This window comes from Marmota flaviventris, chromosome 12 (assembly GCF_047511675.1).
Source record: "Marmota flaviventris isolate mMarFla1 chromosome 12, mMarFla1.hap1, whole genome shotgun sequence".
Lineage (NCBI taxonomy): Eukaryota > Metazoa > Chordata > Mammalia > Rodentia > Sciuridae > Marmota > Marmota flaviventris.
This window is the reverse complement of record NC_092509.1, coordinates 34,020,622-34,508,208: the sequence shown is the minus strand read 5'-3', so window position 1 is coordinate 34,508,208 and position 487,587 is coordinate 34,020,622. Positions and strand designations below refer to the sequence as shown.

Sequence of the window (487,587 nt, the reverse complement as noted above, 5' to 3'; positions counted from 1 at the left end):
GTATCAGTCAGAACTATCATTTAAAACCTAAGGAGAAAATAAGACATTCCCAGATAAACAGAAACCGATGGAGTTTATCACTAGAAGTCCAACCCAGCAAGAAAAACTGAAGAGAGTTCTTCAGGCTGAAATGGAGGGATACTAGATAGTAACCCTGATCCACATGAATAAAAAAGTTGTTTAAGTAAGGACAACTACATATGTAATTATAAAAGACAGTGTATTTTTTGTTAGTAATGTTTTCTTCTGATTTCAAAGACAACTGCATTACCCATGCATGATGTGTAAACATGTAATTTTGATAATTAGAGTCTGGAGGAGTAAAAACTCCTATAATATACAGGACAGGAAAAAGGGGCAGAAGAAAAGATCTGTAGAAGTAGTGGCCAAAATTTTCCCAAATTCAATGAAAATAATAATTGTATTATAAGTAATAATAATAATAATAATAATAATCCTCCAAACTATAATATTTTGACAAAATTGAAACTACTTTGGTATAAACTAGTTTTGAAGCTAATTTGGTATCAATTCAAATTAGATCATCACAAACTAAGATATTAATTGTAAACCCCAAGAAAACCACTAAAAATAGTTTTAAAGATAAAGGAAAAGAAATAACATAAGAATTAAAATGTTACTATAGGAAACGTATGTATATAACACAAAGTCAGGTTTACAGGAATGAAAAGACATACAGAAAATAATCGCAAAATTACAGCTACAAATCCTACCTTCTCAGAAATTACACTAAATATAAGTTGTTTACGTTTTTTCCAATGAAAAGGAAGAAACTGGCAAAATAGATTTTTAAAGAGACTTATCTATATTCTGAAACTAAGACACAAAGATTTAAGACTCAGTGACACAAACTGAATGTTAAAGGATGGTAAAAGTTACACCTTCTAAACAGTAATCATGAGAACTAGAGAGACTGTATACTAGAGAGGCAAAAGAGACTTTAAAACAAAATTTGTTATCACAGATAAAAGGATATCTAATAATGGTAAAAGAATCAATCTACCAAGACAATATAAAAGTTACATATGTTTATGAACCTAACAGCAGAACACAAAATACATGAAGCAAAAACTGACAGCATTGAAGGGATAAAATACAACTGAATAATAATAATAATAATAATAGTTGAGAATTTCAGTACTTTACATTCAAGTGGATAGAACAAGTAATCAGAAAATCAAATATGATATAGATGTCTTGCACAAAACCATAAACCATCTATATCAGACATCTATAGAATATTCTGTGCACCTATAAACATCTATAGAACATTTGTAAAATGGCAGCCAAATACATTCTTTTCAAGTGCACTCTCTGGGGTTGACAAAGCAATAAAGCAAGTCTTGATAAGTGTGAAACAATTGACATCAAACACAATATGTTCTTTGGATATAATAAAATGAAGTTTGAAATCCATAGCAGAAGGAAATTTGGAAATCCACTAGTATATGAAATTAAATGATACATTCCTAAATAACCAATGGATCAAAGAGAAAATCATAAGAGAACTTTAAAAACATTTTGGATATTAATGGAGATGAAAAAATATCAAAAATTATGAAATGCAATAACAATAGTACTCAGAAGGAAAAGTGTATCTATATATGCCCACATTAAAAAACGATTAATATCAGTAATTTTCTACTATAAGAAGCTAGAAAAAAAGCAGCCTCCCCAAAAGTAAGCAAAATAACTCAAATAGTAAAGATTAGAATAGAAATAAATGAAATGGATAGTAGAGAACAGTTATGAAAATTAGAAAAATCAAGTTCTTTGAATGATCAACAAAATGAGGCCTTTACCTCAACTGACAAAGAACCAAAGAGAACACCCAAATTATTAATATCAGAAATGAAAAAAATGGTTATTACTACCAACTTTAAGAAAATAAAAATTATTACAAGGAAGTATTATGAACAATTAGATGCTAACAAGTTAGATATCAAATGTACAAGTACAAACAATGAATTAATAATTTAAAAAGTTCTGACAAAGAATAGATGGCTTCACTGGTGAATTCTACAAAAGATTAAAGAAAACACCAATTCTTCAAACTCTTCCAAAATATTAAAAAGAATCAAACACTTCCTAGCTCATTCCCAGAGGCCTGTATTACTGTGGTACCAATACCAGAGACATCTCAGGAGAAGAAAAACACAAACTAATATTCTTTATGGATAAAGGTGCAAAATCTTCCAAAAAGTATTAGAAATTGAACTCAGTTTTCTTAAAAGTACTTTTTTTCCAGGACCAGGTAGAATTTATCTGAAGTATGCAAGATTGTTTCAGTACACCTCAATCGATGTAATATACTATACAAAAAGAATAAAGGGAAGAAATGCAAATTCTTATCAGTAGATGCAGAAAGAGTATGTGACAAAATCTAACAATTAAAGAACAAAATATTGGACAACTAGGAATGGAGGGAATCTGGCCCAACCTAATCAAAGGTATCAATTAAAATCCACATCTAACATCTTGTGTAACTGTGAAAAACTTAAAATGTTCCCTCTAAGATCAAGAACAAGGCAAGCATGTCTACTCTCAATTCTTGTTTTGAACTTTGTACTGGAGTTCAAGCCAGGGTAATTAGGCAACAATATAAAACAAAAGCAATCCATAGTAAAAATGATGATCTGATTTATATCTAGAAACTTCCCACCCAAATCTCATGTTTTAAAAGCATGGTCCCAGTGCAGAAAGACTCAGAGGTAGTGTTTTTTGGAAAAGATTGGATGGTGACACTGTAACCTCATCAGTGGATTAATCCATTTCATGGATTAATAATATGAATGGACTGTTTGGTGGTAACTGTGCACAGGTGAAGCATCACTGATAGTAGGAGGTCTTTGAAGGGATGCCTTTGGGGACTATATCTTGTCCTGACTCCTCACTCTCCTTCTCTGCTTCCTGGTTAATATGTACTTACAGCTTTCCTCCACTGTGCCTTTATACCATGATGTTTCTGTCCTCAGTTCGGCCAACCATGGACTGAACCTCTGGTACCATGAACCAAAATAAATCTTTCCCCCTCTAAGTTGTTTTTATCAGATGTTTTGGTCACAGCATGCAAAACTGAATTAACACAGATGATAAGAGAAATTATGTAAGCAGATGACATTATCTTATAAATAAAACACCCTAAAGAATGATCACACCTGTCAAACACTATTATAGCTAATAAAACAATTTAGCAAAGTTGTAAGATTCAAGACCAATAAAAGACCAATAAAAATTATTTGATTATAGGTTAAATTTTCCCTCCTAATTCCCAAATTCATATTCTAAGGACCTAACACCTGTATCTCAGAATGTGATGATATTTGAAGATAGGGCTTTATAGAGGACATCAATTAAATTAGATCATTAGGGTGATCTATAAGCCAATCTTACTGGTATCCTTATAAGAAGAGAAAATTTAGACAAAAAGAAAGATTCCAGGAATGGTGGTACACAGAGAAAAGACCACCACATGAATTCACGGAAAGAAGTTGACCATCTGTAAACCAAGGAGACAGGACTCAGAAGGAATGGAACTCAGACATGTTCCTCTTTCACTTCCAGCCTCCAAAAGTGTGGAAAAAAAAATCTGTTGTTTAAGCCACCCAGTCTGTGACATTTTCTTGTGGCAGCCTTAGAAAATTAACTTACTAGTCATTAACACACCAGAAATAAAAATTGAGAAGATTTTATTTTTAATAGCATCAAAAAGAATAAAATATTCAGGAATACGTATAAGAAAAAAGTACAAGACTACTATATTAATACTAAAAACTAAGAGAAAATTTTGAAAGAAACTCAAAAAGACTTAAATAAATGGAAAGAGATATCAAATTCATGGATTAAGAGACTTAATTCTGTTAAGATGACAATAATCCCTACATTAATTTATACATTCAGTGCAATCCTTTCCAAAATTCCAATAACTTTTTGGCAGAAATGGACACGCTGACTCTAAAATTCATAGGAAAATGCAAGAGATTCAGAGTAGCCAAAATAATCTTGAAAAAGAGTAACAAAGTTGCAATATCCAAACTTATTTCAATGCTTACCAAAAAGCTGTGGAAACCAAAAACAGTGGGGAGACAGATAAACTGGTAGGGGAGGCCTGAGAATCTAGGAATAAACCCTAGATGTCGATGGGTAATTGATTTTCAGCCATGATACCAGGATCATTCAGTAGGAAAGCAATAAATTTTCCAACAATTGGCAGAAACAACTCAATATCTCCAGGCAAAAGAATAATTTTGTCACCTTCCTCATAACATATGCAAAATTTCACACAAAATTTACCTAACTGCAAAAGCTAAAACTGTAACATTCTCAGAAGAAAATGGCATAAATCCTTGTGACTTTGGATTAAGCATGGGTTGCTTATAAACATGACATCTAAAGCAAACGCAATCAAAGATAAATATGTGGACTTGGTTGATCAAAAAAAAGTTTATTAAAGAAAACTATCAAATGAAAAGTCAATTTACAGAATGAGAGAAAACATTTGCAATTCATGTATATGAAAAGGGCCTAGCATCTGCAACATATTAAAAAACCCTTACCACTCAACTGAGAAAAGATGAATCTGATTTAAAAGGATAGAGGCCTTGGTTAGACTGTTCTCCAAAGAAGTTATACACATGGACAATAAGCACATGAAAAAATAGATGCTCCACATCATTATTTGTTGGAAAGATGCAAATAAAAACCTTAGTAAGATACCACTTCATACCAATTAGGATGCTTATAATTAGTTTTCTTTAGAGGAAAACAGTAAATGTTGGCAAGGAAATGGAGAAATTGGAACCACCATATTATTGATGAGAGTGTCAAAAGTTGTAGCTACAATGGAAAATAGTTTCTAATTTCCTCATAAAGGGAGTGTAGAGTAGCTGTTTTTCCTGCATGTCCTCAGAGGTTATACAAGTAGTAGTTGGATGTTCATCAGAGCATAAGTCATCATAGCCAAAAAGTAAGAACAATCCAGATGTCCAACAACTAATGTTCACATTTTTCCCAGAGTATTTATATAGTATGTCCATTCAATGGAATATCTTTTGGAAATAATAAGAAGTAAAATACTGATAACATGCTACAGAATGGCTGTACCGTCAAAGCATTACACTAAACAGAAGTCATACAATACACAAAAGGCCACCTATTCTATGACCCTATTTATATGAAATGTCCAGAATAGGCAAATCCCTCAAACAGAAAAGTAGATTAGTGTTTGCTGTGGGCTGGGAGAAGAGGAGAATGGAGAATGGTCATTGGTGGGCATGGTATTTCCTTTTGGGGTGATGAAAAAGTTTCGGAATCAAATGAAAGTTTTGCTCCTATCATCTAGGGGAATAATAAAACCAATGGATGGTAAACATTTTAGAGTGTGACTCTTAAGCCATGTGCATTGTATCTCAGGAAAACATTCATAGAGATGGAAAAGAGAGGAAACTGAGGACAAAGAAAAAGAAGATTACAAGGTGAGAAAGGAGATGTAGCACAAGCGAGAGGGCTGCAGTGGTTGACCCTGGGTAACTCAGAGCACTCTTGCAGTCACTCAGAAAAACCTAGTGACCAATACCTGAGTAATAGCCTCCACCAGAGGCTCTGCAGAAGCTGACATGAGAAACGAATTTCCTGTGGTTTCTTAAAATTAATTCAGAAAAATCTGGATAACTAAGTCCACAATAAGCATTTGGGCAATTTCCTAAATGCTTCATTATTACGCATTGTACAGCATATTCTTCAACACATTTACTTCATTTTTTAATTCACTAAGTGCATGTCAAACAGTTGCCCATTTTCATTTCTTTTTTTTTCCCCTCCAAATGCAAGAGTTTAACTATCTTTGAGTCCAATAATTTTGGAACAAGACCTATGTTTCTACTATGCATGGGTGCTACTTAAAAAGAACTAAAAGGTAATACCCTTACCCTTTTTAAGAGTATACTGTTTCATTAATTTTCTTTTGTACTATGTTGAGTTGCTCATTTTTGGACTTTGCTATTTACTAGTCAAAAATCATGTTAGCTTCTTAGTTTCAGAAAGAAGATTATATACATATGTCATTTTATATTGTTGTTAATTTAGTCTAAAAATAAATGTAGCATTGTATGAGGCTAAAAGCCAATAAGTATTCTTGCATGTTAAATGTTCCTGTAATAAAGAGTGTGCTATTAGCTGGTAGGTAAATTTTTTAATGTTCATCTGATTAAAAAATTACCATGTTCTTAAAATTGTCTACCTAAATCTATAAAGGAAAATCTGAAATATCTATCTGGAACAGTACAATAAATTCCCAGTTGATTTTGAGAGCAGGTCAGCAAGATGAACAAATGAATGTTGTAACTGCATAGTGGAAGTAAAAAAATTAGCCCTATCAAATGAGGAAGGAGAGAAAATGTCACAGACCTAGAGCAAGGTCATAATATTAGAACTGAATCAAAGCAGTTCTCTAATAGTAATTTCCCTTCATCTGATCACAATTGTGTCAAGTTTTAAAAGTCCTGGAAAAATGGGTAAGAATTATTTCCTGAAATATTTTTTAAAAATTATTTATTTAATTATAATAAATGCAGAGTACTGCACAGGTTATATTTAAGTTGTATCTCAGTTGTTGTTGTTGTTTTTTTTTTTTTAAACCAACTGAGCATACTGTTTTCTTAAGCATCCTGTCAACCAAGTTTTAATTTAGGACAGTTCCTAGGAAATATAACATTGAGTTGGACGTAAGATGAGATGATTAATTGAGAGAGCCTTTAATACATATGTAATTGCATTTGAATGTGTGAAAATACCTCTGAGGGTTGTTAGAGATAAGGGATTGTAAACATGTTTGAAATATGCAGAGATAATAGTTCAAATCCAATGTCTGCTCAAAGTTCTATGTTGTTAAGAATGATCCTGATGTCTGATCTTAAAGGAGAGAATGTCCTGTGAATCCCAGATCTTTGCCTTGGACAAAGAACAAGTATGACACATTTGCAGTTCCTAAGGCATTTGTTCCTTGTGAGATTAGCTCAAATTAAGGCAGTGAGTACATAAACCAGCTATTCCTTTCCTGTCTCTACAGTAAATATAAACAAACTGCACTCCTTACAACACCTCTCTTATATCTGATGAAAGATGATGTAATTTCTTCCACAAAGACCTCTGAATTTGTCACTGTGCAAGCAAATAGACACTTCAACTGTGGTGAAATGTATATGGCAGGCTCTCAAACAATTTAGGCCACAAAGTATACTACTTTAAATTAGCCAGAATTATATGAGTAATTAACTCTTTCCAAAAGGATATATCTTCCTACCTATATTTTCTTTCTTGTGCCTTGATACATGTGAAGACAAAATGCATTTTTACAAATAATTGTTGGTTGACATTTAAAGTAAATTTTATAACCTAAATCTATTAAAATGATAATCTTAGTTCTGAGCACTATATCATCAAGCATGACTGACTTTTCCTCACTTTAATCTTCTCCCATACTTAAGTTTTTTTCTATGTGTGCAACTTTTCAGAATCAGATTAAGACAGAAGTAAAACAATGGAATTAAATAGTACCAGTGAGAAAAAAAAAAAAAAAAAAAAAAAAAAAACAAGACTGTTTAGATTATCTCTGAATTATCATTTGGCTCCATTTCAACTTTTGGCAACAGATTTACACTTACAAAATATATATGGCATCAACCAGGAGGGCAAGGCATCTCTGCCAAAAACATAATAAGGAAATAAACACTGCTAATTTGCACATATAAATAATGAAAGGAAAAAGAAAGAAAATAAGAGTAGGAAGAGGTGAGAATGGGTTTTGTCTCAAAAAGAACACACATTTTTCCTCCCCTTGCTGGGAAGGAAGGGGGAAATATCCCAGGTTAAAAATGGGGTCTTATTAGGTTCCCCATAGTGTTGCCTATCATGGAAACTCGAATTGTATGGAAGGGTTTAGGGGGAAGTTTTCCACATGGATTCAGGAAGTAATGACTGCAAGGAGAATGAAAGAAAAAAAAAATCAACATCAATTAAAATACAATCAAGCTGTGGTTGGATAACTTAATCTTAAACAGGTAACTTTACTAAGTACCCAAATTCCTATGTAACATTACCTAGAAGTAAATACACCTGGTGGAGCAGGAATAAAAGAACCAGGTTTCTTAAATATGATAGGGGTGGGGGGGGGGAATCAATTAGTCTGGAGAAAGCTCAGGAGAGAGCAAGTTCTTGGCATGATAAAGGGTTTAGGCATGGCACGTTTATGTGTTTAAATATATACACTAATTGCTCTGAAATAAAGAATAAATTGAGTATCATATTAGGGAAAACATATTATATGTCCACTTCCAATGAGAAAGGCATCCTTTTATGGCATCAAATTCAGAGTAGATTGATGATTTGGACTCAGCTCCAGGGAGTTATGTGACAAGTTAGGGTATCTATTGTTAGCATCCATAAACTCTTCAGAATATTGAATGTCATGGGCAAGAATACGGATCTTTTGAATATAGAACACTAGCAAATGTATAATTTAGTTCTTTCTCTTCAAGAAAAAGCTATTGCTAGGAAATCTTTGAAAAATCTGAAGCATACAGAATCAACTCATCTAATTCACTACTCTGACCCTGTAAGAGTATTACTACAAATTTCTCCACATTTGCCCCCTTGGGGGAACGGATGCTAAAAGATTGTTTATCATGGAGGAAGTGAAATTTCGTCCTGATAGTCTGGCTCTAGAACGCGTACTTTTAATCAGTAGTGTTTTACTTCTTTCCTTTGAACGTATCTCTTTCAAATGAGGGTAACCTTATGCCAAATAAAATGTAAACTGAATGGGGAGGCCTGAATGGGTTAACATTGAAGCAGATCCTGAAGCTGAAATAACAAAAACAAACTAGCGAAGGAAAGCCTGTTAAAGCCCCTGTAGGAAATTCAATGGGCCTCCTGTTCCTTTAAACTCTCGCTTTCGCTCCCGCTGACACTTTACAAAGCCTTGGTGGAAGCAGCAGGACCACGCTACCGCGGGCTATCTTCCACCACCCTCTGCGCGGGTCTGGGGTCCGAAGGGGCCTCTCTGGGTCAGTAACCCAACTGGCTCCGGTTTGCTTTCTTCACACCCCAACCACGGCCCAACAAACCCTCCCGGATGGGAGAGCTGAAATTAACCCTTTAGCGCCCAGGAAGACCCCCGCCAGAGGCGGGTGCCTAGTGGGGCCCTGGTCGGTCGATCCACCCTTCAACCCCCGCCCTTCTGTTCCAAGGAGGCCCGGGAGCCAGGTGGGTGCGGGCGCTGCTGGCCTGGCTGCCGAGGGCGCGAGCCGGGTGCCGGATGGCGCCTCGGCAGCGTGGAGATGTAGCCCGCTGCTCCCCTCCTGGCTCTCCCGGTTCAGCTCCTCTCCCGGTGCTCCCGGGAGCCGGCGGCCCGGGGCACGCGAGGCTGGAGTTGCCCTCTCACTCCCCCTGGCTTTGCTTCCCCAGCTTAATCTGTCGGGGACGACTCTGCCAGTCCCGAGGAAAGTGCAGCCATTGGACAGGTCGGTGCTGGCTGCTGGTTTGGGGAGGAAGGTGGGAGAAGCCTGGAGGAGCGAGGGGGAGGGCGGAGGGCGGAGGGAGGAGGGTGCAGCCGCAGATCTGGCAAATTGCGAGCTGCCTTCCCTCCCTGAAGTGTGGAGCAGGAGCGCGGTGGTGGCGGCGCCTCCTCCTCCTCCGCCACCAAACTCCCGGGCGGCGGGGATTTGGGGCCACCTCCTCCTCAGCCTGCAGGAAACCTCTCCTGAGGTTTCAGCCTGACTTCCCCCCCACCCCATTTTCTTTCTTCTTCCTCTTTTTAAAAAACACACATTTCCCCCCCTCCTGGCTTCAGATCTCAGGCTGCAGCAGCCCGAACCTTCCCAGGGCTCAGCTCTTTGGGGCTGCCCATCCCTCCTGCTGCCAGGAAGGACGCGCGCCCAGCTTTGGGCGAAGAAAAGAAGAAAAACTTGTCGGAGGGGTTTCGCCAACCCACAGTAACCCCCTTCCCACAAACCTAAACCTCCCACCGGGGCCATCCCAAGACGGGAAAGTTCCTTCGGAGCCGACAGTTCTCTTGGATTTGGAGGAGGCACCCGCGCTGGCTGTGGAATTAGATCTGTTTTGAATCCAGTGGAGCGCATCGCAGGGGCTAGGAAGTCACCGTCTGCCGGCACCCGGGTGGCGCTGCCTGTGTGGAACAGAGAGTTTGAGAGGTCTGGCTGCCCATAGCGTTTCCGACCCGCAGTTGTTCTGTGTCCGGTGAGAGCTGCGAGGGTGGCAAGTTGCAACAGAGACCCAGAGGTCCGGAGAGGGCTGCGCTCCCTTTTGCATTCCCTGGTTATTTTCGGTTCCTGACTGTGAAGTCCCATCGAAATTACAAAGGCCTCCAAATCCTACGGAGACCTATCCACAGCGCTCCACAGCGTCGCCCCATCCCCACGGGGAGCCCAGGAGCCCAGGGCACTGGGGAAGGACTGGCGGGGCGGGGGAGAGAGGTCTTGGCAACGGCATGGCGAGGTTCCGGCGGGCCGAGCTGGCCGCTGCAGGAGTTGTGTTACTTTGCCACTTTTTAACCGACCGATTCCAGTTCGCTGGAGGGGAAGCTGGCAACCAAATCAATGGTAAGATGCACTTTCGCTTGTTGATTTTGTGCAAGCTTAAGACCTTTCCGGCACCCCCCATTCTCAGCCCACTCCCACCTCATCTTTCCGCCCTTGGGAAAGTTATTGCAGTTGGTCTTCTGGTAAACTTGAGCTCCCCAAATGGGGAGAAGGTCGACGAGAGAAGAAGGATAGGGGCTGTGGGCTTTCTAGAGGCTTTCTGCTTACTTCACCTGGGCGATAGGGGGTGATACTCTCTCCCACAAGCAACCCAGAAAGAACCCCGGGATAACCTCTGATGGATTCCTCTACCAGGAACTGGCACCCGGGGCTGTCTACTCTCTTCTTCTTCCCTGTTGCTCAGTTATAGTAAGCGAGAGCGTGGTGGAGGTGGTTGGGGGATGTTGTGACAGCGAGAGATTGCAGGTCTCCCATTCGCAGGATAAAATTTTATGTAGCTCCTTGTTGCTCTTCCAGGCAGTACCCACTACCTACCTACCTACCTACCTCTGGCCATCTGGGGCTGCGCAGGCGCAGGAAGTGGGGTGGGGTTGGTGCTGCCAGTCTCAGAGGTGGGGAGAGCCGGGAAAGGTGGGGTGGGCAAGTTTCTGGAGATCAACTCCTGGCTCCATTGTCCTCTGCCTGTCCGCTTTGCAAACAGGCCTGAACATGTTGGAGGGTGACTGGGGAGCCAAGGGGTTACTCTGACTGCCCAGACATTGCCCCAGCCAGGAGCCCAGGCCTTAGCATCCTCCCAGTGCCAGTGTCTACTCCTCTGGTGATGGTTCCTGCCAGGTGCCTGACCGCGCCCCCAGGGCCAGGACACTGCTGGAAGCCAGGGCTGCTTCCCTGAACCCTGCCCACTGTGAACAGTAGCCTGCTCCCCACTTCTGCTCTTCAGAGAAGAAAGTGAAGAAACAAATAGGCACAGAGACCTTGACAGATATTTGTAAACTTGTGTAGACTTCCAGAAGAAATGAGGGGTGGGCGGAAACACTTGGAAGGAAAATAAAAAAAGAAATGGAACTTTCTGGTTAGGATAATCAGTTTCATTCTATTTTGCTTTGTGTGTGTATGTGCTTAATTTTGAGGTAGCGAGAATGGTAAATGATTCCTCAGAAAGTAAGTCTGTGTCTCCAGTCCTCAAACATGAGTCATAGATGGAAGGCTAGGGAGACTACCTGGGGATTCCAGGTGAGAATAAATCCTGAAGGAAATCCTCTAATGAAATTTTACCGTACTGAAACCTGGAAAAGAGTCCAAACACTAGGTCTGTCCCTGATATGGATTTTTCTAGAGAAAGCACAAATACTTTCTCTGTGCTCTTATTTTTGATTGGAGGGATGTGTATGACAGGGGACTTTCAGGGGTGCGGGAAATGTGTTGACCACACCTATAGATCTGAGAAAAAATGCAAAATTTCCTGGCTGTTGATTTGTTCTATACTAATGGGCATGAGTCCTTCTTGACTATGAATGATTTATATCAGTAGACCCTACCTTCTGTTTATTTCTCTGGTACATTTCATTGGTTGAAAAAAATAATAATACTTTTCCCTCTCCAGGAAAGGACATATTTGTAACAAAGGAGCAACAGTAATTTTCATTGGCATATTCATGGAATAAATAAGTGGCTCAAGAAAGAAATTTTACAAAGGAGGTTAAGAGAGGTGTGCGTGCCAAAATGCATCACAAATTGTTTATTTAAAAACTTTTTTGGCACCAAGAGTAAATTATGCATTTACAGTACAAGAATAAAAGAAAGTTCAGCAAATATTTATATTTTCCTGAACTTTCGGAAATTAATAATTTTGAGAATAGAACGAACACACACACACACACACACACACACACACACACACTAAATTTGCTATTCCAAGTTCTTAAATTGAGGATGAAATTCACTCTACTCTAAAACTGGGCAAGCATTTAAAAGCTTTAGCTCTTGTGTATATAAAATACCTAAGTTGGCAACATGATTGTACCAGTATTTTAAACTAAATCAATAATTCTGAAGGAAATCTGCTCTTAGAAACCCATAGGTTTTTGGGATTGAGTAAAAAAGTAGTTTTAAATTTCTTGGTAATGTTTTGAGACTTTATTATAATCTGAAATAGTTTCTTTCCTGGTCATCAGTCGACATGGAGTTTTATGAAATAATCTTGGAATTAAATGGTTAGCCTACCGAATATATAAAATATAGCAAGGTGGAACAGTAGGAAAATTATAGTTCCCATCATAAAATAACCTATCTAAAAGTTCAACCCCAGGGAAAAACTCCAACAGTCTTGAAATTTGGCATGTAGTGATCAGGATCTTTATTACAGACATTTTGGCACAGGAAAAACATCTGATTTCATAACAGGGACATTTTATTATGCATTACTTTTGGAAATGTTGCAGTAGATTTTATTGCCACCAGAGGGCAGAGAAACTGCTAATTTCTTCTATTCTTCCTCTAATGTTTCCTTGTTCTAGAGGCAAATAGTTTATGTTTAATACATCTTGAATACCTATTTTAGCTACTCTTTTTCAGGTTGAACATTTTCTATTATTTTTTTTTTTGCTTTCCTTAAAAATAAAACAATTTAGTTTGAAATATTATGAATTTGTAGAGTTTTCTATGAAAGTGTCCCTGTTAGACATATAACTAGTTTAAAGTTTCTGTTTGCAGATATACCTGGAGCAAATAATACAGGAAGGGTTAATTCAAGTGAATAATTCCTATGAAATTAACATGATTCAGACTATTGGACAAATGAAAGGTTAATTATTTTACCCATTGAAGGACTTGTTACTGCATACAAAAAATAATTAAAATATGAAATATAGGACTTTTTTCCTTTAGAAAATAATACAAATTGCAGCCTAAGTTTGGGTAACTTTGAATTGAAGCATAAATGTGACTAGAACATTTACATCAGAGATAAGGTTTTCATTCATGGACATCTTCATGGAGGTTTGGAATTATTAAAATCAGTAATTTGCCCATTTGTTAAGTTTGATCTTCAGAGTTAGACTTTTATCAGAGAGAATGTATTTGAATAACACTTAGCAATAGAAGATATTGATATGTTTCAAACACTTCCTGTTCCAAAACCAGTATGGTTTTTAAGAGGAGTGAATTGATTTAACAACTATACTCATGAGATCTAAAGTGTTAAACTGTTAAACCCCCCCCCCGCCCCGCCACTTCAAGGCCATGACCATATGGCCACAACCACTTCCCTACCCTATCCCCCTGCATATGCTTTAGCATTCTCACCAAATGTTGAAGTGTGTACCATGTGTTCCTTCCTACCTTCTTACCATTGCTTTTGTTCTTCCTTCTCTGATTCCATCTCTGTCCGTCCATCCCTCCATCCATCTTCTTTTTCTTACAGGCTTATCTCAAGTGACGCCCTCCACAAAAGGACTGTTGTCTAGTGCCCCTTCTTTGAGCCACTTTAAGGAACTCTGGTGATGCTTTTGATAGTGCAGGGTTTTCTTTTCTTTCCAATTCTGCATCTCTTTTATATATTCTATTAGACCAGACCTCACATTCTTGAGGTCAGGGTCTATTGTCATTCATTTCTGAAGCTGCTCAGGCATCTACCATGTAGGCTTAGGCATGCAATAAATAGTTGTGGAACTGAATGGAACTGAATAGACCTATAGTTCAAGCTGGATTATTGCTTTAAATGCCACTTTGGGGTACCTTTAAAAAAAATCTTCACCCTATAATTTTTCCATTCATAAAAATGAGTATAGAGACTAGCTTATTGAATAGTAGTTTACAAACTAGAGCACAGGATCCAGGGATGTACCAAACTGTCCTAATGCTTTTGGTGAGTAGATTTTTACCTTTTACCTATTATTATAGGTAGGACTTTCAAAAAGTTCATTTCACTCTTCTCCTATACTGTTGGTTTCTGGCTGAGTGTTCATTCATGTTCTTAATTTAATATCTTACGATATAGTATCTGTTTATTTAGATATAGATATGCACATATATATAGTGGTGTTACTCTTTTAGTTTTTAGTGGAGGTGAAAGTTATTTAATCAGTGTTCTTCATGAAATTGCTTTTGAATTGAACTGTGCTTAGGCCTTATGCCATTAATACCAAGCAAGGCTTTACAAACTTAGTCTAGGGCTGGGAATGTGGTTAAGTGATAGGGCTTTTGCTTAGCCCTGAATTCAATCCCACAAATCTCATTTTGGTAGCTGTAATATCTGCTCTCTAATCTGCCATAGAAAATAAGAGAATAGATGGGGAGAGAGGTCTTGCGTTTCAATAGCAGTCACAGTTCCTTCTTTGAACTGATTCATTTATATCTTCTGGACACTATGATTGGTTACCCTTGAAAATTTGGTTTCTTGAAAGCTCAGAGCCCAAGTCATGGCCCATTTTGGACAAATATTCGAACCTTACGGCTCACAGTTTGAGTCCTAGCTTGCTCGTGTCTTCCTCTTATCTTCTTGGCCTGTAGTTTGGGTATGGTTTTTCTGCTTCAAAACTCTAGTTGAAGTTTGTTCAGCACTGTTACAGTGTTGAGAACTGTGGAGTCTTTAAGGGGTGATTGGGTTATAAGAAGGATGTCGTTCTCCTGGGACTGGATTAGTTCTGTGAGAGTACCTGGTTCTCAAGCAAGGCCAGGCCTAGTATTTTCTCCTTCTGCTCACCCTTTGGCTTCTTCACTGTGTTATGATGCAGCATGAGGAAGAAGTGAGCAGATGCGGGCACCATGCTTTTGGACTTTTCTCCCCCAGAACTATGAGCTAAAAAAAACTTCTTTATTTCATCAGTTAGTCAGTCTCAGGTATGCTGTTATAGCAACAGAAAATGGATTAAGACACATCTCGCTTAAAACCCTATACTTGTTTTGTAGATGTAAATAAATAAAACCCAATCACCACAAAGCATACAGTTTTAGATTAATAAGTTGCTTTTAAGCCTCTTCAATCTTACGAATTCCAATCCTTGGTCTTCCTTCAGAGAACATTTTTTTTTTTTCCCCAAAAGTGTTTGTATCTATGGAGCATCCACTGGGGTTCACATGGATGTCTTCTCTCGCTGTCCTCCACACAATGATTCTGTTAACAAAGGAAGTTTCTACAGAGTGACAGACTGAGTAACGATGCTTTTATTAAACATCTCTCTCAGGGTTTATTGTGTCATATGTTGACTGGTCAAACCAACAGAGTCCTAGCTGAGAAAAAAACAAAAAGTTATAAGCAAGCTTTGTTTATAACTCATGAACTTGGTTCATATCTGTCCTTTGGTTTGTTTTTGTTTTCTCCTCTTTAACTAAAAAGGTGGTAATACATGGAATGATGGTAAGATGTGTATATTTAAACAGAATTAGAGGCCTTGTTAAAGGTCTGTTTGGAATTAGCACAGCCTGTTAAAGGCTGCAGGTCTGAACATGGGGTCAGACACAGTGTGACCTTACTTGAAATACAGATTTTAATGCCTCCCTCCAGAGGCCATACAACCAGACCTGAGCACTGGTAGCACTCCCTTACCCTCTAAATTAAGAAAGGCTGTTCTTACAGTTACTGCTCCTATAGCCAAGGAGAGTGGCCTGAGATTCTGTCAGGAGAGGATCACAAAGGACAAGAGTGGTGCAGACTGCCTCCAGTTTATTTTCCTGGAATCTTATCACTTAGCTCCTGGACACCCATTGCTGTTCATCATTAATTGAAAAGTTTCCCTAGAATCCACAATGCTTGAGGTCTCTTTCCATAGGTAAGGTGTGCATCACTGAGACCTTGAGCATATAAACACGAACCTTTAGCAGTCAACTTTCTATGAATTTGTTGAAGTACTGAGTGACAGGAAATTTCTAATGAAGCTGATATCCTTTTTTTAAAGAGTGATTCTTGATAAGTGTACCCTGGTTAACTTGGATTAGGATAATGCATTATCTGGTTCTGTTGGAATGCAGAGCTTTCAACGTGCACTGATGTTTCTTGGATAGGAGTGATGGGGTTCCTCTGTATGTTTTGTTTATTGAAGTTCCCAACACTCTTATCTGAGAAACCATTATATGGCTACCAAAAAAAAAATGTTTATTTCCATCAAAGGTAAGTAAGAGAGGAAGACTTTTTGTCATCTTTAAAACATGTATTTCACAAATAACCATGACTTTAAAGATGTGAGATAATCTCCTAGATGTGCTGCAGAATAGTTCTTATTGAATCTGTTCTCGTATTTGCTTCATTCTCTCCAAGATGGAAGCTGCCACCAACCCAGTGAACCTCGTTATTTGGTGTACTTTTGATCAGTGTTTGTCCCTGACCTTCCTGCAGCATAGTCTGGCACAGGTCCATTATTTTATCTGACTTCTTTAGGTTTTCCCTGCCTCTTCTCCTTTGCTGTTTCTTTCCTTCAATACACGGAGAAAGGTCTACATACCAATTACATGAAGGAAATTTACATTGCAAATGTTTATATTTCATGTGTATGAGAAGTGATTTTTGTTATATAGCGTTAGGGTCTTATTGCATACAGCTTCCTGCTATTTAATAGACTCCTTCCTTGAACTTTTTTTTTTTTTTGTACTGGGGATTGAACTCGGGGGCACTTGACTATGGAACCATATTTCATTTAGAGACAACTCATCTCACTGAGTTGCTTAGCGCCTCCCTGTTGCTGAGACTGACTTTGAACTCACGATCCTCCTGCTTCAGCCTCCAGAATGTCTTTGAACTTTTGATTAAAAATAAAAAGAACCTTAATTATTTTGCTAGTCCATAGTTTTATGTTTAAGATTAACTAAGGTGTACTACATGTATTTATTCTTTTAAGAATTATATCTTCTTGAAGCAGTAATGTAGTTATTTTAGTTTTGACCTTTTACTATCTTTGTACTTCTTGAGAACACACACCTTTGATTTTTTTTTTTAAATTAATTTGACCATTTAATTTGGTAATTCCAAGAATCAAAAATTTAACTGAAACATTTATTCATGTGTCTTTGTATTTTTTTTTTAAGAGAGAGTGAGAGAAAGAGAGAGAGAGAGAGAGAGAGAGAGAGAGAGAGAGAGAGAGAATTTTTTAATATTTATTTTTTAGTTTTCGGCGGGTGTAGAAATAGGGAATCATTTAGTCATATTTAGTCATAGTCATTTTTTTTTAATACAAGAAAGTCTTAAAGTGTACTTAAACACATTTCAGAAAACTCTGGATGCCCTGTGAAAATAAATAAAGTTGACTTGGCTTCTAAGATTAAAAAATTCCATTTCACATGGTAGCTTGAAAGCTTTCTTACTATATTCCAAAGATGTTGCTCAACTTTTTTCTTTCATATGCTAGTTTAGTATCACAGAATAGTGTATGTCTGGCATAATGTATATCAGAGCTCTTTTGGTTTTTAAGTTGTAAAATGTTAGTTTTAAAAATTATTTATTTCATTCAAATTAAGTGGATTTTATGAAAGTTTTTTTACTTTCCATGAATTATGAGTAGCATATTTCCTGTATCAAAATACTGTGGTCATATTTGTTAATATGGCAAGATTAAATGGGTGTGTTGTGAAACAATTTTGGTTGAGACTGAGCTGGATAATAATTTACACTCTGTTTTGTGTTTGGCAATTGCATATTCTTGTTAGTCCTACTCCTCCCACAGCAGATATGTGGTCTTTCATCAGTGGGTGCTTAGTGCTCCTGTGGAGGCTGGTCTCTCTGTCCTGTGCTTTCCTCTTCTGTTCATATGCAGAAGGTACTCAGTTTAGCATTTAGAGCTAGCATTCATGGATTACTGGGCTTGTGAAAGTTCTACTATAAAAGATAATTCCTGGGTTAAGCCCTGCTAAAATAACATACTTCAAAGATAAAGGGAGGAAACCCATAATTACCCCTGTACTGATATCACACATTCTTAATTACTATAGTTTTAGAACATGTCTTTGTGTCTGATGGGACAAACCTGTTCTTCCTGTTCTTGATCTTCAGAAGTCTTCAGTATTCTCATGGGCTCTTTGTTTTTCCATATCCATTTAGAATAAACTTTTCAGATTTTGCTAAATAACTCTTTTGGACTTTTGATTGAAATGATATGACATCTTTGGGTTATTTTGAAAAGAATCCAAGCTCTAAATAACTGGGTGATGATCCAGTTTCTTTTCTATAATATCTCATAGTCAGAATGAGTACCGCAGTGACAAATTGTTAGCTGTGACTATTTGACAGTGACCTTTTTCAGTTGAGAGGATGTGCCTGGCTTGAGGGCTAGTGCTGTTTCCTGATCATATCATCAGACTCACCATACTCCGAATTGTTTTTAGGAACACAGGGACAATGATGGGTTAATTGAAATGAACAACTCAACAAGGGACAGAATGTTCATTTCTTATTTCTTAGAACTAGGCAAAGGAGGGGTGAGCTCCAGGCAAACAACACGTCAAGATAATGACACTTTTAGTGTCCCTTGTACCAGCCCATCTCTTGACCAAAAGCAAAGCTCCAACCAAAAGTTTGCTGCATCTTAAGAAACAGCTCTGGTGAGAATATCCTGGACATAGGGTTCTCCTTCATGTTTTCTCATTAGCTAATTAATTTTGATTCCACGGGAGGTTTATATTGAGAATGTCCTTCCCAAATTGCTTCCTTTCTAAAGGTAATAGAATTTCTGATCTTGTTGAGAAAGCCGGCATCTACAATTAGAGGTTCAAACTTCACCTTCGTATTCGCAGCTTACGAGTGGCTATGGCTCTGAACTCCTGAGTACTGATCTGAGTGTTTTCCAATCAGGAGTAAATGGACAAGATGGGCAGCCTGTTTTATGTCTTGGTTGTTTAGCCTTCATTATCTTTTAAACATCTGTTGTTCATTTCAGATATTTTTAAAAACAAGCATGATTCAAAGTCATTCTGCAGCTGATAGTCTCATTGTCTGGCTATTGCAAAACAGCTCCACACAGGAAGCCAGATTTGTGCAATCTCGGTTGTGTCAAGTTGTTTTTAGCAGAGACGTTTGTCAAAGAGGCACAGCCAATAAGAAGCTGATTTTTTTTTCTTTTAACCCAGGCACTGGTATTTGATTTCTGTCGGATTTTCAGCTTTTCTTCAACCTCACAGCCATTTTTCTGGCTCCAACCACCTACCATCCTTTCTGGCCTGGTTTACTTCAATCCTTTCCCATTTTGCTTCTAAAAGTGTCCTGCTAGAATCCAGTCTTCATTCCAGAGCCCCAAAGACCTTTCAAAAATGCACATCTGGCTAAGTCCTTCTCTATTGGAAATACTTTCCTGTGTTCCTGCGGCCCTCATGCTAAAAGGTTAAGGCCTTTGATAATCTAATGCTGGTTGATTCTATCTAGGTTCAAATTTGTCACTTCCTCCTCTTCCCCAAGCTTCCCACACAGTCTCTTCTCTGCAATTCTGCACATTCAGTTACATCTTCTTGGAAGGACCCTTGCATACTCTTTTTGGCTACTTGTACTTCAGGTTTCTGCCTAGACTTAATTCGTGGGGTAGTGAAGTGCTTCTGTCCCAGCGCTAAATCCAAGATGGCTGCCTCACCACAGTGTATTCCAAACACCTTCCTTGTATCACAGGTCATCAGCTGTGCCATTACTTGTGCCTACACTTGATTGCAAACTACCAGAAATTAGAGACCATCTGGGACTAACTCCCACTGCATCACTGGCTTCAAGCACAGGAAGTCTTCTCTGAAAAATCTGTTGCATGAGAGACTCTGGTTGGAGTTCCTCTGGCATGATGGTGGCTCGTTTACCCAGATTTATCACTTGAGCAAAGAGCTTTATTTTTGTCTTCTTTTTGCATATTTCTTAAACAATTTTCTACATCATAATTTCTGTAACATGATGCCCTGGGTTAAAATATTAATGACAAAGATGGATTGAAAAGCCAGAGACGGAATGACTACAGGGTGAGGGGAGTTGTCCTGTATTTGTGAGGAACTGAGAATTCATTTATAAAAGATGGCTCAGGAGTGAAGCAGTCATGTAATAGACCAGGAAGAACAGAAAAAAAAAAAAAAAAGGACGCTTTAACCAGTCTTATCGAAAGTAGTTTTAAATTTCTGAGCTTTGTAAATTTGAATAACATTTCAAAGGCCATAAAAGGACAAGATTTTAATCTTCTGTAATGATTTATAACCCAGCAACTTGAACTATCTGATAAAACATTAAAATTAGTTAATTTTCTTCCATGGAGAGATTTCACAGTTAGAAAGGATAGGCAGATAAACAATGAATACAATAGAAATCAGAGATAGAGCCATGACATTTGTTTAACCGGCTTTCCAGGTATCTCAAAGTGAAAGACAAAAACTGGGAAATATTCCCTGGGATGAGCTATGTAAGAGATTTTCAGATATAGATTATTAAGCAGCCTTTTAAACATTTTTTTTTTCAATGAAGGAGTCTAAAAGATCTCTTCATACTGTGCTCAGTGATGTGAGCTAACTTTAAAGGCCTTAAATGTGACTCACTTGCTCACATTGGCATCACTTTGGGTCAGCAACCTTCACATGCTCAACCATTTGTTTTTGTTAGTCCCAGAGTGTATTTCTGTCACCCATGTCTTTAATAGTTCTCTTGGAATATTCTTCCTCTCTTCCACACTCATCATATGGTGTGAACATTGAAGATATATATATATATATATATATATATATATATATATATATATATATATATGTATAGTAATGGGGATTGAACTTGGGGCACTCAACCACTGAGCCCTATTTTGTACTTCATTTAGAGACAGGGTCTCACTGAGTTGCTTAGCACCTCACTGTTGCTGAGGCTGGCTTTGAACTCACGATCCTCCTGCCTCAGCCTCCCGAGCTGCTGGGGTTACAACATTGGATATTTTCATCTGCTGGGTCTCTTTTCCCTTTTCTTCTGCTTGTAGCACTTCCCATGACCCAGCAGTGCCTTCCCGCTGACTGTGCCATTCTTCTAGGGCTCTGATCCTAGTGTCATATGTCCCCAGGAAGTTCTGTGTCGCAAAGGTGGCCATTTATCACACGTCTTTGGCTTGGACCTTAGATCAACTAGTTCTCCCCTTCATGTTTCATATCTATTCTGGAAGAGAGAAGGTCTGTTTCCTTTCAACTCCAGGGGGTTACTGCATTGGGAAGACACAAGTCTATATCCATCTATGGGCCATCTTGAACTTCCCAATAGGAAAAAAATCAGAAAATTCCAGTTTTGAGTTGGGATTTGTTAGCACTGAAAGAATCTTGGAAAACACATCAATGTTTTCATATTGCTATTTATATAGTTAATTGATTGAGGACTTTCCCCTTCACTAAGGTATGAGTTCTTTGAACATAGAATCAAGTTTGTTTTACTTTCTTTTTTTTTTTTTTTTTGGTCTTTTCCTTGGCACGTTTTGTAGTGCTTCTTTATGGGAAGACACTCAATAAATATTTATTAAATGAATTTGCTACATACATTCATTTGGTAGAATATAATCACAATGACCATCAAAATAATTCAAGTCACAGACATCAGGTGACATTCATCAGATGAATCAGAAGCAGATTTTTCCCTGGTGGTTTTCTTGAGTAAAATGTCTCCCCCACTCCTCATTTTCACATATTACATTCTCTTTCCGGAGTCTTATCTGTCGAAATCTCTGTTTCTAATTTGGTGTCTTCCTTCATTTTATCAGAAGCTATGACTGTAGCAGATTTTTCTCTGTTGATTTTCTTGAGTAAAATCCTTCCCCACTTCTCATTTTTACTTATTACCTTCTCTTCCTGGAGTCTTATCTGTCAAAATTTTTGTTTCTAATTTGGTGTCTTCCTTCATTTTATCCTGCAGTTCCTATCATTTTATTTTACCTGCAGGTATAAACATTCCAGGCATTGGAACACAGCAGAAAAGAAAGTTTGAACTTTCTCATGAATGACCCATTGTAGCTTTTGTTAGTCCCTAATCTCTACCCAGAAGTAATAGGCAAAAAAAGCCATCAAGCAGATAATAGCTGTTCCAGAGCCGGTGCTTATGAATTTTATTTATTTAATACTGTTGTTTATTGGCATTTTCTAGATGAATATAACTTTTTTAGAAAAATTGAATAACTGAACTTCAAGTACAGTACCTAGCACATTATAGGTCTTGGTTTTAAGATTGCTCACATGCTTATTGCATATGGATGGGCCCATGAAGTTCTGTTTTACTTCTAATAAGTGTGGACTCCTCCCTCTATTCATTCATGCATTCAAAAGTATTCAAGAATTTTAAAACCTGGGTGGAGGAATAAGTTGATACACTTATTAGAAGTAAAACAGGTTGTTGAATGTTAATCAGAAAGTGCTGCAGTTTGGATTATAAGTGTCCCTCAAAGGATCATGTATAAAAGGGTTTGTTATAGTTTTGGATCTAGAATGTACTCCAAAGGCTTGTGTGTTGAAGGCTTGGTCACCAGTGCAGCTATGTTCCCAGGTGGGGCTTTTGAGAAGTATTTGGATCATAAGGACTGCAACCTTGTTGATAGATTAATGATTGATGTATTAATAATTTAAAGCATTATTGGAAGGTGGTGGAAATTGCAGGGTGTGGGGTTTAGTTGGAGGAAGCAGAACATGGGGTGTGTGTCCAACAAGGGTATATCTTGTCTCCAGCCACCTTTTTTGTATCTCTCTCTCTCTCTCCACCTCCCTCTCTCCCTCCCTCCTTCCCTCCCTCCCTCCTTCCCTCCCTCCCTCTCTCTCCTTTCTGGCTGCCATGAGCTGACAGCTTTGCTCTGTCATACATTTTACACCATGATGCTCTGCATCACTGGAGGCCTGAAACAATGGAGATTGCCAAGTGTGGAAAACACATCCAAGTGTGGATTAAAATTTCTGAAAATCATCAATCAATCTTTTCTCCTTTAAGTCGTTTTTCTCAGGTATTTTTTCACAGCAATGAAAAACTGACTAACATTAGCTTATTCACTAGGACGGTGCTATTGGGAGATGATGGGGATTAGTGGGAGGTCTCTAGTTCTCATGCCCCCAAAGGGGATAATGGAAATTTATCCCCTTCTTCTTCTTTTGCCATGAGGCTATGAGCTAAGCAATTTTGCTTTGTCATGTATCCCCTGCCATTTCCATCTAGCCTCCCTATCCCTGCCAGAAGCCTAAAAGCAATAGGTCTGCATAATCATGGACTACAACTCTCTAAAACCAAGAGACAAAATAAACCTTTTCTTTTTATAAGTTTAACATCTCAGGTGTTTGTCACAGTGACAGAAAGCTGACCACCATAGAAACCTAGCCATCTTTACAATTCTTGCCTTCTTTAATCATAGGTTGAAGACTGCATATGTTACACATCTACATGAGCTATATACTCAGGATATGATATATTCATGATATGATTGGGAATTACTTCATAAAGTTCAGTTTGCCTGAATTTCATATTTTTTAACCATCTCTTCCACCAGGGCAATTTCAGTTGGAAAGTTACAAGATATTTCTTTTTTCTTTCTTTCTTTTTTTGGGGTGGTGGGGTGGTGGTGTTAGGGATTGAACCCAGGGCCTTGTGCATGCTGGACAAACACTCTACCAACTGAGCTATATCCTCCAGTTAGAAGATATCTCTATTAGGTCAATTTAATTTTATAAGTTGGTGTGTGAGATTAAAAAAAAAAACATAGTTTTATATTTAAGGAATGTGGTCTTCAAACATCATGAGCATGTCCATAGAAAGAACCTAGTACAAGAAAGTACAGCAGGAGTCTTGTGCAAGGGACAAACCAGTACCATGGGAATGTGGGAGTGACAGGGCCAGGGGCGAAGTCCTGCAGGGATGCATGGTAGGAAAGGCTCTTAGTGAGAACAGCATTCTGTTGTCTTCTGATTGCTAGCAGGGTGCTTTTGAGGCCAGGTAGGCTTGGCCAGTATCTTGGCTCTGCCATATGCTTGCTTTGTGACCTTGGGCAAAAATATGAATGCCCTGAACCTCCATTTCTTCATCTGTAATATGGGAATAAAAGAACCTATCTGTGTATTAATAATAACTACTCTGGAATATTCTCGTTCTCTGAGGGGTTGGATAAGAAACATGAGGAAGGTGGAAATGGTATGTTGAGGAAGACTGTATCCCAGAGCCCAGGGCAGGTCAAGGCATGGAGTGTCCCTGAGAATGCTGAGCTTTAATTAATAGCTATAAAATATGAATAATTAATGTCTCCACTTTTCAGAGTGCCAGAGGTAAAACCATATCGCCTTAGAATTAGTGATGATCATGTGCAGTGGTCCCATTGGGAAGTCAGGACTACCTCAGGCCAGTGGATCAGAGCAGCTGATTGCCAAGTGCTCTCTGAGGGTGCTCAATGCACGGTCAGCAGGCTCCTACTTGTGTGACTGCCTGCTGGAATGCAAAGCATTTTTCCCATTCCTTCCCAGTCCTCCCCCTCACCCAGTAAGAGCCTAGGGCAAGATGTGGATTTGAAGAACATTATTCCAATAAACCAAGCATTGAAAGAACACTCAGGAACTTAATTTTTAACAACTTCATGTTGTGTAAAATGAGATGGGGCTCCCAGAAAGTGTCCTTTTCTTGGCAGGGACTGAGGACACAACACTAAATTCTGCTGTGTCATCTGTGAGGCAAGAAACCCATGTTTTGACCTCATTTATATACATGCTTCCGGGGATACATACAATGCTTTGGGATGACAGGACTCCCTCGGGCAGCAAGTGCAAGTGAATTTTTTTTTTTTTTTGAATGCTGCTGCTCTGTTGATAAAGAAATTCTAAATGCTACTTCCATCTTGGTGAGTTTATCTAAAAAAAAATAAGCAATATATGTAGAAGAATATGTCAGTGGTCCTAAGATTTCATTCAGGGATGGAAGATAAGAAATGTCAAAATAAAACTGAGTCTAAATCTTTAAAAATCCAGTTTCCTGAGCATTTCATATTTTTCATTTTTTTTTTCCAGAGAGCTTTCATGTTTAGGTCGAGGTAAGGAAGCAGAGATAGGTGCATTCATGGTGTCATTTGGAGTGATGGGACAATCTTCGTTCCTATACAAATATTGCCTACACTGATGTGTCAGCCAGTAGCCTTTAATTTTAAAGGGCCATTTATATAGATTTATGAAAGGACCAAGAAAAATCTAAATGTGACAGGAGTAGCAGTGGTCACCCATATCCTTTCTATTTGAAACCTATGGAGGAACAGGGGTGGTAAAGACAGATATGGTGTCCCGGTTTAGACAGACTGGGAAAGAAAATTCTTAACAGCATTCCTGGGTTTGATCAAGAATTGCAAGAAGTCAGGAAGAGAATATGTGGGTCTGTATGTGCCTGTAGTGTGTGTGTGTGTGTGTGTGTGTGTGTGTGTGCAGGAGCGAGGATTAACAGAGGCAGAGGAACAGGGATACCAAAAGGGGGGGCTGGGAGAAAATTGGTAAAGTGAAAGGTCGGTGGGCTCAAAAAAGAACCAAATTAAAACACTGTTTGGACTCCATCTGCGCCTACCACGTCTGATGCAATTTAAATACACATTGGCTGAGACATTATTTGTGAATATTATCAGACCTTTGAATTTTCAGGATATTTACATCTTCCAATAAGCGGGAAGAAATTGGCTCAATATGTAAGAGTATGAATTAAACGGAAATTAACATGCCATGGTGTGGGTAGGGATGGTGAAGTTCAGTTCTCAGAAGAGTTAGTCGCTCGACACACATTTGCCTGTTGTATCCCATGTGTCAAATATCATGTGTAAAAAGTTTAAAAATGTAGTCATTGTGAAGTAGGGGTTACAGTGAAGCACTGAAAACAGGACAGTAAAAGAGTCAATTCTAAGACGATGCTCTGTGTGTGTGTGTGTGTGTGTGTGTGTGTGTAGAGAGGGAGAACCACATGAACATGGGATCAGCACAATGGGAATATGGGGTTAGCAGAGAGGGTCAGGGAAGCCTTCCTAGGGGTGGTGCCTGAGTCTGGCTTTAAACTGTGTATGTGAGTTGGTGGGTAGAGATGGTGGAAAGGAACTCAAAACAGAATAGCCTGGGAGCAGGAAACTACCAGATCTTTGGGGGAACTGCCATTGCATTTGAGGAGAGTCAGGTGGAGGACTTGGAAGGGCACTGTATACCCAGCTGAAGGTTGAACTCTCTCCTGAAGGTGATAGGTGGCCAGTGGAGACTTGTGAGCTGTGTGACAAACTCAGATGGGTCTCTGGCCTTCGTATGGACAGCAGAAGGAAGGGGCAGGGCTGGAGGCAGACCGAATCACATTCTACTGGATTTATATGGAAGAACCAGGTGGAGGCTTCAAATAAGAGGAGAAATTCTGAGGGTTTCAGGAAACTCCAAAGTCCCTCTGCTCCAAAATGAGACTTGTTGAGTACCGAGGATCTTGTGGGACGTCCCAGCAGAGATACAAACTCTCCCACATCTGGATTTAGCAGGGAAGTCTCAAAACTAAGTTTGCAGATTATCAATACAAGTGGTGATGGAAACTAACCAGGGAGCAGGAATAGAGAGGAGCAGAGGGTCGAGATCCTATCCTAGAGAGATGATCTGAGAAGGATAAACTCAGGAACAGCCCAGGAGGAAAAAAGGAGGAGTGGTGACCTGGAGAAGGAGGCAGATTGGTAGGAGGAAAAACAGAATTACTGGGGCAAGGGGGAAAACAAAGTAGTTAGAATTTGGCAAGGATGAGGTCATCTGGGAATTTTAGTAAGAGTGGTTTTGGTGGAAGAATCGGGGCCACTGGTGCCAGATTGTGGTAGGGTTTGTGAGGCGGAAACAGTGACAAGGAGAACACTCTAATCTTTTTTTTTTTTTTAAACATTGCTAGAAAAGAAATGGTAGAGAGAAAGTGGGCAGAGTGGAATAGAGGGGAGGGAAGGGTTTTGCTAGAGGGGAAGATTTGAGCCTATCTGTAGGCATGGGGGAAGTAGCCAGTCCTTGTAGGGGCACCCTGGGAAAGCAGCCATACTGCAAATACAAGAGAGCACACTAGGGTGGCCGTCTCTACAAAAAGGGTCACAGTTTTTTGGTTTTTTTTTTTTTTTTTTTGTAATCACGTATAAGAAAATTGCTGTGACATCTAATAAAAATTTAATTAAGACTTAGATGATATCACATTTTATGTAACCTGAAGTCGTTAAATCCATGAAATCGCTCAGATAAAATAAAGTTTGTTGGAAAGAGAATCTCATCTTAAGAAGTAGCAGCAGGAAAAATGAATAAGTTCCATTTATTTTATTAGTTAAATGTGGACTACAAAATGGTTGTATCATGATCAAGAAGTCATAGCTGCATTCGATAAAGGGTGTTTCTAATCATTTGTTTAGCTTTGGACATTTTGTTTTAAAGCCATGCATTATACTTTTAAAGAAATGCAATAATGACTTTTGTTCTTTTAAGCAGTAGGAAGATCAGGAATTCAACTAATAAGCTGAGGAAAGAAGGTTGTTTTTTGATCATCATAATTAATTTTTTTAATTTTATTTTTTCGTACTTTATTTTATGGCTTTTGCAAAGATACATTTTTATAGTGAATGAAACAGTAGGTACCCAGAAAATATTGGTGAAATAAGAATTTTTATTTTTTTATTTAAGGAATCAAGGAAGTAAAGGCCTAAATATTCTTTTATAAAGACTCTGGAACTCTTTTCTCACTAAGAAGCTGTAAACTCTTACAAAAGAAGCATTATTTATTTTCTCTCAATAATTCCATCTAGGTGAGTTGGAGTTTTAATCAACAGTTGTTTTATAAAATTGTTTGAGGAATGAAAGGCCTGATTGTTATCATCTGTAAAATGCTACCAGGCAAGACATTCCAGGCTAGCTTGAAGTTCAAAAAAAAAAAAAATCAAGATTATTCAATTTTCAAATTAAAAATGAGAAAAGTTAAACCAGTAAGCCCTTCTTACCTGTAGGATATTTTTCAGAATAGATTAGAAGGTTGTTTCTCTTAGTAATCAGAGCATTGCTGTCATTGCTCCGAGTCCTCCAATTGGGGGTGCTGAGATGGGCCAGGACAAAGGACTAAGCTAGGGAGAAGGTAAATAATGACAACCAGTATGGCTAGGTCAGGTTCTGATAATTTCCCAATATTTATGGATATACCACAAGGTAGTTAGTTTGTGTTTTCATAAATTATCTGCTGTATTTCAGCTTTGTAAAGCTTTTCAAAGATCAAAGCAACAAAATATGATATTAATGAGTTTTGTTTTATGAAACATGCAGAAATGCTAATGCAGAATATAAATGTGCCTTGCTCTACAGTGATTGTTCAGCTTGTAACTGAACTTGTTGGGTCATTTATCATAGTTTGTCCATGTAAATTGCTCTGTCACCTGCTTTCACATAAATCAGAAACACCAGTCTGTATTTTTGTTTTGCTTATTTCTTATTCATTTTAGACTCTTAATATTTAACCTGACTAGGTATTAGTAAAAAGTCACTAGCATAAAATCATTAACTTTATCACTTGCATTTTGGCGAAACAGGAAAAATAAATAGTTTTTATTTCAATGAATTGATATAGCTTTTTTTTTCCTTTAACTAAAACTTCCAGGTTCTAAATACTTGTTTTTTTCTAGAATAGATTATATAATGCTTTCTTAATATATAAAATGAATAAGAGCAGCACAAGTTTTCAATATTTTCTGTATGATTTAATTGCAACTCTATACTTTTTCTGCCTACATAATGACAAATACAACATTTGATCACAATCATGTGTATTTAAGACCTCCCCCACCAAATCACCAAATCAGTTTGTTATAGTCTCCTTAAATTTATGGGAGTGTTGAAATAATTTTGAAAAGTGTGAACTCAGATAAACTTAAATTACTTATAGATTAACTGCCCCTTATGCCAGGACCAGAGAATTTGGAATTTAGAATATTTTAGTATTTAGGAATATTTGTATATGCATAATTAGACATCTTGGGACCTCAATCAAAACAAGAAATTTATGTATCTTTCATGTGAATCTTATACATATAGCCTGAAGGTAAATTTATATAATATTTTGAATAATTTTGTACCTGAACAAAGTTTCATGGTATAGAATTTTCTGCCTTTAAGAAGTTTCATATTTTGGAGTATTACAGATTGCAGATTTTTGGTTTGGGGATGCCCAATCTGTATTTCTTATTTAATCTTCACCTGGATCCATTGACTTTTACTAAAAAGGAAGTAGAAGTTATAGGGAATGAATCAGCTTGTGCAAGATTATATAGGTAATGGGAATAGCTAAGGAACCTATCACTCCAAAATTCAAATTTCATCTTTCTGTTGTATCATGGTCAATTGTGTGCTGAACTTTCTCTCTTAAACTTTTTCAATTATCTGCATGTTCTTACTCATAGTCAATTAAGTAATTCTAATTTTTGATCCCATATATACTTAGTTGAACTTTATCTAATTTGTACTGTATTAGTGTTATAACACCAGTAGCTTGAACCATGAATTTTTTTCTTCCTTATTGCTTTTATTTTTCTTTGAAAAAATTACACTGATAAATAAAAGAATAAAAATTGTTTTTGGGTGGTGTTTTAATATATATTATATAATGTTATCATTTACTTTTAAAATCTTCTATTCAGAAGAATGGTTACTTTCCCTCCCCAAAGGAACCTTTTCCAATAAAGAGGCTTAATTATTAAATATAAAATTATGACTCATCAAAGATACTATCTTTAGGCTAGTATTCCATAAAAATCAATGGTTAAAAAAGATGCTTATTTTTCATATGTACATTTTACTTTTTGAATTAGTAAGGTTTCCATATTGGTAAGAAATACCTGAGATAATCAACTTAGAGAAAAGGTTTATTTTGGCTCAATATTGTAGAGACTTCAGTTCAAGGTCCCTTGATTCTTTGCTTTGGATTTTTGGCAAGGTAGAACATCATGGTGGGGAGAGAATTGTAGGAAAAATCTGTACATCTCACAGTGGCTGGAAAAGTAGAAACAGAAAGGGGTCAGGGTCTCAATATCTCCTTCAAGGGCATGTCTCCAATGACTTAAATTCCCTCTTCTAGGCCTCACCTACTAAAGGTTCACCCCATAGCTGCTTGGTTGGACTGGGGGCTAAGTCCAAGTTCTTAACACATAGGCCTCTGGGAAACATTTCAGATCCAAACTATAGCACTTTGTAAATTTAACTGTTTTCTTATAATGTCACTTTGTATCCAGGATGAACAACAAAAAACCAGATGGCTACATAAAATCTAAAATCTTCAGTTATTCCAGGAGGTGCTTTAACTATTGAATACATAATTCACATTTGGTATTTGTCCCACTGAACATTAGTGAATTTTTTTTTTATAGCTGTTATTTTATTTTGGAAACTGAGTGGGAAGGTGTATACGATTGCATCTTGTTGAAACTATTTTATTTTAATTACGCTTAATTGGATTTATTTTCATGGTCATTTTATAACTGACATCTGAAGATAAGCGTGATAGATGGCTGACTTCAACAATCTGATGGTTGATTAGAAAGCTGATGACAAGTGCAGACTGGATTGTGGAGGTCACTAGTGGGTTTTGATGACTCTTGACATTGTGAGTTTAAGCCTTTCATAAGCAGTGCTGAGGATCACCACCTTGCCACCTTCAGCTTAGAAACAAAGGAACAGGGGCCCAGTTTGGCTCACAGAGTTCTTGAAGAATTGTCTGGTGTGGATTCCAGTATTATGAACCTCTAACTCTGTGATCTTGGGAAAGCTACCACCCCCAACTCCTCCTTAGTTTTGTTATCTGCTAAATTACAATAATTTTTGTGAGGTTTCAAATATGAAATATGGAAAACCCTTACTACTGGTTTGGGGCACAAAACACACCAATGATAGAGGCTGTTTGTTTGTTGAATGGCTATTATAGATATTCAACAAATTTTCACATGCAATGGTGTGCTCTTCAGAATGTAGGCTTTGGATGTAGATCCACTTATTTTCTTGCCTTAAGATTTGATTTCTATTAACATGATAATAAAGGTTGAACCTGCTTTCTTTTATTTTAAAATGGTCATTTAAATCTTTAAAAAAATTCCAATTTTCAGAGTTTGAATAGGTAGCATAGTATTGTTTTGGAAATCACTTTTTGAAAAACCTATATGGATAATAAAAAATAAGTGAATTTTAAGTACATTTCTGTGTAATGTTATTGGGAACCTAAGGAGTTTGCTTCTGCCTCTTGATTTCCTCTTCGGATGCATTGATTTCTGACAGATGTTTTTCCTTTGCAAAATTTATCTTGAAAATGCCAGGGAATGGCAGTGGGTTTGGGTTGATGGTTAATATCTGTATATAATTGCAGATGCAAAAATTTTTGCACCAAAGGAATCTATTAGGATTAAAATTAAAAGAAATCTGTTTATTTGACTGTAGAGAAGAAAGGAAATTACCAGTAACTGAGAATTCATGAGTTTGAACTCTAGGTAAATATGCAGTTCTCCAACAAAATTACAAATTTTTCAGATCTGGAGGATTGGAGGGAATATCTTGTTTAATCTCCTCATTTTACAAATTCAACCCAGAATGTTTATATAATTTTTTGGGGTCACACTGCTAGTTGTGGTGGCATGATCAGAGCTAGAATTCTCTTTTCATCACACTGTTATTAAATTAAATTTGGCAATATGACTAAGCAAGTTCACAGCTCCAAGACAGAGGACCTTGAATAGGTACATTTTATTGATAATAAAAATTTAATATAAACACAATTTATTAACAAATTATATATCATGTGGCTTGAGCAACAATATGTAAGTTTTATTTATAATTTCACAAAGGACATTCTGATTTACATGGCATCATAAAATTTTTGACAATTAATTACCATGAGAGGAGGGTAAGGGCCAGTCTATACGAGTTATTGTATTATATATTATATGTATATTACATGGTGAAGAGCATATATAATTGGTATATAATTTAATTTTTATTTTAGTGAAGGATTGCACCTTACTGGTTAGATATATACTATTCATGTCATTGCCATTATCAAAGAGATGATGATGACAGTGAACAGATGTCAGAAAGCAATTACACTAATAACAACATGATTACTGCTACAATTTAATTCTAGAAAAAACCTGTCTAGAATCCTCACAAAGCCAGTGATTTTCCTCAGCTGTCCAGAAGAGGCACTGATCTGCATCCTTTACCCCACACAATTTATAATAAAATGGTAATTAAATATTTTTGATTAGATGAACCATGTAGCCTCAGATTTGAGTCTTTTCTCTTTAAATCTAACTTATTTTTTAAAGTAATTCAGTTAATTTCAAAACTTACATTAAAGAGGCATTTTCTTACATTTGTTCATACTTAATTTGAACATGAACACTCATTGAAATATGTGAATTAAGATTTAAAAAGCCATGCTTGTTCCTAATTTTTTAGGCAACCTACATTTCTTCCTTGATAGCCCCTCTATTGTTGTCTTTATTATTATAATACTGGGAATTGAACCCAAGGGCTTGCCTATGCTAGGCAAGCTCTTTACCACAGAGATACATTCTGAGCCCTTTTTCTTTTTTCTTTTGAGACACAGTCTTGCTAAGTTGCCCAACCTGGCCTCAAACTAGCCACCCTCTGCCTCAGCCTCCCAAGTAACTAGCAATACAGGACCTACACCACTGCACATGGCTCAGTATGTTTACCAGAATATTTACTGCTTTTCCTTATTTCTTCCAACTTACAAAGTCAATCCTCTTAATTGTAGATATTTTAGAAAATATGAAGCAATATGCTGAAGAAAAATCTCATCTATCACTCATTGGTCAGAATGGTCCATTTATATTAGAATGTGGCAGGTTTATTTCTAGTTTTTATCTGGATTTTTAAATTTACTTCATATCTATTGTCTTTCTCCCATCTATTCTGGTTCTAACACTGACCAGCTGGGACCTCAGACAGCTAGTCCTCAATACCTTTCCTTTTTCATTTGTGAAGGCTGACATTAACAGCCCAAACCCCCTGAAGAGACTTTGAAGAGTAAATGGGATGATTCATGTTGAATAACTAGAAGAGGAATTACACATAGAGAAATTATCACTAAATGCTAATGATTTTTCTTCTATCTCATTGATTTGTGTTTTATTTGCATATGATATCATGGTACTGTGTACTACTATGGAAATGAAAACGAAAAAGTGACTCAATAGATGGACTGTCATTTAGCTACCTTTACTAGCAATACAGTAACTAGCAATACAGATCTACTCCATTGCACATGGCTCAGTATTTTTACAGGAATATTTACTGTTTTTCCTTATTTCTTTCAACTTATAAAGTCAATCCTCTTAATTGTAGGTATTTTAGAAAATATGAAGCAATATGCTGAAGAAAAATCTCTGGAACCCCCTTGTGATAGGACATTGAAATTTTGCAAGGAAAATTTATACTAACGTTTACAAATATCTTCAAATAACTAAATTTTCTTTGAGGTTTCAGTTTTGGGGTAGGATTCTGAAGTTTGAAAACTCAGGTACTCTCTAGGTGTTATCTGTGTTTAACTGAATGAAGGAATGATTAAAAGGTATCTTATGATGTTTTAGTGTGAAACATCTAAATAATCACAGGTGTAGAGTAATGGATTTAAATGCTGGAATTACTTCTTAAGATTCATCTAAACTTTCTCACTTCCCATTCCTGCCCTTTCATAAGAAATGTCCTGACAATTGTAGGCCTCCAGTATTCTTGCTCTCCTGATTTCTCCCTATTCTACCCACTTGGACTTTGAACATCTAACCATGTTTTCCATATGTGTGAGTCACAGTATAATGAATAGCAGTGATATCTAATACTCATGCTGACTTCAACTCAAATGAATTTACATCAGAGCCCAGAGATTATCTGCAAATCTAACCCAGCAAAAGCTCTTACCTAGCTTGAGCAAGTTAAATGTAAAGGTAGCTAAATATAATTATACATTTAAAAGAAGACTATGGATTGAAATTCGTGGATAGGCTTTTCTTAATATGTGGTTTAATGAATTTCTACCTCACATTCCTGCACTCTCATTAATACACAGTAGTTCCCCCTTATTCATGGTTTCACTTTCTGTGTTTTCAGTGATGGAAATATACAGAAATAGACAACTCATAAATTTTAAATTGTGTATCATTCTGAGTGGCATGCTGAAATTTCTGCCATCTTGTTCTGTTCTGCCTGAAATGTGAATTGTGCCTTTGTCCAGTGTATCCAAGCTGTATGTAGTGCCCTTCCAATAGTCACATAATAGTTCTCTCAGATATGAGATAGATAATGTCATAGTATCACAATGTTTGTTCAAGTAACCCTTAAGTGATAGCTTAATGCTACATCCCAATGTCTATGTCACTGAACTCACTTCATCTCATAGACATTATATGAACTCAAATAATCACAGGAATTAGGGTGAACACATATAATAAGAGTTTTTTTTTAAAGAGAGAGAGAGAATTTTTTAATATTTATTTTTCAGTTTTCGGTGGACACAACATCTTTATTTTATTTTTATGTGGTGCTGAATCGAACCCAGCGCCGCGTGCACGCCAGGCGAGCGCCTTATCGCTTGAGCCACATAATAAGATATTTTGAAAGGGGGGAAAGAGAGAATGAGAGAAGCCATATTTACATAACTTTTATTATATTATCTTTTATCATCATATGGCTTATGTAAAAAGATGATAAAAGATAATATAATCTTTAGTATTTAGTATTAGTATAGTATTCTTACTAATCTCTTACTATGCCTGACTTATTAGTTCAACTTTATCATACATATGTATATCAATAAAAAAATTAGGGTTTTGTATTATCCAAAATTTCAGGCATTTATGAGATCTTAGAACATGGGTCCTGTGAATGAGGGGGACCACTCTACACCATAAATGGTGCTCTTTCTTATTTGCTGCCTACATATTTTCTGACATCATGTTTATATTATCTGACATAATATAAATAAATTTAAGAAACATAATAAAAAAGAATAGCACTATGAGTGTATTCGGTGTTTATTAGCAAAGATAATTTCCCCAAATAGCTTAACTTTTAAAAATATTTTTATTCTGTTTTACATGTTTCTTCTTATCAATGTTTTTTACTTATGTCACTTTTTCCCTATAAAATTTACTGAGCTCCTAATGATTTTGCAATTATGTATTACATCTGTTACCCTTACAGGATTTTTGTTTCTCACCAAAGTTGTTTCAAATCACATTTAGCACAATTAACTTATTTATGAATATTGCTTGAAAACAAAGTGTTCATGTGGGAAACATAATTTACACTGCTGCATTTTATAGAATTACAAATGCATTTGAATGCTGAATTTTTATGTTTCACAATTTAAAGCTAAAGTATTAATTTGATAATTATTCAATCCTTTATTTTCATGTTGTATATTTATAAAATTTCTTCTGAATTTCAAAATGTCAACCACAGTTATGTTAGTATGTCCCCATGAGAACTCCATTCCTGGGTTCAAATGGGAACTGGCTGCAATAAGATACCTTCTAGTGAAGAAGAACATCAGGGGAAAAAAATATAAAAGTCAGAAAACAAAAGAAATGGGAACTTTGGGGGAGGGGAATAATTAAAGAATAAATAAAAAGAAAGATAGCAAACTTAAATATTTTGAAGACAATAGCTCAATATTTCTTAGTATTTCTCTTCTAGAATATTCTATGACTTGACTGTGAAAAACAAAAGCATGATTAGTTCAGGACAATTTAATTCTTAGTGGTGAAATTGGTATCTTGAACCAAATGTTTTCTATCCCATGGGTAGAGAATTCCAGTCAATATTAACTAACCAAAAATTGAATTAAAGCTATACATTTTTATGAGTACTAATTGATGTCTATGTGTGATTGGTTAGAATTGTTGTTGCTAACTGGATTTGACTAGCTTAGCCAATGCCTAACCACTAACTCCCACACCCTTATAGGAGAGGAGAAGTTTTCTTCCCTAAGGCTACCAGGATGTGGAAATTTCCAGTGCTGCTGATATGGAAGCATTTATTATGTCCAAGATTCACAGGATTTTGGCCATTGGAAGCAGGAGTAGAGCCTCAGGTTTGGTTTCCTTCCAACATTTGCAAAATCCAATTGCCTGAGAAAATATCTTGCTCTGGTTATTCTCTTTATTCTTATGTGTGGTAGGTACTTGTTCGGGCATAAGACAAGTTCTTTCTTAGCAGTAAGGCTGGTCCTAGTGTGGTTCTTCTAGTGAGTCTTTCACTGTCAACATGTAGGCAATGTCATGTAGCATCTCTGCTAATCCCTGTTTGTGTAAGAGGGCCCTTCCAACAGTTCTGAACTTCTCAACAGGTGTGCCAAACGAAAAGGTTTCACAGGTGTACAGACAAATGGTAATGCGTAGGATTTATTTTTGCTAAAACTTTAGGAAGGCAATTATGGCAACTTCTTGTCAGATGAAATGTTAAACCAAGCTGTGCAGAGGGGGGACGATTTATGGCAAGCAGGAGGCAAAAGTGCCGTGGTAAGCCTGTGCAGGAGAAGGCCAGGTGTTCACGGGGACCCAAGAGAACACTTCTTCTTCCAAGTGTCAATCTCAGAGCAAGATCTTGGCTGTCAACATTTTTCTCCAGTAAGTCACACTGTGTCAAAGATGACCAAAATAGTAGGGCTTTGTCTGTGAAAGCTAGTTATCTAATTCCTTCAAATCAGATCTCTTATTTTTTAAAATATCCTGGCTATGCCCAAAATTTACAAACTGTACTAGGTTTTATGAGTCAAATTTCTTATTTCTTGCTTGGTACCACAAGTGTGGTGATGGCAACCACCCTAAAGGGTAAACATAAACCTGATGTTGGTGCCAAAGGTAAGTAATTTGGATCTGTTAGTGGCAAGGAAGCTAATTTTAGGGATGGAGGAGAAGAAAAAGGAAGGAAAAGAACATTAACTATCTTTCTTCTTTATTTTCTTATGACTTAATTTTTTACCATAAGAGATCAGATTGAAAATTGGAAGTGCTTATATGTTAACATCTTTCTGCCAATATAACAAATAGTTAGTGAAAGAACGATCAAGGCTTGCCATTGGAGAAAAATGTCCCTTTATTGAGGAACAGCTCTGCATATTTATAGAGCCGGGGGTGGTCTGACAATTGGCATGGGGTGCTTTTTGATTGGTGGGTAAGGATCATGTGAGCCAGCAGGGCTAGTCTAATTGGTGGGTAAGGATCAGGTGAGCCAGCAGGGCTAGTCTGATTGGTGGGTAAGGATCATGTCAGCCAGCAGGGCTCAGCATTGGATGGCAGGATCATGTGAGCCAGCAGGGCTCACCATTGAATGGCAGGATCATGTGAGCCAGCAGGGCTCACCATTGGATGGCTCTTCTTGGGGGATGGGGAAGTTAGTCTTTGGAGCCGGGGTGACTCCCAACAGTTAGAATAACTTATAAAGATAAAAAGCAACTTATAAAGAGAAAAGCTTTATAGTTTTGATGGTAGCATCAGTTGGCCTTGAGGCTTTGGGCTTGTTGTAAGATGGTACATCATGGTAGGGAGCACATGGAAGAACAAAACATCACCTTATGGCCAGGAAACAAAAGAGAGTGAGGAAGCAACTGGGGTCCCACAGCCCCTTTTAGGGGCACAATGTTAAAGACTTAAAGACTTCCCACTAGGTCCCACCTCTTAGAGGTTCCATCATTAGTTCTATCCTGGGAACTAAACCTTTGATGCGTGGACATTTGGGGAACATTCCAGATTCAAACCATAGCAGAAGGTCTTTATAAAGTAATTAAATCTAGAGAGGGAGCAAAAAGAAAGTGAAACCTTACCAATGGTTTATGAATCGGCTCATACTAGAGTTTTTTGGCTTTTAATAGCACAGTGTTGGTGGCGTGACACATTCCATCCATCTTTTTCCTCATCTATAAAACCTCTCTTCCCTTTATGGGTTTAAGCATTATCATAAACTCTTTTTGTCCACAAAATATAATTGATTTTTGGATGGGTCTGTCATAAGCCCTGAATCACAGACTTCCTTTATCTTGCCAAATTTTTATGGAGTGTCTGAAATCTGTAACTTCCCTGGGAACCAATGAGAAGATACACAGTATAGATTATATTAGTGGGAAGAGTCTCGTGGGCTAGGACCCCATGGTACAGAGTTGACCTGACATCACGGGGCCATTTGAGAAGTGTGACAAGCCACCCCACAAGAAGAATTTGTTGGTCATTGGGTTCTACTTTATTTCAATTCCCTATCGAAAGTAATGAAGCATTTTATAGCTTATTGCACCAAATATTTGAATGTCATGCTTTCCTATATAGGCCTTGAGGGTAGAGAAGTCTGATGATCTCAAAGAGTGGATTTTAGAATTGGCAAAAATAACAACAACAACAACAAAACAACAACAACAACAAAACATTATAATAATCTGAGTGACTATTGGAAATGTATGGGGCACAAATTGCAGAAACTCTGAAATACCCACTTTGGTTTTGCAGGCCTGTAAAACACATTTTGAGGGTGGGGTATGTACCAGGAATTGAACTCAGGGGCACTTGGCCACTGAGGTACATCCTTAGCCCTATTTTGTATTTTATTTAGAGACAGGGTTTCACTGAGTTGCTTAGCACTTTGGTTTTGCTGAGGCTAGCTTGGAACTCTAGATCCTCTTGTCTCAGCCTCCGGAGCCCCTAGTATTACAGGCGTGTACCACTGTACTTGGCTGTCAAACACATTTTGAAACCACTGATATAGGTTATTATCTCTGGGGAAACATGCCTAACTGACAGGTAAACCTTAAGCCAATGGTTCTCAGAGTGTTGAGCATTTGTATTTCCTAGGAACTTATTAGAAGTGCAGATTCTCATTCCCACCTAAGATCTACCAGGTCAAAAACTCAGGTTTTGGGTCCCCAGCCATCTGGTATTAACACCCTTCCAGCAAATTCTAAAGCACACTGAATTTTAAGAATAACTACCTACTTCCTTTACTACCCCTACTTTCATTACCTAATAGTCCCAAACTCAATTTATTTCAGCCCAATACTATTCATAGCTAACATTGTACTCTGAGAGGTGTTACACACTATGCTAAGTGCTTCACGTATAGTATCAGCTTCTTAGGGCAACCCTTTAATATATATGCTTAACTGATGCTTACAATGATAAACTTTACCAGGATGATCCAAGTAGCAAGTAGTTGGGTCTGGGATCCACCTAGTTTCACTCCTAAATCTGTACATCTAACTACAGAACTGTGTTTTCTATGTATTTACTAAATGCAAGGCCATTGGCCACCTGTATTTGAATAAAATAGTCCCAGAAGTAGAGTTTCTTTATCATACACTGGAAATTGATTCCTCTTCACTTTTCTCGCTGTGTACATGCTGTTTTACCTAGGAAATAACGTTTTCTTCTCCTTCATTTCAGTTCTGTAGCTGTTATTAAACTTAGACTCAAGATGTCCCTTGTTCCTGGAAGCTCCCTCTGTTTTTTCTTGTGTAATGATTTGCTTTAGACATTTCTCATCTGCTCTGGTTGTCATCTTCTGTTCCTGCAGTTTGGTGGTTTTGCACTGGTTATATACCTGCTATATCTAATCCCCCAGATGAACTCAAAATTCTTGTGAGAGGGGAGGTCTATTGGTGATTTTTCTCAGTTCCCCAGCAGGACTCTTGTGCATGGGAGGCCTTCAGGGAGGCTCCTTGAGTGACAGGCATGCTTATAAAAGACTCCTTTATATAAATGCCATTCTGGGTTGGTGTGGGAGAGATCCACTTGAAATACTAGAAGAAAATGGTTGAAATAAATGGAAAATTAAAACAGCTGTTGTCATTATTGCCATTAACTTGAATTTCTAAACATCTTCAATGCAATGTAAGAAAAATTTCCAATGTTTCCATGAAGTATCCACTAGGATTTCTCCTTTTCTTCGGTTGCACCCACAAGCCATTCCTTTTGGTTGCACTTGAATTTCAGCAAGTGGTGCTGGCTTCTTCCAAAGGTTTTGCATGGGAGGATGACAGATATTTTAATGAACTCATTCTTCATCCCATGAAAAGAAGCCTTCAGATAAGACAATTTCATTTGCTACTGCAATCTTAGGCAGCGCTACAGAAAGTTTTCAACATTAAATGAAAATTAAGATTGTTGTCATTTGAAGAAGGAATCCTTGCTAATACTCTATTTATATCTCTTGTGTCACATATATTTATAAAGTTTTAATTCCATTATGATTGTCTGATGCTGTATATTTATTTAAACATAGGGATTTGTGGAATTTATAACAAATATTTTTGCAACCGACATGTGTGTATAGATTCTAAAATGAAGACTACATTGTTAGCATAAAGAAACATTTATTTTATTTAAGAGAGATGACACAATAAAATAAATCAAATTCATGTTTCTTTCCCATGTTGTGAGTTTATTGATATGTATTATTAACTAGGATACTTATCCATATAGACAAGTGCTCCTTATCTTCTTTCTCCCTTCCTCCCTCTTCCTTCCCCCACCCCCCAGAATTGTCAAGTTTTTTAATGAAAATCTAATCTACGCAGAGAAATCTAATCTTACATGTTATCTTGTCTCAATGGATGAAATGGGTTATTGTAAAGTAAAAGGAACATTAAGAGGAAATGCCACTTAACAGGAAGGAGGAAGTAGAGGGGAAAATAAATGGCAGTGGAGATTTTCCACATTCCCTCCTAAAGGGAGGTCTGCTTTGCCTGTGGTGTAGGCATTGGGAACCGTCCAGATACCTCAGTCTCTGGCAGTATTAAATGTAGTTCTCTGAGTTACGTTCCCTTACTCCCTAAATTGCTTTAGAGTAATTTGATAGACTTAAGGTAGTAGTCAGAAAGTGCCACCCCCACCTTGGCAACTTCCATCAGTATATTTTGCAGCCTCTAAATAGCACAGCGGGCAGGAGAATTATGCTGTTTAACGCTAACCTGTCTGCCTAACTTCACTAACATAATTGTTCCCCTTGTCACTTTTCTTCTACTGTATGCTTCAACTAGAAATATCCCTTATCTTACTCAGAAGAAAACTGCACTTGCTTAGCTGATAGTTTCTTAGACACACACACACACACACAATTTGAATAAGAAAAAAGTAAATATGTATTTTCCCTGGCAGTAATTTTCAGTACCTAATATTAATTCTTCTGTAGTGAAAGTCTTCGTACTTCAAAATATTGTAAGAAGTCAGCTAAGTTGTTTATAGATGATGTGCCCTAAAACTTTTGAGCCCCTACTCTTTTATGGGGCATTATAATTAAAAGGCCAAATAGAAAGCAAATTTGTGAAAAAGATTAATAGCTCATGGATGTTTAATCATGAAAGGCTCATCTAATCAGTTCCTACATGACCACTACTTACATACCTCATACTGAGAGACTCTAAAGCAAATAATTTGCATTTGAATTACTGTCTGTTAAATTCTTTATAAGAGCCACCAAAGTATGCATTTTAAATAAAATATCCTGTACACAGCACTTTGGGAAACACATGAATTTTAATGCATTTTCTAGTAGCTGATAAGAAAGCAAATCATGGTTTACTCCGAATTCTCAAATGACAATCCCAGAACTAGAGCTCAACTAAGATGGATTCTGCCTTGAAGCACATGATCCTTGGCTATTGGATATCAAAGAGGGATATCTTCTTCATGGATAATAGACCTTACATGTCATCCAATTTACTTTCAAAAACATCTGTTGAGTGCATGTGATATACCAAGCATTCAGGTATGTAATCCCAGAAGGTTCAAAGAATAAAAAGAACTACTTCTTGGTTTTGAGGTACTAAACAGTGAAAGATGATATAATAATTGGATAAACATATTAATATAAACATAATTTATATTTTTTATATATATACATACAAATATGTAAAGACATACATATACAAAGATGTATATATGTACATATATATGTATATGTACATATATATGTATACGTACAAAATTTTTTATGACAAGTGTTACAAATAATGGTCTTATGAATAATAGTATTCTTATAGTACTATGTTTTGGGATGTAGAAGGGGTACAATTAATCTTTCCAGAGACAGTTAAATCCAAAAGGTGCTTTGTTTCCCTTGCTCCAACATCATCATCCATAGGAATAAGATGATATAGCTTAGGGCCTTTCCCATACTCATCACTATTTATTCATTTGACTGGCATTAAAGAACTTCTAGGTCTTGAAATTTTTTTAAAGGAGTGGTCAGATTCACAATTGGTAATTGACAAAGTGTTCATTTCCGGAGGTGCCCATCACTTATCCCTCACTTCATAGCCAATTACGACCCTGAGAAGCAGTCCTTGATGGAGTGCCTGACCAAGACAGCGGGGTGGGGGGATAATCACATTTTCTCTCTGCTCACCTCCCTTAATCCTGAAGAAGCCAAGTTAGCCCCGAGTGAAAACTAGTAGATGGTGACTGTGGTAGCCACGCTTCAAGGAGACTTTCGTCAAGAAATAGCCTGATAGTTAAATTTAGAAATTAAAGTTTGAATCAGTCTATACAAAATTGTTCTGAAAGTCTGGTTACTCATAGTGTGGTTCATGAATCAACAGTTTCTAACTTCACTCGGGAGATTTTAAGAAATGCAAACATTTCCAGAAACCCAGTACAGCAGAGTCTCCATTGTAGAGAGGTTCTCAAGTGGTGCATTTACTCATTAACTTTGAGAAGGAGAGGTCTCCTTCAGTGGGAGAGAGGATAAATCATTAAAAAGTGAGAAACACAAATAGATTCTAGAAACAAATTGTTTTTTGGCTATGGTGATATATTATAATTCATGTGCCATGTAAAGTTGGTTGACTATACATAATATGCAAATAATGAATACACAAGGGATCAAAACACACATGCAGTTAAATGAATGACACTGTGGACTTTGTACCCTCTAGATAATGAAAATCTGTGTTTTTATGAGGTAGTTTGTTATTTTGACGAGTCTGCAAAATGATATGTATTTCAAGGCTCTCCTGAAGTAAAATTATCAAGAGACAATTATTAAGCAAAAGACTCTCCTTGTTAAAAATAGTTTTTGATCTCTTCATATTGCAACATCAATTTCTAACTCAATCATGTTCTTAGGTTTGTACAATAAAATAAGCAACATAACGATCACCATGCTGAGAGTAAAAGTGCTTTATACTAATTTTACAGACATGAACTAATCAAAGTAACTTGAATCTTGGACACGAATCAAGAAAGTCATTTATGCAACTACTCTGAAATGTGTTCTTTCAATTGCTTAATAAAAGCTACAGATACAGACCATACAACAAATAAAAGCTATAGGTTTAAAAGGCTCAAGCAATAGACAAGGTATCCAATTTAGAGGAGTTTGTTATCACAAATTGTAGAACTTAAAGAGAGTAATGTCTTGCATTTGTTCTTAGGTTATGTGTCACGGTCCATTAGAAGCACTGCTATTTATTCCCATATTGCTTATTTAATAGGAACTGCACAATATGTACATGTTATTTTCTCTTGATCAAAGAATGCATGTGTGATTACATTTTACTACTTTGCTGGCTTCTCTTTTTCCTTATTCCTCTTCTATTTTCTCTTCCTCTAGTTTATTTCAGGGTCCCTATAAAAGCTAGCAATTGCTGCTGCTGCTGCTTCTTCTTCTTCTTCTTTTTGCTGATGTCCAATCCCTGGAAAATAAGAGTGAGGGCAAAGGGAAAATGAGGAACAAAGGAGGGGAAGGCAAATAAAAGGTGTTACTGAACTGGGCCCTGGTTGCATAAGGAAACATAGCTAGATTCTTGGTCCCTAAGCTCTCTCAAGTGGTTCTATGAAACCACAACATCTTGGATCAGATTTTGTCTGGATCAGTTTATTTCCTGGATTCTCCCATCTTTTCTCTCCTTGGCCCAAACATATCCCAAAGGACATTGACCTCCTATAGTTACTCTGGCCCCCTGGGCAACCTAAAAGCAGCATCTCCATGGTTTGGTTGGGTCATACCTGGGTACTGGAGGTGTTGTGACTGCCACCATGGTGGGTGTACTGGAATTCACACAGAAGCCCAATGCTAGACCCTGGGAGGCTGAGTCCGTTACTAAAGACAGGAGCAAAGGCCCTGCAGTGGTGGTTGTATTATGCCATCCACTGGAAGAAGCACCAGGGGCTGTGCTGTCCTGGCATGGAGGCAAGTGCCCAAGGCCTGGGAGGTCAGTGGACTGAGCAGATCTGGCACATCACATAAACTGTGTTTAGTACAGTCTCTACATAATTGACTAAAATGATAGCATCTTAAAAGAAAATACCCATTTGTCTTTCCACAACATAAATACAACTAAAATACAGTAGACAAGAGGCCTGCATATGTTGTTTTTAATATAAATTAGTGGCTATCAACTCAGGATGATTTTTGCCTCCTAGAAGAGATATGGAGATGTCTAGAGACATTTTGGGAAGTTACAACTTGACAGGTACTTATGGCATCTAGTGCGCAGAGACCAGGGATGCTGCTCAAAATTCTACAAACAAAGGACAGAACTTCAATAGCAATTATTCAACCCAAAATGTCTCAGATGAGAAAAGTTGATATAGACAAAGGACCTAGATATTTTTATTATAAGGTTAGCTACTATTTTGTTGAGCAATTGAAGTGGAAATCTTAGTTCCTATCCCTTGGACTTTGCTGGGAGAATTCCAGCCTAAGCTAGGCTTCTAAAACCACCCATGCTTTTGGGTGTAATAAGTATCTCAAGGCAAGAGGGACCTCAGGAGCTCCAGGGACAGCTGCCAGAAAGAGGTGGAGAGAGTGAGGGGCAGAGTCCACATTTTAAAAATTTACCCTTAGCTAAGTCTGCACAGAGGAGAGAAATTGAACTCTGATCTTTATTTCTTCTTCTTCTGTTCTCCATCTTTGTAATCACTGTTTTTAAACCCAAGAATTCTGGCAATAATTTTGAAGTCTCTGTAGTTCAGTTGTTTATGGAGTAAACACATATTGGGGATCCCAACCACCACTTGTAAGTTCTCCACTGGGAGATTAAAAATATATATATTATATTGCAAACATATACATAATTTTCAGAATTAGTCTGCATTAATTTAAAAAATATATTACAAATATATAGCTCACAATTTGAAGAACTCTCCCACAGATTTTAAAATCACTTCTGTTATTGCTACAAATAGATTCAACTATAATACATCCACAGTGTAAATTACTGAAAGGCAGGGATCTTTGCAATGTTCATAGATGTATCCAACTAGCCTAGAATTGTGCCTGGTTCTTACAGTAAATATTTGTTGAGTATAAGTTCAGATTTGCAGTCGTAGAAATGATAATTTTTTATGAGAGGAACATAAAAAAGTACACACATAATTAAAACTCAAACAGCTTTTCCCCTCCTTTTTGGTCTGAGTTAATATAACAGACTTTTCTAGGCCCATTAATGTCTGGTCTCATTTCAAATTATTATCAACTATTGACCTTTGAAATTCTTGAAATGGATGTTGTCTCCTTATTCCCATTAAGATATTACATTTTTGGAATTAATCTGAGTCTTGGTTTTGCTTTTCACCATGGTATAATTTTATAGACAATTTAGTGGAACTTTCTAAGCCTTTCTTCTTTGTAAAACCCATGATACTAAATTAATTAATGCAATGGACTTATTTTTAGTGCCTATTACAAAGCACGTACTCAAAACAATTAGCTTCTAGTATTATCTGGTATTATTGGATGCTATTAATAATTATGTTAGATTTTATAATTTGAAGCTATTCTGTCAGTTTACTATATTGACAAGCAGAGCAGTCTTTTTCTTTGCAAACTGTTTAGTTTTCACATGTATTTTGCATGCATTTGTTGATTTCTTTCTTTTGAGATACATCTGTTTTCAGCTTTTTAAAGTTACACTCTTACTTTTGGACTTTTAGGCTTGATCATAATAATATAGTAACACATTTATTTTGTTGAAGATAACAATTGAAGTTTTACACATGCGTGCGCTCACACACACACACACACACACACACACCACATACAGGGGGTCAGTATCTTATAACTGAACACATCTTGCCAAATGTCATCTACCAGCTCAATGATCTGGGCTGCACTTGGGAGAGACATTGACGGGGAGTCTGGGACACACACATGCTGTGGCGCAGCAAGAGCTGTAGCTTTGTTCAGAATTTTAACACTGGTTTGTCTTTCCCTGTTATTTTCTCTCCTGGACCTGCCAGCTCCACTCTGTCACTTCAGATGCTCATCTGCTTTCCTCACACCCAAAATGAACTGTTTCCTGGCATGAAGGAAAAGAGGAAATCAAAACAACTTGTACTGAAATGTTGATGGTTCTAAATAGTCTTTATTTATTTTCCATGATTTCTTTTACAAGTATTCTTCACATCTTTGTTTAATCACATCCTTCAAGATACATTGCAGGATGGCGATGATGATAATATTATGTAAACAGAACAAGATTTATAGAAATAAAGAGGTAATGTTTACCCGATTTATAATGAAATATAGCCAATGGATTCATTATTGGAATATTTAAAAGACCCTTCCTTTTCTCCAGAATTTGTGTTTTGAGTATTTTATGTAGGGTTGGGGAGAGGTCAACAGAAGGGAGACATTTCTTCATTGGACTTGCTTATTCTTCGACTTACATAAACATGTCCTTTAAATTAGAAATTATTTTTCCTCCCTAGGTTTTCCTTTATTATTGTCACATTGGGAACATCATACAGACAAGCCCATCAACCACCCAGCTGGCCTCTTGGAGGAATAGATGCGGAAGTGGAGCAGGGACAGACCTTGTGAACAGCAAAACTGTTTAGAGCTGCTGATTTCTAGGGCGAAATTTCAAGCAGAAACCTCTCTTGTGGTGGCTCTAGTCCTCTGAATTGTCCTTCCTCTGGTACTTTCTCTGCCAGGAACCTGTACCATGCAACTAATTCAACTCTCCCCTTAACTGTATGTTCCTGAGAATAGATTGTGTAGTCCCCGGAGTGAAACCCACAGTGCTTGATGCAGTATCAAAAATAAAGTACATTCTCAACAAATACTTGTTGAATAAAGGAAAGAAGGAATTCTCTAAATCATTGCCATTGTTACTTTAAGACTGTAGTGACGTTACTTCAAGTTAGATATTCAATTGAGTTAGCAAACATTACCATATATGAATATAAATATTTTTGGTAGGGTTAGGGGCTCTCTATTTAATAGGAATAAAATTAATTTATATTTCCCTCTTCTTAATATCAAAATTCGAATTAATTGTACCAAAGAAATGTGAGTTTAAGGTAAAGGTGCCAAGTATAGGGGAGATCTTGGGAAAAGGGAAGTATACTTTACAGTGTACCATCATCCCCTGGGATTACAGGCAAAAGACCTCAAAATGGTACTAGAAGACATTAGTCAGGAAGGCTGAGGGAAGCCAAAGAGAAACTGCAAATAAGCCTAAGAAATGGCGTAAAATTCTCTACATCTTTCTTTTTCTTTCCTTGCTACAACTTTTCTATGTCCAAGACTCAGGTGTTAGACATTACCATTGGTAATGTATTTCAGACACATTTTGGGTCAAATTAAGTAGGGAATGGCCTGTGGATTTAATCACTATTTGTCAAAGTCTTTCTATGTGGAAAATGCAAAGGATAGCATTTTAGAATTTTAAAGATTCTTAGAAATCATCCAATTCAATGGATATTTTGTACTTATTTTACATTCAAAAAGCTTTACAAGTATTATTCAAAGAAACTCATAACTTTTAGGTGAAATGTGTCATGCAGAGAAAGGCAAAGCTGATCAGAAGGTGGCCGTGGTCCCCCTCACAACTGAGGCCTCCTCCTGTCTCCTCTCCCTTTCCCCTAAGGTGGTCTTAAAAGACTGTAATGAGAGCTTGAACTTTGGGTACCATTTGCAATCACTGATTTAAAGAATTGTTCTTGTTTAATGTGAAGCAAATCCAGTGACATTTGGAAACTTGACAAACTTAGTTAAGAGCAGAGAGTCTGTCTGGTTACTATTCCTGCACAATTGCCATGGTATCAAGATTCTGTAGTAGTAAAGCCACATGGCTCAGTGTTTCCTGTGTGCCTAGCAGGAAAGACACTTAGCAAAGACATATGAAATGAATGAATGAGCACTGATGTACAGATTAATAGTGAGTATTGCCTTTGCTTGAGAAATAAACCCATAGAGATTTGATTGACATTTGAGGGTGCCTTTCCTCTGGTCAACTGCTCTCTTTTCATTGTGAGAAACCTAAACTTCTGTAAGGGTAGCAGGCATGTCCCCTTTGTTCGTCATCAATACTACCCATGCCAGTAGCACAAGCCAGGATGCTCAATGGATATGTCTTAAATGTACTTTTTGAAGATCCTTTCAGATCCTTCTATCTGTATGACTCACTCAGTTCAGCAGTTAATATGCTTGAATTAAATTCATTCCCTTCTGTGTTACAAGTGTTGGGTTAAAGGCACTACTATATATTCTTTAATACCAGAAGAAATCTGGGAGACAGGGTTGTCTAATCTTCTCTCCACTTCTGTGTCTTTTTGACCTTTCCTGCAGCAATTTCGACCCCCAGTTAGAGACAGAACACATCTTTTATAACCTTTTGGATTCTAAGATAATTGGTTTCATGCTAATGTCTCCACTGGACTCTGAACTTGATGACAGGTACTTTCTCCCTCTTACCTGGAAGCTACATCAAGAACTGGGTCTTTCACAGAGAGAAGGTGTTATCTGTAGGCTATCTACAATGAGTAGGAAGAGGTATTTATTTCAGAATCCAGGGAAATGCTAGCTCATTTTGTTTTCATCACTATAGGTGATACTCAGCTCTGCTTATAAAGGATGATAGTAAAGATGATGTTCCAAATGTCTACTTTCCTGCAGAACTCACAGTAGCAAAATGTCAATAATGAGTATGGTAATTATTGCTATATATTGCTGGAATTAAGGCAATTTAATACTTTTTTTTTAGTTGTCAATGTACCTTTATTTTACTTATTTACATGCGGTGCTGAGAATCGAACCCAGTGCCTCACACATGCTAGGCAAGTGCTCTACCACTGAGCTATGATCCCAACCAGGCCTTAAGGCAATTTAAGTGAAAGTATTATAATTCAACTTGTAGCTTAAATTAGTTGTATTCTCTATTATGGGTAATTTTGGGAGTAGTTTTTATATAAATGATATTTCCCAATCCTTTAGATGATCACATCTTTTGTGTAAAGTGTGAAATTATGGAGAAATCCCATTCAGTCAACAAGTAGAGGTTTTATGCAGTGAATATTTATTTAGTCATTTAAAAATCATGTATCATATGCTTACCATTTCACAAGCACTCTTTAAGGCACTGGAAATTCAGTCATTATCTAAAGAATCACAATAAAAATAACAGCAGTGCCATAGTTTTGATCTTAAATGTCCTCCAAAGGCACAAGTGTTGGAAGTTTGGTCTCCATCTTGGTGCTGTTGGAAGATGGTGGAGACTTTGAAAAGTGAGGTCCAGTGGGAAGTCCACTGTGCACTAGGAACATTTCCTTGAAGGACACACTAGGATTCTAGCCCATGTCTCTTCCTTTTTTTTTTTTTTTTTGCTTCTTGGCCACAAGGGGAGCTCTTTTGCTACTCCACATTCTCCAGCCATGTGCTCCCACAGGGACATGTTGCCCTCTCATCAGAGACCTAAAAGCAATCTGTCCTCTAGATCATGGAGTAAAACATCTAAAACTGTGAGCCAAATAAACCTTTTATCTTTGTAAATGGATTATCTCAAGTATTTGTTACAGTAATGGAAAGCTGAATAATACAGTGGAATGGTGGGATGGGAGAATAAAGAAAGTGCTTGTCTCTAAATTTTTGTCTTTCTCCAGGCTTGAGAATTTGAATCAATCACAAATGAGAAAGTTTACTGGCTTTATGTATTGCTATTAAAACATTCATAATACCTACACTGTATTATATCTCCTGACCTCCTCTATGGCAAATCTTTTTTTTTTTTTTCTTTTTAATGTGGAACTTTCCAATTAGGGTAAAAGAGAAGCAAATGGTGTAAGATCTGTTTACATCCTGCCAAGAGCTAGCCAAGCTTCTTAGACTTATTTTAGGTTTGCATCCTGTGCTTTTTAATTGCCATTAGTCCCTGGGGTTCTAATCTCTTATTCTTTTTAGAATCTAAAAGTGAGGATGTGAACTGAATGGGTCTCCAACTCTATTTAAATTGGCCTTGAGGAATAGCAGAAATAGGTTGCAAAGGGCTTCCTGAGAGCCTCAGAAATGGTGTCTGATATAAATCAACCTTCTGATTTTCTTCTTCAGAGAAGTGAGCAAAGTAACAGGAGCTTTTTTTTTTTTTCCTACTTTTGTTTTTAAAGGGTAAGAGGAGGTGATGTTTATATTTAAGATCTAAAAAACAAACCTACTCTTCTTATATTTGTGTTTGCGTCACATTTCAAATTTTAAGAGCATCCGAGATGTTAAGGATGTGAATGTTGTCCTTTTATGTTTGGGGCCTTATTTGGGTCCAGCTTTTGTTTAGAGAAATCTTGGATTACAGGGAGATGTTTGTGCAGAAGTTGTGTTGACAAAGACATCTGTGCAGATCCCAGTTCAAAACAATATTTAGTTCTGGGAATTGTTCAGAGACAGCTGCCAGCCAACATTACATTACAGAAGCGCTTGCAGGGCTGGTACACTACATGGAACGTTTTGCATTTGCCACTTATGATCTGACAGCTGGGTTGCTAAGAAATTATATTTAATGTTGTGAGGAGCAGCATATCAGACAGAGCATCCTAGGTTACAGATGAGCATCACTGCCCCTAAAACAGGCCTGGGGGAGGCAAGTGTGTCATGCAGCAATTCTTTGTATATAAGTTGTTTTGTGATGATAGCTCGAAATTATGGGATTGTTGTGGCAATGAGTTAATGATTCTGAAAGAAGGAAGCCAGACCTACATGCCTTGGTTTAATTCAATATCATTTTTACGTGTTGTTGCTATTTCTTCCTGCAAAGAATTGCTGTTGCCATTTTTGTTTTTGAAAAGAGAAAAGTCCAATGATTTCTGTCACTTTTATAATAAATATTAGTAGGCATTTTTGTTTCAGTTCATGTTAATGAATAAACTATAAGTTGGGTAATAGAGAAAGCAAAAATTGATGTTTGCCTGTTTGGAAATAAAGAAAGAACATACTTATCAAGATTTTTTTTAATGTTGATGGGACAGAATATTGGGCTTACTAAATATGTGTTTTTAATAAAAAAATATAATGAAATATATGTAGGTCTCTGACCAATTAAAACCAATTATCCACAAATAATGCAACATATTACCTCATCTTAAGTAAAGGAGCAAAAAGGCAAGAATTGAAGCCAAATGCTATATATGTTAAGTTCAGAAAGATTCTTTTATATTAATATGAGAAAGAATGATTTCATGCTGATTAATCATTTCAGTTCCTTGGGCTAAAATAGACCCCCATTTAGCACACAATCTTAGATAAAATCTGAAAATAGCACTTGCAAAGTGCTATGAAGTCTCTTGATTTTGATTTAATTTCATCTACCAACTTAATAATCTTCTTCAAGAATATTCAAAGTAAATATTACCATGTATATTTTAGTTGCTGTAATTTATTGTAAAACTTTGTTGCTTGATATACAAGCAAGCAGTCCCCCCCTTATCTGTGGGAGGTACCTTTCAAGACCCCAGTTGGTTGCCTGAAACTGGATAATACTATACCATATATATTTATATAAATACTGGATTATTTCTCCTTAACTACATTCACATGATAAAATTTAATTTATAAACTAGGCATAAAAGATATTGATGACAATTACTAATGTTAAAAAAGAACACTTATAACAATGTACTATAATAAAAGTCATATGTATATGGTCTCCCTTACTCTGAACTGTCACAGTACAGAGAGAGTGGGAAACACAGGACATGGGACAAACTTGCTTGTGGGGCAGGATGAAACAGGACGAGTTTATCATGGTACTGAGAACAATGTGCAATTTCAAACTGATGTATTATTTATTTGTTTAAATTTACATTGAGTACTTTTGGACCTTGGTTGTGGACACCTACATCATAGAAAGTAAAGCTACGGATAAGAAGGGAAAATAGTAGTTTATCAATTATATTTCAGTATTGTGTTATGCATAGTTGCAATGAGGGTAAAAATAGGAAGGGGAAATAGATTCATTGGATCAGGACTATGGATACACTGAAAGTAGGATACCTGTGGAAATCCCAGTGGCCCTTCACCTGTGGTCAAAGTCAAACCACACAATCAAGTAACTTCTCTCTGGGCACACTCTTCACTGTAAGGAACTTGTTTCCACTTTGGGTTGAAATCTGTTGCTTTCTTTTGCAGCATAAGAATTCAGAAAGGTGAGGAAGAATTAGGTTCTTCTGTATGCATGAGAGATGTATTTGTTTATTTCATAGAGGTGAAACTGGATGTATTTTACTTTGTAAATTGCAAAAAAAAAAAAAAAAAAAAAAAGCTTTTGGGTTCAGAAGGTCCTGCCCTCTCATTATTGGATGAGTAGACTGAAAGATAATCTCTGGGTTTGTGTGTTTAAGCCTTTCTTACATCATGATCATTGACTTGCTACTTCCTGCCACTTAGCATTCCACAATGATCAGTAAGAACACCTCTAAAATACCTCCCACAACCTGAATATTCCTAGGAAAGTTCTAATGGAGAGTTATAACTTTCCATTTAAACTTGGTTAGATTAGGAAGCTCTATAAAAAATTGAAGCTTTAAAACAAATGAGACATTTAGAAAGAACAACCTATTATAGCAGTAGTAAACATAAAGCAGGTTTTCACAGTGGCTTTATAGTTTCTTTAAGCTATTTCTCAGGAAACACAGAGTTCTCACTTATTTTCCTTGTAGATTCACAGTTTCTATTCCAGCTCCGGAGTTCATTATTTTAGCTAACCCAAAGATGCTTACATTTTTTGGCCAGCTCTGAAAGCTCAAACCTCATTGCCAACAAAAGAGGGAATCATTGGAATGGGCACATTGCAGAAACCTATCTTCCAGATAATTTTAAGTTTTCTTGGCTTTTGGGGGATGGTTAAAATAAAAGGAAGCAAGGTGAAATTTCCCAGTTGGAGCTGGGTAGCAAGGCAATCATCTTTTGCAGCTGAGGTTTTCTAAACATAAAAATAACGAGACTGGATACAGATACACTTCATCTAGGGCAATTCCAGGAAAAAAACAAAAAAACAAAAAAAAAAAGAACCAGATTTAGAATATATAGACCCATCTTTGGAAAACAAAAAGGGGCAATCAGTTGAAATTTGGTGATTGTTGTCAAATTAGTAAGTAGGTCCTAATAAAATCTCTATAAAACATCAACATTACAAGTAAAGAAATGTCTCAACTAGGTTTAAACATGTTATTTGCAAAGTCCTATATTTAGAAATTAAAACTGTTATTGAGAGAATTTAGAGCATGTTCACTGATTTTACTGAAGGTTTCTATATAGATTTGAAAGTTATTTCTTAATCTTCCTTAAAACAATAGGGAGCTGGGTGCTAATCCTAGTGAACTTGAACTTGCAGGAGGATAGCAAGTTCAAAGCCAGCCTCAGCAATTTAGTGAGGCCCTGTCTCAAAACAAAAATTAAAACAAAACAAAACAAAACAAAACAAAAAAAACAGGCTGGGGATGTGTCTCAGTTGTTAAGTGCCCCTGAATTCAATCCCCAGTATCAAATAATAATAATAATAACACTAATAATATAAAATAAAACAATAGGGACATCAACACTGAGGAATTCCTTAAACTTTTGACATGGTCTAGAAAGTAAAAATGAATATTTTGCAATTATTGTACCTAATCTCAATTTAATATAGTCTATCTATTTTCTTTCTTTTTTCTTTTCCTTTGTACTGGCACTATGAAAGTTTTTCAATTAACTACATGTGTGCCTCAACCTGGTGGTTCCTATATAATTGCTATGTTTTGAAATGATATTTGAAGAATAAAGTGTCATGGTCAAAAAGCATGAGCTGATGCAATAAATAGAAATAGGACACAAGATTTTTTAAGGAGAACAGATATTTCATTGATTACATTCTTGATAATTTTTAAACAGTTAATATCTTCTGCTCTACCTACAGATTATTACAGACAGATTAGTATAGTTTTGGAGAGGCTTTTGAGTCAGAGAAATCAAGGTTCATGAGTGGCTGTGTCCCTTCTCCTTTAACAGTGAGCCAATTAGTTTAATTTCTCTTAAGTCTACATTTTTCTTATTTGTCTAATATATTAATATATAGTTATGTCATAGATTTTTGTGAGAATTAAATGAGAAAAGCTATATACTTTATTATTACATTATTTTTAACATTTAATATTAAGTTAAATATTTAATATTTAATGTTATATCAAATAATATTTTATTTAATTATTTTATTAATCTAATATATTAATATACAGTTATAGATTCTTGTGAGGGTTAAGTGAGAAAAGCAATATATTTTTTTATTATATAATTTTTAACATTTAAAATTAAGTTAAATGTTTAATTAATCTTTAATATTATATCAAATATTATTTATTTGTACTTAATTATCTGAAGTGTTTAGTTTTTATTTTACTTAATATAATAGCACTGCCTTATATTTCTGGACATTATAGAAACATATCTAATTATTCAGAAAATAAGTAAAAATATATTTAAAGATTCATAATGAAGGAAAATGCAATAAAGTAATGGTTATTTAAACCTTTAGTGAGCCACCATGAACATCTCATTTTTGGTTGAGTTTTGTACTAACATTAACAGGTTTGGGCATTTCTCAGGAATAAGAGACCAAAGAGAGATTGAACACATGTGACTTTATGGCAAAGGTAATTTCTAGCCAGACTTACGTACTAGTGGGGAGGAAACTGGGAAAGCTCCTAAGGAAGAGTAAGGATTACTTTTGCACAGATGAGATGAAGGAAACAAGAGTCTTATTCAAATAACTATTAAGAAATGATTAAAATTAATGAGATGTTGTGGCCTAAGGCTAAAATTAAGTAAAGATGGATAGAAAGAAATGCACTTCCTAAGAAAAAATGTTGAAACTACTAGACATTTTAGCAAAATTGAAAGTGCAAAGCAAGGCATCTATTATTTATCGTTAAATATGGTAAAAGATGATAAATTAGTTGAAATATCAGGTAAAGTGCTTAGGTCATTTCCTGGCAATACTAAATGAAGATTCACTACAATTATCACTATGACTTCTACTAATTAATATTGTGCTAGATTGATTTGCTTGTAAAACACATTTGGTGTTAGCTTCTAAAAGTACATATCTGTCCTATGTGATTTACTGACTACTTAATGTGCAATAGGTGTTGTGTTAAATGCTTGATGTACACTCTCTCATCTGATGAATACAGTAGCCCTAAAAGTTGTGCTTCATTATTATCTTCTTTATGCAGATAGGTAAACTGAGATTTAGGTTCAGGGAATTGCCCAAGATGAGAACTGGGAGTTAACCACTGGTAGGGCTGCTACTCACCATTACGATCTGATTTAATCCACTCTCAGTTCAAAGCCAGTCATAGCAACTGAAATGGGAGACAAGACAGGTGAAAATCCTCTTAGAAGTTGGAGCATCATTAGATTTACCTTCCCCACCCACCCCCCACCAGAGAAAAGGAAGGACAACAAAGCTAAGGATAATGACAGCTGCATATTCTTTCTGAAGAAATAGGACCTCATGAGGAGAAAAGTCCATTTATATAGCAAATGGACTCATGAGGACAATGTCATCCCTTTAACCACATTCTGTTGACATGGGGGCATGTCATAGCTTAAAACCTCCCATAATTACAGGGTAAATAAAAAGTAATTAAAAAGTAGAAGATGAAGCATAGCATTGTGACAGCCTCAAAATATATCAGAGACAAGAATTTTTCTTATAATTTGTTTTTTATGTTTTAGATTCTTTGAGCCAAGTCATTGTTCAAATATGGTTTTGCCCATGAGGACTGTCTGTACCTTTCCCATCTGTGTATGCAGCACTCCCAGTACCCATTTCCTGCCCTGTTTTTCCTCTGACAGCCTTTGCTTTCTGGAGGACCATATACTTAATGTATTGCTTATTGTTTGTTGCTTTCCTTGAGTGGAAACCCTATGAGGACAGGAATTCCTGTCTTTCTTACTCACTTCTGTATGACCAGAGCATAGATGAGTGTCACGCATAGATTGGTCATGGAATTAGGAGCTCAAGAATGAATAAAAGTGCCTTTTCAGCCGAGTGTGGTGGTGTATGCCTGTAATCCCAGCAGTTTGGGATGCTGAGATGGGGGATCTCCAGTTCAAAGCCAGCCATAGCAATTTAGCGAGTTCTTCAGCTACTTAGGGAGACCCTGTAACTAAATAAATATAGAAAAGGGATGGGGATGTTGCTCAGTGGTTGAACATCCCTGAATTCAATCCCTGGCACCAAAAAAAAAAAAAAAAAAAAAAAGCAGCATTACAGAATAACTCCTCTGAATACTGGAACAATGGCTGAGTTGTTATTCTTCAGAAAACTCAACTGGCTTGAGAAGAAATTTCTGAGACCATTAGCCTTAAAATTGTCTAGAACAAGAATGAAGCTTTTCTTCGAAGGTAGCTGTGATCAACTAGGGAAAAATTTGCCAAAGGTGTTCTAGGCAGCTCCATCCCTGAGATGAAGTTCAGTCTCATTATGGCCAGCGCGAGAACTCGCTCCCTGAGGTGGTGACACTACACAGGTCAATGTAACATCTCATCCTGGCAGGAATTTGTGGCCTCACAGAGAGAACCAGCCCAGCAGAGACAGTGTCAGTCATTAGTTCTTTTGTCCTGAGGACATCATGTACTGATTACTATGTTTTTGTATTTTTGACCTTAAATGTCTAAAAAAAGATCTGTGAATAATTTTGACATGGCTTTAGCTTAACTAAGGAGAAAAGCTTTTTAGCCACACCTAGACAAATGTGGTTTGGAGTGTCAGGATGCTCCAGAGGGAAAGGGGGTGGCAGATGTCAGCTGAGAAACTGGGTGGAGTGCAGGGGAGCTGGGCAGGGTGAGGAAGTGGGATTAGGTAAGCATCTATGCTGTCCCTCCAGGGTGCAATGTGGATCTTGGGTAATGGGGCATCAATCTTCCCTGGAATGAGTCAACCTAGATGCAGAAAACTTCATTTTGTTGCATCCAGAGACAGGCTTTTAATGTTTCTCTGGGTCCCCTGGAAAGTCAGCAGTGTTCAGGGAAAGGGTCTGGGATTGTTTTGTTAACTCCCCCTCCATATATCTAATCCTTATGCTGATTCAAATGATTGCACAAACTCCTAACAAAACTTTTTGGCTGTTTACAGGACACAAAAGAATTGTTTTGACAGAAAACTTCCTACTACAGCAAAAAGGCCAGTACTGGTTCATAAAATGAGTGTCATGCAGTCTGCCAAAGAGCACCATAGTTGAGACCCAGTGTTTGTCCATGGAATTCCCAGGGCTCTTGGCTACAGCGATTTCGGATGGCAGAGCCTAGAGACACACTGGAAACAATAAAGAATGGCTGTGTGTAGTGTTGGCTAATTCTTTGCTTATTGTACTGCACACTCATCAAAGTAGTTTGATTTATTTTGCAGACAATGGTTTTAGATGTTTGGGTAATGTGGATCTAACCCCGACTCCCACTGGTGGACGATCACTTCCTTTACTGAATTTTAACCAAAGTATGATCTTTTGCACACAATTCCAGCAGTATACTCTCAGTGGATCTGGAATCGACTGAAAGCATTTATCAAAAATCTTATAAAATGTTGTTTAAAATTTACCTTTTCCTTAAAATTCACATTATAAGACATTTCATTTCATTTCTTTGGTATTGCAAAGATCAATTTCCATTGAAAATAAGATTAGGTGGGTTTTTAAAGGTAATGCAGTAGTTGGTACTACCTAAAATGATCTGGAGTCCAAAAAATGGTTTGGGAGTAAGTTCTTAGAACCAATTTTTGTTCTTATGAGGACATATTATAAATGATCTGTAAGACTTTTTCTTAGTCTTGGAAGCAGTTTTCCATATTCTCAAAATTTTAGCCCTGTTTTTGGGTGGCCAAGAAAGAGACAAGAGTCAATTCAGCAAGTGATAGGAGAAATGCACAAATCTTTTCTTACTAAAATAAGATTAATCTAATGAGTAACTTCCTAGGAAAGTTCAGCAATACTTTTGATCACAGTTGACTATGTCCCCTTACTCCTGACAGTGAATTCAGTAACAACTACTAATAGGTTTGGTGAGAGGTAATATAGTGGCAAGAAAAGGGCATGAGGTGAAAACATGCAGAGCATTTAAGATAAAGCCTTTTCTTCTGTTTAGAAACAATTACTGTAAGGCAAATGTGGCACATGTTTAATCACTGAACCTCCTCTGTAGTATCTAGGGAGGCAACTCATTTTTTTTTTTCTGTAAATATAAGGAATCTTATTGAGTTCCACATGGGCACATCAATCGTTGTCTCTTTCCCACCCTCCATTTCCTTAATCTCAAACAGTCATGAATTCTTGGACCTGTTCTTTGTAAAGATTTTGTAACAGAGAGAAATTGCAGTACAATCCTTGCCTTCAGGGATTTGCGAGTCTAAAAGGCAATAACTAAAATATTCAAACACTTAGGATATAAAAGGTAATGTGCTCAAGAACAGGCCCGTGTTGCTAAAGGGCTAAGAGAGTCAGATGCTCAAAAGGGAATTTGCTTTTGGGGAGCTGAGGAAAAATTAGACAAAATTTCTTGAAAATACAAACATTTGAATCAATCTTTGAAGGACAGATGTGATGTTAGCAAGTAGAACCGGAAGGAAAAAGCATCTCAGGTAAAGGAATCATGAGGCCAGAAAAGGAGAGGGAAAAGTTTCTAAGTTTCTAAGGAAACTAAGGAAATCTGGCTAGAGTGTAATTGCAGTTGGAGTATTTCAGATACAAAGCTGGGAATGTCCATTGACATGTCTTCTGGAAGGTTCTTGTGCCAGCCAAGGAATTTCAAGTTCTTATAATCTAGCAAAAGCAGCTAATGGAAATGTGGAGGAATCTTATCATGAGACAGAAGATTAGTCCAAATGGCTTCTCAGATATCTTCTAAGGTATCACCCTTGGGGCCAATTATATTATTCTAAAACTGAAGGTCAAAAGAAAACAAAATGGCCAAAACAATCCACAGGTGCTCCATACGAGATCTTTCACCCTGGCATGCTTATTTGGGCTCCAGCCTAGAAAGTGGTGCAGGAGGCAGAATTATATGCCATTTACTACTTCAATAACTTTAAAAAATGTGGCAGTGATATAAGACAAATAGAAAAGATAGCTGGAAAGTTAATGGCCCTTTCTCATTTTCTTCATGGATTGTGTCACAAAAATAGATAATGAAAGGTTATAAAAACATCATGATAGTGAAAAGAATGATGTGTTTACTATACAGAAAGAATAATCTGCACTGCTAAACTGATAAAGAAGAATATTTTTAGTGCTTAGAAATATTTTTATGCAGTAAATTGGTAGGACCAAGTTAAGTTTAGGCCAGCTAATGACATTGGTAGTTAACATTCATAGAGGTAGTAAAATTTCCAGAATTCTGCAAAAATAAAAAAATAAATAAATAAATAAGTGAGGTAGAAATAAAGGTACTATATGATTTGAGTGTGTGCACACATGTAAGAAACAACTTTCAGTCCCTTTCAGTAATGTTCAACTGAACATAAATGAGATTCAGAGTTTTTACTGTGAATTTGTGTTTAAAGTAAAAGTGAAAATAGAAGCTAATATAGTTAAATTTTCTAAGTAATCAACAGAAAAATATCTGTTTCCTTCAATTGTATAAATTTCCTTCCTAAATAAAATAAAATTCAGAAATTTGAAAATCAAAGAGGTGAGAGATTTTTATCATCTCTATGTAGTTCAATGTCACTTAAAATATGGGAAATTTTAATTAAGAGAAAAATTCATTATGTTGATTTACTTGATATATGCAAAGGCACTCAATCCAAATTTATTCTTAAATTTTTTGGTAATCTTTGACTTGGGAAAAAACATCTTAGCACCATTTGTTTGGAGAACATTTTCTTTGGGCGATTCCACAACATTAGAGGATAATCAGTGCTGAGGATTAACAGTCCAAACACTGGTCTATAATTTATTCTTCCCCATTTTTTCAAGTCCTATTTACACTACGATTCTGGGAGAATAATAAAGAAATAGAAGGGAAATACATAGGTCATAATATAAAGGTTTGGCATGGTAGAGAAGAGATCTTTACCATTCATGGCAAAAAGAGAGTTTTGCTAACTTTGAAGATGACTTGAAACCAGGAAGAAAAGCTTATGTGAAAAGCTTTCAACATTTGAAAATCTTTGCAGAAATGTTTCCTCAGCTTGATGAAGCAAATGATACAAAGCTGTGGTTATATAGCTGTGGATTTTCCAGTTTTTCAGCCAACATTTTGCTGCAGGTATATATTTTTTTCCCATCAATGGAAAAGATTTTAGAAGCCAATTCTTTAAGAGGAAACAAAACAAACACATCACAGCATCTCCCTGGGTATGACAGAATCACTCCTGAGTGTGTCTGGTTTCAAGAACCACATTTCAGTGTTGCTGAATTTCACAGTGTTTTTCTGACATTGTTTCACTTAGATTCTTGAATATGACAAGGTTGCATAGCAGATTAAAGCATTTCTGCCCCTGAACAACTGTAACTGTTGTCAGGTTAAATATTATTATCTTTTAGCTCACTTAATGTTGTTAAAACTCAGATATTTCATCAGTGCTGTTACATTGCAGGTACTTAACTTATTCAAAAACCTATATGATCTTTGGATAATTACATCAATAATTGCTATAGAATGCCCAAATTGAAAATTCAATCAAGGATTCAAAGATAAGCTCAACAAGGTGTTTGAGTCCTGCTGAATATAGATTGATCATTGAATATTGTGCTCATCAAATGGCATTAGTGATATTTGGACTGAAATAGATGAGTAAGATAAGGGAGGATGGAGAGAGAGAGAGAGAGAGAGAGAGAGAGAGAGAGAGAGAGAGAGAAGAGGATTAAATGACTTCTCAAATGCATACATATCATATAATCAGTAGCAGAATTGGGACCAGACTAAACTTCTCTTGGTCATCATTATTTTGATTACATTGTATTCAAATCCAACTCCATAGATTGTTTTTTGCTTCTGAAATCCATATTCTCTTTCTTCCAGATTAATATAATTTTCATTTGTGGGTACAGTTATCTAGCTTATGAATTCTCCTCAATACATGCAGCTAGGTGTGGCCATGTGACCAGGCTTTTGCCAGTCACGTGTAGGAATGATGTGTGGAGAGTCTGTATCATTGCCCAAGTGAACACTGCTTTCTCTGCTGTGGGCCTTCAAAGATCCAGGCCTTGATGGACCAACAATAGGATGGGGCAGGGTCCCTGAATGAAGGAAAACCACTCATTCACCCTGGCCTGCTGCCTGTCTCTGGAGAGGAAAATGAACCCGTAACTTAGTTGAGACACTGTGTTAGTGTAAAGAAGCATCCTCAGTTCTTGTGTTTTCAAAGGAGAGATTTCAGTCAAGACACATAAGCAGTGCATTGTGTGAACAAGGAGAATTATTAAACAAGAAATGCAAGAACACTCTCAGAACAGGTGGTCCTGAGCTGGAGTGATCCTGTATTTCACTCAGAAGACAGAGCAGAGAGAGTAAACTAGGACAAAGGTTTATTTAACAAAAGAACATTCCAGAGAATGTGGATTGGGCCTTCCCAAGAGAGGCAGGCTGCCCTAGGATATGGGTTCAGTCTGTTTTTAAGTCCCTATTAAATCTGAGTTTAGTTTCTCCCCTGTCCCTAAGTCACATGATTGGCAGATGTGATTGACAGGGCATTTATGTAACTGGGGGTGGGGGTGGGGATGGGAGTGGTGGCAGGGGTGTGTGTTCTTGTGCTATCCCAGCATTCCCTGGGAAATCCCACAGGGAAGGCCAAAACCACAATGCTGATGATACTACAATGGCATGGTAATTTCCCAAAGCTTACCTTGGGACATTTTGCAGCTTAGTTCAGGGAGGCAGTGGGGCAAGGAGGATGATTGACTGAGCGGGGGTGGGGGGCAGCATCCAGACAGAACCTACAGCTCTAACTGCAAATGGACGTGGTCTTCCCCTCACCTAGCCTCAGGACCCTCCCCTTGGTCTGCCTCCAATTTTTCCCTTCTTCTTGACCTGGTTCACCTCCATAGAATTAACCAGGTTTTCTTCACATATCTACCGCATTTGTCTTCTTACTACCTATCCACTGGATTTTGACCCGTTTTATAACAGCTCAGCCTATTACTTAACCCATGCAGTGGGTGCAATATCATTTCTAAAGCTTTAATGTGGACCTTCCCTCTTACTTGGACTTCAGCATGCCATGGCGTCAATGGTGTAAAGTCTTCTGTTGAACATAAAACCAGCCAATACTTTGAGTGGGTCTTGAAGAAGCTTCCAGCAGCATGTCTGTAGCACACACCATTAGCATCATTGCTTCCTTTTGGAAGAGATGAATTGAAGAACACAGGTAGCCAAGACATTTAGAATGGGTTAAGCAAGAGAAGATTTGCCAAATGGTTAAAAATAAATTGAAGTCACTGCTTTATAAATTATAAATTTTATACTTTTTACAGACTGTGGACATAAGATATAGAGACATAAATATTTGGGAAATGTCACATGGGTATCATATACTTTTTTCATCAGCCTCATGATATTTTAAAAGATTGAAATTATGTCATTTAAAAATGGCCTTGAATTTTTTTTTTTACAATATTTTCTTATTTAAGTTAAAGAAATTTTTAAAACACTTGGAACATTTTACTTCATAATACTATTTCCCACTTATTAGGTTAAAAAAACCCACAAACCTATAAAGACAGAGAATTGCATATTGTCTCAGTATCATGAGTCATAACTAAGTAGAATCATTTTTGTTGCAATGATAGAATTCTCAGAGAAAACCTTTGGGGAAATGTAGTACCCAATTCTGGGCAAATTCCTTTATTATATGTTGTGGTCATTGGCATTTGTTTAATTTAATCTGTCAATGAGCTATTGTTTCTCCTGCCAGTTAATTGAAGCTAAAATGGTTGAAGTTATTCCTGATTTATTAATTCCACTGTATGGTTCTTATAGCTCAATTTGTTTTTATTGCCAAAGCAAATTATTTTATATATTTTTTTTTCAATAATATTTTGCAGCTTCAAATTACTCTGTGATCTCCTACACATTATGTAAAATGTACTCTGGCTTTTTCTGGTATCATACTATTTTGAAATTGCCATCATTAGGCATTTTGATTTTCTCTTAGAATTAATGGCAAACTTGAGTCATGGTATATGGAGGCAAACAGAGGATCTCCCTCACAAATGCAGGCTCTCTTCGACTTATGATGGGGTTACATCGAGTTAAACCCACCACATGTTGAAAATACTGTAAGTAGAAAATGTGTTTAACACCTAACCTCCCAAGAATCATGGCAACAGAGAGTACTGTAGGGTTTTGTTACATTCTTGGTAACTGGGAGCTGTGGTTCAGGGTACCCTCTAGCACTGAGTACATCATACTGCCCATCACTAGCCTGGAAAAAATATGAATTTAAAAATTATGATTATCATCATCAATTTATTTTTCTTTTGCAGTTCTGGGGAATTTGAAGAACAGTTTCTGTCGAATGCACATCATTTTCACACCACGGTGAAAAGGGAAAATCTTAAATCCAGCCATTATGATTCGCCCTTTCTAAAGGGTGTTTCCTTTTTATCTTAGTAATCCTGGACTTCCTTAGTTTTTATTGATACCAGTGACTTAGGCATGTTGTGTGGTCTTTCATGTAAGTGAGCTGTTCTTCTCTCTGCCTGTATTATCAGCTAGCAAATCGTTGCGGAATCTGGGGATTCAGCTCTCTGAAGCATCCATAATAAGGAAAAATAAGATCCCTTCTTTTAGGGGAAGAAAGCAATGAAAGGACTGCTAATTAATGCCCCGAGATTGCAACTCTCTTCCTTCCTGTGGTTTTTCTTAAGTCTGAAAAGAAAAAAGGAGGGGAAGAAGGAAGAGAGGAAAAGAAGGAGGAGAAGGAGAGAAAAAGAAGGAGAAGACTAGAGAAGGAGGAGGAGGAGGAGGAGAAGGAAGAGTAGGAGGAGGAGGAGAAGGAGGAGGAGAAAGAGGGAGAAGAAGGAGAAGGAGTAGGAGGAAAAAGAGGATGGGGAGGGAAAAGAGGAGGGGGAGGGAGAAGAAGAAGGAAAAGAGGAGGAGGAGGAACCAAAATATGGATGTTAGTGCTACTTTGTGCAATCATCTTAAGCCCTTAGACATCTGTTTGGACAAGATTTTGACTGCTTGTTCCAGCTCAAGTTCATGTGTTAACTTTGGCATGCTTCTATTAAAGTCCATAGAGAGTGCTTCACAAGTACCTAGTCAAGTGTATTTTGACCCATTGACTTTTCTCTGGGTGGATTCCTGGAATTATGTCACTCTGGCCCCCCTCTGAAGCAGTGTGAATGTTTATGGTCAGGTTTGAGATAACTAACACAAACCCAAGAGTTGCTTGTTTTTTCATGTAAGACCTTAACATTTTTTATTTATGTTGATTTCTGTCACAGCTTTACACAGTGAGATCTAATTACCATTCCACAGTAGGGGTATTAACCTGAATGTCATCATAAGCCAAAGGGTTTAGGGAATCTATATTCTTAAATTAAGGAAAACAAGAAGCCCAGAAGCGGGGTAACATTGGGAGGTCAAAGAAATGTTTAGGTTAATAACAATGGAAAGATGAAGGAGGTAGTTGGTCAGTATTTGGAGCAATTGGATAGGTAACTAGGAGACCGAGGATGTAAACCCAATTCTGTTTCAGGTTCAAAGTCAGGAGCTTCTATTTCAATTCTCCTGTCCTGCTTCCATAAATAGGTGCATGAAGCTGTGTGCTAGAGCTAAATCAATGAATTAAATATAAGAGTGTGAAAGGTTTATAAGGACCAGAATTAAGTTCTCCACTTAGATTTGAGGAAAGAATTAGTAAAGAATGGATGAGGTATTGATAAACAGTAGCATGTGTCAAAATATTTGTTTAATGTAATTTCAGTGTTGGTCAACACTGACCAGGCTGGCCGAGATCATGCCTTGGAGAGTGTTCAGAGCAGCCCAATATGAGGAACAAATAAGACAAGAATGCTATTTTATATTGGCTGCTTCTGCATGAGTTTCATGTTTATCTTACACTTCAAGGAAAGAATTGCAACTAAAATTTATTAAGAAAAAATAAAAAGTTGGGAATATATGGCTTGTAAGGAAAAAAATAATGGAAGATGTTTAGTCAGCAGGGAGAAAACCTGGGTGGATATAGTGTGTCTTATGAAAACCAGACCATCTTCTTTTCCACATATAGATGTATTTTATTCAGATTTAAAATCCATAGCATAAAATTCAAAATTACAAATTATCATATTCTTCCTATTACACATCCATCTGCTGTATTAGTGCATAATGGTTTGTCTCAAATGGCTTGTCACAGTGAGCGGGAAAAGAGACTGTTGAGAATTCACTGTGACACCATCCTCTTCTTCTACCTTCTCCCTTTTATTAAGAGAGTTTGATTAGTGTGGCCAAGGATCAGTCTTTTGGCTTCTTTTTTTTTCTTCTTTTTCTCCTTGTCTTTTCTTTTTTTTTTTATTGGTTGTTCAAAACATTACAAAACTCTTGACATATCATATTTCATACATTAGATTCAAGTGGGTTATGAACTCCCATTTTTACCCCAAATACAGATTGCAGAATCACATCGGTTACACATCCCGGGAAAGAAGAGAGAATCGTGAATGTAAAATTCAGTTCAGTCATTTTCCATCAAGTTCTGTGTCCCTCTCAGTCATGCCCCCTCCATCCTCAGTACCTGTCGGTGCTCTGGAAGTCAGCTTTCCTTAGGTTACTGGTGCTCAAGTCTCAGAATGTCTTTAGACTTGATAAAGAATACCAAGGTCCTAATAATGTATTGATTGCATTATCTCTCAGTATTTATTATGTTAGGAATTAAAAAGAATTTAAAAATATTTTCCCATGAATTCACTTTAAAATAACAATAATGAACCTACTCGATATTTATATAAATGACATTTTGTGAAAAAAAGTTATATTTCTGAAAACAAAAAACTTAGAAGAGTGGCAATATGTATTTTTGGTTTTGCAAGTCTCTTTAGTATTCAGCTTAACAGATAGTGACTAGATATGCTTATCTGCTCCTGTATTCTGTCTCTTCTGGTCTCATATATCATTTCACCTCTGGAAAACTCTACTGTATTCTGAGAGACCAAGAGTGAAAAAAAAAATCTTAGTATGATTGTGCAAATAATGATGACCTCTTGGTGCCACTGAAAGGATTCCAGGAACACCTTAAGGCCCTCAGAACATACTACTTTAAAATGCATTAGTTTGGACATTTGGTGTTGTTTGAAAGTGCTTTAATTGTGGTTGCTGGTAAGATGTTCTGGATAGTGTCGTCATTGTCATTCAGTGAAACTCTCCTCATCAGAGAAGCTAGTGATTGCGACTTGGAAAGTAATTTATGTGAATAAAAGACTCAAGAGTGCTGTAAAGTGCGTTGTGTGTGTGTGTGAGAGAGAGAGTGTGCATGCTCACAAGTGTATGCGATATGTGAAATACAAATGCTCTCCCCGTTAATCAACAGAGAATGAATAGAGACCATTCAGAGACATCAATGGAACCAGCAACAGTATTTTCCTCTGTCTTGGAAGTGAAAGTGCTAAAACTTATTGAGATCTCTTGGTCCCAAAGTGAGAGTAAAACAGATATTGTTGGCATGGGATGGACAGCTTTACACAGACAACGTCAGCAGGGTGTAAGTCATTTGCAGATGACATTAGTGCTGAGCCAGCCAAAAGAAAGAAGAAAACAAGATTCCCAATTACTTCTGCACAGCCCACATTCTGTCATGTGTAATTTTTTAATTGCATTTTGCTGTGTCGTCTCGTGAAGGAACATGCCTATCACTCTGCTTCTGGCAGTGTAGGATCTTTGGTGTCCACAAGTGAGAAATTATTAATGGATTTGTTATAATTAAAGCATTCAGCCTTTGAAGAACTTTCCTTTCATACCTTTATCTTTACTTTAAAAAAATACGCTGGTGACTGAGTTTTTAGCTCAGAGAGCTAAAAAAGTATTGTTTAACAAATATTTTTTTTTGAACTGTCTTCATATCAAAATTGATAGGAATTTCACTCCCTAGGAATGCTGGGAGTATTTAAATAACTGAGAAACCATTCCCATGTATCTAGCACTTGGTATAAATGATAGATTTTATTTTTTCAGGCCAAGTTCTTTTTCCTCTGGTGTTTGGTTTCTTACTGTTTGGCAACCCTCAGAGCGATGATTAAACAAAGAGCAAGAATGGGTTACCTATAGCAGGGTGCAGAGGATTAGAGCCCAAAGAGTGTGTACCTGAGGGTGGATTAAGGGAGAGGAGGCCCAAGGAGACTGGGAGAAGAGCAAGCAGGTGGACAACATTGTGACTTGAGTATCACACAGCAAAGAGTCACCATAGGGCAAGCTCACAACAGAGTGAGGAACTCATTGACAGGCAAGTGGAACAGACAGTGTTGGAGCAGACTATCCATTCACAGATCAAGGTGGCCCAGTAACTGACATCTGAGAAGTGGTCAGATGATGGGGTTTGGGGCAGTAGTGGCCATACCTGGGGAGGTCGAGAGAGGTAGGGTGACTAGTAAAGTCAAGGAAAGCTCAATTACTAAAAATTCCACTGAAGAGGGAGGGAACTTGCAAATCTGGCAGGATGCAGAATTCCACGATGAATTATTAGATGAGCATAAAGAACCAGGATGTCAGTGTTTTGACTGTGTCAACCAGCATTCTTTGGAGGCGTCTCCAAAGGAATTCCAACTCACATAAACATTAATTAAGAACTTTGAGAGAAATCTTTAAGGTTAGCTCATAGTTTAATCTTGCAGAAAGTAGTAGAAAAATTCTGTGTACTTCGGGGAAATCTTTTTATGATAATGGTGCTCAAATTTTGATTCACTGATTTATTGGAAAGATAGTTCAAGGCTAATGTTTGTCTCTCTCTTAGTTGATGATTTAAAGACCTTTATAAAATGTTCAAAATGTTTGCAAGTAGTACACCCCCTTTTTAATAAACGCATCCTTTAAATTTATATGGTGACTAGCTTTGTTGATTCTTTTCATTGTCAGTTGTTTTTATTTTTCTAAATGGCCATGCCCCTCTTGCTATTAATCATGCACTTGGGGACACACATTAACTTATTCAAGCCACTTGGGTCCCTCCAAATATACTGGTGTGCAATTCATTAAATGACTCATTAATTGTTTTCAAATCACAAGGGTCTCATTTAATAACCTGCTGGAGCCAGGCAATTAAATAGTGTCCTAGTGCCCTCGAAATGTATCCTCCTTTAATGACTCAGGCAGTCTTGAAAAGGAAATTTATTAAGTGACCACAACTATGCTAGGGTCATAAAGGGAAGCGAGTTACTTTTTTTGTTTGCTTTCTTCTTTTCCCATCTGTGACCTTCTCGATATGTCTTGCTGAGGCATCACCTATGAGTATTTATCAAAAATACAAAGATCTTTTTTTAAATGTTGCAATTTAAAGACATAATGCACTTCTCAGGCTAAAGTTTAGATAGCTCTAGACAGGAAAAACATAGACAAAGAAAAACCTTTGCACCTCGTATCTGAGACAGATTCCATATTTTGTCAGCAGGTAACCCATATAATTCAAATAAGTGCTATGTGTAGGCACTGGTCTAAATCTTTGTCTTTATTTTCTCATTGAATTTGGAGAAAAATCCCTATGGGATTTTAGGCTTTTAGATTACCTTGGATTTTACAGGTGAAGAAGTAGTTGAGGCTCAGAGTAGTTATAGGTGGAATAGATGGCAGAGCTGAAATCCTAACAGGTGCCATTAAATCCCTGAACTCATCAATCAAATTCAGAAATTATTGCATAGCTTCCTCCATCCCATTTTTTTCCTTCAAGACATTCTCTAAGCATTCCTTAGTTCTTGCTTTTATTCTGCCTTCAATTATTAATGCACACTTTGTGACTGATTTGATAGCTTACAGAGTAAAGGGCAGGGAGTCTATAGTTTCAAATCTTGGGGATAGTTCTGGGCTTCCTGAAATTCCTTGAAACTTTTTAATCATGATAGAGAACTGGGTTTTGTTTTTTAAGTTTTTTCCTCCATCAAGAATTGTTAAGTCCCACTCTTAAAACTCAACTGTGTATAAGCTTATAGCATTTAAATGTGTAACACAGTTCACTTGAAGTAGGACAAAGAGGCTGAACACCTGAGGAATTTTCAGGAAGCAGGTTTATTGTTTGCAGGGTTTATAGGTGGCTCTCACCTAAGAATTCTTCCTCCCGACAAAGATTTTGGAACGTTTTGAATATACACCCCATGTGTGGGGGGAAAGGGGCTTGGAGGTTCACATAATAAGTGCTGTCTGTTCACTAGATACAGGTTTCACAGGTTTTTTTTTTTAATTTTTTATTGCTGGCTGTTCAAAACATTACATAGTTCTTGATATATCATATTTCACACTTTGATTCAAGTGGGTTATGAACTCCCATTTTTACCCCGTATACAGATTGCAGAATCACATCTGTTACACATCCATTGATTTACATATTGCCATACTAGTGTCTGTTGTATTCTGCTGCCTTTCCTATCTTCTACTATCCCCCCTCCCCTCCCCTCCCCTCCCCTCTTCTCTCTCTACCCCCTCTACTGTCATTCATTTCTCCCCCTTGTATTATTTTCCCCTTTCCCCTCACTTCCTCTTGTTTGTTTTGTTTTTAAACCAAGTAAACAGATGATATCTTTTTGTACAACAAGCTTACAGATTGTACAGGTATTACACCTTTTGTGTACAAACCTGGCATTTACAGGAAAGAGAAATCTACCAACCATAACAATCTCTGCAGACATCCTGCTGATCTGACAAGAGGAGAAGCAATTAATTAGGGTAAGGGTCTTTTGGGTAGGGGTACCTGGTCTGTTTCACACTGTGTTCTGATATTTGTAAAACGTTGTTAGATATGTTTGTGTGTATATCACTAATGTATTTCTCATTTATGCTGATAATCCCCAACATACATATGACCCCTGCTTCTCCAAGTCTTCCATACATGTAGCCACCTGGAAATATTCTGTTTTAGGCAATTCAATTTTCCTTCCCCTTTACTACTTTAGTTGGGGATCCTTTCTTTCTGATTCTCCCACAAAGGGTACAACTTCTGTCCTTGATTTCTTTGGTTCTCTTTGTTGTTTATTTTTGCAGTGCTGAGGATCAAACCCAGGGCCTCATGGTAGGCAAACAATCCACCAACAAACATTCTTGGGCCCCACCTTGGGGCTTTCCATGTGCCATACTTCCTATAGGGTCCTCTACACAGCTCCAATGCTTCCATTTTAAATCTTTCTCTGTTTCCCAGTCACCAGAAAATAGAACTACCCAATTAAGGAATTAGAATAATACAAATTATGCTGTTTCCCTTTTTAAAAATAGTGGAAGCTTACTGTTTCTGTTTTCTTGATAGTAATTAAAAAAAAAAATGCACTATTCTGGTGGCCCGTGTGCCACGCTGTGTAGGTAAAAACCCATGACTTCACAGCTTCCATTTTCTGGGTGCTGATTTAAAGTACATTCAAACCTGGCTTTTATTATCTTCCCCCTGCACTTTCCGTTTCCTCTTTCCCCATTCTTCTGTTTCCTCTCCATAATCTCCTGTAATTACCATTCACATTAGCTGAATCACCCTATAGGCTTTTGAATGATATAGCCACAGAGTCTAACACAGGAAATATTATTTTCTGAGGCACACTGCCTACTTCAGTACCTACTTCAGGCATTGTAAGATGAAAGCCATGGTCAGTCTCCACCTCTGCTCTTGCTTCAAAGCCCCCTGACTGCCTCTTCCCTTCATAGAGAGTCACTCTATTTAGACTTGCTGCCTTTAGGGTGTAGGTGACCTCTGGGGTCATTATAAAACTAGACATGATTAAGGAAACTTCTCTTTTGCTTCTAGACTAATTCCATTTAGCTGTTATAACTCATGTTTGAAGTAAAACTTAGGTCTAATAACCAAAGAATTGGTTTTACCTTCAAGTTCTCAACAAAGCAAATGCCAAATGATATTACTCGTGAAATTGCTTCTTTGATTTAAAAAATTGGATTTTCATTTTCACAGAATATGTTAAGAGATCTTTCCTGAAATAAAAGGTAGCATAGCTTTATTCTCTTGTTAGGTTGTTCTCTTTTAATGAGTTTGCTTGTTTGTGGTGGGGAAAAAAAAGCAACTCTTACAAAAGACACTTCCTTTTGTTAGGAAGAAAAAAGATTTTAGAATAACAGAATATGAATGTTGACAATACAAAGACATTTTCAGGCTACATTAACATTTACTATGGAAGAGTCATATATCCTTGGTACTTAGATGGTATACTTATAAACATTTATAAACAACAACAATAATAATAGCTAGTACTTACAAGTTTTTTTTCACTATGTTCCAGCCACTGTCTAAGGGCTCCTAGTTAACCCTGCAACCACTTAGTAGTCTGTGCTATTATTGTTTCTATGTTGTAGATGCAGATCTGGGGCATGGTGAACTTGAATGTCTTAATTTATTCAAATCATTTTAATGTGGGAGAAGTTGAGCTGGGATTTAAGGTCAGGTAGCATGGTTCTTGAGTTTTGCTTTTGACCACGATGCCACACTGCAGATAAATAAAAGTGCAGATAAATAAAAAGGGCTTGCTCATGAAATCACATGCCCAAGGTGCTTGGTAAAATAATTCTACTGAGGAAGATTTCAGACATAAGTTACAACTATGACCTCAATCAAAATTCTTAGATGCTGTGGATATAGTTAGTCATTGTGTTATTCAGCATTCATTTATTGTGACAAAGTAACTGAGCTAATCAAGTCGAAAGGAGAAAAGGTTTAATTTGGCTCACTGTTGCAGTTTTCAGTCCATGGTGGTTTGGCTCTGCTTCTTTGGGCCTTCAGGAACACAGTATATCTTGGTACAAATGGATTGTGTTAGAGGCCTGTTCACCTCAAGGGGACTGGAGAGCAAATGGACACTAGAAGGTGTTAAAGTCTCAATACCCCCTTCAAGGGTGCATCCCAGTGACCTACCCTCCTTTTACTAGGTCCCCTGTGGCTAATATTCCACCACCTGCCAACTGCACCACAGACTGGTGATCAAGCTTTTCACCCACGGCCTTTAAGGGACACTTCCAAACCTCAGCAGTACTGTATAGGACTATTGATTGCTATGAATTCATAACTCACACAGTTACTACATCTTTGGCCACAAAAGGTCATTCCTACATTAAAAATGATTTAAAGGAAAGATAACTTTCTTTATCAACGTAGATTTCTCATGCTTTATGATTTCTTTTGCTTTTTCCCTTGAACTGCCCTACATTTAATTGTCACTTTGAAAAAAAAAAAGTGACAATTTTTAAGTAAACTCTGAAGAAGAAATCAGAATAATCATGCCTAGGATTTAGTGAAAGACTTTAATAGTGGGGAACCAACCTTGCTGAGTTCCTTGGAGCCCATTGAATGCCCAGGAATCTCCCTTCTCACAAATGTGGTGAGGTCATAGAAGCAGCCAGACAGACCCAGAGCTTGATTCTGTGACAATGCCATAGAAGATTTTGATGTTCTGCCATGTGCCAGCACAGCCATAAGGCTCAATAACGAATTCATTTATGTCTCAGTAAACCCCATAGTTTACAGAACAAATAAAACTCTGGACAGACAGCAAGAAGAGACTTCCTGCCAGGCGCAGTGGCTCATGCCTGTAATCCCAGCAGCTCAGGAGGCTGAGGCAGGAGGATCCTGAGTTCAAAGTCAGTCTCAGCAACTTAGTGAGGCACTTAGGAACTCATCAAGACCCTGTCTCTAATAATATAATCTATCTACCTCATGGGGGGGCTGAGGATATGGCTCAGTGGTTAAGCACCCCTCAATTCAACCCCCAGTACCAAATAAAACAAAACAAAAAGATGAGCTTTCTTCCTTACTCTAGGCCTAGTTGAAGTGGCCTTCACCATTTCAACAATTCACCATTATCATTTGGGCTGTGTCTATTGAGGTCAGATCAAATGTATAGTTATTTAGAGATCTATAGAATTTTATGTTACATCCTGAGATTGTGGCTCTGACCTTCATCAATGGAGAATAATCCTGTTCTAATAGATAACTTAGCTAACAATATTTTATTAATGAGCTTATGCAGCTATCAGGGGTTGCTAGGTACGGGGAACTCCTTTAATTCCAGACATACAATGATTATGTCTACAACAAGCACATTTTGCTAGAGTCCAGTAGGCTTATGATTTAGAGTGCATATGTGTTACTACAAAAACTTCCTTTCATACTAAATATTAAGTTCTACTTTAGATTTCCAGGGAGGAATATACATCATGAATGTCTAATATCCTTGGTGTGTTTTGTAAGATGCAATAAATAGAATTTAGGGAGAAAAAAGTACCACATCTAGTTATTTCATTTGCTGATATAGTTGATGACTTTAATAATAAAGTGATCTGTGGAGCATTTAGTTTTTCTGTAGTGAATTCCTGTACATACATTTTTATAATGCTTATTCCAAAAGTCCTAAATGTTTTCAGAAAACCATATAATATTAAGTGTTTTAGTCAGTTTTTCATTGTTGTTGTTGCTGTGACTAAGGGACCTGAGCAGAACAATTTTAGGGGAGGAAAATTTTATCTGAGGGCTCACGGTTTCAGAGGTCTTAGTCCATAGAAGGCTGGCTTCAGGTGAGGCAGAACATCATGGCGGAAGAATACAGCAGAGGGAAGCATCTCACATGGTGATGGTAAGCAGAGAGACCTCTACTTGCCAAATACAAATATATATCCCCAAAACATGCCCCAATTCCCACCACTTTCAGCCAAATCTTACCACTTCAGTTACCACTTGTTTAATCCCTACCAGGGATTAATTCACTGATTTGGTTAAGAGTCTCACAACCCAAACACTTCTCTGAACCTACTTGCATTGTCACACACATGAGCTTTTGGGGGAACACCTCATATCCAAATCATAACAATAAGTAAATAGAGGGAAATTTCCCTATACTTAAGAATGGCTATAAACTCCATCTGATGACTCCAAGACTTATTTTAAATCAGGTAGACATTGTATACAAAAAGATGAGTCTGTGACCAACATCATAAGATGTGCCTTTGTATAGAAGCCATCCTTCTGAAGTTAAGGGAAAGACTTTAAACCTTTAGGTGATAAACAATGGAGACAAAGCTTTCTAGAAGTGCAATTTTATAGTTATTGAAGTAATCTTTTAAGCATCAGCATGCCAGAAGAGGAAATGTCAGCTCATGTCTCGTCAACTAGTTACACAGCCCTTTCCATAAATGGTTTCTTTCGAGAAGTCTCAGGAGTCAACTTTGAAGAAGAAACCTGAATATTCATGGATAGGGTTTAGCAAATGTCTTGAGCAATTGGGAGCCAACCTTGCTAACAGCTCAACTCCTTTGAACCCACTTTAGTGCCCAGGAGTTTCCCTTTCCACAGTTGAGATGTCAGAGAAACAGCTACAGGAAACCAAAGTCTGACCTGAAGAAGAAACCTGCTTACACACAGCATTCTGGGCTTCACATGCAGAAGGAACCAGAATTCTAAGTGTTCTGAATCATCTAGGGGAAGGGAAAGATAAGCCATAAGAACAAAAGACATTTCTGATATGTACCCAAAGTCTCCCAAGATCCCAGAGATCCCTGGGAAACCAGAGGTCTGTTGCTTTCTGTTCTCATACAATCCTAAGAAGTTAGTTTGTTCTCTACACTTTTCTAGACCATAGTGTAATATTTTCCTATAAGTAACAGTTCCAGGAATCAGAAATTCACTTAAATGAACCACTCTCAGTTTCCACAGATGTTTATATATTTCTTAGGGGACAAAACAGAGTAAGAGTCATTCATTTGTTCATATCTCTTTGTAGACATTTTAAATGAATTATTCTTCTTATAAATGAGTGGAAATCTTGAACCAGGGGGTCTGGATGGTGATGATGAGTCTAGACATCTCACAAGTATATGGGGGCAATTCAGAGTACATTAGGATAGGACCTGAAATTTCAGAGACCTGAAATCTAGTGTGTATTTTCCACATAGAGCAAAACTCATTTTGAACTAGCCACGTCTCACCATCCAGTGGTCATAGGTGACTAATAGCTACCATATCAGTCAGCTCAATTCTGCAGCAATCTTTGGTCAGTCCTCTGAAAGAAGAACATTTTCAGTAGCCATGTGAAATGATGTTCAGTTCTTGGAAAACCGGACTTCGAATAAACCCCACTTCGTAATCATCCTAATCATGGTGCTTGGCAGGAAGCTCCTGGAACAGGTCACATGGTGGAGGCTCTAGCCGATCCTGCAGTGTTTCACCCTAGGATCCAGTTGAGAAGGGCCCCATCTCTCCACCATTCAACTTGATCTGAGCTTGGCAGAGAGATTCAGCTACTGAGAGCTGACTCAGTTGCCAGTCAGGCCTATTCTGGGGAATTAGCCCAAGAACTTACTGCACTACCTTAGCTTTGCACACATATGGAAAAGAAGGTGCACTGGCAAACTGTCTTGTTCTCTCTGCCACTAGAAAGAGCTAAAGAATTATAGACAGCCAGGGAATAGCAGTTCAGAGTTGGATATTGGTACAGTGCTAGTTTGTTTTTAGTTAGGTTTGCATTTTTCACTAACTTTGTGACCTTAAGCCAGTTATTTAACTAGATTTTCTCTGTCCTGGGTTTACTGTAGATAGAAGAAGATGTGAAGATGTAGAAGTTTCTGTATCAGTTTAGGTACATAACTGTCCCACAGTCAAATTATTGCAATTATGTAAATCTCAAGTATTTAGTGTTTGCTTTCAATCATCTATATCATAGAACAATCCTTGACATACAGAAGATATCCATTAAATATATGTTAAACTAAAACACAATGAATGGATTAATTTAATTTTCATTTAGCACCTACAATGAATGGAGGTACTAAATCAAAATTAAATTAATCCCCGGGCTAGGTTCTGTAGAAAATTCTTGGGAGTTTTACCCACGTTTTTAGTACTTTGTCTCTGCTATAAAACAGAAAGCAAAACAACAGAAAGAAGCAGAGAAGAAAAAACTTAGAAAACAAAAACATACAAAAAAAAAAGGAACTCCAAACCAGATGCATTAACCCTATGAATTCACTGAGGATTAAAGAACTTCTTTATGTTGTTTCTCCTGCTATTCCCCAAGCCTGGCTCATTTGCTTTTCCTTTTATCCCTGAGAAACACTTTCCTTTGAGGTCTCTTAGACCAGTTGTTTCTCTGAAGTTTGCTCTTAAAGTTGACTCTCATAATATTTTCAGGTTGCTTATTGAACATTTGTACACTTCACTGATACCCAAAACATTTAAGGGATAAGAATAATTTAGCATAATGTGCAATTTCTTTTCCAACCAGGTAGTTTATAAAGATCAAACAACCTGCTTGCCCTCCATCTGCTGCTAGAGCTGGTGATGTTCCAGTAACTAAACATTCTGGCCTTTAAAATACCAACTGCTGCCTAATTAAGACATTGTTTCTACAAAATGAATGCAGGGTTTTTTGATTGCATGTATTATATATGAGGGTGAATCCTCATGAACCTCATCAAGTAGCTTCAGAAATGACCTTCGAAGGCCAGAACAACACAAAGTGAGGAAAACAGCAATACTTAACTTGTAACTTGTTTAGATTTTCGATTTTTTTTTAAAGTATATTTGGTCTGAAAGCATCAGTTAACTGGGAGGAAAAAGAATTTTTAAGACCAGCAAAGTTTTAAGCTTTACATAGTTGCCAAGTGTGAAAAGGTAAAAGAATTCTGAATTAGCACTTTGTATGACTACATATTTGTATTTTAGATTTGTTTCAAATCTTTATTCATGTATAATATAAAATATTTTATAAATTACAGTATTTTTATTATCTCTGTTCTTATCTATTTTTTTATGTTGTTGTTTTTAGTACCATGGATTGAACCCAGGGGCGCTTAACCACTGAGCTATATCTCCAGTCCTTTTTTGTATTTTATTTAGAAACAGGATCTAAGTAAAATATAAAAATGTTGCTTAGGGCATTGCTAAGTTGTTGAAGCTGGCTTTGAACTTGTGGTCCTCCTGCTTCAGCCTCCCAAACCGCAGAGATTATGAGTGTGTGTCACCATGCCTGGCTTACCTGTTTTTATTTTATTTTATTTTTTTTCAAATCTCTACATTGCTTGGGCTAATGAGTATTGCCTCAGTCCGGCTGCAGCAAAAGAACCGGGGGGTGACGAGCAACTTGTGTAGATTGATACAGCAGGAGTGGGAGCCGTTTATTGTAGGACAACAGAAGTATTTATACATTTTACACAGCTTATCTTAATTAGCATAAACTAGATACATCAGTCAACCAATAAGGAATCTCCACACTTAATGGCTCGCTGGCGTTACTTCACAAACCACTCCCTCTGGCAAAATGCCAGGCGCCATCCTGACTTGTTTACAGACTCTAACATTCCCCTGGCAAAATGCCAGGCGCCATCCTGACTTGCTTACAGACTCTAACATTTCCCCCTTTTGTTTAATTTAAATAACGACCATAGTGGTTTTTACACAAACACCATAAATAATCTGCTACAAGCAGAAGGGGAGGATACAAAATGCCACAATACCAAGCCACTTGATGGCTCCATGCAAGAAACCCTTGGAAAAATTATACCAGTAATGATACCGTTAGCAAAGATACAAAGATACAATTTGTTGTAGATTACAGTTTGTTGTCTCAGTCCAGGTAAAGCAGTGTCTCAATAGATTAACTTACAGTCCAGGTAAATCATAGTCCAGGTAAGTTCTGCAGGCAGCTAGCTTAAATCACAGTCCAGGTAAGTTCTGCAGGCAGCTAGCTTGATCTGAAGTCTCGTCCGGTTCTCAGTAACACTGGAAATTCTTCCACCCTTGTCCTCACTAGCACTGGGATGAAGGCAGGAACTCCGGATGGCTAAAGAAAATCCTGTAGTATTCCACTAAGAAAACAACCTTCTGAACAATTTAGTACATTATCTCAAGGTTTTTTACATTTGAAATAAGCCTTAATAGTGCTCATTATTCATCAGCCTCCAGGTGTGGGAGAACCATTCTAGCTTAGTTATTGGCATTGAAAATGACCAAACATCAGGGACGCTGGTAGTGACCCGGACAGCCCCAGATGGCCCTGGGGAGTGTCCCGGACTCAAACTACTACTGGGCACAGGGAGCAAAAGCTTTCGATTCTGGGCCTCTGGGTCAGGTCTGGATTTGGGCTTTCGCAGTGGCATCCCACTCCCCGGGTGGGGGGGGGGGGCGGGGAAGAGCCCGCTGCCGCTGCTTGGAAAGCCCTTGCTGCACCATGACCAGCTCGTGCACATGGCAGCCGCTGAGCGGCTTCACGCACCCTCAGGTAAGGAAAAGTATTTAGTAGTAGCCTTTTGCAATTCCTTTTTTGATAATCCTTCCTCCTCTGAACTTTTTTCTTCTTTCTGACTAGAGTTCCTGGGCTCTTATCAACACATGCCCTAATTGTTCTTGGTTCCACTGGGGTGCCTCCTTCCCTTAGTAATTTACTTCTCACCCCTTCCATATTTTCATCATAAAGACAATACAACATTTCAAGACAAAACAAGACACAAACATACTGCATCAATCCTCTCCATTTTCTCGAAATGGCCATTTTTCCTCTCGCCCTATCTGCCTAGGGACGAGCAGATTTGCTCCCGTCCTATCTATGGACGGGCAGCTTTTTTTTTTGTCACTTACCCCCGAGTGTCCCGGGGCTCCCCGTACAGGCCACCATCTGCCGCAGCCAATAGCCGGGGAGTGACGAACAACTTGTGTACATTGATACAGCAGGAGTGGGAGCCGTTTATTGTAGGGCAGGAGGCGTATATATACATTCCACACAGCTTATCTTAATTAACATAAACTAGATACAGCAGTCAACCAATAAGGAATCTCCACACTTAATGGCTTGCTGGCGTTACTTCACAAACCACTCCCTCTGGCAAAATGCCAGGCGCCATCCAGACTTGTTTACAGACCTTAACAGAGTATTTGACTTTTTGACATTTTTTTCCTTGTATTATTAGGACATGGATTTACTTCAAGTCTTCCAGAGTTTCTTCTAGATATATCATGATAGAAAAACAGACAAAATATGTAATATATTATACTTGGGGATTTCTGCTTGGCCCCATTATTTTTCTGTGTTCTACAGAGAGGAACTTTATTGATTCTTTCCAAAGGCACATAGTAAATGTCCCTTCATTTACCTACTTACTTACTTATCTATATTATTTCACAAAGGTTTGAAAAGCATACAGTAAAACTGACATAAAAATAGATGCAAATGAGAATTAGAGAAAATGGGGAAAACACGAATTCAGGTGCGACTAAAACGTGCAGTGTTGGAGGTGGTGTTTGGAATAAAAACATATGAGCTAAGTGCTTCTAAATCATTCAGTTGAGTTGGATTTTGGTTTTGATCTTCCTGATGGTAGGACAAAAAGAGAAATAAACATGCAATTCACAATGTCTGTTGGGAAAATACAAGCCATCTCTTTAAAAAAAAAACAAAATTTTTTTACTAATCTTAATAAAAAACACAAAAACCCAACATTGCACATTCTGTCTTCAAGTACAAGTCTAGTGGACGAAGTCCTCAACAGCATCCACATAGTCTAGTAAATAATGGTTTGCATTATTATGATCTCTCATTGAAACCACCTATAATATGCCACTAAGGTAAAGTTTTTAATGAAGTGAGTAAGAATCCTAGATGTGAGATGACATCTTTGAAATCTATAGAGTGCTTCTTAAGAGCTGGACTCTCTGAATTCTCCACTCCAGCTGGTAGTGTCATGTGGAACAGGAACTTCCTCCTGCCACAATATGACTAGTCTTCTAAATCATCAAACATCTTCCCTGCATGCTACTCTTCTAGCCATCTCAGATGCCTACACCTATCCTGTGGTGCTTACTTTTGCAGGTTAGAGCTAAGAAACAGATACAGGTGGCACCATAAACCTCATTGGGAAACCAAACCTCATGCTGTATTTTTGGTCTTATTGGTAGAAGTGCATAATTTCCTTTCCTCTTTGTCTATTATAAATATTGTATGGATGAGTTCTTGGTTTATTTTCAGCATAGATATAACCATGAATCCAAGAGATCAGTCAGTAGGAATAATTCAACCAGAGGCCAAAACAAACATGATCCCAGCATCTAGCCATCTGATGTTTTGGGGGTTTATTGAGATATTAAACCTTGGGATAAACTGATATTTCTGAACCACTCTTTGTAAATATAATTTTTCTTTCCCTGGTTTTTGATAGACTTTGTTAAACAAGCAGTTAAAAATTATTTTCTTTTGTAAGAGATTTTTAAAAAGACATTTTGAGTAATCAGTTTAAGGAAGACTCACATACTTAAGGATCGACAGAGTACATGGTAAGGTGGTAAGACTGATGATATTTTATTAAAGATGAGTGTCCTAAGAATTAGTCTTTTTGAATCTCTTTTAAAAAGAGTTAATACTTTTTACAACTCTTTGTGTTAGTCAGTTTTTTTTTTTTCTGCTTGACTGAAGGACTCTACCAAAACAATTATAGAGGAGTTATAGAGGAGGAAAGGTTTATTTAGGGCTTACTGTTTCAGAGGGCTTAGTCCATAGAAGGTCTCCCTGAGGCTTGAAGTGAGGCAGAACATCATGGCTGAGGGAGGCAGCTCACATCATGGTGATCAGGAAGCAGAGAGCGACTCCACTCACCCAATACAAAATATATACCCCATAGCTCTGCTCCCAATGCACTACTTCCTCTAGCCACAACCCACCTACCTCCAGTTATCAGTTAATTCCATCAGGGATGGAATTACTGATTAGGTTAAGACTATAACCCAATCATTTCTCCTCCAAACCTTCTTGCATTGTCTCACATGTGAGCTTTTGGGATACACCTCACATCCAAGTCATAATAAAATTGCTACATAAAATTCTCAATTACACCTCCAGGTAAATAGTAACTTAGAGTAAATGATTTCTTTTGAATACTTCAGGATAAAGTCTTTAATTGCAAAATGTACCTGGGACAAAATATTAGATTTTTTATGATATCACTCTATACAAGCCAAATCAATGTGTGACATATCTTCCAAATATCATGATTTTAGTTTTTGAATAGATGCTTCTAAGGCAGTCTCTTATCCTTAAATAGTTGGAAATTGTACAAGAAATTGCTTACTGAGAGCATTCCTAGTTCATTCATGTAGTCAACAAATATTTATTGTGCACCTATTACATGCCCAGGTACTTTTCTAGGTAATAAAGGATACAACTGTGAAAGAAATATCCCCAACTCTCTACCTTCCAGAACTTACATTCTGTGGGAGACAGACAAAACCCAGAGTGAATGACAGGCCAAGTTAAAAAGTGCTTAAGCAAAATTAAGAAAGGAAAGTGACTAAGGTGTGTGTGTGTGTGTGTGTGTGTGTGTGTGAAAATGTAGGTTTATTATTATTCACAGGTATACATGTACATATAGGTGTTTGTGTGGGTGTGTTGTTAAAATGTAGGTTTTATTATGATTCAGGAATGGCAAGGCCAGCAGATTAGAGATTGCCACTGAAAAAGTAGTTGCTGTTATACTCAGAGATTCCCAGAGAAGAGGCCATGCCAGGCGAGATCACACAGGGATACACCAGGGTTGATGAGGAGGCAGAAGGAGCCAAGAGGAAATATGGGCATTTTATGGGCAAGAGCCTCTATTATGGTTTTGTAGGAAGAAATGAATGAATCAGAGGAAATAGGGTTTGGATGGATTAGTCCAAATAGTTCCAGTGGGCCCTGAGGTATAGGGCTTTTCCCTAGTTGTCTCGTGTGTGATTCTGGGATTTAGGGGAAGTGGATAGTGTTGTTGAGTGTCAGAGCCCTATGCAAAAACATGATTGAGGGTATAGCCTTAGAATTGATTGGTTTGCATGTGAAAGGTAGACAGATAGTCCTAAGGTTTATTATCTAATAGTTGACATTCCCTCCAAAGTTAGTGACACCCTGGATATCAAAGCATCAAAAATACAGAAAATGAAACGACATACCCAATGGAGTGTACGTGTGTGTGTTGCTGCTGTTTTAAATAAGGATGATTAAAGATTTCACATATAAAATGATGTTTGAACAAAGACCCAAAGAAGACTAGGTAGAGAATGAGGCTTCAGACACCTGGGCTCCAGACAGAGAAGTCAAGGTCAAAATCTGGAGATTGGAGCAGGCTTAGCATTTAGGGGAACATGGCAAGAGGGCATTTATAGCTGGGACAGTCAGCAAATGCAAGAATCAGAGATGAACTGAGAAGTGTAAGTTGAAGGGGGAGATCACACAGGCCAGAGGAACTGTCGGGGTTTTGGCTTTTGCTCTGGGTGGAATGGCAGCTACTGCAGTATTCAAACAGATGAGTGGCATGATCTGGCTTAGATTTTAACAGCATCATTCTGGCTCCTGCGCTGAGAATAAACCACAAGAGGGGGAAGATGGCATTTGGGGCTAAGTTAAGAGGCTATTGCAACAATTGAGGCATGAAATATAGTGGCTGGAGCCAAAGTGGTATCAGAGAAAGTCATGAAAACTCGTCCCCATGACTTTCTGAAGATCACATGTGGGTATGGGAGGTTATGGCAGTCGAGTCAGAGCCAGGGGGAAAAGCAGGCTGCTCTCAGTTTATGCATACATTTACACAAATAAGAGGAAAAGCCCCTCAGGGACATCTGTGTCCTAGAGATCATATTTTGATAGGATGCAAATGAATCAGATTTCAAGCCTTCACTTGAGCTTCTGGGCCAAGTATATTTGGCAGTGCCCCAAGTGCACAGTCATGTATAGTGGCCCATTTTCACATAAAAGAGCATTTTCATATTTGCCTTTTTTTTCTCTCTCTCATCCAGGATGCATGCATCCAACTGATCAATAATTAAAGGTGGTCAACTTGGAAGAGTTGACACCATCGCTGCTAGAAAAGGTCTATTGGAGCATGTTAACCAATTTCCAATGGAAATGTGATTGTTAAATTGTCCTTTGAGTTTTTAGGGGCTAAAGTTTTATTTTCATGAGAGCTGAGAACCTGAAACTCTGGGCTTAAATGATATTGGTCAGTCTACATTATCATTCATTCCCTTTAAGGATCTAATTATTTCTACTTCCAATGAATTCTTTATTAAAACTTGAAGTTTTACTCATGCCCCATTATCTGGAAGTTATCTTTGATTCTTCTGTTGTTTTTCCCAAAACATTTCCATCTTTGTTCATGGTGTCCTTACCCTCTCCCCACTTGGTATTTGGGACAATCAATAAGATGAGGCAGGAACATGGAGAGAGATGAAGTTCTACAAGTAAAATTGTAAAAAAGCAACCGGAGCTGGGAATAGTGGTGTAAATCTGTAAGCATGGTGGCTCGGGAGGCTGAGGCAGAAGATTCAAGATGAGTTTAGCAACTTAATAAGACCTTATCTCAAAATTAAAAATAAAAGAGATTGGGGTGTAGCTTCGTGTTTAAGCCTCCCTGGATTCCATCCCTAGTACCAAAAAGTAAATAAACAAATAAATAAAGGCAACTGGAAACATGTGTGGGATCAATAATTAGTAATCTTCCTAGCAAAACAAAAACAAAAAAAAAATAATTATCTTCACTTAGTGATAAAATATAAATATGATTAAAGAAGTGATGGAACATTAAGTCAATCACAAGAATATATATATCACACCTAATTATATTAGCTTTCCTAAGTTGGTGACTTAATCACAGACACTGACATTTTTCATAGGATATTTTTCAACACAAAAAGGTAGTCAATTTATGCCAGTGCTCTTCAAATTTTTTTCCCTTATATTTAGCTTAAAAGATTTTTGAGAGCCAATTTATTTCCTTTCTCATTTTAAAATTGGCATGGAAAATCTTTCATCACAAGATTCAATGCTGCATTGAAAAAGAAATTATAGTAATAAAAATAACAGTGAATTATAAACTGTTAAGGTTTTCTGCTTTTTTTTTTACATTGGTTCATTTTAAAGAGTAATGTCAAAATTTTACAGTAAAATATTGTCTATAGTTAATTATTATTCTACCACATACACACACACAGACACACACATATCGATATGTAAAAGACAAAAATTTTATATAGTTATTTTCCTCTGTAAAATCATATTTTCATGATAATTACCCCACAAAATTTATCCCCACAAATATTCTTTAAGTTTGAAACTCTTTTACTCATCCATTTATTTGTAATTCTTTGCATTAAAATATGTATATAAATTGAAATGGGACATTTTAAAAAGTTTAACATGACAGTATCCCCCCATATATTGAATTATTTCTGTAGATTGAGTTATCCTTACAATATTGTTAGAAGCACCCAACTGTTGGAAATGTCACTAGTATATTCTGTATTTTGATAAGCATATTAAACATAAAAGGATAAATACTATTGAAAATTCATCTGTAAATAGCAGGGATTAATGATGGCAGTTTGGGGTCCTGAGCGAGAAAGATCCAAGACAGTACCATATCTAAGATTCTGATGAATAAAAGGTGTAATCAGGAAGATCAGTTATAAGAAATAGTTAATGTGAGTATTTAGGATCAAGATGGCACATGCTCGTGTACATATATCTCAAAGTAAACATAGTGGCTGTTAATTCTCTGGCAATATTTTTTACACATCTCATCGCAAGGCTTGTGGAACCTTTGGAAGATGTGGCGTAGTCGAAGGAAACTTGTGCTTTGGGGGCATTTCCTTGAAGGGAACACAGGGACCCTGGCTCCTTCCTGTTTCTTTTCTCCCCTTCCCATCCCATGATGTGAACAGTCTACCTCTGCTCCGCTCTCTCCCATGATGGATCGTGGTGCCACAGGCCCACACCACAGGGCCGAATGACCGTGGATTGAAACTGAACCCAAATTACCTTTCATCTTTATAAGTTGATGATCTCAGGTATTTTTTCACATTGACAAAGCTGACTAACACAAGGGCATTAGGGTATTGGCTGTAAACCTTCTGACATTTCCAGGGAGGGTGTGTAATAGAAAGAAGACAGAAAGATTGCCTCTTTCCTGCAATGGGGCTGACAGCCTTGTGTTTCTTGGCTGAGCATTTTTATATTAAGAACTTCTGATTTGCCTTCATATTGACTTTAATTTTTTTTATCACCAAGCCATTTTCTGATTTTAATTTTTACCACCAATATAAAATCCCCTTCAAAGAAGGAGTACACTATAAAAGTAATTTTTCTGCCTATTTATATGATGCACATAAAACAAACAAAAAAACGTTTGGCATTCAGATTTTATGTTGATCTCTAGTGAATTTGGAGAGTGCAAGTCCCTGGTCAGAAACCTGTTTTCTATGCATAAGAAGCTCTGGACTCATAATTGAGATGACTAGTCTCAACAAGGCTGAGAGTTCCTGAATCAAAATCTCAGGGATGTTGGCCACTACAGTATAACAGCTTTATACACACACATGCACTCAGAGACATACACAGAAGATGAGATCATGAAGCTAATCTAGTTTCTTCAATTAGATTCCTACTTATCTAACCCCCAAATAGCCTTTACTTCTATGTAATAGACAAAACTAAGGTTTATCCAATAGCTTTCTCACCTCAACATTAAATTATCCAAACACAAGTTAGCAAGAAGAAAGAAATTAATAAGACTTGTGGAAACCAGCAAATAGTTTGCCAAAGTCACAAATCAAATTTGACAGCAGCTTGGTAAGAGGTTAGGGTAATGACCAGATGACCACAGCAGAATAGTCGATGATCAACAGAGTGATTTATTCTGACTTACTCTTATTTTATTTTTCATTCTTGCATCCATTTATACACTCAATTATTCATACTACTATAGTCAAGTAAGTCAAGTCCCACACTAAATGTATCAAGAATAAACCTCAATTCTTATTTTGGGGAACTTTGCTCTGTACTGGCTGGAGAGTATAGACAGGTAGATAAATCATTGCATGAGAGATGATGATATGATAATAATAACAATGAAGATGACAATCATCCTTCCAGAACACCATAAGCCAATCATTTTTCTAAAAGCCCCTAAGATCCAAATGCTCTAAGAGCTATAAAGTGTGCATATTTTCTGTACATTTAGAGGACTCATTACGCTGTCATATTGTGGTGCTATTTGTAGTTGGGACCCTAGAATTCTATTCTCACCTCTTTCAGGAGTATTTGGTGAAGATCATAAAATTAGCATTGTATCTCTGTTAATCAGCTACACACACTCATAGTACCTGAGAGGTGAAAACAAGGCGGTGTTATAATCTTGGAATCATTACTGTGATGCAGCAGTATCTTTGACAGCTAGGAATGTGGCAGGAGACAATGTAACTGTAAATGCATGTGTATATTTGCCTGCAGGTTTAATGGATTTTTACTGGTAAACTCACTTTGGAAATGAATATGTTGTCATCATTGCCACTACTCTGATGATAATAAAATAGGAATGGGAACAACTCTCATATGTTGACTACATGTAGTGTAGTCATCCTTGTGGAACTGGTGGCAAGGTCCCAACAGATAGATACCCAAATCCGAGGATGCCACCACTTTTCAAGCTGCTGTGTTCTCTCCTTGGAAACAGAGTTTGCTACTGGGAGAAGTATATAAAGACAACACACTCCATGTTCTACCTGTCCTGCTGGTCTGTTTTACCTAAGGACATCCTCTTCTTCATTCTGAATCCCTCCCTCCAAACATTGACCATAATCTAGGATTGGGGCTCCTCTCCAGGAAAAAGGCTGCAGATATGGCTCAGTGTTAATTTTCATCAGTCCAAGACCATAGTATTTGAAAGGGTGGGTACAAATATCAGTATGTAGACTTAAAAATAAAATTAAAACCAGCAAAGGAGTCAGTGAGGTTTTTGATCATTCAGAGATAATGGTGAAAATTGAAATGTGTCTGCTGAAGGAAATAAAAAAATTAAAGGTGACTCTCTGTCAATTATTTTGTCTACATACATTTTAAGATCTACATTTTCATAGACTGTTCTTATTTAACTTCAAGTGTTGATGCCTCCTTTAAACCTTTTTTAGTTTGCTCTGGCATAATTGTAAATAAAACCTTCTCAGCTTTCTCACTTACGTTCTCTATGGTTGTCTTTTTGCTCTATAAAACTTGCTGCATACCTTCCACCATATTTGCCAGTGACAGTAAAAAAGTAGAATGTGAGCTTCAATAATGCTTTTGTTAAACACCCCAGGCATTGGGAGATGTTAGACATAGTTTCAAAGGGAACTCAGAGGACCTATGAAGTCATCTCATTTCACCTTATAGTTATGAAAATTAGAGACCCAGAGAAGTAAAATGATACCCCCATTGAAGCCAAGGCTTTCAGTGGCTGAACCAGGTAGAACCAAATTCTCTTATCCCTAATGGAGAGCTTTGTCTATCATGCCAAGAAACAGAAAATCTTTTCTATTTTTAGTTCATTAAAGGACAAAAGTATTTAATCAATGAGGTATTTTTGCAATATAATTTTGGTTCCAGTAAGTATTTAAAATAATTTCGTACAGAGATAGATAGTGAATAGATACATAATACTTAAAGACTGTGTGTTCCATGTAAACAGATTCTGTTTCTCAGGCTTTAGGATTTCTGTCTGTTGCATCTCAAAATATTTCCCTGAAGCTATCTCCTTTTTTTTTTTTTTGTTTTAAATAGTCTCCAGTCTATCTTAGTTTATTACTTCTGTCATTTTGCTTGGACTTAGTTTATTTTTCTCAAACTGATTCCACATGTTACTTTCAATCACAGCGTCTCAAGACTTTGGATGCACAGCCCTGAAGCATTTCTCTTGTTTGGTATTCTGCAGAGATTTCAGTCTGAACATACACAGTCAGCACAGCCAAGATGCTAAAGGCTTTGTCTGAGTTTTGCCTGTTCCTCCACAAGCCAGTGCATGTTTAAAACAAGCAAACAACAATAGAAAACTTGTTTCATTCTTTGTACACAAATGTAGATGTTAACATGTTCATCTCATCAAATGAGCAGGAACTAATTATTTGAACCTTCTGTAAATGGTTTAACCTTATTGTGGACTGGAAAGTTGCTCTAATAAAGGGTTTTGGGAGGTAAATATAGAAATCAGTTACCAAATATCTGTTATATTTGCTAGTGAAGAATTAGCTAATTATTACCTTAATGCCTTGTGATACATTTGACTTTGATATCACATTTTCAGTGTCAAGTTTAGTGCCCACGGCCAATAGGAATAATGAGATTAGTAACATCTAGTTGCTAACAGATATTTGTAACATCTGTTTTCTTTACTCTTCTTTAAGGGTCTATTTAAAGATCTACTTTAAAGGTTGGCTTATTTTTAAATCAATCATTCAACATTATGATTGGCTTTGAAAGATGTCACAAATTCATTTAGAAGTTAGTGGTATAGTCTAAGCACAACAAAAGAAAAATTACAATAATTAAATATGGTCAAAGAAATTGATGATCTGGTTAGTCTTTCTCCACTGGACAGTGGGATTTCCTTCTATCAACAGACAATCATCTAATTACATTTTTAAAACCACTAGCTGTTCTAACTGTAGTGAAGAAAGCAAGCAGGGCTCTTTCCCAAGGCAGTTTAATAATCTAAAATGAAGTTTTCTAGACTGCATTTTCTTAAGCTTTGACCTGAGAGAGCAAGACCTTTAATAAGCTCCGCTGTCTGAGATCTCACGAGTTTTCAGAGTCTAAATGTTTGTGAATGAGGTGATGTAGAGTGAATTGAATTCCCATAAGAAGCATGTGAACACAAGTTTCATTGCTATTAATAAATTTGCAGGTTCAAAGTTAATATGAGGTTATTTGAAATTTCAACTCTTTTATTGCCAATTATTCATTCAGCAAATCATTTGGTAACTAAGGCATTTATTAAAATTAAGTTAAAATGTAGTGTAAATTTGTAAATCCCCCTGCTTCCCTCTATTTTTCTGATTGATTATGATGGAAGAAATTAACAATGTCACCAGCCTTGATGGTCTGCCATCACCTACCAACATCAGGTGGTTGTATGGTCACTTGTGGGTGGAGGGTACATTCATCATTTTTTCACTTTAAAAAAAAATTTCTTTTTTAAACAATACTGTTGCTCTGGTGACATATGCCTATAATTTCAGCTGCCAGATTGAGGATGGAGGATCACAAGTTCAAAGCCAGTCTGGGCGATTTAGTGAGACCCTATCTCAATATAAAATAAAAAGGACTAGGGATATAGCTCAGTGGTAGAGCCCTTACCAAGGATGAGTGAGGTCCTGGATTTAATCCCCAGAATTGCAAAAAATGAGGAAAACAAATTTTCTAGGGCATTTTCAAATATTAAATTTTGGCATAAACTGTTTAGTCTAAAAATAGAAAATTTAATTTCAACTATAGCTTTTTATTTTTCTTTTACTCAAATCACATGTTAGAATAGTTGAAATGCATATATATATATGCACAGTGATGAAAATTATGCCTGGAAAGAATAGATGAAATGTTCACTTTTTCACTGAAAAAACATGCAGTTTGGTATACAACCAAGCTGACATAAAAAAAATACATCAAACAAGATTACTTGAGAAATCAAGTTTTATTTTTTCTTATTTCAATTTTCTTGTTTGTGGAGTATTAAATAAGAATCACATGATCTTATTAATATCACTCCATTGCCATCTACAGTCACTGTCTTCTCTCAAGAGGTCTTCCATCCATTCACCTTGCTTTACACATCACAATCCATCCTATAGTTATTTGGAATATGTATTTATAAGATCTTTATTAATTTACCAATTGTTTTTCCTTAATAAGAAGGAGAAGAACCAGTTATATCAAAAGATCATAATTGCTGGGCGCCGTGGCTCACATCTGTAATTCCAGGGTCTCAGGAGCCTTATGCAGGAGGATTGTAAGTTCAAAGCCAGCCTCGGCAAAAGTGATGCACTAAGCAACTCAGTGACACCCAGTCTCTAAATAAAATACAAAATAGGGCTGAGGATGTGGCTCAGTGGTTAAGCACCCCTTGGTTCAATTCCTGGTACCAAAAAAAAAAAAAAAAAAAGATCATGACCACCATTAATGCTCATGACCATTTATTAGAAAGAAATAAGATGTAAATGATCAAAAAGTTGTGGTTACATTGAGGACTTCTCAAAGCAACTTTCAGGCCAACGTGTTTTATAGTGGAGAGGAAAACAAACAGAAAAACAAGAGCTTGGTGCTTCTTTGTAATGACCTCCTTTAAACCTTCAAGCAACCCTGCGATATAGGCATTGCCAATCCCAGTTTTTCAGGTTGAGTACAATATTCAAAGTCTAGCCACATACCTCTGTGACTTGAAACTTTGTCTTCTTAGAGGGTTGACACTTTTATGATTCTAAAATGGCCCTTTCTGTCACTGGTAATTTTCTTTGGTCTGATATTTGTTATGTGAGACTAGTTGAGCTACTCCAGATTTTGTGTGTGTTTGTGTTTTTGTGTTGGTAGTTGTGTGGGACATCTTTGTTTCCTTCTGGCTATATCATTAGATTTGAAATGAGTGTCTTGTAGAAACCAGGGAGTTAGGTTTTATTATCCACTCTCAGTTGCTGTCCTTTAATTGGTATATGTAGAATAATTAATACTTAATGAACTTAGTGATATTTTGTTAAAATTTAAGTCTGCCATTTTATTATTTGTTTTGTGAGATTTTTGTTCATCTGCTTTCCTTATTTACCTTCCTATGTGTTTCTTAAATATTTTTCAGTGTTCCATTTTGTCTTTAAGGTTTTTGACCATATATTTTTTTTAGTGATTCCTTTGGGAAAGGTACACATGAAGCTTATTAGTCTATTAATGTAGATGTTTTGCCACTTCAAGTGAAATGAAGTGCCCTTATGACCACACAGGTCCCTTTTCCAATGACACTTTGTAATTTAGTTGGCTTAAATGTCTTCTTTACATACACTGAGAAACACATTAGAAAATATAATTTTATTTTCAACCTTCTAAGATAATTTGAAGAATCTCAAGAGTAGAAAAGAAGTCTGTTTTATTTACCCATTTATTTACCTGCCTGTTTGTTCTGTATGCTGATGATCCAAGTTTCCTTCTGTTGTCTTTTCATCTGTTTAAAGAATTTCCTTAAGCATTTTTGTTTGTAGGTAGGGTACTGGGAATTAAACTCAGGGGTACTTAGACACTGAGCCACATCCCCAGCCCTATTTTGTATTTTATTTAGAGACAGGGTCTCACTGAGTTGCTTAGTGCTCCTCTTTTTGCCGAGGCTGGCTTTGAACTTGTTGTCCTCCAGCCTCAGTCTCCAGAGCCACTGGGATTACAGGTGTGCGCCACTCCACCTAGCCTCCTTCAGTTTTTTTTTAAGTGGGTCACTGAGTACATTCCTTGTGTTGCAAGGTAGCTAGAAAGTTTGCCTTCTTGTCTCTATATTCAGTCTTCTGCTGGTAGTTTCCTTTATTTTATCCAGGGGTTTAGCTGTAATGAGAGGAGAAATGGTGGTGAAATGTGTTTTCTCTGTTCTTCTGGATTGGACGTCCTTCCTTCATTTGTTTAAATATGTTCATTTCAATTCAGAAAATGACTGTGGTACATAGTCTCTGCAACTTGCAGGGGAATAGAGAGCTCCTTTCCCCCTTCCCTCCATCTCTGCTAGCATCCAATAGCCAGCTGGTCCTTTCATGTTGACCTCTCTTGCACCCAGTAAGGTGCAGAGTGCATCTGACTTAGAACAGCTCTGTACATAAGAACAAGATCTCTATCCAAGTACAGCATCCCTCCCCTCTCTCTGGGTTCACTTTCCCAATAATAATAAATGGAAATAAACAATTCACCATTTTTAAATTGTGGCTTTTTCGAGCAGTGTGACAAAGTTCACTCTACCTGGGATGAGTTTTCCTTTTGTCCAGAGTATCCACAGTATATAAGCTGCCTCTGTGTTGTCACTTGGCAGCTGCCTTTGTTATCAGAGTGACTCTCAGGTTATTACCATGCTTGGATATAGCATTTTGGTACTGTTCATAGTTTAAGATATCACTAGAGGTCTTGAATAGTCCCTCAAGAATAATTGGGAACTATTATAGATAAAATGTTAAGGGAGAAATTATGTGAAAGGAACTTTCTTTTTCATTTGTCTTCTTTTCAAAATATCTGTGGATGGATAAGAAATTAGAGTTGGGAAAATACTCAACTAGATTTTACAATAGTAATTGTAGCTAACAATTATTATAGGTACTATCTTAAGCTATTCACTATTTCAAAAGTTATAGAATTCTATGAAATGACTATTATTATTATCCTCATTGGACAGACATATAATTGAAGCTCAGAGACAAATGTCACCAAGCTACAGAGTGGTAGGGGTGACATGAACTCAAAGTTTTCCCCAAGGATCATTAGACTAGAAATAAATATGTTAGGTAAAGTCAGGTGGGGTGGCACATGCCTACAATCCTAGTGACTATGGAGCCTGAGGCAGGAGGATCTCAAGTTCAAAGCTAGCCATAGTAACTTAGGTAGGCCCTAAGCAACTCTGTGAGACCCTGTCTCAAAAGAAAAAATAGAAGAGGAATGGGGATGTGGCTCAGTGGTTAGCACTTCTGGGCTCAATCCCTGATACCAAACCAAACCAAACCAGAAAGAAATATGTGAAGTACCTGGCATCTATTTGGTACTCAAAAATAGGAGGTATAGCTGGGTGCAGTGGTGCATGGCTGTAATCCCAGCAGCTCTGGAGGCTGAGACAGGAGGATCCTGAGTTCAAAGCCAGCCTCAGCAGCAGTGAGGTTCTAAGCAACTCAGTGATACCCTGCCTCTAAATAAAACACAAAGTAGGACTGGGGATGTGGCTCAGTGGTTGAGTGCCCCTGAATTCAATCCCTGATACTGCCCCCCCTCCAAAAAATGGGAGTTATATTCATAACTGTTATTATTTTTTTCTTGTAAGTGAAATCATCATTTTGTTCAGGTATAATCCTGATTTTCTTACACTGAGCTTCAAGAGCACAATTCCATGTATGTGCAGAAGAGAATTTTCTAGCAACAGTGGTGAAATTTGACCTTGCAGTCACTCAAAAAGGGGATGGATGTTCAGGAAAAATAAAAGTATTGCCAAAGGAGTTTGAAGACTGTTCTTCTTTATAAAAGGCTTGTGTGTAGAAGTGGCTCTTGACTGATTTTCATCACGTAAGTTTGAATGTTGGTATTTCAAATGTCTCTACTCTTCTTGAAAATTATGGAATGTATTCAGTCAGCATTGGTCTTCATTCTGACTCCGGCTTTATGTTACTCAAAGAGGCACAGGCTTTGAATCCAGCAGTGCCATGTGAGAAAGAACATGTCCACAGAGCCTGGTCACAGAAGCAGCAGAGAACTGGGTTCCACAGTGTGCTGTCATGAAATTAAGCCTCTATTACATTCTCAGTGGGCTACAGCGTGTGTGTTGTAAGATCAGCCGGGCCTCCTTATCAACAAGAATGTATTTTCCTGGATACTTCAGATCCAGGCTGAAGCTGAGCATAAGAAATATTACAGAAACTCAAATCACGCTTCATATTCATCAAACTCTGTGAATCTCCTTTGAATTTTGAACGTATATCCTCCCAAATGATTTTGCGATTCTTTAAAATACCTAATTCAGTTTAGCCCTTGATGCTTTCAGCCACGAAAAGAGAAGGCGCTTCCTGCTTGTTCAATGTACAAGTTCAGTCAGAATTTCAATAACCATCCTTTTAAGTTTGGCTGTTTGTATTTTCTCACATAAGTAAGAAAGGAATTCCGACAAAATATGGGTCTCTTAGAGACCTTTAATTCTCCAAAGTCCCTGATCTGTGTCAACAGCTGAGTAAACTTTTTAAATGGGTATTTAAAACCTACTCATCTGAATGGGTTACAATAAAATAAATTAAATGCCTATATTCTGCCTCTGCTTCATCTGAATATCTCATAAACCAGAGAACTGGATAACAAAGGAAACACACAATCACCATCCATTTTCCCCTCACGTTAAAGCAGTGAACCTGAGTCGCAGAGTTCACAGCACGAAGCTCTTCTGGGGAATGACACATGGTGGGGGTGGGGGGAGACATCATATTTCTCTTTGAGTGTGAATGAGCTAGTGAAATCTCTTCTCCCCTTTCCATGCCGGTGTCCTGTGGCTGGAGTCTGACCTTTGGGATTGAGAGCTAAGTTCTCACACTCCATTTCGGCCATGGGTTAGTATGTGCATGGAAGTCAGATACTATCCTCTTGCCAGTAGGGTTAGGCAGGTTAAACCCTGAGTTTAGATGAGCTGCTGTAGGCAGTGCTGCTTTTAACTGGTTCTTGGATTTGTTTTATTTGGTACTGGGAATTAAACCCAGAGGTGCTTTACCACTGAGTCACATCCCCAGTTCTTTTTATTTATTTATTTTTTAAATTTTGGGACACGGTTTTGCTAAATTGCTTAGGGCCTTGAAAAGTTGTTGAGGTTTTCCATAAGTTGCTGAGGCTGACGTCAAACTTGCAATCCTCCTGCATCGGCCTCCCGAGTTGTTAGGATTAAAGGTGTACACCACTGTGCCCACTGTCATTCATTTTTCAAGAGAGGAGATTAGGCCAGGAGAGATCAAGAGACCTATGGTTTAAGACATGTAACTGACAGATCCAGGAAATCCCACCCTGGTTTCTTGAAAGGATGTTATTAGCTTGGGTTAAAGTAGTGAAGAATGCTTTGTGGAGCAGGTGGAACTTCTAATAAGCCTAAGAGATAAGAAGCACATGAGCAGGTAGAGTGTGAGGTCATTATGTTCTCTGTAGTTAGGAAAGCTAGGAAAGCAAGGTCAGGAAAATGATGAGAGACAGAGATGAGCGTGGAGGCTGGTGAGCAGACTGTTCTTCTCTAACATCAAGCTGAGTAAAACAGAATGCGTGTTTTTTAATTAAAGAAATTGTGGGGTGACAAAAACAGGGGTTTGGCCTGGGTTAGGACATTGCCATTATGTGCAAGAACATATTATGGAAAAGGAATAGATTAATACCAGAGGTGCTTTCCTAATCCTCTAGTACCTGTGCTCTCAGAGCACATTGGAAGTACAGAGTAACTTGTTTGTGATAAGCTTTTCTTAGACAACAAGCAAAACTTTCTTAAAAGAGAGTAAATAAGGATAGCTTCCCTTTGGCCAGGTATCACAGTACTAAGCATTTTTAAATGGTTAAGAAGCTGCTACTTCATATGTAGGGTGCAAGTGGAGTTGTATGACCCACAATCATCATTGTGTCACGTTCAAGTGTGCATTACTGTGATGTACCTCTCCCAGGAAACAATCCAGATAGCCATCAGAGAGACCTTTGACATGTTAGCATAGCTTATGAAAGTGTAATATCGATCAGTTAAACTTAAAATATTTAACTGTGTACATTTATAAATACAGAGTGTTGACTCCATTGGATTGTGGTTATAAACTCTGCAGAAACGAAAAAAAAGGGTCTAACTCTGTATAAATGGCTTCTCATTATTGCTAACAGTGTGCTGTTTGGAAACTGTTTTTCAATCAATGCAATATGTAGGACTCTTATCCAAAAATCCATCTTATGGACATTTTGTTTTTAGTTGGTATTACACATGCACTTACAGTGTTGTGCTCATTTCCATTTGCACAAAAATCTTATTAAAAAGGACATTATCTTGCATGTAGGCACTTGCTAAAAGGAATGTAGCTTGCTGGCAGAGAATATTCTGAACTGTCAATCTCACTGGGAGCCTTCTGTAAAAACATCTGCAGCTTGGAAGAATTGGAGACGGCTAATAACAGTGACTATAATTAATAGTTAATTGTTTTAAGGAAAGCAATTAACAAATTGAGCTGATAATCCACCCAATTGAAAAACAAGAAGGGAACAGAATTCAGAGAAAGGAGGCAATGTGTATTGTCTCCCTGGTTGTTTCTTATGGAGATTGGTTGATTTTACACATTTTCTTTTTGAAATATACCTGCAGAATGATAATGGTGATTTTATCCAATAAGACTTGATCTATTTTGCTTTTCTCTTCCATCTTTTGTCATTAAAACTTGCACTTTAGTTACTGTATGTTCAAAATCTCTGTGGTACTCCATTCTAGACTCTATGCTACAGGGGGAGATTGTAAAAAGAAGCTGTGTTTAGTCTGCAGAAGAAAACACTAGGCAAAGATGAGCTAACTACCTTCTAGTATTCGAAAGGCTGTGTTCTGAAAGCCAGGGATTTATTGTATTTCACAATTCAATCACATTGATTTAGGACTAATGGATAAAAATGAAAAAATAATGACCACATTACCCACGCCCAAATACACACCCAAGTAATTCGATAGCAATGACATTCCTTCAGCAGTCAGTGATTGGAGCTGACAGTTGCTATTTCTTTTGCCACTGTGATTTTTGTATTTTGCTTTCTTTTTAATATTTTAAAATTCATGAACCCAGGGTCTGTACATGCTGAGTACATGGTCTAATGCTGCACCATACCCCAGCCCTAACTTTTATTTATTTATTTATTTTTTGCACCAGGGATTGAACCCAGGGGCGCTTAACCACCCAGCCACGTCCCGGCCCTTTTTTCTGTATTTTATTAGAGATAGTCTCCCTGAGTTGCTCAGGGCCTTCCTAAGTTGCTAAGGCTGGCTTTGAACTCGAGATCCTCCTGCCTTAGCCTCTCCAATCTCTGGGATATGGGCATGTGCCACGGTGCCCAGCCAGCACTGACTTTTAGAGGGAATAATATGTCTTCTGCCTCTCCCCATTGCCAATCCCGATCACAGAGACCAAGCTTCTGTGGTCCTCCATCATTAGCCTGCATTTTGCTTTCTCTATACATGGCATTCTACACTCCTTAGTGGGACTTGCCAAGTCTCTGTAGGCATTTGAATTTTGTCCTGACCTCTAAGGTCTCTTCTGGAACCTAGTGTTATGATGCTCAATGGTTCAAAATGACTGGCTATATGAAATTTGTATTCTTATGTTTGAGTGAGCAATTTACTTCAGTAGCTTCAATTTTTATGACTTAAAAACAGAACTCTTTGGCATCATAATTTTAAAAGTATCATTTTGGTTGTGAGCTTTGACAAATTCATCTTGATTTGCATGTGTTAGATTTGAGAAAATATGTTCACCATGCATCAGTGAGATGACAGATCAAAAGTAAGAGTACATGTTGTTTTATGGCTGTTTCAGAGGGGCAGTTCCAGCTCTGCTGGCCGTCCTACTCATGGAAAACTAATGATAACCTCCCTATTTCCAGAAAGTTCTCAGACTGACTTGGGATTGGGAGATTATTCTAAGATATGGTTCTTGTTTTAGTAGATCCTATAATCTGACATGATTAATTGACTTTGACTATGCATCATTATGTAACCAGACAAAAACAAAGCATATCATGTTAATTTTACTGTTTGTTACAGTTTTTCCCATTGAAATCTCCACTCTGCTTCCAATTTTCTTTTTTAAGGTTACCGCTTAGTTTTAATTGGGCCAAAAGAGCTACCCAGGGCTGCAGATGTACCGATTCCGTGAACTGATTTCTGCATGGAGGTGAGGGGCTAAAATCTAGCCTGCTGCCACACACCAATCCCAGCACCCTGGGGCCAGTCAGGACAACTATACAGACATGTCCCACTCAGGGGACACTCTACAGGGTAGTGCAGGCCCCTGAGTTAGTCTTATGCCTCTGCCTACCTACAGTGAATCACTGGACAGTTTGAAAGTGTGCTTAAAAGCTTATCATCACTTATCCTTTATGAGTTTCTTTCTGGAGGGCAGAGCTGTATGCATGTTGGGGGAGAGAAGCAATTGGACACGCATCAGTGGCAGCTTTGTTTACTTGATGTTTTCTTTTTTTCAATTGCCAGTCCTGAGGCTCAGGAGGAAGGAGCTGTTTCTGGAAGTGAGAGCTCCTCTAGGAGTCATTGTTCAACTTGACTTGAGGCCCCAGGACTCTACCTGGGTGGAGCTTGTCTTGTGGGGGTGACCAGCACTGTGTGCATTTTCTGTTCCTAATAGTTTTGAGCAGTCCTGCTATGTCTTCTTTATGGCTGAATTGGATGAGCCAGATCCCAAAAGAGAATGAACAGTTGACACTGTTCATGTACCAGCCATAGCTCAGTGATTGGAGTGGCAAAATGCAGCTCAGTGATTCAAAAACTAAGACATGTTTTTAAAGCTCATAAAGTTGGTCTGAAGTGCCAGAAATTCCCATTTTGGACTCTCTTCAAGGCAATGAAAGCTCAGACACTGACTCATCGAACTATTTCCTTATTAACAGACATTGGACCGCACATTTTTTGAGGGTTGAAAAAATAACTGAACTGTTGTTCAAAACCTCTGTGTCTCTCCAGTACAAAGTTCTTTCCAACTTTTCAGTTTGAGACTTTGATGATTTCAAAGGAGATCTCATCTGTCTATCTATATTGTTTCTCCTTATCCAACTGCTATGTGGCCAAGGTTGGCTTATGTTTTAGAAATCTCTGGAGTCATTTTAGAAGTTGCTCAGATCTTTATTTCTTTAGACCAAGAAGTGACAGATTTCCAGCATTAAGCAGAAAACATGCTGTTGAGTACTAGCTTTATTTTGAAAGAATGAGGTTTCATGTGTTTGTGAAAAGATTTGTGTCATTGACAGTCCACCCCAAAGTATCACATAACACTTGACATTTCTTTTAAGTATGCTGTCAGAAAAGTCTTGCCTAATGAGAATAACGTCTATCCAAATTATTTTAACAAAACATGTTTATTTTCAACACAGGGTTGACTAAAGAGTTCTTAGAGTAAAAGTCCAAGAATTTGTATAATTGTTCTTTGTGTTAATATGATGCTTTTCTGAGGCCTTGGAATTATTATTCATACTAGTTTGACTGCATAATTTTCATTAAAAATAGGCAGAAAAATTGTTTTATCCAGTTGTTGCACTGGGGCAAGTTAAGATAACTTTAAAAATTCGTGACTTGTCAGTAGAAGATGGAAAAAGAACTGAACAAGCCTCGTCTTGGCTTCAACTTAAAGATGGATTTGATTGTTTTTCCCTAGCAAAAACTGAGATGTGAGCCCCGCTCTACTTTTTGTATAAAATGTTAATAATCTATAACTGATTTCCCTGGTCCCTAGTTCTTGATGTACAATTTACCCATTTCCTTCAAGTTGCACATGCAGGCTAGCAATTTAGTTGATCTTCTGATGATTGCCTATGCCAATCTCTTAGCAGGGTTATGCGATGTTGGCCAATAACATCCTTATCTATTTTAGAAGAAAACATCAGAATGGATAGAAAACAATCTTTCTGAGCAGCAATGCAATTGGTGTTATTTAGAGTTCTTAAGGAAACCTAAAATCCCCAGACCTACATCTAACCTGCAGGCAATCTGTGCTAATCATTTAGGAGATCTGAAAAGAAAACTTGCATCTGAATTTCTTCTTCTTTACTGAGTAACAGATTATGATAAGGGTTTTCAGTTGCTTGATGACTCAGTTTCTTCATATATATATATATATATATATATATATATATATATATATATGTAAATGTAAAATGAATACTGGTGTCTGTGTTTTCACCTGTGATACAGGAGAAGAGTTAGTGGTAGTAAAATGGATTTTACTCCCTAGGTGGCAAATGGAGTTTCCAGGGGCTGATTTTATTACCATCTATGGAGATAACCATAATGGCTTGTTCCATATGACAATGAAGCTGTATGTCTTATCTATTACCTCTTCAGGCTTCTTGGGAAGTTGACAGAAAATGGATTCAAAATCAGGGCAAAGTTAAAGGTCTGCAAACTGTGACTGTATAGAATATAAATGTGTGGCCCTGCTCATGACAGCACAGTTAACTCACTTAAGCTCTGGCAGTGACACCAGTGAGCCGTATTTAACATCAAAGCGCCAGAGAAGGTCACCCAGGTCCTGCAGGAAAGTCTGTCAAGCTTATTGCAGCTCAGCTGGAACCATGAGGCGGCTGAAGGCACGAAGAGCCTACAGCCTCTGCACACCAGTGAATTTATAACCTGGTGGTGTATTCTTGCAGGCCAACGACTCTGTTTTAAGGGGGTCTTGTGCGGAGAGTCTAAGAGATGTAGTGACAGGCCTGCAAACAGTAAGGAAGGAGCTAGCTCATTTCAACATGTTTAATGACACAAAGCTTTGGGTCTATTTTTTGTATTTTGGTTTGTGATGTTAGCAGCTGGCATTTGTATTCATATCATTGAAACTAAAAATAGCATTTGAGTAATTTTGTTTTTTGTATTGGAGATTGAACCCAGGGGCACTTAACTACTGAGTCACACTCCCCAGCCCTTTTATTTTTATTTATTTATTTTTTATTTTGAGACAGGGTCTTGCTAAGTTGCTTAGAGTCCACAAAGTTTCTGAGGCTGGCTATGAACTTCTGCCTCAGCCTCCTTGAGCCACTGGGATTACAGGCTTGTGCCACTGTGCCTGGCTGCATCTGTGTATTTTATCATGGGATTTTATGAAAAATTATATTTTACGAAACAAACTGGCACTTTGTATAGACCTTCCCCCTCTGACTGAGCAACTACAATAAGCAGGTGGTGGAGTGATTGAAGGCAGACGAATGAGCCCATTTTTTCTGTTCGGGATCTGTCCATTTCAAAACAGGCTTTTACCAGCCACTGTGGGATGGTACTTAGGTGAGGAAAAACAGTCATCAAGTTGGGGTTGCCTACTGCTTCTCACACAGTGAACTGAGAAAGCATTGCAGCCTGCACAGTTTTTCTAAGTGGCTATTTTGTGCCAGAGTTTCTTAGCTCAACAGTATGCTTATGATACCTATCCACTGGAATTATGAAGTTCCCATGTAGGAATGTTCACTGTATCCATATGGATTCATTAGGGAGTAAAGTAAAGTTGATATTTTTCTTTACTTTTTAATATGGGACAAATATAAATAAAAAAATTAATTTTACAGAGTAAAATTAGCAACACTAATTTCAATTACATATACCTGATCAATTTAACTACAAGTGTAAAGAAGCAAAAAAATAAAATAAAAATAAAAAAGCAGAAAAAAATGTCACACAACACTCTCCATATATTACAAATCTGTGATTCATACCATTTCTTAGTATAAAAGGAAAGTAAGAAAAATAGTGCTTTTTTTTTTTGTTCATGTTTAACCAGGCATCCAGGTGAGATTATGTCCCTATTTGAATGGATAGTGTCCCCATTCCTCTTAGTTTGATGGGAATTACAGTTTCTGCAGCAAGTGGGTGGAAGGTTTTTGTTGTTTGCAGTATTATATTGTCAGAAAAATCACCTAAAATAGTAGGAGAGAATGGACTGGCTTCCTGATAGAGGAATCAGCAGGCAGAAATCTATACGACCACCACACTGGGTCTGTCTTGGTTGAGAAAAGTAATGAGCAATTACCAGAAAGGGTGAATTCAATAACTTTCTCAGGATTCTAAGATGGGGAAAAAAAAACTGGCAAATAGCATAACTTTTTCCCATCTGTTCCTGTTTTCATATTGTGCGGTTGTGTAGGTAGTGAGAGTGGACTCAGTGTCAACTTTGCTTAAAGTAGGGACCCTCCCACACCACACAAGTCCCAATACCACCTTGAGACATATGGCATGTCTTTTTTCTTGGTGAGGGGGGTACTGGGGACTGAACTCAGGGGCACTCAACCACTGAGCCACATCCCCAGCCCTGTTTTGTGTTTTATTTAGAGACAGGGTCTCACTGAGTTTGCTTAGTACCCTGCTGTTGCTGAGGCTGGCTTTGAACTCATGATCCTCCTGCCTCAGCCTCCAGAGCCCCTCGGATTACAGGTCTGCGCCACTGCACCCAGCAGCATGGAAATTTTAATGGTGAAAAGATAAAGCATAGAGACTGTGGAGTTTTTCAGATTTACTAAAAAATAGTCATGTCATGGGAAGTATCAGTGAGACAGGGTAATAAATTATCTCTAAAGGCCAATGAGAGCCCTGGATATGCTGATCACTGCATTATTTATTAAGATAGACTTGAGACCTTTCCAGAGAGCTGCAGACCTAAAGAGTTTTTTTGCAATGTGTGTAAAGATTGTCAGCTGGTCTTTGCCTTCATCTTCATGTCTACTGCTGGGGCCCCCAAGGCCATCAGCCTTTCCTCTCCCTATCCTTATCCTGATTTCCTGTGCCACTATTGTTACAGACCAAATCGACTCATGGCATTCATTTATTGAGTAATCATTCAATTTATTTAGAGTGTCTCACACACTCCAGGTGCTCCACAAGAATTCTGAGAGTAAAAATATTAAAAAATAAATCTCACCTTAGTAAGCGAACACATAAGGCACTAATCTGCGGTGAAGCACAATAGTTCATGAAGCACAGTGGAAGGGGAAAGAGCCCCTAGGGGAGCCTGGAAGGTTCCCAGAGAGAGTTGATATTCAACTTAGCTTTTGAAGGATGAAATGACATTTTTCTGGTGAAGGAGGGAAGAAGAGAAATTCAAATAAAGAGATAAATTTAGAGTAGCAAGAGATCATGAAAAGGTATAATATCTTCCTGGAAAAATGAAATGTTCTGTGGCAGTAAGTCTTAAGCTTATGGTAGGTAGTGAAGGATGTAAATCTGGGGAAGGAAATTGAGGCCAATTTATGATGGGCATTGTGTACCATTTTATTAGATTTTTCTTTTGATATTGCAATATCATTGAGTGTTCTAATGTAACTAGGGTCTCACAAATATAGATTTTCATTTGTAAATAATTTTTTTATTGCACAATATGGAAAAACAAAAAAACAGGTAAGCAGCAGAAAAGAAGAACATTTATATCCTATTAAAAATATGGATCCTCCCCGTGTCACTACTGAAGGCCACGTTTAGGTGGGTCTTAATGCACATGACATGTGGGAGAGAGGAGGGTGGTTATTGCAGACAGGACCCTTATTCTCTCTTTTATCTTAGAGGGAGCAGTCTTTGGTGATGGGAGGAAAGATAAAGTGTTTTTATCATTCTAAGAAGGACCCACCTCGAGGGTAACAGGTTTTGCCAGAGAACTCAGTGTGACTAGAGTCCCCTTAATTTATAAACCAACCCTCAGATTTCTATCTTGAAGAGTCAGCCTAAATCTAAAGTAGTTTTAGCATTGCCTTTCTGTGCATGGTATCATGAAGCTCTGTTTTGGCCACGTGAAAGGTTAAAGTAGATTCTCCTAGAAATCGCTAATCCTTTGTAGAAATTGTTTTATAGCATTTAATGGCTATCTGACAAATAATTTTTTAAACAGTAAACATTAAAAAAAAGTCATGTTCCAAAGTGCTTCTATATCTGTTTTCTTTTAACTTTGAAGCTACTTTTACTGATTTATAAAATTGAGATCAGTATTTTTCCCTCTTGTACTGAATCAGAGTCTGTGTTAGTTTTCCATTACTATAACAAAATACTTGAGTTAACTTATAAAAAGGAAAGGTTTCTTTTGGCTCATAGTTTTAGAGTTTTCAGTCCTTAGTTTGTTGTTTTGGGCCCCTAGCAAGGCAGCACATCATGGCAGGGAATATGTAGCAGAGCCAAACCACTTACCTCAGGGCCATGATGCAAATGAGTGAGGAGGGAACAAGAGACCCATCATTCTCTTTGGGGGCACACTCCCAAGGACAAAAGGACCACCTCTTAAGTCTTTTAGGAAATATGAATCATCCAAACTACAGCAGAGTCTAAGCCATGGCTAGCATGCAGCATAAGTCTGGAATAAAACTAAAACAATGCTACTTTTTGGTCCCACTGATACCGAGAACCTTCCTGTTGGTCATCTGCTCTGATATAAAGGACAAGAGAATAGTTTCCGTTGCAATTTAATGTTAATGCCTCCTATGTTCATTTCACATTCTTTGGCCTTTTCATATGTAGTCACTGGAGATCGCTTTATAGTTAGAATTATATTAGCAACTGTCCTTCTGAAATCACTATGGCACGTTTCCTTGGAGAGTTGGTCCGCTTGGAGAGTCCAGAAGGAAAAGGTCTCCTCTACCCTGGGGGATGTATGGTTTGGACGTCTGTTCCTGTATGCAAAGGGCACATTCTCATTTCTTTCTCTCTTCCCCCAGAACTTCGTTTCTCACAACTTTTTTTTTTTTCTTGTTTTTTTGATAAATCTGAAGTGGCCAAACTTCCCTTAATGCTGTTGAAATGTGAGATAGTATACTCTCATTAAACCTAAATTTAAAAAATCCAGTTTGAAAGATTATTCTGAAGTTGATTTTAAAATGAGGATGACATATCAGTGGAAAACAGCAGGACTTTGGTACTGATTTATAGAAGTATAGAATCTTCCTTTAAAAAAAAAAAGCTGGATTTTTTTTTCCCTGTTGAGCTCTCTGCAAACCACTAATAAGGTCTTTAGTTTTGTGATCTTAACATAATTCATGGTTGTCAAGAGGAATATTTGCCGACTTAGAGGATGTGTTGACTCTTATCAATGAAATGCAAGGAAGCCAGTATTTACCCAGAATTTTTATTTCGGGCATCAGGGCCTGTTCTAGATGTATAGTAAGAATAGAAAGAAAAAAAAAAATAGTTGCACCATGATAAGCAGAGGTGTGTACCGATTCTGCAAATCCTGCCAGTTACATTTGAGAAGACTGCTAAAGAAGCTCAAATAGAGGTGTGTTAGGAAGGAGCAGCAGGCATGGCCCTTGTGTTGGCTGAATGGTGGATAGAGAACAGTCTTCTGCAAGTGGTGGAAACTCATGGGAAGGGAAGCTTGTCTGGTTAATTCAAATGACTTTGTGTTAACTTGGTATGTATAAATGCCATCCAGGAAAAGGGGCTTCAAAAGCAAGATCTGAGTCCCCTGTGAGCTGACCCTGGCTCCTCAGAAGTCCTGAGGATGAGCTAGCTTGCATGTCTCTCTCCTAGTCAGCATCCCCTGCCTTTCTTCCCTGCTTCTCCTCCCTCAACTTTGTGATTTGCCTAGTGTGCAGGCTGTCAGCCAAGCTGATTTTAATGACTGTCCCTAAGCTTCAGCCAAACAGCTGTTTTACAGGTGCACATTATTCAGCAATTCACTGTTAATATACTATTTAAAAGGTGCACATATGTCATCTAAAAAGGTATTTTGAATGCCCCAGTGGACTTTCTAGTTAAAGGAAGTCTATGGCAAATCTCTTTTGAAAAGAAAAGAATCTCTGTATAATATCTGGGACTATCTCTACCCCATAGTTTGGACCTTGTATATATTTGATAGTTTTAAAATATGGTAAGGTATGTTTTCAGGCCACTGCGCTCTATGGAGGTACAAGCTGAGCTTTATCAGCTCACTTATCAGTTTTGTCACTGCCCCTCCTTGGCAGCAGCATCAGTCTGTTTGGTAGGATAAAAGGGCAGGACCTGGGGACCTCTGTCTAATGCCCTTCTGCTGTTGGATGGGGCCCCTTCATACTGGTTTCAAATTCCTTATTTATGTGAATGATCTTTGATGAAGAATCACACAGTAACACAAATAATGTTACTTGCTTCAAGGATGAAAAATTAAGAAATAAATTTTAATTTCAAAACAGGAAGTACCTTCTAATTTTCAAAGTGTGTATGTGTGTGTGTGTGTGTGTGTGTGTGTGTGTGTGAGAGAGAGAGAGAGAGAGAGAGAGAGAGAGAGAGAGAGAGAGAGAGGAGATTTAAGCTAAATAATGAAATTTTATAAAAACTTCCTGCCTGAAGAACCTACATGGCTGAATAAATAGATTTTTGATACTGGGCATTGAAAACTATACAAATAACCTATCCATCTTGGTGGGTTCTAGGTCAACGTCCTGTCATTTTATTACATCATGGTGACACAACATTCATTTTTTTCTGTCAAAACTATTTTGAGCACTATTTTGTGAACAAAATTTTTTCAAAGGGTTCCAGATACCACTCAATTTTTGGTGATTTTTTTTTTGCTCCTGATATATTTATCTTCTGGGTTCCTCCAAAGGCCTATGTATTTTTCACTGTTCTATTTCTTTTCTTCTTATTCTCCCCACGCCCTTTATTTTCTTTTCTCTTGGCACATGTGTATATTTAAACTTCTCTTGCTTTCTAATCCTCCTTTACGTATACCAAGACCAATGTTTCGGTCAGCCAGCTATAGTCCTGAAAGTGACATTTCTGACAAGGTTCCAAATCTCTTTCAACAACTATGAAACGTGTACTCTCTTAGTCTTGTTTGCAACATCTTTCCTTTGCTTTTGTTTCACACACTATGTGACATTTTGTGACTTCCCCTTACTTTTGATTTTCTGCTTTAAGATTGTTTTCTTCTGAACAGTGAGACACCAACCATATATGCTGTCCATGGAGGGAGAGCAAGGCACATCTCCACATGAAATGATCTATGTAATTTGTGGTATTTTGATAGATTTCCCCAGTATCTCATAGTGGAGGTTTTGGTTACTAAGCCCAAAGTTAGATCGTTATGGGAATAAAATGCACATTCTTTCCGAGCATGTTTGAATATTAAACTTTCCAAACTACATATTCTTCTGAACTCATTGGTCTCCACTTAGGTAATACATCACATTTGAGATATGCAGAATCATGGCCATGATGTTGGGTCAAGTAGAAAGTGATTTGAAGAAGCATAAGAGGGATTTTGTCATGTTCAATTGCCTTTTTTTTTTAATAGAAGAAACCATTGTGGATATATAGATAGCATTTTGCTTTGCCAAAAAGGAATTAGATAATATTTTAACAGAAGTTTGAAAAAAGAAAGTCTGTGAAAAACAAACGAATGTTATCAAGTTTGTACTATAGTTGGTTAGGCCTGGGCTAGACTCCTGTCTGAGCTACTTGGTATTTGTGAGATCTTAGGCAAATTACATGCCAAGCCAAGGGTCTTTCTTCTTCAGCAACAGTATACACTTTCTGCATGGGGTTGAGAGTGTAGCTTCTAGATCACATTAAGTGTTCACAGTGTGAGCTTTCCTACTGTGAAAATGATGTTGGTCACTTCAACAGAAAGCAAAGATACACTTTGGTCACAGTCATGGCCTGACTCTACTTCAATCTCCAAGTCAAGTTCACCCACCATTTGCTAGGTGTTTCAGTGGCTAAAGGAGGATCTGAGTACAACTATTTCTCTTTCAATGTTGGGATACAGTTGGTTAAAAGCAAAGTGGTTTACTAATTCAGTAGTGTTTCCTATCCAAGAAGGTGCATAACTAGTTTGTTTTCTGGACTGTTAAAACTCACAAAGCTTGTATGAGAGCCACCTGACCATCCATAATTATGGGCACTTCATTCAGACCTAAGAAATACTTAACTCCTTTTGTATTTCTCTCATCAAAGTGAATTGGGTCTTTTGAATGAGTCTTTATTAAAAATATCCAAAGAAAACCACTCACATGGATTTCAGATTTGTTGACTCTTAGGGCCCCCAGTATTCCAGCATCAAAGCTAATCTTGATAATGTTTTAAGGCTTCCCCTTATCCTGAAAGAGCAAGTACAATCCCCTTAAGGATTTAGTAGAAAAGTAAAAAATTCATTGTTATGCTTAACAGTTCATTGACTGTAAGCTTGTGAGAGATTTTAGCCTCTTCTCAGCTTCTACACACACTGCATGGTCTGGCCCAGCCTTAGAGGCTCTTAGTGGCAACAAATACCCTTTGACAAGCTTGATGGCCTTCTCAGAAGCTTCAGCAGCATCCGTGTGCTCCTGTGCATTGCTGAGAGGTAAAGGCTGGCCAGCTGCTAGAGCCCGAGCCACACACTGTTCTGACAGCTGACAGGTGCTGTGGGCCTGGAGCTAGAGGAATATCAACTCCAGTCTGCAAAGTGGCCAGCCTGGGACCTGGCAATGGAAGAAACCAAGGAGGTGTGACCTACAACTCCTCTCATTTCATCTTAGAGAGAAATGTAGGCTGTGAGAGTTGGCTGGAAGGAATCATACCCGAGAGCTTGGCATATGGCTACCTCCTCTTTGGTCCCAGTGTACATATCTGCCTGTTGCCATTGATGGTTAGCAAGAGCCAAGCATCTCAGTCACCTAAGAGAATATTATTCTTGATATCATTCATCTTCCTCCTATTTTTAAAAGTCCTGCTCATAATATTCACAAGGAAGAGTCATGTCCCCGAGGAAACTCAATGAGTTAATGAACAAATTAAGTCATAAGTGACATTCAAAGGAATTAATATTTGAAAAGAACATTTCAAAACAGTTAAATAATGTAACCAGAATTCTACCAGGATAGTATAGATGTGAAAACAGTAGCACACCCAGCAGAAAAGTTTGGGCAAGAATCACATCCAGTAGATAGATTCTGTTACTCAAGCTATGACTGATGTGTATCTATAGAATTCATCAGCATCTGTGTAAATTAAGCAGACAAACATGTCTTAGACCTATGTTGAGGTTAAAAAAGAAAAAGTTTAAATTTTTTGTGAACAGATATTATAAATTTGCTCTTAGAGCATCTCAATATTATCTTTTTAAACAAAAATTTTATTAAGATATAATTTGTCTGTAGAAAACTTCACCAATCTTAATTGTAAGCTTGATATATTTTCAGTGAGTATCCAGCACCCTAATTAAGGAACAGAACATTACTGGTACCCCAGAAGTCATCCCATCTATCACGACTTCCACTACCTTGAATTCTAATAATATAGATTGGTTTTGGCCATTTTTATTTTGCATTGGGCATTTGCAAATATTATCTGTAATGAACAGGTGGTAAATATTTTAGGTTTGGGAGACCATAGAGTCTCTATTGCCACTATTCAACTTGGCCGTTTTTGTATAAAAGTAGCACCAAACAATACAAAAACAAATGGGTATGGTTATGTTCCAGTAAAGCATTGTTTACAAAAATAGAGTGATGGCAAGACTTGGCCCATACTCCTAGTTTTCCAGCCTCTGCTTTATAAAATACCTGATAATATGTAAAACTCATCTGCTGGTATACCTGGTTGGCTTAGACTGGCTATGAGATCCTATCTCATTGTGCACCTGTCGTCCCAACACTGCTGTCAGTGCTGTCTTGTTGTTAGCCCTGAAATCATATATGGATGAGTATTTACACCATGGAAATGGGCAATCACTACAAAATATGATCCACATCTCCCCTCCCCTGCTTTACCCATTCACTTTGGAAAATGACAATATTGTCAGTGGCAATTGACTTGATGTCTGTGAGGCTCTGTTCATCTGCAATGGGAATTTGGAAACACCCAGAGATAATGTATACAAAGTGTTCAGTGAAATGGCTGTTACATAAGTATTCCTTTCCAACTCCATGATGGTTTTTCTAAAGTATTTGCAACATTGGCAGTTACTAATAGCTCATCATAGCAAATTTTACCTGTTAATTTTAGATTTTTGATGTTCTTATTAACTTTGGAAGCATCTCCTATGTTTTCTCCCTGCTCTTTAATTACATTGAAATTTAGACCCCCAACTTTCTATATCAAGAATTATACCAACATCCTTTGGTTTTCACCTTCAGTCTCTTCTGTTACTAGAATTATCTTTTCCAAAGAGTGCCATTTATTTGCTTGTGGGGCAAGTTAATAGTCCTACAGCCCAGAAATTAAATAATATTCTCTCAATCAAGTCATGCATGGTCCTAATCCCACGTCCTTATTATCATCTTCAGACTTTTTCCAAGCCCTTCCATAAACTCAGAATATGCTAGGGCTTGGGTCACACTGATGCTTCTCCACAGCATCTTCTTACTACCCAGGCTTCAAGGGACAGTTTACAGGATATCTCATCAATTCTGCATCCCTTTTAATCCCTTCCTGTAACCTCACCCACAGCAGAATGAATTGTTCCCTTATTTATGTTCTCATCGTCCTTAGAGCTTAACATTACTACAACTTGTATCACATTATAATTATATATATATATATATATATATATATATATATATATATACATATATATATATATATATATATATATATATATATATATATCTCCCACTAAACCGTGAGTTCCATGAAGACAGACATTCATCCCACCATACTTTTTCTGGCATACTCATATGTTGTTGGAATGTATCAGAAAACAAGAAGACACAAAGACAGAAAAATGAATTTTTTTTCCCCACAATCCAAGGAAGGATCCATTTTATCCGAGGAAGCTCATTTAAGTAGAATTTCTCTCTAGGTTGAAGAAGACTTCCTGGTCAAACTCATATATGAGAAAATATGGTGAAGGACACAGTGGCCAATCCTTGGTAGCTGTCCCATCCCAAGAACACATTTGAAAGAGCTACTTACCTGGTGTTGGCTGTGTATGATGGCAATTGTAATTGTGACTTTATGAACAGAGTAACAATAGCTAACATATTTTTCTTCAACTCGGGATGCCTTTTGCATTTGATTTATTGGTTGTTATAGAAAATCAAAATCTTTGTTTTTTTTAAATCTTTGTTTTCATAATAGTGTTGTCACAGCCATATTAACAATATTTCGGTACATTACATATAGACAATATTGGCACAGGGAGGAGACTTAGGGCTCTAACTAAAGCAAAAACATTAAATGTTTCCTAGGGCAGAGGTCTGAACACTCAGAAGCAAGCATTATAGTTATAAGGTAGCATGGAAAGAGACATTTGGAAAGGAAGTGAGATCAAGTTGTGAATGGCCTTGAAGTAAATCTTCAGAGATGGGGCTCTGTTGGATAAGCAATCAGAAGTAAATGAAAGTTGATTATCAGGGGAGTGTTGTAATCAGAGTTAGGTTAGAGAAGATTAAACTAGCAGTCGTGTGCAGAATAAATTGGAGTAGGAAGAAATGGAAACCAGCTTTCCTATAAGTAGACTACTGCAATAGTCCTGAAAGGAGGTAATGATGTAGACCAGTGGTAGTGAGAATGGGCAACAAGAAGAGGACAGATATGGAAAATATAACAGATATAGACTTTTTTAAACATCACATCCATTTGTGTATAATAACTGAAGAAGAAATATTCCTGGAATCAAAGAGTGGGTGGAATCAAAGAAATTTTCATACACTAGTGGCTGAGACAGTTCACATAAAATAAAGATAAATACATGATAAACAGGTGCAAAATTGTGGAACAATATAAATTAATCAATTAACACATTTGAGTGTCCTCTGTGGGTACTTCATAAATGAATGAGATAAAACAACCATTTCTAGGCTGAGATACAGCAGGACTTTAACTGTGGGACGCAACATTGGCAAAGACTTTGATACATATTGGAGTTGGGGGATAGATTACTCTCCTTCCAGAAATATAGAAAAATATAGATAAAACATTATTTTAAAAGAAGTTCAACATCTCTAGCAATTAGAAAAATGCAAATCAAAACTACTCTAAGATTTCATCTCACTCCAGTCAGAATGACAGCTGTTAAGAATACAAACAACAATAAGTGTTGGTGAGGATGTGGGGGAAAAGGCACACTCACACATTGTTGGTTGGACTGCAAAAATGGTGCAGCCAATATTGAAAGCAGTATAGAGATTCCTTGGAAAACTGGTAGTGGAACCACCTTTTGACCTTACCCCAAAGACTTAAAAACAGCATACTACAGCGACATAGCCCCATCAATGATTGTTGCAGCACAATTCACAATAGCTAAACTGTGGAACCAACCTAGATGGCCTTCAGAAGATGAATGGATAAAGAAAATGTGGTACATATACACAATGGAAAATTATTCAGCATTAAATGAGAATAAAATCATGGTATTTGCAGGTAAATGGATCAAACTAGAGAATGTAATGCTAAGTGAAATTAGCCAATCCCAAAAGACCAAATGCTGAATGATTTCTCTGATTTAAGGATGTTGATCCATAATATGCTGGGATGGGTGGGAGGATTAAATGAACTCTAGATAGGGCAAAGGGGAAAGGGGAGGGAGAAGAAGGGAAGGGGCATAGGTGTGGGAAAGATGGTTGAATGCGATGGTCTTCATTACCCTAAGTACATGTAAGAAGACGCAAAGGATGTGACTGTATTTTGTGTACAACCAGAGACATGAAAAATTGTGCTCTATATGTGTAATATGAATTGTAATGCATTCTGTTATCATATATAACAAATCAAAATAAAAAAAGAAAGACTCTTAGGAAGTTAAATTTGCTGATAAAAAGCAACCCTGGTCAGAGTTTTCTCAATGATAATGTTTACCAAATTAGCATTTGGGTACATGGTTTTTAAAAATAGAAATATGTATTACGACCATAGGATTTATCTAGTAACCCTTCTAATTGATGTGTGAGATTCTTATGGCTGAAGTCTCATGAAAAGTAGCGTTTAAGAAGTTTGAAGTTTTTTTTCTTTTCCCTTTGGGAAAAGGTCACACACTGATGTGTGGGAAGGAGAAATCAATACAGCTGCTGAATGAGACCTAGTAGTTGTAGGGTTTTACTTCAGCCTTCTGTTGGGAAAAGTGTAACAAATGTGGCATAAATGACAGAAAATGTAGGTGTTTCTCAGCTATAAGCAGATGGAAGCTTTATTTTTTTCAACCATAACTTATAAAATCTGAAAGATGCTTATTGGAACTTTAAGAGTGTCAAGGCAGGGAGAGAATTGTTGGTGTGATGGCATTTTATATATGTATGTGTGTGTGTGTGTGTATATATATATATATATATATATATGTATATATATATATATATATATATATATATATATATATATATATGTATATATATATATTTATACATATTCAGGATATTTATTTATATTCAAGATGGCTGCTTTAATAAGTTCAAATTTTAATTATCTAATTATATATCAGTTATTATTTAATTATTATTAAATATTATTAAAAGGAGTTTAGGTTGTATAATATATTTATGTAAATTAATTTTGAGAAGAGAGGATAATATCATTGAACAAATTTGTATGCTAGAAATGGAAGATAGGAAAATAACATCATTTAATGCCATAGAGTCCTACACTCTAGGAGTATGTATTTCATTTAAAATATCATGAGTAACTTTGCACATTATAATGTAATTTGTATTAAAATGCACAGAACTTGAAAATATATTTTCTAGTAAAGTTTTAAAAAACTGCTAGGAGGTAATATATTTTAAATTCATATTAATATTCCAAATGATATACAGAATGAAATAAATTTCTTGCATTATCTGTTCCTTTAAACAAATCCATATTTTGGCTACAATTAATTGAATAATAATACAATAGATACATTTTTCTCTTATTTGAATTTTTGAAGACAGGTAATTCTCTTACCATATACTTTATTTGAATAAGCATTAAATAAAATCTCTTTATTTAAAAATAATTGTGGTAAAAGAACCCAAAATTGTCTCTTGGGTGTTCAACCATTTCTGAAATAGATTTCTGAAAATAATTATTTTTATAGGTTTGAATTTTCACCACCCTAAAGAGTTGCATTTTCTTTTAGGGTTTAATAGTTTTTAAACAGGTATGGGAGAAGGAAAGAGGGCCTATCTTGGCTGGGGTCTCCTCTGCCAGCCTCTGTGTCTCTCTACAGTAACTACCCTGTAACAGCTGAGAAATTAAATTGGTTCTCAAGCCTCCTCTGCTTCTATGGATTCTGTAATTCGCTTGCCTGTATCCTATCATCTGCAGAGATGGGATACTAGTATCGATAACCAAGATTTATAAAGTACTTTGGGTTCCTTATTTGAAGCATGAAAATAAATTATTAGTATCTTCTGAAAATCAGAAATAAAAAAATATATGCCCTAGTCTTATTGCTTAATAGAAGTATTTGATACATTTTGATACTTTTGAGATATGCTAAGAATTTGAGACAAGAGGCAGTACAATAAAATACCATATTGGAAGGAAATCTGTCAAGTGTAGTTGGGAATTGTTCTTCTAAATGTCATACCTACTAACATTGAATATTTATTATCTCAGCTATATTTGGGATGCAAGATATGTGTGATATTTAAAAATTATATTGTTGTGGAATCTGGGAGCTGATATCACACCTGAAGTAGAGTGCTATGATCATTTATTGGTAGGTCTAAAGATTTTTAGATGAGCTGAGGATATAGCCTAGTGATATAGATATAGCTTAGTGATAAGGCATTTGCCTAGCATGTGTGATGCCCTCGGTTCAATCCCTTGCACCACAAAAAAGAATTCAGAGCAAGAAGAGATAAATTATCCAATTCTATGAATCAATAGACCAATGAAAGCAGAACTCAAATACTGTTTGATTAAGTTTACATGGCTATACAGTCGTAGAACAAAACAGGGCTGTGGATCTCTGGTGGAATTCCCCATACCCATTGCTTATTTTATTTCAAGAATGAATTCTTCTGATTCCTAATACATAAACTTCCAAAGATATTTCTAAGAGAATATACCTTTTAAAGTAACTGGAATTACAAAGACAGCATTGCATGGGTCCACTCCATATTTTGCTTTGTAGAGGATAATGTGTTCTATCATGGTGGTAGTCAACGAAAATCTTCCTCAGAGCCCCCAGCGGTGGGCATCATGTGGTGATGCAGCCAGGGGACCCTTACCAGAACACCTGTGCAAAGCTGGCTAGACCCTGCATCCACCAAAAAATTGTAAGCCAAATGAACCTCTTTTTTCTTTTTAATGAAGTACTCAGCCTTGGATATTTTATTATAATAACACAGAATGGACAAATGTATACACATTGTTTATTCATTTAAATATCTTTATAGAAGAAATATTTCTTTTTTGAGATTCTTTTAGAAAAAGCTTTACATTTCTCTTATGCAAATGTACATGTCAATCCAAGGTTCATCCTTCTAAAAAAGTTATTATTTGGGTTTGGGTTGTGGCTCAGTGGTAGAGTGCTTGCCTAGTATGTTCAAGTCCCTGGGTTCGATCCTCAGCACCACATTAAAAATTAACAAATAAAACTATTGTGTCCAACTAAAATAATATTTTTTAAAAAATATTATTTTTTCCCCTTCACTTCATACCCTAGGAGTCCACTAACATTTATTGAGTTCCTATTATTAGTTCCACATAGGTCTTATCATTTTATTTTAAAAATACATTTTTTATAAGAAATGAAATACACCTATTCCCTTTGCACACCTTTATGTATTGTATTTGTTTCCAACCTTTGAAATTTAGAAAAAAAGAAAGCACTGGTTTTGAAGCAATGCTTCTAAAATGATTGAAGAGCTGGACACAAAGGCAGGGGCTCAAGTGTTGTTTATCTTGAACTAAAGGGAAGATTTAATAACTATTCACATTTGCTATTTTGTGAGGATGGTAGTAATTTTACAGTCACTCTCTGTTTTTTCAAAAGCACAAAGAATAAACGGATTTAAACTGAAATACTAGAGATGCTTTTAAAAAAGAAATGTGTTTGAAAAGATTGCCTGGGTTATAAATGCAGCTAAATATCATGGTGTGCAAAGTGGCACATATAACATGTTCTACTGTTTCTTAAAAACCAAGCGATCCACCTGTCTGTATTTTGTAGTTGTTTTCTCTAATAATTCTGAGTTCCATACTATGGGAATTGTATTACATGATTCCATCAATTTCCCTTGTGATAAGCATATTCTGTAATTTCTCTATATAGTTTGACATAACTTGAAACATTTCTAATAAAACCTAATGGGGTTCTTTGAAGATACTACAAAGAAATGTTGAATCTATTTTCTCCCTTGTCTAATTAAATGTATATAATATGATGTACATATTATATACATTTAATTAATAACTAAATGTTATTTTTTAAACATTTTCTATATACATTTTTATTATACATAATAGTGGGATTCCTTGAACTAAATGTTCATTTAAGTATTCACAGGGAAAAAGTCAAGGATCCCTTGTAATAACAAAGGATGTCTGTTATGTATAATTACATTTCCCATTAACTTAAAATAAGTATTTTAGCCACTAATTTTAATATCTCCCCCTTTAAAAGGCCTCTTTTCCATGCAATTACAATGATTTTGAATGTGACTTTCTGTTGCAGTAAAATTGACACAAAAGTGACTAAAAATCAGGGGCAGAGCTGGCGCATTAGGACAGAGAAGGGATGTGTAGCTGAAGTCTGTAGTCATGTCATAATGATATGTTTAGCCATTGAGTAAGGGTGGGATAACTGGGTCAAATGGTGGTTCCATTCCAAGTTTTCTGAGGAATCTCCATACTGCTTTCCATAATGGTTTAACCAATTTGCTGTCCCACCAACAATGTATAAGATATCTTTGTTCCCACATCCTCACCAACATTTATTGTTACTTGTATTCTTGGTAATTACCCTTCTGACTGGGGTGAGATGAAATCTCAATGTACTTTCAATATACATTTCTCTAATTTCTAGAAATGTTGAACTTTTTTTCACAAATTTGTTGACTGATCATATTTCTTCTTCTGTGAAGTGTGCTGTTTGCTTTCCTAATGGGACATTTTTCTTGCTTGCTCACAGGTGCTGTGTAACATTAGGTTTCTTTTCAGTCTAAGTATGTAACTTACCCTCATGGCTGTTGAATTTAAACTTTTCTTGGATGATCTATGCAATTGGCTTTAGGTTTTAGGCAAATATTCTGAACATCTCATGCTGAGTTTTGTATCTTCTCTCAGAAATGAGGATGAATGCCTCTGCCAGAATGAAAAATTCTTTAATGGAGCAGCTAATAGACAAGATTTGGCCAATGTTATGCTTTAGCACATCAGCTTTGCCATATGCTAGTAGCACAGCTTTAGTTTATTGGTGGAGACTTATTAAGCACAATTTAAGAGAAAAAAATCACAAAATTTCTGTGCTTTGCAAAATATTAGACTAGATAAAGCTCCCTGAGTCACTGCTTTTCTTCATAATCTGCTGCATATTTTCTGTGTTTCCCTTACATATATTGCCAGGCATTGAAAGAAATGATTAAAGTAGGATACTTACTATCTTTTCCTTTTAGATTTACCAAATTCAACTGACCTGTCCTAAAGAAATCCATTATTATAAGGACTTATTTACTTGGAAGAAAAGGTAATAAGGGAGGTGTTTTGTGTTTTTATGTGAAGGAGACAGAATTTCCTGTGACTTATACATTGGAATGATCATGTTATGGTTTGAATGTGAGATTTCCCCACAAAAGCTGATACGTCAGAAAATGAAAGAAGGTTTGGAGGAGAAATTATTGGGGTATAATCTAAACCTAATCAGTGAATGGTTTCCCTGATGGGATTAACTGAGTGGGAACTGGAGGCAGGTGGGATGTGGCTGGAGGAAGTGGTTCATTGGAGCATGACTATGGGATATATCTATATCTATATCTATATCTATATCTATATCTATATCTATATATATATATATATATATAAATTTTTAATTGATTTTTAGAAATAAATGACAGCAGAATGCATTGCAATTCTTATTACACATATACAGCACAATTTTCCATATCTCTGGTTGTATATAATGTAGGTTGACACCAATTTGTGTCTTCATACATGTACTTTGGATAATGATGTCCATCACATTCCACCATCCTTGCTAACCCCCTACCTCCTCCCTTCCCCCCCACCCCATATATATTTATCTGGAGTGTGGAGTCTCTCTCTCTTTTTTCTGATCACCATCTGAGCTGCTTCCCTTTGTTTCACTCTTCCGCCAAGTTGTTCATCCTCACCCTGAGCCCTGGAGGAATGGAGCCAGCCTTCTATGAATTAAGACTTCTGAAATTCTGAGATCTCAAATAAACTTTTCTTCCTCAACAATTGTTCTGGTAAGATCTTTTAGTCACAGCAGTGAAAAACCTGACTGAAACAGATCATTTGCCACTTTTGACGGAATTCAACCTTTTTTTTATCATTAAAATGGCTTGCGATTAACTCTTACCACTTTCCCCTAAATGTTATGGGTTTTTTCTTCTTTTGGATACTTCTTATGCAGAAGGAACCACATAGAGAATTTATAACAATTTGAAAAATTTTTAGGTTATAACTATCTAGAATGTTTTCCTAACCTGAATCAGTTTTATATGCTTCCTGGTAGCTGTACAATTTCTCCAGAGGATCTTTCCTGTAGCCTCATAGTAATACATATTCTCTAGAAGAATAGAGAAATTAAAGGTATAATCCCACTGAAAAGTCATCACATTCTATTAGCTTCTGTATTTTAAAGTGATGGAAATAGTCCAGGTTAAGAATCTTTTTTTTCCCTCAATTCTGACATGTAAACTTTGAGTATACATGTAAATTCACACCAATATGCCAGATATAATATGTTAGGACTGTGTAATTATTTACCTGTTAACTCCTGTAGTTGGTAGTGCCATTGATTATTGCATGTCACAGTGAAGTTTACACTAATATTACTGCCCAGATAACATGGACACTGGGCTTGTTGCCATTTTAGGTCTTTCTCTGCTGACCTAGTAACTGTAATCAGTTCTGTTATTGAGAAACTTCTGTCAAAGACCTGTGGGGTGAATAAGAACATTTGATGAAACCTCTTACAAACTCCTGATGTGTATGTAGCAGACAGGAGTCATGCAGCTGTTCTGGTAATGAGATATTCTCCTATCCCGTGAACCTTCAATTTGTTCAGAAGTGGATGTCATCTTGGCAGTACTCACCAATACTTGCCAGTACTTGCCAAGACCAGGCTGGCCTGAACTCAGTTCTCTTGGCCTTGGTCTTGTATTTTTCCCTGTGTAGCCCAGATGGAATGGAGGAGGCCTCTAGTGAAATCCTTGGTGGTGAGCAGTTCATTTTGTGACCTGCATTGTCTCCAGGTTCATCAAACCTGCCAAGGACATCTCAGTGTTTTCCTGTCATCTTGTCTGTGCTTCACGAGTGCACACATAGGCTTAAATGTGGATTAAATGAGGCTTGTGGAGTGAGAAGAGCCCAACAAACTATTTTTACTCAATGTGACAAAACCTCCAATACACTCCAATCAGATATGAAGGATTCATATTATATTGTTCTCTGTTGCGTTGAAAAATGTTTCCAGAGAACCAGAAATGTATTTTCACACCAGCTTCCAATCCTTTGTTATAATTTTGAGCAAGACCATGTAAGAGAATGAGAATTTAAATTGGACCCACTACTATGTATTGCTCCAATTCCTTCCACCCACTAAGGATAAGAATGGATCAGGCAGAATGCTTTCAATTCTGAAAAGACTGTCATCATCATCTGAATTGGTTGTGGCGTATTAGGAAATTTTCTCAAAGCATCTCAGCTGAATTTGCTGATGCCTAACTGACTGAATTCCCTGCTTCCAATCATCTCATCCTCCAATTAATTGCATATGCCATTGCCTGAGTGAGGAATCTTCTAAAATGTAGCTCTGATCATGGGGGTTGAAGGAAGTGTCTCATTGCTTAAATTAAAAAAAAAATCTAAATTTATTAGTATTGAATGCTGTGTAAACCTCCTTTTCAGCTTCCCTTTGATCCAGCCAAATTTAATGTCCTATTGGTAATGCTAATAAGTATAATGCACCGCCCCCCACCAAAAAATGTCTACATCCTATTCCCCAGAACTCGTGACTCTGCTATGTTACTGGGCTAAGCAGAAGTAAGTTTGCAAATTGAATCAAGTTTGTAATCAGCCGCCTTGAGATGGAAAGATTATTCTGTACTAATCCAACAGGCTCAGTATAATCTCAAGGTAGTTTACATGTAATAGTGGGAAGAAAAAGAGAATCAAGAAAAATATGAAGATGTTAGACTGCTGGCTTTAAAGATAAGAAGAGGGTCACAGGTAAGGATTTCAAGTGACATCTAGAAGCTGGAAAAGGCAAGGACATAGATTATCCCTTACATCCTCCAGAGGAAGACTGCAGTTCTACAGAAAGCTTGATTTTAGTCTTGTGAGACCCATTTTGAACTTCTGACCTCCTGTGTATATGCTAATAAATTAGTGTTGTTTTAGCCACTAAATTCATGATTATTTGTTATAGCAGCAATTGGAACTAATACACCATTATGTAGTACATAGTTAAATAAACAGGCTCTAAGACCACCAAGTTTGACTCTTGATCCTTACATTCACTCTGCTCCTGGACAAGAACTAAGAATTTTCTGTGACTTGGCTTCTTCCCTACTCACTGATTCTTCAGATAAGTGAATACTTTCATTCCCTCAAAACATCTGTGCCTTATTGCCGCCATGCTTTGTTAACATTGCAGTCATAATTCTTGAAAATATACATATTTTATGAATCCAGCACTAATATCCCCTTTTATACTAAAAACTTATTGGGATGTCCTGAGGATAATTTATGTCTGTCTGTCTGTCTCTGTCTGTCTGTCTCTCTCTCTCTGCAATTCCAGCACTTTTTTTTTATAAATTATAACTCCTGCTATAGTGAGTTGTTGTATTTACTTTAATATCTCTGCTAATATTAAAAATTCTTAAAGAGATGGATAGGATTTTGTATTTTAAGTCCCCACCCCTCACCATCAAAAGTGCACATTGCTTATTATAGAAGTCCCTCAATATTTGCAAAATCAAACTTAACTATTGATATGTTTTGTGAAATTAATAGCCCAATATCATATTTTTTGAAGACTATCTTATTACCCATTTTAATGACAAATGAGATCATTTACCTAGTAGGCACTTAGAAAGTATTAGAGGATGAAATAGTTAAATTATCTTAAATTTACTGGGAAATGAATTTTTAAGTTCACAGCTGACAACTTTTAATATAATTCTTTATTAAAAATACCCCAAAGCATTTGTCAAAATACATTCTACTGTCATGTATAACTGAAAAATAAAACAAATAAAAAAGAAGCTGTTCAACAGTATCCTTTATATACATACTGAAGAGTACATGGCAGAATGATTTTGTTTGTCTTAGGAGTAATAGGAAGATAGCAATGCCCTCAAGGAAGAGAGATTTTGATATTCTGTTCCACTTCAAATTCTATGAGTGACCAATAGTGCTACTTACTGTGTATTAATTAAATAATAATGGAATGCTCTGTTTAAGAAAACACAAATTATATAGGCAGCAGAACCACCTTCCCTGTTTATGGCTGGTAGTTTTCTTTATAAATAATGCTTGATAGTTTCTCTGGAAAATTATGGTTGCTGTCAGAAAAATGTTGTCATGCATGGTAGTTTAATGTTCTAAACTCTGAAGACAGGGTCACCTGCATAAGGATTCTAGCTTGGGTGTCTTAGGATTCTTGTGCCTTTGAGCCATGCTCCAAACCTTTCTTTTCTTACTTACATGATATCCATAAAAGTAGATGTTATTGTTTCAGCAATTCTGCTGCCTATATAGTTTGCATTTTAAGTTGACCATTGTATTATTATATAATAAATAAATTGTAATAAGCATACATTATGCATTTCTGTTATAAGGCTTTCTATACTGCTCCTATGTATTCTACTGTCTTCACTCTTGAAGAGCCTGAATTTGTATGGAACATTCTGCATGTGACTTGGGTTTTTCAAGCCTCAGGCTAGTTGAAAACTTGACCTTTCATGGGCTAGTGGTAGAAAAAAAATTTGATAGGCAGAAAGGAAAGAATTAGCAGCTGTTCTGACATGGTGGTTTTTCAGGGATGGTCAGAGCAGAGGGTTGAGGTATCTTGTGGAATTACATGAGGCTGGGTTCAGTGAAAAACTCAAACAATTATTAGGACCAGTAGGGGGTACATCAGAGATGCACCTTTCACCTCAATTGAAATGTGGTAAATGAATTTAACATTTCAGAGCATGGTTAGGGTGATAAAATAGCAGGAATTCTTCCATTAGGATGTAAAAAGAATATTTTTTATATGTACTGATTTGCTCTGTGAATATCTAAAAGAAAATGTTAATTTAACTTGAAAATGGAGATATTTTTGTAAGTGGGTCTTTATATACATCGAAACTACTAAATGGAAACATGATGTTTGCTTTCTCTAGTTATTTAGTGCTTTTTAAGTGAAGATATATAGTTAATGTATACATCCCCTTGACTATATCATAATAATAATATTTAAAGATCTTTAACTGCATTACATAGGATGCCTGATAATTTTAGGCATGTTCAGTTGGTAGAGACTTCATTACAGCCCAAGTTCTGGAGACCTACGTGAGTTATTGATGTACTGTGCCACCATGGGCCCAGGGCAAATGGACCAACTGAACATGGACAGAAACCTCTTAGCCTATAAGCTACAATGAACTTTTTCCCTTATTACGTTGATTCTCTCAGGTATTTTGTCACAGTGATAGAAAGTAGAATAACAGACACGGCTAGGGAACATGACTTTTTAAGACCTGAAGAAAGCTCAAATTCTCTGGGGATATGAATTCAAGAAGGAGGAAATAGAAAAAAAGACCCTGAATGTGGAGTGGTCTCAGCCTGTTCAAGGAACTACAGGAATCCAGGGTGCCTGGAGAGGAAGGAATGAGGGAGATAGCATCCTACCCAATACCTATGGGTATGATGGGATCCAATCATGTGAGGGTGTCTCAAAATAAGGACTTTATGGCAAGATTATTATTATTATTATTATTATTATTATTATTATTATTATTGTATTTGGTGGGAGGTTCTGGGGATTGAACCAAGGGGCACTCTTCTACATCCCAGCCCTTTTTATTTTTTTTTTTTGAGACAGGAGCTCACTAAGTTACTGAGGCTAGGCTCAAACTTGTGATCCTTCTGCCTCAGCCTCCCAAGTTGCTGTGATTCCAGGGTGTTCTGCCACACCCAGCTTATGATAATATTTTTACATGAGCCTTTAGTTAATTTTAAGCAGAGAAGTGATGTCATGACAGTTTTCACAAATCACTGAGGTGCTGTATTGAGAACAGAGTAGGAAGAGACAGAAGAGAAAGCACTGAAGCCTGGTAGGAGATTTAGTGTGTTAATTTCAATTTTAATCTTACAGAGAAACAAAAAACACTGAGTTGAACCAAGAAAATTGCTAGAAGGCAAGATTCCTAAAAGACGTCAGTCTGGATGTTAGAAATGTCCAGAAGTTAAACTCTTATCCCCATATACTGCTATAGCCCTGTGGTTCCCACCCCCTTTATCCAGGCTACTGTAATAAAATATCTCAAATTGAGTGGCTTAGGAAGGAACAGACATTTATTTCTCACTGTTCCAGAGGTTGGAAGTCTGCGTTCCAGGTGCTGCCGACTTGGGGGGGTTCTGGTGAGGACTGCCTTCCTCTCTAGACAGCTAACTTCTCTTATGTCCTCATATGATAGAAGCAGGGAATGAACTCTCTGGGGTCTTAAAGGGCAGTAATTTCATTGTAGGTGCTCTACCCTCCTGATCTAGTTATATGCCAAAGTTTTCACCTCCTGACACTATCACCTTGGGGAGTAAGATTTCAACATACGAATTTTGGTGGAGATATTAACATTCAGTCCATTGCACTCCCAGTTACCAGTCTCTGTCTGAACTTATGGAGCTCAATTCAGTGTATTCAGTCTTGTTTATTCTAAATGCCCCCCAAACTGGGAAATTGGGTTAAATGTCATTTTGATATTTTTAGTACAAATCTGGGAAACTGAATGCAGTCTCTCCTAATATATATATATTATATATGTTTAGATAATATATTTGTATATATTTTTATAATTTAAAACACCATGCAAACATAAGAAATTGCTGTGATGGCATAATTATGGTACTCTCTGACAGAATACATATCAGCCATCTTTAAAAGATTTTACTGTATCCAGACTATAAAATGAGGGATTTTTGTATTGAATTTATGGTCTGGAACCTCACTTTGATAGCTTTTAGCTAAATAATTTTTACCTGCTTTAGTACCTTGGCTTATAGATACTCATAATCACCTGCGTTCATTCTTCACAAAACATATAATTCTATAAACCTATCCTCTCTTTGAAAAATACCTTTTGAGCAATAGTGTTAGTGCTTAGCTTATATTAAATGCTCCATGAATATTTTGAATGAATGATTTTTAATATAATCTCCAACTTTTACTGCAAAATAGGAATTTTCTCTGTGTATTAGTGCCCTTTTAAAACAAGTTCTCATGATTTTGAAGATTCATATGCAATTTATGATAATCTCCTATCATAGTGTGGATTTAAGATGTTTATTTGCTTTCACGTGATATTACAGGTAAAGGTTCTACACAGAATTAATATAAGCACTTCAGAGACAATGCAATAATTATTTAATATTTGTCTTCTGTTAATTCAAAAATTATCAATTTTGGTTAAGATTATTCCATGTGAGAAAAGAGTGGCAATTTATTATCTACTACTGTTAAATTGAAGTTTAAAAGAAAAATTTTATTCATTAGTCGGCTTTGTTGGACTTTTGAGTGAGCACTAGAAATAATCCTATGGTTTGATTTCCTTGGGCTTGCATGCATCCAAATATTGCTCATGGCAAAAGAAAGTTAAACTAAAACTAATTTTTAAAAATACAGGTAGGCACACAAATCAGTGCTCACAAGTGCTCACAAGCTGGAGTGTGCTTTAAAAAGTCATTTTATTTTAAAATACATTTAAAATTGTGCCCATATCATATGACATTTGGGTATTTTGCCCCCTGTCCCCCACACCTCCCCCCAAAAACCTTTTCTGTTTCTGAAAAACTCTGTTTTCCAAGGAACCTCAACCTTAGTCTCATCTCTGCCCAGGAATGAAGCCCGTTGTGTGTGATATTCTCATTAACAAGAGACACTGATTTCAATAGAATAATGACCCTGTCACAAATGGATATGACTAAAAACTTGAGTATCCAAGAGATCTCTCTTGGCCTGCTTGTACTTAATAGTAACTGCTATTTAGGCCATAAAGGTGAGTTATTCATTAAGTCAGCCGACTGGTGGCTGATTTTCTGGGAAATGACACTGATTTCTTAAGATTCCCATGTAAGTTACCATAATCAACTGCCTAAATTCATTCAAACGTAATTGGATAAATACTACATAGATTCCCCCACAAGATTGCAAAACCAAACCAAAAGTTGTTCAGCTGAAATTAAATGATCTTTGGTTGTATAAAACTAATAGAAGTTGAAATAGAGGAAACTCTATTTAGCACTAAAAACCTCAGAGGATACCAATCTTATTCAGAGCATTGCCTCCATGTTTTGCTCACAGAATACACAGGGATAGGTTGAATATATTAATTTCTAATATGATTGCTTGGGTTAAAAGGACTTGCTTGGGTATGTACTTATTTAAAAAAAAAAACAGCTACCTTGGAAACACACTGATTTGTAAGTAAAATCTGTAGAATAATTGGCTAGTTGTCACTTGCTTCAAGTTTTCCAAGAGGGAAGCATTACTAAGATGGAGAACCAAATTTCAAACAGGTTGACTTGTTCTTTTGGAGCCTTACAAGGGTCATTCAAAGGAAATACAGGTTGTGTGTTTTTCAATTCTGTACCTTTCTACTTGATCTTATATATGTAACTCGGAATCCTGTGATTTCTCTAGATTTTCTTAGGAAAAAGAAATGATGGTATTATAGCCATCATTTTCATACCTTATTTATCCTGCTGGCTGATTTAGAGTGCTATATAGAAAATGCACTGAAGGGAGAGGACATTGAGAATGAAGCCATTAGCTTGTTGTCAAAGTTCAGGCCAAAGTTGGGGGTGATTTGGACCAAGGTTGTGGGATGGAGGAGAAGAGAAGGAGAACCATAGGGGATTTCTATTGAGGGTGGAGCCAATAGAACTTACTGAGACATTGGATGTCTATGCTGTGAGCTTGAGTGAATGCTCATGCTCGATTGTTAAGAAGGAAGAGTGCAGAGAAATGGAAAGTGAGGAAGGAGAAATCAAGGATATCTTCTATTTTTTTTCTTTTTTTTTTGGTTTGAACAATAAAACAGAAGATCAGATCTGTCACAAATACCAATCTCATTTGCAGTTTGCACAAAAGTTCCAATGTATAGTAGTTCTAAAAGCATTTACATTCAAATGGATTATTCTGGATTTGGCTTAACCTGGAAAGATTGGAAGGGGAAAGATATTTCAAATTTCAATTTCAGAGCTGTCAATCTTGTATCTTACTTGAACACTGAAATTATTTGTTATGAAGAAGGTTATGATCCTCATGCTCTAAATGATCTCTAGGAGTGATTTCATATTTTTTTGTTATAAATTATCCTTAATATAGAATGAGAAGAAAACAGACTCTTTTTTTTTCTTTTTATTTAAATATGACAGCAAATGTACTGTCTCAATGAAGTCATGTTCTTTCAGGCCTTGGTGATTTCTTTTAATTTCAGAGTCCAGAAAGGAAAGTGACAGCTGATAACTTTCCAAAGCGTGGGAGGGATGGTGGGATCCTGAATTTAAATCATGGTAAAAGCTTGACTTGAACCTTGGAAAGCTCATTGATAGCAACTGATATAAATCCAGCTGAATGTGTAAAAGATGGACAGGCAGGTTAGACATTGGAAAAGACAGAGATTATGAGAATAATGAATAAATAGAACAATTGATTCAGTTAAACTAAATGTATGGGCTTATCTTTTAGAGCAATTTCTTCAAAGGCAATTGATAAAAGTTATACCGTGCTTTGCATATTTACTGATTTTTCTCTATTAGCCCATTTAATATTATTTCCCAAGAACAAAATGTGGACATTTTTATTCTTTATTATGCTTACAAATGTTTTGAATATTGCCCTGTAAAGCCTGTCTTTCTGTTTCCTGCATGTCTTTTTGTACTTGTCTTTCTCCTTCAATTTCTGCTTCCATAGAGTTAGGGAGAAAACACATGGAATCTTAAGTTCAACAGACCCAGGTTGAAATATTAACTTTTTAAACTTTAGATCCCTCATCTGTAAGAGGTAATAAAGTACTTATAAGATTGTTTGGGGGAAAAATAAATAAAATATATAAAAACACGTACACATTGCCTAAAATACAGTGGGTGCTGCTAAATATAAATCATCTTTCTTCCTCCATATAAAAACTCATTCCCGGCTGTTTTCTTTTGTTACCACTGGAAATAAGCTGTCTTCTTTGGAGCTGTCATGGCAATTCATTTAAATTTCTTTGTCATATTCTTTCAGTTTTCTAACTATTGGAATAAATATCAGGCATGTAATCGCTACCAGGCTGTAAATTCCTTGAAACTCCAGAGGTCTTACTATTTTGTTGTTGTTATTTCCATAGCACCATTTTTTTTTCTTTTACATGAAAATGAGTGTGTATTGACTGAATACACAGGTAAGAGAATGAATGTGTACTCCTCTCAAGAGGGGCACTTAGCCCTTGAATGCAAATATCTCACTTATTTCTATATTGATTACATGTTAAAATGGTAACATTTTAGATGTACTGCATTTATTAAAATGTTATTAAAATTAATTTTCCATGTTTCTTTTTATCTTTAATTGTATCTTTTAGAAAGTTTACAGTTACTGCTGTGGCTCTTTTTTAAAATTTCTATTGAAAAGCATCATTCAAGAATCTTAGTGTTAATGCATAAGGACAACAGCTCTCAAACCTGTTGATCTGAGAATTTGCTAATTGTTGGTTAATAATAGACATTAAGAGGTAAATGAATGGTGAGCAAATGTACAGATGGAAGAACAAAAAGGAGGTGGAATAAGAGATCAGCAAACGTATAGATTGTGTCTGTCTCACACATTCTGTGTGTTTCCAATATCTAACACGTTCTCTGTCAATTAAAAGTACTTATATTCTTGTCATTCATACGAGTATTGTCTGAAAATTTTAATTGGCTTAGTCCTATAAATGAACTTCCTCAATTCTACAATGTCTGTGATTGACAGCTTGCCTTACACTCATATCCTATATCAATTTCTCTTTCTCACAGAAGATTTAAAAAAAATAAAACAACCACATTGAATAACACCAGAGATATTCTCTTTTATTGGTATGCATTAGGCATGCAATTGAAAAACTTTGCTAATGGAACATTTATTTGTATTTTAAATCTATTTTAAATGGCCTTGCCCTCATAAATCTTAGATTTTTTTTTATTTGAAAGAACATGTTCATGAGGATTTGTAATATACATTGATGGAAAAAGCATAAAATAGAACTCTCCTTTTTCATTTTAATAAATCTATTTGGTGACTAAAACACTCTATTAAATACCCACACTATTGCTCATTATGTTGTAATAGTTCTTCCTTTAATAGCTTAGCACTTATTGACAGTCTAAATCTTTGTCATTCAAATATACATAGAGCTCTATCACCATTTATCTGGTTTTTCTTTTTTTTAAAGAAGGCAAAAAGTCTGTGCCATTATTTCACAATTGGATATGCTTTTTTATTATAATTTTTCATTCAAACTTTACCTGTGGGAAGGTTAAGTTACCCATTGTAATATTACCTATTATAACAAAGTTTATATCTGCAAATTGGCAAGTTTTCAAATATGACTGTTGAAATCAGAAGCTTTTCCTAGGATGGAGTTCTTTTATTTCCCTTTCTTTCCTTTTGTTTTTGTTATACTTTTCTAGCTTCCTAAAGTGGAAGATTGTAGCATCTATTTTCAAAGTGACTTTCAGCAGTAAGTCCACATGGTCAAAAACATATGCTGTATAATTTAATTTCTGAAAAATTTAAGACAATTCATAGCCAGCATGTATCTTGTTGAATAGCCCATGATTACTTATGTTATCTATTTAGCAGTTGCTGATTATAAAATTATTTAAATATTAACTAAATTAAATCTGTTGATAGGATTGTTAAAATCTTCAATAATATTAATGTATGTTTAATTTTTGGTAACAAATACTGACAGAGCAGTGTTAAAATCTCCATGTCTGAGTCAGGATTATTTTTCTCCACCTAGTTCTGGAACTTTCCTTTATGTTTTTAAGAACTTGTCTATTTGAGGCATCTACATTTAGATTTATTGTGTCTTCTTGATGAAACAGTCATATTATCATGATGCCATGTTCTTATTTATTCTGAATGATATTTCAAGTTCTGAAGACTATTTTGTCCAATGTTGTTATAGTTTCTCCAAATTAGTGTTATATATTACAGCTTTTTTCATTCTTTTATTTTATAAAATAAATGTATATATTTATATGATTCTATGTGAGGCATGTCTTGTGTGGACATCAGATAATTTACTTGTTTTTTTTTTTGTTATTGTCATTTTTCTTGTTTATTCAATCTGACAATATGTCCTTTAATTTGGATATTTAATTCATTTAAATTTAATTATTGATATTGCTGGCTTAAATCTACCTTTTTGTCACTTTTCTATCTGTTCCATCTGCTCTGTTTGCATTTATCTCCTTCTTACTTTTCATATCATTTTATTTTATTTTAGTTGAGTTTAGTTTAGTTTTAGTTTTCTATTTCATATGACCTACTTGGACTATTCTACTTAATTATTTAGTGGTTGTTCCGTGGAACGCAGCATGCTCTCGGAACTTATCAAAGACTATGTAGAATTTTTTGAAAGAATATTAGATCACTATGTGTAAATACCTTATAATAGCCTTTATCTCTTCCCTTCCCTTCCATTCTTTGTATTATTGTAGTCTCATATTTATAATTATTTATTTATTTGTTTATATATTTCTTAGTACATTATGAAATTCATAATAAATTTTATCATTATTTTATTTTAAATATTGTCTTTGACAGATATCAGTGTCTTTTTTTTTTCCTTTCAGGCACACACATTGTTTTTTTTCCTATACATCTGTTATCTGGTATATTCTGGAGATCGACCTGCATCACATTCTCCTAGCTTTTCTCTTTGAGTATGTCTTTATTTGGCCTTCACCATTAGAGAAAACATTCCATTTTGGTTGATGGTCTATCTCCTCCTTTCATCAAAATTGTTGCTTCACTGTGTTCTGGCTTTCATTGTCTCTGTGGATAAGTCTGCCATCCTTCTTATCATTCTCCCTCATAACTAATAATCAGTCTTTTGTTTTCTCTGGCTGAAGTTTTTCTTTTTAGTATTCAGCTCCTTAACTTGGATGTTTCCAGATGTAGTTTACTTTGGATTCGAGGGAAGGCAATGATATACCTTTTTCATCTTTCTTTCTTCTAGCCTTGGAATGAGTGACTCTAGAAATATAGTCTATATATAGGAAAAGTCTGCCATCAACAAATGGGTGTAGTATATACTTTCATTAACAAATAGAAGGGAGATCAGTAGAGGAGAGGTAGAGGACTAAGCTGAAGGGAGGAAGGGAGAGAGGGAAAATCTGGGGAATAAAATTGACCAAATTATGCTACATGTGCATATAAATATAACACAACAGATCCCACTTTTATGTATAATTAGAATGTACTCATAAAAACAATTAAAAATATGAAGCAAGCATTTACCATCCATCGGGCCTTGGCTTAGGTGCTAGGATACAACAATGAAGAGACTGACAAGTTTTCCTGCTTCTTTGAGGTCATGTTCTTAGAGCACAGGTTACAGTTTTGAGGACACAGATGGAAAACAACAAACATGCCAAATCAGCCTATTTAAAAATCATAAGTAAAGGAGGAGATATGTGCTTTGAAAACCAGGCAAGGCTTAGCAGGATATGGGGCCATAGGAAGGCCAGAGTGGGAATGAGTCCAGTTTGCAATATTGTATTAAGTGTTCAGGAGCTGCCATATTGAAAGATTGCCTTTTAATCTTAATCTGAAGGGAAAAGTCCAAAAGTGAGCATTTTAAGTGGAAGGAACTTCGGTTTTTTGAACTACAACCCCCACAGTGTTTTTTTTTTTTTTTCTATTTGCTATTTCTTATTTATTTATAAAATTTATTAACTTCAGAACGTGAGTTAGTTACTATGCTAAACAGAAACAATACAAATGCAATTAAGATAGATATTTAAGATACAAATATATAATTAGTAATATAATTAATATAAAGTTGCTTTCAAGTTTATGGTTAGTTCTAGACATCCAGTTTCCAGAGCGGTAGTAGACTTGGTGTGTTGGCCTAGGGTAAAAAATAAAAAGTAAGTATCCCATACAAAGACATTCAAATTCATGTCATGAAATACTGTGCTGGACTCAGAAAAGACATCTGAAATTCTAATGCTTCCAGTGCTGCCAGTTTGTAATTCCTTTGAGAAAGGGGTATATCAAAAACTCAATGCAAAATACAGGTGTGTGAGCTAGAGGTATGCATGAAATAACAAAGCAGTGTGTTCCAATCCTGCAAACTAGAAAAGACTTAGGAGCGTGTGTTGCTCCAAATTAAAAAAGGTGACTTTCTTGCTATTCCTAATAGGATTCACTGCTCCCATTTGCACTTAAAAATGGGGGTATAGTTTATTAAACTGTGTTTTTAGGTGATTCAGTTAAATTAGCTTGTCAGCAGCTCCTGGGTCCTTTTTCTGCTAAAGGACTTGGTGTACCCTTCATAATTTCTCATAAACAAAACAAAATCTATTCTGCATTGCTTCTGCCTGTTTCCTACATCACATGCCATTAAGCCTGCCTAGTTTGATTTTAAGTATCTTGCAGTAGTTTTCCTCTTGCCTTTTCTGTCTTCTCTCATTACTGATGAACTCTCTTCTGCTGTGGAAAGGTCCCCTCAATTGAAGCCAAGTCACATAACTGAGAAAGGGAAAAAGATTACACCTTCCTTCTTTACCATTGCACTAGGTCAAAAGATCTCTTGGGTTGTCCTTCAAACCCAGAATTTTATTCTGAAAATGGTTTACTAACAGGATCATTAGTAAATGTGCACATTTGAAAAATGCTCCGTGTCCAGGGACTATACAGTCATGCATATGGTGAAAATAATTATTATAAGATATTGCATAGAAGCAGCTCTTGAAATGTGCATATACTACAGTTGGCAATGAATCGTAGTAATAGCAAGATTGTCCCTTGTAGCTGTTTGAAGATAACTAGAGACAGTGTTGTGCATTATTTATTAATACTTTATCTCAAACGTACACAATTAACCCTGTTTTTTAATGGAAATAGGAAAAACTTAAGCAAAGTTAGTAATTGAAGTGCTACTGGGAACGCTTTTCTTTAATTAAGGAGCAGTTTTAGGTATTGACTCCTTGGACACTTTCAAAGTTTTTGAAACTTCAGCACAGATGTCTGTGTCTTTGTGGAGGGCTGGTTACATTGTGAAATTCATCAATTTGAAAATATGACATTATGAGAAAGATTTATGTGTTTTATTTGAAAACTGAGGTCTCCAAATCTTTCAGAGAAAACTAGCACCAACTTACTTTTATTCCTCATTCTAGCAATTGAACTGGGACTGTGTGGAAATTAATTTTCAAGCACATAGAGTATGCTACTGATGTGTGTCATATTTTCAGAGGGATATTGATCTACTTATAGTTGTTTTGTTGACTCTAGAAATGATTTACCATAAATTCACATAGTAAGAATATGTGAAAATATATAAAGTTTTAATAACAAGTTGTATATCCCTATCCAAAGTCCTTGGACCAGAAGTGTTTTTGATTCTGCATTTTTCAAACTTCTTAATGTTTACATATTCAAAATGAGATATCATGGGGATGGGACCTTAGTCTCAACACAATTCATTTTTTGTTTCAGATACACCATACACACAGTCTGATGTTAATTTTATACAACGTTTCTAGTTCACCTGCATTTTGACTACAAATGGTGATGTGAGATCAGGTGTGGAATTTGCCAATTATGGCATCATTTTGGCACTCAGAAAGTTTGAAATTGTGGAGCATTTACAATTTCAGATTCTGCATTAGCAATGCTCAACCTGTACAATGAAAAAAAGTCTTGATTTTTTTTATACTCTAAGTTAATGCTTTAAATATTTTTATATGCAAAACTTCATTTCTATCATATCCACATTTAGATTATATGTGTGCAATTTTAGAAAAAAAGTGGATCAATTTTGTAAGTGTTTTTGACTCAATAATATGCTACAAATAACTTCTTTGCATGGCAACACATGAAGTTATTTTTCCACCAAAAAAGGATGATTAAATCAAAGGCCCCATTACTAGAAATAATTGGATGGAAGTCTCATCCAAATTTATCTTTGATAAAAAGCTACTAGAAAACAATTCATCACTGAAAAGAAAACAGCTAGCATTAGAGTGATTGTAGTAGTGAGTTTCTTTCTTTTCTCAGCAGAACCTCAGATTGTCCAGATTTTCATTAGATTTATGGTCACTATGGGTTGAGAGTTCATATCTTAATTTAAGAATCTCAAAATGGCTTGTCTTTTTGATACTTACTTAAATAAGTTTAGAAATACTAGTATCTGATATATATCTCAGTGTAGAGTGAAGAGCAAAGTAAAAAAGTTATTTAAATCAGTCATTCTAAACTTGAGGTTTATATATCACCCACACAATCCTCTTGAAGGACACCAGATTGCTTTAGAATGTATAATATCTAGAAACAGAATGGAATCTTCAAATCCTGTGTATCTTGAAGGGTTTGTTCAACACCTTAACCCCCTATCCTTATGAACTCTGGAAAAATATAGAGCCATTGCCAGGATTTCTGAAAATACCCAGGGCATATGTGTCTAGATTTTATGTGTCTAGATGTACTCTTTGTGGGCTGTGCTGGGTGGCACAGATGTAAAACCTCTGGGTCCCTCTCCAAACCATTTACTAAAGCAACAATTTCCCATATACTTAGGATGGGGAGTTCTGGAGAATAAGTTTAAAAGCAGCTGCAAACACTGGCAAAATAAAACAGATTATTCTATTCTTGCAGTGTTTTGGGGAGCATTATAATTTTATAATATTCATGAAGATGAAGCCTCAGAAGTGAAAAGGCCTCTCTCTCTCCCTCCCTCCCCACCCGCTCTTTTCTCCCTATTGTCTCCTCCACTGTTTTCTATTAGAGTTTTCTAATACTCTAAAGTTGAATGGTATCCAATTCTTATGAACTTGAGTCTACACAGACACTTTTTAAAAATATTTTTTTCCAAGCAAAGAAAGCTCCTTTCCACCCCTTGACTAAGTAATTTTGGGAGATTTTTCTACCTATTTTTTCCTACCACATTGCAATTAAATTTTCATATTAAGCCATAATAAACACCCATATTGTCAATCATTTATTACTTACCAGCTGACATTTTTACATTATCCATTGGAATAGGAACCATCAGTGTATATGGATTTATGTCTATGGAGACTAAAGAAATAAAATTGATAAAGGTTTAAATGTACCAGCTATTGTAGCACTTGAGAAACCGAAAGGCAATAAGTTACTTGCCTTGAGCTGTGATACCTCATCTTAAACTGTTCTTATATATGTTGTCATGCAGTTCTGAAAGCTGCTGACCATCAAGGAGCTGTTGGAATTCACTTAGCTGTAGTTAGCAGGGTGCTGTTTGTTTTTACAACAAAATTCTGCAGTGTTTTTGGATAGTACTTCTGTGTTTACTTTATACTGATGAACAACCTCAATTGGAATAATTATCATGGAATGGTGGAGATGGATATACCTAAATGGCAGCAATGCATTCCATACAGTCCCATTATTTTCAAGACCTGAATACAAACTATTGATTTTCCCTGCATGTATCAAGAAGTTTCATGATGGTCCAACCAAATAAGATAGTGATGATTTGATAATCAATGCTAGGTTGCAACTGAATTGTCTTGGAGCTCTCAGTACTTTGAATATGTGTGACTTAACACAATCTTGGGAAAGAGGGGCTTTTAAGTCTCTGATGCATGTGCCACTGTAAAGAAACCTTGTGAGAGGGAAATATATATATATATATATATATATATATATATATATATATATATATATATATATACACACACACACACACGTGCGTGTGTGTGTACACATACACATATGCACACACACATACACACACAAACATATATGTGTATCAAAATCTAATGTACTAAAAGTGACAAAAATAAATAAATAAAATGGAGACCAGAAGATTGAATATGAATTTTTGCCATAGGATATGATTGATTCTAGAACTCATGAAATGGACTAGATTTACCTCCAGCAAGTGATGGACAATATCAAAGCCAATTCTGTTAATGTGCATGTCATCTAAATGAGTCAAAATGGTGCTGACTCCCACAGTCTGCAGTTAATGATTGGGTGGTCCATTAAACAGACAGCTCATGGCAACTTTTGCTCTGGGAGCATTGCAATAATCTATGAAGGGAGTCAATTTGATCAACCTCATCAGAGTCTGCCGTGATTTCTGAGTGGAAGCTTGATTGCTTTGCATGGTTGATGTCTTTTACCATGATCATAAGTCCCTCAAATGCTGATACATCATCTATTGTGTCATGCAATTGCAGAGTAGTGGCCTAACAAATTTGAAGAATTTTTTCCTATTGTGGCAATTGCTGTGCAGTTGAACGGAGAATCTGCTTTAATTATCACCTTTCCTGTACCTTTTTCCAAAGCACTCCATACTAAAAGCATTGTTATTGTTATTGTTGCTTTTCATGTGGAAATGAGGTTCCCTTTTGGGGCCTAGATATGTATTTGTATGTTTAAAAGGTGGAAAGAAAAAATCAGTTTCTTTACTGCTGGTGAGCTGAAATTTTGTATTTTTTTTTTTTTTTTTGCAATAGAAATACTTGTTTGAAGAAATAAAAGAACAAACATTGCAAGTGAAATCGTGAATTTAGAGCCCTTGGGTATTTTCAAATCTGACCATTTTTCCTTGGAGAGTGTACATTGAAAAGGAATAGATTCTGAATTATTTGTTTGAATGAGCATTATGTGTATAATAATAATATAATAAAATGTGATCAAAATGAATTTTGAGGCAGGATCCCAAACTGAATTTAATTCAGAATAATGAAGCTTGAGCATTTTTTGATGTGGTTAGCACCATTTCTTCAACAGATAAGGACAACAAAGGAAGCCTTTTCATTCAGAAACTATTTATTGACCCTATGAGGAAGACATTGTAGAAGACACTTATGATACAGGAAAAACCTCAGGGGCATAATCTGTATCCTGCCATGTTCCATGTCAGTCCAGGTGATACATGTGCCACATTAAAGAAGCCTATGAGAGAGAAAGAATCAGTCCATCTTTATGTGAATTAGAACTTACCCAGTTTACCTTCCACATTAAAACTAGTACTTCTTTTGGGCTGGGGTTGTGGCTCAGTGGTAGAGCACTTGCTGCCATGTGTGAGGCACTGGGTTCAAATCTCAGCACCACATTAAGCAAATACAAATAAATAAAATGAAGTTTAAAAAAACAAAACAAAATTAGTACTTCTCAGAATAGCTTCAGAGCTTTGTTAAACCACATCTCACTGGACTCTTCCTGAGTGTCTGCTTCAGAAAGTCAGAGTTGAACCCCAAGAATTTGCATTTCTGTCAGGTGCCTGGGTGATGCTGATGCTGGTGACCCAGAGCCACACTTCAGCAACCACTGCTCCAAATAAAGATCAGAAAGTGCTTCAATATGAGCCATGATGGGTGTGAATAGTAACTGACAGGTCACTTGAATCACTGTATAAATGCTGCAGCAGAAGAATCACAGTTTCCGTGAGCTTCAAAAAAGTATATCTTTTTTATTTGTTTGCAGTGTCACTGTGAAACTAAAATAGTTGTAAAATTTTTAATTCAGTAGTTATAAAATATATTTTATTACATTTAAAGAACTCACCAGATTGGGCAATTGCTAAGACATTCAGAATCTTTGTGTATATTTGAACAAAGGAGTGCAAGCTACAGATGGAGAATCTCAGATTTTCAATATTTAGAAGTGTGGCATCTAATATATTCTTCATCCCCATGTACTATATGTTAATCGCCTTTCCATTAATATAGCAAAATACCTGAGATAATCAATTTAAAAAGGGGAAAAGTTTATTTGGGCTCATAGTGTTGAAGGTTTCAGTCGATGATGAGTTGGTCCTGTTGCTTTTCTACCAATGATGAGGCAGCACATCATGGTGGCAGTGTGTGGTGAGGAAATTTGCTCACCTCATGGTAATCAGAAAGTAAAAGAGAGAAAAAGGAGGGGCCAAGGACTCGATTTCCCTTTTGAAGGTTTGCCCCCTTGTGGCCAAAAGACATCCAACTGGTCCCACATCATAAAGTCCCACAGGAACACCATGGGAGGAGGACCAAGCCTTCAACACTTCCAAGTCTTTAGGGTCACTTATCCAAACCATAGCAAACTATTACTAAGACATTTAATAATACAATTAATTCAGGCTTTGGAAAATCTATTTTGACTTGTTGTTTCTCTGACATGTCTATTGCCACCTTTATTATGAATTGTTCTTAATTTCATTCTCTCTTGATTGTTTAATAGGCATGGCTCAGTTTTCCGCTCCACTTTATCTGGTGGACTCTTTGTCCTGATCCTTCTGTACTCTGTGTCAGTAATTCACTTTCTTCTTCAGGTTTGCAATATGCCAGAATTAGACATCAGAGCCAGGTAATCTGTAGAAGTACTTATTTTCCCACTGAAATTAGGAGTAACACACTCTGAGACCATAGAAAGGCACGCACAATTTTCATTATTGTTATTTCCATCTGACATTTTGATATACTCCACCCAAGGGTCCAGATTTATGGGGAGGTACATTTTGGAAAGTATCTGATTAGCCCTTTTGTTGATGTTGATTAGAGTCAAGCTTCAGTTTCGTTAGGAGTTATGTCATGTCTAAAGTCAGAAAAAAGAGTTTGAACTCTGGCCCTTTGGGAAGGTGATCATAGTTTATTTCTACCTATATGCAGGTTGTAAAGTATATGAATTAAAAAAAAGCAGTAGTTCATTTATTGGGTGAAATATAGAGAATGTGGCAAGTAGGAAAACTTTACTGCCAGAAAAACATCATCAGTTGTAAGCAATGGCGTGCCAGTAAACATTAATAACTGGCTTTCTTAGGGAAGGAAAAAGCCCAGATTTGTAATGTTTGCCAGTTTCCTTGGCCACTCCCAATATGACTGAAGTCAAGCTACCAACTAGACATCTCTGAAAATGGAATTGGCAAGAGATGCATGCAATGGATTCCTGGGAGCCAGGCCAGCGCTCTAGTCACAGCTTTATTGTTGATTGGTTGGTTGGTTTTCAGGTGGGTGAGAGCAGCCATCAGAAGGCAGAGAGGAAGCTCAGATTTTCAGTATCAGTCCTTTTATATGAGTAAAAAGGAGTTTCAGAGTTGGCTCTTTTCCAGACTACCAGCTTGCCACTCCCAGATAATATATTAAATAGCTCCCCATCTTTCATCACTGCAGAAACAACTCCAGAGACTCGAAAGGAGCAATACACAAAAAAGAGTTAAAAACTGATCACTGCAGGGACAATCATAAATGCACAGCATCGGAATTGTGTCTTTGTAGTAATGCCTCTGAGTTTTTGATGGCATATCTGATTCCCCTGGCACAGTGTCACACACCATTATTGAAGCACTTACCACCTTGCTGAGTCATTATTTGTTTGCATGTCTCTGTGCCCCACTAGACCCTGAATGTTTTAGGGCCGACTCCATCCCCCCTCACCCCTATTATCTCTAAACATTAGCAGAATGCTTGGTTAACAATGGGAACTTTTAATGAGTTCTGTGCCTCTGTAGGAATACCAAATCCCTAGCTCTCCTCGGGATTAACCCAGGGCTCTGCCAGCACTGCCTGGCAATTGACTTTCCCCTCTGCCTAATCCTGTTCCTCACTTCTTTATAGAAGTTGTTGCTGAAAGCAAAGTACTCCACAGCCAATCTCCTGCTTGCAAATCTCTACTTAAGAGACAATATTTCACTTGGGAGTTTTTGAATATTGCATATTGAAAAATCTGGAAAATTTGCCCATTTTTCTACTATAACACACTTCAAAGCAGCATTAAGTCATTTGCATTATTCAAACTGAGTATCACAGTTAGTCAGTGGCCCTTTGCTTGGGGGCACTATTAAACTAGATGATCCATCAGATGCTCAAACTTCCTAAAATTTCTTTACCACTCTTCATTAAAATTACCTGACTCTGCTGTAATTAATATAGCAAGAGTTTCTAGAGAGAGTGCAAGAGCTTTTGAGACAGAATTCTACCATCATCACTAAGTCTTCTCCCAGATTATTCTGAATTATTGTTGTGGACTATTGGCCATTTTTTATTTGTACTACCACTGAAAATGTGGATATGTATTTTTGGTCCCAAGCAGCCAGGCCAATGCTGTACTTTTGGAAAAAAAAAAAATCACCTTTTGGTATTGAATTTTCATGTCATCTGAACTCTTTAATATGTCATATGGGATTCCTTAGTACAAACAATTCCCACATGTTGCACATGTCACCTGGCCAACCTGCGTCTGCACCTGGAATAATATGCTGTAGCTGTGAAACCAGGAAATGCTTCTGCATAGATGAGGCAGGAAGCTTGGGGCTGCCCAGATCCAAAGCAATAGCAGACTTCTCAGGAAGACAGTCCCCCCCACCCCGCCCATTTTGTTATATGACTAAATAAAGGCATCCAAATGTATGAATCTAAGAATTCAGGATGATTAACGTCTGACTCTACAGCATGCCCAGGAACAGCCATCATTAACCCTGGGCTTGTGTGCCCTAGTTTTAGAATGAAGTTCCTAATTTAATTATATCCCAGTAGTCCTCAAATGGATTCATGCTGCCCTTCTCATTAACAAGATCCCATTCTCTATTTGAGGGGATGTTACTTTTAGGTATCAGTAAAATGGGACAAGGAAACCTTCAACAATTTCTTTGAATAAGGGAAAAGTAGAGTGGGCTATTATAATCACATTGTGATCTGACTTGATTGCAAATCAGAGGAATATATAGCTATAGAATTGCAGGTACTAAAAATCCACACAGAGCTAAATAATCTCACTGTGTATGCCTCTATCTGTATCTCTATCAATATGTATATGTATATGATATAGATACAGAAATATGTACACACACATATATCATGATTTCAGTTACATTTTAAATGGTGCTACTGTAAGTCAGCAAGTGAAATGTCATAACATAAGCTTATTTTATTAAATTCTTTTGTCTTGTGAATTTAGCACACAGATTCATATTTTAGCATTAAACTTTCTTTCCTCCCTTCTCCTCCCTTTTCCCTCCATTCATCTTTTTTGAATATGACTGAAGAAAAGTCGGCCAGCAATGCTGGGCCTGACTCCTAATCATGGTGAGGCTCAGAGTGAGTGAGCAGGCCTCCTTGAAAAGAAAGCAATTGATGTTAGCGGTTTTCCCCCAGCATCTGCTATGGGTCCCTCACATCCGCTGTTCAGGAATGTGGAGGCAAAGGGAAATACTGGGAGGTGACTCCGAGGACCTAGCAGTGTGACTATGGTGGCTGGTGCTGGGGCAGCTGCATTCACAGCCATATCCGGAGCTCTGAATGGCCCATCCAGACATAAATCCCAGCCTGTCCTCATCAGTGCTAACAGATGGCAACCTTATGGTGAGGCTAGTTTTATGGCACACATTTTTATAATCTGTAGAAGCAACCCCTCTGGGTAAAATGTGACTATCATGACACCATCACATAAACCTTACTTCTAAAAACAGAAAAAAAAATATGTACATGTTTTGCTATGATGTATTAACTACTTCATTCTAATTTTGTTGCAATAACAAAATCATAAAATGGGCTTGTTGAGAAAAATTAATCAGTAACTTAGGCAATTAACATGAGTTCATTAAGACTCTCACATCAAGGTAGATTTTTAAATGATATGCCCAGAAGATGGAAAGGTGGCAACAGTGTCAAAAACAAGTAAAAGGAAAGTATATTAACCAATTATGCCTGAATAAGCCCAGAAAAATAAGGGAGTTTGCAAAGATAAGTACATGAACAAAGTGGGCTCATTAAACATTAGTTAGCTACTTGAGCTTAGACCCAAGAAAACCACTTCATTCATTTATTTTTTTTCATTCCTTACTACTGTGAAAAAGAAAAAGTGAAATAAACATAGTAAGAGAAAACAATGCAAATGACAATGATAACAAACAAATGAAGAAGGAATAAAATACATGAGAAATATGATAAAATCATATCTACTTAATTGTTCAAAATTCCAGGCATATGTGACATTTTAGTGTACCAAAATATATAATACATGTATATATTATATGTGTGTGTGTGTGTATAAAACTTCACACCCACTTTGATGGTAACAACTGAAAGAGGAGAAAAACCTTGCTTTCTATTTTTAGAGGAAAATACACAAGTAAACAAGAGTCCAAAATGGACCATGCTGTATCAAAAGTGAATGTCGTATAAAATCACATCAATATAACTTTAGTTTCTAGAAAAATCAAAGACTGCATCCTGGTTATTATTATTTGGTATTGTATTCTCAGAGAACACATTTTACACTGACATTGAAGAAATGGTTCTGATTTATAGCACCTGAAATGATGGAGAAAAAGGAGCAAATAATGTGTACATGAGCTTAAAGAACTTGGAATATTTAGGTCTGACAAGACTCAGAGAAGAAAGACAGTTATTTTAAATATTTGAAAGTCTTTCATATAGATGATGGTCGAGGCTTCATTTATGTCACTCTACAGGGCCGAAGAACAATAGGCAAGTTGAAGTTTGGAGTAAACAGGTCTCCACTGGGTATGAGAAAGAGTTTCGTGAGAGTGCCAGCTATTTAAAGTAGAAATGAACTGCTTTGTGAGATAGCTCTGGTCAAATGGAAGGTGAAGTCAATCGTTCAGTTCATGATGGAAGGAATTTCTTATTATATGAGGCATTAAATGTGATGATCTCACAGATTTCCTTTGTTTCTAAAATTCTATGTATCATTTAGGGCAGAGTATTGTTAGGGACTTAGTCCACAAACCATATAGGACTATTAATATTTGAACAATTTTTTACATATTGCCAATAGTGGTAGCACATAGAGGAAAGGTTAAAATAAAATATCTCTCAGCAATGGAGATGGTATCCTGTAAAATCTATTGATTAAGTACCAACATCACTGCAACAGATGGCATAACCCAGTGTTAGACCCGTAAGCTTTGTCAGGGCAGGGCTGCCAATCCACAAATTGAAAACAGGTGGCACAAGTTCCCTGGAGGACTTGGCATCTGTAAGTAATCAGTTACTGTAAAAGTCCTGGTCAGACACAAATTAGCTTCATTGCTGATGACATTTTTAATAGCTGAAGGACCTCACAGCTTTATTTAATTAGAATCACAGTATACGCTATATATGTGGCTGATCACCTTGGACAATTGTTTGGTTCTCTTCAACTTTGTTAATCTACGTTGTGATATTTCAGACATATTATTTTTGTAACACCAAGGGATCATAAACCCATAATGGAAGGCGAGATGGACTTATATGTCTATATTGCTCTGCATTTTCTCCAGTTCTTCTATTCATCCACAACCAACCTTTAAGAAGAAATCAAATACATATGTACTTGGTTTCTCCTCAGTGGAATTTAAATCCCACAAAAACCAAACTGTGGTTTGAACTGAAAATGCTCATTTTAAAACTTTTGTTACCATTTTCTCTGACATTATATTCCAACACTATCCTCTCCCTCCCCAGTGGATTTGGAAATGAGTTTAAGTTTATTCATGGGGGAACTGATAAAGATGGATAAAGTCTCAAATTGCTAACATTGTCCAAAATTCTTGTTCTCCGAGCCTTGGGTCTTGTACTTCAAAGCTTCTCTGGAAATGTGGAAGACAGTGAGAATCCAGTAAGCTCTTCCAATTAGTTTGGAGAAAAGTGATTAGTTTAGCATCCTTAGGCATGTCCTGGGAACACTTCTGTAGATTCCAGTATGCTGTTGACCACTATTTCAGTTAATAGGGTAAGATATTTTTCCTTCTGATTATGCTCTCAGTAATTTGTCAAAAAAGAATTTGCTTTGTTGAAACAGTAAGTCACTGTACTTATGACAATTGAGACTACTTCACAAAACAAGATAAACATAAAATAGTGAAATGGTTTAAAATATCCTGTTTTAAAAAATAAATACCACATATGATGTCAAAGGACAATAGACTCCTCTATATAATACAGATTTTTATTTACCTGCACTTTTTCTATTTTCTCCATAATAAAAATATAGAGAAATCAAAGGCAGAATTATGCTACATAAAATGGCTAACATTTTATTCTATACAAAGAAGCAGTAGGTAGAACTGGCAGAATTGACATTTTTTTAAAGTTATTACTATTACTGGGGATTAAACCCAGGGGTGTGTAACCACAGAGCCACATCTCCAGCCATTTTTTTCTTTCTTTTTTTTTTTAAAAAAATTCATTAACCTGTAGACAGGTTCTTGCTAAGTTACTGAGTCTGGCTTTAAACTCATGATCCTCCTGCCTCAGCCTCCCAAGCCACTGGAATTACAGGCGTGGGCCACTGCATCTGGCTCAGAATTCATATCTTTTCCCTGTGGCTGTATATCAGGGTGCCTCTGCCTCCAGCCTTCTCCTCCACATAGCAACAGTTGTTACATTGTTCCTACTGGGTATCATCCTCTTACCTAAATTGCACAAAGCATTTTATGTTATTGCCTTTGGTGGAGCCTTTGGATTGTGTTTTATTGGTTTATTCAGGTAATAAATGGCCAATTTATTGTTAGAGAATAACCTTTTGGTCACAATGGTCCTCATACTTTTTAAGTAATTATTTTCAGTATTGGGAATTATACCCAGGGAATATTCCATGAAGTGCTCTGCCTCTGAGTTACTTCCCTAGCCCTTTATATTTTTATTTTATTTTAAAACAGGGTCTCAGAAAGTTGCCAAGGATGGCCTTGAACTAGCAGTCCTCCTGCCTCTGTCTCCTGAGTAGCTAAGATTACAGTACCCACCATCAAGCCCAGCTTCTCATACCATTTATACATCAACTATCTAATCATAATCAGTAGCCTCTTTTTTTTTTTTTTTTTTTTTTAAGTTTAGAGCAAGTCCCTTGGAGATTGCAATGATATTTCCAGGTCGGTTCAACCTTTGTGTTGTCTTTTTACTATAATGTGAATTTAACATAGTCCTTCCGATTTCATAGCCATTGCTAACTGTGAAGCACATATAGCAATCTCTACGTCAATAAAGATGTTACCCTGTCTTATTCTTCATTTAAGAAGACAGTTATGGCCTTTTCTTATCTATTATAGTATGCAAACATCAAAGCATATTTTAGACCCTTTGTATGATCAAACCATCTGGCATGACTTTATAGATCCCAGAGATTCCAACTTGGTTCAAGAAGGGATTTCTGGAGCATAAGATGCAAGATCCAGGCATCTGATGGTTCAAGAACTAGGGCAGGGAGAAAGTGATAGAGAACAAGCTGGTGTCCGATTGGTTCTTTTGTGAATTGTAAAGAAGTTGTTGAACTATTCAGATTCATTGTTTTTTGGGTTTTTTTGGTATTCTGCTGTTTACTTTTTAGTTATTTGCTTCTTCATGAAATTGTTAGGAAAAAAAAAGAGTGAATAAATTGGTCTTTTTATATGTTCAACATAACAAGATGAATGACTTACTTTAAGTGATGAAAGTTATTGGCTAAAAACAAGTTTTGAAATTAACTGCATATTTGGGTCCATCACTTTCAGTTCCTTGTTACCATGGGTAAGTGGGAAAGGACCATAAGTTAGTTAACATTTCATCTCTCCCCAACACAGATGCTATGCCCTAAATCACAAGTAAGAAGTTAGTTAAAAGGGCTGACATGAGGAGGCTGTAGTCTCCTAGGCAAAGGAGGCATGTTGTATGCCCTAGCGAGTGGGCAGCCTGGATAGGTGCTGCATTGTGAAAGAAGCATCTCCTGTGCCAGCAATGCTACAATAAAGAAAAATGAGCCACTTCTGGACATAGGATATCATTTGGGCTTTTTTACATTCAAAGATTGATTAGGGGGTCATGTGTTGTTCTGAACTTCTACTTGGCCTATGTTTTCCCATTTATTCTTTTTTGAACCAACATCTATTAATTCCTTTTTATGCACGAAGTGTCTTATGCTGGGATCCTAACAAGTTGACTCAGCCCATCCAAAAAAGGGAGGACAGATATGATTACAGGCGATATAAGTCAGCATATGTTAATTGCCATGGCAAGGGGAAAAAAGTTCTTGTGAATGTGTAATCAAGTGGGGCATCATGGTCTGGGGCTTACAGAACAGGGTGGCTTGTTGGGAGACATTCTAAGAACAGGGAATGGCATGAACCAGGCATTGAAGCAGGAAAGTCCAAAGATGAATTGGAGCATGGGAGAGCAGTTCATTTTAGCTAGTAGGTTTGAATTGGGGTTAGGGCATCATTCAAATGACCTTGAGTTTCAGACTAATAGACATAGCCTTTATCCCGTGGGTAACTCAGACTAGTAGAATTTTTTGAACAGGTCTCTTAATACTATCAAGATACATCTGGTAACCGTGAGAAAGGGGAACTGCATTCAGGGATACACTGAAGTTGTCAGGATAAAGAGCAGATAAAACATAACATTTGATTTAATATTGCAATAAAATGGAAGAGGCCCTTCATTGGTCAATCAGAGGAACTTGAGCAAATTAATGCCCTCTAGGTGCTTTTTCTACATAAGTAAAACAAAAGTATAGAAAACATTACAACTCCCTATCTACATGCAGTGAATAATCAAAATTGAGGAAAATGTCTAAAATGTTCTATAAACTAGTGTTTTTGCTAAAGGGAAAATTGATTAAGGAAGATTTTGCTCACTTTTTATAATGGAAACATGCAAAAACTCCTTCAATCCATGGGTAAAAATTTAGGCTTCTAATCTACAGTTCTTATTTATACTTAAACCTATAATTCTTCATTTTGAATTTTATTTTATTTTTTTTAACAAACTGTGTGTATAGTAAATTTCTATGTCTATGAAATTTCAACTATTTACAATTGATGGAGACATTTTGATTGTCTAACATCCTTCAAGACCTAAGAGCAAACAGTATCCTTTCTTTCCAGAGAGAATTCAGGTCATGAATCTCATGCTTATTGCTTATACAACAACTTATTGTCCTTATTATGGTTAAGGGATTTGACAGAAAAAAAAAATGATACTTTCCCAAGGATACTGTAGCCTCTCAATTTTTAAGTAGGGATTTCTAATTTCTATTATAACCTAAAATTAGTAAGTACAAATTCATGACAAAATTCCTTTGGTAGGTCTTATGGAGTCAGACTTGTAGGTTTCAAGTTTGTCTTTAGAGAAACAGCAGTTTTGCCAGTAGAGAAAAAAAGTTATAATAATGGAATTTTCCCTGTGATGATGAATTACCAGTCTGAGAGGAAGTGGTTAGGGAATGGTGGCCCATCAGCCAGAAAGGCCCAAGAACAACCATTAATAAGCACCCTTTGGTTGGATCCCTATCATTATGGTGCCTGAGCTCCCTGGGAGAGCGCCATTCTGCCTCCGTGAAGCATTCAGATTCGTTCATGAAAGAATGAATGAAAGAGTATACTAAACTGTCAAAACAGACCGCAGAAGTCTTTGAAATAAGAATAAATATTAAAATTAGAACATTTTGTTTTGTCAAGAGAGCTCTATTGGTGAAACTAGGATCATCATAATTACTTGCACTAATTTGTCAAAAAGTAAATTGTAGGACATTTTATGTATAACATTTTATATATAAAGTCCTACATTCCTAATACCTGATTTTTAAGAGCTTAAAAGAGAAAAAAGCATGATTGATCCAGAGCATCAGTAGATGATCTTTTGAAACTGTTTTTGAAAAGCCAGAGAAAGCTAAAGATACATAGATTATGGGACTGTTCCTTTAAGTAGGATTTCTTAAGTCAGATTTCCATCAGGAAATAGACTCAGTGGTCAGTTTCACATGTAGCTCCACAATCTTCAACAAAATCAACTCACTACTGGATCCTCATTGTACCACGAGATGTAAATCATTAGTTCTCCAACCAGTTGGTGGTTTCTGTGGCTGGGGAAGGGCTGTCAGCCAGTCTATGGCCTGAAATGTTGGCGATGAAGCAACATTAACATGGAAATTTGAAGTCACTGAAAGGCCATGTTTCATATGCTGGTTGCTGGACCCTTCTTTGCACTGAGGAAGAAAGGAAAAATAAATGGTCTCAGTGCTTTCTGCGTCAGGAGGGGAAGTCACAAGTTAGCCTGTCTGCGGTGAGATAGTCTTCCACAAGGAATGGTAGGACAGAAACAGAGGGATATACAATTAGGGGCTTACGTTCCCAGTATCATGGTCTCCTCACATTTGGCTATAAATGTCATATAATGTCTTTTAGCAACTTGTATACTTCATGGGGTCAGGGCTTGGGTCTGGTTTTGCATCTACTCTATCCCTGGAGAACACAGTTGACATTCAATAGATTTTTGTTAAGTGAATGAACAAACAAATATCTAAACGGTTATGACTGTGATCATGTTTAGTAACATCATTATGCCAATTTAAATAATGAATCAAGGAAATGATCTGGTCTTGATTCTTAAAGCAATTGGTTTAGTGACCTGGGAAAAGATCAAGATTTGTCCTTCATGATTAAAATGAATTTTTTAGATTTGTTCCTTGTATTCTTCCTTTTTTCATTGAAGTAGACACAATTAAAATAGTTTTTTTTTTAAACAGCATTGGCATTATGATTTGAATATAAGATGTCCCCCAGAAAAGTTCACATGGTAATATAGGAATGTTCCCAGGTGAAATATTATTAGGGCTGTAACCTAGTCGCTGCATATTCCATTCCTTGGACTCACTGGGTGGTATCTGTAGGCAGGTGGGGCTAGGCTGGAGAGGTAAGTCACTGGGAAGGGGTGTGCCTTTGGGGATTATATATGCTGTCCCTGGCTCCTTAGCTCTCTCTGCTTCTCATTTACAAGGAGCTGAGCAGCTTTCCTCCTCCATGCCCTTCTGCCATGATGCTAGTCTTCATCTTTGGCCCAGAGCAATGGAGTCAGGTCAATCATGAACTGACACCTCTAAAACCCAAAGCCTCAAATTAAACTTTTCCTCCTATAAGTTGCTCTTGGTGTGTGTTTTGGTCCCAGCAACCAAAAGCTGACCAACACAATTGGCCCTGTCATATTCCATGTTCCTGAGGCAGCTGTTTTCTTTTTAGATGTTCCTCTTGGTATTTAATAATGTATATTTAAGTGATATGCTTCTAGTGCTAGCTCTGAATTTTCAAATTTAATAATCACCTCTTAAATTGCAATGGAAGATAAGATTTTAGCTCTTTGAATCCAGCTTCTTATTACCTACTATTTCCCCAACTTCCCAATATTTTTTTAAGAGAGAGAGAGAGAGAGAAAGAGAGAGAGAGAGAGAAAGAGAACTTTTTTAATATTTATTTTTTAGTTTTCCGCGGACATAACATCTTTGTTTGTATGTGGTGCTGAGGATCGAACCCGGGCCACACGCATGCCAGGCGAGCGCGCTACCTCTTGAGCCACATCCCCAGCCTGCAACTTCCCAATATTAAACAAAGCTTTATTAATAATGGAAGAAATTTTCAGCACTGAGATGGGTCATACATTATCATTTCTTTCATTTGTCTTTTGAGTTGGTTTCCCTGTCTCATAAATTCCTTCTTTTTTCCTTCCTCCATTGTTTAATTTTTATGCAGTATATCTTCCAGTCATTTCCTGGAAAAGGATGGTTAAAAGATACATTTTTTTGAGAGATTGCATAGCTTCAATGGTCTATGCCATACAAAATGCCCTACACATCAACTCTTAAGTTGAAATGTAGTGGAAGGTATTGCTTGTATTACTCAATTTTATATTGTTTTAACTGAATACCACAAACTAGGTAATTTATATAGAAAGGTCACTTTTATCTTGCAATTGTTGAAGTTAGGAAGTCCAAAAGCATTGCTCCAGCATCTGGTGAGGGCCTTCTTGCCATACCATAGCACGGCAAGAGGTTAGGAACTCCAGACTCACATTTCTCTTCCACTTCTTGTAAACCTAATCCCACAATGGGGCCCCATTCTCAAAACAGCATTTAACCCTCACCTCCTAAATCCAGATAGTGTCAACAATATTTGAGTTTGGGGAATAAATTTTCAAAACATGAATTTAGGGGATCCATTCAAACCAAAGCATCACTGTTTTGTCTCCTAGTTTCTGACATTCTTGTTGAAAAGTTCTAAGTCACAGGACTGGGGATACAGCTCAGTTGGTAGAGTGCTTCCCTTGTATGCACAAGGCCCCAGGTTCAACTCACAGCACCTCCCTACCCCTCCCCCCACCCCCACCCCCCGCCAAAAAAATAAAAGTTCTAAGTCACCTTTACATTCTGGTCTGTGATATTATCCCCTCCTGCTTCTTGCTTCTGCTCTTGTTTTGTTTGGGTTTGGTTTGGTTTGTTTCACTGTCATCCCCACACTGGTCAAAAATTTCATGATGGAGCCAGATGTGGATATGTGTTTATTGCTTTCATGGCATGACAATGGCTTCTATCAGTTTGGAAACACATCCATTGTAGGCATTTTCTTAGCAAATTTCTTAAATGTTTTTCTTCTTTTCATCTCACTGTTCTTCCTTTTTGGAGTCCCTATTGCTGAGATTTGCCTTCGGGAATATTCTCTCTCTTTTCATTTGCCTCTCTTTAATTTTCCCTTCAATAGTCTCTTATAAACTCCTTTTTATTCCTGACATTAAAAATTTAATTTCTAAGAGCTCTTTCTTTTTTCCTATTGTTTTTCTTTGAAATAAAATCTATTCTTATTTCATGGGTGAAAAATATTCTCTAAACTTTCTGAAGATTTTCATGATAGTTGTTATTTCACTCCATAAAATCTGTTCTCTTCAAGTTGCCTCTGTTCAATGTCACTCTTATTAGAAAATGTTCCTCAGATGCCTTGACATCCTTTGCCATTTGTTCATATTGTTAAGTAGGATGCTGTAAAGTTGATTGGCATTCACTCTAGATTGATATGACTGGGCCTTTTGGTTGGAATTTCCCAATTATACTATTTATTAATCTTCGGTGTTGGTTAGATTCTAGAACCTGCTACCCAAAAGTGTGGACCATGACTAACAGCTAGTTAGATGCAGGACCTCTGGCTCCCACTCTAAAACCACTGATCTGAATCTCCTCTTTAACAACCTCCCTGGGAAAGATGAACTGCCCTGGAATACAACCTTGTGGTCACCTGCTTGGAGTGCCTAAACCTGGACATCCAGCACTCTAAGAGGCCATTGGGTGAGGGAGCATAGGGACAGTGTGTTCACATTCTTATTGTCCCTGCTTTCACCATTGCCTGTGTCTTTGTCATGTCATGCTGCAATAACAAAATACCAGATAACATTTTTGGTCTGAAAAAGTACAAATTAATTATTGCCAATCACAGTTATACCGCTGTGCTATAGGACATTAGTTGGGACTTCTCACCAACTGCACCCCTATACCTTGTTAACCATCCACTCTTCATCCTCTCTGACCCACACCCTTCCCAGGTTCTGATAAACCACTATTGTATTCTCTACTTATATGAGATCAGCTTTTTAGCTTCCATATATAAATGAGAACATATTTGCTTTTTTTTGTCTAATTAATTTCATGTAAGATAATGAGCTCAGTTTCATCCATGTTGCTGCCAGTGACAGAACTTTATTATTATTATTTTTTATGGCTGAGAGCATTCCATTGTGGATGTGTAACATATTTTCTTTATCCATTCATTCATAGTGGACAACTAGGTTGATGCCATATCTTAGCTACTGTGAATTGTGTTTCAATAAACATGGAAGAGCAGATATTTCTTTGACCTACTTATTTCATTTCCTTTGAATATATACCTAGTAGTGAGATTAACAGTTCTACTTCTTTTTTTTTTTTTGAGAACCTCCATATTGTTTTCCATAATGGCTATATAATATACATTCCACTATAAGTGGATGAGAGTTCTGTTTCTCCACATCTCACCAGACATTTTTTTTTTTTGTCTTTTTGGTAATAGCTGTTCTAATTGAGATGAAATGATACCTCATTGTGGATTTTATTTGTATTTCCCAGATGATTAGTGGTAGTTCTCAAATTTAATTTCAACTGAGTAATAACGTGAAATCATGTTGCTATCAGCAGAATTCAGTGTTATTTAAGGGTGTAAGGATTGCAGAAACAGCAACATAGGGCATGTTTTATTTCTATTTCACCCCTCAGTAATTGCTTGGCATTTGAACAGGATGCTAAATAAAATACTACCAATCAATCATAATTCCATAATAAACTCAATACTTTAAATATTTTATGACAATTGGATCTGGTATCTTTGAATAGTGAAGTAAATTGCAGGCTTGGTAGGCAAAGAACAATAAAAATGACAGGTTATTGACCACTCTGAAAAAACTTAGAGTATGGATGTCTGTGCCGCATGCCAGGTCACCAGGGTCGGGAGCAGAGGGGACCAAGGGGCCGAGAGTGGGGGCCGGCCCAGGCAGCCAGCACTCATGCCCTGCCCACCTCCCCCAGGGCTGCTGCAGCGTTCTCTCCAGGACCCTCAGGGGCACACGGGGAGCTGGAGCAGGTCCGGGCTGCCCCAGATGGCCAGGAGGTGATGTAGAAACTGCTCCATAGTGTTGGGGGAATGACCTTAATGTGCGGAAGAGTCCCAAAGCACTGCCCCCTCGGCCAGGCCTGCCGAGGGGAGAGCCAAAGGCGGCCACAGCCGCCCCCGTGGACGGCCCCTCTGTCCCACCGGCCTGCCTTGGTCCTCATCTTGCGTGGGAGCCTGTTTCTGAAAGGGGGCTGGAACAGATCAGAGGTGACACAGAGGCACATTATCTGGGGTGGACAGGGAAGGCCGCACCTCGGCCCACCTTGCAGCACGTTTCTGTTTCTGTAAATAGCCATGTACAGAAGATGGAAGGGCAGCCGGGTCCATCCAGAGACAGGGGTCATTTGGGTCGTTTTTATATTACCTCATTCGGCAACTCCATGTTTCACGATGGCTCAATGACGCTTTATTTATGTTGTTTGTACTGTAATTAAAACCATGGACAGACAGTTCACTCTGCTTGTTATTTCATATGACCTCGTTTGGATTAAATATGCCAGTTTGTATTTTCCTGCCTTGGGATTTTTTTTTTTGTGTCAGTTGTACAGTATTCTAAGGGGAAAAGAAAAAGAAAGCTGTGTAAAGTCGCAGAGAGAGGTGGCTATAGCGTAGAGGCCTCTTTCTAATAAAAAAAAAAAAAAAACTTAGAGTATGGGATAAGAATAAGTTCTCATAGTTATTGTTTTCCTCTTTCCTCTGTGTAAATGACAGAAAAAGAGTGTTTCGAGATCAGCTATCATTATGGAGATTTGCAGAAGTATTGTAGTCCTCCAGTGTTAAAAGAAATTTAACTTGATTTAAGCAGGTGTTCTTGAATTTTGATATGTGAACCCCATTCCCCTTATTACATTTTAAGAAGTATACCCATAGAAACAAGATGGGTGAGGACTAAATCCAATTTTGTGATATCTCCGTACAGTGTCAAATTTGTGTCTAAGAAACCTAGTTCAGTAATGGACACATACTCATTAAATAGTTTAGAATAATCTGAGCCAATTTGGATGTACTATACTTCTTCCTTTCATCACAAGTTTTAACCAACTTCCTCAAATTATCAACTGAGTTTCTAGAATTTTGTTATGATTTGAATGTAGTTCCTTCCCCTGCCCCCAAATTTGTATGTTGAAACCTAGCTCCTAAATCATAGTATTAAGAGGTAGGACCTTAGGGAAGTAATTAGATCATGAAGGAACTCTCATTAATGGGATCAATGACATTGCAAAAGAGATTGAAAGTAGTGCTGCTGCCCATTCTGTCATGTAAATACATAGCAAGGGGCACATTTCTGAAGAAGGAAGTGACCTATTTCCAGATGTATAACCTGTTGTCACTTTGATCCTGGATTTCCTGTCCTCCAAAACCATGAGAAATAAATTTCTGTTATTTATAAAGCACTTAGTCTAAGCCATTTTGTTATAGCAGCTTGAATGAAATTAAGACAGGGTTTTTTTTTTTCCTTCCTGTTTTAGGTTCTCTGAAGGTACCACTATAATTATGAGTTAGTTAAGTTCCTAAACTTGTGGCAATGTGAGTTCCCATTTACCACCTTTTAAAATAAACTTGCCTCTGGGTTAGATAAATAAATAAGCCTAGAAAATCCTTACTGATCTAGGAGTCTGGCATTTGGTTTATTTTCTAATTGAATATTTATCATTGAGTAATCTCTTTAAAAAAGTTTCCTTTTCCTAGAAAGTGTCATATATACTGGGTGTTATTTGAAGTAACATCAAAGTACCTTAAGTGCTATTCAAATTCTCTTTGATGCTTTTGATAAGTGCCTCAGGCTTCTTATTTCAATTATATTTTGCTAAACTGTTGACATACAAGACATACAAGAGATGAGAATAAATGTCAATTTGATGACATCTTTTCAAATTTTTAATAGCAAATGATTTTTTTTCTTTTATATCTCTTTTATGCTTAAATGAATGGATCTTTACAGTGGGTATATCTAGGTGATAGCTTCAGCATATTGGCAAATTTTATCAAGTTGTACTTGAAAGGAGCTTTTACACTCTTGCAAAAATTAATTAAATGCTGAACACACAGGAAAGGATCAGTTACATTTTTGCTAAGTCTGGTGCCTTAATGTGCCTATACTGCTGTAACACAATTTCATAGACTGGGTGGCTTAAACAACAGACATTCGATTTCTTGCAGATCCAAAGCCAAGGTATACATAGCTGACTTCTCAATAATATCTTACCTGGATGTGTGGGTGAGGAGGTTGGAAATAGAAAGAAAGAGAGAGAAAGCTCTGGTGTGTCTTATTAGAAGGACATTAATCCTCTTGGATCAGGGCTCCACCTTTATGGCCTCCTTCTTTTACCTTAATGACTTCCTTAGGTGCCCTGTCTCCAAATACAGCCAAATTCGGGGTTAAGGCTTTTACATATAAATTTTGGGGAAATGCAAATGCTAACTCCATAAATCCAGGTTTATAAATTTCTTATATTTCCCATTTTGAGTTAGTTTTTAAAGGTTCATTAACGTTTAATTCCGAAATGTATTAAGCTTGTTTTATTTCTTTCAAAGGGAGGATGGATAGCTAATGATTTTTTTGTGAGTCAGTGAGCATTATAGAAAGAACAAGAAAGTAAAGTGTGCCCTGTTTGATTCTCAGCTGTATTTGACTCAATTACTGAAATGTTTTTCAGTAGTGCTATATATTCATTTTTGTGTTTTAGATTTCATTTGAAATCCTTTTAGTTTATTGCAAAGGCAACACACTTTGAACAACTTAGCATTTGCCTCTTCCAGTTCTTAATTTGGGTACGAGACATGAAAGTTGACATAGTTGGCATAGGTGCAGAAAGTATTTTACAGGCAAAGGGATTGAGTCCCAGAAAAAAAGACAATACAGGACTTGTGGTATATTTTCTCTGCGGCACATGTTCTTCCTGATGTCCACTTGGGTGCAACTGAGACTTGAACCTCATTTAGTTTCATATGATCTTATTGGTCAATTTATTTTAAAATTGATGTAGCAGAGAGTTCCAGCAGGAAAATTCTGAAACCCACACTGACTTCTGATGTCTCTTCTCTTATCAAGCTTTCTCAGAACCTGTACACCTCTTTGCACAGCCTGATAGGTTGACGTGAGATTTCACAAGATGATTGACAAGTTGAGGGGATCAACTTTACTTCTCAGTGGTGGCTAACTCAGGAAGGATCTTTTGTTGTTGTTGTTAGCTTACAGACAACTTGTAGATGGTACCTGTGTATGAGAACACAAAAATGCAAAATTATTTGTCTGTAAAACAATGGGTTGTTTCATTTTAGCACGGAAATAAAATTAGACTGGTATTATTCTGGCTGTGTAGAATTCTATTGTAGGAGTGTAAATTAATCTGAGCAGTTTTACACAGGATTGGTAATATTGTTGTAGCATTTAAAAGTAGACACCATGTGTAACTAATTAGAAAAAATTTTAAAAATGTTAAAAAAGTAGACATCATGCTCACTGCATAAAATTATGATGAATAACTATATATTTTTTTCTTTTTCTCTTTTCTCTCTCTCTCTTTTTTAAATTGGCTAACTTAGCATCCAGTAGGCAGGTTTTATATTGAAAGAAAAATCTGACATGTTCTAAAAAAATCGGTGTCTTTATTGGTTTTGGTGGATGTAAGTCATAAAATTATAAGTAAATGAACAATGTGACCTTCATTCTAGACAGGTGATGGTCATTCATATTGCTGAGGGAACAGTGAATTGTTACAACACTGAATCCTATATAGTTGTCTATTGAACAAGAGCATCAGATCTGCGAAGCCAATTTATAAATGATAGAGATATGCTAACATTTAAATATGTTATTATCAAAAGTTCATTTCAGCACTTTGTGCAAGTCTTTTAAAGTCCTTCAATTTTCCAATAGGAACATAATTTTTATACCATTGTATGTTAAACATATATTAGAATGTTTTAAATCCAAAATCATTTATATCACATTGATGTTATAATTTTTCTCAAGAAATATATCTCTATTGAACCCCCATTTAATCAAAATGATAAAATTCTAAATCTTTACTTTTCATTGAGTGAATAACTTTGTACTAATAATTATCATAGTAGATTTGATAGCAACTGGGTCTACCGAAGGTGAGTTCTGAGTTCCATTTCTAAATTAATTCCTTTTCCTAATGCTTTAAATTGTACCTACATTATAAGGATTTCTGATAACTTTGTTGGTTGTTATTTTTTAAGAATGAACGATGACTTGACTTCTTTGAAGTCAAAGTCAGGTGGAGGAATTGACCACTACACTAGATCAATATTCACTAAGCAGGTGAAGACATGAAATCTTTGGTATAAGAGCTATCCTTATGCAATAATTTTAGGTAACCTTAAGGAAGCTAATGTCCCAGAGAGACTAGATTATTTATGTAGCTTTATTTCTTTCTGCCTTTCACCCCTATCTGGGTTTTTCTTTAGATCTTGTTTTTTTCTGGAGTCTCAGGTTTAATTTGTCTCTCTCTAGTCTTGGTGCTGAAAGTATGGTCTACGGACCAGGGAAACCTGCAGCATTACCTGGGAGTTGGTCAGTACTGCAGAATGCCAGGCCTGTGTTGGACATATAAGTCAGATCTTCATGTTAACAAGCCCCTTCCCTTCCCTCCAGGAAAATTCTGTACCCCCCATTGAGAAATCAAGTTCATTTTCTCAAGTAGCTTATCTACCAAGGCCATCACTCCATCAATTAATTCCAAGATTTACCCTATAGAAGGCAGGGCTCAATTCTAGGGCAGTAAAATTATTACTCTGATGGAGTCCAGCAATTTGCCATAATACTATGTATTCACATGGGTTGTCAAAGTGTCAAGCAAGAAAAAGCAGAAGACATCACTTTGAGATTCATATAGGCACCTCCTGTATGAGAATGATTCAAGTTCAAAGAGAATTCTGATCTCCATTATCCCTAATTTCCGTTATGTACCCCTATCTCAAGAGTCTTCTTTTCTGGTTGTTACATTGGACACCACAAAAGAAGGTATGGTGCTGGAGTGGGATACTAGGGAAGGGAATGAATATCACTGTAACAATGAGTTGGGTACTGACAATAAGCAGCCCACACCGTCTGGGGGTGGGAGCTGGAACACCGTGATGTCTGAGGAACTTGGTTCAGGTATCAACCATCCAAGGACTGGTGGTGGGACTGCAGAGAGGATATTTACCCACTTGTCGTGGAATTTCTTTATTTGTAAAATTGAAGCAATGATACTGCCTTATGTAACTCAAGAGTTAGTGTGAAAACTAAAAAAGGTATTTTTTTTATTGGTTGTTCAAAAGGTAATTTTTAAGAAAGTATTTTTTAAAGGGGACATGCAGATAAGGAATTAATATAAACTTCCAAATATTTGAACAAGGCTTTTCCATTTTGTATATAAAATCAGAACCAATATCCATAGACCATTTTATGTTTTCTCTCATATTTGACATTAAAAACATGGAAGGTGTCCTTAAGGTATAAATGCATGATCTTTAACCCCAGAGATGATGGAGAAATATAATTCAGTGTTTCATTAAAAATATTGTTTCTCCTAGTTCTCTGATCCACCTGCCTCACTATCTCCTGGGGTCTCTGAGAAAGGGTAGGTTTGCTAAAACTTCAGGAAAATTGTATGATTTGGGTGCATTTTAAAGTTTGAGAAACTAGTTTATTATTTTCTTTTTGTCAACTTTAGGAAAATGGAGACTTTTTATTAAACTCCAACTTCTAGGTGTTTTAGTTTTATAACTATCCCTGATTTCCCCTGTCATATGAAAAGTGAATTGTACATCTGCCAGGTTGCTCATGCATTCAGTCAAGATTTCTTGAGCACCTACTATAACTCTCAGGGCTTATTATTTAGCCAGGAAACCAACACCATTACTTTTTTTGCAATTCTGAATTATTAAGACAATAAATGCATTGACAACCAAGACTCTTTGGTGAGACTTCTGGTAGAACTGTGAACCTTGGGCATAGTTTCTGCCTTTGAATAATAAACCTCCATAAATTGTGGGATGTTTCCTCCGCTTCTTTTATCTTTGATTTTAATTTAAATTTAAATTGCTTTTGTACCTTTTGAAATATTCCTTTTGGAATAGCAAACAAAGAAAAATGAGGATAGAACAAATTAGATTATTTTGCTTATGTATGCCACACTTTGATGTGTGAGATTGAAATGTACATTCTGCTATATTCATGGGTAATAGTGGAGATGAGTTATTTTCATACAGAAAATTGCTGATGTTACATGTTGAAAATTCACGGTCAAGTGTTTTATATGCTTCATTTAATAAAAAATGGCCCCAGCTTAGAATAGTTCCAGTAAAATGTTTTAGACTTTAGGATAATGTGAACATGTACCAACACAACCATTCTGTTTCTCAATTTCTGTATGGTAATTCAAATTACACAAAATAAACAACATTAATTATATAATAGGCTTTATGTTAGATGATTTTCCAAATTTTAGTAGATATACGTGTTCCTACATGTATTTAAAGTAGCTAGGATGAGCTCTGATGTCAGGAGTGTAGAGGTATCACATATATTTCTGACTTAGGCTCTTTTCAGTTTATGATGGGTTATTCAGAAGTAATCCTGTTGAATGTTCAGGAGCACCTGTCCATGAAATGGGCGAATTTATAACCCTAGACATTTAAGTTGTCTGTCATCTATCTGTCAGTCTAATTAAGTACTTGCGTTAGTCAATTTTCCATCAGATTGACAAAGTACCTGAGATCAACCAACTTGAAGGAGAAAAGATTCATTTGGATTCACGGTTTCAGAGGTCTCAGTCTTTGGTCAATTCTGTTGCTATGATCCTGTCAGTGGAAACCCATTTATCTCATGATGACCAGAAAGCAAAAAAGAGTGAGGAAGGGAATGGGATCCCCAAATCCCCTTCAAGGAAGGATGACTCAACTTCCTTCTGCTAGGTCCCACCTTGCAAAGTCCCCAGTACCTTCCAGGAGTGCCACAGGCCGTTGACCAAGCCTCTAGCTTATAGGCCTTGAGAGATAGTCAAGTTCCAAACCATAGCAGTCCTGTGCTTCTTTTTGTTTCATAGTTCTCTTTATGGTGCCAAATAACCGTGAGAATTGGCCAACCCCTTACGGGGTGAGCATGTGGCTATTTCTCTATGACAACTGAGCATCTTCAGAGCATTTTTCCATTTTACTTTTATCAGTTGAGCTTAAGGTAACTGAAAACATATACGAATCATTCAGAGGTGGTCCTTATAAAACATGTACCAGACAGATCTGGCCTTTCCCTCCTAAACCTTTCCAGTGGTTTTCTGACTCCCTCAGAGTAAAACCCCAGGGGGTCTATTTCCTACTTACTTCCCCTCCTTCTCTCAAAGCCCCCAGCCCTTGACCCCCCAGCCTTCCCTCCCACACATGCTTTCCTCCTGCCTGTGCTGTGGATGAACTCACTCCTGTCTGAGCTGTTCTCTGTTGCTGCTTCTGCAGATCGCTGTAAGCCATAGGAAGGTTCAGAGCTGGCAAATGACATGATTTGATTCATGAATGAATGAATGATTTTACAATAAGTTGAAATCAAAGTAATTTTTTTTTTACTCAATGGGAACTTAGGCATTTTTCAGAGTACTTTTAAATGTATGATATTGGCACATGGGTCTTAGAGATTGGTGAGAGGATTTTTCTCAGACTATTCACCTTGGATTTAAATATGGTAGAATTAAGTTGAACATTCTCAGGGAAGACCTGAATCTAAGCTTCTAAGCTGAAATTTACATATAAATAGAAAATTAAGTCAGGTTTCTAAACAGCTATTTTTTCTTAAATCCAATAACAGGTTAACAAATTTAAGGTTTATACAAACAGAATATTTTTGACTTAATTTTAATTAAACTTCATGGAGTATTTGATTGATAAGTGAGAAAGGAACAAAGCATTCCCTCAGCATTCCAAATAGCATTGAATGATGTTGATGGCTTTAAAAAATGACTCCAGTCTGCCTGTCTGTTACCCAGCCAAATAATTCATAACGAAGGCAGGTTAAAACACTTCACTTCAGAGCGGTGTGTTGTGAGACGTTATGTAAAGTTAACATGAGACCATGACAATGTATTTTCTTCTTCTTATTCTGCTTTTTTTTTTCACATGTCATTCTCTATAAACAGTATGCTTGAAAGTTTGTCTCAGAGTATCTTGCTGTTCCTCTGGGGAAACGTGAAAGAAAATTATCTGTGTAGCATAAAAACATGTTATAAGAAATAAGAGTTAAACGTGTAATAAGGAAAAAGAGATAAATAAGAGATTAAATGTGTTGATTCTAGAATAGATTGAGTCTCTTTACTTTCAAGTAGGACTAGAGTTCAAGGCAATTAGTGGTTTCTGGGCATGAACATTGGAAGTACTCATGGCTAGCTCTCACCGGTTTTTGAAATGGGAAGTAGTCAGGTTATATATATTTATTTCATTAATATCTTACTTTCTCAATTTTCTCTACTAAAGCATGGCCATTCTGAAGCTCATATTAATTGAACTATAAATGCAATAAAACCCATTATCCAGGTTTCATGTAAGTGAAGAGACTAGTAAAGCCAATCCCCTTTCCATAGAGTATGGAACCATGGACCTAGGCCCAGGCCTGGAACAACACACTGCACATTCTAGAAAGACCATATCAGATCACCTGTTGTCTCCAAAGGGCTTCTTTCCACTTAAACCCACTCCCTAAATTATTTTTATACAATCTGACACCAGTCTAAATACCTGAAATCAAAACATCTTTGCCTTGCTTTTCACTTTCCAAGTTTGCTAAAGACTTTTCTGGCTTTTCCTTGTCATGGACCTCATTTCACATGAGGTATTTTACACTAACTTAATACTCTCCCTTTAGTCCAGAGTGTCATTCATGCACACCTGGATTTAAATACATGAAATTTAAATATTAATATCTTTGCTCTAGATTGTTTTTCTGAGTTTCATCATAATTTTTTGGTTTTTATTTTACAGAGTAGGAAAAGAATTTAGGATCCTATCATCCATTTTATCTCTCATTCCTTTCCCCTTATTCTATTTTGCTTAAAATTTAGACTCACTTATCAAATAATTGCACTTTGGCGTCTTAAAGCCTCTGATAAATAAAGTTAGTGCCATTGTCCTTGACTTGGCACCAAATTTATCGTTTATATAACTGCCATTTTGGGGGTAATCTATCATATGAGCCTACTGTCCCATTTGTTTGAATTTTGGAGACTCAGTGTTTTTTTTTTTTTTTTTTAAGCTGTTCCAGGTCTAACTAATAACTGAGAAATACAGAATTGGAAGATGCCTGATATGTATATCTTCTAGGAAAGATAAGGATATTCCAATAATTTGTAAAGAATTTTAATCCTTCCCTGGGCTAACAATTTCTTATTACCTTTGGTACTATTATCTATGCCATTTTCCCCCCTTGAACCATTTGTAAGTTATAGAAATCGTATCTAACCTTTTCTCTCAAAATCAAATAATCCCCATAATACTGCTATCTACAGTTTGTGAGAATTGCCTCAATGTAATATTCAGGCTTATGTCTGAAGTATCAAAATGCATTATTTACTGCATGGTGGAATAGGATCAGCATATTGAACCCATACCATAGAGATAAGGAAGAGGAAATACTTAATGTATGGCATCATCTACAACATTGTATACTTTGACAAGGATAACATTATAATCTCGCTGTTCAGTGATAAAATCAAATGCTGTATTGCTTTAAATATGGTTATTTTCTATTGGCAAGTTTTCAAATTAGGATTAAGTTGGTAATGCCATATTTAGATGGTTGGCATTATAAAACCGCTTTACTGTGATTTAATCAGTAGAATGACTAATTAAACAAATACTAGGTGATAATTAACTGAATGTAGAATTTTTACAAAAGCAGATGTTTGTAAAGTATGATTTGAAACAGACCATATAAAAGGTGGTATGCTATCTTTATTCCATAGGCCAATATAGATAAAAATATAGATCAAATGCTTATTTTTTTATTGATTTGTAATAAAGACTGCCTATTGAACAAAATTCCCTAGGTGAGAGAAAAATTAATGGGCACCTTTCTTTCCATAGGTATGACATTTTTTCTAGAAGATTCAAGAGTCTGGGGTGATATAGATCACATAGTCAAGACACAGGTGATCTTTCCTTCACAGTTTCAGGAGAGACCATCAATAAAATGTTTTAACTGGTGTATTCTGAGAGGCAGAAGCATTCTCCACACATTTATGGAATATTTTCCCCGTAGTATATGCTGAAAATAAAGATGTAGAAAATCATGCTTGTGGAATTTTATCTGAAAACGTAATCCTTCCATCTGTCCTTAAATCAAAACTCTGCAAAAACAACTGAACAATACAATATTCTCATATGTTAAGGAAAAGTATGTCAACATAAATAAAGTTGTTTCTGACAGACCTAGCAATAGAAAATGTAAATTCAAATAGTGAGCGGGACTAGGGTAGGGTTGCCTTGCATGCATAAGGCCCTGGGTTTGATCCCCAGCATCACTGAAAAGAATAAAAATTGTGCCAGTGATGGAACCCTCGGAGATTCCATTTTCACCTAATATATAAACTTTTTTGAAAGACACCATCCTGCTGATGAGTGATGCAGTGAGAGTACCATAGTTTTCAGAGTCTACTCTGGAATGGTTCCTGAGAGAAGACTTGAAGTGGTTTACAAAAGTTTAGCATCTCATATCAAATTGAAAGTATTGCCATTGAGAATTAGTTTTTCATAGATTCTGATTATTTATTGAATATTATATATAACCAATACTATGGAAAGATATTAGGTAGTGAAGTTACACACATATTTGTATGTACTCATGCATGCACTTATACACATACTTTTATGGACATGTCCATGTGCATACATGCAGATAAATATCCAGAAAGAAAATTATGTGTTGATAACTCCACCATCTGTACCTGAGATAGTTTAAATTATCTCTTTTTCTAAACATATCTATCTCAAATATTTATCATGGCTTTGTGGTGAAAACATTCAAAATTCCTTTTTTTTTTTTCTTTTTTGAGATAGAGAGTTTTAGTTGTTTCCTGTTGTCTCCCTACTGTGCAATAGCACAGCAGAACTTCTTCCCCTATCTAACTGAAATTTAGGACCCGCTGATCAACTTTTGCCATTCTGTCCTGCTAACCCTGATATCCCCAGCCTCTGGTAACCACCATTCCACTCTCAACTTCTATAAGATCAAACATTTTAGATTCCACATATAATTGAGATTGTGTGGTACTCATTCTTTCTGTGTCTCTCATTTCAGTTGATATAGTCATCTCCAGTTCCATCCATGTCATCACAAATGGCAGGATTTCATTCATTTTTCAAATGACTTCATGGTATTCTACTGTGTATATGTCCCAGAGTTTCTTTATCCATCCAACAAATGATGGACGCTTATGTTTCCATATCTTGGTGATTATGAATAGTTCCACAGAATACATGGGAGTGCAGATGGCTCTTTTATGGAAAGATTTCATTTCCTTTGTACACATACCCACTAATGGAATCGCTAGATCATATGTAATTCCTCTTTTGAATTTTTTGAAGGAGCGTCATATTGTTTTCCATGATTGTACTAACTTACATTACCACCAACAGTGTGCAAGGCTCTATACCTTCACCAGCACTTTCTTTGTCTCTGTGATAATAGCTATTTTTTACTAGAATATGGTATATCTCATTGTGGTTTGAATTTGCATTTCCCTGATAATGAGTGATGTTGAGCTTTTTTTTTTTTTTTTTTTTTCATGTACCCATTGGCTATTTGTGTGACTTCTTTTGACAAATGTCGATGTAGGTCTATTGCCCAATTTTTTTTTTTTTTAACTGAGTTTATATATCTATTTCTTTATTGCTACTAGAGTTCCTTATATATTCCAAATATTAACCCCTTGTCAGATGCACAGTTTGCAAATATTTTATTTCTGATGATTGTTTCCTTTGTTGTGCAGAAAGTTTTTAGTTTGATGTGATTTGTTGTCTATATTTTCTTTTGTTTACTGTACATTTGGAGGCTTGCTCACAAATTGCTTGATCATTACAATGTCCTGCAATGTTTCTCCCAATGTTTTCTTCTAGTAGTTTCTCTGATCTATGTCCTATGTTTAAGTTCTCATTCCATTTTGAGTTGAGTTTTGTAACTCCTGTGAGATAGGGGACGAGTTTTATTCTTCTGCATGTGGATACCCAACTTCCCCTGGCACCATGTTTAGAAAAGACTCTTTTTCCAACATGAGTTCTTAATAACTTTGTTGAAAATAGTTGTTGTAGATGTGTAGATACACCTGTAGGCTCTGTTTTCTGTTCCTTTGGTCTGTGTGGCTGTTTTCATGTCAATACTATATTGTTTTGATTACTACAGCTTTATGATATGTTTTGAAGTCAGGCAGTGAAATGCCTTCTGCTTTGTTGTTTCTTCTCAAGATTTTTTTTTTTTTAAATCTATATAATTGTTTTTTTTTCTCTTTGTCTACCTCCTCCTTGTTTTCCTCTTCTTCATCATCTTCCTCCTTTTCCTCCTTCTGATACCATGCAGTCTTTAGGATTGTTTGTTTAGGATCCTTTGGGTTTGGAACCCAAGGAGTTGTTCTCTACGACTCAGCTAGTTTTGCAGCCCTTTCGTACTGTCTTGCCTTTAGAGTTCTGAGAGGTACTTCACTGGCATTTTGACAGAGATTATATGAATCTGTATATCACTTTGGGTAGTAGGACATTTCAACAGTATTGATTCTTCCAGTCCATGAACACAAGATATTTTTCTATTTTTTTTTTTACTGTTCTCTTCAGTTCACTTATCAATGCTTAATAATTTTTGCTGCAGAGAGATTTCTTCCTATTTGGTTAAATTCATTTCTAAGTATTTTTAATTTTTGAAATTGTTATAAATGGAAGGCATTCCTAATTTTTATTTCTGGTAATTTGCTATTGGCATATAATTTTGCTGCTAGTTTTTAAAAATTTTTAAATTTCATTTATTCTAATTAGTTATATATGACAGAAAAATGCAATTCAATTCATATTACACAAATCAAGCACAATTTTTCAAGTCTCTGGTTAAACACAAAGTAGAGTCACACCATTCGTGTTTTCATACATGTATTTAGGGAAATGATGTTGCTCCTAGTTTTTGTATGTTGATTTTTATAGCTTGAAATTTGCTGAATTTGTTCTAAGAGCTTTTTGGTGGTCTCCTTAGGGTTTCATTTATATATAAGATCATGTCATCTTCAAACAGTAGCAGTCTGACTTGATCCTTTACAATTTGATTACCCTTTATTTATTTCTCTTGACCCATTGCCATAGCTTGGACTTCTTGTAATATGTTGAATAAAAGAGATGAAAGTGGGCATCCTTGCTTTGTTTCACATCTTAGAGAACTTAAAGTTTTCCCCATTTAGTACGATAGTAGCTGTTGGATTATTATATGTGGCCTTAATTGGATTGAGGTCAATTCCTTTCCTGCCTAATTTGTTAAGTGTTTTTAATCATGAAGTGATATCCAATTTTATTAAATGTTTATTTCTGCATCTATTGAGATTATCATATGATTTTGACTTCTGTTGTATTCTTTTTTAAAAAAATATTTTTAGTTGTAGATGGACACAATGCCTTTATTTTATTTTTATTTTTTTTATTTTTATGTGGTGCTGAGGATCAAACACAGTGCTTCGCACATGCTATGCAAGTGCTCTACTGCTGAGCCACAACCCCAGGGCTCTATTGTATTCTTAATAATTTAATTTTTATATTAGAAGAAAAGTAATATTTAGGTTAATGTTTTAAAACCATTTCAGGTACAATAGTGCTTCTGTCTTATTTTGTTCACAAATGGGGTGGTTGTTACCATACAGAATTGTGGAAATTCCATCTTTCAGCAATTTGTTGAATTGTAGCATCTTTTCTTAAACTCAGATTCCTTTATAGAACAAACCCAATAATTCTCACCATATTAATATACTGAATATAGTAGATATATAAAATATATTTTTTGGCAATATCCTGGCAAGGAGTGCTTGCCCAATAATGAAAGATGTTATGTTTTTAATTATTTTATGAAATTTGGATAATTTTCTTTGTCATGAACTAAAATCAGGCAATCATAGGGTGATTTTTTTTCAAATTTATATTGCAGTAAGAATGTAAAGAAGAGAGTTTTTTAATTTGTTTGGAATTTTCTTGTGACTAAAAAACAAAAAAAAAAATTTACAAAAATGTAATATGAAGGGAAAAAAAAAGAATGAAACCATTGCATTGTAAGAGTTAGAGCTTTGCTGATCTTTTAAGTTTCAGATGTGTCCCTGTTGAAATGTCAATTTCCATCTCACTTTGGTGGCTTCATCCTTAACTGGTTGTTTGTATATTTCAGGAATATATCACAAAAATTGAAATCTAATTTTAGTATAGTTTTCACTGTCTTGATTTCTTTTTTAATGTAATTCTGTTGATTGTGGTTTATTTACAATGTAAGTTAAATTGTGTAATCAGCATAAACATATGCAATCATGCAAATCAATTAAGAAATGTTATTTGGGAAAGTAGTGACAGAATTCAGACATTCCTGACATTTGAGAAATTCCTGAGAACTTTACCACTACTGCTCTTTGGATGAATCTTACTTGATATTCAAATTTAAATATCTCTCTTAAAAAAAACCTGAAAATATCTTGTAAAATTCAATGGATTAAAATATAGTATTAACATTATGATACACTTTTTGAATAACCAAACAAACTTTAACTAAATTTACACTGATCTTGAATTTTCTATTTCTCATCATTTCCCCATTTTTAGCTTGAAGTTTTCCACATTATTGGGAAAGAGAGTAATTGGAAGATGATTTGTTTTAACTCAAAATTGTAGGTTTACATAGAAAAACATTTTTTCCCCATATTAAGGTGCTTCATCTTGAATACTAGCTTTGAGTTAATTATAAAGTGTCCTGAGTAAGTTGAGTAAATTCTGTGCTATCTATCTGCTAGTAAATTTTAAAAACTACTTAATCAAGTAAGTAAGTGTTTGCATATAAAGCATTCCAAATTTAATATGAAGAACAATATATCCACTTGGTTTTAAGAATTATGGTGTGATTCTCTATCATGTACAACCAGAAGAATAAGAAATTATTCTTCAATTTTGTATGATGCATCAAGATGCATTCGACTGTCAGGTATAACTAAGTAGAACTTAAATAAAAGAAAAAGAATCACATGCTCTTTCCTGTAACTAAGTATTTGTGAATCCTTTACTTCACATTTTCCTTCCATCTTTAGAAGCAAAAATCTTTCCTGTGGGTTTTTTTTTTCCATAGAACTTTTTTGTAGTTATTTTGAGATATCAGAGCTAAGTGGTTTTTCCCATTGCTTTATGGATCTGAGATTGTGTGAAGATTTATTTCATTAACTCTATGAATCAAATGTGAGAAGTAGAACAACTTGGGGAAAATTACTCTTCTCTAGTTGTATCAATCTTTCTGAACCTTTTAAAGGATTTTGAAGTCATGGTGGTATAATTCTTATCTTTTATTTGTTGGAACTCATATATAGAAAAAATAAGAGGTGAGAATAGTATAGGAAATCACATAGAAATTTGCAGGACTAATTTTTTCTAGAAATGACCCGATGTATCCAGGTAGCCCAATATAAAAACCTGAAGCATAAAAAGAAGATCATCATAAGCATGAGCTGCCATCAAGGGGACCACAATGCCACCACCCCAACTATATTGTGAAATGAACCAGGGAAATAGTCCTGCTGGAGGCCTGGGTAGTTCTAGTGAACATTCACTGTAATAGCAAAAAAGAGCATGGACATAGAAAACAGCATGGCACTTCCCTTCCCCTGGCTTAGGTCACAGTGATCTGCAGAAGAATGTAATTTATTCAATGATTATAATGTAGTTAGAACAGAGTGATTTGTTTTAGTAAAGTTTGGAGATCTCATTAAAATAACTGTAGGAAAATGAAGTGGTGGTGGTGGTTCAGATAGTTGAATGTGGGTGGCCTTTAATAACCAAGACAGTGTTTATTTTCCTCTCTCCATATGTGCAATACATTGTAGAAAATGTATATGATGTATATACACCAAAAGAACAAACCAAAACCAGGAGCCATCTTGAATAACAGAGAAAAGGGCTGGCAGTGCTACAATGTGTTTCTGTGTGTGTGTGCGTGCGTGTGTGTGTGCGTGTGTGTGTGTGCGCGTGTGCGCGCCTGCATGCCCTCATGCAACCACACACCAAGTATAAATATTTTTTATTGTTCCAATTCAAATTTTAAGTAGTTTTCTATTCTTTTCACATTTTTTAAACACAACTTTGAATATTTCCACGCTATCACGCATTAAAGGCTTTTAGTAGAGGCTCCAAAGCTTCCGAGAAGTAATTTTGGTTAAAAGTAGAATCCCCGTAGTGTTAGTAAATTATACAACAGTAGAGTTCAATACATGTTTTTAAAAATGCCTTATCTAATACCAGAACAACAATTTTACATTAAATCTTTGTGAATGCAGAAAAGGATTTTATTTTGTTGCATTTTTTTTGTAGTTTCTAAGATGCTTAACATTTGGTATCTTTATTGGTATTCAGATTTTCATCTCTGAACTATTTAGGGTTTCGCCCACTTTTTCAAAAATTGAAAACGAACTTCTTTCTTTTCTGTTGGTAGGATGCATTTGCCTTTATTAAGATAAACTATATGTGATTTATCATTTTGCATAGATATACATTATATTAATGTTGACATGAGTTATTGGTGTTTTTCTTGCTGATTGATTAAAACATATAAAACTGAAAGAGGGATACTTCTCAATTTAAAGTTTTTTAATGCCTCTTTTTATGTTTGTGTGTTTTGTGTGATCACTGAGTTTGCAGCTATTATTTAAACTTTTTGAGATTATGTCTATTTTGTTTACCCTGTATACTAAAACTTAGCACACAACAGTCAGCCTATAAATGCTGTTTCCCTGATGTTATTTTAAAGCCTTATTCAGGAATGATATTTAACAATTAATGACTAGTATTATCTGATTATTCATAATGGACAAAGCCCAGGCCATGGGGCTGAGCAGGGACCTAACTGCATTGTCACATCAGGTATCATAATCATCCCATTTCTGTGGGTTTACTTTCCATGCTTTCATTTATTCACAGTCACCTATGTTCTGAAAATATTAGCTACAAAATTCCCAAAATAGACAATTGGTAAGTTTTAGATTGTGTGCTGTTCTGAGAGGCATGATGAAATCTCTCACTGAATCCCTCTATCTAGCTGGTATGTGAGTCATTCCTTTCCAGTGTATAGATGATGTATATAATACCTACCCATGAATCACTTAGTAGCCTTTTCATCTTGGTTATCAGATCAAGCAACTCGTATTTTAATTAACTATGGCCCAAAGCACAAAGTAATGATGTGGGCAATTTGGATGTGTCTTACTGAACCTGTAAAGTGCTTCCTTTAAGTGAAATGTTGAAAATTCTTGAATCAATAAGGAAAGAAAGAAGTCAATTGCTAAGAATGCTAATATCTATATTAAGAATGAATCTTCCATTTTTGAAACTATGAAGAAGGAAAAAAATTGTGCTGGTTTTTTATTACATCTCAACCTGCAAAAGTTAATGACCACAGTCCTTGATAAAAGTTTAGTAGAGATAGAAAAATCATTCTATCATAGGATTTGGTTTTCAGGCAGCCACTGGGGGTCTTAGAACATATCCCCTGTGAATAAAGGGGGCTTATTCCCTCCTGGCTGTTCAATTATATATTGAGTATTGCTTATCTTTTGGGGGCAGGTAGAAGTCCCAGTTCACCACTAAATTATTTGAGGTCAAACTTGAGAATCAACATAAGTCAAATTTCAGGAAAATAACATTGGGTTTGTTTCTGAGAATATGTGGTGTCTTCCATTTATGAATATCATCTTTTAATGGCCCTGAATAGTTAAGCGATTGGCCTATAGTTATATCCTTAGATTTCATTTTCAAAAAATTAGTGATAGAAATAACTTTGTTTTGAGAATGTTGTGTTGTTGGCCGACATCCAAGTCCAAACAAATCTCTAGAGGACATTTAACCTATGGAAATTTAGTGCTAATTTGCTAATGCTTGATTTATGTGATTTAAATCAGGCAGAATTTACAAAATACAATTTGATAGAAGTCAATGTTGATTGTCATCTGTAGTCATTGGCTAAGTCAGTCTATTCTCTACAGTGGGTCATCAGGGATTCTGACGCCACAAACAGAATATGATGTGATGACAATATGGAATGAGATTGAGTCCATCAGACATCTGGTCATCTTAATTTAATAGAAGGCCCTCAGCGATTTGGGCCCTAGGCATTTGGACGTCATCTCTGACACTGGGCACCATTGTAACAATTGATTCCATCTGGCTTGTTCTGACTCAGAATGTTCACATTTTCCCGAGAGAAAGGCTGTTGGCCATGACTGGTCCTTGTTTACAGAATTTTCTGTCTCCCATAGTTGGCAGAGTAATACTTTTTGATGCATCAGGTTGTTAGTTTTTAGTGAAAAGCCCTCATTTAAAAACAAGCCATTCCCAAGACAGGAAACAAGGGCAGTATAAGATGGCCAATGCATCAAAGTGTAAAGCTGTTTACCAAGTAGTTTTAGTTATTTATTGTGCTGTGGGACCACTGGACTATCATAAAACACAAATTTTGCCAAATAAAATAGGAAACATGAAAACGAATGTAGAATATTTAATATATGGCTGCAAATTGCCTAAAATGCATTAACAAGATATTCAGTCAAATAGTAGAATGGTAGCAAGGTATTTAGTTAAAAAGAACTAAACATTTAGCTAAACTGCAGAATAATAGACTTTTCTAGTTTGGAGGGATCATAAAGGTTATAAGACTGTACCTCCCCATTAGCAGATTGTATGAGGTGACATACTTAAATATTCTATGTGGTTTTTGGGTTGATAGTGCAATATTCTCTATGGACAATTACAAAGATTTTATTAAATGATAGGACCTCTGATTTAATTAGAGCTCTTTTTCTATTTCTAGATTACTTGTTGATTACAGCTCTTGTGGAAATGAGCCTGTTCCCTAAGTTTGACAGGTTTATCTGAAAAATCAGTTCTTGGTTGAAATCTGCTTGAATTGCTAATATCTACTTGAATTCCATTTAAAAAACATTACTAAGAAGTTAATAGAAAAATCCTCAGTGAATAAGAAGATTGTTCTTAACTACTTCCCAACCCCTCATGTTGTAATAAAGACATAATCAATAGTAGCAGCTGTTCCTTGCTGACCCTCCCTGAGTGCTCAGTCACTGGGCTGGTGTGCTGCTATCCTCATTTGCTCTCACCTGCTACATTGTTTACTTACCTTTGCTATTTCAATGCCATAATTTTTGCCTGTTTTTTTTTTTTTTTTCCTTTTAGATAGTTTTCTTGTGTTATATCACTAGGATTTGGGAGAGATTGCTAAATTCATACCTGGAAGAGTTGATCAGAAGTAGATTATATAACATTTTAGACCACATCAGTGACCTCATATGTAAAATGGGATGATGGGACATGCCAGACACATTAGTAATCCTGACTGATGGTAGTTATTATTAATATTATTTTTATTAACCAATTCTTATAAGTAATGTATAAAACACCTTTGTTCATAACCATTAGCACAGTGTTTTTGATTATCTTTAGTACTTTGTTATTGTAGTTCCCTAATGTTGTCTTCAGTTTCATTTATTACTCATAAGGCTGATTGAGTTTTCTATTTCCTACAGAAAAATTCACTATTTTTGCCTGCAAACTAAAATGTCTATTATTTTATTTAATAGTACAATTATAAAATATTAAATATTATGAGTGTCAATTGATTTGGTCTATATTTTGGATCAAGTGCTTGGTAATTAGTTTCCCATTCTATTTTGTTTTCTTTATATTTTTCTTAAACTTCCAAACGCTCTTCACCAGAAATGTACCATACAGTGAACAAGATTGCTGTCATGACGTGAAGTGACAGAAGGGAAAAGTTGCAGAACAGGGCACTTGCTTCTTGGCCGTGGCCTTTAAGGTCCTAATTCTGTGCTGCCTGAGACAGAGAACTCAAGCTTCTAGAGTAATTTTCTATTATCAATTAATAATCACTCTCTTTTCATCTACTTCATAGTTTTTCAATCTCTCTGGACCATGACCACGTTGTTCAAAGACATGCGTTATATTTCTCAGTGATCTCATTACCAAAGAGGACAGAGATAATAAGCTGCAACCACAGTGTTGCTGGACATGACACCACCAGCCAGTGACCTATTTTAAGTCAAATTTACCTCAGATCAATAGAAGCATCTACAGATTTGTTTCCTATTATTGTCTCCTTTTTCTGTTCTTTTCTCTGATTGTTCAGAAACATGGTTGAAATCTGAAGGAGCTAAATAAGAAAGCAATACCACATATACATTTTGAACACTGTCTCAGATGAACAGTGACCTAGTCAATCATGCATTCATTGATTTGTCATTTAAAAACCAGATATTTATTAGATACCAGTGCCTGTACTTATACCAATAGGACACCCCCAAAGATAAATAAGAATCAGTACTGTAAAACATCTCTTATTGGGGGCCCCCAAACCATCCCCCAACACTGGTGATTTACTAAGTAGATTCCAAGAGTCATCATGTGATCACATTCAGGATTTGGTTTATTACAGCCAAGGAATACAAGGGAAAATCAGCAAAGTGACAAGGCCCACGGGACAGTGTCTGTGGAATCCAGGTCACATATCTAAGTGTCCTTTTCAGACACATAGGAATGTGTTTCTATACACATTTCTCCAGCAATACATCTTGACAACACACATGATATATTGTCTATCAAGGAATCTCATTATAAAATCAGTCCCCATGGTTTTATTAGGACTTCTTCACACAGCTACCTTCTGTCTAGCATGTACCCTGATTCCAGACACCCAGAAGGAAGGCAGATGTTCAACATAAATGATATTATATACTCAAACGATTTAGGCACAGTGAGGCACTTTTATCAGGGAAGGCTTGGAAATCCTTCCTCAGACTAAATTCCCAGGTTTCAGTTCAGCACCAACCAAGCAAAAGGCCTTTCTAAAGAGAACAAATCTCAGGCCTGCTGTGTGAACTCTTTTTCTGCACAACCTCATGTTCAAGTAGGTAGGCCTGAAAGTATTTTCAAAGTCAGGTGAAAGGAGTTACTGGATTATAGGAGAAAATTCAGTTAGCGCTTCAAGGGAAGATTCATTTCAAAAGACAATATTTGAGCTGGGTCTTGAAGGAGTTGTTAGATTTAACAAAGGTTTGGGGGTGGGGGAGCAGTTTTCATTTATGCAAAGGTAACTACGTTTATTGCTGGTAATGAGATTATTGAGAAATTCTGTGTGCCAGGAGTGTAAGACATGATGGGGAAAAAGAAGAGTAGTTGGAGCAAATACCTGAAGTGTTCTATAGTTGGGTGCGAATCTCCTAGAGAGCTTTAATAACATATGGCAGCTAGGTCCTACTCAAATCCCCCAATCCCTCTAGATTAAGCATTCTCCAAGATTTATCCACAACAGTTACCTCCCTCTGTAATGCTGTCAAAACCTCAAAGTCCAACTGGGGTAGTCAGTTCATTATTGAACATAACCACAGATATCATTATTTGATAGAATTTTTTTCTTCAGTTCTGCAATACATTGAGATGCAAAGCCATATGGCAGTCTACCTTAGCCAAATATTTTCATCTATTCTCAGATGAATCTAGCAGTAAATCTGATTTCAGTGAAGAATATGAATATTTCTGCAGAGGATTCACAATGGTGATTTGGTTCACTTGTGAAGTACAGAACAAAGTGCCTCTCAAAAGGTATAGTAGCAGTGTGTTCTAATTAAATAAGATACATGTCAATTTATGCAGTTACTTCTTGGTTGTTTGGCATGTGTACATTATAAGTATAGTTCATAGAGATGGAGAGATGGGATCAAATATTTTCAATATATAACTATTTGTTAAATGCAAGGTATTTAAATAAAATTATTAGAGTATGACAAAATAAATATACTCAGCCCAGCACAGTTTTCTTCCCTTTTGCTTTATTTTATAGTACATAATGGCACAAAAGAGACCTCAAGATTTACAAAAAGTAGTGTAAGGATACACATGAGTTTCTTTTTCTCAGATAAATTTATGGTTCCGTAATGATGTTCTATTGGAAAACTAATGAAGCACCTTTTTCAATAACAGTTTGCTAATATAATGTCTCATTATTTGCAAATAGAATGTCTCAAGAATGTGTTAAGATCTATTTATATGTATAGAAATGTGTGTTTTTAATGCTTCCTTATATCCAAATGAAATCATTAAATATACTTAATGTTTCCATGAGCTATCTGATTAACAACTGTAGTCAAATATGTTGGAGAAAATTATCTTTGAAGGTTTTTCATCACTGGTTTAATTAACATACAGTAGACAGAAAGCAAACAATCTGTTCATCCAGACTCCTCAGCAAGCCCTCCTGTTGCCCGTGTTTTCACTACAGCTGGGAAGGGAAAAATTGCATCCCATCTATCTCTTTGTCTTGCTTCTGAATGATTCATTTTGGTGCTGATTTAAAGAGTAATTTGAAATATTTTTATGTGGTTGAAAAACAGGGAAAAGCAGAAAACTAATTTACAATATAGGTAACCAAGCTGTTTTTTTTTCCTGATTTTTCCTTTATTTCTGTCAAAAATCCATTTTGACTTGTTTTATCTTCTCAAAAAAAGCCATTCCCAAATGGGATCGAATCTACACCAATTTCATATTTCAGTCTTGATGAACCATGTACACTGAATTATGAACACAGAGTAACATTTCCTCTACCCATGATCCAGAAGCCTGGCCTATTCATAACATAACCAGGAACACAGAATTAGGTTTAAAATGGCAACCTAAAGGATGTTCACAGAGGCCAGGCCTTACATTCAGAAATTTTCTCATTAGCAAATCTCCCAGGCCCTTCCTGAGATCCTGTTTATTCTTTGTAAACACAATTAGAGGGAGCAAACAATTGGTTTCAGAGTTTGTCATTGCAGATTTTAGGAGGAGCAAACATGTGGATGATAGATGGAATCCAACAGACCCCTGGGACAGCTGTCAGTGGGAGAGCTATGCAAGCAAGGTTTGTCACTGTATGGTGCGGGCACCTGTGAAAATGTCACACTGAACCCCATTAGTATGTACAATTAATATATGTTAATGACAATAAAATAATTTAAAAATTAAATAGTGAGAATAAAAAAGAAATCAGAAACTATTGTTAAACAATGGGAGACAAAAGAAGCCTACAGGAGTCTGGACAACTTCACAAGTGCTAGTGTAAGCATGTCTGTCTCTCTTATACAAGAGTTCTGTCTGATAAATTCACCAGCCCCAGTAATCCTGCTAAAGATTGAGTATAGATATTTACTTGAAAAACAAGAGTTTAATACAGGAATTACACTTCTTGGATTTCAACCTACATGGGAAATAAGAATAACATCATTCCTAAGTTTTGAAGCATCTTTGTAGTTGTTGTTTCGAGAAAATGGACAGGGAGAAAAATGAAACGGAGGATTTGATAAACTTGAGAAATAGAATCCTATTTCTCCTCCACAGTTAGTTATTCTGTCTGCTCCTGCTCAGGCCAGGATCCCAGGACTGAGGTGAGGTCAATGGACCTAGCGAGCGTTGTGGAAAGAACGGAATGGATCTACATTACACATACACCAAAAGAAAATGGTAGAATTACTATCAGAAAAGAGAAAATAACATCTATTTAAAAGAAACTGAAAGGGTAAGAGTGGTGACACATGTCTGAGAGGTCCCAGCTAATCAGGAGGATGAGGTAAGAGGATCTCTTGAACCCAGGAATTCAAAACCAGCCTAGGCAACATAGTGAGGCCCCATCTGGAATGGAAGGAAAGAAGGAAGGAAGGAAGGAAGGAAGGAAGGAAGGAAGGAAGGAAGGAAGGAAGGAAAGAAATTATTTAAATGAAATAAAGAAACCAAGAGTTATATTGAAATTCTTTATTTGAAGATTTTTAATGAAGACAAATATTCTTGAGATTTAGGTATATTTTCATTTGATTTATATATTAGAGGTCTGACATGCTCCTTATTGAAGTGCTCCTGTATACCTGTGTGTATTTTTTTTTAATTCAGTTTTCTTTCTGGTGCATTTTAATTCAGTTAGTGTGTTATGTCCCTTACTATTTCTTTCTTTCTTTTTTTTGATACCAGGGATTGAACTCGGGGGTACTTAACCACTGAGCCACATTCCAGCCCTATTTTGTATTTTATTTAGAGACAGGGTCTCACTGAATTGTTTAGCGCCTCACCATTGTTTGGATAGACTAACATTCTATCAAAGATCCCATCTCAGTGTCCAGTTGTCCCTTTATGACTGTTAGTGTCCCCATAGGTGTTGCCTCCTCCTCAAGGTATAAATGCGAGTCACCACCCTGAGTGCAAGTTAAATGTGTCTCTGAAGTTGACCTGAGTTTTGTGCTGGGATGTCTCTTCAGGGTGTTTTAAAATTTTATTGCTTACCTTGGTTGTAAGTTGCCTCATATATTTTTGATAATGAGGCAGGATATATAAATAAAGCAAGTAAAATTGCTTTATGTAGCTGTGCCTAAGATCATAGGTCTTGAGCCTGACACATCCTCAGAAAAAGCTGCCTTTGCAGGTAAGGCATTTTCATTTGTATTTAAAATGTGGGGCAACTAAAGCACAGACAGATTTATAAATTATGCTGAAGGTTTGCTGGTTGTGGGCTAACAGAAAGCCAGTCCAGGACTCCTGAATCTTTAGAATTTTCCCATTACTTAATTCTGTCTGATACTGTGATTCTTGCTCCAAAAGAGTCTGTCAATAATATGCATTCATTCACTCATTCAGTCATTGATGAATATGTAGGTACTGTCCAATGGCCATTAGTGACAAGAATATTAAAAAAGAAGCATTTTCTAGAGTGACAATGACAATATTGATATCACATATACATTGAATTAAATTGTGGGAGGTTAGGGGACCATGGGATATCCTTCCTGTCCATGAGTTTTGCTTTTAAGGCCGTGTTGGGGATTGAACCCAGGACCTGGAGCATGACAGGCAAGTGCCAAACCCCTGCCCACATTAGTTTGCTTTAGTGTACAGTTCAGCGAATTGAGCACAGGGCTGTATTTCTCTGACTTTTAATTATTTTGTTCCTTGTGGTTCTATTGGAGACTCTCTGGTAGGTTTTCTATCTGGTTCTATCCACCAAAGTTTAAGGCTGTAAGAGCTCTTTTTAGGTTCAGTGCAAAATCTCTGGCTGTCCCCTATGTCTAGAAGAATTATTAGCACCTCTCTGAGTTGAAAGGGATTGTCAGCCATTGTGTCTGCGAGTGAGAGTGGTAACTTTAGTTAGTTACTGGGGTTCTACATTGCTGATTCAGTGGTATGGTGAAAAGCTACATTAAATACACCTTGGTTTCTTGGAATGTTCTTGTATAGAGGGGAATGTCCTGACCATGATTAAATCACTTCTCTCTTCACCCTTTTTGAACCTGTATCCGGCCAGTTATAAAGCCTGTCGATTCACATCTTTTGGTAATGGTTGGCTAGAGGAAGGCTGTTCTTCTTGCTCAGAAACTGAATTTTCAATCTTTGTGGTACACCTTCGCCTGCTGACCTACTGAAATGAAAGACTAGCAGTGATGATTAAATCTAATTTTCCCTCCTGTAGTGGCAGGCTGAGCTGGGTCAGCAGGCTGGTCCTTGCAGATGGCTTTAAAGTACCTCTGTGATTTGATCTCCTTGCCGTCCCATCCATTTCTATAAGTGCCTATCACTGTCATCCTTTACCACCCTGACAAGATCCCAAGGTGAGAACAGCACAAATGAACAAGCTCAGAAGCAATGACTCCTGAGGGTGTTGCTTATTAAATGAGTTAGGCAATGAACCAGGTCTGGCTTGTAAACTACAAGGCAGGTTAGCACATTTACAAGAAGATGATTCCATCTATTATTTAACCTATTCAAGGACATTGGTGTTTCTTTGTATTTTAGCATAACTCATGCAAAATAATGTGAACTTACAAAGGTCTGAATTTTATTTTCATATTAGCTGAAAACTGCTTGAGTTCATTCTTTTGTTTGGATTCTAGATTACTTTTCAGTAATGTGAACTTACAAAGGTCTGAATTTTATTTTCATATTAGCTGAAAACTGCTTGAGTTCATTCTTTTGTTTGGATTCTAGATTACTTTTCAGAACAGTTAAAGTGTGTTTATGAAATGCACTTGTGCAGGGGATGGGGGAGAATACAGATTGCTGCACTGTGCACCTATTTTAGGAACACTGTAAGATCTGTACATTAACCATGGTCCATTTCTGGTGCATCCTGAAATGCATTCTGCTCAGAGATGCTCATGCCAACTCAAAAAAATATTAGAAGTAAACTGATTTCACTGTATAAGTTGGTTTCATATTCTAATAACTAGCAAAGTTACTTTTCCTTCACTACTAAATAATATGTATATGATTCATACCAAGAGGTAACATAGTTTGTTTCTTTTTCAGATTGGAGATATGAAGTTGCTCAGGCCTTCCCTGGAACAGCAGAGGAGGTGGAAGTGGACTCCCAGGCATACAGCCACAGGTGGAAAAGGAACCTGGACTCTCTCAAGGCAGTAGACACAAACCGAGCAAGCATGGGCCAAGACTCTCCAGAACCCAGGGGCTTCTCAGATCTGCTACTGGATGACGGGCAGGACAACACCACACAGATTGAGGTAGACAAGTTATCTGGGTAGTTGAGATGGATTAATGAATCTATTTGTTGTAATGTGCCCAACTTCTACTATATGTATGTCTTCCCTTCATTTCAATTTCAATCTTTTGGTCTTAAAGAACAATTCATTTTATTAATATAGTAACTAATCCACTAATTAATTCACTCAAGAAATAGACAAATGTGGACTTGGGGTTGTGACAGCACTGAAGGGACAACATAGTACCTGTAGTTTGGAAATTGATTGTGTTTAAGGGTCTAAAGACCATAACCAAATCATCCATGTCTCATAAGACGTTTACAAAAATGTGTACCCTGGTGTGCCAGGCAGGAAGGCAGAGTGAACCCCTCTTGAGCTTGAGGGTTAGAGCGATAACAAAGTGGTTTTACCAGGAATGGGTATTTAGGCAGGAGCTTAGCTGATTGATCAGAGTTTACTCAGTCAATAATTTGTTAATAGAAAGAAAGAAGGTTCCTAGTAGTGTGAATCACCTCTGCAATGGCTGAGTGTTGAAACAGCATAGCATGTTGGAGTCTTATGGGTGACGCAGTGTCACAGTTTGCCCAAGGATGTAGGAGTTTCCAGGAATCTAGGACTTCGAGTGCTAACAATGGGCTAGTTCTGGACAAACAGGGATGCTTGGCCACTCTGTGACTATATGGTGTTCTATATGTTATTATGTTTGGAGCCATGAAGCAGCAAGAGGAAATTGGAGTGAGTTTTGGTAAGTATAAAATTTGCAGAGCACACATTTTTAGGCAGATTTTAGGGGCACTCAGAGGCCTCAAAGGTGGGGTTACATTTTGTGTTTCCAGAGTCATTAACATTTCGATCACAAACTATGATCTTGATTGTGAAATAGACACAACCAAAACAAATAAGTAAATCTCGTGGAAACAAAGACTACCCAAATGAGAACAGAGGCTCCTTATTTGGTACAAAATGTGTCAGCCACCGTCATTTTGCTTTTGCTGAAGACTCAAAGGATGGAAAGGAAGTGGAAAAATGGTGGGAAAAGGGAAGGCTTCAGGGATGCTCTGATTGGAGGGGTTTGGCATGGGAAGCTGCTGTGGTTGACTAATGCAGCATCTCTGGTGAACGGTTTGAGGGACATATTTGATTTCTACAGTTGATTCTAACTTAGAAACTGGAACGTGAATAAAGAGAAGCTCTCAGTTATTAATCAAGTGCTGACCATTCAAATCTGACTACTAAGAAGGCTGTGGTTTGGCTTCTTGGAATGGTTGCTATAGCACTTGGGGTCATAGTTCCATGGTGATGCACAGTCTGGCCATTTTCTTCTCATATATTCTCTCTCCATCTGAATTTTTAGTTCCTGCTTTCTCTCAGATGACAGGCTTGTGATTTTAAAGAACGAGGCAACACTCTTTCCTCTGGAGTGCTGTCTCTGAATTGCTCATTATTTAGGAAAAGAATTCAGTGTCATGGGACAGATACTATAGACCTGCAAATGGTACCAAGGTATCATTTTGTTCCATCACAGTGAGAGACTCTTCAGAAGATCTGAAGCACATACTGTTGGAATTCTCTACATGTGAGAAGCCCAGTGATTTCTGAAACCCTCTATGTGACCTCACCATGTGGCTATGGTGTTTCCTGTCTTCCCCAGCCACTTCCTTTAACCAGCAGCAGGCGATGCATAAGGAGCAGAAGTTGTGTAATTTTAGGGTCATAAGAGACTATGACTATGACTCCTACAGTGTGTCTGCTATTTTGGTAATAATGTTGTTTTAACAACTTGGAGTAGGCAACATCATCTACTCAGGCCACTCATTTGCTGGGGCTTAGCATAAAAAAAAAGGGAGAGTCTACCTGAAATAATCAGGCATGTACTCTGCCCAGGACGAGGACCTTACAAACTAAAGGGGGACAACACAGGTTCCTGGAACTCTGTGATCTCTCCTAATCACTAGTGTAATAGAAACTCCCTTTCCTCCCTTTTTTCTCACATCAAAATATAATCCCTTTATTATTATAACTGAAATTTGTTATTCCATCACTTTTGTTTTCTGTTTTCCACTTTAACAGAAGGAAATCACAAATGATCAGGAGTTTTGAATCAGTACAATGTAGGAGGAAGGATGGACAGGTAGCTCTTCTATGGATACTTAACTTGAAGCTGAAATCTGATGGATGTTCTATGGATGCTGTCTGTTTTGTTCATGATAACAACCTTGTGAGATGTGTGTCCCCAGGTTCCATGGGCAATAATAATGACTTTTTACACAGGGCATTTTCATATTTAGTTTTAGATGCTTTCTATTAATCATTAATGTGATTAGCATTCAAACCCAGGCTTGACAGGCTCCCACGATTTATCCTTCTAGGTACCTGAGCTTCCTCTACTAGGAGGAGAGACAATTGCAGTTGCATTCTGTAGTGGTTTTGGACAGGCAGCCCCTGCATAGCCACATGGGAGTAACCTTAGGGTTCCAATCTGCCTGGAAGGAATTGATCATGGAGCCACAGCTGCTCTTATAATAAGAGCACTGCCTACCCTTATATTGAAATTTATTTTGATGGGATTCTGGGTTTTGATGGAGATGATGGGGAATCTTCCTAAGTTGTTCCTAGGTACTGCTACTTGTTTTAGAAAAAAAAAATAATCTTTGTCTGAAACTTCTTTGGAAAGTTTTAGTTATCCTGATCCTTAAGTAGTATTTAGGATATATTAAAGATATGCTGATCCTGGAGTAGTCTGTTTGAACACTGATGTTACCCCTCTTGGGGAGAATTCTTTTGCCTAATCAACTTAAATATTAATAATAAAAGGAATCCATTGGCTAAAATTGACTACTCACAGGTAATTGTTGTGATAATATTTTTCTTATCTTTTAGAAATAAGTACTTTGGTTCATACTGCCAAATATAAGCAAGGTTCATGAAAGACTATGGGCATCTTTTGCTTTAGGTGCTTTCAAAGTCAATGTCAAGAATCTGAATCATTTTGTCCAGCAGCCCTGTCTGTAGCTATTAAAATCATTTGTATCCCAGTGAAACTGAAACCACTAAGAAGGGCATTATTGAAAATGTTCTTCTCTTTTCTTCCATTGTCTAGACTTTATTTCCCATTTAAAAAAAATGAAAACAAACAAAAAAAGACAATAGCATGTTTATCCTTTTGTTAAACATTCATTCTGAAATATACAAAGGCTGTTATTCTCTTTGATTTGGTGCTTGGTGATAGTATTTTTTCTGGCTCTGCATCAGAACAGATAATGGAAGGATTGTAAAACTGGCTATTCCGATTAAAGAATTCTTTCAATTTAAGTTTTATTATTGTTTCTATTGTTTTCTTTTTAAATTTTCTTCCCATAAAGTTATAGTAGATTTCAAAAACATTTTTGTATTTCCTCTTGACTTCAAGAACCCGTCAATGATAGCTGTCACTATTGATCTTAATGTTGATTTCTGGTGGATCTTTATTCTTTTTTTTTAAACCAGGGATTAACCCAGAGTCAATTAATCACTGAATCATATCCCTAGCCCATTCTAATTTTAGAGACAGAGTCTCACTAAGTTGCTTAGGGCCTCACTAAGTTGCTAAGGCTGGCCTTGAACTTGTGATTCTGCTGCCTTAACCTACTGATTGGCTGGGCTTATAGGCATGTACCACCTAACCCAGAGAGATCTTTATTCTTATGTATCCTCTACTCATGTAGCCAGGTAATCAATGAACCTTTGCTGATTTGTAGGAATTAAACTCAAGGTGTCAGAAAAAGCCAGTAAATGTGCAACTTTTTAGAATAATTTCAGAACTATAAAATTATTTCAGGTAAAGTTGAAATCCATTCATGATTTGGCCTTGTTTAAGCAGACTGCTGTGAATCCCATGATTCCAAGGATACAACCATAAACAAACAGTCTGGGGGACACCTGGTCACCTGGAAGCAGGCTGCTTTTCCTTTTCCCAGCAGGGAGCTCTTACAGCAATATCAGTGGTTCCTAGAATGGAGAGAGCCTTAGCAGTTGTTTGCTGAGAATTACAGGTGCTTCATAAAGTTCAGTTTCATCAGCCTATTCCTAAAGGATAATGTTGGTATCTTATAGTTCTTCCCTTTGTAGAAATCGATCACAAATTCCTTTCTGACACTCTGAAGCAAATACATAGTTTTTTCTAGTTAGTCACATGTAATATTGGAAACTGTCTTATGTCTTCCCTTGAGAATCTGGGTAAAACACAATGTCTCAGTTCTGCGCTAGAGGCTTCCTGACAGTCTGCATTTCTAACAAGTTCTCACTGATGACATCTCTGGCAGGGCCAAAGGCCACACTTTGAGTTGCAATGAGCTAGACCACAATGCAGAATTAGATATGAGTTTTGAAGATATAAATGGTATGAAAAATCTTTTTATTGTTTACCAACAGAATGCCTTATAGAATCCTCATGCTGGTATAAATAAATAAATAAATAATGGTAGGCATAGCCAGGCAAAAGGGGTGGACGGGGGGATAAAACATCACGGTGTCAAGCAATTGAAAAGGAGAAGAAATATGGCATAGGTTGATTCCTATGTGATGAAGAACCTGATCCTGTAGAGAGCCAGGATTAATGTAGGGAAAAGGTGTCATTTGTATGTGTCATCTTCCATGTGTGAATCCGAGTTCATATCTGAGGAAAATACAAAGGAGAATGATCAGCAAATACATGTAATAGATTTAGCTAAAACTAGAGATCAAGAATTTTTCTCTTACAGACAGATGTAAAACTCTTTGATCTTTTGCCATTGCACATGCTGCCAGTTGTGTGGGAATCTTATTGTTCCAAGTTGTACATTTCTTTTAAAATTACCAATTGTCAAGGGCTGCACACAGGTTATTGTATGAGCTCTAATTTTTTGTCTATGTCTAAAAGGTAATCTATTTAAGATGAAAAAAGTCATTGGAAAATGCTTAATCTAAATAATAATATGATTGCCCTTATGATTATTTTTAGGAAGAGGCAAATTTTATCATTTTGATAATAGGCAGAATCTTCATGGGTTGCTTGCAGTATAGAGACTATATGTGATTATCCATCAACAAAATCCTACTGTGCCCGTGTCTTTTAAGCCTAAATAAACTTTCTCAGTTTGAGGGATCTGACAGTAAGAATAATGAATATAAATATAAAATAGTAATAAGGTGCATCAATTCACAGAAATAGAATCATTAGTTCATGGAACTTTATGTTGATTCTGTCCTCTGGCTGCGTTCTACTCAGTGAACTCAGGATAAAACTTACGTACAAAAAAACAAAAACAAACAAAAGAATCAATGTGATAAGGCAGATTTGTGACATTCATTTTTAAAAGAAAGAAAAGTATTACCTGATCCTGAACAGTTCTATTGCTATATTTATTATGAATGTGAAAAGCTGGTGACTGTTTTTTTAAAATGTAACATTTCCATTTTAGGGAAACTAAAAGTCATAGAGATTTCAGCATGTGGTTGCAAAAATCAGAAAACTGTACAAATGGAATATACTAAGATTAATACTAAAGATGCACACATATTTGACTCCAAAATGAATTGTAGCTTCCCAAATGCATGTAGGTGTTAGATTGGTTTCCAAGAAATATGAGAAAGAAAACCTTGTGGGTGCATGCAACTGAAAATAAGAAGAAATATGGCATAAGTTAATTAACATGTTGAAAACTCTTATTATGTAGTAAGCCAGGATTAAGGGTAGGGATAAAGTGTCATTGGAATCAATTCATGAAGAGTCACAAGATAACTAGGTATAAAGGTATTTCTAGGCAGACTTTTGCACAGATAAGCAGGAATAAGATTTTCTTTTATTATGTGAGATTTTTAGAATGTATATTTGTGAGCCACTGAAAGATTCGATACAAAAAAAAGCAAGATTGTATTAATGCTCCTAAAATATCACTATGGGAGGCTGAATGAGAACTAGATCAGAAAGTCCAAGTCTAGAAGAAGAAAGATGAGTTCAATTTAGCTGAGAATAGTTCTGAGGTGAAAAGAGATATTAGCTGAGGGAAAGGCCATGGATAAACATGAATTCTAGAAATATTTATATTTTCAGTCATCAATTGAAATGAACCACTATGGATGAAATTTTGCCCATATTTCTGGTGCTTTCCTGAATTTTAATGGCAGATCTTTGTCATTACCTTCCCTGGGAGGGCGGCTTGATACTACCTTGACACTACCATCTTGTGTATGTTAAGATGGCCCTCATTTCTTCAACTATGTATTGCCAAAGATCCTACATTAACTGAGAACAAAATCTATTTCAATTTCTTCTATTTGGGTAATTGGTATATAGTTTCACACTTCTGATTGAATTCTGTTCATTTTGTAATATTGATGAGGACTTTTACTTTTCAAGGAAGAAAATGCACTGAAAATAGTAAATCAGGCAGAAGTGATATCTGCAATTATTGCTCATCCTCTAAAATGATAATGAGGATTAAAATAGGATATCATATATCTTGCTCAATTATAGATTATTCTTAGCTTGACATGTCAGCTCTTCATTGAAACAAAAATGGAAAAAGATCCATATCTGTCCCTCAAAGAGTTTTATAAAGAATAACTAGATTATCTCTGTGATGCTTCACTGTTAGCTAATTGAGTTTACTTGCAGTAATGGCATGGAAATAGTCTTTGGAATGATACATATAAGTTGTAAAGCTAGTAAGTGTATTAGTCATATAATTTATTTTCAGAACTAGAATTGTGAATATTTTTGCACTGTTCATTACAGAGAGAAATATCATTTGTAATCTCCCCATCCCTTGTAGGATTCTGAGATTAATTTTAAGACTATTACACTGTGTTTTTCCAACCTCAATTTTCTACCCACTTATGAAGATCCCATTATGTCTTTTCATTGCATTACATAGTGAAAGTGATAGGAAACTTTTGGTACAGGGAATATCAGATAACTGATAATCAGTTGAATTTCTCTCTCTCTCTCTTTCTTTTTTTGCCTTGCAATTTTATTTTCTTTTTTACCCAGACTAATTTCCAATAATATATTTAAAATAGGATTGTATGAAATTATATTCAATATGAAAAATATAGTTTAGCTTCAATATTTTATGTCTAGATATGTATCTACAGTGGTCCCCTGCCGCAGTCTGGCTGGGCACAATTCAGGAGCCACTTGTCAAAAGAAACGAACTTTATTTTTAGAACACACCAAACAAAACAGCTCCTCAGGAAAAACCCTCAGAGCCCAACTGCCACCACCGGCTTCCCACAAGCCTCTCCACCTCCCCCACTCCTCTTGCTCTTGAGGCCAATTGGCTGGGTCACGTGGGCGAAGCCAAAAAAGTCCCCCAATGAGCAGCTCCGTGGTCTGAAAGGGCAGGGAAACAGCCCAATGAGCATCACCTCAGAGGAGCCAATCAGTTGGCAGCTAGAAGTTGCTGGGGCCGCTGTGAGCCAATCATCAGCTGGCAGCTGGAAGTTTGCTGGGGCCCCTTCGGCTGTGGCTCTCAACAGTCCCCCATTATTTTCACTTTTGTAGTTTTAGTTACCTGTGATCAACCATGACCTGAAAATATTAAATAGAAAATCCCAAAACTAAACAATTCATAAATTTGAAAATTTACACCATTCTGAATAACCAAACAATTCAGTTTTAAGTTGTACCCCATTCTGAGCAACATGATGAAATCTTGTGCCATTCTGCTCTTTCTGGCCCATCATGTGAAACATCCCTTTGTCCAGTGTATCCATTCTGTATATGCTACCCTCCCAGTAGTCACTTAGAGTCACTTAGCGCTCTTGGTTATCAAATTGACTAGCATGGTATTTTAATACTAGTATTAAATCATCCCTTACTTTACTTCATCATGACTGCAAAGCACAAGAACAGTGATGCTGGTAATTCAGATATGGTAAAAACAATCCATAAAATACTTCCTTTAAGTGAAAAAGTAAACTACAACAAAATATTTTGAGAGAGACAACATCCACATAGCTTTTATTATGTTTTCATGATTATTTTATTATTCTTTTTGTTAAAGTTTAATTTATAAATTATGTATAGTAAAAGATTACATAGATATGTATGTTTGAATATGTAAAAATATAGTTTATATAGGGCTTCATACTGTTCACAGTTTCAGGCATAGTTTGAGGGTCTTGGGATCTGTCAATCATGGTAAGTTGAACAACTATAAGTAATTTTTAGAAATTGTGCTAAAAATTCATATTGACTGTTTTGATAGTTCAGAATGTATGCAATCTGCATATGTTGAGCAGAAGCTCAGAGCAAAGGAGTAAGTGGCCACTCAACATGGGCTGGAACTCAGGAACAGAAAGGCCAGTAGATGCCTCAGCTCCCTCTTCTCCTAACCATTCATATAGATTTATGCCTCAGCCAGAGTACAGCTGGATGCACCTATAGTGAACAGTGTTCCAGGGAGGGATGTGCCTCTTTTGCTTCCCCAAGCATGGATGGGGGGACTGCATAGTAGAAGTCAATATTTGTGGACAAGCATTAAGTGATCCAGGTTTATCTGTCAGCAGTGTTGATTGGGGATACCAGCTTCCAAGGAATGTGGAGTTAAATTCAATCAATTTCCCACTGTGGATCATAACCTATCTCCTCAGCTAACTAGTTTTCTGACAATAAAACCTCTGAGATCATTCACTGGACTGCCCCTTTCTATATCAGTGCATTATGTCTTAAGGACTTCTTGTTTTCCATGTCATTTTCAGAAATATAAAAAGTAATTAAAATATTGTAGCTCAAAGACTAAATAGGTGTAAGTGGGCATAGACATGCTAATAGTGTGATTTTTATTATTGCATCCAAGTAAGTATGGGGGTCTCTATTTAATCCATGAATACTTTAATATGATTAATCTCCAGCCCCTTTGGTATAACTTATTTGAATTTTAGAACTAATACAATGATATTATAGTGTAATGCCACTATAGTACACCAGTCACACCAAATCTTTGCCATTTATTTCATCTAACTAATTAATGTGCACTGCATAATTTGGCATCAATTCTTTGAAAAAATAAAGGATATGAATCTCTGATAAATAGTGAAATTCTGTAATTCTACGTGGCAACAAGAAGTTTCTATGGACCTTTGCCAAAGATGTCTCATGTGTGTTTGCCAAATATTGTGAATTTTATGAAAACAGTGTTAAGTTTACACATAAATGGTCCATTGTAAATACATGAGACATTTAAAATCTTCTGATTATTCAAACTTAAGGTAAGAACACTTAGCATTTCTATTTTTAAGCAAAGTTGTGTAATATATTCTCTAAGTGTTCAGAGTTTTACTTCACCTTGTATTTCTGAAGAAGATTTAGTATAGGTAAGGATCTCTTTATTAAAAGAAAGTATACATTTGTATATTCATATTCATCGATTTTGCATTTGTCATAAAGAAATGTGCGAATGTCACACTATATATGCTCTGGTATTGGGGAATCAGACATCCCAAGGTCCAAGAAGGGGTGGTACCATTTTGAATGAAGAGAGACTGCCTTAGTTTTCCTTTTGTGCTTCCCTGAAAGAAAACTTTTCTGTTTGTGCTGTAGCAATGCATAGATGTCTGAATCTGTCGAGAAACAAGAGAAGAATTGAACTTTACAGCCCTTGGGAACAGTTGTTTTGAGCTATTTCCATATGGTATTTCAAGCCTGAGCTATTAAATTGAAGTACTAGTTTGAAATCCATCTCACTGAATTGAATGAATGGATTAAACACAGCTGAAACTATTTCTCTTTTACAAGTAATTTCTAGCCCTTTTGTAAGCTTCATATATTTATGCAATCTCAAGTTTAAAGAGAAAAGCCATAGAAAATAGTTTTTCATCTTTTAGACAGTATCTCTATCTTTTAACCTACCTATCAGGTATCCATATTATTTTGAATTCACAAATGCAAATCCACTTGTGGCCGAAGGAATTTGAAAAAAAAATAGTGTATAACTTCTGTTTAAGTTTTAAAATTCCACTTAATTATAACCCCTCTTATTAAAAAGGAATGAAAATTTTCAGGTACTTCCAAAACTAAAGAGATTTTTTTTTTTTCGTGATAGTATTTTTTATCGAAAAAATAATGCTGCCTGACCTTTTGGGGTTTAATGACTATAGTCTGGAAAGTTTTTATAATTGATAAAGGCATTGATTTGATTTTCAGATATTTCTAAGAAAATCTAGGCTATAATATTTTCCCATAATTTTATAGTGTTTTCCACAGTGTTCATTATTTGAATGCAAATCTTTACTTGTTCTATCATTTAAAACTAGTATGGAGTAAAAGATAATATAAAATGTCACATTCTGAAAATATTTACAAGAAACATTAGCAAATCTTCCCAAAGAACTGAAAACAGTTAATTTTTCCATTGCAAATAGGATTACAAAATGATCTGTTATCTTCAAAGACAGATATAAAGTATCACTTTTCTCTTTCTTGGATACCATTTTAATAAAGAATGACTTGTCATCTTCCCGTGTACATCAAGTAATCAGATGTTGCTATGTTATTTTTAGAAATGAATGCTTTTTTTGTGAGACTAGAAGCATTTCACATTCAAATGGAATGAATGCAATTAAGAGTGTTTGTAACTTTATGAATAAATATAGAAATGTGACAGATCAAAGTAATAAATACTCACTAGAAAATTATTTCATATCACTAATCAGATCTAGTGATAATAAAATTATCTCCTAAAAATAAGCAAACGTTTTTAGACAAATCTTTTTTTATTCCCTGATAATAAATATATATATATATATATATATATATATATATATATATATATATACTGAAAGAAATATTTTTTCATTATAAGCATAAGGAAATAAAATAATTAATACATTCAAAAGCCCCTCCTACCCTTATGCAAATAGTTCATCCCAGATGAGCTTATGGCAGAAGACTTTGTAAAGCGCCTACATTCAGGTACTTACTGACTCACAACAGACTCAACTGGAAGCTAAGATGGTAAAAGAGTTGTTTCGTGGACTTGGGGGTAGCTCCTTGATAGAGAACTAGTTTAACATTTACAAAGTCCCAGGTTCAATCTGTAGCACAACAACAACAAAATATTATTTTGCCTCATTGAGTAGATTTACTGGGTTCAGAGCAGATTTAGAATGTTTTTAATATACTCTGTTCATTTTTGTGGCTGAAAAAAGATAAATGTCATTTCAAAGATTATTAGTGACTGAGTGTAGCTCAGTGGTAGAAAAAAGCTTAACATGTAGAGAGCCATGGATTTGATCCCCAGCAGGAAAAAAGAAAAGAAAAGAAAAGAAAAATAATATTGAAAATAACAGGACTTTTTAAAATGTTGCTTTCTAAATGTATATTTCCTGCCTTGTTATTAAAAAAAATGTGATATATTGTGTATACAATCTGTCATCTGCACAAAAGAGAAAAATCCACATTATCTCTAAGAACAATGTTGAAACATTTTCAAAGGGATCTTTTGTTTTCAGTTAGTGATCACTGGTGAATGCAAATGATAGTAAATGTTGTAAATGACTGTAGGGCTATTCTTCCTGATTTTTTAATTGACTTTTTAAATGTTGGTAATAAAGAATCTGGGAAGGGAGAAACAATTTCCAATTTTGAAATGGTCCCTGAGAAAAAGCAATGAGTGAGTTGATAGCCTAGAATCAGAATCTGGGACAAACATTAATTTTTTTTCACTTTGTTCCATTTTATTCCAGCACAGCTTACTACCAGTGATCTTCAGCCACAATATCAATGTGTCATTGTCCTCCCTGGGGTGGCGGTGGCAACATCATAAAAGGAAGAATTTGGCATCATAGGTAGCAATTTCAAAAACTATTATCTCTAGGCAATGTATGTATATATATATATATATATATATATATATATATATATATATATATATATATACTAGAAAGTTTTTTGAAATCTATAAGTAGAAACTTTGGTAATTTGTGTCTGCATATGTATGCTGGTATGTATGTGTGTTTGTGTATGTATGTATGTCCATGTAAAAGTGTGTCAGGTCCTACCCATGTATGTGTGTGCCATTCCTAATCATTTAATTGAAAAGTACTTCAATGGCAGTCAACAGAGGCTTGGATCACCTTCTGCCTTACACTTGGTGTACACATCAATTAGAAATCTTATGTCCCTATATAGTACAAACAGCTTGTTTCTTTGATAGGGACAATAAGGAACACTAGAGAGCTACATGGAGGAATGGTGAAAACTCCCTTTTGTTTCAGTGAATTCTTTAAGCTTTAAATATGCTCTTGACTGTGGCTTTAAATAGATGATGAAAGGGAAAACATAGAGTAGATTATTTTTGTTTAATAACAAGGTTCAGAAGTTATGACCAGCTGGAGATAGACTGGTGATCAAGGTGATGGGCAGCTTGTAGGAGCTTTGCCAACCCTCTCTTACCTAATTATTCCCCCTTTTCCAAACCCATAATGACCTTGCCCACCTGGTCTGTCCCAACCACCATGGTCCCTCTGCTCCTTTAGTGGCAGCTATACCCTCTGAATCAAGTATGTCTCTTGAAACTCATATATTTCTTTCATTTGGAAAAAATAAGAGGCCAAGAATAGCCCAAGCAATCCTCAGCAATAAACGTGAAGCAGGAGGCATCCCAACATCAGACCTTAAATTATACTACAGATCTATAGTAACAAAAACAGCATAGGATTGGCACCAAAACAGACTTGTAGACCACTGGTACAGAATAGAAGACCGAGACCAACCCACATATATAGTTATCTCATACTAGACAAAGGTGCCATAAATATACATTGGCGAAAAGATAGCTTGTTTTTTTAAACAAGTGGTACTGAGAAAACTGGAAATCCATGTGTAGCAAAATGAAATTAGACCCCCACCTCTCATCCTACACAAAAATCAACTCAAAATGAACAAGGACCTAGGACCTAGGTGTTAGGCCAGAAACCCTGTGCCTAGTAGAAGAAAAAGTAGGCCCAGCTCTCCATCATGTTGGCTTAGGAACTGACTTCCTCAACAGGACTCCTAAGTGCAAGAAGTAAAATTAAGAATCAATAATGGGATGGAATTAAATTTAAAAACTTCTTCACAGCAAAGGAAATAATCAAGAACATGAATAAAGAGACTATGGGAGAAAATCTTTGCCATCTCAGATGGAGCATTAATCTCCAGACTATATAAAGAATTCAAAAAATTTAACACCATAAATAAATAATAACCCAATCAGTAAATGGATAAAGGAATGGAACAGATACATCTCAGAAGAAATACAAGTAGTCAAAAATACATGAAAAAAAAATGTTTATTTCTAGCAACTAGAAAAATGCAAATAAAAAGTACTCTAAGATTTCACCTCACACCAGTCAGAATGACAGTTATCAAGAATACAGACAACAATAAATGTTGGTGAGGAAGAGGGGAAAAAGACATGCTCATACGTTGCTGGTGGGTCTGTAAATTGGTACAAGCACTCTGGAAAGCAGTCTAGAGATTCCTCAGAAAACTTGGAATGGAAGCATCATTTGATACAGCTATCCCACTCCTTGGTTTATACCTAAAGGACTTAAATTCAGCATAATACAGTGACACGTCCACATCAATGTTTATAGCAGCTCAATTCACAACAGGTAAGTTATAGAAAAAACCTAGCTGCCCTTCAACAAATGGATGGGTAAAGAAAATGAGGTACATATACACAATGAAATATTACTCAGCCATAAAGAATAATGAAATTATGGCATTTGCCAGTAAATGGATGGAAATGGAGACTATCAGGGTAAATGAAATATGCCAATTCCAAAAACCCAAAGGCAGAATGTCTCTCTGATATGCAGATGCTGTCTCACAATAAGCAGGGGTTCCGGAAGGAAGACTAGAAGTTCACTGGATGAGACAAAGGGGAAGGAAGGGAAGTGAGGGAATGGGAACAGGAAAGATGATAGAATGTATCAGATATAACTTTCTTCTGTTCATATATGAATGCACAACCAGTGTAACTGCACATCATGTACAACCACAGGAATTGGACATTATACTCCATATATATTGGATATGTCAAAATGCATTCTACTGTCATGAATAACTAAATAAAAACAAATATATTTTTTTTTTTTTTAAAAAGGAAACATATTTCTAATGACTTGTGAAGGTTGACCACATTCCTCCCATCCCTGTAACTTCAAGGCCATGGGAGCATAAATAAATCCTGTTCTAGAATAAGTGAAAGGACTTCTCTATTTAAAGCAGGGTTTGGCAAATATAACTACAGACATTGTTCCAAACTGGATAAGCCATAAAAAGACCAGACCATTTCAAAAGACCACGTCGAGGGAAAATCTAACTCAGATTGCAGTCTGCTCAAGGTAACAAGGTACTTTGTTGTTGTTCATAAAAAATCTGTTGATTTGAAGTAAAAATTATTGGGTGCAGGAAGACAAGTCACATAAAATTCAGAAAGAACAGTGAGAATTACTTCCTTTTATACAAAAAAACAAACAAACCAAAACAAAATTTAATTAATTAATTCAAAATTAATTCAAGGTACAGTACAGTAAGTACAGTAGAATGTGACAAGAACTAAACCAGATTATTAACAAAAACCTGGTATTTTTTTTTTTTTTGGGCAGTTCCACATTATAATAAGTGATGGAGTGAAGTATGTGATGATAGGTTATCCATTGGGATTCTTGATCCAGCCATAGGTTTGCTTTCACACTCAATTTATCCAAGTGCCATTTTCTTCTGCAAAAGAAGAGATAATGAATGAAGGACAGTGGGCAGTTGCAAAGCTCCAGAGAAAGTGTTTATTCCTTAGCCATGGTGTAGAGATCCTTCTTCCTTCAGGCATAGGAACATCCACTGTGCATTTGATGGCTGAAGGACCTACTTAGCTCTGCTGATGAAAGCTCATGCCACCTGCACCTTCTCTTCTTCACCCTGGAACTGTTTCTGAAGAATTGCAGATTTGAGGTTGTCCACATGCAAAATGAGAGTGGGAGACAGCAGTGCTGATGTCAGCAGCTTTGCCTATTGAAGCATTCTGCAACAGAGAAAGTGAAGCCACAGCAGTTTGCAAAGGCAACTGGGCCTTACAGGAAAAGCACCCTCTTGGCTTTAGCAAAGCACTGCAGCTTCGGTTTTGCTTGGCTATTTTGCTTCTGCTGTGTTTACCCTCTTTACTGCTTTCTTCTGCTTCCTCTTTCAGACCATGACAAATTGAGATATTGCAAAGGCTCACATGCCTAAAGGTATGGACCTAGAGATAGGAAGAGAGGGAGAGAACACAGAAGCACCTTACTGATTCCTGTTCATCCTGTTGGGGACAGGAAACCTTAAGTCGTCTATAAAATTGTAAAGCTAAACCTGAAGCCCCTACTGTAAAAATGGGAAACTACCCACCCAGAGTGATAATTGGGCTTTTGCAGTTGGAGCAAACATCACACTGCTTTGAGTAGCCAGCGGGTATTTGAGCATCAAGATAACAGACAAGGGATGAGCCTCATCAAAACCCTGGGCCCTGCCGGGGTTGTGAGCCTACTTCCTCCTGGGAAAATCAGCAGTGGTACTCAGAACCTTTAAAAGAGTAATGTCTCTTAACATCTTTTAGGGAATTAAGGGATACCTCTTTCCAAAGCTCCCTGTGATGTGATCAATCTGGAGTTTCTCTTCCCATCTTCTTGATGGATCACATATCTGCTTAGTTCTTGCATGAAATAAATTAAATATCATTTTTCTTTAAATAGCCGTTTTACCCACTGTTTTGGATTGATTATTCCCTTTCTTGTGACACGGGACTTCCTCGGAATGGAATTCCATATATGTATGATTCTTTTCCACTTGTGAAATGAGTAGCAAATTCCAAATTTGTTTTCCTGAGGTTTCCTTAAAGTTCACCTTGATGGGAGTTCTGAGTGTCCCCACACTCTTCAGTTCCAGATGTATTTTTTTTCTCAATTTCATATTGAAAGATAATCACTGCATTTACACTTTGTTGGCAAATTTAAATGTTCATGGACATTATGAAGGTTATAGTCCAGGGGTTTGAAGAAAAAGAAAGAAGCACATGCCACATGATTTATTTCAAGGAGCGTTTTTCCTGGACATAAGAAAACAGGGCACAGAGAATGAGACAGACCAGAAAGAGAGCTTTCAGCCTAATGGGGCAGCTGCTACTCAGTAGCAGCGGATTAGGGCCATGTGGGAATATGTGCCCAGGATTCCAGACTTTCTAGTTTCTCAAGAGATATCCAAATACTTAAATGTTGGCTACTCATTCATTTATTTTCTCTCTTCTTCACATATTGACCAGCATAGTGATGGCAAAACAGAGCATGTTTCAAACCCATCTGTCCAGTGGGCCACCAGTTGCTATTGCAGTGTACACCACAAAAATGACCAATCACCTTCCCCCTTGATGTTAGCTTTCTAGGTCATCTCCTAGAGGGCCTCATTTTCAGGTTTGGGGGGTACTTCACAGCTACCTTCATGTTTACCCCATAGACAGTTTATTATGTGTTGAGTTGAATTGAACCAGATACAATATTACTGTTGGGTGTACATTCCAGACTTCTCTGCTACTTTTCCTCTGTGTATATTTTAGGATAGTTTAAGTAAACTACTGCCTTTGACTTCCATTGAAAACAAGAAGTTGTGAATGGTTTTTAGAGCACTTGCCTTCACTGGTTATTTTCAGCATATGTCCAAGATTTCGTTCTTGTTTCTCTGCATTTGAAATTGCTGTCATGGAAAATCTATTGCTTGTCCATGATCAACACATTTCTCTAGTTTTTTGAAAGAATCTAAACATGGATCAAAAAAAGTACATGTATTATTATATACACATGTATTAATGACACACAAATGTTATAATTTAAGCAATTACATTTCTTAAAGTAACCAACTTTGGTTTTCTTTTTCTTTCTTTTTTAATGGAAACATTTTAGATGTGCCAGCAAGACTGCAGAAAAGTTAAAATGATTTGAAAAGTTGGCAAAAAAAAATCCATCTTTCAACAGTACAGCACGTGGTCAGTGGTTATCACTAAAAATAAACAAATGGGTTGAATGATCACCATGTATACAGGTATTGATAAAATATAAAATGGATGTAAGCATTTGTAAGTTGCACAAATTTGGAGCAAAATCAAAAAGAATGAAAGTCAGTCAAATAACTCACTGGGGGTAAACTTGTAGTTCAAAACTGGCTGCATTGCTTCTCATTTTCATAGAAGCTTAAGTACATAGAATTGGCAGCTTACTGAAAACACTTGTTTTTGATGAAATGATAAAGTAACTGCATCTAGTTTAGATTGACAAGTTACTAGCAGAGCTAGGATCAGGACCAATATCTTTGTTTCTGGCTCCTGATGCCAGACAGCTCTTTACTGTTGGTTCCTGGTAACTGATACCTGTTGCTGGATTGTTGAAGCCCTAACCCCCAATGTAACTGTATTTGGAAATAGAGTCTTTAGGAGCTAATTAAGATTGGCAAGGTCATAAGAGTGGCAGCCTAGGAAGTGATTTCTCTGACTCTCCCTCTCCTCTCTTCCTCCTACTCTCTCCTCTCCGCATGTACACACACCAGGGAAAGACCACATGAGAGCATACAAGAAGGTGGCCAACTAAAATCCAGGAAGAGGGGCCTCACTTACATTCACGTAGATGTTGGACTTTCATCTAATCATTGCGACTATGGGAAAATCTATTTTCTGTGGTTTGAGACTTCTAGCCCACAGTATTTTGTTATGTTAGCAAAAGCAGACTACTGTACCTATCACATCTGAAGAGATGCCATATTACAAGGTAATTTTCCAGAAAGAGTCCTTCTGATATTTTCCACCTTTGGACACCTATCCATCCTGCCAGTCTAAATTTATCCATGAGTGGAGAGTGTCCTTTTTATTAAAGATTGCACTACTCTCCAATCAGGAGACAGCTTGCATGATTAGCAGCATACCTGCTAAAATGTGAGACTCAACGTTTATCTTATTCATACCTGTTTTTTTTTTTTCTCATGGCCCATTTCCCAGTGAACTCATAGTAGTAATCAATTTTTTAAAATAGCCATTTCAATTTACCAGACTACAAATGGTCTTTCTCCTTTCATAGGGACTCCCTCTATTTGTGGTGTTTAAAAGATTCCTTAATTTCTTGTACTTATTTCTCTTTCTGTTCTAGCCTAAAATTTTATAAATAGTATTTCTTTAACCTTTTAATATTTATAGGCTACACTATTTTGGACACTAGTTGTATAGCTGAATCCTTCACATCTCTGCTCACACATTTTGCATGTGTGAGCAGAATCACACACAATTGCCTATATCCTTCAGTAACCATAACTATCTGGTGAGAATACTGAACATCAAACAGCTTTTCTTCTTTTACCCCAGATAAATCATACATAGACAAGGATAATGCAAAAAGTAAATAGTATCCCAAGAGGTCTAACCCAAATAAATAAGGACAGAGTTAAAACCTAGAAAAAGGTGGAAAAGAAGAAAAAGAAATAACCCAGAGCTTTTTTTTTTTTTTAAATTCAGACTGATTGATTATAGGTTATTCCTGTCTGAACAGTGAACTCTTTGTTTAGTCACCAATTACTTCAAAAAGTGTTTCGAAACACCATGAAACTGAGTGTGGCTTAAATTTATTAATTATAGTTACAATAATGTTGGATATTATAAAATCCATTGTTATCTTCATATAGAAAATATATTCATAACATACCTTTGTTCAAAAATCTTCCAGTGGGAATTTTACTGTCTTAAGAAAGAAAATTGTTTTCAATATCTTCACCATTTATTAAAACGTTTTCTCATTCTTATCCAAATTTCCAAACCTCAAAGTATTCACCCTAATTTTTATTTTGACTTTTGTATATGGTAAGATAAGTCCCTCATGTCCTCCAAAAATCTCTTCCCCATTCATTTCTCATGTAAGTTAACCTACTGACCTTGACCACATAGGGCTTTCTCCTAGAGCTACATTTTATTGTGAGTATCTGTTCACAATTCTACTCAGCAAGAATTTATCATGGGAGCCTTGGGTACCTACAGATGGAGTACCAATCATGTATGCCCCAATTTAATCTTGGGTTTCCCTCTATAAATCAATTTATTAACTGACAGGTATGAATATACAGTGCATATTTTTACAAGATAATAATGTTCTTAGATTTCACTCATCATTTTTCCCATTTATTCATTCAACAAATATTAAATCAGTGCTAGTTGCTAGAATTCTGAAATAAATAAAGAATATATGAATTCAGCCTCCTTGAGAATTATAGTCTAGTGCAAAAGATAAAAGTAAACAGATTAATCTATTATAAATATGAAGGAACAAAGTGGGTATGGAGACAGAGGTTATTATTTGGAGGTGAGAAGGGTGTTCTAAGACAGGACAGTTAATGCTGAGGCAAGAAGCCAGAGGTCCTTGAAAGCCATGTGAAAGGATTTTTCATTTCTTAGGATCCTAATGGACTCAGTGGCCATTGTTTGTACTATGGACCTCTAAATCTTCATAAGATTCTCAGAGATTTCTTTCTAGAATAAGGATCAGAATCTCATGTATAGACACCTGTATCTACTTCCTGCTTAAATATACTTTGACAAGTTCCTTGCATATTTCTTTGCACAGTAGCCTCTCAGCCACCTACAGATAATGAGAGTGATCTTAGGGGCTGTTTAGAGTCCAGTTCCAACAAGAAGCAATCTGAAGTTCATGTGTGTTAGTTTTCTGTCACTATAACAAAATATCCAAGGTAATTAACTTTAAAAAGAGAAAAGGTTTATTTTGTCTCACAGTTTTGGAGGTTCCAGTTCATGTTTGGGTCTCCCGATTTTAGGAGCCTATGATGAGACAGCAAATAATAAAGGGAGCACCTGGTAGAGCAGAACCTCTCACATGATGAGCCGCAGAACAAAACGAGAAGCATAAGGGGCCTCACAATCCCCATTATGGATATATTCTCTATGACCTAATATCCTTCCACAAAGGCAGGTATCCCAAACATTGCTCCACTCTCAATAACACCACTCTGGGAACCAAGTTTTTTTTTTTTTTTTTAACATGTTGGCCTTTGGGGGAACCTTCATAATGCGAATTATAACAACATAAAAATAATTTATTTTTATTATTAATTTTTTTATTATTATTGGGACTTTTGACTTTGAAAATGACAATCTTGCAAGTTTGTGATAGCACTTACAAATTAAACGTACTTGTCTGGAGAAACATTAAGAAATTCTCAAGGCTTTAGTTCAGCAATTTTATGATCAATATTTTGCTTATTTAAAGATGTTCTTTCTAGTCTACCTCCAAAGGAAGAGACAAACATTATGGCCGCAGTTTCAGGAGTCTGGATATAATCATAAAATAAAACTGGCCGCGGGGGAGGATGTTTAATGTTTTATTTTACAAAGCAATGGCATTTAAAAATACATAGTATGTACAATACCTATGATTTCAGAAAAAGAAAACATGATAAAAGAAATAGACTTGAAATAATTAATCATAGTTGAAATACTGCATGTATATTTTTTGAAAAACTTACCAAGTTTCTTTAGTTTTTCATATTTTACTATTTGGAATTCACTTTGTTATGATTTCTTCTGTATGGATCTAAACAACTTTTTTATATCACAAATGCCTTGATTACAATGTGCTGTGGTTGAATGGGTCCCCCACAAAGCATGTGGAGGAGACTTCATCCCCAGTGCAACAGTGTTGGAAGGTGGGGACTAAGGACTCTGCTCCATGATCCAGTTATCAGGTAGCTGGGTCCTAACAAAAGGATGGCTTTGGCCTCCTCTGTTGTTCTTTATAGTACTCTCTCACCCCCTCAGTACCTTTCAGCCATGAAATGGTACCACAAGATACCAAATGCAGCCCCTTGATCTTGAACTTTCCAGCTTCCAGAACCATGAGCCAAGTAATTTCTGTTCATCATAATTGACCCAGTCTGTGGTATTCTGTTATAGCACTGCAAAACAGAGTCATAGGAAAATAACCGAATTAATTATAGGCAGCCACTTTCCAAAAACCTTTTATTATTAAAAAAAACATTAACCTGCAAATGATTTTATTGCTTAATAAGATACTTCTGGGGGAAATTTCCACCTATAGTTTGGAAACATTCTGTTTCATTTGCTTTGTTGGCTTTAAAAATGATCCCTGTTATTCCTTCACATGTTTTGCTAACCATTGTTGGCAATATTTCTTGCAGTAAAATCCTTTAGGCCATCACCAGTTATATAAAGACTTAGCTACATAAGACAACCAAATAAATATGTATTGGATTTGAGAAACTATGTCCTACATATTGGACTGATTACGCATAAATCATCAAGTCAAAATAGCCTCGTACAAAGACCTGGATTGAACTTTTGATTTTGTGCTGGTTGTAACAGAACACTGATGTGCTATTCATGCTTGTTCCCATTCTTCTGATCCCAAGGAATATTTATTACATTCTTTGCCCTCTGATTAAACATATGAATTTTTCTGTTTATCCTATTCCCCATCGTTTCCTCCTTTGCTTTCTAGAATAATAAATATTCCTTTTAGAGGATATCACAAAGATAACTTTGACATTTTTCCTTATTGGTTGTTATTAATGTTTTTTACCCTCAAACAATAATCAAAATTTTCTCTATAAATTACCTACATCCCTTAATCTGTGACAATTCTAAGCAGATTTGTTTGTTTGGTTTTTGTGTGGGGGACTGAACCTGAGGGGACTTTGTCACTGAGCTGCATCCCCAGTCCTTTTTGCTTTAAATTATTATTACTATTATTTGAGACAAGGTCTGTCTCATTTCCTCAGGACCTTGGTAAGTTGCTGAGGCTGGTTTCAGACCTCTTGCAGACCTCTTGCCTCAGCCTCCTGAGTCACTGGGATTACAGGTGTGTACCACCCCAAATAGCAAAACAGATTTTTATTCCCATAGTAAATAAGTCAGCAAAACTTCTACTTCGCTATATCAGTTCCAGCAGAGAAAATCCACTAGAGAATGAAATTATCTGCCTTTACAATTATTTGAATATATATAAAATTCTAATATAAGATCATTCAATTAAGAGTCCCTGTTCTTATTTCTTTTGAACTTTTCATTTGATAAGTACAAGTAATTCAAGTGGCCCTAGGGTACTCTATGAATATAATCACTTAATGTGGTGCTTCCCATAAGACTGTGACATTAATGTAAGACTATGGCTTGTTTGTGTGCTTGTTTACTATATACTTCTTAAAATGAAAATCCCCTGAATAAATATTTTTAATATCCTAATAGCTTAAAAGAAGTTAGTTTATCAAAATGCAGCTGATTTACATTTGAACTACAAACGCCTGGAAACAGAGGACTCCTCTCTGTGAGTTTCCACTCAAAGATACCAAATGCCAATACCAAGACTGAACCAGTTGCTTTAGTCATGTGACTCATTTCTTTAAAGGAAAGAAAAAGATAATTAAGTGATATCATTTCAGAAAAATCCCCTCCTTTTTAATGGGCAAAGTATCATGAATAGAATTATCTGGAGATCTTCTAAATATTCCAGAGCCCAAGCTACAATATTGCACACCAAATCAATCAGACTCTAGGATAGGTGAGATCCCAACACACAGGCAAGTCTAAGAACCTCTGAACAAGAGCATATTCAATCAGTCAGCTGAAATTTTCAAACTTATGCATGAATAAGGATAAATGCATGAATTTAAACCTCCCAAAGCTAAATACACTTTCTTTCTGCTAAGTGTTCTTAACATTGCATTTGATAACATTACATCTGCCACTCTTCAATGCTTTGAACTACATAGGCATGCCCACCTTGATAATTATGTATAAATATGTGCTCCAAATTCACATGCTGCAAATTTAATCCTCAATGCAACTTTGTTGAATGGTAGGGCCTAAGGGAAATGCTTATTACATCATAGGCTTCTGTCCTCATGAATGAATTATTGTTGCTATATAAAGGACTTGTCCCTCTTGTCCTTCTGCCATGTTAGGACCCAGTACTCATCTTCTCTTGCCTTTCTGCCTGGTATAGTGTGAGGCTGCAACAAGAAGCCGTTACCAAGCACTGGCACTTTAATCTTGAACTTTCCAGTCTCCAGAACTGTGAGAAAATAAATTTTGTTTACTTATAAATTCTCAAGTTTGTGCTATTCTGCTATGTCAACACCAATGGGCTAAGCTAGTCACCAAGACTGGCTAGTGGTCTTTAAATTGTGCAAATATCTCAAAGTAGCAGAAGTTATCCACTGCACTTTTGAAGATATCTTAACATTTGTTTCAAAGCTGGTATGACCCCAGGTGGAAGAATCACATGAAATTCTGCATTAAATGAGTGCAGCAAAAAAAATTGAGGATTCTACATGTGTGGTGTTTGGGACAAATATAGGTGCAACCTGTGAAATACTCATTAAACATCTCAGAAACTGTCTAGATCCAATATCTACCACTGAAGAAAAAAATGGACACAGCTTACTTCATGAAGAGGGATTTCAAGCACAGGAAGAACTTCAAGGGTCACCATTTCAAAGAGAGACAAAGGACTATTTGTTATTCCTATAGCTCTCTGAACCATAAACCTTACCATATGTGGTTGGAAAGTAGCAAGTTCAATACAGACATGAGTGAAGTTCTTACATTTTGATTACTCTCTACGAATAAGTAGGATTCTTTTTTAAAAATGGATTTCTGGTTTGGGCATGATCATGTTGAACTTGGGACATGTTCAGTGGCATTTCAGCTGATTAGTGTTCTTTGCTCTTTTGCAGTGGTTCTCACACTTCCTGCATCTTGGATCACACTCTATCCCACCCAAGATCCTGATTTAATTGGTATGGTGTCTGACATGGTTTTGGTGATTCTAACCTGCAGACAAATTTGTGATCGTACACAGTAGTTCAAAGGTATTTGTTAGATTCTGGCACTGTTCCGCCTCAAGTATATATTCAAGTAGTTGGTGAGAGAAAAACAGAATGGCAGGTATTATGGGAATATCCTCACTTAAATCTGTTTATTTCTCCTTGGACCTTATTTCTGTATGTGCTGTATTTGGGAACCTATGATATTTATTTTGCTTTATCTGTTTTCCATCATTTAGAATGATGTATACAGATGTCAAGTTCTGCTTTCAAATGCTGAGTGGCACCAATTACTCTGAACTTTCCAGGCTGTCCCCGTTATGTTGACTGAATACTTCAGAGTCATTTTCGAAAGCCCTTCTCCTCTCAAATACTGCAAAATCTTTTGAATTCTTCACATCCTTTTCTACTATGACCTCTTTCCCTTTTATTCTTTTAAGCAACCAAATTTGAGCTATTATGATTTTATTCTTAGCCTATTGAAATAGCTTCCAAACCAATGTCTGTTTCTAATTTCTCCACTCTCCAGTCCATCCTCTTTTCTAGATTTTTCCTTCCAAATCCACCCTCCCTCTCCTTATTCCACAAGCCTAAGCTGCTTTCAGAACAAAGCTCAGTCTTTCTGGACTGACATTCACTGGTTTGTGAGTTGTAGATTCTGCCTTTCTGATTGTACTCCCTATAAGTGCCTGTTGTTCTGTTTCTGTAATATTCCTAGTTTTTTTTTTCTACTCTTTCCCCATACTTGGATCAATCTTTCTAACTGAAATGACTGTTTAAAGTTCCAATTCATTTTTCAAGGCCCAGAATAGATACGATTACTTCTATGAACCTTATTTTTCTTATCACTAAAACTGAATGAGATTTTCTCCTTCTTAGAAGGCTCACGTTACTGAGTCTGCCATTAGTACAATAGCTATCTTACACTGGTTGCAATAGAGATATTTGAGTATCTATGTTATCTTACTCTATTGCCAGCTGAAGCAGAGCAAGAACTGTATACATATATCATAAGCATCTTATTGCCCTTTACAGCCCCCAGGACTAGGCCTCTCACACACATAATCAGAACATCAGGAATGCTTGTTAACTTAAATGAGTGACACCTAAAAGAAATGGTTGTAAATAAATAGGCCACTTTGCACACCTTTCTCCTTCAACTACATTCTCTTGAATATTTTATCAGCATCAATTTTTCTTGGGGTCATTCTAGCTAGTTCTTAAGAGAGTGAGAAACTAATAACACTGATGTTTTCCCCTTGGTGATTTTGCAAGACAGAGATAAAAAAAAAAAAAGGCAAACACACTTCTCAGATGGCACTAAAATAAAAAGCTCTTCAAGCTATCTTGTGATTTTATTGCAAGATGTAAATGCCAGCTTTATAGATCTGAAAGTGGATCTTCCTGCAAAGTCAGCATAATCATATTGTGAAAATATTTGTGTGAATCTAGCACCGGTCATTTTCAAAAAAAATTGTTCAACAGTTTGTGATTTTGTTGTTGTTGTTCATTTTGCTTCTGTGTTTGAAATCTGTCTCCCTTCACTCTTGCCCTTGTTTGACCTCCACTTCAGTTACCTGAAGTTAAGTGAATTGCCAACAAGGTTTTCCTGTTTGGAAGATGTGATCCTAGAAGAGAAGACTTTACCATTTGAAACTAGCTTTTAATTTTTTGATTTAGAAACCAGTAATTGAGGACAGAGTGACTGTTATGGTTTGGATGTGGTGACCCTGAAAGCTCACATATGAAGGTTTGGAGGAGAAATGACTGGGTAATAGCCTTGGCCTAATCAGTGAATTAATTCCCGATGGGATTAAGTGAAGTGGTGGGGTGTGGCTAGAGGAGGTGGGAATTAAAGCGTGACTTTAGTGGATATATTTGTATCCTGAGAGTGGAGTATTTCTCTGCTTTCTGATCACCATGATGTGAGCTGCCCCCCTCTGCCACCTTCTCCTGTCATGACACATGGAACAGCAGCCTCACTTGGAGCCTTGAGAAATGGAGCTGGCCTTCTATGGACTTATAAATTCTCAAGTTTGTGCTATTCTGCTATGTCAACACCAATGGGCTAAGCTAGTCACCAAGACTGGCTAGTGGTCTTTAAATTGTGCAAATATCTCAAAGTAGCAGAAGTTATCCACTGCACTTTTGAAGATATCTTAACATTTGTTTCAAAGCTGGTATGACCCCAGGTGGAAGAATCACATGAAATTCTGCATTAAATGAGTGCAGCAAAAAAAATTGAGGATTCTACATGTGTGGTGTTTGGGACAAATATAGGTGCAACCTGTGAAATACTCATTAAACATCTCAGAAACTGTCTAGATCCAATATCTAGATGAAATAAAGACCTCTGAAATCATGAGCTCTCAAATAAACTCTTCCTCCTCTGTAATTGTGCTGGTCAGGTCCTTTAGTCACAGTAGCAAAAAAAAGCTGACTAAAATAGTGACTCTACATTTACACATAGACAAACTGCTCAACTATTCAGGGTCAATTTGGATAGCATGATGGGTTCAAAATGACCACAAATTTCCCCAGTTCCACACAGAGTTAGGATCTATCTTTCTACCCTTGGAATCTAGGCTATGCCTTGTGTCTTGTTCTGATCAAATAAATGTGATAAAGTAATGATGTGTAGTCTCTGGGCAATGGCTCAGGGGGTGCTATAGCTTATACTCCTACTCACTTTTTTCGGTTATCTTGTGAAGACACCTAATCTACCTTCTTAGAACGAGAGAGCAAATGGAGACGGAAAACCTAGACATGTGACTGTGGCCACCTGGTACTCGCCACTCCTCAGATACCATGCCAGCTGACTGTCAACCAGATGTGAGCTCACCAGTCACCTCATAGCACAGAACCACCATTCCACCAAGCCAGGCGCACCTCACCAGCCTGCAGAGTCCTGAACACATGGAGGATTGTTTACAGTCACCACGCATGGGGTGGTCACCACAGGCCCAGCAACATGTTGCTAAAACAGTAACTTGGAGTTTTTCTAAGAGAGCATGGAAATGGATTGAATCAGTTTATATATGATTTCTTCCTTGCTGTTAAGAAAAATCTACTACTCTGGCTTCTTTCCAAGGAAGGGGCAAAAGCAAAAATTAAAAAAATAGCCTTGTGAAATGTAAAAAGCTCTAAGATCAACAACTATGGGTTCAGTCACCATAATGTACCAGGTCGTGTTCCAATATAGCAATGGACAAAATGCAGAGAGGTTTTCCAAGGGTTAGAGGGATGTAATTAATAAAAAAATTTTTAAAAAGGAATTTCTCATTTTCCCTCTACATACACACACATACACACACACACACACAAACACACACATAGATATATAAATTTATACATATAATATATAGATTTAGACAGATATATTTATACAGATATCTAGATAGATAGATATCTGTAAAACAGTGTTTTAAAACAATTTATGCACACTCAGAAATAAAACATGACACAACAGGGACTGTCATCCTCAAATTCTCAACACATGGAACAGCGGGTACAATGTGTGATGCTGGAGAATTTTAACATAGTCATGGAACAAGAAGAAAGCCAGTGTGGTTTGTGTAGAGAAGATGAGGAAGAGGGTGAGTTGGAGAGATGGTTAAATCAAGCCCAGTGTTATCGTTTGACTATGAGGTTCCTCCAAAAGAGCTCATGTTGGCTGGGGATTGTATCTCAGTGGTATAGTGCTTGCCCTGAGTCCTGTCCTCAGCACTATTTAAAAACAACAAAACTCATGTAGAAGATGCAGAAATGTTCAGAGGCAAAAGCATTAGATTATACTAACTGTAGCCTCATCGCTGAATTAAGTTTCATGGATTCATAATTTGAGTGGACTTCTGGGTGGTGACTGGTAGGGCATGGATGGAGGAAGTGGGTCACTGGAGGCTTGCCCTCGGGGGTCAGATTTCATTCCGGGATCCTTGCTGTTTCTCTCTGGGCTTCCTGGCTGCCAGGAGCTGAGCACCTTTCCTCAGACTTGTCCTCTCACCATGATGCTCTGCCTCACTTTGGGTCTAGAACAACAGAATTGGACGGCCAGGGTGGGAACCTCTGAAACTGCGATCCTAAAATAAACTTTTCTTCCTGCAAGTCGTTCTTATCAGGTATTTTGGTCCAAGCAACAAAAAGCTGACTAACTCACCCAGGGTATGGGAAAGACTTTGGAGGTGTGGCCTTTGAAGAGTAGGGGAGAAATACGACTAGATCATAGCTTTAAAGGGATTACTCTGTAGAGAAGAGAGTGAAGGGAAACAATAGAAGTAGGAAGGCCAATGAGAGAGCTCTCACAGAAAACCTGATAAACAGCCCCTTGGGACCCATTGGAACAAGTTTTATGTTTATTTTAAATACTAAAACTAATAATTTCTAATGAATACTGTGGAAGTTGTTGGAGCATAGAGTTTGGAAGCATGCAGAACTGCTTTTAAAAAAATTAGTCGCAGATGGACATAATACCTTATTTTATATATTTATGTGGTATTGAGGATCGAACCCAGTGCCTCTTGCATGGGAGGCAAGCACTGTACCACTGAGCCGCAACCCCAGCCCCGGAACTGCTTTTATATCCCTGAAAATTACATGGTACTCAGGAAGCTACTCAGTGTATCTCAGCCTTTCTTTTAAAATTAGATTTGATTCATTGAGTTATTATAATGACTAAATATATAATGTATATTATGTGCTATGTTGAGGGCTTGGAATATTATAGGCTCATAAACATTAACTCCTTGCTAATTAGTTTTCATGTATAGATGATTACCTGTTTTTTTCAGTTTTAAAATAAAGGACCAAACATCAAAAGCCCATAGTGATAGATGGAAGGAACAGAGACTATACTTACTCTGATAAATACAAATCTTGGAGGAACATTCCTGCTTCAATAAAAGTTGGCAAAAAAAATAATATCTTGGAATACTTGAAGATTTTTCCCTGGAATATTTCTGTTAATAAAAGTAGTATCTAGGGGCTGGGGTTGTGGCTCAGTGGTAGAGCACTTGCCTAGCATGTGCGCAACATTGGGTTGGATTTTCAGCACCACATATAAATAAATGAATAAAATAAAGGTCCATCAACATCTAAAAAAATTTCAAAATGTAGTATCTAATAACCTTTTATTTATTATTACCTATTTCCCAGTGTTTATTGACATATTTATCTCAGTGTTGTGATTTGACTATTTTTATTCTAGTTTCCATTGAATATTGAATAGTGAAAATACAGGCTCAGAAAGTTTACTTTATTTGAAAAAATGATAAGTAGTATGGTAAAGTAGTATTCAACTCGTAGTACTAAATATGCCAAGTGATGATGAATTTTCTAGCAAATTTCCATTCATGGTTTCTCTATTCTTTGTTAATCACTGCCTGAATCTAGGATACAAAAATTTTGAAAATACAGATATGTTAGGAAAAAAAGAAGAAAAAAAAAGACTGCAGGAAATCATTTTTCTATGACATTGAATGAATAATAGTATGAAAAAACCTTAAGTAAAAGTGTATTAATATACCTGTCACCTGAAATACCCAGACTGCATAGATTTTCTATATTAACAGTTGCCTTAGAAATGAGAATATTGGCCAAGTGTTGACTATTTGGTAGAAAGAAACCAGCCATACAACTTTTCCAAAAATGTTTGTCATGTAAAATTCTTACCTGGATTATAATTTCTAAAAATTACTCTTGAGTAGTATTTTCCATAATCTTTTTAAAATTATTAATTATGGTTGGTTCATATTTTAATTTTTCTGTAAGAAATAGACCAAGACAGAACTATTTGGATTTTTCAAAAGCTGTCTTACATTAGAAATCTTAAATGATAATTTTATTAGTTCAATAAAATGAATAAGTTTTCCAAAGTAACACATCTGGATGGATGGATATATATATATATATATATATATATATATATATATATATATACACACATACTTCATAAAACAACCATATATATCCATATGGACTAAATTGTCTCCCTCCTCAAATTCATATATGGAAACCCTAGTAACCAATGTGATTGTATTCAGAGATGGGCCTTTAGAAACTAATTAATGTTAAATAAATTCGTAGGGGTGGAACCCCAATCCCATGTAACTGGTGTCCTTATGAGAGGAAGAGGAGGAGATCTAGAGAACTTTTGTCTTCACTTTGTGAGGACACACTAAAATAGTGGCCCTTTATAACCTAGAAAAGGAACTCTCACTGAAAATCATTTGGTTGGCCTCTCAGCCTCAAGAACTATGAGAAATAAATTTCTGTTTTTTAAGGCATCCAATTTATGACATTTATTATAGTATTGCAAGTTGATTAAGGCAGTATGTAGATAATATCCAACTTCTGGCCTGGCCATAGATAGCAAATCTAAAACAAAAATTTCCATATTTTTAAATAACAATGATCTTTTGGATTTCATAAACATTTAGGGCCAACTACATCATAATAGTTGTTTATTTTCAACTAATTGGAAAAACATGCTATGCCAAAAATTATACAGACATTCAGTGGCACTCTGAAATGGACGTGCCTTTTACCCATCACAATTTTATTGTGCTATTGAGAAATAGTAGTGCAATCAGATGTAAGACATATAATTTATTCAATTTGCAGAGTGATGCATAATGTTCCCAAGAGTTAGTTCTTAGACCCTGTGCAAACAGTCTATGAATTTGCCTGCAATCTTGATACAGATCTACAATTTATCAGTAAGAATGATTAAGTACCTATTGAAATGGTACCAGTGCTAACTATAACTAGCTAACTATATTGGCTATTCAAACTGCACTTACTTGTTTTGGTGAGAATCACTTAAATCAGGCAATCTGACATGCATCTATCAATCACTTCCTATTTGCCTTGTGGTCATATGATTTTATTTATTTATTTTTTAATTTTTTATTGTTGGTTGTTCAAAACATTACAAATTTCTTGATATATCATATTTCACACTTTGATTCAAGTGGGTTATGAACTCCCATTTTTACCCCATATACAGATTGCAGAATCACATCAGTTACACATCCATTGATTTACACATTGCCATACTAGTGTCTGTTGTGTTCTGCTGCCTTTCCTATCCTCTACTATCCCCCCTCCCCTCCCCTCCCCTCCCCTCCCCTCTTCTCTCTCTACCCCCTCTACTGTCATTCATTTCTCCCCCTTGTATTATTTTTCCCTTTCCCCTCACTTCCTCTTGTATGTAATTTTGTATAACCCTGAGGGTCTCCTTCCATTTCCATGCAATTTCCCTTCTCTCTCCCTTTCCCTCCCACCTCTCATCCCTGTTTAATGTTAATCTTCTTCTCATGCTCTTCTTCCCTACTCTGTTCTTAGTTACTCTCCTTATATCAAAGAAGACATCTGGCATTTGTTTTTTAGGGATTGGCTAGCTTCACTTAGCATAATCTGCTCTAATGCCATCCATTTCCCTGCAAATTCTATGATTTTGTCATTTTTTTTTTTTAGTTTTCAAGTTCTTATGTTATAAATTCCAGAATTTAGTTTTCTATGGAACAAAATTTATTTCAGTGAAAACAGTGGCTGCTGTGTGCATGTAGTATGGGGAGCTACTGTGCTGAAGAGAAACTGGAATCAGCAAAGCATGATGATGGTGGCAGTGGCAGAGGGGTATGTGTGTGGCTGGTGTGAGTAGGAAAGATAACCACATTGGGTTCTAGGCTGTAATTTGCATACCATTCTTTGGTCTTGGTATTTACCTACTTCTCGTCCAAAGAACAAGAGTGTTATTTCAAAACACAGATTCAGAAGTTAAAAAAAAAATTTAAAAAGCACCACTGTATTTTAATTTCTTGAGGTTCTACCTACCTATTTATGACTTCACTGGTAGAAAACCTGTAGTGTTAAAACATTACTCTTTAGTGTTTAAATCTGCATTCTAGTCTATTATGCATTTTATTTTATTTTTTTTTAATTTTTTATTGTTGGCTGTTCAAAACATTACATAATTCTTGATATATCATATTTCACACTTTGATTCAAGTGGGTTATGAGCTCCCATTTTTACCCCATATACAGATTGCAGAATCACATCAGTTACACATCCATTGATTTACATATTGCCATACTAGTGTCTGTTGTGTTCTGCTGCCTTTCCTATCCTCTACTATCCCCCCTCCCCTCCCCTCCCCTCGCCTCTTCTCTCTCTGCCCCCTCTACTGACATTCATTTGTCCCCCTTGTATTATTTTTCCCTTTCCCCTCACTTCCTCTTGTATGTACTTTTGTATAACTCTGAGGGTCTCCTTCCATTTCCATGCAATTTCTCTTCTCTCTCCCTTTCCCTCCCACCTCTCATCCCTGTTTAATGTTAATCTTCTTCTCATGCTCTTCGACCCTACTCTGTTCTTAGTTGCTCTCATTATATCAAAGAAGACATTTGGCATTTGTTTTTTAGGGATTGGCTAGCTTCACTTAGCATAATCTGCTCTAATGCCATCCATTTCCCTGTAAATTCTATGATTTTGTCATTTTTTAATGCAGAGTAATACTCCATTGTGTATAAATGCCACATTTTTTTTATCCATTCGTCTATTGAAGGGCATCTAGGTTGGTTCCACAGTCTTGCTATTGTGAATTGTGCTGCTATGAACATCGATGTAGCAGTGTCCCTGTAGCATGCTCTTTTTAGGTCTTTAGGGAATAGACCGAGAAGGGGAATAGCTGGGTCAAATGGTGGCTCCATTCCCAGCTTTCCAAGAAATCTCCATACTGCTTTCCAAATTGGCTGCACCAATTTGCAGTCCCACCAGCAATGTACAAGTGTACCCTTTTCCCCACATCCTCGCCAGCACTTGTTGTTGTTTGACTTCATAATGGCTGCCAATCTTACTGGAGTGAGATGGTATCTTAGGGTGGTTTTGATTTGCATTTCTCTGACAGCTAAAGATGGTGAGCATTTTTTCATGTACTTGTTGATTGACTATATGTCCTCCTCTGAGAAGTGTCCGTTCAGGTCCTTGGCCCATTTGTTGATTGGGTTGTTTGTTTTCTTATTGTCTAATTTTTTGAGTTCTTTGTATACTCTGGATATTAGGGCTCTATCTGAAGTGTGAGGAGTAAAGATTTGTTCCCAGGGTGTAGGCTCCCTATTTACCTCTCTTATTGTTTCTTTTGCTGAGAAAAAACTTTTTAGTTTGAGTAGGTCCCATTTGTTGATTCTATTTATTAACTTTTGTGCTATGGGTGTCCTATTGAGGAATTTGGAGCCTGACCCCACCGAATGTAGATCATAGCCAACTTTTTCTTCTATCAGACGGCGTGTCTCGGATTTGATATCAAGCTCCTTGATCCATTTGGAATTCACTTTTGTGCATGGCGAGAGAAAGGGATTCAGTTTCATTTTGTTGCATATGGATTTCCAGTTTTCGCAGCACAATTTGTTGAAGATGCTATCCTTCCTCCATTGCATGCTTTTAGCCCCTTTATCAAATATAAGATAGTTGTAGTTTTGTGGATTGGTTTCTGTGTCCTCTATTCTGTACCATTGGTCCACCCGCCTGTTTTGGTACCAGTACCATGCTGTTTTTGTTACTATTGCTCTGTAGTATAGTTTGAAGTCTGGTATCGCTATACCACCTGATTCACACTTCCTGCTTAGCATTGTTTTTGCTATTCTGGGTCTTTTATTTTTCCATATGAATTTCATGATTGCTTTCTCTATTTCTACAAGAAATGCCATTGGGATTTTGATTGGCATTGCATTAAACCTATAGAGAACTTTTGGTAATATCGCCATTTTGATGATGTTAGTTCTGCCTATCCATGAACAGGGTATATTTTTCCATCTTCTAAGATCTTCTTCTATTTCTCTCTTTAGGGTTCTGTAGTTTTCATTGTATAAGTCTTTCACCTCTTTTGTTAGGTTGATTCCCAAGTATTTTATTTTTTTTGAAGATATTGTGAATGGAGTGGTTGTCCTCATTTCCATTTCAGAGGATTTGTCGCTGATATACAGGAATGCCTTTGATTTATGCGTGTTGATTTTATATCCTGCCACTTTGCTGAATTCATTTATTAGCTCTAATAGTTTCTTTGTAGACCCTTTTGGGTCTGCTAGGTATAGAATCATGTCACTGCAAATAGTGATAATTTAAGTTCTTCTTTTCCTATTTTGATGCCTTTAATTTCTTTCGTCTGTCTAATTGCTCTGGCCAGTGTTTCGAGAACTATGTTGAACAGAAGTGGAGAGAGAGGGCATCCCTGTCTTGTTCCAGATTTTAGAGGGAATGCCTTCAATTTTTCTCCATTCAGAATGATGCTAGCCTGAGGCTTAGCATAAATTGCTTTTACAATATTGAGGTATGTTCCTGTTATCCCTAGTTTTTCTAGAGTTTTGAACATAAAGGGATGCTGTACTTTGTCGAATGTTTTTTCCGCATCTATCGAGATGATCATATGGTTCTTATTTTTAAGTCTATTGATGTGGTGAATAACATTTATTGATTTCCGTATATTGAACCAGCCTTGCATCCCAGGGATGAATCCTACTTGATCATGGTGCACAATTTTTTTGATATGTTTTTGTATCCGATTCGCCAGAATTTTATTGAGGATTTTTGCATCTAGGTTCATTGGAGATATTGGTCTGTAGTTTTCTTTCTTTGAAGTGTCTTTGTCTGGTTTAGGTATCAGGGTGATGTTGGCCTCATAGAATGAATTTGGAAGTTCTCCCTCCTTTTCTATTTCCTGAAGTATCTTGAAAAGTATTGGTATTAGTTCCTCTTTAAAGGTTTTGTAAAACTCTGCTGTATACCCATCCGGTCCTGGGCTATTCTTAGTTGGTAGTCTTTTGATGGTTTCTTCTATTTCCTCAATTGATATTGGTCTGTTTAGGTTGTCTATATCCTCCTGACTCAATCTGGGCAGATCATATGACTTAAGAAATTTATCTATGCCTTCACTATCTTCTAATGTATTGGAGTATAAGGATTCAAAATAATGTTTGATTATCTTCTGTATTTCTGAAGTGTCTGTTGTGATATTGCCTTTTTCTTTTTATTTATTTTTTTAAAGAGAGAGAGAGAGAGAGAATTTTTAATATTTATTTTTCAGTTTTCGGCGGGCACAACATCTTTGTTTGTATGTGGTGCTGAGGATTGAACCTGGGCTGCACACATGCCAGGCGAGCGCGCTACCGCTTGAGCCACATCCCCAGCCCCGATATTGCCTTTTTCATCCCGTATGCTAGTAATTTGAGTTCTCTCTATTCTTCTCTTTGCTAGCATAGCTAAGGGTCTGTCGATTTTGTTTATTTTTTCAAAGAACCAACTTTTCGTTTTGTCAATTTTTTCAATTGTTTCTTTTGTTTCGATTTCATTAATTTCAGCTCTGATTTTAATTATTCCTTGCCTTCTACTTCTTTGGCTGTTGTTTTGCTCTTCTTTTTCTAGGATTTTGAGATGAAGTATGAGATCATTTATTTGTTGGTTTTTTTCTTTTTTTAAGGAATGAACTCCAAGCAATGAATTTTCCTCTTAGAACTGCTTTCAATGTGTCCCATAGATTCCGATATGTTGTGTCTGTGTTTTCATTTATCTCTAAGAATTTTTTAATTTCCTCCTTGATGTCTTCTATAACCCATTGATCATTCAGTAACCTATTGTTCATTCTCCAAGTGATGTATGCTTTTTCCTTCCTTCTTTTATCATTGATTTTCAGTTTCATTCCATTATGATCAGATAAGATGCATGGTATTATCTCTACTCCTTTATATTGTCTAAGAGTTGCCCTGTGACATAATATATGATCTATTTTTGAGAAGGATCCATGTGCTGCTGAGAAAAAAGTGTAACTGCTTGATGTTGGGTGGTATATTCTATATATGTCAATTAAGTCTAGGTCATTAATTGTGTTATTGAGTTCTATAGTTTCCTTATTCAACTTTTGTTTGGAAGATCTGTCCAGTGGCGAGAGAGGTGTGTTGAAGTCTCCCATGATTATTGTATGGTGGTCTATTAGACTCTTGAACTTGAGAAGAGTTTGTTTGATGAACATAGCTGCACCATTGTTTGGGGCATATATATTTATGATTGTTATGTCTTGTTGGTATATGGTTCCCTTAAGCAGTATGTAGTGTCCCTCTTTATCCCTTTTGATTAACTTTGGCTTGAAATCTATTTTATTTGATATGAATATGGACACTCCTGCTTGTTTCCGAAGTCCATATGAGTGATATGATTTTTCCCAACCTTTCACCTTCAGCCTATGTATGTCTTTTCCTATCAAATGCGCCTCCTGTAGGCAGCATATTGTTGGGTCTTGTTTTGTGATCATTCTACTAGCCTGTGTCTCTTAATTGGTGAGTTTAAGCCATTAACATTTAGGGTTATTATTGAGATATGGGTTGTTCTTCCAGCCATATTTGTTTATTTCTGTTACTAAACATGGTTTGTTTTCCTCTTTGATTATTCACCCCCCCTTTACTGTCCTACCTCCCACTGTTGGTTTTCATTGTTATTTTCCATTTCCTCTTCCTGTAATGTTTTGCCAAGGATGTTTTGAAGAGATGGTTTTCTAGCTGCAAATTCTTTTAACTTTTGTTTATCGTGGAAGGTTTTAATTTCATCTTTCATCCTGAAGCTTAATTTCGCTGGATACACAATTCTTGGTTGGAACCCATTTTCTTTCAGTGTTTGAAATATGTTATTCCAGGATCTTCTAGCTTTCAGAGTCTGTGTTGAAAGATCAGCTGTTATCCTGATTGTCTTACCCCTAAATGTAATCTGCTTCCTTTCTCTTGTAGCTTTTAAAATTCTCTCCTTTTTCTGTATGTTGAGCATCTTCATTATAATGTGTCTAGGTGTGGATCTCTTATGATTTTGCACATTCGGCGTCCTGTAGGATTCTAGGATTTGGGATTCTGTCTCATTCTTCAAGTCTGGGAAGTTTTCTCGTATTATTTCATTGAATAGATTGCTCATTCCTTTGGTTTGGAGTTCTGTACCCCCCTGTATCCCAATGACTCTTAAGTTTGGTCTCTTAATGTTATCCCATATTTCTTGGATGTTCTGCTCATGGTTTCTTAACAGTCTTGCTGAGCTGTCTATGTTCTTTTCCAGTTGAAATACTTTGTCTTCATTGTCTGATGTTCTATCTTCTAAGTGTTCTACTCTGCTGGTAGTATTCTCCATTGAGTTTTTAAGTTGGTTTATTGCTTCCTGCATTTCTAGGATTTCTGTTTGTTTGTTTTTTATAACCTCTATCTCCCTGTATAGTTGATCCTTTGCTTCCTGGATTGGTTTGTGTAATTCATTGTCGAAGTGATCTTTCATTGTCTGATTTTGCTGTCTAATGTCTTCCTTGATACTCCAGATCATCTGAAGCATGTATATCCTGAATTCTTTATCTGACATTCCATCTGCTGCAGCTGTTACCTCTTCTAAAGTTGAGTTGACCTGCATTGCTTGTGGTCCTTTCTTTCCTTGTCTTTTCATACTGCTTACGTTTCTTTCTGCTTGGTGAAACTGTTGTGTTTTTGAAATGTTTTTTTTCCCCTATATATTTATATTGCTCTTGTATAGTTGAAAAGTCTCCCTTGCAGGGTCGGGTGGTGGTCTGCCTACCTTGCAGGCGCGGGCGGCGGCTGTGCTCTCTCCTTACTCCAGTTGGGGTGTCGTGACTACCACGCCGGCAGGTCACTGGGCCTGTTCCGGGCGCGGGCGGCGGCTCTGTTCTGCCCCTACTCCAATTGGGGTGACGTGTCTGTCGCACCGGCAGGCCACTGGGCCTGTCCCGCTGGTCGGTCACAGGTCTGCCCACCTTTCAGGCACGGGTGGCGGCTCTGCTCTGCCCCTACTCCAGTTGGGGTGACGTGTGTACCCCGCTGGCAGGCCGCTGGGCCTGACCCGCCAGTCTGTCACAGGTCTGCTTACCTTGTAAGCGCGGGCGGCGGCTCTGCCCTGCCCCTCCTACCACGCCCATGTACCACTGGGTCGTGGGTCTGCCCACCTTGCGGGCGCTGGTGGCGGCTCTGCTCCGCCCCCTCTCCAATTGGGGTCACACGATCACCACGCCGGCGAGCCACTGGGCCTGCTCCGGGCGCGGGTGGCGGCCCGGCTCCTCCCCTCTGGCTCGACGACAAATCGAGAGAGACTCGGGTGTCTGTGCCTCACCCTCCCTGCCAGGAGACCAACTGTTTCTGTCGCCGCTGGTATTGATGAAGTTCTCTCCTCCGCCGCTTTCTGATGACATCAGATCTCTGCCATGTTGGTATCCTATGCGAATGGCAGCATTTCGTTCCCTTTGCCGGGCAACCAAAGCAACGGGTGAGTCCTGACCGGCCCTCAGCAGGACCCGGACCGAGAAGCAGATTCCGCGGGCTCCTTAGCCCTGGGCCAGGGCAGTTCTGGGAGCCGGAACTCGGCCGCTCCGTGCTCAGTGTATGCTCTGATAAGAGCAGGCTCCAAGAAGCAGTTTCCGCGGGCTACTTAGACCTGGGCCAGGGCAGTTCCGGGAGCCGGAACTCGGCCGCTCCGTGCTTGGTGTATGCTCTGATAAGAGCAGGCTCCAAGAAGCAGTTTCCGCGGGCTCCTTAGCCCTGGGCCAGGGCAGTTCCAGGAGCCGGAACTCGGCCGCTCCATGCTCGGTGTATGCTCTGATAAGAGCAGGCTCCAAGAAGCACTCAGGCACTGAGCCTGAGTAATCTGTCTGCAAGCCGCAGGCGAATGGCAGCCTGAAATTACCTGATCTATGGCTGAATGAGCTGCGGTCAGTCGAAAACAGGGATGGTGACATCAGCTCTCCAAGATGGTGGCTGCTGGCCTCCTCTGTGGTCTGACCGGTGCGGAGAACCGAAATGGACCGCTTCCTTCCCCCGTCTCGAACCCAGAATTCAGCACTGAGTACGATGCTTGCACGGCTGGCAGAAACTGCAGCGCTGTATCCCTGTGTCGCTATCTCCTCGTTTCCCAGCGCGCTGCAGACTCTAGCCGGGGGGCGATTTGCTGAGTAAGCAGTGTTACCCTCCGTGCTACAAATCTCTCGCGTTTGAGTCCCCGTAGCCGATCCTCATGCGATGGAAATCCTTCCTCCAGGTTCCAGAGCACCCCACTATTGCTGGAAATTCCTAACAAGATAGCCTTTAGCCGTCCTGACTCGTCATAATCCCACACAGTGGGAGTGCAGCACACGGGGGCAATGCACTCCCCTCGCCGCCATCTTCCGCTTCTCAGGTCATATGATTTTAGAAGCTAAGTTAAAAGGCATTTGCAGAGAGGTCTGGTTCAAATCGCGCTTACACAGAACTTACAATGACTATTTAAAGTAAGAATCTGTTCTTCAAACCTAATCTCCTCTGAGCAGATTATTTTAATGCTAATTTTATGCATGATAATAGAAATCTCATATTTTAAATATTTTTTTTGATTAAACATTTTTTGAAAGGTTTTTGAAGCACTAAAGAATCCCTTTCAATGGACCTCTATAGTGGCCAATGTTTGATTGGGAATTACTTACTTGAACTTATGAAAGACAAACTGCGATTATTAATAATTCATTAAAACCACTGTCCCAGATTCTCTTTCTGGCCTCTTCTGTCTTACCACTCCACCCCAGAGAATGATACACTGCACTCTCCCAAAGTTTGAAGGTTATACTAGGGACAGATAAATAAAGGTATGATATATCTAGATGGAAAATACATTATTTCATTTAATAAATAACCCAATAAAAATATATGCCAGCACATCTCAAATGACTGTATATCCAGGCATTCACTTAATTAAATTAAGTTGTAGAGTCTTAATTTTGTTCTGATTTTGAATTATCACAGGTATGTGATTTTCTCCTTGGCCATATGGTTCATCCAGCTCTGAATAGGGTGGAGGACAATCTTGTCTATTATCAGGAAAATGTGAACTTTAATAATGGGAATATTTCTGGAATCCTACAAATTATATGTTGCACAATATTCTGACTTTATCATAAATTCTCTCACACACTCATTCCACTCTACTAATCTTACAGTCTTGGGGTGATTAAACTAAATTGGTAAAATAAACACTGCCTATAAATGTCATAGTCAAATTATTGCTACAGGGCATAGTCCATGCTGTAATTAAGCCAAGTGGGTAAGAATTTTTAGGTAAATGATGAAGATTTGTGTAAGAAACAGAATCAAATGTAAAAGATGTGCATAACAAGAACTATTGCAATAATCTGACAGAGCCAAGAGGAGATTTTAATTTTTCTAACACGATGACAGTAAATTGAATTATATGCCATATAAATGTTATTACTATCTGGAGTCGATATGAATGCAGTATTTGCTGATATATACTAAAGACTATTCAAAAGTAATATGTAATTTTTCCCATCATGCTGAAATTGCTTATTTAATTATGCCAAACACTTTATATTTTCTTCATATGTTTTAAAAGTGTGTTTAAATATGTTAGTGTAATTTCAGTCTTTCATAATCTATTGAAAGAAAGCTAAATACTATTATTCATTTATTGTTAATTAAAAAAATCTAATATGGCCAGGTGTAGTGGCACAGGCCTATAATCCTGTCACCTCTGGAGACTGATGCATGAGGATTGCAAATTCAGGTCCAGCCCCTGGAACTTAGTGAAATCCTGTCTCAAAATAAAAAAATAAAAAGAATAGGGATGTGACTCAGTGGTAAAGTGTCCATGAGTTCAATCCCCTGTACCAAAGGGGAAAAAAAAAACTAATATGACTTAAATATATTTCCAGACCTACTTCCTATATGTGACCTTCACCTAATGTAATTGAAAAAGTCCATGCACCCTCAATCCAGCTGAGATCACCAGTCATTCTGCTGAAGGGTCCTGAGGGTCCAAGATCTTTCTTTATGGTTTTCTCTCAGGGAGAAAAAAATTCAGTGTGTAGAAAAATTCATACTGAAATGAACCAAATGTATAATTGACTCCACTAAAAGTGACAGAACTTATTAGTGACCAAGCCTGTGAGAACAAGTGGTCAGTTACCTGCCTGCAAATGTAATGTCTTCAGTCACTATGGCCATGTCCTCCCAGCAAACCCTTCCCCACCGTCCCTTACCAACTCACAAATTTGTTAGAATGTAGCTGCCTATTGTTGAGATCCCTGAAATAGGCCCTAGAAATAAGCCAGCAGATTACACTGGGGTGATAACTGAAGGGAAAGAATAAGCAACTCATAAAGAGTCTCTTGGTGATAAGCATCACTGAGATCCAGCAGCACTATTGAGTAATTCAACAGAATTACCTCCCATGCACTCTATCACAATGCTTCTCACTAAAACTATGTGTCTCAGACACGTAAAATTAATGATTTCTACGTAAAGTAGGCAAACAAAGAAGAGAGATGTTATGACAATGCTTCCATAAATTGCTTGCAACATAGAATCATCTTAGATTCAGATTTCAGCTGGGTGCAATGATGCATGCCTGTAATCCCAGTGACTCGGGAAACTGAGGCAGGAGGATCACATTGTTCAAGGCAGCCTCAGCAACTTAGTGACACCCTAAGCAACTTAGCAAGACCTTGTCTCAAATCAAGAGAGGGAAAGAGTTAAGGGTGTAGTCAGTGGTAAAGCATCCCTGGGTTCAATTCCCAGTACCAAAAAAAAAAGAAAGAAAAAAAAAGAAAACAAAAGACTCAAATTTAAATTTCTCTCTCCAAAATTAGTATAAATGAACATTTCTCTATGTTTCTGTTAATACTGAATTTCATTGACAGTAAGTAGTACGAATGATTAGATTGTACACTACTTAATTTATTGAACCAAATAATTTAAGAAAAAGATTTAATGGAAATTTGTATATCTGCCATTATTCATAGTAATTTTAGTTTTAAATTCTGAAACCCTATGTTGAGTATCTAGTTTATTAAAGGATTCTTGTATAAGAACTCATCAAATCCCCTGTCAGAAAAATTTTAAAGTACTATTAGCTGTACACAGCATGTGCCCTGAGGCCTCTCGATACAATTGGTAGTTTGGTTTTGAGAACTGACAATTGATATCTTTGTTCATCTTCAAATATTTTTTAAAGCTTTATATGAAGAAAATGAAAAATAAAACAGTTGTATGTAATTGGTTTATTATAAAAATTCAAATAATATAGATTGGGGAATTTTCATCTAAATCCCATCTCTTAAAAATTACCAATCAGTATATAGTATATATCTGATATATATTTTTACAAAGAGAGGGTATGTATATGTGTATGTGTGTATATACAAACATATATACACACACAAATACACACACACATACACGTATATATATACACATATATACATACGTATATAGAGAGATGAATAAAATATGTATTCATATGTAGAAAGAAATAATTTTGTAAATTAGGATTATACCATGAGGACCATATTTAAGAAAATTAATGAATTTAATATTTTTCTCCTAGTCTTTGGTGGCATGTATGGAAACTCTAGGCCATTAGTTTCAGGCTTTTACCTTTTGATTTTATCTTCAAAATTAAACATTTGAATTTGTTACTTTAAAAATGATATTTCTGTAACTTCAAGTTTATCTATTGCCTGCTATGAAACATTAGATAATCATATTTCTATTATTTCTATATTTTTATGGTGAATAGAAACTATATTCTGATTCAGAATCAGAATAACTAAATTACCTATTTCTGTTAATTTAATTTTCATGGAATCAGTGCCCACCATTAGGTGTTTACCTTAGCTTCTCTGTTCCCATCTGTAGACACGCTGTCTACAGACAATGGTTCTGCAGAAATTCTATGATAGGTAATTTGATTAGTCCCTGAGTTTACTTGATTTTGTAAGCAGGTACTACATATTCAAGAAGTTCGAATTGGTGATATATTTTCTGTGAGTTTGGATGTATCAGAAATCTATTGCCTTTATACTTAAATTACAATTTCATTGAGCAAAAAATTCTTCAAGTCACAATTTCATTTTCTGAATTCTGTAGACATCATTTTCCCTAAATGTTATGTTATTTTCTCTCTATTCACAATTTGATTTGTCTTTCTAGATACCTGTAGGACTTCTCTTTGAAATCTATGAGAAACCTCACCAGGAAATTCTGTAGTATCCAAAATTTTACCTTGGATTTTCTCGGGACTTGCTGATTTCTTATGTTAAAGAAGGAGAGAGAGATCTCATGGTTTTTTTTTTTTTTTTTTTTTTTTCTTTCTTATCAGGGCCTTGGTTCCTATGGGATCAAGGCCCCAAAGTTATGACATCATTTAACCTTTAACTACCTCCATGAAGGTCCAGTCTCCAAACAGAGGCATATTGGGATTTGAGGCTTTCACATATGAATTTTGAGGTAGAAAAACAAATATTTATTCCTAATATCTGTCCTCGACATTTATCTCATTTTTTTTCCATTTCATGTGTTATGTTCCTCAAGACTGTTTTCTGTGTCCTCACCATTTAATTATATTTATTCTGCTCTTTATATACTCCTATTCTCTGTCATTTTTAACTGAGTACAGTTGTCTCTTTTTCTCATTTTGCTATTTTACCATGCCATTTGGTTTCTTAGTGCAATACAGTTAGTTTTTTAGGTCACAATTAACTACTTTTAGCTGTTTATTTCTAAAAAGTATAATAAACAGAATTTTTTTTTTAAAAAAGAAGTAGTCTTAATCTATCATAAAATATGTATTTCCAATTTTCTCAAAATAATAATATCCAAATGATTTCTCTTTATGTAACATATTTCCTACTTAGTATTTTTGAAGTGTTTTCCAAATTATAAGCTTCATAAAGATGGTATGAAAACATTTTCCTCTTAGTTTTTCTTCAAAAAAGATTTGATCATTAACATCCAAGACAAGACTGATGAGAAAAAAACCAGATTTTTCAGGTACTTGCATCAATCATACTAAAATGGAGATGACAACAATTTATTTTAAATAGTCGAATTGGCCTCTAATGTGTTTCCTTTTCCTTTTCTTTTCATCTCATTGGTTTGTATGTATGACCATGATAACATTACCAGCCGCTAAACAAATCAGGTTGCTGTTAATATATCTGTATTTCAGAAAGGTCACTGAATTATCATTGTACAATAAACCATTCTGGGAAACATGAAAAAAAAAAAAAAAAAGAAGAACTCAAAATGCTAAACACCAAAAAAAAAAATAGCCCAATCAATAAATGGGCCAAGGAACTGGACAGACACCTCTCAGAAAATGATACACAATCAATCAACAAATATATAAAAAAAAATGTTCAACATCTCTAGAAATTAGAGAAATGGAAATCAAAACTACACTAAGATTTCATTTCACTCTAGTCACAATGGCAGCTATTAAGAACACAACAATAAGTGTTGGTGAGGATGTGGGAAAAAAGGCACACACATACACTGCTGGTGGGACTGCAAATTGGTGCAGCTAATATGGAAAGTAATAGGGAGATTCCTTGGAAAGCTTGGAATGGAACCACCATTTGACCCAGCGATCCCTTTCCTTGGTCTATACCCAAAGGACTTAAAAACAGTATATTATAGGGACACAGCCATATCAATGTTTATAGTGGCACAATTCACAATAACTGAACTGTGGAACTAACCTAGATGCCTTTCAGAAGATGAATGGATAAAGAAAATGTGGTATATATACACAATGAAATATTACTCAGCAATAAAAGAGAATAAAATCATGGCATTTGCACATAAATGGGCAGAGCTGGAAAATATAATGCTAAGTGACATTATCTAATCCCAAACAACCAGATAACAAATGTTTTCTCTGATATAAGGAGGATGATTCATAGTGGGGTTAAGAGGGGGAGCATAGGAGTATTATAGTGGAGAGGTGTGGGAGGGGAAGGGATGGGGGCATGGGGATAAAAAGACGATGGAATGAGATGGATATCATTTCCCTAAGTACATGTATGAAGACACAAATTGTACGAATATACTTCATATACAACCAGAGATATGAAAAATTGTGCTCTCTGTGTGTAATATGAACAGTAATGCATTATGCTTTCATATATAACAGACTAGAATAAAGAATTTAAAAAAAAAATCAGTGCCCTATTAGAGCATTCCAAGTTAAAAAAAGGCTTTATTTTAAATTGAAATATATATTCTTTGTGAAATCATTCTTGTAAGAATGTAATGTGTTTACTAACACCTGAGAAGAACCATTCAAATTCACACTCTCCTTTATTGATTATGGAGCACTCTTGAAGAGGTAGCCAGTTAATTCAGTGTTAAATAATTTTACCTAAGAACCTTTATGTATCCATGCATATGAAATGACTAGTACAGTGATGGTCATACAGTATGGTCTTGATAGTTTTTAAGTCCTCAATGAAATGGATGTGGGGTTCCAATGTCTTTGCTGCATAAGCCAACAATGTGAGGCATCTGAAAAAATTAAGTTTCATAAAATCATCTCAGTACCCATGAGAGAAGAGATCGTTTGCAGCAGAAATCAAGTAGCCTGATTGACAGATGACTTGCCTTGTGTGTGTCTTTGGTTTATGTCTTCTGTTCCTCTACAGCTGCACATTTCCAGGCATTTTTGAGAAACATGAATTGATGGGATTTTCATCACCCACTGTGCCATCTACTTTCAGTAGCAGTTAGTTTCTTAAATGAATTGGCAACTGGGCCTATCACAGTAGTGTTTTGTTTTATATTCTTTGGTATTAGAAATAGTTTGCTTTCAAATAGAAAATAAAAACTTTTGTTCCCAAAATGGCTTTTAATGACTCTTTAAATACCATTACTCCTAAAAAAGAACAAGATGTGTTTTGAATAATTTAGCAGTGCTAAAATATCACAATTGGTTGGATGTCTGGTGTATGGCTTTTCTGAATATCTGAGCCAAACACTTCTTTGGAATTTCACAATTTGTATGTCTACATTCTTAGGTAAACAGTAAGTTGTCTTTGTCTTGGAAAAAAAGTTGCTATGACAACTTGGCAAGCTTGGGGTAGAAAAGTCAAATACCAAGTTCTAGTATTCAGTTTTTCTTTTTTTTTTTTTTTCCATTGGTTGTTCAAAACATTACAAAGCTCATGATATATCATCTTTCATACATTTGACTCAATTGGGTTATGAACTCCCATTTTTACCCCAAATACAAATTGCAGAATCACATCGGTTACATACTCACATTTTTACATAATGGCATATTAGTGACTGTTGTATTCTGCTACCTTTCCTATCCCCTACTATCCCCCCTCCCCTCCCCTCCCATCTTCCCTCTCTACCTCATCTGCTATTGTTCAATTCTCTCCCTTGTTTCCCCCCCGTCCCCTCACAACCTCTTATATGTAATTTTGTGTAACATTGAGGGTCTCCCACCATTTCCATATGCTTTCCCTTCTCTCTCCCTTTCTCTCCCCCCACTCGTCTTTGTTTAATGTTAATCTTTTCCTCATGCTCTTCCTCTCTATTCTGTTCTTAGTTGCTCTCTTTATATCAAAGAGGACATTTGGCATTTGTTTTTTAAGGATTGGCTAGCTTCGCTTAGCATAATCTGCTCTAATGCCATCCATTTCCCTGCAAATTCTATGATTTTGTCATTTTTTAGTGCTGTGTAATACTCCATTGTGTATAGATGCCACATTTTTTTTATCCATTCATCTATTGAAGGGCATCTAGGTTGGTTCCACAGTCTAGCTATTGTGAATTGTGCTGCTATGATCATTGATGTGGCAGTATCCCTATAGTATGCTCTTTTAAGATCCTCAGGGAATAGTCCGAGAAGGGCAATTGCTGGGTCAAATGGTGGATCCATTCCCAGCTTTCCCAGGAATCTCCATACTGCTTTCCAAATTGGCCTCACCAATTTGCAGTCCCACCAGCAGTGTACAAGTGTATCCTTTTCCCCACATCCTCGCCAACACTTATTGTTGTTTGACTTCATAATGGCTGCCAATCTTACTGGAGTGAGATGGTATCTAGGGTGGTTTTGATTTGCATTTCTCTGACTGCTAGAGATGGTGAGCATTTTTTCATGTACTTGTTGATTGATTGTATGTCCTCCTCTGAGAAGTGTCTGTTCAGGTCCTTGGCCCATTTGTTGATTGGGTTATTTGTTATCTTATTGTTTAATTTTTTGAGTTCTTTGTATATTCTGGATATTAGGGCTCTATCTAAAGTGTGAGGGGTAAAAATTTTTTCCCAGGATGTAGACTCTCTATTTACCTCTCTTATTGTTTCTCTTGCTGACAAAAAAATTTTTAGTTTAAGTAAGTCCCATTTGTTTATTCTTGTTATTAACTCTTGGGCTATGGGCGTCCTATTAAGGAATTTGGAGCCCGACCCCACAATATGTAGATCGGAGCCAACTTTTTCTTCTATTAGATGCAGTGTCTCTGATTTGATATCTAGCTCCTTGATCCATTTTGAGTTAACTTTTGTGCATGGCGAGAGAAAGGGATTCAGTTTCATTTTGTTGCATATGGATTTCCAATTTTCCCAGCACCATTTGTTGAAGATGCTATCCTTCCTCCATTGCATGCTGTTAGCCCCTTTATCAAATATAAGAAAGTTGTAATTTTGTGGATTGGTTTCTGTGTCCTCTATTCTGTACCATTGGTCCACCTGCCTGTTTTGGTACCAGTACCACGCTGTTTTTGTTACTATTGCTTTGTAGTACAGTTTGAAATCTGGTATCGCTATACCTCCAGATTCACACTTCCTGCTTAGAATTGCTTTTGCTATTCTGGGTCTTTTGTTTTTCCATATGAATTTCATGATTGCTTTATCTATTTCTACAAGAAATGCCGTTGGGATTTTGTTTGGCCTCGCATTAAACCTGTAGAGAACTTTGGGTAATATCGCCATTTTGATGATGTTAGTTCTGCCTATCCATGAACAGGGTACATTTTTCCATCTTCTAAGATCTTCTTCTATTTCTCTCTTTAGGGTTCTGTAGTTTTCATTATATAAATCTTTCATCTCTTTTGTTAGGTTGATTCCCAAGTATCTTATTTTCTTTGAGGATATTGTGAATGGAGTGGATTTCCTCATTTCCATTTCATAAGTTTTGTTGCTGATATACAGGAATGCTTTGATTTATGCATGTTGATTTTATATCCTGCCACTTTGCTGAATTCATTTATTAACTCTAGCAGTTTCTTTGTAGACCCTTTTGGGTCTGTTAAATATATTATCATGTCATCCGCAAATAGTGATAATTTAAGTTCTTCTTTTCCTATTTTTATGCCTTTAATTTCTTTTGTCTGTCTAATTGCTCTGGCTAGTATTTCAAGAACTAAATTGAATAGAAGTGGTGATAGAGGGCATCCCTGTCTTGTTCCAGATTTTAGAGGGAATGCCTTCAGTTTTTCTCCATTTAGGATGATGCTAGCTTGAGGTTTAGCATATATAGCTTTTACAATGTTGAGGTAAGTTCCTGTTATCCCTAGTTTTTCTAGTGTTTTGAACATAAAGGGATGCTGTACTTTGTCGAATGCTTTTTCCGCATCTATCGAGATGATCATATGGTTCTTGTCTTTAAGTCTATTGATGTGGTGAATAACATTTATTGATTTCCGTATATTGAACCAGCCTTGCATCCCAGGGATGAATCCTACTTGATCATGGTGCACAATTTTTTTTGATATGCTTTTGTATTTGATTCGCCAGGATTTTATTGAGAATTTTTGCATCCAAGTTCATTAGAGATATTGTTCTGTAGTTTTCTTTCTTTGAAGTGTCTTTGTCTGGTTTCGGGATCAGGGTGATGTTGGCCTCATAGAATGAATTTGGAAGAGCTCCCTCTTTTTCTATTTCTTGAAATAGCTTGAAAAGTATTGGTATTAATTCTTCTTTGAATGTTTTGTAAAACTCCACTGTATACCCATCCGGTCCAGGGCTTTTTTGGGTTGGTAGTCTTTTGATGGCTTCTTCTATTTCTTCCTTTATTATTGGTCTGTTTAAATTGTGTGTGTCTTCCTGACTCAATCTGGGTAGATCGTATGACTTAAGAAATTGATCGATATCTTCACTATCTTCCATTTTATTGGAATATAGGGTTTCAAAATACTTTCTAATCATCTTCTGTATTTCTCTAGTGTCTGTTGTGATATTGCCTTTTTCATCCCGTTTGTTAGTAATTTTAGTTCTCTCTCTTCTTCTCTTCATTAGCATGGCTAAGGGCCTGTCGATCTTATTTATTTTTTCAAAGAACCAACTTTTTAGTTTTATCAATTTTTTCAATGTTTTTTTTTGTTTCAATTTTGTTGATTTCTGCTCTAATTTTAATTATTTCTTATCTTCTACTACATTTGCTGTTGTTTTGCTCTTCCTTTTCTAGGTTTTTGAGGTGTAGTGTGAGTTCATTTATTTGTTGTTTTTTTCTTTTTTGAGGAAAGAACTCCAAGAAATGAATTTCCCTCTTAAAACTGCTTTCATTTTGTCCCATAGATTCAGGTATGTTGTGTCTGTATTGTCATTTGTCTCTAAGAATTTTTTTTATCCCCTTCTTTATGTCTTCTGTAACCCATTGATCATTCAGTAACACATTGTTCATTTTCCATGTGATGTAGGATTTTTCCTTCCTTCTTTTATCATTGATTTCCAGTTTCATTCTATTATGATCAGATATGGTGCATGGTATTATCTCCACGCCTTTATATTTACTAAGAGTTGCCCTATGGCATAATATATGGTCTGTCTTTGAGTAGGATCCATGTGCTGCTGAGAAGAACTTGTATTCACTTGATGATGGTTGATATATTCTATATATGTCGGTTAAGTCTAGATTATTGATTGTGCTGTTGAGTTCTATAGTTTCTTTATTCAGCTTTTGTCTAGAGGATCTGTCTAATGGTGAGAGCGGTGTGTTGAAGTCACCAATAATTATAGTGTTGTAGTCTATTTGATTCTTGAACTTGAGGAGAGTTTGTTTTATGATCGTTGCAGCTCCATTGTTTGGTGCATACAAATTGATAATTGTTTTGTCTTATTGGTGGATGGTTCCTTTTAACAGTATATAGTGTCCTTCTTTATCCCTTTTGATTAACTTAGGTTTGAAGTTGATTTTATTCGATATGAGTATGGCCACTCCTGCTTGCTTCCGAGGGCCATGTGAGTGGTACGATTTTTCCCAACCTTTTACCTTCAGCCTGTGTATGTATTTTCCTATCATATGAGTCTCTTGAAGGCAGCATATTGTTGGATTTGTTTTTTTGATCCAGGTTACTAGCCTATGTCTCTTGATTGGTGAGTTTAGGCCATTAACATTTAAGGTTACAATTGAAATATGATTTGTACTTCCAGTCATGTTTATTTATTTATTTATTTTAGTTTGGTTAGTTTTTACTTTTTGGTTATTTTCCTCCCCCTTTACTGAGATACCTCCCACTATTAGTTTTGGGCACTATTTTTCAATTACTCTCCTTGTAGTATTTTGCTCAAAATGCTTTGCATTGCTGGTTTTCTGGCTGCGAATTCTTTTAGCTTTTGTTTATCGTGAAAGATTTTAATTTCATTGTCAAATCTGAAGCTTAATTTTGCTGGATCCAGTATTCTTGGTTGGAATCCATTATTTTTCAGCGTTTGAAATACATTGTTCCAGGATCTTCTCGCTTTCAAAGTCTGTGATGGAAAATCAGTCGTTAACCTAATTGGTTTACCCCTGAATGTAATCTGCCCCCTTTCTCTCATAGCTTTTAATATTCTCTCCTTGTTCTGCATGTTAGCTATCTTCATAATTATATGTCTTGGAGTTGGTCTATTACGGTTTTGAATGTTTGGGGTCCTGTAGGCTTCCAGGATTTGGCAATCCATTCCATCTTTCATCTCTGGGAAGTTTTCTAGAATTATTTCATTTAATATGTTGTCCATTCCTTTGGTTTGAATCTCTATGCCTTCTTCTATCCCGATGACTCTCAAATTTGGTTTTTTTATGACATCCCATATCTCTTGAATAGATTGCTCGTGGGATTTAAGCATCTTTTCTGTGTTGACTATATTCTTTTCAAGTTGATAAACTTTGTCTTCATTATCTGATGTTCTGACTACTACTTGATCTAGTCTATTTGTAATATTCTTGTTTGAGTTTTTAATGTGGTTTATAGTTTCCTGCATTTCTAGGATTACTGTTTGATTTTTTTTTTAAGATCTCTATCTCCTGGTAAAGCTCATTCTTTGCCATTTGAATTTGTTTGTTTAATTCGTTTTCAAAATATACTTTTATTGCTTGGACTTGCTGTCTCCTGTCTTCTCTAATTTTCCTTTCCATCTGAGTTACCTATGCCTTGAGTTCTTTCCCTATCCATGTTTCTGATGCTTCTAGGTCCTCCTGTAGATTTAACTTGTCCTGCATTGTTTGTACTCCTTTTTTCCCTTGTTTTTTTCATGATGTTCACATTACTTTCCAGTTCTATTTGATTGCTGTGTTTCTGCTCTCTTCTATAGATTTGTTTTGGTTTTGTATATATCTGTTGTTTCTCCTTTGTGTTGGTAGAGTATGCCTGCTAAAGTGGATTCTGCTGGGAAGGAATTCCGACCGCCGAGCTCCAGTGACGTCACCTCTCTGCTATGGCGGGCCCCAGGCTCCTTGCTGGGGTGTCCGAATGGGGGGGTGGGACTGGACTGTCTCTGGTTGGTTTCAGCTCCCGGTCGCCGGTGGGCGGGCAGTCTCCAGCCGCCCGGGCAGCCGGCGGGCAATCGGTCGCCGGCGGGCGTGCAGTTTCCAGCTGCCCAGTCGCAGGGGCAGCGGGCCGGCTGTCGCCGGCGGGCGGGCGATCTCTAGCCGCCCAGTCGTGCGGTCGGTTGCCGGCGGGCGGTCAGTCTCCAGCCGCCCACTCACGCGGGCAGCGGGTGGACTGTTGCAGGAGGGAGTGCGGTCTCCAGCCACCCAGTCGCGAGGGCCTTGCCTCTAGTCATCTGGTTTCTTCTGCTAGTCCTGGTTTCACCTGCTAGACCAGATTTCCCCTGAGTGATGCCTCTCGGCAGTTCAAACTGTACTCTGGGCCTGCCGTTTGTTGGGTGTGGAGGGTGGCTATTGGGAACCCTGGCACTCTATTGTTTTGAATTTTTCCGCTTGCCCCTCCCCCATCGCTGGCAAGACAGGTTTCGTTTTCGCTACTGATGGGAGGGGGAGTTGAAGGTCAGGTGTCTCTAGTTTTCCCCGCGTCTCTATGCAGGCTCGCTCTGATAATCCCTCCCCCGGAAAGCCTAGGAGAGATTTTATGCCAATTCCCCACTGTATGGGAGATGAGCAGAGTAACACACACCTGTTTTATTGTTGCAATCTGTCGGAAATCCCAAACTCAGCCCGAGGCTCAGTGAGGGCTCAGCCAGCAGGATTCCACAGAATCCGCAGCAACGTTTCTCCCTGCTTGCTGGTCGCTTCTTGGCGGTGCCCCGCGGTCTGTAGCCGCGGGGCGGGCCGCGCAGATCAGTCAGCCCGGTTCTCCGGTTGCACAGTTGGCTCGTGTTTGAGACTCAATTACCGGACCTCGGTGCTGGAAATCCTTCCTCTAGGTTTCGGTGCACCCCCATTTGGCTGTAATTTCCTAACAAGATAGTTTTTTGTCGTTCTAACTCGTTATTCACCTGCGCAGTGGCGCGATACACGGGGTGTGATGCACTCTATTCGCGGCCATCTTGGAGTCCCCTCGTATTCAGTTTTTCAATATGTTCAAAGATGGGATATTGGTTTGGGCAGCTCTGATTTAAGTAAAACATGGAAGTGTATTTTCACATAGCCATGTCAGTGAAATTCATTGTAACTGGATAAAGTTTTATGTGCATATTTGCAGATAATTCATTATTTTAATACAATGGCATTCTTTATGATAATTTCAAGACTATTGACTCATTGCAAAGATTCAGGGATTAAGAAAAATGGCTACGTTTTTAATAATGTTGATTTTAAAATTTATACTGAATTCCATTCTGCAAGTTGGAAATTTTATGAGTTAGTAATTATATGAGAATTTGGCGGCATCATAAAATATATTTTTTAATTTGCCTAAATATTATATCCTTGACCTTAGTGCTGCTGAACTCTTTATAATAATAACAGCAATAGTGATACAAATTTTAATTTTTTTATTGCAACTCAATGTTGAAAGCCATTCTTCCATACCACTCATTTAAAATTAAATGAAACATCTTTTGTTATTCATCCCTGATGATTTCTGGCAAGTTTTATACAAGCTTCCATTTCTGCTGTGTGATTACCTAGAAATACTAGAATTAAATGAGAGATGTTTGCCATGCAGACTTATAAATCTGTCCAAGTTGCCTTAATCAACCTTGCTGAAGTTTGGTTTCAAGTAAGAGAAAGCTGGTTTTTAACAAGGATTCCTTTCGTTGACAATCACATAACTTCAGGTGATTTAAAAGTAAAAGATATTGAACAGGTTCAGCAGTAGGTCACACTTAAATACACTTGATCAGAGAGCTGGCTTTTTCTTGGCCATGTTTATTATTCTATGTATTTGTATGTGTTTGCTATATCTTCCGGTAGGGCCTCCACATGGCAGCAAAACAGGTAGCAGTTCCAAGTCTCACATATACATTTCTCAATAGTCAGGATAATGGAAGTTATTTCCTCTCTTGAGCATCTTGCCCATAGGTCTCTCTTAGCACATGTGCACTATGTGCCCCGCAATCTCTGTGGCTGGAAGAGTGACATGTGCAAAGTGGTGTGTTGCCGCAGTCCGGCTGCAGCAAAATAACCAGGGGGTGACGAACAACTTGTGTAGATTGATACAGCAGGAGTGGAAGCCCTTTATTGTAGGACAGGAGCGGTATTTATACATTCCACACAGCTTATCTAATTAACATAAACTTGATACAGCAGTCAACCAATAAGGAATCTCCACACTTAATGGCTCGCTGGCGTTACTTCACAAACCACTCCCTCTGGCAAAATGCCAGGCGCCATCCTGACTTGTTTACTGACTCTAACAGTGTGTGCTCTTATCAAGGAAGGTGCCCACCTTCCTTGTTATTCACCCCTGGGGTTCCAGTGGTGAAGCGCAGGTCAGCTAGGAGGGCTGAATATGGAGGCACAGACTGCCATGCTCTTTGTCTCACAGAATCCAAAGGATTAGAGTCAGTGCCATGATGTTCTAAAAGGCAGGGATTGAAAGCCCACGAGGATTTGGAAGCTCCCGTGGGCTTCCTGGCATCCTATTCTGCTGTCTTCTCATATTTTTTCTTCCTTCTCTGCTAACTTTCTTTTCCTTCCATGTGGGCATACACAACCTTTGAATGGATTCCCAAAGTCTGGTTGGAGGTTTACCTATAATGTTTATCAAGGAAGAAAAAAGTTCCCTCTCTGTTAACATCTAATCACTGTTCTCCACCTTTGCATTGGGGTCCTATGATTTATTTTAGTCATGAGGCAAAAATCCCCTTAGAATACTATGTAGAATATTCTTTTCCTTTCTGTAGTCAGTGATATCATTTATATATGTATATATATATAGTGCATGTATATATATAATGATGTACACATATATAAGATGACTTCTGATAAATTATATAGGATTTTTGTTTAGATCAAATTTCAAAAGTACTTGTAATTTATTTAATTAATACTTAATAAATGCATTGGGCAGAATTGATATCCCAATCTTTATTATTCAAATCATAGTCCTTCAATTCAATCAACATTTTTCTTACATTTACCCGAATGTCTTAAGGTATATTCTATGTAGGGACTTCTCAAATTGATAAGCACAATTTTATTTTTATGGTTTAAAAAATGCAATCATAATTAGCCAAGAATTGTATGATTTGTTCTGGATGTTCCTCATCAAAATTACTTTTTTAAACATTTCAATCTCTTCATTGAGTGGGAAACACAAAGAATAAAAGCTTTGTGAAAGACACCATGGTGATGCCAATAATGAGAATCCAAATAAGAGGAGAAATTAATAACCTAGACTAAAGGGGAATACATATTCTCTAAATTTTTAGGGCTATTAACTGAACAGAGGCCTTGCTCTAAACTTATTTTTAAATAAAAGAAATTTCAATTTGTTGTCATTCAATAGAATTATAGCTTAGACTTCTATTAAATATTTCAAAAAAGACATCTTTTGTTTGGGCAGCAATCAGATTCAATATTATTGTGGTAGAAAAGATAGCCATACACAGAAAATTTATTTGGCTGTAAATTTTATTACTTAACAGTGCCCCTTAAAGAGGATTGCTAATTTTGTGTATATTATTTTCATCATCTTAATTCACTTTCTTTATCGTTAAATAGTATTTTGCTCTTTTGAAGACTACTAAAACTACTAATGTCAATAGAATTTTTTAAAGAGAATTTTAGGAACAATATTTCAGTTCTTGATATAAATTCTTCTTTGTTCTGCAGGAGGACACAGATCACAATTACTATATATCTCGGATATATGGCCCATCTGACTCTGCCAGCCGGGATTTGTGGGTGAACATAGACCAAATGGAGAAAGACAAAGTGAAGATTCATGGAATACTCTCCAATACTCATCGGCAAGCTGCAGTAAGTGCTTTGGCATTAGGGTTTCTTTTGCTCCGCTACAAAGTTTGTTGGATTAATTGGCATATGAATTGGTATATGGCCTGGTCTGTGTGATAATTTTCCATGTGTTTTCAGTTCTGTAACTGCAATATACATCAATAACTGCATAAAAATATTAAAGACAATAAGAGGATTGTTTTGAATTGCCACCATTAGTTGAACCAACCTTTAATCGGGGATTCAAAGTTAAGGTTCACCTTCTATTATTTTTAATTTTATAATTCATGAGTCAATGGAACTGTTTTTAAAAATTACTTGACTTTGGGGGCTGGGGTGGTGGCTCAGTGGTAGAGCTCTCACCTAGCTTGTGCAAGGCCCGGGCCTCGATCCTCAGCACCACATAAAAATTATTAAATAAAATAAAGGTTAAAAATATGACTTGACTTTGGTTGGCTTCCTTTTTATGTGGGTTTACTGTTCTTGGTTTTGGAAAAGATTTCACCAAAATCATTAGTGATTTAAATAACATATAAACCAAATAATAGGTTTAAGTGAAAAAAGTCCAGTATAAAGAGAAAGACTAAAATCTAGGAGGCATCAATATGATCATTGTAAGCCTGGCCTTGTTTCCTTCAATAAATGATTTAGCTGTTGTGAGTAACTTCTTTGGCATCTGTTAAGCAGAGATAAAAGGAAATATTCATACCAGCCAAGATATCTACTGACCTTACACAGTAATAGATATCCTGTGTGCCAGCCTCTTTCAATCTCTGCAATAATCCTATGATTTGAATATTACTAACATTTAGTTACTGCGGATCTGAGAACTAAGTCTTGGAAATGTCAGAGAACCTACTCAAATGTCCAACTGGTAAGTGGTGAAGTTGGGATGTTCATGCAGATGGTCAAGCCCTTGCTCAAAATGTGTGTGTAAAATTGGTCACATTTTGATCATGGAATGCACCTTGGTCATCATTTTTTGTTAGATGCCTAATTTAGCATTTTCAAATTTCCTTTGTTTTACTGGCACATCGTCTTCAGTTTAGTATGGCTTCAAGTGAAAACAAAGAGAATTTAGCCTCCTGGATGCTATTATCATTATTGATATAAAAGTAGAGTTAATGGAGCCAGTGGTTGAATTCATTTAGAAAGGCATTGATTTCATAAATGTTCAATATAAAGAGATTTGGCAATGGACTTCATTGTTTATATACAGATATTCCTCTGCTAAGAGATCAGCTTGAAAGAGTTAAATGGAAATTAATTATAGTTCTCCCTGATGAGTCATAGAACTTTCAAAGTAGACCACATTTTTTTTTTTTTTTTTTTTTTTTTTGCCCAGGCAATCCCAGGCAAGATGATAGATTCAGAAATGAATCACTGTGTGATTTAGAGCAGATCTTTAAAAGAAGAATTTAAAAAAATGAGAAAGATAAGATTAAGACAATGTCAACCCAGAATTTGTTGTAATTGGCTGCCTTCCCATTATAAGACAGTGCCTACTAGTATAAAACACACCTCCTGGAGTTTGAATGTTTAGTTGTCCACGTGGGGATTCTATGATGCAGTCCAGTCTGGGTGTCAGTCACTGTGGGTGATACCTAAAGGCAGAGGAAAGTTCATCAGGTAAAATGTGAGCTGATCTCTTTTTACACACTGATAAGGCCATCAGTGTGTTCTCTGCTTTCCCAAAACTGAGGTAGATTGTGTGTCCTGTCTGTTCTTAAAAGATTTATTTTTTTCCTTTCTCTCTGGGATAGGTTTTACTTGGTTGTCTTGTGACCTCAGCTTTCTGGTTGTCTCAGGAAGAGTTATGATGATTTAGAGGATCCATTCTTTCTTTTTGTTCCTGTGGGACTGACATGGTTGCTTTCAAATCCCGAAGCAGGCCTAAACAGAAATAGAAGGATGTTCTTCTTGTAATGTTTCTGGTATTCCATGCATTAATTTTTAATATAATTGTTAGAAACCTTTCTTTGAGTTACCCTATCATTGTTGTTCCTTGATTTCTTGCTTTTTCGTGTGTATGTTTTTAAAATTTGCTGTAATTAGTTATCAATGACAGTAGAATGCATACAAATGGAATATAAATTCTCATTCTTCTGGTTGTACATGATACAGAATCACACCAGTTGTGTAATTATATGGACATAAGATAATAATGTCTGATTCATTCTACTATCCTTCCTACCCTCAGATTATCTCCCCTCCCTTCACTCCCCTCTGCCAAATCTAGAGTGCCTCTATTCTTCCCTAACTCCCACCCTTGTGGTGAATTAGCATCCACATATCAGAGAAAACATTTGGCCTTTGGTTCTTTGGGATTGGCTGATTTAGCTTAACGTAATATTCTCCAGCTCTATTCATTTACCATCAAATGCCATAATTTTATTCTTCTTTAGGGCTGACTAATATTTCATTGTGTGTATGTACAACATTTTTTTTTTATCCATTCATCTGTTGAAGGGCACCTAGGTTGATTCCATAGTTTAGCTATTGTGAATTAAGCTGCCATAAATGTTGATGTGGCTGGGTTTTCATGTGTATTGAAGCTAAATTTTTAGAGTTAGAAATCAGTTCTATACCCACTTTGTTATACCAATAGAAGTATCACAAACACATACTTACACATGCACACAAAGCACACTGACAAGCCCACCCAAGCACAAAAACCTACCCAGACACACACAGGCACACACTTTGATTTATAGCAGTAGGATTGATATAATTACTTAGTTTCCTTTCTTTCTTTTTTTTTTTTCAGAAAATCTTGGAAACCTACATTTAAATAAATTATGTATCTTAAAACTTTAATAAATTTACTTACTAGAATTTTAAAAATTTTTCCTAAACACATTCTCTCTTCAGTAAATATAATTTGTCTGAGCTTCCAGAGTTGTACACAGAAATTCATGTTTCAATACTTCCAGGGTTGGACACCCCACTGTTCTAGCCATCCCTGGCTCTCTGATCCTTTTCCATTGTTCCTTCCTCCAAATGAATCAGGTTGTTAGAGATGATGACAGAATTGTAATATTAGAGTAGTCACATGACCAGAGGGCTTAGCAAGGCCCTCACACATGCTCTCCCTTAAACACATCACACACACACACACACACACACACACACACACATACACACACACACACACACACACACACACACACACACATGGCATGTGCACAAAACCATAACTACTCTTCCCTTTGATGTTACTGAATGCCTTAAGCACAGGGGAAAAAAATGTTAAATGGGCAACATGGGTCCACTTTACTGATTAGGTTTGCTCATTTCTTAATAGACATAATTCTTGATGCAAAGCCCTCTCCTAATTTGGCTGGAAACAGGATTTAAATTTAAGCCCTCAGGAAAAGAAGGGGGTGTTTCTCAAATCTTATCACCAATTGATGTAATTTATATGCTCAAGGGCATGCATTCTGTCAACAGATTAGACTGCAAGAAAGGAAAGCAAGATTTGGTTAGAGAAAGACCCAGGGGTAGCTAGCCAATCCAGCTCTGTGTGAGCAAGAGGTGGCAGGAGAAAGCAGGAAAATTAACCTCCCCCAAGAGGTGACTCTCCAGCTCCCCACTGCCTCCCTAGGAATGGGTGAGAAGAGGGTGTACAAGAATGTCTCCTTGGGAGCAGGATATTTTAGAGAAAAACTCCCCCTCTATCTTTGTTTTCTATTAACTGTGGTCCAAACAGTGTTTTGGAACCTTAGATTAATATTGCAGAAAGAGAAAGGTGGAAATAAAGTCAGAGTCTCCCCATCCGCATTACTATCTTTCCAGAGCAGAGCAAATCATAGAAATCATTGTATTCACATGTCTGCCATGCCCTTTGTATAAAGTGAATTATAATCCTTAGTACTTAGGTTACACACATACATCCCAGAATTTGATTTTATGTTTCTTCAAATCTGTCCATTGTTCTTTTTGTTTAAATAGCATTTCTTAAATCACTATTGCAGAAAAGGCAGATGTTAAAATCTAGTTTGGCAATTGACAAATTGAAGCAAAGATCATGACTACATAAAGAAAGGGAAGTGAAAAATTTCTAAGAGTCCTTCCCATATGGCAAGCAATAAGGCAGGCATTTTATATGAAAATTCTTACAATTATTTGAGTGCTTTGTTCTTCATTCAAAGACAAGACAGTTATCAGGTTGCAGATCTAGAAGTTTCTGAGTATAAACCTGAAAAACAGCCTGGGCTTGTTTCTTTTCCTCTCTCTGGATCTTTTCTAGTCCATAGTTTGGTGATTTTTTTCCTCTGTCCTTCTATATCCATATTATTTAACTTATCGATGATCACAAAGTTGGACATATTAGAATTATTATGTCTTCTGAAACTGCAGGTGACATTCTGATTCACAGCTCCCAGAGAACTATCCCTGTCCTGATAGAAGGAGTCTGGGGTTAGAAGTGATAAGACTTTGGCTCCAACACTTATTATCTTGGATTCTGGCCTCTCTGCAACTCAGTTTTGTAACTTGTTAGTAATGGGTAAAAATGCCTGTCTTGACTCCCCCTACCCCAGTGCTATTCCGAGAATAAAAATGAAAGCACACTGAAAAACCTGGGAAGAATATGATATTGTAGAGCAATGTGATTTGAAAATCCTAATTCTTTACAATAAAAGTGATCAACCATGTCAAAGAAAAGCCAGAGCCTGACAGCAGTTAAAGCAGTCCAGACTAATTTTGTTCAGTGCTAATTTTGTTCACAGGGGGAAGAGGTATAGCTATAGAACTGTGCTCAGTTCTGAACATAGCATGGGCAAGTAGGGATTTATAGCCAAGGAGCAGAGAGTGGACAGAAAATTACCAAAAAGGAACATCCAGGAGTAAAGGGAACACCAGCTAAACTGACCTGTGGAATTCTTGCTGAAGCCAGGCTAGGGTGATCAAACTTCACCTGAGATATAGTGGAGGACAAGGAACCTGATAAATTATTGAGGGTGAGGATGGGAGCGGTTCTTGCAAACTGACACAGCTGAGTTTTTGTTAGTGGTATTTTTTTGCTAAAACTGGATTTTATGTGAAAGTACACAGATGGGGCTAGCAGAACTTTCAGAAACCTGACTAGAGTTTGGCCAACCAAAGAATGCTTGTCAGAAGATAATCAGATATGAAGGAGGGGAATTCTTGCTAAAATGACTTAGGGCTTTTGCTAAAATCGAGTGATGCCAAAATTGACACCAAAGAAGTCTGAAGGTTGAGGCCTGGTGGAGAAGGCAGCTAGAGGAATCTGACATAGTCAAGGGAGTCATTCAGAGAGATAGATAGAAATGGATGAATGGATGGGATATAAGTGTACAGTCATTCGTCAGATAGATGGATGGGCATAGTTGATATAGATGATATAGATTAATATCTATATGCACTATTTGTGGCCAAGCAATTGCTGGTGTGTTCTTTTCCAGACATAAACATCCTCTGGCTTATTTTTTTTCTATTATTATTCTTTCTCCATGTCAGTGGGTAGATTGATTCTTTAAATAAAGAACACCTGCAAAATGGAATCTTTGAAGCACTCCTCTTCGCCAATCTCACTCTCTTTATCATAATACAGGGAAAGTGTTTGATGAAACTGGTATCAATTTTGACGTGGTGATTGTTTCAAATTTTTAATTGGATGTGGTGGTTGTTTCAATTTTTTAAATTGTCCTTGATGGAGTTCTCTGACTCATAAATCTTCGTTACAAAAGTTAAGTTTTCTGGAGTTGTTTTCTTTCACACCTTCAGGAAAATATTGCTTCAATTAGCATTCCCACTGGTCTTACATTTGCATAATGCTTATGTTCAGGGAGCTAAACTTGACTACATCTGGTGACTTTAGTTGATTATTTTCTCATATTGCAGCATTTCAATTTTTTTTTCTGTGCCTCAAAAAAATCTGTTGATATGGCTTATTTTTCTAAACAATTAACTTGAAAGAAAATTTGATTTGTTATCTCTATTAAGCTATTGTCTAGACCACACATTTTTCTCTGAGTTTGCTTACAGCATCTAACATTGGTTGCTTTTATTTATTTTTATTTTTAATTGGTTGAATAATCTTGCTGTTGCTTCATTTCAAGTAAGACACCCACCTTTCATCAACCTGGCCTCATTTCCATTTGTTTGCAGGATTTTTCTCTAGTTGAATAACAGACTGGGATCACTTGTATATGCATGTGTCTCTATAGCTTAATCTTGGTTTAATTAGATTATTAAAGAAAGAAAGGAATTATGTTCGTCAGTTTTCCATCACTGTAACAAGGTACCTAAGACAAAATCCTTATAAAGAGGAATGGTTTGTTTTGCCTCATGATTTCAAAGCAATGAACATTATTGGTGGACTCAGTTGGTTTGGGGGTTGTGGTGAAGCAGGACATCATGGAGCTGCAGGGGAGGAAGCTGTTCATCTGCTGAGAGCTAGGGGAAAAAAAAAAAAAAAAACAAGAAAAAGGAAGGACCTGGAGTCCCATTGTAACAGAGTCAGGTGAGCACTGGGGAGTGCTTATCTCAGGCTCCCAAAGAATGAAGTATGCAGATGAGGGAGGGTAAGAATTCAGTAGCAGATTTATTAGAAGCAGGCAAGGAGAGTTCTCATAGCGTGGGAGAGGTTCCAAGGAGGGTATCATGGGTGGCTCTCTGGGGGGTTTTATACTATTTTGATGGGGAACTAATCTTTCATTGAAGAATCCCCCTAGATTGTTCTCTTTCTCTGACTCAATTGAAAGAATACAATTTAAATTTCTTGTTGTTAACTTGAGTTTTTTCTTTACTTGTTTCTTTTTTTTAATTTATTTTTTTTATTGGTTGTTCAAAACATTATAAAGCTCTTGACATATCATATTTCATACATTAGATTCAAGTTGGTTATGAACTCCCAATTTTACCCCAAATACAGATTGCAGAATCACATCGGTTACACATCCACATTTTTACATAATGCCCTATTAGTAACTGTTGTATTCTGCTACCTTTCCTATCCTCTACTATCCCCCCTCCCTCCCCTCCCATCTTCTCTCTCTACCCCATCCACTGTAATTCATTTCTCTCCTTGTTTATTTTCCCATTCCCCTCACAACCTCTTATATGTAACTTTGTATAACAATGAGGGTCTCCCTCCATTACCATGCAATTTCCCTTTTCTCTCCCTTTCCATCCCACCTCATGTATCTGTTTAATGTTAATCTTTTCTTCCTGCTCTTCCTCCCTGCTCTGTTCTTAGTTGCTCTCATTATATCAAAGAAGACATTTGGTATTTGTTTTTTAGGGATTGGCTAGCTTCACTAAGCATAATCTGTTCTAATGCCATCCATTTCTCTGCAAATTCTATGATTTTGTCATTTTTTCGTGCTGCGTAATACTCCATGGTGTATACATGCCACATTTTTTTTATCCATTCATCTATTGAAGGGCATCTGGGTTGGTTCCACAGTCTAGCAATTGTGAATTGTGCTGCTATGAACATTGATGTAGCAGTATCCCTGTAGTAAGCTCTTTTAAGGTCTTCAGGGAATAGTCCAAGAAGGGCAATAGCTGGGTCAAATGGTGGTTCAATTCCCAGCTTTCCCAGGAATCTCCATACTGCTTTCCAGATTCGCCGCACCAGTTTGCAGTGCCACCAGCAATGTACAAGAGTACCCTTTTCCCCACATCCTCTCCAGAACTTGTTGTTGTTTGACTTCATAATGGCTCCCAATCTTACTGGAGTGAGATGGTATCTTAGGGTGGTTTTGATTTGCATTTCTCTGACTGCTAGAGATGGTGAGCATTTTTTCATGTACTTGTTGATTGATTGTATGTCCTCCTCTGAGAAGTGTCTGTTCAGGTCTTTGGCCCATTTGTTGATTGGGTTATTTGTTTTCTTATTGTTTAATTTTTTGAGTTCTTTGTATACTCTGGATATTAGGGCTCTATCTGAAGTGTGAGGAGTAAAAATTTGTTCCCATGATGTAGGCTCCCTATTTACCTCTTTTATTGTTTCTCTTGCTGAGAGAAAACTTTTCAGTTTAAGTAAGTCCCATTTGTTGAAATCTGGAACAAGACAGAGATGCCCTCTATCACCACTTCTATTCAATATAGTTCTCGAAACACTGGCCAGAGCAATTAGACAGACGAAAGAAATTAAAGGCATAAAAATAGGAAAGGAAGAACTTAAATTATCACTATTTGCAGATGACATGATTCTATACCTAGAAGACCCAAAAGGGTCTACAAAAAAACTACTAGAACTAATAAATGAATTCAGCAAAGTGGCAGGATATAAAATCAACACTCATAAATCAAAGGCATTTCTGTATATCAGCGACAAAACTTCTGAAACGGAAATGAGGAAAAACACTCCATTCACAATATCCTCAAAAAAAATAAAATACTTGGGAATCAACCTAACAAAAGAGGTGAAAGATTTATACAATGAAAACTACAAAACCCTAAAAAGAGAAGTAGAAGAAGATCTTAGAAGATGGAAAAATATACCCTGTTCATGGATAGGCAGAACTAACATCATCAAAATGGCGATATTTCCAAAAGTTCTCTATAGGTTTAATGCAATGCCAATCAAAATCCCAATGGCATTTCTTGTAGAAATGGATAAAGCAATCATGAAATTCATATGGAAAAATAAAAGACCCAGAATAGCAAAAGCAATTCTAAGCAGGAAGTGCGAATCAGGCGGTATAGCGATACCAGACTTCAAACTATACTACAGAGCAATAGTAACAAAAACAGCATGGTACTGATACCAAAACAGGAGGGTGGACCAATGGTACAGAATAGAGGACACAGGGACTAATCCACAAAGCTACAACTATCTTATATTTGATAAAGGAGCTAAAAGCATGCAATGGAGGGAGGATAGCATCTTCAACAAATGGTGCTGGGAAAACTGGAAATCCATATGCAACAAAATGAAACTGAATCCCCTCCTCTCGCCATGCACAAAAGTTAACTCAAAGTGGATCAAGGAGCTAGATATCAAATCAGAGACCCTGCGTCTGATAGAAGAAAAAGTTGGCGCCGATCTACATATTGTAGGATCGGGCTCCAAATTCCTTAATAGGACACCCATAGCACAAAAGTTGATAACAAGAATCAACAAATGGGACTTATTTACTTGTTTCTTAAAACAAAATAATTGCTTGGGTTCAAAACAATGAGTTGAAGTTCTAATGTTACAGTAGTCAAAGAAACCTGGGGTAACAACAGAATGTATGGGCATCCAAGTTTGAGTGGAGCCTTCCCCTCAGACAGCCAAAAATAGCAAGCTTTAGCTAAAGATTGTAATCCGGGGTAGTGGTCTTGTCCCACCCATTATCCCCTTTGAGATCATGCCTCCAATGACTTTATTCCTCCCTACCAGTAAGGCCCAACCTCTTAACAATTTCCATAACCTCTCATAGGGCCCATCTGGCCCTTTGTCACTTTTTCACTTGAGGAGACATTCCACATCCAATCTATAGCAGAAATGTACTTGTTATGATATAATGCAATATTTTTTTCAATACTATTTATATTTTTATTCTGATCAAGTTATAAATACTCAGACAATCCTCATAGTTATAAAATGTCAATGGATTTTTTTCCTAATATTTAATAAGCTCAGTCTATTCTTCAACCTCCTAGGAAACAGCTGTGCATTTCAAAAATGATAACCAGTTAAGTTGTTTAAAAGTAACAAGGGATCAAAAGCAAGATACCATAAGATCCAAATTTAAGTTAATTATAACTTGTAAGACCTGGAGAAAGGCAGCAAATTTTCTCTTTTTTTCTTTACTAAATTATTACAGTATTTATATCTGTCCTGCCTACAACATAACAATAGATTTAAATGAGATGTTATGGCACTACTTTGTAATTAAATATTTACAAATCTTATTACTGATTCATTTTACTATTATTGCTAGACTTAGGTCATTTACCAATATTGAGATGCATTTGCTGTGTCCAGACTATTATTTGATCACCTATTATGGAAAAGGCTCTGTCTTTTTTTCTCTTCCACAAAACTAACATGATTATACTAAGTGGATTTTATTTCTCTGTGTGCCAGAGAAATGGGCTTTATACCTTAAGATGAAGGTTAGAATCTCCAACTCAGAAAATCAATGCCATAGATGGACTGTGTTTTGGAAAGAAGTAGCCATTTAGTACAAATACCTACTTAACATTAATACATAAGTAGATATATGTTACTATTCATGTAAGTTACCCTTGTAACTTTTCCTGAAGTCAGGAATCAAATTTTAGACCTGGGGGGGAATCTTTAGGGAGCCTTGAAGATTGATGCCTATGAAATCCACAGTGATTAATTTGTATGCATCTAGCAAATATCAACTTCCCAAAATAAGAATTTACTTTATTAAAAAAGAAAAAAATCATACTTATTTCATCATACTTCATGGCAGTTTAATCTCATTTCTCCATTTGAGGAGGATGGACACCTTTTTTTATATAAAAATGGAAAGTCGTACAAAGTGATCTAATATATTCTCTGTTATCCATGAGCGCTCTGGAGAAAATGTCAGTAGATAAATGTCACTCACCTTTTCTCAGTCGATGGGTGGCTAGCTGAATTCTTGATACACAGAGACCTAGAACCAGACTGCTTGGATTTGAGTCCCTACTTTGCCAACTACTAGCTGTGTGACCTTGAGCGTGTCATTTACTCTTTCCTCATCACTTTCCTCATAATGGAAAATATAACAGCATTTGCCTCCTAAGGTGATCATTAGGGGTCAATGATTTAACATTTGTACAACACTTGAAACAGCACATGGTACCATGTTAAAGATGTTCATAATAATTATTATCATGCAAATATTTAATTTTAAAACAGTCATTTGCCACTGACTAGAAATTAGAGAGTGTGTTCCCTGAAGGAAGGATTACTATCAGCTGAGGACAGGAAGGATTTTTTTCAAGCTGTAAATGATAAACTCATAGGAATATTTTGCTGCCCTGCCCTGTTCAAGGATCACTGGCCAAGGAAGTAACAAAACTGCCACATCCCCCATGTGTACTCAGGCTGAAAAAAAGGTTTTGCAAGTCATTGCTTTAAAGGTGCTTGGCTAGCAGGTACCTCTACACTTCAGTTCCTTTGATGGAAAATTCCGGGCCATGTAAGTGCCACCAAGTAAATAAAGTGAGATGATGTTATCCAGAAACTAATCTATTCAGCTTTTTAACCCATGTCACACTTGCCAGAGTTTTCTTACAGCAATGGGTTTAGAGCTTCAAAGTCCATTTATATTACACAGAGCCTTAGCATCCAGAGGGTCAGAGGGAGAGTAAGCAGCCCTGAGGGTTTGTTAGAAATGTAGGATTTCAACCCCCTCAATCTGAATCTGAATTAGAACCAGAGCCCTAAGTGATTCATTTGCACATTCAGATTTGAGAAGCCTGGGGAAGTCCACTTCCTGGCTACTAGAGCAGTGGGAAAAATCCAGAAGTAACTTTACAAAATTCTGATGCACTTTCTCTTGAACAGTGATTCTCTGAACTTTGCCTGATAGCAAATATTCCCCTTACTAATTTGAATGATTTGCAAGTATAGGAAAGAACTCTCACCAAGTCTCACCTTGCTGAGAACCATGCAAGGTGAGATATGGTAAGGGTTCACTTCATCTCAAGTCCAGAGGAGCCAGCATCAGGTAACATTAAAATGTTTACATTTTGTTGTCCAGTGTATGAATATTCCTCTGAAGAGGGTCATTCCGTAGGTGGGGCTGATTAAGTGTTCAGTTCTGCTCTGAAAAAAAGTGCTGAGCAGGTTAGAATCTCCAACTCAGAAAATCAATGCCATTGATGGATTGTGTTTTGGAAAGAAGTAGCCAGTTCCCTGTCTGTATATTTGCATATTGATTAGCTCTTTTCCATGAACATTTTGATCTTTTAATTAGGTTTCCAGTGTTTTCAGTCACTGGATTAACGACCCATGTCTTGTTGACTCTTCCCAGAGTATGAGAATTGGTTAGAATTCCATTTTTTTTTTCTTTTCAAAACCTACATGGTAAAAGCATTACTAATTATCCTGCCCACTGCACTATTTTATTATCGACTCCCGCGAGGCTCATTTATGACCTGGAAGCAGGTTCTTACTTCACACAAAATAATAGCAAAAGAAGTTTGCATTGCTCTAGTCTGCACTTACCTGCCTCCCCATGTTTTATCCTTTCTAATATTTGCTTGTTGTAGAAACCTACCAATTTACATTTTTTTTCCATCCATGGGTCTATTCAGTCATGCATCACTGAACAAAGGGAATTATTCTGTGAAATGTGTCCTCAGATAATTTTGTCATTGTGCCAACATTGTAGTGTATTTACAAGAAAGTTAAATGGCTTAATCTTAGGGGACCACTGTTGTGTTGATGGTCTGTGGTTGATGAAATATAAGGCTGCACATGATTGCACTTATATTTATACCATTCCACTACCTTGAAATTTACATTACTTTTAAGTGAAATTATTTCAGTTATTTTTCTTGATAGAAAAAAACAATTACCAATGAGAATTTTTGAAAAGAAAATAAATAGCTTTTGAAGTTTAGAAAATAAACCCCTGGCTCTGTCCTTGAAAGAAATGGAAGCCTCTGAGACCCCAATATCTGAAAAAATAGAGTAATGGAGGATGGGCAATCATTGGTGATTAAAGGGAGCACACTTTACCACCAGGCTCAGGTGGCTCCGCCTATGCTGTGCTCTGTCCTTTCCTGGGACTCTGTTTTTGTTGTTGTTTGTTTATTTTGTTTTGGTTTTGCTTTCTGGGTGGTGGATATTGGGGATTGACCCAGCAGTGCTTAACCACTGAGCCACATCCCCAGCCATTTCAATATTTTTCTTCAGAGACAGGGTCTCCCTAATTTGCTTAGGACCTCACTACATTGCTGAGACTGGCTTTGAATTCACCATCCTCCTGCCTCAGCCTCCAGAGCTGCTGAGATTATAAGAGTGGGCCATCATGCCCAGCTGACCCTATATTTTTGATTTGAGAAAATGGCTCTTTGCTTTTCTCAGATTTCCTGTTTTTGTGGTGTTGGCCTTGTGCATTTGTGTGCTTTCTAATTGTTTCATGATCACTTTGTTTTAAGAAAAATTAGAACAAAGCAGGGTAAGAAACAGGTGATGGGGCAATTGGGTAGATTTCCTGTCCCCAGGACTTTCATGCTCTTTCTTTCCTTCTTCTATTCAGCAAACTTGTGTGACTGTCTGTGGTGCCATCAGCTGACCTATAGGGAGGCACAAAGGGCCAACAATTAAATTGTTATGTCTACCAGGACCACAAACATGAAGGCCTGAAAATATTAATGGTTCTAGTAGAAAACACAGTTATTAAAGGCCTGATTGGGAGGGAGGGGAGATGAATCACCTAGTATAATAGAAGGGAGATACAAATATGTAGTTGTCAAGACTCGGTCTTGGAGTCAAATATATTTGGACTGAAATCTTGGTTTTGTTACCTACTATATAGCTCTTTTTTTGTTTGTTTGTTTATTTTGTTTTTGGTAAAGCTTTGCTTTGAAATGATTTCAAGATTATAAAAAGCTTGCAGAAGATTCCAAGAGATTCCCTTAGCTCCATAAATGTTAATACTCTATATATCCACAGTATAATGATTAATTCCAAGACATTAACACTGGTACCACATTCTTAACTATTCTGCAGGCTTTATTCTAATTTTGCTTGTTATTCCCAAATTATCCTTTTAAAAAAAAAATTCAGGCTCCAATTTAGGAACTACTTTGCATTTATTCATCATATCTCTTCTCCTCTAATCTATGGCAGTCCTTCAGTCTCTCTTTGTCTTTCATGAACTTAAAGCTTTTGAAGAGTATTGGCCAATTATTGTGTATAATGTCCCAGATTTGGGGTCTCTGTTGTTTCTTCATGATTAAATGCTTTTAGGAAGAAGGAAATGGGAATGGTCTTTTGTTCTTCTTTAATGCATTGTATCAGGAGGTATATTGGTAAGATTTGAATGTGTTTCCCAGCATCCATGTGATGGAAACTCACCCCTTAATGCTGCAGTATTTGGAGATGGGGCCCAATAAGAAGCGACCAGATCATGGGGACTCTGCTCTCCTGAAGGGACACCATTATGGCAGGAGTGGGTTAGTCATCATGTGTTTGCTCTAAATGTGGATCTGGTGTGTTCTCTCTCTCTCTCTCTCTCTCTCTCTCTCTCTCTCTCTCACACACACACACACACACACACACACACACTCCATTACCCTTCTGATGTTCATCATGGGATGATGCAGCAGGAATACCCTCACCAGATGCCAGCCCATTGATCTGGTATTTCCTAATCTCCAGAGCTATGAGAAAAAAGATTTTCTGTTCTTTATATATTATGCAATTTCAGGTTTTCTGTTATAGCAATAGAAAATAGATGAAGATATAAATGATGCCAGAATGTCTAATTAGTGATAGGGCTAACTTGCATCATGTGTTAAGGTGATTCCTGCCAGAGTTTGTTTCTTCACTGAAAATGCTGATCCCATTCTCCTAACACCAATAAGTACAGTAGTTATGATTATTTCAACGTAACAAAGATGCAGGAATCATGACATTGCTCAGTAATATATTGTCTAGTTACCAATGTGGTTAGAGATTTCCCTGCATTGGTTTGATCCTTTTTATTAAATGTTGTGATGATGTATATTTGTATCACAAAGAACACACATCAGATCACTTCTAGCTATGTATTAGGAATAAAATAAGGGCTATTTTTTTTTTTAGAAAATTAGATTTAAATAATTATTGCAGTGGTAGGCAGCTTCACATACATAACTAATGTTAACCATTATTTACACAGGGTTTATAAAGGTCCAGGTACAATTCAGTTATCTGATCCCTTTAACAAGCTTTTAAAGAAGTCTACTTACACATCACAGGTGAGTGAACTGTCATTTAAGACAGCTAAATCATTTATGAAATCATATAAGCTACTAAATCAGAATGTTGGAACATAATTTCAGTTCTCTCCAATTCCAAAATCATGCTAGATCACTCAAAAATTAGAAAATAATGATTGAAATTTTAAAAATAAAGTTCCACTTAGTTGATTTAAAAGAAGATTGGAACATCTGTGTCATGGTTAGCAAAGGAATAAGACTGTAATAATCTTAGCATTTGTAGGTGAATGAATTTTATGCAGACCTTATTCAGTTTCAAGAAAGTTAACTGTGAAGTGCATTTCGGAGGAAGATATCACACCAAATTAAATTAGATTTATTATGGTTTTATGTAATGTTTGTGAAATCATTTATATTTATTGGAGATATGAACCTTCATAAAAATAAGTGAGTACTTTTATATCCATGCAATATCCAGTATTTAATATCCATGTAAATAAAGCAAATGTATTTTCCTTAACTTTTGCAATTCATCTCAAATTTTACACTGGGAATAAAGAAATGAGCTAAAAATAGTATTTTATTTGATCTCCTTTTTGAAATTATTTTTTGAAAAAGTAGCATAAATCTCCCTTTACCAAAAATATTAATAATGTCACACCTATTTGACTCTTTCAAGAGTCAAGCATGTGTCCCTAAAACAAAATATTATTTAAATGAATATAAATAGACTATTGACATAAGTCTGCAAAAATTAATGATTAATGCATTTATTCATTTTTGAGTGTATTCATAACCCCTGTATTCTATAGATCTTATGCTGCCATGAACCCATGAAATCAGCAATTATGAAAACCTTTGTTATCTTAGATTTTCTGACCAGTAGTTGTTTTTAGCAGTATCATGCCTTATAAAGATGAAATAAAGAGACTTGGACCAACCAGTATATACAGCTTTATTATTCTACATAATATTATTATACTGAGCTTTTATTTTATCTTAAAACAAAAAATAGAAATGAATTTGAGGATCATAAATATGGCCACTCTAGATTCTTAACTCTTACTAAGAGGTTTCTATCTTCAAGGTTTTGCAAGCTTTGGTTAATTAATTTGTCTTTATAAGACTACTGAGAAATAAGCAAAGAAGTTAAATGACAAGAGGGTATGTTTGGGATTATAATTTTTATTGTATTAAAAAGATTAGGGGGGATTATAATAATTAATCTAAAACTGAATAGCAATGGGCATCAAAAATGTGTAAAAAGGTAAGAGGATGTGGGCATTCTTAGAAATCTAGTCATATGGTCCCCAACACAACAGCCTGTGGCCAACAGAAAGTTCAACGGGACATTTTCATGGAAGCACCATCTGGTTTTAAAGGCCACAATCACATATGGCTATAGCTGCCATGAATTTACACCAAACCACCTGGACTCTGTATATTCTACCAGATTGTCAAATCAATTTAGCCTGCACCATGTGAAAAACTAGTACTTCTTTTGCTTGTCTCAAAATTACCATCTCCATTTTTCCAATAGTTAACCCCTTTCTCTGAAGCATAAGAAACTAGGTAACAATTTTAGTCACTTTTATTGTGTCTCTCATGATGTTCAAGATATCACTTCAGAGCTTTAAAAAACACTTTTTTTTTTTTAACCATTGCTGGGGATAGAACGAGGGCCTTGCACATACTGCACTTTTGAGCTTTTATTCTATAATTTACTCAGACTATAAATCGGTTTATTGAGCCTTCACATGACCACTTTCCTGAACTTTCTATTCCCTTAACATTAAACATTTCCTAAGGGATTCAAGGTAGTATGATATGTACAGTAATTTATACCATAGTTTCTCTGTGATGTCTCTTTTTATTTGCTATGGCTTTTGGTGACAATGCCCAAGACTCTGTTAACCTCTTTAATTGTAGAAGAGTTTTTTGTTTCCTAGACAGTTTGGGGTCATTTTTAATTAATTTTTAGTATATAATCAGAGGATACATAACAAAAAAGTAATGCGGCAAATTTTCTCAAAACTAACCAAATAGCTGTTTTTCTGTAGTTACTTTCTCAGCTGATGGCACTGTGGTTCATATTCAACAAGTTAGAAGTCAGAAGTCTGCTTCATTCTAGATTTCCCCCACTCAATCCAAACCTTTATGTCCAATAATCAAGAAGTTCTTTCAGTTTTACTTGATATATGTTCGTGTACCCCTTTCATTCCACTTGTGACAGGTTCTTTTAAAGAATCCATTCCATTGCCTTGTGCTCTGGGTCGTTGTCTTCTGTCATTCTTACTCTCCCCTGCATGGTTGTATTGTTTACCCTTGAATGATGTTCTTTTCCATCACTGAGGGGGCCCAGTGGGACTTACTCCGGTTCTCCACAAAGTGCCTGACTCAGTGTCTGGTGTTTACAAGGTGATGAATAAATGGTTGTTCAATGGCTGTCTGGATGAATGAACAAGCAAATAAAACACCCCTTTACATTCCCCTTACATATGTTTTCCATGCCACACTGAGACAAAGTAATGATTGATTATTCAGAGGTAATTATGTTGAATATGTAAACATTTAGTTGCCAAGTGCTTCCTGAAGTTCTAGTGCTTAACTGTGTCATGTGTAGGTATGTGTATGTTTTTAGGTGAGATAAAAACTTTCCAAATTTTGCCTTTACATGTGACCCATCACTTTGTTTTATTATCTCAGTTATTAAGAAAAAGCATTGCTTTTGTCATCCACCATACCTAGGTGCACATTCTAATTACCCACTGGGGCCATTCTTTTTTTTTTTTTTGTGTGTGTGTGTGTGTGTGTGTGTGTGTGTGTGTGTGTGTTGGGGATTGAACCCAGGGCCTTCTGCATGTAAGGCAAGCACTCTATCAACTGAACTATATGGGACCATTCTTAACCAGTCATTCTGAGTGATTTTTCCCTTTGAAGTGGTTGTAATATGAGCTTTATGCAGTGCTTTATGCAGTGATTTATGCAGTGCTTTAGGTGTGTACGTGTATGTTGAGAATGTTAGGTGAGAGATATCTGGAACATGTGTCTTGAGCTAAAAAGTCAAGGTAGAACCCTGCGATCTCACATTTGCTGCTCCTATTGATACTTTTGCCCATCCTGAAACTGTGGGAGGCTGTTTGTCACATACTAGCAATTTCCAATCTCAAGTTGTTTTCTCTGCTGTTTCTTAATGCCTCCACAGGGCCTGATTCTCAAGGGGCTATAATGGTAACACATTCTGTTATTTATTTGACTGTTTTCTTTGTCTCATGTTTCCCACATCCTTTAGCAAATGCCTTCTAGGATTACATTCTAAAAAGAATATTTTCCCCAAATCCTTCTATCTGGGTCGATTTGGGAGGTAACCCAAACTAAACCAAGGCTTTAAGGCATGGAAGCCATGACTGACCAAGGTTGAGCGACTATTCCAGTAAGAAGAGATGTCATGAGGAAAGACAAGAGCTCAAGGTTAAGAATGGCAGATGCAAGAAACTAAGAGATGCCCTTTACACCTGGCTGGAGCAGGCAGCGTAAAAGAGAAAGCTTCAAAGTGGCAGGGGCCAGTTAGTGGTGGGTCTTAGAACTGATTTTCACTATGTTGATATCATTACCAGTGACAATGACACTCTAGACTGAATGATATGAAGAGGGGGAGTGATACACTAGACAGTGTGCTTCAGGGGAACTGGAACCAAGACACCTATGAGAAAAAAACTACACAATAGGACCTACACAGGGGGACAAGTGTCATAGTGACTGAAGAGAAATGCATGGATTTCACAGCTTCGTAGAAGATAGCGTCTTCCTAAATTGCCGTTGCTATTCTGTATCAGAGTGCAGCAGGTCATGGCAGTAACTAAGATCAACTGCTCATTTCAACAGGGAAGCATTTCAGTTATTCCTGTTGTATACAAGGGTGGTGTATTTGTAAATTTTCTATGAGAATCTATTTGTTTCTCAAGAAAAGGTCTTTAATTTATGTCAGTATTTATGTATCTTTATCTAATTTGAAACAAATTTAAATAGTTGCAATGGCTAAGAAAACTCAGGTCATATCTCTCTAGGTCATCCTTGGTAGTTGATAGAGGTTGTTAATGACAGATGTTTAAAGCAACCCATTTCCAGTGGTGAGATAAGAATGCTTGAGGGTGTAAATTTTACCAGTTTACTGATGAGCATGGAAGCAAATTGGAATGATGGAAAACCATATGGACAGCAAGTGCCTGTATGAGATTATTTCTGACTTCTTTGAGATGAATGAATTTGCTATTACAGCTTTCATCTTTGTGTTATTAGTGGCCACTTTTTACAGGTACTGCAGTGAAAATGGGTTTGGTTGTCCCCATTAGTCAGCACAAAAGAAACCTTTTTATGAAAATGTGGCTTTCATTGAAAAGGAAAGAAAACCTAATTGAAAGTCACTGTAAATTTTGAATGATTAATTTCACGCCAAGTCATTAGAAATCTCTGATGGATATAAAAAAAAGCAATCATTTGCAAAATGGAAAACAGCTAACTTCCAACAGATACATTTTTCTGTTTTTTTTTTTTTTAATTTGTATATTGGGAGAGATATAAAGTAGAAATTGTGGAATTTTAACATAAAAGCCTGTAGGTAGCTTGTAGTTGCGGTTCGGCTATAAACTAATTAGTTTTTCTTTGGATTATTTTATTTCAGGTGATCATGTTGTTGTAATTCAGTGTTTTTCTTATTTTTTCCCTAGCAATAATATAGCTACTTCATTATCATTTCAAGTACACAGCAAATGCTAGGATCTGTGTTTTGTTGTATTGTGGTTTTTAATTTTCACGAAAGTTATTTTTAAAAACTCACATGCATGAATGTGTGTGTGTATGTGTGTGTGTGTGTGTTTTCTTTTAGCAATTAAGATCCAAACTTTCAGGCCCCTTTTTAGAAAAAAAGAAGGGCATAATTTATGAATGAACTTTCTAAGATGCTCCAATATTCCTTTATATCAAATAAAAGTATCTCTCTAGTAACCAGGATTATTTATCATACAACTTTGTGCTTTTGCAAAATAGACATAATATGCTAAGTCTGGAGAACTCATTATTTAAAAAAAAAAATAAGTCTCCAGTTCTATATCTGTAGGTGCAAGATATTTTCTACTGTGAAGCTACCTTTCATTATGGGATATACAGAAAACAAATGGAATATGTAACAGTGTAAGATAAAAATCTTTTGATTTTCCTTCAATGAGTCTGACATATAACATACTCTACTATTTTGCAGGAATTAGACAAACTACCAAGAACCCCTGATCAGGGTGATAGAACTTAACTTTCAATGGACAACTAAAACCAATAGTGATGGTACAGAGAATAGCTTGATGTAGATAGTCTTTGTGAGTTAGGAGTAGGTCAACAGAACAGCAAAACTTTAATCTTTTCACATACTTCAAACAATTACCAGGGAAAGTATTCTTTAATACCATCCAGGATTCAGTTTTTAAAGGTCAACTACAGTAATAATGGGGGAAAGTAGAAGCATCAGTTTTTTTTTTTTTTTTTAAGTGAAAGGCTCTTCATTTTACTTTTACTATTCTGCACATTATTGATTTTTTTTTTTCTGGTGTTGTTCCTTGCAGAGAGTGAATCTGTCCTTCGATTTTCCATTTTATGGCCATTTCCTACGTGAAATCACTGTGGCAACTGGGGGTAAGTGGTTTTCTACCCATTCACCTTAAATAATCTATAGTTTCACTATAGTCATTACTTTGAATTTATCCCATATTTCAAGAGTGATATTTATTGGGAAAAACATTGTCTTGTGGCAAGAAGTTGTGAGGATATGCGTATAAGCTAAGAGAATATAGCTTTGGAAAAACCTTCTAGCACAAAATAAAAAATAGCATAATGTTCAGCTTAGATTCACCTCTGCTTTCCTTCTAAGTTTTTATTCACTTTTTTTATACGATAAGCCTATACAAGTGGCAGAAATTGGAATAGAGCTAGAGAAAAAGGTTCTTAAGGGAGCTTTTGGTGTGTTTTTATTTTCTTCTAATGTATGTAGTTGATAGATGTGAGTATCTTGACACACACACAACACCGTGCAAATTAGCTTGAGCTGGGTGTTTCTGAATAATGCCACCTTTGTTGACTGACAACTTGAGAGTCTTAAAAATCAACACTGAAAACCAGGTTGAATTGTTAAAATTTTGCTATTCTCCACAAACATGGAGGTTTGTTTGACAATTAGCAATATCTTACCAAAGCAATTGTCATTATGCACACTATATTCCAGAAGTTAAGAGGTATGTTAATCCTCAAGTGCTTCGAACGGAGACAAGCAAAACGCCAGAGTACATCACTGTAGGCCTTAGGCAGAGGGGAGAGAAAGTAAAAGAATGAGTTAAAATCGACAATAACTAAAAAGGAACAGTAGGGAAAGAAGCAAGCAAAAAAAGAAATTCAAAGGCATATTGGAAAGACTAAGAATGTCCACACCTAGAGCACCATAGAGCTGAGTCTCCTTCCTTCACTGGGTCTCCTTATTGGTCTTCTGGATGATATGCAAACCATGCCATATTTTAATATAAAATCCTAGACTTCAGGTAAATAGGTTTCAGGGGAAAAAATTTATAATTAGAAATACTAACAAACAAAAGTTTTTTTTTGAGCATCTTCTTTTAGCAAAGGCATGTTAAGCTCCTTATGCTTTAGAAAGAGGTAGCCAAATGTACAGTTAGATAAGGTGAAACTGAAAATACAAAGGATAAGATACAATTTTCCAGGAATGATGAAGTTCAAACATCTGTGAGACTCATTTATGACTTTATGGAGAAATAATTAGAGTGTCCCACAATTTCTATAGTTTTATAAAGAAGGAAGAGTAGGTCCTGGGGAGAGCGTCAGAGTGAGTATACAGAAGAGGAAATAGGGAGAATATGTTTGAGATAATATATAAATGAGTTTGAGTGAGTGAAGTTAGGGAAATGTTTACTCAAAAAAAAAAGTTGTATATTAGGATTAGAAAACAGGTTGGGACAATTTTAAATAAAGCTTTAAAGGTTAGTTTGAGTCATTAATTGTTAATTAGGTAGGTAATAAACATTAAGAAGATAAATCTAAGTGAGATGCCTATAATGCCAGCACTGGGAAGGCTGAGGCAGAAGAAACTCAAGTTCAAAGCCAACCTGAACAACTTTGTTACTTACAGAGACCCTGTCTCAAAATAAAAAGAGATGATAGCTAGATATGATGGTGCAGCAGTTCAGGAGCTCAGGAGCCTGAGACAGGAGGATCGTGAGTTCAAAGCCAGCCTCAACAACAGTGAGGCTCTGAACAGCTCAGTGAAACCCTATCTCTAAATAAATTACAAAATATAGAGCTGGGGATGTGACTCAGTGGTTAAGTGGCCCTGAATTCAATCTCCAGTACCAAAAATAAATAAATAAATAAGTAAAAATAGATGGGGGTGGCGCTGGGGATACAGCTCAGTGGTAGAGTGCTTGCCTTGCATGCACAAGGCCTTGGGTTTAATCTGCAGCACCACCAAATAAAATAATAATAATAAAGTAAATAAGGACAGGGGATGTACCTCAGTGACTCTTACCTAGCATGCATGATGGTCTGGATTCAATCACCTGTACTACATGAAAAAAAAAAATCTAGACATTTAAGACAATACCTTAAAGTGGAGAAAAATTGGAATCGGTACATCACTTTGAAGGATGTAGCAAAAGTTTGTATGAGATGCTTTGGTTATTCTGCTCTTAAAAAGCAAGATGAAACAAGTGTATATCTTCAGACACAAATTACAAAGTCCAGCAGAGGACTTTATGAAGCATTTTGTTTTTTTAAAAAGGACTATATGGAAATCATAGTACCCAAAGACTATGTCTTCTTGGTTCACTGTGTGCATGTTGATAAAGAATACAGATAATTATTGTTTTCTGATGTTTAAGTTACCAGTGTTCCATTGCATTTTAAAAAGTGAATTCTTAAATCATGTGTTTAAAATCTGTACACATGGTGGTTTAAAAAAAAAGATGCATTTTCAATTTCTAAAGTTGTTTTATTTTTGAATCATATCAGTGATTCAGCTGATGTGGATGATGAGTTGTCTTAGTGGAGTGGTTGGTGACAGACCCAGCAGATAAGTAGATGTCTGTGTCATCTTTACTGCTTCAAAGTGCCGTTTTCCTTCAACAAGATCCCCCAAGTAGTGATAAACCTGATGTCTTGAATGATCTCTGTCTTCTTTGGAGAAAATGCTGATACAAAGATAAAGGTTTTTTTTTTTTTTTTCTCTTTCTTTACTTAAAATATTCTAGCCTGGAACTTCTGTATATAAATCTCTATACCTCATTTAAAGAGGCATAGCAGAAATAACTGAGTTTCTTCAAAATAAAACCAGAATCTCATGTACAAGTTTTCGGATTAATAAATGGCTTGCTTGTTTTTCCATTGTTCATTCATATAATCAATTGAACCCCTTTAAGAAACACCATACAAGAAGCTTCACTGTACACTAGGAAGGATAAGCTCTAGTTCCTGCTCAAGAGCTTAGAGTCTAAGATGAGGAGTAAGACATAAATAAACATTAAGAGAAGGCTGACTGTAAGTGCTCATGGAGCAGGATCTCACTCAAAAAAAGAGATGATTCTTGTTGGACCAATTAGCAGGTTTGTGAAAGAGCTCACCTTTGGTCTTGGTCTAAAGGAAGATAAAATTTTAGTAAGCAAAGAAACAGTCTGCAAAAGGTGAAGTGGGGAGGGGCATTCCAGACAAGGGGACGCCGAGCTAAGTGACAGTGCTGAGCCACGTGGAGTATGCTTGGAGGGCTGTCAAGATAATCACTTTATCTTGAAAGGAAGGTTGGAACGAGAGTCCAATGAAGATGGCAGGAACTATATAATTTGAACATTAGGAATTTGGATGAGATCTTGCAAGCACTGGACTTCTTTATTCCTGGGTTACTGTGCCTGATGTAGGATAGATTTAGTGGAAAAAGAGAAGGAGCCAGTGCAAGAACCATAACTTGAATTGTTTAATCACTGTGGTCCATTAAGATGCAGTGAAAAAAAAAAAAAACTAAGAACAATTTAGATGCCTTCTGGACCACTGACTTGATGGATCTCTTCTGTGATTGACTAGCTGGTATAAACAGACTGGCCTGTGTGACAAATTCTCATCGGCCTTACAAATCTTAAATCAATGATTAACCATACAAGGCTTGGAAGAAAAAAAAAAAAAGAAACCACATATCAGGCTAAAGAATCAGGCTAAAGAAAGTTCATTGCAGGCCATTTCAAATAGGCCAGGGGCTGAGATTATTAAGAAGGAACATATTGGTTTCTATTCTAGGAGCTGTCAATTCTCCTTGTGTCTACAAATTCCTCTTGAACCTGTTTCTACATTGGATGTGGGAAAAAAACAAAGTGAAATGTTTTCATGGTGAATCCAAGCTGTGCAAATAAATAAAGTGGACACTCTAAACTATAGTCCCTTTCATCTTACCTCGCTGCTTGCCATTTCCCACATCTTCTTAAAATCTATTTCCCCATCCCCTCCACACAGACACAGACTCATTTAAAACTGAAATTAACTTCAAGATAATGCCTCATGTTTTCTAGGATCAATACAATTTCAAGTCAGAAAGTAGTTTAAAAATATAGACTTACATATAATTCACTGTGGCCGAGCTTTGTATTTCATAATATTTCACTATGAATAAACTTAAGTCCCTAGTTAAAAAATTCAAATTAAAACCAAACATTGGGTCATTTATTTATAAAATACAAAGATAAAATATTTACCTACTGAACATTTTAATATGCACAAGCCTCAATCAGCCATACAAATAATGCACAAAATGAATCGGAAATACAATCTTATTTTCTGGTTCACTGATAGCAAAACCTGAAAGCATTTATTTATATTGTATTTTTAAAATCTTTTAGAATACAAATATTTCAGGCCATACAAAGCTAATTCTCTATGCATTTCATAAAAATATTTCCATTAATGGTATCACTAAGGTGTGTCATTTGCATAACTCACCGCTTATTTTCTTTCTGTATGAATACCTTAATTAGCTCTTTTGTATTATTAGGGTGATCTTTTAGATGCTTCAAAAAGTAGAATTAAGTTTGAGAATTTAAACTTTAATGCCTGTGGCCATCATTGCTGATGGTATTTTTACCCAAATCCATAATGGGTGCACATGACTGGCATGAGTTAGGATTAGGGTGGTGGGTTAATTGCTGCTTTATGTAATAGGAAAGGGAAGAGGTATGTATAGTTATTCAGATAACTCTGCTCCCAAACTTAACTATGTGGACAGATGGTGATTCATAATTAAAACATTGTGTGGAATTGCAAGCATTTGGACATGAGATTAGAAAGCAAAGGTGAAATGAATTAAAAAACAAATATGAAAAGCATATTTCCTACCTTGATTATATGAAGGACATGCCCTGTCTTCCTGTCTATACAAATTTCCAGTTGTAAGTTTCATAAGGAACTTCTGAATTTTAGGTCTATTTTCTTTTCATTTGCCGTGTGGTAACTAAGAAAATATAAAAGTGTTCATTCAGTAATGAACTCTTATTATTAGAGAAACGAATACATGGATGTTTGAAGAGTCAACAGGCAAAAGCAAAATATAAATTACTTTTCTTCCCCTGGCTCCTAGTCTACTTAGTTCTCTTCTCAAGATAGAAACACCTGTTACTTTTTTGAACTCATGATATATTACATCTAAATTTACAATAATTTTATTGGGTCAATAATCATTTGCTTTTCTGCTTTAATTCCCCAGTAAGAAAGATTTTTAAAAAATGAATACATTTTATCTTCATTGAGTTTCAGGAAGTATATTACCAAATCTTATATCTTCTTTTGTTCTGGCTTTCACATAGTAATATTTTATTTATAGTTTCAAATAGTATTTATTGCTTTTTAAAGGGACTTAATAACAGGAATAAAATGGATTTTAGGGGAGAAACAGAGTTAGTTATTATAATGATTGATTTATAAATACCCATCCCCATCTTCTTTCAATTGTGTAACCTCATGAGACAGAACTTGATGTATCCATTAACTTTTAGAATCTAGTGAGAAAGCAAAGTTATTTTGTCTTTTAAAATTATCGTTAGCAGAGAGTAGAGATTGTGAATACCCAGGGATCTGTAAATGAAGGGAAGATATAGAAGTGATAGATGCTAGACAAAAACAAATCCATTCCAATTTGGTTTACCAATTTCATGTAACACGTTCAGTTCACAAAGGTTTCTGGACAGAAGATAAATTGCATGTTGTCTGTTACACTGTGTGTAACTGATTTTCTGAGATACCTCCAAACACCGGAGAACTCATCTTAGCAGTCTCTGGGATGGTTTATTCTTCCTCCAAACTGTCAAGTGTCAGCAGAAGATTCAGCAGATTTACCAACATTACTACATTTCTTTTCCCTGTGGCCTTAGGACTTGCATTATATGCGAGCATCTTGGTTTCCACTACTCTGGACACATGTTGTATTTAATTGGCACTGGCTCCCTGGGTTTGTGGGTGGGAAGTGTCAATAAATGACTTGGAGAAAAGCCATATAGAAGCTAGAGCTGAGTGATAAGAATAAGCAAGAAAAATATCAGAGGCAGAAATATGGATCCAATCAAGGACAGCAATTATACAAAAGTGAAAGAGAGAAGCATCTGTACTCATGACTAAGTCATGACTCGGAGATAGGATTGGTGGAAAGCTGATCAGCTGAGAGGAGGGTTTGGGTAAAAACCATTTTCCCCCAGCACCTCCCCTTTCATTGACATAACAGCCTCAGAAGAGCCCACTTGTCACCAGTGTTTGAATATATACTTAGGAATATTTATCTGTGAAAAGCAACATTCATCTTCTTTCTGTGGATTCAGGCTTTATTGGAAACATCACCAATAATACTCTGTGTATATCCTTTCTTAGTGACTGAAGCAATCATTCAGAAAAATAAAAATATTACACAAATGCTTCAGTATATCACCCAGCTGAAAATAAAAGGAGTCCAGGTGACTCTTTAATTAGTAAAGTAGCAACATGTGACAGATGGTCTATCTATCATCTGTGTTTTCCTATCTATCAAATAGCACAATAAAATTATCTTCACATAAAGATTTTTAGGATGATTAATTAATTCATATGTTATTGATATTTGTTTCATAGAAAATATTACATAAATAGTATATGATTACTATAATTTTTATGTTAATTTTATTTTATTTCTTTTTAAAATGGTTTCTCTGGAAAGCTGTGTTTACTCACTAAATCTGTTTGTTTGTAGTTTCTTAGATGACATAATTTTCTAGATTTCCATGCAAAAAAATGTAAGCTATAACTCAAGGAGTATTTAGAAAATTAACTTATAGCCCCTGTAACTGCTCCTTTTACAGGCTGAGTCATCCATTTGTGACCAGGAAATATAATGACTAGGATATCCACTTTATCAGGGTGATTATATCTGTCATTTCTATGTGCAGTATGCAATGTGCAGTTTCAAGTTCACTTCTAAAGACCTCCCAATGACAATATCTGGGACTCTGGGACACTTTCTAGAAATCCTTGTCTTTCAGCACAAGGCAATAGAATCTTGAAATCTCTTCCTAATAGTGATATCATAGGTCATCACTGAGTAGCTGGAATTGTTGTATGAAGCAAGTCACATATGCCAGTATGCTTCTTATTCTATCCTTTGTATAATAAGAACTTTAAGCTCATTCATGAAACATAGGGATACATTGATGGTGAGGGGAGGGGCACTGCCCTGTGGATGCCAACAATGGCCTTTCTTAGAACTGAGATTTATTTAAACACTAACAGTCTAACTCAAAAATGTACAGAAGACCCAACCCCAAGTGAAAACTTGAATGTTAATTAAAGGTACATGTAAGGCTTTGCCTTTTAATTAGATAAATTTCTTTATTTATATCTGTTTTTCAATGCTACATTTATTTGCAGTATGTTTTTCCTACATCACAGATAACTTGTAGGTATAATGTAGTTCAAACTTGTGTTCTCACTTTGAACTGAAAGCTTTGGACCTGCGGGTAGTGTTAAAAAAAAGTAATAGATCAAAATATTTTGTTAGTTAAGACTAATAGGATTGTGATGGGGTTGGATTACTTTGTTTATCTGGCTAGCTTGAGGGCTACTGAGAAATTTTTGTTCGAACTACTGGAATTGTTCAAATGAGAGTTTTCTGACTAAAAAAGCAAATAAAGTAGAAGAAAAATGCCTTTTAATTAGTGTATATGATAATTGTCACTTCCCTAGGATACTTTAAAAAAATCCTTACTTAAGTACAAAATTAATAAAATTTTGGGCAATTATATTTTGTAAAAAATAGGGAGAGCATGGGTGGAAATTTACCTCTAGATAGGGAATAGGGGTGGGAGCGAAAGGGAGGGAGAAGGTGAATAGCAAGGATAGTGGAAGGAGACGATCATCATTATACAAAATACATGTATGAAGATGTGAATTTGGTGTCAACATACCATACATACAAACAGATTTGATAAATTGTGATATAAAGATGTATTAAGAATTGTAATGAAAAAAAATATGAATGTAATGCACTCCACTATTGTCATGTAAGAAATAATAAAAAAAAATAATTGTATAAGTGATAAAGAGTAAAATACTTTAAATTTTACAAGTTGTGGTAAAATATATATAGCAGATGAAATTACTATTTCTGAAAGTATTACTATTTATGAAAATACTATTTCTGAGATCTTAGTCATTGAGCTATAAAAACAAAGTTTTTTTTTCTCTTGACTATCTTCTTCTTCATATGTAGTAATTTCTTTAATTAATTTATTATTTTCCTCCAAACTGCCTTAGAAACTTACAGCTTCCCAAATCTTTGTACTAGCGCATTTTGCAAGCCAAATTTCCTGTTGTTGTTGTTTAACTTATCTGTGGTTCAATAATTGAAGATTATTTAGGAGAAATTTTTGGAACTATTTTTTATATTAGATAAATCTAATTAAACTGTTGATATAATTCAGAAATCTTTGACTACTCCCAAGTTCTGTACAGTTTAAAAAGTAAAATTCATAAAATATAACTAAATACTATTATACAATCATGTGTTAATATAGAAAGAATGCTTATGATAGAAATCAAGATGTAAAATTGAATAATACTATGAAAACAATTATTTAGAAATGCACATCAAATAGAATAGGAGGTGAATTAAGTACTGATTATTTTAGAATCACTGCATTATGAGTGGTTGGTTTTCTGTTGCCTAGTTTCCAAATGTTCTTATAAAAAAAAATGTGTTTTTTTGTTTTGTTTTGGGAGGGGTTGATTGATTTGGTGTGATTTGGGTTGGATTAGTTTGTTTGTTTGCTTGTAGGGTAGGGAGTGAAGCCTCACACATGCTAGGCAACTCCCCTAGAAATGAGCCATATCCCCAGCCCTGAAAAATGATGTGTCAATTTCAACTCTTGTATAATAATTATTATAAGGAGTAGGAATCTGACTTCTTTTTGCTGAAGATGGCTACCCATTGACTTTAACAGTTTTTAATAAATTTTGTTTCTCATCAATGTACATTATGCTACAAAGTTCTCTTATTTTTCATAGAATTTAAAAAATATATATTATTAACATTTACCTGATTTTTATCATAAGTCTTACTATAAAAAAATACATTAGGAGTCTGTTTTATAATCATGAAATTGGGAATTTTTTTAGAGTGGTACAAAGCCCAGAAACTATAAAGGAAAATATTGATAAAATTGCATATAGTCATACCTCATTTTATTGCACTTACCTTTATTGTACTTTGTAGAAATTGCATTCTTTTTACAAATTGAAGGTTTGTGATAACTGTGTTGAGCAAATCTATCTGCTACCATTTTTCACCAGCTCAGATGATCATTAGCTTTTTGTTTTTTAGAAATAAAATATTTTTTAGACAGATTTGAAACTAAATGGTGAATGTTTTGGTTTGGATGTGATGTGTGACTGTGAGACTATGCAAGAAGGCTTAGAGGAGAGAAGATTTGGGTATGAGATCCCATGATGGGATTAACTGAATGGTGGCTGAAGGCCCATAGGGTGTGGCTGGGGGAGATGGGAATTGGGGACATGCCTTTGAGTTGTGTGTTTTGTATTTGGCAAGTGGAATCTTCTTCCACTTGCGGATCATCATGTGAGATGCTTCCCTCTGCTACACTCTTCTCCCATAATGTTCAGCCTCCCCTGGAGCCTAGAGGAATGGACCCAGCTGTCTAAGGACTGACACCTCTGAAATTTTAAGCCCTCAAATAAACTTTTCCTCCTCTCAAATTGCTCTTGTGGGGTCTTTTAGTCACAGCAGTGAAAAAGCTGACTGAAACAATGAGAAATGACAAAGATCCTTTTTAAACAGGAGTTAGAGGAATTTCTGATTTTAGGAATTTGTTGCTCCCACTTTAACACAAACCCAAAACTATGGAACCTGTTAGGGAGTTGAAATTGCAGAGCAAATCTCCATTCCTAAAATCTGAATGGATATGTGCCTTCAAGGACACTTAAAAATCTGTTTTGGGAGCAGAAAACACTGTAACCAAAAATTGATAATAACCCCTAAGATCTAACTTCAGCAAGGTTAAAGTTCAAGTGTAGATTGGTCTAACAGTAAGCAACTCCAGGGGATTCCAGTCTGAAGGGAACAATTAAACATTTATGGACTTGACCTTCCAGAAACAGATTCTCCCAATGAAAGTCTGAGAAAGGTCCCTCTTAGCTCTGGGAAGGAAGGAAGAAACAATCACTATGGAGGCCACCCAGCCTTCTGCAAAGGAAAGGCCTAATCTTTAGGGAAAGGTTTTCATCAGTAGAGGCAGAGGCATTCCTGCCACTAGAGCAACCCACTCCAACCTTCCCTGTTAGTACAGGGGAAGACAAAATATGTGGTAAACAGGAGTCAAGACTTCACGTAAATAGGTCAGGAATGCTATATCCAGGGAGGGAAGTGACAGGCAGGGGGGAAAATACCCCAGTACAGAAATATCTGGGAAGGTCACAGACCTATATTAAGAATACTTAAGACTGAGAAACTTATAAAAATCAAAAAGGAAAGAGGAAAAGAAAAGAACATGGAAGAGTTGCACAATCGCAATAAAAATGAAACAGGAGTATCCAAAGAGAAGAGGAGAGAACAGAAGAAATATTTGGAGTAATAATAGCCAAGACCTTTCCAAAATGGACAGATACCAAACCAAAGGGCTCAGAAAACACCTATCAGGAAAGGAGCAACCAAAAACCGTGCTTATGCATATCATTTTCAGACCAAAAAGGAGGAAAAAAAAGTCTTGAAAAAACAAGAGAAAATCATATCTGCTGAAAAATACTCAACTAGCATTCCTGAAAGCTGTCAAGATCATCAAAAGCAAGCAAGTATGAGAAGCAGACAGTGGGATGCTCAGCAGTCATGACAACTGAATGGAATGTGGCATCCTGGGGGGGGCACCCAGGCAGAAAAAGACCTGGAAACAAGGAAATATGAGTTTAGTTGATAATTTAGTTAATAATAATGTATCAATTAACTTTCCAATAATAATGTGCCAATTGATGTTTCCTTAATTTTAACAAAGACACCATACTAATGTTAAGATGTAACACTACAGTATAAAACATGTAGAGTAGATGGAAAGACTCTAAACTGTCTTTTTAATTTTCTGTACATCTAAACAAATTCTAAGATACGGCTTATTTTAAAACATTGGAAATACAAGTGGTAATTAAACATATGAAATGATATAATCTCACTCAAAGTAAGTAGAATGCAAATCAGAATTACAATGAGATACTATTTTCAAACGTGATTTAGAAAGAATTTTTTAAAAATGATTTTTTATTGGAACATCATAATTATACATAATAGTGGGATTGATTATGCTATATTCAAAGATGCACATAATTTGATCAGTCTCATTCCCCACTACCTTCCATTTCCTTTCTTTCCTTATCCTCTTGCTTTTATCTACTTATTGCCCTTTTACTTTTAATACTCTTATTTTATTTAGTGTATATATGTGTGGGGTGTGTGTGTGTGTGTGTGTATATATATATATACACACACACATACATATTTATTTATTTATGAATGATTCATTGTGAAATGTTGTACATAGACATAGTATAATTTGGTAGATTCCATTCCCCAGTAATACTCCCATGGCCCTTCCCTCTTCCCTCCCTCTAAATCCCCTTCGTCTACTCTGTAGATCTTTCTTCCTTTTATTCCCACCACCACTATACACACACACACACACACATAAATATATATAAAAATATATAAAACATATACATATATATAAAATAAATATATCTAAATGTGTATATATATGAATATATAATATGTATATACATATTATATATTCATATTCTCTCTCTCTCTCTCTACCTTCCTCATATGAGAGAAAACATCCAACACTTGACTTTCTTACTCTGGCTTATCTGAGCATGATGTTAATATTTTCTTTAGAGTGTGAGGAAGGTGCTCTCCAGCATTGCTAATGGCAATTCATTATTATCTACTAAATTATAAAATATATAATTGACACTGTGATTTCTACTTCTAAAAATGTATCCTGATGATATCCTGGCATACATCTGAAAGATCTATATAAGGATAACTAATACAAAAAATTGAAAACTACCTGAATGATCATTAATAAGGATGTTCAGGTTAAATAAGTTATTGTACACCCATAGAAAGGAATGTTGTGTGCTCTTTAATTAGAATGAAATAGCTTTATGTGTGCTTGGTTTAAAAAAAAAAAAACAAGATGCAGAACAATGTTACTTACATTTAAGTGTATGTATATGTATGCAGACAGATTTATACATGCATAAACTCTCTCTGAAATAATTTGGAAAAAACATGATGCTTCCAAGAAATAGAAAAATCTCTTCAAGGACATACAAGAAATTATTAACAGTGGTAATCCTCAAAGCAAATTAATTGGTGGAATGACTAGAGGTCAGGGATAGGAAAGAGATGTAATTTTCACAATCAGTTGAGCATATCAAGTTATTACTGTGTCACATATTACCTTTCAAACACCATTAATATTTAAAATCCTTATTGGTAATAATTGATAGGAATAAATTTGGGCAGTATGTGTACTTTTATGATATAATCTTATAATAGATGTATCCAACAAAATGAACAGTCTGTAAGAGCATAATGTGCAAAATTTGTTTCATAATTGTTTCTATTTCAAAACAACTTCTTTTTTTTTTTTTTCAATGTTGATCATAGAACCCAGGGCCTCATGCATGGTTGGCAAGGGCTGTACCACTGAGGTACAGCTTCAACTTTAAAAATGCATAATGTTTTGGAGTTTGAGGCAGTTGAAATTGTTCATGAAATAACCTGTTTTATTAAGAAAGGATCATTTATATTTATATTTATTTTTTGAGGGGCTATTGAGTACCATCCTAAAACATAGAACCCATGACTCTAGTTTAATACACTAAAGGTTCCTGAGGACAAAATTGAATTGATATCAAATTGCTAACATGGTAGAGAAAGAAGGGCAGAAAAAAAAGTTTTTTTTCTTGATTTAAATGCATCAGTCACAGTAGGGATAGAAGATATTCCCATTTTAATATTTTATATTATTAGCAGCTATTTAGTTAACAAGAAGATCATTTAAAACTAAAACAACTTCCCAAGTACTTTCTAAGGAGAGATGGGAAATGGAAGTGGTTTGTATGTGTCGTAAATCTTGCAAATTTTGGCAGCAAGAAGTACAAGTGTTTCCAGAGTAGACCCAGGAGGAAGAAGTGAATTAGAAATAGGAAGGGCCAAAACTGCAGGAGCTCTTCTTGCCATGGCTGGGACATTGTTTAATTAGGATGTCCAAAGGGCTTAGTGACTTTGGGCAGGATTGATACTCTGGAAGTAGAGATCTTTTGGAACAAAGAGATCCACAGGGATGTCTTCATTCTGGCCATCCTGTCTTTGAGCAGGGCTCCACAGAGCAAGAGCCAACTGACCTCTGAGTAGCAGAGGCCTGGCTGGGTTTCAGGGCTGGCCTTGGTGAGATGAGAAGATCCAGTGGTGCCTTCCGAAGCCTCTGTGGAGTCATTCTGAGTAACTCCCTGCAGGAGGTGGGAGGAGGACACTTCCCAGTGAAGAAGGCTTGGGCTGGAACCCTCTCTAGGCAAGATGGCATACACTTCCCACCAGGAGATTCTTCAAAGACAACAGACAGCTCCTGGCTGTCATCAAGTTGCAAAAATAGCTCTACGTATATTTGATCAAGAAGGTATAGAATGCAGGATTCAGTACCAACTTCTGAAGGTGCTCAGGATAGCAGCATTACAGGTAAGGGATTACATCCTAAGTCTGTAAAAGTATCCCTATTGAGAAATCTGCACCTCTTTAATGTTGTCCAGGTGGCATCTTTATATCTTTCTTTTTGATATGGCAGACTTTTAGGTCAAGGACAAAAAGCATGTATTTCTTTTTTTCCTCTGGAGGTGATGGGTTATTTTGTTCAGTGGTTGATCTCACAGCAGTTTCCCAAGCAGCTTGGCACTGTTAATAGCAGGCTCTCATGTCTTGATTTTTCGGTAAAGACTACTACTTAACTCAGAGTGTATTTTTTAATCTGATTTCCATAAACTAAACTGCAGCTATGGTTTTCAACATTTCATGCTTCGTAGGTGACTATCACGAAACAGATAAAATTCTAGAATGAATAACAGACTGTGTCTCAGAATTACCAGGGATGTTTCTTTAAGATACAGTTCTCTGGGGCCCTGCTTAAAGTGGTTGCTGTAGAATTTCCATGAAGGAGAGGCAGAGGGTCAACAGCCTGGTTAGCAGGTGGGGCCAGGAAGGGCTGAACACAGCAAGGGGTCTCTCAGTTCAGTCTGCATGGCACACATACTATGCTGGGAAAGATTCTGTTTCATTTTCATGAAAAAAAATCAAGATTCTTAATATTTCAAATTTCCAAATGTATATAAGATTTGTATTTGTTATTGATGGTTATGGTTTTGTTTGGGAAGACATGAGAAAGCTGGTGTGCGTCATGGAGACCAAAGCCCTCCTCTGAGCCACCTCCAGACATGGCCACTTCTACTCAATTAGACATTCTGGTAGCAGGACCAGCAATGTAGTTTTCAACAACTCCCCAGGTGATTCTCCTGTTTATATGTGCATGCCTATAGGGACAAGACACACTCTAAGGAACAGCTTTTATGTAACATCTGGTCACTGAAGACTCTGTAGTAAAAATGCACTCATAAAAATCTCTCTACTTATAATATAGAGGAAGCAATTAGAGGTTTTAGATATAAATTCAACTACAGCTGCATATAAGCTAGAAAAGACGGAGGAAAATGACACTCTCATCCTTAACGGAGGATCTAATTACTTTCTTGTAATAGTTTGCTTGACAGATCAAGATTTAGACCTCAGAGATAAAGATTGTTGCTCCGAGGCTCAATGTCACCTCTGTTTTGTGTCTTTCTTCCTAGAGGTTTCACTAGGGATAACTACTTGTTTTGTCTATTTTGTGGTATGACAGTATTTAAAGATAACTAGTGGACTGGGGTGGTGGCTCAGTGATAGAACACTTGCCTAGCAGGTTATTTTGTTCAGTGGTTGATCTCACAGCAGTTTCCCAAGCAGCTTGGCACTGTTAATAGCAGGCTCTCATGTCTTGATTTTTCGGTAAAGACTACTACTCAACTCAGAGTGTATTTTTTAATCTGATTTCCATAGACTAAACTGCAGCTATGGTTTTGCCTAGCAGGTGTGAGGCACTGGGTTCAATCTTCAGCACTACATAAAAATAAATAAATAAAGGTATTATGTCCATCTCCAACTAAAATAAATAAATAAATAAGTAAAAATTAAAATTTAAAAAAAAGATAGCTAGCACTTATTGTCTTTCATTAACTTTTTTCAGATTTTAGTCCTAAACAATAATGTTTATCCACATTCTCTCCTTCTTCTTTGTTCTGTTGTTTTTAGGAGATAAGGGCATTGCGCATATTCTTATTGGCATCTACCAAGACACCCTACCTCAGCAAAACCAGTTTTCAGGATTCTCTCAGTTTGGAACAAATGCAAAATTGGGGCAGTCAGTTCAAATTAACAATATAATCATGAGCCATCGCCATTTGGATACAATCTCAAAACTGGACACAGAAGTTACTTTTATTTATCATTCAAAAATAAGATTCAGTATGATGGTATATGTCACAACCATCTCATTATAATCACTGATGTGTTACGAGCCTGGGTAGGAGTTCCTCGAAACACCAGGCCTCCAGCATAGCAGAAGAGTCGCTTTCAGAGAAGTGACATGAACACCAGTTGGGATAACTACTGCACCACTTATATGTGCCTTGTACTAAAGACAGTGCCCTAAGATTAAAGATGTTCGCATAGAGCCTTGTGGACCTTAAACACATAGCAAACAGAACATACAAGAAATTACTTCTAAATTTTATGAGATAATTCCTAAATTCATTATTAGTAAGGATCTCCTCTTGAGCCCCTAACATTGGACAGGCAAAGATGAGAACACAAAGATTTTGAAAAGGCCATTAAAGTTCTTGATTTTAAAATCTATTTTAGTTATATATTGTTAAGTCTTACGTGCATAGCTCAATTTTCTTATGTCAGTCAAACCCATTTTCATTTACAGTAGAACTACCTAGTCCTCATGGGCCAGCAAAGACCTCAGAATTGTGATCTATCTACTATATATTAGATTTGCAGATTCTCCTCTAACCTCTGTGCTGGGGCTTGAAGAAGAGGTCTTCATGTGAACTGTTCAGCCCAAAGATAATACCTGTAACTCCAAAAATATTTCAGATAAATTATTTAGTAATTCTAAAAACGTTTGGCTGGCTAAGTAATTAAAAAAAAATCCATGGCCAACTTGCCCATTTCCATGTAGTAAAGTACAATTCATCATTTTCATTTCTTTTGCCTTACACAGAGAAAAGATTCAAGCCAATAAATATTGAAGCTGTCCAGTGAGAGATTTGTTGAGCTATGTGTAAGACCCCATGAGACTGTAGAACCTCTAGGAGCTTCTAACCTTCAGTGATTTTTCTTCCTTCAATAGATGCAGTTTAAGTATTTAAGCTTTGACACTTTGACAGTTGGATACACTATCCCTGATGAAGAGCCACTCGCTACCAATGAAAAAGTAATTCCTTCACCTAATGAAGTAGAAAATTTAAAACCAGGGGCAATATATGTGCAGTTTGTTCTAAAGGAAAAATAAGTGGACTACATTTGGAACCACATTTCTGTATTGAAGTGTAGATTCCATGTCCCAGGCTTATTTCATTAGAATATTTTTTTATTAATGGTTTCTCTACTACTTCTGACATAATCTTGAACCTTCCTGGTGTCTTAATTGATGGTACATTTGTTTTGGCACTTAGGCTCAACACCTACCTCTTGCCTCCACTTGAATGCTAATGAAGTGCATCTGAGACTGTATAGAATTAAAGAAATAGAAGATATAAGTTACTATAGAATTCAGTCTGTAAATCATGATTCATTTTTATCTCCAAAAATAAAAATTATCTAAACAGCCATGGGTCAAAGAGTAAAAATTCAAATGCTTCGTAGTACTGGGGATGGAAGAGGCCTGGAGGTATTTCAAATCTCCTTTAACTCTGTTTCTGACAAGTGGTCCCTAATGCATAGAGTGAGGATATCTCATAATGCTGCAATTTCTGTGCCAGTGCTTATTCTACATAGCAGTGTTGAAGAAGCTAAATGTTCCCTATATGTATTAAATTATCTTTAGTGACTATCCCCAAGGCAAATGAGCATTTGTAGCTTTGCATTTAGAGTAAAGCAGAATTATGAGTGAATAAGGTACTTTTCTGGGTCAAAATTTTTCATTAAGGTTCAACATTTTAGTAAAGATCTAGGACTTTGGAGTTACTACTATTTAATGGTAGTTGTAAAGTCTATTTTGGTACAAGAGTCTTGCTTACAAGGAGTAGTGCTGAGCACTACCAATGAATCAAACCAGAAGGCCTGATCACTGTCCTCAAGAAAGGTAGACTTCAATATTACACAGCATCTCTGGTAACTATTCCTGTTTACCACCAGGTAGGCAGCGAATATGTTGGTTCAAGGTATTCTCCAGGAATATGGCTTTGGCTCAAGTTTTGCCTCTGTAATTAATAGCTCTGTACCTACTTTTCCTTAGTTTTCTTATCTGTATATTGATTGTATCAGTAGCACCTACTTCAAAATCTTTGTGAGAATTAAATACTATAATATACGCAAATTGCATAGAACATACCTCAGCAAATGCTAAATTCTCAATAAAATTAACTATTTGGTCTATTTTTTGTATTTGTTAAGGAAGATATCTATTCCATAATTTAGAAAATTACTACAATTTATAATTTACCCCCCAAATAATATTATGAATCACATAGCTATTGGGATGTGGGGAGAAGCTCAGCTCACAATTAGTTGTGAAACTTATTCCAGCATATTCTCACCTTAGTAACTGATTCAATGCATGCTTTGGTAAAACCATAAATAATGCCTGTCATGGATCTTCAGAAACATCCACAGATAGTCAAAAGAGGAAATGTTAAATTGGCATAATTCCAAAGTCTGCTGTTAAACTAAAAATATGTGGATGTGTGCTGTGTGCATTGTATGAGCCATGGATGAGTTTGTAGAGAAAGTAGCATTTGACTTGGATCTTGAATGCTGAGAAACTTGTGAGGGGAATTTCAGGCAAAGGAAGCAGAAACACAGGCAAACTCTTCATGGCATTTTGCAAAATGGTGAGATGTCTAATGGCTCATCCATTAGATTCCTAGAGCAATTTACTGAGAGTTCACGAAGAGAGTTTAGTGATATATAAAAGTCCTCAGTATTAGGGGAAAGTTGACCTTCATGTAGTAACCAGTGAGTTGGGTCATTGAATGTATTGTATAGGAAACTATTATGGTTGTATTTTTTTGGTTTATATTGTGAAAGACAGGTGGAAAGCAAAGTCATTATTATTCTGTTGTTATTGTTATTGTTGTTGAAGTATTATTTCCTTAGGTTGGTTAAAAATAAGAGTGCCTAAATTACACAAGGTGAAGAACTCTGAACAATGGGATGAGAGAGGGAATAGAGGGAATAGTTCATTGACTATTATATAAGAACTTTTACTGCACATTAATAAATTGAAGATAGAATAGAGTTCAACTGAGAATAATAATTAACTGATATAAGAAACATAAGATAAATACCACTTTCATACATTTAGTGATAACCACACCTTTCTTTTAACATGGGATCCATCTTGACTTGGAAAGGATAAAAATGGGCATTGTGTACTATCACTATTTGTTGTTGTTGTTGTTTGTTTGTTTCCAAGTACTTTTGGTAGTTTAGGTAAATTAAAAGAAACAGCCTATAGTTGCCACAATTTGGACACCCAAGGGTAAACTGTAAGGCTCATTTCAAAGCATTGCCAGGGGCACAAGGAGTGTCAGGGAAGTTGGCTCACCACAAATGAAGCTGAACCTTCATAGCTTGGTAAACCAGTTGTCCTAAGTGCTGGGTACACAGCCCACAGAAGTTCATGGTGGTTCAATGATGGTTCACATTCCCATTCCGTGCCATTTTTTTTTTTTTAGAAGACAGCAGTAGAGTTAAATAGTAAACAGGAAAGCAGGCATGTGTGTTCTAGAACACCAGTTTATTTATTTTTTTAAGTTTAAACATAAATCCCACCAAAATCAAATCATAGCAACCATTTTTCACAGAAAATAAGCGGAAAGCAAACCTGACATCACTCTTAAGTTCACAAGCAAAATTGGAAATGACAGCCAAGAGTTAGGAAACCGTAAATTCCAAGTGCGAGGTGGTTGTGATGATGAGCAGCACACTGCATGAATTAGAAGGAAGGGAAAAGGTGGAGGGAAATGGCTCTGCAGTTCTACCTGCAGGCCCTGGAGACAGTAGCATGCATATATTTAATCTTGCTTTGCTATCTAAATGCATCCTTCCCACCAGTTCACCTTTCTTCATTTTGTGCCTTATAAATGTAATATTTACAGTACAATTAATGCCTTCAGTGGAATGATTCGTTAGCAAGGTAAAAACAAAAATAGAGAAAGGTCCTGAAGTTCCAGATTCTTCTTTAGCATAACAAGTGTGAGTACTCCGTAAACATTATACACAAGATGCACATTAAAAACTGGCTTTCAGGCTGGACATGGTGGCACACTCCTGTAATCCTAGTGGTTCAGGAAGCTGAGGCAGAAGGATCACAAGTTCAAAGCTAGCTTCAGCGAAAGTGGGGTGCTAAGCAACTCAGTTTATTTATCTCTAAATAAAATACAAAAATAGGGCTAGGGATGTGGGTCAGTGGCCAAATGCCCCTTTGATAAAAATCAAGGTCTCTTGATAATTGACAAGGAGGTTAGGAGTCCTAAAAGGTAAATGCCTACCATAGGCAAATATGAATTAAAAAAAAAAACAAACAACCAAGTAATATTAATTAATTAAACACTTTTAAAGAATATTAGTAGTATCATTAATATAGTGCCCCATTTTTCACAATTCTAATATTAAGGTATTTTTTGTAGAATATCCAACCACATGTTTAATGAATAAAAGGTAATTTGTACCAAATCATTTACATCCTGTATTGTACACAGGAAGAGTAGAAGAATACAGCTTTGTGAATTTGAGCATTGCTATCTTTTCCAAGGTTTTAAACATTAATTAATGTAGATGTATTCAACCTAAACTTTCTGGGAATTCATACACACACACACACACACACACACACACACACACACACTTCCATCTTTTAGAATCTCTCTGTTTATGACCCACAGGAGGACACCCACCACTTTATCCAAACCTGAAGTCTTCCTGTCAGTCTTGATGCTGCCGTCTCATCAACCCTTATTGCATCTAATAATGACCAAGTCTTGAACAATTGCATTTTTTTAGTCTCCCTCTACTACAACAACTTTGCTACCCACTTTCTGAGTTCACCTTCTCCCTCCTGAGAGCTCATACAGTTGCCTAATTCATTGTTATTCTTCTGATTTTGCCCTTGAAAACTTCTCTCCACATGACAGAATAAGAATCTTGTTAAGATGGACACATCCTTTCTGCTTCAGCAGGAATTTCATGAAATGGAAACTGTCCATTTCTTTAAATTTATCTTTTATCTGGACAGCCCTCCTATACTGACTTTCAGACATTCTTAAATACTTTGAGGTTCCAGTGACATTCTTCCACCTATTTCAGGTCTTTTTCAATGCTCAAAGTCTTCAGGTCTAAAATCTTTGATGAGAGTGCTCCTCCTCCTCCGATTCTTTATCCAGAACATCCCTTTTGATCCTTGGGGTCTCAGCTTTATGTACTTCTTCAGAGAGCCACCCCTGGGCCTCAAGGATGGGTCAGCTGTCCCTTCACTATGCTCTCTAGTGCCTGGCCCTGGCTCCTATTGCAGAGCATCTACCTATTCCTCTATATTGCAATCCTGGACCTTCATCTGCAAGCCTCTTAGTGCTTAGGATATCCTAGGGGATCAAACACATGGGCAATTTAACAGATGTTTTTCTATGAATTTGTGCTTTTCCAGTTAAAGTTATGCAACATTTCTGTGAAATTTAACATATGTAATTGAGGGGCAGTGCTTTTGGCTTTAAATTGAAGGCTTAAACTGATCATAGAAAGAAAATACATTTATTTTAAGCTCTATGAAAAAGTCACTTTTCATAGTGTGTAATATTGGCAGGCCGGTTAAAATTAGGAACGTAGTGATATTGATTTTGAAGCATAGATTCAAAAGTCAATTTATTGTTAAAAATCCTATAGTATCAGCAGTGCTTGACATATACTGGGTGCTCAGTAAATATTGGTTGAATGACCATGATTAGAAAGGCATTAGAAATTTTAAAAGATGATAAAAATGCTCACTAGGTGTTCAAATTCTGGAAATCAATTTTAGATAAAAATCAAAGTCTCTTGATAATTGACAAGGAGTTTAGGAAGTGAATGCCCCCAGAGTTTTAAAATAGGTGTTAAATGTCTGTAGTAGGATGAATAATGATGACATAAACATATTTGTCCTGCCTTCTTAGAATTTTCCAATGTTGCCTTATGATAAGGAACGAGGTCTTTGAAGATATGATGAAATTGAAGATTTTGATAAGGAGATTATACCAGATTATCAGGGTAGATCCCAAATGCAATCACATGTGTCTTATAGGAGGACAGGAGATTTCACACAGAGGGGAAGGAGACAGTGAGATCTCAGAGGCAGAGATTGGAGTGGCAAGGCCACAAGTCAGGAAATGCTCACAGGAACAGAAGCTGGAGAGGCCAAGAGGAGGCTATGCCCTGGGGCCTCCAGGAGAGAACAGCTTTGACCTTAACCTTAGCATCAGTCCAGTGAAACCGAGTCCAAATTTCCAGTCTAAAGGACTGGGAAAGAATGAGCATATGCGCTTTTAAATCAAAATATGGTGCCTATTTATTACAGCAACTACAGGAAAATAATTCACTGTTCATGTGATCACATCTTTCATCCTTGAAATATATAAACCTGTGGCTATAACTACATTGTTGAAACAAATGTAGGGATAAAAGGAGTAGTCTCTTGAATTCCATCTGCCCTTCATGGAGCAACTTCACATATAAAGAAATTACCAGTATTTTATTTCAATTTTCTCCCTTTTCCATTTTTTCATATTAGATTAATAATTTAGGAGAATATATGAGAATGTCAATCCTAAATGAAGCTGATAGTTTGTATTTTATGGACTTCTTTTTTTTTTGAGTGTGTATTTCCTTTCTATAATATGCCAGTTCTGATAGTAAAAGAAAAACACTAAGGAGTTCTTTTCTGTTCTCTTGTTCATCGACACAAAATTTCTGTGACTTCTGACCACAGAGCAGAGGTGGGAATTTCTTCCCACCAAGGATGAATCAGTTCTCCTGGATGCTACCTGGATGTCTTCGAATCCAATTCCATTATGAGGCTATTTACCTGCAGACGATCCGAGTACTGCCCACCCCAGCCACAAACCCCCAGCCCCAATGCAGATGCTGATTCAAGCCCCAGGTTGTGACCTGAGCTTCTAACCAACTGGCTCTATAAATCCCTATCCTTAGATGTAGTTATTTTTCTGGAGCAGCTCACAAAATTCAGGGAAGCATTTTACTTACATTTACCAGTTTATCATAAAGGATATCACAAAGGTACCAATGAAGACACAGGAATAAGGTAAGATATGGGGGAGGGAGCTCAAAACCTCCATGCCCCTCCCCAGACACACCCTCCAGGAACCTCCCTGTGTTCAGTTATCCAAAAGCTTTGTGAATACTGTCTTTTGTTTTTATTCATTACGTAGGCATGATTGATTAAGTCACTGACTATTGGCGATGAACTTAACCTTCAACCCCTCTTTCCTCCCCAGAAGTTGGGAGACTGTGCTGAAAGCCCCAACTCTCTAATTATGCCTTGGTCTTTCTGGTGATCCGCCCCCATTCTGAAGCTACCTAGGTAATGCCCACCATCAGTGAACTCATTTTGACACAAATAGACACTTAAAACTGGAGATTCCAAGGATTTTTAACAATTGTATGTCAGGAAATTGGATAAAGACCAAATATATATTTCATACTATTACACAAGTCATTGGCAAAGTTGATTTTCATTTAATATTCATCACCCTTGCTAATCTCCATATGAACTTTGGTTCCCCCAACTATTATACTGAGCAATCATTGGCTCTTCACATATGATCTCTCAATTTCTGGAAACTTCATTGTTCAGTTGACCACTATTAAGTTTTTTTTTTTTTTTTTTCAGAAAGACATCACATAAAAAGGTGATCACAGAGCATGTAAGAGACACATAGAGAAAATAGCTAAATGCAAATAAAATACAACTTCACTTTCAAATTCAGTGAAATCGCTGTGGGAATAGTGGCTCACTCTCCTTAATTCCCATCTTACCTGGTCACAACAAACCTGGCTTTACTTGAAATTTAATGTCTTTGGAGACAACCTAGGTACAGAGCAGGTAATTTACAAAACGTTTTTCCATCTATTAAATCTGAAGTAACCATTTGGAATTTGAGCTGAAGCAAAGGACCATTGTGACATGTACATTAATGGAAGCAATATTGATAATATGGTTCAAAATATGTGATGTTTGACACCATTTAAAGCCACCAAATATTGAGATTATTCATTTGGAAGATTTTTTTTTCCCTCTAGTACTCCTGTCATGCTCATAGATTGAAAGAATTTTCATGTTATCAAACATATAAAAGTAATAACACTGCCCTTAATTTCTTTAGTGTCAATTATAACTGACAACTAGGTGCTGTGATCAAAAGACAGGATGCCAGCTCTTGAGAATGGCATCATTCAATAGAAACATTGTCTACAAATGTGAGCACAGGTGTGATTTAAAATATTTTAATAGTTGCATAGAAAGCAAAAAGAAGCAGGCAAAATTAAGAATGTATTTTAACCAAATGCATCTAAAATATTACCATTTCAGTATATGATCAATATTTAAAATTATTAATGATATGTTTTATTCTATGCTTGAAGCATTTCTTAATTTTAACTAGCTGCATATCATGTACTCAAAAGTCACCTTGTAGGTAATTCTACAGTATTCGCATAGGCTAACAATTTATTAAGTACAATAGATCCAGCGGGATTCCTGTTTGTGGAGGTAATAACAAAGTGAAATAGAAGTACAACATAGTTTCTGATGAAAAGACAAGTAGTCAAGAAAGTTGTTTAATTAGAGCATATGTGGGAGCTATCAAAAGAATAGATGCAAGAGCATATTGCCCATAGGGAAGAAAAGATGAGATATATAGAGATACTCAGGTTTAGATGTTGAATATCTCTCAAAGATTGTCTGATAAAAGCTGGATTTCCATAGTGTGGAACTAGTGGGAGATGTGGCACCTTTATGAAGCAGGGTCCACTGGATAGATGTTAGGTCATCAAGGTCTGCCCTTGAAGGGGATTTAGGACTCCAGCCTCTTTCTCATTTTTTGCTTCCTGGCTGCCATGAGGGACTAACTTTCTCCCCTACATGGTCCCACCGTGATGTGCTGCCTCACCACAGGCTCCAACATAAGAAAGCCAACCAACTATGCACTGAAACCTCTGAAATCATTAGCCAAATTAATCTTTCTTCTTTTTAAGCTGATTATATCAGGTATTTTGTTATAGTAGTAGAAAGCTGACTACCAGAGTAGGTATTTTCAAGATTTCAACTAAGCTGGTGATACTGGAGAATTAGGAGCGCAGGAGAAGAGGGGGTAAAGAGGAGGCAGAGACAAAAGTTGTGAAGGGAAGGAAACTGAAGGAAGAATTACTAAAAACCTTTGTATTCTACTGAGGAGTGTAAACATTTTCTGGTGCACAGTCTAGTTCCCATGCATTATTTTAGGCAGAGAAGTTATAAAGTGTGATTGATGTTTTAGATTCTTTAGTCTAAATCAACCTGGATAGGAGCATAGTGTTGTTTAAAGTAGAGATTGTATAAGAGGCTATAGAAATGCCAAAGGAAGGTTCATGAAGATTAGACGACTTAAAAAAAGATTGCATAATTAAATATATTTGGACAGTGTCAAGGTAATTGCAAATAAATTTATCTCCAATATTTTTTTCATTTAAATTTATGGTGGGGGGTATTCCCCAAATCAATTTGACCATAGAAGTCTGTTTTTTTTCCAAGGACTGTCTTGTAGACCAGTGTCACCTGGAATACCTCCAGAATGCTGATTTAGGAATTGTTCTATAAAGAGGAAATATAAAGAGGGAACTCGGTGACTTTTCAAGAGTCTTTACACTCTTTTTTTTTTCTGTCCTGATTAAGTTCTTGTAGGTAACAAATCCCTTCATGCATGATTCAGTTTTGGTTCATGATTTTGGTATATTTCCTTAAGCTCTATTTTTTTTTTAAATCAGGGATATAGAAAACAACTGGGCAAGAAATAATATTTCAGGAAAAATTAGGACAAACAAACAGAAAACAAGGTGAGAACAGAGAAGTAAAGGAAGATAGGAGGAGGAAGAGGATGAAGGGATAATTGAAAAGAGGGGACAGAAAAGAGAGAAAGCAAGAATGAAGAATTGTTAGTGTTTAAATCGCTGACAAAAGGAAGGCAATTGAGAAATAAGAGGCAGGAGTCAGGGGAAGGAGAGGAAAGAGGAGCAGTGCTCAGATTGATTGGTTGATACTGAGGATGGAACCCAAGTATGCTTAGCCACTGAGCCACATGCCCAGCCTGGTTTCTATTTTTTTTTTTTTTTTTTGAGACAGTCTCACTAGGTTGCTCAGGGTATCACTTAGTTGCTGAGGCTGGCTTTGGACTTCTGATCTTCCCATCTCAGCCTCCCAAGCTGCTGGGATTACAGCATGTACCACCATGCCTGGCAATACCCAGACTTAAAGGAAGGATATAGTTTCTAGACGAAGGAATTGAGCAACAGTCCCAGACAGAGAAGAGAAACAAGTAGGAGAAATCTTCATGCCCCAAGGACTCCAAGCTTACATGCTAAGAATTACTCATCTATAAAGTAAGAAATGATTCTATAGGCCAAATTACTGAGATACCTTTTTAATAAATCCTGAGATCTAAAAGTCCAAGCAAATTCCTAGGTGCATGTTTTGGGGAAGGAAATCAGGGGGGAAAGCATGAATCAGTGAACATACCATCATCACAAGCATTGTGCAGAGTGCATGTCCTTCCAGGGTGGATCTGAATGTTTGTTTCACACATGAAAAAAGCAAAATTAATTGCCATCTCAGGCATATCTGAATGAGAATTTCAGAGGAACAATTTTGCAGCTTTCTGTTTGGCTGGTTTTCAGATCTGTGTAGTCATTTCTGTCTGGTAATCTGTGGACTGTTTTCTTGTTGTGCCTTGGGAATAGAGTTCCCATGGGCCCACTGAGAGAGACCAGCACTTTGAATTGGTCTAGAAGGGTTTGAGTCCTGTGAATAAGTGATTTAGAGTTGAGAATATACTCCCCACCGACCAAGTTAAAAGATGTCTTATTTTACCCAGAAATGGGTCATTTGAATCAAGAGAGACCGAGAGTGCGTAAGGTAATTACAGGGAGCAGGTGGTCTTCTCAGCCAGCGCTGGCTTTGATGAAACAGTGATCACAGCCTGCAATAGCCTGTGTCCTGTGGAGTTCTGCAGGGAAAAAAGGAAAATTTTAATCACTGACTTTGAAGTGAAAACCAATATTATGGCATCCCTCATTTATTTTCCATGGCACATTTGAGATACTCTTAATATTTTAGCCTCGTTTCTGTAGAAAAACCAAGAGTAGGATCTTTTTTTTTTTTTTTTACATTTCTTTAATTTATTCCTTAAACATTTGCCCCAAGTACATATCCTGGACTTAGCATGAATCTATTATGCTTTTACATACAAATTTCTTTTTCCAATTTTAAGGTTATAATTGTGTGGGAAAAGTTGCTGAATCAAAACCCAGCAGAATATCAGCAATGTTTCCTGAGTAGGTCAATCCACCTTTGAAAACACTCAGGCGATTTCCACAGAATCAATGGAAAGTTGTTATAGATGAATGTACATTCTATGAAAGTCTGTTTAAATTTGAGGCAGCACCTTGCTGGAAATATATTATTTGCTTGAAATGAATATATAAGAAGAGCTATTTCCCTGGGTGACAAATTATTTAATTTTAAAATAATATTCTGGGAGTAATATAGTACTTTGAAATTAATTTGATATATAATACATATTATATATACTTTAATATCTATATAGTATAATTACTTTTAAAGATTTATACATAAGTTTTGTTCACAGATATGACACTTTAAAAGTTAATATATGTAATAATATATATATATATATATATATAATATAAGTTTAAATTAAAAAGTTTAAAAGTGTATATATATATATATATATATATATATATATATATAATGTTGTTTTCCTACTAGTAAAAGTTTCCTTTGGCTGATATAAAAAATTACCACAAATTGATAAACTTAATGGCTTAAAACAACAGAAATTAATTCTCTCACAGTTTTGGAGGACACAAGTCAAAATGAGGATCACAAGGCCAAAACCATCATTTCAAGGCCGCACTCCCTAGGCAGAATGTGGAGTATGTGTTCCTTGCCTTGGTTTGTGACCATCTCACACCCACCTTCAAGGTCACTGTCTTCTACTCCCTCTCTACTCTGTCTTCACATTTCCCTAGTGTGTGTAAGATTTTCCTCGGCCTCCCTCTTATAAAGACATATGTGTTTGCAATTAGGGATCATCCCATCTCAAAACCCAAAACTTCATCACTTCTTCCAAGACCCCTTTTGCCCCCAAAAAGTTAACATTCACAGGTTCCAAAGAATAAGACCTGGATGTTTATTTTGGAGAGAGTGACAGGGAGTTGGTACGTTTTTCATCTGACCATATCATTCAATATCCATTGATGTTATTATTCCTACTAATAGAAACCCAATTTTTTTCAAGAAAGCATTGTTCCCCAAGATGTAGGAAATGGCTTCTGATGAGTCAAATCCAATTATGACAGTCTACTTCTACGTGCCGCATTGCTATACATGGCCCCATAATCCAGTTCTGGCAAATAAGATGTCAGAAAAAAATCAGTTTGAGAGTTACTTCTCAGAAAGTTTGACCAAGATGCTAAATGGGACTGGGATGTATCTTAGTGGAAAAATGCTTCCCTAGTATGCACAAGGCTCTTTGTTTGATCCCTGCCTCTACAAAAAGGGGAATATTAAAGATACTACATGGAATTAGCATAACTAACAATATCTCTACTGCCATTTTTCACTGTGACATTGAACATGATCCTTGTTACTGAGGCAAGGACTTTTGTCATCATGAGGTGAAATTTCTATTAGAGAAAAAAGGATAAAGCTAAGAATGGAAAGTCAGAAAGAAAGGGATCATTATAAGCAATTGAAATAATGCCAATAGCTGATGAATACCAATATTCATTCTTGATGTTAAAATAGAATAATAATGATAAAGTAATAAAATAAATGTTTATTTAAGCTACTATTATTTAGGTTTTCTCTCATTGTATGCAAAAGCACTTCTAATTGGTATATTCTAAAATATTTGGGAAATACTGAAGAGCATGAAGAAAGAAAAAATCCCGATTGATGTCAAGACACAGAAATCATCACTGTTAATATTCTGTATTATATTCTCCCACATGTCCAAAAAGAATATGGAAGCTCATACTATATTGGAAATTGTTCTTTGGATCTAATTAGGTTAGAACCACCTTTTTATACTATTAAATATTAATCTGAAAAACTAATATCTACATGATGGGCTATCATTTTGATAAATCATTATTAAACACACTTCCACTGGAAACTTATTTAAAAATTCAGTATTTTAAGGCCTTTTATTCCCTTCCCATAAATCTTCAGAAGTGTTTCAAGCTTTATTTTTTTTTAATATTGTCATTGTTTAGTGCTTATTTGACAAGAAAACATAAAATTATAGTGATGAATAGGAAAAAAAATACAAAGTGCTGCTCAGTGAGGGCTTCTGAACCCTAAGAAAAATTTCCTCTTTTCACATTACTTCATCTCTCATTTCAAGAGGCCTAAAAAAAGTTCTAAAAGGATAAAAGCTTATTAAGGTTATCTGAGGGAGTGAATAGCTGCTAGGGAGGTTCTCTTAATTCTGTTTGACTAGTATCTTATAATTTATTTTACTATTCTCTTTCAGTAATTCATTCTAAATCACCATATTTCTTTGAATCAAAATAGCTTTTATGCAAAAGGTCACACTAAATAGTGTTGATATAATGAAACTTCAAATGCATTCTAATACATAATATTGATGCAAAACAAAAATAAAACGTTTCACATACCACCTCTTCTGTAAATGAATTAATTGAAAGCATGAGTCTAACAATTAATTCTCTGTCACAGAATTCATAGGAGGTAATGTGGGCCAATAGCTTTAGAAAACCAAACAAAAATCCATTTTTTTTTTTTTTTTGTCCCTGGAAATAAGTGCACAGTAAAGATACAAGGTCTAAGAGAAGCTAATTCTTGGGGCTGGGGATGTAGCTCAGTTGGTAGAGTGCTTGCCTCGCATGCACAAGGCCCTAAGTTCAATCCCCACCACCACCAAAAAAAAAAAAAAAAAGAAAGAGAAGCTAATTCTAGCAAATGCTGACTATCTCTAGAAATATCCCCATCATGGAGAACCAAAATAGCAACAGCAAGAGAGCCCTGAATCACTTCTTGTTGAACCTGTGATTCACCTAGAGAGAATCTGATGCTTTTCTTTCTCACTGAACAAAGTTGCCAGATGTTTCTTTTGCATGTAGGAGTTTGGAATGAAATGTTTATGAATTTGTAATTCCACTTTTGTTTGATAAATGTGTGTGGGGGGGTGATGAAAGGAAATGGTAGGTTTCCATAGCAACACAACAGAAAATCCATAACATGGAAGTGATGTGATATAAATAATTTTTTTTCTCCAAAGTATATGCTGGAAATACAATAAACATTGTGTAGTTATCAGCCAAGTGCAGACATCTTGTGTAATTCAGAAGATACTTAATTTAATTCATAGTTGACTGCAGCTCTGTTGCTCAGGACATGTCAGGCCTGTTGCTCTTCTCCTCTTCCCCGACTATTTAATTTCAGGTGGAATTGCCTTGGCCTGCAGAGTCATTGATAACGGCTCAGCAAAGCAGGTGACAGAAAAGGAAGGGAGGGAAGTCCTTTAGATAATTAAATAATTTTGCCAATAATTTGGTGCATTTTACATTTTGATTCTCTGCTCTATCTGGTAATCTCACAAATATTCATCACTAGAACATGGTTTTTGCTGGGCACTCATCTAAACTGAAATAAAAATGGCCTGCAATGTATCAGCAGCCTTAATTATATCCACCCAAGCTAGAAGAAAAGAAAATTTAAACAACAAATTGTGAATTGTGTTGGCAATTAAAATGACCATCTCCATGTTATCTTGTGTGTTGTCCTCATTTGCCAGTTGGATAATTCAATTTGAAGTCATTATTGTTAAAATTTCAATGCACTCATTGACAATAACTATGATTCAACTTTTAAAAAATATGTTTTTCTTGGTAGAGTGATAAAAAGAAGTTTCAAGGAAAAATTGTGACACAAAATATGAATGACAACCTGTTTGGGGGGTACAGTGACTAGTATAAATGATGCAAGATAATAATATAACATGCTTAAAGTCTTGAGAGGATGGGGTGGTATTGGTCTATTTATCATATTCTTCCAAAGCATGTAAGTGTTTTTTCTTTAAATTCAGTAAGTGCATATCAGAAAGTTTATGTTAATTCTGGGTCAAGGAAGGAAAAATTGAATTATAAGGATAAATAAAGGAAGCTCCTGAAACTCTGGTTGGTCAATTTATTTTTTGGATTGAGACTACCAAATGTTCTACCTTCAACAAAAGTTCCTTCTTTCTGCCTCTTGATGCTTCCTGTTTCTTTCTCTTCCTATTTCATGCTCTTGGTATCTCATAAATCTTGAAAACTTATTTCTCTCAATTTCCTCTTTACTTATTATACTACTACTACTTTTCTTCTACTGTAAATGTCGTTGATTGGTGTCCCTCATGGCAAAGTCCTTAATGTTTTTATTATGCTTTCCAAGTTTATTATTACCGAAACACCAAAGACACTAGCGCACACTTTAACAAACATAGTGGCATTGACTGACTTTCATCCTCTGTGATCTCTTTGCAGCATTAGTTTTCTGCTCATCATCTACTTGTGAAATATTCTCTTCTCTCAAAGTGTATTAAATAACAATATCTTGAAGGTTTTGTTCTGGTCTTTATTGGTCTTATTTTATCAACTGCTTCTTCCATCATTCTGTGTACACAGCATGCCCTAAAATGTGACTCTGTTTTCTTCTTTTAGTTTTTATATTTCAGAAGTTTTCTGTCTGCTGTATTCCCAAACCTGCAATCTCCATTTCATAGTTATCCCCCTTGAACATCCTCTTACGTCTACTTATAAAATTATTTTGATTTGGACAACTCAATATTTCCTAAAATACAGTACATTTGGGTAATTATCATCATCTGTTTGAGAATGAATGAAGAATACTGCTCCCCAATACAGTAATTTTTTCCTCCTACTATCCTTTAACCCATAAAACATATCACTCTTTAATTTTATGAAATGAGCTATACATCTATTCTAATCTGTCCCCATCTGTACACAGATTCTGTGTATATTTTGAAGTGATTGCTGATAATATTTGCTAAAATTTAAGCAAGGAAGTATAAGAAAGAGAAAAAAAAGTTCTTTTAAAGATTTTGGTTTGAGCAACTGAGTGAATGGCAGTGACATTTATCTTGGTGCTGAACTCTGGGTAAGAACAGGATGAGGAGATTCTGCCTTAGGCTTGTTGAATTTAGGATTTCTTTAAAACATTCGAGTGGTGATGTCTAACAGGTAGTTATGATTTATGAGTCTAAAGTTCAGGGGGAAGTGGGAACTAGAGGTATCAATTTAAATCTGTTTTTAAAGCCATGGAATAAACTAAGAACACCTAAAGCTTGGGATTAAGTACCTAAACAAGGGGTCTTGGCTTCAGACCTGGAGCACACCAGTATTTACAAGGAGCATAGAGAAGTTCACAGTGTGAAGGAGACTAAGAAGCAACCAGGGAGGGGGGAAGGAAACCAAGAGTGTGGTGTGATTGAGGAGACCTGATAACAGATTCAAGGAGGAGAAAATCAGACCTGTGGAAGGAATGCTGCTGAGAGTCAGAGGAAGGGGAGGACTAAAACCTCGCCATCAGAGCCAACTCATCCATTAGGGTCACAAGGCACAGTGCCAAGGACTCATGATACTGTTGGGAACTTGTGGCATATTTTAATTTTCATTTATTTTAAAATCAGAAGGAAAATGTCATGGAGATCATATTAATGAATGTATAGTAATCAATCTATTCTGGATTATATCTGTCTTTATTATGATGTTGTTATATAATTTTACATATGTTTATGGAAGAAAGAGCCCACAGAGGTCTTAATGTGGTGTTGCTGAGCATCAGACCATAAGGACGTCACTGTTCCATGGGTAAGAACAACTTTAAAGGAGTCCTGGACACAAAAACTGATGAGCTGTGGATTCAAAAAAGAGCTACAGAGGGAATGGAATGCGGAGACAAAAGATAGCAGTCTTAAATTTTTTCCATATTTTTTACTGGTGCAAGATTTTTGTACATAACGGTTTTGTTACATATTCACACAGGCACACAATCTAACAATATAATTTGGCCCAAATTATTTCCCCTTACCCTTGCTCCATTCCCCTGGTAGAAGATATAGCATTTTTAATGATTCTTTAAAACAATTCTGTGAAGGGCTGGAAAGAAATTTGATCACAGCTGGAAGAGAAGTGAAGCCAAAGGAAATTTTTGCTTTGTTTTGTATGATGTGAAGCCAAAGGAGTTGTGAGTGAGTGAGTGAGTGAGTGTGTGTGTGTGTGAAGACTGGGAAGACATCATTTAGAAGCTTTAATTGAAGGATTAGAGACTTTCCGGGCAGAAGGGCATACAATCTACCCTGAGGAGACTTTGATAGGATAGGAGCAAGTTCTTCTTAATAGTTTCTGTTTTCACAATGATATAAACAGCTGAGAGCAAGGAAGTCTGTGGGTAGGTGAGGACAGAGGACAAAATACGAAATAGTCATTTTTATATTAAGAGAATGGATGAGCTAAGAAAATGCAATAGAATAGCTCAGGGAGAGAGAATATAAGAAAATTAAAAATGTTAACAATGGTAGTAATCTCTGGGAAATAGGATCAAATGTGATTTTTTGCTTTATTATAATTTTTTTATTTCAAAGATTTTATGTTGAAGTACTTTTTTCACTTTAAAAAGCTATTAATTTTTTTAAAAAAGTCTTTTATCTCTAATGTATTGCTGTGGTTCCTATTTTCTATCAGGATTTTCCTTGGACTAACTCTAGACCCTTGTAAAAATTTTCATAAGACCTAAATCTCCAATATATAATGGTACTATATCAGATACATTTTTCTGGGTTATTTTAACTGCCTTCTGTAAGGATATACTGGTTTTCTAATGAAAATAGCATTTTTTTTCCTCCTAGGAAGTAGGTCCCCTATTAGGTATTTTTTTGGAATTAATACATCAGTTTACACAAATACTTTACATATATCTTTTATTTGTTAGCAGGTAGGTTTCCTCTCACCTTCTCTTTTGATATGGCTGAGTGCACTGTCTCTTTGAAAGTCACAGGATCCCCACATCTCTTTGTTCCCCTTATTCCAAATGTCTCACTTTTTTTTTTTTTTAAGGGTGTGAGTTTTACACTTGAACAAAAATTGAAGACAGGAAGTTGGTGAATGAGGAGGAGGTGAAAGAAAACTGTGTACCAGCCTCATATTCTTCTATCATTCCTCTCCCTCTTCCCCCAGAGTACCTCTTAAAGTTCCCTGGTAATATGTGAATGATAGGAAAGAAATAGAACTTACTCTTTATAGTCAAGAGAAGAGAAAGTAAAAGTAGAAAATAATAGATCACAACCACTTTAGCCACAGGTCCCATCTAATTTTATTTGAGTAGAGATTAGGTTAAACTGCAAGGTAGAAATGTTCATTTCTTAAATATTTACCCTAATATTTAAAAAAAATGGCGTTACTCATTAGTATACAAATGATATGAGATCCTGAGATCTCATCAAGAAAAAATGATATGCAGAAAACAGTGTTTGGAGGCTGTGGTAGGAAACAAAACATCTGTACCCTCTAGGGTCAGCCTTTTTATTTTTTTGAACTAGATAATAGTAAACTGCAAGGTGACATTGGCAGTGATGGTAGGAATAGTAGCTGCTATTCCAGTGGGAACAGAATAGTGGTGATCACTGTTTGTGGAGTGTCCACTAGGTAGAAATTATTGTAATGAGGACTTTAGTTGTATTACCTCTAATACTCACTGTAAATTAACAGTGTAGTTATTCTATTTCTAACAAGAATAGCAGGAATTAAGGCTTAGGGATACAAATAGATCAGAGTCATATAGGCAGCCCCCCAAATGGAGTAAAGGAACATGATTAGGAACAGAAAAATATTTTTAGCAATCACCACTCTTTCTACAGTCTTTCCAACCTTCCACTGTCATAAGAACTACCAGGCCCTCTTGAACCTGGGTTCTGTGTGGCATCACCAGAGCACCAACTGCATGATCTTAGGGAATATTACAATCCTCAGATATCACTGTAGCTCCCTACCATCCTTTCATTGATATAAGGTGAGATAGTATTCATTTCAGTACTATTTCTACTTCATTCTATATTTGAATTGTCACATATGCAATAAATATTTGTGCCACCTAAATCAATATCCCATTTTGGGGACTGACTTGCAGACATAAACACAATGTATCATGTGATTTTCATAGAAAGTAAATTCCTAAGCTCAGGTAAAATGGATCACTAATAATCGTCAACCTCTAATGCCTATGTTGTAAACACAATTTTTTATCCACATTATTGGCAGGAAGCGATAAAATACACAATAAAAATAAAATATCTGTTCATATTTGGTTCTTAATAACCAAATTATCAAGTGGAGGGGAAGTCCACCTGTTGATAATTCATAAAGTAGATTATCAAGAATGAAGGCATGACTGCAGCCTCTCCCCAACCCTCCCTTTCTCCTTCTGGGTTTCTGTCTTTCACGTGTTTCTCTCTGAGAAGTTAGGGAAACATGTGATCACCAATAAAGTTGAAAAACCAAGTTTCCTAATGGCCTATCCTTTATCTATCCAGTTGGCTCAGCCATCACCATGTTTGGGTTCTCACTGTTGACATTAAAGAGAACTTCACAAAAGCCCTGATGCCCTGTGAAATTATGGCATTCAGAATTAGAGTCGATGCAAATCCTTGACATCACTGAATCTCCATAGATCAACATGTTCATTTCAAAACTAAGAGATTAAGTTACACAAAAGATATGGTAAATCCTTGAAAAGAATATGATTATTTAAGATACATGTTGCCTTGAGTGGTTTAAAATGTTTATAAATTCAACAAACATTTACTGAGTGCCTAGTTTGTATCTGACCCTAAACTGAACATCTGAGATATACAGAGAAATAAAAGCACAATCCTGCCTTGATGGAGTCATAAAGCTATATAGAGAAACTGGATGGCAAAGCCATGATTTTGTTGACCAGAGTCCCTTCCATGGTGGCTGCATCTTCCTTCCGTTTTATTTATTTATTTATTTATTGCAAAATTCATTTGTCATTGAAGACTCCACTTAACACACTAGCTTGAAATCTAGCTACACAACCATCTGACTTACAGGTTGAATTAGAGTAAAATAGAAGGTCTTCTAGGGGCCATGGTCATGGCTGCCATAAAGTGTGTGGATTCTCTTCTTTGAATGACACAGAGATCAAAAGATCTTGCGAAATGACAAAGTGTAAGGCCCCTGTGAGAACCTGGACCACACAGTTTGGTCTGGGCCATGTTGAGGGTTTTGTTTCCCATAAGAATGACAGGAGTCTTAGAAGGAGCCCAAACAATGGTGTCCCTCATTATTGGGTTGATCTTTGAAAGATAACTCTGGCTGATACATCCGTGTCACAAGGGCCTCACCACCTATGGTCACAGGGTTAGAATTTTCACTGTGATCTCCCTCAGGACAGCCCTTGGAGACCAATCACTCCTTTCTGTCCCCCTTCTCCAAGCCACTCCCTGAAAGTATAAAGATTAGATTTTGTGTGTCAAAGGGGTTTGCAGGGTGTGGAAGGAAGAAAGTAGGGAGTAAAGCTGGACAACTTATTAAGTCTTTCTCTTCCTTTTATATTTTGGTCTTCCAGTTTCTCAGAGAAACTATGTTCTTTATCATCTGACAGCTGTTTATAATCTTTCTCCTATGTTCCTATCTTTTTTCAGTGAATTTTTAAGCCTCCTTTAACTCCAGACCTTTTAAATGCTCACTGAGCTGCCTATTTAAATATTTTGTATATTATATATTATGTATATATTATATATTATATATTATGTATATACAGCATGCATTATATGTTTTACTAAGCACAGCATGCATTATATGTTTTACTACGTACTATAATACGTCATAGACTCTATGCTATACAGCATGCAGTATATAATGTGTACACTACCTATTACATACTCTATATACCACATTCTATAACTACATACATAATTAAATATACTACATACAGTATATTTTCTTCAAAGTATAACATGTCTTGGTATATATCTTTGCATCTGTTTATTCCATTAAGTATCTTCACCAATAAAAAGTTTCACAAGTTTTATAACAATATCTGTAGTTTCTCATTGATTGCCTGGCAATATAATATCCATACATATTTCTCAAAAGTTTGATATGGAATGATGATTTGGAAGTGATTTTGAAATTTCTGAAGGCAAGCTACATGGATTGGAGAGAAATCAAAGAATTAATAAAGCTTGAATAAAAATGCAAAGGCAGAAATATGCACCTATCAAGCAACATGTAAACTTCTGTTTTGTTCTTAATTGTAATCAATTATAAGGCTAAATCTACCTTTATGGACACCATCATAAGATTAGTGATTTTCCCTTGCCTTCCTTGAGTGTCAGAGGCAAGAGCCTAAAGTTGCTCTGGGAGACTCATGATGTGAAGGTGACCTTCAGTAGTCTTTCTGAGGAACAAACAGCAAAGTAGAAAAGAGGGAATTCAGTTTAGAACATTTTGAATGTTAAGAGCTTATTCAGTTTAGAATATTTTAGCTTTTGCTCTTGGGATGTGTATATTGTCAGAGTGAAAACCATTTCAAGATTTTTACCTCTTAGGGGAAAGAATGTATTTATTTATCTGAAGTAAAGCAATTTCATAAGGCAATATGAACAGAAGAAGAAACATTCATGAAATTAATGTAGAAGATTATGCTTATGGAGATTAGTAATTCTTCTAGATTCATCTTTGCACTGTTTCACTAATAGTCCCAGATACACATTAAATGCTTTGCAATTCTCCCTACCAGACTTCTTGGATTTTTGTTCTCTGCCTGTGTATATCATCCTCAGACTTTGAAGTAATATTTTTGAAATAAATCTTCAATATATTCTTAGAAATTCGCTGAAGGAAACCTTCATTTAAAGAAAATCTTCCATTTGCTTCCTTTATTTGCTCCAAGAATCGAATTCAGCATCTTGTTTCATCATCAAGGAAAGAACATAATTCAGAGAGTAGAGAAATCTCCTTAGAACAAAAGCTGATCGCTGCACAAAGTCCTCTAGTCAATCATGCTCTAAATAGACAAATTGCATATCATTACCAATAACCATTGGGTGAAAAATCAGTACAATGGGTTAATATTAGTGATAACTATTTCTTGATCCTTCTGCCCTACTCTTTCCACTGTAACATATTGTGTTTCAAACTCTGTTCTTTAGAACTTCAAGATAGCCAGAAATTTTTTTAAATCACACACACACACACAAACAATCTCTGCTCAAATAAGCTTAGGGATTACCACATGCCAAATTTCTCTCTTGGGAATTTACATTATATGAAGAACTCTAAGGCATCCTACAATTTTTAGAAAATGTACCAAGGTGAACTAGAAAATCCTTAGGGGAAAGAAGGCACAGAGAACAGATATAGTTGCAATTTTATGTTTCTCTCATCCTCTTCACAGTGCCCTTTGCAGGTAGACTGTGAATACAAATTGTATGAGGTAGAAGATAAAGACATGGCTGGCAATTAAGAAAATGTGTGTATAACATGTCAGGCATAATCCAACAGTGGCAGAAAAAGACACTTAATAGTTCATCAGTATTTGAAAATGGTTGGATATAGGCCGTTATCAATATTAATTTGGGATGAATCTCACTCTTTTTTACTAGAGACATGTAGTTTGATATCTTTACAAATTACCATTCATCTACACTTTTATTATCTCTTGTCTTTAAAACCTTCCACAGACAAACCTTATTCTGTTTTTTTAAGAAATACCCCATAAATGTCCAGTTTGTGGACATTACAAAGTTCAGATTGTAGGTGGATTTAAAAAAAAAAAAGAGGTATTTTAAAATATTTTGTAATGGAATCAAATAAAAGTTATATAGATTTAGGATTTTTGTTTATATATACAGTAAAGGCTGAAAAGATAAGATCAGAACTGATATCAACAAATGTCTTGATCATTTTTCTAAGAAGAAAAATTTTTTAAAAAACTTTGCCTGGTGTAAAAGGTAAAATAGAATCTCACCGATTGTTCCCTGAAATGTTAAGCCATATTTCAAGGAGCTTATAATATTTATGACTCTGTCTTTGTGAAAAGAACATCACATATTTACCAATTTCTGATTACACCAGTTAATCTTTATTAACGTATATTTTCATCCTCTGTTCCTGAGATACATTTAGCAATAACTCTTGACTGTTGAGCATTATCTCAATGACATAATATGTCATCATTTTTTTTATAATGCATTATGACCACATTAATGCCTCCAGTGGGAATTGCTGTCATGTAGAGATTTTAAATGTTTACATACACAATGGTAAGTTGAGCACATTAGATAGTGTTGTTACTCCTGGCATGAAAAAGCAGCTTCCCTCTTAGGCTGATATATTAAATTACATTTCCAGTGATACACTGAAAACATTAAAAACTCATTATACTAGAGTCTTTCTTCTTCTAGGACATTCTGCCCTCATGTTTGGAAGCTTACATCCAAAGAATTAGATCAGCTTGATTATTTTGTTGGAGAAAATATCACATTGCCTATAAGTTTCTCTTCTTGATGATTCTAATAAGGAATTTTCTCTTTGAAAGTTGTCTTTCTCATCTCTTCTTCCAGACAGAAAATAATTATAAGGACATCTCAATGGAGAATTCTTAAATGTGTTCTTTTTTAAAACTACTATAATTAGAAAATGATTCCTATGCTAATAAATCTTTACGATTGCCTTTTAGTCAGCTTTTTCATCACTGTGACCAAAAATCCTGACAAGAACAATTCTGTGGAGGAAAGGCTTATTTTTGCTCACAGTTTCAGGAGTCTCAGTTCATAGATGGTCGGCTACATAGCCCTGGGCCTTAGGTGAGACAAAAACATCATGGCAGAAGGGCATAGCATAGGAAAGCATCTCAGGACATGGCAAACAGAAAGCAGAGAGAGCTCTAGTCCCCAAGGCCAAAATATATATCCCAGTGTACTCCCCCAGTGACCTACCTTTCCCAGCCATATTCTACGTGCCTATAGTTACCATTCAGATAGTCTGTATTGTGGATTAAGCCACTGATGAGGATATAACTCTCATAATCTAATTCTCTCACCTCTGTCACTTCTTGAACATTTTTGAAATGTCTCACACATGAGTTTTTGGGGTAACACCACATAGCCAAACCATAACAGTTGGAAAGACCCTAACCTAGTCAATGCAGTTCCAAAACAGGAAAAGCAACTGACTCAAAAGCAAGACCCTCTTTCTGTCTTTCCATTGCTCAAATCAGCTCCCAAAACAACATCTGGCAGAGCCAGCCCTCAAATTGCTCAATGAGGGAAAAATGAATTGTGGAAAGCATAATGCCCTTTTCTAAGCATTCACAAAGATGTTATAAAAGATGAGCCAGACCCCTTTTCTCTTAGAAGGAATATGTCTAACAAAAGAAGAAAAGAACACACAAACACAGTATAATTCATATGAGCTCCAAAAATATTCTAAGTGTCAGTAGGAAGTTGAAAACTGACGTGAAAGTTCAAAGGCATGAAGATGTCTGCCTGGCAGAGAAATAAATAGCTCAGGAAGAGGAAGGGAAAGCTGGAGATCAGGTGCAGTTTTTGACAGGAGCAGTTAGGCAGGACATGGGATCTCCAGCAAGGGGAACTTGAGAGCTTGCAAGAAAGAACTAGAAAACTATGAAGGCTGGGAGGCCTGACCTTGCCTATCCTGGAGATGAGACAGGATAGATTCATTAGTGCTTTTCAAGGACAGCAGTAAATGACAGACAGTGCCACTTAGAGCCTTTTACCATAAATGAGTTCTCTCCTGGTGGCACTTCTCACAAGCAGTTTCATGAAACGGGCTGATGAGAATTTTTTTTTCTTACTCATTTATATCATTGGTATCATTGGTACTGTAGAACACTCTTGTTTTGAAAATCATATGTTTTGATTTCTGTGATGTCATTGTAATGGATCTGTCCTTGTTCCTCTGCCTTGTGGCTCCTTCCTGGGTTCCCTCTCATCCATCACCAAGGCTGGGCTCAGCACCCTGTCCCCTGGCTTGTCTGAGCGTGGTGACCTACACACTAACCAGCCTCATGTTCTTATGCCTCCATCCTGCTCCTGGAGGCAATTCACCTGAAGGCTTTCAGAACTGGGAATCATCTCCTCGAATAACCCCTACACCCATTTTATCAGTCTTTTCATTTTTCTCCAAGTTTTGCAGTCTCCCATTTTGAAATTATTTTTGGTTTTGACCCATATGATCTACTTTGATCAGCCTTGTCCCTTTATTTATTCATTGGACCCATCCTGTCCTTTCCATTTTCTCTGCAGACAGTCAGCTTCCATGTTCCTTCTAGATGATTCCAATCATCTCTGATTCCCAGATAGGCCCCACGGTCTGGGGTCGGTCCCTCACCAATATACCCATGTAATTCTACCAAACTACACTATAGTAGGGCCATTACTTTCCCCCTGCTTAATTACACAATAGTTATCAGCAAACATTTATGGAGAACCTGTATGAGCTACACAGAAAACTAGGCAGTTGGGTCTTCAATGACAAAAGCATTCCCAGCTCTAGGGGAATTTTCAGTTTAACATGAGTGACATACTTGTAAACCTAAGTTACTCGCAAAGGAACAAGCTCTAACATGCCTTAAAGTGCCTTGTATCATTCTCAAATGAACATCACATAAGCTTATTTATTTTAACCTTGATGGTAAATTATGTCATTTTTAAAAATAAATTTATGTCTGTCTTTTCCTAAAAGATAAATAATTTCTTTTACCTACACTGGCAACTAATAGTATGATATTTTAGAATTTGAAAGACAATATGCCTTTTAATTCTGTTCTGGATTTCTAACAATAATTATTCTGGGATTCAGAGAAAAATCTATTTCCCTTGGACCATAGGTGTTCTCTAAGTAAAATATACACATTTATAAACTAACATTTGGTTTAGTTTAGTTCAAAAGCTAGAACAAAAATGTCAAAGTGAAATGTTTGTTTTGTGAATAAACATTGTAAAAAGCATCCCTCTCTAATCTTTGTAGGAAAAACACACTTACTTCATTTTAAAGCCAGTTAAGAATGACCAAATATTTTTTTGTAAACTTTGCATGAGATCCCAGGGTATCAATCTCATGGTTACTCTTTCTTATTAGAAAGTTAATTCTCTCAGAGGACAATTATTCTGAAAAGCATTTGAGATCCAGGAAGTTCATGGATCCTAACCAACACTTTGGAATATTTTTTACACTCTTTTGCAAATACTCATTATGAACTGAATGTTTGTGTCCTCCTCCAGTTAATAAGTCGAAGCCCTAAACTCCAATGTGACTGTATTTGAGATGGGGTGTGTGGGAAGTTATTATGGTTAGGAGAATATAAGTGGGGACCTTCATAATGGGATGAATGTCCTCATAAGCAGAGGCACCAGAGAGCTGGTCTCTCTACTCTCAAACACCAGAAAGAGGCCATGTGAGGATAAAGTGAGAAGGCCACCCGCTGCAAAACAGGAAGAGAATCCTCACTGGGACCCTGGAACCTCACCATGGTGGCATGCTGACCTCAGACTTCAGCCTCCAGGACTGTGAGAAAATAAATTTCTGATATTTTAAACCACCCAGTTATAGCAGCCCAAGCACACTAAGACACCACTGGGTGACTTTTATACAACAAAGTGTTTCAGTTCCTGAAATGATATGAAAACATATTGAATATATGGACATAGGAATTTAAATGATTCACCGCTACTATGGGATTCTTTATATTGTAATACCTAAGGTTGTGAATGACATACAAAAGTTGGATTAGCCTTGCCCATGTGCCTTTACTCTGAAATTATCCTTCAGGCCTAGATATAGCCTTTTTTTTTGTTTTTTTTCCGAGCACTTTCCTTTTAGAAGTGAGATCATCATCTTTCATTGGATTCCTACCTCAGCACTCTTACCCTGTATCCAATAAACCATCAGGACATTGATTCTACTTCTGAAAATCCCTCCAATGTGTCTTCTTCTGTTCCCTACTCAAGTTCAAGTTCATTCCACTTTCCACCAGTTCCTAAGATAGCTGATGTTTGGTCTCTTTCTTTCATCTGTGATGTCTCCTCACTCATTTTCCATACTCTGCCTAGATGAACTTACTGACATTTTACAATTTTTATGGTAAAAAAAAAGTATAGATAATATGAAAAACATTTATGTGCCCATCACTGGGCTCTAAAGGTAAAATTTAAAAAAATAGTTGAATCTTTGCTGTGTAGCCTTCTTAGTGTGTTTTTCATTCCATTTTTTTTTTTTTTTTTGGATTTGTAGACAATCTCCTGAACATACTGTTTACCAGAATGTACTTCTAATAAAGAAAAACTGATCATGTTATTATCTCTGCTTAAATTGTCAGTGTTTTCCCATTGCTTCTGAATAATAATCAACAAATCTTTACCATATCTGGCATGGCCCTCCACCCCCTGACCCCTGACTTTTGCTCTCAGGCCTCATCACACACCATTCTCTGTAAAATCTAAAGAACAAAGAATATCATCCCACACACTCTAACCCTAATGTCTAGACCAGTACAACAAACATACTTCTTACTCAATAATTATTTGCAAATTGAATAAGTGTATAGCAAACACTGCTCTGAGACAAACTTGAAACACGTATGGAGCCTGTTCTTTAGGGTTTTTAAACACTGATAAGAAATAGGAACAGGTCAGTAGATGGATGTGACAATAAACAATTTTAACCCTGTGTGATAGGACTTATAATAGAAGCCTGAATATGCCGCAGTCTGGCTGCAGCAAAATAACCAGGGGGTGACGAGCAACTTGTGTACATTGATACAGCAGGAGTGGGAGCCCTTTATTGTAGGACAGGAGGGGTATATATACATTCCACACAGCTTATCTTAATTAACATAAACTAGATACAGCAGTCAACCAATAAGGAATCTCCGCACTTAATGGCTCCTTGGCGTTACTTCACAAACCACGCCATCTTGACTTGTTTACAGACCCTAACATGAATAAGCACAGGGAGGGAACGTGGAAGGGGCACATCAGATCTTCTGAATTTGAGGGGGATCAAAAAAGGCTTCACAGAAGAGGAGACATCTAAATTGAAGGTTGAAAGGTGAATAAGATTTTTCAGGGCACAGAAGCAGGAGAATATATTTTAGGTAGCAAAAGCAACCTGTGAAGAATTCATAAAACTCATGGTACCTGCAGAGAACTGTGAGTTGTCAGAGCACAAAGTATGTGTGAAGAAGAGCTGGGAAGTCAAGCTGAAGAGCCAGCAAGGATCATACCAGGGAGGTCATTGCATGTCAACAACTCTCATTCTCAAAACTCAATCTTTTTTTTTTTTTATTGTTGTTGTTGTTTATCACTTTCTCCTTAAATAGAGGTGTCTACTGAACGGCTAGATCCTGATGAAATTGGAGTTTTGTAACTTATAAAGTCACTGGGTAGGAGTCATGTTGCCATAAATCCGAGAGACCAGCATCCCACTCCAGTATCTGCAAACCATTCTTATGTTTTAGTCAGTTGTTTTTTTTTCACTGCTGTGACTAAAAGACCCAACCAGAACAATTGTAGAGGCAGAAAAATTTATTTGAGGGCTCATGGCTTCAGACATCCCAGTTCATTAGCGACTAGCTCCATTTCTTAGGGCTCTAGGTGAGGCTGAACATTATGGCAGAAGAGTGTGGCAGAGGGAAGCAGCTCACATGATGATCAGAGGGCAGAGGGAGAGATTCCATTCACCAGATAGAAAATATATACCTGCTCCATCCCACTACTTCCAGCCACACCCACCCACCTTCAGTCACTACTCAGTTAATCCCATCAGGTGATTAATTCACTGATTGGGTTGAGACTCTCATAACCCAATCATTTCTCCTCTAAACCTTCTTGCATTGTCTCACACATAAGCTGTTGGGGGACATCTCACATCCAAACCATAACATTCTTCCTGGCCCCCAAAAGCTCATGCCCATCTCACAATGCAAAATACATTTTATCCATTTCCAAGAGTGCTCATAGTCTTCACAGTTCTAAGACTGCCCAAAAGTTCAAGTCCAATGTCTCCTCTGAGACTCAGGGCAAGCTTGCCTCAGGAGCTCCTGTAAAAATCAGCAGTGGTTTAGAAGTATACAATATATCAAGGTACAGAGTAAGCATTTCCATTGAGAAAAAGGGGGCATAAAAAGAAGAAATTGGACCAAAGCAAGACTGAAATCTAGCTGGGTAAACAAGTCCTATAGTTCTGTGTCCAGCATCTGGAGCACATGGCATGATGTCCTCTACAAAGGGCTTGAGTAGCTCCACCCCTATGGCCTTGTTGCTTGCAGCCCAAGTGGCCTTTCTGTTAGCTTGTGTCTGCTCAATTCCTGCAGCTTGCCTGGGACTATGTTCCACGTTTCTGGCATTTCTTAATCTTCAGGGTCTCCATAGCAGCTTCAGCTTCCTCTCTGCATCCAAACCATAACACAGTGTACCTGCATTAGTGTCAAGTCTTGAAATACCTTCAACATTACAAAGCTCACAAAGGATGCTAATGTTCCCCTGAGAGTCCATAGTGACCTTGGCTCACCTGCTTTCATCCTCTTTTGTTAGAATGTATGGACTTAGGGGGACCCAAGTTCACCTTCTATCCAAGGCCACGTATAAGAAGTTGACTCACTGCAGTGATTTCAACACCTAGCTGGTAATAGTAGACAACCTTTTCTTTAGCATAAGAGGTATCATCTTCCTCAATGGCATAAATACCCCTGAGAGGGGATAGCATGGTAAATGTCATTTACCACACATACCTTATGAGATTCAATAAGGTATAAATATAATACCCCATCAAATGTTTCCCTAGAAAAGATTTAACTAAAAAGGAGAGAGTGAATGGTTATACATACCCAGGTAAGATTTCTGATAATGGCAACATAAGAAACACTAAATGTAAAATATTGCAGACTGGACAATGAGTAATGATACATTCTGTTGGTATCTTCCTCATACTTCCTGAATCCAAAATAAATGGAAAGGTTAAAACATGACTCATTTTTTGTTAAGAAATTTTAAAGGGGTATTATTTTATCAGGAGTGTTCCATTTAATAGGCTTGCCCTGCTTTTTTTTTTTTTTTTTTTATGTTGAGCACATATACAAGGTGCACCATTGTGGCTAAGTTGGGTTTTCCAGGTCAAATCCTGCCTGTGGCCACTTTGACTCCTTCATTCACACATTCAATAGAAGTCACAGAAGAATATCCTTGGAAAGAATTCCTCCCAGCATGATGAATTTTCTAATTCTCTGCTTTAGCAGACTTAAAGGGAAATTTTTAAAAAAATGCCTTCAGTTCTGATGAGTCTGAACCAGTTATAGAAAAGTGGGTTTGGGTTGTGGGTCCATGCTGCTCCTTTAGAAAAGCACCTTATTAGGAAACTGGGTTATCAACTACAAAGGAACTTCTAAGCTTTCTTGCAGTTCCCTTTGAGAAGTATCTTCTTTCAGCTGAAGAAAATGATAGCTACTTTTTGGTAGATGTTAATGTAAAGATGTTAAAAAAAAAATGAACATCTAAGAATTTCTTTTTCCCCTGGGAGTCACTAAAATATTGTAGCTCCACTTGGAAGGTCTCTTTCTGCTGGTGTTACTGGTTAATGCGAAGGAGGTATAGTTCTAGTATCCATCTGCTTTCTTGGTTGTGATTCTATTGCCTTTCTGTATTTGCCACATACCAAACTCTACCTGGTATCATTGTGTGTCATTCTGGTCTTACACAGATGAATTGAAAAGTAAATGAGTCACTTTTGTGAAGAACTTTTCCTTTGACTTTGCTTTGGTTTGATTATCAGATATGAAAGTTTAATTGCAACAAAAATGTTGAGAAAAAAGGTAAAGAAAATTAGTAAATAAAAAATAGCATCTCTACTGGAATAGCAAGGGAAGTAAGGTGTTCAGAGACCTGCAGATTGTTGGCTTGAGGGAAATGTACTTATTTCTTTCTGATTTGTACACAAATTTTCAAGAAGAAATATCACAGAAAAATAAGTAGAATTTTATTCATAAACAATGAGATATCTTCTAAATATTTTACAAATTATTTTATTTGGCTTTATAAAATATTTTTGTGATAGTTGTTTTAGTTAAATACCTAAGTTGTATTTTTCTTCATGTTCTACAAATTTCAGTTTATCATTTTGATATCAATTTTAAAAGAAGATTTTATTGTTTCTGCATTTAAACAATGTATATCAATAAAAACAAATAAGAGTTGTAAAGATTGAAAAGAAAAAAAATTATATTCTCAATTTCAGGGAATGTAATTATCAACATAATGAAGCACCGAAAATTGAAGAAATTATTGGAATTAGTTCATCAAATAGTCAACACCATAGAATATAAAATTAATATATGAAGTCAATTGTGTTTCTGATTGCCATGACAGATTAGAAAATATACTTAAATGCAGTGATTTCAATAATAGAACTTTTAACAGAAATGAAGAAGTCAGAATGATTTTTGATGAAAAAGACATTTGGGATAAAATTCATGAAAAATTATTGAAATATTTCTCTGAGTACCTGTACAAATCAAGATTAATACTGTGCTCATGAGTTGAAAGACTTAAAATCTAAAGAAAAAAATTCTCCCAAAGTGACCTCATTTCAATAAAACTTTAGAAAAAAAGACATGTTTGTTTTATTTTTGTATATATGTGTGTATGTGTACATATGTATCTTGAATAACCCAGACATTTATGAGAAAAGCCAAGAGCTAGTGACTGTCACACGTCCTTAAACAGATACACAGTTGATTCCTCAGGTATAAAGAAATAGTAATAAAACATTGTGGTATCCACAGAGAGAGAAACAAAATGCTCAGTGGATCAGAATTGAGATTTCTGAATCTCATATGCAAGTTAGTGAGAGTAGGATGGCATTCTCCAAAATGAGTCTGTGCTAGTTTCTGTCCAATATATTAAACAAAGCATTAGGTTGGTACACACCAAATAACCTACAAAAATACTACAGGTGTAAGAGAAACTTAAATAAGTTAGGTAATTTATAAACCTTTTAGAGGAAAATTTAGAAGCATACATTTATAACCCCAGAATAGAGGAAAATATCTCCATGATTTCAGAGTGAAGAATCACTTTAAAAATGAACAAAAAGCACAAACCATATAAGTGAAAAAGAAATAGTATCTGGAACATTAAAAAAAGAAAGCTAATAAGCAAGACCTACAAATCAATTTAAAAAGGCAACCTTTTCTAGTTACATCACAGAAATGGAAACTTCAATGCAAATTTAATGTTATTGTTATTAAACCTCAGAGAAATATAAATAAATGCCACATGAGCTAATTTCAAAAACACTTTATTGGCAACAAATATTCAATGACAGCAAATTTTGGTGGGGATATGAAGCAAAAAGAATAGGCACTTAATGATGGTGATGTATCCATTGCTATAATTGTTTAGTCTAGGTTTATACTTTAGAATAAAGTCTTATACTTGTACACCAGGGCATGTGCAAAAAAAAAGTTATATTAAACAATAGCAATAGAAGGTAAACATGAGACAATATAAACGTCGCTAAGAATCTACTGGATAAATTGTGGTATGTATGTATAATGGGATATCATGAAGCTGTAAAAATGAGTGAAACACAGCTACATGCAAAACAGATGATTCTCCAAGGAATCTGTATTTGAACAAAAATTAAAACTTCCAGAAGAATGCTTATGATATGAGTCAATTATTTTAAAGTCTAAACATAGGCAAAGCTAATCTTCCTTAGAGATGCAAGCATATGGTGTAAAACTATAAAGAAAATGAAGTAAATGATAAAGAAAAATTCATTACAGTGGTTAGTCAGAAGGAGGGAAACAGCATTTTAAAGGTCATATTATTATTCTGAGTTATATATGTATTTATTTTAGTCTGGATGGTTGATAAAAATACACAGATGTTCATTGCCTACTTAGTCTTATATGCATAAGCACAAACCCTATACGTATATTATTTTTAATTATTATTTTTAATTATTAAAAGACACAGTCATATATCAACAACTAGAAATTGGATGAATAGCACAAAATAATTTGAAGAGTATGAATACATATTTTAAAGTTTTAGAATCTAAATAGTCCTTGCAATTACTCTCAAGGTCAAGAGAGAATGCTTTATTAGTATTTTGATCAAGATCAATATATTCAGAGAATTTTTTTCTCATGATAGGATTATGGGAAGTAGAATGCTAACATTTAAAATGGGATGTAATTTGTGAGATAAATGAAAATGCTACCCAAATTCTACTCCCTGGGGCTTCAATGACCCTATTCAAATGCATACAAGTAAATTCTATATAGTTATCACACTTGAAGTATGGGTATTCTAATAAATCTTCCCTTGAGTAACACTAGGAAGAAAAGACTAAATAAGCTTGGTCTTGTTTGTTTCATTCAGAGTGGGGGAGAGCATAGGGAGAGATATATGAAGTGAGCATGTAGAAAGAACAGCTAATGGCTCCATTCAGCCTCTCCATGCCCTCTGTAATTATAGTGCTTCCTAAAATAGAGTGGAAAATTTTTATGAAGAATTCATTGTATCTGAAAAGAAATGCTGTTTTGAAAAACCCAGCCTAGTGGCTAAGAACTGAGGTATTGACAGGTCTGTGCATCTGGGTCAGCAAAATGAAAAAAAAAAAAAAAAAAAAAAAAACTTGGCTAAAATGCTTTTAGAGGAAGTAAGCTGCCTGGATTATATTGTGCTTTGGAATTTAAGATACTCAATATGAGTTTCGTATCGATTTACAAAATCTATGTACTTTAAGATGCTCTGTCCTGCCCAGCATAGTGGCACGTGCATACAATCCTAGCTCTTCTGGAAGCTGAGACTGAAGGATTGCAAAGTCAAGGCCAACCTGGGCAACTTAGCTAGACCCTGTCTCAAAAAAAAAAAAAAAAAAAAAAAAAATTACTAGAGATGTAGCTCAGTGGCAGAGGGCCCCTGAGTTCAATCCCTAGTAATAGAAGAAATAAAACCATGATCTGTTTGCCTCTGAGTCTCTATGCATATATACCCAAGTATAGATGTGGCTATATAATAGGTTATTGTGCACGTGTGTGTGTGTGCGTGTGCGTGCGCGTGTGTGTGTTATACAAACCCTTTATGCAAACAAACTCAAATGTGGTATAAATTCTTTTCTTTTCTCAATAAAGTTATTCTTTCAGCACTCAATGTTTTATATGTCCAAGTGCAACACATATTAGTGCAAAGTGCAGACTGTATTATGGATGCATAATTGGTGAAAGCTCTTTTGTTATTGGTTATTGGTTTATTGTTTCCCTTCAATGGACCTCTCTAGGTCAAGACCTCTTATTCTGGCCTGAATAAGAGGAGGAGGGGTATGTAGCAGGAGCTGGAGAGGGTGGATTATAAACTATTAAAGTGCCTAGTATTACTATTTCAAGGAGTAGACCTACTTTTAAATGTCACAATCTGATCAGAACAAGGAATTAATAAGATATCCTAGGAATGTAGATATAATATGTACTGGGTAAAAATGACTTGTTTTTCTATATCAGCGATGTAGGTCTTCTTTAACCAAAGCCATCCCTAGGAAGCTCCCAGGGAAATGAGGTTACAGTCAGCTCATAATTATGATGTTGAGTACTTTTGAGAAAATAATAGGAACTTTAGATAAGAGAGAAAGGCAAAGGGGATGGGAGACACTTATTCCAGGGATGGGGCCATACTGTTTTGTTTTTTTTTTTCATTATTTATTTCATATAATCCTTGTAACACTCCTGTTGAGAATCTATTCTCATTCACATTTTGAAGCCATAAAGTCCAAATATCAGAGTGTACATATAATTTATTCATAGCATGTAATTATTAAATATCAGGGACAGAATTTAGATTTTTTAAAATTCCAAAACCAAAATCTTTCTCTATATAACTTTTCCTACAGAAATTCTCTGAGTATTAAATATGACTGAAGATAAATGAATCACCTAGGATAGTTAATTTAGGAGTGTGTGCTAATAATACATCTACATATAAGAAAACCATAAACCTTGGAGTAGAAGCATCTAAAGAGTATTTGGGAACAGAGTAACAACCCAGTAATAAATATGCAAGAATCAATAAGGGTTGAAGAGAAATTTCTCATGTAGTAATGGGGTTTTATTTAGAGAGAATGAGAATGTTATTCAATGCCAGCCCATTACTGAAATGAAAAACACCTGACAGTTTCTCAACTGCTGGTAACTGTTGCAATGGGCATTTGAATAGGACCATTCTTCATTGTGCAGGACTATGGAACATCTAAAGCTGACTCTCCCAACTGAATCTCAGTGGTGTCTCCCAGACATGTGATAATCAACCCCCTCCCTCATACACACATTTCCTACTACCCACTGGCAGTGAGGAAGAGGGTTTTAGCCATTTACTACTATCACGGACCTTTCAGGGGTAATCTAAAGAAATGCTGTAGAGATCTCTATTCTACTTTTTAATAATCTCTCAAAAAAGTCTAAAAAAAAACCAATTAAGGAATATTGAAAATAATCCCTTGAGTCTGATCCTAGGTAAGAAAACAGGACTGGTTGATGATGTACAAGTGACAGAAGTTTTAAGATAAAACCTACCTTTATAGACTTTGGTGAAGGACTGAGGAGAGAGACTGTGTACCATCACCTCTGAGGACCAGACTATTCAAAGATCTGGGAAAATGTAGCCATGATCACAACTCTGAGATTGTAAAGTTCAAGTAGCTCCAGAAGTTTGGAAGTATCACAGAGGTATAAGCGTATCCACAGGGCTGCAATGATGAAGAGTGAAATTGATGCAGCTGCAGTCTATAGAGCTCTAATTTTGAAATGGTGTTGAAGTGCAAATGCTCACGTATTTGTGTTGAATGTAGAATTGCAGTTGACTTTGTATTATCTTCACTGTTGTTTAAAAGGGGGTTGATTTCAGTCTAATTTTTCAGAAGAATTTGCAAAGTCATTGAGAGTAAAGGATGACATGAGGTCATACAGTTTTAAAAGAGACAATTAAAGAGACTCAAAGCTGAGTCCACTATGCTTTTCTTTCTCATCTATATAAATGCATTTATTTGTGTATATATACTTATGTGTGTTTGCACACATATTACATATGCACAATATATATGTCACTCTATCGTACACACAAACTATTATAGATGCACCATATATATTTATATGTGCATGTACGTTCACACATGCACACACACACACACACACAGCAAATTTAACAGTATAGTTCCATTAGGTTGTAACTATAAGTGCTAAAACAGTTGAAACTCAGACTAATGGAGGAAATACTTCAGATACTTGAGTTACTTTGAAAGAAAAAAAAGGAAGGAACCAGCCCTGGCTTGGGGGCCGGTGGTACAATGCCAATGGCTGTCTTCAAGAGACCAAGTACTTGTTCCTTTTCACTTCTTTCCTACCCAGATGAATGGTCTTTCTCTTGCACTGAGAAGGGGAAGACAATGAGCAGACTGTAAGCATGGTCAGGATGTGTCATGGCCTGACTTGCATGAATCCGGGTAAAATTTAGGGATGAGATCTCTCTCTGTCCTAGGAACATCTAAACAATTATGGAAAATGAAAATACATCTGAAGAAGGAATCTGGGTGAGTGAAGTTATCATTTTAAAAATGTAGAATAAAATTTGCTTTATAAACCAGAGACTGGATAGATTATAATTGGCAAGAACCCAAAAGGGCTATGTTTCTGCTATGTAATACATCTACTTTTAATTTACCTAATTTTTATAGTAGGACATTTAGTTCTATAAAATATCCAATAAGTGCAATAAGGTTTGGTGATGTGACAAAAAAAATACAGCCCCCATTTATATTTGAGCATCTTCTTTGTAGGACTGTTTCTGGGCTTGTGTATGTAGTCCTGAGGATCAAACCCAAGACCTCATTCATGCTATGTAAGTGCTTTACCACTGGGCCACATACACAGTCTACATTTTTAAGAATTACATCAAATGATAGTCTTTGAGTCCTTAGAAAAGGAAGAGAGGTATTCTGGTTCCTCATGGTGGATGGAGAGTGCTGGAAATTAAGGAAAAGAAAGAGAAATCTATAATAAGCTCCCCTCCAGAGCAGACCAGAACCTGGATGGAGACCCAGCTGATCACACAGGGCTGTACCCCAAAAGTATTATGTAGCTTCCAGGCAACATAAGCAGAAATTTCATAGGTATCCAACACACACAAATCAGAAAGCCAAGATGTAGTCTTCTCAAAAGGCTTCCCACAGAGAGTAGAATCTAAGATGGCAGGTGGATTCAAGGGAGCAGCTGGTGCAAACTCAGGGCAGTGTACCCCGAAATGTAGCAGACCTCAGGATGAAACTCCAAGCTAAAATTTGACTACAATATTTAAGTCCAGCTTGTGACAAAAGGAGCTCCGTATCTTTGGTCTGGGTCTGTAAATTATTCAGAGCAACTCACATTTTTGCTCCTCATGTAGGAATAAGTCTCAAGTTTCTTCTGGAGGTGATGACATCCCCCCAGCTTTATTAAAGTGTAATTGACAAATAATAATTATTTGCATTTAAGATCTACAATGTAATGCTTTGATATCCATATAGATGATTGCCACCACCAACCTAATTAATATATCTATCACCTCACTTAGTTCCTTTTTTTTTAATTTTTGGGAGAACATTTAAGATATACTCTCCTTAGCAAATTTCAAGTACACAACACTGTACTACCAGCAATAGTCCTTCAGCTCTCCAGAACTTATTCATCCTACATATCTGAAACTTTATACTCTTTGATCAATACCTTCCCATTTTCTCCAATGCAAGCTCCTGGGAACCACCATTCTGTCCTTTGCTTCTGAGTCTAACATTTTCTATATCCATTCATCCACTGATGGACACTTAGGTTGATCCCATATCTTGACTATTATGGAAAATGCTACAATGCACATACTACTCCGGTATTCCTTTGACATGGTTATTTTATTTCCTTTGGGTATATAGTCAAAATGGGATTTGGGGGTCATATGGTAGCTCTTTTTTAATTTGGGGGTGAGCCTCCATATCATTTCCATAATGACTCTAGTCATTTACATCCCCATGAACAATCTTCAAGGCTTCCCTTTATCTTTTTTTCTGCATCCTTGCCAACGTTTGTTAACTCTCATCTTTTTGATAATGGCCTTTCCAATAGGCATAAAGTAATATCATATTCTAATTTTAATTTGCATTTTTCTAAGGATGGGTGATGCTGAGCCCTTTCTCACATACCTGTTAGCCATTAAGATATATAATCTTCTTTTGAAAAATGTCTATGTAGGTCCTTTGCCCATTTAATCAGGTTATTTGTTTTCTTGTTACACAGTTGTTTGAGTTTCTTATATATTTTGTATAATAACCTCTTTAAGGATTTGTAGTTTGATAATGTTTTCTGTTATTCTGTAGATTGACTTGTCATTCTGTTGATTGTTCCTCCCTTTGCTGGGAAGAAGAATCTTTTTAGTTTGATAAAATCCTATATTTGTCTTGTCTTTTTTTTTTTTTTTTTTTTTGCTTTTGTTGCCTGTGCATTTGGGGTTGAGGTTATATTTTAAAAAATAAAAAAAAAGAAAAACAATAAGGTGCACATTAATTTCAAGAAAAATTTTCCCCTATGTTTTATTCTAGTAATTTTAAGTCTTCATTCTATTTTGCATTGATTTTTGTATGTGGAGTGAGATAAGGTCCAATTTCATTCTTCTTCATCTGGATATCAAGTTTTTCTAGCACCATTGTTGAAGAGACTATCCCTTTCCCCTATTGTGAGTTACCGGCACCTTTGTCAATGATCAAAAAACTGTAAATGAGTAGACTTATTTCTGGGCTTTTAATTTTCTTTCATTGGCCTCATTGATCTTTTCTATAGGTTTTTCAGCATATATTTCATTCAGTTCTGCTTTGATTCTTTATAGTTCCATTCTTCTGTTTATCATAGGCTTATTTGTTTTTCCTTTTCCTACTTCCTTGAGGTATCATTTTAGGTTATTTTTCTGAGATTTTTCTTTTTTCTTCAGATTCAATTATTTACAAAATACTGTCTTAATACTGCTTTATCTGCATTCCATAAATTTTGAAATATGTGTTTGCATTTTCATTTGTCTCAGGATATTTGTTGATTTCCCTTTTGATTTATTTGTTTACCAGTTGATGACTCAGGAATGTGCTATTTGATTTCTGTATATCTATAAATTTTCCACTTTCTTTCCTTGCTGTTGGTTTCTAATTTCATATCATTCATAGTCAGAAAAGATTCTGGGTATGTTTTCTGTCTTTTTAAGTCTGTTAAAACTTTTTTTTCCTTCTTTTTATTAATTTTATATTTTTAAATACAGGACAGCGGAATGTATTACAATTCTTATTACACATATAGAGCACAATTTTTCATATATTTGTATATAAAGTATGTTCATGCCAATTCATGCCTTTATATGCATACTTTTTATATTATAATTCTTATTACAAATATATACCACAGTTTTTCATATCTCTGTTTGTATATAAAGTATGTTGACAACCAATTCAAGTCTTCATACATGTACTTGGCAGCTATTATGAAGACAACAACAATAAGTGCTGGCGAGGATGTGGGGAGAAAAGCACACTCATACATTGCTGGTGGGACTGCCAACTGGTGCAGCCAATATAGAAAGCAGTATGGAGATTCCTTGGAAATCTGGGAATGGAACCACCATTTGACCCAGCTATCCCTCTCCTCGGACTATACCGAAAGGACTTAAAAGCAGCATACTACAGGGACACAGCCACATCAATGTTTATAGCAGCACAGTTCACAATAGCTAAACTATGGAGCCAACTTAGATGCCCTTCAGTGGATGAATGGATAAAAAAATGTGGCATTTATACACAATGGAATTTTACTCAGCATTAGAAGCGAAAAAAATCATGGCATTTGCAGGTAAATGGATGGCATTGGAGAAGATAGTGCTAAATGAATTTAGCTAATGGCAAAAAACAAATGCTGAATGTTTTTTCTGATGTAAGGAGGCTGATGGGATAGGGAAGGGGAGCATGGAAGGATTAGATTAATTCTAGGTAGGGAAGAGGGGTGGGAGGTAAAAGGCAGGGGCAGGGGATTAGCAAGGACAGTGAAAACTTTTTTTAATGTAACATATGATCTATCCTAAAAAATGTTTCATGTGCACTTGAACAGAATGTGCATTCTGCTGCTATTAAATGGAATATGTTTATTAGATCTATTTGGTCTACATTACAGTTCAAGTTCTCTGTTTCCTCATGCCCAGATGATCTGTCAGATGTTTAAAGTGGAGAATTTAAATCCCTTACTATTTGTAGTATTTCCATCTATGTCATCTTCTGGTTCTGTTAATATTTATGTTCTCAATGTTAGGGGCATATATATTGTTATGTCCTTTTGTTGAATTGACCCCATTATTATTATGTAATGACTTTCTTTACCTCATGTGAAAGTTTCTGATTTAACCCATTATGTTCCATAATCCTAAATATAGTACTGATATAAAAAACTATAGGTTTTATAGGTTTTTATATCAGTACTATGAAATTTCTCAATTAAGTTTTTATGGTATTGGATGATGGGACATGGATTAAAGCCTTTTTTATCTGATTTAAGTATAGCCATCCCTATATGGTTACCATTTCTGGGGAATTTTTTTCCCGTTCTTTCACATTGGACCTATGTGTGTCCTTAAGATAAGTTTCTCATAGGCAGCATAAAGTCAGATTTTGTTTTTTATCCATGTAGTCATCTATGTCTTTTGATTAGAGCATGTAATTCACACATTTAAAGCAATCATTGGTAGGAATGACTATTGACATTTTGTTAATTATTTTCTAAATGTTTGATAGTTCCTTCTTAGTTCTTCCTCTCTTGCTGACTTTCTTTGTTTTTCAATTATTTTTGTAGTGTTATCTTTGATTCCTTTCTTTTGCTTTGTGTATTCTCTACCAGCATTTTCTTATGGTTACCTTAAATCTTATGTAAAATATCTTCAAGTCATAGCAGTCTAGTTTAAATGTATAATGTCTGCTTTATATGAAAACTTCACACTTTAACTTCTCTTCTTATATTTTATGTAACTGATATCATAATTTTCATCTTTTTTGTATTGCATATTAACTATTAGAGTTATTTCTAAGACTTCTTTTAAATTTTAGTCTTCAGTTAAAAGTGATCTATGTACCATCTTTACTGAAAGCTGCTGAGTTTGTCTACATTCTGATCTTTTCTGTGACTTTTATTGTTTTGTATGTTTTTATGTTTTTAGCATAATTTCAACTTGAATAAGTTTATGAAGTAGTTAAGAATGGTGATGAACTCTCGTTTTTGTTTGTCTGGTAATGCCTTTATCTCTGGTTCATTTATGAAAGTCAGTTCAGCTGGATATAGTTCTCTTGTATGGCCATGTTTTCATTTGGTTTGTTTTTTTTGTTTTGTTTTGTTTTGTTTTGTTTTCCAACACTTTGAATATATCATCTTACTCTCTCCTGCCCTGTAATATTTTTGCTGAGGATCCTCTGATAGCCAGATAAATGTGACCTGGTATTTAACAACTAGCTTTTCTCTTGTCTTAAAAATTCTCTCTTTATCTTTGACTTTTGAGAATTTGATCATATGTCTTCATGATGATCTTTTTATGTTTAATCTAGTTGGGGTTCTTTGGGTTTTGTGAATTTGGTTGTTCATTTCTCAAAATTTGGAAAATTTTCTGTTATTATTCCTATAAGTAAGATTTCTGGTTCCTTTTTCATTCTCATTTCCTCCTGGAATTCCCAGTTTGTATTTTTTATTTGCTTCATTGCATACCATAAGTCAAGTGGGATTTCCTCATTCTTTTTCATCTTTTTTTCTTTTTATTCTTCTGGATAATTTTTAATGACCTATCTTCAAACTCAGTGACTCCATGACTCTTTCTTTGGCTTGATTGACTCTGGTGTTGAAATTTTCTAAGGATGTTTTAAAATTCATAATATGATCTTCAGCTCCAGAATTTTTGTTTGGTTCTTTTTGGTGATTTCTCTTTGTTAAACTTCTTATTTTATTCACATATTGCTTTCCTGATATCAGTTAGTAGTTTGTGTTCTCTTATAGTTTATTGAGCTCGTTTAAATTCTTATAATTTCTTCCCCCTCCCCACCCTGGCTTTTGACAGTGCTGGGGATCAAGCCCAGGGCTTCCTGCATGCTAAACAAGCAGTTTACTACTGAGCTACATTCTTGAGCCTCATTGAGATCCTTTAAGATAATTATTTTGATTTCTTTTTCCGGCATTTTGCAGTCTCTGGTTATTTGGATGTATTATGCGTTTTTATTTGGTTACTTTGGTACTGTTACATTACCTTGATTATTTGTGATCTTGTTCACTTATTTTCATGTTTGTGCATTTGAAGAAACAGAAAATTCTGTCACTCTTTACAGACTGATTTTGGCAAGGAATACCCTTTATTCAGCCGAAACATGAATTATGAGCAGGTGGTCATTGGAATCTGTGGGAGGGCTTGCTGCTGGTGGCCTAAGGCTGACTGGCTGTGTCACAGAGTGGATGGGCCTAGTGCCTGACTGCAGCAGCTGTCCTGCACTGTGCCTTTGGATCCAGCCTTGGAGCCTGGATTCACTGAGCAGGCCTGGTGCTTGGGCCCATAACAACAGTCATGGAACCGGGGATCCATTAATAAGGGCCTGGATTCTAGGGCTTCAGAGAATGGCCTGGCACCAGGCTCCACTACGTAAGCCTGGATTCCATGGGTGTTTTTCTGAACTCAGATTCATGAGGGAAAATGGTGCTGGGGCCAGTCTAAATCCTGGAACTACAGGGTCAGCCTGGAACCTGAAGCCTTGGGGGCAGCTTGGAATCTGAATGCAAGGCAGCCTGTCGCTGGCCATCACAGGGGTGGTCTATGGCAAAGCTGAGCTCTTGCTTTGCCCACCTTCCCTTGTACAGAGGGCATCTCCTCCCATTCTGTGTTACTTTAGAGAGGGATCACATAAGTAATCTGACACTACCCTCTTCAAAGTGACATTCCTTATTGCCATTTTTCACCCAGGTTCTACAATTTCTCATCTGGATTTTTTAGCCTTTATGAAAGTTTTTTTTTTTCTTTTCATAGATGGTTATTCAAATTGATGTTCTGAGAGTGGATATGCATTGGAAACTTCTATTCTGCTATGTTGCTGATATCACTCTATGCTCACCCCCATACAATAATGCTCATCCATAAATCATCCTTAATAGACCATAGTACATTATAGTTTAATCAACATTCAATGTCCATCCCATGCATATAAGCATGTACATACAGTACTCACATAGTACATAAAATATTCACCAAGCTCCAACCAACATCTATTCAAGGAAACGACAGTTCACAACCTAAGTCGAACCCTGACATTGGATAGCACATTCCAATTCACTAGCGGTGTGTACCCCATTACTTTCATAAACCTCTGTGATCAAGCCTTTTGAAATACTACCTGGGTCTACGTAAGAAAATAAGTAAACTTTATTTACAAAATTCAGAAAAAAGGGCACCATTCAATGCCCCCCACCCCCAAAAAGCTAGATCTTTTGTGCACTATACAGCTCTAGGGGATTCATTCACACAAGGTACAGGGTAAATAAATCCATATCTAGAAATCCTGGATAATCAGAAGCTTATAAGTGGATGTGGAGTGAGAGGTATTGACAGTGACCATGAAGAATTAACAATAATTAACTATAAACAAGTTACATTGAATTATTTGTGGAGCAAGATGGAAAAGGAAGAAATAAAATCAATAATTTTGTTTCTAATTCAAAATGAAAATGGGCAAGGAAGTTTTTTGTTTTGTTTTTTTTGGTCTTTCCTCTCACCTTTGATTTCAGCTCCTATTCCTCCATTTGGAGTTGAGGAGAAGTACTTTATTTATATAAATTATTTTCAATTTATATAAATTTTTATACTGGAAAAATTCTGTGAACATAATTTGTAACCAAGTTATCACTTGTTGCTTTTTCCTCCCCAGGAAATGACCTTGTTATGGTTTGTAATCCCCAATGGTGTTTTAAGCCAATACAGTGAAGGAGTCCATGATATGAGATATGGTCACACACACACACACACACACACACACAGCTAGTTCATAAAATATATTTGGTATATTTTACCTTGACAGCTAGTTGAAAATATAAAGGAAATCAACAGTATTATAGGTTACTTCTTAGGAACTCATGGATATGTTTGTTAATTTTCCAATTAACCATTTCTACCACACATGTTTTTATTTAAAAGACTGAATTATAAATGAGCGTTTGTCTTACAGCAGGTAGTTTATAGCATGTAAAATCTATATTATGACATAAAATGCAATTTGTGAAAAAATCAAAAAGTTGAACTACACTCAGATTTCATTGGTTTGCTTCAAGCAAACTGTCTGCCACCAACACTGAATGGTTGACAAAACAAGAGTTGTTGACAAACAACACCCAGCTAATTCACTTGTTTTTTCATGAATGGAAGCGGAACCTATCACATTTGAGGTTAATGAGAAATCAGAAAAAGCAATCCGTTCTCCAGATCCCATCTGTAAATTTCTATCTATTCTGTTAATGGGTAGACATCACAGGACCCATGTCATAACCCAGGTGACAAAAGTGACATGGGCCATTGTTATTTGTACTCTAAAAGCAGTATTTAACTACAAATGTTTAGTGCCCTCCAGGCATACAGATTAGCTCCAACCTTGCCTCTGGGGTCAGAAATAGCAACTGAAGGATGATGAAATAGAATATTTTATGTAGCCCCTTGTACATTCAAGTTTTATAGAATGTTTCACAGGCAATTATAGCCTTTTCTGGCTTCCTTTATTACCATGACACTTTCAATTAAATGAAACCATTTGCAACCAATAGGAGGTTAATATTTTTACAAGGTACCTGTTCTATCAGAATATAAAGAAGGATGTTCAAATTAAAAGCTGTGGACAGTAAGTGATTTTAGTATCTATTGCCTTGCAGTTAATTCCAATGGTGTACCCTAACCCAAACAGGAATAAAGCAGATAAACACATCTTATACTCAGTCTGAAGTTCAATTTTAAAGTTATATAAGCATCCTAGTGTAATTCTACAATCAACTAGTATGCATTACAGAGAAAAGACCTTGAAGGGTGAAAATTACAGGGAATTTAAATGATGGTCTGGGTTTTTGCTGATTTTTATTTTCAACACTCTTTTTGGATGCTTTTCATCTAAACTGATTCCATTACACTCCCATTTTACAGATTTGGTAACTGAGGCACCGAGAAGTTAAATAACTTAGTTAAAACACCAGGAAATAATTTAACTCTCTTGTGAAATAAATTCTCTCATTGTATGTAATTCACCCACCAATTTTAGTCTCATTTGGTGCATTCAATAAAGGAATCTAATTTAAACCTATTGATAATATCTTCCAATTAAAAAAACAGAGGCTTCAGCAATACAATAAACATAATAGGATTTGAGGTGATTCCAATTCCACTCTAAGAATACAGGCTTGAAATTTCACACAAAGAGAACACATTTTTTCTTCCTTAAACTCCTTGTTTAACTGTAAAATCCAGTGAGGGACAGTATGTGCTTCTGGGAGTTTTTAACTTGAGGAAGTGATCTCAAGAGAAGTCAGAGGATAACACCTAACTTTTTGTTCTCCACAATAGCTCACACAAAACTGGACTCAATTAATTCTACAATATTCCATGAAGATCCCTAAATTTTGGAATCATGAGACCTATTATAGCTATATGACTTAGGACAAATTACCCAGTCTTATTAAATACTTCATCGAATAAATAAAAATAATAATAAAACCAACATTCTTTTTGAATTATTGTGAGGATAAAGTAAAGTGAGCACATGAAAATAATGTAATTAGTAAAGATCTATATAGAGATTGGTTAATTTCATTAGTAACACAATTATCACATTATTACCCCAATAATATTTCTGGTTAATGCATATGTATTTGTGGTTAATACATCATAATCATTGAATGTGATTTATTCCTGATAGAACCTATAATGATAAAATCCTCAAATGACCTGGGAGTGGCTATCAGCCTTTTGCCTCTGTGGCCGGATTACTTGACAGAAACAACTTAGAACTTATTTTGGCTCATGGTTTTAAAGGTTTCACTCCATGGTCACCTGGCTCTGTTGCTCTAGGCCTGAAAAGAACTGAAGTCAGAGCATCATGGAAGAGGGATGCGCCAGAGGAAATCTGTTCTGCTCATGACAGCAGGGAAGCAAGAGACGGGGGAAAGGGCCTGGGATAAGAGAAACCCTTCCAGGACAGGCCTCCAGTCACCTACTTCCTTGAACTAAGTTCTACCTCCCAACTGGGTTATTAATCCACCAGTAACCTATCAAGTGGATTAATCCACAGAGGAGGTTAGATCCAGTCATTTCCCATCTCTGAACACTGATGCCTTTGGGGCCAAGCCTCCAACTACAGGATCCCTCCAGGGACATCCCAGGTCTAAACTATAACAAAGGGGTTTACATATTTTAAAAAAAAGATGATTCAGATGTTTAGAGACCACTTACAAAAAGCAGTCCCAAGAGATCCTTCAAGGTGCAAAGAACAAAGCTACTGATGACACGTGAACTCAGTCAGAACTTGACTTGAGGTTTACTAGTAGATTGGAAACTCAGTGTGTTAGCTATTATTAAAGATTCAAAGGGCAAAGCAGCTTGCTATTTTTTTTTATTTGGTTCTTTTAAAGAAAGATATTTTTCTGAGTCCCAAATTATCAGGATAACAACAACTTTTCAACAAATCTTATGACAAGAAATATGGCTACTATTTATATGACAGGAACATAATGAGTGAAGGAATTTTATGATTAATCCTTCAAATGGCTACAAAGACATTGGAAGAAAATAATTAAAATGTATTGCTTAAATATATTTAAATGTTATTTAATATATTTTTATATGAAGCACCAGAATTTTTTTTTTCCTCTACAACTGGGCATGCCCCATAGTAACCAAAGAAAAGAGATAAATGTATAAACAAGGTGTTGGTAGCTATAAGTACCTTTTCTGCTTTGGACAAATTTCATTACATTATTATATAGCTGGTTCTTATTCAACATGTAATTACATTTCCCTTCTCTCAGCAAGCTAGTAAGTTTACTTGCCACTCAGTTATTACTGTGGCTAAAGTGGTATTTTGTAAGTCTGGAAAATCAAGAACTATTGCTGGAATTATATGTTTTACTTCTTAGTCATTAAGAACTAACCTAGGTTGGTTCCACAGTTTAGCTATTGTCAATAGATTTAAAAAAATGTGCATATAGACACAATGGAATATTACTCAGCAATAAAAGAGAATAAAATCATGGCATTTGCAGGTAAATGGATGGAGTTAGAGAAGATAATGATAAGTGAAGTTAGGCAATCCCAAAAAAACAAATGCCGAATGTTTTCTTTGATATAACAAGGCTGATTCATAGTCGGGTAAAGAGAGGGAGCATGGGAGAAATAGACAAACTCTAGATAGGGCAGAGGGATGGGAGTAGGGAGGTGCATGGGGTTAGAAATGATGGTGGAATGTGATGGACATCATTATCCAAAGTACATGTATGAAGACATGAATTGGTGTGAATACACTTATGTATACAACCAGAGATATGAAAAATTGTGCTCTATATGTGTAATAAGAATTGTAATGCATTTTGATGTCATATATAAATTTTAAAAATTAATAAAATAAAACTAACCTAAGAAAGCCCAGTTTGGTGGCCCATGTCTCTAAACTTAGCTACTTGAGAGGCAGAGGCAGGAAGAATGCAAGTTGGGCAACTTAGCAAGACCCTGTCTCAAAATAAAATTTTTAAATGGGCTGGAAATTAGCTCAGGGGTAAAGCACCCCTGGGTTCAACCTCCAGTACCACCAACCAAAAATCTAACCTGAGATATTTATAGAAATGATTTTTCAATGTGACCAAGAAAGAAAAACAAGGTATTCCCTGGATTAGCAAAATCCGATTCATTTTTCAGAGTAGTGAGGTTTTTTTCCTCCTCGGATTATTTTCACATTGCCCCTTGGTGGTATGAACAGGGTATTAGTGTTAGTAGTGACAGACGTGTTATCAAGCGTGGTCACTGTTTCTCATCCACTGTCATTGCAGCAATCGCAGTACTTGTAGTAATAGGAGTTGTGATTTATTTTAATGTTACAATAATGAAAGTGTGAAGAACTCTATTGTTTTTACTGTTAGCAAATTCTCTTGTATTTTTACTTAGATACTATTTGAAATTAAATTCTTGAAATATGGGAAATCATAGTGCTGAAAAACTTTTTTTTCTTATTAAAGGAAGCAGTTATTAATAATTCCCTGATCCCAAAACTGGATTATAGATAACAGAGAGTAATTCCTTGCCAAATCTATATAGAAATATTGAGGGACAAATGTAGATATCTTATTTATTTTAAATATTCACATTAATAATTATATGTGTAGAATCTTAAAAAGTTTATCTCACACAAGTAGAGAGCAGAATAGTGGTTATCAGAGACTGAGAAAAGCAGGAGAAGGAGGAAGAGGTAGAGATTAGTCAACATGTCTAATGCTACAGTTAAAATGGGAAAAATGAATTCTGGAGTACTAAGGCCCAGTATGGTGCATAAAATTAACTATAATGCCTTGTCTATCTAAAAATAGGAGATTTTGAATGTATGCAGTACAAAGAAATGATAAAAGTTTAAGGTGATAAATATGCTAATTACAGAGGTGAGCATTACCCAATATATACATGAACTACAACATCACATTGTACTTCATTGATACATACAGATATTATGTGGCAATAAATTTATTTTTAATGAAAGAGAAAAAAAAAGAATTAAGCTTCTGAATTCATTGGTGGTGCTACATTTTGCAATTCTTTAATTCTGGGAATTACCAAAGCTTTTCTTAAATAGTTGTTTCGGTGATTAGATTTTATACCAATTGAAAATTATTTTCCATCCTTGCAATGGTTGCCCTTTGTACTAAGCATATAAAGAATATAGAGCAGGAAAATAATACCTGGAGCTATTCTCTCTGAACGAACTTTCAGAACCTAATTCAACATATTTCTTAAAGATTATACCTGTAGGCTTTCTATATCCATTTCAATCATGAAATTATAAATGTTTAATGGTAAAGATAGGAAAAATAAATCATTTGCCCAGATAAATATTTGCTCTTCATGTTCATAATTTTAAGGATGTGATGTTGGACTTTGAACATTAAGGATATGAATGAAATTCTAGAAGGAAATATAATAAATGCAATGATTATAATATCATAAATTGCTATTAGTAAAATATATTTGTTTTTAACAAAAAATGCTCAAATCTATAAACAACTAGATTTGATTCTAGAATGACTTATCTAGAAATTACATGTTAGAATTATTTAAACATATTTTTAAAAAGTCGATGGACATAATAACTTTATTTATTTATTTATTTATTTATCTTGTGGTGCTGAGTATCAAACCCAGTGCCTTACATATGCTGGGCATGTGCTCTACCACTGAGCCACAAATCCAGCCCAAGAATTTAAAACCGAAAAGAGCACAATATTCCAATGAAATCTTCGTTCCTGGCATAAAGTAAGATAGCAAAGTTTAGCATTTTGTGAGTCTTCAATACTCCACAGTTTTGTAAGAGTTTTTAAATATCTTGTGTGTTTTATTAATTCTTGTGAAAATTGAAAAATGATCTATAAGAGACATATCTAATTAATTCATAATTGCTAAAACATTACAATTGAATTGCCAAAAATAATTTACTTCACATTTTATTTTTTAAAATTGTGTATGCATTCCCATTTGCATGTTTATTCTCAATGTGTGTTCCTTAAGTTCATATTAAAATCAGTTAGCATTCCCTGAATGGACTCTTCATTCAGGCAGCCACAGACCCTGGAGGCAAGAAGCCAGTATAGGATTACCAATTTGTCATGGATAATCCACAAAGTAAATAAATGTAGTGTGAATAATTGAAAGTGGGTTAGAGTTGTAACACAGTAGCTATTGAAAGTTAATTCAAAGCTAAGTCCTCCATAGTAAATTCCCTCTCATTCTCCAACTGCTAAAATAGGCTGACACTGATAACTGTCTAAATGAAGAGGCATTTGTACATCCTCAATAATTGACCATCTTATCTGCAAACATAGATCTTATCTTCTTGATGTGGTGATAGTATTATAAAGGCTTGAGTAATTTGAGAAATTTGAAAGCTTTGTCATGGGTATTTAGCCACTTTCAAAAAAAAAAAAAAAAACATTTCTGCATTTTATCAAGAAATGTGATTTCTTAAACTTCCTACACTGAGATTATAGCTTAAGAGAAACCAAAAAGCTATTTTGAAAACAAATTCACTTCTACAAAGGACTTGTACATTAGGCCAGTGTTAAAATATGAAGGGACTAAGAATAAAAAATTAAATATTTGAATTACTTATAGTAGTATAATAGCATTTCTCAGCCAAATAATCTCTTGGGACCATAGGCACTTTCCTCACAATTAAAATTGCACCTATCACAGAATTATGATTTAATGGTCTGCAAGTTACTTCCAAACCATATGAGAATTGTTACTTTATCCAGACCACCTGTTGCCAATCAGACATTATAGATATTGTGTTCCTTTTTCATATAGCTACTATATTTTATTTCCAAAATAGGATTACAATTGTGTTGGAGGCATTCTAATTACAATTTTATCTGAACTTGTTTATTTAACATATTTTCTATTTTTCTAATCATAGGTTTCATATACACTGGAGAAGTTGTGCATCGGATGCTAACAGCCACACAGTACATAGCACCTTTAATGGCAAATTTTGATCCCAGTGTTTCCAGAAATTCAACAGTTAGATATTTTGATAATGGTATGTATCGCATAGCCTACTTTTTGTTGAATTTATATTTTTAAACATCAAGCTACAGAATAATGTTAATATTTTTGTGGGGCTTTTTTTCATTTTTGTTCTTGTTGTTTTGATTGATCAGATTTGTAAGTCACTTGATGCAAATGTCCTGAAACAATAAATGTTGTACGGTTAATGTTAAAGATGTGATGTAAAGTACATGGTCAAATGACATTCATTCATTTATTCCCTCAATTGCTCATTCAACAATGTTTATTGGCTTCTGTTATTCACTATAATAAATGAGTTCCTATAAACAGTACCTCAGACAAAGCAAATGCATTTATTTGCTACTATTTTTAATAAGTCCTTGCTATTTAAAAAAAATGCAAGTAAGTATAATTCTGCTGATTCTGATCTTCAAGTAGAGGTGTCATATGGATATTAAATTCCCTAAATTTATGAATTCTATGTATCTATAAGATGAGCATACCTTTTTAAAAAGTAAGGTAGTAGCTATTTAAAGTATACTTAAGAAATAAAAATTTTCTCATTTTAAAATATGAAATAGATCTTGTTAAGACTGACCAAGTGTCTTGACTTTGTTCTATCCCTGTATTTCTTTTGGGAACATACAAGGTAGAGAAAATGTATAATGTGCCATTAAATGCTACTAAATAACAAATTCAAGATCTTGGAGGCATAAATGAATTTTTAGCTATACATTTCCTTGGCAGAGAAAAAAAAAATTATAGGCAAAGAAGATTTTTGCACTGGAAAAAAATAAAGAAAAATTTCTGTACTCTTTAGAATACAAAAATAATATATATTTGGTCAAATGACAGTTTCATCACTGAAAATAGTAGACTCCTTTAGGGTAAACAAATTTATTTCTACTTTTGTCTTATTTTTGGTGTTCAAGGAAGAAATTACTAGCAGGTGATATAGATTAGATGGTGACAGTAGCCTTAGGGAAAGATGATCATTTTGCAAAAAAAAAAAAAAAAAAAAAAACCAATCACAATGAGTGAGGTGGAGCCATAGCAGAGGTTAAAATAGCAAAAGAAAAAGAAAAAGGAAAAAAAAACTAACCCTACTTAGATGGAAACCTTGGGAAAACCACAGAACAATCTGAATGACAGCAAAATCTATTCAACATTAAATGACTATATATATATATATATATATATATATATATATATATATATATATATATTAGCCATAATAATTATTTCTCCCTATTTTTTCAGAACTGATACATTCTATCAACCCTTCTACCTTGTTTGTTGTTGTTTTAATTCTTGAGTTTCTAATGCCTGAGGATGTTTGAGTAGATTTTAAGTATACTTGAGGCATAATTATAGCCCAAAACTTTATCTGAAGCTCATTTCATGATCTCACACAGAATCATATTAGGCATCCATTACAAGTAAATAAGAAATGACTTGATAATAGTTCATTATTAGCTAAGCCCCACCACTTACTAGGTTATGTTAAGGACATTCATTCATGAGCACAAGATTTTATTGACTAAGTTTGTATATTATTAGCATCAAAATCATAGTCATATTAAATAACTTCTTCCCTTATATATTCTCTCATATACTTTGTCCCTATGATGTTCTTAATATTTCAATTTTACTTTCATTTAAATAACTTTTAAAATTTAATGTATACCACTCCAACTGAACCCTAAATTCCTTGAAAACAAAGACTGAGTATTCTTAAGAAATTTTTTTCTAGGACTTGGAGTTAAGACTTCATAGGCACTTAGTCACAATGAATATTCAATGAATGAATAAATGAAAAATTAAATATGTAAGATGAGTTTTTACTTTCTAAGAGTTATAAAAGTATAACTCAAGAATTAATATACTTTTACCTGTTGAAATAATTTTTTGTGTAGCATCTAGTAGAAATATTGAGTTTCTACAGTATTATATTTAAAGCTGAAAATTGCTGTTTTTATTTTAGTGAGTGAAACACTTTTAAATATTGAAATGCTTTTCACAAAGCCTTGAATTTTACATAGCAACTTGATGAAATGTTCTCAACATCCATTGGTAAGGATCATTGATAGAATGTTTGATGATGGGAAACTCAGCATTTAGCCAAGCAAAGCATCTCTAGAGGAGACAGCAGCAGATTAGAAAATTTCTTCTTAGAAGATATTTCTGTAATATTAAAAGCACTAGATTTAAAAAATTATGAGTTGATGCTTCCAGTTGTTACAGCTATCCTGAATGATAATGGCTGTCTGAGTCACAGAATATTAATGCACAAAAGGAGAAAGCTATTAAAAGTAATCCTTTTTATTAGAAAAATAATCTGATGACTCATGGGTAGCAAACAATAACAGTATAATTCTTACCAGTGATAAAAAGCCTTATCTAGCAGAGAATCTGAAAATTTCAAGTTGATAGTGACTTTAAATAACATTAGTTCATTCTCCTTTGTTTTTTATTTGGGAGATAACAAAGTTGCCATCCATTACTGATCAGGTAATTTGATTATGGTTAGGGAAGTCCAGCTTCAGGAAGCATTTAAGATGGGTTAGCCACTCATGTGATCTAGGTGCTTAGATAACTTCAGAGAAGCAGCTCAGATTGGCTGTGTCAGGAGGTGGATCACCCAGCTCTTTGGAAATGTGAATTCAGTTCTTTAGTTCATGGATTTCTTTAGGCTGTATATTCTGCTGCATCGTAATTGTCCAAGGAAAGGTTTTCCCTGTCCACTTATCTAATGCATTGCATGGAAAGCAATATTTTAAATAAACTCAGAACAGAGATGCTTTGCTTATTTTAAAATTTAATGAAAACATTTATACTCAGTCATCTTTCCATTGGTATTATATATACTGAAATCCACAACTGTTGGAGAAGTCATGTGGTAACATAATATAAAACAACATTTGCAAACAGTGTTATTTTTTGAAACTTGCTACTAACAATATATTAGGAATAGCATTATTGAAATCTAGCAGAGAATCAGATCTAGCAGATCTGATATTTAGTTTATTTATGTTAACCTCTCATTTTCACAAAGAAGTTAAGGTCACTATCTTTACTTATATTAAATTCAGAAATTCCTTGAAGGCAAGAATTATATACTTTTCATGTTATAAAAGAGTCAACAGGTTTATGCAGGTTAATTGTGTCCACGCTTACACAGAAGGATCTGTGGAGGCAGGACAGGAAACGAGATCTTCTGCCCTCTACTTCTTCTCTGCACTACCAGGATGTGATAGAAATTAGAAAATAAGGAAGGACCAGAACTTGAGGGTCTGAGATATATGAGGAAAACAAAAGAAAAGAAAGGCATTTCATGATCAGAAAACACTTGTACTTATAAAATTATGGGATGTTTCCTGACTGGCATTATCTGCTAGCTTTTTCCAATTTTTCCAAAAATGATAGCATAGTTCTATAGGTGCCCATGGAGGGAAAAGACCTGAGTGTTCATCCATTACAATGATATATGTTGGATGTTTCCTGTGGCTAAAAGCACCAAGGTCCAGTTCAAAAACATTTTTCCCCCACTTATAAAGTTTTGCCTCTGAAGAAATGCATTTTTATACTTAAACATTCTTTAGAGATTTCCAGTTGGGTATTCAAAATATTTTAACACTTGTATTTAAAGTTGTCAATTAGTTCAGAGAAATTACTATCAGCACAAAATGGTTGCTGGAAATTAGTTCTGCCACACAACAGAGGGGAAAAAAATCAAATATGTTCTGCCAGGGGATATGTTTTACTCTTTTAGTGCTATGATTTTCCTTTGTAATGCAACATTTTTTGGAAACAAGATTGTTAACAGAAGAGAAAATCTAGCATGTAGAGTTAAGCAAGTCTTAGTTGTTCTGTTTGTTTGCTTTAAAAAACAATAGATAATATACAGTGTCTGTCAAAACAAAATATGAATTCTGACTGCTAATTATTAATCCATTTCAACATAACACTTCATGTTAATAGTTTCATAGTGAAGTCTGGCAGATTGAGTCATCAGAATATAATATATAGCACTGAAGTTTCATCCCAGGGTACTGCAAGGGGGCTTCAGAAATCTTAGCCCAGGTCCCTTTAAGCTAACTTTCAGCCTCTGGAGGCAATCCAACAAAGACAGAAATGCAAGGCATTTTGAATCAAAGAAAATTCCCATTGGTGTTAAAGGGGCTTCTTCAGTGTGGAAGAGTATATTTCTAAGAATGGAAAAGACATTTTCAGGTCTTTTATAAGTAAGTCAAGAATGTTTTTAATGTGTTTCTTTCTCATCATTTGTCAAAAGTATTTGAAGTTCATTTGATCAATTTGAGCTGGGTTTTGAAAGTGTCTCATGGAAATTTAAGCAAATAGTACACATTAACATTAATGAAATTCCTAAGGCAAAATTCCCCCACACTGGGTTGGCTCAATATTAACCTCAGTATGAGGTTAGATTTTTCACCAAATATTTAGAGAATCTTCCAATGCCATCTCAGTAACAAAATTCCAATTAACCACATAAAACTGAAATGGCACAACTACAGGATTTAAAGGCTAGATCAATGTTTGTATGAGTGTTCCCACCAGAATTAATTCGTGTATTGTTCTCATTGCCTTTCTGCCTGTTGCCTGGGGTCGGTAGGCACAGCCCTCGTTGTCCAGTGGGACCACGTTCATCTCCAGGATAATTACAACCTGGGAAGCTTCACATTCCAGGCAACTCTCCTCATGGATGGGCGCATCATCTTCGGATATAAAGAAGTAAGTGATGTAATGTACTGATATTCTACCTGCTCCTTGACCTTGACTGTGACCCTTTTTCTTCAAGTGTCAAGTACAGGATATTTCAGCCATGAACTTCAAATAATTTTCTTACCTATGGGTTTCATTTGCTTAATAGAGAACCATTTTGTTTTGTGTTTTAATCTTCTGGGTAGTCATGATTGTCCATTTTGGGGATATTGTTTTAGTTTGTATTCTGAAGTCATTGGCATTCTGACCCACATATTTTATATAGTTATTAAATAATTGTAGTGTTATTATAGTGAAACATTTCTAAGAAAAAAATTATAATTTTCAAATATTTCTCATCTATACCTGAAAGTTTAGTTTTATTGTTTTTTTAATTGCTTTGTCAATTTCTGTGACTTTTTTTTTTTTTTTGTTCTGATGCCTAAAGCATAAGTAAACATGAACACATGCGTAGCTCAGTGACCCAATACTGAGAGTTCCAGGACAACTGTGCCTACAATCCCTTTAATGTTTATTGAAATCTGATAGGAATGATTAATTAGAAGCCTCAGTAACAGGAAAAAAAACAAAGGAGGAACTTAAACCTATGGCTTGATTCATTTAAAAAAATGGAAAAAACTAAAGAAATGAAAATTTACTAAATTGTAACAAGTTTTTTTTAATGTTTACTCTAGAATAAAAGTGTGTTTGATTTCAAATTCTTTTGAGAGTGTAATTAAGGTCTACTATACAAAGAATATAGGAAAAAAAGTTCCAAGAACTACAGATGTAATGTTTTAGGCAGTCAGTAGTTAGGAGACAGATCCTGACAATGTAAATTAATAGTGGGTGTTATTAACCCATAGATTAATGGATATTTATAATAATACAGATGCCATAGCTTCTTTTCAGTTGAGAAGTCATAGTTTTCTTAGGAAATAAATCCCTAATTATAAAAAAGAATGTTGATACTCAAGAAACTATCTGTTTTGGTTTAATCTTCTGAAGTCATCTATTCCATAAAGTAAAGATAGTTCAATTTCTACTAAATAGGTCAAGTTCTGAAAGTCTACTGACCGTATCAGATGCTTCTCTTCGTTTGAAGAGATTTCCCATGTGAAACTTTTTTTTATTTTTAATTCACTGAGGGAAATAGTGTAAATAAAATATAATATAGGATGTATCCTATTGTATACTTCTTCACTCAGAGCTGTTTTGATATTATAGCCTACTATATTTTTGTATCATATTCTCTAGAAGTTGAGAGAAATCTCAAAAGGACTCACTCATTTCTAGTTTTCCTTTTAATCTACTATATTGCTGCGATGGCAAAGTGACCTTTAGGAATGTTGGTTTTCAATAGTTGTAACCAACAATGGTAAAGTTTCTGGAAAGATCAGGGTCACTAAGTGTAAAGTCTTAGATCTGACCAACTGCTGACTTGGTCAAAACACAGGTTTGTGTTCTCATTGTGGTCTCTCTCTTTCTAGTTTTTATTGTCAAAATTGTCATTTTTATTTATGCTGCTCTCAGATGGTCTCACATTGCTGAGTGTGTTGATTCTATTCTTCCTTTGTTCTGGGGCCATTGTAAAAACTGTTTTTTCTTCACTTTAATCAAAGAAAAATTTTCCATTATGGTTTTCCTGTTTGGTCACAGAGAATCTTAAGCTGATAGGCAGCTTAATGTTGTTTTGGTGTTTCCAGACTGCTGTCCGGTTAATTATTTACCCTCTGTACTCAAAGTTCAAAGAAATCATTTTTATTTTATTATTTGCCTTGTTATCCTGTCCTCAGCCCTGATCAAAAAGCAGTTTCTTCTTCCCTTTTCTGCTTTCCCCCCCCCCCAATAATTTAACAATACATTTTATTTAGCTGAATTTTTATTTGTCATCTTTGTCAAGGTCACAGTTTCTTTGCATTTGTGGTGAGAGCCAGATGTTCCTAAAACTTTTAGAAAAATGTTTAGAATCATGTGTTAGCATTACATAATACTTTGTGTGATTTATTATCCTTTACAAAGTGCTTACACATAGATTACAGTGTCCGTTTGATCCACAATCCTTATAGTCTTAGTGTTCTTAATGTGTTCTAAAAGCACCAGCACATACAGGGTGTTCAACAAATGTTTGTGGCTTAATATGGAATTAGGTTACACATGATTATTTTATAGCTAAGCAAGCTGAGGCAGAGCCATTAAATGACATGTTTGAGGTCACAGAACAAGTTAAGGTCAAACCCAGGAGGAAAAGCCTTAATTCAGTGATCCCAAGGCATCTCAACCTTTGTTCTCTCCCAAGGAGATTATGTGTATCAACTCACAAATCAGAGCCTTGTTTTTGTTTTCTAATAGGTATTTCTCAATGTTTTCTGTTTAATAGTCTTTTGACTAGACCCCATCATATTCCACAAATACAAGTATACTCAGTAGAGGTATTCCTACTTAATTTGTCAAGCGGACCAAATTGAAGGAACATAATATAAGAAGTAATATTTTGTGTTCCTGTCCAGGCTAAAATTACAGAACTGAAATTAGAGAGAGCAAAGTAAGTGTGATTCCTTTTATAATAAATTGCTCCTTGCAAGCCAATGTCAGCTTTGTTCGATGGTATTATCTTTTGTGTGAGAAGAAAAATTATTACACAAAACACAAAAAATACAGGATTTGGTTAAACTGTAGATTAAAATTTGCAATTTATGAGATAAATTTATTAAAACAAATTTATCTTTCACTGCTCTCAGATGATTTCATCCAGCATTTAATTATTTTTCGTTTAGTAACTCTCAGCTTGCCAGCCCCACAGTAACCAAATGACCTCCAATTGGGCCATGCTCCTAATGTAGTTATTTTCCCAACATGATTGTTTTTCACAGTGCAGACTAAAGAGTGATCAAGGAATTAGAAAAGGCATTTTTTACTCCTGATATCATCTGACTTGTGATGGGATTGAGATAGGGAGGTGTCACCACTGTGTTCCTTCACCAACATCCAACTGTCCTCTGTGAACCTATGGTGAGAGGTGTAATGTAAGCATGAACTCCTTTAAATAATTAAGTCATTTCTTCCAGATTATAGCTTTATTTTATTCAACCAAATATTTGAAATCCTATCTTAAGTTATAGACCCTTATTGTAAGACAGCCATTTATTTTAGTTAATTTTTAAAGATATAATTACTTAGGATGAAGTCTAAAGTCTTCATCAGAAAGAAAGATACCTTAACATTTTCATTTCTTTCAAATTTACCAACTTTTCACTGTAGTTTACCCTTTCTTTCAATTTTATTATATCCATTTGTGTCTTTTACCAATTAAATTGTGGATTTAATCACCTGATGAAATCGAAAATGTTGTCCTCTATTTCCTTGAATATATTAATAACAGTTCTCTTAAAGTTTGTGACTGATTAATATCTGGATTTCCTGTGAATCTGTTTCTATTATCCATTTTCTTATTTTTCCCCCTCTGCACTTTCATTCATTGATCTCTTTGTGTGCTAAGTATTTTTGGACATCATTTACAAGATGCTAGAGAGATGCTCTTGAAGTTGCAGATACTATTTTCTTTCTCTAGAAAGGATTTACTGTTTTGCTTGTTTGTTTCCAGTTAGGATAGGACAGATTAATTTTATCAGTGAAGGGCTAAGCTCACGCCATGTTGAGCATCTGTCCTTGTGAAGATAGTACACTTCTGATTAGCCCTCACTCTTAGAGTGTAGTCCTTTAGGGATTTCTACCAAAGGCCTGAGTATTGATGGAGCTTTCACCTGAATGGCCTTGAATGCCTAATCTTTCCTCAGATCCTGAAGGCAGGCTGAAGTTCCAGTTACCTTCTTGGTCTCTAAGTCTTCCTTATTACTGGGAAAATGCCTTTGATGGGTGATGTTTGTTTTGCTTCTGTAGTTAGTTTCCCTTCTCTTCTCAATGCTCTTGACATTTTGAGTCCTTGCTCTTTGTTAACCACCTTATGTCTTCAACTTTTCTTATTTTGTCCATCTTTCTTGCTCGATCTAAGTTGTAGAAATGGTGTTATGCAACTTCATCTGCCAATTCACTTTTAATAACAACCTCCGAGCTTGTTTTAAAAACTTAAAAACTAGCATTTTTGTAGCACTTCCTATACCCCAGGCACTGAACTCTGCTTAAACTTGATCTCACAATCTTATGAAAATCAAGAGGTAGCTACTTGTCATTTACAGAGAAGAAAACTGAAATACCCAGAAAGACTAAATAGCTTCCCTATAATTAGTGAACAAAGATCAACTGAAAAAATAAAACTCCAGAGCCTATAAGTCTGACCCCTATACCTGCATGCTTCCCTGAAACTCTTTTTCTCTGTGAATGAACTGGTTCTCTCATTTGGTTTTCCACAGCCATCTTTCTTGGGTGGTCATTATCATACTGATTTAGCAACTTGGGAGTAAGGTAAGAGTGATTTGCCTTCTAAAGCATTTATCTTATTAATTTTTAATTTAAAAAAATGGAAAGAAGCAGCCTGGTGCAGTGGAGCCCACCTATAATCCCAGTGACTTGGGAGGTTCAGGCATGAGTAACATAAGTTCAAGGACAGACTCAGCAATTAGCAAGGCCCAAAACAACTTAGCAAGACCTTCTCTCAAAATAAAAAATAAAAAGGGCGGAGGATGCAGCTCAGTGGGAAAGCACCCACCTGTTTCAATCCCCAGTACCAAAAGAGAAAGAAGAGAAGAAGCTGTACCTGTGTTAAAAGAAATAGCTCATTTTCTAAGAAAGTAGAATTTGGAAACTCAAATTCACATTTCCTAATCTGTTAATAACTAAGTATGACCCTAGAACCCAGAATCTTTATATTATTTTAACTGCTGTTGAATAGTGATGATTACAATGGATTTGAACTGAAATTCCTGATCTATTGATGATACAAGGAAAATTTTTTTATTCCCAAAACATTAGAGATTTGAAGTCAAATTCTTTCCAGTCCTTGGTGCTGCCTATCACAGCACACCATCACAGTTTTCAAGCTACACTTCCTCTGACCTGCTTCATCTCTCTTCACCTGACACATCTGGAATTTTCTGTTACTCTAGATGCAGACTAGGAAAGGATGTAATTCTTTTTGTGTGTAGTGCGAATTTGGTTATTTTTCTTACACCGGCTCATGTGAAGAACAAGAATGGTCATTAATTTAGAATAATCTAATTAAAAAATAAAGTCATGTGATCCATGTAAGGTGACAGAAGAAAACCATATAGAACAAATGCCCAGTGTGGGAGTCACCTTATTCTGGCCATTTTCTTTGTGAATACTTTACCCTCTACTTCAACTGCAAATTCTACAGGAGGTCAATAGAGAGGAACTTTACTATTTATTAAGTAAAATCACTTTTTAATCTATTCTACCATTTAAGTACTTAAAACTAATGTTCCTCAGTGTAACATTTACTGCTTCTGTGGGAGAGAATATTGTTAATAAATCACCATTACCAATTTGTTGCAGGTTTCAATGGGGTCCTTAACACATTTTAAAAATTTCTTTGAAGACTATTTCTCTTATTTAAACTGTCATGACCCTCATTCGTGGTTATCAGCTTGAAAGAATTAAAAGATGAATACTTGCTGAACTTGCAGAATTTGTGAGAAAAAGAAATTCAAGAGAGTAAGAGAGGCCAAAAATGAATAGTGAGACCACCGTCATTTAGGTATAAAATAACTCATCTTCTATGACTATTGCTGTATAAGTGAGAATGTTTGACATGTGTGAATATAATATGTTGTGTGTGTGTGTGTGTGTGTGTGTACTTATGTATATACTGGTTCTCTCATTGGGTTACCCACAGCCATATGTCTTGGGTGGTCATTATCATACTGAATTTGCAACTTGGGAGTAAGGTAAAAGTGATTTGCCTTCCAAAGCATTTATCTTATTAATTTTTATTTTAAAAAAATTGAAAGAAGCAGCCTGGTGCAGTGAAGTACCTACAACGCTAGGGAGGTTCAGGCATGAGTAACAAAGGTTCAAGGACACATCAATTTAGCAAGGCCAAAAACGACTTAGCATGATCTTCTCTCAAAATAAAATATAAAAAGGTCTAGGGATGTAGCTCAGTGGTTAAGCACCTACTGGTTTCAATCCCCAGTACCAAAGAAACTTTACAAATGTGTGAATAGAAATATTATCCAAGAAACTTTACAAACTTGCGAATAGAAAAAGTTTTATATATGTGTATACACTTACACACATATATATTACAAACATATTACAAAAGCTGATTTAAAAAATATGTTAATCATCTTTCCATCCTTATGATGAAGTACCTGACATAAAGAACTTGAAAAGAGGAAAGATCTATTTTAGTTCACAGTTTTAGAGGTTTTAGTCCATGATTGGGGCTGGCTGTATTGCTATGGGCCTGTGGTGAGGCAGATCATCATGGATCATGGCAGAAGAACATGAGAAAAAGAAAGAGAGAGGAGAGAGGGCCAGGGGAGAGACATGGGGGTGGGGAAGGAATGGACCAGGAGCAAAATACACCCTTCCAGGGCATATCTCCATTGACCTACTTCCTCCAGCTAGGTTCCACCTCTTACTATTTTTACCACTTCCCAATCATCTATTCACATTATTTATTTATCAAATGGATTAATCCACTGATGAAGTCAGAGCCATCATGATCTAAATTACTTCCTAAAAATCCCACCTCTGAACATTGCTGCATTGGATAAAAATCATTCAACACACAAGCCTCTGGAGGACATTGAGATCCAAACTCTAACAAAAACTCTTAAATAATTCTAAGGAAATGGCAGACACCGATGGTTTTATGTTATAGAACTTCCCTGTATTAAATATGTGAAATATTAAAATTTTACCTACATACCTTTACTTAGGATCTGATTCATTTGCATGTTTGGATGTATTTTATTTTTAGGTATGACACATATAAAAGCTTCTGACATGTTAATTTTTCAATTTACTTTCTATAGTAAAAAAATGACAAATTGAATGGTTGTTCCTTCATTATGTTACAATAATAAATATTGTGAATAAAAAATAAGTAAATAAATAAAGTAGCAAGGTAGAAAAATCAATGTTCTAGAGAAAATAATTTTAGGAATAGAAAATCTATTGTAGTGGTGATTCTGCCACTAACTGGCTATGTGGACCCTTGGGAATTTATGTGATATCTTTCTGGGTAATTTTTCTTTACTTTGTCTTTTCAAGCCTCACTTTCTCTCTCTCTCTCTCTCTCTCTCTCTCTCTCTCTCTCTCTCTCATATTTTACATGCATGGCAATAGAGGAATGCCTTACACTCATTATTACCCATTTACAGCACAAGTTTTCATAACTCTGTATTGAGAGGTTTATTTCATGGAGTGAGTGTTCTGCTGATCATACGGCTATATCCAGTCTTCCTGCCCTGATGTTCCATAACCAGAGAGCCCCTTTATCCCTGGGGTTAAAGGCCTGATCAGCACTCCATGGGTCTACCCCAATCCTAGGGTGTAGAGTTTTCTCAGCCTTCTTTCTTTCCCTTCAGTGTTTATTTCCAGGCCATGTGTAGGCAAGCTCCCTTATCTATCTGTTATCCCAGGAGAAGTCCCCACCATGGGTTTTTCTGTTTTGAGCCAAGTTGCTTGGGTTGGTGGACACCGCTTCCCTGTCCTTTCCTGCATGAAGCTCAAACTCTAGTTTTTCCATTCAGTAGTGAGTAATCTTTGCATTGGAGCTCATCCTGATTGTGCATGTTTCTATATTGTTTGTGTGTGTGTGTATACCCATTTGGAAAATAAATATGTCACTAACATTTAAGTATTACAAGATGCTAAATAAAAATGTAGACATTTTTCCTTCAGTCATCCGAAGCCCTCGAAGCACTTAGCTTGGATTTCTATATGACAAAATGTGGCTGAAAAAAATGTATTTAGAATGTGCTTATCTAATTTCTCCTCCACCATTTTCTTCTTTCTTATTCCAAGGCCCCACTATTTTGTGTAGAGATGATGTTTAGAGTCCTTTGCATACAGGGGCCCATTTGACTTATCAATTTCATGTGCTTGTGTGAGGCACTGGGTTCAATCCACAGCACTACAGAAAAAATAAATAAATACCAAGTAGTTTGTTGGCAACTCAGCATTAATGTTTTTGCCTTTATGTGCTGTTTTGTTAATAACTGAAGGTAGCTTGACTTTTAATATCAGATTCTGTACTGAATAATGCAGAAGCCAGACATTTAAGGAATATGAGTTAGGAAGTTAAGGGTTAAATGCAGGGAAGAGTGGATAAATTAGAAAGCTTTGATTTTTCCCTGAGTTTCCTTGTGGTTGTTGTTAATGTTAAGCAACTAAATGCCATATTGCTGATTAGCAAGTGACCAAAAATTGGTTTAGAATAATTCTTTTCCAGTTAAATTCCACTAGGCATATGATTCACCCTTTGGAACAGATACTATACAATCAAGCTCTTGCTGAGATACTGTGCTGCCCATTAGATAGATAACAGGGCCCATAATGGAAACAAATGAATGTTTTGGCGAGGTTTGCTGGGCAGAGCAGAGGACAGAAGAAAATAAAATTCCATTACCTCTTATTTAAGCTCATGCTGTTATCTCCCTGTTTGAGAGGCAGACATAAAAGCTCATGTTCTAGGGGTTGTGTTGGCCCCTGTGTCCTGGGGAATGATACTGCAGTATGCAGGAGAGAGCAGCTCTTGTTGCTGAAGCTTCTTCTTCCAAAGGGCAGGGTAGTCTGCCCTACTGTTGTTTACTCTTTTAATTATCTTTTCCTGCTTTAATTTTGTCTAGCCATTGTAACCCCTTCTGGCTTCTCTGTTTACTTTGCTCCAATATATCATTTGTAGAAAATTTATGCCAAATAATAACCTTATCTGTAACTTATAAAATCGAAAAAAATAATAAAATGTTTTGAGAAAGGAATTTATGAATGCTTCTGTAAGTCAACACAGAAGCATATTTTGACTAGCAACAACACTGTCTGTGTTGTAGAATGAGTGTCATTACAAAACCAGATCTCCAAAATTTATAATTCTCATCATACAGAGGCCCAGTGAAAATTTAGCTTTGTTCTAATCATAAAAGGGCAACTACCATAAGCATTCAAAGATAATGAAGATGTTTCAAAGAAAGAAAAAACTTCCATAGTGCAGTTTTTATTATTTCCTATTGGCTTACTGGCATCTGCAGTTTAGCTGACTCAGCAGACATTTTGAGGGTGAATATAAATTTGTATGTAGAAAAGATTAAAAATTGAGCTCCCCTTAATCAAACTTTTTAGATTTTTAGTACTTTCACATCTTTTTTAGCAGGGATGCACTGACTTTGGTACTTCATATCCTTGTAAATACAGAGTCCTCTGTGGAATGGATGATCATGACAATACGGCACACCCCATTCTTGAACTCATTTTTGCCCAATACTGGCTACAATTCTTAACAGTTTATTTGCGTGCACACACATACATGCACACACACAAATACACATCTCATACACAATTGCTTCATTGATATTAGTCATGAAATGGCTCATTTTTATATTTTTTGTGTTCTTTTTAGTTGTACATGACAGTAGAATATAATTTAACTTATGTATACAGACATGGAGCACATGTTATTTTAATTTGGCTCCCAGTCTGTGGTTATACATGATGTAGAGATTCACTGTAGTGTATTCATATCTGTATGTAGGAAAGTTATGTGACATTTATTCCACTGTCTTTCCTATTCCTTTCCCCTATCCCTTCCTTCCATTCCTCCTTGTCTAATCTACTATACTTCTATTCTACCCCTTCCCACCTTGTTGTAAATTAGCATCCGAATATCAGCGAGAACTTTCCATCTTTGGTTTTGGGAGATTGGCTTATTTTGTTTAGTATAATAGTCTCCAGATTCATCCGTTTACCAGCAAAATCATAAAGTCATTCTTTTTTATGTCTGAGTAATATTTCAACGTGTATATATACCACATTTTATTTATCCATTCATCTGTTGTAGGGCACCTAGGTTGGTTGCATAGCTTAGCTACTGTGAATTGAGCTACTGTAACCATGGATGTGGCCGTGCCACTTTAGTATGCTGATTTTAAGTCCTTTGGGTATATACCAAGAAGTGAAATAACTGGGTCAAATGGTCTAAGTTTTCTGAGGAATATCCATACTGATTTCCAGAGTGCTTGCACCAATTTGCAGTCCCACCAGCAATGTATGCATGAGTGTACAAAAGGGTATATTTTAAATGTGGCTTTTAATAGTTCTCCTAATTCATCCTACTAGTCTCTAATTTATACTGACAGGCAAACCTACAGGCTCTTCTGCCTTGCTCCCTCGGAACTCGTCCAGATTACTTGTCATTCATAGATATTTTAAAGTAAAAAGAATACAACCCAAGAAGGTAGAGTAAGGAAGATATGAGAATGTCAGGCAGGGAGAGGCCAGAGAGCTTTTGTAGGAAACCTCTGCAGAATCCTGGTGTTGCCCATCACTGACCTTTGACAATATTAAGTATTAACTCAATGGGCAAAAAGAGTTTTTGGGTTTTTTCTCCTTTTAAAAACCTGAGATGTAATCATTTCATAAAAGGCTTGGGCAGTTTCTAGGCAAATGGAAGGAATTGAGAGCTCCTTGTGTATATTCATTTTAATATTTAATCAGGACAAAAATTGAGAGTTTTAGAAACCCTAGTCTCTTACTAGTGAACTCTCTGAAATTTTAAAGAAATACATTTGAAGTCACTCATATTGCCATAAAGTGATGGTCCTTCTGCACCCTTCTCCTGGTCCTCTCCACCTCTGTACACTTTGGTTCTGCTCTCTAGAGCTGCTTGAGTTGCTCTATGCACACCCAAAGGATTTTCTTCTGTTGGACTGAGGTGAATGAGTCCCCTGAAGCTGGACAACACAGCATTCCTGATGAAACATACACTTTTCTTGATAATACCCTCTACCCTCCTTTTTACTTCACTGGCCTTATTAAATTCATAAGTACCTAAACAATTCATTCAAAATTCAGCTTTCTGTCTTTTTTGCTTCTTTTATTACAATAGTGTAGTCCAAGCCACCCATGTCCTACCTGGACAACTATGATACACTCCTAACTAGTTTTTCTGACTCCGTTTTTCCCCTACAGTCTTGATCACAAAAAGCTAGTATTTTTTTTTTAAACCTGAAGCAATTCCTTTCCTCTACTTAAACCTCTCCAAGACTTCCTATATTTTTTGGAATAAAATCCTATGCATGGCTTGCAAGGAATACATACCCCTTATGATCCGCCCCACTATCTCCTAACTTTTTTTAACATACTTGGTTACTACTTTTGCCCCATCCATGGAGATGACATTTCAATTCCCAAAGCACACCCAAAGCAATTCAGACAAGCCCTTCACATGTGCTGGTGCCTCCACCCAGAGTGGTTCCCTGAGTAACCACAAGGCAGACTCTTATTTCTTTTGAGTTTCTTCTGGAAAGTCACTTTATTAGAGGGATCCTTAGTGACTGTCCTTTCCAATAAATATTCCCATCCTTAACTCTCCACCCAGTTGACTTCATAGTACTAAGCACCTTGTCACATACTCTATTTTTTTTATAATTACTTGTTTTAATATCTACTTTACCCTAGAACTTTCTGAAAGCAAGATCTTTGTTTTATTCTCTGCTGTAACTACAGTGTCCAAAATAAGGATATCTGTTGAATTAATATCTGATGAATGAATAAATTTTTCCTATTTCATCAAGCAGCATGAACAGTATATATGTCTTTTGGGGGAAATAATTTCTTTGTAGTCGACATTATTCTCATTTTTTCTACTCTGTACTCTCATATTAAGACTCAGAATTGAGACCTTTAAATATTAGAGGAGAGCGGTGTGTCAGAATTGGTATTCAGAAGTCATTGGCTCGTAAACATGTAAATTTTCAAAATTGGTAGCAATTTAGAATGCACCCCTTAACTACAAATGATGGTTTCTACCTATTTCTGCCCTTTTTATAGATGGCCAGAATATCTTTCCTTATAGTTTTTGTTTGGATCATTGTTAACAGTTTACTTATTGAAACTTCAAAACATCAAAATCATTCAGTAGAGGGAAATAACAGTTTGAGGATTAAAAGAGTCTTACAGTTGTCTACAATGATCTTCCTAGAGGGTTAGTCAATTCATCAGATAATTTTCAGTGATAGAACATTAAGTACACCTTAAGGCTATCAAGCTGGGTTTTGAATGGATTTTCCTCAGGTTAAATAAATCTTCATCTAGTTTACTTATACATATCATTCTTAGCTTCTATAATTCACAGACCAAAGAATAAACTAGACGATAAAAGAAATGTAGAAAAATATGGGGGTGGGTATAGAAAATGAAACTTTTCCACTGGAACATTCCTATCTTTCCAGTTTCACTGCACATAGAGAGAGATTTATCTGATTCCAAGAAAACTAGGAGGAAGAATGCCACATCAACTTATGCAGAAACACGCACAGGAATTTGTATTCGCTACTTGATCTTTAGCAAAGAATGTATTGGTCAGTATTGCTATGTAACAACTCATCCTCCCATGTAACGGCTTACCCCAACTCCATTTCTTATTTCCCATAAGATACCTATGGATTAGGTTGGTAGTTACACTGATCTTTACTGGACCTTTGAGTGCCAGCCTTTTACTGGTGGATATTCTGGGAGCTGGCTGGTCAAAGGTGCTCCCTATTGGAAAGAAAGGTTTCCTTCCTGTGTCTCTCCCATGCATTCAGCTGAGCAGCAGGGTACCTTCCCTAGCTGTGGCAAGTTTCCAAGAGAGGAAATAGAAATTTGCAAGCACTTTTCAAGCTTCTTTTTTGCTTCATGTTTGTGGTTGTCTTCTTTTGCCATATGACTGAGCATCGAGTCAGAGGGAGAGAACATTGCAAAGTTAGAAAAGAGTCTGGATTGAGGCCATGCGTGTAATCAATCCACCCCAGAATAAAAGCACTGGAGAAGAGGGTTGGACGTGGAGACTAAATACAAAGGAAGGGGGTGAAAGGAAGGAAAGAGAGGGAGAAAACAAAATCAGAATGAAAGATGAAGAGAGGTAAAAAGGTGGAATGCCTAATCTGAAGGGAGGACACAGTGCTGGGAAGGTTATAGGAGCAAAGAAATAGGATCTGAAAAATAAGGTCTGGGGTAGACACATGGCATTCATAACAGCATAATAGTGTTTTTCAAGTGATGCTAATATAAGCCCAAATTCTGTTATGAAAATTGGATAAAAGGAAATATAACAAATTATTGCAGAGTAATCTGGTAAAGTATTCTGTAACTTGCAAAGGAAAACTATAGTCGTAGTGCTGGAGAATGAAAGCCAGTGATAAATACCAGTAACAAAGCTTTCATACTTGTTTCTGAGCAGGCATTCAGGAACAGTATCCTAACCATTGAATGACTTTGTTTTATTAGGATGAATAAAATATAACTTGGGATTTTTTTTTATGTATGCCTTTCTATCCTTTTGTCTTTTCTTCCTTAAATGAGAGTCTGACTTATAAATATAAGTTAGATTTATATCAGCACTCCTGAATCTGTAACAATCTAATACCTCTGTTCATCAGTTTTCTGTTACTGTAACAAAATATCTGAGATAATTAACTTAAAAAATAGGTTTATTTTGAAACACAGTTTGGAGTTTCCAGTCCAAGATAAGATGGACTCATTGCTTTGGGCCTCTAAAGGGAATGCCAGATGGCAATGGGGAGGAGCATGTGGTACAGCCAGATTACCTAGCTCATCAATGAGGATGTAAAAGGGAAGAAGAGTCAGAGTCCCACAATTTCCTTGGATGGAAGGCACCAAATGACCTGAGGATCTCCATTAGGCCCTATGTCCTAAAGGTTCTAACACCTCTCAATATTGTCACCCTGGAAACCCAGCCTTTAACACATGGACTTTGGGTGGATGTTCCTTATCCAAACTATAGGAATAACCATTAAGAGGGAGAGTACATCTATTAAGGTTGAGTGTGGTTTAGTAAGCGACTACATAAAGTATATCAGGCTTTGGTTTAGCAGACGGATTTTTAGGGACATAAATCTTTGGTTGATTTTGTTTTGTATGTTTCTGTTGTGCAAATATCAGAATATTTCTGGATGTTGATTAAAACTGGGGATACTGAGATGAAATTTATGATACTTTACCATTTTTAAAGAGAGGATCGAAATAGTACAAACAGGGAAACTATTATTTTCCATTAATTTATTTCAAAATAATTCCACACATTTCAGAAGCAGCAAAATTTCTTCTTAATTTGTCAAATCTAACAAAATAGCCCTTTTGCAATTTCATGATATCACCAGGTGAAATGAGCAATGTGGTCTTTATTATATCTGTCTTCCAACTCAGCTCCCTTCCTTCCTGGTGCTATGCTGTTGATGATGGCTTGTAGGACAATGGCTGATCAAACATGTTCTTTGATGAATTACCCACAGATGGCCCACAATATGCTTTTGCAACATAAAAAAATGGTGCATTTATTCTTCAGATTTTCTCTCTTGTCCTTTTACTTATTGAAGATGGTTTTATTACCATTTTTATTTCTATAAAACTGGTAGTAAAGAGAGTAATCCTATTTTCAGTGGAATCTTCTCTTCATCTAGGAAATAGGCTCCACAAGGGTGTATCATTTATTAACTATTGCATCATTTTTGGTATATGATCAATGTTTCCTAACTTTTCAAATGAAGTGTATGTCATATTCAGACTTTTGATTCTCTTAATGATTCAAATTTAGGTAATGTGACCTTGAGATGTCTCACTTAGTTTTTCCTAAGTGTTTCAACAAGACTGGAGAAACTCAACATCCATCCACATTCACTAAACTTAACGATTTAAGTCAATAATGTATCATATGGGACTTCTATAATACGGTAATCAATGATGATATTCTTTAGTATATATTCAGTAGTGTACTTACATCATTTGTTCTAGGTTTTAAGTCTAGAACTCCACATGTAAATAAGATCTTAGTTTAAACTACATGAAAATAAACATGAAATAAAATCAATTAGGAAAACAATTAGTAAGAGAAGAATCTCTATTCTTGACATTATAGCCAACACCAAATGCTTTCATGGTTTAACTCTTTGTGTGGTAAGTTTGTAGCATGGAGAATCAGTTAAATTGGTTGAAAATCTATGGTTTTCCATCTCAAGCAACCATCTCTAGGTCTAGGAACTCTCTTGTCTCTAACTCATCAAATGTCTCTAAATTGATGTTACCTTGAGGCATCATATATCTGTCTTCTGTGTTTCCTGCTCCTCCTCTACTCCCTCATCTCTGTCACCCAATTTTGTGCGTGGAGCAAGATGATCCTACTCCGAATGCCTAAAGGAAATTCAGGTCTAACACAAGTAATCTGCTTTTTCTTTTCCAGATTCCTGTCTTGGTCACACAGATAAGTTCAACCAATCATCCCGTGAAAGTGGGGCTGTCTGACGCTTTTGTCGTTGTCCACAGGATCCAACAAATCCCCAGTATGTAGAAGAAGGGTAATTGCAAAGTGTGAGCCTTCTGTGAGGGTAAATTATAAGAAAATTGATCTCAGGCAGATGTAACTGGACCAAAAAAAAAAAAAAATCACTTAGCTAATTGCTGCTTGTTAATTATACTGTGTAGTTTATAACTCCTATTGGGTTTGGCTATCTCCATTACCCTTGAACTAATAAATATAGGTGAGTAGGAATTGAATAGCTCAGGCAAGAATGGGCACTTTTGGATTCTTTGAGATAGTTGGCTGGGTTGAGCAGAGATAGTTCTTTTATCAACTAATAACTATAACAGTGACAGATTATTTGATTGATAGGTCTATGATTTTCTATGTTTATTTATTTATTTAAAATAAGTTGATGAGAAGAAAATCAACTTTGGGCTATTGTGTATTTAACTAGTTTAAGACTGTTTGAGAGATTAAAGGAAAATGAAATAATAAGTATAAATTTAAGTAAATGAAAGTTTGAGTGAAGTTAGACCTACCAGAAAAGACATGTGACATGTATCCTCCCCTCTTAAATCATTCTTACCTATCTAGTCTAGTTTATATGTTGTAGAATTAAAATGTATGTGTTATTTTGGACAACCGTTCATGATGTTAGAAAATCATGTTGCTTGGTGTCCAGATCTGTGGTAGAGAAAATTCTCCTCATGTAGGACACCCTGAGTTCATCCCCAACACCAAAAGAGAGGGAGGGATGGAGGGAGGATAGAAAAAAGGAAGGAAAATGTCAAAATGTGAACTGCATTTCGTAGCTATTCTGACTGTGTAAATAGCTATCTTTTGAAACCATCTCAGTTTTTTCAACCTCCTTTACTTCCAGAAGAGTACTGAAGAATGCTCAGGGTGTTAGTACTGGGATTTTTGTTTATTTGGGTCCTAAATGTGCTTATTTAAAAGCAACAGGCAATAAAATATATCCCAAGATTAGATCATTTCTTTCCCTTTTGTTCAAAAGATCTTTTCTTCTTTTATTTCATTATAGCCGTAGACTCAATTTATCACATGCGTATGCTGTTCGGTCTTGACTTGAGCTGATTCTGCTTAATTATGTCATCTCTCAAACACAGAAAGTAAATGGGGTGGAAACTAGACTTTTCAGAGCGATGGATTGGCTGGAAATGTTATAAGGGCTATCTAAGTTAAGAATGGCATTCAGATATGAACGTGCATCTTCTTTGGTGTTTCCCCTTGTTAGCTTAGAATTTGTGGGAGGTAATATCCAAGGGAATTGTTAAATTGAGGCAGATTTTCCAGAAACTAAATTGCATGGAGTACAAAACAAGGATATATTAGTATGTGCAGGCAACATAAAGGCATCCTGACAGAGCTCTTAAATAAGAGGCTGAGCCCTGGGAGAGCCAAGGTTGGCTTCTGTTTGGGGAGGAGTGTTCTCACATTCTTCCATTCAGAGGTGTTAAATCAAGCATGACTTGAGTCAATTATTGCACAAGAGAAAGGAAACACTAGTTTTAGTTTATTTGTTGGTTCTTTCTATGCCGGGAAGAATTTTATTTGTAGCTTGCTCAGAAAGTATTTTATTCCACATTGCTATCTTGATGTATTGTTGTTGAGAGAGGGGGAAAAAAACAGCAAAGTACAAGATAATTTTTAACAAATATATTTTAATATGGAAGTTTTATGTGTGTTCTCTGGGATAAAACTGTACTTAGAAGTCAAGGTTTCAAAATGCAAATTTTGGATGCTTTGTTTTGCTGTAAAAGGATAACTGTTAAATTTTAGGGAAAAAATATCTTCCCAAATGTAAATTTTATCATATAAATCGGCAAAATTCATATGAATTTTGATACTAGATTATGTCTAACATTCAGGACTCAGCATTCAACTTAAAAGATTACTGGGACTTGAATTCAGAGAAAATCTTCTCTCAGATATTTTTGTTTGCTTAGGATGGAATTCATATTTCCTATTGACCTTACTATTCAATCCTGAGAAAATTAGCCAAGAAGGAAAGGAAATTCTGAGTCTCTGATGCTCCCCTCTCTGCCATTAGATGAGACCATATTGAATCAAGAAAATTAGAATTGATGTGTTCTACTTAAAATTCACTTCAGGAACAGAAAATTTTAATCTCCCTAAAAACCTGTTCCCACTTCAAAAAGTGCAACAGTGTCTGTTATATGAGCTTCTGTGTAAGAGGAGAAATATATTGCATTGAATTCTCACCTAAAAAGAAAAAAAAATTATTTATGCCAGAAATTTGGATAACCCCAGGTTGGTATAATACAAGTTATTATTTTTTTTCTTGAGAAATAAGATGACTAGATATCTGTATGTTCTTATTTGTACAATTAGAACTTAAGGAAATATTTAAGTTCTTTCCAACATTCTGTTCACATTTCACAACTGTTGCTATTTCAAGTAGCCCTTGCAGGGAATTTAAATATTTTTATTTTTGTTATGAATTTTTCTTTCTCTTTCCCTGAGTGGATTTAGGAAACAGTAGACCATTAGGCAAGTAATGGGCAATCTCATTTCTTCTGTATTCCAAGAAGCATTGCATTGAATCTGATTCTCATAAGATCAATTTTCTGTCCTTTTAACTATTTTAGTTACATGGGGTATAGAACCCAGGATTTTGGTACAACCAAGCCATGACAGCATGAAAATGTGGGTCACAGCATTGAGACTAATTTTTCTCAATGGAATCATCATTACTATACCATTCTTATCAGATTTGGTGAAGATTTGATCAAGCAGTCAATAAGCTGTAAATGTTTTTATTTATTTATAACTAAGCTTTATCCCTACCCATCATCATCATCAACAACAGCAAAAACTTCATTTTTTTTCTTTAGTTTTTTAATGGCTTCCAAGCTGGGTGCCATGAGCATGCAGGAAATCCCCACTTGGGAGGCTGAGGCAGGAGGATCATGAGTTCCATGCCAGCCTCAGCAACTTAGCAAACTGCTAAGCAACTCATTGAGACCCTGTCTCTAAATAAAATACAAAAAAAAGGGCTGAGGATGTGGCTCAGTGGTTAATTGACCCTAAGTTCAATCCCCAGTACCAAAACAAAACAAAACAAAAAAAAACTTCCAAATTATAAATTGTTTCAGTTAACTTTTTGAGCATAATTAATTAAAGTGGCTGGTTTTCTATCCAATAAGTTCATGAGTTTTTAGTAAACTGATAAATAGTTCCAAAGTTATAAGGAAAATTATTCACTCTTTCCTCTTCCCCCCAAATTAAAAAGCATATGGTAAAATCAATATTTATAATTAAAAAAATCAAATGAAAGATAAAATGTATAAGGGATGTTGTAATGTGAATATTGGTCATGAGGCCCTGAATTTATTATTTAATTCCTACAATTCTCTTTATTTGTATAATGAGCATCTTGGTACCTAATACAGTGTGTGTTGAGTCTGCAGCAACTGACACAAAGTAATCAGTGTGCTTGGACGTGGCGAGCAGTGCTCTTTCCCCCATTATCAGCATCACTTTAGGTGACAGTAATAATGACAGATGTCATCACCCAGCCTGGGTGCCCTTTGGAGTGGGCCCACAAGGAATTTCCAAAATATCACTTGGACTCAGTGTCAAGAGGGAACTCTCAGTTGGTCTGATTATGACATTGTGTAGGTTTTTTTGTTTTTGTTTTTGTTTTTTTAGTGTCTCCTTGTAACTTTAGTATGTTTCTGCAGTGTGGTCTTGTGCCTCTAAATCACTTTCTGTTTTTCATAAAATATTTCTGTGATACTTTAGGGACAGAAAAATATCCCAGAAATCAGTTGTTTCAATCTCTACAGAAACATATAGAAAAAGAGTCTCCATGTAATGCCTTCAGTTATTCATTTCAGAAATATGAATATAAATGTATATTTAATACCATTAGAAGCATAGTGCATTTTAATTCAGGGGAATTTAAAAATAATGGAAAACATAAAGAAGAAAAAAGAAGATGTACTAAAAAAGAGTTAACAATATTTTCATGTATCTGTGTCTTGTTTTTCATTTACAGTATTCATGCACACAAAGAAAAGTGGCATTATGCTATAAATATTTTTGTAGCCTGTTTTTCCCTTAAAATATACAACACTTTTTTTTCTACACTGTTAAATATTTGTCTAAAATATATTTTGGGGAGGGTACCAGGATTGAACCCAGGGGCAGTTGACCACTAAGCCACATCACCAGCCCTATTTTGTATTTTATTTAGAGACAGGGTCTCACTCAGTTGCTTGGTGCCTCGCTATTGCTGAGGCTGACTTTGAACTTGTGATTCTCCTGCCTCAACTTCCCGAGCCACTGGGATTACAGGTGTGAGCCACTGTGCCTGACAATTTTTATAAAATATTAATAGCTACAACAAATCCCTTTATTTCATAATATATGTAAACTTTTCCTTCACTAATTGGTCTATATATTATTTCTCATAATAATTTAACAATGCTGAGCATTCTTGTTTATAAATTTTTACATGTATTTGATTCTTTAAAAAGAATTTGTAGATGTTTAGTGCTGATAGTGTTTTGTATGTATTTGACAAACTGTTTTATGTAAATGTACCAATAACCTCTCCTATGAGCATTATATGAAATACCCCTTTTCAGATAATATCATTTTTTAAACTTTGAAAATTTGATAAGCAGTACTTAGTATTGCATTGTTGCTCTAATTGTCTTTTGATTGCCAGAAACTTTTAATATTTTCATATAGTCATAGATCATTTATACTTTTCATAACGTTTGTTAAATAGCTAGCCTTAAGAAATTCCTTCTCAGTCTCAGCTTATGTCCTTTCAAATCCTTTTGCGCATACTGCAGAGTTCTTTCCGGATACAAGCATGATTCTTCCTAGTACCACTTAGGTCTCTCCTTCAATTTAGTATTTTGAATTCTAACCTCTAGGTGCTGAGTGAACTTCCACATCATATCGCCATGATTTCTCTACCCTCTGAGCTTAATGAGCATAGCATTTCCAGCAAGAAACCCTTAAAATCTATGCCATGTGGTTCTTCCATTTGAAAAATTTAAGGCTGTGTTATTTTAGTAGTGAGAAAGTGGCTGTAACACACACTTGCAGAATTCTAACAATAGAAACCAAGAGGGATAGTAAGTGACCTAACTTGAATGGCTCTACTACAAGTCATAGTAGTAACTGTTTCTGAATCCCTGAGAATATTCCACTTTATTCTGCTCACCTGCACTTGGTATTTTCTTAATGGCAAGTCCTTTCTCATTAGCATCTGCTCCTTTAAATTTATTGACATTGTTCCTGCTACACCATGCCTTTGCTTTCTAGGTTATTATTTCACACTCTCCATGAACATCTTCAGAAATAGAACTGACAATTAACTTGCAGAGCAAATATATTTGACAATTTCTTAAAAGATCATTGAACTCTCAGGAATATTTGTATATAATTTGGCACATGTGGACTTATTTTACAGAGCTTCCGGACCATGTGATGATTTTTCAAATAAGTTGACCAAAATTATTTAGGGTGTCAATAAAATCACATTACTAAACAAGAAAAAAGAGTTCTGGTTATTAATATACAAAATATTTTAAGCTTGAATTCTTAAAGAAATAATAGCATAGATCAATGTGCTCTTCCAAAGATTTTCCTGTGCTTCTGATTGTGTTTTGAATCTGACCCTTTTAGCAGGATCTAGATGGATACTGTGCACTTGCACTGTGGCTAGCAAGCCTGAGAATTTGAATTTTTGTTTTTATTAAATTGGGTGTAATTAATTACATTTACATTAAATAGCCACATGTGTCTTCCATCAATAGACCATAAACACATATTTAAATAAAATAATTACTTATTGAATTTCAAGTATGATAGCTACCCATAACATTCCTTCTTTATCCTTTGCTTTTTATAAAGCCTTACAATATTAGATATGATTAAGTGGCAAATTTTTAAACTATAACCATTATGCCTGATTTTCCCTGTAGAAAATAATTCTTACTTTTCATTTGGTGATTGAACACATCCATTATAATTACTCAGCAAGTATAATTTTTTAACATGTGATCAAAACTATGGAAAACAGACAATCATGGAGAAACTTAAAAGTCTTTTTTTCTTTCATAATATTTTATAGAATCCATTTCAAGCCCTTTCAGATGTACTGAGCCTCATTTGCTTTTTTCAAAGTTATCAGGTTTTTCATGCATTTGAGGCCAGATCAATCCATAAATCTTCAGTAAGTTGTCTCATCTTACCTTTGCTCTCCTTCAAATAGAAAGCCCTTCAAAATTATTAATTCTGCAGAAGATGAAATTGCTTCCCTTTATGGCACAATTTCATTAGGTTAGACGCTTCTCAAGTATTTACGAAATCATAAAAACTCCAAAAAGGGATAAATGGAAACCATGATATTTGAGGGAAAGGAATAGCCTCTGATGAATAACATTTTGCAAAGTGATATCTTATTATTTTAATTCATACGTTTCTAACATATTCTATATATTCACCCTGACTTGATTATGATGGAGAAGTAAAAGTTTCAAAATTTGGAGGACATTAGAAATCACTGATCAATCAATTTTAACACATTTGAGAATTTTTCTGAGTTTCTATGAATCGAAAAGATTTCTTCCCAGAACTTGTAGGCAAGCTGTTTCTTTTAATAAAATTTATTTATTTATTTATGCATTCATTCATTCATATTTCATTCATACTGAATTCTGAGAAGAAAAAAATTATCAATTTAAAGTCGTCATACAATTGATTTATTAAATTTGAATTATGTTATTTCTAATATAAAATCTTAAATTCACAAAAAGTATCTTAATACATTATTAAAATTTCAAGGCTTTGAAATATTCATTTAATAAATGTGTATTTATGGTTATTTTATAAATAACAGGATTAATTAGTATAAAAAGAAAAGTCCAATTTAATGTGCTTCTATTTTATTCAAAACAGTGAATAAAAAGTTTCTTGCTGAACTCCACTCTGCAGTTGCTTTACTCTAAAAGATACAGGAAATAATCCCAGGCAATACTCAAAAGCAATCTAAAAGTCAAATTTTTCTACACAGCCTCATCTGCCTGTTTATTTTAAATTACAACTTCATATGTTAGATTTTCTACTTTTCTCTTTCATATTTGCTTTTGAATTTATGTTTTTCCTCACCTTAATTATTTATTACTTTCCCCCTATTACATAAGAAGTATTTCTGTTTTAACTTACAGTTTCCTACCACACAGAGACTATTTCTATTTTTAATTAATATTCATTTTACACATTTATAAATATGCCTACACATTAACTTTTCCAGTTGAATTTTGCTACAGGGTGTTTTGGTTGTTAAAAATATAGGTTGTTTTTTTTCTTTTTCACATGAGGACCAAAAAAATTTAGTGACTTAGCACTAAATGTTATGTGTTTGAGTATGTGTGTGTGTGTGTGTGTGTGTGTGTGTGTGAGAGAGAGAGAGAGAGAGAGAGAGAGAGAGAGAGAGAGTGTGTGTGTGTGAGAGAGAGAGAGAGAGAGAAATTTTATTTTAAGATGAAGAAATCTTATATTTTTATCAAATTTCATTCAATGAAGTGACAATCTTTTTTATTTTTGGAAGAAAATTATATTTAATAACTGAGTTTTAATGACATGAGATTCAATGACACTGCAAATGTATTAACAGTATCTCATAAGTCTCAGGAGCAAGGAGGCACCTAGGAGATACCTGTTCACCCAGGCAGCTTGGGAAAATGGAACCATGATGTTAGTCACAGGTCTGTAGTCCATGTGCCACAGTGGCCCACTGTCACAATGTGCCCTGGTTTTGGCTTTCTTTTTGGGGGCAAAGTGAGTTTTGAAGGAAGTCAGGAATTGCAACTGGTTCAAGCCATTATTCACATATATGTGGAAGGAAATGTGAGGATCATTCAAGATCTTATCTCTGAGGCTGGGAATGTGGGTGTGGTGGCTCATGCCTATAATCCTGACAGTTCAGGAGGCCGAGGCAGGAGGATCACAAGTTCAAATCCAGTCTCAGTAATTTAGCAAGTCCCCAAGCAACTCATTGAGACCCTGTCTCTAAATAAAATATAAAAAAGGGCTGGGGATGTGGTTGAGTGGTTAAGGCCATTGGGTTCAATCCCACGTACCAAAAAAAAAAAAAAAATTTCCTTCAGGCATGCTCAAAAAACTTATGACATCTGGACACTGAGGTTTCAGTAATGTCCTGAAACTTTGTAAGCAATGAGGGAATGAGAGGAAAACCAAAGAGGTTTTGATTAGCACTTCATGGTAACTTAAGGTTTATGTAGTTTTATCTAATGCTTAATTACATTATTATTTAATAGAATTAGAACTACCAAGGGAATTGAGAATAAAGGTTGAAGCTAATGCCTTTTTTATTTCTATGTATTTTATTTAACAATTCCAACTAGCTAATTCTGTTATTGCATTGTGTTTTCATGTGAGAGATTGTAACTGCTATGAGTGTCCTTTTAATCTCAAGAGTCTCTTTTTTCCTGAGCTTCATGCTGAGAATGAACCTTGTAGCTAAGCAATACACGCTACTTATATTAAAGAGTACTCAATAATTGGTGCTGTGAGTTGGACTCAATTTGAACTAAAAAGAAATAAGATATAATCCTATGGAGCCAACCATTAAGCGTTAGTAACACAAATAAAGGAATATTAGCAAATTATTTATGAGATAATTCAGACAATATTTTTATAATGTTTATGTAAATGTAAGTATAGGCAATTTAGGAAATTACTCAGATCTTCTTTGTGTGAATGTTAGCTTTTTAGAAAGGCAAATAAACTACATCATGGCTTATTATGCCACAGGATATTCATTAGTCTGTGTTCATTTCAGTCAAGATAGATATAAATTGGAGAGGATTGTTGGTGTTTTCATATGGTAAATCTGTGTCTCTCCTGCTGATAAGTGATCTGACTTTCTCAAACATTCAATTCAGTATTTGCACTTCAAATCATATTACCTTAAGAGATCAATCACTGACGTCTGTTTTCTGTATGTATGAATCCAGTCAGATTGAATTTATTTTTTTTACTTTAAGAAACTCTGATGGATGAGTAATGTACTTAATCTTGGTTTTGTAAGACACTAGTTGAAGTTGTATTTCCACCACTAAGACTAAAAGTTTGGTGTTACTTTTTTTGGCTTATTTTTCGAAGAATGCACTTGAGCTAAATCCATTTCTGGAATCCAATGAAAGCTCCTCACATTGGCAGGGCCGACCAGTAATTCCTAACGACTTGTTTTTGACAGAGGTGTCTCTGAAATTCTGCAGAAATGACCATTTGGAAACTGTCATTGATTGGCAGGTCATCAAACAAAAATCATTCTCATTAATTTTGGTTTTGTTAAATTAATCTCCTCCTAATAGTTGGAATATCCAAACAGGTAATAGAACTAGCATAGAAAGATCCCTCTTTCCCTTACTTCGTATCCCTGATCAATAATTAACTCCCAGCAGTTTTCTAGTCACAGTCAGTAGCTGAGTTTTTTTTTTTTTTTTAACTATAGAACATAAGTACTTTATTGCAATAGGGAAGCATTCACCTCTTCCCTCAGTTTCTGCAGAGAAGAAGAAATGATACATGTGGATGTCTTATATCATGTAAATAAGGGTATTCCTTTCCAAAGTACACTACTTACTTTTGAAATTTTCACATTGTATTTTTTCCCACTTCTTTACTATATGCAGTGTTTCATGCAGGTATGGCTATTAGTAGTGGATCAGGTAGCTATGACCCCCTCCTGACTGGGAGGATTCTAAGTTCCTAGTATTCTTTCTATTGTTTCTTCCAGTGAAATCCCATGTTTTAAAGATTTTATATATCAAATTGCATATATTGGTTAATGACTGTTTTCTTTTATTATCAAAGTAGTTGAGGTTTTTAAAGTATAATACAAAATAAATGGAATACTGTTTTCTTAAGCATCAATTAATATCATAGACTCTGCAAGACTTTTTAGCAGGAAAACTCAAGAACACCCATCCTAGTATTTGATGGAAAAACCATATTATTTATCTACTTCTGAGAACTCAATTGCTTAGCAAAATACTTGGGAAAGAAATATATTAGGAACTCATCCTATTTAGAAAAAAGCAGGAAATTAAGCAATCATTTTATTTGCCTTAAAAGTTTTTTTTTTTTTTTAAAGATACCAAGGTTCATATGCCTCAAGGAACCTTATGTAATGAAACCAGCATTTTCTCTAATTTTTGATGTAGTGTATCCTTTGAAAAATGTATATGGTACTTTAAGTTATATTAAAAAAATAGTTGGATTAGAATTTTTAACCTGTTTTCTAGTCTGATAACCTAAACATATTTTTAGTGAGTGGCTCTAGTACAAGTTCCAGCCTTGAAAAATCTATTTTCTTTACCATCCTTCTTTCTCTTCTGGAGTAGAATTTCGTGGTAAATAATGAGTAATGGGTGAAAGGATATCAGTGGAGAAAGTAGAGATATATGATAGCTATAAGTAAACGTTTGGCCTCCTTCTGCAACCTCCTGGATGTATCAGTATTTTTCTTTTTCTGGACGCATTTACTAAAAGGCAGCTCACTCTCCTATGGGCCATTCTGCTCTGTATCTTAGAGGAGATCATCATTGGGTCCTAATGACTTCAATGCAAATTTAATTTCCTCTGAGATGAGAATGGCGACAAATATCTAGAAGCTTGATTCTAGAGCCTTAGTGTGATTTTTTTGAAATATTTATTTTTTAGTAGTAGTCGAACACAATATCTTTATTTTATTTTATTTTTATGTGGTGCTGAGGATCGAACCCAGGGCCTCACACGTGCTAGGCGAGCGCTCTACCGCTGAGCCACAACCCCAGCCCCCTGAGTGTGATTTTTGTGTATTTAGATCTATAGAAAGTTAGATAATTATATGCAGTATATAACCAGCACAAATTTTGGTTGCCACATTGGAGTTAGACAAAAATTATATCTGACATTTAAGTGTTCGTTCTTATTCACTGTAAAATATGTTTGCTTATATTTATCTGATTTCTAATTATTAAGGTTATTGCCAAGATTTCCATTTGACTTCTTCCTCAGGGACTTTGATGGATTTGTTGATAAATAAACTTCATGAAATATAATTCCTTATATAAGATATATATTAATTATGTATGCTATATGTTAATATACAATAATACCAATTTTTAAAATTATTTTTCCTTTTTCCTCAAACTTTATCTAGGCATATCTGCCAAGTAAAAATTCTGTATTTTAGACATACAAAACAATGATTTTGCTATAGATACACATTATAAATTGATTATTACAATTATTCTAATCAACACATCTGTCTCCTCACATTGTCACAACTTGTATATGGTGGGTGAGGACACTTAAAATGTATATGTTATTAAATTTCACACATAATAAAGTGCTATTAACTGTAGCCAGCATGCTACATAAAATTGGTTTAAACTCTGTTTTTACTTTTTTCAAAGGATTTTATTTGAGACTGTTAAAGCAGTCACATTGGTATTCTGGTATTCACTTTAAACTGTGAAAAATTTTAACTATTACCCATCCCTAAAAAGTTCACTTCAGCTCTAGTTTGAGAGACATGGTGTCATCATCTTGCCTTCCTGTGTCAAATATTTCAACACATATAAATCTATCAAGAAGAGATCTGTAGTATCCTGAGTGATAATGAGTTGGAGGCCTGCTAGCTAAATGAGAGGTCCAAACCCTAATCAGCCTTTACAACTTCATTGATAACCACACTTCTGGGTAACTAGACACAAGGTTTTTAATATTTTTAGTTTTTTTAATAATCGATTACTTTGTAGGATGAAGCTTTATTTTGAATCTTCATCAAAAGTGTCTAATTCTACATCCAATATTAAAATGCTCCTTTTTTAAGTGGGGAAATTTTAAAGGTTGATTTTCTTTCCATTTTTATTCTTATAGATGTTCGAAGAAGAACAATTTATGAATACCACCGAGTAGAGCTACAAATGTCAAAAATCACCAATATTTCCGCTGTGGAGATGACCCCATTACCGAGTAAGTTAATGTGTGAACACAGTTAGTTGGGAAAATGATTTTGCAAGCCTGATGATCCAGTCTATTCAGTAATTATAGTTATTATATTAATTATATAATTGTCTTTGGCATGCCTGCTTATTTTGATCCTGAGTATGTATAGGGATAGATGATTATTTTTATTTGGTTCAAGCAGACTCCCCACCCCTACCCTGCTCCCCTTGCCTCCCGCAGTTAGTCCTGATGAGTCTCTTCTATTTCCTAGCATGTCTTCAGTTTAATGGCTGTGGCCCCTGTGTATCCTCTCAGATCGGCTTCAACTGCAGTTGGTGTAGTAAACTTCAAAGGTAAAAAAATAATACAATGAATCCTAAAAATTTACAGACTGTTGCCTCTTCTCTCCCATTGAATTTTAAAGGTATGTCAAGTGTGTAAATTATACATACACTAACAAGTGTATATATGTGAATATATATATATGCCAAGACCAAAATGCTAGAAGAAGAAGAAGCGCTCAGAAGAGAGGATTTTAGAATATCCCAATGTCTGAAGCTCAAAATGACTAATAACCTTCATAGTTATAGTTATTGTAGTTGTAATATTTTTCTGGCATACATTTATAATTTTCTATAGATTTAACATACATGATGACGTAGTTGCTGAATCTATAAATGATGATTTGTATCCATATACTAAAGAAAGCATGATCTGAGATACTTTTCCCAGAGCAAAGATGAATTACTATAATCACCACTTGCAGGTGTTTAGTGAATTCCTATTCAATATCTCAAATTTTATTACTGAAGACTAGAGATGTAATTTGAGGCTGACACTATCTGACCTTTACATAAATATAACATGTGGCTTTGACCTCACATTGTGGCTGATTTTGAAACTTAAGCTGTATAACTTGCTGATTGTCAAAAAGGTTTACTGATTTTTGTGGATGGTAAAAAAGGACTGTCTGGTCCCTAGAGTTTTTCTGACATTGGATGATGTGGGAGATATATGATGTAGAAGAGCAGATTGCTGTTCCCTGGTGTGATAAATGGACCCAGTTCCACTAAACACTTGCAGACATTAATGTAAACTGAGCTGATGTAGAGGAGAAAGCAACTACCCAAATACCTGCTTAGTTTCTGAAAAGGGGATTATAACCTTGGTGGATCTGGGGAAGACTCTTAAGTAGATGTAAAGATATTTGCCTTCTGTTGGAAAGACCAGATGAAGGCTTATAAATGTATTCTGTTATTTGCTTAACCATTTTGTGCATCAATTATATCCCAGTTGCTTGGAACACAGCAGTAAATAATAGCAACATGGTTTCTGCCCCCCCATGGGGTTCCAATCTGTCTGGAATAAGTTCCCTTCTGACCTTCAGAGTCTATGAAAAATCAGCCACTTATGGTTTTAGGCAGTGGATGCTGCTGCCATAGAGCATCAGCAGTCTGTGTTTTATTATTCACTAGCTGCAACATTTGTCCCATGCTAAAGATATGATGAGAAGGGCTTCTAAAGTCATTGAAGGGTGGAAAAGAGAGTGTCAATTCTTTGATAACAAGTACTCTTTAGGAAACATTTTTAACTTGCTAACTTTGGGGCAATTGCTGCAATATTGTGACTAGAACAAAATTACTTATGATAACTTCAGTTTTGTTTTCAATTTAACATGTTGTTCTAGGATTTCCCTTGGGAAATGAATTTCAAATAATGGGAAAACAAGCAGGCAGTTAGCATTTTTCAAAACAGATTGTAACTTAGTTATATATCCAGAGTGGGAGGAACTGCTATAAAATCAAAGGTTGATGGGCATTTATGTTTACATTTTGTGAAGATTTCATAAAGATTACATGCACATTAAAAGTTAATCAAAAGCTGGGTAGCTACAACTAAAGGGAATCTAAAGAGCTAGGATTTTAACATGTATACTTCAGTTATACTGAACTCTGAAATGAAAAAAAATGCCCAAAATGATTAAATGGAAGAACCTGATTGGCCTTATTATACCTATTTCAAGATCAAGTTTAGTGGTCATCATCCTGGGAAGACCTCTATCCTTAGCATTTAGCACAGGACCTGCAGATGGTTATTCATTTACCTCCTTTGCCAAGTCCAGGTCTGTTAAAGGAAAAGACCATAGAATGTGCCTGGTACTACAGAAAGATGAAGGAACAAATCATTATTAGGTTTCAAATAAATATACCATGATTAGGTTTTTCTGAGGCCAAAGGGTTTCCCAGGATGAGGGACTTCTGATGCTAAAGCCAGAAAACCCCAAGGAAAACCCACACCCATTGACCATCCTGGCCAGAAGATGATTATGCTTGACTGAAATAATGTTATAATAAATGTAGGATTTGGAGACTTATCTAGAAACATACATACCACTAACATTTTAAAAAAAAAACTCTGTATTGTTCAATGGAAATACACGTGTAATTTTTCAAACAAGCAACTTTGGCAATCAAAATATATCCACAGATTGGAATCTGCTTCCACTATTAACATTTTCATTTTATTAAGATATTTCTCAACCAGATATTATGCCAAGGAATTTTCAAATATTACCCTTAAAGCCTTTTTGTAGCAGAGGAAACTGGGGTTGATTGGTGATGTTGTCTGTGCAAGGTATCAGACCTCTTCAGTGAAACTTTGGAATTTAACTTTGATCTGTGTGACTCTCAACTTTTGATCTCCTGAGCTCACCTGATTTGCCTCACACCTGCCAGGCCGATGGTGCATTAGGCAAGCTAATCTTCACTGCTTTCTGGAACATGGTAGACATGCTACTGGAAAAACAAATCTTTTTGTAGTTGACACTGAAAGAAAGTTACATGGTTTTGAAACTGGCATTAGAAGAATGTAGAAGAGAATCCCAGTATGCCTAAGATGCCTGTGTAATATTGAAAGCATAATTCTAATTCCTTTACAATTAATGGAGGAAAGAAAGGTAGCAAGTCATAGAAATACAGGAGGAATTCATCACAAAAGATTACTTTAAAAAGTACAAATTTTCTGTATGTTACTGTTTGGTATTTTGTTGAATACCAAATACCAATGATTTCTTGGGTTTATTTTTAATTCTTCAACAACCCAGTTATACACATAACAAAATCTGTTTAATTAATTGGCTTAACTATGGCTCATTGCACTTTTGTTCAACTTAATTTCCCCACTGCATTTTATTAATTTCTTCTTAGACCTGTGAGCTTTAAAACTTTGCTTTGCAGCCCAGCATTATTTCCCTAGACCTTTTAGAGCTTTTATAGAAAAAAAATTGAAACAAGAGAAGTCTTATTCTGAGCAGCACAAAAATTGCCCCTTTGTTGTTTTTTTTTAATTTTTTTATTTTTCTCCCACCGTTCTTATTTTCTTCTGTGCTCATTTGTCCCTGAATGATAATTCAGTTGCTGGTAATTACTGAACTCTCAAGTTGGGCTTCCTCTAAAAAGATAAGATGATTTTAATTGGTTGGTTTGTTTCCTTTAATTCCCATTTTTTTAAGGGAGCAAAAATTAAAGCAAAATGTTTGTAATGGCTTTTCTAAGGTCCAAGAGGGTTGGAGTTATAGGAACATATAAGGGGAACCATGCCTGAAAAGTACTTATTTTAAAAACTTGGGAAGGGTTTGCTTATTTCCACACAATAAATTGAGAGGACTTGAATCAATCACTTTCAATTCTTCCTTATATATTCACTTAATCAACAACAAATTTTAAATGTCTCTGTTCAAGTTACTATTTAAGATTGTGCATTCAGTGGTGAAGAGAGACCAAAATCACTACCTGATAAAACTTATATTTTTAGTGAGAGAGGATAGATTTTAAGCAAACAGATATGTAACTAGTAGAAGTAGTAGCAATGAGAGCAGGGATAAAGGAAATAAATAGGACAATGTTGTCAGCAATATAGCAAAGTTGATAAGAACAACAAGAGTTTTACTTGTTGGTGTCATTTTTAATTGACCTTGCCCTGTTAGAGTTATTGATCGGATCAACCATCATTATCTGAATTTTTCAATTGAAAATACATATGACTCTTAAAATACTCATATATCAAATACTTTCCACATACTGGGCACAGATCAAAACACTGAGGTAGTTAGAATAATAACAAAGTAATAGTCAAAGCCAGGGTTCTCATGGAGCTTGGAGTTTAGCTTAGTAAGCAGAAAATAAATGAATTGATAATTAAGCTCGAATTCCAGATGGTAGTCAGTAATGTGCTGAAGTTGAGGGAGCTGGTATTTGCTGTGGAGCCGTTGGCCCGAAAGACTTCTGGGAAGAGGTAATGATGAAACTGAGATTTGAAAGGTAGGAAGACAGCCTCTTGCATTTCAAATGGAAAAGCAAGTACAGCTGCCCTTGGGTGGGCACAAGCTTGATCTGAGGAGGGAGAAGCCCCATGAGTTGAGAGTAATGTGAGCTGGCATGAGGACAGGGTGGTATCGCATGAAGTCAGAAAGATGGACAAGCTCCCAGGACATGCATGGCTTTCTAAGCCAGGAGTAGTTTCATTCCCAGGTTAATGGGAAGCCTTTAGATTTCAGATCTTAAGCAGGAGAAGTGATGAGACTTTTTTACATTTTAAAACTATAACTCTGGCTGCTCCAAGGAGAGTAGATTTGTTTGTTTGCAGGAGGCAGGTCAGAATGAAAAGGAAGAACATGTGTAATAGTCTACAGGAGGGATGTGTTTGAACATAGATGATAATTATGGGACTCATGAGAAAAGGATGAATGCATGTTGTATTTTGGGAGGAAACAAGTTGCTTGCTAATGGGTTAGAAGCAAAGGAAGAGGGAAATGTAAGAATCAAGAATACTTCTTAGATTTATTTCAGCAACATGATAGGTAATGGTACTTTTTTTTTGAGATAAATAAGATGGCATAGGAAACGAAGACTAGAGGGTGGAGAAATAAATAGTTTGTTTGGGGACAAGTTAAGTCTGAGATGCCCATCAGACCTCAAGTGGAAATGTTGAATAGGTAGGGATACATAAACCAAAAATTCCAGGAAGGAGTTATGGGCAAAGCTTCAGATTGGAGAGTCATTATCATATAGATAGAGTTTAATTCATGGAACTGAATGAGATCAGGTATGGAGAGAGTGTAAATTCAAAATAGCCTAAGAAGTTCCAGGCAGTAGCTGTGTGGCATAGCATAATGAGGTGGGATGCTCATTTTTCCTTACATAAAATTATCTTAAAAGTATATTCACATGCATGCATGTTTTTGGAGACAAAAAATACCTATAAGAAGATATACAAGAGGCTAGCAACCATATTTGTCTCTGGGGAAATGGAAGTGAACAGCATCAGACATGAGAGTGTGCATAGCTTTTCGTTAGGGACTCTCTTGTGTGACTTGAATTGTTGCCACCAGGAGTTGAAGGAAGGATGAACAGGCAAAAGAGAAATAAGGGACTATAAGCTCCTCTAAGTAGGTAAATATAGCCTTACTCCTTTCAGCATCTTCTGTACCCTGCACCATGCCTGACCTAATATAAATGTCCAAAGCATGTGGTTGAACTGAATAATGCAGAAAATTGAGGCTAGACATTTCTACTTTCCTGAGGATTCTAACTGCTTCTCTGGACTATATCCATTTATTAGTCTCAGTGTCAAAAAATTGGTATAAAAAAGAACTAAGCAGATGTACAGCATGAACTGCTAACATTTACCATTCGGTGTGTAGCACTGTGCTTAATCTTGTGAGACCATCTCTTGGTGCCCCGCTTTCCAAAAAAAGTTGCATCTTATATTTTCTTGGATACAATCAAAGTTAAAAAATTGATACTTGTAAAAATCTGGGAGTAAGTATGTTCTCTTTCCCTTCTGTCAAAGGGTAAGCAGAATAGGGATACCCATCTAAGGGGTAAAGACATGCATTTACCAAAGAGTCTTACAACATATTTATTTAAGAAGAAGTAGAAGATGACGGAAAGACATTTCCTAATAACTCCTCTATATTTTTTTAACCTTCTTATTTCTGATGCATTTCCTTGAGTGTATCTGGTGCTGACCATTCTTTTCTAGTGAATGAAATGGTTTCCTTGGCAGCAACAAAAAGAGGAACAGGAAAAAAAAAGTATCACACATAATATATTTTTAAAAATTCTGAAAATGTATAAATCAGAAATATTGGCTGATAATTTATTGAAGATATTAAATGTGTTATCAATTAAAATTAATTATGGTGAAGAAACCCTTCTTATATAGGTACAGCTAATGTTTGAAGGTAGAATGTATTTGCATCATACATTCACCCAGCTTATAAAAATTAACTTACATAAACTTGGGAAGAGAGAGATACAAAGGACAAACTTAAATAGTGTAGCAGATCCAGTCTTTCACAATCAACAATCTTATACATTTAAATGACAGTACCAGGGACACATGAATATCCTCTTTCCTTGGTCTTGTTTCCATGTGCCCCTTAAAGTGGGCACATTTGCAGCAATGATATAACTCTGGTGCATAAAGAGTTAGTGGGTATTTTCCATATCTCATAATTCTAGAAGTAAGTCAACAACTTTAGTGTCAATCAAAGACCCACAGTCCATTCTGACATAGCAGCAAGAACTGGGTTTATTAAGAGACAGTGTGTTGGGCTCCTGTGGGATGCTCTACTGAGGAAATACTTGGCATGTTTCAACTCTGATTTTGCCTTTTTACTCATATCAGAATCTAACTCTCCAGCAAGAGGCAACTCTATTGTCATCCTTTGGGAGATGACAAGGTAATTTTGCTATACAGCTTAACTTAGTCCAAGATCATAAGATTCAAAAGAGAGAAGCAGAAACCCACAATTGTTGAATGACAAGCCAGATACTGGCCAAGAGTGAAATTTAAAAATTAAAATAAATCGGCAGTTAGAATCAGTATAATTGTACCTGTTGAATAGAATATTTCATAGCCTGGACAAAACCATAACCTGTAACCCTTTGACATGATAATCTGAGTTTGTATTTGAACTACTTGTAAACTAAAAATTTACATGATTCACATAAATAAATTTATTAGCTTGGGTGATTAGGTAAAAGTCTGTACATAATAAATAGATGTAATTTAGGAAATCAAGGAGCCTTGACCCAGAATCTATTATAACCTCAGGCTCATTTGAATGGATTGGGATGGGATAAAGTTCTGCTTGCAAAAGCACCTAATTTCAAACGGACGAGTTTTACAAGCATTTATTGATCCATGTTCCAATATGTTGACTTTCTTTCAACTTGAAATCACCTCTATTTGATTATCAAAATCACTGAAAACTAATATTTCGATAACCAAAACTATTAGTATTTTCAGCATATAAATTGAATGCCTGGTTTAAAACATAAAATATGAATCTATTTATAACTCTAAGGATTGCATTTTCTGACCTTTGATAAGAAGTATTTCCTTGCTGAAATATCAGATCCAACAAAATATTCAAAGAAATTTTAACTAGAAGCTTTATTGTCTTATTGCCTAGTCATCCTAGATGTGACAGGAGAAAATTGCTGTCATTTATGATTGAAGATATCAGGAAATCATTAAGCTTTAATTATATACAGTTAGCAGCAATGGATAAATTGCCCATGGATCTGAAACTGATGACCCCACTAGCCAAAGTCAAGACTGTTAGTGTTATAATTTGGAACTAGAATGTTCCCCAAAGGTTGGTGTATTGAAGACTTTGTCTCCAGAACAGCAATGTCCGAGACAAGGCTAGGGTGGGGAGTAGGGGGCTTTTGGCAAGTGAGTTGATGAGGAAGGCTCTGACCTTATCAGTGGATTAATCTATTGATTGCTGAATGGACTATTGGGAGATGGTGGATACTTGGAGGCTTAGAGTTTCAGATGTCTCAGTCCATAGATAGCCAAGTGCATTCCTCAGGTCTCAAGGTGCTGAGCATCATAGTGGAAGAAGTATGGCAGAGGGAAGCAGCTCACATGGTAATCAGGAAGCAGAGGGAGACTTCTCTCATCAGATAAAAATATATACCCCAAAGCTACGCCCCAGTGCCCTACCTCCTCTAGCCACCCACCTGCTTCCAGTTACCACTTAGTTAATTCCATCAGGGAACAATTCACGAATTAGTTTAAGCTCTCTGAACCGAAACATTTCCCCTTTGAACCATCTTGCATTGTCTCACATGTGAGCTTTGGAGGACCCAAACCATTAACATAAACCATTAATTCCACAAACCATAACATTGGAGGAATGCCTTGAACATTATATGTTGGCCCTGACCCCTTCCTCCCACCCCCCTCTCTTTTTCCTGGTTGTCCTGAGCTGAGCAACTTTCCTCCTTTATACCCTTCTACCATGATGTTCTGCCTTGCTTCAGGGCAAAGCAATAGAGCCTGCTGATTGTGAACTGAAACTCTGAACCCTTGAGCCAAAATAAGTTATTGCTCCTCTAAGTTACTTTTCTCACATATTTGTCACAGCAACAAAGAGCTGATAAACATAGTCTTTCTCTTTAATGTATTCTCTATTAAGGGCATTGGACTTTCTTTATCAGGAGATAGTTAACTACCTAGGCAGCTGGAGTTGAAGCAGCCTAAAGCAGTCAACAATTCCAAGATTACTGCTAGACTGGGGACCATATTGTGTGGGCTGAGGTGAATTAGGGTGAGTGTCTGGATGGATCCCTAGTGACACAGCCAATGAGTACCAGAGTAGTGTTTCACAAAGCAATAAAGCTCTTTGACTCTGTATCCTGAAATGTGAAATACTCACATCATCTTGATATATGTGACACTTACATTCTTTAAATTTGAGTGGCCCAATTTCAGTAGATCTCAAATATCAGTATTAGGTGAAAATTGCCACAGGAGCTTCTTAAAAATCCAGATTCCTTTGCAGCTCACCAAGGGGTTTGTATTCAGTAGATCAGGATGCAGCCCATGCATTCAACTTTCTAATAACATCTTCAGGGAACCTGAGATGTTCAGAGAGGAACACTGTGGAAATGCTGATTTTGCATGCCTGAGCAACGAATCCTGGAAGGCTGTAGTGGTTTTGTCAAAGTTATGTGGAAAATAATTCTTAATGTGAAATTAAGAAATAATGCAGAAAAATGCTATATAGATAAAAATATTTGGTGTTAAAATATATTAAATGTTAATGAAAAAACTTGTTATTTTAAAAAAGCAAGAAGTTTCTGGACTAAAGGATGTATAATAAATAAATTAGAAGATTTTGGAATTTTATTAACTAAAACCAGTGGAATATATTTAATTTCAGAACTTTTAAAAAAACTATTTCTACCAAAGTAGTAATTCAGAGTGCTCAAGAAATTAATGTACTTAGGGAAATTCCATGCAACCAAGGTCACTTTGACCTACAATGCTAAAGGAAGTGAATTAGATTTTGACTTTATTTTTTCCTAAGACACTACCAGTCTTTTCAAATTTTTTAAAGAATATTATATTTTTGTTCATTGTCTTGAAATATAATGTAAAATTGTCTATTTTTTCCTCCTTTTAAGCATTCTAAATCTAGCTTCAACAAAATGTTCTAATTCTTTTTGCATGAGTTACTTATGGCAATCTAGTAAGCTATGATATCATTTTAATCCATCACATGAAAAGCATTTTGAATGACATTCCAATATAGAACAGTCTTTTGAAAAGACACAAACAAGACTAGTAGCACAATTTGCCTTTGAGGAAAGTGGCATAGAGAGGATATTTCCATTTCATCCTAATATTTAAATTTTTACCACACGCATGTTCTTACCTATAAACAACAAATCAAAAAACAAATATGTTTTAAAAAAGGATGGAAATATATATTAAGGTACATCAGAACAATTTGGGCACTCATCAAAAAAATTCAAAAGTTAACTTTTTAGAAGCAGAAAATTATCAGTGCTAAGTATATAGGATAAACCTCCTTCCAATGGAAAGACAGCATTTGATTGACTAGATTTTATGTCTACAATGCTTGCAATTCTTTTTGAGGAAAAAAAAATGGTATTGAACTGTGTATTCTATCTATCAATCTATCTATTTATCTATCTATAATCTACTGTGCATTTTGGCCTCTGTTTCCTTTTGACAACTGGAACATTGCTAGAGGCCAAGGAGGGATGTGAATATGGAATAAAAATGAGTTTTCTTTTTTCCAGACTCTTAAAAAATAGGTGCTTGAGCCAAGTCTCCCAATCACCAAGTCCTACCTGAATTATTAAGACCTTCTCCCAATTTGTTTCTGATTTTCATTCAAGGGATGCTGTATTTGCTCTTCATCTCAGCACCATTTGGCAAGCCAGAGAGAGAATCTGTAGAAATATTTAGCATCACATATGTTTATAGCAGCTTTTTCAAGATTATTCAAGTGACTCTAGTTTTGTTTATGTGTTAACCAACTGTGGTAATGACATTTTATATGGTTATAATTCAGCAAGCTAGACTACAACAATTTCAGTCTCACAGACATATATGAAGTATTTAAAATGCTAATTTAAAATTTTTATTTTCTTAATTTTCTTCCACTAATAATGAGTTCCTCTGAAATAATTAAAAGCAATTGCCTAAAATGAAATTGCATTTGTTCCATCTAAAAACAGTAGGTGTCAAATTATTATGGAAGCATATACTCCTTAAAAGATAAGGAAATAAAAATTTAAAAACAAAAAGTAAGGTGCATCTGTTAAAAAAATAATATGAGTTTTAAATATTAGAAGAATGTTAGATTAAAAATCTTCTATTGAAAAGGTTGACATGATGATAAATTAAAACATTTAATGACAGTAATTAATGGTTTAATTAATTGTATGGGAATCTAAAAATAGAAAAAGACATTTAAAATGTATGTTCATATTCAAGCCATCTTTTTCAATATTTATGTAAGAAAATTATTATAATATCATTGGAATAGTTTCTGTTGTTTTACTTTTTATTAAAATCTATCTCCTAGGAAAGTTAAAATATGACCATTTTATATTTCTTGATAGGAACATACTATGTAAGATTTTTATGATATTTTCTAAATGTTAAAGATTTTACTTTCTGTCAAGTCTTGATTCAGAGATACAATTTCACCCATTAGAAAAGCCTGCAGAGAATTTGGAAGAAAATTGTATTTCAGGAATTCTGACATTCATGGAAAAGTAGAAGAAATCCAGTATTTTAGCAATGCATGAAATAATCCCATTACTTCTTTACTTCTAATAGTATCTATGTACAACTGTTATAAAAATGCATCTTTTTGTATAATTATAGGGTAATCTGACCAACATAGTATACATTATCAGGGGAAAACAATTCAAAATAAAATGAGAATTATTCATTGAATAATGAATTGCTTTTCAGTATTCACTTGATCCTACAGAAAAGGACTGACAATTCTGAGCCTCTAATTTTTCCAAATGAATTTTATGATTGCTTTTTTTATTTCTATAAGGAATGACTATGGGATTTTAATTGGAATTTCACTGATTCTGTATAGCGCTTTGGGTAGTACGGCCACTTTGACAATATTAATTTTGCCCACCCAAGAGCATGGGAGATCTTTCCATCTTCTAAAGTCTTCTTCAATTTCTTTCTTTAGTGTTCTGTACTTTTCATTGTAGAGGTCTTTTATCTCTTTTGTTAAGTTGACTCCCAAGAATTTTTTTTTTTTGAGGCTATTGTGAAAGGGGTAATTTCCCTTTCAGAGGATTCTCACTTATGTATAGAAATTCATTTGATTTAGGAGTATTGATTTTATATCCTGCTACTTTGCTGAATTTATTTATTAATTCTACAAATTTTCTGGTGGAGTTTTGTTTTTGTTTTGATCTTCTAAGTATAGAACCATTTTGTCAGCAAACAATGATAGTTTGAGTTCTTCTTTTCCTATTTGTATCCTTTTAATTTCTCTTGTCCCTCTAATTTCTCTGGCTAGAATTTCAAGGACTATGTTGAATAGAAGTGGTCAAAGAGATGTGGCATCCCTGTCTTGTTCCAGGGTTTAGAGGGAATGCTTCCAATTTTTTCTCCATTTAGAATGATGTTGGCCTTTGGTTTAGCACAGATAGATGTTACAATATTGAGGCACGTTCCTACTAGCCCTAGTTGTCCAGTGTTTTGATCATGAAAGGATGCTGTATTTTGTCAAATGCTTTCTCTGCATCAATTGATATAATCATGTGATTCTTATCTTTGAGTCTATTGATGTTATGAATTATATGTATTGATTTCTGTATGTTGAACCAAACTTGCATCCCTGGAATGAACTCCATTTGATCATGGTGCACTATTTTTTTAAATATGTTTTCGAATGTGATTTTCCAGAATTGTATTGAGAATTTTTTTTGCCAATGTTCATCAGGGATATTGGTGTGAAATTTTCTGTTCATCAGGGTTATTGGTCTGAAATTTTCTTTCATTGATGTGTCTCTGACTTGTTTTGGTATCAGGATGATACCAGCTTTATAGAATGAAGTTCTATGAAGGAAGGGTTCCTTCCTTTTCTATTCATGGAATAATTTGAGGAGTATTGGTATTAATTCTCCTTTGTAGGTCTTATATAACTCAGCTGTGAATCCGTCTGGTCCTGGGCTTTTCTTGGTTGGTAGGCTTTTGATGGTATCTTCTATTTCCTTACTTGAAATTGATGTGTTAAAATTGTGTTTGTCCTCTTGACTCAGTTTGTGTTGATCATATGCCTCTAGAAATTTGTTCATATCTCTAGTAATTAGAGAGATTAAAATTAAAACTACTCAAGATTTCATCTCACTCCAGTCACAATGGCAGTTGTCAAGAATACAGACAACTTAAGCAACTTAGTGAGACCTTTTTTCAAAATAAAAAATAAAAAGTCTGGGGAAGTGGCTCAGTGGCAAAGCATTCATTCCTAAGTATCCTTCCCCCCCTAAAAAAATAGCACGTATATTTCTTAAGTGAGAGAAAAAATATGAATAATCATTTAAAATGGCATGCAGCAAAAAATGTATGAATAATGTATTGTGTATAGGACAATTACTCTCCTTTCACTTTATTCCGTGTCATTTTCTACACATATATCAGAAGCTAGAGCATCAATTTATCTCTGCATTACTCTCATAGGCCCACGTGCAGGTCCATGAATACAGAATAATCTTTGATCTTCATTTTTGAAGAATAGACTCAAAATACTTCAGGCATTTAAAATTTTATTATGCAACCATAAACTTGGATTATCTAAAATAGTGAACAAGCAGGCACACAGAGTTGGAGGTAAATATACAAGAAAACTTGACTAAAAAGGCTTATTGAGCACAGAGTCTGTATAAAGATCAGTGTTGTTTGTGAAGTGCAAGAATCAGCTCTGTCCCCTAAACACACATATGCCCAGTTCTCTGGGACAGGCCTGCCATGGGCTAGTCCCACTGTCCCATTTAGTCAGTGTTTCTTTCTATTTCCAACATGGAATGTTTGCCCTATAAATTTTGTGGTCACTCTGCCAAACACCACTCCAGTATTTGATTGTCCTCCAGTCCTGCCACTGTCTAAGTTTACAGGGCATTGGTATATTCACAATTTAAAGCAGAGCTGGAATTTCTAAGCAATTATTTTCTGTAATAGAATTCCTGTGACAAAGACCATATGGCCCACAATCCCAGAATATTTAAAAGCTGGTCCTTTACAGGAGAAGCTTGCCAAATAAATGGAGGCCATAAAAAAAAAAAAAAAAAAAAGTGTTGATTAATGAAAAAAAGTAAAACAGTGTTCACAACAAACTAGTTCAGAAAATAATATTGGCTCTCTGGTATGAGAAGTTTAACAGAGTAACAGGGATACAGGGTAAACAATTTAATTGAGTATTACCTGAAGAGAAGAGTCGAAAGCAAAGAAGAACCAGGTCAAACTGATATAATAGTGTTTGCAGCTAAGTAATAAAATGGGCTTTGAAGGTATTGAGTTGATGGGTGTTATGAGCTGAAGGAGAGAGCAGCATGAAGATTCAGGTCCATATATACAGCTGTTTTTGTTGTTGGTTGTTTCTTTATTTTTGGTACCAGGGGTTGAATCCAGAGTTGCTTAGCCACTGAGACACACCCTTAGCCCTTTTTATTTTTTATTTTGAGATAGAGTCTCACTAAGTTGCTTAGGACCTTGCTATGTTGCTGAGGCTGACTTTGAACTTGCTATCTTCCTGCCTTGGAGCAGGAAGATAGCAAGTTGGCCTCCTGAGCCCATTAATTTAGTTTTGCTTAAATATGTTTTCTATGTGGATTAAAGGCATGTGCTCTGAAATACTAGATTGGTTTCACTGAAAACAAAACTAAAGAAAAACTACAAAGCCAATAATGCTTATATTAACATAAGTTGATGTTAACTATATTTTATGAAGCAGAAAATTACTTCACACCCTAACTTTTTAAATCTTTCTATTTTGCTGTCTTTAATAAGACGTAGAACATTGGTACACATGAGCTTCATAAAACTCTAATAGAATTAGCATTTAGTAATTTGATACTTTATATGCCTGAACAAAGCCAATGTGGAATAAAGCAAGGAAATATGGAAGAACACACTGTTTTATCACCAGGACTGATCCTCAAAGTGAAATGAACTTACCAAAGCATTGTTAGTAATCTCTATAAGGACCTGGGCCTGGGGTGATCTTAGAAACCTTCTACCCTTCCAGGTGAGCTACCGGGGGATTTATTATAAAGAGAGCATAACAAAAAATGCAAAAAGTAAGCCAAGCTATTTATATTCTAAAAGCCTTTTTTTTTTTTTTAATGTTCTGGGGATGAAACCCAGTACTTCATTCATGCTAAGCAAGTACTCTATCTACCATTGAGCTATATCCCTGGGCCCAGTACATGTTATTTTTAAAGCATTGATATTACAACCTAGAATTCAAGAGGCAAATCGATCTCAACAGTCTACACACACACACACACACACACACACACACACACACCATAAACAATATATGATATTTATACATATTTGTGTGTTAGAAATTCTCAAACACAGTTTTTAAATAATAAGGGAGCCATCTTGGTATCTTGCAGCCAGTTCTATAAGTCTTAGAAAACTATTTCTACCAAAGTCAACTTATTTCTACTTGGAAAAGTCACTCGTAAATATTTAGAATATGAAATCAAAATGACTATGAACTCTCAATATGAACAGAGTTATGTAATGTTCCTGGATCAAATAAATTGATGAAATGGAATAAAAACTAATTTCATGTGAAATGATTAATGTAAATTAGTACAGACTATTACATATGTATAAAAAGATATTCTAATTTAACCTAGTTCTTAAAACAGTTGTCTCCCAAATAAAATTGAAGGATAGAGAAGTACAGTATCAAAAAAAAATTACTGGACAAATTCTTTTAAGAGAGACTGTGCTGATAATGATTGTTACATACACTGTTACTTTCTTTAGCTTTATATGGCCTTACATTAAATCTTTTAAAGAACAAGAAAGAAAATATGTTGCTTTCCTTTTTGTAGTGCCCTGTCAATGCTATATTATCATATTTTAAATGAGCTCATAGTACTTGTCTGAAAAACTTAAAAGACATTGTAAAATATAATGATAACAAGCCTGTATTAATTACTGGGGAGAAATATATAAGTGATTTAATAAAATAGTTTTCAAACTTTTTCTTTTTAAGCAGGAAAAATCATTTTGAAAAGTGGAACTCTAAATACACACAGATAAAATTTCATAGCCTTGGGTACAGTCTGTGGCTGGAATTCACAGCCAAGCCTTTCTCTCTCTTTCACCTACTGGAACAGCCTCTGAGGGCCTCTACAAAACTTCACCCTGAACTCTGGATAGAACTTGAAAATCTGTGACTCATGTATGTTTCCTGGGTAAAAGCTACTAATCTTCCTAATCCACCCAGTCACTACAGATCATTTTAAAGGATTCACATCAACTACAAGTAGAAACACTTTTGTATCTTAAGCAATGGCCAGGGATTGGGGGACGCATTTATTTGATGTAACAGTTTATTGATTACTCTTCCTGAAGAGGTGGGGACAATGGTAATGGTCTTTGATGTTCCCAAATAATTCTTTGTTTTCTGTTTCAAAACAGCAGTCAAGAAAAATTAATCGTTACCGTTCTTTGAGAAACTCCAAATACTGCTTTGTTCCATTCTCTGTAAATCTCAACATATCCAATAAAATTCTGAGACTTACTTGTAGGAAAATAATAAATTGGCAAGAAGAACTTTCTTTGGTGAGACCATTGTTCTGTCCAAGGGATTTCTCATTCCTTGCCAGAGTTCAATTTTGCAATTTTAGCAGAACAGGTGAATTGATTCATGACTTGTTGATGTTCCCAAGGAAGAGGGACAACTCTGAAAAAAGCAAGAGCTGTGAATCTAAGCACCAAGGAATAAAAATTTATAGCCAAAGAATAGCATTCTAGAAAGGCCCGGCACACCTAAACCCCAAGACTTGACATTCCTTTTTCTAAACCAACAGCAAAGTAAAAGTTACGACTTTTTTCCGTTCACTTTTATGCATTCAAAGGTGCTATTTAAGTGTAATATTTGGCATAAAGTCAAGAATTTTTAAGAAAGGATGTCAAAAATGGAATCCTGAAGTTACCAGTAGTTTCCTTTATGATTGAGTGTTTGCTTCAGGGGCTCATGGCCCTGGAGAGGAAACATTTCCTGTTTCTTCTTTATTTCCCTGAAGATTCAACTCCTACTTTTGTTCTACCAAGGTAGCAAAGTTGCATGCTGACAAGAAATTTATAGATTCTGAAAGAATTCATTAATCAGCACTGACTCTGTTGGCCAAAGATGCTGACCCCTTAGTGAGGACTTGGAGGGTACTATGTGGATTTTCCTCTATGGGTCAGGTCACAATGTCTTCATAAAGCACTTTTGACCTATGCTAGGTGCTAATGGAAAGTATAAAAGCATAAAATGACTCTTGTTTATTGAGCACCTACTATGTTAAACATCACAAGAGAATTTTCATCTTTATTGTCTCATTTAATTCATACCAAAACCCAGCAAAGATAGATTTGACCATCTCTATTTTACAAAAACTGAATCTCCAATATTAACTTCCATAGATTGCAATTGATGAATGAGTCAAAACAGACCTCTTTTTTATGTATGCCATTCTAAAGCTCATTCTCTTTCCCTAAATAAGATAGCCTGAAGGTTTTCTTTGTGTTTGTTTGTTTGTTTGTTTTGCAAAAGTCAAATAGGAGTAATTGTGAATAATATTCCAAAGTTGAGGTGAGAATTACATGGTTGACAGTTGTCAAACAGAGTTCAGGTCAACCATTCCATGCCCAAACAAATATCAATAACCTCTTCTTTTCCCTTTCTTGTTCCTGTGATGGTCATATTAAATGGACCAATTTTTTTTTTTAAATACCAATAGGTTGAAATTGTTAATCAAGCTGTTAATTATATTAATTCAAATTTAGAAGCTCCATTGCTTATAGTGCCTGAACTTAGAAAGGGAGTTGGGGTAGCAAGGTAGGATCCTCTTATCTAATGTGATACAAAGTGATATGCATTCAACTTTTTGAGGATATGCTAGTATGTTATCATACACAGGATTCTAGAATTGGTGCATTTATATAAGTGGAAAAATAGCAGTATTTTTAATAAAATACTCAAACTTTATAATATTATATGCTAAAAGCTACAAAATGATTAATTTTATTCTTGCAAGGAATATGCCAATACATATAATCTATTTTTAAAATAAAAATATGCAACATTTTATTCACATATAATTTGAAGAAACAAAATAAAACAGACCATATTCATGTAATAGCATCTTCTTTCAATAACCATATTTCAGCCTTAGATTGTCATTGATCTTTGAAGAGTCACAATATTTCTAAAGAAGTTGAAAATCTTTCATAAATAAGGAGCCAAGTTATTAAAACATTTTCGACCAGACTCTGTCTAGTTGCCAAAGCCATATTTAAGATCAATGAACAAGAAAATATTTTCTTCATAACACTGGAATAACAAGCCTGGCTTTAAATGTTAATAGCTCTTGGTTAGCTAAAACTTTGAATTCATATGTCCAATTATGAAACTTCTGTTAGATAAATTTTCTCTCCTCGAGCTGGGGCTGTGACCTTGGTTAGGGATGGGAATTGAAAAAAGGGTGTTCCTCTATTAGAGGACATTCCTTGGGAGAGCAGGTTGGGTTGAGTCTCAGAGAAGGTATAAGTAGAATGGGATGTTAAAGGGCCTGCAGAACAGAAGGCAAAGTGCCAAAATATGTGAGAAATTGGAGAAAACAATTTGGTAAGGAGTTTGTAAAGAGGGAAGGGAAGGTATGGATTTCAGTGCTGTTTGTATCTTAATCTTATATAAATCTTAATCTTATATAAATCCCAGCAAGCACCCTCCTGGAAATCCCGGAGCTGATCCTTTCTTGAGCTGAATATGTTGATGGGCTGTTCTCTGTCCATAGATGGCTGGTCTCATTGGGGTGTACACACTGATCCTCGTGTCTTAAAAAGAGGAAAACCTGCAACTTTTTACTAACCTGGGATTTTTACCCTACTTCAAATTTCCCCATTTAAATTTAAACACTGAACCCTGAGATATCTTTTGGTCTCTTCCTGGCTTCATCTTTGTACTAGTGAAATAATTTGCTTTTTAACTTTCCAACATCATAACAAGTATTATTTTGTATCTGTGGTGAGGGTTATTATGAGTCTTAACAAATTCAATGCTTTAATGGTCTGGTATAGTGTTTTTTTCTGTGTAATCCCACTATGAGTTGATTCGTCATTTTATTTTACATTCATATGAGGAAGATACAAGACCTTAAAAGAGCGTACTACAGGGATACTGCTACATCGATGTTCATAGCAGCACAATTCACAATTGCTAGACTGTGGAACCAACCCAGATGCCCTTCAATAGATGAATGGATAAAAAAAATGTGGCATTTATACACCATGGAGTATTACGCAGCACTAAAAAATGACAAAATCATAGAATTTGCAGGGAAATGGATGGCACTAGAGCAGATTATGCTTAGTGAAGCTAGCCAATCCCTAAAAAACAAATACCAAATGTCTTCTTTGATATAATGAGAGCAACTAAGAACAGAGCAGGGAGGAAGAGCAGGAAGAAAAGATTAACATTAAACAGATACATGAGGTGGGATGGAAAGGGAGAGAAAAGGGAAATTGCATGGTAATGGAGGGAGACCCTCATTGTTATACAAAATTACATATAAGAGGTTGTGAGGGGAATGGGGAAATAAACAAGGAGAGATATGAATTACAGTGGATGGGGTAGAGAGAGAAGATGGGAGGGGAGGGAGGGGGGATGGTAGAGGATAGGAAAGGTAGCAGAATACAACAGTTACTAATAGGGCATTATGTAAAAATGTGGATGTGTAACCGATGTGATTCTGCAATCTGTATTTGGGGTAAAATTGGGAGTTCATAACCAACTTGAATCTAATGTATGAAATATGATATGTCAAGAGCTTTATAATGTTTTGAACAACCAATAAAAAAAAAGAAAAAAAAACAAAAAACAAACAAACAAAAGAAAAAAGCAATTAAGGATTTGACTGTCCTCCAAGCTTCACTTTCTGGGGGTCTGTCTTTGCCTTGCCTCTTCAAACCAACACATCACAATGCTGATGAGAAGTAGTTAGTGGCCACGTGGTCTTGTTTCTCACCAGAGGATTCAGTTTGTCCCATTATGAATGAAGTTAGCTGTAGATTATTCATGGATATCCTGTAGTATTCATGAGTATATAACTTTTGAACATTTAATAGTTAAAATCAAACCAACTGAAAATAAAAATAATTAAAACATGGTCCCATGCATTTATCCCATGAATACAAGTATGCTTTAATTTAAAGAAATCTATTAATGTGATTAGTAGCACTGTTTTTGAACATCATTTGATGTCTTGATAGAAGGAAATAAATTTGATAAAATCCAATGTTAGTGGACTGAAATAGGAAGATACTGATTAAATGACATAGTAAATATTATTTCACAACAACATATAAAATATATTGAACACTAAAGCCCAGAAACATTCCCATTAAGCAAGGGAATAAATCAAGAATGTGATCATCGCTATTATGTAACATAGTTCTATAATTCTAGTGAATGCATAGAGGAAAAAACATCAAATGAAAGATATGACTATTGGAAAAGAGAAAAGCTTTTTATAAATAAAGGAACCAGTTACAGAACAATTGTACAAAACAATATCTTTCTGTATCAGAAACAGCCATTTAGAAAATACAATCATGGAGTCTCCTTAATGAGAGAAAAATAGATAAAATTGTCACAAACTTAATAATGTGTAGAACCTGCATAAGGAAAACAATGCCAATTTGGTGAGGCACTTATATAACACTTAAGTAAACTTTTAATAACTGAAAAATTTGAATATATTAAATGTCAATTATTTTCACATTAATTCTATCAAATGCACAATGGGATTATTACTTGGAACATCAAAATTTATTATAAAAATCACAGAGAAGAATAAATGAGTGAGACTACTCAAGAAAAAAAATTAAATTAAAAATAAGATCAATGATGGAAGACTTAAACTGCTAGGCATTATTCAATAAATGATCCTGAGACTCTTGCTTTCCTATTTGAAAGAATTTTGTTTTTTTATTTTTGTTTTTTGCTGTTCTCTTAGTCTTTTTTATTTCTCAATTTCTTCTAATTAGTTATACATGACAGTAGAATGCATTTTGACACATTGTACACAAACAGAGCACAACTTCTCATTCCTCTGGCTGAACATGGTGCAGAGTCATAACAGTAGTGTAATCATATACGTGTATAGTGTAACAGAAGTATGTAATTTTAAATTTAGTTTTTACTTCCACCCATACACCAAAACAAATTTTAAAGATTTTAGAGAAATAAAGAATAAAATAATGGACTAAGTAGGAGAGAATCTGGTGAATACTAAAGTAGTAGAGGCCTTTCTCAACAAAACAAAAACAAGTTTTAAAAAAACAGGTTGAAAATCTTCACTATGTAAAAATATGTACTGCTGTATGACCAAGAAAAAAATTCATATCTAGAATTAAAGAAAAATAACAAATGATATATTTATACTCTAGATTCATAAACGTCTTTAAAAAAGAAAAAAAAAAACCAATCAATTAAAATGAGGAAAATAAATGAGGATACAATCAAACATTATATAACACTTTTAAACTAAATTCAGAAGAGATGTTGACATATTTTATAAGGCTTGTTTAAGGATTAAAATGACATGAGTATCTCATATGTAGTTAGAATAAATTTTTATAATACCATATAGCAGAATGTACATTATTATTAACAATTACATCTTAAGGGATATTTATGGATAGGAAAAATTCCCAGAATATTACATTAACTGTGAAAAAGCAAGCTATTACATGTTATGATTCCAATTTGTTGAATACATAGGCAAAGTAAATATGCATTAAATAAAGATTGGGTAGAAAATAAAACTAACAATATCTTAGCATTGAAATATACCTACTTTTGTTTGTTCCTATAATTGTCTCTATATTTCTATTAAAATGGGTTATTTAAAAACTAGACAATGTTTTTAAAGAACAATATGATTTAAAATCTAAATTGCTTATTGCACAAACTGAGGTTTGCAATTTAGAAATGTCATGATTATCAATTACCCAGTGAGCCACAATCAGTACTTATTTTTTTTAAGGAAATAGAGTGAAATAGAGGATATATCTATGCCTTATATGAATCTTTAGTAGAAGAATGAGAAATAATTCTAAAAGTACTGCAATAAACATTTAGGTTCTAATAAATATACAAAAATATAGTTTAATTCCTGTACACTTTATATTAAATATATTTATTACTGTAGAATTTCTAAAGCATTTGAAAATATCTGTATTGGAATAAACCATGTTTAATAGAATTGAACATTTCTGAAACCACATACTTTCAATGCTAAGAATTGATGAATTTGAAGCAGCACAAAAGTGAGTCATTGAGGAAGTCAAATTTCATGATCTCTGCTTCCATTAATTAGGGCAACAAAACAAGCATACTTTCCAAACAAGGATCTTACAACTATGAAATTGAAGATACAATGCTCATAGTGAAGGATTGTTTATTTCAATATTTAGCCAAATTTGCATCATTTTAAATTGCTTTGCTAGCATATTTCTACAGATACCAGTAGCACTTAAAAGTTAAGTGGGGAGAAAAGATACAAATTGGAATTTGCCTTAAAAATCAGATGGCAGCCAGGCACAGTGGCGCAAGCATGTAATCCCAGCAGCTGGGGAAGCTGAGGCAGGAGGATCAAGAGTTCAAAGCCAACCTCAGCAAAGGTGAGGCACTAAGCAATTCAGTTAGACCCTGTTTCTAAATATAATACAAAACAGGGTAGGGGATATGGCTCAGTGTTTGAATACCCCTGTGTTCAATTCCCAGTACCCGCCCCCTGCAAAAAAAAAAACATCTGACTGCAGGTAAGTCAGTCCAAACCCTTTGAGTCAAATAGCTCTTAATTATTTTCAAATTAGGGAATCCTTTACTCTATTTCTCCTTCTAAGTAGTATCTTAATGCACTTTTAAAATGTAGGCATAAAACAAATGCTTAAGTGTTTAATATTTTAGATAGAATTACCATTTCCTTGATTGAAACATGCTAAAAGTTAGCAGGTCTAAGCTCCTTATAATTACTTTGCTCTAATCTGGGATTAGTGGACTGCCCAGCCTATAATTGACTTTGTTTTTATGCACTGCAATTTGAACACAGATTTTAGTCTACTTTTTATATGTTCTTCATTCCATTAAAGCACTGAAAATGCACAATCGAGGATTACTTTGCCAACATCAGCAGTGGCTTTTAAACAGAATGATTTTCTGAAAAGATTGGCCTGTTTCCAGAAAGGCCTAAATGTTGTTGCCTCACTCCCAGCATTAATTCTTTCCTGTCCTCCACTCTCTGAAAAAAGACTAGCTATCATAAATGACATTCATAGGACCAAAGAACTCTACCACAAAAAGCCAATTGCAAAAATCCTTTTACTTGTTAAAATTTTTATTGATGAAAGATAAACTAGAAAGATTTCTATTTTTTTAGCCAACATTTGGAAAGAGGAATAAGATGTGGATTTTTCCAACAGGATTGCAGAATTGGAAAGATAGAAAGTCCCTGATGTTATTTTGTAAACACATGTTTACTATAGATACTAGACATCTAGAAAAAAGATTCAGTCTTTCTATGTTACCACATACATGGATGTCAGAGATCAGATGATTTGATCCCTTCTGATTCCATCTGAAACTCATTTTGAGGGAAATGTCCCTTTATTCTGCAAATTATTCTTATTGATGTTGAATCATGCTTTTGAACTACCATTAACATCAAGAGTTTTTATTTAAAGAAATCTTATTCCACATTCTCACATGTTATAATGTTATACAATTTCATAATTTATCCTGCAATAGTGTCTGTATAATTGATTACTGATAGATTTCATCAATCATTTGCAGAGCTGTATGTAATGAGTAGTTCAGGCAAGAAAATTCTGAAAAATTTTAACCTCAAGTTTGTTCATGTTAGAGAAATATTTTTAGAGGTGAAATTATTCCTGCCATGCTTAAGGCTAATTAGGAACAAGAAACACACCTCAGAAGGAAAATGATAAGATATTTTTTACTAGTTTTCATTGAGAATATTGATGATTATAAATCAACATTTTAAATTTTATGACCTATCTTTCAAATTAATTTTTTTCAATATTTGAAAATAAAATAGTTTTCTCATATCTTACAGCATCCTAGTACCTATTAGCTACTTTATCTTATGATAAAATATGTCATTACTTAAAAATTGCTATTTATCATCTCATCTGAAATATTTTTCCATCTTTTTGAACCTTTTTTTTCCCATTTCTTTGATGCTGGAGGACATTTTTACCCCTTTTGGAGACTGTGGCAAGAAACTTTCCCAAATGTACAATTGGTTTTTCCATTATGATGGCACACCCTGATAAATACACCTAATGCTGTAAGAACCGTAGAAATCATTAAATACTTTGATGAGGCAGGTATTCATCCTAAAATTTTCAGAATTTTACAGATCTTTATTTTTACATAATAATTTAGAACAGATGTTAACAGACTGCAGAAAGTGGGTCAAATATGATCCACTTCCTGTTTGAAATTTTATTGGCACACAGACTCACCCATCAGTTTATGCATCTATCCATGTCCACTTTCAAGCTAAGAATGGCAGAGGTGATTAGTTGGAACAAAGAGTATATAGCTTCCAAAGCCTAAAGTATTTACCCTCGGGTCCCTTACAGAAATGCTGACCCCTGATCTAGAAACTGCTTCCTGATGGGGTCTGGAGATTCTGTGAAGGTTCCTTCCTTAATTCTTCTTCAGTTCTCTTTTATAACCATTTCCTAGGGAAATGACACATGTTCAATTGTTCAGTCAGACATGCATTTTATTTTTAATCCTTATCATTGTTTTTGTGTATAGTCTAATGTTTATTCCTTCATCCAAATATTATCTTACCCTTGCCAAAGAAGAAGTCCTATATTTGAAACTTTCTACAAAACTGAGATAAGTAAGAAATGTGATGTAATTTATTCTTTTATCTCTTGAGATGATAGGGCTGCAAGCAAAGAGAATTTTTTGGTGGTTGTTGTTTTCTAGGTGGAATTGTTTAGTAAGGTTCATTTAACACCTATATCTGGTGTTTTGACATGAGTACCTTATAGAAATTGAGTGAGAAATAGAAATAATTTGAAGTATGACCCTCTATCAATTTCTATTGGAATTAGATAATGGTAAAAAGATAACATGTTGGGGAAAAACCATTGGGAACTTATTGTATTTAGGCAATGAGACCTCTTTGAAATAAAATTTAAAGGAAAATTTACAAAACTACAGTTTCTATCTACTTACAAATGTTGAATAGAGATTTGATAAAAATGTGATGGCAACTTAGATTTTTCTCTCTCAAGATTCTTTAATACTGATTCTCAAATATGATGATAGAAACTTTATATTGTAAAACACTTAATATTGTGCATGGAATAAATTCCTAAAGTATTCCTAAATCTTGTCTGTATAGTGAAAATGTCACCTACTCATTTTTCTACAGTCATCAACTTTGCTACCTGCCTGCTACAAAAAAACATTATTTACTTAGGTGTTAAAACAGCAACTGATAGCCCTGCATGGTGGCACACACATGTAATCCCAGCAACTTGGAAAGCTGAGGCAGGAGGATCACAAATTCAAAGACAGCCTTAACAAAAAGCGAGGCACTAAGCAATTCAGTAAGACTCTGTTTCTAAATAAAATACAAAATAGGGCTGAGAATGTGGCTGTGTGGTCAAGTTCCCCTGAGTTCAATTCCTGCTATGCTCCCCCCCAAAAAAAGAAAAAAAAAACTACTGAACCTTTACTCAGTACCAGATGCTCTACTTTTAATCCTTATTTAATCTCCTCCACTTCATTTTACAGGTGAGGAAACAGGCTTAGAAAGGAAAACAAAATTTAAGGGCAACAAAGTTCCAATTAGGAGGAAAAACTATTTTGAGATATATTACACAGGATGATGACTATAGTTAATAATTGCATATTGTATGTTTTAAAATTACTAGGAAAGTAAATTTTTATATATTCTCATCACACCAAAAAAAGTTTCTGAGGATATGACTATGTTAATTGCTTAACTTAATCATGCTACATTGAATACATATATTGTAATATCCCTTCATATGATGTAAATATATGCGATTCTAGTTTGTCATGATGCAATAAACTGTTTTTTAAAAGAAAGGAAAATTGACTTCCCTGAGATTACACACTCTTTTTGCACTGAGATAAAATTCTGACTCAAAACCCTTACTTCTAACCATCGGCTCCCTGAAGGCTTGTAAAATAAACTTGAAAGCAGTCAATGGTAGTGCAATTGCACTTGGCTTTTTCAGAACTTTAAGTAAGGATTGCTGACTCTTCTGGTGGCATGAGGGGAGATGTTTCTGAGAGGAGATTAGGCTTGCTTTGAATTGCGTTTAGTAATTGGGAATCCCAGACCTGTGAAGCAGCATGTTCAAAGGGTGGTTTCATGAGGGAACCAGCATGTGCAGGGAAGGACATCAAAGTGCTAGTATGGGAACACAGAAGCATAGGATTGGGTTGTGGTGGGGTGGGCTGTATGAGGGGGCCCTTGCATAATCTACAAGAAACCAGCAGTTTTCAAATTTCAGTGTGGTAAGAATGGCCTGGGGTGGGCCCCCACTGCTAGAGAATCTAGTGCAGTTAGACACTTTAATTTCAACAGGCCTCATAGGTAATTCCACTGAGGGAGACCCTCTTATGAATCACTGTTGAAAATATTGGCAAATCAATATGCTGAGGCATGACATGGATATTGTCACTGTGTTTAAAAAAGAAAACGTAGTTCATAGAGACTAGAAAGTGTTTCCAAAGATGATTTCTGATTTATTTAGAATCCAGAAATAACATGAAAGTGGCTTTTCAAAAGTGATTTCTCCCCTCCCCGCCACACACACAAACACACACTTATAATTGCTTTGGGATGCTACTTGGATTAATGGTTTATAAAAAAGCAGGATTCAGTTTTATTCATTTTTTTAAAAGGCACTGTAAACTGGTTAAAAAAAAAAGTAGTAGCTTTATAAACCAAATCTTACTTGTTTTAGCATTCTGAGTCCTCTCTCCCTTACTGTTAGTAAAGCACAGATAAATGAGTAGGCAATTAATTGTGAATTAATTAATTACCTAATTGACACATATTTTCAGTAGAACTCAATTTTGCACAATATAACTGGGGAATTATTTAGGAAATCAAGGAAACTACAATGTTTCTGTACTTTTCCCTGGAATGAATTTAACAATTTAAGCAACTAATTTTTCTAAGGTAAAATTTCAGATGACATACAAATTAAAGATCTGATGCTATCTTGTTAATATAAGGTAAAGGTTCACATATCCCATTGGCTTTGGATACAGCTGAAATCCAGAATGTGAACACAAAGTACATTTTAAAAATTATCTGTTCCATTTAATAACTGATGGACAGGTGGTTTCCCAAAAAACATTTTTTGTAGAAAATTAATACACTCAGCATCATCCAAAAGAGAATGTCAGTACATTCTTCAATATTTAAACAGACTTGAAAGGAAAAAAGAAGAGAGAATAGTCATCTAACTGATCTGGAATTAAATAGACGCCACACATCAGAATCTCACTAGGTAACCAGGGATGGCCATAATCAACGGGGGATTCACAAAGTTAGTATGCCAAATCACACATGGATGTTTATTCCATAGTTAAGCTTGTTGAACACAGATGGTAGGCATAAAATAGCTGAGCTTCAATGAATCATGTCTGGAGAGAATGATAGATATGGCCTTTTTTTGTTGACAGTGGGGTTGTTTTCACATTCCACTTGAATTAAATTATGCTCTTTCATGGTACATAATCTCTGGCTGGGATTCTTAGAAAGAGCCAATATGGAGACTTACTGCAAAACAAGTGGGGGGAAAAAGATGTCTGCAAAGTAAAACTGTAAGCGCTGTAAGAAATGTAAAAGAATTAGTGGATAATTTCATTTATTTTGAAAAATAAATAAATGCCTATTATATTAATATAGATTTATATATGTGTGTATACACACATATTTAGATTTTAAAAATTGTCAATGTATATCCTTAATCGACTGGTGAAAGCTGTTTTGAGTTTCTAATATGAAAAAGATATCATGGATCTGATATACTAGATGTGATCAGTATAAGACACTGACCCTAACTTTAAAATCTTCTCAAATTTGTGATTGAGACTGAAACACATGAGATAAAAAGTAGAAAACTTAAATAGTAAAGTAAGATGTAATCAACCCAATTATGAAGCATTATAAGAAGAACGTGTTCTGGATTGTAATTTCTGGATTTTGAAAATGAATGGGTTGTATCAAGATCCGTCCAGAAGACAGAACATTATTACAGTAAAGGAAAAGAACAGGAACAAAGTCTTACTGACAGGTTCTTGATAAATTAGACCTTTGTAGTATGACCTAATCACAGTGTTGCTGAACATCCTCAGGAGCAGACTTGGGTTCACTAGAAGGTCTCACAGAACTCCCCAAAGTTATTATGCTCAAACTTGACATTTAGTACAGAAAAATAAGGTGGATTAAAATGAACTAATGAAAAACACACATCGGTCAGAATCCAAAAAAGACCAGGCAAAGCTTCTGGTACTGTCCGCAAAATCAAACAGACAGCACCCCATTCTCCCACCAACAGTGTATTTCAACACACAGATATTGCCAACCAAGGAAACCCACCCAACTCCCATTGTCCAGCGTTCTTAGGATCATTCATGCAGGGACTGAACACCCGGTAACTAACCTTACCTATGTGTCAGTCTGCAACTTCCCCGGAGGTCAAACTGATACAGCATAGCCCAGGACTCCAGGTGAATAAAACCAGACATTCATAATAAATCATGTTATCAGCACAAGCTATCTTGCATAACCCAAGACCTAAGATTACACTCTTATCAGGCAGGATATTCCAGGGTTTAGAGGTTATCTTCCAGGAGCTGTTTGAAACCCCCAAACTGCACATTAACCCTTTACTGCACAATAGATAAAGAGGTTAGGGAATGATGGGTATTTCTGTCAGCTTTCTCACTGCTGTGACTAAAAGTCCAACCAGAATAATTATAGAAGAAGAAAAGTTTATTTAGGGACTCATGATTTCAGAGGTGTCATCCATAGACAGCCAGCTTCATTCTTCAGGGCTTGAGAGGAGGCAGAACATTGTGGCAGATGAGTATGGAGGAGGGAAGCAGCTCACATGAAGATTGGAAAGCAGAGAGAGTTCACCACCTGCCAAATACAAATGTATACCCCAAAGCCACACCCATAATGCCCCACCTCCTCCAGCCACACCCCTCCTTCCTTCACTTACTGCTCAATTAATCCCACCAGGTGATAAATTCTCTGATTGGGTTAAGGCTCTCTTAATAATTTCTTCTTTGAACCTTTTTACTTTGTCTCACACATAAGCTTTTGGAGTTGGAGGACACCTCACATCCAAACCATAATAATGGATATTAAATAAATAAGAAAGAAATCTTCACACCTGCAAAAAAAAAAAAATTGTATTCATTTATTTTGATGATGAGAAAAAAATAGGAGGAAAAAGAAATTCAACTTCATAGAGTTGATCTTGCCTTTGTGGGAAGGTTCTAAGCATTCTGTACAGAAGAGTCAGCCTTGGGGTGCAATGTCTTGTCTTGTGTGACCCTAGAAGTTTGACAACTAGGAGAAGTCATTAACACTGAATGCTTCACTGCTTCTCCAGTTACCAGTTCTACAGAAGAAAGTTGATATTATGCCTAACTGAAAATTTGAGAATGAACTACTTACCAACCTTGTTCTTTTAATTTCTCTTCCCTATCCTGCACACCGTCCTTCCTTTCGAAATGACACTGTGATCTTCAAAGATGTTCCAGTGGGTTTGATCGCCATCGGCAGGACTGGGTGGACAGCGGATGCCCTGAAGAGGTACGTGTGTGTGCTTTAACATGATGAGATTCCTGGGACCAAAACTTTGTATTGAGGCTACAACTTAATGAGAATGGCATGTAACAAAAATCATCAGATACTGAACCCCCAATATGTACTAGACATATGGGTTAATTTTATATGTACTTACAATTATACATATATATGCATATATTTATAATTAGACTGATATATATTTATTTATTCTCATATCGATCCTATGATGTAGGCACTGTTATTATTACCCTTGTATTACCGAAAAGAGAAGAGAAGATAGAAGAGAGAGGGGTTAGAGTGTGGGTGCTTAGAGAATTAGATACCTGTCTAGGAAGTAGCAGAGCCAGGATTTGAGTCTATATGAGCGAAAGGCAGTTCTCCTAAATACTTGCTGCTCTTTCACCATCAAGGAAACCATCGTTCCTCTTTTTTAGCTCAAATAACAAAACCAGTGGTATGAAAGAAAAGACTGATTATAGCAAATCTGTGCTCTATAATAAGAAATAGTATAACATAGCTAACTTAGAGAACTGGAAACATTAACTCCAAGGTAAACATGATAGACACGAAAATGCAATGAATTGATTCAAGTAATTGTATAGAACAGCAGAAGTAATTTTGACCTCTTTTTAAAAGTTTTCTAATGACTTTCATTTGTGCTAGCCTATCAGGGTCCTATAAGATTCATGAAAAATGTATTTCTCTCCCCCACTTTATTAAGTTTTAGGGCATGAATTTTAAATAAAAATTATTAAAAACTACAAAGGTTTTCTCATTCAATAAAGTATATCAGGTCAAAGTACTAGTTTATTTTTTTTTTTTTTTTTTTTTTTTTTTTTTTTTTTAAATTATCTAGTTCATTTTATTTCCAGCCCCTTTGGATTAAAAAAAAAAAAAAAACAAAAAACAAGTTGGACCCAAAGAAACTAAAAGGCCCATCCAAGGTGACTCTTGCATTTATCCAAACTAGAATTCCCATACCTTGTCTTTTTCCTTGATTGATAGAAATTGTAGAAGTCATAACTGAAATTCACAATAGTCAAGTACTTTGTCTTAACTAGAGCTCAATCTTCTCTTTTACTAGAATTCTTTTTTTTTTTTTTTTTTTTTTTTAATTTTTTATTGTTGGCTGTTCAAAACATTACATAGTTCTTGATATATCATATTTCACAATTTGATTCAAGTGGGTTATGAGCTCTCAAAGTACTAGTTTAAAACTTAGGAAATGGATAGTGACTAGAAACTTTTCTTAAATTCATTTTGGGGAGATGCCTCATAAGATCTTGAAAATACATCTTTAAGAACATTATTGATTTTTAAGTTTTAGGGTTGTCAATGAAGCTTTAATTAACTTTGACATTCATTTGGGGATTTACAGTGATTTATATGAATCCTTATATCTTCGCTTAGCTAACAACACTTCAAAAGAAAATATATTAATGAAGCTCTTATTGTGTTTTCAGATCATTGTTTCTTTCTTGAAATCAGTTAACTCAATTAAAAATACTCAAAATGAAGATCTGTATTTGTGTAAGATTCAGAATATAATCCAGACATTTTAATTTCTTGCTTCAGTGTGGTCTCACTAGGAACCATAGAGGATAAAGAAAATTCATCATATTCTGTTTTCCCAATATATTTAGAGAAAAATCACCATGTTCTGTGGACTTTGCTAATGACTAAAACTACAAAAATAAATTTAAACATTCCTTTCTCCTCCCAAGGATCTCAAACTCTCTAGTACATTCTGTGATATTCATTGTTTCCTTTTTACTCTGTAATTAAATGATCAACATTACTAGCTTTGTGGTAAACAATTCTATCCTTTCTTTACAGATAAGAAAATAATTTCACCAACTATGTTCCATTTTCCATGCCTAAAACTAGGGTTAAATTTTCCTTCTCATACTCTGATATCAATTTATTCAGTAAGTCTAATGAACACTAAAATGCATGTTTGTGAAGTAGGTTCACTGTGCTCTGGTTACCAATTTATTTGAGTTCAATGAGACAGAAGACCCTCCCACACACACAACAAATGACATGAAGTTATTGCTCAGAGATAGGCATCAAGGCACAACAGAAACCTAGGATTCATTGCAAACCATTCTCCCTAGACTCCAGGGAACTGCCCAGGGCATGTATAAATGCACCACATGCATCATATTTGAGGGATCCTAGAAAGCAGGTTTCATATCCTGGGGTAACTGGAATTGCTGAACTAAAATGTTTAAGGACATCCTCTTTGTAGGAGAAAACCAGAACAGAGCCCTGGCTCTTTGGGCCAGTTCCTCACTTATCCCAAGTTGTTGCATTCCTAGCACCTTCTGCAGTTATCCTTGAGAACTGTCAGTGAGAAAGGGTAGAGAACTGGGTCAGTCCAAGGTCACCTGGAAAACTATCTTGCAGTGTTCTAAGAACTGATATTTAAATATGAGGAGTATTTCCAGCAGGATAGACAGAGCATGAGGTTCAGGTGGGTATCTAATCTTCACTTAGAGAATAACTCGGACAAAGAGGAACTACAAGTGCCTGGTCTTGTTAATTAGGATAAAGGAAGGGTTACATGCAAAGGTTATGTTTAATTTGAAACCTGCAGGGTGAATTGAAGCAAAGAAGAGACATGGTTATATAAACAGGGTCCTGAATATATTCATGAAATTCACTCTCTCCTAAAGGCAAGGGAAAGCTATCTGAAGGGTTTAATCAAGGGACAATATCTAAATGGCTTTTTTTAAAAGAATCAACCTGTGAATTGTAAGACAAGAGGTCAATACACTGAGTGCTACTATAACCCAGTCCAGAGATACTTATGATCTGCATTCAGTGGGTAGGAAGGTGGGGGCCATGATTAGATGGTGGAAAGGAACCAGTAGGATTTGATTCAATGGAAATGAGAACTAATGTTTTTTACATTTTCCTTCTATATGCTTTAAAAAATTTTTAGACATTTTTATAACTCTGAAACATAAGAGAATGAATACCTGTGACTGTGCTACACAATTTCAGAGTTAGAATCATCAGTGACTAAATAGCTGTCTGCTCCTGCTCTATCAGAGCTCTGTTTTCCCCCTAATAAAAATAATAAAACTCTTCTGAATTTTGAGGTTACCACTCAGAAATTTGTTCCTTTACACATTTTGACTAGTTGTGGTAACTGATTCACTTTTTTACCTACTTATTCTATGGGATGAATAAATCATTCATTTCTTCAAAAGGTATTTTTGTATGCTCATGTCCCAGGCACTTTTTAGGAACTGAGGTATAGTAGTAAGAAAATGGAAACAAACCAAAAAATCACCAAACTCTGCCTTCCTGGAATTTACTTTATAATACAATCATATTTTCCTTACTCTGTCTTTTTTTTATGGACATAGTTTCCAGATTTTCACTGTTATAAAAATGTTTTCTCTACGTCTCCTGATTTAAGTGTATAGAAGTTTCTACAATATTCCTAAAAGTGGAATTGCTGAGTGTGAACCCAACAGGGAAATTCGTCAGCTGCATTTGTTTAGTTGTTAATTCTCTCTTCATCTTGTTTAATCTTCTATTTAAGTATTCATTGAGGAAGTAATTTTAATGAATTCATTTTTCACTTCTAAAATTTAAATTTGACACTTTATTTAGTTGGCCAAGTCACTTTTATACACTCATGCTACCATATTTCTTTAAAATATTACCTTTCAATCCTGTAAATATTCCAGATATAATTTTTATGTATTCTATAATGGATGGTCCCAATATCTAAAGTTTTGGTGCTCTAAATGTTGTTCATCATTCATCGTTTTGCTAACTTTTTATCAGACTGCTCATGTATTTATTATTTTTTATTTCTTTTTTATGTCCCTTAATGGTAGTACAGATTAGATCTTATTCCATGGGAATCTCTAGGACCTAAATAGGTGGTGGTTTCCACCAAAAAAGATTTGATGATGAACCATGAGGATTTTAGGAATACTAAAGGTACTTCCTTCATATGAGGAGACTAAATTTAGCTTTATCCCCCTATCCCCACCATTTGCTGCTGATGCAAGGATTGGTCCCTTAAAGTGATAGTGACTTTAGCGCTTTTTTAATATTTATTTTTTAGTTGTAGTTGGACACAATAACTTTGTTTTATTTATTTATTTTTTAATATGGTGCTGAGGATTGAACCCAGGGCCTCGCCCTTGCTAGGTGAGGGCTCTACCGCTGAGCCACAGCCCCAGCCTCTAGGTCTTTTTCCATAGGGAAAACCTGCTATTTTACTTTGATTATATATACTATTCCTATTCTCTCTATAACACACAACTTTTCTTTTGTTTTATTTTGAGGAAGAAGGGGGAGACAATGGGAAGACACCACTAGAGAGTTTTCTTACTTCCTGCAAATTCTAATGCTGCTTTAAAATTTGTGTTTTATCCAAAATCTAGTTGTTATATTTTATAACAACTAGAAAGACATTTATAGTCTTAATATGCCTTTACTGGTATAACTAAACTGCATCTACTATCGTACCTTCAACATGAGGTGTTTGATAGTGCTGTTCATCAAGAACAGAAACACGAGGGGACAATTATAGATGGCAAGTTCCATTCTAGACTTCTAGAGCTTGAGATGGAGTGAGGTCCACATGCAGATGTCCAGTCAATAGATGAATATTTGAGCCAGATGTCCGAGAGAGTAATGTGGGGATATAGAGATATAGATTTGTGAATACTCAACATAAAGATGTTAGGTAGAATCACGGGTGTTGAAGAGATGGCTCGTGAGAAAGCATAGAATAAAATGACAGGTCCAGAAAGATCCATAAGAACCACCAACAGAAAACCATAGAAATGAAACAGAAAAAATTATTAGGTATCAGAACACTGATGACAGTATAGAACACAGAAACCCAGGTTAAGAGTAGATGTCTATGCTAAATGCTGTTGAGATATTGATAGTATTCCCCGGAAATTTGCTGAGAAGATATGTAGAAATATTGGTATAAGAAATTTCACCTGAGTTAGATTGCATAAGAACAAAATTATCCTAAGTGGGAAATATGGGATTCTGAGAGGATAAGAACATACTACTCTGTCTGGAAGTATCAGTATGAATAGAAGGAAAAGTAGGATAATGTGAGGTTAGGATGCATTATGGAGAAGTACAAGGACTATTTGTAAGATAAGATCACACATGTGTGAGTATGTTTAAGTGTTCATAATAACAAGTCGTAGAATTAGGACAAATATTAAAGAATATGGATGTGATCTAAAAAGCAAGAGTCCAATACCTAATAAAGTGAGCTCAGTTGGGCCAAAGCAGAGGTCAAAATAATCACTATACAAAATGGCTCCCATCCATTACTATAGAATGAAAGAACAGGTCAGTTCCAATGGTAGTGAGTATGCCGAGTTTTAAAGAAATTTAAATAATTTTTGCTGAATATGTCCCTTTTGTTATATGGTGTGCATGTATAAGTATGTTATAGCAAGTTTCACTATTATGTGTAATCATAATGTACCAATAATAAATGAATAAATAATTTTTTTTCTTTTTTTATTATCTCTTATTTTTATTAGTTGTTCAAAACATTGCAAAGCTCTTGACATATCATATTTCATACATTTGATTCAAATGGGTTATGAACTCCCATTTTTACCCCGTATACAGATTGCAGAATCACATCAGTTACACATCCACGTTTTTACATACTGCCATACTAGTGTCTGTTGTATTCTGCTGCCTTTCCTATCCTCTACTATCCCCCCTCCCCTCCCCTCCCATCTTCAATAAATAAAATTTTAAAAAAGAATTCTTGCTGATGATATCTCTTTTATCAAAGAGATAAATGCTGAGCTCATTGGTTAAAATTGAGAGAATCATTATGAGACTGTAGTTTTAAATAGAGTGCAGACTTGAGAAATTGATACTGAGGGTCAGGGCGAGTGATTAGCAGAACAGAACAGTATTGTCAGGCAGTGTGGATAGCTTAACTAAGGATACAGAGTGGGGCTCCCTGGGCAGGAGAAGTGGGTGCCAAGGAATTCATTTTCAGCTATGCCTGGCTTTGGGGCAGACATGGAAAGAAGCAGATTTCTTAATGTCTACATTATTGAAGATTTTCTAAAGAACATATAATAGTGCTTGAAGCTATTGAAAAATGATGGAGTGAGGCAATAAAAGAGACTCAAAGAAAGAAAATCATTGTGCTTGGGCTTTCTAAGTAATCAAAGAATAAGAAACATTTGAGTGAACATGACCTTGTACATGGATAGACTGAGATAGGATAATGGCGTTTATGAGTTCAAACTTAAGCATCTCTCATTGAAGATAAGATCCAGTGGGTAGGGATGCCAAATAAAGTGGAGTCAGAGAGTTGATCATTAAATCTTTGGAGTTGAGAAAGCGCAGAAATTGCAGTTTGGAGTCTTCAGTGAGCCCAGAGGATGGTGGGATTTGAAGTGGAGAACAAACTTTAATTATATGCAATTAATGAAAAGGAAGCTGTCTGAGGAACTCTTCAGTATTCACTGAAAATGTGCCTAGGACTTCACTAATTAGAAGAGAGTTTAAAGAAGGTATTTATTTAATAATTTCCGAATATGGAATCTGTACCACTCATGTGCAGATCAGTTCTTTTCTATTCAAAACCTACCAGAGAGAGAAGAGTCCTTAAAAGCACAAAGAGGTGGGTTGGAACACCAACTTCTAAACTGCAAAGGTTTGAATGCTGGAGATTGTTCATAGTGAGGATTATAGAATTTATTTTTGTAGGCTATAAATAAACTGTAGGAAATGTACATTTTCCTGGTAGCTTCAGGAAAGCCCTTTCAGGGAAAACTAGACCACGTGTTTAAGTGAGTGCTGTTCAATCCTTTACATATGTGATTTTGTATATTTAAGATATTCATTCAATCTGTGGCAGATTAATTCTGAGAAAACAAAGTAGCCCAAAGCAATTAGCACACGTTTGGATTTAGCTTGTCTGAGATGATGTACTCTTTCTTCACATACCCAACTGTCGTTTAAATCTTATCATCATATACATTTTTTCTTCTAATTTCAACTTTTTTCTTCTGATGTAGTATCTTTTATAAACATATTAATATGGAATTTAGGGCAAGATGAAAGTTAATAGCCCAAAATGATAAAATCTAAATATCTAAAGATCGACCTACTGTGTTATGTCCACTTTTTCTGTGTCTCTTCTATTTTATGAACTTTGTAAATTAATGGTGGGATTTAAATAAATAATGAAACTTACAAATATTGTCTGGTACAAAAACAATACGTTGGCTATCTTTTTCATGAACCCTTCTTACTTTACAGCCCAACTTCTTTGATGCAATTTTAAAAAATATATGCGTGATCGCTCAATTTGCTTTCCTTTCTGTGTCCCATACCAGTCTAAAGAGAAGATGTGTGAGAACACAGAGCCCATGGAAACATCCTCTCAAACCACCACAACCCTACATGTGACAACCACGCAGTTCAAGGTTTTGACCACCACCCGGAGGACAGCGACATCCCAGCTGCCTACCAGCCTACCCACAGAAGGTGCCCCAGAGTTGGTTTTTTCTTCAGTAGAGTGAAAAATCACTGTGTTGACACATACCTGAGTACCTCCTGCCCTCTGAGGGCATTGGGAAACTGAATTTCTAAGGAATTTCTAAAGGGGAATAAAAGAAAGAAATTATTATAAACTGAAAATGTATGCTATAACTTTTTTTTTTAATATACTCTGCCTTTTATTAAGGCTTAACTGTTACCTGTGATCTGACTTATTGTCCTCCCTAGAAAAGAAATATAGACTTCTTTTTAGGTAGCTAAATTTAGCAGTCACCAAACTCAATATTGCAGTCACAGGATGGAAAGGCAACATGCATATAAAATGTCCATTGATTCTGAATTCTGAGCAATAGATAGTTCTATTCACCTGCAATTCTAATACTTCCTGAATCTAGTCAATGAAATGTTAGTTTATAACCTATACCGAGGCACCTTGAAGGTCACAAAAATTATCCTTGAGAAATATTACCTCTCCTAAGGATGGCAAAACAGAAGAATATTAACATATAAGCACAATTCCTGGGAGAAGAAGGCATATTACCAAATACTTGATAAATTTCTGTTTGCATGCTACCTTTAAGAAGTAGGCAGACATAGGAGAATAGTTGGCCAAGAGGAAGCTTTGAGAAGAGAAAAGAGTCTTAGGTATTTATTGCCATAGGCTTGCTTTCTTTTAGACAGGAAATTAAATGAAACATTAGACCTTGGATTTTAATAGAAATTTAATTGGATATTATAAGGTAACTGAAATAAAGTTAGATGAAGGAAAAAGTCAAATGCATTTTATTGTTTTTAAAAGGGTAGTATTTAAATTACAGAAGTATTTTCATGGACTTTCATAATAGCAATACAAAATAACATGAGTTTTATTTTGTATTGCTATTATGAAAGTCCATGAAAATACTTCTGTAATTTAAATACTACCCTTAGAATGAAATATAACCCCAAAATGAAAAACCATATCCTATATTTTGTTCATTCAGGACAAGATCTTTTGATAAGTTATTTTGGTCATATTCATTAAAAATCAAAAAGCATTGGTTTTTATATTTAATTTATAATTTTTTATAAACCTGATTATTCTAATTAGTTTACATTTTTCTTGATATTGATATTTAAAAATGAATGAATAAATGATAACTACTGAGTCCTATAAATTTGTTTTAGAAAATTACAAATAGATGTATTTTTAAAATATAATTATGATTATTTACCTTTCTTATAAAACTTAAGGCTTATATACCTTACTAAATTCTTATAATCTCTAAAAATAATTAGTACTTCATCACATACAGAAGATTCCATCACTAGAAATTTTCTCAATAAATTATCAAAGTCTAGATATGGTACAGTTAAGGCAATTAATAGAAAGTTACTGGCCATCCAATTTATATACCTTTAAAATATGATTTCTTTATAATACTTTTGTATTTCTTTTCCAGATGATACCAAGATAGCACTACATCTAAAAGATAATGGGGGTAAGTATTAACACTTTCATCAGCATTTTTAGATACAAATTCATTTTAATATGAGAAAAGACATGTGGATGTGTAAAGATATTCTGAAGTTATATTTCATTTTTGTTGGTTACTTAACAGGAAGAATGCATTGAGTTTACTTGAAAAGTGAAATGAAATTATAATTCTTTCATTTGTCTATAAAACTATGTGACATTGGTTACCAGTTATACAGTGGACAATTCATTCACACATCTTGCATTCTTGATTGTTCTTGCTCTTGTTTTGGTTACATATACAATTAGCTACATAGCTGCAGTTTTGGATTCAATTCTTTTTTTAGTAAGTTGGTCAACAACCTTTATAATAAAATTAAGAAATATGGCAATAAGTCTAGAAATGTCTGTGCTAGGTCTTCTCATCTGCTTTATGAAGCACAGGCCCCAAAATTAAATGTTCCAAAGCACATCTTATTAGATATATAAGTAAAGTTTTTCTATGATGGTTTAGAAACATCTGTACTGGTACTTGAAATTTTGAGGGGGAAAATGTTTTACCAAAAAAAATTTACTGTTTTTTTAAAAAACTAGTTATTTTTCTATTAAACTATATTACTCCACTTGTGGTTCTCCTTTTGAGTGTGTTGGACATTGACAAAGACCTTTTCATAGCAAGTATTTATTTGGCTCAGGAAAGGGTTTCCTTCTTCTTGGCAGGACCTGTTTTGTAAATGTGGGCACATTGTCACATTGACATGGGCATCAGGTGATAATTTCTTAAGCCAAATACACAGAATTGAGGATTTTTTTCTTATAGAGAATCAATATTGTAATAACCAATATTTCTATGCTTTCTTAGGCTATTGTGTGTATGTACATGTGTGTAAAATCTAAAGATACATATCTATCTCTCTTTATATTTTATATCAGTTCGTCTGAAAGAAAAGCTGCTTAGCCTCTCTGTAAATATCATTATTACATCAATTGTCTGTTGTCTTTGCATCTGTATTGTAGTGTTTTATTTTATTCATTTCTTATTCATTATTATTTTATTTTAGTAGGTAGGTAGATTTGTAGACAGGCATTTATAAAATATGCACTGAAGGGTCTTTAGCGATCTACTCCCATAAACTCAGGATTTCCTAGAGAAGGAAATTAATAAGTATCATGAGGTCCTAAATCCTAATGTTGGGGTGATCTTGCTTTGAGGGCGAAGGTGGGTTGTGAAATGAAATGGAATGCAGGAAGCACAGTAGAAAGGCTTCTGTTTTTTGTTGTATTTGTGACATTTAATCCTGAATATAGGTAGAAGTTATATGGATGCCTGCTCTATTTTTCTCTATTCTTTCTTTTTCTCTCTTTCTTCTTTTTTATACATAAAATATTCTATAGTGCTAAACAATAAAGCAAAGGATTCCTGTGTTTCAATAGATATGGGATACTCTGAGTGAAAGAAAATTAAAGTAGTAATTAAAGACATTTCTATGGTGGAAGACTATTCAAAGCCTCTGTGTTTATTCATTCACTTCTGCAGAATGTCTTCTAATTGCAAAGCATAGCTGCAGACTGGAGGCCACAGTAGTAGACCAGGCTTAGACAAATTCCCTTCTTTTATAGAATATGCATTCTAAAGAATCTGCAAGATGGTTGTAAAGATTTCCTACTTGGCATTTCTCCATTATTTGGCCATAAAAATTTCTCACCAATAGAATCTCACAGACTTAATGTTTTGTGGAATACACTTTGGTAAATTGTTTGCTAAAATAGTACCAGTTATCTCCAATTAAACCCCTAGTTTTGTTTAAAGCATCTAAGAATCACAAAACAAAGATTTTCTTAAAGCAATGCATTAGAAATTCCTTATGGTTCTAAGAAGTCAAGTTAAATAAATTCCAGGATTAAAATGTAGGATTTTGGGTACACTAGGCAGTCAACTGCTGAATTTTCAGTTGATATTTAGATAATTGATAATGCAGCAGATATTTGTCAGAATTCCAAAATATTGCATTAAGACCAAATTCTTCATATCTGGGATAGTTCTCAAAGCACTTAAAAAAAAAAAAAAAAAAAAACCAACTTTCAAGTACAGCTAGAAAGGCCAGTATGATCAGTATTGTGATTCTTCAATAGAATAGTTGGCTGGCTCAGTGGTAGAGCCCTTGCCTAGCAGGCATGAGGCCCTGGGTTTGATCCCTAGACTTAAAAAAAGAAGAAGAATAAAATAAATTATGTATTGCTTTTTATAGCATTCTTATTAAAATAGTATGCTATCTTTGATTTTATTTTATGCAATGTGAAGATATAGTAAGGATTGCTAATTTAAATCCTACTTCATTAAACATGTTGAAAACAGAATTCAGAATTGTCCATCCCTACTAGTTAGCATTTTGCATGATTGAGATAGCAGTGAGTAAGTAGGTCTAATTTGAATGTCTTCTAACATTTTATTAAGAATGATTTTTTAAACATGTGTACTAATGTATTGGGGGCCATTTCTATGTATTGTTACAAGGAATGCAGCATATTCTATTTCTTGATTTAAGTTCTTGATTTAATTTACTTTCTTTAAAAGCATTTTAATTTAGAGATCTATGCTTTTCTGGAAAAGATGGTGACATTTTTCAAAATAATATGTAGTAAAAAACCAATGACTGTCTTTCCATGCATTGTCTCCTAGAGGTATTGAATTACCTAGATACTACATCTTTCTGAGACATTTCTGTGGGTTCAAATAGTTGATTTTCTTGGTGGGATTCACACCTGACTTGATGATGCATTAACTTTCCAGAAGATTTTTATGTCTTTGATAAGAACATAAAATACTTCTGAACAGCTGGAGACCAAAGCCACACATCAGGGTTCCCCACTAAGAGGAGCCAGGCTGAGTTATGATCTACTAAGTCACTCTGGTGAATCTCAGTTTTGCATTGAGTTTCCTGATACATATAGCTTAAGTATAGATAGAGCCTCTGGAAGTTTCAGGCTAGTTGCTAGACCAGAGATGTCATATTAACCTTTAGGGGTGAGTGGAAACTCTAAACTCTGTAAATAATGGAGAAGAGAACATGAACAAATCGAAATAAAGGAAATGTTATCTGGTGAATGCAGATCCCCTTAGTAAGATAAGGCCTTCATTGACCACCAAAAATGGCTGAATATAAAAGCTCAGAAGAGCTAATGTAAAGACAACAATTTCTCTCTGAGTATTACTGGTTACATATCCATAATATTAAGTTTAGAATAAAACAATTCTAATCAATCAATACCCCTGTCCCTTTTTCATATTAAAATACAGAATGAATGGGGCAGTAGTAGGAGGGAAATATTACATATATGTTTGATCTTATTATTATTTCCCCAAATTGCTGTTATTATCATTTCCATTTTATAGATTAGGAAATAAATGTGCAAAAAGTTAGGTTATCAAGGTGGTATGGGACAGAGCTGGAATGAAACTCTATTCAGACTTCATGCAGACTCCAAATCCTCAGTGAAGTCACAATATTGCTTGTTTTCTTACATTATAGCTCTCAAATTGCACATGGGAAATACTACAAGAAAATTTCTTATTTATACATGCTTTATTCTTTTTCCTTCTCTGTAGTAACTGGTTATTTGTGTTTGAAAATGAGTTTTCTTTTTCCTTATGTAATTATGCATTAGTTTCCATTTTATCCTTTCTGATAAAAAATCACAATGCATTATATCCCCTATTTAATTGAGAGGTGTCAGAATCTTTGGTATATGGTCTCCAAACTACAAGGCTAAACTTTTAGTGTATCTTCAAAATCTAATTTAAAGTTCTTTCAGCCTTCTTGGTTTCTCTGAAAATTCAGATTCAATTCACCTATAAAGGTGTACCTATACTGTAGTCTTTAAGTGCACTATATATGTGGATAATGGTTATATGCATTGCTAGCAACATCTTTCGGCTTTCAAATTCTAGTGATAGCTTATTAGAAGAATTATACTTTTAAAGAATGACCTAACTATCTATTTTAACAGGTACAACTATTAAATGCCTTCTTTGACATTTAAATAGCTTGCTTTCAAATGGCACTGGGCATGTAATTAGAAATGTAAATGTCTTCAAGATGCAGACTGAATAAAGTAATATCCAGGGCTGAGAGGAGGTTGCAAGTTGAATCAATGACAAGGGATTTTAATTGAGAAGTAAAATTTTCAATCAGATTCAACTCAATTGAGCAAATTAAATTATACCATTCTACTGTATGTAGATATTAAATTTATTAAATCTAGAAAATCCTGAACTGACTTCATTATTTAAAATTTGTTGACAGATTTATCAAAGCATCAAAAATTACATTCTCTATTGATTGCTTTAAAGCCTCTTTCCTTTCATTTGTTTCTTTAAAAAAATTTGAATATAAATCCTTAATTGCTAATTTTTAAAGTAATATCATTGGAGATAAGCATGGTTTAGAAAGCAGGGTTACTGTGTTTGCATTTCTTCCTATTGCTGGGAATTTTACTAAATTTTACTCTGAAAAGCTACATTTTGGGAGTCAGGGTAAGGTTTCTGTCAAGGAGATGCCCAAAATTGCCATATTCACAGAACATGACTCAATCAATTCACAGGCACAAATCAGCTAAGCAATTGATTTCAGAAGTAACAGAGAGAAACCTGGAAACTACTATGGCATGGTTGGTCTGAAGCTGTGTTCACCTTCCTTTTTCTGAATATGTCATAAGACTTTTTGTCCAAAGGTAACATTATTCTGACTTTGTCACCAAATTGCTTCTAAGGTTGTACTTTTACTATCTAGTCTGTAGTGAGAGATCAAGTGTCTAGTATTTCATTTATCATTCAGTTACATTATTTTTTGACTTTCATACATAAATCATCAAAGCAACATATCTTTCTCTATTTTTTTCCTTCCTTTCCTAGTATTTTATTTTTATCAACTTCTTTCGTGTAGATAGATCACAGTCTTACAAGCAAAGGGAATCTGTTGTTTCCTTTTGACAGGCTATTGAATAGCTATTGCTTTCCATTTCTAAATCTGTAAAATATCTTGGTATTTAGTTTTATCTGTTGCCTTGATTGGCTGCACTGAGTTAGCACTAACTCTCTTCTAAGTACATATATACTCAATAGTGATAAATTCTTACATTTTTGAATATTTTGAGATTTCCCCAGGATTGATTCTCTTAAACCTTTGTCTAGAGTAGTAGTTCTCAACCTTTTCTGTGTATTGAACACACCTGGTTATTATTATCTCATTTTCTACTCTAGTGTATAAAAATGAAGAACTATACCAATCTATCTATCCTATATCAATCTATCTATCAATCTATCTATCCTATACCAATTAAATCTTAACCTCCAGGGCTCGATCCCAGGAGTGAAGATGTTTTAACTCTTAGCTCCTAGGGATTACAGTGTGACATTAAGTTGAGAGCAAGTAGCTTGATCAGTGCTTCCTAAGTGATAAGCATCCCAATCATTGCTTTAGGGGATCACATGAAAATCTTACTCTCATACTGTATTTCAAGGGTAGAGCCCAAATGATTGACTTGCACTTCTAACAGACTCAATAATACAGTCACCACCACCCTCTGAACCATACTTTGAATATCCAGCATTGAGGAAATTCTTGATTTCTTTCTGCCAGATTTCCCAAAATAAGAATGACACATCATAGTTTCACTTTGCCAATTGGCCTTCACTTCATGGCTTTCCTGAAATAAGATTGTATTTGTTGGCAGCAAGAAATTATCTCTATCTACATATAAAGAATGCATCTTACAGTAGGCATGGTGGCACATGTCTGCAATCCCAGTGCCTCAGGAGGCTGAAGCAGGAGGATTGCAAGTTTAAAGCCAGCCTCAGCAACAGCAAGGTCCTAAGCAACTTAGTGAGACCCTAAATAAAATACAGAAACATGCTGGACATGTGGCTCAGTGGTCAAGGGCCCCTGAGTTCAATCCCTAGTACAAAAAAGAAAAGACTGCATCTTGCTCTTCAGAGGCAAGGTACCTGAAAGCATTATATCTTTGAAACCTCATAACTCATTTAAATATAGCATGTGAAAATTAGTCCATTGAAACTGTTGGCAAATGTATTTTTAGTAATAATAGTTACGTTTTCTGCATTTTGTTAAACTATATGAAGTTACTCATTTTTTAAAACCATTTTTACCTGCAAAAGTTGCAAAGTCATGGTTTGACTTAATAGTTTGAAAAACTGATATTGAGAATGAGAAAAGAAAACAAAAAGAAAAATCACATGGAAATATATTTTTCCCCTTTATGTTGATTTGTAGATAGGATTTGTGGTTAGTGTATGCTGCCAGTAGAACACAGGATAAAATAATGCAGCAGAGCCTCTCATAGAAAATGGAAATGTGGCTTCCAAGAAGTAGCTCTAAATATACTTTACATTTGCTGTTGGCAGAATGTCTTCCCACATCCCTCTGATCAGTAGCTACTTTCCTTTCTGTGCTCTTCTTCTATCTGCTTTCTACCTGTGCTGTTCTTGTCACACATGTAGGCTTGGGAATATTCTGCTAGAGGAAAGAAATTTTTATACTGTTGGATTTTGAAACCAGGGACTTATGAGTGTTCCTAGACGTAGGTTTTGTGCTGCTCAATCTCTATGGTATATCTTGACAATGTATTAGACCTATGTAGTTATTAGAGTTTTTTTTTTAAATGTAAAGTATGCACGAGTTATGATAGCCTTGTACTACTAATAGAAAATGTATATCCCTAGAGAATTAGATTAAATTAGATAATGTTTGATTTAACTTAATTTGATTAATTCAAGAAACATTTCTTGGGCTAGGGATCTAGTTAAGTGGTAGAGCATTTGCCAGGAATTGTGAGCCCCTAAGAAACATTTTTTTTTCTTTTTTGTAACTGGGATTTGAACTCATAAGAGCTTTTAATATTGAGCCACATCTCCAGGTCTTTTTATTTTCTATTTTCAAACAGGGTCTTGCTAAATTGCTTAGGCCATGGTTAAGTTGCTGAGGCTGGCCTCAAACTTGTGGTCCTTCTGCCTCAGCCTCCAGAGTCTCTGGGATTATAGACTTGCACAATCTTTTCTGGCTAGGAAACATTTCTTAAGTTACTCAGAACTAGGCCCATTAGTAGGATTATTTGTGTGTGTGTGTGTGTGTGTGTGTGTGTGTGTGGTGTTGGTGATTGAACCCAAGGCCTTGTGCATGCAAGCCAAGCACTCTACCAACTGAGCTATATCCCCGGCCCCCATTATTAGGATTTTGAGATACAAAGATGGACAAAGTCTAGTGTCTGCACCAAATAAGCAAGTGGCCAATGGACAGCAAAGAGAAGTAAATCCACAATTAAGTATGATGTGAAGAATGCAAAGATAGCTCAGGAAAAATTGTGAGAAGGCAGAGAAGAGGCCAGTAAATAAAATCCAAGTGGTGAGAAATCTGTGATGCTTGAACTAAGTTTTGCAGTGGGGGTGGGAGCTTTGTGGAAAAGAGGTAGAAAAAAAGGGGTTTCAGTGCAGGGATCAACATGGATGGAGGTTCAGAAGCATGAAACACTCAGATCAATGTGGGCAACTCCAAAAAGGTGAAGAAATACATAGAGTAATTCTGGATGGTGAGGTAGAGAGGTAAGTTGGGGCTTTAGTACTCATGGCTTTCTGTGCCAGGCAAGGGGGCTTGGACTTTATCCCAAAGACACTGGGATCCATGGAGTCATGTAGTCAGGGAAGTGCCAGGAGAAGGTCTGCATGGTTGTAGGTCAATCTTGAAGCAGAATGGGGAGCAGTAGGGAAAGGATAAGACTGAGTATAGGAAAATAGGTCAGGAGATAACACCAGTAATCCACAGAGGAAATAACAAAGTGCTAAAGTAGAATTTGACAATGGAAATAAGAAAAAAAAAAAAAAAAAACATGGACATATGAAATGTTTTTAATGAAATAGAGCCTACATAAATAACCAATATCTGATTCATGTGATTGTGTGATCTATGTGATAGAGTGACTAAGTATAGACTCTCAGGTTTAAGATTTAAGTTGGAGGGGTGGGGTTGACAATATGGCTATTTGCTAAAGAATGTAGGAAGAAGAAGTTTGTGGGGCAGACAATACACTGAATTTGAGTCTGTTAAATTTGAAGTGCCCAGAAAACTGAAAAAAGGGTTAAGGAGAAACCAAAAGGGTTTGATTATCACAGAGACCAAAGAAGGAGGAGGAAGGTCTGAACACCGCTCATGCTGCAGACAAGTCAGGTGAACAAACAAAAAAAGCGGCCATTAGATTAGGTAATATGAACACAGCAGTCACCTTGACTGGATTGTTCTTCAATCCATGGTGGTACAGCTTTAGACAGAAATTGAGAAGTCCATGGAAAATAAGGAAATTCATGTCAACAAAGATGACTTTTTCAAGAAACTCGATAAATAAAATAAAAAGGGAAGAATAGTTTGTTTTTTTTTGACATTGATGATGTTTTATTTTAGGAGCATATTTATTTATTGTAGGTATTGAGGAGAAAGAACCCATAAAGAAGAAAAAGAGATGATGGGGAGTGAAGTGATATATCTGGAGGTAGGAGAGGAGATAGATAAGAGGGAAAAGTTACGGGATTTGAACTGAGGTTGCTCTTTCTCAGTATGCTGTAGCCCCTTTTCCACAGTTTTAGTTGCCTGGGGTCAACTATGGTCCAAAAATAGTAAATGGAAAATTCCAGAAACAAAGAGCTTCTAAGTCTTAAATTGAAATCCATGCTGAGTAGTTTGCTGAAATCTCACACTGACCCATTTTATCCCACCCAACCCACAAATCATCCTTTGTCCACTGTATTCACATTGGATATACTACCCATCCATTAGGTACTTCATTAGTCCTCTCAACTATTAGATCAACTGTCTCAGTATTGCAGTACGTGTGTTCAGATACAAGAGCAGTGATGCAAAAAAATGGGGCACAGAATATGGAAGGATAGATTGATTAATCCTGTTACCATATAGCAATGCTTCAGGTCATATAGGAAAAACCATAGTGTGTAAAGGTTTGGTACTATCCATGGTTTTGGGTACCCATTGTAGATTTTAGAAAGTATCTCCAACAGATAAAGCGGGAGACTACTGTAGCAAAAGGTAAAGTAATGTGCTTGGGTAAGTGGGGACAGCTCAGAATGTGGGATCTAGGAGTTAAGAAAACCCATAAAATATTTATGGGGGAAAGGGAGCCCCCTACAGGTAGCAAAGGGCCTGCCAGGGTGTTTTTGGAGCCCTCTGACCTTGGTGATCATCCTCGAGGTTATATGACTTCAGCACTAAATCCTGCTCATATGTGCCTAAATCTCAGATCATTATTACTTATGTAATATCCTGGTACACTTTAAAAAGGAAGGAAGGAAGGAAGGAAGGAAGGGAGGGAGGGAGAGAGGGAGGGAGGGAGAGAGGGAGGGAGGGAGAAAGGATAGAAGAGAGGAAGGGGAAGGGATAGAAAGGAGGGAGTGAGAAAGACAGAAAGAGAAAGAAAGAAAGAAAGAGAAAGAGAGAGAGAGGGAGGGAGGGAGGGAGGAAAGAGGATGTTGGTAGAGAGAAAAGATATGCTTTTTTTGAAAAGACATAATGCTTTAAAGTGGGTAGTTTAATCCATTAGATGGTAAATTTAGTCTAATCTTTTCAATGGCTTGCTGTTCCATTAAGACTCATTTTTGCTTTAGTTTTCTTCTGAAGTGCTCAAATTACACCATGCAAAATTTTCAATATATCTTAGGTAGTCAGGGCAGAAGTTAATTATTTAACACTAATTCGTAACAGTGGTATAAGCTACTTTAGCCAAATGTTATTATTTCAGTTACAATAATGAATTAACAACTCTCTGGATAAAGTTTCAACCATAAGTGATTTTAACACATGTTACCATTATGCTCAGCAACCACTAAAGAAATAATATAAAAACGTTGAGGTAAAAATCCACTAGAAGGGGTGTTAAGTGTAATTCTAAGAAATATTTGTTTAACCTCAAGAAGGAAGGAGAGAAACCACAAAAAAATGTGGACACACACACACAAAAACACACACACACACACACACACACACACATAGCAAAATGTCAGAGCAAACCCACCCAGGCCAATAATTAAATTAAGTGTAAATAATACTCAAGTATATAGTTTATCAAACTGATTTTTAAAAAAGTAAGACCCAGGGTGGGGTTCTAGCTCAGTGATAGAGTACTGGCCTAGTGTGTCCATTCCTAGCACTGCAAAGAAAGAAAGGAAAAAAGGATGGGGGAAGCAGCAGCTAACTATATGTTTTTATAAGAAGTATACATAAAAAGACATGAGGATATAATAATGCTTCAAGGTAAAGTGATAAAACAATATACACTACAAACATAACCATAGCAAAGCTAAGCTTCCAATGACTGTACGAACATCAAACTAAGTAGACTTAAAGACAAAATGTATTAAGAGAGTAAGGAAGAAAATATGAAACTGAAAGAAAGGTGAGTTTATCAGGAAAACATTATAATTTTTTAAATTACCAAAATATAAAAAATAAATACCCCTTCCCCAAATAAGGAAGGCTGTATTTTTGAACTTGACTGTTACTCACTTCAAATATGGTTGGTAATTATAGAGCATTATTCCCAGCAACTATAGAATATAGAATTTTTTTCAAATATACATGAAATGGTTCCCAAGGTAGACCATATATGAAGCCATAAAAACATCTTCAATTTCAAAAGATTGAAGTCATATAGACCATATTCTTTGATTACAAAATAATCAAAGAATGTCATTAAAAACATGATACCTATGGGTAAAAGGATCAATTTTAAATGTTCTTAATGTTCTTAACACAAAAGTTATTGATAAGCGGTTTGGGTGGCAGACATATAAATCCACTTGATTTAATTGTGTCACAATATATGCACTTAACAAAACATCATTGCACATATTATAAATATATGCAATTTGTATCAATTATATCTTAATGAAGCTGATGAGAAAATACAATAGCTAGAAAATCCCCAAATTTTAAAAAAGTAAACAATGCTTCTAAATAATATATGAATAAAAGAAGAAACACCTTAAGGAAAATTAGAAAATATTTCAATGAAATGACAGTGGGTATAAGAGACCTAAATTTTTGGAATGATCATAAAAATTATTTAGAAGAAAATTTATAATTCTGAATGCCTAGATTAGAAAGAAAAATGTGTTTAATATTAATGATTCAAGCTTCCAATTTAAATTTAAGACGATGAGTATACTAAGCCCCATAATAATTAAATGTCTTTATTATTTGCCAATTAATGATAATACTAAGAAAAGGAGGCAATAATAAAAATAAGAGTAGAAGAAAGGAAATATAAAGTAGATGATAGAGAATATTAGCATAATCATGAATTGATTCTTTGAAAAGTTTAATAAATTTAATATCCTCTCAGAAGACTGATTTTTTAGACATAGTAAATTAAACATCAAAATTAAAAATCCTTCTTTCATCATAAACTCTGTCAAGAAAACTAAGGGCAGGTCCCACACAGGAGGAAATGGTTATTACACTCATATATCAGGAAGGACTTTATCCAGAAACTGTAAACAACTCCTGAAAACCAATAAGCAAAAAGACAACCAAAGCACAAAAGGGAAACTACTGCAGACCTGTGACGATGGCCAAGCACTACACAGTAGTAATACTGATGAGAACATGGTGCTCTGGGGGCACAGAGCTAATACTGATGACAGGACAGGAATATCGATGAGGATATGGCTACTTGAACTCTTTCACATCACTGACTGGAGTGTAATATTGTACAGCCACATTGGAAAACTGTCCAACAGCTTCTTACAAAGTTCTGGCCTTTTGAAATGTCATGTGTATGCATTTATCCAAGAAAGGACATAAACACACATACACACAAACACACACACACACACTCACGCACACTTATACAAGAATATTCAGGGAGAATGTATTCATAAACTCTCAATAACTGGGAACAGTCCAAAATGTCCATCACCAGAAAAATAAACAAATTGATTTATACTTATGCAAAGAACTATTCAGCAGAAAGTAGGATGAACTAATGACCCAGATACATCTTAAAATAATTGTTAAACAAAAGAAGCCAGACATATCAGAGTAGGTGCAATGTGATTCAATTTGTATGAAATTCATGCAAATGCAAAAATAATCTACAATAACATGTAGTATAATTTAGTTTATATGAAATTCTTGTAAAAACAAAACTAATGCATTACAGCAGAAGTCAGCACACTGGTTTCCTGTGGTCAAAGGTTGGTAGGGATTGACTGGAAGGGGTGATAAGGGACTTTCTGGGGAGATGGAAGTATTCCATGTTTTGATTTGCATGGTAGTTACTCTACTATACACAGTTATTAAAACTTGTTAAATAGTACACTTAAGATCCATATGTTTCAAGGATGCAGATTTTATTTTGGTTAAAAAAAGAAAGAAAAGAAGCATTTTTATATGCTTCTTATAAACTTGATCTCATTTCTTAATAATTCTCATAAATACATTCTTTCAAACTTCCTGAAATTCTCCAGTAAATCAAAAAGGCTTATCGTTAGTGAACCAGTTTCCTTAATTAGTAGGTATAAAATTTGACATTTCCAATTATTTGATTCATGTTTTGTTTTAAATTATTCAGAGAACCTTGCCATGTAGTCGCTAATAATGATAAATGTATCTAGCAGTTAGTGGGCTATTACCGGTAGACCAGCAGTCTTCTACAGATGTGGCATGTTTAGCTCATTTGATCTTATAGCACCCTATACACAAAGTCTTCTTGCAATCCCATTTCACACATGAAGTATCAGAAGCACAGGGGTTTAGGTAATTTGCCCAGGATCACATGGCTTATAAGGAACATAGTTCTCCATCACAATCCTAGTAAGAGGGCAGTTCTGATGCTACCCAGTTGACAGTATGTGCCATTGTGGGGTTATTCTGCTCCTTTTAAAGCCATCCAGTATTCTCAAAAAACGCAAACAGCACTGCTGGGAGCCATTAGCCAAGTAGGTATGACAATTTCCTTGCCAGCGTACCCCATGTTGCAGTGACATTGAATGTAGGTGACCTTGCTCAAGGACCAGGGCGGATTAGGGTGTTCCCCGTTTAAGATAATCGGGTTTAGGGCGTTCCCAGTTTAGGTTCCAGGTTTAAGGTTTAAGATTATTCCTGCTGGGAATAGGGCGTATCCTGCTGCCTGAGTTCCCCTTGAGTTCTCACGGGATTCAGACAGTATTCTTTGGGAGATAGAAGCCCAGTGGACGTGAATTTGGGCAGAGAACGTGGATTTGGGCAGAGAACGTGGATTTCCCCAGAACGTGATTGTAGACGGCTGGTGTGAGTTCGGGAATAAAGAGTTGCTGTTTGAATCTACAAGCTGTGTGGTGGCTTGTGATTGTGTGCCTAGCCAGACTGCGGCACAGCACCAACTTTGCTAAATCACAGTTTTAAAGTAGGAAGGAGCCTTTCTGCTTCTCTAGTTCCATCCCCTGACACTCTAAAACTGTAGCCCTTGCAACTGTCCAACTCGTGGGAGTATCATAGGTCCACGCAGTTGAGCTTTCTTGTGAAATTGATTTGGTTGAACAGGGTAGTTCAGGCCTAGTGCCACTCTCTAGCCTAACCATGTTCTGTTCACTCCAGGGTCTAAAGATAAATGAACAATAAGCACAATTTTGTGATATCCCTCTTCCCAAGCAGGTACTGATTCTATCCCTGTTAGAGACACAAGGTAAACCACAGTTTGCCTGTATTGATACTAAGGAGTGAAATGTAAATACTTTGCAAAGCTGGTACTTGGTGGTTTCTTTCTTTCTTTTTTTTCTTTCTAGTCTTGATATGTGTGGTGCTCTTTATTAATTCTAGTAATACACACTTAAAATGAAATTCAGTGACACTCAAGGCTTTTACTCACCTATTGTTTGTTGTACTTTTTTTAGGGAATAGTGGTTATTTCCCACCAGATTCCGTCATATCCTGCTCATTTTTCCTCCTTCAGAGTTGTAGCATACATGTAACCCTAGCAAATAACAGAAGGATCTTGTGTTTCTTATGTGCATCAAGGATGGTGATTTCAACCCCAAAGCAACATGTGCACACGCACGTTCATGTGTGTGTGTGCGTGCGCACACACACAAAGTATTATCTACAGCAACTAAATTAATCCATGCTTTCTTAGGAGACTTAAAGGTCATCTTTAACTTTAAGCATAAAATTTGGCATCAATGATCGGAGACTGGTTTAATATACAACAGTTTTCAAAAGAAGAAGCTTACGGTTAAGCACTAAAGAGTTGATTTATTTAGATATCCTACTGGACCCCAGCAACAGGACCACCTTAGACGTGGTGGCTGTGTTGTGCAGTATCTTGCCACTGGAAAAGCTATTCATTAGCATGTCTGTGCTTTCACCCAGCATGTCCTTAAGTTTAGTAAGGTGTACCCCATTTCCATGACTAAATTCAAGAGGACTCATGTTGCCCTGGTAATGAAGCCATGATTGGAAGGACTGAGGCAGTAATCAATAGAACCATAATTACTATTTATAATAGAGTTGTTCAGAATACCAATAAAATCAATGTAGTGAAGTACAGTAATGAGTAGGAAAGCAATTAGTATGAGTAATACTAATATCGGCAATCTTTTCATGGAGCACTGGCCGTATGGTAGGACCAGTGCCCAGAGCTATAGAAGCATCTTCTCTTTTCATAGTTATCACTATTGTGCCCATTTCACAGAAGAGGAGAAAGGATTGAACAGGTGATTGTCCTGTATGGCAGGCAATGTGAGATCTAGATGCCATTCCCTGGAAGCCCCAAAGGTTTCAAGTCAACTGAATCTTTCCACACCATGAAGAGGCTTTGGGGGCTTTGTTTTGTATTTTGTTTGTTTGGTTTTTGGTGCTGGGGATCAAATCCAGGGCTTTACAAGTGCTCTACCACTGAGTCATGCCCTAGCCTTGAAGAAAATTCTCATCCCATGTTTAGAAAACCTGATAAATTTGATAGGGGAGTAAACAATTCCTCGTGATCATCCTAGTTTTTACAAATAAATTATCTCTTTTTGCTGAAATGAGAATAGATGGAATTAAATGGCATGAAAAGTCATTCTGTTCTGCACCCCTAGAACTTAAAAGTACTTTACCAACCTTACTTTTGGTGGTTCATATTCACATGAATATACTCTATGGAAACTCTACTAAATATTTTCTGTAGTTAATAAATCCAAATGTCTTGTCCTTGGAAGGATTTTGCAGGGAATTAAAGAAGAAACCATTCCATGAAACCCTTCAGTTTCATATTTAGTGGAAAAATCTTTTTCTGTGGATTTCTTTTCTATAGATTATTTTGTAGAAGTAGAGACATTTTATCTTTCAAAAATAATCTCTAAATATATTTTTTAATTGTTTTATTAGTTGCTCAAAACATTACAATGATCTTGACATATCATACATTTGATTCAAATGGGGTATGAATTCCTATTTTTCCACGTGTACAGATTGCAGTATCACATTGGTTTTACAGCCACGTTTATACATACAGCCATACTAGTGTCTATTGTATTCTGCTACCCTTCCTATCTAAATATATTTTTAAATAGAGAAAATGGATAACTTTATATAAAAAGTTAATGTTGGGAAAAATTTAAAAGTTAGGGCTTATGAAAATCTTGATTAATATTAATACTAGAGATATAGGTAGATTATTTCAACTAGTAGCACATGAGAAATGAAAAACAATAATAGATTATTACAAAGATTTATCTTTGGTCTTATATTTTCTGTAAATACTATAAATCTACTCTTAGATGCTTATGTATAAACATGCATAAAACCACCAATCACTTAATGAGGCTAGAAGCAGGCCTATCATTTAGTGACAGTTATCCTAAACCCCTTGTTTTGATAGAATCAAGCATTTTCTTTAATATAATTTCAAAGAAATTTTATTTGGCTTCATTTTTTCAAGATAAGAGGTAGCAGATTATTGTTTGTTTGTTTTTTTTTTAAGGATTGCTGTATTCTAAGTTCGTTTAGCTCAGAATGTTTTATGTTTCCCTAAATGAAATTTCACACCTGCCCTGTAGTAGTACAGGCTGGGGGGAAAAAAGAAAAAGAAAAAAACGTAAAAGCCAGGCCAGTTCCCTTTTCCAGACATTGTTCTCACCATATGTGAGGCACTTAGATGTGGTTGTGTGCCCATTTTTATATCTTTTTAACAGTAGCTACCCAAATCCCTCCAATGACAATGTCATAGGGACAATGTGACTTAGGAACATGTGGATACAGGGATACATGTTGTGAATTATGTATACCTTGTATAAAAGTTTCAAGGCACTCTAGTCCCTGAACAATATTTACAGACTGCTAAACACCCAGAAAATAGTAACACCATGATTAATGAAATGGAGGAATTAGAGAATTATGAAAGATTAGAAAATATATGTAAGTACCAAGAAAAACTGAATGAAGTCAGAGTCATGATCATATCTATAGTAGGTGAAAGAACTGAGAGAAAAATGCGTGAGCCACAAAATCAGACCAGCTACAAGAGAAACAAACTTTCAAAAAGGAAAGTCAATTGAGCTAAATTTTTGTCACTTGATTTTCTTCCATTATATGCTATAGCTTATAAATGGGTTAGATAATATTCCATGGGGAAAGTTGTCTGTGTGTTTTTTAATCCAGAGTTGAGCATTTTAAGCATTTATAGCTTAACTTCATTCCGAAGCTTTAGAAAAGCACATTCTGGCGTCGTCTACATAAGATTTATGGATTTTAAGCAAATTTGTGCAAGATTTTGTCCAACCCATCAGGCTCTCAGTCCCCCAAAGGATATTAATATGTTATGGAATTTATGGGCTGTAATGTTTCAGTTTCAGGCCAGGAACAGAGTTAGTTCTAAAGTGAATAAAATTTCAGACAAGGAATATTTCTATTTTTGTTTCACTTTAATCTTGGACTTTAATTACTGGCAGGATTTAATAATAGGTACCAATCACTTTAGCACTATATTAAAATCTTTTACCATGTTAGAGGATTATGCTTATAAATACAAAATATTAGTGCCATATGTTTGTAAACACTGGAGGAAAAGTCATGGGAAGAGTAAGTAGACAGTTATAAAATTAAATGCCACACTTTGAAGAAGCAAATAATAAGTTTTCTTTCTTGAATCGTTCTACCTCCTTGTTTCTTTCATTCTTCATATCCATACATACAGTCATAAACATTGCACAGAATGTAGGAAATTTAACACATCATGTAAGGTCTTAAATATATTTCAATGTGTACTTAATTCCTTTTATAAATCTATTGTCTTCTCTAATATAGTAACTGAAATTTACCCAACAATGGCAGATTGCTTTGATAGATGTGATAATGTTTGCAGGCCTCTGTCTGTCTGAATATATATCTTCATTTTATAAAGTATTGGAAAGCCACCATTACTACATTGGTCACTCAATGGATCAGATGAGAGTCTATTATCTTTAATGCAATTGATTTTCTGTACTTCATTTATGTTGTAAGTTTTGTTCATTGGTAGACTTTTAAAATATGCCTCCATATTTCCTTTTGTGACTTAAATGCCATTTTTTTTTTTTTGGTGTTCTAATGCCCTTGGTTGTTAATTCCTCTTAATACACAATGTAAGACTAAAGAAAAGCTAAAGATTAGGATTCTCCTGTGCGTGATACTGTGTGTATGAAAAAGATCACTGGTTTTAGTTCACTTTTAGACATGAATGAAAGAGCATAAAATATTTCTAAGACCAGAATAAGAATTTAGGCCTCAAGACTAGATTCCTTCTGACCTTTTTAAAATAGTGACCATAATTCCAAGTAGACTGATAGGCTAAATCAGAAGTCTGTACCTGCAGTAAGGTTAGAGTTTTCTTTGACCCACATCTGTGTACCAGTCCAAAAGAACAATCAGTGGAGTCACAGGAATGACTGTTTCCAAAGCTGACATCTTAGATTATTGTTCTTCTGAAGCAGCGAAATCCATCTATTTGAGCCATCTGCCCTTGGGATGAATGAACTAAATTTCATTTATGGGAATTACTGGGTTCTTGGTTATACTTTTTAAATTTCAGTTTTGCTTGTGAGGCACTTATCCTTTTTAACATAAAATATCCATGCATTTTGTTCTCAATGCTCATAAATATGCAAAATCTGTACCATTTGATCAAGTGGTGATATTAAACTGGAAACCAAATAGTGAGAAATTTTTAAATCAAGGGGTGCTTACCTTACCTTCAGGTACAGAAGCGTTCAACAGGCCATTCTATACCTGTTTCTGTGGATTTCTAAAGTCCTCAGAAAGCAGCTGGAATAAAGTTACCTGTGCTGTGTAGGAAGTAAGTAATTATAGAATTACTGCAATAGTATATATATATATATATATATATATATATATATATATATATATATATATACACACATACATACATACACACACACATATTAAATAATATAAAAATAGAATAATATGTTTCCTAAAAAATATTCCAGCAATATTTTGGTCACTCCATTTAAATGATCACTTAGAAGAGTTTTGAGATAAGTATTAGCATGTGACCAATAGATACTCCCATAATATTTTGGAATTAAATTTCCTACATTTCTCCTTGCATGGTTTATTTTAGTTACAATCCATCATGAAATCATATGACACTTATAGACTTCTAAATATTTGTCTACTGCTTAGTAATATTTGAGAATACATAAAAATTGTTTATTTTATTTAAATGATCATCTTCTAAAAATATCATGAAATGCTTATTTGGTGAGTAACAGCATAGATGCTGTAAAGATTGCATTAGACATGACCAGGTCTCTTAACATCTAAAACAGGAACATAAAGGAAAGTTTTAAAAGAGAGATAATATAACTCCAGTATTTCTGATATTTTATTCTTAGAAATATGAGTAACTAATCATGGTACAAGAAAATATGTATGCTTAATAGAGAGAATGGGTGAGGTTTACCAGGTTTAAAGTGCAAATCTGGTTTTATTTTATAGCCCCAATATCTACAACCTAGAGCCTGCATTTCAAAGATCATCTTAGTTCTGACAAGGGCTCCTATTGAATAAAACATGTCCCTCACTCTCTTCTTTCTACTTGGGGAGGGCTGCCTCTTGCCTGCTGCCTCCTCGATATATTCTGGCCTTCTGGTCTACTTAGGTGGTGACAGCTTGAGACCAACTCACCAGCACCTTGAACTAAACTGCACACACAGAAAAACGTGAGACCAAAAATTGGCAGGCAGTGTATAAAAGACTACAAATCCCAGAAATACAACCAGATGCTGGCCGACTGGATGGAAGGAAGGATAAAGGGAGGAAAATAGGTAGAGAAAAATGGATGAAGACAGGGAGAAAAAGAGAAAATGAAGGGAGACTAGAGCAAGAGCTGAGAAGACCGTTGCCTGGAATTATAACTGGGATTCAAAGAAACATTGAAGGCTTCCCTTTTGACTCAAGTAGATTTTTTTGTCACATTTTCCCCAAAGTCACATTTTAAATTAATCTTATTTTCCCATGAAAGTAATGTGTCATAATCTTGTAAAAATAAGGAAAAAAAAGCCAAATTTACAAAATGCAATCATACAAGCATACTTAAGAAGGAGGCCAAGCTCTTAAAGCAATAAATGTTAAGGGCAAAGGCATAGTTTATATGGTGCCATGAATCCAACCATACAATTTGCCTCAGTCTGCTTTATATAAAACTACAATAATAATGTAATAGTTTAGCATTAATGAAGTGCTTAGTGCATACCAGGCACTCTCCTAAGAACTTTTTATGTATTAAATGTTGGATTTTCACAGCAATGATATGGGGTAATTACTGTTATTGACCACATTGTGGAAATAAGGGAAATGAAGACCAGACAGATGAAGTCATTCTTATATCCTCATTTGATTTTTTACTGGAGAAGTGGCCATTCCAATAGCTATAACCCATTTTCAACAGTCTTTATTTTTCTTTCTCCTTCCTTCTATTCAATCAAACATAGATGTAAGTAATTTTGATAGATATACATACAGACCTAAGCCCCAGTCCCAGTGAAGTGACAAGGCAGCCATATAGCCTCTGCCCTCCAGGAGGCCAAATGTTAATTCTTAGACCATGTTTTAAGTTAATTTTCCTTGACTTGAAATCAACAGATTCTTTTGGAATTCTTTCCCAGAACGCATAACATGAAGTAAGAGGAAAGGGAAGTACATACAGCTCGTTGTTAATTGAAGAAATATTGATTAGAAGTTCAGAGTTCAGGCTCTGAGGTTAACCTGCTTATGTTAGAGCCCAGTACCATCTGAATGAATAGCTTTTTAACCTACAGCTCTTAATGTCTCAATGCCTTGGATTCCTCATCTATCAAAAGGGAATCAAGAATGCCTACCTTTTGGGTTTGTGGATCTTTGATATTTGCAAAGCAGTGCAAATATGCCTGGCACATTATAAACGAATGTTTATATTATGAGTTACTCTTTAAATATGATACTCTTTCACTAGTAAATTTCTGTTATGTAAGGGAGACTTAGAGGGTTTTGAACATTAGATTTGGAGAAGGACTACTGAACACCAATGAGTCTCAAGCAAAAAGTAAACAAAAATATAAAAGATGGTAGAAGGAATAAGGAGCTCATGTTTTTTGCTTTATCCAGACTTCGGTAAGTTTGTATGGACCTCTTGTACTGATAGGGTAGTCATGCTTATTTCTTATTAATGGAAATTTAAAATAAAATAAATAAATTTAAGCTTATTCAATGAGGTTAAATATACAAAAATGTTTAAAACATAGAGACAGAGCATAAAAATAACAAAGGAAAATTATTAGTGAAAGGATTGGGAACCACTGTTCTGGAACTTCTGTGGGTCTTAAGGAATTATGTAACGATTCAAAAATACCAATCAGATTATCTACTAGGATACAGTTACCTGCTGTACGTAATTTGGGAAGCTCTCCGAATGCCTGAGTAATCATCAAAGATTACAGAATCTTAAAACAAGAGAGGACTTTGGAGATTAGTTTTATTCAGTTGATTGACTTTGGGATGGATAGTTATTACTTTAGAAATTAAATTCCTCCTCTTTCTAACTCTGAAAATGTGCATCCCAGTGGCAGGCATCTCCGTAGAAGTTAGAGAAAATGCTATCAGACTGTGGCACAGTGGAATATTTTCATATGCTGTGGTTTTTCTCTTTAGATAGTGATAAAACTATTTGAGGGTCATCTGTTATACTTTTAAAGAGCATTTCAGTTTAAAACAGACCTTGAAAATTATACTTTGAGCTCATGCTCAGATTTTATGAAATGTGTCACCCACCAAGAGCCATTTAAGAAAATTAAAATTTTCTTAAACAAAATTATAAAAAAAGAAATTTTCTTAAAGAAAATGAAAGGGGAGCTCCTGAAAAGTAATTCATTTTCATTGTTTGTTTGTTTTTTTTTTTAAAGAAACTCTGTTAATTTAATGAGAAAAAAAATAAAGTTAAATTTATAATCCTTTTAGAATAAATACTTTTTTATTGAACAGATTCAAACTATAAATCTATTTTTACTCATTAATAATATGGAGTTTTCATTACCCACGTAACCTCTACAATCGGTATTATGGACAAGAAAATTTGAACAGGAAATAAAAAGAAATCTGTGTTACTTTATTAAAAACATAAATTTCTAAACAAATGAAAATGTGAACTTAAGGATTCACATCTGAAGGCCCTGACAGCTGGGATCTTCTTTCAGCTTCGACAGATGACAGTGCAGCTGAGAAGAAAGGGGGAACCCTGCATGCCGGCCTCATCGTTGGAATCCTCATTCTGGTCCTCATTATAGTAGCGGGCGTTCTTGTGACAGTCTATATGTATCACCATCCAACATCAGCAGCCAGTATCTTCTTCATTGAGGTAAGTGCCAAGTGTAGCATATAAAACCCATGGCGGTCCGTGAACTGTGTCCATTTGCTAACTCCACCTGCATTTAATATTTAGCACACGATTTGTCAATTTCAAGTTGGCTGATCTCACCCACATGCATACACATGCTTACATACTGATAGATTGCTTTCATATGAAGAGTTCAGTATCCCTTTTCTCAGAAGCTTTTAAAGAAACAAGCTATCTCGCCTGTTACAGATCTAAAGGAAAATAGAAACCATACATTTTGGGTCCTATTCTACCAAAGATGTTAACCAGCTGTTTTCCTGATCCTAGGAGGAAATCAGCATATCCTGGAGGCTCTTGGAATTGACTTAAAGCATTTGATGTATAAATACTAATTGTGTGTTGGCTGGTTTTATGATACAATATGCTGGGCCTGCTCTCAAAATACTTTCAAACTATTTAGAAAAAATGGGGGGTTTTCATTAGAGAACATTAGATATGAAAGATGATGGTATGCGCTATTGCCATTTTGCATAGTGTGTGTTATTTATATGTGTGTATGTAAATACACACACTCCCACTCATACACACACTAAAACAGAACACCTGTTGAATCAGTGCTTTCTTTATGTACAGAAAGTAGATGTAGTACCAGTGCCAGGAACAAACAGGTAGAAGGACCAAGAACTATATTAGGGACCAGAGCCAAGCCCCTCACAGAAAGCTTCCAGTTTGGAAGGCTGAAACTAAGGATCTTAGAGGGATAAAGGGGAACCAGTGGATAAAGTCAGTGTGAGTAGGTCACTTCTCTCATCCCCAAGACTGGGTTGGTTTCCTATGTTCCCTGTATGAACAGCTTTCACTCCAGCATCTTCAAGGGAACATTCCTTTTCCAATGCTAAATCATATCAGCAATACTAGAGTAAAGCAATCTTCTCTTGCAGAGTTTCAAATATGTTAGAGTTCAACTCTAATTCATTAGATCATATGCAGAAAAGTTGCTTGGAATTTTATTGTTGACTGAGAAATTATAAGCCTTTTAAAATACAAAGTTAAAGTGACCTTTGCCCCTTCTAATAGCAAATGAATTTAATAGTTGCTTTAAAGTCCTATTTGTGTCTCTTCTATCTGCAGAATAAAGTGTGGTCTCCTTCAAGGTCTTGACAATCCAGATCTTATCTATCATTTAAATTTTTATCCCATGACTCTCTACCTGGACTTGGAACTAATGACATATGTTAATCTTAGCACTTTTCCATATACAGCCCAAATGCTCCATGCCACAAAGACATTTTGCTCATTCTATTTTCTCTACCAATAAATCCCTCCCCTTTTATCTCACTTTTGAATTCAGGAACCAAACAACTTTTGATACCATACGTTTCCTTAGACTATCTTCTATCTGGGTAGCTGGACAAGATCTCTCTTCCAACTCTGAAACTCTATCCTTAGCAATACACCAGAACTGTTCTCTGACATTTACCTTCCTGTTTTGCATTAGAGCTAAATCTGTGCATAATTCATTCCACCCTATAAGACTGATAAATTCCTTCAGATCTGGATTATGTAAGTCAAATTTCTTTCTTAAAACAGTATGGTATTCTACCAATATTTCCTGGAAAAAAATACATAAAGAAATATCCAATTGCATTTTAAACTTCCATTAAAATTTTATATAAGATATATTCCAGACATGACATTCTTATTTAATATTATAGGTATTGGGAAATTATCAGGCATTACACTTATTTGGAAAGATGTTATTAAGTTTGGTTAATGGCTCCATTTTCACAGAAGAAAGTGGACATCTTACTTGAGATTCTGAATGCTTTCCTCAAAGAGCAGATAATGACAAGCTGAAAGTCTCAGTGCCCAGCCAGACATTGGCCTGCTGCTGCTGTGAGCCCTCATACATGGTTCAGCCTTTTAATATGAAGTGCATTTTATTTTATGGTGCTGTGAAAAAGAGTATGCTATGAAATAACTGATGAGAATTGTATTAGCAGCAAATTGTACAGTGCAGAGAACGTAGTTAAAGCGTTTACAGCAATCTTTGTATGACTACAAAATGACACTCTAAAATAGCAGGGGTATTTTTCCTTTGCATTGGCCTCTTCTTTTGACAGGAGTGGGTCCCAGAGATTGAACTCAAGGGCACTCGACCACTGAGCCACATCCCCAGCCCTACTTTGTATTTTGTTTAGAGACAGGGTCTCACTAAGTTGCTTAATACCTTGCTTTTGCTGAAGCTGGCATTGAACTCGCAATCCTCCTGCCTCAGCTTCCCGAGCAGCTGGGATTACAGGTGTGTTCCACCCACCAGGTTTGCATTGGCCCTTTTGAATTAATCTCAATGTGTAGGTAGCATGCACATATAAATATACAAACGTTGATTCATTACATGTAAGATGCACCACATACTTCATATGTAGAATATTAGAGAGAGGGGGAATTGTAGACATAATTTAGTCCTATACCCTTATAACACAGAGAAAACCTGAGGCTCGGAGGGGTGGAATGACTTATCCAAGTTCAAATAGCCTTAGTTCTCAGAGTCATTATCATCTTTCCCCATGTAAGTGACACAGAATCATTCTGCAGGCTTCCCACTGCCAGAGTCTGCTAACATCATTACCTTCACATCCTGGCTATAGTCTGGCAGCTCAAGTGGCTGGTCGGCAAAGGATTTCTGGAAGGTGATAATGATAACTTCACCATTATTAAAATGAACCAACTGTTTGCAAAATCCAAACATAGACTCATGATGACTGCATGGTCAATTCTTTTTTCAAGTGACATTTTTTAATTTTATTATGAACTCTTTGTACACATGATTGCAATGGCTGTAAAACATTCCAATCAACTTTCATTCAGTAGCTTATATTGATTGCCTCTTTGGCTGGCAAATGGTAATTTAGAAAGCAGAAGGGCCTCACATGTTCCTAGAAGTCAAAAATAACTTTTTTTCACCCTAATTTAAAACTGTGTATTAGTTTTCTATTGATACTATAACAAATTGCCACAAACCTAGCAGCTTGAAATGAAACGTTTTACAATGCTAGAAGTCAGAAGTCTAAATTCAGGCTCACTAAGTCAAGGTATTGGCAGGGTCAGCTCCGTCTTCAAGGAAGCTGTTATCTTGCTTATCTTTCCATTTTGGGCTTCTAGAGACTGCCTTGTGTTCCTTGGCTCATGGCCTCTCCTTTGATCATTCCAAAATCTGTTTCTGCCATCACATTGACTGCTAACTCGGAACCTCCTGCCTTCTTCTTATAAGACACCTGGTGATTACAATGGATCCATCTGAAAAACCCAGGATAATTTCCCCATCTCAAGGGGATGGGTTTGGAGATTAGGACACGGATAGTATCTTTTGAGACCATTTTTTTCTGTTGAACACAGACTGCATCAAATATAAGATACATCATGCAGTACCAATTAAACTGTGGCACATCCTTGTCTGTAAGGTATGCCCTAATTTTAGTGACATCAAAAATATGACCCCATATGTATCTTGTATATTTCACAGTGAAATACAGACTGCAATAAACACCTGTATAAATTAATTCCTGTGTCAGATACTGCGTATTCTGTGATGAAAGTTAATGCCTCTGCCCTTGTAAATGTACCAGAGCTCACAAAATCAATGTTACAGAGCCTCTTTCTCAAATGGGCTCTTCCCCATGATAATGAGCTGCATTGTAAACATATTAATGATAACAGCTAATTCATTAATTCATTAAATTCACTAATAGTTTTGATTTACACTTCTCCTTTTATTTAATCCTGATGAAGACCCTATGAGGTATTAGCATTATTTCGATATCATAGACGTGAAGACTGAGGCATTCAGTCACTAGTGGAGTGAGTATTTGAGTCCAGCCTCTCCAACTCCAGAGACCACACCCTTAACCAGTAGGCTGCCCTGTCTGTTTGTTAGGATAATTTTTTATAAATTATAAGTAGAAGTGTAGGATGATGTATATCTAAGGACATATATTATTTCCTTAGAACAGATCCCCCCAAATAGAAACAAAGGAAAAGAACAGTTAGAAGGCATTTAATAAATATTGCCAAAATCATTACCCAAAGGTATACACTCATTCATATAGCTATTGTTAAGAGTCAAGTGATGACAATACTGACAGTGGCTGTTACCTATGTATTTTATTCTTGCAGAAAATATATACTGATTATTATTCATTTTGTGAATACTGACACTCTTCTTCATATAAAATGTTTATTTTGGGTCTTGGCTTTTAAACTTCTTGTTTGTAGGAAGGAAACGAGATAATAAAGCAAATCATTTCCCCCTATAAACTGTATAATTAAGCAAGTGAATTGACTGTTTACATCTCTTGTGTCTTCATGTATAGGGTCAGGATAAGAGTGCCATCCTCCTCAAATATCCAGTGGCTATCCAATCTGACAGAATAGTCTATTTCTCACTAACTTATCTTCTATAATCCTCCACCCTCCTCCTCTAATCTTAGACTGAACATTTTTGCTGACTTTTTTACTGAATAGCTTGCATTTTTTGTTATCCATCTGGCTTTTCCCAGTTACTTTCAAAAGGGTGTCTGATTTTGACCAAAATCCATCATATTATACATGTCTTAAAATCTTTTTTAAAATGCTTAGTTATTATCTTGAAACAAACTGACAGAATAAATATTCAAATAAACTAGTATTCTTTTGTTTTTAGTAGATTTTGATAAAACTAGTGTCTCTTTGGAGAATTCTTTGTGCCTTAAGTTCTACATTAAAGCTAATGATTACTGAACTTTCCTAGGCATGAATTCTATGATTTATTATAAACTTCATTGTTGCATGAATATAGGCCACAGAGACCAGTGTTTGCACTGTTTAATGTCTGGAAAGACATGTATATAAAATACATACTGAGTTTGGTTTAGATATGAGGTGTCCCCAAAAGGTGAAATGATTAGATTATGAGAAGTAGAACCTGGTCATGGATTAATCCACTGATATGGATTGATGGTGATAATTGTAGGCAGGTAGGCTATGGCTGGAAGAAGTAGATTGCTAGGGGTTTGCCTTTGGGGTTTACATTTATTCTCTAGTGAACTGAGCTCTCTCTTTGCTTTCTGGCTACCATGTCCTGAGCAGCTTTCCTCTGCCACACTCTTCTGCCATGATGTTCTGTCTCACATTGGGTCCAAAGCTATGGAGTCATCTGACCAAGGACTGAACCTCTGAAACCATGACTCAAAATAAACTTTTTATCCTCTAAGTTGTTGTCACGTGTTCTGGTCACAGTGATGAAAAGCTAACAAAAACACACTGGATTTTAAAGTTAGAGTACAAAATAAAATAGAATGTAAATTATTTCAGTGATAATTTATATATAATTAAATGTCAAAATGATAATTTCTTGGTTATATTGGTTTAAATACATTATTGAATTTAATTTCAATTATTTTTACTTTTTAATGTGACTACTGGACATTTTTTTAAAAATTATCTACATGGCTCATACGATGTATTTCTTGCAGGATGCTGATTTAAAGAAACTACTGAGAAAGGGGAATTAGAAAGGCATTTTGATTCTTTGCTCTTTTTTAAGTAAGAAATCAACTGATTTTCAGCAAGGTAAAAGGGAAGTAATTAGAAACTTGAAGAGGGAGAAGGCTACCAAAGCCAACTGGCATATTGACTATTCACTCGTTCATCTATTTTAATATTTGTTCAGCTCCTATTAGATATCAGACATCTAAGATACAATAGTAAGCAAACCAAACAAAAGCCAATCCTTGCCCTCATGAACTCATGGAGCTTACATTCCAATAAGTAAAAATAGATGAGGAGCATATTTTAAGTTAGGTTTGGATTTCACATTGGATCTTTAGTTTTTAAAAAAAAAAAAGTTTGATAAAATGTTACTTTTTTTTAAGTACTAAGATATGTATCTACCAGGTGTAGTAGTACATGCTTGTAATCTCAGCGGCTTGGGAAGCTAAGGCATGATCACAAGTTCGAGGCCACCCTCAGCAACTTAGAGAGACACTGTTTCAAAATAAAAATAAAATAAAAGGATGGGGGAATGAAGCTGAGGGATACAGCACCCCAGGGTTCAACCCCCATTAACAAAATCAAACTAACTAAAAAAGATATGTATTGACCAAATAACTGGGGATATCAAAGTTTGTAATGATCTTTATGTCTCCACTTGCAATTTGATAATAAGTAGGATTATTATTATCATCACTTTATCATGAAGACTTTTATAGACCTCTGGAGATAGATATATATATATATATATATATATATATATATATATATATATATATATATATATATATAGAGAGAGAGAGAGAGAGAGAGAGAGAGAGATAGATATTAGTTTTTTATAATAAATGACAGCAGAATGCATTACAATTCTTATTACACGTATACAGTACGATTTTTCATATCACTGGTGGTATATGTTCACACCAATTCATGTCTTCATACATGTACTTTGAATAATGATGTCCATCACATTCCACCATCCTTGCTAATCCCCTGCACCCTCCCTTTCCTTCCCACCCATCTGCCCTATCTAGAATTCATCTATTCCTCCCATGCTCCCCCTCCATACCCCACTATGAGTCAGCCTACTTATATCAGAGAAAACATTTGGCATTTGATTTTTGGGATTGGCTAACTTCACTTAGCATTATCTTCTCCAATGCCATCCATTTACCTGCAAATGCCATGATTATATTCTCTTTTATTGATGAGTAATATTCCATTGTGTATATATGCCACATTTTTTTTATCCACTCATCCACTGAAGAGCATCTAGGTTGGTTCCACAGTTTACCTATTGTGAATTGTGCTGCTATAAACATTGATGTGGTTGGTCCCTGTAGTATGCTATTTTTAAGTCTTTTGGGTATAAACCAAGGAGAGGGATAGCTGGGTCAAATGGTGGTTCCATTCCCAGCTTTCCAAGCAATCTCCATACTGCTTTCCATATTGGCTGTACCAATTTGCAGTCCCACCAGCAAATTAAGTAAAATAAATAAGTTAAAATATTACTCTCATAAGCAATTAGTTTCCCTGAAGAGGTAAATAGTCTCCACATTCTTAAATTGTGCATACTGGTTTGAATTAGAAGTTACAAGGTGTTTTTTATAATAAAACCTGGAAGTAAATGTCAAAATACCAGTTATTTTTCATATCATGGTTTAAAGTTCTCATCCTTTCTGGTGAAAGTGCTCAGTATTCTCTATCAGCAAAATTATATGATGTCAAAGAAAAAATAACCTCAGCATACATGCAAACTAGTGAGTCTGTAACTTTTCCAAATTAAATTGTATGAATTCCCCAAGTATCCACCACAAGTACTTATTCCTGAGAGTTTGTGTTTTATCTTAAAAACTTGGAAAAATTTTTGCATTTTACTCTATAATATATACTGTATACAATAGAGTATATAATGTATAATGTTTGATGTAAAAAAATGATAGTATACAATCTTCAACCAATATTAACATTCTAAAGGGTTATTCTCTTTCAGGGAGAGATGAGGGTAAGTACTGGGGATTGATTGGGGGCATTCGACCACTGAGCCACATCCCCAGCCCTATTTTGTGTTTTATTTAGAGGCAGGGTCCCACTGAGTTGCTTAGCACCTTGCTTTTGCCAAGGCTGACTTTGAACTGAAGATCCTCCTGTCTCAGCCTCCCAAGCCACTGAAATTCGTATCTCTTTAATTTGTATATCCTTGGCACCCCAGTTGTATAGTTCTAGTTATTATAAAATCCAAATAAAATCAGCAGAGACCTCAGTTCCTAAGTGGGAAGTATCTTTTCACACATTTGTTGGAGCCCAGTCCAACATAGAAATGGAGACGTAGGATGGTATAACAATATACTTGGGTCATAAGACACCTGCTACAGAGCCAGGGCTTCAGCTCAGGACCCCTCATCCTAGTCTGGCAGAATCATAGCAAGAGCCCTTTGATCTGTCTACCAATCACAAGGGTTCCCTGTCCCAAGGAATATTTGTGGATAACAAGGACTCTTGGAGAATGTGTTACAAGAAATTCAGGCAGCTGTGGCCCTCAACTTTTCCTGGCAATCCCTAGTGCCACCAGTAAAGAAGCCAGAGAAAGGAGCCAGGCAAAGATTCAGAGGCTGCTGCTTGGATGGAAAAAAAACGTGTTTACTAAAAGTTTAACATCTTGCTGTGCAGCTGCTAGCTGAATAACACGTGGGAGTCTGGAAGACATGATCCCTTGACTAACCTGTATGGGAAATAGAGAAATAGTTTCGTAGATCCACAAATCTTTTTTTTTTTTTTTTCTTGAAGTCACACATTTTTTTTTTTTTTTTTTTTTTTTTTTGTAACTGAATTTAGCCTTTAAGGTACTTCTTAGACTTATTTCAGCATTTGAGAAAACTCAAGGGAAAAAAATGATTCACTGAAACAAAATATTTCTTATTTCTATTCTTAGTGGAGGCAGAAGATGGTAATCATTTTTGATGAACTGCCAAAGGGAAGGAAAGATTAGGCAAAACCTAACTGAAACGGTTTACCGGCTCAGTAAAAAGCTCTATGGTTTGATGATAGCTCTCCGGACTGTAGCAAAATATAAGGGGAAATGGGAAAAACTGGGTCACTTTTAAAAGAGATATTATTTTAAATGTCTATGACTTAATTTCCTCATTTTCTGTCCTAAGATGCTAGAGTTTTATTTGTGTACAGTCACTGGATATTTATGAGACATCAGTTCAAGTTCTTAGTGATTGCCTTTCATATATTCATAATCACCAAAATAAGTTTCTTTCATAGATACCATCTTATTTTATTCTCCTGGTCAACATATTTTCATTTAAATTCCTAAAACTAAAATAGTGTTTCCAATTTAGTGAAATATTGTCTTCCCTTTATTAAGAAGGATTATTAAAAGTATTGAATAAAATATGCTTCACCGAGCTCTCTGCTCTAATTCCTTCTTAATTACTGTTCCCTAACTGATTATTTTTAATGGTACATAAAACCTTGAAAATAGACAGATAGTGTTCATAGGGAATGTCTTAATTGGAAGGAATCAAATGAATAAATAAATGAAAGCCGGTAAAGCTGCAGTTCACTTGGGCATTTATAAGCTTGAATTATGTCATTTTAAGTACACAATATGTGTTTTAGGTATTCTGATCCTTTTCTTCTGTTACCACTTGAAAAGAAGATTACTGTACTTAGAGTACCAACTGTTGAATAATTTCTTCCTCATGACTTTAGTAACTGTTCTCTGGTAAAATAAATACTCGAATCTTTCTATTGGAGGATGCAGATCATAGAAATTTTAATTTTGGCAATAATCATTGTCTCACATAATAATAAATTTATTCCTTTATACAAATTTCTCACTAATTCCATGTAGTTTAATTATTTTCTCTGGTAGCAATAAAAAAATAACTAAATATGTTGAAAATTATGACACACTTGGGTTACATTTATAAGAAAATTAAAGATTTGTGTCAGAATTAAAAAATACTCAGAATTTAGGGAACAGAAATATGAAAGAATTTACTATAAATAATAGGAGTAATTGTGCCTTTGTAATTCTATGAGAAATGATTAAGCAAATGTATTTTCAATGTGCAAATGGATCGAGATTATTTTGCTCTATTTCATCTGATTATCAATCTAGAAAAATTCCCTTAGTGTATAACAAAATAATTTTCAATTCAAAATTAATTTTTCTTCTATGGCTTAATAAGTGAATATGTATCAGAATCATGAGTTCTATGTCTGTTTTCTCTACCTTGGCTAATTATTGTATTTATATTATAATTAACAAGATAATTAAAATTATTACAGATGAGATAAGTTTTGAATAGATGAAAAATCTTTCATGTATTTTTAAAAGTTAGTTTTAGACATCAAGTCTGAGCAAAGTATTATGCTTGGCACAGACTTTGAAGGAGAAATGATATTTGCTTTGTGAAAAAGAAAATAAATTTGTTGTAATTATTTAAAATCATAGTACAACTTGAAGTCCTAGGATTTTAGTCAGAGTTAATCCTCTCTTTTCTTGTTTTATATTTGACTTTATGTCACATCTTTTTTTCCTATTTTTTTATTTTGGTGTTGACCTTGGAATATCTGACTGTGGCTCAGTAGCTTTGTAACTAGACTTGCATCTTGAATATATCAAAGTTTAATATGGAGAAAATTTGATGTACCATGAGAATAGGTAAAAAAAAATGTTGAATTTAATTGAGAAGTAATTTCAAAGTCTATCATTCATAGTATGTGCATTACATGTTTCATGATGAGCAGAATGGCTGCATCAAAAGTGGTAGGGTCCATTCTGCACTCTATTCTTGTAGAAGAACATAACCTCAAATGTGTTCAGAGGGGAGAGATTAAGAATGTTAAAAACTTGAAAAACAGTACCAGGAACAAATGAAGGAAAGGAGAAAGTTGAGCAGAGATAAGCACAGAATGCGAAGCATAGTAGCTCCGCACCACTGTTAGTGGGCTGTCCTAAACACCAGGCAGCTGACCTATTATGAATACATCTGTGTGATAGACTCCAGGATCTTTGAGGAGAAGCTGTGCAGATAATGAACTTGGATTCATTATGAAGACTTTCTATGGGCTAAGGGTGTTATAAGGTGGTGAGTAACTTTTCTAGAATGCACAAGGCTGTGAGTTTTATCCCCAACACTGCAAAGAAGAGACTGCTAGTCAGAGGTACCCAGAGATGCTTCCAAATGGCATCAGCAGAAGTACTTAATTAGTTCAGAAGACCCCTTCCGTAGGGCCTCATTGAGGGTATTTAAACATTATAAAATTGTTTAAACTAGAATGAATTTAGGGTTCATCTCTCCCTATGGATCTATAATATCCTTATTCCCCTCTTGCCCAAGAACTGTTTATATCTCAAAAAGATCCAAAAATGGCAAAGTAAAGCAGAAGGTATGCTTATGCATGCTTGTATAATGTGATGACATCTTATTTTTTAAGGAACCCAAAGAGAAAAAAGTAAAACCTACACACATAAGGAAGGCTGTAACTCTCCTTGCCAAAAACCAAAATAATGTATGAAGTATTAATTGGGGGAAAAGGCCACCACCTTTTCCTCTTTTATGGAAATTGGTAGTGCTGGATAATGCCTTAGGTTTTATTTTCATATCACTGCAGGGTAAGAAGACTTAAGTAGGCCTTTAGTGAAATCTCTTCATATAAATCAAAGATCTTATCATTAAGATACTAAGTGCTATAAAGTGCCTTATGCAAATGCTTTGCAATGGGCTTGCTTGTAACAGGAGAAGAAAACAGAACCAGAGATACAGAGTGCTATTCTTTGCTCTCTTCCATAATCTTCTCTACAAATTTCTTAAATTTGACTTTAGAAACAGATGGGTGGGTGTATATGCTTTCTTTAAAGAGGTAGGAATCACATGCTTGGTGTTTTCTACTTACAAATAAGACACTTTTTGAGTTTTTTTTCCACTTCCATCTTTTTCTTCCTTTCTCTAAGATGGACTACTATGAAGTTTTTGGCTATTCTGAGGTTGACTAGTCTGAGATCATCCTGACATGTGAAATCTGGCCATTTAGAACTACTTCTGCTACTCTGTTTACTTGCCTCTCATACTCTGCCAAGCAGCCTTTGGGACTTCTTAAATATTTGCATTCAACATTCTTTTATCAAAAAAAAATTGGAGGGGGCGGGGGGGATATCAGAGATTAAATGTAAGGGGGCTTAACCACTGAGCCAGATCCCCAATTCCTCTTTTCTTTTCTTTCAATGTTTTTATTTTTAGACAGGTTCTTACTAAGTTGCTTAGGACCTCTCTAAGTTTCTGAGTTTGGCTGTGAACTGTGAATCTCCTGCCTCATCCTCCCCAGCCACTGGGATTACAGGCATGCTCCAAAGTGACGGGCTTTTTTTTTTTTTTAATTTAAACTAACATTTCTCCCATTCCTAATTTATTAGAATTTGTGCTCATTAGTACTTTCATGGTATAATCACTGCTAGTGAAGGAAGTGCTTCTCACTCATTCTCTTAAGTATAGCAAATACAGATTTCAATTAAGTTGAAACTCCATGTGCTGATAAATGATGCTATTGATTTGCATCCAAGACGTTCACAAATTTGTTTCCCTGACATAGAAAGGGTAGCAATCACCAATCTTGATCAGGAGGAGCTAAGGGGATGCTGCAACTACTTAGCTTTTCTCCATAATTCTCTACTTAATGTATCATTATCTCTTATTGGTCTCCAAGATAAATAAATATAAACACACACACACACACACACACACACACACACATCATTTATTAATGGATCTTCACCACATAGTAAAATAGTTGCCTAGTTTTTCCTTTTAAAAGCAAAAGTGAGTAGAAAATAAGATATTCCAACATTATCAGTAACATTTTCACTCAAATTTGGTGAAAGATTTTATAGTGATAAATGATATGATTTAATAGTAAATGCAAAATGAGTCCTTTAAATGTCAGCAAGAAGTTCTAATAAAAGATTATGGGAAGTTGTTAAGTGGTGGTAGATTATATATATATATTTTATCTTTGAAAGATCTCCATAAAAACAGAACAACTAGATATGAAAATCATAAACCTGTGAGCAGCATTTACAACAGAACTAGCTGACAACTTAGGGCCCAAATACAAATTTTTATCTGTACTTATGGCAGATGAAAATAAGCCTCCCAGAGCTCCAGGACCCAAGTGTTGTCACCATCGTGTGAGAGGAAGCAAAGGAAGCCACACATGTCCAGAGATCCTGAAAACAGGACAACCACAAAAGAGCCATTGGGCATTGGTTGGAAACAGCAATCCCATGTGAGGACAGCAGCAGGAAGTGGGAGGGGAGAGTGACAGCTCAGTTGCAGGTGAGAGCAAGGGACCTGGGTAGCATTTCTGAAGGACCTGGAGGAGCATGCCCAGGGAATTCTCAAAACTGACCTATCAGGACCAACTTCATGACAGTGCCCACACGAGGAGAAAGTCCTGGAAGTGCAATAAAAGATAAATAGAAAACAGGGGCAATAAAGATTTTTAAAAGAAGGATTCTATAAAGCTGGGGATGGGAACAGAGGAAATATCAGGAAATGAAGGATTGCATTTGTGTGTGTGTGGTAGCTATCTTTCACTCTGTACATACTGTGCATCAGGCACTATTTTTAAAAATGGGATATATTTAAAATGTACAAGATATTTTGTAATATGTAGACATAGAGAAATAACTACCATGGTTGGTAGTGATTTCAAATGATACTAACAATGTATCCTATGCATCCATGTCCAGTTACTTTCTGTATGATAAAATCACTTACAATCTAGTCTCCTAGCAAATTTTCAGTATACAATCAATTTTATTAACTTTAGTCCTCATTCTGTACATTAACTCTATACATGGTTCATCCTACATAACTTCAATTTTGTATCCTTTGACCTATTCACCCTAGTTCCTTCACCCTATAACTTTACCCCTACTAACCACTGTCCTTCTCTGTTTCTGTACATTCTTTTTATTTCACATGTAAGTGAAATCAGGCAACATTTTCCTTTCTGCTTCTAGCCTGTGTCACATAGCATAGTGCCCTCTAGTTCATCTATGTTGTCACAAAACAGCAGTAACTTTTTCTTTTTTGAAGACTTCAGCATTTCAGTGTGTGTGTATACATATACGTATAATATATATGCATATGTGTGTATATATACACACACACATTTTCATTACCCTTCATTTGTCAATTAATATTTTGGTTATTTCCATATCTTGGCTCTTGTGGATTATCTAAAAGCACTATTTTAAACAGTAGTTGTTAGTTTCCATTGAAAATGATATAAATACCAAGAGATTCATTTACATACCATTTCTACTCTCTTTTCTTGAACAATTCTTGGTGAGTTATCCAAATGATAAGGGGAAAGAAATAAGAACAAATGATCTCAATAATTCACAGACTTTATCAACCACTGCATATTATACTATTGGTTATACAATAAAATCAGTTGTTTTATAGGTTCTGATTGATATATCTCGGGTGCTGTGCTTTTCTATTTCTTTTTTTCAATTTTAATCTGTTGCAAATGGCCTTACTTTCATAACTGTAACCTGGCTTACACAATACCATTAAAGTTGTGATTGGCACGTCTTTATTCACAATGTGAATAGATTATACCCTCAATGAAGCTTTTGTGGAAATTAAATGAATCTTTGTAAAGACAGTGATGAGCATCAGTGGACGTGTGAAGTAAGGAGTGCTGACGGTGGCTATTAGTAGCAACATTGCATCTGTCAATACCTCTGCAAGTGATTTACATCACATATTCCTTAACATCCAAAAATAATAATGCTATATTATTTTTCCTGTCAGGATTATAGTTGTAATTTTTTTAAATCTCCAAGTTGATTTGACAAAGTATGGCCCCAAAACTGCAAAATACATAAATCGGGTTTCTCAAATTAAAAAAAAAAAAATCACGCTTTTGGTTCTCCATTGTTCAATGTAGAAATTTAAATAGGCTTAAAATTTTTCTATCATTATAATTTCTCTTATGTGTTTACAAATTTAAAAGATATAAAGTGCTCGTGTTGCATGAAGCTCAGTTTTTGTCCTAGTTTGAGTGGTAGGCTTTGTTCTAAATCTTCCAATGAATAGAGTCCAGTCTTGGGTTTGGTAACATAAATTGTCCTCTGGAGTTGTTTCTGACTCATGTGATTAAATGTGGTTGAAAGCACACAACTACTTTAGAGTACAAAATAGCTTCCCATTTATGATCCCTCAGGTCGCAGCTGATGAGAGCTTCACTAGCCTTCTCTCTTTGACTTCATTTAGAAACACATTGGTACTGCAGACAAATCACTTTATGAGGACAATATCTTGAGGAGCACGGCCGGACTTATTGTTGTAGGAATGGCACTAACTCAAGTTTGACTTTTACTGGAACATTTATGACCAGAGCTGCATTATCTTGTCTTCTGGCCCCGTCACTGTGCGATAGTGAACTATCTCGTTTTCACACCCACTGAAGAGTACTTTTCTTCAGAGTCAATTGCCTGTCTAATAGAAAATTATTACTCTGTTTTAGTAGAAAATAACTACTTGTGGCAATTGAGAGCCCTTACAAGTATGTCAGAAGATCCCTTGGTCCTGGTGTGAGGTGGCTGCTAAGAGCTGAATTTGGGTCTTGATAGAGGGAATCTAATGGAATGGCACTAATTCAAGAGCCATATGAAGAAGGAAGATAGAATATAACAGTTTTCATTTGCATGAAGATTTGTGTCTGAAAATGCTGTCAATCACTTGTTGGAGTCTCACCACTCCCCAGTGAGGCCAGTAATGCAGGCACTGTCATAGCCCTGTTTGAAATTAAAGTGACTGAGGCTCCCAGAAACAAAGCCGTTTCTAAAACTCCTGCAGCTGTTTAGTAGTAAAGACCAGGAGGGTGTTCTCATTCATTGCATTGGATCTGTGGGATAAGGAAAATAAGAACCAAAGATAACTCCAAAGTACAAAATTTAAGGAACTGGGAAATGAAATTATCTGATGACCAAATTAGAAATATCAGAAACCAAAATTTGTTTTGGAAGGAACAGAAGGGAATGGATTTTGAGCATGTTTGGTTTGAGCTGATGGTCACATCACAAATGGGACACTTCACAAAAGCCACTAAAAAGAGGGACTGGCACAGGTAGAACAGGTGGGGAAAGATAGAAATTATAATAGGGGAAGCTGAAATCTAAGAGACTAAAAGAGCCTCCTGCAGAGAATAGAAAGTTCGAGTGCTCCCAACTAAACCTTAGGACATGCAAACATTCAGGATTTATGAACCAGAAAAGGGGACAAGATCAAGAGCAAAGCAAAACAAAAACAAATCCAGAAAACAGCAAGATTCAGGTGCATGAAACGGGGAAGAAGAATGAAGAGGTCAGGAACAGTATGAAGTGCTGTAGAGATGTCACAGAAGAGAAAAAGGGGCATTAATCTGATAATGAGATCATTCGTAACCTGAGAGAATGCAATTCTAAGAGTGAATAGGCACCCAATTTAAGGGGTTTAAAAAAAAAATGGTTCCATGAGGTGAAGGCATGCATTCAAAAGAGAGAGTACCGAGAATACAAAAAAAAAAAAAAAAAAAAAAAAAAAGTCAAAGGATCTTTTTTCTGAGGTTGAGTACAGACATAAGGGGAAAAAATATATAAAACAACAGAAGGAATGTTTTAAGGTGCTTAGGAAGGAAAGGAATAAAGTAACTTCATAGCAGAGATGGGATTATTAAGCAGGAAAAGCAATTATGCAACAGAGAAGAGTATTTCAGATAAGGAGCAGCTCCAAAGACACTGATGAGGTGGGGGAGGATTAGCATCTTCTTAATGGCTTAATCTTCTCAGTAGAAGTGGGTGGAGAAGTACAGAACTGAGGGAGGGCGGCAGGAAATTAGATGCTGGAAAATGAACAGACAGAGTCCCATCGTGTTCTAAGGATTCAACAAAAGAATTAGTAAACTGATCACTGACTTTCCAGTTGAAATTACAGTATGATTTTGGGGAAGCTGGGTTAACCCAAAGATGTGACTTTTTCTGCACTACCTGCATCTGCTTAGAATCTGGGATAAGAAAACATAGGAGATGAGGATATTTCATGAGGATGGGGGATTGTGAGATGGAAGAGAGAATGAAGTGTAAGTGGGTTCAAGGAAGTCCTCAGGCTGACAGGAAGTTAAGTGAAGGCTGGGCGAACAGTTGAGACTAATGTGAGTCACTGCTCTATAATCCAAAGGACTTAGAGGCAGTGCCATGTGGTAGCCAAAGTCTGGAGATGGCTGTTTTAAAGCAAAGTAGAATAAGCAACATAGAAAAGATGGAAATGGATATTTTCAAAATATTCCAGCAGGAACCCTGAAATAAATAAATTTCCCCCAAACAGACTGCATATGTCTGAATTTTCCTATAGAAGTATGTCAATAATCATTGTATTGGCTGAGTCCTGCATTAATTTATTCCCAACTGAATGCCCTCATGGTATTGTCACCAGTCATTCTCAGTTTTAGAAACAAAGAATGATAACAAGCAGACATCAAAAGCTGGGGAGAAATGTCAAGAAGATAAGTTGTCACTCAAGAATCTGGATGCTGTGCTATAGGATAAGATGTATGCAAGTCAACACAAACTTTTATAATGAATATGAGTGATAACCATGGCAGACCAAAATTGTCCCAAGTACCAGTAATCAATCAGAGAGTGCCTTGTCTGTGCAGCATGATAAAATTATAATAAAATTAAAATTAGATTAGCTTTTTTTATTAGCCCTATGTGCTAGACATTCTAAATCGGTACTGATAAAATATTCTTCACTGAAAGAAACATTTGTCAACCCAAGTGCTAAAGAGTGGATTCAGCTACTATTGAGATTTACTGACATAATATATGTATAAGCTTTAACTTGGCACAATTTTATTATTTGTCCTTCAATACCCATCTATTGCCTTCTATGTGGCTGTTAATTCTGAGAACTCTCAGTTACATACTGGCCCCCTGACAGTGGACTCAACCATGTGCATTCATTCAAAGAATAAGTACCTAGGGATTTGGGACCCATGACACTTGCTTCAGGTACAATTGTCCCCAATACCCCAGTGGTACATTATATGTTTGGATTAAAACAGTAAACTCAAGACAAAGTGTTCTAGCATTGTGGTTGTAAGCATAAATATGCAAAACTCAAAGTACTTCAGTTCTGTTATTACAAGTGCAAATCATTCTCTGAACTTGATGGCATTCCCACTCATTTGGCAACATTTCTTCGTGTGTCTTTCTTCTTTTTCTTCAGAAAAGTACATTCATTCACTCCAAATTTCCCTTTTGCATGGTAATATTTACTTTCTTTTTCTTTTTTTCTTTTTTTTTTTTTTTTTTGTATTTTTTAACTGGCCTGTTTATATCAATGAAGTTCAAAACCTCCCAATTTTAATTGTCTGCATTTCTCTTCTGGTCATTCATTTCCTTTTGTGATGATTACTGAAAATAATGTTGTGTTCTAGAGAAGGCAGATGTTACACAGAGGGTCCACACCAGGTGGTAAGTATCTTCAGTACCCCATGCATTGGGTATCTCAGAGTGGAACAGGATGTGACACTTGGCCTCTAGAATATTTAGAGAACAAGACAGCTATAAGATGACTGCAGTATGCAGCCACATAAACAACCCCAGGGTGTGCCAAAATGTGGCAAGAGATATTGATAAAATACCAGGAAATGTCTGAAACAACACAGGCTTCTAATCTGTGGTAGGGGAAAGTTCTGGAAAAAAATGTGAAATGGATAGCGTTTGTGTGAGGTAAAGATGATGAAGTAAGTGGCATTCCAGCTTGCCTGAAGGGTGGGATGTAGACAGGAACAGAGAGGTGATGGGCTCTCAGCCCTCCCTGTGCTCCTTGATTCACTGAAGTCCTTTTTTAAATATACACCTTCCTGGGTCTCACTTGGAGATTCTGAGGTTGGCCTCAACATCAGTTTTGTTTTCTTTTTCTTTGTTTGTTTGTTTGAAGTTGTCCTGGATGATTTTATTTTCAGTGAGCCTTAAGAACCACCAGACAGTGAAATAAAATAATGGATTTTTAAATAAAATAAAAGATTTTTTTAAAAATAAAAGATATTTCTTCCCATGTTAAGGAGTCTGTACTTGATTTAGCAGAGAGTAGAGAATCATTGAATTTGTATACTCTGAATACTTGAACTTTTGGAAAATCACATGAATGATATGATATTTTGTTAAGCATAGTAGATAGTAGTCCCATGTGTGTTTGGGAACAATTTTCACTTTGGACTTGTACTGATTATGGTAATGACTAATATTTAAGGATGACCCATAGGATAATTCTAGAGTGAATTCAACTTCTACATGAGGAACAACCAAAATAAGATAAGCAGAAAATGCATAAAAAACCACCAAAGCTCCATTTCACACCCAAGATTATTCCTTGGAATTTCAGCCACATCAGAAAGCAGACAAATCAATGCGAATTACTTTTTTTGAGGAAAAGGTAACCCATGACTCATGAAATGGGAGTACCTATTTTAATTAGATTGCAAGTTTTACTGGCCAGGCTCCAAAGCCATTGTGTTTCCCTGTAGATAGGGTTGCCAAATAAAATACAGGTCACTCAGATAAATTTGAATTTTAAAAAAAAGAATCATTTTTAAAAATTTCTTTATTTCTTTCTTTCTTTCTTTCTTTCCCATGAAATGTAGTCTTAAAAAATGACTCATTTAACTGAGATTCAAATTTAACTGGTGTTTTCTGTATTTGTTTACTAAATCTGTCAACTCACTGTATTGTTTGTTAAAACAAGAAATATTCAACATGAAATAAGGGAAATGGAGAATAACTTGTATTTCTAGGTATAAGGGGGAAAAAAAAGAGTCCTTCATCTCTACAGACTTCAAAGCTAAGAATTGAAAAGGTGACTTCACTGCAAGAACAATGCATTTGATCCCCACAAAGTCCTGCCAGAGACACAGGGAAGGTTATAGTTTAGTGTTTTTTATTCCATTCGCTTTGGGAGGATGCTCTTGTTTGAAGACCTTAGAGAATCATCCACCCTGTTCTTTAAGATGTGTTGGGATCCAGCAGCATCAGCATCACCAGGAGCTGGTTAGAAATGCAGAGTCCCCCAGACCCACTGAACCAGACTTGGCACATGAACAGATGCCTTTTAATTTGTAGACACAGTCCAGTTTGAGAAATGCAGATTTAGAGACACATTCAAGGGGGTATGTAGGCCATCTTCAGAATAATAAACAAACGCAGATTTTGTTTTATAGTTTTCCTAAAATGTAGCTTAAGAAATCTAGGATTTGGGGCTTGGGCTATAGCTCAGTGGCAGAGCGCTTGCCTAACATATGCAAGGCACTGGGATTGATCCTTAGCACCACAAAAAAATAAACAAATAAGCCAGATATGATAGCACATGCCTGTAATCCAGCAGCTCTGGAGGCTGAGACAGGAGTATCAAGAGTTCAAAGCCAGCCTCAGCAACAGCAAAGCCCTAAGCAACTTGGTGAGACCTATCTCTAAATAAAATACAAAATAGGGCTTGGGAAGTGGCTCAGTAGTCGAGTGCCCCTGAGTTCAATCCCCAGTACCAAAAATAAATAAATAAACAAATAAATAAAATAAAGGCATTTTATCAATCTACAACTACAAAAAAATTTTAAAAAGAGATCTAGCATTCATAACTCCCTCAGGTCTCTGGGAACACAGGTAAGCAGGGTTCTCACTACCACAATTAAGGGAGATTTACCTCGTGTGGCATTTTATTTGAAGGGGCAGGGCCTGTGGCTTTAAGATTGTTTAAAAGAAGAAATTTGAAAATAATCAACCATCCAGTTCATTTCATTGTCTAGATGAGGAAACAGTAACTAAGAAGATGTGTGTGTGTGACTTGGCCTTAGTCCTATGCTGGGAAATGATTGCGACCACTTTCAACCTCTCTGTTCATTGAGGACAGTAACTCAGAATACCCGAAATTTCCAATCAGCTGCATGTCAAATGCCATCATGCACCTTGGGTGTCTTCTCTCTGGGTCTTGAATTTCTAGATTAGCCCTTTTACATTTCTACCTTTAACTTCCTTTTAAGGGTTCATCTAACCCAGCAAAAAGCACTATCTGTTTGCACTGGGCACTGGAGGACAGATCCTCTGCTGCAGTTTTGTGTACACTGCTCACTGAGGGTACCCTACACATTTGTTTATGAATATTTCAGCTAATTATCTTGCCACAGACCATTGAAACAGATCTGGATGACTGTTCAATTAATAGTACTGAAGGAGTAATTAGAGAGAATTCTACTTGCACACCCCACCCTAGTGCTGACATGTCACTGTGGACATTTTCTTCTGCATGTGATTAATCACACAAATAATTCTCAGAAATGAAATTAAAGATCACCCACGCATTACACCCGTAATGTTTTAAGGCATTACATCCTGAGTCTCTGTAATGAATTAACATCACAGTCTGGTTTGAATTTTACGATTTTTAGCAAACATCCTGCTCTGTTAGCAAGTGACCCTGTGGCCTCTATCAGTTTCTGCAATGATGTGAATTAACTATTCTAAAAAGGGCACAGATTTGGAAATGTCTAAGCCTCAAGAAAGAAATTCAGTATATCCCTTCCAAAAAAAAAATGCCAAATTACACTCATCACACTTGTAAGATCATGGCAAGACCGGAATGATGCCCAGGTTTCTAGATCTCTCCCTCCATGCCCTTCCCAGTCCCCAGGATAAACAGCTCACTTTGTAGTAGCAACATTAAAGACTTTCTGTGAGAACTAAATATTTAGTCATCCTGGTAAAATCATAGTTACCTTTTATTTTCATTTATATAGATGTCTCCAAGTAGCTGCACATTGACACCCTCAAAAAAGCAGTTTCAATTAGAACTAATTTATGTAATTTTCACTGGAATTTATGAATTTAAAGATTAATAGAGCAACACAAGCAGGACAATGATCAGAAGAACTACAACAAAGAGGGTCTGCTTATTTTTTTTTTAAATTATGATCTTTTTCTGACCTTTAAAGTCAATTATCTCAAGCAAGCAAGAATGAAGATTTTAGAGAACAAATTAGCTATCATTTTTACAGAGGAGGAAACAAAGATACAGAGAAATCAAAGGACTTATTGATGACCACAAAATTGTCTTGTGATATTGTTGAGGGCCACAGCCGAGTCCGGATGACGCATGGCATTTTTGCCAGAAGTAGTGGTTGAGAGGTGATGCCAGGGAGCCACTAAGATAATGACTTTTAAGTTCTCGCAGAGTTCCCATTGAGCTCTCGCGCGCGCGGGGGAGGGGGGGGGGCAGAATCCCGAAGAGTTTGCATTGGTTGGGGAAGTGCTGGAGGAGCTGCGTGGTGTTGGGGGAGTTCCTGTGGAGTGTGCTGGTGAAGTTCAGAAATAAAGTTTGTTCCTCTTGAGAGGCTTGTGATTTGTGCCCAGCCAGACTGCGGCATGATATGAAATGACATTGCTTGTGAAAACATTCTAGGAAAAAAAGAAAGGAATTCATTACTCTTTATTTGGAATTTTTAGAGGTAAGATTGGTATGTCAGGGAGTTGTAAAGATACATAACATAATACCAATATTTTAAAACTCCATTTGCTTGATCATGTGTTAGCTTTCATTACAGGTTGTGTATCCCTTTTCCAAAATACTTGGGAGCAAAAATATTTCAGATTTCGATTTTGATTTGATTTTTGTTAATATTGGAATATTTGCATATACATAATGAGATATCTTGGGGATGGAATCCAAGTTTCAAAACAAAATTCATTGTTTTGTATTTATCTTATACACGGAGAGCCTAGAGATAGTTTTATAAAATGTTTTTATAATTTTATTCATGAAGCATTGTTTCATCATGTGGAATTTTCCATTTGTGACATTGTATCAGCACTCAAAGTATCAAATTTTGTAATACTTCAGATTTCAGATTTCCAGAGTAGAGTATACAACTTTTATAAATCTTAAGGTATTTATTATTATGGCACTTACCCATTCTTTTAATTTATTTTTTTAAAACTACAAAAGTATAAGCTTTTGATTTTGTTTGAAAAGAAAAAAGTCTCAAATAATTGTGGAGCTACATTATTACACTGATAACATTTTATTCAAATTTAGTAATAAAATGCAAATGAGTGATATACACTGATAATTTAGCCAAACTGTAAGTGAGAGGTGTATCTCTAGGGATTTTAAATCTTGTCATGGTATATTTATATTTTTTTTCTAAAGTGAATATAAAAAAATTAAGAACAATGATCTTTAAGAATGATGGACAATGATCTTTATGAGTATGGAAAAAATACCTAAAAATAAATTTGTATTGTGTTAACAGACGAAGCTTCACTGCCCAACATATTTATGCTATATTCTATGGTGAGCTCACAAAATAAATGGTTAACAACCCTACAATCCTTTCAGCTGAGATAAAATTATTAATTTAGTAATTCTGATTTATTAACAGAACATTAAAGTTTTTAATAACTTATTTTTAGGAGTGAAATGAAAGTAAAACCATGTTCACATGTTTGGGAAGTTATGCATAAGCCATTGATTTTTAAGCAGTAATTTCTAAAGCAGGCAGAAGTAACTTTGGAAGTAGATTTTGTTTTAATGTCGATTGTTATACACTGCTTTCCAGGTTGGTGCAAAATGTAAATGACTAGGATTTGCATTTTGAATGATACCCTATATGCAAATCATCTAGTACAAAGTCCCTATAGAGCACAACATGTTTAAGGGCTAGGCTTGGAAATTAGTGCTAGTTCATGGAGCATTAGTTGCCAGCTAGACCCACAGGCCATTTGGAGTTTGGAAAGGCAGAGACTGGAAGCAAAGTCTTAGTGGTGTTGCTTGGGGAGGGCAGTCATGGCTTAGGAAAAGCCCAGTTGCAAAGTGATGGAAACAAGAAAGGGGCCTGTAAGTAGTGAGTACTATAGGCCTAGAATGTGGGCCTCACCCCTCCAAACAGGAGTAACCACCAGTCACAACACCCACCTCCCTAGATTTGCTTAGCATTTGTCCACTGGTGGTGATTTTCAGTCCCACTTCAGGTACCTTGCTTTGCTATGTGGCTCTCTCAGCTAATTAGTATAAGGCATTCCTACCACATGGTGTCATAGAGACAGCATCTAATATTATTAGTAGGCAGAATGCAATTACCTCGATTGGTATTTTTCCAATGTAGAATAAATACCCATTCCTACTCCATGTGAAAAAACTTCTTCCATAGTCATTAATCATTGACTGTGGCACGTCAGTGGCAAATCTAGCAAGATACCAAATGCCAGTATATGTACACTGATATTTGACCTTTTTTGCATTAAAATTCTTTAGATATAAATAGTCTTCCTTCAATATTTATTGTCTTATTTACCCCCAAATCGCAGGCCCTGTGATAAATGGAGTAATCGTTTCTAGTGTCACTGTGGCTGTGAAATGCATTTTAGTGTCTTCTGCTGCTGTATCTTAATAATTCATTTCAGCACATCTATTTCTAAATCACAGAAGTTTTGTTCGAGGGAATGCTAAGGAAAAATGCTCTCTTTTTGTCAAGACATATAACCTGTATTTTAGGACTAGTGTCTACTATGCAATTTAACTTCATAGGCTCAAGATTGCCCCCACCCCCTGATAATGGACTCCATTTTCAGGGTCCAACAAATTTAATTTACAAACAAAAAAAATTCATAAATGGGTATCTTGAACTTAATAAATAATTTATCAATAAATTGAATAATATTTCTTTTAGCTTAGCACCTAAATTGAAAGCACACTTTTAAGAACTGTGAAAAACTTTATAGTCATGCATTTTTGGTGAATTAATAAATGAAATGAAGTAATGTCAATATTAACTTCTAAAGGAGAAATTGTCAACAGCTTTATATTTAAAAGATTTATTTTAAATTGTAGCTCATTTTTGCCTCTACATTTGAGTACTTTTCAGACATAAATGTGCATAAGACATTAAAACTTGCCTGTGAGAACTCTCCGTCCTCTAAGGCAGGTGTTGCAAATCGATAGCCACTTCCCAGGGCTAGAAGTGTCATCCTAGAGACAGAAGCACAGTGCTTCAAGGGCTTCTACAGAACAAGTTAATTCCACCTGTGGTGGTAATGAGGGCTCATTCAATGTGTTAGTAAATTTACTTAAGTAGTCAATCTAGAATAGCGGGCAAATATATTTTTTCTGATGATAGTATTGTACCCCAATGCTCATTACTTTTGCACTTTCTCTTGTAGAGACGTCCAAGCAGATGGCCTGCCATGAAATTTCGAAGGGGTTCTGGACATCCTGCCTATGCTGAAGTTGAACCAGTCGGAGAGAAAGAAGGTTTTATTGTATCAGAGCAGTGCTAAAATTTCTAGGACTGAACAGCACCAGTACTGGCTTACAGGTGTTTAAGACTAAAATTTTGCCTATACCTTTAAGACAAAAAAAAAAAAAAGAAAAACAAAAACAAAAAAAAAAAACAAAGACACACACACAAAGGAGCCCTAAGCTGCTGTAGCCTGAAGGAGACGAGATTTCTGGACAAGCCCAGCCCAGGAAGTCTAAAAGAAATTTTCAAGCTTATACTGGATACCATTTATACTGAGCATGGAGTTCTCTAGTGGAATGACATCTGTAGTTCACTCGGAACATCTCCTGTGGACTTTTCAGAAGTATAACAATATTATGATGCTTTTTGGCTTAGGTGCAGGGTTGCAAAGGGATTGAGGAAAATAATAATAATAAAGCTTTAGTTCACAAGGGATCTTCATCTTTGGTTCAAATGTTCTTCTCTGATGTCTCCAAGGTAACCGTGTTCCAAAGCCTGAACCCTTTCACTCAACAAAGCAATGATGAATGTCTCAAGATTGCTGGGAACAGTAGCTCACACGGGAGGAAAAGCAAACACAAAATAAGAGATTTTTTCTATCTTTTCCAAACAGACGTGTGGCACGAGGATTTTGGTTTTTTTGGCTCTAGATCCATCTGTTCCAACAAGTTCATTAGTTTGCAAGATGACTCTTTCATCTGTACAGGAGGTTCTCAGGATGCCTGCCTGGGTCTTGGTCAGGAAGGCCCTTTCTATGAGCTGTGACACAATTTTCACACTGTTAGTTGAGGATTAAGAAGGAGGGAGTAGTAAATGAGGCTTTCCATTCTCTTGCCTCAGAGTAAAGACATCTGATTGTCGTTCAGAAAGGTTGCTTCTGTCTCCCACCCACAAAGTCGCACGGAGCCACAGTTACTGTTGGCCGATGAAAACAAAAAGAAATCATACCAAGAGTTCCTTGATCATTTTTGAGACAAAAAAAAAAAAAAGTTAAGGGATTTTAAGTATATGGGGTTTTAATTTTTTTTTTCTATTTCAGTGCAAAAAGCCCATTTCATTTCCTATCCAAGAAGCCGCTCAAGTCAGGATATCCCTGGTGATATAAAGAAGGAAAGAACACTGCTGAATCATACAGTAATTTTCTTTAAAGCACATAGTAGTTACATAAATATATAAATAAATATATTTTTGTTTATAACTAACACAAGGCAGGCTCTTGTGACTCTAAGAGTGCATTTTGTCATTAAGACAAAACAAATGCAAGATGTATCACTGCATTACTTCCATAGAGTTGTAAAATAATCCTTAATATTAGAATATTTTTATGTCACTTAGTCAAAGTGGGTCAATTAGTGGCAGTGCCTGTCAGTTCCCTGCCTCTTTGATCCACTCTTTTTCATGTCCAACCCCTTCCCTCCCTGGCTAAATGAAGCAGATGCTTAAAACTCTTTAGATGGAGCTGCTATTTGCCCAGTAATCACAATCCAAATTTTAAAAATTCCCCCCAAATGAAGGAAAGCATCACTTGAGGAGGAAAGGGGTTAATATACATACTGAGCTCCTAAAGTTTAAATTCTGTACTGTGTACAATATTATCCACACACTGATCCATGAAACTTACATTCCATGCCAAGAAACCGTTGGTTTTTGAAAGGTACAGTGCTCAACATTTGCAGATTCAGGTCTCAGAAAGCAGAGATGTCTCAAAAGTAGCACTTTACTAACAGCTTAGCCTCTGTGCACAGTGTCTCCATTGGACAGCATCAGTCCACTAACAATGTCACACTTTATCATCACCATTGTCCACCATAAGCAAGTGCTGCTTTCTGTCATGTATATTTTGCTTTATCTTTTTAAGTATCTGATGAGAATGCTAACTTTTTCCTAACCTGCTTAGTTAATAATGGCAAGAAAACAATAAATGAAAAGCAAGGTGATTGAAGGATGTGATGACAATCTGCTATAGCTATGTTCAGTTTATATGAAATATGCCAACTTATTCTTGTGGAGTAGGTTGGTTCAGATAGCAATAACCAGATGATTTAACCAATGTAACTGGTGCAACTGGCATTCTACAAATACATATGGAACACAAAGACAACTTCCTTCTGGGATACGATAATGCTTCTTTTCATCAGCTTTGATGGTAGGTGTGGCTTCCAACAGCAATGGATTGGCAATTATATAAATACCTGCATATTTTGATCCAATTCCTTATACACTTCTTTTAAGCGGTAATGTTGTCCTTACACCCATCGGAGCTTGTCTTCCATTTTTACATTTACAAAATTTGATAATCTTGTTTCAATAAATAAATAAAAACCTTCTGGATTGTTCAATGATCCAAAGCACCAAGTTGGGAGAGGGGTGTGGATTGTGGAAGTAGAAAAGCTTCTACTAAAGTGTGGGGAAACTTCCTAAGAGAACTAAAGAGTTCAAGGTGGTGAGAAATCTGAGTTGTGTATGAATTCTTGAGTTGCAAAGAGAAAACGTTGAGTGAATACACTTCGAAACTTCCTTTCTATGTGTACTTCTGGTTTGTTCTTGATGCTCCTTTGCTGCAAAGGGCAAACACAGTTTCTGGAAATTTCAGAATGGACACCACAGCATTGAACCCTACATGTGTTACATATTAGAAAAGGTGCCTGGGTATGTGACTCAACATGCTATGAGAATAGGGAAAGAATCAATAATAATTTAAAAAAAAAAGAATAACAAAGGGACACATACAAACTTCTGGAGAAATCAGGTAAATGGTGCTACAGAGGTATTTAGCTATTTCATCTTAATTTTTTATAAAAGTAATAATCAGTGATTAGCTAAATGTATTAAATGCCATGAAAGATATCTTAAGGAAATCAGACGGCACTGACTGTAATGTTGGTTTGTTTCGGAAGCGTTTGGACCTAAAGGTGTACTAAAAAATAGAAAACTAAAGATAAATTATAAAGGACAACCCACCACAAGTATATTAATCTCTGATTTGTATTACCTACAGCTATGCTGTCCACTATCACCCACTAGCCAAATGTGGCAACTAAAATTTAAATCAGTTAAAATTAAATACAATTTAAAGTTCAGTTTTTGAGTCACACTTGCCACACTTCAAGTGAGGAGGCCTCAGATGGTTTGTGACTACCATCAACACTATACTCATTGTAGAAAATTCTAGTAGAAAGTCCTACAAAGATGTTTCCTTCAGATTATTTATTCTTGAAGACAAATGAAGAGGGGAAAAGAGAGAAGATTTGGTGTCTCTTTCACATATGAAGTGGTTCTTGGTTTTTATTTCAAAGAGAGCCCATGGAATAATGAAGAGCATGACTTTGAGTCTCCACTATTTTATTTTGGAAAAATCACTTAAACCTTCATAAGTCTCAGTTTTCAATTTTGGAAAATGAAAACATTTCAGTCCTGTTTTCCTTATAAGATTATCATGCAGACTGATTAAATGTACAGATGAACAGACTTTTAAAATCGTATGTCAGTGTGGTCCATATAAAGCACATTTATTGGTCCAGGGTCAGCACAAATTTGCATTCAAAGGAAGAATAGTCCATCAGTCCAAAAGGCAATCAGAGACAATTCATATACATTCTTATATACATTTCTTAAAAAATTGTCAAAGAATAATGCATTCAAAACACACAAAAAATTACATAAATTCTTTTCCATCCGTCTTCATATTTCCTCTAGTACTTGCTCCACATGATATCCATTCAGCTACCTTTCTTTTCCCACACCAAAATTGCCTCTGGTGTGTGTGTGTGTGTGTGTGTGTGTGTGTGTGTGTGTTGTTGTTGTTGTTTTTTGTACCAGGGATTGAACTCAGGGGGGCACTCAACCACTGAGCCATGTCCCCAGCCCTATTTTGTATTTTATTTAGAGATGGTCTCGCTGAGTTACTTAGCACCTCACTGTTGCTGAGGCTGGCATTCCACTCAAGATCCTCCTGCCTCAGTTTCCCAAGCCGCTGGGATTACAGGTGTGCACCACCTTGCCTAGCCTGTGTGTGTTCTTCAACAGGTTGGATTATTTGTTATGTAGAGTTACTTAGCTTCTCTAGTTTCTTCTGACATCCCATTTTACACTTCTGCAAAAGGAAGTCCAAAATCTGAACAGAAGGATTCTCTTTAATACTACAAATGAAATTTCATATTTATTTTAATCTTGTAACACAAATGTAAGAGGCTCTGACATTAAAATATAAAAATACACGGGACATGTATGTAAGATTTTGCAAATGCAGGCTATATAAAAGGAATATAATTACTTTAAATTATGCTAATATTCAGGTAATCTATATTCTTAATTTAGCATAATTCACCAGTTCGGGCAAAAAAAATAAATTCTGTCATTTCTTCCTGAAGGAGTAGTTTTGGTAATGTCCCTAGGATGTTGCCCATAAAAAAAAAATAAGTTTTTTTGGGGGGGGATCCTTGCCTTGGTTCAAGGCACTTTCACTCTACAATAAGAAATTAATATTTAAACTATGACTAAATGAGAAGAGGGAAACTATGGTTAGGATTTCTTCCTCCTGTGAAATGTTCTTTGGCTTTGTATTTCTTCTGGCATTTTTCTAGATGTTTTATTAAAATGTGATCCACTAATTCCAAAAGATTGTTCTTTCTTTCACTTTCCTGCCCATGATCCGGCTTTGGGAATCAGCACCTGTATGCCAGATGATGGGAGGTCATCTAATCTAACATCTTCATTTTAAAGATGAGCAAACCAAGGTCCGAAAAGATGTAGTAACTTTACCAGTGTCAGCACTGGGTCTGGAACTTAAAACTCCTGATGGGTGGTGATTTTTGTTCAATTCTTATTGCCTACACCCCTGTGTCAGCAATTAAGACCAACCAAGCAGTTTGAAAGGCACAATCCATCTCAAACCTCATTTTATTTGCTATCTGAATTATCTACTCTATTGTGTCATATGGAACATTGGACCAATCTTTCTCTCATATTGCTGTATTCTGATTCTGCTAGTTTAATAACAACTAATGCTTTCAAGTTCTAGCCATTGCAGGGTCTTTCTTGGGTCTGCAGGTCACCTCCCCCACCTCCCCATCTGTGGCCATCCACATTAGCAATACTGTTTATCTTTGCTGTTTAAATATTTTCTGTCTTTATTTCACTTCTTCCCAAATGTACTTAAATACTGATACTCCTTACGGCTGGTTTTCTTATCACATATACAATCACAATTTTTATTTTCTCTTTAAACTGTTTAAATGTTTTTGTCCCAGAAAGGCCTTGTGAGTAAAGATTGTTAGGTCAGGTATATTAAATATTATATATTCATGTTACCTTGTGTTTATCAAACACTTAACATTTCACATGGCATTTTGTTTTATCCTTTTATTTGTTTGTTCATTCATTCAACCATTTACTTCAATTAATTATTTATTGAGCACCTGCTGCAACCAAGTTACAGTGCTAGGTCTTGCATAGTAACAGAATTCAGACACATAAACTGGTCATCATAATACAGTAAAATCCTCAAACACAACTTTACCAATAAGACCACTCCAAATTTTTATTCTACTTAGGAAACTATAAAATATTTTATCTGAAGAATGTTTCTGGAATACATTTCAGGATTGTGCATCTGTGCTGTTTGCTTTATTTTGAATCATCTGTTAATTTCAAACCTAAGAATAAAAGCTACTCAATAGGTGTCCCTGACCAGATATAATTTCCACTTTACTTCTTACTGAGCAGATGCAAGAGTACAAGTTTCATCTGGTACCAATATTTCTGTTGTGGCTTTTTGAATTATCAGCATGATTGTTTTAAGGTCTTCAAAGACACCAATGTATACCAAAGAAGCATTTGCACTTTAGGTGTGTGTTGTTGTTACGTCATTTATTGGGTAGTCTCAGGTTTTCTCAACTTTAACACTACTGACATTTTAGACCTGGTAATTCTTTGCTGGGGATGAGGGAAGTGGCTCTGTATGGTATAGGGTACTTGGCAACTTTCTTGATTGTACTGAGTAGACAGTGGCGTATACATCCCTTCCTGTGTGGCAAATGTGTTTACAGACATTGATGTCCCTGGGTGGAAAGGAAAGAAGAGGTTAGACAAAAATATCCCTAGATTAAATCCACTGTATTATCTAGTGAGTAAAATGTACTGGGAGTCCATTTTTTTCCTCTTTCTGTTGTCATTTACTGTCATTGGTAGTTCTTTATGTGTAACCAGATTTAGAATCACAAACTCTTTGAATTAAAAGAGATAGAAAAAGTCACACATAGCTCAACAACACATCATCACCCGTATCTATTTTTCCAATTGGTTTACAAATTTATGGATAGGAGACTGAAAGATTGATTATCTCTGAGAACTTCAGAATTAACTCTTCCATAGCTAGAGATAGGACCGATGAGTAATTATCTTCACTGCTATAATTCCTGTGCCAGGGACCTTTGCATTCCGTGTGGGGACTTGATACTCATACAACTTCAGTGTCTCAGAGACTTTGGGGCATTTATTTTTGTCATTCCACACATCTACAAATCTTATTCCTTAGTCTTTGCTTCAAATGTGCATAGAAGTTAAAGTTTGGTGCATCTGATTTAAGTATACCCAGACTTTCTATTTCTAATTCCTGAAAATTTTCTTCATCAGAATCTTCCATTTTTTAGTTGGCTAACACCTATGAAGCAATAGTAGCAATATTGATTTTTTTTAAATTGTTCTTCTATAGAAAAAAAACAAACAAAAGTGATTGTCCCAGGAAATTGAAAATAGTAAATTTCAGAGTTGGAATGCTTAAATCTGTCAAGCCAAAGTTTACACCATTTGATGTGCCTTATGTTGGTTTTCCTGTAAGGTCACTGATTTCCTATGAATAACTGAATCCAATCAATTTGTGCTTAGTTCTGTTTTGCACAGATTGGAAAACATGGTAGTTAAACAAAAACAGTCCCTTAAAAATATTCCAGAATTAATAACAAACTCCCAACTGAAATCTCAGGCCTCCTTTACTCTTTTCTTAAAGGACTAACTCAGACTATGAAGGCCTCCATAATTATTTACTACAAATGCACTGGTTGAAAACCTTTTTCAATTACAAAGTCTATGGCTATTGAATATTGAAAAGCACACCTAGGAAAAATTCTCATAAGATAGTCATGGAAATTGAAAACTACAACCTCAAAATGTGTGTAATTTTCTCTTCTATCACTATTGTATCAGCTTACATGGTATTACATCTTAAACTTTTGATTGAGCTGATCCTCTAACTTCAATTTAAATTGTAATACACCCACCTAAATATCTCATAACTTATACCATCCAGTGTTCATTGCTCTCATAATGATTATTACAAAGAAGCAGATGATACTTATTAAAGTAAAAAAAAAATCACAAAGTTGAATCGATTTTCCATATAAAGTTTATAGAACATGTTGGCATTAGCTACTAAATAAAACACTTATTATGAATGACCAAATTATATCTACAATAATAAAATGCTCAAAACTTATCATTATAAGGTAATTGCTAGTGCATAGTCGACACTGAAAGATTCTACTTAAATCTAAGATAAAAGACTGGAAAAAATTATATACAAATCATAAGCTATTACTCATCTTTATCTAAGATTTATTAGCATTTGAGAATTGCTTTAAAAAATCCTCTTCTAATGGAGTAAAGTAGAAAACTTTTTTGACTTGATGAATAACAGCATCATATTTCTTTTTATTCCAGCTGGAATATCTCAACGATTTCCATCTGTCCCAGGAGTTTGGATTTTTAGCAGTAGTCTCTATTTTCTCTAGTGTTACCAAAATATAGATATTAAAGATTTAATTGAAGTATCTATTACCGATCATGTGGCTCTAAATCTTTTGTGCCTATTAAATAAATAGAGAGCATGAAACTAATTTTAGAATTTTTCTATATTTGGGTCATATAAACATAGGAGTGGATGAACAAAGATGATTTGTGGGGGGAAAAGCAAAGATCTAAATTACTATCAGAGTTTTCAACTTGTTCAGAGCAAAGTGCATATAAATGTTCAATGACAATTAGCTCAAAGTTAGGTCATTAGGCCATCCAGACCCTGGAGCACAGATTTCAGAAGCTATGCTAAGAGTCATATGATGTACCCAAAGCACGGGTGTGCCCACTTGGTCTAAAACCCAGCCATACCATCACTCAGCTGTATCTCTTCTATGGCACTGATCCTAAAACCATGGTGGTCCTTGCCCAAGGGAATTGGATTGCATATGGTCAGGTAATAACCAGAAAGAGACTTTGCATTTATCTCCCTGTGACTTTAAAAGCATGATCACATTCTTCGGTTTTCTTTTACCAAAGACTATGAGCCAGCCAACCACACAAGGCAGTAAAAAGTAAAAATAAAAAACAGTTTTCCCGAGGACTAGGTATGAAAGGGTGCTTTCGTCTGTGAGCCCAGAGCTGGATCTCTGTGAAGTGTGAATGAGTCTCAGGACCCAGATCCCAGTGTTGTTGTCGAGACATTCTGGTGGCATCTATGCAACCATTTTAAAGGCAGTTTTAAGAAAAACATGCTCAGATTGTCATATTCATAGCAGGGGAATAAAAACTCCAGTTAAGCATCTTCCACTAGACTACTCTGAAAATAACATTAGGAGAAATCAGAGTTTTCCTTGCAAAGAAATGTTAAAATCATTTTAGGGAAATGGACTGTTTCTTTAGACACAGACATCTTATGTACACCATAACAGTCTTGGGGCCCTGGCTGAGAGCAGGGCATGTCTTTTCACTGGTTGATCAAAACAAATCTCTCATTTGCCTGATTTGAGGCATTTGGACAGTGCCTGGGAAGTACATTATTTTCAAGGGAATAGGAGAAAAAAGAGAGAGAGAGAGACAGCCTTTTTTTCGTGCCAGCTGGGATCATGGGAACTTCAAATGCCAGGAATTTACTACTGTTTCTGGTAATTCTGCTTGTAGTCATTTGAAACATTGAAGGGTGAAAAGAGAAGAAGTTGAGCACTCAGAGAGGGGCGGGGGATGCTGTCCGTGTTTCCTGCCAGTTGCACCAGTGCACAGAATGGTTGTGATGCATTTCGAAGTGGGTATAATTGTCCCCTTTGTGAGAATCACAAAGCCCACTGTGGCACTCCTAAAAGAGAACACTGCGGAAAATCTGACCCTATAAACCCAGTCAACCCCAAACAAAAGGAAAGATTGTGTGGGAGAGCACAGCGCGTTGCCAGCACATTTCCCACTGTTTTTGAAAGCCCTGTACGTCCAGCCCAGGACGTGTCTTACAGGTGAAGGTTGATTTTTGCAGAGGCTTTTCCAAAACTTCATTAACACAGAGCTCGGGAAACTGAGCATTCTGAATTTCTTCCAGTCTTCTGGGCTTCGTTCCTATTCCCTCTCCCATGTTAGTGAGACATTCCAAGCCTGCCTTCTGTTGTGCTAAAATAACACACATACTTCACCATGACCCGATGGAGGGAGGACATACCTGAGTCTGCAAATGTAGAAACCATTGTATCTGAATTTGCACGGATGGTGTCTGAGAGCAGAAGAAACGTGACCTCAATTGGAATCCTTTGTTCAAATCCAGTAATTCAGATGCTACATACTTCTGTACGCTTCCTGGTCCTTTTCACTCTAACATTAATTCTCTAAGTTTGAATGGGTCCATGAATTTGCCATCTATCTTTTACCTGGGGATCAGTATGATTGCAATAATGTTTTCTTCACACAACTTCTTCTACCAAGTTTGTCTGTAATTCTTCTGCTTTACAGTTTGTGGGGAATTTGTTTTTCCTTCCTAATAATCATTTGATAAGAAATTCAGTGTATTTACAGCCACGGTGACACAATACATCTCTTCAGATCTGGAAGCTGGTGGTGCCCAAATATTACCTGTGTTCTTGCTGTGGGTTGCAATACTCTTAATGAAACCATGGTTATTTTTTTTTCCACTCTCAGTTGGAGTCAACACATTTGGGATTTTAAAAGGGGGAGAGGGAGCTATTTGTGTAATACTGCTGTCATATTCGGCTATATATTAAAAATAATAAATGAGCATTTTGTTTTAATTTCTTAAATGCTTTTACCTTGTCTTTTAGCCTACTTTTGTTTCCTTTCCTACATTAGTTTTCAAACATTGTTACCTGTCGTGAAAGAAAATGTGTGCTGAGTCCAGAGCCACAAAGTTAATGGCATGATGAAAAAATACTTTCACTTTTCAACTTGCAGTAGTGTGGGGACTGACACTAACTAGAGTGAGCTGCAGAAAATTTTTAAAATGTAGGATGGCTTAGCATGTGACTGGATGAACACTTTGTCCCCTCTCCCCAGCCAGAGTGCCCATACATTGAATTCTCCTGCATCAGAACATGGGTTTTTAAAATGCCAAATTAAATTCTAGAGCTGGAATAAATCAAAGTACCTTAGATCAGCTCTTGCCTCTGTTGTGAGTCCTGCTTTAAGAGTTCCTCCTCTGATTTTCCAAATGAGTTCCGGAAGGTTCTATATTAGTTCATCCTCCTTTCCCCAAACTGGAAATGATTGTACCCCTTCCTCAGGGGCTTTTGGATGCATGTCTCTGGTAATTTATGTGGAATGTGTAAACTGAGATGTTTCCAATTCCAAATATTCCTTCTCTGTTTCCTCATCTGCCATTCTTGGACTATCCTTTAAACACCACCAAGTAGTGGTCTGAACCAGGACAGAGAAGCACATGATACCTGATGTGTCAGAAATTCCAGACAGTGGTATTTCCTGAGCAACTGCTTTATGCATTTCAATTATGATTTTAAAATCTTAAACTCTGTATGGACCTTATTGATTGGACTGTATTAATTAAACTTTGATTTAATGGAGTAAATTCAGAACTTTAACTTTAAATGGTGTGAATTGTGTTTATGATACAAAAAAGGAAAAAGAAAAATCGTTAATGCAAATCATGCAACTTTCCCTGACAATAGAGAATCATGAAGCTAATGATTTAAAGAAGTCATTTAATTTGTGCCAGTTCTTTAAATGATACAATGGAAATGAACCTGAAAGATATATGTTTAAGAACAAAGATGCTAATGACAAATCATACAACTTTTAAATTCGCTGTACACATATTATTATTATTATTTTATTATCTCCAGTCTTTATAATTTTTTGTTATTGTTGTTGTTTTGAGAGAGTCTTGCTAAGTTGGTGAGGCTGGACTCAAACTTGCAAGGCACCTGACTCAGCCTCTCAAGTCGCTGGGGTTACAGGCAGGAATCACAGAGCCCAGCTGAATTTATCTCTTATAAATCTGAAGACCATGTCTCACTGATTACCTCTTCCCAACCACTATTTTCAGAATCAGAGTCTTTTGACATGCACATTAAATTTTTTCTGTTTATTTTAGCAAACATTTATCAAATGACTTGATGACTACAGAGTAGTGAAGGAGACAAACACTTTAAAATGTATTGTAAATCAAGCATCATCAGTCCCAGGATGGAAATATTTACACAGAACAATGCAATTACAAGAGGGGAGAGTTAATTCTGTGTGGAAAAGACCAGTAGCTTTCACAAAGCAAGGGGTATTCGAACTTCAACTTGATCTTTTTTTAAATATTTTTTTAGTCATACATGGACACAATATCTTTATTTTGTTGTTTTTATGTGGTGCTGAGGATTGAACCCAGTGCCTCACCTGTGTGAGGCAAGTGCTCTGCCACTGAGCCACAATCCCAGCCCTTCAGCTTGATCTTGACAGATCAGTAGGTCTTCAGCAAGTGTGGCCACACCAGGGAAAAGGTGAGCTATGAACAGGAGGGCTATCAGGAAATGAGAGCAGGGGAGTAGCCAAAGCCAGAGTTGGGCCCTTGATGATGTTCATGACCTTATAATTTTCCTTCAAAGCAACAGGTACATGTCAAATCCTCTTAGAAAAATCTCCCAGTAGGCAGAGGAATGGGTGAATGACATGGTAGATATCCGGGAGGCTGTTTGGGGGTGATGGCTTAAATATGTCTACAGCTTCATGACTCCTATTCTTTCTTGGTTCTCCACTCTTCATCTCTGTGGATTTAGTCCTCTATTAATGAAACCCACACTCACCAGCACATGTGAGATGATCCTCTCCCCTCTCAGATACCCCTCCCAGCAAATTATGTATTTTTTCCCCTCCAAGGTCACAACACAATACAATTTAACAGATGTTCACATCACGTCAGCCAGAGCTGCCCAGGTTCACCTATGTCTTCTATGAGAAATCTCTTTTTTTAAAATTTTTTTCCCTAAAATTCCAAGGAGATCTGGGCAGCCAACACTGCCCAAGGTGGAATTTAATATTCTACTATGATGACCATAAAGCAGGAAAATGACACATATTGTCAGTTTCCTTAGGTCATTTTGACATAATTAATAAATTCTTAGAGCTTTGCGTGGAGAGCATTTGGGTAGAAAGTCTTGCTCCTGAAATAAATGGCTTAACAGTTTCTTTTCTTTCTTTTGTACTTAGCCCATCAGGTTGTCCTCTGGATTAATGAGTTAGTAAGTGCTCAGTCTATGGTATTCACAGAGCTCAGCAAATCTGAATTAAAGCAAGGAAAAGATCAAAGTCTGTCTCATAGAGATGGAGACCTGGGGCATGGTAAAGCCTCCGTGGTGGGGACAGTCCAATGTAAAAGAGAAGAACTGGACTTCAGCCCCCGTGGGGATCTGGATGTCAAGATTGACAGAAACTAAAGACAAAGTCTCCAAGATTCCAGACAGCAAGAGAATTTCAAAGGGTGGAATCAAACTGCCTCTGGATAATTTGAGAGTATATTGAAATATTTCGGAGCTCTCCAAGGAAGCAGATAAACACCTGATTTAGTCATCAGGGGAACTATGAAAATGTCAGTTGTAAAGGAGGCCAACTGGCTCCCATGACCCTGGCTCTGTGTTTAAAGATCACAGCCTTGTAGTTCAAGTGCATTTGCGCTGTGAGCGAGGGAGCGTGGCTTCTGCCTTGGAGATGTAAGGAGCTGGGAGAACAAAAACTAACAGGCTACTTTAGGCCTCCTGTTGGCGGGAAGCAGGGTTTCAGATGTACACTTCACTGTCCTAGGGTGTAGCCTGAACACAGGAAATAAAGATGAGTGTGCAGAAATAGAGAAAAGATAGAAACACAGACCAGATATCACTGCTTTAGCTGATGCTGATTTCCCTGATCCAGGCACTGGGTGAGTTAAGATATGTCATCTACGAATCTGCTCCTCCAAGTCTAATGAAGAGCAATTATAGTTTTTGGAAATTTCAAGAATGTGTCAAAGGGAAAACCAGTGAGAGTCCCACAGAGTTTGCAACTTCAGTATATATAGAATCCCCAGCCTCTGTCAGTGACGGGCTTATTATTTCCTGAGTTGCTATCACTTTAAAGAACAACAGACACACTTGGCCTCCCAGAGCAAATACGCTTCAGAATTTCCAACATGTCCTGATAAATGTTCATCGACCCCCTTTACTGTACATTATTCCAATGGTTTCAAAAAACTTTACTTAAAGCCTTTGAACTTCTTCCAAATACTATGCTCACATTTCTTTATGGTGACCTTTATCAAAATTTCAGGGTTGCAGAACACATTGGGCTATGCCCCCCCCCCACAGAATGTCTTTACACAATTGCAATTTAGATGTTTTTCCAGAAGGATTCACTGTAGTGTGAACCTTGGTAGAATGTGAAGCAAATTTTTCCTGCTGGAGTTTGGCTGGGAGCCCAGTGGATAGGCTGCATAAATTATTCTAAATGCCATAGGATCTTGCATCTTATTTCTTTCTAGAATGTTTTAAATCTGCATTCGGATGCCTTGAAGTGAGATACTGAAAAAGCAAAGCACATTGCAAGAAAGAGAAATTGAGACTTGCAAAAAAATAAAAAATAAAATAAAAAATAAAAAATGAAGCTCCCATCCCCATTGTAAACAGTGCCATTGGAATTTAATTAGATGTCATCTGAGGAGATGTGAGTTATTTGAACAAGACCAGATCCCAGCAGGGTAAACAGCAATAGGGCAAATCGAATAGGAGCACTTGTGTTAGAGAGAAAACCTAAAACAAGGGCTTTGGTGTGCCAGGAGAATTCCCAGTTGTGCATGAGGCAATGAACTCTGGCCGAGGGGTGTGTGCATGGAAGGGGGGAAGGAATCTATTCGAATTTTCTATTGTTTTGCTTTATGGCCATTGTGAAGCTTTATTTTGGCTCTGGGATGGGAGTTCATTTACTTCAGACAGACTGTAGCAGCCAGTTTGATTTTCTTGACCTAAAACCACAACAAATAACTGTCGTAGTCGGCACCACTCACAGGCATGAAGATAGCCCCCACTAAAGTGGAAGGAAGGTTCCAGGTTGATTCTTCTTGCCCTCCTCATTAACATCAATCTGGGACCGCTGGGTTCCTGGAGACGACTGAGGAGCGTCAGTTTGCATATGTCAGTTTCCAGAGACAGATTTCCTCTCTCTGCCAATAGTCATCAGGTATTGGATGCCTCCACAAGTAACCAACGAAGGGACAAGTTCTGTGACATCATGCCACTGACCTCTCAAGGCCTAACTGCCTGGTTTATCTATGAAATGAGGATAAAAATAGTACCTACTCCCAAGAATTGTTGTGACTAATAAATGATCTAAAATACTCAGCTTTGTGTCCTGCCATACCACTCAGTTAGCAATGCTAGCAATATTGTTGCCTAAGAAAAATATGTTGGTTTTGATACGAAAAAAAAAAAAATGCCATCTAGTTCTTAAGAAGGTAAAGTTAGGGGAAAAAAAACCAATTAACTGGATGAATTGATTGCAAAATAAGATGTTATCTTACGAGAGGGAAACCTCTTACTATCTTTCTTATTCTTTCCCTCCAGTGAATCTCATTTTTCTCCATTATCTAAGTCAGTATTGGCCTTTCCCCACTGTAAGATATGGAAAAGCAAAATGGAGGGCACTTAAAACCTTAAGTGATGAGAAGATTAAAAATTAAATGCAAAAACACATGTCTATGTTAAGAAATAGAGTGGGTTCTGGAATTTAAAGAGGCTCCTCCCCTTCTTAATTCATTTGTAATTTATTTGTGGTTTCAGGGGAAATCAAATCATGCTTCTGAGGGGCTATTCTGAAAACTTTTTTTTAAATGTATCCTCATTGAATTTCTGTTTGTAAATTGAAGATATTTCTAACATATCTCACTCATTCACACAAACCTTATACTAATGGCCTGAGTCAGAGTCTGGCTTCTGAACTGTTTCTGCCCACCGAACACCTGACACCTAATGTGAGTGTGTTGTGGTGGGAGTTCCCACACCAACTCTTCTGGTTTAGATAACAGGTGTCTACCAAAAGCTCATCTGTGAAACAATGCAAGGAAGTTTAAAGGTGGAATGATTAGGTTATGAGAGCCTTATCCACTGATATGGATTAACTAGGCAGTAACTATAGGCAGGTATGGGGTGGTTGGAAGAAGTAGGTGCCTAGGGGTGTAACTTTGAGATTGATATTTTGTCCTTGGTGAACTGAGCTATCTCTGCTTCCTGATGGTCATGCCCTCCCACCATGATGTGCTGTCTCCTCTTGGAACCAGAGCTATAGAGGTAGCCTTCTATGGACTGAGGCCTCTGAAACTGTGAGCCAAATAAACTTTTCCTCCTCTAATTGTTCTTGTCAGGTCTTTGGGTCACAGTGAAAAACACTAACTAAAATAGCAACCATTTCTCCTACTCTCTGGACAAACACTCACATCCTACCATGGAATCCAATCCTTAAAGTAACTACTGACAGTCAGCACAGACCCCATGGATTAACCGCTCAGTCTCTCAAGGGTGTCTCCAATGGCACATCTTGGGGTCTCACGGGAGGGAAACCGCTTCCTTTACTACTTTCTTACTCATTCTCCTTGGAAACTTCATTTTCCTTCATCATCTAAGTCAGTATTTTCCTTTCCTACTTGAATATATGGAAAAGCAAAAAAGAAGAGGACTTAAAATTTTAAGTGATGATAAAATTAAATATTTAATGTGAAAACACGAATTTATGTTTTATAAAAAGATAGTGGGTTATAGAATTTAAAGAGGTATTTCTCACCAACCAGCTAAAAATCCCATGGGTTCAATAATTTGCTAAAACAGCTGACAAATCTCAGGGAAATGGTTTGCTTACTGTTACTTGCTTATTGTAAAGGATACATCTCAGGAATAGCCAGATGGAAGAGATGCACAGGGCAAGGGATAGGGAAGAAGAGCCCCCATGCCCTTTCTGTGCTTTCCCAGAACCCTGATGTATTCACCAACCTGGAAGCTCTCCAAACCATCATACAGGGGTATTTGGGAGGTCTCATTACAGAGACATGATTGATTGAATTGTCAACCCCTGACAATTAATTCAATCTCTGGCATCTCTCCCCTCCCTGGAGGTTGTATGGTGGATCTAATCAGGTTACCTACAGCTCTGAAGGGAGGTGGTTGCCAAGTAGAGCTACACAGGATTGCATCCTAGGACAAAGCCACAGCAAGATAAAGTTGTAGGGAGCAATTTACATGCAGCAAATAGGGTGGGAATAGCTTGATTTCTTGGCTCTCCATGAACTGACTATTATGAATATAGTTAGTTTGAGGGTTCCAAAACATTCAGGGACTATTTTTAATTGTCAGGTACCTAGCCCAGTTGCCATTAGGGTGAATGTGCTGTGATCTCAAGTGGGAGCCCAACAAGGGAAGTGGTTGGAGGTGGATTTAACTGGCTATTCAAGAAGTGGGACTGACCAGCCTCCAGCCAGGGCCTCCAAACTGGATTAAGACCACATTTAAAACCAAACCAAACCAAATCATATTAGAGTTAAGTAGTGAGTGTGGTAAGACTTGGTCAAATTGTGGCTATTTGGAAAGAAGAACCAATAGATTTTGTTCATAGTTTAGTATGGGATAGAAGAAGAAAGAGGAGTTCATGGGATCCCCAGGTTGTAGAGCCCAAGTATAAAAAATTGCTGTTGTCATCATCTGAGATGGACAAAATAAGCCAGTTTGTAAGAAAGCATTAGAAGCTGTTTAGAGCATTGTGTGTTTGGGGGGGGGGGGGAAACCTAAATGAACTTATTGAACAGAAAATAAATTTATGTCTCTAAAGTCAAGAGAGATGTCTGGGCTGGAGATGTAAATTTAGGAGTGTCTGACATAAATATGGTATCTAAAGCCATGGGACCCAATGAGATCATCCAGAAAGTGAATGCAGATAGGGTCAAAATGTGGCCAAATGACGGAGTACTCAGGGTAGTCCAGCAATGAAGATGTTAGCCCAGGAGCAGCAAAGGGTGGAAGAAGAAAAAGCAGGGAGTGGGGTATCTCAGGCACTTTGTGAACAGTGTTTCAAGAATACAGAAATATTCAAAGTCACAGGCAATCAAAGTGCACTTAAAAAATGACAATAAATTGCTACTTCAGCCATCAGATTGCAAAGTGGTTAATTGTTTTATCAAAGATGAAACACACTGGTTGTACCACATATACCATACTTGAAAAAATAATTAGGATGAACTTTCTGCGGAACAATTTCTCATTATACAAAAAGAAGTCTTCTAAATCTAACTTTGAAGATCCCTAATGCTAGAACTGGCCCGCTATAATTGGACCAATTGTAGAATTGGTCCACATTTGCTATTAGTGAGAGATGATTTCCAGAGTGTTTGTTGTCAAGGCTCCTGAACACACTGACCAGGAGTCCCCTCCATAGCTGGTCTAAATGTAACCACTTTCATAACCATGTGCTCAGGCTGACTTTCACCTCACCTCTTCACATGTTGTGCTCATCTGTTTATGGCTCTACCTGATAAGATGGTGCCCCTCACAGGGAGGTATTGATAGACGGTCCCATGGAGGGAAATGCCCCCATGCTCTGCTCTGTAACCAACATCAGAAATGATGAGAGATATTTTTCTATATGCCTAGTGCCTCTAAGATTGCCCAGAAATAGTAGGTATTCAATTAACTTTTTTGAATTAATTAGAGTCAGTGAATAGAATGCTTAGTTTTCACTGAGCAAAGCGCTCTACACTGCTAAGGTATTATCACTGGCTATGAAGAAAGGGTATGAAGTGCCTCTTGGACAGAGGCCATGCCTGGACAAGGCTACTTTGGTGAAGGCTCAGAGTCAACCATAGCTCAACTACCCAGTAGCCGTAAAAACTCAACAGGTTTCCTCCCAATGTCTTTTCTCTTTGCATCCTTGGTCTAGTTAGGTTTTGTAGATCAGGCTACTCATGATCCCAGAGGGGCAGGTTTGGGGATGGACAGCTTTTTCCTGGGTGTGGCATGCACCTGTTTACCCTGGTCTTCCGGATCCTGGAAAATTCTGAATCTCCCATTGTCTTGCCCATTCCCCAGCCAAGAACTAGTGAAAAGCTTTCCTAGTGTTTCTGTCCATGATTCTTTGGTGATCTACATTAAGAAATTCTGTCTTTTTTTTTTTTTTAATCTCACTGTAAAAATCATCTAAATGCCCCCACTCCCAAGTTTCAGCTTCTGGAAGACGAAAGTAAGAAAGGGGAATATTTTATTTCCTGACTTTAGTTTTCTTCTTTGCCACATCCACAGCATGAACGAATAGCATAAAACAAATAATTCTTGAATGAGGGAGAAAAGAGGCAGAGTAAGAAGAAAAAACAAAAAATAAATAAACTCATAAAGTATGCACACATTACTAACTGGTCAGACATTCATCCCTCTCTTAATAAGCTACAGTCAGAAGAAAATTAGTTGGTACATGGCCCCAAGTTTCAGAGAAACTAAGAGTTTGTGAGTGCCAGGGTTCATATCAAATATTAAAGACTTGTGGCTCTTTATAACTATTTTCTCATAGAAATCTTTTCCTTCAGTCTTAGCTTTCTAGAAAATTGCTTCTTTTTATCTTATTCATATTAGCATTGTAAAGTATTTCTTAAAGGAAAAAAAATTTGAAGGAAGTGAACATTCTATGATATTTTATGTTTGTTTTATTTCTTTAAATTTTCCAGACTTGTGGATGCTGGCTTTTTGGAAGGCGTGTGTGTGTGTGTGTGTGTGTGTGTGTGTGTGTGTCTGTCTGTCTGTCTGTCTGTCTATCTGGGGATGGAACCCAGACCCTCATTATCCCCAGCCCTGTTTGTTTCTTAGTACCCTCTTAGTAATTTCTTAAAAGCTAATATGATAGTACCAACTGTTGATAATTTCCAACCACATTTAAAATATTCACCCTTTTTTAAAAAGTAAAAACAGACCACAGGAAGAAAAAATTCCCTGAATTATTAGTTTTCAAGAGACAAATAAGTGATAAATAGCAAAACATATTTACTCCATGTATTTAGGAATCGTTTGGACTTATTTGCTCATTTGAATGAAGCAGAGGACTTAAAACGAACATTTGTTATAAAAATAACTTACTTGCTTCAAGAAGGATGATGGCTTAGTTTGGGGAAATTACTAAGTGTAAGAGGTACTGACCATTTTCTGATTTTTCTACTTCTATGTGCAGCCTAGTTTATCTTAAATCAACCAAACACAGTGGCTCAAATGCCTTATATTTTATAGCTGCCAAGACAGCTATAAAAGAACATTTCACTGTGTTTCAACCGTATGTGCACTTTTCTTCAGGTTTCTGAAGAATCTGGTGACTGTAGTGTGCATATTTTTGTCTTCTTAGTTTACTCTGTCGCACTTTGGATTATAATTCCCAGGTAACAGATAAAAGCTCTCTTCAAAGACAGAGGTGTCTTCTAGAACAATCAGCACTCCATTTTGAAGTAGTGAAAGGGCTGGCTGAGTAGGAAAGAGACCTGAGGAGATTGGGTGGGGCCTGAGCTGGAGAGATAGATTAGCTCCAGAGATTAGAACCCTTGGGCTATTTATTAATGCAAACACCTTAATTCATTAATGCTCAAGGGTGGGCTGGGCTCTTTTGGAAACGATTTGTGATCTAATTTGAGGTTGTTGTTTATGATTCTAGCACCTAATTTATTTCATTCTGGCAGATAACATAAATTGTGTGCCGTAGATAGGAAAATCCAGAGGTCAGGAGTTGCTACGAAGCTATGGCATATCATAAGCGTCACTAATCACATCCAGACAGTCAATCATTTTCAGGTTAAAGAGCTTTCCATGTCTGCTCACTACCCTTCACTGTTGGGAAGAAAAATACAGCACCATACCTGGCATATAACAGCTATTCAATAAAGGTAAATTTCCTTCTCTCAGGTCAATGAATTAGTACATTACAGAGAAAACTAGTCCCATGGGTATTTTGCAAAAAAAGGAATTGCTGAGTCAAGGGCTTGGCTCTCTGAAAACTTCCAAACTGCCTATTGATAATAGGTTAAAAGCAGAGACCAGGAGTCACATTATCAAGGATCTGCCTTTCTTAGCTGTGAGACTTAAGCTACATGTTTACACACTTGATTCTTTCTGATAAAATGAGGATAATAATATCCTCTATTAATAGGATTAGCATATTAATATTTATAAAACACAACAGTGCTTAGCACATAATAAGTACTAAATACATTTGTTAAATAACTATAGTCTCTTGAGAAATTCTTCAGGAAAAAATCAAACCTAAGAGTTTCTCAAGCTGTCTTTGAATACATGAGCCCCCACCCCACCCACCAGCAGGGTCCTGCTCCTCAGCACCTTCCCACAGTAAACCTTAGCTGGGGCAACAATGTCTCAAAATGTTCTTTAGAAAACCCACTTGGGAAAGTTCATTGGTTCTACTCTCATCCAAAAATTAAGAAGGAAAGTTTGAAAGCCTAACCAGTGTATCTTTTCTTCATATTTCTCAAAGCCTCTGAAATCAAAATGGAAAATTGTAGAATACACCAAGGGAAAAAATTCCAAGTTAAAGAAGGACATGAAATACTGTTGATTTTCATCTTGAGTCTCACTGTGGGGGGTCATTAATAATAGCTAGCATGCACTAAGTGTCAATGTACACCAGGACTGGTCCAGCCTGTTTATAGACTATTCTGAATCATAACAACAATCCTAAGATGTAAACACTACGGTTCACCCCATTTTATAGATTTGAGGTCACTCAGCTAGAAACCATTAGAGCCAAGAATACAAACATGAGAATTCATAGCCCAAGATCCATGCACAGGAGGCTCTTCCATTGTAGACATTCAAATTACTTCACTCCAAATTCACACGTGCTTCCACCCAAGAGACTCATGGATCCTAACCCAAAGTTTTGTGGTAGGATCAGATACTTTTACAAACAGTCTGCCATGGGGATTAACTTGGATCGTAGGGATAATGTTATACAGTAGCTGTTGTCAGACCCAAGTATAGAAAAAAAATCTAAAACAATAGACAATTAACTAGAATGCATAACTCTACTCATAATCTGTCCCCCTTAAAGATTTGACATTTTGACACATTGTCTTACTCTATTCCTGCTACCAGAACAAAATGACAGAGTAGGTAATTTACCAATGATAGACATTTATTTCCCACAGTTCTGGAAGCTGGGAAGTCCAAGATCAAGGCAAGGGCAGATTCAGTGTCTGGCTGAGAGTTTGCATTCTGCTTCCAAGATGGTGTCTCCTTGATGCATTCTCTGGAGGAACAGAATCATGGCAGAAGAGGTGAAAGCACAATACAGGGATGAACTCTCTCTCCTAAGTCCTTTGATAAGGGCACTAATCCCATTCATGAACATACCTTATAAAGCAAAATCTGTAATTGCCTCTTAACATCCCCACCTCTTGATATTCCCACTTTGGGGATTAAATCCCAACATAAAAACTTTGGAGAAACACATGCATTCAGTCCATGGCACACACCTACTAAAAAAGAGGAGTGGGGCTTGAATCTAAGTGTTTTTCCTTCTAGCAAAGAGCTCTTTCTGCTGCATCTCACTGCTACATCAAACACTTTGGGAATCTCACTGGGATCTGCCTTTGTTTTCTCTTTCCATTTGCTGACATTTAACAAATACTACTGCTCAGTTCTCTCTGTTGTCTGCTAATGCTGAAATACACTGTAGAGTTCTCAAACACTGGCGGTGTGTGCCTGCTTCATCTGGGTTTGGCCAACCATGCTCACAGCACACGTGGCAGCATTTGGAGGGATTCATGGAGACTCATCTACAAGGACTGTGTCGTTTTTTGCACCATCTTGGCTCCATAGCATTCAAAAAAATAAAATATTAAAAGTGTGCCTTCATGTAAAGAACCAAGTAGAGTTTATAGCTGTTATTGTTGAAAACCAATTCAGTATAATGACTTTAAACTAGTGAAATTCAACCCAACCCAGAACATTTTCCCTTTTGTGCAGCAAATACAACAGATGGGTACATTTAAAAAAGAAGAAGAAGAAGAAACCAGGATGTTCTCAAATGTTCAGAGAGAAAAATACCTTATAAAGCAAAATCTGCAATATACCCATACTTAAATACTCAATCAGGTATTTCTTTCCAATCTATTGACATTAAACATATCCATCCTGTCTATGTTCTCTTCATGTAAATATCAGAATTATACTTGTTTTGGGGTGCCATAATTCTCTTCAACCACCATCACACATGTGCCTGCATGTAGATAACACACGCAAATCATATATACACAGCACATTTCTGCCACTGAATGTTTAGCGAGATCCTCACAGCTTAGAAAAAGGACCACTGTCCACCAAAGGACAGAAGCATGGGTATAAGAATCTGCTATAGTTTGAATCTTGAGGGTCTCCCCATGCATTAAATCCTAAGTATCCAAGAGACAACTATAGGTGATAGAAACTTTACTACATTGGGCCTAGTGGGAAGAATTTGGGTCATTAAGGATGTGCCCTTTAGGAGGGACTTGGGGGACCACAGTTTTTTGTTTTTGTTTTTGTTTTTTTGTAATCTCTCTCTCTCTCTCTCTCTCTCTCTCTCTCTCTCTCTCTCTTTCTCTCTCTCTCTCTTCCTAGCCATTAGGTGGATGGTTTTTGCTCCTTCATGTGCTCTTGCCATGATGTGCTGCCTTACCACAGGTCCAAAAGCAATAGGGTCAAAAGATCACGGACTAGAATCTCTGAAACTTTAAACCAAATTGACATTTTTCTCTTTATCAATTGCTTATCTCAACTACTTGTTACAGTAAGGCAAAGCAAACTAACATGGGGCCTCAAATCATCTTGACTGAATATGCTTACTATTTGACTTGCAGTTTAAAAACCCTCTGTGATAAATAAGCTAACACATATATCACATGTCTGACACATGAAATCAGTAGCCTGTCCAGAGGTGGCTCTTTCCTTTCTAGGTTCTCATTTCTCTTCTCCTTCAGGTACCTAAATCCTCCATCAGGCTTAGGTCTCTGATTCTTGCCGCCACCCCTAGCCACTAGGAATACACTGCCCCTCTGTGGACCTATTCCAGGAAACACATGTTTTTCTTAAATTGTGCTCTATCAACCACTTCTTCTGGAATCTTGGAAGGAGTGTGTTGCAAATTCAGATTCCTGGCTCCCACTTTAAGCCTATTAAATATCCCATTTGCCTATAGATGAATCCTAGAATTGGGATGTTTAACAGGTTATTTTTATATTAATGCTTCAGGACCACAGATATTTAACAAATATACAAGGGAAAGTAAGATTAAAAATAAAAAAAATGAGAATTACAAATAAGGCATCCATACAATGTATACTTTTGAGAACAACAGGGCACACTGTGTCCTACAGATATTTCACACCCACCTAATATATATTATTGCCCTCTGATTCCCTACTTGTATCTGCAACTTTTCACACTTTGAAGCAAGTGGCAGGGGCCATGGGACATTGTCTGGTACACCAAGAGACCATGATTGGTGGCTACCAGCATGTTTCTTCTGCTATCTTGCTGTGTCCAAGCACATTTGGTGTTACCAGCAAACGCATGCATGCTGTCCTTGACGGGGAGGTACAGAAAGGAGTCAGGAAGAGGGAGACCACTTATCCATGATTATTTTTCTATGTAACCACATTAACCTAGACAAACACTAAACCAGAGAGGATACCAAGTCAACAAGGGCAAACGAGGACTGTCCCAAGCAAACTGGGACAAAAGTATAAATTGTGTGACATATGTATGGGCACCTTATCTGGAGAGCATGTATTTTATGCAATATTAACCGGAAGTGATATTCAGCTTGATTTTGCTGTCATAGCCACTTGTGATGGTTAATTTCATGTGTCAGCCTGACTATGCTAAGGGATCTCCAGATCACTGGTAAAACATTATTTGTGGATGTGTCTTTGGGGGCGTATTTCTGGAGGAGATTAGAGTTTGAGTCTGTAGACTGAATAAAGATGATCTCCCTCACCAACATGGGGGCAGTATTCAATCTGTTGAGGGCCAAAAGAGAACAAAAGGCAGAGAAAGGACAAATATGTTCTCTGTTTGACCTGAGACAAATATCTTCTACCCTTGAACATCAGCACTCCTGACTCCAGGGCCTTTGAACTTGGTTTGGAATGGTAACACAAACATTCCTGGTTTTTCAGTTTGCAGAGGAAAGACCAGGGGACTTTTTTAGCCTCCAAAATCTCCCGAGCCAGTTCCTCCTAATAAATCCTGTTCTATTTATGTGTATTGAATCCTATTGGTTGGTTTTCCTGAAGAAGCCTGCATAATACACTTCGGCATTTCTACTTTTGCCTCTATTTTAGACTTTCTCCTCCTTAAGGGAGAAATTCTGGTAAGGGATGCAGACATTCATTTCTTTGCTCATTTATTCACATGACAAATACTTACGGCCAGCCCACCACAGCTGGAACTTGATGACCCAGTGACGAAACCAGTTATATCCCCAGCCCTTAAGGAAATGGAGGAGATAAATCCTGAAAAAATGTATATAAATATACATAAAATAAACATTGTGATAAATGCTTTGGAGAAAGGAATCCAGGAATGTGCGTGGGCTGGCTGCAGTGGGGCAGGGAAAGAGTTCAGGAGCAATGTCCTCCCAATCCAGCATGGAGCAGTAATTATTTAACCACATATTCCTATCAAAAAAAGAAACAATGGTAAAAGGTTACATATTTTTTTTCTTATGAATTCTAGGGAAGAACTCTGACCTATAGCCTCCTTTGCACAAAGAGGACAGAGTGCCTTCTTATATAATGTCCACCATTGCACAGTGGACAGAAGAGCTCTGCCTAGGGGATGGACCCCAACACAAAGGAGGCTTTGTGTATAAGAGGAGCATGAAGGAAACTAGCAGACTATGACGAGATGAGACCACTACGGAGAAAACTAATGCATTAAAATGGATTGATTAATACAATAATACATTGATAATCATAATTAATAGTTAATACACTAATAATGTAGAGTTTAGAGCCAGAACTTAGAGCTGAGTGAGCTAGATTATTTAAATTTTATAATTTCTATAAAATTAAGGTAAGAATAGTTCCTACCATGTGGCATTTTCAGTGTGAATTAAATGAGCCAATATGGGTTGACAGGCATAGATCACTGCCTAGCACACAGCAGGTGTTCAATAAATAATTTCCAAGTATGTGCTCTACTATCTATTATAGAATGTGAATTTATATTGTATAATTATATTGAAAGTATATATTTTCCTAACAGAAGTCTGTACCAGTGAATAACCCCATCAGACCCAGTTACTTGATTATGATGAAGATGAGAAATGCATAACATGAGAGATGACCAAGGCAGCAGAGCCTCACAGAAGTCAAGAGGTATAAGAGAGAATGTCCATAGACAAGGAAAGAAGAGTAGCTATCAGTAATGGCAGAAGGGCCATGGAGAATGAGAAACTGAAAACCAGAGTGTCAGGCTTGTCATTTGATGATTGTTATTTTCTTCTAAAAATTATTGCAGTTCTCATGAGAAGTTACCATGCTACATTCCCAAATAAATGTTGATGCCACACTCAGTCATTTACCCCTCATGATGATAAAACAGCTGCCAGTAGCTCTAAGCTTGCATTCCCACACCTTCAATTCCTGTAGAAAAAAAAATTAAAATGAAACAAAACAAATACCATACATCTTTTCTCAATGAGCTCTGCAATCGTACAAAGATACCACTGTGTTGGTTTTAATTGGGACCCTTGCCTGTCCCTAAAGGGATCAATGCGGCTGGGACAAAGAAGTATCCTGAGGAGTCCCATGCCATCCCTGGTATCAGTAGTTCTTACACTGTGTGGATTGAAATTGGTAGTAAGGAGATTCTACAAAGGCAAACCTGGGGTTAAAAATGGATACTAGCAACAAAACAATGATCTCTTCTTTGATTAGCACATATAAAAAATGAGTAGGCACTGTTGCTTCACTTGAAATGAACACAAAGGGCAGTCCCGCCATCTTGTTAGGTACCAGTGGCAGCCGGGCTCCCTCTCATAGCCTCTCAGAGATTGTGTGGTCCAAGGTAGAAGCTGGACACCTTGACATCATCACCTATATAAATCTACAGAATTCTATATATCTAGATGGTTTTCATCATTTCCAATTGGAAGGCTTGTTTCATTATTTCAATTAACTTTCCTTAGCATTCATCGATTCTGGCAGCAAAGAGCAGAACTTACCCTTCAAGGGGAAATGGTGTCTGAGAGCTCTGGGTTCTGAGAAGAAATGCAGTACAAGATTTCAAGGAAAATCCTTCTTGTTACATGAGGTTATTCTCTTCACTGTTCAGGGGAGAATGTTGGTAAGATTCAAACAGACTGAGAAAATTAGATTTGGAATGCCAGATGAAAACACTTTAAAAAAGTAATCAAATACATGTTAGAAATTACTTTTTCAACATACTTCAGTTTCTCTCTTACTCTCCATCAAGAACATTCTCATTCTGAACGTTTCTTAGAAGCAAGGATTCAGCTCGCTGTTGTTCATGTTCTGCAGAGAATCTACCACTTCAAACTTCTGCACTAGTTCTAAGTTTTGGAAAGATAGAAAGCAGTCATAATCATTTATATACCTACATCCAAATACCAAACTCCTGTTCTTTAAATCTTGCATCCCTGGGCTCAAAAATGCAAAATGATGTCTTCTAAGATTTAGGAATCTACTCACTCTATTAACAATCCAAGTTGTGCTCTTCATTTCATCTCTGTCACCCAATCATGGACTATCATAATCGAATCTCTGTGCTTTGTGTGCTTTGCATTACACAAGCTGAGGAGCAATACCGATTTTTTACTGCCCCAGCAAAAATACAAATGCTTCTGTGCTTCCAACAAAAAAAAAATAGATCTTCATATGCCAAGACAGGAGGGAGAGGGAGGAATAACTTCACATATCTCCATTTACCCGGTTCTTTCTATACACCTTTTGCAATGCTCCAGACTCTTCAATTTCAGCAGTTACTATAATCTTCCAGATGCTTTACTATTATTATTATTATTAATTTTAGAATCACATTTGCTTGCCTTCCTCTACCTGAAATCACACAAATGCATTTTCTGCCTTTGTGCCTGTGTCTCTCACACACGCCTATCCACAGGGTAATTTCATCCCGTAGCTCATCAAATTGCTCCTCACTTTCTGTTTTCTGAGAATGCACCACAGCAGTATCTTCAGCTCCATATTTCTAGCTTTTCCTTCAGGGAATTAAGAGACGATTCTCTAGTCCTTTAAAGCAATCTTGGGACCTTATGTCTAAAGAAAATCTGTGTATTCTTTGTTTGGCCAAAAGCTGTCTTAGCAAGGAATGAGCATTTCTTCTTCTCTTTTTTTAATCAGGGAAATATAACTGTTCCTCTTTGTTTTAATGATGCTTTCTTTGGTGGACATTTTATGTTTTCTGGGAGGAAGATTCTTAAAACCTTATAAATGAATAGACTACTAAATACTAAGATTTGCCTTTGGGAAAATAGCTAGAAAGGGGACAAGAGTCTCTGAATGGAATAAATGGTTCATGTCATTAAAGAGATTAAAAGATGGACACATGGAAGTTTTGAGTATCATCTTCACTGTGGCTGAGACAACACAACAAAGTTCGCATGTGCTGGAGGTAGTTATGAAAACAATAAAACAGCACACAAATGCATGCTCCAGAGTGCATATGCGGCCAGTGACCACCTAACCACCAAGGGACAATAATAGGGACAGATTTCAATGTAAAGCATAAAGGAGAGGCTGGGAGCCAAGCCCAGAGGTAGAGCACTTTCCTAGCACCTGTGAGGCCCTGGGTTCCATCTCCAGCACTGCAAAGGTAAAAGAATGTAAAGGAGAGTGAAAATGACATTCCCTCTCTGCTTTGGTGTGTTATCATGTATCCCAAAGCTCAGTCTTTGTCCCCAATGCCAATCCAATAATGAGGACATGGTTTTGAGAAAAAGGAAAAAGAAGATTTATTGTTTTTGCTAGCAAAAGAGAAACATAGGGGACTTCTGTCCCAAAGGCTGTGATTCTCCCCATCAGAAGGGATGGGGGTGGGGTGTTAAAGGAACTCTTCCAAAGGTTACATTTCTGATGTGCCCTGGTAGGGGGTCCCAGGGCACCCTGCTGGTGTGCTAGGATTCACTTGTTAATTTGGGAAATACTCTGTTCCCAGATCCTCAGCAGCAACTCCTTTGTGTAGTGGGTATGTCCAAGGGCAACACAACTAGGGGAAGAAAAGATAACACTGTCTCCCTCATCTTGTTAGGGATGGGGAGAGGGGAGAAGGGAGAAGAGAGAGAAAACAATAAATAAATAAAAATTTCTTTTAAAAAATAAGCCTCAGAGCAATGAGGGATACAATCAGAAGCGACCATGTTACCAAAAGCCTTCTGTTCGATGACAAATATCTGAGCAAGTTACACAGAGTTGCAGTCCATGACCTGTTGGCCTAGTTGCTTTGGGTCTGGACTTGCATATCATGGCAGGATGATGCAAACTACTCACCAGGGACAAAAGAGAAAAAAAGGAAGGGGCTGAGGTCCAACAATCCCCCTCCACACACACCAGGGGTGTAAATGCACAATGATGGGGGCAGACCTCCACAGTTTCAGGGAAGTCTTTTATTGATCTTCATGGACTTGGGTGTCCTGAGGACTCATTTATCTGGATGTGAAAATGGCCATCAGTTACAGAGAGGACTTTGGTTTTATGGGGTACAATTAGGGTGGTTTCATCATTGGAACCTGTGAGTGTGCCGTTCAGACAGTCAGGGGCTAGTTATGTAGGTTAAAACTTTTAACTCAGTAGGGCAGCTATAAAAGGTTGAGACTCATTGTTACTTGGAGAGACAGGAGTCCAGATTGTGAGGGATGGGTATTTCTTTTTCTGGAATTTATTGTCTTCCAGACTTCCAGGGCCCACAGTTATCAGGAAAGGATTTACTGGAAGGTGAATGCTAGGCTAGACCCCCTGACCCCCCATTCGCGTTGTATCTCTACTTTTCTTTGGGGGCTATTTTGTAGGAAAATTATTTTCCATAAATCTTCAAAGGGCACAACCCCAGACACCTAAAGTCCTCCCAGCACCCTCCTTTTAAAGGTTCCAAAGCTCCTGATAGTGCCTCTTTGGGTAATGAGTCTTTAACACCTGGTCCTTGGGGGGTCCCACTCCAGAGCCAAACTAGAGCAGCTGGGAGACAATTTCAAGGAAATCGAGGTAGACCTTCTCTTTGATCCTCCAGTTCACTTGATAATCCCCTCGGAATGTCTATGTATGTCCTTTCACTACCGTTTCCTCCACTATTCCTTTGGCAACCCTCTGGGTGTGACTTCTGCCCCCAAGGATCCAGAATCACTGATCCTGCTGATCTCTTCTTTCCCCTTATTTGACATTTTGTCTGTAACCCATCTTCCTGAAAACCTCTCCTCCCATCTTTTGGTGGCACAGAAGGATGCAGGCGTTTCCTTCTCCCTCTTCCTCTTTCTCCCTTTCTGTGCAGAGCTGAGGATCAAACCCAGCAACTCACACTGAGCTCTATCTCCCATCAATCTTGTCCTTTTTTCTGTCACTGCATCTGCTTTACTGGCTTCCCCTCGATCCCTTGCTCTTTCACAATTTACACCAGATTATTTCCCTCTGGAGGTTCAGCCAGTTTACTGGCTTTAATGCCCAAAGCAAAACTTGCCCATATTTGTAACCAAGCCCACTTTCTCCCCAAAGCTTCCACCCACCCCCTCAGGACAGCCCTGGGAGATGCCTTTAACCTCCTCTTCCTCCGGAGCCTTTCTCCCCTCTGCACATTATAACTCCTGGCAATGGTTTCTGCATCTACTAAATTATTCATGTTTGTCTCCTTTAATCTTTGTGTCCTCCTTCTTCTTGATTTACATTCACCAAAATCTTTTTTTTTTTCTATGTCCAACTGGTGGCATCATCTCCCAGTTGTCCTTAGTGCCTGTGGTCTCCCTCATTCATTGATCTTTGCCAACAGATTCTTCCTCAGTGCTGGAGAAGATGACCAAGGCATTACATCTGCTTTGAAGAAATTTTCAGCTGGGGATAAAGCTTGGTGGTAGAGCACCTGCCCTAACGTGTGCACGACAAGGGGTTCAATTTTCCATACTATCACCATTGAGAAGAAAAAAAAAAGGAAAAAGAAATAAAGGAACTTTTACTCCAATACAAGCAGAGGCCTAGAAAAGTAAATTTTTAAAATTAATTAATTTATTTTTTTATTATTTCTTACATACATCACAATAGAGGAGTGCATTACATTCATAAATTTTTTGCATTGCAATTCTTTATTTTTAAAGGAGAGAGAGAGAGAGAATCTTTTTTTGTAGATGGACACAACACAATGCCTTTATTTTTATGTGGTGCTGAGAATCGAACCCAGGTCCCGCCTGTGCTAGGTGAGCACTCTACCGCTGAGCCACAATCCCAGCCCAACATTGCAATTCTTAATACACCTTTATACCACAATTTATCAAATCTCTGTTTGGATACAAGGTATGTTGACACCAAATTCACATCTTCATACATGAATTTTGTTTAATGATGACCGTCTCCTTCCACTATCCTTGCTATTCTCCTTCTTCCTCCCTTTCCCTCCCACCCCTATTCCCTATCTAGAAGTAATCTTCCTCCCTTGCTCTCCCTCCCAACCCCGTTTTGAGTCACCCACCTTATATCAGAGAAGACATTTGATTTTTGGGGGATTGGCTAACTTGACTTAGCATAATCTTCTCTAATACCATCCATTTCCCTGCAAATGCCATGATCTTATTCTTTTTTTATTGCTAAGTAATATTCCATTGTGTATAAATGCCACATTTTTTTTATCCATTCATCCACTGAAGGACATCTAGGTTGGCTCCAACCTAGTTTAGCTGTTGTGAATCGGGCTGCTATAAACATTGTAAAAGGTAATAACAGGTTGACGCAAAAATATATATACACATCAGACATTTAAAGACCTTGGGGATCAGGTAAAGGACTCCAGTCAAGGTGAAGTTTTCAATGACAAAACTGTGAGATGGATTTAAAGAGAAAAAGAAGCAGTGGTATGCTCAGTGCTTGGAAGTCCTAGAGTATCTTCAGTTAGGTGTTTATGGCTGGAGTAGAAGACACAGAACATAATGGGCGATGGGGCTAGAGAGTGGTCTGTATCAGTTATAGTCCCAGGAGAAAGAGTTATCACTCTCACAAAGGTCTAAGTGAGTGGAGTTGAACAAGGAGCTATCCCACTGTGAAAATAAAGAGTGTCACACCAACATCTCTCAAGCACAGTAAGCCATTACAGTCTCTGACCACAAGGGGTGGGGAAAGGAATGGTGTCACTGGAGCCTGGAGAGAGTCCTAGCTGTGTAAGAGAAGCCAGGTCTGCTACTAAAGGGAGACAGGGGCAAGCAGCTCTGAGATGGGGAGTGAAGAATCAATGGGTCAAATCTTTTCTCACCCTCTGCCATTTCACCTCCTTTTAGTAGTTCTTATTGCACAAAATCAAGCAGAACCCGGGGAATAAGGAAAGCTGACACGTAGCTAGGTCAGCCTTCCTGAACACAGAGCCCAGTTTGATACAGGGACAGGATGACAATGACATGGGTTCTGTGGAGCAAGCATGGGTATTTCTGCATAGGTGGCTATGTGCTTTGTACTTCTGGCTTTTTTGAGCATGTTGATTTGCAATTTTCTCTGCTTAAAATCTTTATTAGATCCATTCTTCCATGTCTTGACATCTTTATCTTATTTAAGATTAAGTGGTAAAACAAATCATGGAAGCTATCGTGAATTTCACTTTAATATAATTTTCTAAATTTCAGAACATATTTTAATGATGAGATAACTCAAAACCCATGTATCTTCCGTTAAGGTCACATTAGTTTTGTCAGCAAGAGTTTCCAATCTTTCTTTTCACTCATTTGGCTTAAACAAAGTTTATATTTGGGCCTATTACAATAGAAATCTGCTAAAAACTTTTTTCCTGGCATTTACGCCAAACTACCTACTTTTCTCTTTGGCATGGAATAAAATGAAAGCAGGGAGCTATATCACACGTAAGCAAGAGCTGTCTCATTTGATAAATGGAGTAAATGTAGGTAGCATTCCATCTATTTGACAAATGGATCTAATTTAACTAGTGTAGAGTTCTCCCCTTGGTGAAGATGTTGGTGAAGGCAAATCCTGGCTTCCAAGTTGAAATTTTCCCAGGATTTCCATAATTAATGGGATAGTATGCTTTGCCTAACAAATTAACAAAGATAATAAAATAATTATTGTGAGAGTTCAGAGATTAGCAGGGCTAAAAAGAAGGGGTAGAGGGATGGGTGTTAGGTCATACACTGAAGGGATCAGAAAGGTGCCAACTTTCTTAAGACTAAGTATGTAGGTAAGAAAGAGTGAAAGACTACCTACATCTCAAAATGAATCAGAAATGGTTTACCACTTCAAGTTGTACTTCTAGTCAAAGAATAAATCAAATGTAAGTCTAGGCTAGCCATTTTCAGACATAGAAGTTCTCAAAAACAATGAATTCCCTATGGAGCCTTTTTTAGGCTTTTGGAAAATATATTTCACCAATATGAGAAGGTAAAAGAGGCAGAGAGGGAGAGAGAAAGGCCAACAGAGAAGAGAATTTACAAATAGTATCCAGGGCAGGGAAAAGAGAGAAAAGAATTTCCAAGATAAACTTGGAGATATGTCTGCAGCCCTGAATAGTATTATTATCACTATTATTTTGGTTATCATTATTTTTCTGGGAACTGACATAGACCTGATGTGTTTGTGTGTGAAAGAAGTAGCAGCTGTCATACAATTTATTTCAGAAAATTAATATAAAAAATGTATTTGATATATATCATCCATTTTGAATAACAATGATATTAAGAATGCACAAGGACAAGCATAAAAAAGACAATTAGAGACATGAATATTTGAAAGAACATAAAAGTGAAATGATTCAAACAATATTAACAATAGCATAATCAATTAAAAAATTTTAAAATTTATTCATTTTAATTAGGAACCAATTAAAATTTATTCTAGGAATTTAAAGTCAGTTCAATAATTAGGAAATATTTTTGTATATTGAGCCATAATAGCAAATTAAAGGAGAAAACCATGTGATGTTTTCAAATTATAAAAAAAGAAAAAGGCATTTTTCAATGAAAATATTTGCAAAACATGTATTACACTTATTTCCAGAATATGTCAAGAACTCTCTATAATACAATAATAAAAAGACAAATAGCCCAGTTAAAAATAGGTTAAGTATTTGAACAAATAATGAAGTGAAAAAGATACACAAATAAAAAAAATACTTACATCACAAGTTGTTAGGGAAATGCAAATGAAAACCACAACAATACAACAGTACACTTCTTGAATAGCTAAAAATAAAATTTAAAAAATATATATATATTAGGAATCACCATCAAGTGTCATTTTGGATGAGAAAATAACTCTCACTCCCATTCTTTGGTAGTGGGAATGCAAAATGATGCAACTACTTTGGAATAGTTTCGCCCTTCTTAAAAGTTAAACATACACTTATATTAACCACCAATTGTGTTACTAGTTTTTTACTCAGTAGAAATAAAAGCATGCACCCCCATTGACCTGTATGCAAATGTTTATAATTATTAAAACAGCTTTATTAATTATATCTCTATGAAACATGTTCCTATTTTCTACATATTTTTATGCTTTGATATTTTGGGGTCTTGCAGACCCAAGTGTGCTTTTGATGCACAAATCAATCAAACCTAAGGCCATACCTGGAACTGCCTCTTTTTATCATGGTCCTCAAGTTGGGACATCACCTTCATGCCCTAAATCAAGAACAGATGAGATATGTTGTCCATATATAAATAGAACCCTACTTAGTCATGAAAGACATGAACCACTGAAAACATCTAACAACACAAGTGGATCTCAAAAAGATTATGTAAATTAAAAAAGCCAGCCACAGAAAGCTTGTGATTCTATTTAAATGACCCTCTGAAAAATGCAAGACTAATAACAGAAATCAGGTCAGCAGCAGGGGATGTTGGGGGCAAGACTGACTGAAAAGTGTCATGAAGGAATGATTTAGAATAATGGAAATCTTCTGTATCTGCACAGTAGTGGTTACAAAACTGCATACATTTGTCAAACTTTACAAAACCAGGTAAAAAGGGTGAATTTGACCCTGAATTTTGTTTTCTTTTTGCTGCTGTAATAAATTACTACAATCAGAGACTTAAAACAGTATGAACTTTTTATCTTACATTTCTGTAGACTAGAAGTCCACTGATCTCCTTGGACTTAAATCAAGGTGTCATACAGCTATATTCCTTTCTTCGAGCTATAGGAGAATCTGTTTCCTTGACTGACCATGACCAGAGCATATCTCTCTCTTACAATTTCTCTAGAGTTACATATCCCATTAACCATAGCCTGGAAACTCGGCTTATTTCAAGGACTCATGTGATCAGATATTGCCTGCAAAGATGATCTAGGATAATCTCTCCATCTTAAGATTCTTAATTCAACTACATCTTCAGTTTCTGATTCAGTGAATCAGGTTTTGGCCTGTAATTTGCACATGTCTAACAGCTTTTAAGATGATGATAATGCTGTTGATTCAGGGGCCATATTTTGAGGATCGCTGACATAGACATCTAAGAGAATCTACAAACTCCTAGAAATATGAGTTTAGTGAGGTTGTTGGATACAAAATCTACATAAGAAATGAACAGCACTTTATCTAAAGGGAATATACAATTTAAAATTTTAACGAGGAGTGATCACATTCACAATAAAAAAATAAGTTTCCCTAGAAATTAACCTAACAATAATGTATAAGTTCACAACTATGGAATATAGAATATATTTTGAAGGACATAAAAATTTCAAGTAACTGAAATGACATACTATGTTCTGGTGTGGAGAAAATAGCAGAAAAGTCAGGTTTTTTTTCCAAATTTACTGTGACTTGCATACAATTCCAATCAAGATGGCAATAAGATTTTTGTTAGTCTTAATGTCTTCTTCAAAAATGTATATGAAACAGCAATGGACCAAGAACAGTCACCATAATTTTGAAGAAGAAAAACAAAATCAAGTCACTTTTCCTATGAGTAAAACCAACAAAAATTATCTCACTGAATGTATAGAGAATTCCTGTAACCCAGTAACAACAAAACATCACAACTGGAAAAAAGGACAAAGTAACAATTGACAGAAAAGAAAACAGTATAAATCAATAAACCTTTGCAAGATTATATCTGGAACACTCAAAATAATAGACTATTATCATGGTCATTTATTGGAAAAAATGTCAAAGTCTGAGAAAATTCAAGGATTTGGAGGAAAAGGAGCTCTCCTTCCTGGTGGTATGAGTAAATTTATACAAATTCTTTGGAAACTGGAGACCAATAAAAAACATTATTACAGGGCTGGGGATGTGGCTCAAGTGGTAGCACACTCGCCTGGCATGCATGCAGCCTGGGTTCAATCCTCAGCACCACATACAAACAAAGATGTTGTGTCCGCCAAAAACTAAAAAATAAAAAAAAAAAAAATATTAAAAATTCTCTCTCTCTCTCTCTCTCTCTTTAAAAAAAAACAAAACATTATTACAGGTGTTCTTGCTCTTTGGAATCCCACTTTAGGTGCATATCTTGAAGAAACTGGTATCTAAGGAGGTTCAGCAGCATTGCATATATTAGTGAATAAATAGAAATAACCTAATGGCCATCCAAATGGGAAGAGAGAAATGAATTATGGTATAGTCATCTAACATAACACTTTATAATAGAAAAAGTGAATTAATCACATCTTTAAGTATTGGAAGAAAAAATTTAAAATATAAAGTTGAACCGAGTATTTAAAATAGCAAACTGTGGAATATATAAATTTATGAAATGTGTTTAAAGTTAAAAATGCTGCACCAAATTTATATGTAAAAATGTGTTTGTAAATATATAATACCATGGGAAAGAATGATAAATATTGAATTTGTACTTATGATTACAGTATGGATTGAGTGAAGAATATGAACATATTTCTTGAACATAAATTCAGAAAAGATAAAAGGGATGTAACTATATTTGAAAGTAATTTTTTCTGTTTTAAAAAAATATTTAAAAAATAGAATACTTAGTTGACATTTGAAAGAATTGTTCAATATATTTTATATGCTATTTTCAGTGTGTTTGAGATATTTCATGATAAATATTGAAGTAATTTTGTTCTTACTTTTCCATTTAATAATATAGTATGATCTTATAATTTTAGGGTAGAATATTATCTTATAACATAATAATGTATACTGGTTACACTAAATAATCTTAACACATCTCTTACCTTCTCCCCACCATTTTATCAGGTAAATATTAAATCTTTCCCTACATGTAGACATTTGGACTATGCTGTGGTTTGGATCTTGAGTATCCTCCAAAGCTCCATGTGCTAAACCTTGCTTCCAAGTCCATGGAGCTTCAGGAAGGGGACAGAACCTTTAGGTGATGAGCCTAATAGGGGATTTTAGGTCATTGGAGCTGTGCTTTCAAAGGGGATTGTGTGAACACTCCAGTCTCTTTCTTTTCCTGTTTCACTTCCAGGTCATGAGGTCAGCAGCTTTGCTCGACCATAGGCTTCTCCCATAATGTGCTTCTTTGCCACAGGTCCAAAAGCAGCAGGTCCAACCAATCCTGGGTTATCTCCAAAACTGTGAGCTAAAATAAAACTTCATTTTTTACAAATTGATTATCACAGATATTTTATTACCAGGACAGAAAGCTAACTAACAGATTATTTCAATTTTTTCAATATGGTAATTCACACGACAGTTAAATCTTCACAAAAGGTATTTTATAGATTTATTACAATGGAGTATGAAACAACAACAACAACAAAACAACTGTATGTCCTGGGAGAAAAAATACACAACTACAAAGAAAAGACAAAAGCACAATACCATTTGTCTTAGTTTAAGGTTTAAAATCACAAATCAACCAATGAAAATAGTTTAATATGTTTTTGATAAAACTGTCAACATATGCAAGGAAAAGGCGAATAATGGAAATTTAATTATCTTTCAAGGAAGCATTCAGTTTTACAAAGACACACACAGATCAAGGATTTTTACAATGCAAAATTTCATTTGATTTGTCACTCAAAGGCTGTTTTTCAGTTGTTTGTCAGCCGTGGTATTTAGCTTTTCCATCACACACATGCCAACAGTTTCTTTCTAAGTAAAACTAGACACACGCAACATCTCAGCTCTTAAAGTTGGCCCTTCCATTTATCCAAATACAAAAAGAGCCCAAAATTGCGGTTAAAATGGAAAACAAAAACTATTTTCCATTCATGCATTGCTTTTAATTATATGTTCCAGAAAATAAAATCACCTTTAGGCAGAGACTAAGCATGAAAAATATCAACTCAAAATCTAAATCCCAATATTTCTAAAAGTCAAATGCTGGGAAATATGGTAAGTAAGTACCGATGCTTACCCATAGCATTTTTCTATTTATAGTAGTTCACAATCCTGTTATCTAAAACACTACTTCTAAAGACACTATACACTCAAAATTATTTCACTTTATAGAACTAAATTTAGTCTTGCACAAAACAGGGAACAGGGATACAGATTTTAGTTTGAAATCAATTTTTTGCCACTTCATTGTTCTATGAACTCAACCAATACCTAATATCCCATCTCTGAAGTTACAGTATGATTATATCTATCTTGCTTTAAGTATCATTTGAAACAAAGTGGGGTATAAAAATTAAAAATAAATTATAATGACTGTTTCTCTAAGGATTTAGTCAACTGCATGAAAGCTATCTGACCTGTAAAAAGCATTGAAAAGCCACATGAATACTTAATAAATTACCAAGAAAGCTTTTTGAATACCAGAATAAAGCGACTCTTTGAAAGCCCTATATTCAACGAGTTTCTTCATGTCATTTCATCATTAGTGACACATTAGGGGCTAGATTCCATCTTCAGGTAGGCCTGACTAACCATCTCATCAAGATTGCAGGCCACAGGTCACAACACCTAAGAAAAATGCCTTCAGAAAATTTATTCCTTCCAGCAGATTCCATACTCTCTGAAACTCATTAAGCATGACTGATACCAGTTGTGGTGGCACATGCCTATAATTCCAGCAGCTTGGAAGACTGAAGCAGGAGGATTGTGAGGTCAAAAACCAGCCTCAATAATGGTGAGGCAGTAAGCAACTCAGTGAGACCCTGTCTCTAAATAAAATACAAAATAGGCCTGGGGATGCAGCTCAGTGGTTGAGTGCCCCTAAGTTCAATCCCCAGTGCCCCCCACCCCCCAAAAAAGGCTGATCATGGAACTGGTATGGGAATTCTGTTAGGATTTTTATATGCTTTTTGCTAAGGTAATATAACCACTTTAAAGAGCAGGAGGAAGGTACCTAACTATAGTAACTTAAATTTCGTGTTATCTCAGTTTGTTTTGAATTGCTGAACTGGGGCCCACACTCCTCCCAACTCCTTATATCAGGAACTCTTATCTGTTTCCACGTATTTATATATTTATATGACTAGGTGCTTTTGTTTAGAAACCAGAAACAAAGAAAAAGTCTGTAGCCGGTGGAGAACCATGAAACAACAGTCATAACGTATTTTTTGCCCCTTCTCTTACCTTGGATTAGATTCGTTCTGTTGAGAGCCATGAGACACTGACATGGGAGAGAAACACATTCGGTCCTAAGAGAATTCCTCTGTTGTGAGAGAGATTATTTAATGAGGCTTCACCATCAATACCTTACACTGAACCAACAGCAATATGATTTCTAGTTCAGGGTCCTCAGTACCAGTCTTGGGAAAGCTATTGCTTTCACTAATGGATCTGCACGTAATTGTAAGTACAAAGAGCTGCTGTCTTTTGACTATAAACAAACCATTAGTATAATTTTTTTTTAAAAAAAATTCCAGTTAAAAGGAGGAGGTTCAGAAGAAATATCCCAGAAGACACAGTATGCAATGCCTTAGGGAGATACTGTATTTAGACAGGGGGAGATGGAACTTTCCAGGGGAAGGTGTAAAAACCTATCAGGAGCCAGTACAAAATAAAGAACTGAGCAAGATGAGATGGGTTGTTCTCTATGGGAGGGATATAGTCCAGCTTGGCTGAGGTAGTAAGTGAAGATAAAGACTCAGCTGGTAAGAATCTGCTGTTACCATTCAAGCAGGCACAAACTGTTAAGTTGGCAATGGAAGGGCACTCAGAATTTTATAAGCAGGAAAATTACATACAAGAGAGCAGTGAGGAAATATTGGTACAGGCTATTTCAATCGTCCAAGTAAAAAGAAATGAAGAGGCACTGATAAGTATGGTGACTGTGGAAAGAAACAATGCAATTGGCAATGCTATAACAACCCATCTCATCTTGCTCAGTTCCTTATTTGTACTGTCTCCTGATAAGTTTTTAATACCTTCCTTGGAAACTTCCTTCTCCCCCTGTCTCAATACAGTATCTCCCTAAGGCATTGGTACTGTAACTAGGCTATTTAAATCAGGAAGACATACTGTGTCTTAGGTTCACTGAGTTGGAGATCCTGGTGAGTCATAAATGGGAACAGGTGCTGAGTGTGGTGAGCACACCCATAATCCCACCGGCTGAGACAGGATTTTGAGTTCAAAGCCAGCCCCAGCAAAAGTGAGGCACTAAGCAACTCAGTGAGCCCCTGTCTCTAAATAAAATACAAAATAGGGCTGGGGATGTGGCTCAGTGGTAGAGTGCCCCTGAGTTCAATCCCTGGTACCAAAAACAGACAAGCAGACAAGCAGGACACAAATCTGAAAGAGAGAAGGAAGGAGGCTGACAAGACTAGAGACATCTATTTGGGAGTTATTGATCAACATGTGGAATTTTCACTACTCAGTACCAGTAAGTCTTTGCAGCCCCTCTTTTTTTTTTTTTTTTTTGGGTACCTGGGATTGTGCCCAGTGGTGCTTAACAATTGAGCCACATCCCCAGCCATTTTTTTTGTATTTTATCTAGAGACAGGGGCTCACTGAGTTGCTTAGGGCCTCGATAAATTGCTGAGGCTGGCTTTAAACTCATGATCCTCCTGCCTCAACCTCCTGAGCTGCAGGGATTATAGTCATGCGCCACCACACCTGGCTGCAGCCCCAAATGGACATTCAGTTTCCCCTTCTGTGAGTAGTCTCCTTGTGCAGAGAGATGCATTTGCCTTCATACACACTGATTGTCTTTCTCCACTCCATAACCTATTGAGGGGTACAATCTGGTCCCTAAGCATAACTACTCCTACCTCTTCCCTCTGTTTTAAGGTTTTCTTTAATAATTTTTACAGGGAAGCAGACACAGTCAACAGAGGCTCAAAGTTTTATAACTCTTTCAGAGGGGATTCCTGTCTATAGTTATCTGAAAAGGTAAGTGAGAAGCTTCTAAGAGCCTTCAACCCTCCCCTTTATTTCCCTGAACTTAGGTTCACAATATCTTCTTCTTCCCATTCTTACTAAAGGCTGCAAACCCCCTTCTTAGCTTCTAGGTGCAACCAGAGCTGGAGATGTTTGCAATGGGAATCCCTTATGACTTCATTCTTTGTGAAAGGGTCTCTGTTCCTGTTCCAGAATGTTCTTCCCTGTCTCCTCCTCAAAGATCAGTGCCACTATCATGCTGTCTCCCCAAGAATAAATTGACCCGATAATAGAGATTTTATTGTTCAAGCCCCAAAATCTCCAAATTGAGAACTTTTCATTCTAGAACACAGAACTACAAGAATTAAAGGCAGCATGATCTTTGCAAATATTAACCACACCCTGTGACCAAACTCAGAAAGCAGAGCTGCATTACAGCATTTCCCCCATAAAATTATTATTGCACTAATATTCTTGCTATTAAAGAAAAATAATAACCACAGTTTTGAAAATAACATAGTCATACGTATTTCCCGTCTTTATGGAACAAAGGCCCAATATGTATCAAATCTATCTACGAAATCTCTTAAACATTGTGTTGTTTGTGGTTTTTCCTAACAACCACATTTCCTGAATGTTCCCAGTGTTAACTGAATGCAGAATCTTCAGATTTTAGGGGAAATGTGGGCCTGCAAAGGAAAATTAAAGTGGCCCAGATTATTTTAGGTTTCTTTTCCTCCCATATTCTTTGCCCCTGGCATTGAGTACTGTTTTAAAGTGGCCTGTGACACTTTATCTTGAGATGCTGAGCATAAATTTTTTCCTCAAAAATGTTCATATGACATTCCATCTGCTTCCGATGCAACATGTGGGCGAGATCTTCCAAGATGCAGTGGTTGTCAGGACTAATAGGTTTATTTTTATGCTAAAATGCATGATTTAATGGCCTCCCTTATTAAGGGTGACTTATAAAGCAGACATTTCTGCAGTGATGCACGGTTTCTGTTTTTTCAACATTTAAAATCATTGGATGTGTCAGGTCTTTTACTTTGTTGGGAAATTTCAAAGGTTGTCAGTTATTCGAGATGAAGAGAAGTTGAGGTGTTGTATTACAACACTGGCATTTTGGCCCTGAGATAAAACACAAAAGCCTCACAATCCAAATGGGCCAAAAATGGGCTGCAGTTGATGTGAGAATTTTCCGTGTGTGTGTGTGTGTGTGTGTGTGTGTGTGTGTGAGAGAGAGAGAGAGAGAGAGAGAGAGAGATTTGGACCCCTCAATCTCTAAGCCTCAATCTCCCAACCTTTAATTGCAGCATCTCCGAGGGGCATTTTAAGTCTCAAATAAAATAATGAACAGAAAAGTCTTTTTGTAAACTGTGACACAGTAGGCGGAAAGGCAGGGTCATTCTGCTCTGTGCTCAGTGGTTCACTTCAGTTTTCTTAAAGGGTACGCCTGGTCCTCAGGGTCCCTGGTGGATGGCCGTGCCAAGTCGTCAGCAACTTTTCAATCTCCCAAGGACTTGACTACCTCTGCTGGGGAATGTCATCCAGATCAAACCTGAAGGACCCAGGCAGTCATGCCCCTGGCTGCTGGCAGCTGGCCCCTGAGTCTCTTCCCATCAGAAGGAAACTGCCTTCCCTGCAGCAGCCTGCTTCCAAAGACCCGCCAACGTCAAGGTATAAAGGTCCAGCTGCTTTCCCCCACTGAGGCTGCAGGAGGCGTCTTGAAAGATCCCACTTTCCTCTGGAATAGGGGAAGCGTTTTTGCAAAAGCCCTCACAGTTCACACTCTCCCTCAGTCCAGTCCTGCTTTCCCACCTCCTATGGGTTGTTGCCCAGAGCACTGCTTAAAATACTCTCCTGCATGCAAATCCACATTTCAAAAACTGGCGCCTTTTGACAGGTCTCCAAGTAACATGTGCCCATCAGACATGGAAAACCACCATTTCAGTCTCTGCATCAGACAGCGTTGTTTTTAAGACTGAGCAAAGGTGTGCTGGAAATGGAAGTTTTAGTTGGTTCTTCTGGTAAATTGGAATAATAACTTCCTTACAGAAGTTTTGCTCTAAGACATATATAATATGTCTGCTATTGAAGATACTCAACTGGTGACTGTAGTTATTTTTATAGGCAATCAGGAAGATAAAAGGTTATAGTCCCACAGGTTGGGCCTATGGTAGATATGCTTAAATTAGATCTTTAAAAAATACCAATAATAGCGAGGTGAGGTGGCGCACAACTATAATCCCAGTGACTGGGGAGGCTGAGGCAGGAGGATTGCAAGTTCAATGCCAGTCTTAGCAATTTAGTGAGATCCTGTCTCAAAAAGTGAAAAACAAAAGATGCTGGGGATATAACTCATCAGTGGTAGAGCACTCCTGGGTTAAATCCTTAGTATCACAAACAAATAATAGCAAAAAAAAAAAAATCTTTACAACTATAACAATAATAATAACATTTACTTCTAGAAACATGTAAGAGCAATTTGTCTGAGTATCTCTGATACCAGACAAGAGAAGGATAATATTACACAAAATGAAGGACGTATGTGAGATTTACTATAGAGGGATTTTTATACAAAGCATGAACACACACCAAATGCATTGTTGAATATCATTTGAAAAAATTCAGGCTGAAGTATGCAGCCCAGGTAATAGCATAACACATTTGCTATCAATTGCTTCGAGTCATACAGGTAAAAAATGATAACTAGCAGGGTGAAGTAAAGCCATTTGAGAGAACTGTTAACTACATGGGATTTTAAAAATTGCTATTATTTTCCAGAAAATGGTGATCACCTTTTCTCATCTCAGTGAGGAAAAAATTATCTTCATGCAATACTCTCAGATTTCCATTGAAAGGTGGGAGTTGAGAGTTGAATGAGAAGGCATGTGGCTATTCACATTTCCCATTTTTCTGTTCTTGCACTTTAATTTTTTAAAAAGGACATGCACCTCTTCTTTCTATGTAAAACAAATAGTCATCAAAAGAAGCTGTTGAATTTTTTTTTTTTAAAGTAATTTCTTCATCTTAAGTAGGATTGCTGGGGCAGGCTAGAGTCAGGATTAATAAAGCATAATTGTCCACCTTGTCACCCTATAATCCAAATCAGTTTAAAGGCTTTCAAGTGCTTCATTCAGACTTTTTTTCCTCTAAAGCTCTTACAAATGACCATCCAACACTAATCAGAGAGGAGCGGACATATCAGAGGTAGCCAGCTGGACTAAGGTTTGTCACAAGTTTAAAAAGAAAGTCAAGGAAACCAGCTGATTTCCATATTGTTTCCACGTTTTACTTATAGCATGACTCAATATCTCAGATTTTTGTGATTCATACCAAATAAGATCACAATTGGTTGCTTCTATAATTTTATAAAATTTTTAAATATTTCAAATGCATCGGCAAGTAATACAGAGGCTGATTTAATGAACACTTGCTCATAACACTTTATCTTAGGAATTCTTGGTATTTTATCACATTTATCTCAGATTCTGTGTTTTGTTTCTGCTTTTGTTTTTTGATACCAGGGATTGAACTCAGGGGCACTCAACCACTGATACACATCCCCAGCCCAATTTTGTATTTTATTTAGAGACAGGATCTCACTGAGTTGCTTAGTACCTCACTTTTGCTGAGACTGGCTTTGAACTCACAATCCTGTCTCAGCCTTCCAAGCCACTGGGATTATAGGTGTGCACCACCGCACGCAGCTATCTCAGATTCTTTTAATAATAAAATATTGTTAAGATTTTTAGAGCCTCCTGAATATTTCTTTATGATTCCATTCTCTATCCTCCCTACCCAGAATGACCACTATTCTGGAATTGTAATGTTCTCTAAGTATTTTTGGAATTTTAATAATGTACACTTAATGTAACCTTAAGCAAAATACAGCATTTTAAAATTTAAATGATACTACATTTCAACATACTTTGATCTGGATAAATATTAACCTGTTAAGATTTATTTAAATTTATATTTATAAGTTTAATTCATTTGTTACCCTGCTGTACCAATTCCATTTTGAAAGACACAATACAGTCATCCTTCTTCTAGTCTTTACAGATCTAGCTTATTTCTAAGTTTTCTTTTTTTTTTTTTTGCAAGCATTCGTAATGCCATAAATGAGGGGTTCTCTGTGATATATATTAAAAATGGTGTGAGCAGGTCCTGGGGTCACAATCTTCTTCAGTTATACTCAGTTTTTCTAATTTGCTCTTGACAATAGTTGAGCAATGTTAAGATTCTCTCTAATACAGTACAGGAATTCTCAATTCCCCACAATCTGATTCTGACTTGTTATTACAGATTTGTAAACCATTGCAGTCTGATGATTATAAAACTGTATGTTCTTACTTAACTTCTCAATTTCTAATTATAGTGAGGTCAAGTCTATTTGCAAATTTCTTTGCTGCCATTTGTCAGCTCATCTGTGCAGATTTTCTATTGGGTTGTTTTTCTTACCAATTTTTGCTCTATATTTTTAGATAATACAAATTGTCAAGGTAGGTAATAAGGTAATGCTGATGGTTATACTAGAAAAAGCTCAAATAGCTCAGTGGGTCAGAACAACCCATCATATATTTTCTATTGTGCTATCTATGCTTCTCTTCTGGGACCCCATTCAGAGAGTGAATAGGAAAGAGAGATAAGGGGAAAGGCATACCCACTTCAAAACCATTTCAACCTGGAAGTTACATACTTCACTTCCATTTAATCCCACTTGCTGAAGTAGTCACATGACCTCTCTTTGCTGCAGGGACCAGGAAATAGGATCCCCAGCGGGTCCTTCACTCACACCCCGCAACATTTTATACAATGCCCTTTGAGCACAAATTCAATCTTTGGTCATCAGTAGAATAATCATGTCACATTTGGTTATCTGTATTCCAAATGTTATTGCTATGTTTTAGTCAGCTTTTTCACTGCTGTGACTAAATGACCCAACCTGAACAATTTTAGAGGAGGAAAAATTTATTTGGGGGCTCACAGTTTCAGATGTCTCAGTCCATGGACAGCAGGTTCCATTCCTCTGGGCTCAAGCTGAGGTCCAACATCATGGTTTTGCTAGCTCCTGAGAGTGTGGCAGAGGGAAGTAGCTCACATGATGATCTGGAAGCAGAGAGAAACTCCACTCACCATATACAAATATATACCCCAAAGCCATCCCCCCCTCGCCCCCTGCCCTCTGAACCATCTCCTCCAGCTACACCCCACCTCCTCCAGTTACCACTCATTTAATCACATCAGGGAAATTATTCACAGATTGGGTTAAGGCTCTTACAACCCAGTCATTTCTTCTCTGAACTGTCTTGCATTGTCTCATGCATAAGCTTTTGGGGGACTCCTCACATCCAAACCATAACACACTAATTCTAAAATTTTGCTGTGCTTTTTAGTATGACTATAAAACTGGTATGCAGTCTGCCGAAGTCCGGCTGCAGCAAAATAACGGGGGTGGGGGGGGGTGGGGGGGGGTGACGAGCAACTTGTGTACATTGATACAGCAGGAGTGGCAGCTGTTTATTGTAGGACAACAGAGGTATTTATACATTCCACACAGCTTATCTTAATTAACATAAACTAGAAACAGCAGTCAACCAATAAGAAATCTCCACACTTAATGGCTTGCTGGCGCGACCTCACAAACCACTCCCCCTGGCAAAATGCCAGGCGCCATCCTGACTTGTTTACAGACTCTAACAGCAGTCTTTAATTTTTTGTATGAAATTCTACCAATCTTTCCCCTTATGGTTTGTGTGTATTTAAGGATTCCTCTTTAAACGTAAGGTTATGTATGTATTCTTTTACATTATCTCCTAAAGCTTAAAAATTAGTTTTCCAAATTTAAGACTTTCGTGTACTTGAACTTCATTTTGCACACATTGTGAGCAATGGATATGTTTGTTGTTGTTATTTCCTGGTATGGAAAATCAACTGTGCCAGAATCATCTTGAGAATGGTCATGATACTCTTTCTGTGTGTTTGGGGGTTGGTTTTATACTCACTTTCATATCTTTTTGTTTATTTCCAATACCACTTCCTCCTAATTAGCTTGATTAAAATAAGTCTGAATTTTATGTAGAGAAAATTGTTTACCTCCCTGCAATTAAAAAAATAGTGATTGAGATGAATTTTTTATTTTAGAAGCAATATATATCTTTCATGACTATTTTTATCATTCCTTTTATCTTTTTTTATCTACTTATAGTATTTGTTACATTAATTGCTATATATTGAGCCTGATTTTTGATTGAATACTTTCAATTCTATTTATTAGTATAAAAGTGGAACTTTAGATATTTCTACATTATTATGATTTGGGTCTGGAATGTCCCCCAAAGGCTCATGTTGAAGGCTTGGTTCCCAGTGCAGTGGTGTTCAGAGGCTGGGTTTGGGGGAAGTGATTGGCTCATGAGGGCTCTGATCTCATTAATCCACTACTCTGTTGATGGATTCATAGCTCAATGGACTATTGGGAGGTGGTGGAAACTGAAGGAGGTGGGACTTTATTGAAGGCCGTGATTCTTTAGCAGTGTGCTCTTGGGAACTATATCTTGGGCTGGGCCCTTTCTGTCTGTCTTTCTCTGCTTCTTGGCTGCTCTCAGCTAACCATTTTCCTTTCCCATGCTCTTATACTATGATGTTTTGGCTCACCTCAGACCCAAAGCAATGGAGCTGGCCCAGCGTGGACTGAAACCTCTGAAACCAGGAGCCCAAGTAGATCTTTCCTCCTTTAAGTTGTTTTTTCTCAGGTGTTTTGTCACAGTGATGGAAAGCTGACTACACACATATCAATTATAGTAAAATAAACATTACATTCTACTATCTTCTCTCTTCATTTTTTAATTTATTAATTATACTAACTAAGACTCAAAAACAAAGTGGACAGAAATGGTGACAACAAGCATATTTGCTTGTTTTGGCTTAGCTTGAAAGAACTTCAACTATTTCACTATTAAATATGAGGCATACTACAGACTTTTGGCAAATACCCTTTAACAGACTAAAGAATTTTTCTTTTTTTTTTAATTCTAATGAAAAGGAAAATTTGGAAGCAGTTTGCTAATATGTAATTGAATATGTTTTTTTCTCTAATTATGTAATTTTAGACTATAAATGTACTTTCTTACCCTTTTTTTTGTCAAGTTTTAGTTTTAAAAGTTACCATGGCATAAAAACAAGTTATGGAATATTTCTACTTTTTCTATTTTTTGATATCATTTGTTTAATATAGGAAAAAATTGTTCATGAAGCAAATTTTGGTAAGTTCTTCTGTAATACCACCTGGGTCTGATAATATTTCATGGGTATACTTTGGCTACTGATCCAAGTTTTATAAATGGTTATAGGCCTATTTAAGTTTTCAATTTCTGCTTGAGATATTTCTATGAATTATTATTTTCTGAGAAACTTAGTCATTTTATCCAAGTTTTCAAATCCTTTGGCATAAAATTAGAAATGGAAATATTCTGTAAAGTTAAATATTTTATACTATGTACACTGAAACTCTCTCTCTCTCTCTCTCTATCTCTTTCTCTTTCACTATTTTGGTCATTCTGATCTTCCCAATGATTGTCTATCCCATCAGATTCTTTGGGATCAAGATTTTTGTCACATTAGTCATTTCTATATTTCTTTATTTTATATTTCATTATTTTTTGCTCTCATTTATTATCTTCTTCTTTCTGCTGTCTTTAGATTTGCTCTACTGTTTTTCCCACTGTTTTTGAGTTGAAAATTAGTTTATCAATTTTATTGATTTTCTTTTCTAATATATATGTTGGAAGATGTAATAAAGTTAAACTTCACCCCATGGTTTTTAGCAGCTTTTATGGGGATTTTGTTAATAAATGATGCATTTCACATATCCAGTGCGTAAAATCTGATGTTCTGACACTGTGAAATGATCACTCTCACAACTCGACTCGTAGCAGGCCATGATCTGCTTTCTGTCTTAGTACAATAGTTTGTATTTCCAAGAATTTTATATACATGGAATCAAACAGTATGTCTTCCTCTTTGTCTGGCTTCTTTATTCAGTGTTAGTTTTTGGATTCATTCATGTTGTTGCCTAGAGCAATCGTTTATTCTTATTTTTTTCTAACCCAGAGTAACATTTCATTTGGTGGACATACAAAGGATTGTTTTTTCAATCCATAAA

The 487,587-nt window shown here is 36.1% G+C and overlaps 1 protein-coding gene across 1 annotated transcript; it reads left to right on the top strand.

Moving 5' to 3' along the window:
* Positions 1–9,444: 9,444 nt before the first annotated feature.
* Plxdc2 (plexin domain containing 2) lies at positions 9,445–441,013 on the top strand. The gene is made up of 15 exons (XM_027928684.3): positions 9,445–9,539; positions 9,869–10,637; positions 178,646–178,857; positions 233,988–234,134; positions 254,576–254,645; positions 321,106–321,228; positions 325,831–325,949; positions 341,299–341,398; positions 353,317–353,412; positions 353,657–353,738; positions 382,850–382,910; positions 390,281–390,431; positions 391,886–391,924; positions 413,663–413,823; positions 438,608–441,013. The coding sequence occupies exons 2-15, from the start codon at positions 10,526–10,528 to the stop codon at positions 438,722–438,724; spliced, it is 1,590 nt and encodes a 529-aa protein (XP_027784485.1). The 5' UTR covers positions 9,445–9,539; positions 9,869–10,525; the 3' UTR covers positions 438,725–441,013.
* The last annotated feature ends 46,574 nt before the right edge of the window (positions 441,014–487,587 follow it).

Coding starts and splice junctions, on each gene's coding strand:
- Plxdc2 (XM_027928684.3), top strand. CDS start 10,526: ATGGCGAGGTTCCGGCGGGCCGAGCTGGCCGCTGCAGGAGTTGTGTTA. Junction 321,229..325,830: donor AGTTAGATATTTTGATAATG/GTATGTATCGCA, acceptor TGGGGTCGGTAG/GCACAGCCCTCGTTGTCCAG. Junction 353,739..382,849: donor TGGTGTAGTAAACTTCAAAG/GTAAAAAAATAA, acceptor TGATCTTCAAAG/ATGTTCCAGTGGGTTTGATC.